This window comes from Diceros bicornis, chromosome 33 (assembly GCF_020826845.1).
Source record: "Diceros bicornis minor isolate mBicDic1 chromosome 33, mDicBic1.mat.cur, whole genome shotgun sequence".
NCBI lineage: Eukaryota > Metazoa > Chordata > Mammalia > Perissodactyla > Rhinocerotidae > Diceros > Diceros bicornis.
Window position 1 is genome coordinate 22,134,614 of NC_080772.1, and position 576,716 is coordinate 22,711,329.

The 576,716-nt window shown below is 38.5% G+C and overlaps 4 protein-coding genes, 1 long non-coding RNA gene and 1 pseudogene across 21 annotated transcripts; 3 read left to right on the plus strand and 3 right to left on the minus strand.

The window, feature by feature from the left end:
- Positions 1 to 842: 842 nt before the first annotated feature.
- On the minus strand, positions 843 to 283,681 carry NCOA2 (nuclear receptor coactivator 2). 14 transcript variants are annotated; one of them, XM_058528851.1, is made up of 25 exons: positions 282,836 to 282,958; positions 190,029 to 190,085; positions 137,933 to 138,027; positions 119,683 to 119,795; positions 105,378 to 105,482; positions 101,696 to 101,868; positions 65,096 to 65,199; positions 61,423 to 61,600; positions 58,228 to 58,416; positions 54,635 to 54,736; positions 54,202 to 54,345; positions 50,970 to 51,117; positions 48,025 to 49,294; positions 39,934 to 40,144; positions 37,330 to 37,536; positions 34,443 to 34,658; positions 31,581 to 31,710; positions 23,921 to 24,086; positions 20,773 to 21,051; positions 19,575 to 19,652; positions 17,900 to 18,134; positions 16,072 to 16,249; positions 15,290 to 15,488; positions 12,737 to 12,826; positions 843 to 4,723 (listed from the first exon to the last, which is right to left on the minus strand). In XM_058528851.1, the coding sequence occupies exons 5-25, from the start codon at positions 105,461 to 105,463 to the stop codon at positions 4,712 to 4,714; spliced, it is 4,395 nt and encodes a 1,464-aa protein (XP_058384834.1). In that variant the 5' UTR covers positions 105,464 to 105,482; positions 119,683 to 119,795; positions 137,933 to 138,027; positions 190,029 to 190,085; positions 282,836 to 282,958; the 3' UTR covers positions 843 to 4,711. The 14 variants fall into 14 exon arrangements, with proteins under 14 accessions (XP_058384834.1, XP_058384835.1, XP_058384836.1 ...); XM_058528852.1 differs by lacking the exon at positions 137,933 to 138,027 and adding an exon at positions 244,692 to 244,765; XM_058528853.1 differs by lacking the exon at positions 137,933 to 138,027 and adding an exon at positions 244,657 to 244,765.
- On the plus strand, positions 145,696 to 151,479 carry LOC131396635 (carbonyl reductase [NADPH] 3-like; annotated as a pseudogene).
- A 48,583-nt stretch (positions 283,682 to 332,264) lies between the features above and the next one.
- Positions 332,265 to 395,403, plus strand: LOC131396549 (uncharacterized). Of its 2 annotated transcripts, XR_009216582.1 has the most exons (5): positions 332,265 to 332,743; positions 360,447 to 360,594; positions 365,990 to 366,111; positions 393,985 to 394,156; positions 395,261 to 395,403. It is a non-coding gene; the product is annotated as an uncharacterized LOC131396549 (long non-coding RNA). The 2 variants fall into 2 exon arrangements; XR_009216581.1 differs by lacking the exons at positions 393,985 to 394,156; positions 395,261 to 395,403 and adding an exon at positions 369,667 to 370,743.
- An 11,170-nt stretch (positions 395,404 to 406,573) lies between these two features.
- Positions 406,574 to 436,537, minus strand: TRAM1 (translocation associated membrane protein 1). The gene is made up of 11 exons (XM_058528865.1): positions 436,260 to 436,537; positions 428,271 to 428,334; positions 426,424 to 426,545; positions 426,185 to 426,301; positions 424,774 to 424,832; positions 423,347 to 423,431; positions 418,181 to 418,251; positions 417,970 to 418,074; positions 416,744 to 416,887; positions 416,244 to 416,404; positions 406,574 to 408,143 (listed from the first exon to the last, which is right to left on the minus strand). Exons 1-11 carry the CDS (start codon positions 436,380 to 436,382, stop codon positions 408,070 to 408,072), a joined length of 1,125 nt encoding a protein of 374 aa, XP_058384848.1. The 5' UTR covers positions 436,383 to 436,537; the 3' UTR covers positions 406,574 to 408,069.
- Positions 436,538 to 463,657: 27,120 nt separating this feature from the next.
- Positions 463,658 to 506,541, minus strand: LACTB2 (lactamase beta 2). Of its 2 annotated transcripts, XM_058528867.1 has the most exons (8): positions 506,380 to 506,541; positions 498,188 to 498,351; positions 492,487 to 492,613; positions 470,577 to 470,755; positions 468,543 to 468,691; positions 465,802 to 465,883; positions 465,059 to 465,146; positions 463,658 to 463,950 (listed from the first exon to the last, which is right to left on the minus strand). In XM_058528867.1, exons 1-7 carry the CDS (start codon positions 506,499 to 506,501, stop codon positions 465,103 to 465,105), a joined length of 867 nt encoding a protein of 288 aa, XP_058384850.1. In that variant the 5' UTR covers positions 506,502 to 506,541; the 3' UTR covers positions 463,658 to 463,950; positions 465,059 to 465,102. The 2 variants fall into 2 exon arrangements, with proteins under 2 accessions (XP_058384850.1, XP_058384849.1); XM_058528866.1 differs by lacking the exon at positions 463,658 to 463,950 and having other exon boundaries at positions 464,620 to 465,146.
- A 173-nt stretch (positions 506,542 to 506,714) lies between these two features.
- Positions 506,715 to 553,803, plus strand: XKR9 (XK related 9). 2 transcript variants are annotated; one of them, XM_058528869.1, is made up of 5 exons: positions 506,715 to 506,796; positions 509,046 to 509,125; positions 515,842 to 516,389; positions 542,707 to 542,927; positions 551,033 to 553,803. In XM_058528869.1, exons 3-5 carry the CDS (start codon positions 516,118 to 516,120, stop codon positions 551,659 to 551,661), a joined length of 1,122 nt encoding a protein of 373 aa, XP_058384852.1. In that variant the 5' UTR covers positions 506,715 to 506,796; positions 509,046 to 509,125; positions 515,842 to 516,117; the 3' UTR covers positions 551,662 to 553,803. The 2 variants fall into 2 exon arrangements, with proteins under 2 accessions (XP_058384852.1, XP_058384853.1); XM_058528870.1 differs by lacking the exons at positions 506,715 to 506,796; positions 509,046 to 509,125 and adding an exon at positions 525,803 to 525,947 and having other exon boundaries at positions 516,328 to 516,389.
- The last annotated feature ends 22,913 nt before the right edge of the window (positions 553,804 to 576,716 follow it).

Genomic DNA, 576,716 nt, shown 5'->3' on the forward strand with positions numbered 1-576,716 from the left:
CTAGTGGGCCTCCCTGTTTTGTTCTGACTTGAATTCTTATTTCACATTAAGTAGGATGTCTCACAGTGGGACTGCAGCAGATAACCTCAAATAACTTTAGGACATTTCCTTTTCCTAGCAGATTTATTTTCCCTTGAGGTTTTCTCATGAATGGGGGCTGAAATTTATCCTAATGCAAAACTTAACAAATGGCATCTATTAAGTTAATCATGGTTTTTTCCCTTCTTCCTTAAATTTGTTAATATAGTTAGTAGTATAGATAGATTTTCCTCATCACTCACTTTGTCTTTGGTATCTTTTAAAAGTACAATTTCAGATTGTATTTAGTAGTGTTTCTTGAAGTTTATGACCTGGGTTTTAGGTATTGTACTTGCATTGTTTATCAACTAAGAAACCAATCTCTTAAAACGATCATGAATATTCTAATATGTAATGTATAACCTTAATAAGCCAGTCAGACATCCACATGATTCTATAAATGCTTTTGGAGAAATGCGGACGTGAGGTGGAACAGTCTGGTGAGGAGGGCAGTAACAACGCTTAGGACTCAGGGGACCGAGGGTCGGCCTGTATCTGCCATTAAGTCGTTAGATAATCTTAAACAAGACATGCTCCTATTTGGCCTCAAACTGAAAATCTATAAAAGGAATCACGGGGAGAATAAATGTTAAAGTGCTGTGAATAGTGTCACTATTGTATAAATGTAAGAAATTATTAAATGTAAGAAATTTTTATATATGTAAGAAATTGTATAAACAAATTATTAAATGACAAGTCAGGTATTTTAAATTTAAATCCAATTATGAATGAAGATACAATATAAACACATAAAAATCTCCAAAGCCATGTAAAACCCGAAGGCATTAAAATTTATTAAATGATGCAATAACAACAGAATTCTTTATTTACAATAGCATTATTTAACATCAAATAAGCAAATAGCATCAGCAAAGCAATATTAACTTGCATAAATGTATTTAAAATTTCTCTGAATATATCTACCTTTGCATAAACTGCTCACACTAGAAATACAAACATCAATGCAGGTGAACAAGTGATGTTCAGAGTCAACTCCATTTGAAAATAAATCACAACCTGAAACACGGTCAGCTTTCTCCTGAAGAACCATAGTTAATATATTGCTTAATTTTACCCTTGGATAATCTTTTCATATACACACATCTCAGATGCAACTTCATGAGGAACTGTACAAATAAAACCCACAAATGACAAAGAAAAAAAATGACAGTTAAATGTTTGAAGAAAGGTAGCATCATCACTAATCAACAACATCAAGGTTAAGTGATGATGCACTTATTCAAAAATTGTACACAATTCACTATACAAATATAATACATTGGACAGCTATGTAGGAATATACAAGACTTAAAAACAGATCTAAGGCATTATGCTAGATTTTAGCATTTTGAGGTTCTTGCACATAGCTTTTACCTGTAGTAAGAAACTTAAAAGATTTTGTTTTAGTCTATAAAGAAACACCAGGGAGAAAATTCTAATTAAAATCGAAGCCACTACAGTAATTTTCTTTTGTGCAGAGAATGCTTTGCTCTTAGGCAGCATACTACCATACAAATACTAGAAAATTTTAAATTCACACCAACAATTAATGGCTTAAGTTGCATTTCAAAATTGATTGTGTATCTTTGGGTTCTGCAAGTGGATCTGTGCCACCCACTTCATGTGTTAAGCCCATATGAACTCCATTTTTAAACACATTAAAAATTGCATTATATAAACTGCAAAAACATTGCTTTCAATTATTACAGGCCACGAGAGATACATGTGGGAGGGGGCATTTTAATCTTTGAGTCAAACGAATTCATTGTAGTAATAAACAGCTCACTTCACTTTTTAATCTTACCATATTACATGAACACTTAAATGAGTTTTACAACCAAGTTAATGTATGTATACTTTTCACATTATATGTTTTTCACATTTAGTAATATAAGTAAAACACTGATTATTTGTTCTATTAAACGAAAACCAAGTCCTCAGTCTAACAAATTTACTGTGTACAGCTTGAGAAATACTGATAATGAAGGGGATTGATTTGGCTTTTGCTTCTATAGTGATCAATATGATCAGAGGATGCCTTCACTTACTCTTCCCTTAATTAGATGTAAAGCAAAATCCATGACCTGATCTGAACCATAGGAGAATTTATACTCTCTTTTCCTTCAAAACAGTAATGATCATGAGTTAATCTAAATTACCAGTATTACAGGCTTGTCGATCTGTCTGAATTCAGGGATTGACATGAAAACACAGTGGGCAGATGGATAAACAATAAAAGAAACACAGATATTTTTGGACAGCATTATAGTGAAAAGGGACTTAAAACTCAAAACAAAACAAATCCAGTTTAAACTCTATTTCTCCTTTGTGCTGTGTGAAGTTAAAGTCATTCTAATTCACATATTTCTGAAAATCAACTTAAAACTGGTCACATTAAATAACTGTGTATAACACAAGCCTCATCACACTGACGAGGCCATGGAGTTCTGGGCCAGCATCTGCTCGTTTTTCCATCACAGTTGGGCAACCCAATGGTTTGGCTGAGAAAAGCAGAGCTTTCTGAGGGGGACGTGAACTGGTGGCCGCCGAGAAGTGCTGTTCCTTGGCCACCTCCCTGTAGCGAGACCCCTCTCAAGTGGAAACAAGTATCGAAATGCAAATTTCCAGAAAATCTCTTTAGTATGGAGCAACACTTTCAGACTGTCTACTTACCATTTATCTTTGGGCTATATCTCTTTCTACACTTCCATAATCTGTACGTATAGAGAGAGATATAAATATAAATAGGGGTAGTTTGTACATTTTTCACCCTGCCACAAATAAACAAACAATCAAATTTCAAGGAAAATCCTCTCTGTTCCTAAAAAGCCTGGCTAATGAGATATAAAATTGCTTTGCTTTTTAGACATCAAAAAGACATCATTCTGAAATTTAGGTAAGAAAGTATGTGTATTAGGGGTTGGGGAGAAATAGCTCAAAAAAAGGTCATCAGTTTCTTGGTATTGCAGTTGTCTGAAACTGACGCCAATTAATAAAAGATTATTCCCCTACCAGAGTGGGCAAGAAAAACAACCAGAAAAGTGGCCTGCTTAGTAACATGTAGTCTTTCTAAGGTTCATTAAGAAAGAATATAAACATATAAAAATCAAGAATTGGTTCCTACAGCGGCTGCATATCATATAGATTAGATAAATGATTTATGAGCAGAATCACAGGTTTAGAAAATAAAAAGTCTTAAGTCTACAAATTAGGTCTAATCAAGGCATTGATATCCTTTACAAAACACCTTTAGGAGACATTGCTATGAAGATATCTAATTTAATACTGAAGTACCTCATTTTTGAGTCAATTCCACAATATGTATACCTCACAAAAATTATACAATTAAAACACTTAAGTTCTCAACTTAAATTATTGCTTGTTTACATATAAATTGGATTTTATGTACCTTACAAAACTTCGGCTTAGTCAGCACTGCTAAAAAACAAAATAAAAAACACATGGCGGAGGTTAAATCTGTCGTGATACCTGCGGACAATTTTAAACACACTACGGTTTTCTCCCGTTTCTAGGCCAGTGTTGCTGGGGAGCAGAATTACATGCTTCCAAAGCAGGCGTCCTCAGCTAGATGGGTATCAAGTCCTAACTTCGCTCCTCTCCTTGCCAGTAAATGCATTTGTCTGAAATTTAATAGTTAGCAACTGGTAAGTGGCTGGCAAAACATTTAAGGAAATAAAGGGCTTACCTGGTTTCTGTTGCTTTTATTATTTTTTAAAAAAAGGAATGAAAGTGAGGAGAATTGGGGCAGGCAGAGAGGGGAAGGGAAGAGTCAGGATCAGATGGGGAAGAGGAGATGCTAATTCCAGCTGTCTGATCCATCTAAAGGGAACTTAATTTGGAAATGAAAAATATTTCTTCTCGATTCATGATCCAGGTGAACTAGTTTTGTTTTAACAAAGAAAAAGAAAGGAAAAAGTACTTGTTAATATGAACAGCCCTCTCACAGGCTCCTTTTCATCTGTTTAGTGGCTGGAATCTCTTTCCAACATGGTCTTTAGAGCTTTCTAGAAAGATACAGCTCTGACTTGACTGGTCTTCCCTTCTCGGCTCTCTGTACATACAGCGCTGTCCGTGGTGTCTGTCCTGCTTTTATCCCAAATGCAGGCTTTAGCTTAAAACACCCTTAGTTTGATTTTTTTTTTTAAATTCTTTTCTTTCCCCTAGATGAAATCTTAATCTTTTGTCCTAGACTGATTAGCCAGGGAAAACAAAGCAAGAAACCAGTGTCTGGAACCAAACAGGAACAGAACAAGAGCATGGTTGTTTTCCTTAAATACATACATTTAAATACATTCAATCTGACATGGGTATGAAATTTGCCTGTCAACATTTACTTTGCAGGAGAGATCTAAGTTGCACTAAGGTGAATGCAGTGAACAGACTGAGCAACTGGACGTGAGCTTCAGACTGTCAAGAGAGGAGGCAGCTCCTTCTGCAACAGCTGAGCCGACTCCACGCCGGGAGCCGGGGCCCGTCTGCCGATCTCGCTTTGGCAGAACTGGCTGGCAGGTCGGTTGGGTCGAAACAAATAGACGCAGCTCTCCAGACTGGAACGTGTTTTGAGCATGTAGCCCAGTCAGCTGAAGAAAGAAGCAACCAGCCACCTTCAGTGTCAGCAGTATTTCTGCAGGAAAACATAGAGGAAGTTATGAAACAGCTCTGAATTTTTGGTAAAACCATCACAAAGCCCATCATAAAAACATCAAAATACTTGGCCATTTTAAATAATGCCAATCACAAAGCCTGCATCTGGATGAATTACACTTGATTTTGATCAAACGAGCATGGCACTGTTCCTAACTGAACACAGTATTTCCAAAGACCAGCAGATCCTACACGCTATTTCGAAGGAGAGACTGCAACAGATTACCACCCTCCCTCTGAATGACTGCTCTCTTACCAGCGACATCCTAGCTTAATTGACTCCCTCCACCTTCTCAACCAAGGTTACTGAGATACCCAGTTGCTGAACTGCCCTTGCTTTTTGACAGCATCCAATCCAGAAGTGGCCACCACTTTCTCAATCCTGCCTCCAAATCATCCAGTTCAAATCCACTACCCATAAAATGTCCCTCTTGACTCTCCCTTACTGAGATACTCCCAAAGTTCCATGAGGAGTGTTCTCCCTGGCGTCAGCAAATTAAATAAACTGGCTTTTGACTCTAGGTGTATTCTTGCTAGCTTCTGGCTGCTACGCGCTGACAATCGAATGACTGAATACCAAGGGTTGTAATGAGCAACAATCGTGGAGCTGTTTCCTTGGTTGGTGCAAGTATATCTGTCAATGCTTTTCTTCCGCTCTTGACTATTCTCCTTCCCAAAAGTTTCCATTCACTTGGTAAATAATAATTGAGCATCTCCTCTGTACCAGGTGCTGGGGATATAACCATAACAAGACATTTCTGGTCACCGCTGTCAAACCATTGCTGAATAGGCCATGTAGACAACTAAACAACAATGTGATCTGAGGGGATTCTGTGAGGGGAAATATTGGTTGCTTGGGAACATCTAACAACTGTTTTTTGCGTTTAGATTTTTAGACACAGAATTTTAGCACATCATGGCCATCAGAGATGATCTAGTTTAAGTAAGATTAGAGAGGAAGTCAGCCCAAAATAATCTATTTCATCATAGCCCCTTGAAAAGAGATCTGGGGAAACTGTTGCTAGATCATGAATCCTAGTGGTCAAAAGTGGGATTACATTCCCGGTCAGGCGCACGGTTCTCCCAAGCTTAAAAAATGAGCTTAGAATACCTCTGATGATATTCCCTCTTAGAGAAGAACACTGAATGTTACTTTTCTCTATAATATAAAGCTGAATAATGTATTTATTCCTAATTTGTATCACTTACATGATTTTATATGGAAATAGTCCATGGCTCTGACTGAAATATGAAAAAAATCCTTCAATTTTCCATTTAGTCTGGGGAAAAATTCCACTGAGAAGAATTTATATCCTTAGACACTTAAGGCAGTATTCTTTACCACGGGCTGACATCAATAAGCAGCAATTAGCCAGAATCAGTTTAGTGAATGAGGACATTGAGCAAGGCCTGCATCTCTGGAGTGACACTGCTTGGCATGGCATCCAGGCTGTGTCATTTTAAGGGATGGGAGTCATTCAATCTCTCTGTACCTAATACTTCTTAGGGCTGTTGTGAGGACTAAACAAAATGATGTGCATAAAGTGTTTACATAGTCCCTGGGACATAGTAAGTACTCAGGAAATGTCACCACTATCATCATCATTGTCACCAACTCAAAGCTGACCCTAGGTAGTGATCAATTTCCATAACGCTAGTACATACAAGTAATTACAACTCTGCTTCATACACGAGCCATGCGGTTGAGCAGTAAACTCAATTTTAGTATGTTTAAATATATGTAAAATATAAAGGAATACTATAATAAGTCCTTGTAAAAGGAAGGATCTTTTGGTTAAATAAAATAACTGCCCTTCTCTAAATAGTTTTTTAGTAAATCTACAGTTGTATATACTAGGTCTGCTTAAGGCAAGGTAAATTTTAATCTACATTTCAAGATAAACGCAACGCAGATTCAATTAATAATAGATCACAGTGGTTTCTAGTTCAACAAATAGAACCAGATTACCAGTAAACATTTTGAAAAAAGTTCCTTGATGCACAACAGCAGCAGAGCGTATCACAGAAACAGAAAATGAAGAAGACTGAACCCCTCTCGGTGCACACATCAGCGGTACAGGGACAAACGCAGAGTGATTTCCAGTTATTACCCACAGATTAGAAGGGATATACTGTACATATGTTTTTCTGAAGGAAACAAGAGCCTCTGTGATGGACTGTTCTCTGGCCTGACCATTCAGCGTGAGCAAGGTACAGACAGATAAGCCAGATTCAAGAGGGGCACTGGAAAAAACAGAGACAGTGGGAGGGGTATAGATGGCCCGGGCTAGATGGTAACAGAGAGAGAATTCTCACCAGGGATCCCGAAAAGCACCTTGATGGAGAGAATATCCTATATTTACTAAAAGTTGCTTTTTGTGATCCCAATGCTAATCTTTCCATCTCAGGTTATCGGGCACCCATCAGGTACCGGGACGTGTGTGAAGTAAACACCTGGCTTCTGTTGGCCCACCTGCCTACGTCTTTACCTCTCCACTGTGCCCAGCACCAACTGTGTGGATTAGTCGAGCCAGCTTGGGAGGTCCCTGCCTCTCTGGGGTGCTGCTCAGGGTGGTCTCCCTCGCCTCTGGTATAGTCCCCCACATACTAGCTGTGTGACCTTGGGTAAATTACCTAATCCTCAGAGATTCAGTCCCCTCATCTGAAAACGTTGGGGAGGCCTACACATCTATGACAGGCCCGGCATAGTCCCTGGTACGGCGTATCTCATTTTACTGCATTTCGCAGATACTGTGGTTTTTGTTTGTTTTTTACAACTTGAAGGTTTGTGGCAACCCTGTGTCGAGCAAGTCTATCAACGCCATTTTTCCAACAGCATGTGCTCACTTCATGTCTCTGTGTCACATTTTGGTAATTTGCAATATTTCAGATGTTTTCATTTTTGTTATATTTGTTATGGTGATCTGTGATCAGTGATCTTTGAGGATATTATTGTAACTGTTTTGGGGTGCCACGAACTGCATCCACATAAGACAGCAAACTTAATCGATAAATGTTGTGTTCTGACTGCTCCACCAACTGGCCATTCCCCCATCTCTCTCCCTCTCCTCCGGCCTCCCTGTTCCCTGAGACATAACAGTACTGAAATTTGGCCAATTAATAAGACTACAGCGGCCTCTAAGTGTTCAAGAGTTGCACATCTTTCATTTCATTTCATTTATTTATTTATTTTTGTGAGGAAGATCAGTCCTGTGCTAACATCCATGCTAATCCTCCTCTTTTTGCTGAGGAAGACTGGCCCTGAGCTAACATCTATTGCCAATCTTCCTCCTTTTTTTCCCCAAAGCCCCAGTAGATAGTTGTATGTCATAGCTGCACATCCTTCTAGTTGCTGTACGTGGGACGCCACCTCAGCCTGGCCAGACAAGCAGTGCGTCGGTGAGAACCCGGGATCTGAACCCGGGCCGCCAGCAGTGGAGCACGCGCACTTAGCCGCTAAGCCATGGGGCTGGCCCCACATCTTTCATTTTAAATCAAAAGCTAGAAAAGATTAAGCTTAGTTAGGAAGGCATGTTGAAAGCTGAGATAGGCCAAAAGCTAGGCCTCTTGTGCCAGTTAGTCAAGCTGTGAATGCAAAGGAAAAGTTCTTGAAGGAGATTAAAAGCGCTACTCCAGTGAACAAATGAATGATAAGAAAGTGAAACAGCCTTATTGCTGATGTGGAGAAAGTTTTAGTGGTCTGGATAGAAGATCAAACCAGCCACAACATTCCCTTATGCCAAAGCCTAATCTAGAGTAAGGGCCTAATTCTCTTCAACTTTGTGAAGGCTGAGAGAGGTGAGGAAGCTGCAGAAGAAAAGTCTGAAGCCAGCAGAGGTTGGTTCAAGAGGTTTAAGGAAAGAAGCCGTCTCCATAACATCAAAGTGCGAGGTGAAGCAGCAAGTGCTGAGGTAGAAGCTGCAGTAAGTTATCCAGAAGATCTAGCTAAGATCATTAATGAAGGCGGCTACACTAAACAACAGATTTTCAATGTAGATGAAACAGCCTTCTATTGGAAGAAGGTGCCATCTAAGACTTGCATAGCTTAGAGAGAAGTCAATGCCTGGCTTCAAAGCTTCAAAGGACAGGCTGACTCTCTTGTTAGGGGCTAATGCAGCTGGTGACTTTAGGTTGAAGCCAATGCTCACTGACCATTCTGAAAATCCTAGGGCCCTTAAGAATGATGCTAAATCTACTCTTCCTGTGCTCTATAAATGGAATAACAAAGCCTGGATGACAGCACATCTTTTTACAACACAGCTATATTTTAAGCCTGCTGTTGAGACCTACTGCTCAGAAAAAAAATTCCTTTCAAAATATTACTGCTCATTGACAATGCACCTGGTCATCTAAGAGCTCTGATGGAGATGTACAGGATTCATGTTGTTTTCATGCCTGCTAACACAACATCCATTCTGCAGCCCACGGATCAAGGAGTCATTCTGACTTTCATGTCTTATTATTTAAGAAATACATTTCGTAAGACTATAGCTGCCATAGATAATGATTCCTCTGATGAATCTGGGCAAAATAAATGGAAAACCTTCTGGAAAGGGTTCACCATTCTAGAGGCCATTAAGAACATTTGTGATTCATGGGAAGAGGTCAAAATCATCAACATGAACAGGAGTTCAGAAGAAGTTGATTTCAACCCTCATGGATGACTTTGAGGGGTTGAAGACTTGCGTGGAGGAACTAATTGCAGACGTGGTGGAAATAGCAAGGGAACTAGAATTAGAAGTGGAGGCTGAGATGTGACTGAATGGCGGAAATCTCATGAAAAAACTTTAATGGATGAGGAGTTGCTTCTTACGGATGAGCAAAGAAAGTGGTTTCTTGAGATGAAATCTATTCCTGGTGAAGATGCTGTGAAGACTGTGGAAATGACAACACGGGATGTAGAATATTACATAAACTTAGTTGATGAAGCAGCATCAGGGTTTGAGAGGACTGACTCCAATTTTGAAAGAAGTTCTACTGTGGGAAAGCTATTACACAGCATCACGTGCTACAGAGAAATCGTTCATGAAAAGAGTCAATCAATGCGGCAAACTTCACTCTTGTCTTATTTTAAGAAACTGCCGCAGCCACTCCAGCCTTCAGAACCACCACCCTGACTGGTCAGCAGCCGTCAACATTGAGGCAAGACCCTCCAGCAGCAAAACGATTACGACTCGCTGAAGGCTCAGATGATGGCTAGCATTTTTTGGCAATAAAATACTTAATAATTAAGGTATGTACATTGTTTTTTTAGACATAATGCTATTACACACTTACTAGACTACAACAGAGTATAAACATAATTTTTACATGCACTGGGAAACTGAAAAGTTCGTGTGCCTCGCTTTATCACGATGGTCTGGCAGCAATCCTGCATTATCTCCGAGGTGTGTCTGTACATTAGAGGCCAAAAGGTACAGATCCTTTCCTCAGTGCACGGGGTTCCTCCCTCCTGAGATGAAGTGTCCCCACGCCCGAGGCTGAGGACTCTTCTAAATAAGTAGCTGAATCTTTACTGTCTATCCCGCAGTATGTGTGAGTATCTTTCTCTTCCCTTTAGGATCTATAAAAAGAGAAAAGGGACTGGCACCAAAGAAGGAGATAATTTGTTCCTTTTTGGCCTTCTCCAATGTTTCCTGCATAAAACCCTCTGAAAAAAGTCTCGCAAGAGCTCAGTGCTCCCTTTGGGGAAGTGGGCATCGAGTGCAAGGGCTGAGAAGCACATTCAGGGACCAGCCTGCCTGGGTTCACTTCCTGGTGTTGCGGGACCGTGGGAGTCATTAAACTCTCTCTACCATACAGTTGTGGTGTGGTTTAAATGAGACATCTAAATAAAGCTCTCAGCAGAGAAGCAGGCTTGTGGTAAATGCTCATCCATGTCAGTTGTTGCTGTAATTTTTAAAAGGCTGACTGTCGGACCATCTGGTGTTCTGCTTTACAGTAGGCGAGTCTTTTCTTCTTGGAGGTAACATGGCAATAGGAGAAAGGATATAAGGCACTTCAATGTCTGGGGCTCTTAGAAGACTGGAGTGGCAGACCGTGTGGCTGGCCCGGCCCAGGCAGTGCTGCCTTACCCGGCAATGGCTCTCCCGGGGCGCCTAGGCCGGAACAGTCACACTGACAGGTGAGGGAGGGAGGTCTAATCTCAGAGAGGGAAATGCAACGCAAGCCTGGCCACCCCACCCCCGAAAGCATTTTTTTCCCCCCCGTGAGATATGATGTGCTCAGGGGTTAAGCTCCCTGGCACTTCTGGGTTAAAATGGGCTGTCCTCTGTGGAAGCCTAATTATCACTAATGTCACTGTTCCTCTGAAAGAGCATCCCAGGTTTCAAGCCTCTGCTTTTCGCAGATAAGCCATCACTGAGCTATGTGGCCACTACGTGTATGGAGGCAGTGTAGGGGGAACAGGACTGGCAGCAGGGAAGACGCCAGCCCCCCGAGGGGGCTTCAAGCCTCAATCGATGGCACATTTAGCGTCTAAACACATGGTCAATATGAAATATATTCCAGTTTCTGTTTGACTTACTATATCAATATATGTTAACCATTTAGATGAGTTGTGTATCTGGGCATGTACAGATAACATCTATAGGACTCCTTTCCATAGGCAGCTTCTCTGCCACGCAGGACTGTGGTTCTTTAAACAAGAGAAACTACACAGAGCAAATTTACACACGTTATTAAAATCTGGATCAAATTTATGCTATTACTTTTTAAATCTGAATGTAAATATTAACAAAACCATCCAAGATCCACTTTTTTGTAGAAAATTCAACATCAACCCTACATTTTCTCCATTGAGAGAGAACTTTTAATTTAACAGAGTTATCTTCTGCTAAGGATTATATCCCTTACCTTAAGAGGGCCCCACAGGCCCATTTACCTGTGTGTCAAATTGCTCACAGAGCCTTCCCTGTAACAGATCTGCTGGTAGGCATACAATTCAGTTGGGTTTTAAGTACTAATTATTCTACTATTTCAATATTTGGTTGAACATGGCAATATCACTCTCCTTAGAACAAGTGTTTAAGGTTATAAGCAAGAAACATACAGGACTATTACCTAAACAAAATGAAATATAGAAAAACACTTAGAAAGAATAAACATAGGCTTAATTAAGGGAGAGAGCAATTATAAGTCAGTTTATCTCCATCCTCTTGAAAAATCTAACATTATGATTCAGAAAAAGCAAACATAAATCAAAGTTTGCCCTAATATGACTAATTCTTTGCTACTTTATTTTTTGCTTTGCTATAACAATGTCATTCCAGAGCAAAATTAGTGTTAATTCTTACGCCACCATCAGCTCAATTAAAATGAACTTAAAGAAATAATTATTCACACAAAACCACTGTATGTCAAATAAAATTAGAAGATATTTTTATTTATTTATTTATTTATTTATTTATTTATTTATTTTTTTGGTGAGGAGATCAGCCCTGAGCTAACATCCGCCAATCCTCCTCTTTTTTTTTTTTTTGCTGAGGAAGACGGCCCTGGGCTAACATCGGTGCCCATCTTCCTCCACTTTATATGGGACGCCGCCACAGCATGGCTTACCAAGCAGTGCGTCGGTGCGCGCCCGGGATCCGAACCAGCGAACCCCGGGCCGCCGCAGCGGAGCGCGCGCGCTTAACCGCTTGCGCCACCGGGCCGGCCCCTATTTATTTATTTTTTTGCTTAGGAAGATTCGCCCTGAGTTAACATCCATGCCAATCTTCCTCTATTTTCTAGTATCTGGGCCGCCAGCACAGCACAGCTGCTAACAGAGCTGTATAGGTCCACGGCCGGGAACCAAACCTGGGCCACCAAAGCAAAGCGTGCTGAACATAACCACAGGCCACTGGGGCTGGCCCAGAAGATATTTTTAAAAATCACAAGCATTACACAACTCTTTTCAATCTCCTGCTTGACAATATATCTATGCCGATTTTGGTCGATAAAATATTCACATTCACTTTACTACCATATCCACATATTTGCTGTTTCTTACCCGTGATGCATCTCCCTCTTGCTTAATCATATCCATTCCTGGCAGCTGGTTTGGGAAAAGGTTGCCTCCCCTCAGAGCAGGATCATTTACCTGAGGGCAACAAGACAGGACGGTGGCTACATTCCGGATGTCCGAAAAGTGCACTGGGAAACAACCACCCTTGAACCTCCCTCTTCTTTGTTTTTAGCAGCAGAATTACGGGGAAGGAGGACTAAGTAAAAATGGCTACATCTTTATATTTATTAGCCCATGTATGTATTTTGGGGGATGTATGGAGGAACACAAAAATAAATACTTATAATATACTAGTTGCCTTCAAAATTAAGTTTTATTTGCATTCTGTATAGAAATTCAACAGAGACGATAATACTAGAAACATTTTCATGCCTTAACATGTTCACTTTTTTGGCTAGTGCAAATTAGACCAATGACTCCTGATATCTTTGTTACTTTAGGCAAGTTATTGATTAGCAAGAGCAAGTGTGAATATCCAAAATTGTGCTGGATTTTGTGAATCTTCTCTGACCAAGTGCACTATTCATTAACATTGGTGCATTTCTTTTACAAATTACAAATAAGTGCACCAATGCTAACACAGGATTGATTTTGCCAGAAGATACACACTGCAGTCGTGTTTTTTGGGCTTCCAAATTAACTCTGACATTCAAAAGGTTAAAATCCATGCAAAAGTTTCAAAGCAATCTGGATTATTAAAAATGTACCGATTTATTTCTGAGTAGGTTGACTAGGACACATGCTGGATTAGACCATCCCAGTGGCCCTTACTTTGTACACTTTCCCTAGAAAGCAAGGCAGGAACCACTAGTGGCCCATTTTTGTAGAAAATTCAACATCGACACTCTTCCCTCCACTGAAAAGATAAAAGTCTATACTTCTTTAAGTTATGTTTTTTTTTTTTTTTTGTGAGGAGATCAGCCCTGTGCTAACATCCGCCAATCCTCCTCTTTTTTTTTGCTGAGGAAGACGGCCCTGGGCTAACATCTGTGCCCATCTTCCTCCACTTTATATGGGATGCCGCCACAGCATGGCTTGCCAAGCAGTGCGTCGGTGCGCGCCCGGGATCCGAACCAGCGAACCCCGGGCCGCTGCAGCGGAGCGCGCGCACTTAACCGCTTGCACCACCGGGCCGGCCCCTTAAGTTATGTTTTTAATTTACACAAATAAGCATTTAGCCACCATCGATTCAACTACAGAAGTACAAATTATTATTACACATATGCACAGAGACTTCTTAAATTGCAAGGGGCTTTAAATTTTCTCATGCACCACTTTGCATTTTTAATAATCATCTTTTTATAGAATAAAACAGAGACACTGTAAAATTTAGTAAATTTTTATGCAAATTGTGGTTTACCAACATCAGGATTAAACAGACCTAATCCAACTTTCAGTCTTTCATCATTCTCACAATCATGAGCAGTTCTGATATTTACAGGGCTGCCAATGACTTACTAGTTAAGTCATTTAAACTTTCCATGCCTCAATTTCCCCAAATTTGAAATAAGAATTAGGGTCCTTGCCACATCTATACTTTGCATAAATTACTGAGGTAGTAGAATGCCAAGCATCTTGTGTCCTTTAAAAATAAGATCTCCTGTATGTACAGCTCAATAATGATTAACCAATCTCTTTACCTCGGGATCAGCCCATCATAGATTTCTGAATCCCGGGCTGCTCCCTGAGATATCAAATGCTTTGAGTCTCTCTGCCGCCAAGTGAAGCTGATGTGTACTCAGGGACGGGAGCATCATTTCAATGTTATTCAACACAAAACAGAATTATTAAAAAAATATATTGACCAAAAAAAAAAAAAGATGGCATCCATATCCCAAAGGCGATGAAGAATAGCTTTTGTATAATTTTATTTATTTATTTTTTCCCCCAAAGCCCCAGTAGATAGTTGTATGTCATAGCTGCACATCCTTCTAGTTGCTGTATGTGGGACGCGGCCTCAGCATGGCCGGAGAGGCAGTGTGTCCATGCGTGCCCGGGATCCGAACCTGGGCCAGCAGCGGAGCGCGTGCACTTAACAGCTAAGCCATGGCGCCGGCCCAAGAATAGCTTTTGGATTGTCTGTGTGAGCATCCCTGCACGAGGGAAGTATCCTTCAAGCTAAGTGGGTAGCAGGCACTTTGGCCTTTGTGTTTCAACTGGTTTCACCTTAAAAAAAAAAAACAATTCTGAAACTATAAATCCAAAATAAAGCTATTTAAAAAGCACATTCACCATTCCATTTTTAGAGATTCATTTTAGACATTGCTAAATTCTTCAAATAAGAGAAAGATTTAAATGACAAGAAAGGTAAGAAATATTTTAAAAGATTCTTGAGCAGTCAGGAATCCTTTCGTGTTTATTTTGTCATTAACAAGTATTTCTGGTAATCACACCAACACAGGTGAAAGTAAGGTAAAAAAACACTCCTCAAAATAAATGTGGGAGCTGAGGGCAGATGTCAAGTATGCGAAGATTTACTGCGGAAAGAGACAAAGTTACAATCAGAAGACAAGGGGCTGCCTCTCCCTCGGTGCTCACCTGCTCGGGACCCATGGAGGACAGCCCCGACGTAGGCACGGAGGTCACTGAGGTCATGCTGATCTGTCCTGTCATCTGGTTCATGTTGCTCATCCCCGCTGTGTTGGTCGCCATGGATACGTTGATGCTCATGTTGTTATTGTACATGCTGGTGTTTGCTTGCTGTCCAAAGTGTGGTGGGGACTGTTGTGAAAACATGCTAGAATATAACGAGGAGATTAAAATTTTAGAGCTCTAGGGCAAACAGGCAGGTGGTTGTGAGCACTTGTGTCTCAGGCATTTACTTCAGAACGAATGAAGCTAGGCTGAAAGAACCCAGGGCAGAAGAGCCAGCAGGTGGTGAGGTCAGAGACAGTGGGGGAGGCGCTCCAAGAAGCGGCACCCACGCCCTTGTCCTTTTCCTCGAAGCACCACGACAGTCCCGAAGTACATCTCCCACTGTCACGCCTGCACTGGACAAGCTTTCTGCTTGTTTGTTTGATTACATGTACAATCAAGGATGGCCTCCAGGTCGCTGCCTTCCACAGCAGTTTCATCATAAATTGGTGGAGTGGTACCTTCTCAGGGGAGCTCCTCTTACTCCCAAGGAAAAGATAGTACGCTAAGCTTTTGTAAATTCTAGTAACTTCTGCCCTAGGAAAAGTAAACTGCCTTATTTAGCAGTTTACTTGATATTGCTTGCTTGAGCAAAGAAGTTAAGAAAAACACAGGAATGAAACAGGTGGTCTAGAGAAAGATTCCCTGGTGATCATTTATATCAAAAACACAGATACATGGCGCACCTGTTTCCACCCATGTTCCCCTGCGCCCATCCATTCATGTCCGAGGAGGCCTGATAGGCTGGATTGGCCTGAGACTGCTGCATCATGGGGCTCTGGGTATGCGCCATCCTGGGCGACATCAGAGGGCTCTGGGGCGCGGCGGCGCCAGTAAAGCCTGGATCAGGTTGCTGACTTATTCCTTAAAAAACAAAACAGAAATCCAATGGAGACTTTTAGTTTTATCATAGAGATGAGGGGAAAAAAAGAGAACATTCAAATCAAATACACATAGAAAATTACTTTCAAATACCTTATCATTTGCTGGTTAATTACATACATTTTAAAAAGAGTCCAAGCTGGGATAAAATGCATGAAGAAAAACATCTCCATACCTTGATTCTCTATAGTAATTAGAGGGACCTAATGGCCTGGGAACTATATAAACCATCACGGCAAGAGGCAGAGAGAGAAAACACTCTTCTTTCTCTGCATCCCTCACCAACTCAAGAAGGGGTCAAATATGTCTATTTCTCTTTGACCTAAAATAATCAGTCTTTAAATTTTTGCATATGGCTACAATTGGATTGTTTCAAGTTTAAATTGGATTAAAGTTCAACTGTATGTAAAAAGTCAACACATCTGAATAAGTTTTTACAGAATTAACTCGTTATTCTATGATGAGATCGATGCATTTTTAAAAATAAGTAACTGCATTCATGATTAGCTTATTTTGTCTTTTTAAAGGGCTCTATGATACTTTAGTGCTATCCAAGTTTAGCAAGAATAAGAAAAAAAAATTCAATATAAGCTTCTTGTTCAGTTTGGAAGCAAATGGCATTGACAATAAAAGGAAAGAAAGAATTTTTAGCAGACTTTTCTAAATCATCAAAAAGGAGATTAGAAGAAAGGAGCTGGGAAACAGATGAGGCAACTTCTTAGAAATTTCAGGAGTGACATTAAGGTAAGCACATTGTTCCCTAGATGTGTAAAACATGCATATTTAATTAATACTTAAGTTAGCTATAAAAGAAAAGGTTAAGATCATACATTATCTTTCTGTTTCTTTAAAGAAATAACAGACATGAATTTAAGCACCACAAAGACTTGACAGTTATTTATAGATAACTCTGGCAAAAGATAGAGGAAGTCACTTTGAATATTAAGGTTAATGTGAGCACTTAGTTTTATCAATAATTCAACTATTAATTGAATAGGACATGCACAAATATTAATGTTTATGACATTACACACTTGTCTCTTACGACTGACTTTAAACAACAAATCAATACGAAGAAAATAAGAGGTCGTCCACTGTGGTCTCTATATAGCACTTCTCAAGAATTATCTATTCATTAAAGACTTGGTATAATCTTTAAAGTCTTAATTTTTCAAAAGTTGTAGAATATCTGTAACACGTCTTTCAACATTTTGTACATATCTATTGATTTGTTTGAGTCAGACTCAGAGGTTTTCAAATATAAATATACACATATGCACCTGTGTTTACAGACACTGACATAAATACATATATTCATACGCACTCACACACACACCACTGATAGACACACTACACACACACACACACACACACTTACTTTGGTCATTCTTAAAGTAAGACCTGCACTCAGAGAAAAGGTGGTACCTGAGCTGAGAGCCTGGAAGGTACTGTGCTGGACTTGGGGACTCCTGACAGGCCCAAACTGTCCTCCCAGGTTTCCTATCATTCCCTGGGTAGCCAGATTCATCTGGGAGCCATGCACAAGGCTGTGAGAGAGGAGCTGTGACCCAGGACTGGGGGACACTGGGGAGAAAGGGCTGGTGGAAGGTGGTGGGGATCTAAGTCCAGTACCGTAGTTTGGAGGAAATGGAAACTGCTGTGCGTTTGCCTGGGGAATCCGGGGGTTGCTCATAGTTGCTGGAATGCCACTAGGAGCCACCATGCTTGACGTCATATTCAACCCTTGTCCTCTCATCATCAAAGTTCGCTGCTGAACTTGCTGTTGCTGATGCATTTGTCTCTGTCGAAGATGCTGGTTCAGGATTTCCCTCTGTCTCTGGGCCAGCATCTGTGCGTTAATAGGTGCCTGAAATGGGGGGCGATACACGGGGGGAAACATTGGGGGTAGACACAGATTGAAAACAAACTGTATATTAGAAATAGGAGAACAAATGGTACTGTCTTGTGCAAAATTATTTGGAAAATAAAATTACATGGAAAGAACATTTAGAGTTGAACAACAGGTGGTTGAGAATGTGAGCTTCTGAGTTCTACAGAGATGATAATTATTCTGAAATTTTGCAAGCACTTACATGGAGAAGTTCAATGTTAACACCAATTAACTTGGGATTCACTGCGAGAAGACACAGTTAACTAAAGGACCTCACAGTAACACCAGTCCTATCTGTAAGGAGACTCCGTGATATAATTAAGGATGGCAATTCAGAGTCTCATTTAGGGGACATTCAAGTCTAAAAGGAAACCAAATCACTGTGTGAAAAGGTGGCTTAAAGCACTTTAGGAAAAGGCTGAATAGAGGCAGGAAGCAAGGGGGGGATGTAGGGAGAGAGGCGCCAGGACAGAATGGGAGGGAGGAAGGAGGGATGGATGAAGGGAAAGGACACCAGTGCTTGCTGTCACTAAGAGGTATAAGGCTGTTTACGGGTCCAAGCAACACACAGTTGATTCTCAGTATTTATGGAGTCTGCATTTGTGAACTTGCCTACTCGCTAAAATTTATTTGTAGCCCCCAAATCAATATTCACAGCACTGTTGTCATGTATGGACACGTGCAGAGTGGCTAAAAATTTGAGATGCCCAACGTGCACATTCCCACCTGAGGTTAAAACAAGGTGACACTGCCTTGTTTAGCTCTCATACTGTACACAAGTGTGCATTTTGTGGTCTATTTAGCTCCACGATTTTCACATTGTTGTGCTTTTTGTTGGCGATTTTGCTGTTTAAAACGGCTCCTGAGAGTAGTGTGGAAGTGCTGCCTAGCGTTCCTAAGTGCAAGAGGCTGTGTGATGTGCCTTATGGAGAAAACGTGTGTGTTAGATGAGCTTCATTCAGGCAGAAGTTACAGGGCTGTTGGCTGTGAGTTCAATGTTAATGAATCAACACTACATATTAAATAAGGTGTTTTCAAGTAGAAACACAAAAAACAAGGTTATATATTGACACACTGATGAAAATGTTGTGGCCAGAGGCTCGCAGGAACCTAACCCTTTATTTCTCCTAGGAGCAATGGTTCAATATTCGCTAATTCAGTGTTTGCAGTAACTTTTTGTAATACAACGAATGTGAATAATGAGAATCGACTGTAGGTGGCAATAAGAAGTGCAGTGACTAGGAGGGAACTACAAAAGCAACAGACTAGACCCATAAGTGAAGGACATTACAGATCCACTGTGTTGACCTGGATCTTACGGCTTCTAAGTTACTTTACGCAGGAAATCAAGGAGGAAGAAATGAAAAGAGAAGTTAAATGGATACAGTGAAAGCTGATGGCTGGTCTGCTCCTTACCTGTGTTGGTACTCCAGGCCTCAGAGTCAAGTTCACATTTGAAACATTGCTGATTTGATTCATAAGTGGCTGGCGATTCTAAATGCATACATATAGGAATCAATATATTTCAAACTACCTTCCTCAAGAAATCGCCCTCCCAACCCAACATTTGCACGCTACTGGATATTGAAACCACATGGCGGCCGGCTGGGTGGTGTAGCGGTTAAGTGTGCGCGCTGTGCTGTGGCGGCTCAGGGTTCGCAGGTTCGGATCCCGGGCGCGCACTGACGCACCACTTTTCAACCTATGCTGTGGCCATATAAAGTAGAGGAAGATGGGCACGGATGTTAGCCCAGGGCCAATCTTCCTCAGCAAAAAGAAGAGGATTGGCATGGATGTTAGCTCAGGGCTGATCTTCCTCACACACAAAAAAAACACACAAAAAAAGAAACCACATGGTTTGCAGCTGAATTTTCTTGCAAAGCTAGTTATCAATGAGGTTGCCCATTGTTTATAACTGAGAAATTATTTTGGACTGCTTGGAAAACACACTGCTTGCAAGGGAGGAAGGGAGCAGGAAGATCAGAAAAGGAAACCAACAGCAAGACTGGAAAAAAGGCAGGCTCGCATCACTCATAAAAGTGAGAGGAGATTTTAAAGCCTGCAACATTGTTATTTACTACAGAACAGACATCTGTCTGGGCCCATTTCAATGAAAACACATTTTCCTGAGCTAAATAGGTATTCCATAAGGCAGCATCACTCTGCCACCATTCAGCTAACAGTGACTATTTTTGTCATGAGACAGGACTAATGACAGGAGCTCCTGTTGTCCTGAGCACTCACTTTGGGGTAGAAATTGTGCTAGGCCCTTTAAACACACACGTATTGCCCTCTACTGTACCACACCCCCATTTTATAGATATGAAAACTGAGGCTCAGAGAGGCTGTTAGTGAATAATCAAGCTAGGAAACAGAAGGACAGCTGCTCTGTGCTGGAGTGGAGTTCGTGGAGGAGAAAGGAAGGAGGGAAGTGAAGTAGACAAGAATACGAAAATTGTAGGATCATCTTGGATGAGTTTTCACCCTCTTAGATCGGATGGAATGAGATTAATAAGCACAATTGTTGCGCCATCTCACATCAATCTTCCTCCTGTCCCTCCCTCCCTCCCCGGGTCCCTTCCCGTGACTTTCTAGGCGCTACTGAGGAACACACCTGCTGTGCCTGGAGGCGATGCTGCAGCTGAAGTCTCAGTTGATTTGGCTGGTTCTGCACGAGGCCTGTGGGCCTGAGGCCAGGTCTGGGCTGCATTCGGAGCGTGGCATAAGTAGGCCGCTGTCCCATGGCGTGAAAGCTGGGATCCTGCATGGGAGTATAGCTACCCTGGGCCATCTGTGCCTGAGACGCGTACTGCTGTGGGAAAACCGGGGCCTTCTGCTCCAGCATCATGTTGGAATCCTGACTTGAGAACTGCTCCGGGTCTACTGCTTGGCTCTGAAGAGAAAGACCCCAGGTAACAAACAAACAAATAAAACCACTAACAGCAGCCGAGTAAATAAATATATGGCTGTTTTGTCTACTGTCATACACTTGAAAACTTTTATACTGTACTGACTACACAGGTACTTTTAGCTTGACTCTACTTTTCTTCCTAGAAAATGCCTCTTTGCTCAGCAGATCCAGTTATGTGAGGAAAGAAGCGGGGGTCGGGCCTGACTCCCAGCAATGCTTCTCTCAGGGAAGGGAGAAATGGGCCATGGCTATGGAATGTCTCCTACTCACTCCACCAACCAGAGACTGACCTGGAGGTTCAACTGCAAATGTCTCCTACAAGTGTTAAGCTCTTTGATTAATTATTCATACCTGTATAAATCATTTTAATTAGACAAATGGTAATTGTGGTACCTAGCTGGGATCAGCAGTGTTGGGGTACCCACCACCACTATTCCCATTCTGCAGATAACAAAACTGAGACTTGGAGACGTGAAACGAATTGCAACAGGCCTAGCTGGCTAGTAAGTAGTGAGTTCCAACCCAGTTCGTGATTTAGGACCTGAGCTTCTCACACCAGTGTGATACCCTGCCTTTTTCAACTGTTTCCTGTGGCTGTCAGAATTTCCTATACGCCCCACCTTTTGCCACCATCTTATTACCTACTAGACATGTGTTTGTCATTCTTTTTTTTTTTTTTAAACATTTTATTTATTTCCTCGCCCCGCAAAGCCCCAGTAGATAGTTGTATGTCATAGTTGCACATCCTTCTAGTTGCTGTACGTGGGATGTGGCCTCAGCATGGCCGGAGAAGCGGTGCGTCGGTGCGCGCCCGGGATCCGGACCGGGCCGCCAGCAGCGGAGTGCGCGCACTTAACGGCTCAGCCACGGGGCCGGCCCGTGTTTGTCCTTCTTGACTTCTTAGGGTTACCCCATCTCTCTGGGTCAGAATGGGGCAGGTGTAGAAAATCCAGAACTTCTCCAAGGGGGAACACCTCAGACCCAGGTGGCCCTAACTGTCTATGTGAAGAGCAGTAAGGTGTACCTGGCTCATTCTCCTCTTCCTTCTACTTCTAGAAGTAATTGCTACAACCCTCCCAATACATAGGAGGGAAGGACTCAACAGCAGAAACATCTCTCAGATTTTCTTTAGCCTCGTAATGTCCTAGGCCTTCCTCAAACCAGTCTACCCATGTTAGAGCAGGGGCCTGGGGCCACCCAGAATCCCAGCTCAGATCAGTGCAGCCCTGAGGTCAACCCGTGAGAACTGGGCCCATTACCCTCTCCATGAGAGTCTTAAAAATGTGCATGGAGTCTATGTGGGGGAAACCATGTATTTTTGAATTACTGTTCTCACTACATCTGCAAAACTATCTCAGAACTTTAAATATTTGCCCATCTTTAACAGAGAGAAAATTTAATTAAGCAATTTCCACTTTTAAAGAAAACATACAACTCTGATGAGTATAAAGAAAGTCCATTTGTACTCTACATTTCCCCTGACTCCACCTAATAATCATATTTCTATAATTCAGTTTAATATGATGACATTATGATGATGATGGATTCGATGAGACAAAATGGAAATAATATGAATAAATGAAAAACAAAGACTAAAAATATTAAATGATGAAATGACACCAGTTTTGATAAAAACAATGCTACAAGTCACTCAGCAACCCCCAAGGACTGGACATTTTTAAACGTCACTTAGGCAAAACTCAAGGATAACAATACTGAATGCTGAATTCTCACCACCACGAAAGGCAAAGCAAGCCAGCCACACAGGAAATACTTGAACTCCATTTTCCTTTCTTGCTTTTATTTCAGGTTCTAGCATGTAACCTCAAGTCATTTCTTTCCATTATGCTGTTCTCAAGATGAATCGACAAGTCTTAACTCCCACCTATGTCTGCTAAACTGTGGGAATTATGACAAGACTATTTTTAACGCTTCAGAGAAGTCTCCAATGACTCTGCATCACCTTCTCACAGACCCTTGCGACACGTCATATGTCCAAGAAGTGGATCGGACGCTGGAAGGTTCTTCTTAGCAATAAGAAATAAAGATGAGTCAAGCTGAGAGAAGAGGAAGACAGCAGCTAAACTGTGATGGTTTTTCCTGGGTCACTCTTTATGCAGTAAACCAGGTGTCTGCTTCACATGAATTTAACTGGGTGGCCAGATTCAGGAAGTACTATGTTATTTCACAAGACTATGCTAGGTTGTTTATTGTATTATTGCTATAAAGTACTCTTAAAACAGAGAATTATGTTAAGTAACCAACTAATTATGCCAGGAGAAGGAGAGCTGAATAAGGACACAGGGATTGGTTAATTTCTTTACATTCCCATTCATGCTTAAGTAGCCCCAAAATTATTATGGGCTAAACCAACACAAGGGTCAAAATGATTAATGAATGGAAACTACCTCTAAAGTGACTTCTGCTAATTTACATGCAAAGTATTCTTTCAACACAAATAGCTTTTTATCACTAGCCCACAAACGTAAGATGAATATGGTGACCATGGATACTGATTTTTAGATGAAAAGGTTCTAGGTCGTTGGGGCAGCCACGTTCCGGTCTTGGTTTCTCTGCTCCTTGCGTCTCCCTCCCTGTCATGAGGTGAGCTGGACCTGAGTGTCTCCTTTCAGCTCAGTAACCCAAATGATATGTAAAGCTCATTCTCAGTGTTTTCCATTCTTGGGCAAAAGTTTATGTGGGAGTAACAAGGAGAGGAGTAACAAGCTAGCTTGTTATGAGATAATAAAAGTATTCTAAAAAGTGGACTGCAGAATATCTGTAAACAGAAGAAAGTGGACATCTCTGTGCCCATGAGAGTGCTCGGCCCCCCAGCTCCCTCTGCGCATACCTGGCTGACCAGTTCGGGTATCCCCAGAGCTCTGTCGATCTCCTCCAGGCCATCGAAGTTCCGCAAGGCCAGATAGAGCTGGTCCAGGAGAGCGCCCTCATCACTTGGAGACTCCGCTGCAGGATGTGGACACAGCAGGTCATCTGGAGAGCTGCCAAACGGCTGCCTGTGAAGAGACAAACTTCAGCTTGGGCATGTGGAAAAGCTAGTTGATTAAAGGACATTTTTTTTTTTCTTAAAGACAAAAGTATCAGTTGACTTCCAGGGTCTTTGTAGTAAAATACCGTTCCAGCCGGACACAGAACAAAATGACAACCCCGAATAATAGATACACTTTGTTCAGCGCCAGCGTAGGCCAGACACAGATCTAGGCATCTCGTGCCTGATGTGCATTTTTATTGCTCTCCACTTTGAAGCTGGCAAAGCTGAGGCCTGGAGAGGTTAAACCATTTGCTGGAGCTCACACAGGCAGACACTGCAAAGCTGGGACTCCAACACAGGCCTGGGACTCCAAGGCCCGCCTGACCGCTGCATCTCCATAAATCTACGCTGACTCCTCAAGCATACACACATTTACTTTGCACTGAAGTAATCAAAGGACCTCTCTGAACTTCTGAAGGAAAGACTAATTGATGGCACAGTCTTATTTCACATGAGGCAATGATGACCCATGAAAGCTACATTAATTTTTTTGGACTAGGCTGTCACTAGACTAAACTTGGCTGGACTGAGAGCAAATTTCTTAGTCACGAATAGTAGGACTTGTAAACATTTATCAAAGCCCTCAAGAAGTGTGGTTGTTAGCCTTCCTGAATTAGACAGTCAAGAAAAGTGGATCATGAATATGCAAATTCTATTTGATGTTATATAAGGTAATAGGTGATAAAACCATAACACTAAACTCCAAACTCTATGGCATATAAAACTTCTGTACTTTAAACTAGTTGACAAATTGGGGGAGCTTTTTAAAAAGAGCCTCTGAGTTACTTTAACACCAAAAAGGGAAATTATACTTGTATTTTACCAAAACAGTCTAATTTGTACTCTTGGAGTTACTATATGATGTTTTGGAGAAAATAAAAGTTTTCAGGTAAGTAACCTCATGCTTAAGCAAATGAGAATAGAGTCATCAAGGGATGAAGTTACTGGTCTAACCCAGTTTAATATGCATGTTTTCTAAAGATAGCTTGCTATGCCACTTTGGCCTGGAATTCTAAAATACTGAAATGCTGAGTATTAAAGCCAACAATTAATTTCAAACAGTTATAACACAGTGCATTAGAAAACGACCTATGCTCTCCATTGATCCCTAGTTACGTGTAAAGAAAAATCACCCAGTTAAGTGTACCCTCGATGACACTCCTCACCTGCTGTCCCTGGCTCCAAGCCCACACGCCCACAACCACAAGCCAAGCGGGTGTGCTACGCTGTCCACACGGTTCATTCACAACACAAAGTTCCTGTGTTGCTGAAGGCACGCACCACCACTCTCAGAGGCCTGGGCTCTCATTTGGGGGCTCCTTCTACACCCACCTCTTCTCCCCACCACTGCCTTGGTTCCCAGTTAAGACACCATGCACAGGAAGAGTTGCCCACTGCCCTTTTGGTTCCTCTACCTGCCACACTCTCCCAGAATTAACTCTGTAAACACAAAGGTGAGCAGATCACTCCACTACTGCTGCACTCAGGGAGTGGGAGGAAGCAGCAGATGCAGAGAAGCGGCAACAAGGAGAAAAACCACAGAAGGGCATGTCACGGAAGCAAAGAGAGGAGGAAATTCCCCAAAGAGGAGAGACCAACATTTGGACGTGGCAAGTTTCATGACAAAAGAGTTCTAGTTGGCCAAGAGACAATGTCATCTATTTATCAATTTGTCTTAGGCCTGAGACCTCACTCCCCAAAGACACTAAGTGAGGCATTAAAGCAGTTTCTTTGTCTAACTTTACTTCATAATTTTCAACTTCTGTTTCTTCAGAAGCTTCATTCCTAAACAACCACAAGCCCTCCACCCCAGATCTCTCCAGCGATGAGAGGCTAATGTGAAATCCACTTTCTCTTTCAACTCAAGCAAAGCTGCATGGGTTCTGTGTGAACCCAGACTCCCCAGTCTTGCATCCGCCTGAAATCCAGTGTCAGACGGAAGAGGAGGCGCTGTCTTGTAGCTTTGCAAGACAGCTCCAACTTAGTGAAGACACAGCCAAACATTCAAAGAAAAAAACTAAATGCAAATGCTCATTTGCATTTAAACAACTTCCTACATTATAAAATAACCCATTTTGTTACATGCTTTTCTTTTCTTTTTTTTTAATTAAAAAATCTAAAATATGACAGATTGAAAAGTAAGACAGCACCTCCAGGCCTTCCCGCTTTGGTCAAGGCGCTCTTCGACTCAGGCTGGGACTCTAGAGACACTTTCCTGCTTAGTCTCCCTCTACTTCTTCTAATATGATGCCATCAAGTTCCTTTTCCCAAAACACACTTTACTGAGCTGACTCAAAATTCTTACTTCAGCTCTCCCAGGAAAATGTTCAAGACCCTGGGACACGGTGGGGTGGTGGAATTCAGGGACGCACACACTTGAGTAAAGCCTAACCTTTCCAAACTTAAAGTCCACAACTTCCCTGTGAGACCCAGCCACCCTGTGCAATTGATCTTTTTCCAGAAGATGCCACGCATACTACCATAATGCCATGACTTATCGCTCCACACTTCCCACCCTCTTCTCCATCTACGATGCTCCCTTCCGTCAGGTCTTGATGTATCCCCTTCACGGCCACTCGATCACCCTCACCCTCCTCTCAACTCTAGAACCACGGACTGTGCTATGCTGCATTGGTATTGGCGTGTATGCTAAAAACATCAACTTTAGACTGTGCCCAGTAAAGACATCTTAAATCTCTTTGTTGGCCCAATACTGGAACTGCATAGGTTCAGTAAGTTTCCGGTTGATGAAAATAAAAGGTTCCTGATCTAGCCAGAATATCATACCTTATACCCAGAGAAATACATGGTGCTGGGGCTTGGTGTTATAAATTTGGGCATATCATGAGTTTTATCACTTCCCTTAGAAACATCATAATATGGTTGGCTTATAGAAAAAATATTGATCTAGACTTCCAATCCCAACTTGATAAATGGCTGCCAACATAATGAAGAAATTATTTTCCTATGTTCTGGGCAATTACAAATATAGTTACAATCTAGATGGTGTCTGGCAAATATAATATTAAGACAAGGATGAAATTCAGAGGAATAAAGGGAAGAACACACGGAGGTCTCAGGCTGGTGCAAAATGGTAAGTAATAAACTAGCAGAAGAAAGATCTATTATCAACAGGAACCTCATTTCTTGAAATCTACACTTTTTATGGACTAGCAGGAAATTAAGGATGGCAATAAGAAGGGGAATGAGGTCAATTCTGAGCTCTTGTTTGAGAAACCATACCATTACCATCCCTTTTCACATGAATTTTCAAAATTCTGCAAAAAAGGAGCAGCTACTACATGATGAGAAAGTCAACAAAAGAAATTTTACCCTTAGATGCATTTCAAACAAGAGAAAACCAAATTAACTCAGAAATTTTGAACTTAATATGAAAGAAAGTCTTTTATGAAAGGCAGCTACTGTATTTCAAGAGAAAAATCACTTTTGTAAATCCAGCAGAAATCTTCAAAAAATCATCTATAAATTTTGGACTATATTTTAAACATCTCTTGTACATACCAGATGAATGAAGGGGAAAAGAACACAATGGAACTACAGAAAATGGAAATTCAGCTATAAATAAATGAGTATGTGAATATGTTAGAGGTTTAAAGGCTAAGGTGTTTTCTTGAAATGTGTACATAAACTAATGCTGGGTTCATAAAACATTAAAAAACCTATTCCTAAATAGGTAGGGAGTAAAAGTATAAAATATTAATGGTGATACTTATAAAAGGGATAAAAAAAAAAGCACTGCTTTTCTTTTATTTCAAAAGAGAGACGTATTTAGAACTTTGTTATCCATCACTTCTGAATTTCTATGACAATAAGATTACCATCAAGTTGGTCATAAATTTCTTCCAAACTGAATAATTTAAAATAAAAAAAGTGGGACAAGTGGCTGGAAAAATTGAAATAACTTTAAAAGTGGTGAAAATGTTTTGCTTTGTCCACACAGTTCTTACACAAAGAAAAGCAACACACAGTAACCAAAGCAACGAGAGAACAGGGGCAGTGCTCAGTCACAGAAACTTGCACAGCAAACTGAACAAGCTTACTCTGCAACTGGACCCAGTAGAAACTCTGAAATTCTTCCATTTTTGTTTTAATAAAACTCTCATCTGTTTGGGCAATAGAGCAAATCCTAACTTTGGGCTTAGTTTTCCCTAGAAACTAATCTTTGACATTTCATCCAAAAACAACTATCAGGTGCTGGATTTAATTATTGTACTACATTTTTATTATGTGCAAGTTTCCATGGAAATGGTTTTACCATATCAAATAAACATATTTAGAAAAAGCGGAACACTCTCTGACACCATGAAATTAGGCTCAAAGAGCTGGAGGACCCTGAGAAAGTAAGACTACAGTGGTCGTGTCCACGATGCTCTATTCCCAAGCAAACCCAGCGATGGGGGCTGCACGCCGCCCTTGCAGCCAGTGCAGTGAGAGCCACAGTGACTGACTGTGGTTCTTCTGTTTCTTTATCCGTTGCCTCACTTGTACTCAAGGTGCAGGGGGAGGGAAGACCGGAGGCGCTGGCATCACCTGGGCCTTGTTAGAAATGCAGAATCCTGGGCCCCACCCAGACCCGCCTTTTAAAAGAGGCCCCAGAGGTGGTTCACAGGCACAGTGGGGTTTGAAAACACTAGTTTTCCCCTAGGTGAATGGAATACAGCTGGCAGCACCCTTCCTTCTTCATCTCCTTAAAACAGTTATTAAGCAGTTTCCCTGATCTTTTTTTTTCAGTAAAATAACTAGCTCACAATTTTTTCTCACATAGCCTATTGCTGGGCTCATATTCATCTGCTATTTTTTTTTTTTTAAACTTCATTGAATCTTTTATTTTATTGTTAGTGCAGCTGAGCAAATTTCAATTCCTAGCAATCCTGTGTACAGCACAGCGGAACCCTGCCTGGTCTTTTTATGCCATCCTCTCATCTGGTGCTATCAGACGATGCTCTGCTGCTATTTACAGAGTTTTCATGGCTGATTTTTTGGAAGTGGGTGGCCAGGTCCTTCTTCCTAGTCTGTTTAGTCTAGAAGATCCTCTGAAACCTGTCCACCATGGGTGACCCTGCTGGTATTTGAAATATCAGTGGCATAGCTTTCAGCATCACGGCAACATGCAGCCCCCACAGTGTGACAACCGGCAGATGGGTGGTGCGGGTTCCCTGACTGGGAACGAACCTGGGCCGTGGTGGTCAGAGCGCCGAATCTTAACCACTAGACCACCAGGGCTGGCTGAATCCTTTATTACTCCCTTAAGAAACAGAAAGGAAAATGGGCGCCACACTGCAATTCTGAGCTGTGCAATGCTGTCTATAACAAAAGCATTACATCTCACAGTAGGACTTACTCTGAAATCTGTATTTTTTAAAAAAACAACTAAGGAGCTCTGGAAATGTACTGAAATGTCAGAAACCCTGCTGACTTTCATCATTTGTGAATTTGATAACAGTATTACAGTTTTAGACTAGAATAATCCCCTAAGGACAAAATGTTCACTCGGCCTCATGGAGCCCCCAACCTCAACTACTTGCCTATGAGCCTCAAGGCCAAATTCCTCCAGTTTAAGTTTTCTAAGAAGCTTACTTCTCGGAAAACACTGTCTGCCTCCTTCAAGTTCCTATACTCTCTCTTCCTCAGGCCCCTAGCTGTACTCCTGCCTGGGGCTCTTCACTCACCCAATACCGCACAAGCAGCACCAGCACGTAGGCCTCAAGCCCACCTGTGCAGCGGCTGCTTCCAGAGCTCTGCTGAACACCAGTGAGACGATGCACATCACACAACCGTGATGTTGGCTTTGTAGGGAATAATGGAACTCTCCAAGAGGCCAACACAAAACAAGACAAAACATACCTACGAGCTGAAACTTGAGAATCTCCTGAGCCACTGGCAACAGGCGCATTTTTATCCATAGAGCAGAGGAGAGCCAGGGCTTTGGGCCACAGCCAAGTGAAAGGGCTAACCTGAGACTGCTGGCCTGAGCCAGGGAACCTGGAGCAGAGCCCCCGCAGAGATCACCTCAAGTTCTCGCTTAAGAAAAGTGTCCTCAATTTTGACCCCAGGTGTTTCATTGACTAAGACCAACTATGAACTCCCAATAACAGATTACCAAAATACTACGGGAAATAGACCACGATGAGTGCGAGTCAATCGCTGGGTTTCAAACTCTAAGAAATTAGGATATTTGAATTATCAGATAAAGAAATTTAGAAAATAATGATGAATATAATGTTTAAAGAAATAACAGATGGAATCACAAAAATAAGCAAACAATAAGAGACTGTGAAAAATGACCAAATAGAACTTTTAGAAATGAAAAATATAATTGGATTAATAGCTAAAGAGATAATTAGTGAGCTAGACTATAGATATGAATAGATTATCCTGAATGTAGTCCAAAGAGACAAGGGGATGGAAAATACATGGATTAAGAAATATGGAGGCTAGAACTTAAAAAAATCTAATGTGGAAAGAGAAGGTAAGGGATTCTGATAAGACAGAATCCCAGAAAGAAAGAATAGAGAAAATGGAGGAAGGGCAGTATATAAAGAGATAAGGGCTAAAAATTTTCCAGTGATGAAAAACATGAATCCACAGATTAAAAAAAGCACAACATATACCCAATACCAAGCAGTATAAATAAATAAATCCACATCTAGATACACTGCAGTGAAACTACAATGCAGCAAATACAAAGAATATTTCACAAGCAATTAGAAAGAAAAGATCATCTACAAAGAAACAAAAATGATTAGACTGGTAATTAGAACCGAAAACTCAAACTTGATCATACACCACTCCCTTTTTCAAAAAATGTTTTCAACGGCTTAAGAAAAAAGGCTGAATTCTTCTGAGTTTCGTATTGGAGACACTCTATAAATCTATTCTATTACTAATCTACTCTTCTAGCCAAATCTTCTGATAATTACCTTTTTCAAATGTTGTAAAATATATTTAACATAAAACTAGACTACTTTCTGTTTCCCTAAACATATTGTGTTGCTTCTGTAAGATCCAGGCCTCTGATTATGCTGCTTTTGCCAGACAGACTGGCTTTTGCCATCTCTGCCTCCTGAAATTATACCTTTTCTTCAAGACCCTGAAGCCTTCCCCAATCACCCCAATTGGATGATCTCTTGAAATATGGTTTATTTATCTTATGGCATTTACAGTGCAAACTACCTCATATTACAGTTATTAGTATATATATTTTATTTTCCAACTAAATCGTCACTTCTTTAAAGACATGCCCTAGATCTGACTGATTTTTTGATTTCCCCCTCCCCTGTACCCCCCCAATTGAGCAGACAACATAGTTTGAATATATGAAAACTGACCAGGCACCAACTATTCAAAAGGAAAAGATTCACTTCTGACATAGGTCTAAATAACTTCCAGAACTCATGAACCACTGCTCTCTTGGATTTCCTGGGTGCCCGGGACTCACCTGTTCTGGCTGGCAAAGGATGCCTGGTCTATAGGCAGGATGCTGTCAGGCCACGGGGCGGTCTGATTTGGAGGAGCTTGTTGTTGGCTGTACTGAGGTCCCCCCATGTTCATCTCTAATTCAGACGGCCCTAAAAAAGGAGAAGAAAAACATCCAAAAGTCTTACAACTTGTAATCAAGGAAGTATCTATTTCTACTATGTAATATGAGTGAAAGATCCGGTTCACAGAAAAGGAAAAAGACAGAAGCAATAGGGCCGGCCCGGTGGCTTAGCAGTTAAGTGCGTGTGCTCCGCTACTGGCGGCCTGGGTTCGGATCCTGGGCGCGCACCAACGCACTGCTTCTCCGGCCATGCTGAGGCCGTGTCCCACATACAGCAACTAGAAAGATGTGCAACTATGACATACAACTATCTACTGGGGCTTTGGGGGAAAAAAAAAAGGAGAAGGATTGGCAATGGATGTTAGCTCAGGACTGATCTTCCTCACAAAAAATAAATAAATTAATTAATTAATTAAAAAAAAAGACAGAAGCAATAATAATTAGGTGAAAATAACGAGACAGAATTTTTGTTCTGAAATAGAAATAAAGGCACTAAATATCAAGGCTAATTGCCCACTTTAGGGAATGTCTAGACCAGTAGTTCTAAACCTCTTGCACTTGGGGCCCTTTATACTCTTAAAAAAAAAAAGCTTTTGTTTATGTGGTTAATATCTTATTGCTATTTACTATATTGGAAATTAAAACTGGGAAACAGAAAAAATAATTATTAATTAAATAATTACTTATTTAAAAAGCATCATAGTAAATCCACTATATGTTAACATAAACAAGATTTTTTAATGAAGAATGAAAAAAATCTTTTATTGGCATTGTTTTATATTTCTGCAAATCACTTTAATGTCTAGACTGATAGCAGAGAGCCAAAATCTCTTATCTGCTTCCACATTCATCTACTCTCGGTATCATATAGCATGTAACTTCTAGAACTTCATCGTACACTGTGAGAGAATGAGAGCGAAGAGGGCAAACGTGTCTTAGTATTATTACAAAAATAGTTTTGGCCTTGCAGACCCCCTGAAAGGGCGCCAGGGTCCCAGACGACACTTTTGAGAAGCACTGGTCCAGACTACTCGCTCCTGAACTGTTACTAACTGTACTTCAGTTAGCTCTTCTGCTGGAGTAAGGGCAGAACAGACAGGAGGCCCAGACAACTCAGATGTGCTCTTTCTTAGAAGTTCCTTTTAGAAGTTTAAAGCTAATGGACAATATGAGCTTTTTAATGATTTTATTGTTATCATTATCTGTAGACCTGCCTTCCACTACAATAGATAATTTTCTGTTGAGTTCCTGGCTTTTCTTTTGGTGAGGAAGATTAGCCCGGAGCTAACGTCTGTTGCCAATCCTCCTCTTTTTGCTGAGGAAGACTGGCCCTGGGCTAACATCTGTGTCCATCTTTCTCTGTTTTATGTGGGACGCCTGCCACAGCATGGCTCAATAAGAGGTGTGTAGGTCCGCGCTCAGGAACCAAACCTGTGAACTCCAGGCAGCTGAAGTGGAGCGCGCGAACTTAACCAATATGCCACCAGGCTGGCCCCTATTATTATGGTTTTTAAATGAATGAATCAATATTTTAAAAATTTCCCAGTTTAATTTTGCATGGAAATCTGGTCATTTTTGGCATTTTTCATGGAAGTCTCAAATTACATGAATTTATGTTTGGGAACCACTCATTAACTGAAGTATGTTCTCTGTAGAAAGGCAATATGAATGCTATCTCTCAGAAACAATAAGCCAAAATGTGCTCAGCAATTAAATAACCAGGGAAGAAAACTGACGCCAGAGGTAGGATGAGAATTCTGCATTATCACGTCAGAACACTCCTGGCATCTTTCCATTAATGATTCAGCTCTTATTCATTGGGCAATATCTAAGTATATGAAAAAGTACATAAACATTAACTTATCTGAATTATGCTAATGTACAAGATAAGACGAAGGTTAATATGTCAGTGATTAAGAAAAGAATCTCGAGTATGAGTTGTATAGACCATTAATTTTTTAAAATAATGGCTTTATTGAGATATAATTCACATACCACACAATTCACCCATTTAAAGTGTACGATTCAGTGGGTTTTAGTATATTTGCAGAGTTGTACAACCATCACGACAGTCAAGTTTAGGACACTCTCATTCCCCCAAAAAGAAACCCCACGACCATTGGGAGCCGCTCCCCACTTCCCCCCAGACCCTCAGCCCTAGACAACCACAAATCTACTCTCTCTCTCTATGGATTTGCCTATTTTGGACGTTTCATATAAATGGTATCACACAATGTGTCAGATCACTAATTTTAATAACATGTGAACTGTACCCAAATAGAATTCTAGTGATCCTCACATTTTGTGAGATGTTCTGTGAGACCCTGCACCTTCAGTGAGGACCTGGGAGAGTCTGGTTCAACAGTCTAGGGTAGTGGCCCAGGAGTCTGAATTTTAAGGTCCTGAGATGATTCTGATGATCATCCAAAGTTAGGAACCACTGCTGTATCATTGGAATACTGCTTTAAAATATCATATACATAACATTTATAGTGTGACACTCTAATTAACTCTCCCCAAAAGTTGAAATTAGATAATTTGATGAAAATAAAAACATCGTAAAGGTAGTTGGTTCTCTTATGTAACTGGAAAACTTTTGAGATTCTATGATTCCATACAGAGTTCCAGCAAAATCCCACTTATGACAGTTTGACATGGAGGCATTACCTTAACTGCAAGTTAAGAGCATGTCTTGAAAGCTGTTACTCTCTTCTAAGAGAGCTTAAAAATTAAAAGCAAAGAGCACTGGAACTACCTTACCTATATTCATGACCTGAGACTGAAGCATCTGCCTTTGGCCGGGCTGGCTGTTGGGTCTCATGGGGATGCTGGCTGTTGGGTTCCGAATCATACCTCCTTGGATTGGCCGGTTCATGGCACTGGTGGTGGCGGCACAGGTGACTCTCACAGCAGAACTCTGTGGTGCCCATTCCCCAGACGGCATGGTGGGCCGGGCAGCATTACTACCAATCATTCCTGCAGGCAAGCCAAAGGAAGCTGAGAGATTCAGTCACTGAAGACATATTCAACTTGTATGAACACCAGATGATCTAACTCTGTACGAGACGATCATTCTGTAATACACAGTTAGCCCAACAGCTAACGCCCTCATTGGGACAGACGTGGGCCCTTGGCTAAGAAATAAGAACTGGCAATTACTACAGAGTTTTCCACAACATAGACTTGCCACTCTATTTACAGTTCGGAAAAGCTGTTAAAATTGTTCCTGTATGTACTTAGACACAGGTGCTGTGGCATGTGGATAACCCCAACTTCCTTCCTCAGGAAGTGAATCACATTAGCTGATACGCACGTCAATGCTTTACTTTCCAAAAGGGAGGTGAGGCTAAGAGGAACAAGGTAAAAACTGATAATCAATACTCTAATTATAAGCCAAAATCACGGAGAGTATCCTGTGCAGCCTACGCCAGACTTTTAAATTCTTGAATACCTTTCAGAGTATTATAATTTGTTAAGCTTCAAAATTTGACCACGGTAGCCAATAAGCCTGGGGAAATGATAGGATCTTTCTCCTACAGTTCTTTACAGCCTGGGCAAGAGAACGCCTACTGCTTCAACACACCTGGACCACCACGTTCCTGGTTATACAGATCTAGAATGGGGTAGGACAGATTCGCAAAAATCCTTTTGCACTTGAGACAGTAACAGTTACCTGACCACACATAACATAAGAACACAACACTGCTAAGCAGGATCAAGTGTTTGCCCTGTCTAGCCTGGCCCCCCGGATGCTGGCAATGGCCAAACATTTGCTAAGACTTGATACTCTAAAGGGGAAAAACCTCAAGTGAGGACTCTTCATTTTAAAGTGTTTAATGATGGATGGACAAAAGTTCTGCTTTCAAATACATGGCTTGCTTTCATTTACTTTAATTATAATAAACAACTAAAAACAGGGTGTATCTAAAAAATGGAGAGAACATGTATTATGGGTGGTTTTTCACTGGTGAAATGAGAATATGCTACATTAGGGTGATTAAAAGTGAAGGGTAATTAATCAGACTGAAAAAGTTAGACCATTATAATAATAATACATATTTTGAAAACCACTTTAAGATTAGATTTGAACTATACAAAGATATTATGGGAGAATAGGCATTTTATTTTTCTGAAAATCTATTATCTAAATAATACAACACAAGATGATAGAAAGTCTATAAAGTGGAAGGGAGAGTCATCCATAATTCAAGAATATTAATGCAATTATAACTAGGGTAGTTTCTTTCAGCCTTTTCCTGTTTTTTGAAACGAAGCCCAGGCCTTGTATGATCTTCACAGCCTGGACACCAGTGATCTCCAGGTTGCCCAGATTTGAATAGAGGTGTACCCCCAAATTCCTACTTAAGAGTCCTGCAAGAATTTAGACCTTGTATTCTGCTAAATAAGGAGCTACCTTTAATAAATCATTGGCCCCTTTTCTCTTATAGCATTTTACATTAATCAATATTTTACCTTAAAAATAATGTAAAATTAATATGGCACTGTTTCTGTGAATATATAAATTAGCAAAGTAGTCAGTGCCTGGCACGTATGATAGGCACCCAATAAATATTTGTTGAATGAATAAACTATTTTAATACAGCATAGTTCATGTTTCCAATAAATTGCTTATCAACAACAAAAAGTAAAAAAAAAAAAAAAAAATCCACCTTTTCTCCTTAAATTGAATTCTTATTTTTAGTTAACTATCTAAATGGCAATGTGTATACAGGGATTACAGACTTAGCCAAAAAAAAAAAAGAATTAAACATAAGTTTAATTCTTTTTAATCTATTTTTTTCAATGTCTTTGTCTGTATTATCCCATTTTAACAAAGGAAGAAAGCTGTAAATTGTGAGCATTTCTTCATGAGAAAACTCAGCATCCTGCTCCGTCTGTGATAAAACAGATAGTACAAGGGTACAGGACATGGTGGTAATAGCAGTCAGTGCTGCTGGAATGACTTCTAGCCTGAACTGGATGGAAGTTTGGGAATATGGTAGCTGCTATGACAGTGACCAACACTCAGGAAATGTGCTTGGGCAACTTGGAAGACACTTAAGTTACAGCAGGTCAAGGTCCAAACCAGATCACAGGTGACTGCACACATCTTCAAAAAGCCCTGGACCAGTTACTAGTAGGCCAGGCATACTCCTGTTTGAAGCTCTTTATTTTTAATTAATATTTTTCTGAATGAGAATTGTACCACTTATAAGTATGAAAGGTTAGTTGGATTTTACACTTTCATTCTGAAATTCTCCAAACACAAATCATCAATTAATAGGAAGTTTTGGGGTTATCAGCAAATTATCAAGAGAAGCGAGCAACCACCAAATTATTTTACACAGACCACTACAATGTCTAGAAAAGTAACTGGAATAGAAGTGAAATAAGCCTGTTATAGGATTAATGAGTAGAAACCTCGTGAAAGTAACCATCACAGAATAGAACGGTCAGCTTACTGCAACGCCTTCCCATGTTTCATATGCCACTCTTGCAGTGAGAATTTGTAGAATTTTCTTATATTCAAATATAAGTTTCTAACATAAAAAAACTCCCTTGAAAAATTCTACTAGTTTGATGTGGACGAATACATCATTAAGTTAAATAACCCACCAATAAAGTAACAGTGCATTCGAGCCCTTACCTGTGCTACTGTTCCCTAAATTTCCTTGGTTTCCTATCATCCCTTGATTACCCATCATTCCTGGCTGAGGTATCACTGAGTAGGGACTACTGTTTCTGATTGGTGGGAAAGGTCCAGCACCAGTTGGGCTTTGCAATGTGATGTCAAGTGGTAAGTTCTGGTTTGGCAATAACCTGCCCAGTTGCCCTGGTCGTGGGTTATTAAAAGCTAAGGAGAAAACAAATGAAAATTGAAGGTTAATATAGAATAATGAAAAAGAATAGTAACAGAAGTAGTGTTTAGGGAAAATGTCGTTTCTATAATAACAAAGATATGCACGTCAGGGACCAACTGCCTACAGAAAAGACAAATTCACAGACAAAAAAACAAACGCAGCGCCAAACCGCAGACTTGTAACCTAATCAACAAGTGTCTAATTCTCGACAATCTTCTAAAAAAGGAAAAGGAAAAAAAGAGAACACGTCTATTATTTACCATATATTTTTCTCTCCAATGTTAATTTCTAATATTCAATTGTATTTGCTAAGTAAACCACCAATATGGTTTTTTTCCTATGTTATATCATTAGAATTTAGGAGTATAGCTTTGTCACAGCTATGAAGCTATAAACATCTCCTGCATACAGCACCAAACCCAGGCACTTGTGGTTTGGACATTAGACTATCATTTCTTAACTGGACATTCCTAGCAGTAGAATTAGGTTAAAAATATCTACTCTCATTGGAAGTCAAAAACTTTAAGTGTGAACTCTTCCAACCAAAGTCAGTATTAAACCTTCAGGGCTCTGTTTAATCTTCTAAGTACAGCTTCTTTAAATTCTAGCTACATTTAGATTTGAAATGATTCTTATGGTTAGTTTGTAAGAATTTATTGTGTAGTAAGCACCACACCAGTGCAATATACTATCACAGACAACCAGCAATTTGATAAATGTTATTAAAATTTACAAGTACAAAGATATTATAAATTATAATTTATAGAGCTAATTTATTAAGTAATATCAAGTACTTTATTTTCTATGAATTCTATAAACAGTATAAAATAGAACATTGAAAAGAATGAATAAGTTCTTAATAATAAATAAAATACTTAGAAGAGTTAAGGCTTGGAATGGAAACTATGTACCCGTTTAATCATGACTTTCTCAGGTTTCGTTATCTGGTCACCATTCAATTATCTGAATACCATTAGGAAGTTCAGATAGAGGAGAAACCATGAGTTCTCACACAATCCTTCATTAATCCCTCTAGTTAATAAGCATAAACTCTGGTGCGTTTCACACTCATTTCTCCACTCTGACTTTGTGATCTCCCATGGTCCATAAGTGACCCTCCATTCCCCAAGAAGCAGGGAGATTTGAGAGGTAACAAGCAAAAACTCTATTTTGTTTTACTCTTTTCAGAATGATCAGCAATCATCTGAGAAAAGATCTAGTAATTAAAGATATTTTGTGATCTGTTTGATGGTTGCCATTTCTGCTTTGAGAACAAATGCTAAGCTTTGGGTCAAACTGTACTTGAGGAGGAAAAAATCATTCTGTTCGCCAATTTAACACTATAGAGCTTATCTATCTTTCCATGAATTATGTCCCTGGCACAGGAAAAATATTTCCTTCCATTCAAAATTATTGGATAACTATAGGTAACTATCAAGTTTGTAAACTAAGTGTTCACAGCAAGGAAAGAATTCATCTTTTTTTTCTTCTTCTTCTTTTTTTTTTTTTTTGTGAGGAAGACTAGCCCTGAGCTAACATCCATGCCAATCCTCCTCTTTTTGCTGAGGAAGATTGGCCCTGGGCTGACATCCATGCCCATCTTCCTCTACTTTACATGGGACGCCGCCACAGCATGGCTTGACAAGCGGTGCATCATTGTGCACCCGGGATCCAAACCTGGGAACCCCGGGTCGCTGAAGCGGAGTGCACACTCTTAACCACTGTGCCACTGGGCTGGCCCAAGAAAGAATTCATCTTGAACTTACAAAAATCTAAAACAAAAAGAACAAAATAAGTGATAAAGAAACATATTTTATAAAATAGTCTAAGGTATTAAAGCTTTATATCAAACTAATTAAACTTAAAATGTACTTAGAAAACATTTATACGATAAAGTTCCATCTAAAATTCATATTTATATGAGGATTCCTAAGAGGTAGGACAAGAGAATTTTAATGTGTGTAGTCCTTTCATGTATAATGATTAAACATTTTGAGAAGTTTTTTAATAGTATATTATTCCTAAAAAGTCAGCAATAACTCTCTAATTTTCTATGTTTTAAGCATTAAGTTATACGTTAAAACACATAAAACTCCATTTCTGAAGGCAGTAACTGAAATGAAGGGAAATACGACAATTACCCAGAGAACTTGATGTACGTAGCTCAGTCTCCCTCCAGGGTTATTAACCACAAGAGAATGCTGGAAAGCCATGTTTACTACAATACCTTCTGAATACTGTTTTTGAAGGACCAGACAGTAGATGGTGCTATTTGACCACACAAAAATCTTGAAGTGACTAAGCTGTTTGCATCAGATTTTAATAATCCCTGTTTCTGATGGTGATTACACGGGAATTTCTTGGCATAACCATCAATATCTCATACTCACTGCTCTGTGAAATTCGCAATGCTGTTTTCTGGGCTCCAACAGGTGTAACAGGGCTGTTTTCAGCTGTGAGTTGCATGAGGTCATTGATGATGGCTTGCTTGTCAACTGATCCGGCAGGGGCGCCTGGCCTCGTGTCTGGGAAAAGCTGTGGTAATTGACTATTTTGCAAATCATCCAAAATCTCCTCCAAGTTGTCCAGCTCACTGCCAGGCTGCAGTTAACAAACAGAGAGTTTATCCAGTCCCCCTCCAAGAGTGGACCCTGTAGGCCAGTTTGCAACTACAGACCTAGCTGGTATAAAGGCACCACACAGCCAAACAAAAGGTGCAGATACACGCGTACCTCAGGCTTAACAGTTAATTGATCACCTTTTTAAAAACAAAATTGACAAAGGACAAATAACTTAATCTCTTGGTCCTCGTTTTCCTCATTTGTAAAAAGAGAGATGACTGAATTGGAAAGAAATCTCTCTTCCAAAGTTTTGATTCACTGACAATTTATAAATTTCCCTCTATTTTATGCTAATAATTCAATTAAACATGCGTATGTATATTCCTAATTAACTATAAGTATACCATGACCTACAGTCCAGGTGTAGGTTTTGTGGTTAGCTATCCCTAAGAAATAACAGCAACAACAACAGAAAACTGGTGGAAAATACGATCCAAATTACACTAAATCAGTATTTAGTAAATGGTCATTTCCTTTTAGGATTTTTTTTTTTTTAAGAGCAGGGAGTAAAATGCAAAATGTACAGTAACCATGAAGAGCTAAGTGCTGCCTTTTCACTTTGAGTGGTGTTTTTTTCCTGCTTGCACTTTCAGTTTCGAATGACACTGGCTTTCTCAGTCACTCACCAGCTTAGGTGACAAAATGTAAGGAAGCAGGATAAAAACAAGTTGTCCCCAAACATAGCGTCTATTAACCTGATTTCACAGAAGCCATAGAAATGTTTCCTAGCATCTTTCCCTTTATTAAAATAATTTCAATTACCAACATTAAAATAATAAGGTAAGTATCACCACTATTTCATACCTAGAACGTTTCTTCCAGAGAGCCCAAGTGATTTTATATTCTTTTAAGTAGAACCTATCTATGTGCCAAGTATTTAAAATCAGACAGTGCCAACCACACAAGAAAACGGCTAAGTTAAACGCTAGGATTACTTTTTAGTGAAGAAAGTGGTAAGAATGATTCTCTTGATGCGTAGGCGGAAAAATATGTTAGGCAATTTCTCCAAAGTCCCTGGATGGACTTTGAATCCTTGACCATGACTAACCCTTTTGTCTACACTGGCAATTCCAACGAAATCTTACATCAGATATGAGGTATATTTAAAGCAGAATAGCTTACAGTTTTATCCTGTTTGCAATTCCTATTCCCCATGCAGAGGTTGGATTTGCTAAGCTTTTTGCAATTTATCGCAAATGTAATTTCTTTTTTTATTTACTTATTTTTTGTGTGAGGAAGATCAGCCCTGAGCTAACATCCATGCCAATCCTCCTCTTTTTGCTGAGGAAGATTGGCCCTGAGCTAACATCCATGCCAATCTTCCTCCACTTTATATGGGACGCCGCCACAGCATGGCCAGACAAGCGGTGCGCTCCCAGAATCCAAACCCGGGCCGCCAGCAGCGGAGTGCGCGCACTTAACTGCTTCCCCACGGGGCCGGCCCAAATGTAATTTCTTTATGGGAAGACTTTTTATTGGACATATTTCTCAGGTTAAGAAGGATAAATTAAAGTGACATTTTATTTGATTCTTTATTTAGAGTCAACAAGCTTAGCAATAACTTGGAGATCCCCATTTTCCAGGGAATTTCTAACGCACTGTTCGAGCAATTACAAGACCATTTTCTAGTTAGGTTAGCCACCCATTTCCAACAAATGATGGAAGCATCAAATATGGGAGAGAGACATCTTAGGTAAGGGTTAGTTTCCCAAGTTAGCATCCTAAAGTACAGACAGACACAGACAGACAAAATGATCCAGCCAGTTTCTCTCCCAGAGCGGAAGGAGGCCCTTAGTGCTTCTTTGGCTGAGTCCTAAATGACAGTTTATGTAGGGGTCATCCTGCATTTAAAAAGCCTGTAGCTACATTTTCACACTCAGAGATGCAAGGAAACCAAACCCCAGGAAACTCTTGTCACCCACCTCACGATCACTCTGAGAGGGCACATACTCATTGGGTTAACAGAGGGCAAAACTGCTCACACTACTTAAATAACTATTTAATCGACAACTCTTCTTCTTTTTTCTGAATGCATGCAGATGACTTTGTGTAAATTAAATGTACATTTAAAGTGACTCCATTGTAAATCTATCTTATCACGTTTGCTGACTACATAAGCTATAAACAACTCTATAAACATTTAATGTCCTCCAAAGACAGTGTTTGGAAAACAGTAATGGACACTCACTCAGTCAACCTGGCGAATTCCTTTAACCATACTAACCTGTAATTTAAGAATTTTCCCAAGATCAACTATATTTCTCATAGAAATTCCTATAATTTCTCAGAAAAAAATGTTTCATAAAATGTGTGCTAGGGGCCAGCCCAGTGGCATAGCGGTTAAGTTCACACTTTCTGCTTCGGCAACCTGGGGTTTGGCGGTTCGGATCCTGGGTGAGGACCTACTTACTACTCAAGCCATACTGAGGCGGCGTCCCACAGAGAAGAACTAGAAGGACCTACAACTAAGATATACAAATATATACTGGGGCTTTGGGGAGAAAAAAGAAGAGGAAGATTAGCAACAGATGGTAGCTCAGGACCAATCTTCCCCCTCATCCCCCCCCGAAAAAAAGTGTGATAAATATCCTTATAGTTGTGTCATGAAAATAGCTACAGAGATAAGAAAGAGGTTCTAATAAACTGTGAAGTGTGTTGCTGTCCCATAAACCAAGTTTCCCTCCTACAAGCCTGCCCTGTGTGGAGTATTTTCAGAGTGGCCCTTGAAGCTCACTGTGTACGGGGGGTTAGGGAGTGAGCAGTAAGTTGCTCCTTGAGAAAGCTTTGCAGATTGCCTTGGATGATAAACACCCAAAATACACAGGTTCATATAAACAATAATAAAAATAAAAGATATTATTTTCCTCAGTGGATGCTCTTATATTTTCCCCCAATCCAGATATGTGTAAAAGACAAAGTTTTCACAGTGGAGGTGAGCAGCAGCCTGGGTCTGAACGTCCACATTTTTTTCACCTTTACTCTTCACATAAAATAAAATTATACTTTAAACCACCTCGAACAGAAAAATAACTATCATAGTTTCAAAGAGTTCATGAGTCTTCCTTTGTTATCTACTCTTGTACCTGATATAATGAGTTAAAAATAAGTCTAACGTTTCATATATACGTTAAAATATATTTGGATGGTTTAAATCAATTTACTGTTTTTGTATTTCAAACCATTAGAAATTGTAAAATCCCTTATTTTCCTTGGTTGATTTTTATTTTTAAAAAGCATGTATTAAAACTGATTTTCAAATTTTAATCTTTGGCATTTTAAGAATTGACCAAATTCAACTGCGGCTCAGTCTAGCTCTGACAAGTAACTGAACACACTTATTTGTCTTAAGAAAGCCATGCAGGAACTTCCCGGTGTTATATTCAAAAGGAGTTGGTTCTTTGAAGACTCACAGCTATGGACACTATTTGAATTCATTCAGCTTTCCATCAGAAAAATGTATTATGAAATTTTCCCCAGAGATACAGTAGTCCCCCCTCATCCGGGGTTTTACTTTCCATGGTTTCAGTTACCTCTGGTCAACTGTGGTCTGAAAATATTAAATGGAAAATTCCAGAAATAAACAATTAATAAGTTTTAAATTGCATGCTGTTCTGAATAGCGTGATGAAATCTCGCACCATCCTGCTCAGTCTCGCCCAGGACGTGAATCATCTCTTTGTCCAGTGTATCCACACTGTATATGCTGCCTCCCTGTTAGTCACTTAGTAGCCCTCTGACAGATCAACCTGACAGATCAACTGTCAAGATATCGCAGTGCTTGTGTTCAAGTAACCCTTATTTTACTTAGTAATGGCCCAAAAGCGCCATTAATCTCTTACTGTGCCTGATTTATAAATTAAACTTTATCACAGGTATGTATGTACAGGAAAAAACATAGTACACATAGGAGTCAGTACTATTTGTGGTTTCAGGCACCCACTGGGGGTCTTGGAACATATCACCCGTGGATAAGGGGGCACTACTGTAATATTGCTTTGCTTGTGTTTATTTCTTGTCAGTTTTTGGAGTGCACATTTAATTGTCTTAAGTTCACTTCAAATCTTCTTCAAGTTCAGAATGTCGATATGGTTTTGGTCTAGCAATAAAATTTGATGACTGTGGCATTTTCTTCTGTAGTTATGGAAGTTCTAGAAGGAATGGATTTGACCACATTAAGTTTCTGAGCTAACGTTTCCTCCCCTAAATTGCTGTAAGCTTTAATTCTCATCAAAAGTTCTTCTAGGCCCCGTCCACTTTGTTAGGCATGATTTCTTCATGAGACAAAAAGATTAATGTCTTCCTTTAAAATCTTTTGCCAAGATACTTCAAAGTTTTGCTCAGGCATCTATTCGAATGCTGAAATTAGCCACATCAATTTGAATAGTTAGTTTAAACTATTTCGGGCAGAAAATGAGTCAGAAAGATTTTTATAAAAGTTCTACAAAATGAAAATTGGACTTGATTTCTTTAATTTTTCATTTTTCTGGTTTTATGAATTTTTCACGTGTCAAACAACTTGTTCTCTGAAGGAAATATAAAGAGCACATGCATTTTATTTAATAACATAAGTATTCTAATAAGTTACAAAACAGCTATTCCAAATTTTAAACAAAAAGTGTAATTTTACCACATTTGTCTAACAAAATTGTTAAAAATGGATAATACAATTCTACCACATTTGGAGAGAAATTTTCAGGACACCACCAGTTAAAAATATGGTTTGCCTTTCCAATGGAGCCAAATAACTCAAGGAATTCTTTTTAGACTGTTTCTAAAACTCTCACCATAACTGGCCCAGTAGCATTAAAAGAACATAAGAGTATCATTTAGTTAAGTATCAATTGTGTAAACAAGTACATAACTTAGAAGTTGGTAAACATCTTGGAAATTTTTCTGTCATCGTTTCCTGTTGGTTACGAAATGCCGCAGAAACAAATGGGTAAATACTCTACCCAGTAAAGAATGCTATTTTAGGAATAATAGCGCCATCGAAGTACTTCCTGTCCTTAATAAGTCAGTCATAGGTTAGATGCACACTCGGTTAATGGCTCTTTTCTGAGTCAAAACAACAAGACAGCTAACTATACAATTCAGGTTCACTAACAGTTTATCTCACTAAATAAATAACCTGTATTCCCTTGAAATCAAAGAAAAGTCTTCAATAAACTTGCACAGCAGTTAATGGGAGCCACAATTAATCTGTATTTGGGAACAGTGAAGGAGGGCAGGAGGGGAAAGGATCACTGTTTTTTCCTTAAAGTCAGTCATTCTAACTTTGATCTAAATTTAGGCAATGCATACTTCCTGTGGTAACTTTTCTTTTCAAGTTGCAATGTTTTTGATGTTAAAATGGCTTTAAGGCAGTATTTTTTGGTGGAGTTTTAAACAGGAGTGGATGGAGGGTGAGACCAGGGACTGGGGTTCATTATGAAAAAAAATACTGTGTGTGTGTGTGTGTGTGTCTGTGTGTGTACACCATTTTTTGGTCCATCTGAAAGAACAGATTTGTGCTGATTATACTCTGGGGTTTATATTCCCTAGGTGAGACTATTTTGATTAGAAAAACGTTTCTCCTAAACAACAATTAGAAACTGCAAGCGACTGAAGGACTCTTTAAAAAAACAAATTTCTCTCTTTTTTTTAATCAGTTTCTTGTCTGAAGTTAGTGTAATCATGTATCTAAATATAGGAATGCCAAATAGTGTCCCCCTTCCCTGACCCTCTAAGTCCCCGGTGCTTCAGGCCTGGGATAGAAATAAATTCTGTTTACGGAGGGAGGGGCCCGCCACCCAGCCACGAAGCTGAGGTGGACCCATGAGTCACATCTTACCCTCCAGCCTGTGCCAAGAGACCTAAGTGACAGTATCCGTGCCTGCCACACTGAACTGCCACTAGCTCTGTGTATTCTAATCTAGTAAACCTCAAAAGATTAAAACATTTACAGTTGTCAATACGGTTCTACACTACACTTTATCCAAGATATTGCTATTAACTTTCCGCTGAGACCCTGGTTTCCCCATCTAATGATTTTACAGAATTACAGAATAGCTGTTATATGGACCCCTGCACTAACATCTAAGTTTAAGGATTAATTACCAAAGATGTTTATATGATTAGGCTGCTTCTCTCGTGAAGGGCACAAAGGCTTGAAAAATCATATCACCCATATAGGAATGGTAGCAGCTGTCAAGACAACCAAGTGAGAGAAGTAAAGGAAGCTAAGTGCCTAGAACCAGGGATGGAGTCCAGCCACGAGAGCACGGATGCCTCAGCTTTCTCGATTATTGCTTTCAGTCCTAGACCTGCCTCTGGGTCAGCCTCTGCTGACTCAGCAGAGTTCAAGGTTACAAAAGGGGAGGCTGCTTTTCTCTCTCCCCATCCACACCTAGTCCCCGAAGACACACATACAATACCCACTTGCAAAATCAAGGACAAATTAGTGAATCATTTTAAGCAGAAAGGCCTACACACCTTCTTCACTTCTTAACCAATCATGACTTAAAAAAAGACTCGAAGTAGAGGGCAGCACTCAGGGATTAGCGGAGAGCTGGTGATGCAGGGTGACGTCCTGGATCAACCAGCCCGTCACTCATTCCCCAGAAAACACTTTATGCCAAGCCATTATGTTGGTAATAACTCATCTTTTTTTTTTTTGGTCAGGAAGATTAGCCCTGAGCTAACATCTGTGCCCATCGTCCTCTATTTTTTTGTATGTGGGACACCTCCACAGCATGGCTTGGAAAGCAGTGTGTTAGTCCGCACCTGGGATCCGAACCCATGAACCCCGGGCTGCCGAAGTGGAGCATGCAAACCTAACCACCATGCCACTGGGCTGGCCCCTGACTTTTTTTTTTTTTAACAAAGAAAAACATTAAATGGTTTACATTTTCCCTGTGATGTCATTATCTCCTTAGAGTATTATCAAGAATGATTTTGACTATCATTTTATCTGTCTTGGACTTTCTCAGGGAATCAGTTTTTCAGATAAGAACAACAGATAATGCAACCTATTATTTTAGGTTTGAATTTATATATGATGGCTCAGATATACTACCATTAAGTCAAACTTGACCTTTCCTTTCTCACTATCCATTCCCCCTTAAATACTTTTTATACCAATGGTCTAAGAAATTCTTTAGCATTAATCAGAACTTTTGGTTGAGAATAACAAGAGGTGGAAGGAAAGATCTTCATTAGGTTTGAAAACCAGTCAAAGTCTGACCTTACAAAGAGAGAAAGGTAAATAAGAAATTATTTAATTAAGTCTGTCCTGACAAAGCCCAGTTTCAAGGAAGTGATTATCTCCAATTTAGGCATCTTCTACTAACAGGGGTCAGTAAATTCCAGCTGGCCTGCGGCTAAATCTTGCCCAACACCTGTTTTGTACAGCCCATGAGCTAAGAATGGATTTACATTTTTTAATAATGGAAAAAAAACCAAAAGAAGAGTATTTTGTGACACACGAAAATTGTACAAAATTCAAATATCAGTGCCTGTAGGTAAATTTTTATCGGAGTACAGCGCACACATTTGTGTCCAGTGTCTGTGGCTGCTTTCGCACCACAACACAGAACTGAATAATTGTGGCAGAAGCTATATGGCCTGCGAAGCCAGAAATATTTATCACTTGGCCCTTTACAAAAGAAAAAGTCAGCTGACCCCTGCTTTTAACAGTGTCACTCCTTGCCAGACAGAGTATTTGGAACATGAAGCTTCAGTGAGAAGGAACTCTGTTTCAAAGTAAGAACAACAGAGGAGAAGGCTTATTTTTATCCAAACACTTGAGACCTCAACATAGCCTGGAGCAAATCCTTGATGGATGAGGATTAGGATACCGGAGAGAACACATCACAAAACTTACCTGGTCGCCAGGCTCAAAGCTCATTTCCTCCTTTTCAGTTTTCATAGCTATTAATTTTGTGTTACTGGCAGGGTCTGTCTTACTGTCCAGTCGCTCAAGCTTGGGGGTTATTTCTGGTAAACCAATATCTTTAGTATCATCTTTATCTAGCAAATAGCGAAGTAGTGCATTCTCTTTCTTCTTGGGGCTCACCGGCTCCTGTTTAACAGTCACTTCTGAACCAGGAGCTGTGCTGTTGGTGTCCTGGCTTAGCTCTTTGCCCGTGGCTTCTGCTGTTAACTTAGCCAAGTCCACAGGGGAACTGCTGTCCTGCAAGAGTCTGTGCAAAATCTTATGCTTCTCCTTGAGCGAGGTTCCATGTGTCGACCCGGGACCAGGCACGCTACCTGTGGAGTCCTTGCTTGTGTCCGACAAAGAGCTGGGTAAGGGCGAAGGCTCCATCTGGTCGGATTTGGTGGTCAACAGCTGCAGGAGTTTGGTCTGCCCCTTGCTGTCATGCAGTCTGTTCTGTCCGTCAGAGCGCTCACTGCTCACGGCCTGGGGCATGTTGGAATCGTTTGTCTCCTTTTGCTCTCCAGGATGGCAGCTGCTCTCTGCTTGTCCAGTTGTACCTTCAGATGTCTCCCCGTAAAGTCCAAAACAGTCTTTGGAGTCTAAGCTTCCCATCTTGCTGAGTGGGGGAGGATTCATATTAACTGGGGAGTTTTGCAAATTGCCCATTTTTAGGTCCGGTGAAGCCAACGATGACCCCAGTGAGACCCCATGGCCCTCGCTGAGGGCTTGAAGGGCATTGAGGGAACTGTTGGTGTAGCTATGGCTATTTCCTGTGCTGCTGCAAACGCCCACAGGGGAATGCAAGCTTCCTGCAGGGGAAAACTGACTGGGTGGGATTCGAGGGCTTCCAGCCACTCCAGGGCTCATGCGATGCCTTGGTGAAAGCATGGAATTGGGCTGGCCTGGATTCATGCCAGGGCTGCTTTGTGAGGGACTGTTCATTTTGAGTGCATAGTTACTACCCTGAGGAGTGGTTGCTTGCATGCTTGACACATGGCTCATTCCCCCAGAACCACTGAACCTGCCCATGGGCATGCCCATCTGTTCCTTTGGGCCATTTATGGGGAAATTTATATTGCTACTGAGGGTCATGTCCTGACCTGGGTTCCCACTGCACATGGCCTGATGGGCAGGGCTGCTAGAGCTAATTGGATTCAATGGCTTCCCCATCGCTTGTCCAGTCAGATCCGGATTCATTACACACACATTCTGCTCTCTATAATGAGGAAAGAAATATAAGATAAAAGGAAAAATACTTAGTAAGTTGTTACTAATTTTCAAAAATGAGATGGCCTCTTTTCTTTAAAAGAACAAACTACATTTAAAGGAAAGCTAATACTTTGATGAAACGATCTGCAATTATGGACAAGATTGAACATGTATAGTTTTGGATCAAGAGGGATGTTTTCCAGTCAACTCATTAAGATGTCTGCGGTTTTACAGAGGGCGTGTATTTAAATTTGACTACTACCAAATTGAAGTTGTAGTTACTAGGTTCCAATTACATAATATATCTTTCTCATTAAATGGTATATTATCATGAATAACTGTTGTACCATCTCAAAGAAACGACCCACTGTCTTCAATTATCTGCCAGAGATTAGAATTCCTAACAACAGACACGTCTGTAAGCTGGGAGAGTTCTGATGTGTATTCCTTGGCTCGAGATGAACAGCAAACTTAGGGGGAAAAGCTTGCCCCCAAGTCTTAGAAACTCAGCAAGTTCCAGAGCCAATAAAGTCACCAAAACTGTTTAGAATTTGATTACCTTATCTAACAGATTCCCCTGCCTGGTACCGACTGCAAGTCAACACAAGGACCCCCAAAACAGACAACACGGGAGGGAACTTCAGAGTGACCTTAGCCTGTGATCTTATTTGCCAACTTCTAGACAACTCCAATCCACTCCCTTACCAATGACTAAAAGCAGGTTTTCTGAGCCAGATGATTTTCCAAGCCCTTTGAGCTTTAATTTACAGCCTTGGCAGCCACTTGTGAGTTACCAAATGTGTTCACAAATCCAAACAAAACAGGTTTCACAAATTGTCAAACATCAGCTTTCAGTTAAGAGGGTGAAATTTGGCACATCTGTAATCACTTTCAAATTGTTTCAGTTTGAGGTCAGATTTATTAACAGTTGGCAAACAGGGCTGCCTGATTTTTTTATTCCTAAATAAGAAAGTAAATAATTGAGAAAGGTAATAAAAGGGGACTCTTTAGCCAGAGCAACTTTATATATCTTCTGATAGGACCTCATAAAGTTTTATGTAGTACATACATAGATACTTGTATAACTTTAAATGTAACCATTTTCCTAAAGTTGTGCTCTAAAACAATGTGGTTTATGATGTTTATTTTAAAAATCAATTCAATTTTCTTTACTTTCATTTCTTATGGAAATGTTTATTACCCTTCAATTTAAAGTCTAATGTCAAGAAGTTAATTTAAACCTGAGAACAAAAATCTAAAATATTCCCTCTAAGGATATATAGTTTAAAGTTTTAGATTTAAACACACAGGAGCAGAAATCATGCTAGTGGCTTCAATGTTCCTGCCCGGTATGTGTCACCACTGGGAACTGATCAATTTCCCTTCTCAGATGTAACAGGCAGTCATGGCAGAGCAAAGTTTCGGCTAGCCTGTCTTCTTCCAGCTGAGTTTTACAATTCGCTAGTATTAAAGCTAAAATTCCAAGTATAGCCCTACTTTGCTGGTTTCATGAGTTGTCTTTTAGCCCACAGTTAATAGCAATATAATTTTATATTTTTCATGCTTGGGGTCAGTCAACAGAAATGTCTAACAAACCTGAGAAGCTCTAGGATGCTTTGTTGCTTCTGTAACATTTCCTCTTAACCTGGGAAGGGAAAATGATTTCTTAGAACTAGGATTACCTGTGAAGCATATGTAAAGATATTACAAGCTGAGGTTCATTAGTAGTCTGAGAACGGATGAGTTTGCTCTTCGTTTGCGCAGCAACAAGAGTGCCATCGGACAAGGAAAAACGATAGATTTGACTGAATGCCAATCCTTGTCTCAGCACTGCAGGCAAGCAAGGAAACAGAATGCATATTTAGAAAAAAAATCAGGGTGGAGGCAGGATGAGACATAATAATAGTAATAAACGTCACTAAGTTTAATATTTTCCTACCAGCATGTTAAAGAGTTGTAAGTAATATTTCATGTATTAAAACACCATCAATTTTTAAAAGCACATTTACATACTTTTCACTCAAAATACCAATAAATTCAACATATTGGCTTTTTTAAAATAAACTGGGACCCTCAAACTATGTTTTTTAAAAAATCTTCTGTACAACAGCGAAACAGATTGTAAACAATTTTTAGCTCAAAACAAGCTTTACAATGATTTGTTCAAAATGTTAGAAATAATACAATGCATAGACCTCTAAAGTATACAGTTTGCCTTTAATTTCCCTTTAAACTAATACAAATATTACAGTAAAATTTATGACGAATAATATTCTCCAAATATTCATCTTGAAGTTATACACTGTTCAATCCATCTGCTCATACTACTATTCCCCAATTCTGTTTCTCAATGTCTGAGAAGTATTATTTCTGTGGGTAGAACAACAGGAAGTAAAAGATAAACAATCAGAAGAATCTTTTCGAAGGAAAAAAGGCTAAATAGAAAAGTGAAACAAAAATAAAAAATCTTAATGACATGGAATTGGTTTAACGTATGGATAAAGAATCAGGTGTTTCCATTTTTAAGGCAATAAGAAAATATAACACAAACTGGGTTAAAATAATTTCTCTTAAAATTTCAGATTTATCTTTTAAAACAACTTCATTTTAAAAGTGTCATACACTGCATATTAAAAAAATATTTTGATTCCGGAAAAAAGTAGCCATATAATCTAGTTACCGTAAAACCATGCGAAGAAGACCACCATGTTTCTACCACATAATCCTCAGCACAAATTCTGTGGGTCAAATAGCTAGCCCCCAAACAACCAACCACATTCACCATTCCACAGAACTGCCACAAGAGAGCGAGACTCACTGACACACAACGTGGATTCTGATTTCTTGGTAAAATTTCACTTTGAGCAATTTCCCTAATGAAACACCTTCCGCAGTTTCCATTAGATGCAGTATTTAGGTATTACTTTGCATGAAGTTACTCTGAAGTGGCACTATTGGAAATAAATTACTGTACGTGTGTTTACCTTGCCTTGTACAATAAGTATGTTCCTAAAAGGTAGCATGAATACAATCTTTATAACAGGACTCATATTTCTGATGGCTCATAATCTCAGAATTTTATCTGGCCTTGGCTGTGATCCTTTAAGGTTTTCCATTTCCATTTGGTCTACATCAAACATCTCTACTAAGGAGGTATGTGCAAGCATGTCCCTGAACACATTTAGGGAGCTCCTCCACTTAAACAAAGGCTTCCAGTAGATTCTTATTCAATGCAATTGAGTACCCCTGATCTTACCTATTTCATACATTTTGGAGTTTTCTTTCAGTGGGCTCCATCTGTTTGAACCTAGCACCGAGCCTGGTACATCTGTGTAAACCCTTCGGTAAGCCATCAGGGAGCCCGAGGTCAACGTAGGGCATGGCTACTTGGGGCCAAGGCCACTGAACATGTTTGCTCATGGTGATTTCTTATCCCTTTGTTGTTACTATTCTTCTATTGTTTTTATTTTAAACCAGATCTAGTGAAATGGTAGGTTAAATACCGATTTCTATCACACACAGCATCTTTATTTCCTCTTATTCTTTCCAACTTAAAGAAAAATGCTGGAAGACACAACTTGTTGGATTATGTGCTTATTTCTAAGAAATAAGGACGAGTAAGATGAAAAGGATGAATAAGATGAGGGAAAAACAAGGGAATGGGGAGAGAGGTCATTTACCATGATTTGTACTTTTTCATAAATGATCTTAAAAGCATGAAGTTTAAACATGCAAACACAACTGGTAAAATGCCAAGGTACACAGATGCACATTAAATGGAAGATGACAAACTGAAACTCTATTTTCAATAATGAGTTACAAATTTTTTCTGCAGAGGCAATTTGCCAAGCTGAGTTACGAGGCACACTCACTGCCCCTGTCCCTCCCGGGCAGCAAGGCCCCTCTCTGGCAGTCCCTGTGGATCCAGGCCTCTTAACCAAGTGCACCCGCCAGGACACAAAGCGCCCAGGAGAGGAGAATCAAAGGACCAGGAGAAGGAAAATGTGTCTCCCTCTCCCATGGGGTACTTAAGTGCTAAGGAAAGGAATTTTTTTCTCTGTTCTCGCCAATTTAACAAAAAACGAGAACGCACATGAGGAGAAGTGATACTATGGACAGAACTTTGGGAGCAGCACAGCAGAGTGACTGCCAGATGGGCCTCAGATAACCTCCAGCACGACACTAACTGACTGCTCGTGCACCAGTCACTTCACCTGCCTCAGCCTCCCCAACTATAGCACGGGAGTCATGATGCCTAGTTCCGTGTGCTGGGAAAATCTGGGCGATAACGGAGAGAGGGACAATGTCAGACAGGGGCTCAGTGAGGGCTGCCATTATTACTGAAATATGACTTTGACGTCTTGAGTTTAGTTCCAGCTGTCCTATTAATTAATTGTGTGACCTCAGACAAGTCACGCCATCTCTTTGGGCCTTCTAGAAACATCTAGGCAGTCTTCAGTGGTCATCATCCGGAAGGAGTGCTTGGGATTCTACCAGGAATTTACTCGCTCTTGCAAATTTCATTTCATTCTTATTTCCAGATTTTCCTTATGATTCCGATAATATTTCCTTTGATATTAGATGGTACCTTACTTTGTCGTCTTATACCTCTAGAAGGCTTAGGATCAGAGCAAATGCCCTCTTTCCCTTTCCCTTCATCGGACTTTGTGAAATTATCATCTATTCTATTTCCCTCACCACACTCTTCTGTCCTACAGGTTCTCCTACAACATTTTCCTTCAGAGGGCAACATCTTCTGGGCCAGATGATGTAAGTACATCTGAACACAAACAGTCAACAGACCCACATCCCCTGAGGTGAACTTCAGAAGTCACCGTTTCAGAGAAAGCTCTCATAGGAAGCAGTAATTTAGCAAAATCAGCTTCAAGAAAAATACCATTTAGAGATGCGTACCTTCATGATGATGCCTCTTGGCGTAGGACACGGACTCCCCTTCATGCTGCGCGTGGAACTTCTGAATGCACCTTCTCACCAGGTCCTCCCAGCCTGGTTTCATGGCTGCCCTCATGGTGCTGGTATCCAGTGAAGTGATCTTGCCTATTAAATAACAGCAAGCATTATACCTACGTACTCGTCTATTATTTATGGAAATAATTAAATTTTAAAAAGATAAAAATTTATTTATTTAGAATAGGTGGCACCGGCACATGGACCCAAGGGGTAGACAGTGAAAACAGGTGTCTCCGACCCCCCGCCCCCAGCTCCTCGACGCTTCCAACCCAGCGCAAGGCACCGCCACCAGCCTCTCTACAGCCTTCCAAATATACTCCTTGCATTTACAAATATGTAAGTATTCTAAAATGATTTCTTGGGGAAGAAAATTTACCTTGGAGATCCTGACGAGTAGTAAAACTTTCTGATGAGGGCAGGACTGGTCTTTCCTTCATGGGAACTCTTCTTGCCACACAGATCAAGCAGGACTGCAAATCTTCAATCACGTACATTCGTGGTTATTATATTAGGCTTTTTTAGTGATTCAAACAGACTCAAATGTATTTATGACAGCACAGCCTTGTAAGTCAATAAAGGAGAGAGTGACAGAATACTATGTACCTCTGCTTCTCACTGGCTTTATTCTCTCAACTGACGCGGGGAGCAGCTGGGGGAGAGGGAGGAGGGTGCTGTGCAGGACGAGCTGGGGGAGCTGAGGATAACCCACCGAAGCCACGCGATACATTTGATAAAAGTATACCCACCACACTGGAGTTAACCATCTGAAAGCTCCTCCCCAGTGATGGGAAAGAACGGAATCCTTTCTTATGACATGGCTGATAGCAACAACCAGCTTAATTCACAATAAAGCACAAAAATGATGAAAACTAAAATCTGATACTCTGCTCTGTCAAGGGTTTGCTTCCTGAGTTCTGATTCACCAAGATACTAAAGAATGCAGGATAAAAGTCTGTTAAAAAAGTAGCCTCTTCATATCTATGTCATTGATTTATGACTGTTCACCTTTAAATTTAGGCAAGAACTTCTTTAAACAGATCCAGTAATAGTGGGTATCACAAAATTAAATGTAATCCTCACCCTCAACATAGTAAAAGTTAAATTTTTGAGCACTTACTGTGAGACAGACATTACTTTCTAGGCTACCAATTCATTTAATCCTCTTAACCACTCTGTGAGGAAGGTACTAGCATTATCTCCATTTGACAGAGGAGAAAACCAAAGCACAGAGTGTAGGTAACCTGCCCAAGATCACACAAAGCTGGTGAAGCCAGGATGTGAACCTGAGCACACCACGGCTCAGAAACCCCACTCTATGCCATATTGTGTTAACATCTAGAATCAGATTTTGAATGTACAAAAAATGTTTAAATATACAGCACAATATCACAAATTAGCTCAGCTCTATCTTTTCTATATCGCTTTAGAATATTATCAGAAATGGATAAAATAGTAGCACTTACTCTGTTGCATAGGAGAATAAAAACACTTGACATTCCATATCTACATAACTTAATTTTGAAAAACTATGCATCATCTATGACAGCTCTAGTACTTACCTTTGCCAATAAAATTTAAATTAAAAATTACTTAGAAGAACAAGGCTGGAGGAATCACAATCCCTGACCTCAAAACATACTACAAAGCAATAGTAATTAAAACAGGATGGTACTGGCACAAAAACAGACACAACAGATCAATGGAACAGAATTGAAAGTCCAGAAATAAAACCTCATATCTATGCGCAGCTAATCTTTGACAAAGAAGCTTAGGACATGCAGTGGAGAAAGGAAAGTCTCTTCAATAAATGGTGCTGGGAAAACTGGACAGCCACTCGCACAATAATGAAAGTAGACCATCTTCTTTCACCATACACAAAAATTAACTCAAAATGGATCAAAGACCTGAAGGTGAGACCTGAAACTATAAAACTCCTGAAGGAAAATATAGGTAGTACACTACTAGTCATCAGCCATAAAGAGATCTTTTGAATTCCATGTCTACTCAGACAAGGGAAACAAAATCAAAAATAAACAAGTGGGACTTCATCAGATTAAAGAGCTTCTACAAGGCAAATGAAACCAGGATCAAAATGAATAGGGAACCCACCAGCTGGGAAAAAATATTTGCAAACCATATATCTGACAAGGGATTAATCTCCATAATATATAAAGAACTCACACAACTGAATAACAAAAAAACAAACAACCTAATCAAAAAATGGGCAGAGGAAATGAACAGACACTTCTCCAAAGAAGATATACAGATGGCCAATAGGCACATGAAAAGATGCTCAACATCACTAGTCATTAGAGAAATGCAAATCAACACCACACTAAGATATCAGCTTACACCCATTAGCATGGCTATAATCACCAAGACAAAAAGCAACAAATGCTGGAGAGGCTGTGGAGAAATGGGAACCCTAATCCACTGCTGGTGGGAATGCAAACTGGTGCAGCCTCTGTGGAAAACAGTATGGAGATTCCTCAAAAAATTAAAAGTAGAAATACCTTATGATCCAGCTATCCCACTACTGGGTATTTACCCAACAAACCTGAAATCAACAATCCAGAGAAGCTTATGCACCCCTATGTTCATCACAGCATTGTTCACTATAGCCAAGACATGGAAGCAACCCAAGTGTCCCTCGACTGATGACTGGATCAAGAAGATGTGGTATATATATGCCATGGAATACTACTCAGCCATAAAAAAAGACAAAATTGTCCCATTTGCAACAACATGGATGGACCTGGAGGGTATTATGTTAAGTGAAATAAGCCAGAAAGAGAAAGACAAACAGTGCGTGATTTCACTCATACGTGGAAGATAAACCAACACACGGACAGAGAGAACTGTTTGGTGGTTACAGGGGCTAGGGGGGTGGGGGGTGGGCACAAGGGGTGGGGGGATGCATTTATACAGTGACTGATAAACAATAATGTACAACAAAAATTTCACAATAAAAAAATTACTTAGATATATATTTTAAAAGGATTAAATAACTAGTATTTAATGCCAGTCACGGTCAGGCATATTCATTTCATCCTCATAACACTCTGATACCGGTACTATTGACTTCACTTGGTAATAGAGTAAACTGATGTTCAGAGAGGTCAAGGAGTTTGCCCAAAGTCACAGAGCTGGTAAGTGGCTGAATTAGGAGCTAGCCTGTCTGAGTATAAAGCCATTCCACTCACCAGTGGTGCTCAGCTCTTCCCCTTCTGCTACACGCACAGAATGCCCTCTTCAGCACTGTCTCATACTACAGAGAGTGACACTCAGCAGTGTGGAATGGCTTGCTTGGAGGGCGAAGGGGGTGGACACTACATCAGCATATCTTTAAGGGGAAGAGCCTAAGAACTTATAGTTTGAAACTTCTTCGTTCCCCACTCCCATCTCTATCCTCTCTTAAGTATCATTCTATTACACCATATTCTGGACCCGGCATCCATGGATAAGCTACATGGAATCCATTAATCCCCCGAAAGTATATGAAAAATGTTGTTTGTACCTGTGTGTGTTTTCCTAGGGCTGTGGCTCAGAGCTTGCAGTAGACGCTCAGAGGAGCCCAGAATCCCCGAGAGGTCCAACCACTAAGAGAGCTGCTCTGGCAGGGCAGCCACTTGCCACATGTGGCTATTTCTATTAGATAGAAAATTCATTCTCCCAATTGCATTACTGACATTTCAAATGCTCAAGAGCCACATGTACCTAGTGGCTGCTGCACTGGACACTGAAGATCTATAACACTGCCATCACTGCAGAAAATTCTATTGGATAGGGCTGTTTTAAAGACTTAAAAATGGTATTTATCACAAAAATTGTTAAGTAGGTAAAAAGAACAAAGAAACTGCCTCTAAATTTTTCTTTGTGTGGCCACTAATTTTAGATTATTAAGCATGAAAGAAATAGCACAGGAATAAACACACAGATATATAAAATATCCTAAAGATTTTGCAGTACCTTCTCCTTCTTCTTTGATGGACTTTGGTTGAGAGACAGCAAAGCACTGCATAGTTTCATATTTCTGATGTGCTTCCTGGTTATCATGACCTTCCTCTTCCGACTCGGGTAGAGGCTTTACCAGCATCCGACAATTGAATGTATGGCTGTTCCGCCTAGGAGGTTCGCCAGACCAAGATCCCCCATTCACTGAGCAAGGCAAAAGTAATCCGATATTATAAAGAAACCAACATCAGACTCACTGCTGCCGAATTATCCAAATGATATAGGAAATGTATGGTTATTTTACTTTTATATAATGTTTATACTTTTCTAAATAATTTCACAATCTAGAGGAGAAAAAATTCTTGGGTTAATGTTTTAACAACGTGAGAAAATTCTTAAGATTTTCAAATGTCTTTTATACTTCTTATTCTTCACCCCGACTCCTTCCCTTCAAGTTCAGGCCTTGATTATTTATTACCAGAATATTACAGTTCTCTATTTTTAGGTTTTGATTTCTTAACTTTGATTTCTTGGAAATTTAGTTCAATCTACATGCATTCCAGTTTTAGATATATTACCCCTGCTCAAAAATCTGTAAGTGGCACCAACTGTAGCATGCACTAAATTCTTGGAAAGATTTGGACTTGGTGCAGTCAGGAGTATGAAGACCATTCAAACTGATAAATCAAATTCTCACTAATCAGTCCCATCTTATCCATCCAACCAGATCTTACACACTGCCCAACACAAGCCTCCCTCCATCACCCTCCATCCCCAGTCCCACACAGATCTCTTTGCTTCTGCTACCCTATCCAAAACGTCAGGCTGCCTGTTTCTCCCATCCAGATGTACTCATGGTCTAAGACTGAGATCCTCCATACACTTAACCCACTACTCCAGGCACCCCACACTGCCTCTTCTTTTCTAAAATTTTACAGAAATTTTAGGGTATATTCTGTAACTTGGCTGTTGCTGAATTACCCTATTGTAAGTCTTTTAAAATTGTTTCGTGTATATTTCCTCCATAAGACTGAAACATCCTGGAGGATACACTGCTAATGTAATTTATTTCTTTTCAAGTGAAAAACTACTTCACACGTCTTCTATTTTAGTATCAATACTTAGAAATGTATTAATTCAAGAAAGATAATGAAAGAGAGGAAAGACTTCATTTTTTGGGAAATGCGTTAGAGAAATCAATGAGAGAAACAAAAGAAGGACTGATTTTGAGATCTAAAGGATGTTTACGGATCACTAGACCAACTTCTTCATTCTACAGATGAGAAAAATGATGTCCACAGAACTGTTCAACTACTAGAAGAGCTGGAATCAGACACCATCCTAATTCTCATTTTGGCATTCTTTTCTTTACTCTTCCTTATGTTTTATCTCTAAAAAATATTAGGACAATGCCAGTCATAAAACAAGCAAATATACTCTCAAAAGTCACTAGTTAGACCACACTTAAAAGGACATCTAGGTGCTATGGTGAACCCAACGCTAAGCCCACAGCCACTGGGCTGCAGAGGAATAAAAAGGGAAACAAACCCTAGAAAGAAAAAGGAAATATCAAGTTAACTGCAAAGAAATTGTTTTAGAACTACAGAAGGAACCATAGCTAGCTTCATATGTTTATGCAGACATTCGGGAAGTCTATTTCACCATCAACTGTCTTAAAAGCTTATTTACATAATGGAGACTACATAGAGTAATCAAAGAAAAAAGAGTTCTTATTAACTCAGGTTAATAAGTAATTTGAAAGTATAAAAAAAGTACAATATAAAGTAAGGCAAAGAGCTCTTTAGACAAGTGAATTAATAATAGTGAATTAATAAGTATAGGTCCTTTGAGGAAGTCATAAAATTACTGAAGAAATCTGAAAATATTAGTTACTTGAAATAAGAAATTCCATTTTCTTGTTCATTTACTAGGGAATGTAATAAAAGAATCTCACACAGCATTCATCTATTTTGTATTACTGTTGCAGTTACTTTGAACAAAGGGTCATCACATCAAGGAAAAGCTAGCCATAACGGAATTCGAAAGAACCTTTTCCTATTTACTGTGGTAACAATAAGATCAGCTAATATAAACAGTCTTACGAAAAAGAACAGAAATACTTGCTAACTCAGGAGTTGACCTTATTCAGTACGAAAATATGCACTTCTTTTTATCTGTAAAGATGTTCTTAGCATCATCAGTTTAAGTGAGAATATTAAAAAAAGAACCACTTAGTAAGTGGGAACAGCAATACTCCAGAGTGGCAACTAAGGTGGGCCACGCTGTGAATCACCCACTTTAAGCACGGCCCTTAATAATCACATACACTTTTGGACAGCAGCTCCAAACTAAGATGAAGAAGCCAGGAACCTGAAGCAGGGAGAGTGGCTCCCGAAGGAGGCAGCATCTGATGGTGACACTTGCAGAGCCACTGAAGAGTCTGTGAAATGGCAGAGCCCATTTAGGGCTCCCGGGCTGATAGCATTTGAGCCTCTATACGCCACTTGTTCCTGAACATTTTATTTTTAGAATGTTGTGTACACCCACACACACACTCTTTTCACAAGCAGCATTCAAAATAAGTTGAATCTCAAACTTCCCATGACCTTTTACATCTCAGACCGTCTTGGAGAAAACGGACAAAACAGAGTCGGCCGGCCCTGGATAGGGTGGGAGGCAACTCGGCACCTTCTCAAAACACAACAACAAAACATACCGCATGAAAATAGTTGCCATGAGTACTTTCCATCTGAATTATTTTCACGTACTTTAAACACAGGATCAAAACGATCATTCACTCAAGATTAATATCTGCAGATGTCCTATTCTCCATGACTTCTAAGCTTAAATACTGGGCCGGCCCCGTGGCGTAGCGGTTAAGTGGGTGCGCTCCACTACTGGTGGCCCGGGTTCGGATCCCGGCGCACACCGACGCACCGCTTCTCCGGCCTTGCTGGGGCCGCGTCCCACATACAGCAACTAGAAGGATGTGCAGCTATGACACACAACTATCCACTGGGGCTTTGGGGGAAAAATAAATAAGTAAAATTAAAAAAAAAAAATAAGCTTAAATACTTAACACAAGCATTTCTAAACAACCACCCAGTTACTCTTATCCCCACTGGACATAATGAAGTTCTATTTTACCCCCTCCAACCACGTGTATGGGGGTGGGGGGAGTTCGGAGAGACCCAGCAGACAGGCATTTACCTATAGACTTTGGCAGCAGATTTTTGACAAACTCAGTGTGGTCCCCAACGTGCAGGATGCTATATACACTTTTGTTCATCAGCTCCTCCTGGTTATACCTTAGGTACTGTGTCACATTCTCTGAAACAAACACAACGTTGCCTTCCAGGTTCACTACAAAGAAGAAGCCGTCAAGGGCCTAAGGGAAAAGGCACAAACTATGTTAGAAAGGATACAACATACAATCCTATGCAATCTAAGAAGGGAATGATCCCTTTAAGACAAACAGAATTCACAGTGGATAGAAAAGAGATCTCTCTGGCTCCTCTCCTAGTTTTCAGAAACAACACATTTTCAAATTATTTCATCTTGGTAAGTAGGAGAGAGCCTAGATCGGGGTTTCTTGTCACAAAGTAAATGACAAACACTAACTCTGTTAACTTATCAGGAGATAATTATTGCCAAGTAAAAGTGTACAGGCATTTATCTGTATTTTCAAAATTAGCTTGATGTACTCCACAGGGCCAAGGACAGCTTTTATGTTACCTACCCAACGTAAAGTAATTTCCTTGTACGGTTTCTCATGCAATACAGCAGGAGGAAGGGGTCATTGATAATTTGCCCTCATTTTAAGGATAAATGTCAAGAAAAAAACCCTGAAAATTTTACTACCCTTAAAGCTGCCAGGGTTTAAACAAAAAGAACAGCAGATGATAGACCTTTACAGAAACATCGATCCCTTATTGTTTGGTGTATATGGGGCAAGGGTCCGGGAAGCGTGTCTCTGATATGACAAACTAGTCTTCATGGGGACCTCAGGCTTAGATGTGGTCAGCACTGTCCAAGACTAGAAAGGGACTCAAGGTTTTGGTTTATAACAGTGAGCACCGGAAAGTCAACTAGCTGTGCCCTTCTATATTACTTTTTCTCCAGATTGTCAAGATGTAGGTAAGTCACCTAGATGATAGCATTTTTCCTGTAATGGGTGCATAGCCTCACTCTTCGTTGTCACTCCAGTCTTGACTAGGGAAGGAGATGCAGAATCTAGCATCATTTCAGGAAATAAAGATAATAAAGGCTTGATATTGATCAGGCATACCTTGAAACAGGGCCATCTGGTCTACCCACTTTATGCCACACAGTTTCTTCATGTTATGTATTTACTACTATTTTTAACATGAATGTTACATGTACATACTGATATAACCATGTGTATAATTGGGGCATTACTTTTTTCCTAGTTTGTTTTTTCCTTGAGTTATAACAGCCTCCTATTTTGCGAGCTTTCTTTGAATACATTCCATCTTTAATCCTATTTTCATCACAAAACTAAGGCTCTCTCAAATTAGAACTGACCGTAAGGCACTAATGAAAAGTTTAAAAAAAAAAAAACAACACTTGGTTTTAAGTTTTTCTTAAATATTTCGTCAAGTTTTCCCAGTGGTATAAACAATATGCAGGGCAAAGCAAGACTATACGTAAACGGCCTTCCATAATAGGTTGGCATCAACCCTTGAAAACCTTGTGTGAGTGTGTGTACGAATGTGTGTCTGTGAGGGGGGACAGGAAGTCAGTCGGCTGATTAGTTACGTAGCAAGTGTCCTTTTAAACTCACTGCTTTCAATGCACATCCAACAGGGATTTTCATAATCATATAACCTAGAGTTCACTTCTAAAAGTGCATGCAGCTTCCTACTGCTTTGTACCATAGTAAAAAGAAGGATTTGTGGCATAATACAACCGAAAGATGAAATTGTTTCATCTCATAAAACTGTTTGTGTTTTTTTAAAGCTCACTATGATATGCCCTGATGAAAAAAGCTGACATTTGGTTTGGTTGCCTAGCAACCACTATGCTATGATGTAAGCATGAGTGTGCATCTATGCCTGGGAACAGCTCGACGAGAACAGGCTTTCTCTGTTTAAACTATTACATGTAAACAGAGATAAAGATTTAAATTCAAACCTGAAGTAACTGGATTCAACACTGCCTCTCTAACATATTTAGAACTAACGTCCTGCTACACAGGTACTTGCTCAATGCACTGAATTCTCAGCAGACTATTTTGAAACACCAAAAATGTTGGTTTGATTTGATGAGATAAGGCCCACAACATTCAACAATCTCATTTCTACAATTAATGAACTCGCTCTCCAAGGGCTCGAGTCACAGCCCTGTGGTTACTTCAAGCATTTCTTTTCAGAAGCCTCAAAAGTCTTCCCAGGAGTTTCCACCCTACTTTAATTTCCTCCTGATGTAAGGAATAAACACAGACATACGGGAATTTCCTAACTGTAAAAATCTAGATTACCATAATTTTCAAATCGATTTTGTTTATAATTCAAAATTTTTTCCACAGGAAGTTATCTACTTTCTTTCATCTAATTCTAAATAGTCCACCTAGTTAGAGTTTTCTTATGTGCTTCAAAGAATCAAGCGGAAGTAGCACTGTGGCCTTCCACTGCTGCCTTGTTGACTCTGGAAAATCAGGTTAAGTGTGTTTTTGCTTTTTCACCGAAAATTGTAGTTGGATGTTTTCAAGCCAGTGACTCAAGAGAAATAAGCAAAGGACAACATGGGGTCATTTAACGGGCTGGCCAGCAGGTCCAGCCCCAGGGAATGAATTCTGTCATTTCATACAAAGACTGGGTCAGACAATCTTTAAATTTCTTCTGTGTTCCCCCTCACCTTCCAATTATACGGTAGATTTTCACAGAATTAAGTTTTCTAAAAATAAAAATCATCCTATGCACCAACTGAAAAAAAGGGACGATTATTGGTTATCTTTGCTTTAAAAATCCTAATTTCTTATATACGTGTGGCTGCTGCAGCAAGTTAAGCGATTCTGCAATGATAATGATAATGCTGCAAAGCTTCTGGCTGTGAGGTAATTTTCAATCTCATCTTATCATCAGCAGAGTAAATTATCCTGAGAACTGACATAATTTATGTCTCAGGGCTCCTCTGCTTCTTGTTATATATTCACTCACACTTTTTCCCTCATCTTACCATAGCCTACATCTTGCATTTTAGTTTTGGAATAGGTACAGCAAAGCACTTGGTGGTTAATATTGTACCAGTTAATACAATAGGAAAGCTGGACTCTACAAATTCTGGATAGCAGTCTGGTCATAAAACTTCCTAAGGTTAATAAAGAATAGGCAGTTAAGACCAAGCATTACACTGTGATGCTTATCTTAAAAGTTCTGCCTGTTACTTCCATTTTCATCTTTATGAGATAAATAAACTAGTCTGAAGTAGCATAAATAAAAAGCATAAACCTCCTTTTGGTCCTCAAATTTTAACCTGTATATATAGGCATATGTACATGGCATATATAAAATCTAAGAATCTGGGGAACCTTTCAAGCTAAAATATATTATATCACAGAATTTAACAGAACTTGTGAACATGGTTTTCCAAAATGAATGCTCAACCGGTAGTTAAAGCCTGTCAATTTATATTCTAATCTAGTCAATTTAGTTCTGCATTATTAATTTGAAATGTACAAATGCTAGAATCAGGAGCCAGAGAATAGATATGTATTAGGAAGCTAAAGAGGTCAACAGTACTTCAACCTTAAGAGTGAAAATTAAGTGTGGATTACCCTTAAATTACATTTACCTGAAAATTAAATATAATCCTGTGAAGACCCACAACACTGTAAATATAGAACCAAAAGAGGATGTGCTACCTCAAGCATCATAGGCCCCAGCGCATCCTTGTCGATGACACCCTGCCCTGTAGACGATACATCTGACTTCTGCACTTCATCGATGTTGGCAGCTGCTGCTTTCTCTGCAACAAACATAAGTGTGAATTAAATCGCAGTGCTATTTCAAGGGCAGAGTGACACAGAAACATTTTTATTGTAATGATTTTTAAAATCTCTAATGGGATCAGATATGGCTATAAAAGACTTAAATACATCCCCACTGCCACTGAACAGGAGAAACTGCTGGAAGCAGGAGCCAGAACATTAACTTTTCACCTCCAGAACCTGTGGCTCAGATCGCCTTTCATGCTGCTGATAAAATGAGTTTAGTGGTTTCATGCTAGTCCCTGACAAGCATTTTTCTAGATTACAAAACTGCTATATACCATGGCACAATTAGTTTCTACTCAAGAGATTCCCCAAACTAGGATAACGGAGGGTCTGATATTCAGAATTCAGTAGCATAATCAGACATACATTTGAAGAAGGAATTTGCACACATTTGAAGAAGGAATAAAAACAAGTCCTAACTTGCTAAGGCTGCTCCCATGTGACACTCCATAAGGACTGCCTGGACTCTGGTACCGTTCCACCTCTTGTCACATTCACACTTAAAGTAACCAGAAAGATTTGGTCCCCGTCTTGTTGAAGATGCTTTACAATTTAAGGCAGAGAAGAGGCACCCTATCAAGCACCTAGAGAATTTCAATGGCTGCCCTTTTATCCAGTACAGAGGTGCATAATATGTGCTCCTGGATAGAAACATGTGAGGCAGCTTTCAGGCCCACAAGGCCCAAGAAGACATTCTCTCCTGAAAAAATCTCACAGAAGAAACAGATGCACGGTTATCTACATACACGCAAACTAGTTACTTCAAGAACACCAAAAAAAGTCTAAAGCATAATGGATACATATCAACAACTTGCTAAAAAACAACACAAAAACAATGTGCCAATTATTTGTACCCGAATAAATTATATCCTTGTTTACACTGCATGTTATCATTGTAATTAAATGCAAATAAAGAAAACCGTAAATCAATTTAGTACCCAGAACAAATCTGCTTTTAGAGCTTGGTAAATTTTGCTTCCTTTTTTGTAAAAAAGATTTTACACAGTATTTTGAAAACCTGTAAAGCTTAATTTGCATTTGACATCGCAGAAAATAATTAGGAATTATGCAGGTCCTCCAAATCTCGCCGCTCCCATGATGGAGAGCTTCCACATGTATGTTTATCAGTGGAAAACGGAAGATGACCTGTGTGGTTCAAGTCTAAACTCAGCCACTTAACAGAAGTGTGAGTCAGAGGAAGTCACTTCAACTTTTGAAGGCCTTAGTACCTGTCTTCTGTACATCATGGACTGTGACAGGAGTAAATGGGATATGTAAAACATACTCGAAAAACTAAAAAGTAGTTTTCAAATGTAACTTACTACTAGCATATTTCTGTTTATTAGTTCCTCCTTACTGAGTTTCAACCAAATGTAGTAATTTCTTTGCAGAGCTTATCACAGGCAGACTGTATCAGCTTTTTCCATTGCTCTACTACATTCCTGATTCACCTCCTTAGATCTAAATAACTGTGACCACCTATGAAGGGACCTGCTGTCTGGGAGCCTTTATAACTCAATATTGTGAGGACCTGTTGCCCTCACTTCATTTTTTTCTTGCTGCCTTCCCTAGCTCTTGACTGTGAGGTCGCTTAACGCTTGCCCCCTCCGCAGACTTGGTCTCAGCCCCATTCCTCAGCCAGTCTTAACCGAGGCAGGAAATATCTGAGGCTCTCCCAACACCCTCCACCACACACACACCAATCCCCATTTTGCTAGAATCTTTTTCACTGCCAAATATACCCCAAATAAACGCATACTGGGGCATACTATTACTTCTTCTTTGCCAGTTCACTCTGAAGGCTGTAGATTTCTCTTCAGTTTCTGCTCACCTTACTTCCCACCAGGGATAGCACTGGCACCATCACCTACTGCTTCATCATATTTTCACCTAATTTAACAGCCCTGTCTTGTGGTAGTCCCAGCAGGCTTCAGGCCTAAGGATCCCTGAGTTTCATTAATACTAAATCTTAAAACCCATATAAAAGATATTATTTATTTATGTGGTCCTACTGCATTCTTATTTTGCCTTTGGCGTTGTGGCACTCGGTGTGTAGGAACAATGGATTAACATCCCATAGAATGGTAATTCACAGCCTTCCCTCCACTTCCAAACTATTCACAGGAGTATACGCTCCCATCAGTAACATCTTTGTAGCAGCACTGATTCTCAAATTGGAATGGTGTACAAGAAAAGATCTGTCCAGACAGGGTCCATCAGAATTTGCAGATTGAAAAGGCCTTCTTTGCATGAGATTCTGATACATCTTCCCAGGAGGGTATCCTGTTCTGCCCACCTCCTGCCATGCGAATCACAGTCCACGAAATAGTACACTGTCCCCACCAGAAGGCAAGTTTTATGAAGGGGGACTGTGCCTGTATCCTCAATGGCTAAGCACCGTCCCTATTTCAGAGTAGGTTTTCACCAAATATTTGGTGGCTGACTGACAGACTAGACCCACTGCTGGCACATATTCCCAGAAATACAGGAGCAACTGGAATCGAGGGTGGGTGGAAAAAGAAACTGATTTTCTCCTCGAGGCCCACCAGCCTTGCAGGGTGCAGGGGGAAGAACGGAATAGGTGGGCAGGGTCAATAATATGGGAAGAGGGTTTTCTGAGGAGAACCAGTCTTAAAAAACGAATCATCTTGTCTTGCCTTAGTCAGGAAGTTTCCAGGCATCTCATGTTCTCAGGGTCCCAAGTTCTCCTATCCTTCCACTGTTACAACTGGTGGTTTTATTCTTTTTAAAGAATGGACTTAATTTAGATTAATGCTGGGGGAGAGTGAGATATGAAGCAACAGCTGTTAATCACAAGGGCAACTCTGTACCTGTCGCTGATCACTAGAAAACATCAGGCTATTTGTCATGAGATTCTGATATCACAATAGTAAGAAATCATTGTTTTCTGTGGGGTCTATAATAATGCCGCATTTTAGGGCAAAAGAAATACAAAATAACAGTGCCTCTGATAATCCATTTCTGAGTCTTTTCAAGACAATATACCCTGTGAGAAGTTTACAGAGGATCTGATCATCAATCACTCTGTAAGACCCAAAACTTTCCTAAATTCATCCATTTGTCGAATTTTAAACATTCAAATGTAGAAAATCCAATCATGCAGTTTCCTAAACACTGATAAACTTTCATGATGGGTTATTTTAAATATTCTAGCAACAAGCTCAGGCTCTGCATTTTGGAATTTTATCAGAAAATATGTAGAATGAGGATCATATCTGCATAGCATTTTCTTTTATTTTTAGGAATCTACGGATCAGATATAATTTAGGGTGAGGGCCTAAAATTTAAAGTAGGAGATGATTTAGATCTGATAAAATATGTGTTTGGGCTCTACTGGAAAGCCTGGATAAAAATAAGTAACATCCTGAAAACTTATTTGTAATAATAAAACGTCATTTTTTCCTCTTTATAATATTCAACTAATAAACCTTTAAAAGGGGAAAAGAAGTAGCTAACAAGAAGTCACAGAGAATGAGTGGCCATGACAAGGAAATGGATGGGATCAGCTCAGCAGTGTCCGTCTATGCATCTCGGATGTCTTGCTAAGTGTGTGGTACAGGCAGAGTGAATAATCCTCGTCAGCGGAGAGATTACATTTAGCTCGGAGGCCAAAACAATTACAATCGAACCAAACGAGAAGAATTTAGGGCTACACTGTGAGGAACTAACTTTAAGTTCAAAGAAGAGAGAAAAATGGCTGGACATGGCTGGAAATATTTCCCATGCATTGTAATTGACTTGGATGGCAGAAGCAGTGGCCCAACAAGGAAACTGGTGGGAATGGGCGTGGCGTCTGGCCTGGGGGAAATCTCAGCCTGGCCTCTGAAAACCAACGTTAAGGAACACTGACAAAAAGTCTGCCTAAACTGGAATTCTAGGAATCCCTGACTAAAAAATGAAAACAACAAAAATTTTCACAAGATCAATTTGAAATTATATTAGTGGAACATATGCTTTGAAAGAAAACTCTGAGTCTATTATTTGCAAGAGAACTTTTAAAATGTCACAATACTTACACAATACCCTCATATGTATTAAGAGAATGGGAAACTTTCACTACTGATGGAGTCAATAAATGAGAGGCAATGGGTAAATACAAATTTAGGGCCTTTCACTCCTGTCCTCACTAAATGTTTGGATATATGCATTTTCCAGAAACTTTGTCACCTATTATTTAATTCTGTACTGAATTTGTGCTTTGACCATCTCTCAATATTAAAAAGAAAAAAATCAATAATATGAACTGATAAGAAAACACCTAGAATTATAGTTTTCCCAATGTAATGGGAATCTAAATTAAACTGGCCACGAATTCATGCTATTTGGGTACTTTTCATGAAGAAATTCCTACCTTTGTTCAATGTTCAGTTGAGCCTTAAAATTAAAAGGAGGAAGAAAAGGACTCCTTTGAGATATACTATGTTGACTGAACATATATTGGTATCTTGATGGAGCATTTCAGTAATGAGTATGCTATTCTTATGGAACAGATATAAATAAGCTTAAATCCTTAGATATATTTATACTTCTGTAAGTACAGGATTACTATACTAAAACACACTATTTAATATTTTTAAATTAGACAATTTTCTCAGCGGTCACAAATTATATTTACTTTTCTATATTTTGCATCCATTAACTATAAAAATATATTCTGTTACAAAAATATCCTTCAGTAAACTCAACAGTAGAAAGATCGTCCCAGAATTTCATATGATCAAAACCTTATGAAATCTTATTATTACAGATGGAACTCTTAAATGGAAGAAAGATGATAAAACTTAATTTTCAAAGCCTAAAAAAAGATTTCTTCTCCATGGCTTGACTTCCATTTCTTCCTGCTGCACTTTAACCATTAAAGTCATCTTTTTAGATAAAGAATATGACCTAAGAGACTAACAATGAAAATAATAATTCTATCCTTTTCTTTCTCACTCCCTAAAAGATAAAAATATCATAAAATAGCGATGATCTTTTTAATAACACAGTTTTTACAAATACAAAGCTCTGATTAGAGAGATTTCCCAAGGATGCCTCTCTAGTCTTTCTCCGAGTGTCCCTTCCCTCCTGGGTGGCTGCTTGGGGAGTCATCCTATCCAGTCCCCTCCTCCATTTGCCTGCACTTCAGAAATCCAATACCAATTAATTAGATTTCCAGTTCAAAGCAAAGAACAAAACCCCATCTCTTCAGGGACCGTGTTAAGATGAGTCATACCACAAACTGGGGAAAAATCATTAATATTATGTTCCATATGCTTTTCTTTATAAGTAATTATTATTCGTGTTTTCTCTCAGAACAAAGGGAAAGGTGAAAAAGGAAGGCTTTGATCTCTAGAAATATAAGTGATTTAAAAATATAAGAAAAAATAGGTATTTTTTGAAGCAGCTGGATTCAATTCTTTATCTTTGGCATCTATAGGCATAAATTTGAAAGTAAAACAAGTTTTCTGGTGAGAACAGCAACACATCAGAAACTGTGAGTCTAGCAAAAATTTTATTTATCTTTAAAAAAGTATAATTAGCTATTTTTAAATTATGAAGTGGTGTTTTTTAAAAAAAGACCTTTACCTGTTCTTCTGAAACATTATTTATTGATTTCTGGTAACTTACTGAATCTTATAATATTAGGAAGTCTTGTCTATTTGATTATCAGGCAACTGAACTGAGAACATACACTCAAAGGGCCTTTGCACAAAACATCACCAGAACGGAGTCCTATGTCCTCACAGAGATGGCAGTCATGGCACAGGGGACGGCTACATGATTGTTCTAACTCCAGCAGCAGGAGGAGTGGCAACCACCACTGACGACTCAGAAACCTAAATGCTGCTTAATGTCTGCCCATTAGAGGGACAGGGTGAGGCCGCCATTATCGAAGAGGTATATACACTTTCTTTTCTTCTTCTTTTTTTTAATCATCTGAAAAGCCTGCGGAAAACTTGTGGAAATTAGTCTATCGTTAACAAGTCAAAATTCAAACAAATATCAATTATTCACTCTAAAAATAAGTCAACTGCAAGATAACCCACAGAGTATTTACACACATACAGAAAAACTTGAGCGCGGCCCATGGTTTAGATCTCCCTGACACGTAGAGCCAAGCAAGAGTTTAAAAGTTATTTTTATGTCTGGTCAAGCATGAGGATAGTTGCTTTCACTGAAGCAGTATTATTTAAAGTGCTAGAATCTTTGACTAAAATGGAACCTGATACTTTATGCAGGTTTTATAATTAATTCCACTGCTTCAAAATGAGTAAAATCACTCACCCAGAAATCTATCAATTTTTCAGTAGACTGACGTCAAACACAAGTCTAATAACCCCCACAACAAATTTTAAGACTCTAGTGGGAATACATCCACGATTTCCATCTTTTCTTGCATTTAGGAGCTGGATGGTTTCAGGTGAAGTGACTGTGAGACCTAGCCATAGTGCGACCCACGCAGAGCAACGAAGTCACTGAAACAATGACAGGCAGTTTCTGGCCAAGCACTATGGATTAAATATTAGAGGAAAAGTTATGTAGCATCTCAAAGGTTCTAGAAGGTAAAACCAGAGAATTATGCATCTGCACACAACTAAAATTAGAAAAGCTGCCATATGGCTCTGTGAAGCCAGCACCACATTCTTATTCATTAGGAAGCATTCTGCTAACATAAAAACACAAGGCCCTTCCTGTGCTCTCCAAATGTGTTTATCTTTTCAACATTGATGCACTATATATCATCAAGCTGCTGAAATCTCCTGCTGTGCATATTAAAAACGCACAGCTGCACTTTCTGCAGTGGTGGGAGGAACCTAAGCCCCAAGTTGCCTCCCTCTCTTTCTGACATTGAGCTTCTTGTTACCATATCATGGTTTCTCTTCAGCATGAAGAAACAGCAAAATTAACCAATTTCAAGGCTATCTCCACCCAGCAAAACCCCCTCACTCTCTGCTGCAGAGAAAGCAACACGCTTGGTTTCGTTTTCATCCATGGTAAGGCACGACTATTTAAAGAGAACCAATAATCATGCCACAAGTTTGAGACATACAGGCCCCACTTTTAAAATTAATGTACTACACTTATCAAGAGAAAAGACAGTAACCAGAATAGATTCTGGGTATAACTGGCTAGAAAATGCTTTTGTTCATGAGAACTCTCTATCACTGAATCTGCTGTCATCAAAACTCAATTTTCTTTAGTACCCCACTTCACATATGACCTATCAATATTGAATGTACTCACAGGTAAAACAGACAGTGGATAATCTTTGTAGTAAGCCATGTGAGTATATAACAATTTGTCCAAAATCTCTTTTTTTTTTTTACATAATCTAAATATGCCTATGCCATAGAAGCTTAAATTTAAAGACAGATCACAGAAGGAAAAAAAAATATCAGACACACAGTGAACCACAGAAGCAATGAAAGAATCCTGTTTAAATCCATGGAAACAAGGCTTCAGAAGTACTGCAAGGAATCGACTGAAAGGCAACAAGTACATGTCACTGAACTTAAGTCAGCATTCATTCACTCCCCAATGTGATAACGGTGCGTCTCTACTCGAATCTTCTACAGCAATGGAGTATTGAGAGATGAAGGCAAAATAAAATGAAAACTGCTTATTTAGAGTTAATTCTAACTCATTGGGTTCTGCTAGCTAAGGCTTTAGGAGTCATGTGAATAAGGAAATGGAGGAATCATAATTTGTTTAGAAGGCTGAAAGGTGAGATTGAGACTAGAAGAAGGCAGAAAAAAATAATCAACAGGTGTGAAAGAAACGAGAAGGGAGGCGAAGTTCTAATTCAGAATATTTAAGGGCAGCCTCTCAAAAGACCGAATTATAAAAGTGTTTTCTTTCTTTCTTTCAAGTACCTATGTTAACTCAAGCAAGGCCAACAAAATTATACTATGGGAGCACTTAAAGTTTCTGATAAATAATATTTCCATTAAAAAATATGGAAATTATATTAAAAGTTGTTTCTAAAATCCTTAAAAAGACTTTGGTCAAAGTAGTGTAAATATTTATCTCCTAAATCATTATTCTGTTTATTGGCATAGCAAACCTCATCTCCTGATTTTCCTACTTACACCCCAGCAATATTTATTTATCTCCCAAAATGCATCACACTGTCACAAGACTTCAAGCATTTCTCAGACTGCTCCATTTGCAAGATGCTCTGCCACCTGCTCTCTCTGAAGACCCCATCAACTGTTCCCGAAGTTCAGCACAACCAAGTTAGCCCCTTTCTCTGTGTTTCCACGACGCCCACGCCCGCCCCGTCACCCAGCCCACTCCCCCTAGTGTTGTGAAATGACTCATCTGTTTTCTTATCTGTCCCTTTCACTGTATTGCTGGTCCCGTGGCTACAAGAGAGGTCTTTTTACTCACTGCCTGGCACATGGTGGGTGCTCAATAATGTTTGACTTAATACTGAACAGTTCTACAGCTGGAGCTGACATTCAGTATAGCCAGGATCTAAAAATCACAAACGCCTCCTTAGAGGGATCTATTCTGAAGAACTTTACTGTATATTTAAAATAACAGAAGTTGATTCTGAGCTCTGATTTTTGGAGTCAAAGTATCAGGTAGAAAAGGGATGAGAAAAAAGATCACACCATCTGTGCTAAGGGCATCAGGATAATTCCTATGGTGGCCAGGCCAACGGTACAGCATTTAAGGGGAAGAAAAGTCACCAATGCTCTTTCTACACCTGAGAGACGAAGAAAAACAAAAACAGACCAACTTTATTAATCCGGATTATCATCCAGGAAGTTACAACCTGCTTCATAAAAAAAAAAAAGTAGTTTGGGTACCATGGGAGTTTTTATCAGACTCTGGGATTTTCCCAGCCCTCTTAGCTCTTAAGGAAACAAATCAACACAGGAAAAGTTCTACAAATCACCCATTTGCCTGGGGACCCAGTATAAAAGAGTGCTTCGTTAGGTTTCTTGTTCCTCCCACAGAGAGGGCTGGGAGAAGCCCTGGCCTCTAAGGGTACGGGTCACCGCCTGAGCCAGGAGAGCCATCTAGAAAGTGGGATTAGGCCAGAGGAAACAGGCTGAAATCCCTGGAGGCTGCAAGGTTCTTGTCTTATTCAATTTTGGACACCCAGTGACTAACATAGAATTTACCACCATAAAGATGCCCAGTAAAAGCACAGGGAACAGAGGGATGGGGGATGAAGGAAAGGAGCAGGGCTGGTTCCTCCACTGCCCATTGCTGACCCTGCCACAAGTCCTCCCCTCTTTCCGAGCGCTCACAGGGCTTCTCTCTCAAGCCTCTGCTGTACCTCAGCAGTGGAAGTTCAGAGGTGTGCCTCCCAGGACACTGAAAACCATCCTAGGACCTGACCTTCACTGTCCCGTGCGGCCATTCCTCCACGCCCAGGAGGCCTCTGTGCTCCCCACCTCCCTTTCACTGACATGCATCTTGCTCTCTGATTCTTTTTATGTTCTACTTGTCAGACCTGCTAGCTTTCCTCTCCTCATGTTCTTCTCCCATCTGGATATCTCTTCCTTCCAGTTTTTCTCTACAGATGCAGGACCTGATGACTATGCCTCTTAAAGAGATTGCTAGCGCTAGTTGTACAGATACTCTTCTCTTTTTCCCCACTGCGATTCTAACACCACCACGGGGAGGCTAAAATCCCCGGTTTCAATTTGCCTACTACCATCTACTATTCCCAGTTCTCTCACTTGTAGCCTTTGCTTGACCAATCACGGGAGGACCTCATGAGCACGCTTTTTAAAAACCAGGTGTCCCCAATCTACAGCACCTATTGCAAGAAGCTAAGAGCACACAGAATGATCCAATTTAGAGATGTGAAACATTAAATTATGCTAAATTGTATCATCCTACTAGAGAAAGCACAGCATCGATAACAATGCCAGAACTTTGCATAAATACATGTAGTACCATGGCTCTGGCCAACCACGGAAGGCAGGGGGAAATGGGGCTGAGGGGAGGGCATACTCTCCAAGGATCAAAGCAATCAGAATTCACGAGAACAAGGGAAATGACTGTAAGGTGAGTGCGGGGTCCAAGGCCAGAGCTCTCTGTGCACAGGGACCCGAGAGGGCCAGAGCACGCTGTCTCTACTCCTAGGGTCATGGGGCACACGGGGGCTCATCTCCAGAGGCAGGCTCTAGAACATCTTACGTTCCATCTGTGACCACCAAAACCTCTTATAGGTGAAAATCTCCAGTAGCTAAAAATGAGGTTCTTTCTAGATCAACTCAGCAGGTTATTTACCGAGACAAACAAAAACTAAGTAATTTCTATGTGAATGTTTAGGGAGGAAAAGAAGTGACTATTAAGGGAGTAGGTCTAGTCTTGAGCCCATTTCAGGCACTTTGAACAATTGCTACAGGCAAAGTTGACCATTTCTTGTGACCCTGAAACCACCATTATTGGTTGTTTTGTTAGACCTTCTCTGTATGTTTGTTTATATTCTGCCTGGTTCAGAAAAGCTTGTTTTGGTTTTAGTTTTTTTTTTTTTTTTTTTTTTAAGCTATTAGGAACTATGCATGGGAATAAGGCTCCCTAACAGTTAAAAAAAAAAATACACACAGCACAAATACAAAACCTAAAATCATTTTATATACTTATTCCAGAAAAATCCAGCTTGGAGAAGGAACCCAGGTTTATTCGCCAGGGCTTCAGGAAGAAAGGATGGAGTAAAAAGGCTACAATCCTGGGTCTAAGAGCTTAACTGTCAGAAGATCTATATTCTCCAAAATAGAACTTTTATGGGAGAAACTACACAAAGTATCATTTTTATATCATACAGAAACAGAAGTTTATTCTATTCAAATGTTTGAAACAGTTTTGATTTGAACTCACATTTTTACATATAAAAGTGTGGGTACCCTCTCTCCTGAAACTAATCTCGAAATGGTCCTGGTCTTTATGAACTTGGGCTCCAGCAAGGCAGGGCAGTGATTAGGGCTGAGCCTGTGCAGCAAGGTGCAGAGAGAGAGAGAGCTGTTGCGAATGATTCATCTTCGGCACTAAGATCATCGGGGTCCTCTTACAGGAAAGAGTTGTCACCTTAGGATGGCATCTTAAACTGTCTAGACCAAATGTGAAGCAAAGCCTGGTAAAACAAAGGATCTAATTTGTTTTGAAGGCCAAATATAAGCCACTACAGAATTATTTAAAGCAAGGTTTGCTTACACAACAAAGAGTAACCTGATTTGTATTTGTAGATTTTCAATACATGTACCCAAATTTTGTCTGATTTTGGAGAATGATCACTGCATTAGGTGAAAAGAAAAGAAAGATTGGGAAGCATTTGGGAAATAATCCCAAAGCAGATCTTCCTAATTTTCTAAAATATGAAGTTTCTTTATCATTATCATGGCATCCTAAGTTTAAAAGAGATTCTAGAAACAGAGAGTTCCCAGCAAATATCCATTCAGTAGTTACTGTGTTTCATAACGACAACAGGAACAAATACACCTTTCAAGTGACCCCTTACATACCTTATGGTATGAAATCTCTCCAATTTAAGCAGGAGTGGCAGTGAGTCACCAACCAGCCTTCCACAACTATTTAGAGCAGTTGGCAATTAAAAAGAAAGCAGAGGTCAGCTTCACTCAGAAACTGACATGCCTCACCAGGCAGCAGGACCCCAAGTGAGTGGCCTTAGAAAGTGCAGCAGCTGCATGTTTCAAAGCCCAGCCAAAGTGTGGACAAGAGGCGATCACAACTCTCGTGATGAGGTCAAAGTTAAATTAACAAAGGCTGATATTTACAAAGACCCTTAAATTCCGTATCCTGACTACCTTTTCTACAACGGAATTCTCTCTGTTCTTTACGCGTAGTCCTGTAATTCTCCAGAAAATTTTGTATGTTAAGGGAAAAAATATTGTGATACCTCCAGTAATTTAGTAATTCTCTTGGATTTTATATCTGTTAGGTGCTCTCAAATACAAAGACTATTTAAGCAGTCAAATCCACTTGCAAGAAAATTTTAAAAAGTCATCTTATTTAAAGTCTGACAATTTTGTTCTCCAATAAACGTTATGGAAAAGTTTAAGCCATAACTGAAAGACACACAGTGAGTGCCATGGCTATCCGACAGATAAATCAAAAAGAAAAATCCTCCGGAGGTTAATTACAATCATCCATCTAGGCCATGGAATAGATCACAATTAACTCCCTAATTATAAATACGAAAAAGACATAATAGTAATTAAGTTACTCCTTATCAAATTAACTGGTTCAAATTAGTTTAAAATTAGTTTTGTTTTACATACTTTAGCCATAAGAGATCAGTTTCCCCACCATTCTACAACCCTTCAAATAATGAAATAAAATTCTCATAAAATTTATTCTTCCTATTTTCAATTTTAATTCAATTTCAATTTTAATAGCTTCCAAATGCTACATGATTTAGTATTACATTGTCATCAAGATTTCAGAAAAGTTCTACCCAATGGCATTTTGAAACAGATTTAGCTTCGACACAGATAGATGGTTTGAATTCCAGAAACCTGTTTTTGGAAATCCTGCCTGGCAGTTGATGGCTTATAGGTGTGGCAGATAAAGTGGCTGAAGATGACAGATATGACAACTGGGCAGGTCCAGTTTTGAGAGCCATAGCAAGAGCAGAGCTAGCCTTTCCTCTGTCGACGTAAAGCCTGGACCAGAAGACGATGCTGTGCTGACGCTGTTACGTAAATTCACTTGCCTCTCAAACATACTGTCTTGGATTTGCTTTTTCAAAATGCAATGTTTGTTATTTTTTATTGCACCAATGGACAGTGGGCATCCCAGAGACTAGAGTGGTGGCAGTTGTTAGCTCTTATTGCCAAGGAAAATATTTGGCTGCATATAGGGTTTCCTGAGAGCAAGTTAGTACATGACCTCAATCTTTTCCAAGCTTATCATAATGCTCTACGTCTGTGCTGACTCAGCAAAACAATCTGTAATCACTTGCAAAACGCCCCTGCCTCACAGGGCTGTTATGAGGCTTAATCAGATAATACATAGCAAGCACTCTGAGCCCAACAGAAGAAAGGTGCTAAGAAATAATATTATTCTGCATTTATAATTACAAGAAGTCTTACAAAGACAAGAATCCAATAAACCTGTTCAATTCAAATTACAAATAAAGACTACTTTAAATAATTTAAGATGAATATTGTATAACAAAGAAAAATGTGAAATCATTCGTGTTAAAAAAATGGAATGGACAGACTTCATAAGGCTAAGTCAAAATGAAAAGAAATAGAACTAGACAAGTTTCTACTAAAAGAAAATTACATCCCTTTGTGATAAAACAGAAATTGGATCAGAAACTTATAAGAAGAGTATATTGTACTGACGTTATCTTGAGACACTCCTATTAGTGAATCAAATTTAGTATCATTTCTATGGTTTTTCTACCAATAAACTTAATTTTTAAGAAATCAAAATCAGTATTAACAGTAATAAAATTTCTTTTCTTCAGTTATCAATGGTAACACTGAAAACATAAATTTTAACTTTCATTGGGATAAAACATGAGTATTTTACCAAATGTAAATTTCTGTCTTTTTTAAATATTAAAATAATGCTGCAGGTTGTTTTTTTTTTTTTTTTTTTTTGCCAACAGCGTTTGTCTCCTGGATGGGAAACACCTGTTTCTTGTCACGCTGGACAAGCCCAAGCAGGGGAAGATGATGCCTGCAAGTTCACTTCAACTGGGGTGTCTCCAAAAGAGCAGGCCAAGCTGAAGCGGCATTGCTGGGTTCTTGGGGGCCACTACCTTTACCGGACAGTGACTGAGGCCTTCCTGGTCTCAGGCGTCATTTTCTCCAGGAAATCTAGTGAAATCGCAGGGGATCCGTTTTCTTTACCCTCTGTTCCTCCATAACACTGCCATAATATCACTTACTAGATCATACGGCAATCATCTGATTTGCTACCTGGACCTCCTCAGGATTCCCTCAAGACTGTCAAGTCCTTGAGCCAGAGCGTATTTTTCACCTTTGCGTCCCCATCCTCTACCACAACTGCTGACCCACGTAGATACTCAATAAAAGCGAGCTGAACTACCCACGCTCTGGAGAGAGCAGTGGAAAGAGTCCCTCAAGTGGCCTGGGTAGGTTGTATAAGATCAACTCCAAGTGCACAGATGGGACATGGGATTTTCCTTCCTAAACTTTATTTGTAATTTTGTTTTCCAAAAAGTAGTTTTTTATGTTTTTAAAGGAAATATAAACATGATATTAGATGGTGACGATGCAAAGATAAAAAAGACAAGCCTTGCCCGCCTGTGTGCATTTAAGGCACACTGCAATGGTTAAGCCAAATGCTCAAATGGGGTTAGTGGATTATCTTCTTAAAGTGTTGTGGATTTATGCAATAAAAGAAGAATGAAATTTATAAATTTGTAAGTATTAGGAAGTTTTTTATTTATTTAGCTGGAAGACTCAGCTTATTTGGAGAGTTAAGTTCAGGAAACAGCATTGATCCAGATGCTGAATGAAGAGAGACTCTAATTGTCTAAGATTTCACTAAGAATGCTTTCATCAGAGATGGAACATCGCAAGAGCTGATTACTTAACTCAAAATAAACTTCCATCAACACACCAGGAACAATGCATACACCTCAGGATGCTAACAGGGCCTAATTAGTTCTCTGAAGTGTAGCAGCTCAAAAGAATTTGGAAAATAAAAACGTGAAGGTTAACGATCTTTTATATTATCCTCTCAGGATAAATCCAATTGCCAAGGAAATTAGACTTATAGCTCTCAAAAATTCAGGCTAAGAGCATACTCTACAGGAATAAAAATAATTTGTCAATTTTTCCAAGTTAAACCCACTGGTGAACTTAAAAGAGAAAAACCTACAATCACTTAACTACAAAGGTGTCTGTCTAGAATACGGGCTCTGTATCTGTCCTTTCTAAGGAAAGTTATGAGTCACTGCGCCAGCAGTGGAGCTAAAACACTCACGTGTCTGGATCTTTTCTCTCACTTACCCTAATATGCAAATCAGGAGCTCAATTTTAAAACTTCAAAACCAAAAGAGGGGGATTTAGTACAGCACGTGGAAAGAATCTAAGGAGCCCCTCAGATTAGTATATAGAACAGAAGCAATATAGGGGAATTGTCATAATCAACTACTTAAAACAAAGGAAGTCAAAGGAAGTTGGGAGAAGATGAACATTCAAAGTGACTATATTATGAAAGAGAAACACTGGCAGGGGTAAGGTGGTTCTGAAAGGCAAAGATTACTTTGGGGAAGATACCTGAGTAAGGGAGCTAAGGGGTGGGCCTAATAGAAAAAACTAATTAAGCAACATCGTAGCTATGACTCTGCACAAGAACATTTAATACTGCAGGTCTTTATAAATCCTGACACTGGATCCATAATCTTCCAGGTGCATGATGACCACCTCCCCCAAAGGTCAATCTGGAAAAAATTAAAGTATTCATAATTTATGTCTTTAAAAAAAATATGAAAATAGCTTTATTGTGTCCAACAGGCAAAGGACTAGCAGTGAGTACATTCTTACAATTCTGAGAACTACTGTATTGAGATGGATATCAAAGATAAAATTGCTATTGCTTTGAAGCCACTAAGTGGGAACCAAAAACCCAAATGTCCACGTAGTCAGGTAATGTATATTCACTTCAGTACTGAAATAACCCAGTCAAAGAGAGAGAGTAGATTTCTACCCACCTCTCCAACTGCACAGATGGCCTCACTCTCATTTCTCAGCACCCCAACTTAGAATATCCTCCCTACTTAGAATATTTCCTTTGAAATATAGATTAGCCATAATTTAATTCTTCATGTAACCTAAGACCCACTATTTATCTATGTGGTCTTTGTCTCTTTCAATAGAATCTAAGGAAAGGAAGAGGAGAGAGGAGAAAGACAGACAGACAGATACAAGGGGGATACGTATGGAAGTGAGGAGAACCCATAAGCACCTCCTGTGGGATCAAAAGAGATAAATTTAAGGGTTTCTAAAGACTGAAGATGAAATTGGGAATATAGACAAAGATGAAATAGAGCTTCATTTATATTTCAAAGAACATCTGGGACATGATTTATAATGAGTTTTAAAGACTTCCTGAAAGTTTGTGACTTTTCCTATGTTTTTACTTTATCTGTTTCACTAGCTAAACAATTCCAGAATTCAACATTTGCTTCAGAGACAAGAATTGCACATAAAAACCTGAATTTTGTGCTGCAGTGGACCAGGGGAGAAGAAAAACCCCAGTAGAAACAAAGGGAGTGGTTAGAGGAAGACAGTGAAATGGGAAGCAGGTGACCGATGAAGAAGAGGAAAGACGGCCTTGGCCCAGAGCCTCTGCAGGCTTCCTCTGCCAGCCTGAGACCACAGTCACTCGTGGCGTCAACTCTCATACACCCATGTCTGAACACCCCTCCCCCGGGGGCTGCCCTTCTGGAACTCTGCTCCCGTCATAAGAGTCTGCTGTTGCTGGGCAAGTGGAGGCCTGGAGAGGGAGGGGTCCAAGACTGTCTACTAGGGCAGAAAGGAAGGAAGAGAAAACCATGCTCCGGGCCTCTCTGGAAATCCACAACAGATCTTCCCAGGAAATACATGGATGTGCTGATTAACTTCTCTAGTACTCTTCACCTTGTAAACATTGGGTCAATAGTTCCCACCTTTTGGGGAAAGGGGGCTCTTTTTAAATATCAATAACTTCCATGGAGCCCCCAAGACAGCATCTATACTTGAAATGACATGTAACAGAAAGAAAAGGTTACAATAAATTTAGTAATGCCTCTAAAAGAATTTGTATCTTATTTATCATGACACCATTTCTATATATTTGAAACACAGCTGTATATACCTCATATATTAAGAACTATTCTAGTTTGAAGCATTATTGGTTACAATAGGCTTTATGGAACTAGTCCAAGAATCTAATCACCAAAATTGCATTGTTTTGATGGAAATATCCTCCATTCCAAACCATTCACTTACAAATAAATCTTAGAGGGAAAAATGGTTTTTTAAGTTAAAGATTCTCTGTGTTTCTTTCTTAAGAAAGCACTGCAGTAGGAAAAAAACTGATTTGCTAATTCAATCACACAAGAGACATATATCCATATAATCAGAGACAAAAATAATTTCACCTTTGAGAATTTCAGTTCTCTAAGAATATTCCAAATAAAATGTACTATATGTTATTTTTTTCTAATCTGACATAAAGGATCTAGAAATTAAAGGTGGTCTATCAAAAGAAAAAAGCTTTTAAGAAGGTGAGCTTAATTTAGGGGTGGTAAAGAATATTCATGTCATTTCCACTAGGGCTTGCTTTTTTTTTCTTTCCTTTCTCCCCCTCTATCAGCTATAGTAAGATAAATATACACTTGGAATCTTACAAAATGGTGGTATGCACATGCCCATCTAATGTATTGAGAAGCACTCCAGGTCTAAAGAAACAGAAGACCTAGACTCCTCCAAATGGCCCAGGAATCCTGTCATGTCCACCATCCAGCCTTAATGGGAGTGAAAAGGCAGTTCAGTAATGAACGTATGAGAAGCAGCACCTCTGCCGAGTGTTGGCGTTATTTATTTCACGTTTCTTTTCTTCTACAAGACAAAATGTCCTATTTCCAAACCTGACAGGTCCAAAAGGACTGTAAATCTATGATGGGGGCTCAAGGTTCTAGCACTGGAAGAACAGAATCCAAGTCCATTCTAATGAGGAACTTCTCCCTCTTGGGTAAAATCAATGTATTTTTTCTACGTGACCATGTTGAATGGGGGGTTTCTTTTGTTCAAAACGACAGAAACGAGAAACATAAGGCAAAAGTACCCTTTCAAACAGCTATGGATATCTAAAATTTTAAGTCTAAAAATATGAAATCTAATAAATCCATTTGCCAGGTGGAAGTTCGCATTTGACAGACTTCCTCTTCAGAACACAAGTTAAAATCCACTCTCCATAGTCTCGTATACAGCTCAGTACTCTTGCGTGAAACACGGCCCTCAGACTCCACTCCTTACTTTATTTCTGGTCAACAATGCAATGAATATTGGGGTGGTCACAGTGATTGTCAGCAAAGTCTGTTTTGCTCCCGGTATATCTCCTGAAATGGGAGAGAACACCTTAATCAGGCCAGACCTGTTGTTTATCTAGAGGTTACATCGCACAAATAAGATGGACAGATAAAATGATGAGACGTTCACTCTGACAGAACAATTCCTCATCTGCTCACATCAGGGTACAAAACGAAGGTTCTAAAACAAGCTTGGCATCCAATTTTCTGGCTCAATACTAAGAAGTCTTTTTTGGCCTCAACAGCAACTTTCTATTTTCTTAGAATCTTTTATCATCTCTTTTTCCTGACAGGAGAAGCTGAGCTGCCTTTAAAAGTGTACATCATCTTCTGAAATAGGGATCTGCAAAAAATATTCTTCCCAGTAACTAAACCACGGTGTCTCAGTGTATCTTAAATTCTGGCTGATAACACGCTTACCCAATTTACTCATAACAACTTCTTCCAAATGGACAGACCAAAGCAAGAGTCAACAGCTGGGTGACATGTTTATTTTATCCTTCCACTTCACTGGAGAGACTGGCTTTGGAGCTAGGTAGAGATCTAGATTTGAGTTCTAGTTCCGCCACTTTCTAGCGACGTGACTCTAGACAAGTCACTTAAAAACTCTAAGTTCCCCATCTATAAAATGGAGTTAATAACTAGACCTATCCTACAGGGGTGTTGCATGGATGAAATGAGATAACACATGTCAACAGTAGAGCCTGGTGCCTTCCCTACATGAAAGCTCTCATTTTCACTGTGGTAGCTGACCCTGTTGCTTTTGACCTAGGATATACCATGAACTTTGCTAGTATACAGGGATGGATCTACGTTTTGTAATGCATGAAGCTTATACAAGTAGAGGGAGGGGACTCTCTTTAAGAAGACAAAATTAAGTATAATTCTCATTCTTATTTATAGAGAATGAGAAAAGAAACAGTAGCAAAACACTAGAGCTTTGAAAAGATTCAAAGTTCTTCTTCTGAGATCTCTTTAGATAATTATCTGAAATGTTTGTGAAGAAGTGCTTCCTGATGGAAATGCAGCTTCCCTATCTAGACAGTGCTACAGCTCCCAGCACTCACAGGGACCGGGGCAGGTAAGAGGCCCTATATCTTGAGCTTCTTAGCTCACTGGTAAATTCTGCCTCTGAAAGTATACATGTAAATTCATGACTTATTTCCTTTATTTTCTGTCACTCATCTGGCACTTGGCAAAAGGTGAATGCTCTGAATACAGAGCCACAGTACTCAGAAGGCTCTCATGTCTATGAGAAATTCTTTTCATTGATCAACAACACCTTAGCATCTTTTTCTTTCCATCCTTTGATATTGAGATAACTAGAAAAAGACAATAAAAAAGACAAGATTGGGAGAGACTCATCAGTATCAAAAGAGCCTGGTTAGAAACGCACTGGTGTGTGGCACACATAGGAACCTAGGTCGGGGGCAGTTCTAACCTAGGGCAGCTTTTTGCTGTAATAGTTTCTCAACCTACAAGGCTTCAGTCCTTGACTGCAGTCTCCAGAGGATTTAACATATTTAATGAAATCACACCTAATCCCAAATCATTGAAATCTCTTCTGTGAATAATACGTGTTAAAACTACCCTTAATGACACAGCAGTAACTATTATAAATCTTTATTTTGGTTTTGAGTGTGTTGCTTTTGGAATTTCTCTGTAGATGAACATTGTCTCTCAAAATAAACAAAGGCAAAGTTGAAGACATGACCACCATTCTCAGAGGTAGGTAATGGAACACAGTAGAAAGATTACAAACTTCAGAATCACCAACAGACCGGGGTTTGAATTCTAGTTTGTCATTTACTAGTTTTAAGGCCTCAACCTTGCTATTGTTTCTGCATAATCAATTTTGTTTTCTATGAAACACAGACAACAGTATCAATCCTGAAGAAGGTGATCAGAGGTAATTCAGGGATGGAGTACAGAACAGAGGAGGATTCAAGAAGGGATGAGAAGGTAGCTGATAGCAGTGTGTATGGATATATTTATATGACATTCTTTGAATAATGCTAAAGAAAAAAATTTAGTAGTCTTAGATACAAGGAATCCTGATTCTTAATATCAGACTTTCTCTAAACATTACCCACAGGGTAGACTTCAATATATTCTTGGAGGTCAAAAAAAGTTTTATTTCGCACCTCCTCTGTTATCCCAGTTTGCCTCATACCATATCTATCTATCTATCTCCACCTACCTACCTATCATAGCACTTGTTGACTTGCTGTAATGATTTCTTCTTTTTCTTAGATCCAAATACCCTTTATCCCTTATTAAATGTAGGCAAGGCCCAGCTGGACAACCACAGGCCTCCCTCTAGGGTGAGTTCTCAAACCAGGGAGAAGGATATACGTAAGCTGAGGACAGGATATTCTAAAAAGGCTTTAATGATTTCTTTATTAATGAGCCCCTGGATGGAAGAGACAGTGTTTTGCTTCTCTTTCTATCTCTGATGACTTGCACAGTATGTGGCATGTAGAGGGCTCTGGTAAATGTGTCCTGAATATAAGTGTGAATTAATGAGAAATCATCATGTTTAAATATAATTATGGCATGATCCCTGGTCATTTCCAGACTACACCATTGGAATTTATTTCATGTGGTTCTATTTCAAACTGACACAGCAGTTAATGATGGTCCTTAAATGCTTTCTATCTTGTTTTACCCATTGTTCTATTCATACCTTCTTGAAGCATCCAAAGAAAACTGAATTTCTTTTTGCTTTCACATTTTCTCCAAATCTTAATTTTTCTCCGTTATTTATATAAACACTTTTAAGTATCTCTTATGTTGCAAGGCATTACAGAAAGGATATAAAAGTAAACAAGCTATGGTTCTTCCATCAAAGAGTTTATGTGGTGGTAGGGAGTTTTTTTTAAGGGTTGAACTGTTATATTACGAGCCAAAATGAAATATATATTTTATCAAACAATGGCACACAAACTATGCAGGTATAGGTTAAAGAGTAATTAAGAATTCAGGTTTGCCTAGAAGAACGGCTAGACAGACAACAGCAGGAGACAACCCAGAAAATATGCTGGGACCAGTGGTGGAGGGCCTTGAACGCCATGTGAACACATTTAACTTTATTCTGTAAGCAGGGGAGACTCACTCAAAGTTTTGAGAACAGCAGTTACATATCTAATACCCTTTTAGGAAATTAATGTTGCTAGTAGTGTGGATGGATGATAGAAGGTAGAGAAGCAGAGATGAGTCAAGGTGAGAAAAGATGACTTAATTGGTGTGTTATGAATAAAAATGGGAAAAATAAGGGGTGAAGATATCACAGAAAATGGCGAGGAACTGACAGAGCTGACTGGCTGGCTGAATATGGTGAAGAGGTATAGGAGAGAGCTGACGTAACCAGGACTCTGGTTTCTAGCCTAGGTAAGCACCAAACAAGGGATCAATATATGATGGTAACAGGCACTGAGATGAGAACAGGAAACAGGACAAGCCATTCCTTTAAGGAGGCAGAGGAGAAAATGGGTTCAGGTTGAGACATAGGGCACCTCTGTGGAGATTTCTAACAGGCAGCTGGAAATCTGGATGAGGCAGCTAAATTGTAAGCCCTGGGCAGTGAGGAGGAGTAAAGGCCCTTACTAAGTATCTGTGCAAGGAGAGAGGTGGAAAGGTCAAGGGCAGAGATTTCAAGTTGACAGTACTCAGCACAGATGTGATGGCTGAAGGCTGGAAATAGCTAAAACTGATGATGGAAGGAATTCAGCTGGGGACAAACAGAAGGCCAAGGGTTAGATGAGGAAGAGAAGCCAGCGAATGAGTATGAATAGAGTACAGACCAAAAGTAGAAGTGTTTTGAGGAAGGAAGGTCACCAGTGGCAGAGCTCACTAGAGAAGCAAAGCAGGGTAAGGAGGAGGAAGAGGCCTGCTGGATGTGGTCAACAGGAAGTCACTGCTGGTATTCCAGGGAGCAGTGTGGTGACAAGAAGGGGCAAACAGGCCAGATTTAGTAACCGAACAGTAAAGGGGAGTGTAACTCACTTCATTTTGTAAGAAATTTGGCAATAAAGAGAAGAAGAAAGATGGAATAGTGTGGTGAGAAGGAACCCATCATCAGAAGGCACTAGAACCTCAGATCTTTCTTGGTCCCAGACCATATCCTGATGTCTCCCTATTTACTCCTCTGTTAGCTAATTACATCCACTGAAGGCCAACTAGGCAAGGACTCGCTAGAAGAAACTTCATTGATAACTCATTCTACCAGTATTTTTGATAATGTATGTACAATGTATACAAAATATGTATACTTATTTATAAACTGCACGCATCACTGTTAGCGTGTGTACTAAATATTATTAGAGCTCAATGATATGGGCTCTGGCTTGTCTTTTCATTTCTAGCTGAAATGCCAGTAAGCACCTTCCACGAACCCCAGGCGAGAACATACACATCTCAGAGCACAATGGCCTTACTTTAGAGATACGTTTTGCACTGCTATTTACTTATCCATAGCTTGTCTTTCCTACTACTAGACTCCAAGCTCCATGATGGCATCAGCCACGTTGCCTATGAGCTGCTGTATCCTGAGACTTAGTAAAAAGGAGGCACTAAGTGTTTTCTGACTAACAAAATGATGTATTATTTTTTTGTGTGTGTGAGGAAGATCAGCCCTGAGCTAACATCCATGCCAATCCTACTCTTTTTGACAAGGAAGACTGGCCCTGGGCTAATATCTGTGCCCATCTTCCTCCACTTCATGCGGGACGCCGCCTCAGCATGGCCTGACAAGCGGTGCATTGGTGCGCGCCCGGGATCTGAACCCAGGCCACCAGCAGTGGAGCGCGCACTTAACCACCACGCCATGGGGCCGACCCCATGATGTATTATTTTGACTCACACTATCCACTCCTAACCAAGTTCCAAAATTGAGAGCTGGGAGGGTAATTTTCACCTTGCTGTGCTATCTTATTACTATGATAACAATGATGACAACCACCACAGGCCTTTGACAGTTCAACTGTTAAAAGTTGGTAAATAGAAAAGGAAGAGGTATACGGAGTCCACTTAGGAGACAAAGTAATACTTTAAGATTTCTAAATAAGAGAATGAGGTGCTTCAAGCCTTAATAAATTTTCTATCTGTTTATCAAACTATTTTAAAATCTGATTTAAAAAAGGTAATATTACAGCCACTGTGGAAAACAGCATGATGGCTCTTCAAGAATTACTATATAATCCAGCCATTCCACTCCTGGGTACATATCCAAAAACAAAATGAAACCAGGGACTTGGATAGATATTTGCACACCATTGTTCATAACAGCTTTATTCACAACAGCCAAAAGGTGGAAATAATCCAAACTTCCATTGATAGATGAATGAACAAAATATGGTACATACATGCAATAGAATATTATTCAGCCTTAAAAAGGAAAGAAATGCTGACATATACTATAACATGGAGGAACTTTGAGGACATTATGCCAAGTCAAATAAGCCAGCCACAAAAAGCAAATATCCTATGATTCCATTCATATGAGGTACCTGGAATAGTCAAATTCAGAGACAGAAAATAGAATAGTGGTTACCAGGGCTGGTGGGAGGAGGGGGGAGTACTTACTGTTTCGTAGGTAGAGAGTTTCTGTTTGGGATGATGAAAAAGTTCTGGAAATGGATAGCGGTGATAGTTCTACAACAATGTGGAGGTACTTAATGTCACTGAACTGTACTCTTAAAAAGAGTAAATGTTATGTATATTTTACCATAATAAAAAAAGGTCAAATTAAAATCAATTCTCAGGTTAAAGTTAATTGGTATCCAGAGTCTTTAATCAATAAGTATTATAAGTATAACTGCAATTCTTGTATTCTGTGAATTATCCTTTCCCATCACATTCTTCGAAAATGAAGCAGGATTCAGACCTGACATGCTGATAAGACCAACTGGGGAGTAAAAGCTGGACTAACAATTATAATAAGGTCCCAAACTGCAAGAGGCCAATTTTTACAGGACTCCATTTCTCACCAACAAAGCTGAGATGAAGAACACAATCACTGTTTTCCTGGAATTATTGCTTTAAAAACATTGGGGGTGATAGAAAAGATGAGAGGATAAAAAAAAAAAAATAGACCCCTACACTTATTACCAGAGATAAATGATTCAATAATTAGCAAAAGGTGAACATTTTCCAAGTGGAAATGAACTAAAATATTTCAGATGAATAACAGTAATAAGAGGAGGAAGGAACTGATAAGCGACAGACGTGAGTGCCTTTCGTGCCCACTCTCAAACAGGAGATAAACAGATAACCAGCATGATCTATGAAGGTCATGCCTCTTCCTTCCCTGTAACCTACATAAAGAGTCTAATGCAGTAAAAGGCTTCAGGGAAAGAAACAATCTTTAGAGGAACACGAGAAATGGCTAAAACAAGGCAAAATGTCTAGAAGGGCCACTCAATGCCACTGTGGTTTTCTCTCATTTTCCTACTGACTACAGATCTGCCTCAAGGGACCTTCTTTCCTGTACCTCAGAACCTCCTCCCCATACTCTTAGCTTATGGTCATGTTTGGTACCCTAAACTATTCAACAATATATGATATTAAGATATTTGACTATAAAAGGCATTCAATGCTGTGATATGGTATTAGATACTTATTCTTTTCCAAATGTCTTCTTGGAAAAGATACTCAGCATCATCAATCACTAAGGAAATATGAATCAAAACTACAATGAGATATCACCTCACACTCGTTAGAATGGCCACTATCAAAAAAAACAGAAAATAACAGATGTTGGTGAGAATGTGGAGAAACTGGAACCCTTGTGCACTTAGTGGGATTATAAAATGGTGCACGCACTGTGGAAAACAGTATGGAGGTTCCTCAAAAAATTAAAAAATAAGAACTACCATATGATGCAGCAATCCCACTTCTGGGTATATATCCCAAAGTATTGAAAACAAGGTCTCAAAGAGAGATTTGCAAACCCACGTTCATTGCAGCGCTATTCACAAGAGCCAAGATGTGTAAGCAACTTAAATGTCCATCAACGAATGGATAAAGAAAATGTGGCATATACATACAATGGAATATTATTCGGCCTTTAAAAAGAAAAAAATCCTGTCACATGCTACAACATGAATGAACTTGGAGGACATTATGCTAAATGAAATAAGCCAGTCACAAAGACAAATACTGTATGATTCTACTTATTTGAGCTATCTAAAGTAATTAACGTCATAGAAACAGAAAGTAGAAGGCGGCTGCCAGAGGTTGGGGGGAGGGAGAAATGGAGAGTTGTTCAATGCATACAGTTTCTATCATGCAAAATGAAAAAGCTTTAGAGGTCTGTTGTACAACAGTGTGCATACAGTTAACAATACAATAATGTGCACTTTAAAACTGTTAAAAGGGTAAATTTATGTTATGCTTTTTTACCACAGACACACACACACACAAAGTGCAACTCATCAAACCAGAAAAAAAAAGTGTCCTTGGGAGGACCAGTTAAAAGAGTTGCATGTATAATAATTTATTACTGTATAATCCATCTCAGTCTGAAAATTAAGCCTGAAATACAAAAAACAGTCACATTTCCCTCTTCCTCGTTTTACCAGTACAACAGGTTAAAAACATAGGTTTTTTTCTTACTCGTTAAAAATAAAAATAAAAACAACCAAACAAAAAAAAACTAAGAAAAATGTACTTTAAGCCTAAACCAACCAGCGAATGACAATAAAAACAACAAATAGTGGTATTTGTGCTCTATATCTTTTATTTACTCCTATGTTAAAATCACTATACATAAATCTGACCATATTTAGCCACTTCTAATCTTTAACAGTGAATAAATTATATATATACACACACACTTATGTAGTGAGTAAATTACAGTATAATCGGAAACTCTTGTTCTCTTCCCCCTACCACATCCCAAATATTTAATTGATTTCTCAAAAACTGTATCATTCTTCAAACTAAGAAGAATGAATTAGATGTAAACTTTAGCTCATGGAAATTTAAACATATCTGACAAAATCTTAGATATGAGTTGTTTCAAAACCAAAATATCAAATATCTGCATAGCACTAATATAAAGTGTGAATGTGCTTTCTGCTATATATTCTAGTTTAATACTATATGTCTATTTAAAATCATTAGGGGAAATAGTCCATATTAATTAAAGATCATAATAAAAATAATCATAAAAAAATATACTTTTTCCCCTAGGATTTAAAAAATACACTCTAGTTGACAAGCTGTGTAGATTTCTCATCCTTAGATTAAGAGGGTCTCAAGAGCTAACCCTACCAGAGTCTAAGAAAGTTAACAGTTCACCACCCAAATTTTCCTTAAGACACAAATGCACTTGCAGGAGACAAACTAAAATACTGTAAATGCTATTTGTCACATGATAGGTTATAATTTACAATCCTCATACAAGAAAGAGAATGTACTCACTCAATTGTTAAATTAAAAATTTCAAGGGGCCTGGCCCGGTGGTACAAGCAGTTGAGTGCAAGCACTCTGCTGCGGCGGCCCGGAGTTCGCCGGTTCGGATCCCGGGCGCACACCAACGCACCGCTTGGCAAGCCATGCTGTGGCGGCGTCCCATATAAAGTAGAGGAAGATGGGCACCAATGTTAGCCCAGGGCCAGTCTTCCTCAGCAAAAAAGAAGAGGATTGGCATTGGATGTTAGCTCAGGGCTGGTCTTCCTCACCAAAAAAAAAAAAAAAAAAATTTCAAGTCCTTAAATTTAGGGTGCTATTTTCCTTCAATGTAAGGCCATTATACAGGGCTAGATAAAGGCTAGGCATCAGAAAAATTCAACAAATATTTATTTTACATAAACTAAGAACAGACATTGTGTCCAGAACTGCCAAAGGTGTAAGTAATGAGTAGATACAATCTCTGCCATCAAGGACTCTGTCATTCAATTGGGGAAGAAAGAGAAAAGTACACACAAAAACTAATCAGAATAGAGAATAAGATTAGATAGTACTAGAAATGATATGGCGATTCAAAGGAGATGAGTCTATATTAGTGGGGAATTAAGAAGTTCTTTGTTAAAAAAGGAGTATCGGAGATGCACCTTGAAGAATGAACAGTAGGACTCGAACGGGAATAGACAGAAACAGGAGAAGGAGGTATTCCAGACAGGGAGGAAAGAGTATGAATACTGATACAAAAGCAGAGAAACGTGAGTATGTGTTAGCAACAGTTGGCAGCCTAGGGTAGAGTCTCAGGGCATGCACACTGATGAGACAGAATATAAGAACACAGCAGCGGGCCAAACGGGGCAGACGCAGCGTACTGGTGTAGGCCCCTTGCCACTGGGCCTTCTACGATCATCCAGCCTAGATTCCCTCTCACTGGGCTCTACAAACCCTTAAAACAGTTGTCATACGCCCCCCTGGTGGCCTGTTAAAGGGGAGTAGCTGTGAACCAGCTGAGGGGGAGAGAAGAGAAGCGTTCTAGGCAGAAGACAGAGGCAAGAAACTGTGCACGTGTGCCTGGGCCTGTGCAGTGTACGCTGTGGGGGAGGCGACGCAAGCTGGAGTTTGTGGGTTGGAGTAAGAGAGAATATGGCAGGACTGGGACAGATCACAGAGGGACTGTATACTACAGTCAGGGTTCTTCTTTTGGACTTTGTCACAGAGTCTACTGGCAGTCACTAGGTTGGGGCAGAAAGATCAACCTGGCTCCCCCTCAAGGGGCTTAAGGAGTATCTTTAGCTGACTGTTGTGAAGGAATGGCCCAGTCTTGCTCCCTTGGGCACAGTGGCAGATAGGACTATTTCTAAGCCCCAGAAGAAGAGGTAGAGGCAGGTGACATAATGCTTCCCCTTCTGATGACAAGTGGCGGGGAGGGCTGAGCAGCCAGGACACACATGGGCACTCGTGACTAAAGCTGCTGTGAGATTAAAACAGAAGGTGAGGGCTGACACCGAGGGGGCCAGTCTAAGGGCTCTTACCTAAGTGCCCGCAGTTGTCAAATAAGACAATGCCTTAGGTCTTTAGTGACAATATCATAAGAAACTATAAAATAAAATTTTGTATTAAAAAATTTCTCTATCTTTGTGTTTGCACTTGCACATGTGTGCTTCTGAGTATGTTCCCCATCCTTCTGTCAGGCTCTCTGCTGGTTGGTCTTTGTGGCCTCTCTTGCTGCCTTTCTATCTCTGTCATTTCCCCCCCTTCATTTCCTCCTGCTCCTTCTAAGTCCCCTCAACAAGTGATCAAATTGAACGAAAGGTTATTTATAAAACATTTATTATTTCTTATTTCAGATGAATGAGACATTTTATAGTTCTCCAGCATGTTTTAACTTAGTTTTTTCTTGTTATTGTTTCATTAGTTATGTGCCCTCTGCCCCCTACCCTCCCATCCCCTGGTGTCAGCAGCATTGAAAAAACAAAAAAAAAAGTGGGATCTATCCCACTTTTTACAATAAAGCATGGACACAAGAAAAATCATTTTATCCAATAATTAGTAAGTAAGCATTTATGATTATTTAAGCACTCTGGTGGCTTACAGAAGAAATACTGCATAACTAAAGGTATTTTGTGCATCTGAATTCACAGTAATTTCTCAAATTATGTAATGCAACACAAATAAAACATAATTACTCCAGTTTAAGAGAATCTCTGCAAATCTTAATTTTGTTTCTAATAAAAGTGCATGTTGCCATTGAGAGAAAAATACGTGAGCTAACAGATTGAATCTTGGGATTTATTTCCCACTCCACCAATGACTTAGACCCTTATGCTCCCTCGGCCTCTCTTTTCTCATCTCTAAAATAAGGAGATTTGGGCCAGCCCTGGTGGCGTAGTGGTTAAGTTCAGCGTGCTCTGCTTCGGTGGCCTGAGGTTCGTGGGTTCGGATCCTGAGCGTGGACTTACACATCACACATCAAGCCATGCTCTTGCAGGCATCCCATATATAAAACAGAGGAAGATTGGCACAGATGTTAGCTCAGGGACAAATCTTCCTCAAGCAAATAGAGGAAGATTGGCAACAGATGTTAGCTCAGGGCCGATCTTTCTCACCAAAAACCGCACAAACTTTCCCATTCCCAGTACAGCATATCTCTAGAGTCTAGAGATCATGGTATATGACTTCAAGTCAACTCTGCAGAAGATGGTTGGGAGTCTCTGATTTTATGTCACCTTCTCCAAATTCCAGTACTGAGTATGGGATTGTGCCTACTGTCCCATCTGGCTCTCACATGCCCTTTCCAGCCTCAAATCCAACCAAATGCTTCAATATCTTATCCTGTAGCTAAACAGTCTGACTTCACACACACAGTATGCCTTTGAGGGGTCCTGTGTCTTTGCTCAGGTTCCTCTACTCCCTGTCTAGAATGCCTCCCTCCCTCCTCCAACCCTCACTCTCTCACCTCTTAATACCTTACTCTCACAGCAAGGCCCAGTTCAAATTTATCGTCCTCCTCAAAGCCCGCATCAGTGTCTTTAATCACGCTTATACCCACTGCCCCCTACAGTTCCATGGCTGGTGGTTTACAAGCTGATTCCCCCCAGGTGAGTGAAAGCACAAGGAAAAGAAGCATGCACTTATTGACTGTTGGATTCACCCTTAGTGAATAACAATATATCTCACATATAGTATTTACTCAATAAAAAATTTATTGAATGAATGTTTGCTTTTGAATGAAATCAATACAGACAGTGGGGTGTCAGAATTAATTTCTTTTCCTAACAGTACAAGGTGATCAAGAAAACAAGGGACGCCTCCTTTCTATTAGAGTGTGGAAGCCAGTTTAAGTCTTGAAATGAGAGCTCATATCATAAATTGTTAAAATCCTAAAGCATTAGGGCACATTAAATTATTTAAATCCTCTTCATCTGAAAGCTGTTAAACAAAAAAGCCTTCCATACACTTAAGAAAAAAAAAAATAATAAAGGGATCCTAGGAGAAAATGAGAGCAGGAATTCCACCCCTGCTCACTCATTTTAAGGATCTCATTAATAAAGAGACATTGATCCACATAAAAATATGAAAGTGAATTACATGCAAATCAGTAGAAAAATATTTTATCTTCATTAAAAACTGCAGTATCAAGCACATACTGCTGACCACAGGTGACATTACCACACAAGGAAATAAAATTTGATTTCTTTCTAGATAGGTGGAAACCTGTAACAGTTTCAGATCTCCACGAATAAGCTAAGGTCAGATTCATTCTTGTGTGGAAGTAAATAAGGATGAAATGAAAATTGCCAAAACTCTTGCCCTCTTTAGTTCTCCTTAAAGCAAGATTCTTGAAAACGTCACTCAGGCAACAAAGACAAGCAGCAGCAACCGAGCTGGAGGGAGGGGTGCAGATGAAGCACACCAAGTACTACAGCTCTGATCTCTGTCTCTGCCTGCAGAGTTTGATAGCTCTGTTTACTTATTTCTGCATTAAAATAAAAAGAATCAACATCGTAAGAATATTAAGGCTTAAAATTGTAACAGAGAAAATATCCAAATACTACTTGTTTCCTCATCAATATTGAGTCCTTAGGAAGAAAACCCAGATTTATTTGGATGACGACTCCAAGTATAGATGTCAGGAGCAATGATAAGAAAAGTAATAACTACTGTTTAGTAAACCTTTTTATATGCCAAGTACTAGATTAAACCCCTTACAAACATTATCAAACATATTCTTCACAAGAACTTTATGTAGTGGATATTATCATCCCCTTTTTACAGACTAGGAAGTAAAGGCCCGAGATGTTAAGCAACTTGCACGTGGTCATACAGTTGGTGAAGAGAGAGACTGGGTTCATCTGATTTTAAATAAAGCTCATGCTTGTAATGAGTTAATATATAATGGTGACTTGAACATATCCTGCCAACTGAGTTTGGGTTTGCACTGGCCTATTACACAGCCTACTCTGGTGGCTCACTTTTATATCTGGCTCAGTCTGGCCATTTAACTAGCATCAGCACCTTTAGAAGAAAATAGGATAAAAAAGAAATTGGCAATTGAAATTCAAACTATATGTAGTGTATAAGGGAACTCTGCTTTTAAAAAAAGTTAGAATATTATATGTCATTGGTCTCCCATTCATTCTCCAAATAGTCAGGAGTTTGTACTATTATAAATATTTGACTGGCAATCCGAAACACTGTCTTCAGTATGAGAGTATCTACAAGGGCATCCCCAAGAGACGACGAGTTCACTAACTACCCTTTCCAGTGTGATAGATGACTCTGCCATCGCCCTAAGGTTTCATCACATGGAACATAAGCAGTGCCCGGAAGCATCACCCCCGAACCCTGATTACAGATATCCTACCCCTGGAAGGGATCTGACAGCAGAGGCCTTCTGCGTACTTTGCTTGGTGACAGCTATTAGTTCATGCCTAGGCCTCAGCTTTGAATAACTAAATTTCCATCATAGAAACTTCATGCATTTAATGCAGGGGGGGAAAAGGGAAGGAAAAGCATAATTTTAATAGGTTCTACTTCTACTTCTATGTGCTAGAATTAGGCTGTTTCTATTACTATTTCCTTGAATTTTTGCATAATTAGTTTATGAATTTGAATCACCTACATTTGCAATAAAACCTGTCCACCCCCATGCCCACCAGTGGTATACTGGGAAATGCTTAAAAACCAGCTCTTTGAGAGAAAAACAGTAAGCATCACAATGTGTATTACAACTTTTACTAGTATAAAAAGATGTGTAGTATATAATTTACAAATGATAATAAAAGACACAACACTCTTTACTGGAAATTCCATATAGCCAAGTGATGCTCATAGAATGCTTCCATTGATTTTTGTCAAACTCCTATATTGCTGCCAACCTATGATTGCAACTGATAAAAGAGTATAATTCCAACATGAATGTTGGTTGAAATTTTAAGTTAATGAATAAGACAAAAGTGAAATAATGAAAATATATGGTGTAGATGTTACATGCAGAAATTCAATTGTCTGTCAATTTGTGAGTGACTTTTTTGCTGAATTGGATACTATTTTTTTGTGTTAGATGTTAATTATTAACATTTTCTCCTTTACTTTCTTAATTCTGGAGTGACAGCCAACAAAACAATAAATCAAGCCCTGATTTGTAGAGTTTACTGATTTCCAGATTTCCGTGGTGTGAATATTCTCACCATGGCTGACTTCAACGTAACATTGTGGAATGTGAACTTAGGAAGAGATGTGTGGCAGCCACCACTCCATAATATCTCTATCACGTAGACAGACACAAGACACAGAGAGCCTCTAGAACGCAGTAATGGTAAAACGCAGTAAATAATTAGGAAATGATGAGTTTTAGTCTTCCTCACTTTTGTTTTTTATATAATTTAATTATAAGTCTATATACTCTTTAAGAATGGCTGTATCTATCAATTAGCTCATAAAATTCTTGAAATTTAACAATTGGCTCTCATTGGTTTATATGACTGGACTCCAGCACACCACTGCCCCTTACCCTCTCTTAAAATACTTCCTTATTTTTTGACGCTATCCTCAATATTAGGGGAAATTCATATATATACGAAGCAATCTGAAATCCCAATGTTCTCACACTGGTACTATAATCAAAATTGTATCATTAGAATAATCATGATAAGAAACTAGAATGATCTTTTAGGTTGTCTGGTCCAACAAGGAATTTTCCCTCAAATCTAGCTTGTACCAACACCGATTTTTGAAATATACCTTTTCATTCTTATTCCTATTCACTCATAAACTACTTTTAGAAAAATAGTAACAAAAGCTTGAAACCAATTCTCTATTAACTGATAAATACATCCTGTATTCAAATACACTGCACCAAAGTGGCTTTAAATGAAGTGGCAAAGGTTTTCCAAATAATAAAATTCATTTTAAATCATTATTTTAGAAAAACAACGAAAGGTGTGACTACGTTGGGGTAACAGAAGAGATATTACTTTAAACAAGGCAATAGAAATGCATTATTTTTTGGAACTCGCCTCAGTTTCAGTCACTTTACACTTCAGTTTCATTTTTCAAGAGCATAGAAATCACCATGTATTTCCCATAGAAATTTTTATTTAAGTTCCCAGCGAAGGAGAGTGAGAGTGGACACGGTAATCCAAAACTAAATCATTCATATTTTTCATACTGCTTATTATTCTTTTGTGGAGTAGAAGCAATATTACTCTCCCCAATTAGGAAAAAGGTTATTTACTATTTATGACTACTGTTTGTAAGTCGCAGAAACCAGAAGTTTTACACATTTACCAGCACCACACCAAACGGAAGAAACGTCACACTTCAATGTCAGAAAGCTGTGTAATGGTTTAAGCGCAGACGGTTTAAGCGCAGACGCTGTGTCCACTTGCTCTGCTCCTACAAGGTCCATCGCGGGGTGAACTCTCTGCGAGGGCGAGCATCTACCAAACACGTCTCTCATAAAGTGCTATATACAAGAGAAGGCTTATTTATTTCAATAGTTTGTATTCCCCTCCAAACTGCCATCCTTTATGCCATTTAAAAATATCCTTTCTTCTCTCCCTTTATTTATAAAGGGTATGGAAAACTTGAGGAGCAGCTGATGAGAGCAGACTTGAGTGAAAGAGCCCATCCTACTTGGCTGACCTGCCTGAGCTTCTGACACTGCAGGGTTCCCTAACCGTGAGCCCGGCTTTCCCGACTGTGTGTTCTGCAGTGTGGCACCTCACACAACCCAGCTGAACTTCTCTAGGACAATTAGGATTTTATTCAGCCTGACACTTGTGACTGAAATACAAATTAGGTTTGAATAACGTTGTAAAGATGAAGGTTGGATTTTACTTATACTGAGTGACAGGGGGATCAGTTGGGTGGGCAGGCACACAGACTCAGAGAGAAGGGCTCAGGTCTGACTTATGTGGTGCTCTGGAACCTTAGCTGGCTGTCAGCTGCTGAGAGATACTAAGCTGGCCCAAACCGAGCTCTCAGTGGAGTGGTATACACGGGCTATGCAGAGTCCTCGGGCACCTGACAAATTTTACTTTCTTCAAATGACTCTGTTGGGGAGGATATTCATAGCCACTTCCTCACCTTTTTTCCTCCACTTTCCATCTGAAGGAAGAGCTCACTGTCTGAATATCTTAGCATAGGTGAAGAAAAAAAGGTGCATTTCTGCTTAATGTGGGAAAGATACTTACTGAATACCTACTAAACATTTACGGTGACAGGTACAGTCATTTGTCACTTAATGACGGGGATACATTCTGAGAAATGCATCGTTAAGCGATTTTGTTGTCGTGAGAACATCAGAGTATACTTACACAAACCTAGATGGTATAGCCTGCTTACTACACACCTGGGCTATATGGTGCTAATCTTACGGGACCACCACCATATATGTGGTCCGTCGTTGACAGAAATGTCCTTATGTGGCGCATGACTGTACTTGCTGAGTGAGTTTACATAGCTCATAATTTCTTCAACAACCGTGCAACCTACATGTTGTGATTGCTAAATTCTATGAGGAAATTGAGTCTCAGAGAGAGAACATAATTTACCAGGTTCAGAAAGCCTGTAAGCGGCAGAACCAGGATTCATACCTACCTTGTGTCTGATTTGATTCTAAAGTCCCTGCTCTTTCTAAAAAACAATTTACTAAACAAGCAATATTCTTAAAATATCGGATTAGTTGAGAACTTAGAAGTATATTTGTACTTTTCATTTGGTTGTTAACTTCTGCTTCCCTTTCCAAAACACACTACTTTTCACATTAATAGGAACATTATTATAAGACTAAGACGTGGCAGGGTGTTTATTGTTGCTGCTTCTTGGGTGGCTGTAGCATGCAGCCTTATGATTAAGCCTGCAGTGAAAGTATGGCCGAGTCCCAGCAGGACGCATCTTAACGTGTTTTATGATTTGAAGGGGGAATTAACAAGGTTTTGCAAAACTTTAAAACCTTGTGCAAGACCTTGATAGTAAAAAAAAAAAAAAAAAGTCACTGTTTTAAAGTGTAAAAGTACTACCTAACATGTAATGTTCATAAAATTGAATCCTTCAAAATCTTTAGAAACCTGAAACAAGAAGCATAATGATTTCTCCACTGCAATGCTATCAGCAACTACAAGCACAGCCACTTCAAAGCCTGGAAAACCTGAACAAGTTATTTCTCCGAAGAGCTCTAGGAATAACATTCATCCATTTGCTGATACCAAGAAATGAAGAAGATACAAAATTGACATTAAACTGAATTTTTGGTAACTAGTGAATCTCAACAGGAAAAGAAGGAAGAGGAAAGAGATGAAGGGAGACTGAGACAGGCACTGAGAGGAGAAACTTCTTGAATACTGAATGTTATGATGATATAATTTTGATGGAGAAACCAAGAAATAAAAGGACTGATTTTCAGAGTGGGCTGTATTAGTTAACTGTGTTGTATATATTATGTGTGTATTTTTAGGCTCTTAGAAGACGGAACTATATTTGTAAAATTGTTTTATATAAAACTTAGCCCGATATTCTGTGTATGAAAATGAAAAATGTTATGATGATAATATGCAAATAGGTAGCTAGGATTTTATGATAGAGGAGAGCAGGCAAAGTTTCAGGCTCATATACCAAAAGAGACAAAGACACTATTTTTCTAAAATCTGTCTCTTTTGAATATTATATAAAAGGTAGATTAAAAAAATATGAAGTCTAAGAGGATGCATTCAAAAACAGATTACGAGCGATAATAATCTCCCTGGCCCTGAAGGAAAGCACCGTATGCATACTTCAAGAGCATATGTTGGCCCCAAGCATCAAGACACTGTTCGTACTTGTCTAATACAGATTTTTTTTGGCACCACGAAGTCCAATGTGTTTTTTGAAATATTATTTGCTTAATTTTTTTCTGTAGGCAAAAATATCAAAGAAGAGAGGCAAAAAATGATCTCAGGAAAAAAGAAAACCCCAGGAAGAAACCTGTCATGTTCTGTGTTTCAGCTTCACAAAAGAATTCTGACTAGAGGCTTAAGCCTTTCGAATCTCTTGTCATTCAGGACATGAAACTGTAATTTAGTGGTGTGGCCAGCTGAGGCTCAGACTTAATCAGATATGCTGACTAGCTGAAACAGGAGGAGGTTCACTTCCTTACTTCTGGTTTCTATCTTCATTTGGTTCCTCACTTGCAAATTATGATAGCCTCTTGCTGTGCAAGCTACGAAAATTCCAAGGTAGAGGAGGAGAATCAGTGGTGGTGATCAGAATCAATCACCTAATTGAGTTTTACTAGATAAAAAGTTACATCACCCGGCCTCACCTCAGTCTCCTCTGTCTTCAGGAATTGTTGAATTTTATATAAAGCCTATTTATAAACCACTGCAAGTGATACTTGTATTCATCTTGCCCTGTGACATCATTTCCTCATCAATAATTTAAGCATAAGAAATGGATTAAAGGGACTCTGAAGGGACTTCTCACACATGGAACAACAGAAACCAACTCAACTCTCCAAAATATTAATCCGGTCCTCTTACCTTGTTCTTTGATCTGGCGAATTTGCTTCACAGTTTCTTTTAAGATTGCACATTTGTCAGGTTTGAAGTTAAAGTTGTCTATATCGTTAAAATTTGCAAAAATCAGCTCTGCAAGTTCTTCAATATATTTATTTTCCTGTTCACGATTACGTTTCTCAGTGTTCCTCTTGGGGCTAAAAAGAAGAAACATGTTTTTATTATGAATTTGAAAAAGAGCTATTGTGAAAAGATAAGCACACTAAATAAGTTCTAATACAAAGATAGCAACTTATATAAACACGGAAGTACTCTGGGGAAAAAACCTGAATACGTCCTAAATGTTGCATGTTCTTTTGAAATCAAACTTACCCCGGTTTGTAATTATATATTTACTTGTGTAACCATTTGCTCAATGCGCTTCACGTCTCTCACTGGACTGTAAGCTTCACAAAGCCAAGGATCAGGACCTTTTGCTCGCCACTGTGCTTGGCACGAGTGGGTATCAAATTTATTGAACACATAAAGGAATGTCTTAGAAAAACAGGGGAGGTTACATTTATAAAAATTTAAAATTTTAGGGGCCAGCCCGGTGGCGTAGGGGTTAAGTGCACGTACTCCACTTAGGCAGCCTGGGTTTGCAAGTTTGGATCCTGGGCACAGACCGCCGCATTGCTTGTTAAGCCATGCTGTGGAAGCGTCCTATATAAAGAAAAGGAAGATAGGCAAGGATGTTAGCCCAGGGCCAATCTTCCTCAGAAAAAAAGAGGAAGATTGGCAACAGATGTTAGCTCAGGGCTAATCTTCCTCACACACACACAAAAATTAGTAAAAGAAGAAAGAGAAGTTAATTTAATTATAATAGGAATAAATAAATTTCAATGATTTTAGGTAATACATAAAAACTCAAAATAAATCTTTATAATTTCACGGACTTCTTTAGGATGTTAGTGATCAAGCCAAACAGCCCTTTTAGATAATGTAGAAACAAAAGCAAAACCAACCCAGGGTATTTGTTAACTGTCCAGGCTGAACGACATGCAAAATATAAACAAATGGTCCAAGTTCAACTAAAGTTTTAAAAAGTTAATGGAAGGGAGGGAAAAATAAAAATTGGCAAGATCTTCTCATGTGAATTTGATAAAATAGCAAACTCAAAAGTTCCTTTCGATAATAGCAGTGTACAATTTTTTTCTCAAGTACAGTAGAGGGTCCACTAAATGACATTCAAACAGTACAATAAATTAAAAAAGCAAGCTGCTTAATGTGGCAACTTTCTGTATTTTTAGTATATAATTTGTGTATACCAATTTATAAAATTTTGTAATTTGTAATAGACTTCCATATATTACCTCTAAATATTAGCTTTATTTTCACAAACTAATTAACCTAAGATAGAACACAATTTCTCCACTTTATAGTGGTTATATGACTTGCCCAAGATCACCCAGTGAGTTACTAATAAAGCAATGACCAGAATTTGGTTTTTCTGAGTCTCATCTGTATCCCTTGCTTCTACTTTACAAGAGCAGGGAAAAGGAGGGAGCGGCTGGAATGTGCGAAAGAGCCAAGTTCCCACTGTGGACCCCCATTCCCACTCCTCCTCCCTCTCTCACCGCCCCCAACAAGAAAATAAATAAATGACTACTAGGTGAGACAGGGGAGCTGTGTTACAGAGACCCGAGAGCAGCAGGAGAGGGCTCGGAGACGTGTCCACCCCACCAGGCACCAGCACGGTGCCAGGCAAGAGAGCAGCCTCTCCACTGGCACAGTTTCCATTTTACCAAACCGCCTCCTGATAGGACTCCCGAGCATTAAAGGCAGTTGGACAGACAGAAGGTTGTGGTCAGTCAGGAAGTACTACAGAATCTAGAGGCAACACAGGAGCTGGGGGCTCGGGATGGAATGTGACAGCGGCAATTGAATAGGCTTGTTTTGTTGGCAACTGGAAGGGAAAAGGGAAATATAAAATATTGGCTTTTTGCTCTTTTTCCTTCTCTTCCTTTTTTTTTTTTTTTGTGAGGAAGATCAGCCCTGAGTTAACATCCGTGCTAATCCTCCTCTTTTTTGCTGAGAAAGACCGGCTCTGAGCTAACATCTATTGCCAATCCTCCTCCTTCCCCCCCCACCCCCCCGCCAAAGCCCCAGTAGATAGTTGTATGTCATAGCTGCACGTCCTTCATAGTTGCTGTATGTAGGACGCGGCCTCAGCATGGCCGGAGAAGCGGTGTGTAGGTGCGGGCCCGGGATCCGAACCCGGCCGCCAGCAGCAGAGCGCGTGCACTTAACTGCTAAGCCGCGGGGCTGGCCCGTTCTCTTCCTCTATATCTTAATGACTTTCCGTAGTCCTCTTCCCTACTGTTTCCCATCTAGGGATCTTTTTACTAGCTATTTAATAGAAGCTGCTGTTGTTATTTAACTTTTAAAATCATTTATATGATTTAGATCATCGTTCTACTTTTGTTCCCTATTTGTCCCGTTCTCATTCCCTGCAATGGGTAACAACTCTTAAGTGTTTCTTAATTATCCTAAAACAATGCAAACATAGATTCTTACTTTCTTCTTCTTCTTTTTTTTTTTGTGAGGAAGATCAGCCCTGAGCTAACATCCATGCCAATCCTCCTCTTTTTGCTGAGGAAGACTGGCCCTGGGCTAACATCTGTGCCTATCTTCCTCCACTTTATATGGGACGCTGCCACAGCATGGCCTGACAAGCGGTGCCTCGGTGCACGCCCGGGATCCGAATGCCGGCTGCCAGCAGCAGAACACACGCACTTCACCAGTACGCCAGGGGGCCAGCCCCTCTTCTTTTATACAAATGGTAGTAACTCCATAAACATTTTCTAAATCTTGCTTTTTCTCTGTAACAATATTCTTAAGAGGTTTTTTCCATATCAATCCATAAAGAGTATCCTCACTCTTTTTCACAGCTGTATTATGTTCCAGGTTACAGGTATGTCATAGCTGTTTTAATAGTTTCCTATAAACATTTAGGTTTTCATAGTCTTTTGCAAATATAAATGATGCTATAACAAGTAACCTCATACAGGCATCATTTTGCATGTATGAAAAAGTATATCGCTGGAAAGTTCCCAGAAGTGGAACTGCCAGTTCAAAGAGGATATGCATTTATAATTTTAATAGATACTGCTAAATTACTCTGCATGGAGGTTATAACAACTCACACTTCCACCCATAATATTTGGCATGGAACTTGCTTTAAAATTATTTGTTTTATTCACCAAAGAGCTACAATCTTTGTCATCAACTCAAAATCGAGTGGATTTAACATTTTATGTCTTGCTCATTATAAAAACCAAAACCAAATAGGAATAAAACCCATGATAAAATTAACAGCAAATCTTTTTACTATGGGATCTTCTTGTCTTTATGACATTCTATCATCTAACAGAAAAGAAAATGTGAAAATCTCAAGATTATAGAATAAACTGGTTTTAAGAGTAAATACACAGGAGACATCAGAAGAAGTATGTAGCTTTCCTCTTCTTGTAAAGACTAATAAAATCTGTAACTGATTAGCACATCCAAAATGTAATCTAAATAATATGCAACCAAAGGTTTAACAGTTAAGGAGAAAAATCAAACAATATTTGAATCAGGTGTAAAACCAATGCTAAAATACCAAAGAATCATGTGTGTGGCTTCCATGGGCAACACTGATTCTGTTTCCCAGCAAGAGTCTAACCTGGGTCCAAGCTGGTCAGGACATTCCTTGCGCTTTCTTGTCTCTGCCCTGGATGGGTCAGAGGTATTTTCTCCCATCCCACTCATCTTGAACACATATCAGCAACTAAAATAGAAAACAGGGAGGAAAAAAGTGAAAAGAGCTGATGACAAAGTGTTTGATCAATTTACCAACAATAACAGAACTTTTACTTCAATCAGAAATTTAACAGTAATTAACACGTTGTTTTCATTTATGTGCACACAGAACTTCCAACGAAAAGGCTGCATTTTTTTTCACCTTGCTTAAATTAAAGGATAAGCAAATGTAAAGATTAACATTTAAAAAACAAACAAGCCTACCTCATTAGGCCCATACTCTTTAAACATAGTAGTAGTATTTCAACAGAACCACGAGCTACAATCTGCTAGCCCTGGGTTTCTGCTACCAGCCTCCAGTTTCAGGAGTGCTCTTGCACCATGTGGAAACTACAGGTGTTGAAAGGGGCTCCTCCCAGTCTCTGTTTTGGGTTGGTCAATGTGAAGTCTGTGCTGCAACAGCTCCCCGTGACAGCCAGCCCCAGGAAGAGGCAGTGCCGTGCCACCAAGCTGAATGTTTCCAAATCGGACCAGGTAGATCTGGCATCCTTCTCCTAGCCCCAGTCCTAGCCCTGCACAAGGCCTCCGTAAGCAATGCCCCTCAATCAGCGGGCCTTCCTGCCTCCACGTGGAGTCTCCAGGGCCCTCCTCTCCCACAGCAGCTGGTCCCCTCTCTCCATGGCAGCTCGCCTCCCTGGGCACACTTCCCAGCGCGCTGCACCGGGGGTCTTCCTCTCATATCCTGGCCCCCTCCACTCCCTCCCTCAGATGATTCTAGCTGCCATCACCAAAGGTCTTAAGGTGCACTCAAAAAATCATTATTGACCCTAGCAGAGAAGGACAATTACTGGCTCCTTCTTACTAAACTCCTTTCAGTAAGAAAATAAAAAGACATATAATAAGATAATCCGTGTGTTCACAATGGTCATCACTAGCATAATCAAAATAATATTTAAATATGCAAAGAACAAGAGTGATAGAAGTTCAACTCTAAAAGAACTAAACAAAGGGACTAACAAAGACTTGAGGAAACCAAAGATGATTATTACTCAAGATGCTTAATAACTGCTGAGCAAAAGAAAAAAAATGCAGCCCAAAAAGTTTAAGTCAGCATTTAAACCCTTTTCTAGAGCTCCAATTCTATGCTATTTCCCCTTCCTTCTGTCCCCCAAGCTTCTAAAATCACCTTCCCCCTCCTTTACTCTCTGCAGTGGCTTTTCTTCCTTTCCAGATTGGAAAAGTCAGAGGGAAGGGCAAGTCAGTAGAGGGTCAAGGACTTAAGGAAGATGCCAGAGAGCAACAGGTTCATCTAGAGCAGGGACAAAGAGGAAGGGGGGCTAAGAAAACAGCCAAGACTGAGCACTGTGTCACTGCCACATACCCGTCGACCTGCCCCGCCGCTTCCCTCCGTGTAATCTGGAATGCTCAGTCTCACTACCGGCATTCCTTCTGGCCTCCACTCTGATCCAACGGGGCAGAGGAGTTAAAGATTTTTCTTTAGGAGTCACGTGTTAGTAGGATGAAGAAACACTGTACAGGTTGAGGGAGGTCGCACCAATTGCACACCCTATTCAAGAGGTCACAAAGCAGGGGACATTCTGAAAGCTAATGCCTGAGCTTCCTGCTGGTGGGAGCAATGTAACCAAGTCCCAAGGTCCTGTACTGTGGTCACATTTTTTGGGCTGATAATAAGTATAATCTGTATTTAGTTACTATTCATTTAGCATTTACTGTGGACCAAGCAATTTACAGATATAATTTAATCATCAAAAAACAGACTATGAAAGGCAATAGAGCAGAGAAGCTAATGGCCAGTACCCATGTCCAAGCTCCACCACTTGGTTAGTTGTGAGACTCTAAGAAGTTACTGTTCACGCCTTAATTCTCCCTTCTGTAAAATGGGGATAATCATTCGCACCTACAGCACAGGGCTGTTGATGGATTAACAAATGGCAGAACTGGGATTTATACACAGGCTTACACAATCCTACTCTTAACTAAAATGTACGGCAAAGGTTCTCCTCATCGAATAAGCCATTCTTCTTCTAATCACAGTCACAGGTCAGGGGGGAGAAGCAGCAAGCTCTGGACTCTCTTCCCCTCATCTAAACATCACTTAATCATTCCAAGACCGCCTGTCTACACTTAAGTCAGCTCAGGGCTGTGAGGAGCAGGAAGAAGAACGCTGCTCTCAAGAAGAAAACAGAGTGAGAGGGGAGATAAACTTGTATATACGAAAAACTCCAATAACAAAAATAGGTGAAGATATTATACAACCGGGATGCACTCCTCTGCTGGCTGGGGTGGAGATGGTACTGAGCTGGGCCTTGAGGAAGGCGGGTGAGTTATAACAGCGGGGAGGAGAGCTAGGGCAGTGCAGAGGTATAGGACGGGGGGGAAGCAGAAATCTGGACACCAGGACCCTTCTCAGATGAGACCTTACCAACATTTATTTTCAGTATCTCTCTCGGAACCACAATTCCCATGGCTTCACTCATAGGCATGTAAGAAAAAACATTACTCATCCGATCTAAGTAAGTTCTCATCAAACGGCCTAGGGAATTTTTGCCCTGGAAGCAGCTTTCCATGAACCATAAAAATTCAAGTAAATGTTCATCATCAAAATATAAACCTCAATATATAACAAAATGCCCTATATAGTATGTCTTTGTGATAAGTTTGTTGACAAAAATGGCTATTTTTCCCCAAAAGGTATCACTATGTATATTAAAAAGTATAGTACTAACATAAAAATCAGAAAGCTTTTCAAAAGACGATTTTAAAAAGTGGCTGTTTTACTTAAAGTCGTATATACTCAGTTTTGGGATTTAACATCAGCATCAGCATCATCTCCCTTTAAATTTCCCAAAATACGTACATACTAATAATGGTAACTTTGCGTGGGGGGAGAGCACTGATACGTTTCAACAGAAGGACGAAAAGGAGATAAGGAGTGAGGCAAGGAGTAACGTTTTGTGCTCTAAGTATAGTCAAACCATTTGAGCAGACTTTATATTTAACTCGTATCTACTCAAGGCTGGCTCACAAACCACGCTATTTGTAGCTTTAAAACATCATTAATTTCCTCTTGAAGTAAGTTATTTGAGTGCCAAATTTCTCTTTTATTATTATGTGATGGTACCTTAAACACTTTTCCCCTAAATCTATAAATTTCAGCTTTACGAGCATGCTTGTTTTCTTATTTTTCTGTGCCTGCCCATATGTCCTCTTTTCTGAGCAATTTTCCTGCACTCGGTATGCCCAGTACACACTGCCAACCAACCTTTAAACCACCAAAGGAAAAATAAGGAGGGGGGAGTTGCAATCATTGGCCAAGTTGAGCACAGGCGGACGCACTCGGCCGGCCACAGCCATCAGGCTGGGGATGCCCCGTAGCACACACTGCTCAATGACTGGGAAAAAATTTTTTAAAAAAAGACAGTCTCCGACGAAGAAAAGGAAAGGGGGCAAATTTAGGGTTGGAGCAGAGAAAGGAGGAGGGTGGGGAGGGTGGTGACAGGCAGGAGCCAGTTCCCGAGCACCACTCCCTTGCCTGCCACAGGGCCAGAAGTGGATGTAATCCAAGAGCAGACCCGGGGATTTATGTCCTGTTCTTTAGTGGATGAACCAAATAAATAACAGTGAACTTCATTAATGAGGTGCTCAAAGAGAAGCACTGTGGTGCTCTAACCTAGATGACTCTGACTGATACTCTTAACACCCAGTGGGAGGCTGGGCTGGCAGCAAGTGTTAGTATTTCACACGAGAACGTGTGGTGGCGTTAGGTGAGTTAATTTTTTTCCCCACTCAAGTGACACAGATAAAAACCAGAGACAGATAGATAGAATGATAGATTAGATAGATTTATGACCTCTACCGTGCACTTACACATAGAAAAATCATCTAAAATAAAACAAACTATATGGAAAGATGAGTTTTAATGCATTTTTCTAGATCACATTTAAAAATTAATTTCCAATGAAAAGGTAAGAGATGGAAAATACTGAAGGGCAGCATTGAAGGTTTAGAAATTTTATTTTGAAGAAATAGCCGTTTCTTAAACGTTCTGCATGTTTTTGACACTCACGTGAAATTAAAATGCTTGAGCATTTCACTCTCAATTCTGAAAGTGTTCAATGTAAATCACAAAAACTGAAAATGACACAAGTAAACTCTTGGGTCGTATCTGATGGTAATTACAGTCATTGAGAATAAGCCAGTTTCTACCAGATGTTGGGGGGGGGGTTGTGAAAGGATAAGAGTGGAAAAGAAGTTTCAATCTGTCCATTCTTGTTACCTACAACAAAACAACAGTCTTGCTTTCACTGTGACAGTACATCCTCCCTTACATCCTGTGATATCAACCTGTATAAACTAGACAGTAGAGGAAACAGTTAGCCACAAGAATTAATATATTTTATTCTTTAAAAGTAATAATATTCTGGGAGGGGTGAACAATGACAGTTAAATCCTTAGCATAAAGACAGAAAGTAAAATAAAATATTAAATCTCAACACAATGAAAAAGTGTATTCTTCGTGCATGAAATTCATCAATGTAACTTATAAGGTAACAAAGCTGTTGCTCACAATACAGCCTCATACCATCAAAGCTAGTTAATCATCCAGAATTCATGGAAACGATAATGTGCATTTTATCTTTTATCAGTACTGGCTATCTTCCAAATGAGGCCTGTAAAACTGTCAGATTTATTATATACAGAACAAATTCTGTTAAAGAATAAATAAGGATAATACTGTTGCTGAAATCTAAACATAATAAGTAATCAAACATCAGAGCTCTATTGCTAGTTCCAAGAAATATTTTTAAAAAGTTAGGCCCTCTTTGCAATTCCTTACTTTGAGATGAAGTTTATAAGAAATGACATACAAACAGCTGTTGAAACAATTCCTCTTATCAACGCCTACGTGAGGAGGAGCTGCCCGAGAAATTATCTAGCTCTTGATGTGAGACCAGAAAGGCTTGTCGAGCTTCCAAGGTCCTTCCAGGTTCTTTCTGAACTCCCTTTACAAGAGATACATGACACTGCTGTGTAATCTGCAGTCTGGTTCTTCACAAACTTTGTAAGACTAAGAAATACTCAGGTAACACTAAAAGTGTACATAAATCCTCACTTAAACACTTTTGCATTTCTATTCTCTTAAATTCATTCTGAAAGGATAATCCTCAGAGCCCCCCATTGCTCAGAAGTCCACCTCTACCAAGACGCATTCATTATTTCTTTTTTTTTTTTTTTTTAATTTTTTGTTTATTGCAATTACAACCCATCACCACACACATGTGCCGAATTATCCCTTTCACCCTCCTCCCTCCCCCCTTCCCCTCTGGTAACCACCAATCCACTCTCTGTCCCTATGTGTTTGTTTACTGTTGTTATTATCCACTACTTAATGAAGGAAATCATACGGTATTTGACCTTCTCCCTCTGACTTATTTCACTTTGCATTATACCCTCAATGTCCATCCATGTTGTCACAAATGGCTGGATTTCATCGTTTCTTATGGCTGAGTAGTATTCCATTGTGTATATATACCACAGCTTCTTTATCCATTCGTCCCTTGATGGGCACTTAGGTTGCTTCCAAGTCTTGGCTATTGTGAATAACGCTGCAATGAACACAGGGGTGCATGTACCTTTGCAAATTGGTGTTTTCAAGTTCTGTGGATAAATACCCAGCAGTGGAATAGCTGGATCATATGGTAGTTCTATCCTTGATTTTTTGAGGAATCTCCATACTGTTTTCCATAGTGGCTGCACCAGTTTGCACTCCCACCAGCAGTGTATGAGAGTTCCCTTTTCTCCACATCCTCTCCAACACATATTGTTTCCTGTCTTGTTAATTATAGCCATTCTGACGGGCGTGAGCTGATATCTCATTCTAGTTTTGATTTGCATTTCCCTGATAGTTAGTGATTTTGAACATCTTTTCATGTGTCTGTTGGCCATCTGTATATCTTCTTTGGAGAAATGTCTGTTCAGGTCTTTTGCCCATTTTTTAATTGGGTTGGTAGTTTTTTTGTTGTTGAGATGCATGAGTTCTTTATATATTTTGGAGATTAAGCCCTTATCAGATGTATGGTTTGCAAATATCTTCTCTCAATTGTTAGGTTGTCTTTTCGTTTTGTTGATGGTTTCCTTTGCTGTGCAGAAGCTTTTTAGTTTGATGTAGTCCCATTTGTTTATTTTTTCTATTGTTTCTCTTGCCCAGTCAGATGTGGTGTTTGAAAAGATGTTGCTAAGACCGATGTGGAAGAGCGAACTGCCTATGTTTTCTTCTAGAAGTTTCATAGTTTCAGGTCTTACATTCAAGTCTTTAATCCATTTGGAGTTAATTTTTGTGCATGGTGTAAGGTAAGGGTCTACTTTCATTTTTTTGCATGTGGCTATCCAGTTTTCCCAACACCATTTGTTGAAGAGACTTTCTTTTCCCCATTGTATGTTCTTGGCTTCTTTGTCAAAGATTAGCTGTCCATAGACGTGTGGGTTTATTTCTGGGCTTTCGAGTCTATAGATTCAATGCAATCTCTATCAAAGTTCCAACAACATTTTTCACAGAAATAGAACAAAGAATCCTAAAATTTATATGGAACAACAAAAGACCCCGAATAGCTAATGGAATCCTGAGAAAAAAGAACAAAGCTGGAGGTATCACACTCCCTGATTTCAAAATATACTACAAAGCTATAGTAACCAAAACAGCATGGTACTGGCACAAAAACAGACACACAGATCAATGGAATAGAATTGAAAGCCCAGAAATAAACCCACACATCTATGGACAGCTAATCTTTCACTATTTCTTTATCACACATGAGAACATTCGCTCATTCTAAACTTGAAACAACTTCTCCCTCAAAGTATACTGTGTTCCAGGAGGGATCCCTTTATTTTACAAAAGCAAAACTTCTGGGCCAGACTCTGATAAGTCTAAGAAAACACAGTATCCAATGTTTAAATATACAAAATGTGCTGCTGGGATGTAGACGCCCAGGAAACGTAGAAAACAGAGAGTGGGCCAAACCTTGCAAGTCAGTAAGACCATACAGCTGCAAAGACATCGAACCGACAGGAGGGGAAATACCTCTTTCCAAACAGGCCAACTGAACAAAATTACCCAAAGCAAACATTATTTTGGCAAGACCCCAACTTTTGGCAAGAGTTAAATAAATGTTCTATGCAGTAAATATGCAGATTATGCAAGGATATATCGTTGATGCATAGAAACAGGCAAACAAAGAAGCATCCCACCTGGGATACAACCTAAGCAGAACTCTGTAGATTCTGAATGCAGGGATGAGAAAGAGCACACAGAAAAACCAACATTTCCTTCCCACTGGCAAAACAAGCAATGCATTTAGCAGTGTGACAGAAGATGCTATACTATCTTTCAGAAATAAATTTTAGCTAGTGAAATAGTATATTATTTTCCCCAAAGTGTTATGACTCTTTTCACTGGATCATAAGAACACTTTTAAGTTCATCTTTACATAATACTATATTGCTTCTTGCTTTTCATACAATAAAATTTTAATTTACCTCACATATTACAGTAAGTATCTGCAGATTCAGACTTATCAAACTGTACATTAATTCCCAGTGACAGTAGTTAGGTTGCAAAGTTTTAGGAGATTCACTTCATATAAATCCAGAATAAAAGGCATCCTATTTGGAAACCAACGCTCAGCTTAACTTCACTACTTTTGAGCAACTTACTGTACACTTTACTTTTTAATTAACTGCAATAAGCCAAACACAAACTACTACTATTAGGATATGATGTTTTAATAATAAAACACTAACAGTTTACAGTTGGATACAGGATTAAAGAAAATAACATATCCTACAACTACAGCTATTCTTCTCCAAGCAAAATGGCCTCAGCCCCTACCTTCTCTTACGCTGTTTCTCACTCCACGGAACAGTCATAACAACAGTGGAGAAACAAACGTTTAAGCTAAATATTCCTTCCTTTTCAATACGCTCCGCTCTTAGGTTTACTTTTGTCTAATGGCCTTAAAGTGGGATATTAGACAGTAACTAGAAGATATATTCCATTTTCTGACTGAAAGCCAATAATCCTCATGAATTTTTTAGCTGGAAGACACTTCAAGATGCCATGGGGAGGCCTGTAATAAACACATCAGGCTGCAAAGGGGCGGCAGCTGCTCTTTCACACGTGTTGCAATCATCAAAGAAATGGCTTGATTCGTGCTCACCCGTCACACAAAGACTCGGCTGTAACATTTCCGTCATCTACATCTCTCTTAAAAAACGAAACATCCTCTCTTCAAGTCTTATCTTAGCAAAATTCAGTGCAGAATACGCAAGTAGCAGAGAGCTGTGCTAAACTATCACTACCGACGGGGGAAACTGCCTAGTCTGACATCAGAGGCATAAGAGGGCTTCTACTTTCTGAATTCTCAGAGGCTCAGTTCCATAATATAGCCAGTCACTGGGCTGCCTGCAGAGCCGAGGACGTCAGCCGGGCTAATATGGCCAGGAATAGCAGGACTAGGTTTTCATAAAACCTCAGATGAGAAAACATGGAGGGGAGAAGCTGCATTCCTCGAATAATGTAAGCATTTCCCTCCCCTTCAAGCAAGGTGTGCTTAGTCCCTATTTAATATTGGGAAAACCAGTTTTCACTAAGGCTCAGCATTCTGGAAAGAATCATCAAACTGAGAACTACAACGTAGTGCTTGTGTTTGAGTTTCATAACTTCTTCAGACTAAAATTCAATAATCTTTACTCAGAAACCCATTTTAAACTTCTTTATGAGATTTCTTAAAAACCTCCTAATTTATGAGAAAAACTTACTGAAATGGCAGGGCAAGACAGTTTGTACCTATATAAAAAGTATTTTTATTATTCCAGTTGTAAAAAAATTTTAAATAAATGAGTCCTCTCTTCCCACAGTATAACATTGTTGCCTTTTTTTTTGGCTAACACTTATTGAGTACTTATTAAGAATTAAGCACTTTGCATATACTTTCTTGCTTAAAAACCCACATTTTTATGTTTTTATATATGTGTACACACACATACACACTCACCCCTTACAGATTATCTAACTTCTCCCACCTGTTTCCATAAGTTATTTGCCCAAGTCACACAGATGATAAATAGACCAGGAGTCAAACTCAGGTGTAATTATAATAACTATCATTTATTGAGTGCTTAGTATCTTGCAAGGCATTCTCTACGCACTTTACATATCTGAACTCCTTTGGTTGCTGTAACAACCTATGATTATCACCATTTTACAGATGGGGAAACTGAGGTACTGAAGAGACAAAGTAACTTGACCAGGGCCACACAGGAATTTTCAGAGCTCATCAGTGAATCCAAACAGTTCCTCAATTCTTAACCACTGCAATGTGAGCACTGAGGTTTCTCTACTTTAATACTTTCATTGAAGAGAGAAATATATACTTATGTATATCCTAGAAAGCAGTATATTTTAATCTAGTTTGATAAACAGTGAATATGTAATTTGAAAGTACTTTTCTTTTTGCTAAAAATGTAGCACTATCATTGTAAAATGCAAAACACTTCTTTCTGCAAAACACGGACATACTTGAGACTCATTCATCTATCCATTCAATAAATCATTAATGCACCAGGCAGTGTTGCAGACACTGGACACAGAGACATGAAGAAAACAGACAAAAGTCCCTCTCCTCCTGAAGCTCACATTCCAGTGCAGAAAGGAAATCAGGCCTCAGCTCACGAGCAATTATTCCCTGGAGGGAAATGAAGTATTACTGTTATTATTGAATTTATTATGAAGTTACTGAAATAACAAAACCAGCTAGAATTTTTTCTGGCACACCAACGATGCTGAGTTTCATTCAAAACAGTAAAATTTCGTTTTTCCTACAGAATCAGAAGTAGTAATTGGCTAATTTAAAAACTCAGTTATCAAGAGCAATTATAGAAAATGACGCCTACTACTTTAATTCATTTTAACTTTAAACATAAAAATATACACTTGAGTATCAGTCTCCAGTGGAGTTTCATATTGCCTTTCTTGCATAAGGCATTGTCTACTATTTCCAATTTTTGTTTATTTAAAATAGAGCTAGAAGTTATAGACACTTAGATTTCTTATAAGTGCTTATGAGGTACAGATTTTTACTGTTTTTTCCCAGTCTTTTACAGATGTGTTGCATATACCTATTTGGCAGCAATTTTTGTCTATTTGACTGAGTTTTTCAAAGCACTCATTTTAGTTTTTATAGAAACATATATGTCTTCTCAAACTCATACTTAATCAGTTACATAATATTTAATTAAATGATGCAGTTACAATAACAAAGTACAACCTGCATAAACCAGTTGGGACACGAGGCTGGCTCTCCGTAGGCACGCGATGTCCCTGTGGGGGGCAGGAGTGTGGGGGCTGCAGCTGCCCCCCACCTGGGGCACTCGAGCACAGCAGCATCAGTCCCCTGGTTTACAGAGGGGAATGCTGATCATGTGGTTTATTCCAGCCCATCAGTCCCAATGGAGACTGACTAAGAAAATCAGAATTTACACAAAGCTAACCCGAAGGCAGAAGTCATTCAATCATTCAACAAATATTATTGAATATCTATTATGTGCCATGCATGGTTCTAGATACTGGGGAATACAGCAACGAACAAAACAAACAAGTCTTTTGTCCATGACTCTCATATTTTAGTAAGGAGGTGGGGGAGAAGAGAAATAGCAAAGCAAACAAACATTTACTATATTAGACCATGACTAGAGCTACAAAGACAAATGAGACGGTTAGGAGAGAGTACAATGCAGATGGGGGTGAGGTGGGCTATTTTAAACAGGTGGTTAGGAAAGTTCTCTCTTGATAGAGTGATATTTGAACAGAGGCCTTCCTAATAGAACTCTAAGATTCCTAACAGAAGCTTTTTATTATGCAACCATTAAAACAAAATTCATGACAAGTTGTACAACGTAGTGACTAAGAGCAGATCCTCTGGCGTCAACTCTGGTTTGGAATCCCTAGAATACTGCATATTAATTATGTTAATTAACCTCTTTGGACCTAAGTTTCTTCACTTGTAAAACTGTAGAAATATTAGTACATACCTCTGTAAGTTTGCTGAGAGCATGAAATGTAAAGGGCATAGAACAGCAACTGGCACCTAGTAAGGGCTTATTTAATAAATGTTAGACATTACTATAGGTTGAATTTAATAGCACGTAAATGTTCATGAAATAATCTAAGCTAATGGTGAACACAGCTGGAGAGGAAAATTAATTGATAGAAAAAAAATTGGAAGAAAATTCACCAAAATACAAGCAGTTAAATTGTTTCGATGGGCACTACAGGTGTAATTTAATTTTTGTATTTTCCAAATTTCCTTTCATTAATCCATCAGACTTTTATGAGTTTACACAAAGAAAGGAAGGGAAGGAAGGAACAGGGAAAGAAAAGAAGGGAGGGAGGGAGGGAGGGAGGGAGGAAAGGAAAGAAAGAAACCTGGCTGTGCTGCTGGAAAAAAACAAAAACAAGAAAACCAAATAGAGATTCTTTTAAATAACCAGGTCTCTAGAACGCAAATTATAAATGTACCAATTGCTTACATGCATATTTTCAGGAAGAATATTGCATAAAATGAGGTAAACTGTCTCTATAGTAAGTGGCACAAAGACTGCCTAAAGTGAATGAAATAAGAAATTGCACCTCATTGTACCAATAAGTATTAGCAATAAAATTTAAAGTATAAATTATATCATTTGGTAAATCAAGTGATATTCTATAACAGTTTCCAAACTGCTAAAACTATATTAACAACCAACTTATATTTCTCCAAATTTACTCTATGTTCTTCTACATAAGAAACATGGAAGCTCTTGGTCATTTTGGACTCATTCCTATATCCTCTTCTCCTTAACCTTAGGAACTTTCTTATGTTTTCTCTCCTACTGATGTGACTCTTTTAAAGCAAGAAAAATACCCAAATCACAAGAGCCTTCCAACAAAGGTTACTAAAATTGCTCTTCTTCCAATCAGGAAAATCTTATCCTTCAAGTTCAGCCTCTTATGAAGGCTCCCCAGATTCCACTAGGAAGAATTAAAGGTTCCCTGCTGCTTGTTCCCCAGCCCATGGTACATAAAATTAAAATAACACTTCTTTTTCCCGCATCATTAGTTGCCTCTTGGAACGCACCATCCTCATGAGCCAGCCCTGCGTGCGCCCCAGGCAGGCCCACACTGCTGCCTCCCACCCCAGCCTCTTGGTGCCAGAGATGAGACTTCACACTCATTCTTTCCTCCCGTCTCTCACTCACACTCAGTTAACTCCAAACTTTCTTATGAGTTCTTTATCTCCAATCAAACAGGAAAACAAAGTAAGGGCAAAACTTTTTAGCACGTCTCAGGGACAAAGTATACGACCCAGATTAAATGCCTGTGGTTAGGGAAGAAATAAGGTACACAGTAAGACGTCTTCTTCTGAAATACTCTTTTTTATGCTCTTTCTCTGTTCTTTAGCACTCTTCTACAGAAGTGGAAAATGAGCAAGGAGGAAAAACTTGTTTTGGTGGGAGGACCTCTGATTCATTTTTTCACCACACAAATTCCTACAAACTTTCTTTTGGTCAGATCGTTACAATAACTCCAACCAGTATGTGCTATGAGGCAATGGCTGCCATTACAAATAGACAGAGGCAGTTCTGGATCAACAGAGGACCCCCTCCTCCAAAAAAAATCCAATTTGGCCTTATAAACATAAGCCAAATTAAGCATTTTTATTTGCAAATAACATACCTACAGAATGGTTTACTGAGAATTACTAAAATTTAGAAAGTTATTTACAAGAATTCATTATTTAAAAAGAATTTAAAAATTACCTTTGCACCTAAAAATATGAGCCAGAATACTTGAACCATTTTTTTCTCTCTCAAATGTTGGATTTTGGTAATCACCAAAACTAACCATACTGTAGTTTATGAGAGATTTATATTTCAGCTCAAGTTTCAAACTTGGGACATGGAAACAGCTTTCAGCAGAAGTACAATCATATTGTTATTACTGTGATTGTACAATGGAGCCCAGTTCTCCGACCTCAGGATCAGAGGCCAGGGAGCCCTCTAGTTTTGACAGACTTGGTGCAGAGCATAGAGTTGTCCTGGAAAGCTGTAAATGGAGGGTTTTCTCCCTTTTATAGCTCCAGATGGAGAGCTGTTGCATTTTGTGGAACTAAAAACATATTGGACTCAAGAATGGTAGCGTCTAATTACCCCTTGGGTAGTTAATACAAATTTAAACCCAAATGAGCTTAAAGTGTGTCACAAATAATAATTTAATGGACTAAATAAGGGTGGTCTAGAATAGGCACTGAAAGGATTAAAACAAACTCCTCCTATTTGTAAGATGTGTTGTTCTCTACCTTTTTTTTTTTATGATTCCTAAAATGTGTTTGCACTGAGAGTAAAGAGTAATCATTTTGTAAAACCTACACCTGTGGATAAAGATCTGCTAGACTGCTGTGCCTTATTTAACCGTAACTGGCAAGTAATAAGCATGAATGAAACTTTAAAGAAATTAAGAAAATTGCTTGACACCTCAGAGATGGCTAGCTATATTATAATCCTTTTGTCTGATACTGAAATCAAAAGGCTAAGAATTCATTAAGCTGAAACTCACACCATGGTTCCAGTTGGGCTAGATGACGTGGAGATAACTAAGCTAGCTCTCAGAGATCTCACACACATTATATATATGTGAAAACACAGGCATATGATTTCTTTAGTTTGGTGCTTTGTTTTAAGCCAATGTTTCAAAACCTAGACCAATGACTGTTACTTAGGGTAAAAACACATTTGCACCCTGAGCAATTAAGTCTTATATAAGGTTAAGCTTCTAATTAATATAGGTCTCTTTTTGGTATTAAAAATATAACCTAAATTATAGGGTTTTAATTTAAAAATCTATTTGCATTTCTTTCCTTCTCATGTTTGACTGCACTGATCATTATTGAGCAGCTGCTAAGGGCAAACTACTGTGCACTATGGACATCGTAATACACTATGGACATCGTAATACACTATGGACATCGTAATACAATCACTGAGTAAGAAGCAGAACTTGGAACTTGATCTCAGGAAATCAAAGATTTAGGAAGAAGAAACAAGTATGGAATTAACTAACACGGAATAAAGGACATATGAAAGCTACCAAGTGCTAATGAGAGGAAAATTACCTTTGTTGCAGGGCGCCTCGGCAGAGGTTTTATGAACGCTTGAGTTGCGTTTTGAAGAACGGGTGAAATATTCCAAATTGAAGCTGGGGTGGTGGTGAAGGTATCTGAGATCCCTGCGGGGCGCCAAAGTGGTGCAGTTAATAACGAGCAAGGCTGGGCTAGACCTGCTGGGTGCAGCTGCACGGCCATGCGACTCGACATTTGGGGAGTCTGGATCTTTCCCTGCTCACTCAACCTCTTTTCCACTCCAGTGGCTGTCAGGCCCTGGTTGTGGTGCTGGCTGCACCCTCCCTAAACCAGGGCAGCCTTAGAACTGTGGTTCTCAAAGTGCCACCTAGGAACTGTCAGAACTGCACACCCTGGCTCCAGCCCAGCCGACTGAATGGAAACTCTGCAGGCAGGGCTGGCACCCCAAAAAGCCCTCCCCACAGTCTGATGATGCCCTCTGAGGTTCAGGAACCACTGCCCTAAACTTTAGAGAGAAATTTTCTTGCCCCATCAATGACCTGAAATCTGACTAACTCATAGTCATTATCTTCTTTGAGGGAGAAGGAAAGGGAGAGATAAAGCAGAGTACATTTTATTCACTGAATTCATTTATTCACCAGACATTTAAGTAAGTACCTACTTTGTAGAGTCAGAATATAGAAAACCTTAAATGCCAGAAAGAGTAGTAGTTCTGTTCATTAATAAACCATGGGCACACCAAAAAGCTTTGAGCCAGAGGTGGTAAAACCACAGTTATGCTAGAAAGATTACCATGGTACTGGTATAAATGACATTTCTGGCAGTGTAGGGAGGAGGGGCTGAAGACTAGCTAATAGGATATTGCAAAAGGCCACATACTGTATGAACGCATTTATATGAAATATCCAGAATAAGCAAATCCATAGAAACAGAAAGCAGATTAGTGGTTGCCAGGGGCTAAGAGGAAAGGGAAATGAGGAAAGACTGCTAACAAGCACAAGGTTTCTTCTCGGGTTGATGAAAATGTTCTGAAACTAGATAGTGGTGATGGCTGCACAACTTGTGAATAAACTAAAAACCACTGAATTGTACATTAAAAGGGTGAATGTTACGTTATGTGAATTATATCTCAATAAAGCGGTTTTTAAAAACAGAGAACAACAAAAGCCCCACAAGCTATTAAACCCGATGCTGATAATCCCACAAAAATGTGGAATAGATAAACAGATGGTTTGCAAGTATTCAGAAAACATACTGGTGATTACTACGAGCAAGAATGACTTCTCTAACAAGAATTCATCCCAAATGAATTTTCCTTATTCTTTTTGCTAAAGAGATTGGAGTAAGAATTTTATTTTTTAAAAGTTTTACTACTTTTGCTCAAAAAAAGTAATACATGCTCATAGCAGAAAATATAAAATGCTCAAGAATAAAACTGCATATATTCCTATCACCCAGAGAATCATCAACTTAAAAAAAATTTCTGCTCAATATTTTAAAATGTATTGTATAGGGCTGGCCCGGTGGCGCAAGTGGTTAAGTGCGCGCGCTCCGCTGTGGTGGCCCGGAGTTCACCGGTTCGGATCCCTGGTGCGCACCGACACACTGCTTGGCAAGCCATGCTGTGGCGGCATCCCATATAAAGTGGAGGAAGATGGGCACGGATGTTAGCCCAGGGCCAGTCTTCCTCAGCAAAAAAAGAGGAGGATTGGCAGATGTTAGCACAGGGCTGATCTCCTCACAAAAAATAAATAAATAAATAAAATGTATTGTGTATATATACACAATTAAGCACAAACTGTATATACAATTTTAGATGCTTTTTTTTTTAATGTTATACACTAAAATTTTTCAATGATATTAAATGTCTTTATAAACATAATTTTTAATGACTTATTGTATTCCATCATATGAAGATACTAAAATATATTCAACCATTTTCTATAGTCAATCATCTAGATTTCTTTCATTTTTTATTACTATAAATAACACTGTGATGAATATCTTTGATATAAATGCTCATCCAAATTTCTGATTATTAACAATAATCAATAGTTTCAATACAATAGAGTCTCAGAAATGTAACTGCTACATCAAAGAGTGTGACCATATTTAAGTCTATTTACGTATACTGTTACATTGTTTCCCAGAAAGGCTGTATTAATTTATAATAACTTCAGCAGAGTCTCATCTCATCAGAATTCATAATAGTAATAGGTATTACGATTTTTTAAAACACTTTGCTAACCTGAAGATTATGGCGTGACATTATTTTATAATTTAAACTGATTACTAATAATTGGGTATCTTTAAAATGTTTATAAGCACTTCACTTTTACTCTGATAAGAGAATGGTGAGTGAGGGAGAGGGCGTAGATACAGCATGCTCATGTCAGCTAGGCACCTGACATGCTGCTGTTGTGAAGACGAAAGCTAAATGTGGGTGCCACTGGTGGTTCCCAAAGTTGGCTGCTAAGGAATCATCTGAGGAGCTTTTCAAAATACAGATGTCCTGGCTCCACCCCACACTAACTAAATCAGGACCCCTTGCAGAAGGACCCTCCTGATCAGCTGAAGCCTGCCCAGCACTGACCAGAAAGGAAGGGCATTGACAATTACTGTGCTGGATGACAACGGAGAATTAGCCAAGGCATTGTTGGTGTTAATTAACTGATTATTGTAAACAAAGAGAAGTTCCCCAAGCTAGTCTAGTTTTTTTTTAATCAGTGACTTGAACAAAGCATCTGTTTATCAGATGGGCAGATGACACAAAGCATAACTATCATGTTATAACATGTGATAACAAGAGTAATTTTTTGAAAATCTTAAGATTAGCAGTCCAGAATAAAGGGTCTGAACCAGCATGATGACATTATTTATTCAATATCTTTGTATTATTAAAAATGTAAACACCTAAAAAAAAAAACACATAGTAAAGGAAAAGGAAAAGCCCTCATAATCTTTCTTTTCCAGTGTATTCAGTATTTGGATCTGGGCAAAGATGGAACTTCTCTCACATTTGGTCACCAGCCAGTATTCTTATCTTGTTGGGTGCGTCTCCCCAACACAACCTATAACAATCTGACTCCACCCTACATCTCTCCCTGTGCCTTCTGAAGTCCTTACTCTGTAGTAACAAATTCCTCACATCCTTAACCTGATAACCGAGCCTTTCTGGCTCTCCTGACTAGGCCTCCCCTATAGTCCATTCCAGGAGAAGCTGCCTGTTCTCTCAACACACACACACTAGGGACAGGAGGTGGGTCATACTCTCCACAGTCCTCAGAGCAGCTACTAGGCCATCGCTCTATTACTAGGGTGTCCTTGTATAAAAATCTCTGCTCCAGAGGCTGGCCCAGCGGCGTAGCAGTTAAGTTCACGTGCTCTGCTTCAGCGGCCCGGGGTTCGCCGGTTTGGATCCCGGGCGCAGACCTACTCACCGCTCATCAAGCCATGCTGAGGCGGCGTCCCACATAGAAGAACTAGAAGGACCTACAACTAGGATATACAACTATGCACTGGGGATTTGGGGAGAAAAAAGAAAAAGAGGAAGATGAGCAACAGATGTTAGCTCAGGGCCAATCCTCCTCAAAAAATAAATAAACAAAATTAAATTAAAAATTAAAAAAAAAAAACAAATCTCTGCTTCTTTAGAACCCATGCCATGAAACACCCTCTATCTATGCTCCAGTTTGAGATTTACCAATGTGCCACTTCATCCTCCACATTTATGGAAAATTTTGGCATTTGATTAGCTCTTCTTCTCTAGCCCAAATCTGGTCATCATCCCAAGTGATTTCAAAGTCTAGGTGGATGAGCTAATACCTGTCCTCACAGGCCCTCTGTCTCTCTCAACTTCACCAAAGGTCTCCTCCACTTCACTTCAGCCACTGGCTCCTATAATCATACCTGGAAACCTGTTACCACCCAGAATGGTTGCCACTTGAACGCCACTTTTGGCCCACAACCTCCTAGCATACTAGCTTTCTTACTGTAGTCCTCCTCAATAACTGGCCTTCAGCGCATGAAGAACTCTGGTCTCTTGCCCCTTTTGCTCATCTCATTCCCTTTCCTACCCAGCTAGATCCACCGCCAGCCCCCAGCACGCTCAGTTCCCTTTCACACATCTCCTCACACAGAATTCACTCTGCAAAACCTAATCCCAGGATCTCTCCACCCCTGTAAGTGGGAAGCCAAGCAGTGATGAAGAAAATCACACAGCTAAGGGGCAGAATGGCCCCACATACAGGTCAGGTTGCTGAACTTGCCTCAGACCCACAGTCCTGCCCGCCACTCCTTTCACTTGTTCTCAAGTCAGCTCCTTCTATTTACCCCAATGATTATTTCCAGCTTTTACCACCTCAGCAAATGGCTGTTCTGTTTGATTTTACTCAACTTCCCTTCCTCTGCTCACAAAGATATGCACTGCTATCTTCAACGTCACTCCGGTGACTCAGAGGATGTGTGATCCGTCCTCGTATCAACACTAACCATTCCAGCCCCTCTTCCTATTCCCCTCTCCACCTTCTCCAGGACGTTGCTACAAAGCTTCTCTTTACCAATTGTCAACCTCTTCCTCTCTAACCCGCACGCATACTCGGGTCATTTGCACCCTTTTAAAAAAAATGCCCTTTGAGTCTGAATCCTTCTCTAGTAACTATCCAATCTCACATCTTTCCTTCATATCCAGACCTATCCAAAGACTACAGGTCTGTGGTCCTGTACCCAAAGCACTCGGGGGCTACCAAATTTAGAATTCAGATAGATAGATATATTTTAATTTTAGAAAGAGACTATGTGGCATATACCAAATTTCATAACATCCCCAGAGGGGCTGGTGGAAGCATCCTGTAATCAAATGCAATATTATTTCTGCAGTGAAATGTATGAATATTCACACTAAGTGGGACAAATGAAGATTATAAATCATTTCACATCCATTCAGGTCAGGTTTTACTGCCAAATGAGTCATAAAAACCTTTCCATTTTCAGAGTTTGTTGAATTTTGAGATTCAAATAAAGGAATATAGGCCTGTAGTTCATTCCTATTCCCTTCCACTCATTTCATGATCCAAAACAATTACAATTCTTCCCCCATCATCCCATTGGGTTTGCCCTCCCTAGTCTTCCACGACATTCAATGCTAACCCTACAGAAATTCTGGCATACTGTATGTTATGTTACTCAGCCTTTCTGCTATGTTTGTCACTCGTGATCACATCCCCCAGTGACTCCTCCTTGAATCTCTCTGTTCGGAGGCGTCCATGACAGGGCACTCTATAGGTCCTCCTCTTAAGCTGCTTAATTTTTCTTTTTCCATCTCTTTTATGGGATCTTTTTCTTTGGAGTTATGCAGGCCTCATTTCAGCCCAATCCTCTCCTCAGTTGTCTTCTTTTTTAAAATTATTTTTAACAGCTTTATTGAGGTATAATTCATAAGCCATAAAATCTACCTTCTTAATGTATACACTTCAGTGGTTTTAGTCTAATCACAGAATTGTGCAACCATCACCACATCTAATTACACATTTCATCACCCCAAAAGGAAACTCCACACCCATATGCAATTACTGCTCATTCTCTCCTCTCCCCATGCCCTGGCAACCACTACCACTCTCTGTCTCTATGGATTTGCCTAATCTGGACATTTCATATAAATGGAATTATATAATATGTGGCCTTTTGTATCTCACCTTTTTCAATCAGCGTAATGTTTTCAAGGCTCAGCAATATTGTAGCAAATATCAGAACTTCATTCCTGTTTATGACCAAATATTCCAATGTATGGATATACCACAATTTATCTACTCATCAGTTGATGGACATTTGGTTGTTTCTACTTTTTGGCTATTAGGAACAATGCTGCTATGGACATCTGTGTACAAGCACTTGCATAGATATATGCTTTCAGTTCTCTTGGATATACACCTAGGAATGGAATTGGTGAGTCATACGGTAACTCTAGATTTAACTTTTGATGAACTGCCAAACTCCTTTCCAAAGCAGATACACCATTTTATTTTCCCACCAGCAATGTCCAAGGATGCCACTTTCTCCATATCCTCATCAACGCTTGTTATTTTTCTTAATTACAGCAATCCCACTGGATATGAAACGGTATCTCATTGTTGGTTTGATCTGCATTTCTCTAATAACTAATGATGGTGAGCATCTTTCCCTGTGCTTATTGGGCCACTGAGTACCTTCTTTGGAGAAAAGTCTATTCACATCTTCATCTATCTTAAAATTAGGTTTTGCAGTAATTCTTAGCACCACTTCAAAGTTATGAACTGCTCTCGGAATCTGATCAAAGCCAAAGAGTGAAACCACATATATACAAAATAAGGCATACAATTCTCCTAAGAAGCCACTAACCCACGAAGACCATTGAGGGACCCTCCAGATTAGGCACCCTTGTTCTACACCATAGCTTCTCAACCAGGGCTGCATAGTCAAAGGTCACCTGGAGAGCTTTTAAAAAATACAACATTACCACATGATCCAGCAATTCCACTTCTAGGTATACAATGAAAAGAAGTGAAAGCATGGACTAGATACGTGAACACTCATATTCACACAGCAGCATTCTTCACAGCCAAAAGGGGCAAACAACCCAAATGTCCATCAACAGATGAATAAACAAAATGTGCATATACATACAATGGAATATTATTCAGCCTTAACAAGGAATGAAATACTGATACATGCTACAACATGGGGAAACCTTGAAAACTTATGCGAAGTGAAGAAATCAGACACCGAAGTCCACATATTATGATTTCACTTATATGAGGTACCTAGAATAGGCAATTTGAGAAAGTAGAAGAGGTCACCAGGAGCTGGAGAGAAGGGGGAATGCGTAGTTATTGTTTAATGGGTACAGAGTTTCTGTTTGGGATGATAAAAAAGTTCTGGAAATGGACAACATTGCTATTGTGCTTAATGTTACTTAACTGTACACTTAAAAAGTTAAAATGGTAAATTTTATGTTATGTATACATATATATATATATATATATTTTTTTTTTTTTGGTGAGGAAGATTTGCTCTGAGTTAATAACTGTTGCCAAGTCTCCTCTTTTTTTGCTTGAGGAAGATTAGCCCTGAGCTAACATCTGTGCCAATCTTCCTCTCTTTTGTATGTGGGTTGCCACCACAGCATGGCTTAATGAGCAGTGTAGGTCTGTGCCCGAGATCTGAACCCCTGAACCCAGGCTGCCGAAGTGGAGCACGCTGGACTTAACCACTACGCCACGGGGCTGACCCCTGTTATGTATATTTTACCACAATTAAAAAAAACACATATCGACAAAAACGTATAACAGATGACCAGGACATCACTCCAGACCCATTAAATCAGAGATTTTAGAATGTGGTTTGACCATCAGTATTTTGCTTAAAAGCTCTCTGGGTAATTCAGATATTCAAGCAAGGGTAAGAACGGCTGCTTTATACTCTCCCTGGTGGCATCATCTATTTCCACGGTTTCCCAAATCTTTCTTTTTGGCCTTTACCTCTCAAAGCTTCCACCTCAAAAATCCAGCTAGGTGTCAACTCACAAAATTGAGCTCATCCATTCCCTCTCCTCACCCCAAAATCGCCCGACCTGAAGCAGCACCCATCCACTGAACACCATCCTTAAACTTCTATATTCTCTCCATCAAATCACCAATAACGTAACTCTGACTCTCAAATATTCTCAAGTCTCTCCTCTTGTCACTATGATAACCATTACTGCTTCTAGTTGAGGTCTTCATCATCTCTTACCTGGATTATCTCACATACGTTTCCTTACCTCCAGATAACTTCCTGGCTCAAAATCTTCAGCAGACTTCACTCCCTCCAGGAGGAGGCCTACGCTGCCACAAACGCCACGTCAGGTGCCTGATGAGCCAGCCTTGCCTACCCCTCCAGGCTCAGTTCCCACCCCTGCTGTTCGCCCTGTGGTGTGTACTGCACATGGCTCCTCACCTGTTACATACTACTTCGCACCTCTTTTCTTCTGCTTGTTATATGTGGAACAAACTATGTTATCTTCCCCTTTTCGGCTAACTCTCACTCATCTTTTAAAATCTAGCTCAGATGACTCTCTCCCCGAGATAAAATTTCCTTCCTCTATCTTTTAATAGCCTATATATAACTCTACCATTAACCATGTGTATCATTAATTATTTATGTCTTTTTTCCTACCAAATTTTAAGCTCCTTAAGAGACAGAAAGTATGTTTCATCTTTTTATCCTAGGCCCTTATCAGAATGCCTGACACACAAGCACTTAACTAATGTTCACTGAAAAAATTCCCTTACAAACTGCTATAGAGTTTGAAGCTATTTCACCACAATAGGTAAAACTATGCTATATCTGTATTATTACTTGTATTATTTTATTTGACCCTGACAAAAATCCTTTGAAGTCCTTATTATTATTATCACTCCCTGAAACACAGAAAAATCAAAAAGCATGTCCAAGGTCAAACACAGCCAACAGGTGATAGAAGTGAGACAGGAATCCAAGCACTAAACTCTAGAGCCTGCACTCTCCTCCAGCTCACTTCCTCTCTCCTGAGGAAGGTACAGGTCTTCTCATCTGTGTATGTCTCACCTCTTCAAGTAGATATTTCCTTCCAGTATTTTTCTCTATGAATTTTTTTTTTTAAAGGGAAGCACTTGTCTTGGATCTCTTTTTTTCTTTTTTTAAGGAAGACTGACCCTGTGCTAACATCTGTTGCCAATCTTCCTCTTTTTTTCTTTTTTCTCCTGTAAGCCCCAGTACATAGTTGTGTGTCATAATTGTAGAGGTATAGCTCTTCTATTTGGGACACCATCTCAGCATGGCTTGATGAGTGGTGTGAAGGTCCGTGCCTGGCAGCCGAACCGGCGAACCCCCGGCTGCTGAAGCGGAACATGCAAACTTAACCGCTACACCACCAGGCCTGCCCCTCTCTATGAATTTTTTAAATTATAATCTTAACATAGAGTTTTGTACCTTTCAAAATTAAAGAAAGCTTTAGCATGTTTCTACATAGTCTTCATAATCAGCATAACTACCCACAAAGACAAAGGTAGAATCTTGTAATGAGATTGAAAAAAAAAAAATCAGCTGTATGAAGTTCTAAGTAGGGGAAACCAAGATGATGGTCACTTGGGTGATAATAACCAGGAGATTTTAGTTGACTGCCAGCTTAATATGAATCAAACAAATGACCTGATGCTAAAAATAAAATAACAAATGTACTCTTAGATTGCAAGAACAAAAGCAAAATTATAAATCTGCAATTCATGTGGAAACATGAGATTCCATGTTGTTTCAAAAGACAGAAATAACAAGTGCATGAGAAATTTAGTCAATGAACACACACCAGTTAAGAAGTTATTGAAATAAACAAGAGTGTGTGTGTGTGTGTGTGTGTGTGTGTGTGTGTGTTTTAAACTACTTGGAGAGACGAAACATACATAGGTGAGAAAACACACAAAGTGTGTTGAAGGGATATTTCACAGAGAAGAGATATCTTAGATGTTTGATTTAAGTGTTAGACACTGTACTAGGCACTGCATTATTTTTTTTAATTCTCAGAGCCCTACAAAGCAGATATTGTCCCCCATTTTACAGAGGAAAAAAAGATTCAGAGAAGTTAATTGACTTGTCCAAAGTCTTAAAGGTTATAAGTTATGGCACTTCAAACCAAGGTCTGACTGTAAATCCCATGCTCTTTCCATAATTCTTCACACGCTCTGATAAAAGCCATTAAATAACTACCTCAAAATACTTAACAGGAGAGTTGTCGACGACAGTACAAGGAAATGGTCTAGGTAAAGCATTATTAGAAAAAATGAACATATCATCCTCAAAGTTTGTGGAAGGTTCATCCCTGGAGATCTTCAGCTGTAACATCATGAGACAGATAGATAGTGGACACCAGAATTGCCAGATATGGTCAGCATCATCGTATATAATTAATTGTTGACCTTTCCATGGGAAGTGAACATCCAATGAAGCAACCAAAAGCTGTTGACTTTACAGTGCTATGATACGAATGAATTAGATTTTTTGTTCTCTCCTCTCAGCATCATGAAGGAAGCATTAACTTTCCCTTTCCCTGAATTTCCTTTTGAGTTCTCATGTCACTGTGATATGCTTATTTGTGCTTCTGTTCATTTCCAGCCCTCATACTGGTCCCATAACCTCCAGGTACCGACTGTAACCAACAGTGAATACAGCGCATTACTTGCCTGAACCACAAAATTATACTGAACTTAGGTGGTTTAGACATTTAGGACTATACCAGGTCCCCATATCCCCCTTAATTATGCCCCAATTTATCTCCACACCTGCAGCCCAAACCCTCTATACCAGTGAAACATCTGTTTTTCATATCTGGCAATAACTTTAAGTCAGTTTCTCTCACTTTGGTTCATCCTGCTCACATAACCTGTGTACAAAAAAAAACTTCCCATTTACATCTGTTACCTTGTCTCCCCCCACCCCAATCCCAGGTACCCTGATAAAATTTCTAACCAAGTACATTAGAAAATCATGTTCCAGAATCTAATTCCAACTGTCTTGAGGTTACCTCGTGGTTGAAATAATCTGGAGGTGACAGGAGATCAAACTAAGGAGGTCAGAAGGGGCCTCTGGAATGGTTCATTATAGGAATTCTATCTCAACCCTGGCAGAGGTAGCTATTAACAATGGTTAATTCTGATAAACATATATCCCAGCTTATTATCTAAATGAAAGACTAAACTCTACAAACAACCAAGCAGAAAAGTCAAGGAATTTAAATCGGTCTTCCAATTTTAGATGCGAAGAAACACAAGATCCAGAGTCCCATAGGTCTTCTCGGTAAATGCCACATAGTACCAGACTCTACTGCACTCTATTCTGAACTGAAAAATCCATGCCCTTCTATTCGGAACTGAAAAATTCTTCCTAAGGACCCTCAACAGCCTGTCACAAGGCAGCTTTTATCCAGCTCCTCACACAGAAGACACCCTAACAATACCATGAGTCACTGTTCCCTTGCTACTTAATGGAGGTCTCCAATCTACAGGCTGTCTAGTGGTCGGTCTTCTGGAGTAGCTTGGCATAAAAGTTCTGTCCAGACAAAGATAATGGTGATTGGTTGAGTCCAACAGATTCTCAGTCTTTGGAATATATGAGAGAGAGCTGTTCTGTGGGCAGAGAGAGAAGTTGAAAAGACACATAGAAAGAAACCACAAGATAATAAAGGGATAAGGAGCAAGGAACGAGCCAACATTATGGAGCAGAGAAAAGATATGCACTGAGTGTGAAGATGTGATTTAGCTGGTTAAACACAAGCAGTTGAAGCAGATAGAAGGAGCACCTTTGCCACCACAGTCAACAAACACATAGTGGTTCTCAATATCTACTCACAATAAATCATATCACATGCTCAATTCTTCCAGATTTCAACAGTTAAGCTATCAAATAGATATGGAAGCTTTTGATGTGGGGGAATTTGTGGCCCTTGAGCTATAACTCTGTCCCTTCCCACCAAAGATATAAGCCCCATGGAGAATGGCAGTCTTATTCAGCTGTATCCCCTGACTTGGCCCAGGAGTCAGGCAAAGCCTGGCTCATCTTGCTTTTGCCACTTACTAGCTGTGCAACCTTGGGAAGAGTACTTAACCTTTCTGAGCCTCGGTTTCCATGTATGTAAAATTCAGAATATTCACAAGTTTGTATGAAAATTAAATGAGACCAAGTATAAAAGTACATCGTCTGATATATAGAAATTGCCTCACATAAGTTAGCTGCCTTCGTTAATACTGTCATTATTATCTCAAAAACTGGGCTCCTGAAAAAGGCAGTCCACAAATAGCACTCCCTCTTTGAACAAAGTGACGCTCTGTCTTTTTGTTTCGGCTCTTATACTGTAAAATCAGTATCCTTTTTGCAGGGCAGTTGGCCGCCCGTATCCACAGATGTGAACCCCCAGACACGGAGGGCCTGTTACGGGACTTGAGCATCCACAGAGTTTGGTATCCACAGGGGGTCCTGGAAACCAATGCCCTACCGATACCAAGGGACACTTGTATGTTTAGGGCCACATTTTTGTGTTTTTTGTTGGTGATTTCCCTGTTTCAAATGCCCTCCGAGCACAGTGCTGAAGTGCTATCTAGTGTTGAGACGTGCAAGAAGCTGTGAAGCGCCTTACGGAAAAAACGCGTGTGTTAGATGAGTTTCATTCAGATGTAAGTTGTGGAGCTGCTGGCCATAAGTTCAAAATGCTAACGAATTAACAATATATTTTAAATAAGGTGTCTTTAAACAGAAACACATGTAAATAAGGTTATGTATTTATCGAATAACTAAAAGTTGTGACCAGAGGCTCGCAGGAACCTAACCCTGTATTTCCCCTCAGAGCAACGGCTCAATACTTGCTAATTCGGTGATTGCCAGGACTTAGAGCATAACTCCTGCGAATAAGGAGGATCGGCTGAAGTTCATTAAAGGTGGAACATGGAGTAGGTGAGAATGTTTGGGGCATGAAGCTAGAAGGATAGAACCAGATCACGAAAGGGTCTTTTATGTTCTACCAAGGAATGTGGACTTCAAATTGCTTCTAATCTGGTTACTGATTAAAGACGATGGGCTTGGGAAGGGTCTATACCCTCCTGCTCCTTAGTGTTTCCCTCGTGTCTGGCACAGAGGTATTATCCACAATAAAGACCACTACCTAAGGCCGCCTCCCTTTACACACGCTGGCTGTCCTCTCAGCTCAGAGCAGCGCTGACAACAGGAAACACTGTGAGACACCAATTGTCTAGCAGTTACATTAAAAATCAAAAGAAACAGGTGAAATTAAATTTAAGTAATATATTTTAACATTTTATATTCAAAACAGTATCTTTTCAACATGTAATCAATATTTTAAAAATTATTAATGAGATATTTTATGCTCTTTTTTTGGTACTCTGTCTTCAAAATCTGAGTGCATTCTGCACTCAACTCAAATTAGCCACATTTCAAATGATCAAAAGCCACTTGTGGCTAGTGGCTCCCATGTTGGGCAGTGAAGGCCTAGAGCACCCTGTACATCCTCCAGTGCCTGGTGACCATCTTCTACCATTCTCTTAAGAATCAGCACAGGGGCCGGCCCTGTGGCTTGGCAGTTGAGTGCGTGCGCTCCACTACTGGCGGCCCAGGTTCAGATCCTGGGCGCGCACAGACGCACCGCTTGTCTGGCCATGCTGGGGCGGTGTCCCACATACAGCAACTAGAGGGATGTGCAACTATGACATACAACTATCTACTGGGGCTTTGGGGAGAAAAAAGGAAAAAAAAAAAGGAGGAGGATTGGCAATAGATGTTAGCTTAGGGCCGGTCTTCCTCAGCAAAAAAAAAGAGGAGGACTGGCATGGATGTTAGCTCAGGGCTGATCTTCCTCACAAAAAAAAAAAAAAAAGAAAAAGAGAAGAAGAATCAGCACAGACTTCACCCTCTCTGCTAAGTGTCCCTGGATCAATCCTCTCCCTACCACCAGGACAGTCAGTTACTCTTCTCCTGTGCTAGTGAAGCACCTGACAAAATCTTACAATAAACAGTTGTTAGATAAAAGAACAGGAGGATTTAAGTGCAGAAATGAAATTGGCTATTTTTGCATTTTAGAAATAAGCCAACATGTAGAAGGGTACATCAAGAGAGACCAAAGACAAACGACAAAGCTATATCCATATTTTACTTTCATATTCACTCCCAAGGATCCAATTACAAGGATTGAGTGAGGTAAAACCTTTTCCACCAGGAATACTGATGAGAAAGACGGACATCACCTAGGAATAAACAGGTCTGTTAACTATTAAAGTCTGAAGAAGTAGAAGGTATCCCCATCTGAAAGACTATGTAGATAACAAACTCCTCTGTAGGGAATTTGTATGGATGTAAAATGACTTGCAACAAATCTTAAGTCAGTGGTTTATATGCCAGGGGTGTTCTCAATGTCTGAAAACAAGGATCTTCATTTGGATTCTCTGTGGTTTTTACACCTGAATGCTCCATCATAGCAATGCAGTGAATAAAGGACTTTGGAAACAGCAAGGTCTCCATTTGCCAAGAAAAAGGAGAAGTAGCTGTCTAAGAAAACACGTGACACACATCTTTCAGATCCCAAACTTCAGAATTTCTCCCCACCCCACTAATCTCACGGCAACTCACAGTCCATTTCTCATACCCATCTTTGCTACCCCATATGGTTACGCTCTCCGCCATATCGCCTTCCTCTGAAGCAGTTTTCTGAAGCAGCTGCAAGTTACTTTTCATGAATATGTTTCTTTTCAGTGCAAACCAAACACCATTTAGACAATGCTTTAGTCTTAACATATTTGAAACGGAACAGAAGTAAAGTTCATTAAAAGTACAAACATTAAAAAATAACATGACTTCAACCTTAATATAGTTCTCTCCTTGTCCTTATGTTCATCCTGTTCTCATTCCATAATAAACCAGCAACTCCAATAATAGCACCTTTTGAACCCAGTATATATAGTAACTTAAGAGTCTAGACGCCGGAGGCAAACTACCTGGGTTTGAATCCTGCTCCACTACTCATGAGCTGTGTGAGCTTGGACAAGTCACTTTCTCTCTCTCTTTCTCTCCATTTCCTCAACTGTAAAACAGGGATAGGATGACACAACCACTGTTGGTGTAAGGACTGGATGAATATATGTGAGGCCCTTAGGACAGTGCCTGGCACAAAATAAGTTTGACATAAAGGTTAGTTTCATGGTTAACAAAACCACTGTTAATTGTTTTGCTAACGTCATTTCCCCAACAAAAGACAGGGGAAAAGTAAAAGCAAAGCCCACAAAATATTATCTTTAATAAGCAAACATAAAAATAACATTTAAAATTGGAGATTTTCTCATTTAAAATTCTAAAACAGGAAAGCAAAATCTGGCAAGGCCAATTAAAAGACAATTAAAAAAAAAGTTCCTGTTATCTGAGCAAGTTTCAACATAATATTTATCACTCATTTTGACTAGAGTCTAAGGATTTACAGAAACAAAACATGAATTTTAAATATAAACTTCATAGAACACTTTTAGAACCCTGTAGTCTAGCTAATTAATTTACTATCATAATCTGATTTGACATCTAAAATGATGAAACCAAACATCTATCTTCTACTTCAATATATTTCTCAACTTGACTGGTTTTTAAGAAGAAAATTCATTCAATGTCAAGATTATAGTATTTGGTGTTTCTCACAAAATCTTTAAAAAAAAACAAATAGTAATAACCAGTAATCCTTAAAGTTAAAGCAAATGTATGTTTATGCTATACAATATTAGTGATTATTATATTACAAGCTATAACCCCACATATTAACTACGAGCTCGGTGAAAGAGTGCTTGCTACAACTGAATATGCAGCAGAAATCGCCACGTTTCACCTCTAGAACGTTAAGGACTGCCACACTTGTGAGAGAAATGGGTAAGCCAACTGATTCTACACTTTTCTAAGTATTTCTGAACGATAATTTTTAGAGTAAATCCTGTAAGAGGGACCCGGGAACAATTTGCTAGCTGTTGCACAGAAGTTTTCACTACGTGAGTTTTATAGCCCCATGGCTTCCAAAGAATTAAACTGTGTCTAAAACACAGCCCACCTTAATCCAGCCTAAATATTCCCCAACTTCTGCTATCTCAAAAAACCAAAAAACTCCTATGAACATATTTCACTGAGTTTTACAACACTGAATACTAAGATCACCCTTAATTCCATCTTTTCTTACCCATCTTTCCTAAAAATGAAAAATCGCTCCAAGAAGCAAACCCCCTCAGCCTGACAAGATCAGACGTGATTGTAATATTTGCGGTAAATTATTGTGGTTGGAATTCTGAAGTGTAGCAGGATTTGCAACCTAGTCATCTGGCTTGTTTAGACATTACCCTAACGTCAAAACTTGCGTCTTTTAACTCTAATAATAAGATTGGGGTTCTTCCTTCCTCCCCAACCTTCAAAAGTAAAGATTTTTTTTTTAGACAACATGGTATATTAATCCTTTTATAAAAGTACTTTAAAATTGTAAAGGATTGATATCTGATGTCCTAGGAGAAAAATAACACAATATGGAACAGAAACTACTCTAGTTTTAAGAAATTGTAAATAAAATTACCTTATTTCTGATATGAAACAAAGGAAATATGGACTGGCACACATGGAGACCAGTTACAACTACCATTCAAATCTGCTCGTGTGAAAAGTCACTCACAAAGCCATCAGGAACATATTCTCTGATTGGCCAAAAAGTTTGACAAAAAATTCCCCTTCATGATTTAAAATTCCTGTGAAATACAGGATAATTACATTTAGCTAGCCCTGGTGGTCTAGTGGTTAAGATTCGGCACTCTTGCTGCATTGGTCCAGGTTTGTTTCCCGGTCAGGGAACCACACCATCCATCTGTCAGTTGTCATGCTGTGGAGGCTGCGTGTTGCCGTGATGCTGAAAGCTATGCCACTGGTATTTCAAATACCAGCAGGGTCACATGGTGGACAGGTTTCAGTGGAGCTTCCAGACTAGACAGACTAGGAAGAAGGAACTGGCCACCCACTTTCAAAAAAACTGGCCATGAAAACCCTGTGAATGGCAGCGGAGCGTTGTCTGATAGAGTGCCAGAAGGTGAGAGGATGGTGCAAAAGATGGGGCAGAGCTTTGCTCTACTGTACACAGGGGCGCTAGGAGGCAAACTGACTCAGCGGCACTAACAACGAAATTACATTTAGTGAGACAGCGTTCCAGTGCCAGTTACAAGTTATCTCATTGATTTAAATAACTTATTTGCCTGTGTCTCTTCTCATAGTGTTTAATAGAGTATCTTGTAATAATAGTAGGTGCTCAATAAAAACCCTGAATTATTCCAGAATCCTTGGATCACTTCAAAGGTTTTCGATAAGGCAACTAAATAAAATTTAAAAGGAAAACAAAGAGAGCCCAAACAATCTCGCTATAAAAATTTTATCATTCAAAATTTTTAACATATGATGCTAGTGACTTTTGGGCTGAAATCATTATGTAACTCTGTCTTACAGCATACTTAAGAATGTGGGCGAGTTCTACACTTAAAAAAAAAGAATTCCAGGATGATCACAGTTAATTAACTGTTTATTTGAACCAAGTTGCCTTTTCATGTAGATGGACTAAACTAAGGGTGCTAGTGTTTGCTTTTTTTAAAATCTCACTTAACATTAATGATTTATTAAACTATACTGTGCTCAGATACGGTTTGTAGATATTATAAGGAAGAGAATGTCCTGCACTTAGTATAATTAAAAATTATGTTTGAGCTGCTCTCACCATCATCTTTTACTGGAAAAGATAAAAGAATTAATTCTTTGTAAACTATCTATACAGTACATAACAGCCTGATAGATTTCTTACCTCACCAATGTCAATTTCAAAAGGGAGATGTACACAGTGTAGTTTATTTTCAAAATATGTGATTTGGAAACATACACACACCCAAGTTGGGCATATGTGGTCTAGAAGTTAAATGACAAACATATTAGTGAATTCATTCCTCAGGTACACATTGTATAATAGTTAACCCACTTCAGATAAAGCTTATGGTTATCTTTTACCAACCTCAGATTTTTAAGCACTACACCTTCCAAGGTTAAGAGAAAGGTAGAGACTGCTAAGATAATTAATAGCATTAGCATGACCAAAAGTGCACAAGCACAGTCTGAAGATTAACTAAATGTTTTTAGCTTTCTGCATATAGCACCAAAAAGATGTAATAAATCAGAGAAAGTTAGGTACTATATATAACAAAAAAATCATTCAGGGCCTCAGCCAAAGAAGAAAGCTTTATTTATTACCTAACCAAAAATTAAATAATTTCAAATTCACTGCAAAGCTCTCTTTTAAGCTTGAATTACAAAAGGATACTGAAAAAAAAATAAACACAGAGATACAAATATAAAGCTTATATTTATTCCTTAATGATTCAGGTTTGCACTGGATTCTTCTGAATTTTAGAAAACGCTTACCAAAATTTTCCTAAAACAAGCATAAGACTATATTTGGCCACATAAAGAAACTGCAAGAAACCTTTAATCACTAAATAAACACAAAAGAATAAGGACCAGGAAGGAATCAATTTGGATCGCATTGTATCTATTCGTGCCTGAGAACATTATCACCGCCTGGTTGTCATGCTCAGCTCTCCCTTCGACAACATGCACATCCAATCCACGAGCACACAGAATTCCAAGAACATTACTAAATATGAAGTCAGAGCACTTGTGACACACACACCTTGTAATTGTCCACAGCCTCTGCAGTTCAAACCAGAGCTCAGCGGCTTGTCTTTATCTCCACCAGTGATGTACATAAAAACACCATGCACCACTCTTCAAAAAAAAAAAAAAAAACAAACAAAAAAACCCACAATTAGCAATAAATTTATTGCCTCAGGGATAAATCTCCTCTCTTAACCCAAACCAACATTACGCCTTGATGTAAACCTAAGCACATGCTGAGCACCCGACGCTTATCTCCTCTATCATTTGTTTCTAACGATAGCTGACAAACTAGCCTCACAAATCCTTTTTTAGCTGCTGATCAGACAGATCCCCCTTTGACAATCCAGCATGGTGGAACACTCGAAAATTCTTCCTGCTTCTATTCTATTGCTTGCTCTAAAAACCAGTTTCCTTTTCATTGAGATAATAGCCTTTTCTGCAGTCACATGACTCAGAAGCTACATTAGCAGAGCTTTATGATAATAGACTGAGTAAGCCTCTACCCCCTCCTGTCATTAAGGGGATGTCTTTTTTTTCTTTCTTTTTCTCTCTCTCTCTCTCACACACATACACACGTGTGCATACTGCACACATGCACTCATAACATACCTAAAATTATTTACTCTTCTTGGAATTATCATAATGAATAAAAAAAGTATACCCTAAAATGAAAATACTAATAATTTCTAGATCTGCTGCTAAAAATAACTGCTGAAAACAAACATGGTGATGCACAGTATTCCTCTCAGCAGGATGTAGCACACTGGCCACGAACACTCCCCTGTGCATGGTAATAGGAAGGGGGACGGTTGGAAGGAAATGTACACTCTCTTGTTCTCTCGGGCTTTGCCCTCAGCGATAGAAATCTGATGAATCTGGCGTAACAAACACTTTAGAAACATTACAGCTATCCACATACTGGGAACTAGTTCCCTGCATTAGTAAAACACATCGTAAGCACACTTTTTAACACCAAAATGTACTCTTATTAGGAATATCCTCATTAAGTAATTTTATAAGTTGTTCCAAGCAGAAAAATATTCCCATGGCCAAAACAATATTAAAAAATAATAATCTGAAGTTCCTTGGAGTCTGGCCAATTTGATCTATTTCTGATAAATGACCAACTCTCAAGACGCATGTGTGGAAACACTAGCACAGTGCCCGACACACAGTGGTGGCTCGATAATCTTTTTTAAACGTCCCCATTAAGAGGTTGAAGTACTAGGCAAAGAGACAGCCGCAGATTACACTATCTGCCTACTTCATTTTCAGTTATGGTTTGTTTCATATTACATTTTTTTTAAATCTACCAATCAGACAATTTTGGGAAGGAGCTTAAGTGTAAGAATGAGCTAAGAACTCAAAAATGGAGAAAAAGATGGACTAAGGAGTTGCCCCAGAAGAAAACCACACTGAAGCACAGCACACAATTGGAAGAAGCTGCACGCCATGAGACTAAAAGACAGAATCTGTTCAACTGAAGTCAACTTAAGAGTAAGCTACATTTTACATGTCTTGGTTATAATTATTGCCTTGGTTTTCTCATCTCAAAAATGGACAACATAGTAGATGTTTTAATAATTTTTTTACTTTTAATTGTGGTAAAATACACATAACATAGTTACCATCTTAATCATTTTAAAGTGTACAGTTCAGTAGTGATAAATACACTCACACTGTTTTGCAACAGATCTTCCGAACTTTTCATCTTGCAAAACTGAAACTCTACCCATTAAACAACAACTCCCTATTTCCCTCCCCCCCTCACCCCCTGGCAACCACCGTCTACTTTCTGTTTCTATGAATTTAACTACTTTAGACACCTCATAAGTGGAATCATATAGTATTTGTCTTTTTGTGTGTAGATACTTTAAAGAATAACTGTTTCAATGCCTGGAGATCAAGACAAAGAGCTTTCATCTCACAAAATCATTTTATATAAACTGCATTACTTGTAAGTAAATCAAGCCAAAATTATATTCTTTAATAATTCTTTAATACAGAAAAATCAAGAATTGTTATAGATACAACTACACAGAAGGGATTATTATCATATAAAAGTTATCTATACAAAAAACTCTGTCATTTCTCAGAACTCAAAGAATGTCACAATTCTAATTCTGAAACTCTTAGTTTACTCTAATTATATTAACACTCAACATATAAATAACTTGGGTAGGATGTTGTGGGTGTTTACTAATTCTCTCAAAGTCACTGAAAGGAACCGTGACCACTCGGAAGACTACCCTGACGACTAACAGAGCCTAAAATGAGGACAGAGGTGTCAACGGGGACCCGAGTGAAGAAAGTCAGTTAGAAAATGTTCCAGACACTAAGAAAATAAATTTAAACATTTAAAATGCTAGCACTTGGCAACACCTCATCAAAAAGAACCAAAGCACAATTCAGAATTTTTAAGATAACTAAACTGTTAAAGAATCTTAAAAAATTATAATGATTTTAACAGCCACCTAAATATTTTCATTATGCACTTAAAATCTGAAGTCAATAACCAGCCAGGGCATCACAGGAAATTAACGTATCATAGGAAATTAATCTCATAGTAGATATGAGAGAAAACTTTTTTTTTTTAATTGATGTTTGAATAGTTTTTAACATTGTGAAATTTTGGGTTGTACATTTTTCTTTGTCCATCACCATATATATGACTCCCTTCACCCCTTGTGCCCACCCCCATTGCCCCTGGTAACCACAATACAGTTTGAGAGAAAACTTTTTAAAAGAAGAGCATAAAAACTGGAAAGGGCAGTTTTGTGAAATCCATCTACCTAAGTTTGTCCTTTTCTCACAACCTCATCAAACCTTTGGGTATCTTAGAGACCATTTCTATAGAGGCCGGGTAAGGTCACAGACACTAAAATTAATGCTGTGTGTCCTTCATTAACTACAGTGGAGTCTTGACCAATTACTTCTCAGCCAAATCATGAGCAGCAGCAAAATGCTGTGAATTCCCTGATCAAATCAATCGCAGTAAGAAAATGTCTCCTGCCAAACACTTCTAAGGAAAATGTCTCCATCCAGATTCTGTGCTTGCACTTCAAGATGTATTGTTGTTAGCAAATCTGTCCCCCTGTCATCTTTTCTGCTGGCAAGCACAAGCAGGTAAAACTGTCTAACTCCCCTCCTGAGTGCAGAAGGGGGCTGCAGCAGATTTTATCATTAGCAATTTTAAACTTTTTTTCTTTACCAAGGCAGTAGTGTTTACAAGGGAAATAGACGAGATAATTTGTCAAGTTGTTTCTAGTTTTCACCGTTCTGATGGTGGTTATATACATATAATTGTGGTTCATTTCTTAAACCAAAAGTCTGGTGAGAGATAAAACAAGGATTCAATAGAGTAAGGTTCTAGTTTTTATAAATCCAGGTAAAATTTACATTCAGTGCAATAACAGATCTCAAGAGTACAGTTCAAGAGTTCTGACAAATGAAAGCACCTATTTAATCCACACTCCTATCAAGATGTACGACACCTGCATCAACCCTGAAGCGTTTTCTTGTGCCCATCCTTAGGCACACCTGATCCTTATCCCCAACAAAAACACTACTCTTATTTGCTATTGTCACAGATTAGTTTTGTTTTTTCTAGAACTTGAAATAAATGGAATCATACAATAAGTACTCTTCACGCTTTTTTCAGCATAAGGCTTTGAGATTCATCCATGTTACTGTATATATTAATAATTTGTCCCTTTTTAGTGCTAAGGGTATTCCATTTTAAGAGTATACCACAGTTTGTTTATCCATTCTCCTGCTGATGGACATTTGGGTTGCCTCCAATTGGGGGCTTGTGGTAAATAGAATTCTAAGATGGTTCTGCAAGATTCCCTACCCCCTGGTGTACATATCTGGCATAATCCCCACAACTGTAAATATGGTAGATTTCCCCCCAATGATTAGGTTATATTATATGGTAGAACTGACTTTAAGATAGAGATTATTGAGGTGGGCCTGGCCTAACCATAATATAATGAGTTTTCTCCAACTGGCAGCAGAAGTCAGAAATTCAAAGCACAAGAAGCACTCAATGTACTGCTGGTGACGAGAAATGGAGGGGACCACATGTCAAGGAAGGCAGGTGACCTCTAGGAGCTAAGAGTGGCGCCTAGCTAACACTCAGCAAGGAAACAGGACTCAGTCCTACAGCCGCAAGATACTGAATGAATTCTGCCGACAGCCCAATGACCTGAGAGTGGATTTTTCCCCCCGAGCCTCCAGATGAGAACTCATTCTTGCTGACACCTTCATTTCAGCCTCGTGATACCCTGAGCAGAGAACCCAGCCACGCCACATTGCATTTCCCACCTACAGAATGGTGAGCTACTAAATGGGTGTAGTTTGTGTTCATTTGTTACTCAGCAAAAGAAAACTTATGCAGGGTTATTATATAAGCTGCTATCAATATACACGTACAAGTCTTTTAATGGACATAAATTTTGATTTCTCCTAGGTAAATACCTAAGAGGGGAACTGTGAGCTCATAGATAAGTATATTTTTCTAAGAAACTGTGTCAAACTGTTTTGCTAAAGCGGCTTTGCCATTTTACACTCCCACCAGCCACGCATGAGAGCTCTGGGTGTCTCACATCCTCACCAACATTTGACATTGTCAGTCTTTTTAATTTCAGCTGAAATCCTAAATCTGCTGGCAGCCTTATCTACAGATGGGGCAAAATCCTCATCCATCTCCTTCTCCCTAGAGTTTTTGTAACATTTACAGCTAATAACACCACATTAAGTCCTGTTTTGTATTCTCTGTAGTGTCTCATAGGGGTTAGGTAACTGCACTGGAGCATAAACACTGAAGGGCAGGCATCACGCCTTTTATCCCTCTAAATTCTCAGCATCATCTCTCCTAGCGCTGCTTCTACAGATTTTACGGCCAAATTTATGTACTGACATTTCTTTTTCCTTAAAAAGGTAATTGTGTAGCAACATGAAAAAATGCTTTTGAAGAGGCCACTTTATAGGGAGGAAACAACATGGCCTTGGAGTTATACTTCAATTTGAATCCATATACAGTACTAGATATAAGACTCTTGAGAAAGTTACTTAACCTGTCTGAGTCTTAGGTTCCTTATCTGTAACTGGGGGTGGGGGGTGGGGGAGGGCGGAGAATGCCTATACCACATCATTATTGTGAATTATATGGAAAGCAACTACCTCAGCAGCCGGCATAGGAGGACATCAATTAATGGTAGCTATTATTAGCTCTTCGTTTGATACGATGTTCAGCAAAAGAAAAAGGAAACAATATCTGTCTATTATAACTTTAAGGAAAGAATGGAAGAATAAAATGATAAAAGAGTTGCGTTAGGTAGATGGGACCAGAGGTGATTTTCATTATAATTTCCAAACTTTTAGTAATGTTGTTTTCCTAAATTTAAAATACAGCAAAATGTTAACTTCTAAAGCCGTGTGAAAGATACATGAGAGTTTATCATATTCTAAATTTCCATAATACAAACTTCAAAAAATAAATTGAGTCCTCTATGCCAAAAAATGGCAAACCTTTAATCTACAAATATTTCTTCATACACTATGACCATATATTTATCCCTAGGATTAAGAAGGAGAAGAACTCTGAAAGTAGTTTAACAAGTTTAACAGTGGTTAACAGGTTTAACAGTTGCAGAATGTTAACAAACTTTAAGTCATTGATAATATTAATTTGTAAACCCATTAGCATTAATTCAATATTACAGCTAAATATTAGATTTTTTAAACCTGATAAAGTATCATGGAATAATCTGTTAAATATATTTTTTAATGCAATGAGGAATAAGTTTCATAAACAGTAAGAAAATAAAGTGAAAAGTAATAATGTCCATTTGAATTGGCTGTTTTCATTAGGCACAGCTGTCCACAGAATTATATCACTTGGGCCTCTGACCTCCTTCCTCAAGAGGTGAGCCGGGGATAGAGGAAAGGCCTGTCTGTGAATATCCTGTCAACCTACTAACGTTAACTTAAGATTTTGTTCTTTTGATATGTAGGAAAATGAGCCTTAGAGAACGCCCAACTGTGCTAAGCTAGCAGTGAGTGCTATTTTGTTGGGTTATTTCCAATAAAAGGCTTATGCAAACAGCAGTGCATAAATGTCTATGATACTACTGCAGGAGATTATACCCACACAAAAGAGAGCTGCGGAGAAGGACTATAGAGTGCAATCACTTCTAAATATGACTCTGCCAAGTTACCACTTCATGAAATGAAATAATATACAAATAGCATACTACATTTCCATCTCAGCATTTGTACTCCATCCAAGGATTTCAGAGGCTTCAACCACTGAATCAGCTTCTTCCCAATTAGTGCATATGTAAACCACTCTAGAGTAAATCATCTTTAAAAGGTACATTATTCTTTGAAGACCCTGGAGTACCACCAGGTTATAACTGAAATTCTTAGGTGATCTGTTAGAATTAACGAGAACCCTAGTGGCCTATCAGGGTTTTTACCTTTTATACCTCAGGCTTCCAAAAATGTCTAAGGCTCAGGGAGCAGATTATATACCACAGGAATTTGACTCATTGATTAATCCAGCCCTCTGAGATGGGCATTATTCCCTAAAAGTCTCTGACAGGATGGATGACCATTTTGAATTGCAAAAATTTGAGGCTAAAAAGAATGTGAGAGCCATCTAGTTCTGGGTCTCTTGAAGTCATCCATCTCAAATTCTCAGACTCAGATAACTCCACAGTCTCCAGTTAGACTTTTTCAAATATCTAACTTTAGAATCATTTACATATTAATTAAGGAGAAAACTTCCCAAACTGTTATTAAGAGGTCAGAAAGTAACCAAAGGTAGAGACTAGACCACACTGCTTCTTTAAAATGTTAGAGAGAACTGGGGTTTCAGAGATACAACAGAAGAGCTGTAACACATCCCTGAATGATGGCTAACGGGCTTGCCTACTTGTCACCCTTAACCCTTGCAGATTAACCACATTTGCTCTTCTGACTCTGCTGCTCTCTGGACCCCCTACGTATTAACTTCTCGCAAATACAGCCAGAAGAAAGTGACAGTCACACACAGAGAGGACTGGAAGAACCGGCGCACTGTTCTCCCCGTATCGTAAAGGAAGGCTACGCAGGTCATTGATAGCAAGACTTGAGGTTTTCTCTTGACAACCTGTTTTAACTAAGATCTGACTACAAGTTTTCATTTATTCACAGATTTGGCCATATAGACAGAATTGGCAAAGTTAGACAAAAACTTCTCTTCGTGGAGATGCTATATGCTAAGGCAAATAATTAATTATTCATCTATTCCAAATTTCCACAGGCATGAGAGGCACTTGTGACAAAAGATCCTAAGGAACAGGTGTTTTCTGTTTGTCTATCAGAACTGTGTCTCAGCACCCAGCCAATTCTGACTCAACTTTGAAGTGTCACTTGTTAAATGCTTTTGAATGAGGTGGATGATTTCCTTCACCCTCCCCTCACTCCAGGTCTTTCTTTTTCTGCTTCCTCCTTATTCTCTCCTTCCGTTCAAAATATCGTTAAGATTATTTATCCTTGTTTGGAGGAGGGTAATAGTAATTACAATCATAGTAGCAAACATGGAGAAAGAGGGAAAATATCATTAGAGGAAAAAAGTTATCTTTCCTTAAAGCCCCTCAGGCACAGCAATAGTTTATAATAATGAAAAATCATTTTTGATACCTGATCTGATATCTTCCAGTTCTTTGTCTTTTTCTTTTTTAGCACTAGGTTAACTCATTTCATTCAACAAACATTTATTCAGCACCGATGTCGTGTAAGGCACTAAAGTCAGGCTCTGGGAATAAAAAAATGAACAGGATCGGGGCTGGCCCCATGGCACAGTGGTTGAGTTCCACGCACTCTGCTTTGGCGGCCTGGGTTCGCGGGTTCAGATCCCAGGGGCGGACCCATACCACTCGTCAGCCTTGCTGTGGTGGCGACCCACATACAAAACAGAAGAAGATTGGTGCAGATGTTAGCTCAGGGCCAATCTTCCTCAGCAAAAAAAAAAAAAAAAAAAAAGAATGAACAGGACAAAATCCCTGTCCTCCAGGGACCCCAAATCAAAGAGAGCAAACAGAAAATGAGGCAAACTTATAAAATATGATCAGAAATGCCACCTCAATGTCTGGGCTGTTACAGGAGCAAAGAGGGAGAGTGCCAAACTTCGAAAAGAAGGCCAGGAAAGGCTTCAGAGAACACAGGACAAGCAGGACGGTGTCAAGTGTGGGAGGGAGGGGAGAAACAGGCGCACAAGCAGGGGCGCGTGAGAGCACACTTCTCACCCGGGCTCCCAGGAAACCCCCATGACCACAGCAAAGGGGGCCTGAAAGAAAGCGGTGGAGAAAAGGCTGGAGAGGAGGGCAAGAGCCAGGCTAGGGTGAGCTCTGTCTGCAGAGCTAAGGAGGCTGAAATTCATCCTGCAAGGAACGGGGAACCCATGAAAACGGTTCCGAATAGCGGAATTCAATGGTTTTTTTTTTTTTTAAATAAATTTTACCTGAAGTATGAACTTCAAGAAATAATACTAGTTAGAGAGAGTAGTTAGGAATTTGTAGCAATACTATCAGTAAGAAATGATGAGGATATACGGAAGCTGAGATACCTAACCTTCAAAAGTCCAATACAGCCCACAAATAAATACAGCCTCACAACATGGTCACATGACTTTTAACAAGGGTGCCAAAACCATTCAGTGGGGCCTATCTGTCTTTTGAACAAAGGGTGTTGGGACAACTGCGTATCCACATGCAAAAAAATGACGACGGACGCTTACCTTACATATACAAAAATTAAAGTAGATCAAAGACCTAAACATAAGAGCTAAAACTATAAAATTCTTACCAGAAACATACGGGGAAACCTTCAGGACACTGGATTTGGTAATGATTTCTTGGATATGACACCAAAAGCATATGTAACAAAGAAAAAATAGATAAGTTGGACTTTATCAAAATTAGAAACTTGGGCATCAAAGGATACTATCAACAGAATGAAAAGGCAACTATGGAATAGGAGAAAATACCTGCAAGTCATATATTTGATAAGGGATTGATATCTAGTACATATAAAGAACTCCTACTACACAAAAACAATAAGAAAAACCCAAAACATTTGATGAAAAAAATGGGCAAAGGACTTGAGTAGACATACAAATGGCCAATAAGCACATGAAAAGATGTTCAGCATCATTAGTCATTATGCCAATGCAAATCAAAACCACAATGAGATACTACTTCACACCCACTAGGATAGCTATTGTAAAAAACTAGAAAGTAAGCACTGGCAAGGATGTGGAGAAACTGGAACCCTTGTGCATTGCTGGTGGCATGTAAAATGGCACAGCTGCTGTGGAAAACCACATGGTGATTCCTCAAAAAAATTAAACACAGAATTACCATATGACTCAGCAATACCACTTCTGGGTGTGCACCCAAAAGAACTGAAAGCAGGGACTTAAACAAATATTCATCCACCTATGTTCACAGCAGCCTTATTCACAATAGTCAAAAGGTGGCAGCAACCCAAGTGCCCACTGACAGATGAGTGGATAAATAAAATGTGGTATACACACACAATGAAATATTATTCAGCTGTAAAAAGGAAGGAAATTTTGACACATGCTACAAGATGAATGAACCCCTGAAGACATGCTAAGTGAAATACGTAAGCCACAAAAAGAGCAATCAAATTCACACAGGCAAAAAAGTAGAGTATTGGTTGCCAGGGAATGGCGGGGAGGAGGAATGGGGAGTTAGTGTTTAATGGGTATAGACTTTCAATTGGGGAAGACAGAGAAGTTCTGGAAATGGATATTGGTGATGGTTGTACGACAATGTGAACATACAGTACTTAATGCCACAGAACCATACACTTAAAAATGGTTAAAATGGTAATTTTGTTATGTATATTTTACCACAAATTTTTTAAAAGTCTAATATATCCATATATATCCATAACTTTAGTTAGAAAATGTCAAAAATATCCTCATATTTGGAGCTTTGCTTGTATTTTCAACATTGTCATTACTGCCTCAATGCAACAGTGTTCTTTGTCAGCTGCCAGAATAGAGAAGACTTACTTCGATTCATAAGAAAATGTAACAAAACAGAAATAATACCTTAGACCTCAGTAGTTAGACTGAGAATTATCTGTAGCCTCTAAGAGAAGCCAAAGGCCAACACACACATGACCATTCCCTTAGGAATGAGATGTCTGGTCTGTTCTACAATGATTATAAAAGTCTGGTATAACCACCTGCTGTGTGCCCAAAGTTTCAAGTGATTCATGTTAATTTATAAGTAGTCCAATAAGTAGAATTACCCCAAAATTTAGGAGTATTTTCTGCCAAACTTACAAAATGGAAGATAAAACCACGTGTTAACAAAGCAAGAAAACCTCAATAAAAAGGTTAGAGACCAATTTACTTATTTCAGAAGTGAGAGAACTAAGAATAATTTAGATCTCTAAAAGCTTCCTCAGGCAACACATAGATAAGTCTATATATTCCAAGCTAATAGATAATTCCTAATTTCTTTCAATTTTAAAGTGGAATAAAGTAACTGATATACACTAATTCAAAGACAAAAATACTGAGACACGAAAGGAGGCTTCAAGTCTCTCAAGGCTGAACCCTATCATGGAATCCATGAAGTCTGGCAAATGCAAAACACATATGCTGTGGTTACCCCCTCCCCTTGCACAGCAGACATAGCTCATTAATCACTTCTGAACCTGTATGTGGCCTCTCAATTCTTCTCAACACGGCACTCCAGGCAATCACTATAATCAAGAGGTGTTGGCACCAGAGACGAAGCCTGCTCGCCATCCCAGCACCAGGGTGAGAATGGAAGAGAGATCTGGGGTGGCCAGGAATCACACACAGGGAAGATCCAGTAGAACCTCTAATGGAGAGAGGATGCCACCACAACACAACAGATTTTGCAACAGCAGCTTGCTACATGAATGGAAACCAAATCTGTTGATTGGTAGCAGCGACCTCTCTTTTCTTAAGCCTGTTTTAGACATGAATAAAGATCTAGCCAAGCCCTCAGCGATGTAATAAACTTTGGATTTCTTTGAAGATAGAGCTTTTATCCTCAATAGGATGGAAGAATCAAGAGGCACAGTTAGGGATACGTTTTCTTCAAGTTTTGTTAGAAAAATGACTTGCTAGTGAAGAAAACCTTCCCCAGCAGGGGGAGGAGAAGGTTTCCAGACTGGCCAGCTACTCACTACCTGTCCCTCCTCCTTTGCTTCCTCCCAGGTTCTACTACATTCCCAACCATTCCTAGAAACCAGTGGGCAGAACAGGGGGCAGAGAAATGGAGGCAGATTTGCAAGTGACAAAAAAGTTTTTCAAAAATAAGATTTAAATCCGCCTGCCATTGCTAGTGAGTGGATCTTGATCAGAATGGGAGCCAAAGTGTGCGTTTTCATTGCTGTCCACGGAAGATTCAAGACTAGGTTACGTTATCCAGTCAGATCAAACCATGAAGGGGTAGTTTTACTGTTTTTGATGTTTTATTTTATTTTCCCCCTTAAACATGGCCAATTTCATTACAAAGGAGCCCCATTCTTTATAGGCAAGGCATCCTACTCAGATTACATCAGGTTAAAACTATTCAATAGACTAAAGAGAGAAAAAAAGCAATAAAGACAGTTTTTTTTTAAATTGAACACATTTAGTGCCCACCGTGTGCCAGGTACTGATCTAAGCTTTTCGTTGATATTCACATCTATTTTTCTCACAACAATCCTATGGGGCTGGTACTATTATTTCTCCCAATTTACAGAAATTTACAGGGAACAGGCATAGAGAGGTCAAGTAAAGCTAGTAAGTAAAAGGGCCAGGATTTGAATTCATGCAGGCTGGTTCCGGAGTCCGTGCTCTCAACCACTGCATGACACAGAGAGAGAACAGAGGGCACTCATGCCTACTGAGCATGGAGGATGCTGGCTTTATGCCAGCTGGGTACTTTGCATGTGGCATCTGAGTGATTCCTGTACATACCATATGTGATTAATTTAATCTACCCCTTTTAGAGATGAAAAAACCGAGGCTCAGTGAGGTTAAGTAACTTATTCAAGGTTACACAATAGATTTCAACCCAGTTATTTATTGGATGCAAAGTATGTGCCAGCCACTCTGACATGCATTATCTCTTTAATTCTCTCAACAGCCCTATAACATAGGTACTAATTTATCCCCATTTTACAGCTGAGGAAAACGAGACAGAGAGAAGTTTGGTAGGTTAATTAGAGTCAAATTAGTAAGAACAAAAATTCAAACTCAGACCAGTTGAGTCCCAAATCTCTAGTTTTTCCCCTCTGATGCTGCTACAAAGAAAACTTTATACATCAGCTATAATACGCAAGGCATTATTAAGGATACAAAGATGATTCAGCTCCATTCAATACGTTTAGAGCATATTGAGGGAGAAAGGACGGCTATGCAAATCAATACAATTTCCACATGTCTAGTCATCAACCACGCATGGAGATTCTTACTATGTGTGGGGCACTGTGGATAGCGCAGTGACCCAATCAGATAACATCTTGGCCCTTCTGACCTTACAATCTAGATAAGGGCAGCAAACAAGATAAATAAGTATAAGATACAATATGTAAGACAGCAATAAGTGCTAAGGAGGAAAAAAAGAATGCAGAGGGATTAGAGGACAGAGTAAGTTGTGGACACTTCAGACAGGGCAGCCAGGACTCTCCTGCTCTTCCCTAGACCTTTAGACAAGCAGCACACCTCCAACCACTGTGACAGCCAAAACTGTCCCCTCACTTTTCCAAATACGCCATAGGGTCACTGGCCCTCCGGAGAACCACGGAGAAAAAAAAATTGCTGTAAAGTTAGCTTGCTTTTTCTTTAATTAGAGATAAGATTCACCTTGTCATATGAATTTCAGGGGGAAATGTATGACTTAGTGTCTGTTTCCTTCTCTTTTTGAAAGTTGATGATCCAATGCCCTTTCACATTCAAGCTGACATGACACTAAAAACGAACTTTTTTGCCATGAGAAATGTCTGTACTGAATTACTACTGACGATAAAACCTCACGGCAGAGTGGTGAATATCAGTAGCTTACAGGGTTCAAAAGCTCCTGAAAACTGCAGCGAAGATCTGCAGAGAAGTTCCGATGCAAACGCTCGCAGAAGAGGACCCGGTGGACCTCATGAAAAAGTTTGTGGAGGATACAAAAAATGAAGTGCGTGAGAGAGAAGGCTGGCTCAACTCCGCTTATGGGGTGTCCAAGTTGGGGGTCACTGTCTTATCGAGAATCCTGGCCAGGCATCTGGACGACAAGAGAAGGGCTGAGAGGATTCTGCTGAACGCATGCTGCCCCTGGTGGGCGAAGACAGACATGACAGGGGCTTATGGCTCCAGGACTGTGGAAGAGGGGGCTGAGACCCCTCTACTTGGCCCTCCTGCCTCCAGATGCTACCGAGCCTCATGGCCAGCTAGTCCATGACAGTCGTACAGCACTGGTGAATGTCTGCATCAAGAATGTCTGCATCAAGATGGAGCAAAACAGCTAACCATCTCTTACCATTCCTTCAAGTCTTGTACAATTTGGCCTCTATAAGAACACTTCTTTCAACATTGTCCCTTGGCTTCAATGACACTGCACCATCGTGCTTCTCTTCCTACCTCCCTGACATATGTTGGGTCCACTTCTCCTGGCCACAAAGCCAAAAAAAAAAAAAAAAAAAAACCCAACCAAAGAAACAAAACAACTATGGGCATTACTTGAATGACATTCTTGCTTTTTCCTCTTGCCATAGAGCCACTCCTTGCAAATCTTATCTGCCAATCAATTTCAGTGATCATACCTATGTAAATGGAGCCCAATTTTCCACTTCTAGCTTCAAGATATCACCTTAGTTCCAGCGTCCAACTTTCCGCCTCTCGTGGACACCTCTCCCTCCTGTGTCCAAAACGGAACTCCTCACCGTTCTGAGGAATCTCCTCTTCCTGTATTTTCTGTCACCCAGTAAATTTCCTTTAACTCCCCTCTCTCTCTCAGTCTTCAAACCCTACCAACAGCCAAGATCTTTAGAGGCTATTTGTGCAGCTTCTCTTGATCACATCACCCAATCCCTCCGCAATTACCAGGATTTCCTCATCAGTAGGCTTCCCCAGGAATTTCTCCCCATGTCACGTTTCTCCCTTATTCCACTTATTCTATGATCATATCAAATTCTAGCGCCACAGTTTCTTCATGTTTAACATGGGGATGGAAATTACCACATAGTACTGATTTAAAGGTTAAGTGTGATACGTATAATAACCATCTATCGTAGTTCTTAGCACATAGCAGGGACTCGATAATGTCAGTTCTCTTTCCTCTTCTCTTATTCTTACTCTCTGTAACATCAAATAGGGATTTGGCATTCAGGGACCTGTCCAATCTACCTAGTTTTCCAGGTTTTTTTCACCAAATATTCCCCTAGCTCTGTGGTCTCAGTTCTAGCTAAACTGGAGTACACAGTGTTCTTAGACGTGGCCTGGCACTTTCATGTGGACACATCATTGCTCCTGCATTCCATCCCTTCCATTGTGAGAATGTCTCCCCTGCCATCCGCTGCCTATCTAAATCTTACTGATCCTCCGAGGTTTATCATCTCAGTAGCTACGTCCTCATGAAGTCTTCCCCAAGCCTTTCATACAAGAGACCTTTCCCCTCTCTCAATCTCCAGAAAACATCAAAGTCAATCTGTAAATATTTACTGATCACTTGATATGTGCCAGGCAATGTATCAGGAAGTGAGGACACAAATGTGAAAAACTACTATAGTCTTCGTACATCATGGTTATTATTGTCTATGTACTTACGTTACCCCAAGTGTATTACGAACTTGCGAGTGGCCCAGCACTATGATTATAAGCTCTTTGATGTCAGAGACTGTGTATTACTCATCTTTGTATTCTCTATAGCACTTGTTATGATACTTTGGTACATAATATAAACTTAAATTGTTAAATTTGATGGCAACCATAATTTTGTTGTATTTCAATAACACTTTATTCCAGAAACTTCTAAGGGGTTTCATTGCAAAAAATTATTACTAAAATGTGTGAGAAAAATTACTATGACTTGTAAAATTTTAGATGAAGAAATAATTACTACATAGCAATTAGGTGCAGAAAATTACTATGATGTAAATATAAAACTAGGATTAGAATTTAGAGTCTCAGACACTCATGCCCAAATTTCAGAGTCTAAAGAATATGTCAAAGCAATGAAGAAATAAGAATAAGACACACTCAGTAAAAACCTCAACCCTTATACTAACTTCTATTACAACTTCCGTGTTTTGTTATTGAGGGGAGATCTCCCATGTAAAAGACTTAGACTGGTACTCACTATGCCATATATAAATGGGAAACTAAAATGACTGAAAAAAGAACAAATTCACTGCACTGGGTCCCTGAATTGAGTGTTAAACACAAGGCTTATTAGTCAGAGGGATAAGCCAAATATAAAGTATGAAGAAATTCTCACAGAAGACAAATATTCTAACTCAACCCTTCATATTCAACACCTCTCCCAAGAAATAAAGTTAGAACCACAGCCCGCCTTAACAAAGTTATCCAAGACAAAATTAAAGGTCAATTCTCCAGTAGCTTAGATATTGCCAATACATGACTATATGCTCAGAGAGTGGAAATAAATCTTAATATCCCAAAAATATTATTTCTTGGCCCCAAAAGTCCCAAAGAGTTTTAATTCTCTATCAATAAGGTAGAGTTGAATGAGGATTAAGGGCCTATCTAGGCTTGGTGCTGAGCTGGGCACCATATCTACTCATTTGCTTTAAACGGAATAATGAAGAACAAATCACCAGTTTAAATGTTCGACTTCTAGTGTTAACTATCACAAGTACAATTATACAGTCAACTAAAAAAACTGCTGAATTATACACTAACATCCATCTCCCACTTCTAAGATACTAAAGGCTGTCAATTTGTTTTCCTTAAAAGCATAACCAGTACCACTTACTTTGATAGGAAATCTATTTCTTAAAAAACAGACCTTTAAATGAAATTCCTAGATAAAAAATTATTAACCACCAAAAATATTTACAAAGAGCTTACCAAAAAAAGAGAAGAATCATTTTAATTACTGAAACATGAACTGGTGAATGAACAAGGCAGACATTTTACTGGGAAAAGCCACACTGGATCCCTATGATAGGTCATGGTCATGATAAAGGTAAAACAGCACATTACATAAAAGGTGAATCTTTAGAGCCAACCCCTTCCCTTGCTTACATGATAATACTTTAACAAAAAACGAAGAAATGACAAAATCATGTGCAAGCTCTAGTTGAGAGGAAAAGGTTAAGATATGGTAAATAGTGAATATGATGGCAAAACACTGCAGTGAAACTTGAGTCTTAGTTTAGTAAAATGTAAAGTTAAATTAAAAAAACCTTCAGTACATGTAACAGATATTGAAATAATTATAGTAAAAGACATTAGCAAACACCTCACACTTTAATACCTTCTAAATATCAAAGCTTCAAAGTAATTTTAAGAACAGCTAACATTTATTGAGAGCTTAGTAAGTGCTAAGCCTAGTGCTAACACTTTACACACATTATCTCATTTAATAACAACCCTATGAAGCAGACATTTATATTATCCCCATTTTACAGTAACTGTCAGAGCTTGGATTCTCACCCAGAATCTGACGTGGTTCCTCAACTACTAGAGTAAATCTGACGTGGTTCCTTAACTACTAGAGTAATATATACTGTATTAACATATATGTATTAACATACAGTAATATATACTGTATGAACTTTCATGTTAATGTTCAAGCACATACACAGGATAACTAATATGCCCAATCCTCTCCTCATACAGGAGTAACCCGCATAGACTGTTCACATCTTTACATGTTAAAGGACTTTTACATGGAGAAGAGAAGAGAGGCAAAGTAGTGATAATCGGTTCCCGACATGGAAAAAGGAAACCAGGGTTATTCTTACTGCGGTTCTTTGAATCATAGCCCAAATAGGGGCATGGCTGGGACTGCCGTGGAAGGGAAGGGCACACAGGCACGATCGCCCATGCTGCCAGCCAAACCATGGTCTCCCCATAGGCTGAATATGCAACTTTTAATAGGTTTATAGAAGCCTGGGGAGGGAGGAAGGACAAGAGGCCGTGTATGCAAGTGCTGTCTACCTAAAAGACAGCTGGTGGTAAAGGCAGAAAGAGGGAAGAAGGCTTGAGAAGGCTGCCTTGACCCAAAAGAGACTGTATTTCTTTTATCTTTGAAGAAGTGAAGTTGTGAGCAAGCAGAATACTCATTCTCAAGTATATGATATGACCATTTTTAGAAAAACGAAGAGCCATGTTATGCCTCTTATTTTACATAGCTCTATTTAAGGTCAGCCAATAGTTTCTACCACTAGTTTTAGTATTTTCCTTTTGTTCTAAAAAATTGAAGGGCCACTCAAATTCTTGTTTTTGAATTAGGACTGTTAACTACACCTGAGTCAACCAAAGATTAGCTCAAGGTCTGAATGATTTATTAAAGATTTATTAAATTTACTAATGATTTACTAAATGATTTATGTTTATTAAATGATTTACTGATTTATTAAATGATTTATTTTATGATTTATTGAAAATAATAGAAAGATATATATACATGTCTACATAGAAGCCAAACTGGACAAGTTTTCCAAATGCATCAAAATATATTTATGTCTACATTTTTTAATAGAATAGGGCTTAGTATACATTGTTATCTCAAAATAAATATGTCCCTAAAACGTATGTAAAATGTTTTTCATATATCAAATACTATTTTCCTATTGAACCACATTATATTGGAGAAATATGCTTTCATGAAAAAGAAAGATCAAATTGATGGGCTGAGCTAAAAATCTGGAGAGATCCGACCACATGACTAAAAAGTGCATATTCTAACAGGAGTCTGCCAGCCAGCCGTTGAGCCCCATTGGTTTAAGTCTATCAATTGTAAAAATCAAAAGCAACCAAAAATGATCAGAGCACGGCGGGAGAACTACAGACGCCTCACTAGCTGACCTGTCTCCATTTTGGACAACTTAAACTTGTGCAGCAGAGCAATACAGACATAAGTTATGTCTCTCTTCCCCTAACAGAGCCCATTACTTAGGATCAGGATTGCATAATCAGGATGTAGAAACCACACTTTAAAATTCATTAGGAGAAAATTAAAATATTTCATTGATGTATAACATATATCAGAAGCCAATTCTTTAACTATCTTTCAGATAATTTTAAGTGTCAACATGGCTGCAACACTCACCAAAGGGTCTTCTTAGGTTCAACTAAACATTCAGATTCACAAAACTACCATAGGCAACTCGGGCACCAGACTCCTGAGACAGACACAGGCAGGAAGGCAGCTTGCCAAGCAGGGAAGCATTGAGTGCTACTCTGCTGTGAAGTTCTTCCACCAGACCCTGCGTCTGCCCAGCTTGGGTCCTTGCTGTGTGGGCGCAGGAGTCGCCCCTTTACAAGTTTCCTGCTCCATAGAAGCCTGTATCTCTTTTAACAAGTTCACAGGCAAAGCTTCCAAGATCCTCGCAATGGAAATGTTCATTTGTAAGAGTCACTGCATCCAAGGAAGCTCAAAGCTAGGGCTCTCCTATCAGGTATTTATATTTCATTTATCCTCCTATTCGAGATGCAGTTTACCAGTCAGGGGTCATTTTTACCCTACATAATGTTGCCTAGGATCAGAGTTGATATATAGTCTTATCAGATTACAAAAGGAACAAAGTTACAGAGTTAACCAAAGGTTAAAAATGCCAACCTGAAGTATCTAGAATATATCAATAACTATAAATCAATACGAAAAACATAACCCAACAGAAAAATGGGCAAAATACATTAACAGGCAATTCAGAAGAAAGAATCGAAATGGCCAATGTGTAATCTCAATAGTAATCAGAGAATGCATACTAAAACTAAAATGAGACACCATTTCACACCCTTGACAGTGTCAAAAATTAAGTCTTAAATCACATATCCTACAACCTAGCAATTACCCTTCTAGGTCATACCCCAAAGAAACTCTCATATGTACACAGAAGACACACAAAAATGTTCACTGTTGGGATGCTTGTAATTGCAAAAAATTAGAAACAACCTAAATGTTCATCAAGAGGAAAATGGACAAATTGATACGTTCATATAACAGAATATTGCACATTTGAGCAACCTGCAAATACATGGATATTATCTCAAAAAAACATGTTAAAGGAAAAAGGCAAGTTGCAGAACAATATGGACAATGCGATACTATTTAAGTAAGCTTTAAAACATAGAAAATGATACCGACTATTATAAACAAATACACAAAGAGTAAAAGTAAAAAGCAAAAACAAAAAGGAGGGGTACAATAAACAACAAATTCAGGATAGCAGTTACCTCTGAGAAAAGAAGAAAAAGGACAGCGTAAATAACCCAAAGAAAAGGGGTCGAATAAGTGTTATGTTTTTTAAATGGTCAAGAAGAACAAACATTTAAAATCCAGATTAAGAGAATGCCCTACCTTGGCATTTCTCGATCAGAACATACTACAAACACTGGTTCTCTGATAACAACTTTCAGACTATTATTCTACTTGCAATTCTATTTTGTTATATTGAATTTCTCTTTTCCAAAACAATCTGTAACCAGGTTCTGACAATCCTTCTAGATGCCAGGACCCTCAGTCCATGTGGAATGCTGTGCCCACTGTTCTAGACCACGGCTTCACCTTGAACTGTTCCCTTTGCCTCTGGTCTCCTCCTTTCCATTTCAAGCCCAAATTCACCCTGTGTCCCAAAAGCAAATCAATCCACATCAAATCTCACTTTGGTAATGTCACCCATCAGATACTGGAATTTAAATCTTTGATGGCAGCCATCGCCTAAAGAATAAAATGAGAACTCTTTAAGGTAGCATTGAAAGGCCTCAAAGCCTAGCTCAAAGCTGTATTTCTAACTGTACCTTCCACTGCTCCCCATACAAATGGCTCTCTCTGGTCAAGCCACTCTATTCCAGCCATGGATAGGCTCTGCCCAACCCCCTCTTCATTTTTGTTCAAGCTGTGTCTCCTGCCTGGAATGCCCCCTCTCTACCCACCTTTCCCCAGGTATCTAAATCTTAGTCACCTTCCAAGGCTTTGTCACAAGTCTTATCTCCCCCATAAATCCCTCCCTAACCAATTTACCCTAATTTGGACTCATTCATTCATTCAAATATTTATTGGATATAGGCATGTGACAGGAGATATAGTTTCGGGGGCACTCATAGAATGCGTATATATCCCACACATGAATTAAAAACTGCTTTGGTCTTTTGTTAAAGTGTATGTCAACCTCAACTACAGTATAAGCTTCTTAAAGGCAAGGGGTCCGTTTTATCCCACAGAGCAACTAACATAGTACTTTATAGTGGTCAAGGTTCAATAAATATTCTCTGGTTAAATAAATTTTGAAACGATAATGTTATATTGTCTAGTTTTTTCACCATAAATAATATTTGTCCTTGGAGCTTTGAATAATGACAGCATTTTCCTGTGATGTACATATCTACACAACAAGAATAATGGACTTGGAGTCAGAAGGTCTCTGTTTGAACTTAGGCTCCACTACTTACTACCTCTGGCTGTATAATTCTCTCTCATTAATCTTCATAAAATAAAAATATTCACACCTATCTGAGAAGACTTTCACGACTATAATAAGGAGTAAGTAAATTAGGAAAAGACCCATGTTATTGTGCTAGAAGAGTGTCTGGTACACGTTCATTAGTCCAACAGATATTTACTAGGCTATTTTCAATAGATGCCAATATCCTCACTCCCTAAAGAGCTTAGAGAGATCCATTCTCTTTCTGCCAGGTGACAGGAATGATGTCTCTGACTAATATATGACAGACAGAAGGACCTCCAAAAATAGTCAATTAAAACATTTTTATTATATGTTAAATAATTCTCTCTCAAGGCCATAAAATTATTCTATTTTTAAAATGTCTTTATCATTCTACATATCACATAAAGTATGAACAATTGGTATTTATAGCCCTGCTAATGTGCCAATGAAAATGTGTTTGGAAAAGAATAAAGAAATTACAAAATTGCTCATTAGAATAAACTTTTTTACTTCCTTTTACATAAGATCATTTTGTATTTGACTTCCTGTTTGAAGTAGGAAAAACGGGAATTCATTCATGATTGACTAGCTGGCCTACCTGGTTTTCCAGAAGAATTACTAACCTTTGTTATGAATCCCTGCTGCTCCTGCTAGGCAGAGTTGCCCAGACCAGAGGCAGCTGCTCTTGAAACCAGTTCTACACTCTGAAGTCAGCCATTGTGATCTTCACGCAGAGCTCACTCTTTAAACCACTGTTTGCTCTCTGTCCTCAATGTCTTAACATACAAGGCCCATCTTCCCCATTCATAAGCACCACAGGTCTCTCATTGTCCATCTGCTTCAACTATCTGGGAAGCTCACTGAGACCCACCCCTGAAAGCTAATTTCCAGTAGACCACCTAGCCCATAATATACCCTTTAAATTGAACGATATTCAATCTGGCCATTTTTACATGATGTGGTAACAAAGTGAAATTTGTGCATTTACTATTCAGTTTGTAGGCAAAATTTTACATTAGACACAGTTTGACTATTTTTACCTAAATCTTTTCTTCCTAGGTCACATTTTCTATACCAGAATGCAAAACTAGGTAACAACCATATAATATTTAAGATTCTGGGTGCTGGCACCAGACTAGTTCAAATCCTGGCAGCACTGGTTATACTAGCTATGTTACCTTAGACAAAATATTTCACCTCTCCATGCCTCAGGTTCCTCTTCTATGAAAGAACCACCACCACCACCACCACCACCAGCTCATAAGGGCTGTTATAGTAAGAGTTAGGGGGGCCAGCCCAGTGGCATAGTGGTTAAGTGTGCACACTGTGCTGCGGTGGCCCGGGGTTCACAGGTTCGGATCCCGGGCGAGCACTGACGCACCACTTAGCAAGCCATGCTGTGGCGGCGTCCCATAAAGTAGAGGCAGATGGGCACGGATGTTAGCCCAGGGCCAATCTTCCTCAGCAAAAAGAGGAGGATGGGCATCGGATGTTAGCTCAGGGCTGGTCTCCCTCACAAAAAAAAAAAAAAAAAAAGAGTTAGTACAGTAAAACAGAACAGTACCTGACACAAATTCTATACTTTTAATAGGAAGTAACACCAGCTACTGTTGGAATAAGCAGTAAGTATAGTTTCAACGCTTAAACAATAAGGTTGAACAAGTATCTTTCTGGTTAGTAAGCCCTTTTAAGCTTAAAATATTATAAATACAACATTATCAGCTATTTCCTCAGCTTATCTGTAAGGACAAATATTTATAATTTTACTCCCCTCAGGTTTATTATTTTTATAAGGAAAAATAGTCACTAGAAAAAATGTGAGAAATAGGGAAAAGTAAAGAAAGGAAGGAAACACTCATATTTCCACTAGCTGAAGATACTATTTAACATTGTGATGTATTTACTTCCAGAAATTTTTTGACCAAAACATAATTTGTTTAAATCAGATGTATAAAATAGAATCCTACCATTTCTACCTAACAGCATCACAAAAGTATTTCTTGAAAGCCTTTGAAAATGTAATTTCTAATAGCACCATAATATTCCAAGTTGACTTCATGTATTTTAAAATATTTTAAAGCAAACAGGCGCAGGACTTTCTTATCACAACTACATTCATGCCACTGACTGTCACCTTAACACATAAGCACGCTTACCATAAAGAATAGTAATTATGATCTATATTCACGAACGTGATTATTTTCTATAGTACAAATACTAGCATTGTTTTAATGTTTAATACAGCAAAAAACAACCATCACAGCACCAAACTAACAAATATAGGAAGAGAAAAACATTAAGCAAAGTTGTGGCTTCAACTTAAATGCTAATTTTCATAGGAACATTTCCAGTTTTTCAGCAGGAACAAAGACAAACCAATTAATTTCAATCAATGTACAAAATGCACATACTACATTCTGATTTAAAAAAAGTCAACTTAGGGCCAGCCCCGTGGCTTAGTGGTTGAGTGCTGTGCGCTCTGCTGCTGGCGGCCTGGGGTTCAGATCCTGGGCGCGCAGCGACTCACACTTCTCCGGCCATGCTGAGGCCGAGTCCCACATACAGCAACTAGAAGGATGTGCAACTATGACATACAACTATCTACTGGGGCTTTGGGGGGACAAATAAATAAAGTTTAAAATAAATAAATAAATAAAATAAAAAAATAAAACAAGTCAACTTAAATTTGTCCAAAATAAAACATTTCACAGATATGCCTATGTCAGAACTTTAATTTTCAATCTAATAGCTTAAGGGTGCCTTACCTTATGGGAGAGGTTTTAAAAATACATATACATATATTCACTGAAACCCCAATTACTAATTATGCCAGATTGAACGTATACCACTTTGACTGACTAGCAGCAACCAGTGAAAATGTTTCAGGTACGAAAACAATTAGGGAAGCAGCAAGGTTCGATAACAAGAGCCACTGAACTGGGAAGGTGAGAACCTGGATTCATCTCACAGACCACAAAGGAACTATGCATCAGCCAGAAAATTGTTTACTAACTATAGGCCTTAACTTTAAACGAATTATGCGTCTTCTAAAATGAAGACGCTAAGAAATAAAGATGATTATGGTACCATCAACTGACAGGCAAATCACTTTAGCAGAGGACAGATGACTCTTACTGCTGGAAATCATAGCCTCACACCTGGAATTATGTTCAGTGCCATCCTGGACAGCCTGTGCTTCTGTGCTACATAAATGGACTGTTTTCTTTAAAAGTAAAAAAAAAAAAAAAAAAAAAAAAATTTCTGCTTTAGTCTTTTCTGCCATCCTGGCTCACCGACCCCTTTTAACAACAACAAATTGAAATTAAATATTTGGAGTTGCTCTCACTGAAGAACTTGCACTTACTTTTCTGGTGCACAAAGAAACCTATTTTGAAATCGGCCTAATCAACAGACATTAATACTGTCTGTTCAACTAAATTTGCTTGCATAGTTAATAAAAGAGAACCTCGTGTGAAAATCATGCTTGAATTCATTTATTTTGAACACATACCTATGAGCAATTAGTTTAAAGATAAAGACAACAATGATGAATTACCCCATATAAATAGAGTACTACTTTGAAGGATTTTTCAAAGCAGATTAAATTAGCAACTAAAAATCTACGAATGCGCTAGAATGTTAATTTTGTTAATCTTTTGTTCGTTTGTAATATACAGTAAAGGAAAGATATATGTTGAAAATACACCTTGGCCCCTTAAAAAAAGCAACACAGGTACATTGTTTTTTGTGTTTCTTTTGAACATTTTCTTAAAGCAAGGAGGAGTCCTCTGTTTGCCAGCTTTCAAATAAACATTCACTCTGGTCCTGATTATAAACAAGGTGCAGCACAGTAAAGGACAGATCTGCCATGTCTTTTTTTTAGTTAATAGAAAATAATAAACTCAAAGAAATGGGGGCAAAGTAAGCACCAGAGTACTGCCAAGGAGACTGAGCTTATTAATATTAATTTTTTACGTTTCAACTGACTAAATGTATTTGTAATTGGTACCTTGGCTGTAAATTTCAACTGCTATGCTTATGTGAGGATTGTGTAATAAGCAGTTCTCATGCGCTTTCTTTGGTGTTCTCTAAAGGGGAAACTGAGCAGCTCCTTCCTCTGTTTAAATGAAATGCTTTAATAAAGTAAGATTTCTAGGGAACAAACGCTTAACTTCTTAAGTCGTAAATTACTAAAAGCTGCTCTCGCTGGACTTGTCTATGTAGAAACTACAGCGATTAAATGCTTTCCAGAGCTTACATGTTAGTGTTTTCAACATCAAAAAGTAACACCAGAATCATGTCAGTGCTCTGTTCTGCCAAGCTTTAGACCAAGCGTGAGCAACAGCACAGTACAGCCAGGTCCTTGCCACTAGGGAGAGGCACAGAAATGTCGCAGCAAACTGGAATGACCACATGATCATTTGCCTCTGGTCCCATGTGCCAGTGCACTAGCTCACAACCCATGTGTTTGCAAACACAGATTCCACACATTAAACTCTCAGACTTTCCCTTGCTCCTGAATCACACTGCCTAATGAAGGAAGTTCTTAGCTAAAACCCTTTCACTCTCCACGGAAAACACTGTCCACAGGCAAAACTGTAGAGAGAGTCTAGTAAATTGGATAAGGAGACTGGAAAATTGCAGGGGATTCCACACACAGTCATAATTACCGAAACAAATATTTAATAAAGTACATATTTTGAGTCAACTGATTTCCAACTTATGGAAATTAACCTGTAAATATTTGAAAAATAGTTTTGAAAGCACACACATTTTTCTGTATTTCAGAATGTGTTCAAACTTGGTAGACTCTGTGGGATCTCTGAAACTTCAAGCTTTTTCACTTCTCTTCTCCCATCTTTAAATTGCCTATAAACTTTCATCACCAGCATTCTGCTACAGGTACAGACATGGCTGAAATGCATTGATTCATCCCAGAATGAAGGATGTTTACAGAAATTAAGCCAGATTCAGTCAAAGCAAAGCACATGCCTCAACATGAAAATCCTACCCTGTCTTCCAAAACGGCCTTCGTAGTGTCTGTCTAATTTATCTTCATGTCTCTTCTACTCCTCCCTTAATTTTTCTCTGTCATTTTTTGTTCATATTATCGTGTGCTTTTCATTTGATAACCGTAATTTTAAAAGGCTACAGAAATTTTCCTCTGCCCACAGATTTCATACAGCAGCCTCAGAAGTGATTGGTCTGAAGGGAGAGAATCCCTTTGCTCCACCCCTAACATCTGCCACAAGAGTCAGATTACAAATCAAGCCAAATGAGGGATCAAGGGGTGTGTAAGTGACCAGGGAACACGAGGAAAAGCGAAAACTTGGTTAGTGGTTAGGTCATCAGCAGAAACCATAAAACAGTATCAACTCTTTATCTGATACAATCATACAAGAGACATCATGTTAGAAATAATATTAAACTGATGTTTAAAAAAAAGAACTTTCTGGGGCCGGCCCGGTGGCGCAAGCGGTTAAGTGCGCGCGCTCCGCTGCGGCGGCCCCGGGGTTCGCTGGTTCGGATCCCGGGCGCGCACCGACGCACTGCTTGGTAAGCCATGCTGTGGCGGCGTCCCATATAAAGTGGAGGAAGATGGGCACCGATGTTAGCCCAGGGCCGTCTTCCTCAGCAAAAAAAAAAAAGAGGAGGATTGGCGGATGTTAGCTCAGGGCTGATCTCCTCACAAATAAAAAAAAAAAAAAAAAGAACTTTCTAATTTCCTAAATAGAAATTCTCTTTGAAGATATAAAACAATAATCCTTTTATTGTTCAATCTATGAAGATTTATTAAACACATATAAATATATCTTTTCAAGGAAGAAAATGATCCTTTCATCCTCAGTTTTTTTAAAGTCATTTCTAATGCCATCAGAAACATTAATAGTGAAATACATTAACTACAAACCAACTTGCACAATGTATGTAGGTTATGCATTTTACTAGAAAAATAACTTTATCTTTGATATTTTATATTTTAAAAACTGACCTGTGAACTTTTTTTTTTTTTTTTTTTTTTTTTTTTTTTTTTTTTTTTTTTTTGTGAGGAGATCAGCCCTGAGCTAACATTCGCCAATCCTCCTCCTTTTTTGCTGAGGAAGACGGCCCTGGGCTAACATCGGTGCCTATCTTCCTCCACTTTATATGGGACGCCGCCACAGCATGGCTTACCAAGCAGTGCGTCGGTGCGCGCCCGGGATCCGAACCAGCGAACCCCGGGCCGCCGCAGCGGATCGCGCGCACCTAACCGCTTGCGCCACCGGGCCGGCCCCTGACCTGTGAACTTTTAATAGTTGTGTTTGTAAATCTTCTAGGAGTATTGCAGTGGACAAAGAAATTAATCAGTACCTATGTATAGGCTACCAAAATGTACTGATTTTTTAAATGATAAGAGAAGCCTAAGACAGTCGGCAAACATCTCAGAAACATCAGCCTAAATGGGTTCACTTATAACTTCATGCCAAAATGTCAAGGAAACATTTAACTTACAAAAGGCTGAATTTTTGAGGTTAAATATGCTTGATGGTTCTCGAATATATACAAGCACCCGAAAGGCAAATCAGATCCAACTTTGCCCCATTAAAACACTGAAGCTTCCCAAGTGTACAGGGTGTAACCTGATCATAATTGCTGTCAAGGGTGAGAGTTGACTATATGCTAAAGCTTGCCATCTGTAGGTACTTTACACAACTCCAGCTTTGGGGGGTTTTTCTGAAGTAGGGTCAAAAGTTTACAGTATATTTTTTTTTACTCATTACCAATCACAAAGTTCTTTTACTTTATGTCATCTCTGAACAACTCTCTGAACCATTTTGGTACTACCCAATTATAAATTTGCACAACACCACGAGCTCTATCCCCAAACACATTTCACAGCCCCATTATGGATCCAGTCTTTAATAATTAAGCAAATAATATTTATTTCTATATTTAGCAAAAGGATTGAATTTCTCCCAAAATAATTCTCCCAAAGACATTCTTCTAGAATATAACAATTATTCTAAGACTCCTTTACAAAACCACTGATGGCTTGCAACCATCATAGAACATGAATGTGAACTGAAAAGTATGTATGAACTCTACTATTATTCAAGATGCTCACTAACCCTACTCATGTCACCTCTAATGTTCACAAGAGAAACTCGGATGCACCGTCTCCCATGACTGGGATTCAGGACTGAAGAACTGTCACAGTAAGTTAGATGAAACAGATTTACACTACGATTAAATACATTAAAATGTCTGCCTGTAAAAGGTCCACACACATCTAATAAATACGCTATTTCACTCAATCAGTTGATCTGTAGTTCTGATGCTTTTCAACTAGCAGCCAATCCAAAATTCAAAAAAGTACAAATATGCCCTTTTCCAAAATTCTCTCATTTTACAGTTTTACTTCTCTCATTTACTATTATCAAACTTTACTTGCCAAATTCTATCCTTTAATTATTCACAGGAAATTTCCAGTAAATTGAAATTATCAGCATAAATTAGTAGGAGCAATGGGAAGGCATCTAAGGGTGGAATATAGTCCTTAAAAACAAATAAGAAGCCACTAAAATATATAGTTGCAGTTTAGTTTACAAAAGAATTATACACCTAAAAATACTATATAAATCATGTAAATTTGAATTTTATTTTCAATATATAAGGAGAATTTAATATTTAAAAGAACCCTCTTGAGTCCTATTTTTATTTTTTATTTTTTTATAATTTTATTTATTTATTTATTTTCCCCCAAAGCCCCAGTAGATAGTTGTATGTCATAGCTGCACATCCTTCTAGTTGCTGTATGTGGGACGCGGCCTCAGCATGGCCGGAGAAGCAGTGCGTCAGTGCGCGCCCGGGATCCAAACCCGGGCCGTCAGTAGCAGAGCAAGAGCACTTAACCGCTAAGCCACGGGGCCGGCCCCTGAGTCCTATTTTTAAACTGAATAATCTGGCAGTACAAATGATCAACTCCTACTTAAACTATTCTATATGTAGAAATCTGATGTTAAAACAAGTTAAGTCAATGTAATATTACTCTAACTTTAAAAACAAAAAAACCCAAAAAACCCCAGCTAACTGAAAAGGAACAAGTTAAGCAGAGAAAATATGAAAGAAATTTTAAATTAATGTTTCTAATTAGCAAGGGCTTTCACATAGACTTAAAAGCAAATTTTCCTTTCCTGATTAATTAGAACATCAACACAAAGAACTCGACTCTAATTGGCAATTCTTTCAGAGAAAGAGAATGGGACAGATGTGACAAACAGCAGAATACATGCTCTCCAATGAAAAAAATTGCAACGAAAATCCTGTGTTATGGATATACTATAGATAGATGGAGTTCCTGTGCTTAAATAAGAACACTTTTGAAAATTATAAAGGCTGTGTAGCCAGTGGTATGACAGAAATATCTGGACCAAAAATAAGCTCCCTTTGCTCAAAATAACACTAAACTTTGCAAAGAGCTTTTATCAACTTAGATACACGGTAAAATCTAGACTGAAAAGACTTCTAAAAAGATCTAGAATTGTTCCTCTTTCTATTAACAATTCCCTAATTATCAGAGACATATTTCAATGTTTGCCATTAACTGAAATAGGAGAATTTTACAATCCACTCAGAGAATACCAGTTTCTTCCTCCAAGATAAAAAGAGGCACACATCACTAATGTGAAATGGATATGCCTAAATTAAATGAAAAGAGAGAAAAATTAAGAAAGAAATTTGGGACAGGACCCATAACAGCACTGCAATTAAAAAGATAAGGAAAGGAAATCCTCAGGAAAGACAAATAAATCCTCCAGCCTTTAAGATGAAGGACTTGCTCTTGGGGGAAAAAAAGATTAAAGGATAGCAAATTGAGGAGGTTTAAGAAGCAAATTCAAAAATACTGCAGCAAAGATTTCTGAACGTCAAATGTTAAATGTAAGTACAGCCACTAATCTCGAAACAATTCTCTGAATTCTGATACACAGACTTTTAAAAAACATAGACATCATCTGCATACATACGGCATTTTAAAATTTCTGATAATTTTGCATTCTGTGTTAGCCACTAACATTCTAGCTTATATTTTGCTGTCTCATTTTACAAGTAAAATACTCTTAGAATCAATAACAAAAAACAATGATGAAATATAAATATACTAGACCCAAAATACCTTGTCTTAAAACAATTTCTCCGATTCTCTATAGGCAGACTTAGAGGGTCTCTCCACTTTGTTTTACGCTTTATTCCCCAATCCCAACCATGGGCAATTTCTATAACTTCTCATTTCCTCAGTTTCCTGAGAAGTCTGTTTTCGTTTTTTTCCTAATTGGTGCAGTGATCACATAAAAACAAAATGAGGGGCTGGCCCGGTGGCCTATCGGTTAAGTGCTCGCATTCCGCTTTGGCAGCCTGGGGTTCACAGCTTCGGATCCCGGGCAGGGACCTACACACCGCTTATCAAGCCATGCTATGGCGGCATCCCATATAAAGTGGAGGAAGATGGACACGGATGTTAGCCCAGGGCCAATCTTCCTCAGCAAAAAGAGGAGAATTAGCAACAAGTGTTAGCTCAGGGCTAATCTTCCTCACAGACACAAAAAACAAACAAAATGAGACAAAAGGGCCAAAATGGCTTGCAAAATATTTGTGCAATAAAGTATAAAGGATAGAAGTCACCTAAGAGTTGGTTGCTTGATGCTCAACCGTCCAGTTTCCTTCTGAAACTCTACAGACTTATCTGCGTTGTTATTTTACCTTCTTAGTTATAGCACGCTCTCTCATGCTGCATTTTTGCTCTATGTTATTATTATTACTATTATCTCTTGTTTTTTCTGTTGTTCCAAGCAATAATATTTTTTTTCCTCTTCTTAAAAAACTCAGGGTTAGGTGAGAAATTGTTTATTGGTTCTCCTTTGAAGATGTTCAATACATTTAATTTTTCAGTTAAACGGATCTGACTTGAAAGATTTTTTAAAAGACCAAAAAAATCCCTACATTTTAAAATAAAGTCTTTCTAAAATATATTGCTTCTTTGCCTTCTGAAATGGTGCTCTTTGGTAACATATTAACAGTACTATTAAGGCTTAGAGATTTGAGTAAAGATATTCTACTCTTATACTAAGTGTTCCACAAATACTATTTTCAGGTCACAACTATAAGTTATTAATATTTTTATGTGGATTTGTAAATTACCAGGATTCTCACTGTGATTTCTTTTTCTATGACTATATAGCAACTTATTTATCCATTCTCCTATTGTTAGATACAAGTTTTTTCCAGTTTTTCGCAATTTTCTCACTGTCACTTCTTGATGTATTCTATTTGTCTGATTCTACCAGCTGGTCTTCTGTTTTCTAGATATATTATGGGTGACTTTACTCACATATTCATATTTTTTATAACAGCTTTTTGAGATATTCATATACCATACAATTCACACACTTAACGTGTACAATTCAATGGTTTTCAGTATATTCACAGAGTTGTACAATCAACACCATGATCAATTTTAGAACATTTTCATCACTCTAAAAGGAAACCCCATATCATTAGCAGTCTCGCTCATTTTCCCCCCTCTCCCACCCCAGTCCCTGGCAACCACTAATCTACTTCCTATCGCTATAGAATTGCCTATTCTGGACATTTTATATAAATAGAATCATACAATACGTGGCCTATTATTGCTGGTTCCTCTCACTAAACACATTTTCAAGGATAATCCATTTTTTAGCATATATCAGTACTTCATTTCTGTTTGTTGCCAAATAATACTCTATAGTATGTGTATACAACATTTTCTTTACCTATTCATCAGCTGATGGACATTTGGATTGTTTTCACTTTTTGGCTATTACGAGCAATGCCATGAACATTCCCATATTCATATTTTTGTTAATACAGAAAATCTACTAATTAGTTTTTGCTAATGGAATGACAGAGATCACAGGAAACCTGGATATCCAAAGGAGACAAAGCCAGGTCTTTTGGAGGACCTGGAATGATTCCTCCCTCCCTGAGCATTCAATTACTACCCTCCTACCAACTTGCTTTACTATTGCTCAGATCTCCTTATCTGCATCACGTCCGCCACCACCCCCTCGGTTCACGTCATCCTCACCCGGGTTACTTCAGTAGCCTAAATGTGTCTCAGCCTCCAGTCCCACCCTTCTCTAGTCCATCTGCCCCAGTGCAGGACATTCATCCAAAATACAAGTTTCATTTCCCTGCATCAAATCCTTCAGTGGATCCCCATGGCTCTCAAGATTAAAGTAAAAATGTCTTAGCAAGTAAAAGACTCTTAGATGACCTGCCCCACTAACCCCGACAATCCTGATCTCTGACTACTTCTGTTGCATGCACAGTCAGGCATCACTTAACGATGGGGAGACATTCTAAGAAATGCATCTTTAGGTGATTTCATTGTTGCGCAAACATTATAGAGTATACGTACACAAACCTAGATGGTACAGCCTACTACACACCTGGGCTATATGGTACTAATCTTATGGGACCACTGTCGTATATGTGGTCCACCGCTGACGGAAACGTCGTTACGTGGCACATAACTGTATAAGGAACTACTTCTGTTAATTACTCTCGCTCACCACTGGACCTTTGTACATGCTTCCCTCTCTGCCTGGAACTTCCTCTTCCACTCTCTGTGGCTTCTTCCCTTAGCCACAGAACTGTTTATACTCTACCTTTTTCTGCCATCATCTCTATGATAATACAAGCTTCAAGCAAGCAAAATTCGTCTTTTCTCATAGCTAGTGGATCTAGCACAATGAATGGCATAGAGTGGATTTTCAACACATATTTGTGGCTTTGATGAGAGAATGCTACTTATTAGCATACCTGAATAATTCCTGTGAGTAGGTACAACTTTTCTAGGCTCCGGGCTTGAAGAAAAAAACACTGGTGAAGAAACACAAAACACAAACTTTAATCTCAGCCACCTCTCTCCAATAAAGGCAAGCAACCCTCCATTGTCAGGTCATATGGTTCCCAATGGGACTGACACCCACCCTTCCACGCAGCCCCTAACATGACCAAGGATTAGCCAAAATGCTTGCTCTACCCCCAGTCTCCTGGCAGTACTGGTTCAGAAACGGGCAGGTAATCCAACCTTGGCCACTGAGAGTCATTCCTGTGATTTCTGTTGGCGCCATCAGGAAAGAAACGCTGCCTTTAAAAGAGAACACTAGCTGCTAAAATGATGGAAGCCAGAGCTGCTGATGACCTTCTTTGCCATCACATGAAGTCCTAATCAAAAAAAGAGGAAAGTAGAGACAAAACAAAGAGAGAAGCTTCTAACAACATCATTTAAGTCCTTCCATCCAGATGTGCCCAGAGCCAGTTGTAGCCTTGGACTTCCCCTTTACACGAGGAAATAAATTCAAGTTTTGCTCATACTGGTTTGAGTTGGGTTTCTTTTGGGGCAGCCAAGAGTCTAGGACTACACATCATCCACCTGTGTTATCCTGTAACTGGCCATCAAAATAAGACTCTACTTATCTTTCAATTATCTGCCATTTTGCACCAACATTTATATAGTTTAGAGCTCAGACAAATTCTTGGGGATACCTTAGTGGGAGGCATGACTTCCAGTACCAGAGCTGAACTCCTACTACTTCATTTGGTGGGTGGAACAATATAAGTTAAGTTGCCAGAACCAGGGGAGAATCCTATGCTCCCTGAACATCTGAAGCTTTCAGGATGATAAAAGCCAGCACCAGAATGAGATCAATTTAGAGAAGACCATGATTCTGTGGGAATCCACGTTACTTACCTGCTTTAATTCTTAAGACAATTTTTTTTTACTTACACAACTATGGGTAAATCGAAATTCATTTTCTAGGGAATGAATTTGGTGACACTGAAAGATCAGGTTTGGTTATATAGGATTCTTCCCAATTTCAAGCAAGATGTAGGAATACTGAATTTTACACTCGTTCACCAACTACTTCCCTACGGATAAAGAAGGAAGGGCGGAGCCAGTTTTCTGAATATAGTGATCACGAAATGTTACAAAACTGGGTGTTCATCTGAAAAAGGTTTCTCTTCTGGGAGATAGGAAAAGATACTGAAATTAAGACATTATCTTTGGGGCCAGCCCCGTGGCTTAGCAGTTAAGTGCGTGCGCTCCGCTACTGGCGCCCCGGGTTCGGATCCTGGGCGCACACCGACGCACTGCTTGTCAGGCCATGCTGAGGCCGCGTCCCACATACAGCAACTAGAAGGATGTGCAACTATGACGTACAACTATCTACTGGGGCTTTGGGGGAAAAAAAGGAGGAGGATTGGCCATAGATGTTAGCTCGGAGCCGGTCTTCCTCAGCAAAAAGAGGAGGATTAGCATGGATGTTAGCTCAGGGCTGATCTTCCTCACAAAATAAATAAATAAATAAAATAAACAAAACAAACAAAAAAAGACATTATCTTTGTCCTCAGTGACTCATAGAATATAGTAGAAAGCACAAAATGACAAAGAAAAATGGGCTTGAGTGCTAGTATCCACACTAGGCAGTCTACCAGGCTCTTTTTCCTAAAGGATGATTCTGCATAACAAACACCGTTGGTGGCCTGCCACTACACACGGATCATCAAGAACGGGAGGCCAGTGTGGGCTGCGTGGAAAGAATGCCACATCAGGTATGGACATCTGCAGGGGGAAGAAGGGGTGGTAGAAGTGGCATACATATCAGCCCTCCTGGCTACGGAAGCGTCTAAGGAAGATGCTAAGCATCATGAGGCAGTCATTAAAATTTAGAAAAAAATATATTAGCAATCTCGGGTATGAAAGACGTTTCTGTAGCTGTAATAACTTAAATTCCTCTTTCACTCAGGAAGCATAAGCAGATGGTAATATAGAAAACATTATGCTTGTGGCCTCCAGTAGATCAGGAGAAAAGGTAAGTTATCTGCAAGTGGCTAGGGAGTATTCTCAGACAAGCCTCTAAACTAGGAAACTCATTGCCCCACTGGGTTTTCTTGGATAGGAGCAGCAGAAGTAACAACACAACAGAATCAGAGGCCTCAGAGCAAAGAGAAATGTAGCCCTCTGCCCACAGTGTCCTGCCTTAACACCATGCATCAGTACACGGCCAAGGCTCAGGAATAAACGGCTTGCACATGGTGGGTATCTTTGACAGCTAATCACAGTATCTGTTTTGAAAAAGCATTAAGCTTTAGAATTTCAGGTTTTCTCACCTGAAAACCACTATTAATCAGAATGCTCGTGAGAGGACAAGTTATGTTATCCCACTACCATCACCAAATTTGGTTCATTTATTATTCAAAGCCCTCCTAAAAATATACGACCATAACCTCCTATTTTAGTAAATATAACATTCTAAAGATAATTTCTCGTTCTCTATTATTTAAGATCTTACAGTCCTTAGGACTATCGTTCTGAATGTTTGATACCAATACAAAATAATGAAACTTTATAAGGAGTAGGAGATAATACAGAATGTCTACTAACTTCAACAAAAGTGGGTACATGCACATGTTATTTTCTAACTTCCTTTCAGGAGATTCTATTTAATAGTAATGTAAAGGAAAAATATTATTTAATTCAGCATCTCAGTATGGGGTTCATGTAAACCTAAGTTCACTATATCCAACTAATGCATACAGATTGATTATAAAGATTAATAAAGGTATATTATCATGCACGTATCAACTACTACAAAAACACTGGTCCAAAAAAGGACTACACGGGTGACAAGGTAACTCTACTTTGGATCCCATCTTTACTACTACTTAATTACACGAAATCAGGCAGGTCACCAGATTTGTTTTTTCCCAATTGTAAAATTTCTCTCTCACACAGTCCATGATTCTTTCAATGTCACCAATAATAGTGTAAGGTTGGTAGTAATACTGGGTCTGGTACAATATTAAACCCGAGTGACAGGATCCACTTCTGATGTGCAGTGACTATCGAGGGATCTCAGTGTCCTGGTTTTCTAAAACACTGATGTACTCACTCTGTGTGTATGTTTGTGTGTGTGTGCTCACTTAAAATTGAATTTTCATTTTAACAAACATCCAGAGGCCCCCACTAGCAGGGCCAGGCACTGAGAATAGAATTGGGCAAAGAGAACCTGTCCTCCTGTTCACTCAGGCTCATGTAGACTCAACTCCAGATCTACCTCTAGTGAACACGTTCTGAGATTCAACGCCAACACTGTGACGTTACTACCTAGCTTATGCATGAAATTGACAAGAGCCTTGCCAGAGATGTTCTAGGCAAAAGACAGAAACTAACGGGGAATTTAAACTTTGCCACAGATATGAGAGAGGAGTAGTTTTTAGGGACACACTACTTAAACTACATCATTTTTTTCCTCTACCTTCAAAGCTTGTAACGCCAAAATGACGCATTTAAAATGTTCACTTATGGTTTTTCAGATTAATCACAGAGTCACAATGGATTTTTCTATGTAATCTTTCAGATTCTGACATAATGAGTCCAGGAAAAAGAAACAACTTGCTCAAGGTCTCAGAGCCACCAGTGTGGCTGGCTCACGCCAGTGACCTGTCCAACGGCTCCCACGAATGTTTGTTTCACTTGTACCTTTTTAAATATAAGATACAAAGATCTGAGAATCCGGGATTAACTTTTTACTTGTTATAGCAACTGCTAGAGCAATCAGTAAGAAAGGTATAACAAGTATGCCATCTACCTGGCAAACATTTTAAATTAAAGACTCCACTGCTAACAGGTTATTTTCTGACAATATGTCAAAACGATATTTGTTTTATTTATCTGGTCATATTTTGAGTGATTTTTATTTCTCTTTTGCCCAAGCTTACTATAACAAATTTAGAAATAAGAATGTTCAAAAGTACTCCACTTGAATAAATGTGCGACAGCTCCTTTTTAAAAATCACCCTCTTGTCTCCTTACCAGATGACTGCCAGCAACGACAATACCTCTTGACAACAGCAAGGTACACTAGAAATATGATGAGAGAGGCTGAAGAATACAAATGATCATTGCTGGAGTCTAAGGGTAACACACAATCACTTTCCATATCTCTTTTTGTACTCTCATCCTCAGAGTCTCTGGACTATACTTCCAACCGAGAATTTGTACAAAGCCCTAGCTGGGAGCAAATTTTAACAATAAATGTCCTCCTCTTTGTCTTCCTTATCTTTCTTCTCCCTTCTAAAAGGAGGCTTGACAGAGTGTAGGCAGAAGGAGGTGAGGAAGTAATCACAAAGGAAACGCACATTAAAAGAAAATTTAGCAGAAACACTCAGTGATTTTCAAGAAGAAATTCCAGAAAATTGATTTTTCAGGAGTTGACCCATCACTTTTTGAAGGTCTCTAGCTCTCATGATATTCATTTCTTCTTAGAATGCTGGAAAGGAAAGAATGTAATGGGAAGGGATCTCAACTCTTTCGGCCACTCTATCCCATCTCCATTTTGTCTGTTGCCAAACTGCAAGATCAGATCATTTGTGGGTAACTTATGAGTATCATTTCTTAAGTAATCGTATGTATGTATGTATGAACGTGTGTGTGTGTGTGTGTGTGGTGTGTATCATTAAAGGTGATTTTAACTGATCGTTAGATTGTTACTCAGGAAAGAAGCCTTGCCTCTACCCATTGGCAGTATGAGTTAAGACTTTTAAGGCACAAAATGGAGGAGAAATGCCAGGAGGGGAATGAAAAAAGGAGGAAGAGTAGAGTATACGGCCTGGGCAATAGGTAGAGCTCAGCTGGGAACTGCTGCTGAGTTGTTCATCTGAAATTTTCAGAAATATGACTCACCCTGGACTAGGAACAGGAGTCAGAGATGAGGAAGAGAGGCAGATGATGAGGAGAGGGAGGAGAAGGAGGAAGATAAAAGCTCGTTCTTAAGAACAATTTTTCTAAGTTCTAAGTGCCTTATATGAATTATCTCAAAACCACATACTAGAAAAAGAACAGATGTTTTAGCGAGGTAGGGAAGTGGAATTTGAACAGAAAGAATAGATTAGACTCAAAATGACATCAAGAATAAAGGGGCCTCAACACAGGCTTTATCTCAGATGCCCAATAAAACGGGACCTTTTTTATTCTTTCTGTCCAATGCACCTGCAACTGACTGTAAAAAGGACATGTTCTTATAATACCCTTACATGTGTAATAGTTTTTACACCATCATGCTTAATCACTTTTTATACATCTTCAACTAGAGTATTCTTCAACTAGAGAATATACTGAATATAATTTATTAAACTCTAGTAGGTAAACTAAAATCAACACGAATTTACTTAGTCCTTTGTATAAACCCAAGTATTACGGACTCCTCTCTATCATTTAGCAGGAAAATTTACAATCTAGTTGTGCTAGATTGGGAATGTAGTAGCCACCATAGAAGCCCACATTCTCAAGACGCTTTCAGCTAAGATTGTAAGCAGTAGTTATTTGTCTGTCTTTGTGGCACCTGAGTCCCATACGCTAAAGATGTCCCTTATTTCTGTGTTTCATTTCTAGCTACTCCTGTTGTAAAGATCTAGAATACACAGCAGGGTTGTAGATTGCATAGCAAAATAACCACAAGGTCAAGAGCGTCAAGAGATGCACAGCAGTGGGTCCAGCGTCCACTCCTCTTCTCACAGTGTACCCGCTACAGTAAATTCTTTACATTTGATACATTGCTTTGTAATCTCATTTATGTAATTTAATGTCTGTCTGCCATTTCTCTTACTACATTGTAAGATGTGGGTGGAACCAAGACCATTTATATTGCTTCTGTATACCTAAAACATTCCTACTTTACTGTGTGCACAATAACTGCTCCAAAAATGAAGACAGACTAAATAAAAAAAAAAACTGTCAGTCGGCTGGGGAATGAAAAGCAAATGAGGGCTTTCACCTCATCCAGAAGTTCCATCTGCCCCACTAAAGGAGGTTCTATGCAAAATAAAAATACAACAGATTTGGGAAATACATTGACCCAAGTTCAAATTCTAGAGCTACCTACTTTACTATATGACCTTAATTAATCTTTACAGACCTGTATTTTCATCTATAAAATGGGGACAATTTCTCTCTCCCAAGCTGATATTAAGAATTTGATGAAATAAATGTATATTATATGTATGCATATTAAGGACTAGCAGAATGCAAGAAAAGCTTCCTTCTTAAAACTCCTTTATATTCTGATTTATAAAAATATTATTTCTACATTTTATGTTAAAATGATGTGGTCAAGCCGTTACTAGAGGGTATATGAACAAATTTTTTAAAAGACTTAACAACCATGAGGTATAATATAAATAAAGACTCTAAGAAAATTTTTAGAGGTAGATTTTTTGTGTGTGTCTGAGGAAGATCAGCCCTGAGCTAACATTCATGGCAATCCTCTTTTTGCTGAGGAAGACTGGCCCTGGGCTAACATCTGTGCCCATCTTCCTTCACTTTATATGGGACGCCGCCACAGCATGGCCTGACAAGCAGTGCATCGGTGCGCACCCGGGATCCAAACCCAGGCTGCCAGCAGCGGAACGCACACACTTAAGCACTACATCACGGGGCCGGCCCCTTTAGAGGTAGATTTAACCAGTGATTTAAGAAATAGCATGAATTACTGAAACACTGAAAGCATATTTCACAGAATTAAATTATAACATTATTAGGTATATGCTTTAAAAAACAGCTTTAAAAGAAAAGAAAAAAGGAAAATGGCAGTTGTTAAAGTAAATTTGAGGTGGTAAGTAATTAAAACTTTTTGTGTTCATGGTGAATACTGTTAATTATATCACAAAAACTCATAAGCAACCAAAACCACTATGCACTGATCCTACAGAGCACCCGTAATTTCCCCTACGTAAAAAGAGTAGGAAAAACCTAAGAAGGGTAGCCTAAGTTTTACATTTTATAAAATGCCATGTCTGTTAGTTGCGATTATGACTATCTGAAAAACAGTCAACATGAAATAGAAACTGTACTTCAACATAAATTAAGCTTTTTTTAAGTAACTGAAAGGACTCTCTAGTCACTCTTAGAAATATATTTTCTTAATAAAAATTGAAATTTGCTTTTGAATTGAACATTCTCTTCTCTTTGTGTGAAAGGGTCCTAATATAACATTTTTTATTACAGGAATTCCAAGAAATTTCTTTTTAAGATTTTTTTAATTGAGGAAAACTTCTAAAATTATTTTTAAAGAGAAGAACATGAAAAAGAAAGTGGGCTAGCCCCCTTTTCTATCCTTCAAAACAAAATAACCCATGTTAATAGAACATCTAAATGCAAATCTCATTGAGCGAATTATCTGTGTAACCTCATTTGAAACCAAGGAACAGCTTAATATCATTTCTGTGACTTGCATTTTCCTTTATTAATTAATGTCAGATAATCATTTCTGATATAATATACAATTTAGCAACTTGATGGGCTTTCAGTTTTACTAGTAGCCACAATGATATGGACCCCCAGACCCTCACTGGGAGGGAGGAGACAGCAAACACAATGCTAAGCCTTGTCACAGCCTTATCCATACTGAGGAGGTTAGCTTGCAACTTTATTTTCAGATTACTAATCTTTTTTTTTTTTTTTGGCTTTGTTGGTCTGTTTTTTTTGTTTTTTATTTTTTAAGAGCACCTGTAGTTTCCCCTATGTAATAAGTAAACTTTCACAGGCAAAACACTACCAACGTGTGCACTATTAAGAATACCATTTTTATGCTTACCCTAAAACTCAACTGACCATGGACACTGAGCTAACCACTCGAGAGAAGCAAAACTGAGATTCTTTTTTTTTTTTTTTTAAAGATTTTATTTATTTATTTTTCCCCCAAAGCCCCGGTAGATAGTTGTATGTCGTAGTTGCACATCCATTCTAGTTGCTGTATGTGGGACGCGGCCTCAGCATGGCCGGAGAAGCGGTGCGTCGGTGCGCGCCCGGGATCCGAACCTGGGCCGCCAGCAGCGGAGCGTGCGCACTTAATCGCTAAGCCACGGGGCCGGCCCAAAACTGAGATTCTTTATTTCTAGTTCCTTTTGTTGTCCAAGTGAGGCCAATGAAATGCACTTGCTATTTCCCTCCTCCATGGGACAAGACACTCGAGGATGGTCCTCCTCAGCTCCAAAAGACACATTCTCCATCTAACAATGTCTTTGATTAAAAAAAAAAAAAAAAAAGGAGGAAGAAAAGAAGGGAAACATCGCCTAAATGACATGGCTTTCTGCAAAAGATCTTGATCAAGAGGAGGAAATGTAAAAGGATTTCAACCTAAAGAGGAACTGGAGGATACGCAATAGAGAATCTCACGCATGTGCCTTCAGAAGAACAGAACTTAAGAATCGAGAGACTGATTTCAATTAAATACCTGATTTATAGAAGACCAAGACTTAGCTCCTAACCAATGAACATCCACCAAGAATCGCTTCCCATCCTAAAGCCAGTGAACTGACCACTTGGACTCCGGCTGGACTCCCCCTCTTTGCACTCCTTGCCTATAAATACAAGTCACCCCAAACCCCCAGTGGACTCGCCTATAGCCTGCTATAGCATTTCCCAAATTGCAATTCCTCTGCTATTCCCAAATAAACTCAATTTCTGGTTTAAAAAAAAAAAATTACCACTAACAGACTGGGTTTGAATCCCACTTCTGCTCTAACCAGCTAATTAAATTAGGTGTGCACCACTGGGCAAGTCACTTGAACCTCTCAGTGCCTTCGTTTTCCCATCTCTAAAATAAGATCATAATAGCAGTTACTTAAGTTTCTTTTGAGGATTATGTGGATTATTACGAGAAGAGTTTAGAATACTACCTGGCACATGATTGGCATAATATGCATGCTAGCAATTACAAATGATATTTCAGTTCCAAGAACTTTCTCTCCCATTTGTACTATGATTGAAACAGGATCTTGTGTTGATAATACTTGGTTCCACAGCCAGGTCTCTGTATTGAAACCACATTGCTGAGTGGCCTATAACTATGAAATGTAATCAAACATAAGTAACTGTACATTTAATTAAATGGATGACTTAAAACACATACATCTTAATTTGTGTTCATGTCCTACTTTCTACCTGTTTGGAGTCCCATCATGATTATTAATCTTGGGTAATATAGTAATGTTATCTCAGATAAAACAAATTTATATATTTAATGACATATATATTGATGCAGAAAAATTACATGTGCATATATGGGCAGCTATCACATTAAAAATGTTCTGTGATTAAAACGATGAAAAAATATTAACTGACACACGGCTCTATATAATGAAAAAAGATTTTAATGAAACAGGATGCTTCTCATTCAATTTCCTTCACATCCTTTTTTTTTTTTTTATAATTTTTTATTTATTTATTTACTTTTCCCCCAAAGCCCCAGTAGATAGTTGTATGTCATAGCTGCACATCCTTCTAGTTGCTGTATGTGGGACGTGGCCTCAGCATGGCCGGAGAAGCGGTGCGTCGGTGTGCGCCCGGGATCCGAACCCGGGCCACCAGCAGCGGAGCGCGCACACTTAACTGTTAAGCCACGGGGCCGGCCCTTCACATTCTTGATTTACATCTTTTGAGCACTTGCTTCTGACAAAGCTCATTTTGCAGTATCTGATGGGATCAAGTTAATCAAAACTTTGTTTTCTGAGATCAGAATCATTTTTCCCACTTAACTAGTATAGAAGGTGGCACAAAATGTCTGCAATTGTTACAAGATTCAATTAAAAGCAGATGAGTTGAAAGACACCAAGTTCTGTTTCACTATACACATTACGGCCCAGGATATAAAATTTGAATGCTTTGAAAATAAAAAGTGGTTTAGTCTCAACTTCAAATCAAAGATGATTTAGACATGATCAAAACATACTTCACATTCTGACACAAAGAACTTATCCAGAGTTTAGACTGATACAGCACATGTAAAGGCCAAGAGCCATGTCTTGCCAAAATTAATGGTAAATACTTGTTTTTCCTTTTCTCTCTCTATCCCTCAAGGTAAGCTATATGTATCTCTGCTTCAAAACACTGTGAAAACTTGAACTACCTCATGAAACCTCATTGTGGTATATAAATAATGACCAGATATGTCATTTTCATAATCAGCCCTGGAAATTTAGTAGGAAATAGGACCCTTAATCAACAGAAACTTCAGTAAAACTAAAGACTTAATTAAAAACACACTGAAGTAGGGCTGGCCCGGTGGCGCAAGCGGTTAAGGGCGCGTGCTCTGCTGCGGCAGCTCGGGGTTTGCTGGTTCAGATCCTGGGCGCGCACCGACGCACCACTTGGCAAGCCATGTTGCGTCGGCGTCCCATATAAAGTGGAGGAAGACGGGCGTGGATGTTAGCCCTGGGTCAGTCTTCCCCAGCAAAAAGAGGAGGATTGGCAGATGTTAGCACAGGGCTGATCTTCCTCACAAAAAATAAAAAAAACAACAACACACTGAAGTAGGGCCAGCCCAGTGGCATAGTGGTTAAGTTTGCACGCTCCACTTTGGCAGCCTGGGGTTCACAGGTTTGGATCCCGGGCACAGAGCTACACACCGCTCACCAAGCCGTGCTGTGGTGCATCCCACATGCACACATGCAAAATAGAGGAAGACTGGCACAGATGTTAGCTCAGGGCCACTCTTCCTCAAGGAAAAACAGGAAGACTGGTGACAGATGTTAGCTCAGGGCCAGTCTCCCTCACCAAAAAAAAAAAACAAAAACAAAAAAAAACACTAAAGTAGAAATATCATCATAAGCTCAAAATATCAAATTTATTGGAATAAATAAATAATAAATAAATGCCTCTTATTTTCTATCTCTAAAATGAGAAAGGGTCATGAAGTAAGTGTATGGGCTCCTGGTGTGGCAGTTCTAGATCCCACAGGGACTCTAGGATGGCCACCACGGCACAATGTCTGCGGCGACTGTGGCCGGCACCACAGGCAGTATTTGGCTCTGGGGTTAAACAGCACTGGTGATGAGCCACTGTGGTGTGAAAGGGGAAAGGTCTTTGTATTCTTTATTCTAAATAAGGAGGCAAAAAATAAGATGGGAAATAGACATAGTGAGCACTCATGATTTAAAGCAATATGCAGCGGCATTTAGGATATGCTAAAATAAAAACACATTTAAAAGATAACAGTAGTATTTTATAAAAGGCTATCATTTTATATTTTCAAAAGATACTTGAAAGTTTTTTTTTTTTTTGTGAGGAAGATCAGCCCTGAGCTAACATCCACGCTAATCCTCCTCTTTTTGCTGAGGAAGACCTGCTCTGAGCTAACATCTATTGCCAATCCTCCTCCTTTTTTTTTTTTTTTTTTTACCCCCAAAGCCCCAGTAGATAGTTGTATGTCATAGTTGCACATCCTTCTAGTTGCTGTGTGTGGGACGCGGCCTCAGCATGGCCGGAGAAGCAGCGCGTCAGTGCGCGCCTGGGATCCGAACCCGGGCCGCCAGCAGCGGAGCGCGAGCACTTAACCGCTAAGCCACGGGGCCGGCCCTAAAGAGAAAGTTTGAACCTGACCTTGAAAGATAAATATGTCAGTTAACAAGTTCTAAGAAGTAATAACTTAGGTGTTAGACAATAAAGATTTTATGAAACTTTGTGGATATTTCAAAGCAGCAGCAACATTAAACATCTAACTTCTACATTAGAGAAACACTTAAATATTCCAAAGAAAATCTAGATTCCACTAGGTTAATAAAACAAAAGCTACCATTGGATATAAAAATATATACATGTGAAACCAACCTAATTTGTCTAACAGATGTTTAACTCAAAGGAATTTTACATTTCTATTCTATTCAAATATCATAGCATGAGTAACCACAATACAGTTTACAAAATACAGTAGTCCAAAACTATCTCCTATTTTCACACTCTTTCAAAACCTAGGAAACAGAAGTTTATTTTCTGAACTATCATATAAGAGGAAAAATTGGAAATCTAGATCGAACAGCTTTTTTAATGACAAAGAATTGAAAGAAACTGAGAGATCAACTGTTTCCTTTGGCTTGTACTCCATCTAATTTAAGCTACCAATGCAATAATTACGACAGAGGTGCTTCTTTCACAGACAATCTTTCCTAGCGTAAGTAAAGACAAAGGCCTCAGTCCTCGCGTGAGGAAGGCACTGCCAGGTCCCCGCAAGCTTCCCCGCTCATCTTCCCGCTGAAGCGCCCCCTGGCCTATCACATGCTCGCTTTCCCGTCCTTTCCCCTTCTCAAAGGGGGAGAGTAAAACTGCGCCCCAGTTCTGTGATGCTGACGGTAACAAACTCCCATTCCTTTAGGCTGAAACCACACAATTTCAAATGTATGATTTCCACTTATGAAATGCCTATAACTGGCACCAAAAAGGCCAAAACTATTGGTTTAAAGGAAGTGAAGTCCTCAAATTAATCAATTCTAAATCAATTCAATATTTTTGAATACTTCAACAAGTAACGAAGGTAAACAGTTCTATAGACTACGGCACCACAAAATTCACCTTGCATGGAGACACATACTTAAGAGATCCCCCAAAACTGGCCTACATAAATTTAGTGTATGGTTAAACTTCCATTTACCCATTATTAAATTCTACATACTTCTTACTCTCCCTTTGCCCTTTTTGGATGAGAAGGCAGAAGTGTAGCTGACACTACGACAAGAAACACATTTCCATTGATTATAGACACCCATGAATCATTCATGAAGCAGCAAACAATGCTTAGACAATCTAATGCATGGAATTAGGTTAAAATCACAATTAGCAAAATTTACTGTTAACTTCTCTGGGTTTCTACAGTTTTTCTGAGTCTCAATAGAAACATCTATTTCTTAATGCCAAAGAATCACAGAAAGAAAAAAACCTACTTTAATTTTATGGAAATGAATAATTTTATAAATAAATGCTCGATTTATCCCTTACATCTAGAAGTTGTAAACAGTGGAATATGACATAAATGATCTGAGCTTCAAAAATAAACTATGAGGTGTTTAACGGAAGCAGCGTGATTTTATTTGCTGTTTTATCTTTCAGGGGATTCTGGCAAGGTCAGCTGCCTCAAATTCAACACCTGCCTAGAAAATAACACAGATCTGTCACTTTCCTTCCGAAGTGAAAGGGAACGGCATAGCTAAAAATCCTACTAACTGACCCAAATCAAATGCCATGTATTTCTAACATCACTACAGTAGCACTTAGGTGAAATTCTACTTATCAGAGACCTTCTCCTTAAAGCTAACAACTCTACTATCCAGATAAGTAGAATACACAAGTTTGAACTGAAATCTAAAGGCCAATAACAAGAAGGGGCAAGAGAACACACATTTTATTAACAATCTGCAAACCACTTCTCCCCACTCCCATGCACACATGTACCTGTTCTACAGTACAGAAAAGCACAGCTGAGAAATCAGAGCCCTCTCTCACTTTCTCAGAAGACTCTGACTCCAGAACCACCTCCTCCAAGACATGCTAACTCAAAAGATCTATACAAGGCATAGACTGATAATACTTTTAATTTTAATTATTTCCAAAGAATAGCAGCTATGTCAACAGAAGTCACACTTAGAAACTCTCAGTTAAAAAAATGAACAGTGCTCTCACAGTAAAATAGCTCTAAACTGAACTCAACTCTCTTACAATTCAAGAAACATCCTTATGAATTTTATAAAAATATATGTTTTTAAATTGCTGTCTGTAATTCTAAATTTTGCTATTCCCAGAATTTGGATTAACTAGAAAAATCAGGTTCTCCCACATTTCTGGTATATTTTTCAGCAATGCACTATGCTTACTAACATCACTTTGCTTGGTTGTACTTATAGAAATAGTAATGCCACCTTTCTAAATGAAGATTGCCTGAAAGAAATCATCAACAAAATGAAAAGACAAGCTACCCACTGGGAGAAGATCTTTGCAAATCATATATCTGATAAGGGGTTAATACCCAAAATATACGAAGAACTCATACAACTCAACAACAAACAACAACTCCATGAAAAAAACGGGCAGAGGGGGCCGGCCTGGTGGCGCAAGCGGTTAAGTGCGCGCGCTCCGCTGCGGTGGCCCGGGGTTCGCTGGTTCAGATCCCGGGCGCGCACAGATGCACTGCTTGGTAAGCCATGCTGTGGCGGCGTCCCATATAAAGTGGAGGAAGATAGGCACAGATGTTAGCCCAGGGCCGTCTTCCTCAGCAAAAAAAGAGGAGGATTGGCGGATGTTAGCTCAGGGCTGATCTCCTCACAAAAAAAAAAAAAAAAAAAAAAAAAAACGGGCAGAGGATACAGACATTTTTTCCAAAGAAGATATACAGATGGCCCACAGGCACACAAAAAAATGTTCAATATTATTAATTATTAGGGAAATGCAAATCAAAACCACAACGAGATATCACCTTACACCTACCAGAATGGCTATTATTAAAAAGACAAGAAATAAGTGTTGGAGAGGATGTGGAGAAAAGGGAACCCTTGTACACTGCTGGTGGGAATGTAAACTGGTGCCGCCGCTATGGAAAACAGTATAGAGATTCCTCAAAAAATTAAGAATAGAAACACCATACAACCCAGCTATTCCACTTCTGGGGATTTACCCAAAGAACACGAAAACACTAATTCAAAAAGATAAATGCACCCCTATGTCCACTACAGCATTATTCACAATAGCCAGGAGTTGGAAGCAACCTAAGTGCCTATCAATGGATGAATGGATAAAGAATACACACATACACACACACACACACACACACACAAAATGGAACACTACTCAGCTATAAAAAAAGACAAAATCATCATTTGCGACAACATGGATGGAGCTTAAGGATATTATGCTGAGCGAAGTCAGAGATGGAGAAAAACAAATACCTTAGGATTTCACTCGTATGTGGAAGACAGAAAAACAACAACAACAAACACACACACAAATACAGAGAACAGATTGGTGGTTACCAGAGGGGAAGGGCAGTGGGTGCGGAGGGCAAAGGGGTAAAGGGGCACATTTGCACATTGACGGACGGCAACTAGACTTTGGTGGTGAACACAATGCAGGCAATACAGAAATCAAAATATAATGATTACAGCTGAAACTTAAAACGTTATAAACCAATGTGACCTCAATAAAAAAATTAATTAAAAAAATAAAAAATAAATGAAGATTGCCTGACTCTGTGATTGTCTCAACCCCACTAAGCACAACACACCTACCTCACGAGGTGTGTACCTTCCCAGGAGCACACTTTTAAAGCACTGTTAACTCCATATAAACAAAACATCTACTTACAATAGACAGCTTTTGCTGTTGGTGCTGTTGCCTGAACCTCTGCTCGCAGGGATAGATTAAGACTTTTAGTAGGAATAGACATATAATTCAGAAATCAATGCTTAGGTTTTTTCTTTAAAAGAAAAATCAGAAAGCCAAAATTCAACGTAAAAATACTGAGCAAGGAAATACGGAATTAAACTTGCATTGATATTCCTTTTCCAGTTTAATAATTTTTGGTAATAATTCTTTATATTTCCCACAGCACTTAGCATAGGCTAGCACAATATGAATTATTAATAAATGTTTCTGAAAGGAGAGCTAGAAGGAAGGAAGGATGGTCTGAAGGTAAAGAGAAGGAGGGAAAAGAGAAAGGAGAGTTAACGGTGCTGCACGAGTGTAGTTTTATGGGAAAACTAAGCCAACCTGTTTACACTAATGTGTGCATAAACAAGACAGGAGACTAGAATAGTAAAAATGCTTTAAAAAATGGCCTGTCATACAAATAGTTTCCAACTGATGGCTTTGTGTCAATAACACCCATTGGAAGACAACTTCCACCTACCAGTAAGCCTGTTTTGTCCTGAACTCAGCAGTCCATTCTACATACGAAGAGCAGAGGAGTCTACCCAGGGGGCTAGGATTACGATTCTAGCTTGAATAGCTAAATGATTGAGGCCATTTTGTCAACTGTCAAAATATTTGTTATTTTCCAGATCACAGTGCCTACCATGCTGACATTTGAAGGCAATAACACAAAAGGAGCAATACAATTAAATGTCGGCAGCTTTTGCCTAAAGCAAAAGATATGTATTTAAATATTCTAAATTTCTGTTTAGATTAATACTGATTTTCAGTGGCCAGTGCTCAAAGCCTCAGATCTGTAGCTCAAACCAAGCTGCCGGTCTTCATGGGCATTTACACGTCTCTCTGTTAAATCAGATATCTAATCACAAATCTTCTCACATATATGAACAAAGAAAGAATTCAAAATCCAAAAAATATTCATTTGCAATGTACTTTCAACCATGTCATATCCAATATACACATAATTGCTTTTATGTCTTGATATGCTTAATATAATTTTCAGTATTTAGCAATTCGTATATAACAACAAAGTGTCTTAGTATCATAAGAAGTATATTATGCTTTATTGTACTTGGGAGAACTTCTCCCTCCATATGTTAATATTCAAGAGTCAGGCTCCACCTAACACATGTGAAGAATCCTTCACCCCCCTATCCCATCCTGCCCTCCCATCCCAAATCTTAGCAGAGAGAAAATGAACTTATAAATAAACCCAAAGTACGTACGAATCCACAGTGAGTTCAGTTTTCCACAGTGAAGGGAAAATTACATTTCAAGGTTATGTTTCAAACAGATTTATCTAATGCTTGCTCCTGTTTTGACTATCAAGTCTAAGAAAATTTTATTGGTGAACTTTAAAAATGCTAAAATGTGAGACTGGAATGGTAATACTAATGTAGCTGTAGATTACAAAGCACAGTTCAGCCTGTTAAATAAATTTTGTCTTTTTCATTGAAACTACAGAACTCCCTTTCCATATACTCAAATCTGGAATTTGCATTTACACTCATAGATACAGTCCTTTTGGAAAGTGTGAGAAAACGTAATTAATCATGTTTTCAAATAAAAATTTTAACATGTATTCAACAACATTGCCTCCACAATATTAAACATTTAAGACTCAAAATGTTTATATAACATGTCCTTCTCTGCCTCAAAAATAAACTAAATAAGCTGAAGTTCTATTTGAACCAACTCTGCTTTACCTCGAAACTATGCCACTTCATTTCTCAAATAATTAAAAACTTTTCCTCAGAGATGTAAATTACTATACGTTCCAAGATAAGGGTTCTAAGTAATTCTATAGTCACTATATTTCACACAACCTGTTCTCTGTAGGAAAAGTGATTCATCCAAAAACCACAGATGCCACCTGTAACCTAAAATTTCTAATATTGCAAGGGATGAAGAATGCTGATCCACAGTATACCACGTTTATAATAGAAAAAGGAATTCAAATGGCTTTCCCCCATGTACCTGCCCCCCAAAAGAGTGAGTATGCAATAAAAGTGCCAGAGTGGAACTTTAAATTGTTTACGTAGTTATTAAATTTCAAATGAGTCGTCATGTTTCACAGTTTGAAATAAAGGTTGAAAGTTAAGACTTGCTAATGAAATATAAGCAAAATAATGTCTGACTTTTAAATTAATTCTGAAGTCCTCCAATATAAACACGATTTCCCTACATTACACTTACTGCCACAAATATGCTTGTACTCAGGGCTATTTAGGCAGAAAATGGAGCTGAGTGGTTCAGATCAAGGTCTTTGGAGTGGCAAACCACCACTCACTTGATACAACCTTGGAAAAATCACTTAACCTCTCTAAGCTTCAATTTCCTTATCTGTTATTCTGAAGATAACTGAAAGCACTTACATAATGCCTGGCACACAGTTAGGAGAGCAGTAAGTAATAGCTGCTGTTATTAGTATTAACAAAGGAATCTCTGCAAGTTGCACTTGTAAATTAGATGTGAATAAGAAATGGCCATTTAATTCCTAAAATTTGACTTAAAAAAAAAAAAAACCTAAAGGTCAGACTTAGTTCTTTCTATAAATGAAAAATCATAGTGGCAGAAGGAGAGACCAATGCCTGAAGAAGGTAAAACAGATCAAAAAAGAAAACAAGAGGGGCCGGCCCGGTGGCGCAAGCGGTTAAGTGCGCGCGCTCCGCTGCGGCGGCCCGGGGTTCGCTGGTTCGGATCCCGGGCGCGCACCGACGCACTGCTTGGTAAGCCATGCTGTGGCGGCGTCCCATATAAAGTGGAGGAAGATAGGCACCGACGTTAGCCCAGGGCCGTCTTCCTCAGCGAAAAAAGAGGAGGATTGGCGGATGTTAGCTCAGGGCTGATCTCCTCACAAAAAAAAAAGAAAACAAGAAACAAGAACCCCAAAACAGCAACCAATATCCTGGAACACTTAAAGAAAACTGCCAAAGATACAAGGAAATGGATGGTCAGCTTATGCTATAGCTGTCCTTGATAATGAATTCAAACATCAATCAAGACGGATGAAAAACGACAAAAAAATTTCCCCAATCTAGAAACAGGAATCTAATTAAGTCAGTTGCATTTTGTATCCGGTAACAGGTAGTGGAAAAATTTTAACTTGATTGATTTTCAGAGAAAAAACTGGACAACTTTCCAATCTACTTTGCTCACTATAAAGATATCACAAAACATATCCACTACGGTAGCATGATCCAGCTCAAGTAAGGTGAGAAGCTCCCACACCTGCTTCAGGTTTGTCCATTACTTGATCATAAGAACCTTCTAGGGTAGTGACAAAATACATATGGAATTGGAAGCATGAGCCTCTGACTTCTGCCCTGATGAAGCATACTTGAGTTCATAAAGTATGCAACACAGGAAATTTCTTATAACATTTAAGAGCTATATACTTTAAGTGTCCGATATAAGTTAATTTCATATTTAGAAATAAGTATAAGGAACTATTTCTAGTTTGTATTTACAGGTGCACAGTTCAATGACTCTGAATATAAATAAATTCTTAATATCTTTTACCCAAGAATTACTTTAACGAACATTTATTGAGTGGTTCCCACACACTAGACACTATCCTAAGGGTTAGGGATACTGTTTTTAACAAGATAAAAAGGTCCCAATGTTCATGGAGCTTATAGTCTAGTAGGGGAGACTTTAATAAAGAAATAAATAAGAATGTATCACCTGATAATAAACATTATGATAAAAATAAACCAGGGTTGTGTGATAAGGAGTGATTGAGAAGCTATCTCAGACTGGTTGGACAAGGAAAGCCTGCTCATTAAATTTCAAGCATCTACCCCCATAAGACTGAAATTTGATGCCAAAATCTATAACAGCTATTCTTTTATTTACATATAAAAATAAATGTAAACATTCTGCCAGGCTATGAAATTATAATTCATCCCATCCTACAGGTAGATGTAAATTCTTCCCAAATATACACAGTAAACACTGATAAACAGATATGGTCGTTTTACCTTCCAATGTCATTTACAACACATTCATAGATAATTTTCATAATAAAACAGAAATGTGGACAAATATACATTTTTTATTTATATTCATTTTATTTACATATTATTTTACTAAACTATAAATAGAATAATTTTTAAATATTTGATTTTACTTGAAAATATTCAGACAGAAAAGCTTAATTTTAACTCACCTGTGCCTGTACACAGTGCAGAAGATCTATAAATTTGTAGCCAAATCCAAGAGAAATCTGCAATATCAACAAAGAAACAAGAATTAAAAAATGCAGAATCCTGTTAGACTCATTAGAATGGACGTGATTTTTACGACCAATATAAAAGTAATCCTCATAATAACATCTCTCCATTAAACTGCATGGTAAATCCAGAGGTAGACTTGCTGCATTACTTCTATTTGTATAAGATAATGTAAAATATGTAAGGCCACATTTCATTGTGAATTATGAGGTGTCTAACCTACAAACTTTGAGTTCCCGCCATGACACTTAGTGCACTTTCTTGAGGCTGCTTGTCTAATCAACTAGCACTGAAAGCTGAGTAAAAGCAGAGGGGGCTCAAGCAACCCATTTCCACACGGCACTCCTGGGGCTAGGCCAGTGCCTAGCACACAGTAACACAGTGCTCGTTAAGTGTTTGTGGAATAAAGAAATAAATAAAATTCACACAGCGATCTTCATTCACCGTGATTTACCAGTTTATCTATATGGAATCGAAAGGCTTATAATTATTGAAATAAAACTCTATCTCATAACAATTTGCAAGAGCAAATGTGGATAAAAAAAGGAAGAACTGAACATTTTCAATAATGCAGGCAACTGCTCACCAAGTTTCTTCGAGGCATATATCTCTGAGAACAAATGGCTTAACTATGAAGGAACCTGAAGCATTTTCTCTGACACACACAAGAATCACTTTCACCGCGCCAAAGAAGTTTGTTTCCGAGATGTACAGTGAGGAATACGAACACAACAAATATGTGCTTATGTATTCATGTTTACTACTATTTGATGGACCCAAGAAAAATGCTTTTATGTCTTTTTTTTTAAACCATTATATACTACTAGATTTAATCAGCTTCAAGGAATGTTTTTACAATTGAGCTACTAGATTTTTTTTCCTTCAGGTGACACCAATCCGTAATAATTCATACTTTGATTCATCATTAAACTTAAAACAGTATTAACTCTCTTAAGAGCCCTTAACTCTTTAGAATAATAAATAGAACCTAATAGTAGAAAAAAAACTAATGTTAATTTAATATCCAAATTATCATTTTTCTAGGGCACTGGAAACATCTGATTTCATAACCTAAGTGGTCTAAAGGGCAAAGAAATAGAAAAAAATGCATTTTGACTTTTATCAGGATCTGATCAGTCCAGAGATCATCATATGTAATGAAATGCTGCTAGCGTATTAGTCAGAGATGATTCATGAAAAACAAAAGGAAATCTGTACGCAAATAAGAAGTTATCACAATAAGTAAAACGAATGGATGGATTCTCCTCAAGTGGCAGTGAGTAGTGTGCAATAAACTGTTATATAATAGGAGTCATCGGTTCTTCCCAGCACCACTGGGGTGAATGTATTCATTATGCTGGCCTACTTAAGCCCATGATAATTCTACACCAACCACTAATTTCCTCAAGGACATCACACTATGCAACAATCAAGAGCTGGAACTTGTCATATTCATAGGAATGATGATATTAAACTATTACTGCTTGATCTATACTATTCAGTAAGTTTTTATTAATGTGCTAATATGAGGAAAAAGTGCCAATGTATCCATGGTAAAGAAAGATACATGAGACATGAAGATATAAGAGACATGAAGACGTGGACAATTTCCACAGTATAATGATACCTTGGTGCAACATTTTAAACAAGAAGAATTAATAAAATATTTAAAACATAGAATTACAAAATGTTTTATAAGTTACTAAGGGAAAATAATAGCTATTTAAAGCAGTAGTACAGGCAATAACAACCCTATAATAAATAAACATCCCATTACTCTTCTATCAGTCCTGATAGTTTTCACAAGCTCCTGCAGGAATGCATTTCGAGAGAAGGAGAGGGGAAGAAGACTGCCCTGGGCTTGGCAGAGTGACAGAAGGAAAGAGAAACCTTGCAAGAAAAGCAGAGGGATACATGTCAATCTTCTAAGCATCATCAGACAACCAGGTTTCAAAATCTGGTTTTACCATGTAAATACTGCTGCTGTTAATACTATTCTATCACTAGCAGCAGCTTAGGTATATGACCTAGGAAATGTTATTGTGGACTCAACTATAAAACGAGGATAATAATGTCCTCTTTGTAGCATCTTGGAAGTATTAAATGAGATAATTACAGAAAGTACCTGGTACATAGTAGGCATTATAATTACAATCCTGCCAAGTACAATCCTGTTAAACGCTGCTAGCTACGATAGGTAACTCAAGAAAGTGATGAAAAATAGAAGCCTCAGGCCTATCCCACCCCAAGCAGAACTGATTTTCCCTGGGATGTCCTAATGACTTAATCTGCCCATAATCCTCCAGAGAGACACATAAACAGACACTGCTGAAAAATTCTGAACCAGGGCTACTTTAAAATTGCATCAACAGTTGAAAGATATTACCTAATTTCAAATCTTACTATAAAGTTACAATAACCAAAGCAGTGGGGTATTGGTATAAGGATAATCAATAGAAGAGCACAGAGTCCAGAAAGAGACCTACACATTTATATCAATTCATATTCAACAAAGATGGCAAGGTAATTCAATGAGGAAAGGACAGTCTTTTCAACAAATGGTGCCAAAAACTGGTCACAGATAGGGACGGGGAAAAAAGAACCTTGACTTTTACCTTGCGCCAGGTACAAAAACTAATTCAAAATGGATAAGATGACAAATAAAAGTAAGGACTGAAACTACAAAACTGACAGAAGAAAGCATAGAGAAAATTATCATGGATTAGGCAAAAAAAGTTTAGATATGACACCAAATACAAAAGAAAAAGACCATCAAAGAAAAACATCGATAAATTGAACTCCATTAAAATTAAAACTTTTGCTCCTCAAAAGACATAATTTTAAAAATGAAAACACAAGCCACCGATTGGGAGAAAATATTGGCAAAATAATTGTCTGATAAAGTACATGCATTTAGAATATATAAAGAGCTAAATAATTATCTGATAAGGGACGTCTATCTAGAATATATAAAGGACTCAAACTCAATAATAAACAATTTAACTTTTTAAAATGAGCAAAATATTTGATAACATCATAGAAGATATACAATGGAAAAAGTACACAAGAAAGTACTAAACATCATTAGCCATTAGGAAAATGGAAATTAAAACCAAAACAAAACATTCTAGACATCTAGTAAAGTATCTAAAGTGTTGACAAGGATATAAATAAACTAGAACCCTCACATCACATTCCCTGTTGGTGGGAAAGTACGAAGGTACAGCCATTTTGGAAAACAGCTTGGCAGTTTCTCACCATGTAACCCAACAATTTCACACCGACGTGTGTTTTCATTTCTCTTGGGCACAGATAACCATAAAAAGAGCTGTATACGAATGTTCCTAGCAGTTAGGTTCAGAATAGCCAAAAACCGGAAACGATTCAAATGTTCATCAATTGGAGAATGGATTTTTTTAGAATGTGGTACATTTACACAATGGAATACCACTCAATAATAAAAAAGAATGAATTACTGATATTTACAACAACATGAATGCTAAATGAAAACATTATGCTAAATGAAAGAAGCCAGACACAAAGACAACATATTGTATGATTCCATTTATTTGAAATTTATAGAAAACGTAAAACTATAGAGACAGAAAACAGATCAGTGGTGCCCTGGGTCAGGGAAGGGGAAGTGGAAATGGACTGAAAATGGACACAAGGGAACTTTTTGGGCTGAGAGAATTGTTCTAAAACTGGAGTGTGGTGATGCTAAAGAAACATGTATAAGAAACATGAGACACACATGATTGGAAAAATTTACTAAAACTAAGCCTTTAATACACTTAAAATGGGTGCATTTTACGGTATGCAAATTATACCTCAATTTCTTAAATGCTAAAAAAATTTTAAATGATCTTTTAAAATGTTCCTCTGTATCCCTGCTCTTTCTTCCTATGTGACAGCTAAGGTTACTGTGTGAGTAAAGGGCTCTAAGGAATAAAGGTAGTTCTATTAGCAAATGGTGGTGTGAACATCTGCCATCTACAGCATCAGCTAGCAGGCTACACAAGTAACACATCATTACTTTGAGGCAAAATATCAGGACTGAACCTACATCACACATAAAAAGATTTCTGGCAGCATTAAAGCTATAGGCTGATGATTTTTTAAAAGGTGGGGGAAGAATAGGAGGAGATATGCTCAATATTTTCTTTTATTTTATTATTACTTTTTATTTATTTATTTTTTCTGTGAGGAAGATCAGCCCTGAGCTAACATCCATGCCAATCCTCCTCTTTTTTGCTGAGGAAGACCGGCCCTGGGCTAACATCCGTGCCCATCTTCCTCCACTTTCTATGGGACACCGCCACAGCATGGCTTGACAAGCGGTGCGTCGGTGTGCGCCTGGGATCCGAACCCGGGCCGCCAGCAGTGGAGGGCGCGCACTTAACCGCTAACCCACAGGGCTGGCCCCTATTTTTTCTTTTTTAAATGGACAATTAGGAACAGAGCCAGAGGAAGCAAAGTAAGCTGGGAAGAAAATGAAGTGACATCTCCACTACTCACTAGAAGAGCACTTTATGACTGCTAGAAGGAGAGAACGGCCATATTTTGCTGTTTTGATTTAACACCACCACCATGGATAGCTATCGTTCATTGAACACTTGTTTTGCGAGAGCACTGGGCAGAGGGCTTTATATGTGCTAGCTAATTAAATCATCCTAACAATCCTGTGAGGTAGGTACTGCTACTATCTTCTCCATTTTGTAGATACAAGAACCTTACCTGAGAAGTGAAGTACTTTGTCCAAGGTGACAAAGCTAATGCCACTGGCAACACCTGGATTCTAAGCCCGAGTCTGACTGCAGAGTCCATGCATGCGCCTACCCACCAGGCTGCTGTGGAAGTTCACTGCTTTAATAACACTATCATTGTTGCCAACTTGACTTGAAAAACATGGTAAAAGTGTGATCAACCTGAAAACTGCCTTCCTGAGGTTTCTGGTATGGTATGAACGAGAACAGCAAGGTGTACTCCCCACATCATCCACCCCCGGCTGACATTGTTACTGAATCTTGACATTATTTTTTCCTGACCCAAATGCAGCCTCACAGTTTCCTCAAGCAAAGTTGCCACCAATCAAAGGAAGTCATCACCAACACATCAGCGTTGGTGTACAAAGGAAAATACATTTGCCAACAAAACAACTAACTTGATTTTTGATGGACAACAGAGCATATGGCACGTGCTATTGGAAAGAGATGACTAACCTAAAGGGGAGCCCTACAACCGCCATATTTCATGGTCCAACACAGGTCCTCTTACTGGTCTTCTTGTTATTTAGCCAGCACCACCCCAGTCATCAAGCCAGTCAGATGGGCTGGTAGAAATGAAGAGGACGCATGGAGAAAAGAAGAAAAAGCTACAAGTACTGCTCAGATACTTAAGATTTTTCAACAGTTCCAGCCAAGCACATCTGAACACAAACTCACCACAAGCGTATACCTATAATACATGATTAGTACAATATTTTTCCACTTTTTGCTTAAAAGCACAAAAACTCCCAAACAATTGAACATAAAACACAACTTTAACTCAGATGTTTCAAATCATATAACATCAAGAGGAAAGTCATACTTTCAGGTCTTAACTATGAGAACTATTTCAAATTATTGAACAGGACATTATATTTTTTTTTTTTTTTTTTTTTTTTTGTGAGGCGATCAGCCCTGAGCTCACATCTGCCAATCCTCCTCTTTTTTTTGCTGAGGAAGACGGCCCTGGGCTAACATCGGTGGCCATCTTCCTCCACTTTTTTTATATGGGACGCCGCCACAGCATGGCTTGCCAAGCAGTGCGTCGGTGCGCGCCCGGGATCCGAACCAGCGAACCCCGGGCCGCCGCAGCGGAGCGCGCGCACCCAACCGCTTGCGCCACGGGGCCGGCCCCTGAACAGGACATTATATTTTTATTTTATAATATGCAAGGTAAAAGTCTTCCCCAATTATTAAGTTGATGGTGCTAAAATTAACATCTAGACCACAGAAGAATAATTTATAAATTAACTCATTAACTTCTACATATACTTCAGACAAGCTCATGTTTTCTTTCTTTGTTTAAAGGGTTCTGCCTCCAGTACAATGACTCTTAACTAATGAAACTCTTTAACAAGTAATTTCATTTTCCAAAGTCATTTTAAGAGGGTCAGCAGTATCATGTCAAGACCCCCTTAAAATGACATTTAGCTCTTATAACTTATAATATAAACATTAACTAACCTAATTATTCTTTGCAACTATTCATTCTGCTTATTATTCACTCAGATACATCTTCAGTTTTCTAAAACCGATGCTTAAAATTAAAGTCAATCTTAAGATATCCTTTTGTTATTCTAATTCAATTTAATAAAATGCTTCAAAAAGTACAATTAATCATAAGTTAAACAAGTACAAATTTAGATTTATAGTTTAATAATTTTTCATCCATACTAAATGTAAAAAAATTCCTAAGACAATTAAAATAGATATATAGAAAAGGATATATCATCAGTTTAAAAATTGCTAAGCTACAGGTAGGTACACATACACAATTGATATGTATGATATGGTGAAAAATAACAAACCCAACAAATTCACAGATCTCATGTGACCATCCTTTCAACTTTGTCTCTCATCTACCATGGTCAGAGCCAATACAATAAAGCAACTATCATAAAACAGTAACTCTCCAAAGAGTAGTATTCTTGCCCAGAGACAAACCTAGAAGAAAAACTAATCTCATATACATAGCTGAATGTACAAGGCTTGAATTTGGAAGAGGACTAAAGATACCAAATTTGGAGTCATTAACATAAAAATAGCATTCAAAATCCATAGAAATAGTTAAGATTTTTTAGGCGGAAGACATAAAGAACAGAGAGCTGGGAGTCTGGAACTAAGCCCTAAGAAGCTCCCACATTTAAAAATTATGTAGAAAAGTAACTGGCCACGGAGAATGAGAAGAAACTACCTCCGAGGGAGGAGGAAGACCAGCAAAGACAAGTACTACAGAATCCGAGAGACTGTTCCAAGAAGGAGAGAGCGGCCGACACTGTTCAATGCTACTGAGAATTACACAGTTTCTACTTGATTACGCAAGCAGAAAGTGCTGATGACCTTCTTAAGAACAGTTTCATTGGAAAGATAAAGACATAAATCAGACTGGAGAAAGTCAAAGTGCTGACAAGTGAATAGGAAATAAGGACTTCAACGCAGCATGTGCAAATGACTGCGATCATTACTATCTTGCACTAAAATGTTTCTTCCCTCCAGACTGTGAGCTTCTTGAGGGCAAGGGCAAGGTTTCATCCACCTTTGATTAAGACAACCTGCTGCTGGACTAGCAGTTTTTTAAACAACGCTCCTAGAGAAGCTCTGGGGCTTTAATTAGGGTGCTCAGCCAAAAAACTCACACAATATTAATAGTCTTTAATAGAATTACAGGAGAGGAAAAGAAATAAGTTACTGGGCAGAAACTAATCTTCCTTAAACAGAGATAAAAGGCTCAGGGATAACTCTCCACCAAAACCGGAACATGCCAACCTGATAACCAATCAGTCCCTCAAAATAACAGGCCCCAACACACTATGAGGAGAGTTTTAACTGTTTTTCTCCCAATAATGTAGATATTTTTGCCCTAAATGTTTCTCTTCCTTCTCCTTGAAATGAGAACAGTTACTGAAGCCTACTGTATACACCAGAATAGCCGTACAGGATTGCCACATATTATCAGTTTATTTTTCACAATAAACCAGTTTGAGAGGAACCATCCACCTTCCTTAACAAAATAAAACATATACCCTGCAAATATTAACAGTAGAGGGAAAAAACCCACTTAGAGCGAGGGAATAGGGCTGTGAACTCCTCTCAGACACTCACCTTCTCCCTGGGTTTTTCTCCCTAATTAATGCTGCAATGACCACTCTGACCGATACAAAATGAGCCTGGAACCCTTCTTCCCTTCATATCTCTGAGCATGGCGCAGACAAGCCTGTATAATACTTACCTCAAGACTATGGGGTGACAAAAGGGAGTGAACCAAAAGTAACATTAAAATTATATGATCTGTCTACATAGCACAGAGGCAGTCTTTAACCCCCAATACCTAGCAGGACCCTCAAAACCAGCCTCACAGGGACCAGCACAAACCTTCTGTCCACCAAAGGCCCCCTTCTGAGTTTGCTTCCTCTCTGAGGACGGGCCTCTTCCCAAATGACTGTCATTGTCAATTCCCACCTCCTACAGGGAGGCCACATCTTTCAACAGTATATGACCACATTGAGATAATCATCATTTCAACATAGTAAAGAGAACACTCATTTTTTTTTTAATGCACACAATGAAGGAGGGTAGGAGAGTGTCTTCTTAAAAAGGAAGATGTTATATAACACCATTTTATAACCAAGAAGAGGTAACACAATTTGTCTAAAGTTAAAGAACATGTGATGCAGCTGATGTCAAACCCATGTCTGCCTGACTCCAAGAGCCATGTTCTTACTACTCTGCCCACTAGGCAACACCAATCCATCAAAAAAACAAAGGAGCAAGCACCAAAAGAATATTTATTTTTAAGTTGAAAACAGCTCACATGTCTGTATAATATGTGCTCATGGCTGTAATTCTGTATCACAGAAAGGCTTTTTTCTTTGAGTAACATTACAATTTTATATGTAATTAACTGTAGCAATATTTTACAGAGTTCTAGAAAGAATATGGTATTCCAAAAACGAGCACTAAACTACTAGGAGAAAAGCTTTGCAGCTTACTGGGCTGGAAAAGGGAGAGCTTATCCTTGGAGTACAGTTAGTACCTAGTCGAATTTTTATTGTCTCTGGATGATTTCACTGAGTCAACCCATGGATCCAAGTGTCACTCAGAGGAAATGTTATCAAAAAAGATACTTCATCAAAAATGTGCTTCATTGTGTGGACCTACATAGAGTTTCCCTTTTTGTTAAAAAATTTTAAGTGCACTTTTTCATTTTACTACGTGTCTAGGTTCTGACAAAAACATTGAAGAATATTGGAGAAAATTGGATTCTATGGCAAGAGTACCATTTTGAATAAAAACTTAGATCTGGAAGAAACTTGGAAATAATCTATTTTAATTACTCAGTTTGACAAAGATGGAAAACTGAGGCTCAAAGAGATTAGTACCTCTATAGTGCTTCTCCTGTTCATCTTGTGACTAACGGGAGTTTCCCGGAATCCAGAAATAAATATTACCCCCAAATCGCTGGCCTTACCATCATATCTTAACTGCTATGGAAATCATCATCAAATATGTGTCAACCTTCCCATCACAGAAGTACGTTATGTACAAAAAAAGGCACCAGAGAGGCTTGTAACTTAGTCGTGAATCTAGAATTTATTTATAAAATATCTAACAATACAAATATAAATAGAACTTGAAAGATCTGGAGATGAGCATTCTAACATCCTAAACACACAGAATAACGACGAGAACCATCTTTTGTTAAGCATCAGGTATCAGTTACTCTGCTACAAATTTTACATGCATTATTTTTAATATTTCCCATAAATAGCCATCTGTCAATGCCATCTTGCAGATGAGGAAACTGAAAGTCAGAGAAGTGATTTACTCAAGTTAAAGCAAGAAGAACCGCTAGTGAAATCTAGGTCTTTCTGAATTCAAGACCTGCGCTCTCCCCCTGTTGTTTCCATCACAGCTCCTTCTGCCAGGCTCCACGCCTCTGCACTGCTTCCTCCACCTATCTCCTTATCTCCCCCAGAAAAAAGGATCTGATATCAACAAGATGCTTTCTAACATCCTGTTATTACGGAAACAGCCACGGGCATCAATTCACCTAAAGATACAACCCAACGAATTGCCCTAAAATGTTTCACTAACAAGATTATTCAATTATTGGCTTGTTGTGCCTACATAAGAAAATGGAAGAAATACTACGCTACCATAGGATAAAAGACAGAAGTGAAGAAAAAAATTTAAAAGGCTGTGACAAAATGTGGACTTTGTCTAACACAAGGAATTGCATTAAAAAAGAAAATAAAACAATTCTAAAACCTAAGGTAGGAGATAGCTAGCAACACAACCTATTACCGCTGAATTTTTCCTCAAACTGGGATTTCCAAAGACCAGGAACGTATATAAATGTTCATGAAATATCCATTAAGTTTTCTATTATCATATTTTCATTCTGATGACAATCTAAAATTACTTAACATATGGATACACTAAATCATATAGATGACCACTATACAGTTGCCATTTAATTTCAGTACTTGCATTTGTGCCTACAATTGGATTACAGGCTAGTATTATTTTAACGTCTTCGTATCCAGTCTTGAGGGACAAGTTTTCTGTAAGTTCAAGAAAAGAAAAATAACGGGGGAAATGTGAAATCTCTTCATATAGCTAATAGCAGTATATGCTGAACTCAGTGGAACCTGAGCTCAGCAGATTGTAAACAACAACTGTTATAGCCAGACAACACTGCATGGTGCTGTTAATTTAAATCTTGTTCATTTGCTAGTTTTGTTTATATTAGTTAGTAAATCTGGTTTTGTTTCACAGGTCCTAATGAAACTAAAATGTTTCTGCAGTGAAAAGGAATCTAGTAACATATACTAAAATACGTGTTTTTTTCATAAGGGTCATTATGCCAGTTAATTTTCCCCATTATTTACATAACAAATATGACTATAAAATGTGGATTAAAAATGATTCATGTACAGCTTTTGGTTTTAGAAAACTGCTGACAAATCAAAATAAGGCCCTACGGCCGGCCCCGTGGCTTGGTGGTTAAGCGCGCGTGCTCCGATGCTGGTGGCCCGGGTTCGGATCCCGGGCGCGCACCGAGGCACCACTTCTCCGTCCATCCTGAGGCCGAGTCCCACATACAGCAACTAGAAGGATGTGCAGCTATGACATACAACTATCTACTGGGGCTTTGGGGGGAAAAAATAAATAAATAAAATCTTTAAAAAAAAAAAAAGGCCCTACCAGTGGTTTCCAAAGTGTGTCTTGACTGTAGTTCGAGAACAAAGTTTTTCCAGGTTTAAACCTAAATGAGAAAAATGTAGTGCTTTATTTTTCTATACAGCTAAATTTCATTAAATTTGAGGATCCTCCTTTATTATTAGATCAGAAACTTATTATTTTGTGGGGTTAAATTTTCTATTTTCTGAAATGGTGGTGATAGTAGATGATCATTTTTTTTCATGTAATAACAACAAAATTCAAAATTTGGCAATCCTATGTCAGTTCCCTAGATTTGGGGGAAAAATTTTAATAGTATATATTAAAATTTTGTGTGTGTGTGTGTGTATATATATATATATATACAAAATATATAAAAGTGTGTGTGTGTATATATATATACACACACACATACACACACACAGACATAGGTATTCCCCTCTGGCACCATGGGGAAAATTAATTTTGGGCATGAACCCCCAATCAAGAAGTTCTTGTTTCTACCCAAAGAAACTTAACACTCCTCTCTCTCTTGCAGGTCTAGACAAGAGTGCTCCAGCAGTCAAGCCACAACTACAGCATGGAGACAGGAAGAGAGGAGCTATCACCAGGTCCCTATATACTTAGAAGCAGACATTTTGCTGAACATCCTAGAATAAACCACAGCCTAATAAAGTTAATAATAATGATGACAAGTAATATATAAAGAACAGAAACTGTGGAAGACTAATGACAAGCAATAAACTCTCTGCTACTCCTTCCACTGAGAAATTAAGTCTAATTGCCCTCCCCTTGAAACTGGGGCTGCCTTAGTGATTGGCTTGACCAACAGACTGTGGCAGAAGTGATATTCTGGAACTTCTGAGCCTTGAAGCTTCAGCCTGGGATTCTGGGACCCTTTATCTTAAAGTCCTAAGCAGCTACAGATGTCTGACTGCCTTGAAGCCACCATACTCTGAGGAAGTCCAACCTAGCATGTGGAGAAGCCATGTGAAAGAAAGGAATGGGATGCCCAGCCAGCCCCAAGCTGTGCTAGCCCCTAACAGTTCTCGGTCATCCCACCTGAGACTCCACATCATGGAGTGGAGACAAGCAGCCCTGCTATGCCCAGTCCAAATTCCTAACCCACAGAATTACGAGATATAATATGTTGTTGTTTTAAGAAATAGACAACCAGAATAAAAACTAATAGCTTTTCATAAATAGTAATAAAGATCTTAAAGCAAAAAAGAAATGCCTCACGTAGACTAGCTGGAAACCAGAATGGCATCAGACACGAAAGAGAAATATAATGCATAAAGATAAATATAAATCCATCCATTCATTTATTTATCCAACAAATATTTATAATACCAGGACCCATAAACAGGGATATATACAGTCTCTGGAGATGGTTTAAAAAAAAAAAAAAATCCTGACTTCAAAGAACTTACAGACCAGAAAGTACTATGTATCATAGTGTCCTCTTGTATACTTTTTAATGTTTTTCACAAAAAATAGCATAACTAACAATTCAGATCAAATTCAAACGCAGACTGATCTCACAGAGTGACCCAGGGTAGGGTGTGAGTTCGTCTATGAGAAGCAAGTGAAGATTGAATCAAAATCCCACAAAAGGTCATTTGTAGTTTGTAGTATCTAATCATGCTTTAGTTAACTACAGTATATAATAAAATGTTTGGGTTCTTATTTCAGACTATAAATTCAAGGCATGCGTAACTAATCTTTTTTATTTTTTCTTCATAAAGTATCAGGTTAAAGAACCTTTTAAAGATATTATTACAAATGTGCTGAGTAGACCTTTTCTACTTTACTGCAGTCAAGATTCTGGGACCCAGAATGGGCAAAAGCAAGTAAGGCAGTAGTAAGCCGCTGTTTTAACAAGATTTATTTCTGTCTAGGTGTGCTACAGTTTAAACAAACACACTTACTATTCCAGTGACTAAAATAATTTTAACTGCTTCTTTTATTAAAGCATAGACAATTTAACCTTTCATAATATTATTCTCAGGGTTCCAAAATTATTCACACTTTTTCTATTTGCAGTATTTCTCTATTCAAATTTCACATGAAGCCAAAAGAACACAAATAGAGAAAGTTATTCCACCACATATTTTTAAACACGGGAAAATGTTTGATCTCACATTGTAAAAGAATAAAACAGTAAATAAGTACGTTCACGGCCTCTTGGGCCAAAGGCCATAGTATGTCTTCAAATCTTCAGCACCGAGCACAATGCCTCTGCAGAAGGCACTTAGCAAATGCATGTTGACTGATAAAAAAATAACTGGGAAATAAATGTGTTAAGTGTAGCCAATAAAAATAAGCAACGCTTTTTTCTGTCTTAGTAAATACTTGAGGCAAAGAAAAAAGGGATAACGTTTTCAAAAGCAATCACAAACAAACAAACATACCTTCTCATTTTCTCCTCAAAACACTAAAAGAGGAACGGTGGTGGGGGTATCTTAACAAATTTTACGTGCTCTAAACGTCAAAATAGTAAAGGTTAAGTGACAATAAAACAGTAACCTAGATTATAAACAGCCTTGTGTTTATCTTTTCTCTCATAATTGAAATTTTAGCACATTACACGAAAATTTGTCAGAATTTTTTTAAAACATGACACAAAAGAGAAAAAAATTCTCATTCCTAAGAAGTAATTCATCAATATTTTAGCCAAAATATACCCTGAAGCCAAAACAGAATACTGAACAAGAACATAATTAGGAACTTAAAAATGATAATAGTAACATACCATTATAAAAAGTAACAATATCTGGGAGGAAGATACTCAAGAATATCTGACTTAACAGGTAGCTCCTTGTTCCCCTCTTCTAGGCTGGTCTGGAGGCCGGCATGGCATTGAGAGCGCGTCAGGAGACCTGGCCCTCTTCTTGGATCTCCCTACGAGACTCAAGGCCAATTACTTAACATCTCTCGGTTGTTTCAGTTTCCTCAATGATACAAAGAAAGAGTGGCACAATTATCTCCAAACACCACTTTAGCTCTAAAAAATTCCACCATCCTCAAAAAAGAGCCATTAGTCTCAACAAATAGGGTTTAAAGGCACCCACATCTTCCATCTGCTTAATTAAGGCACAATTATTTCCCTCAACACTTTACAAGTTTCAAACACCGACAGATAGATGGCTTTTATTTTATCTTCACAACAGTTCTGTGAGGTAGACTGAGTCTGTAATTATTACATGCATTAGGCAAATGTCAAAAGGGAGGCTCAGTGAGGTTATGTGATTTGATTAAAGTCACTCAGGCAAAAAAAGCCTAGAAATCAGGTCTTCTGACTCCTAGTTCAGCGCTCAAATTCCCGAAAAAGCCATTTTTACATCCACAAAAACTACCAAATAAATTATATATCAGTAAGAAAGATAAAAAAAATATGGTGTTATTGTTTCTACATTGTTTCTTTCGCAATGTTGTATGTCTTAAATTCCCTCAGATGATACAATTTTAGGCCTTTATGTCTCAAAATTATTTTCAAGATTCCTGGAATAAGAAAATCCCAGTGGCCCAAACATGTTATAAACATATTACTATATATCAGTGTTTCCTAAATTGATGTATACTCCTTGACAAAACAGGGTCCATACTAAAATAAGTTTCAGAATATCTGTAGATTAACAATGCACATGAGCTTTTTAATTTAATATAGCATTTCACAAATTTGTTGATCAATATATATTTCAGACTTTCTAAAAATACCAATTGACATTCTAAAGCACTTTTGTTCCAACGAGCCCATCTTGGAAAATACTTCTGTACATTTTTAAAATATAATCATTTGTTAAATAAAATGCAAAAAGTTTTTCCTTACTTCCTGAGCATACATATTTTCATATTTTCTGTGAAGGTGAAGTATCTTACAATTTGTACATTTAATGTGACAGTGTTTCTTTTTATTTTTCCCAAAAAGTTGCTAATCCAATATTGTACTTTACAATCAATATCCACACGGAATAGAGGAACTATGGTAAAAATCTTTTCAAAATCTTAAAGTTTACTCTCAGTGACACAAATGACATCATATTAAAAGCTTTCCTCCAGTAGTCAAGCCAAATCAGAGACCCAGCACTGATACTGAAGAACCCGAGAGGAGACCTCAACTCAGAGGGATGTGTACACTTTGAACACGTATTAGCAAAAAAACAGGCAATTGGGGGACAACGTTCATTAGAGAAATAGCATTTGAAACAATCTTAAACCATTATAGGGATTTTTGTCTAAAATTGGGAGCAAACATTTACAGGTAAACGGTAAGTCAAATTATTTAATCATTGAGCCCAGTTAACCTAACAGTAACATGAAAGTAACTATAAGCGTGGTTTTTGTCCTATTTATAAAATAGCAAACTCTGAGGCAAAGGTTAATTAGCTAATTCGAATTTATCTGCTGCTCACGATTTTATGATACTTGATGAATTTATTTAAGACCCAAAGGACTTAGACATTTCTAACCCTTTCTCCAGACAACTATGAGTTCCTTAATGCAAATTAACCAAACACACTTTCTTTTTACTTCCATCTAATAATGTTTAGCAAGTCCAAAAATACTTTCAAATGCTTTTGAAAATGTAAGGCAGCTTAGAAACTTGAGCTGTTTTTAGTAACGGTATTTTAAAAGTGGTATAACTTACCACTTCAGGCAAAGAGGTATGACTTGTCACTGGTAATAGGGGTAACATGGGAGACTGAAAAGAGCTATCTTGAGAAAATAAGATATTGTGGGTTCTAGTCTCAAACCTCACCCTTCCCCTCACATATAAGAAATTTAATGTTTATGTAATTCACAAATCAAATTTCTGTTTAAAAATGAAAGAAATTATAGCAGAGTAAGTCGTGTATATGTTTTTAAAGGTACGTCAAAAAAAATTTTTTTAGGGATAGAAGCAGTCAGCGAAGACTTTAGATATTTCAGTTCTTCCTAGTCCTTAAATGTTTACACAGGTCTCTCTGCCCTCTCTCTCATATCCATTTTAGAATTTAGAAGGTAATTCTGTTAACTAGGCCATAAACAGTTCTCAGATACAGAGTAAATCTCAAAAGCCACTTCCTTGCCCACAAATCATATTTTAACATAAAGCATGGAATACCACAAAAAGATTCACAAAAAGGTATCAAAGTATAGTATGCTTCACCAACCTATAGCTATCCTATTTTCGGCTGTGGAATAAAAGTCACCTTTCTGAAAATGAGTTTAGACTCCAAGTGCTAGATTAAGGAATAATACAAGTCTAAAACCACTTAAGAAATAATAAAAAACAGCATTTTTTGGAAAGTCACATTAAAAAGATGAAACCACCCAAACCCCAGGACATAATAAGCCTCTATGAGGGAAATAACTGAAGAAATATGCACTTTGCAGACTGTTAAAATGGAACAAAAACCCTCTAATATTTATTTACCTTCAGTTCATTTCAAGTAAAACACTGGCGAGGGTCTTGAAATGCTCTTTAAATATGGAACCAAACAGCATTTATTTCCTAAAGGTAAAATATAATTAAAAAAAATAAGTCTAATGGAAAAGATTGACATTTAAGCATTCTGAAACTGGTTTTCATCAATAGTTAAGCTTTTTTAAGAATATTAAAATTGTATTGTTATATGTGTGAAGAAGAACCACTGTTTTTCTCAGCTGTAATCAATGACACGCCTTCTAACTTTGAGAATTTAACCATTTCCCACTGATATGTTCCCTTTGGGCAGACTACAGAAATGTAGTTTGATCTGTAATCAGTGCTCTCAGAGGACATTTCCTTCAAGTCCTTCAATTTGGATCAACTCCTCTTATCCAAAAGGAGGGCAGAAATGATAAACCCTAGGGGGACTGATACCACTCACTCCTACACATCGGAGCCTTTTCATTGGAATGCCCAGATCTCCAACATGTTCAACAAAATGCTGGTGGGTGAATAAGTTTTGGAGTGCTAAGGAAGACAACGCATTGTGCCTCACAGTCTTGTCTTGATTATCTCTTACAGAAATCAGGTAAGATATTTGATTTAAAGGGTTGGTCATCTAGCTTGTTGATAATACAAAAGTCCTCCCATCTGTGATTTCTTCCTCTTTTATTTTGGCTATTTTTTTGGGCATTCAACACCTCTAAGGAAAAAAAGGGTTGAGAAAATGAGGTAGAATTCCCATCTATGAATTTCATTCCCAGTAAAAGCACTCAGAAAACAAAACAAATAGAATAAACTCTTAGAGACCTAAAAAAATACACTCAAACAGTAAAAGTGGTCATGTAAGGATGGTGCCATTATGGGTAAATTCTTTAACGTCCACACATTCTAAATTATAACCATATTATCAATAGTTATATTTAAACCAAAACAATGAAAGAATTGTTGAGACAGTAAGTTAAAACTAATGATTTCAAATATTTTAACTATCCTGGGTTTATTTTCTATAAGACAAAAGGGAAGCTGCCTATATAGCTTGACAATGCAAACCAATACAAAAATATCTCATAATTATTCCCTTCTTCGTTGTCTGTGTGAAGGAAGGGAAAGGAATAAAGGAAATGAAAGCCATGAGTACACACTCACAAACCAAAACCACAAGAAAAATAATCTAAAACCAGACTATAAGAGGCAGGAGAAGAGTAAGATTCTCTACATAAGAAGTGATTTTGCAACACTAATAGGGTAAACCCACATTCCTGCCACAAGCCTTGTGCTTTCAAACAGGCCACACAGCTGGCAGTCTTGAAAGCTTTCCAGATAGGAACCAAGATAGTAAGAGAAATCAGTAGGTCTCAGTCCTGAACTGAGCCCTGCTCTGATTCTGATGAGACAATGCCCTGCTGGGGTATAACATCGTGGCGGCCAGAAACTCAGCTAAATAGATGATTATAACTTTTATAGAAAAATCCTAAAGAAACATTGCTTTGAATGTGGGCCTCTTTAGTTAATAATGAACTGTCCAAAGTATTGAAAAGTACAGACATGCCTTCTAGGGAAAGTCACACAAGTGACGTATAGAATCATGCTGGAGAATGCAGTACCACCTTCAGAAATAATCCAGAGATATGCCCAAAGTCAAATCTGCTCTGGGTTAACTATGCTTGTGTGAATACGAGTCCAGTTTCCTCTCGAAGTCAACATACCATGTGGTTGAAAAGAAGGTCTTATTAGATTTGGAGACTGAACTTGGTTTACAAGGGCTCAAGGGTTGTTTAAGGATCTGTTTTAAAGGCAACGTGTTTTCACCAAGCCCTGGGAGTGTTCCCTACGAAACCACCTTGACCATCTCCAAGAAGCTAGAACCTTCTGACACAAATCCCAAACACTTCATCTCAATCCCCACAGAAGCCTTTAAAGAGCACCCTGGTTTTGTTTTCAGAACATTCAAGAAATTACTCATCCAAAAGAGATTTGAGTAGGCACCTGAGGAGCTGGCTGTGCTACGTCCATTTTCCTCCTCACAGAGGAAGTAGTCTTACTAAGCTATTCTTAACCAAACAGGAAGTAAAACAGCCTTCTTTCCTATGAGGTTTGAAGTTTCCTATTGTTGTACCAGGAATCTTTTTTCTTTTAGCTAGAATATACTTTATAAATTCGATTCCTAGATTATGCTTTCCTCTAAGTTATAAAATATAGCTTTGAGGGGAGGTAATGACCAAGTGAATAAATCTATCTGTAAACTACCAATAAGTTATCTATTCCACCACATCACCTAAATATAGCGGTAAGAAAATCATCATGTTTTCCATTAAATCTAGGTACACTGATAACAATATTTTTAGCATTTAAGCACTTTAGCACTTTTAGTTCTTACTGAAATTTGCTTCTTTCAACAAAGCCATTAGGCCTCTAAGTCTCAATCAAGACTATTAATATGAGTTCATTCCTATTATAAAGATTTACTGATATTTAAGATAAACAGTAGTGATTATTATAACACAAATGATACAGATAAATGTTATGAGCTTCCTTTTCACTTAGAAAACATTCATTCTAAGTACAGAAAACTGTAGATTTCAATAAGCAAGACATCAGTTATTATATGATTATAAGCAACACTGTAAGAACAATATGAGCATTTATTAGTATTATTCAAAATATTAACAGCTAGCTCCAATATTTGAATTTAAGTACAGTTTTTCCTCTAGTATCCTCATCCCTGAGAGGTATTAAGACATAGTAAAATTCATATAAATTTTGGAACCCAACAGATCATAGTACAAATATTGACATCTGCCATTTTCCATGTGTATGAACCTGGACAACTTAATTAACATCTCTCTGCCTTAGTTTCTCCACCCATAAAATAGTAATAATATATACCATGTTGAGTCTTTAAGAGAGTAAATAAGAAAACACGGAAGGGTCTGGCCCATAGTATGTGCTTGATAATTATAGCAATTATTATAACCATTATTGAAGTTGCAGAGATCAAGCAACTAACTCCTACTAATAGCCACAAAAGAGAAGTGCTCAGGACCTTCAGAAATAGCACAAAGAATTTGTATTAAAGATGTTTTCAGACTTGTACTTCTAGGTTCCACAAAGTCCAGATAGCATCTCTGTCATCAGGCTGTGTCATAAGACTCTTCTATTAGGTACTTTCTTGACGTTAGTTAGAGGCAAGCAGGTATTCCATCGCTACTTGAAATACTAGGACTGCCCATTACTGAGTCAGATTTAACTAATACATCAACTACTCAAACTATGCTAAACACTTTGGGAGGCTGCATCAAATTTTTCAACAGCTAGTCAGTGAGTATTTATTGAGTCCACTCTGTATACAACTGCATACTGGAAACTTGGCAGACACATCAATGATCAAACTTAATCCCTGCCCTCAAAGAGTTTACCATCAAAAGGAACAAAAAAGAAACTAAAGAAAAATGTAGGAAAATATAATATTTCTTAGTATAACGGTTGGCTAAAGATGGTTACGCAGAATGAACTGATGTTAATTAGAAAAGCTTCTTTGAGTCAGTCAGTTTTGCTATGTTTTAAAAACAAGAGAGAATATAATGGATGACTAATAGATAAGAGGCAGTTATAAATATAAATTACACTTTGGACATCAAATGTAGCAAAAGTAAGAAAGCCCATCAACATAGGATGAAACATTAAGTAATTTTCATAATGAAAAGCAAAATTATCTAGGGTAGGAAAAGAATAAAATTAGCCAACTTTGAAAAGGTTACTGATAGAATAATAATAGCCTAATCTGGAAATTTAATAAAATTTAAAAATGAATATTTGATACATTAACTTCTTTGCTAATTATTCAACCTGGGGGAAAAATCATTGCCTGGGGATACTTAATTTATTACCAGGACCAAGTTTCTTAAAAACAATGGGTTTTTGCTGATTATATGATTATAACGTTGTCTCACTCAATACTGCCTACCAAACTATCTTTAACCTTCCTGTCATTTGATGTGAGTCTATGGGTTTATAACTTTCTGATTTTCTACGAAAAAATAAAATGAATCCAAAAGGGCCAAAATTTAAAGTATAATATGTATATGTACACACAATTGTTTAAATATTACAAGGCAAGTTAACAGTATTCCCAGAGCAATCTTGATCTTCCGTGGGGATGAACACCTTCCCTGAGCAATTCAGGGTCCTGCTTCCTGGGCCCAGACCCTCCCTGCCCCCATGACTGGTCCCACATGCCACCTAACTAGCTCGACAACTATTTTCTCTCCCTCTCCAAATCTGTCTTAAATAATAAAGCATTCCATTTTTCAAGATGGACATGCATACGCCTAACATACACATTCTTAGAACAAAATATACCAAGTAAGCTGGTGATTATTCCACTGCAAATTTCTCTATCTTCTCCATCTTATCAATATATATGCTAACTCCAAAAGGATACACTCAGGTTTAGCTTGTCAACTTGTGTCCAAAATCTAGTGCAAACTTTCATTCACTTATTTCCAACGAATTTATCAAGCACCAGGTGCCAGAAGGTATAAAAAAGTTGTATTAATTAATATTACCTTTACCCTTATGGGATGTATTCTATAGATCAATAATCTCTAAAAGAAAATCAATACCCTCTCTTACTCATTCCAAGAAGATTTTGCTATCCCTGAACTTGCTCCATAGAGATGTTAGAACAGGTCTTCTGCTTCCAAACTGGCTCCGATCTGGAGCAGCTCTTTCTTTCTTTTTTTTTTTTTGTGAGGAAGATTGGCCCTAACTAACATCTGCCAATCCTTCTCTTTTTTGCTGAGGAAGACTGGCCCTGGGCTAACATCCATGCCCATCTTCCTCCACGTTATATGGGACACTGCCACAGCATGGCTTGACAAGCAGTGTGTAGATGCGCGCCCGGGATCCGAACCGGCGAACCCGAGCCGACGCAGCGGAGCGCGCGCACTTAATGGCTGATGCCACTGGGCCAGCCCCCTGGAGCAGCTCTTTCAAAGGAAGTCAGTTCCACTTTTCTTCCTTTAATGAAGTTATTAGTCACTCTGTTGTTTTTAGATTTTCCTTCTTAAGACTACAAAATAAACAAATGTTCATTTCGGAAAATAGAGAAAAGTATAAACAGGGAAATAATGTTCACTACCAACCCATACCCCTGAAGCGCCTTTTGTTAATAGTTTAGCTAATATTTTCATTTAGTTTATTTCTTTCAGGTGTTTTTCTATCCATATCTTTAAACATGATTAAATGTAATTCTATATAACAATTTACTACTCTGCTATTTTCCCTTACCATTATTGTTGTTGCTATTGTAAGAATGTATTATCATTTACTCAACCATTTCTTCCCTGTTAAACAGCACTGTTTCCATTGGTTCACTGTTTATAGAAACTGTGAATGATGGAAACCTCTATACACAAATCTTCATCTGGATACACAACTACTTCCTTGAAACAGAATATCAGGAGTGGCATTCCTAGGTCAAAAAATATGATTGATTGAGATTGTAAGGCTCCTGATACATGAAGCCAAAGTGATTTTCAGAAAATATCAATTTATACCACAAACAGTAGTAGTTCATGTAAGTTCAGTAGTTCATGAAAATGCTCTTTAATCACAACCTAATTAACAAAGGGCAGACTCTCATTCATTCCTTCATTTGACTAATTTGATAGCTAGAAAAATGGTATCTTACTGCAGTTTTCAGTTGTATTTTTTATGGAAGAATCTAATCTATTCTTCACAGAGGCTAAAATGAGACAGCTTTCCCGCAAAATCTCTGACACAGGTGGCTCATTAACTTGGTCTAGCATTCTGGTCTTTCTGGCCAAAGCTTAGTCACCTGTACCTCTTCGCCTCATAAACGGAGGCCATTACCACCAACATCCTAAGCAGCCCACTGCTCTCCCTGGGACACAGCCACCACTCTAGTGGCAGAGACACTCAAATGGAGCCACCAGAAAGGCAGCCTATATGTCTCTTTACCTCCCCATAACTGGCAAGACAAGCCGAAAATACTGGATTAAGGTTTAACAGAGTTCCACAGCAACTCCAACTGTTCTTAATAATATTTTTCTCAGTTCTTCCTAAAACCCATGATGCAGTTCAATGTAGTACTATTTTCCAAGTTGTCAAGTACTTAGACACAAACTGTGAGTCTGTGTATGTATAAGCACATAAAGTACACGTTCTTACCCTTAATAATTAAGTTACCATCAGATACATATTAGTCTGTATACATACGTGTATAAAGCACATATGCTCTTACTCTTATTTAAGTTTTCCTACATTTTGTAAAAGGATACAGGTATTTCACTGCTATTAGTTCAAAATAGTGACAGCAATAAAATTAATACAAATACAGTCATGGAAAACTGACCCTTCTGCTCTTCACATCTCATCACGGAGAGAGAAAGCAGGGTGCGAGCGCCAGCGCTGTGACTCCCAGGACTAAATAGAGACCTTAAGGAATTTAAAGGGCATGTCGTTTATAAAATTATCTGTAATACAGAAGGTTCACACCAGGAAAACTGATACCAAGATTTTCGTTTCTTATGTTACTTATATATGGTGAAGCACATTGTTGGTCATATCCTCAGTGACCCAATGTTGAAGATTTTAAGACCAAGAGCTAGTGAAGGGCCCGCGTCCCTCATGCAGATTCACTCCTAAGCACATTGGTGGCTCTAAGCTATTCCCACCATCATATGATCTCCAGAGGCACAAAAGGTGGAACAAGAGAGCTGATGAGATATTCAGCCGTCAGTGGTTTTAAACTGTAAGTTTATTGGTGGTAGTCCACAAACTCAACACTGACTTACAAAAGGCAGAAATCGCCTTAAAAAAAGAAACGGCCTTGGCTATCTTACCGAGGTTCTAATAAAGAACTTATTTACTGGGTTTCTCCAGAGACGGCCCCCTTGGATAGGACAATCAGTAACTCACTCAGTCCCGTCCCGACGGCTCTCTACCAGCAGCTAGCCCACTTCACTGCCTTTGCTGAAGCTTCCCTGGCCTAACTTCAAATTTGTCCGTTCCTATTACAAGATTACATACACTCTTGAAGTCTGCTCAAGGAGATGAATACATTCCGCTCTGCGTCATCTCCTTCCTTACACACAAGCACACGTCAACAACAATCTTGCCATCTATTCCTTTACATTTTGAACAATGGTATTATGTAAGGAATACACCTGAAACAAATTGAGTACAGTATGCCTGGGAAAAGAAGACTCGACAGAAAGCAGGATTGCAGTAGATCTCCTCTCCTCACAAACACAAATCTACATTTATCCTGAAATTCTTACAAAATCCATAATATACTACAAGCTATTCAAATTCTGTCCAAAGGGTACCTCAAAGCTTGCTAAATACCAAACTGCTTTAACTGATTGTATTTCAAGGATATTTATTTTAAACCATTCTTCAACCCATTCTCTATAACAAAAAATAAACAAATAGTGGCATCAATCACAACACTGACTGACAAAGTTAATTTAGTTAAAAGCCAACCAGTTAAACAAAGCAGCAGTACAATCCGACAACATGACTGTGTTCACGGCTAACCAAAACATTCCAGCTAAAACAAATCTATTAAATTGCAGAAAGAAATTTACCTGGATTTCCAACATCATTTTTAATCTTACTGGAGAAAACAATCATACAGTACATAATATAATTAAATACTGATATATTAAAAGAGTTTAAAAAAACAGAACGAAGACAGACAGACAGACAGGTTTTTAAAGCAGCATTACCTACCAAGTGCTTCCAACAATCTCCGGTCCTTTGGGACACAGCATTTTAATGAACCGATTACATGCATCCCAGAGGCTCAACCCACATTTCCTGATTTCTATGACAAAGATTGTCATTAACCTACCAAGATCACCAGGAATGCAGGACCAGTGTGGTCACACTTAAATAAACCTTTCATCTACTTGAGCAAAACAAAAACACTGTGAAACTGGTATGGCAAGTCATACAACTTAGCACTATTATACATTAGTTTCAGATGAGACCGCCTGACTAATCAGCGTACCTGAGACTCACACAGGAAAGCCAAACACGTGTCACTTGCATGAACTTGGAAAAACAAGAAGTAATCCATTCAAGCAATTTTTAGCAGATTAACTTACTGTAAGACTATGGAAACCAGCCAATGAATAAAATTCTAGATAAAGTCTTATTGATTATATGTAATTGCTATATTCGATGCAAAAAAAAAAAAAAAAAGACTTTGATTTTTCAGTTATAAAGGTCTTTACTGAGTTCTTCTACCAGACAATTTGTAAGTTTGACACTCCTGGATACAATCTTTCTTGTTCTCTCCAAGTCTCCTTTGTAGACATCATTTATAAACTTGATTCCTTGTATAAAGATCTTTACCATCTTAAATTCCTTTTTAAATTTCCATAAATAAAATTTGAAATGAAACAAGTGGTTTCTAGAATACTGTACTTGTCCTTATTATAGGAAAAACTTTAGTAATATCAGTGATTAAACAAGCAATCAATCAAGGCTTGCTTATAAAAACAGGGAATAAGGGAAAAACAATCTTGGCAACATTAAAGACCATGCAGACAACGATTAATCTCTATATATGAATAAGAAAAATACTTTTCGTATTAAATATTTTTTCACTCTAAAATGTAACTTTTGGGCCAGCCCTGTGGCTTAGCGGTTAAGTGCGCACGCTCCGCTGCTGGTGGCCCGGGTTCGGATCCCGGGAGTGCACAGACGCACCGCTTTTCCAGCCACGCTGAGGCCGCGTCCCACATACAGCAACTAGAAGGATGTGCAGCTATGACATACAACTATCTACTGGGGCTTTGGGGGAAAAATAAATAAATAAAATTAAAAAAATAAAATAAAAGGTAACTTTTTTTGTGTGTGTGAGAGGAAGATCAGCCCTGAGCTAACATCCATGCTAATCCTCCTCTTTTTGCTGAGGAAGACCAGCTCTGAGCTAACATCTATTGCCAATCCTCCTCCTTTGTTTTCCCCAAAGCCCCAGTAGATAGTTGTATGTCATAGCTGCACATCCTTCTAGTTGCTGTATGTGGGACGCGGCCTCAGCATGGCCGGAGAAGCGGTGCGTCGGTGCACGCCTGGGATCCGAACCCGGGCCGCCAGCAGCGGAGCGCGTGCACTTAACCGCTAAGCCACGGGGCCGGCCCTAAAATGTAACTTTTAATTTGCATTTCCCTGATATCAAACTAGATATTCTGCCAGAATAATTAAAATTAAAAAGAAAGGGGAAAGATTAGTAGGACTGACAATATCAACATATGATGAATACACTGAGCAACTACAACCCGCATACATTGTTGGTGAGATTGTAAACTTGCACAAACGCTTGAAAAACTGATTGGCAGTACCTACTAAAGCTCAACATATATTATTATACCCAAGACCTAGCAATTTCAATCTTAGGTATCTATCTGAGAGAAGTGAACACTAAAACATGTATAAAACCAAAAACATGTATCAGCATGTTCACAGCAGCTTTATTCATAATAGCCAAAATGGAAAGGGACTCAAATGCCCATCAACAAAATTAATTCATAAATTTTAATATATTCATACAATGGAACACTACACAGCAACAAAAAAGAAGCAACTAACACTATACGCTGCAACACGGATGAATCTCACAGATGTAATGCTGGGCAAAAGAAGCCTGACACCAAAGAGTACATTCTATATGATTCAATTTTTATAAAGTTTGAGAATAGGCAAAACTAATCAAAGGGGGGATAAAGCTCCATCTGTGGGGATCAAGACCAGAAGAGTAGTTATCTTTAGGGAGACACTAACGGAAGGGGGCACACAAGAGAACCTTCTGGGGTGCTGGAAATGGTCTATACAAAGGTTATACATATATATATATTTACACACATATAAAAACTCATCTCAGTCATAGTCCATCTTCCCACTTACTGGCTTCTTCACTTTCGATAAGTTATTCACCCTCTCTAAACCTGACTTTTTTCCTTTATACGATGGTTATACCTTTGACACAAGTTGATATTAAGATTATAGAACATTCAAAAAATAGTAACTGTTTTTATTACTTGGTTTCTTATTTGCATCAAAAGAAGAACATGGTGAAAGGATTTATGAATGCCAATAGTAAAGAGCAATAGCTGACAGTCAAGGAAAAAAATCAGACAAAAAAATTAAAATTCGGGAAAGTGTGATGCCATATAGTATAAAAGCAAAAAGCCGAACACAAGTCAAAAACCCATGTCAAGTGAAAAGAGAAGGATAAATTATTTTTACATAATCTTAAAAGGCATGAATGTGTACAACACACTTAGGAAAGATTTCCAGTTTAAGTGGTTAGATAAAATAAAAGCAATTATAACACCTAAGGGTTGGTTATCTTCAGTTATCTGGAAAAGGCAGTTATGCAAAGCAAACACATAAGAAATTAATACAGTGATTTTTCTCTCCTAAATAAAAACTTTCAATTAGCTAATTTGTTTTAAAGCCTCTCGTACTCTCATTTACTTAAGAACAATAAGCAAAGAAAATAGTTCTAACACAAGGAAGGATTTATTTACATCCTGAATTAATCATAAGAGCATAGCTTTTAACTATAAAAAGCAAACTCCATGTTTAAATTACAACTTTAGCAAAGGTATTATATTTTTCACATTTTATTTCCTGGATTTTTCTCTTATAATAATGGTCAAAAGTAAAATTATTTACTTTTAAATTGTTTCTGCATATAGACACAACAGCATAAAGCTTCCTTACTAAAACAAAATAAAAAACAGAATCTAACTTTTACTGACCAATGTAGGGCCAGAATGCTGAAGTAAAGTATAAAGCTTAAAATAATCTAACACAATAGAGTGCAGCACGTAAGTAATCACAAAAAATCATTTCAATCTTCGAATTTTTACTACAGCTTGTTCGGGTATTTGAATTTATTCTAACTCAAAATTCTAGCTTGCTCAAATTATATAATGCTACTAAAAATTTTTAACTAATCTGAAAAACTATTACAACTATATAAATTATAGAGAGATGTTTTTCTTTTTACAGTTTTCTTCAGTTCACTAAGAAAATTTATAGCTATAAGTAACTGAGATATTCCTTCCTTAAGCTAAAATGTCTAAAATTGCTGCTACATATTAATTTGTGTCAACTTTTTAAAAGCATAACACTTTGATGTTATTTTTAAATCTACATTTTTTTCTGGCATTAAACTACATACTACCAGAGAAAGCAAAGTTAAAATCAGACTTTATCCAAGTTCATTTTAAGCTAAGCTTTAATTTTCATTTAAGTTTTATCTTTAAATGCTTACATGTAAATTTTCTAAAGCAAAATCTCATATTCAATGAGGCAGCAATCAAATACATTGTTAACAAAATCACTAAGATCTTATAGTCTCAGCAAAGGCAATATGAAAAAAATGCATTTTCACACACAGAGACAAATTACAGTTTTAAACAATAAGCCATTACTTACGTCATGACATTAATAGAGATGCTGAAAAGGTTAGAATGCAAAAGTCCCCTTAAGGTCAACAAGATTTACTTTTATATTCATGTTACATAAATTCCTTTATTAAGGTTTCAAAAAACAATACTCATGAAAAGCAGTCACTATGTGATGATGGAAGCCATTTTAAGCCTTGTAAATCAACGATTTGACTAAAAACACAAGCACATAGTAAACAGTAACTGGAATTAGCAAGAGCTGGGGATGAAGCCAACACAATTGCTTGTAGCTAAAACTGGACAAAGTAAATACTCCAAATTTTTTTAAATCTCTAGGAATTAAAACAAAAAAGCTAGTCCATTTTTTCAGCTAAAAAACACAACTACACTTGTTTGAACAGAGAATATCTGTGCCAAGTTTAGCCTACTGTGAATTAAAATGGCTAGATTTGTAAGCAGGTTTAAAACTATGCTCAATAATTAAAAGAAAACCACCCACACTTGAATATGTTCCACAATACCACAATATATTACAATATGATTCTGAGTCTATTTCAAGAATTCCGGTCTGACTAAAACTTTTTCCCAACTTATTCCTAATTCGAGATATAAAAATGAGTCTTTTTCTGTGGAAGTTGATAGGAAATTCTGCCAAAATCCCCTTTGACTATTTTAGGACTATTTTAGTCATAAGTTTTGTTGCTGTTGCTGCTGTTTTTTTTTTTTGGGGGGGGGGTGTTAAAAAAAGAAACCTTATAGTGTGTAAGGTATATGACATAAGATATATTACAATTTAAATAGGCTTTAACAGCAAATTTTAATGCTTCAATCAAATTAACTTTTTTCCATTTTAAATAACACACAAGTGACCAGTGCTCGCTTCTGTGCTCTGAACACTGTAAGTCCATTTAATCTTTTCAGATCAAACTCCAGGAGTCCACAGTTCAGAGAAACACACGCTGTACAAAAGCTGGGATGTGCTTGCTTAACCCACAGAGGAGTAAAAAGCACTGATATCACATGTTGGAGACGGGGAATAAATTATTTGTATTCACAGAGTACACGGTCATTACCTCAAGTCATCAGAGCAGGACTGAAAGGTAAATATTATTACCTTCATTTTACAAAGAAATGGAGAGAACTGAGTTTCAATAACTTCCCTAGGGTCTCGCTGCTAGTGGCAAACCAAGGATTCAAACCTAAGACTTCATATTCCAAATTCCGTTTTCTTTTCACTCTGCCTTTATCCACTCCCATATCTGGTTGCAGCCTTTACCCAAGAGCTGGTAGGACTGCTCTTCACCAACTGCTTGCAGGGCATGTTCACAGAATGGACTTTATTATTTCTTTTTTTTTTTTTTATAATTTTATTTATTTTCTTTTCCCCAAAGCCCCAGTAGATAGTTGTATGTCATAGCTGCATATCCTTCTAGTTGCTGTATGTGGGACGCGGCCTCAGCATGGCCGGAGAAGCGGTGCGTCGGTGCGCGCCCGGGATCCGAACCTGGGCCACCAGCAGTGGAGCGCACGCACTTAACCACTAAGCCACGGGGCCGGCCCAGTATTATTTCTTTTTTAAAGGCTTTTTTTTTTTTTTTTTGAGGAAGATTGACCCTGCACTAACATCTGTTGCCAATCTTCCTCTTTCTCTTTTTTCTCCCCAAAGCCCCAGTACACAGTTGTGTATCATAGTGGTAGAGCTGTAGCTCTTCTATGTGGGACGCCGCCTCAGCAGGGCTCGATGAGCCGTGAGTAGGTCCGCACCCGGGATCCGAACCGGCGAACCCCGGGCTGCCGCGGAAGTGGAATGCTTGAACTTAACCACTATGCCACTGAGCCAGCCCCTGGACTTGACTTTAATAGCCGACGTGAATGAATTAAAAGACATAAAAGCAAACTGAACGAAGTCAAGAATAATCAGGAGCGTTCACTATTACACCGATGTGTATCTCAGTGCAATAAAATCACCCCACGGCTGCGTCAGTCCCAGATCCCCTTCAGCTCTGCGGTGCTCCTGGAGTAGAAGGGTCTCCTGAACCCTCAGAGGGCAAGTGTAAGGCACTAACCACTGCTCTGTCCTCAGCACTGGCCTGTGAGGTTAACCTTCTTTCTCAGGAACAGCAATCACTGCCCTTCTCCCCCACCACAGTGAGTAACCTGCTCAGTTAGATTCTCTTTCACACACTGCCACACCATGTCAATATCCATGTGCAGCAAAAAGTTTACACAAAATCTCATAGCACGTTTCTGAAGGGTTGGCAGTTCATTAGTGTGCCAAGGCATGGAGGTTTGAGAATCACTGGCCTAGGCGCATCTACGGACACAGCCAACAAATCCAGTACACTGATGGGGACCACTATCTGCACTTGCCAATTCTGCAGCCCTAAATGCCACCTAGGACCCTCCATCAGCTTGCTCAAGCCAAGATTCTTCACTCAGGCTATTTCATGACAACGTGCCCCTTGCCTAACCAATATGGCACACCTATCTTCTAAGAGTAGGTAGTACTGTTCAGTTAAACTGTCATGCAGTAAATACTCTGTACATAAAATATGCCTATTAATTGTGAATTCACTTCTTCCTTCCTTCCTTCCTCCATTTCCTCTACTTCTATGCCAATCCTCTCCTCTTTTTGTTTCTGCTGCCACTATCCTAGTCCAGGCCTTCATAATTTCACCCTTCAGTAACCTTTGAACTAAATAGTCTCTCTCGTTTATATAATCCATTCTATACACTGCTGCCTAACTAATCTTTAAAGTAGCTTTTATCAAGTCAAACTCTCTCAATGGCTCTATATTGTGAACTGAATCAATTCTTAACACCTCTGCCTAACTTTTAAGACCTAATTTGTATCCTTCCTATTTATTTATCCAGCCTGATTTCCTACTTCAGATGGACACCAAAGAACCGAATCAGCCTCTATAAGAAATCACAAACTGGACCAAGTCAGCCGTCCTGCCTCCTAACACTGCACCGGTCAGCATGACCTCTGATGGTGTCAACACACGTCATTCCCAAATTAAAAAACCTTCAACAGCCCCTCACTGCTTACGAAATTAAGTTCAAACTCTTTAACAAGACATTCAAAATTCTCCATGATCTGGCCCCAAACTCTCTTTGGTGTCTTCTTCTTACTACAACCCACATGTACCTGTTCTCTAACGACACCGAGCTCTTTGCCTTTCCTAGCAGAGACCACCAGGGCCTTTCCCGTATCTATCTGTGTCCTAGGGTTCACCTGGGATCCGCATCTCCATTATCCCTACCTATTAACATCCTTCCCGTCTTGCCAGGTTCTGCTCCTTCCTTGACCACACTTCTGATAAGTAGATCTCTCTAGTCTGTTTCCACAAAACTTTCTTTATACTTTTTATCAGACTCTGTCTTGTATTTTAGTTATACTAGTCCACACATCTTATCTTCTCTTTTAGAAGGTGAAGCTCTTAAGGGCAGGGAGTTCTGGCTTGTTCTTTATATCAATCCTAATAACTTATAGCACAGTACCTTCTTTGAAATACCTGATATAATAAATACCGATGAATGGAATGTATCTGGATCCTTGACAGACGCCATCACTCTACCTGGTAGATGTGGTCAGAAATAAAATATAAGCAAAATGACAAAATTTGGATTATCAAAAAGTAGAAACTTTAAAAAATGGAGAATATTGACAGCACTTAATATATTCGTTCTGCTCTGGTCAGATCAGTTATCTCTACCTACATTAACCAGGGTCATTTTCTCAGTCACCCTGCACATGTTCCACTCATTCCCGTTTCCATGAGCTCTGCTCACATTGACCCCCTTACCTGCTCATTACCCCTTCCTTCAACTACCACAAGCTTTTTCTGGAATGACGTGAACACGTACACTCTCACACCACAACGTCTGTTCTCTAGAAAGCAGAGCTGAGCCAGTTGCTCTCAACCATGGTAGAGCCAGCTGCTTCCAAGAAGTGTCTGTCTGTCAATTAAAGCACTACACTAAAACAGCTAAACAGCTTCTATACCAGATCTCAAGGCCTTGTTGTTGTTGTTGTTTTAATTACAGTAAAATACACATAAAATTTACCATTTTAACCATTTTTATGTGTACAGTTCAGTAGTTTTAAATGCACTCACATTGTTATGCAACCAAACTACAAAACTTTTTGCCTTGCAAAAGAAACTCTATGTCCATTAAATAACTTCTCATTCCCCCCTCCTCACTACCCACTGCCCCTAGGAATCACCATTCTACTTTCTGTCTCTATGAATTTAACTACTCTAGGTACCTCATACCAGTGGAATCATTCAGTATTTGTCTTTTTGTGACTGGCTTATGTCACTTAGCATAGTGTCCTCAAGGTTCACCCATGTTGTAGCAGGTCAGAATTGCCTTCCTTTTTAAGGCTGAATAGTGTGCCATTTTATGTACATACCAAATTTGTTTATCCATTCATCTGTCAATAAACACTGAGTTGCTTTCATCTTTTGGCTATGATGAATAAGGCTGCTATGAACATAGGTGTACAAATGAAGATAACCCAAAAGTCACTGTGGAGAATAAAGGTACATAAAAGGGAAAGTCATCCTACGAAGCAGCTGAAACTGAGAGAAAAGAAGTGTCCCTTACAAATAGTGATGGAGACAGGTTTATATGTATAAAGATGCCACGGACCAGGAGCTGCTCACACAAAAAAATTAGTGCTTAGTGCTAACATGAGTTCATTAATATTTTTTAGTACCTGGTATGGACCAAAAATTGACAACTATAAGAGTAATGCCTATGTACATGTGTACACACACACACACACACACACACACACACAATGCTGGCCTCCCCAGCATTGCTGAGGAGAATCACTAATCATACTCAAACAAATAAATAAATCCCTGCTATTGCCCGTCCTGGAGCATTATTAGAAAAGTCATCCTTGAGAAAAGCAGCTCCTTTAGCACTGGCACTTGTGATATTCAATATGGGGCTCGTATTTTCCATCAGGAAACAGTACTGTCTCTCTCTCTCTTCTTCCATATTCCTAGGTTCTCCCATTAACTTGAATACAGCCCTCATTCTTAGCCCCAGATCTCCAGGATGAAAGGGTAGAATTCGTTCTTGATACAGGCAAGTTTCTACTGCAGAACGAGAATTTGCTAACTGCTGCTCACAAAGCCAGACCAGGGTCACTCACAGTCAGAAGCTGTCACATTGCCTGCTTTCCAAACATCTAGAAGAGCAAGATGGTAAGAAGTAATTGCTGCCAACAAGTCCCTCCCAGGCTCCCTTGTCCAGTCAGCGAAAGCAAGGGAAGAAGGGGTCTAACAAAGGAAAGAATTTGGACTCAACTTTCCAAGAAAGATCTGTCTGGATAGGCAACAGAAGATAGCGATTCAGAGCACAAACCCTGAGGCAGACCGCTGAGATTCCAACAGTGGCTCTCCACACACTAGCTGTGGGACCTTAGGCAAGTTACCTAACCTCTGTGCGCCACCTGCAAAATAGGGGTAACAATCACACCCACTTCATGGTATTGTTACCAGGCTTTAAGTAAATGAGCAACATTGATGAAGCACTTAGCACAATGCTTGTCCCATGGCACACACTATACAAGTGTTTGTAAAATAAACAGGTAGCTTAAGTTCTACAAAAATGGCCAACACTGCACGGCACAACGAAGTCCTGGTACCTCAAACAATGTGTAAATGTGTACACTGCTCAGTATACACATGCATAACCACAAATTTAACTATCCAAAACTAACAAGTCAGTAAGACTGTATTGCAATGATGCACGCCCAGGAAAAAACAAGTGCCTTAACTGATTTGTTAATTCCTAATAAATCTTGTTTTAACAAAGAAAACAGATATTACTCATGAATGTTCCTATTTAGTATTTAAAATATTGCTTGCTAGCTTCATACTTGTTTATATTCTTTTAATTAGTGAATTCTAACTTCTGGTGAAACACAGTATGGGAAATAAGCTACATGACTTTCCACAACACCAGCAGATAAATATAGAAGGGACAAAAGAAATACTTTAGGCCAAATTTTCCAGTACTCAGATGCATTCCATTTAATAGACAGATGTTCAATACCGTGTTGTCTCCTCAATGTATTTTGTGCAAATGTTACATTTCAATTACAGGCACACCTCGAAGATACTGTGCATTTGGTTCCAGGTCACCAGAATAAAGCGAATATTGCAATAAAGCTAATCACACAAATTTTTGGTTTCCCAGTGCATATAAAAAGTTATGTTTACACTGTACTATAGGCTATTAAGTGTTCATTAGCATTATGTCTAAGAAAACAATGTACACTACTTAATTAAAAAATATTTTATGGGGCTGGCCCAGTGGCATAGTGGTTAAGTTCACGCGCTCCTCTTCGGTGGCCCAGTGTTCGCAGGTTTGGATCCTGGGCGTGGACCTACACACCGCACATCAAGCCATGCTGTGGTGGCATCCCATACACAAAATAGAGGAAGACTGGCAACAGATATTAGCTCAGGGCCAACCTTCCTCACCAAAAAAAAAAAAAAAACACTTTATTGGTAAAAAATGCTAACCATCACCCGAGCCTTCAGCAAGTTGTAATCTTTTTGCCCGTGGAGGGTCTTGCCTCCATGTTGATGGCTGCTGACTGAGCAGGGTAGTAGTTGCTGAAGGCTGGGGTGGCTCTAGCAATTTCTTAAAATAAGACAACAATGAAGTTTGCCGCATGGATTGACTCTTCCTTTCACAAACGATTTCTCTGTAGCACGTGATGCTGTTTAATAACACTTTACCCACAGTAGAACTTCTTTCAAAATTGAAGTCAGTCCTCTCAAACCCTACTGCTGCTTCATCAACTAAGTTTATGCAATATTCTAAATCCTGTGTTGTCATTTCCACAGTCTTCACAGCATCTTCACCAGGAGTAGGTTCCAGCTCAAGAAACCACTTTCTTTGCTCCTCCCCAAGAAGCAACGCCTCATCTGTTCAAGTTTGATCATGAGATTTCCGCCGTTCAGTCACATCTCAGGCTCCTCTTCCAGTTCTGGTTCTCTTGCAGTTTCCACCACATCTGCAGTTACTTCCTCCTCTGAAGTCCTGAACCCGTCAGAGTCACCCATGAAGGCTGGAATCAACTTCTTCCAAACTCCTGTTAATGTTGATACTTTCACCTCTTCCCATAAATCACAAATGTTCTTAATGGCATCTAGAATGGTGAATCCTTTCCAGAAGGTTTTCCATTTACTTGGCCCAGATCCATCAGAGGAATCATTATCTGTGGCAGCTATAGCCTAATGAAATGTATTTCTTAAATAATAAGACGTGAAAGTCAAAATTACCCCTTAGTCCATGGGCTGCAGAATGGATGTTGTGTTAGCAGGCATAAAAACAACGTTAATCTCATTGCACATCTCCGTCAAAGCTCTTGGATAACTACGTGCATTGTCAATGAGCAGGCACATTTTGAAAGGAATCTTTTTTCTGAGCAGTAGGTCTCAAGAGTGGCCTTAAAAATATTCAGTAAACCGTGTTGTATACAGATATGCTGTCATTCAAGCTTTGTAGTTCCATTTATGGAGCGCAAGCAGACTAGATCTAGCATAATTTTTAAGGGCCTTAGGATCTTCGGAATGGTAAATGCACATTGGCTTCAACTTCAAGTCACCCGCTGCATTAGCCCCTCACAAGAGAGCCAGCCTGCCCTTGAAGCTTTGAAGCCAGGCATTGACTTCTCTCTAGCTATGAAAGTCCTAGGTGGCATCTTCTTCCAGTAGAAGGCTGTTTCATCTACAGTGAAAATCTGTTGTTTAGTGTAGCCACCTTCACCAATGATCTCAGCTAGACTGTCTGGATAACTAGCCGCAGCTTCTACCTCAGCACTTGCTGCTTCACCTCGCACTTTGATGTTATGAAGACGGCTTCTTTCCTTAAACCTCATGAACCAACCTCTGCTGGCTTCAGACTTCTCTTCTGCAGCTTCCTCACCTCTCTCAGCCTTCACAGAATTGAAGCGAGTTAGGCTCTTGCTCTGGATTAGGCTTTGGATTAAGGGAATGTTGTGGCTGCTTTGGTCTTCTATCCAGACCACTAAAACTTTCTCCACATCAGCAATAAGTCTGTTTCGCTTTCCTATATTCATGTGTTCACCGGAGTAGCACTTTTAATTTCCTTCAAGAATTTTTCCTTTGCATTCACAATTTGGCTAACTGTTTGGCACAAGGGGCCTAGCTTTTGGCCTATCTCAGCTTTCAACATGCCTTCCTCACTAAGCTTCATCATTTCTAGCTTTTGATTTAAAATGAGAGACGTGCGACTCTCCCTTTCACGCAAACACTTCAAGGCCACTGAAGGGTTATTAATTGGCCTAACTTCAATATTGTTGTGTCTCAGGGAGTAGGGAGGCTCGAGGAGAGGGAGAGAGAGAGGGGAATGGCCAGTTGGTGGAGCAGTCAGAACACACACAACATTTATCGGATTAAGCTGGTTGTTTTATGTGGGCGTGGTTCACGGTGCCCCAAAACAGTTACAATAGTAACATCAAAGATCACAGATCACCATAACAAATATAATAACAATGAAAAAGTCTGAAATGTTGCGAAATTACCAAAATGTGACAGAGACACAAAGTGAGCAAATGCTGTTGGAAAAACAGTGCTGATAGACTTGCTCCAGGCAGGATTACCACAAACCTTCAATTTGTAAAAAACACAATAGCTGCGAAGCGCAATCAAGTGAGGCACTGTTAATAAAACAAGGCATGCCTGTATACAAAAACTTTTCATTCAATACGGATCTCTTCTTTTCTATGACAGTAACTTCCAAAGAACAATAACAAAGCTCCTGGGATTCTTTCCTTTAAAAAAATTAATTTTTTTGGAATGACACTAGGATTTGAAGTATTTTTTTAAAGTTTGTTATCTTTACTACTACAGAAGTCAATAATATACCTAATACTTCACATGAAACATCATCACATACAGAAGTAGTTATTCAACCAACCAACCTTTTCTAAATGATTTGTCTGTTTTGACAAACTAATGACATTTAAATTAAGTTCCTTGTAGTTTTAAAATTCAAAATATCTGCCTTTTTTTTTAATTAGCCACACTAATGCAGTAAATTTTAGGATCTTAAAAATTAATGTAATAGAAAACAAACAAAACAAAAAAACCTCAGTCCCTTAGAGACTGTAGAAAATCAGAGCGTCTCTTACTAATTATCTTTTATAAGTCAATGTTGAAGATCTAGTTTTCAGAAAATTCAAAATAATTCTATAAATTATTTCCTTTAAAATTTAAAACTTGCAAATACTGCTTTGTGTTCTTCTTAATGTTTATACCAATTCAAATAAAATTACTTTCATGTTAAGACGTTTTTAATTTAATACCGCATTATCATTACTTTGAAAGAAACTCAAATAAATTAGATTCTTTCTCTGATTCTACATCTACAAATACATTTTTATTTGATCATTCTAATACTAATCTAACGTGACTGCCAGAGTTTCATACGCTGAATTACTGCCAACCTTTAACATTCTGGAATGCATTAGATACTGCCAGTGTGCCAGAACACAGTATAATATTAATACATTATTATTTCATTCTATTTGGTTTAAAAAAATAAAGATTTCTTCCTAGCCCAAAACTTATATACTTTTCTCCCTTTGCAGTTACACACACACACACACCCCCTACATACTTAAAAATCTCTTCTAGAATATTGTTTAGTTAAGTAGCAAAATTTAGGTAGATTCCAAAGATGCTTTTTAACACGTACAAAATATAAGTAATGCCACTGGATAAAGTACATGAAGATAGTATTTCAGAAACAGTCTATCAGCCATTAACCATTAACTTACATTCTATTTCACTACAGGCACTAAGTAGAAAAGATAAATATTTAATATCCTCCTATGGTCAATAAATCTGAATTATTTCAGCAGTCACTGCCAATGCCTATAGTTATAACCCCATAGGTTAGTAAATAATTTTCAAAGGACAAAGTCACTAGTAGAATTGAAGTTTATGAATCAATGCCTCAGATCAAATATTCCTTGAAAATTTATGTTTTTATAAATGAAATCAGTGCAAAATTTCTACTTATGCCCTTTCTGGCCCTTACGTTCCATTCTGCCATACATAACATCCTTCCTAGAATGTCACAAATAACTAAAATAATGCACGAATCTTTCCATACCATTACCATCTCAAAGATGATTCAAAAGCTCAAGTAATCAGTGATGACTTACACTGGCACGTTAAAATGGGTGACTAATATAAAATTGAGGACAAAAGATCCCTATCTTCTCTTTCATTAAGTATCTGAGTCTTATTTAAAGCTTTCATTCTAATTCAGAGTTAAGAAAAAGGGAAAGAGAAGACATTCAACATGAGTTCCACGAGAGAAAATAACGTTCCTAGAAAAATGTGTTCAAACACCCATTTTAGGTTCACTCTTTGGAACCTTGGGCACCCTCATCTAAACAGTGTTATAAACAGCTATTAGGTTGCCTGAGACCAGCAACAAAAGCCTTTTTAATCCATATCTTTTATTTGCATAGCACTAGGTTGTATAAAAACATTTCAATGAGAAAACTCAGAATCCCCATCAGGGGCGTCAGGAATCCACCTATCCCCCACCTCGCCACGGTGGGACAGAGGATGTGCCTCCCCACTGCTACACAGTAAGAGGAGAACACTGTCTCTCCCACGCAGTGGGGCAGGGGTTCCCATGGGGCTAGGGTGGAGGCACATTGGGGATGTAGGAAATGTTATACAGGAAAGATGATGGGCAGGGAGAGGGGGACGGGGACGGGACAGGGACGGGATTGGCAGTTTGAGGCAGGTACAAGCTTAAGAGAAGAGAACCACAGGCAAGGAACGGTGAGTGCCCCAGAACTAACCAGTGGACAATTCTCGGCCAGGGGTCAGTCTGCTGCCTCTCCTTCAACTCACCTCACCTGCTGCCTCTGCCCAGGACTTCACTCCTCCTCTGCCCGCTACCAAATAGGACAGAGCCTCTCCTGTGTCTCCATTAACAACGTACCCTCTAGATCTCTAAGGATTTTTCTGCTAATAACAACAACAACAGAGCATTAAATGGGCCCTCTTCTGCTTTTTTTGGAGGAAAATGAGACTCCATTCCAGGAACTGGGACAAGCTGTGGAGTGGAAACCTGGTGGCTTCTCTCTGGACCAGGACAGGGACAGACGAGAGACTCAGGGGAGTAAAGAGCAGCAGCGGGAGACAGAGAGCACTGGGGAGAGAGCTCCCAAACTGTAGTGAGTCTACCAAACAAGGCAAGATTATGTAATTCGAGGCCTGCTTAGTAACAAAGCTGCCACTATTTGAAAGACAAAACATATTTCTAAATAGTATTATAACAAATAAACAATTAACTGTCTCAGGAAGACAATTTATTTAGTGGAAAATGTGTCTCAAGTGGAGTTAATGGTAACATACTCTTTTCAAATGGAGATGCCAAAGCTGCAGTTTTGCAGTAAATTATAGCAGCCAAAATCTACGAAGAATTTACTATCCAAGTTCTCCAATCCCACCTGGAAACACTTAAGCCTGTCATGCCATGTATGTTAATAGTTAGGAAGCAGGGCCTGTAGATTAACCACATCTGAAAAGTTAAATTATCATTTCATACAACTCCAAAGGATCACAAATAATGCAATACGGTTCCTCCCCAGGGGGAGAAAGGCAATGTGCCACATATGGGAATATAGGGATAAACAATTACCCCAAAGACCTTCACAGGCAGCTTTTTCAAAGAATTTGTAAAAGTGCCATGCGTGGTTTGTAAGATTTTTCTCCACTCAGAAGTTGTCTTCAAATTTAGAAATGTAATTTTGCAGCCAGATAAAGTTTCAAAGCATTTTTTAAGAAGTATACTTAGCGTAATTTTTTTTTCCAGAGGATTAACAGCACATGCACCCAACTACTGCCCAATGTGTCCTATCTTCTCTCTTTATCGGGGGGGGGGCTACAAAAACAATTAGCAGCAGCAGTTTGAAGGCAACTAAACCTTGACTTCTTTGTTGTTAGTACCGTCCAGTCGATTCTGACTCCTAGCGCCCCTGTGTCTAGCAGAGCAGAACCCTGCCCAGTTTTTTGAGCCATCCTCTCACCTTCCAGCACTGCATCAGACAATGCTCTGATGCTATTCATGGGGTTTTCAAGGCCAATTTTTGCAGAAGTAGGTGGCCAGGTCCTTCTTCCTAGTCTGTCTAGTCTGGAAGTTCCACTGAAACCTGTCCACCATGTGACCCTGCTGGCATTTGAAATCCTGGTGGCATAGCTTTCAGCATCCCAGCAACACGCAGCCGCCACAGTATGACAGCCGACAGATGGTGGTGTGGTTCCCTGACCAGAAACGAACCCCAGCCACGGCGGTGAGAGTACCAAATCTTAACCACTAGACCACCAAAACCTTGACTTACAGAAATACCTATAACGCTCGGACCCATTCCAACTACCTTGTAAAATCGTATTAAAAGGATCATGCACTCATAATTTAGCTTTGTTTTAGCTGTAAACTCCTAAATGCAGCACAAGCATTAAATCCCTCTCACAAAGAATCCATGACAAAGGCCAACTTATTCTGCCTACTATTTTCTGCTATTGCTCTCCAAATCACAGAATTTCTATTATTACTATTCACCAGGACTTGAAAGAAATCCACTCCAACAGCCTCAAAAATTTTTAAGTAATTGAGGCCGAAAGAGTCCAGGGGATTTGCCTACGGTCAAACAGTGCCGAAGGACAGAGAAAAAGTGACTTCAAGTGCACACGGCCGGCTAGCAGAAGCGGAGCCGGGGGCAGAAGGCAGTTAGAACTCAGCCTCCAGGTCCAACAATCTTCTCCCCACCCCAAACTGCGATTTCCACCCCATCCCCACTCACATCCAAGTACAAAGAACGGCAGGGCTTGCTGTTTCTACGGCCTAAGGAAATGACACTTCTGAGGGAGTTACCTTCACTATGGGGAATCAGAATCTATGGTGTTCAATACAGCTGACTCTAACCAAGAAATAATCGACATATCGTGTTCATAAACAGAACTTATGTGGTCTCTTGTGATGTTTTGAAATGTACAGAAATCTACAGATGGAATCCTAACTGTAAACGTTTAATAATAAAATTTAATCAGGAGTAGGACATTTTCACATGTGTCTCCTTCAAAGCTGCAAAGACCCTGCTTTTCTGGCCCTCGCTCTGGCCACACCACTGCACCTGCCGTTCTGACCTGTGCAGTGACTTTTTAATAACTGTTTACAGCCACTGGGCGTAAATATCAAAGTGCTTGCTAAACATTAATTACTTCTCCTTCCCGGGACATCCCTACGTACAGAGATAAGCAAACTGAGACTCAGAGAAAGGCCTGGATCTGCACTGAGTGCAGTATTTTCATGCTGCTAAAGCTTAAAATTCTGATTATTGTTGAAATGACTATCAATCTAAACACCAGCTGCCTGCCTTTTTCCTTTAAAAAGCTAATCACTGTCATAAGAAATTATTTTCTTTTACAAAATAAGGAACTTTGTTTATCACATGTATCTGTATCTAAAAGGCCCACTGGACTAGAAGCTCCAAGCGGACAGCTTCTGGGTCTGCATTATTCACCCCTGCATTGCTGGTCACTAGCCCAGCGCCTAGACCATATTAAGGACTCAAAAAATACCTGTGGAAGGCAGGGAGGGACGGAGGAGTAGGAGCTACAGAACCCAGGCTGGGCTAGCAAGTCCATCTCTGTACTCAAGCTGTTTAGGTCGAATAGAAACCTAATCTTTATAAACGGTAGCATATAATGCTTGATATAATTTCTATGAACATCTATTCGCTGTATTCCCAAATCTTTTACCACGATGGAATTTCATAAGCTTAATTTGCTGACAGTCTAATAGACAGGTTAATCATGATTTTTCAACTACAGAAGTATGATTTTAACATTTGCCAGTACCATCCATGTAAAATATACTGGCAGAGTCACATTAAATTGGCCTAAAATGGTTTTCTTTAACATGAATACATTTTAATCCCTTTTTTTAATCATCTTCATTCTGCACACTAAGGGACAAAGATAGTGGGATTTACTTCTTACATGTATAAACCAATACTGAATTCACATATATTAACTTTTATCTTAAAATTTAAAATATCATGATGAGTCATTGAAATCTTTTATTTAAAAGGACCAAAAAGAGAGAGAGAAAAAAAGATACAGCCTCGCCCTGCTAGAGCAGAAATCCATCAGTGTCTGCTGTGATGCCACCGGCCTCACTTCCGGCAGAAGCTCGATGATCTGTAAAGACAGCAGCTGTTAGAAAGGCGGCCCCAGTCACCAGGAGCAGGAAGGGTACACTGGCAGCTACGCCTCTGGAAAGGCTGTCTCCTGCACTTCTGGATTGTTAGCTCACACTGGAGCAGTTCACCTTCTTAGGAAGAGAGTGTAAGAACTTTCACCGAAGGAAACTGTAAGCAACTGTAACCATTCCACTATTTTCAATCCGTATTTCCTGTCTGTCTGTGCTAACTGCTGAGGCAATAAAAAAGAAAAGGCCGAGCAAGAAACCATTCCTACCCACGAGGCGTTTATAATCTAGTGTGAGATATTAAGCAAGTACACAAAGGCTATTAATACAAAGTGAGATAAGTGCCCTAGAAAGAACAGAGAGAGGTGTTCTGTGGGTTACCAAACCTAGCAAAGAATGCACGAGATTACCCTTGACAAGCTTCCTTTCAACAGGCAGAGAGCTGAGGGAAAGGGTGTTGCTTGAGGAGCACACAGCTGAGCAAAAACTCAAGCAAGAAGAACAGAGATAAAGCACTCAGGCTGGAATACAAGTATGGGGCAGGCAGTCAGGCAGAGAAACCAAGACAGGAATGTGTGGGCATTATCATGGAAGACCTAGAAAGCTAAGGAGTTGGTACCTATTTGAGAACGCTATAGGGAGAACTAAGTAATCTGTGGCTAAAGAGTGGTCTGATGACGGTGCTCTGGCAAGTTTAATCTTACTTCAGTGTGGAAGATGAACTGGACTCAGCCAAAAAGGCAGGGAGGGGTTACAACAGCCCAGGCACAAAGGACTGAGAGTCTGCATACAGGGGGTGACAGGGGAATGACAGGGGCTGTCATGCATACATTTGGGAGACATCGTGAAGATAGGCTGCATACAGCTTGGAGGCAAGCCCATGTAGAAGGTAAGAGAGAAGGGTCAAAATGACTGATGTTTTCAGCCTGAGTGAGCAGCAGTGCCAATTAATAGAAATCAGGAAATCTGGAGGAAGAACTGGTTTGGGTGGAGGGAAGTAGGGAGTTTCACTTTGGTTGTGCAGCATTGAAGGTGTAAGCAAGATACCCAGGGAGAAATGTCAAGCAAGCAGCTAAGCTTAGGAGAAAGGTCAGGTTAGGGTTATAAATTTGGGAGCTATCTAAATAAAGGTGGTGGCAAAAGCCTGGATTGGGTGAGATCACAAATAAAAAGAGCATACTGGCATAAAAGAGGAAAAAATGTTTGACAATGGAGCAGAGGGGGAAGAAAAGCCAGCAACGGACACAGAGTACTGGCCAGGGTCAGAGAAGAACTCAAGTCACACTCAGCTCAGGTCAACAGAAGTTAACTGGGGGCCTGTTATATGAGAGCATTATACTGGAGGTAAAATGATGAATAAACAGTAAAGTGCCTACTTGAAAAACGTGATGTCAAAAAAAATCAAGCCAAAAAAAACAGCTGCAAAAAGAACTCAGAAGGACATAATTATAGGTACAGATACAGCAGAGACCTTTAATAATCATCAAAGAATACTATGAACAACTTTGTGCCAATATTTGAAAACATATAGAATGGATAATATTCTAAAAAAATATACTTTATCAAAATTGTCTCAAGAATAAATTAAAAGCCTATAATAACCATCAAAAACGATTTTTTTACCTGAGATCCCCTAGCAGATAAAATAAGCAAAACCATTATGACCATACCACTAGATGCCAATTAGAAAAAAAGAAAAAAACTACTAGCAAAGAAGTACAGAAGGGACAGAAGGGGACTTCCTTAACCTGATAAAGGGCATGGAGAGGCCCAGTGTACATTCTGGGTGGTCTCCTGTCATGACAACTCTACTTCCCAAGTTTTAACATGAACAGAGTCTGCATGTGCAGTCAGGGCAGCATTCCATCAAATCCTGACTTCTATCTGACACGAAGGAAGACCTTCATGTCATTTTTCAAATGGAGAAAATATATTCTAAATACCCCGCATTTTCTTTAATATTCTATTAGGTACGTATCATCTGTGAATCTAATTTTCATGAATTTTTTTCAGTCTATATCCCACCTTGTGGTACTAATTTCCACAAGTTTACTCTCTAATAGATGAGAGCTCTTTAACGTATCCTAAAACTGACTCATAAAATTCCTAGAAACACTCTTACCCCATCCTCAATTCTAGCATGATGGAATTTGAGGAACTTATCCAAGATCATGTTTTAATAACCTCAATTCCATCCTCCTCCTCAGTATTAAGAACTCTAAGGAACAAGTATTTGTAGTACACTGCTATTTGTCCAGACGCTTCATTATTTTATTGAATAGAACAACACACAGCATTTATCTGGACTCTGTATAAAGCATGGTTTTGTACAGTGGCAAGATAACCGCCGTTCCCACATCTTCCAAAGAATGCCTACCATATTATTGATCTTCTTAGCACAATATCTGCAGAGAATTATCTACAACGGCTTAAAGATCTGATCTTGATTATAACCAAACTCAGATCTTCTCAGTTAATAAATGTAATTCATGTGATTTTCCCTAAACAGACCACTGAAAACTATCCCATGCTTGTTCACCCAGTTTTCTGGTCACCCATCTGCAGTTAGGTTCTTTCCTGGGGCATTTCACCACCCAAAAGAGCTAAAAAGTGACTGCACACACCCTCCTTTACACCATTTACAAAAATATGAAATATGATTAGCCCTAGCACTAATTCTTGGGGACCTACAAAAAAAAACTTTTTCCTCTAGAGAAGTGACAGTTCACAACCAACATGTACTTCCTGTTTCTAAGCCAACGTGACTCCAGGAATAAACATTTCTACTCCATCCTATAGTAATAAAAAAATTTTTATTCCTTTTGGATTGGAAAATTGAAAGGTTTTATAAAGTTCACATAAATTATCTTCACTATTTCTCTCTCACCAACATACTCTAACAATCCCCTAAAATAACGTCAGTTTACTAAGCAGGCAGGCTTTTCTTTTGTAAAACCAGATTAAATCATTTTTTCCCCAAATGCCTGAATATTGAAATATAGCAAGACTAGCTGACACGTGATTCTTCTGTGACTCCTCCATAAACTTTCTTATAATGGGACATATACTGACAACCTATCTTTATATTAACATAATTGGTATAAAGGTAACAGTTAGACATTCTAGCCAACAACTCCAAAACTCTACCCATTAGTTTTCTCAAAACTATTGAGTGAGCCACAGACTGACTGTATTGGTTTGCTAATTAAGCCAAGAATATTCTATTCTTTCAACAGTTCTGTCTGCTTCTAATTTTAAACAAAATTTTAGATAAGGATTGCATCTAAACACGTCCCTATTTTTCATCCCTGAGTATATAATTTACACATGAATACCAACCAGTTCCATGGATTACTAATAAAGCTTTACCTGGGCTTTTTGACTTGAGAGGGTTTATTTGGGTTCATTTTTAATCTTCTATAAGTAACGCTTTGATTTGATTTTGGCCCACTTAATTTCTAATTTACATCTTACATATTACACTATCTTAATTGGGCAATGTTTGATTTTTTTAAAAAAGAAAGCTATCTTCTATAACTATGGCTTCTCTTTTTTTTCAAAAGATGGTGAGGAATTTCTAACCATGCATGTGACCCAGTTAATCTTACACTTCGTACTTTTTCCAGGATACTCAAAATAGTGTTTTAAAATAAACACTAGTATTCAATTGTGTTTTTATATCCTTTTAATTAACTTAATAAACGTTTATTAAGCATCTACTATAGTCCAGGCAAAGAACTTGGTGTTTATAAGTGATACCTCTCTTAATCATGAGGTAAGTACTATTTTATTCTCCTTTTTAAATGAAAGGCTCCGAGTACTGAAAAAAATTGCCCAATGTCCCAAAGTTCACATGTGGCAAAAGCCAAAAGTGGAACCCACGTCTTTTTGACTCTGAAAATTAGGCTCTTCCTATGATGCACACTGGTATAAAGCTAAATGAGACCTAGTCTCTTCACCCAAGAAGGTCAAGGCATGTATCAAAACAATCCCAACACGACGTGTAAGCTCTATCAATTTTCCTAATGCCATTTTGTATTAGAAAACTTTCCCGAAATTATCTTGGGGTTTTTCCTATATAAATTTACTACATTAAATTTTGTGCAGTTAAACATTTATTGACTGCCTATTACCTTGAATGCACCATGTACTGTGCTAAGTGCTCATAGTGAAGATGGAGGGCAGTTAAGAAATACATTTTACATCATGACTCAATACACACAATAACAAACCAAAGTTTCATGAAAAAGTATTTACTGTTACTGCATGTGATATACTCTCGTCTATTACATTTTCTTAATGCTGGTCGTGACTCACTAAATTAATTTTACGACCCACTTACAGGTCATGCTCCCCAAATGTAAAACACTGTCCTGTAAAATAGGCTGACAAGACAAAATCTCCACTTTTGCTTCTGATTCAATCTGGTCATCCTTCATAAATGAAGCATTGACAGCAGGGAACGCCCACAAGGGCTGGTTCTGCTACTGCTCAGTAGTGGCATAACAGATCATTTAAACCATCCTACACTTTAATATGTTCTCATATTTAATGATGCACTACTTTTGAAAGCTTCAAATTTTTCCTAATTTGAAAATATTAGGTTGTTAGATCCAAACTATCAATGCCAACTAAAATTTTACTTTAAAAATATTTTTTAACTAATTAACTAAATTTAAAGTCACATCACAGTGACAATCTATTATCATTAAAGAAGACATATTTAGGAAAACCAACCAACTTAGGTGTTTGAAGAAACCTAAACCATCCTTAAACATTGTGTTTAGAAAAGCCAACATTTTTGTTAAATTTTTTTTTCATCTGGTAAATCTTTTTTAGCATAACGAATGGAAGAGATCTTAGAAATAAAAACGATCCCACACACATTTCAAAAATGGAAAAAACTAAAGGTTTAGAGAGTTAAGTGATTTGACCAACGTCATAAATGTCCCTAATGGTGGAATTTGGACTAGAGCCCGGTTCCCTGTCTATCAGTGGGGTCTCTTTCCACTGGGCTACACACTGTCCACACCTTACAAAAATCACTACCAACAATCACAGCAGCCAACCTTGCTATCTCCCTTATCTAAAATTCTAAAGTAATTATGGTTTGACTTACACAATTGAAGTATAGTTGGTTACGTAACCTTGTGCACTGTTCTCGAACTGATTCCTGCGTATAGGTTTTAACTCCTCAATAAGACCTTTTCGATACGTCTTATAAATAAACTGACCCGTATAAACTATTAAACATGGTAAATATAATTTAGCCATAGACCTACTTGAAAATCAGTTTCATTTTTAATCTCCTTAATTGCACACAATGCCTGCCAAGACCTTAGCTCTGGATTTCATCACGTTACTGAAAGCATCGAAAGACAACCATTTCTCCTCTAAAAAAAGGAATTGCTCTCTTTATTTGCACAATCTACCCTCTCCCAAGGGTATGACAAAGGTTGCAGCTGTAACTTCAAACCCATTACAAAGCATCACAAATAATATGAAAACATACATCATTTTCATCTGTTCTTAGATTGTCAGCACATTGTTTTTTATAAAAATGATTTAAATCGTTGTTTTTAAAAATCATCACTATATAACCATGTGATATTTTCAACTACCAAATCATAAATCTGATTGAACTTTATAACTCTTTATTTTCATGTTTTGTTGATATGGCTTTAGCTTAAGTTATCTTAAAGGCTACAAAAGCCAAAACTCATATTCAACTACAAATCAATGAGAAGCCTGTGCCTTCTCATACAGCCTCTTCCAAAGGTAGTTCTAGGAGAAAACTCAGAGAGGATCTGTGCATTCTTCTCTTTTGTAGGCAATAACAAACATATGCCTCAAAAAACATATGCTTTGTAAATATACTGTCTTGGCACAGAATAAGTGTATTCTACTATACAGTAATCTGAAATACATTAAAAAATGTGACATAGCCCTAATGCAACAGTTCAGGGACTACGGATACCTAGCTTCCAACTTGATAAAATACAAGATGTTTCTAAACTCCAATTACAAAATCTCTTGACAATGGTATCTATCAGAAAAATACCAGAATCTCTTAGATGAATAATATTAAGAGTTTAATATTAATTATAGGGGCCGGCCAGTGGCACAAGCGGTTAAGTGTGTGCGCTCCGCTGCGGTCGCCCAGGGCTCGCCAGTTTGGATCCCGGGCGTGCACCGACGCACCACTTGTTGAGCCATGCTGTGGCAGCGTCCCATATAAAGTGGAGGAAGATGGGCACAGATGTTAGCTCAGGGACCAGTCTTCCTCAGCAAAAAAAAAAGAGGATTGGCATCAGATGGTAGCTCAGGGCTGATCTTCCTCACAAAAAAAAATATATATATATATATAAATTATAATTAAAACAAGCATTTATTTAATGCTAAGGGATTCTATGAAAAGCATGTTTGCCTAACAGCAATCTTAAAAAATAACAGAACTTAAGCAAAAGTGGAAAAGACATTTATTCTTCATGTAGCACAGATTTTGAAAAAGTTGATGGTTTATTATTCTCAGAGATTTGAACAGTTCCAATATAACGAATTTATTTATGGGAAAAATCAGGACATCAAAGCCTACCGCAATTAAAGGTGTTTTGGCACAGATGTTGGTCCTCAAATGTTTGCTCTGTCAGCTGTCTAATCCACACTGACATCACAGTAATTAGCATACTGTCTATAATATTTTAAATGCAAATTCAACAAAATTAAGCTATTATATATTGGGAAATGAATACTGATCAAGCTATCAAATGTATTTCCATCTCCATTACTATAAGATGTCAACCATATGTGTGGCACACGTCCAGATCAGCCACGCTCAGGATGAAGAACATGCAAGAACATTCAAAGCCAGAAGACAGACTGTGCTGACCTAAGCTAATAAAAACACACAGACAGCCACGTAAAGAGGACCAGATTCTGACGCTTAAACAAAGGAATCCAAGTGCCCATCTTCAAGCCTGCCTGTCTCACAAGCACTAAGACCGATATTCATCCCTTTGTTTATTTGTTTTGACATTTAGTGAGTCTCTACTTTGTGTCACAGACTCTGTTCCAGGCACTGGGGAGAGAGGGATGAATGAAATGAAGAAGGAGAAAACTACCCTCCTAAAACTTACATTCGATATAAGATGCAAACAGGCTTCCTGCGACAGACTAACTCCGAAACACCGCCTGAAGCCATAGGCTGAGAAACCTTCTCCAGTCGCGTCCAAAATTCACCAGAAAAGCTGTGAGTCATTAGCAATATCTGTTGTGGACACGACGAACAGTGAAAGACAGAGTGGGAACTTTGCCGTCCCCTAATTCTAAGGAATTTTCTTACATCCTTCGGTCCTACTTATATATCACATAAAAGTTAATCTAAGCTGAAGTTTTTCAACTTTTCAACCTGTGATTCTGAACAGGACTGAATTTATCTCCACTTCGGTACAAGTGGAGGAATACTATATTTAAATGAAACTATTTCTACACAAGAGCTAAGTGTTTTTATATTTCTCTGACTAAACATACAATTACAATAGACCACGGGGAAGATTCTTTTATAGCCCTTGTCTCTCTTTTTAAAAGTTGATCTCTTTTTTCCTTTCAATAAATGTCCCTGTAGCAAGCACAAATAAAAACATTAACCTTTCTACAGCAGTATAGGAATAGTAACACAGCCCTAATAGCTGTACTCCCAAGAAACTGTAAATTACAAAAAAATTCTATTACAGAAACTATGGTTCCAATGATTTAAATAAAATGTGAAAAGGGGAAGAATAAAGGCTAGACAGTTCCATACAATACATATCTCAATACTCAAGGCATGTTTAATGATTATAAGTAAATAGCTTTGCTCCTAAAAGCAAGTAGGTCACAATCTCCTGCTGATTAACTCTTTAAAACCAGCCAAAGTCCCTAAAAACAAATTGGCTTCCCTATTAGCTGACTATTACACAAATTGATATGAAAACCAACAGCATAGGATTAATAACCTCACTTTACATTTCTATAATGCTGTGCCAGTTTTTGAGGTATTTTCACCTTCATTACTTCATTTAACCATAAAATATTTGATGGCATGACTAAAAAGTCCACTTGTTTTCACAAAACAGGGAATATCATTAAACTTGGATTAGAGTCATCTTTCCTTTGCCCTTTCCCTACACTTCCCTACACTCATAATCTGTTCTCTTTTAGGGTTATTATATATGCTTTTTCCCCCTAATACAGTTCTTCTTTGTCTCCCCTACTAACCACACGTGAAGGTAGTTTAATAAATGCCTGCTCAATTGAGTTCCCTGTGCTTAAAATATACTTCTCCCACATTATTTTGGCTATCAAATTCTATCCTTCAAAATTTTAAATGTCCCTTCTGCCAGGGTCTAAGATCAACACACAAAAAACAGTTGTGTTTCCATACACCAGCAATGAACAATCCAAAAAGGAAATCAGGAAAACAATTACATTTATAATAGCATTCAAAAGCAACAGTGAGGAATAAATTTAACTGATGAAGCAAAAGACTTGTACACTGAAAACTACAAAACACCGCTGAAAAAAATTAAAGAAGACCTAAACAAAGGGAAAGATATTCTGTGTTCATGTTGGAGACTTAATATTGTTAAAATGGCAATTTTATCTAAATAATGTTTACTAAATAAATTTTATCTAAATATTGCTATCTAAAATGGCCAAGTGATCTAATGCTTCGATCCAATTCCTATCAAAATTGCAACAGCCTTTTTTGCCATTGGAGAACCAATCCTCAAATTCATATGAAATTCCAAGGGGCTCCAAATAGCCAAAACAATATTGAAAAAGAAAAACAAAGTTAAAGGACTCACACTTTCCTGTCTCAAAAGAAAAAATGGTCTAGTCAACAAACAGTGCTGGGACAACGGGATCTCCACGTGCACAAGACTGAAGCTGGACACCTACTTCACAGCATATACAAAAGTTAACCCAAAATGGATCAGCAACCTAAACAGAGGACCTAAACCTTAAAACTCTTGGAAGAAAACATAGTGGTAAATCTTCATGACCTTGGATTTGGCCCAAAAGCAAAAGCAACAAAAAATAGATAAATTGAATGGCATCAAAATTTAAAACACTGTGTTTCAAAGGATATTATCAAGAAAATGAAAAGACAACCTATAGAATTGGAGAAAAATATTTACAAATCATATATTTGATAAGGGTCTAGTATCCAGAATATGTAAAGAACGATTACAACTCAATAACAAAAAGACAAACAACCCAATTAAAAAATGAGCAAAGAACTTGAACAGAACTTTCAAAGCTATACAAATGGCCAACAAGCACATGAAAAGATGTTCAATATCACTGTTCATTAGGGAAATTCCAATCAAAACCACAATGAGGTACCACTTCACACCCACTAAAATGGCTGGAATAAAAACAAAACAAAACAGATAATAACAAGTGTTGGTGACGATGCAGAGAAACAGGAAACCTCATACACACTGCTGGTGGGAATGTAAAATGGCACAGCCACTGAGGAAAACAGTGTGGCATTTCCTTAAAAAGTTAAACCCAGAATTACCATATGACCTAGCAATCCCACTCCCGGGTATACACCCAAAAGAAGTAAAAACAAGTACTCAAACAAATACACATACACATATGTTCATAGCAGCACTATTTGAAATAGACAAAAGGTGGAAACAGCCCAAATTTCCATCAACAGAAGAATAGGTAAGCAAACTGTGGTATGTTTATACAATGGAATACTATTCAGCTATAAAAAGGAATAAAGTACTGATACATGCTACAATGTAGAAGAACTTTGAAAACATTGTGCTAAGTAAAAGAAATCAGACACAATAGGCCACAGAGCGTATGATTCCTTTTATATTGAAATATCCAGAACAGGCAAATTCATAGAGACAGAACACAAATTGGTGTTTGCAGGGGCTGGAGGGACAGAGAAATGGGGAGAAACTGTTTAATGGATACAGGGTTTCCTTTTGGGGTAAGAAAAATGTTTTGGAACTAGATAGAGGTGGTGGTTGTACAACATTGTTAACATACTAAAAATTTTTTTCTTCTAATCAACATTGTTGCAATATTTTATTTGCATTTCAAATACATATACCCTGTCCTAAAACTTTACTTTTGCTGAAATAAATTTCTGGAATCCTTTAGGAAAGAGAAATGGACACACACAGGTTAAGGCACATAGGCTGAAGTCACCCCTACTCTGAATTAACTATAACAAACGCAGTTATTTTTTTATTTGTAGTATATCAGCATCCTACACTAAATAAAGTAATCTACCTGATGTATTCAAGCAAAGGTTATTACGTTTTAAAATGTCTCCGAAGTCAAATCAGTATCAATGGGTAAATCATAGAGCCTAAAGTAAAACAGTAGTAAATAGCCAGGGAAATAAGGAATTTTGAATTCTCTTTTAGCCATATGTTTAGTTTTTAGACAAGTCAAGTTATTATCTGAGAATTTAGCATGCATTTTTCTAGTACATTTTAATGAAAATTCACTATTTATACCTTCATATCACCTTTTAAGTTACTGAAGTCCCAGAACAAAACAACACATAAATTAAATGCTGCCCTACAAGTCTTAACTATGAATTTAATTAGCAGTACAAACAGAACCTTTATATTTAAAGGGTAGTTAATTACAGTACATGAGACTTTAAAAGAGGTCACTGGAAGACTTCATGTTCATGGTTATTTCATCCCACCAAGAAGGTTCTTGCAACACACCTGTTTAAAAGTCAAGGTTAACACAAAACCATTCATTTCCACATAGTGGATTGAAATATCTCTGCTATTAAAAATGTTATTTTTAAAATAATGATTCTAATATGGCTTTTGGTCAAACACATCACTTAAATAGCAAAAACTACTTCCTTAAAGAAAGGCCAAATTAAAAAGTTTTTTAAAAGACAAAATTAAAATTCTACGCCCAAAGCCACTTCTGCTAATAACTTTGCGTTGTTAAATAAAATGACCCTGATCCTAATCTCTTATCAGTCTTTAACAATAGCTTCTTCGTAGGAAAACTATGTCTCTACAAGGCATGCATTTATAATAAAAACCTTAGCTAAACGAAAATGACTGAATAGAAAAATATAAATTATGTTTATGAAATTCTAATTCATTTTAGATGTGTATATATAAATTCTAGCTCTTTAATGAGTAAAAATGAGGACCTTTTGACATATATTATCTCCTATCATCAACTCAAAAAGAACAGAATAGGCTGTTGTCTTCAGGTTTCCCTGAAAATCAATTTTTAGAAATCTTAGAACCAACCTATTCCATTAAGACAGAAATCCGAAACAATCCAGTTACACATACGTAAATACATTTCTAAACGTCCACCATTTGCAAATGGAATGCTGAGACTTACGAAGTTCAACCATTTATCTAAATGGCTAAATGTTTTAAGTCTATTCAGAGTCAGCTGAACAGTGAAGCAGGGGTTAACTGTAATCAGAAACCAAGCCCTCCTTAGGAAGGAGCAAGAGGAAATGGTAACTTCTGGAAAATCCCAAATATTTTAAACACAGGAACATATCCAGTTTTGACAAGCTATATGACCATGGCATAAATGCCTCCCTCCATCCTCAGTAGCTGTTAAAACAAGTAGTCCTTTACGACTTTGACAGAGAGCAGAATTCATTTCCCCATACAGCTGCACTGTTTCAAAGTCCGTTAAACATGAGTGTGACAAGATTGATTTTTTCAGAACATAGATATTTACTGTATTGTCCTAACGGACCTAATTTAAAAATAAATAAGGTGTGTGTGTGTGTGTGTGTGTGTGTGTGTGTGTTTGGGGGCGAGAAGATGAAAGGAGGAAGGCAAAGTCAAAGAAAAGAAGGAAAACAAGAAAATAGAATAATCAAAACCACACCTCTACGTTAATGCACATAGGCATATTTAGATGCTCATTTTAAAAGCTTTTTTTTGGATAGTACTAAAATCAATGCTCAGAACAATCCATCAAAGAAAAATTGATAAATGAAAAGACAAACCACATCCTGGGAGAAAATATTTACAAATCAAAACATCTGATAAAAGACTTCTGACGAGAATATGTAAAGAACTTTCAAAACTCAATATTAAAAAAAAAAAAACAATTCTTTTAAATGGGCAAAAAATTTTAACAGGCTCTTCACCAAAGAATATATACAAATGGTAAATAAGCTCATAAAAGCATGCTCAACATCATTAGTCATCAGGAAAATGCAAACTCAAATGGCGACTAGATATACCTCTACACACCTATTAGAAGGGTTAGAAGAAAAAACCTGACAATATCAAGCGCTGACGAGGATAGAGAGCACATTGCTGATGGGAACGCAAAATGGTACAGCCACTTTGGAAAATTATTTGGCAGTTTCTTATAAAGTTTAACAAGTTAAGTTTACAAGTAAACAAGTTAAGTTTAAACTTACCTCACAACCTAGCAAGCCAACTCCTGGATACTTACGAGAAATGAAGATTTATGCTCACACAATCTGCAGGCAAAAGTTTAACAGCAGCTTTATTCATAATTTCCAGAACCTGAAAACAACCCAAATGTTCTTTAACTGGTGAATGGACAAATAAATGGTGGTACAACCATACTACGGAATATTATCACCAATAAAAAAGGAATGAACTACTGATACACACAAGAGCAAGACTCACAGGCCATATGATTCCATTTACATGACACTCTAGAAAAGGCAAAACTACACAGAAGCAGATCAGTGTGAGGGGCCAAGGGTGATGGATGGGGTTGACTAAAAAGAAGCACAGTAAAATCTGGGGAGTAAGGTAACTGTTCTATATATAGTGGTTATGTGACTATATATTTGTATACATCTGATTAGATATATTTATCAAAACACACAGAACGGTACATTTTAGAAATGGACTGCACAGCATGTTAATTTATAAACTTTAAAAATGCTCAATATAAAGTCAAGAAAATGCTGAGTACCATCAGGAGTATACTGGAAAAAAAAAACACTCTTTACCTTATTATAGAACTATGTTTTTTCCATCACTTGAATACTATATGCAGTACTGTCAGGTACAACAATGAAAAAACATAAATAGAGAAGACTCAAAGAATGGCTCAAAAATGAGTGAGGGGAAGGGAGTTGCCATACAGGACTCACTCCAGACAGAAAGACAAGGACTGAAAGGAGATGTGACTGAAGTCTCTGTCACTAGGAAGAATATGGATGGAGAGAACATTATCTTAGTTGCCAATCCCAGAACACTAGGAGAAAGGTTATCACTTAAAATTTTGAGTTTTACATTTAGGACTGAGAACAAAATTAGAAAACTCATTACTCCTACACAGTATACAGAAAGGGGAGGGGAGGAAAGAAAGAAACAGTATAAGCAAAAAACATAAAATACTTGGAGAAAATGTTTAACCAACTTTAATTTGAAGGTAGCAATTCTAACTTTTCAAGGAAAATTATAATTTTTTTTCGAGAGAAAATGTGACGAATTGGAAACAGCAAAAAACATAGAGTCAAGGGACCTTGGAGAACTAAATCGAAAGATATATACTGAAGTCCATAAATGGTGAAGTGTAAAAATGCTAATAATAGTTGTCATATTATTATACCCTCTCTGAGCTATAAACAATGAACATGAGACTTTTCAAGCCAGTATGCTAATTCTACAGATGATTATTGTCACAGAGCCATAAATAGAAGAGTGAAGACTTGCAACTCAATTTATCTGAAACCACAGCCTAAGCTCTCTTGACCACTATGTTATTCCATCTCCCAATAATACTTAAAGAACAATTTTATACCAATGAATTTAAGGAGCAAAGCAATATTCAACAACTGGTTCTATAAATATATGAGTCTGGGGTTCTTTTGCAGTCTGTGCATATCACCATAGGAATTCTGTGGTGGGGATGATCATTTCTGTTTTGTACTCTGATGTGGTTGTAACTGTTTACTGCATGTCTAGGAGAGTTTCCCGTACAATGGTCAAATGATGTGGTTATTTAGCAACACCTTATGCTGGCCTAACACTTTTTAGTTTTTTTCCATTTTAACATACATTATCTCATTTGAGGCAAATACTTATCCAGTAGCGATAGATAATAACTGGTACAGAAAAGTATATTCACTTCAATCCAATGAATGCTTATGGAGCACCAACTTACACCAATGATGATTTTATAAAACAGGTACAACACCATAAGGAACACGCCCAAAGAATGAAGTCTTGTTCTGGCTGAAAACAAGGAATCTCTATATACAGCCAATTTTATTTTTTCCTTTCTCTGAACATCCGTATAGTTTCTAAATCATCTAATTCAGGACCAGATTATGTAGCATACTATTCTTTTTTAGCCCATTTGGTATTCTTTCACAGGAAAACAGCTTCATCTTATGGACGTCTAGAATGTTAACAATTAAAGCTCATATAGTCTCATGGTGCCCTTTTTCAGTCACAGACATAAATGTTTTTAAAATGCCTTTCAAGCATTCCACACTAGAGACATCAATGTTCTTTCTGCCTACAGAAGCCACAGCTGGTGGCAGAAGAACAGAAAACAGTTCTCTAAATTTTCTTTCAAAACGGAAAGGAAGACAAGCAAAGGCAAAAATGAGTAAATATGACAATGAAAAAAGAGGATACATAAAAAGATGTAGAAAGATATTACCCAGTAAAATCACGAAGTGAAAGGGCCCTTAATCACCATCAGCCCTAGCAAACTAATACAAAATGTAAAAGTAATATAAAGATACAAAAATAATTTTTTAAAAAAAGGAAATAGCTAATTTAGGAGGGATCAAAAACTGAAGAAGCACTGCCCTAAATCCTCATTTTCCCAAGTAGGATATTAAGAGACAATGCATCAAACTCAAATGTACGTAGGTAGCATTATCAACATGGTATTTGGTTTCTAAACTAAAAAAGCCAGAAGAGCTGTAAGCGGTTGCCTCTAAGAAACTGGCAATGGTTACGGTGGTCACTGGCAGGGCCTGTTGTTTGCAGTAAGCCTAGTAGAAAAACTGAGGGTTTATCATCATGTATAACCTTACGATAAACAAAAATTAGACATAAAGGAAAAAAAAGAAAAAAACAATCACCATTCATTTTAATGCAAGATGGAGGGGAGGGGCAGTGGGGGAAAGAATGAAAGGAGCAAACACTGAACGGCATTACCCAAGCCTGCACTTAGTCAGGGAAAGAGCTTTAGACAACAGCTGCTAATGCCGCCAGCCATGGGCTCTCCCCCAGCATCAGCACTCTCTCCACTGCCCAGCCTCAAAAGCCACGAGACCCAGCTCAGGCCTCTACACTGAATCTAGGCCAATTCCAGAGATCCCGTGAGAGCCCTCATACCACCACAATGCTCTTATGGCCGTGGTCTAGAGAAAAAAGTGGTATCCAACAAGTAGTATCCTCATATCAACAAGAGGTATGAGGATCTGAGAGAAGGACGTAGGTTGGTGAAAGGATGTTGCTCTAAACTGTCAACATCTGGAGTACGGGTTCATAGAGCATCTATAGCAGGATGTGCATAATATCTAACAAATTATGAACCTAAGAAATAATAATATTAAGGATATTAAATGTTTCCATGTAAACTGGCTCTAATATGACTTTAGTCACAACTTACTAAGAAAGGGCTCAAGACTAAAAGATTTAGTCCAAGACTCAAGGGCTTTGGTGAGGAAAAATATGTGAGTGGGTTTAAAAATGATAGTTGTCAACCTAAAATTTACAAACGGGTTTCTTCTATCCAAGAGGTTTTAATTCTTTATTACGTTGGCTTTTCCCCTAAGCGCTCGACTCAGAATTGTATTTCCACGGCCTGCAAGAGTACACGTCAGTAAGTAACATTCAGAAACAAACAAGAAAAACCACTCCACAAAATTAAGCAGCCACTGGTTTAACAAAAAAAAAAAATTGACTTGGAAGCTTGGAATACTTATTAAATGCTTGCTGTTGTTTCTTAGAATTCTGATTTTAGCAAAGATGAGATCCCAGGAGAATGCTAGTGGCTACAATTCACACCCTCTGCCAGAATAACAGTCAAAACTCTGACCTTGTAGCTCTGAGATAAGAGACACCCTTTACCCCTAAATGCGTTCAAGGTTCATAAAGGCAAAAGACTCCTGCAGACTAACAGGGTGAGTCTACTCTAAATCTATACACAACCCCCCGTAACTGAGAGGGCACAGGAGAAATCTTCTAAACGTGGTTCCCCTACAGGAAAATAATAGCAAGCCAGTCATGTCTGACTTTATCTATAACCTTCAAAACACCAGACCACTCGGTGGGGATGAGGGCAGATTCTTTTTTAGAAACAAATGCTCGTTACTAGTAGCCCCGATTTTCCCTTCAACCATTGCTATTTGTTTAATACAAACTCCTAAAACCATTCTCATTTCCCTCTTCTATAACGCTGACCCTGTTTCAGCTTCTGGGTTTCATTAAAAGACAATGAATACTGTTTTGAAATGAAATAAATTCAAAATAACAGCATTTGTGAGATTAACATGAAAACTTTTGTGCCGATTTCTGAAGCTCTGTGGGAATAATGGTATTAAGTGCTACTATTTTTTCCCTTTTTTCCTCAGGAGGTGGACTACATTTCCAGATACAGTGAAAAGACTTCCAACAGAGTAATAGGCACCCCAATAACATATATAAACAGGACTGCTGAGAGTATAACATAGATTTTGCAGTTACTCCACAGAGGGACCAATAATCACAGTATTCCAGCTTTTAGTAAAAACCAGTTCATAGGTACAAACAGTTTCAATTTAAATTTTTGATAATCAGTTTCCATGTATTAAGTAGTACCATTCAAAGTGTTTGAAAATTCTCTTTGTAAAATAATCACATATCTAAATGTTAAGGATTTTTTAAAAGCTATTTTTAAAAAGGAACTAAAGTAAAAAACTATTATAAAGACCCTGCTGGAATAAAAATAACAGAGATAACAATAAAACATGCCCAAGCCATACCATGATTTCAACAAGATATTATTCTGGAAAATCAACATTTATATAACTCAGTATTCTCAACTATAAAAAAATCTATGACGTTATGAATTCTGTGTTTTTTTTTTTTTTTTTTTTTGTGAGGAGATCAGCCCTGAGCTAACATCCGCCAATCCTCCTCTTTTTTTGCTGAGGAAGACGGCCCTGGGCTAACATCTGTGCCTATCTTCCTCCACTTTATATGGGACGCCGCCACAGCATGGCTTACCAAGCAGTGCGTCGGTGCGCGCCCGGGATCCGAACCAGCGAACCCCGGGCCGCCGCAGCGGAGCGCGCGCACTTAACCGCTTGCGCCACCGGGCCGGCCCCTGAATTCTGTGTTTTTTTACAGTTTCATTATGTGCAAAATACTGTTCAACAGAAGTAGATGCTATAGAAATGAACTCAATATAGATTCCTCTGCTCTCAGGAAGATTTCAAATGAAGACCAGGAAGTGAGACAATAATACAAGAGCTTAATAATGTTATAAGACAATGCAAGGTATGGTAGTTTATACTGTCCCAAATAGGAGCTGTAGAGAGTAGCAGGAACAATTTCATCAAAATGTGAAATAAAAGCGTGCTGGCTTGGTCTGGAAAGTTAAATGAGGCTTAATCCTCTATAAACTGTAAAGTATGCATAGGATTTGGACAGGCCAAAAGACAAAGCGTGCCACAAGCAAGGATCAGTCAATACTAGCTAAAGAAGTCTGGCTCAAGTACAAGACTTGCGTTCATAGTAACGAGGCTATAAAATATCCCAGGCCAGGACTTCACCAACAGGCAATTACAAGATATTAAAAGTTAAAGGAGGGATGAAAGGCAGAGTTTTAGAAAGTTTAATCTCAAAAAGGAGTCAAGGGTGGATTAGATCAAAGACCAAAAACGTGAAATGGTACATAATCAAATAAGGTAGAGAAATATTTAGGTTTTTCAAGTCAAAGAAAATCTACTACTGCGACTAAAGTAACTGCTTATCAATGAAATTTACCAACTCTTCACTTTATTTTTCTTATGAAACAGCTTAAGTATAGTTTAGATGGTTTATCTCATTAAAACTTTTCACCATATTTGTAAAGTGCCACATAAACTATATTTATGCAAAAATCTACTTTAATTTAGAAAAATTAGGACAGTTGTTATTATTCGTCCTAAACCTTTCTCAAAAGGAAATAAATGCTGTTTCACAGTTTCGTTGATTCTGTTAGGCCATAAGGGTATTTGGCCACTAGAAGAAATCATTTATTGGTCACTGGAACTAACTCTTCCCCAAATTGAGCAATTTGCTTTTTCCCTCCCTGTAGGAATGTCTAGTTTATTATGTACCCTGTAAACATACCATACAAAAACAAAATTAGCATCTCTGATATAATGACTACTAAACTAAAATAGTAAAAATCATTAAAAATTTTCCAAAAATAACATTAATGTCTCAAAAAAGAAAAAAGTTTATGATGTTCACACTTTCTATTTCTGTCCATCAACTACTTCATTACACATTTACTAATTTCTTTATATTTAACAGTATGCCTAAAATAATAAGTTTCAGTAACATTTTAAATGCTTTGTAATTTTTTATCCATTATCAAAATGCATAGATTTCACTTGAAACTCACAGTTCGATACACTGATTTATTCTGAAAAACTCCACACAAATTCAATTTTTGTAACTCAAAGAGTTTAAATATACTTTGAAAGATGTCCACTTAAGGATGCCAGGAGTACAAGTGGTTCTTTTATAAAACTGAGTTACACGGATGTATCTCGATGTATATATCAGCCCTGATTAATCTGGTTTTCTAAATTGGGATTTTTGTATTTTCTTAATGTTTGCTCTTTTTAGATAGTGCTACAAAAACTGGCTTACAAACACGGTACTGAAATTACTCCCATCATAACACATCAGAGAAATGTGATATATTAGAATTCAGTTTTCTGATTAGTGAATACATGGTGCTGGGTAGCACGGAACCAATTAACCTGCAATGAGTGTTACTGCTTGCTCCCGAGCAGCACGAGGCAGCACGATACAGCAGAAGGCACCCGGTCTTGAGAACCATCCTTCAGTTTCAGTCCTGTTTCTGCCAATGATTAGTCTGAGGTATCACCAACCATTCCAAATGGTGAATGTACGTGTACTGGGGACAGACGGGCTGCTACTACCTGCCTCCTAGGAATACTGTGAGGTTTCAACAAGACAACTTGAGTCAAGTTCTGGCACACAGGAGGTCCTTTCTGTCCCAGTCCCACTATATCTTCTGTGCTTGCCTGAGAAGTAAAGCAAGAAGCTACAAAGCCTTAAAGGCAGAACAGTGCCTCATTCATCTTGTTTTCAGGATTATAAACTGAGTATTTTAAAACACACACACAAGGAAAAGGCGAGAGCTATGAAGAGAAAACAGACAAATGAAGACTATGATGTCAGAAAATTTCAGGCTTCCTTTCATGGAGCTCTCTAGAAATTATTTCCCATTTATGTATGGAAATTATATTTTAAATAGTAACAACTACGAAATCAAAGCTTATTGTACTACCAAAAGCGCATACCCTACTTCCAAAGTACCTTACTTTTTCTTGATATATGTCTGTTTATATCATTTCCACAAGGGACCTGTGGCAGCAAACAGAATGACTCCGGCAGTAGGAGAAGCGGTGTGCTGAGTCTTACTTGGCCCATGTTCCTCCAGATGCCATCATTTCATTATGACTGTGGTTCTCAGGCACAACTGCCCCTCCTGGACACAACCTAAGAGAATGTGTTTCATTCATACGTGAAAACATCAACTCTTCTGGGAAAAAAAATCTCAACTTCCATAGGAAAAATAATGGATTTAAGGTGAACACAACTGCTTCCTCACTTGTGTTCCTTATTATTTCTAAGATCTAAGAAATACTATCGTCAAAAGGCGAGAAAAAGAAAAAGCGAGAATGACAAAGGGGAATAAAGTACACTAAAGGAACAGAAACCACAGTCAGACACTCAAGATAGAAAGAAAATGCAGGATAATAGTCAAACAACTGAAGAAAGTTTACCAGGAAAACATGTGTGGATCGACTTTTTAAAATTCTAGACTAGTGATTTAGAATTAAATAAAAATCTAAATAAATTTACATGACCTTTATTGTGCTGGGTAATAATGATACCAGTGATTTAAATTAAGTTACTTAAAAAATAAAGGGAAGCACAACAATGTAAATATACTTAACACTACTAAACTGTATACCTGACAGTGATTAAGATGGTAAATTTTATCATTTTTTACAACAATAAAAAATATAGAATAAAATAAAAGTAAGGATTGCATAGAAACAATCTAGGATTCTTATACACTTAAAACAGAGGCACCAAATGTTTAGGAGTTCTCGTTTAAAATACCTGGCTTGATTTTGTGGGAAAAAATGAACCAGGTATTTCACTTTAATAAAGATACTAAAAAGTGTTTAATGATTTATAGAAATTCCTGATATTCTGATAAAAAGATAGACACTTTACTATCTTGGCTAGCAATGAAAACTGATCCTATGAGTACTAATCCGTACAGTTGGGTTTTTTGTTGTGTTTTTTTTTTTAACCACATAAACCCGAATATACTACACTTGGGGAAACACATCAGTCCCAAGAGGACATAAGAACTATTGCAGCTTTTAAAACAGATTCATTGCATCAGTTTCCTCAAAACCCTGATACAGAAATTCCCTACCACTTCAGTCCAACATCACAGGACCTCTTGAGAGCTATGATAAAAATAGTAAATTTTTAAAAGTTCATTATTAGATAATATAATAAAGTGAATTCCTTTAATGCTAAGTTAGCAAGTAAAACTCATTAGATTAAAAAAATAAATTTTCACAAATATTTATTGCATATGCATTTAATTTTTTTAACCCTAAAGTATTAGGAAAAAATTTTTATTAGGCTAAAAATTATGCTAACTGTAATCCATTAAGCCAAAAAAAAAGTGGTAAAATTAGTGAGCTAGATTACTGAGTTAATGGAGAAGGAAAGTAAAAGAAGAAAGAAAAAAAAAACAGAGTACATTCATTTTGAAACCCTACAGAAAAAAAAAAAATTCCAAGTAGAATTTAAAACAGTATTTCTGGAAATCAGATTCTGTTCTAAAACTTCAAAAGAGCTCAAAGGTCACCCACCCAGACAAAAATCACTACTCAAGTTCTCTCAGTTACTGGAAAAGAAGGAAAGAGAACACTATATTTAATATAGAAATTAGAATTTAATATTTTAACATGTGTTTGGAAGTGCGAAGATTCGTTCGGGGTTATGCGGAACTGAGCACACACAGCCTAGTTCCAGAGGAACAACTCACAAGTAGAACCCCCCCGATTCCCAAATCCTGCTCCTTCCAGAAGTGTCACAAAGGCTCATTTTAAATCATTTTATGATTTAGTCTGTGCCACGTGGGTGTGGTGGGGAGGAGAGAGAGGAACAGAAGAATTCCCACTCTTCTCAATCATTTAAAAAAAAAAAAGTATCCAAAAGCATGGCTATACCAAAGCTTGTATTTTATGAAATATACTATGTCCAAATGTGTACACAACAAATGTGTACAGTGGGATGAGTTTTAACATGTAACAAATGTATATTACTACCATAATAGTAATAAAGTTCCTTCACGACCCTTTACAGTCAACTGCCCACCTCCACCCCAGTCAACCACTCCTCTGGTTTCTATCACTATGGCTTAGTTTTTCCTGTTCTGAAGCTTTGTATAAATGGAAACATACAGTATGTGTCTGGCTTCTTTTATTCAGCATAACATTTTTGAGATCCACCCATCTGGTTGTTATGTTTATCACTAGTTTGTCCTTTTTTATTGCTGAATAGTATCCCATTGCATGAACATTACAGTACATTCAACCATTTACCCTGCTGATGGACATTCGGGTTTTCCCAGTTTGGGGCTGTTATGAATAAAGCCACTATGAACATTCGTGTGTAAGTCTTTTTGTGGACATATGCTTACCCTTAGATAAATGGTGAGTAATATGGTAAGTACATGTTAAACTTCACAAGAAACTTTCTAAGAAACTGCCAATCTGTTTTCCACAGTCATGGTACAGTTAACACTCCCACCAGCAAAGGATGAGATGTCGTTTGTTTCACATTCTCCCCTATACTTGGTACTGTCAGGTTTTTTTTAATTTAGCTATTCTATTTCATTGTGGTTTTAATTTGCATTTCCCTGATGGTTTATGACATTGAGCATCTTTTCATGTGTTTATTGGCTATTTGCATGTCTATTTTTTGTGAAGTATCTGTCTAACTCTTTCGAACATTTAAAAAATTAGGTTGATTTCTTATTAAGTTATAACTCGAGTTCTTTATACATATTCTAGATACGAGTCTTGTACTGTGAATATTTTCTCTCAGTCTGTGGCTTGCCTTTTCATTGTCTTCACCGTTTCTTCAGAAGAGCAGATGGCTTTGATTTTGATGAAGTCCAATTTATCAATTTTTTTCTTTTATAGATAGTGCTTTTTGTATTCTAAGAAATACTTGCATCCCAAAGATGTTATGATTTTTGTCCTATGTTTTCTTCTAAAGCTTTAATCATTTTAGCCTTTATATTTAGGCCTATGAGCATTTCAAATGAAATTTTATGTACTTTATGAGGAAAAGGTCAAGAGGACATTTTTTCCCCACACCAAAATCCAGTTAACACCACATGTTGATCAAAAAGCGAATAACCATTTACGCATGGGTATATTTGCAGGTTCTCTTCTGTTCCCCTGATCTATATGTCTGTCATTATGCCAGTACTACACTGTCTTAATTCTTGAAGCTTTATAATAAACCTTGAAATCAGATAGCGTGAGACCTCCAGGGTGGTTCTTCATTTTCAAAATAAATTCTGGCTATCCTAGGTCTTTGCATTTCCACATGAATTTTAGCACCAGCTTGTCAATTTATATAATTTTTCACTCACTGCTGAGTGGGAAAAAAGTAGCTTGGCTAACAATATTAAAAATATAATCCTGTTTTAGTTCAATCAAATCTATAAATAAAGGTACGTGTATAAAAGATAATGAAAGCATACACAACAATATATAAAAGAATTCTCTCTAAAGGTTGAGGTTACTAAAGATTATTTTTTAATTTTACTGATCTATATTTTCCAACTGAAAATTTTTTAAGGAAAAAGTTATATATAATTAATAAACATAAGCCTATACAATAACTTAAGTAGAAAAAATAGAAATGATGTTCAGTGATCCTATTTCTTCATCCTTAATCTCACATATTATCTGTAAATGCCAAAAAAAAGGTATGAAACGGTAAACTACAAACTATTAACTCCCCTCAGGAGAGAGGATTGTTGCAAGAGGAATGAAGGAAAGACTTCCACTTTTTATTTTATATATTTCTCCAATATCTGATTGTGTCTAATATTTGGTACAATGACCACACTTCATGTATTTAAGAAAAATTAAAATATTCATCAATAAAAATAAAACATACGTATGTACGATATTAGTTGAACTTAGGCACTAATGAAAAGATCATCCTAGAGACAAGTTCCCAACGCCGTGTGCGCCATTTGAATTCTGAGTTAAAGAAAAGCCTTTGCTTGGCTAGGAATTCGCCTATGGCATCAGATGAGACATCACGTGTCCCTGAGAATCAGAAGCAATCAGAATACACTATTTTAATAACTCCCTAAGATAGCTAGAAATTAAAACTGAAGGCAAAAATAATGAGATTCAGAAGACAAAAGGCTGTAATTTGATAGGTCTGTGATAGTTTTGTTAAACATAAACAACATCCCAGGTGACTGCGCCACGGCTATTGGTGCTCAGCCCACATTTTGTGATACTGATTCCGACTGAGGGACTGACCAGTAAGTCAATCAAGGGGAACCTGTCGGGGACTGTTACACACCCAGGACAGTTCTCAAACTTGCTCAGACGTCAGACTACCTGGAAGTCATGGGACTTTCTTAGGAACTCTGCCCCTACAGAACAGCATGAAATGTCCATAGATCTAATTCCACCCTATAAACAAGAAACCTTTTACTAGCAGAAAATAAGACCATATTACATACATGTAACACAAAATCTTGTATGTTCTGGAAAGAGAGAGCACTGGTGAATTAAGGATGAGTTTTCCTACTAATATCCATTTGCTCTTTTCCTTTTCACTTTATCATCTGACAAGTGGTAAGAGTCACCAAAACTTAAGGAAAAATTATGGGAGAACAAATTTAAGCTGAGAAAATTCCATCCATGAACTTATTTGGGAAAATACCCTTCCACTCAATTTTAGCAATGAAATACCTCAGTTCCTGGGCCCACCGTCTGAGATCCATTACTCCATAGCATACCAATAGTGAAGAAGGCCAAGAGGCAGAAACAGGGCAGGAGTAGAGTAAGTACTTGCAAACACAGAATGCAGTGATAATTTGACAGTACTCACCAGCAGGCACACCATCACTTCCTATGTTAGGAATAAGCACCCTCAAAACTTAAATAGGCCATTTGCTAGTCTCCTTCGGAGAGAGTAACTGATACTATCATACCTTTCTAACTCTTCTGAGCAGAACCCACGGTAAGAATATCTTTTGCACAGTGACCCAGTACACACACACACAGAGGCACGTGTGCACACATGTCTACCTCTATGCAATACACTCTGCAAGTCTTCTATCATATTCTCTAGTTTTGTTTTTTAGCTGGTTATAACCCACTCAAGTGATAACCCACTAATGGGATATGACCTACAGTTTGAAAAATCCTATTTAGAAGCAAGAGAGGAGGACACAGATAGATTTAACATCTTTGAATTCTGTTAGATTATGAAACAAGTACAAATGCAACATTATTTTAAAGGTCTATGGTTGGATGGTTTACTTGATACTAAACTTCCATAAAAAATAGACTAATTAAATTCAATTTTTATAGACAAAGGCAAAATGTACTGGCCTGAGCCCAAGGCAGCAGTGTTACAGATAAACACAGCACTTATTTAATACTATTTCTTGTCAAAATCTTATTCAGGTATATCTTTCATCTTCAGTCAGGGAACTGGGGGACCACGCTGGGAAAGGGATGCCCAAGAAAGTCAATCTCTTAGTCACTGATGACGCACGAGTTCAGCTGGCCTGCTCCTGACCCCTGAGCATCCCCTAAGCTTCAGCTAACATTGATGGCAGGCGATCATCAATCTAAATTTTGAAAAATATATATTGATTTTCCACAAATGATGATGATGGGCTTTTTCTGCAGTAAACGTGCTTATACAATGTTTTGTTCTATATACCAAGACTGTAATCAACACAAAGAATAAAAAAGTGATTTACATATTTATTTTTCAGACCTATCAATCAAACAAGCTCCCTAATGAGTCAAAATCCATACCAAAACATAACAAAAAGATGAATGAAGCACCTCCAATAATTCTTACATGGTGGATAACACGTATTATGCAAGTCCTGATCACATGGAAACTTTTTAAAAAATATCAGCCTATTTTTTTAAAGACAATTTCGTTTCCCATCTACTAGAAATCTACAATTCTAACACATTTATATTTCTTTGAAATAACTTATTTAAAAAAGAAACAGTACTGTATAGTGAATTTAATTAGGCATAAATAAGTAAAAATTTAGTATTTAGTGAGTTACATTTATTAGCAGTATCCAAAGTATCCATTACAAAGGATTATATCTCAACATTTCCCATATCTTTAATCAATTTGGCAATTTTGAGCCATGTTGCTAAGCAAAATAGGCTGAACAGTTTAAAAAAAAACTCTTTACCATATATTTTCAAACAAAACTGTCTTTCGTGCTATTGCCTGGTGAACTGAAATTTTTAGTCTAGAATTCCAGGCACTGAAATGAAAAGAATGTTTCCATTTCCATAGTACTGCAAGCAGAAATATGTAAATTAGTTCATGGGCAGAATCATTAATTTAGATAAAAAGTAAAAGCACATTAATTGAGCACCAAAAATGTGACAGTTCTTGCACAAAATCTAAAACAAGACAGTGGCTGCCACTGGAGCTTATGAATCTAAATTAAATGGGCAAAAAAAGCAGACAATTTTAACTCTTCTCCTTTTCCAAGGAAATGACAAGTCTGATAGTCACTGCTCTAATCTGTAAACTAACAATGTAAAGTGTAAAGTGTAAACTAACAATGATAAGCCTGACTCTGATTTCCATAGGCTGATATTGGCCTAATTATCAGTGCCAAAATCATAGTTTGGGTTCATGTAGGAGGCAGAAAATTTGATGCAAGTTGGAACCACAAGAGATCAAGTAAAATGGACTCCTTCTGATTATCTACTTCCTAGAAGATTTGGATCAGTAACACAGCCTTAACAGATACACTCTGTATCAACAGCCTTGAATAAAATAGCCACGAACCGATTCTAAGTAAGACCCAAATAATTATTCAGCAATGATTTAATATGCAGACCTTCAAACAGACTTTGTTATTGTGAAACAGTTTAAAATATTATTTTAAATATTTTATATAGTATATAAAATATTTTTAAATGTTGAAAATTTAACAGGGAAATTTGGCTCTAAGTTGAGGTAAAAAGAATCATGTAAAGAGACGAGAAGAACAGCAGTGTTTTTGAACACCTACTCAATGCCATTACATTGTAGGAGATCCATGCATGTCTCTACACAGACGGCTCAAGTAGTATGCAAAACGAAGTGTGTGGGGTTTTGTGGGGTGGAGGAGGCCCATTTTTCCAAGGGGGACGGGTCATGGTTTTTGGTAGAATCTCAAAGGGATCTGGCAACTCAAAAAATAATTACACTGATTTCTTACCACAATCCTATGAGGTATTATTACTTCAAAAAATGAGGAAGTTGAAGCTCAATGAATTTAAAAAGTTTTCCCAAGGTCAACAATTAGTAAAATAACAGCAATACAAGTTATTCTGGTTCCAAAGTCCCAGCTCTTTTAGCTGCTGTGCTAAAAAATGACAACGTAAAATAAAGAAACTGTTATTCAATCAACTTTGCTAAAAGCAGCCTGATGATGCTGACTATATTAATAATAACAGCGAACATGTATACAACTCTGCGTACCAGGCACTGTTGTCAGTGCCTCGCTGAATCATCACAACAACAGAAACAAATCGCAGACACCATCGTTATGATCCCCACGTAGCTCCCAGGTGGCAGAGCTGGGTTTCAAACCCAGGCAGTTCTGGCTCCTTAGTTGAAACCCTTAACCGCTATGCGAGCTAACTTCATCTCATGGGAACCAGCAATTAAAAGAGACAGTTAGAAAATGTGGGAAGAAGTCTTTCCCAGATAAATTTCTTTAATGTTTTAAGAAGTATTTTAGAAAATAATTGTTATATGGTAATTCCTCCTTATTTTAGCTAAAATGTAACACCATGTAAGCCTAAATTATCAAAAACAGTTTTAGGAACAATTTTCTGCTTCCTAACAGATTTGCATAAATTCAAAGCATTATCCCCATCTTCTATCTAGAAAATGGTCTATCGTCTTCCACTGTAATACTTAATTTGATGCGTATAGGAGAAATCCTATATCTTAGAAATGTTTATTAAACAAGTACAGCATATGACAGGGGAAGGGAGAATCAAAGATCTCAAAATCCCTAAACAAGATTTATCAAGTGGTCTCACTCAGCCTTTCCAGTTCCCTCGCGGCAGCATGCCTTTACGAATGGGTCCAGATAAATGCACTACTGCTTGATGGAGCCATCAGACTGCCTATCCTCCACATCTCAGTAGTGCATGTCACCACTGTCATTTTATCTGTTTCTGCCACAATCTTAGTTTATTGGGACAGTTGCTAGAAAAAATGAACTGCATTTACTGGCTATTCATAGCACACCCCAAGAGAAAAAAGTCTTCTCTGTGCCAACTAAAAATCATGTTACATATTAAAATTAGCAACAAAACAAGAGTAATTTGTCCTTATCCTCTACATAAAACTTTGAGCAACTAAACTTTTGATTCTATCAATTGTTCTTTTATGATGATTTAGTTATTAGCTTGCATATCAACTAAAACTCGAATAAAGATGACCAACTGCTGGTTACAGATTGCAGTGCTGTTTTCTCAAATTAAATTTTCCATGGAAGGATATAAAAGTGTCAATGATTATGAAGTTTATAAATAACTCACCAAGGCTCAAAAAAGGCAGTAGGATTAGTTCTAAGTGTTTTGAATATGCAAACGTGAGTACTTAACATACAGTTTATGACTTCCATAAATAAGATAGGAAACAAGTGTCAAGCAGGTTCTTAATGTGAGAAAAAAATGAAAGTATCAGTAATGCCATAAATCAACGGCAGCCTAAAGATTGAATAAGTGATTATATGTACAAGTTTTAAAATTATCTTTTATTCTCAGCTTCATTTAATTGAGTCACATGAATTACTTACCACTTACCTAGACACTTCACGTAACTTCTTAAAATGAGATCCTACTAGGTTTCAGGAATTGGTTTTCGGACAAATTTACTTCTCTCTCCCTCAAGGCAAATTCTAATTCACTCTCTGTCCTCTCCCTTCCCCTCTCCCCCAATTTTAAATTCCAAATGACACTGAACACAAATAAGACTAATTTTCACAAGAATTCTACTTTCAAACCAATTGTTTTCATTCAAATGACACTGAACACAAATAAGACTAATTTTCACAAGAATTCTACTTTCAAACCAATTGTTTTCATTCATTCGACAAATTAGTTAGCATCTACAATGTGCTAGGCACATTGCCCTGCCCTCCAGAGCTTAGAATTTAGTGTGATTATTTCACCTCCCCCAGACTGTAAGCCTGCTATTAACATTCCTTGAGGAGCAAGGGCTCACTCTCCAAGCCTGACAGCAATGTTCTATTATTACTCCACCAGGAAGCAAAAATTTTAAAAGACTGAACAGCCCAAGATTTTGTTCCTTCAGTCAGCATTTGTTAATTCATATATAACACATGAAATTCTGTTCTTTATAAGACTGCTTAATAGGATGAAATGATATCTGGGATTTGCTTCAAAATAGCTGGGGGAAGGGGTGTAGTCAGTAAAGGCATAGAGGAGTCAGTCGGTCCATGGGAGTTCATTATATTATGCTGTCTACTTTTACATGGGTTTAAACTTTTCCATGATAATTTTTTTAAACTGTAAAAGACTTTTAGCCAATACCAAAAAAATTAATGTCAGGAGTTTCAGGAAGCTGCACAGAAAGACAGCACCAGAACAACAGGGTATTTCAATGCACTTTATTTACTCCACCACGGGATCCTGAATTCTAATCTTCACTCAATTATAAAGATCAAGTTTCCATGGTTTCAAACTGCCCATTTGTTAAACAGAAGGTAGTCCTGCTAATCTATCTCACTGAAAATACATGAGGATTCTGTGATACGAGTTATTATCGAGAACCCTACAAAGGTACAATGTTAACACTATACAGCCACTAACACTTACCATGGAAAAGTATTTTCGCATTTTCTTTTCTAGCCTAGTAGGTGAAATTGCGACATACAATTACCAAATGTAAAATAATATTTCTTATGTTATTCAAGCTTACAGAGGTGATGACAGAAATGTAAAACTGAAGCTGATATAAGGAAGTACATGGTATAGGGATCACAGTTACATGATTTTTTAAATATAACACATTTTACTTGACATTTCCCAAGAACCTCTGAAGCTCTCATTTAGAGTCAACAGCTGGTCCAGACACGGTATAGTTTAAGATCTCATGGCTATATTTAAATGGGCCCATAACCATAACAAATACTAATATTTGTAACAGCATTTTACAGTTTATAAAAGTAATGACTCAGGCCGGCCCCGTGGTTTAGCGGTTAAGTGCGCGCGCTCCGCTGCTGGCGGCCCGGGTTCGGATCCCGGGCGCGCACCGACGCACCGCTTCTCTGGCCATGCTGAGGCCGCGTCCCACATACAGCAACTAGAAGGATGTGCAGCTATTACATACAACTATCTACTGGGGCTTTGGGGGAAAAAGTAAATAAATAAAAATTAAAATTAATAAATAAATAAAAGTAATGACTCTATTTTCTCTCTTCCTCTTCACAAAATCTCGTGAGTTACAAGAGAATATTTTTAAAAGCTAAGAATCTGCGCATGCCTCCACATCATGGGTAGAGAAGCCAGAACTGATCCTAAAACATCTGAATGCAAATTCCTGTCACTTCCTATTATCCCAAGCTGCTGCTGCTGCTGCTGCTGCTGCTGAGGAGTTTATAATTTCATTAAAGATTCAAAACCTAAACACATACAGAAAAAAATCAGAACATGAGATCAGCTATCAATAGCTAAATGTGTGGTCTGGGCAGTAAGAACTGGTGAAGATCAGGAAAGGTGATCAGCGATGGGTCAAGGCTATTGGAGAAGGTCTCTTACAAGAGTGAATGTCACCATAGCCAGGAGGAGGCCCACCTGACAGAAGCAGAGGGGCAGCTTTCAATCTCTGTAGAGCACTTTCACAATCAAGAAACTTTCAAGTTTTTAACTGGATTATAATAATAAATTAATTGGCTAGAATAAAGGGTCGTGCAAGCACACTGTGAGGCCGACATTTAACACAGATATTTTGCACAGCACAGGTAACTATCAACAAAATGAAAAGGCAACCTACAGAATGGGAGAAAATATTTAGAAAGCATGTATCTGATAAAGGATTAATATCCAAAATACATAAAGAACTCATAGAACTCACTAGTAAAAAAAAAATCTGATTAAAAAATGGGCAGAGGAGGGGCCGGCCTGGTGGCATAGCACTTAAGTTCACCCGCTCCACTTCGACAGCCCGGGGTTCGCCAGCTCGGATCCCGGGCACAGACCTACTCACCACTCATCCAGCTACGCTGAGGCAGCGTCCCACACAGAAGAATTAGAAGGACCTACAACTACGATATACAACTATGAACTGGGCTTTGGGGGGAAAAAAGAAAAAGAGGAAGATCAGCAACAGATGTTAGCTCAGGGCCAATCTTCCTCAAAAATAAACAAATGGGTAGAGGAACTGAATAGACATTTTTCCAAAGACATACAAATGGCCAACAGGTACATGAAAAGGTGCTCAACATCACTAATCATCAGGGAAATACATCAAAATCACAATGAGATATCACTTCACACCTGTTAGAATGGCTGTCATCAAAAAGACAAGAGATAAGTGTTGGCAAGGATGTAGAGAAAAGGGAACCCTTGTGCACTGCTGGTGGGAATGTAAACTGGTGCAGCCACTATGGAAAACAGTATGGAGGTATCTCAAAAAATTAAAAATAGAAATATCACATGATCTAGCAATTCCAATTCTGGGTACATATCCAAAGGAAATGAAATCACCATCTCAGAGATATCCACACCCCCATGTTCACTGCAGCATTATTTATTACTTACATGGAAACAACATAAGGGCCCATCAATGGACAAAGATGATGCGGGTGTGTGTGTGTGTGTGTGCGCGCGCGCGCGCGCGCCCTGGAATATTATTCAGCCATGAAAAAGAAGGAAATCCTGCCATTTGCAACAACATGGATGGACTTTGAGGGCATTATGCTTAGCAAATAAGTCAGACAGAGAAAGACAAATACTGTATCATCTCACTTATATGTAGAATCAAAAAAGAAATAAAAGAACTCAGAAACAGAGAACAGATTAGTGGTTGCCAGAGGTGGGGGCTGGGGGGAGGAACAGGTGAAGGGGGTCAAAAGGTACAAACTACCAGTTACAAGATAAATAACTTCTGGGGATGTGATGTACAACATGGTGACTATAGTTAATAATACCGTCTTGTATATTTGAAAGTTGCTAAGAGAGTAAATCTTAAAAGTTCTCATCACAAGAAAAAAAATTTGTAACTACGTGTGGTGATTAGATGTTAACTAGACTTACTGTGGTGATCCTTTTGCCTGATAACACAGATATGTTTCAAATCATTATGTTATACATAATGAAACTAACACAATGTTGTATGTCAGTTATAGCTCAATAAAACTTGAAAAAAATTTAAATACATATTTTGTTTTATTTCAACAAGTAAGAAAGGAACAAAGAGGTCTTGGCCCCAATGTGATGAAGTCATGGAAGACCAGGAAGCACGAATATTTCATGCTGGGCAAGCTTGAACATTTGTTGCTCCAGGCCCACCAACAACATCTAGAACACAAAATGCAGCTTTTAGGTATCGTTGCTCAGGAATTCCAGAAGATGAACCAGGGAGGGAAGTTAGCACATACCTACTCTGAATGAAAATTACAGTTTATTTGTAAAAACGAGTCTGATCCAAGTCAGAGCATGAATGCATATCTTTCTCAACATACTAAGATAGTAAATTGGTACATACCAATTGGTAAATTACTAAATATCACATGCTCCAGAAAGGTTAATACAACTGATTCAGAAAAGCAGTTTGTCCCCCAGAGATTCATTTTCTCACCCTGATTCACTGTAGGATCAGCTGTGTTAATCATGCTTTGCAATTTTATATCATTTTTCCTGCTAAAAGCTCAAATATGAGTTGATATGGCACATCACAAACTACACAGATGGTACTCCACAATTTCCACAGCTCTGACTGAATAGCTCATTTGACTTACTAATAAATGTTCCTATTTCAAGATTAAAAACAAATACGAAAAATTAAGGAAAATGGTAGAAAGATAGTGAATTTTCATATCCAATTCAGTGGCATCTATCTGAAAGGGTAAACACTAGAGAGAGCACCCAGATTGTAACATAGTTCCTTCAGATGCTAGTACACACAGGTGTGCGCTTCCAGAAAAGTGTGAGCTTCCAGGACAGTCCTGCCAAGCCACCGGGCTGCTGGGAAATGAAGAGAGGGCTAGGCAGTAAATGAAGTTATGCTATTTCCTATGTGAATGTGCAACCATCAGACCTAAAAGGAAAAATTCTCACCAAGGAAGAAATAGACCTGGAATTTTATTTTATTTTATTTTATTTTGTGAGGAAGATCAGCCCTGAGCTAACACCCATGCTAATTCTCCTCTTTTTGCTGAGGAAGACCGGCTAACATCTATTGCCAATCCTCCTCCTTTTTTACCCCCAAAGCCCCAGTAGAGAATTGTATGTCACAGTTGCACACCCTTCTAGTTGCTGTATGTGGGATGCGGCCTCAGCATGGCCGGAGAAGCGGTGAGTCGGTGCGCGCCCAGGATCCCGGCCCCGGCCGCCAGTAGCGGAATGTGCGCACTTAACCGCTAAGCGACGGGGCCGGACAGACCTGGAATTATTATCTCTTGTTTTAGTCCCTTAACCTGTATTTACTCATGGAAGGTCAACACATGGTCAGAAGCTTGACTGGAAGTGAAACAACAGATACCAGTCCAAAGTATAACAGTGTTACTGAGATTTATAAATCATATTTAAATTGCACTCCTTTAAATCAAACATTTTTAAATGCTTATATTCTATATGTAGAGGTAGACTACAACCATTCCAGAAATTTCTTTCATGCTATTCACAAATGCTCTGCTCGCACTCTACTAATAAGAGAAAGCATTTATTCCTTTGAACTTCATGAACAGAGCTTCTAAATGTTCTTCACTGGTAACTATACCTAACTATCTCATCTCTCTCTGTGGCTTTGGAAACTCCCCATTAGGGAATTTAGGTATATAAAGTTTTCCACCATCTCTGGGTAAATGAGTGTAATGTAGTCCATTTGTGTAGTAAATGTGGGTAAACACAACTGAATACTGGCATCCTCCATTATGATTTGTGAAATGTGAATTTATCTATAGAAGAGGTCAGATCTTGAAAAATTCAGAGGGTCAACTTATCCCTACGGAAAATAGAACTATTACTGGTGACCAGACTTTTCTGTTTTTTGCAGGGGAAGATTCACACCCTATGCCAACATCTGTGGCCATCTTCCTCCTTTTTTCTTCCTCTTCCCTTGCCAAAAGCCCCACAGCACATAGTTGTGTATAGTTGTAAGTTCTTCTAGCTCCTCTACGTGACATCGCCACAGCATGGCCACTGACAGACAAGTGCTGTGGTTCCACACCTGGGAACCAAATCCACGCCACTGAAGCAGAGAGCGCCGAACTTTAACCACTAGGCCAACTGATGATCAGATTTAATTACACCTTACAATGAAGACCACTGAGGTGGAGAAGGGCTGAAGAGACTTGCTTTCCTTAGTGATTCTAGTGGTTTTGTAGCATCTACTTACAGGATTATATTCAAGCTCCAAGAAAAACAAATACCTGATTTTGGTGAAGTACGTCCAACCATTCTTAGGAAGTGCTTCATTTTCTTCTGAGAAAATTATTGTATTTTAAGCTACAGTCTGAACTAGTCAAAAATAACATTCAAGTCTTATGCAGTAATTTTCTCAAAAGAAAAGGGGTTTTAAATTATAATCAAAACCAATCAAATGATTCCAACATTGAGGTCCCATTAGATATTTCTCTGAGAAACTAAACAGAATTGCTTTGTAGAAAATAGCATTATCTACTTCTAAGACCAACACTCAGATATGTCAAACAAGCATTCAACCTCCCAGCTTAATGAAATATGAATTTTTTGTACTTTACTTTTCTGATATTTTCAATATGATAATTAAAATGTTTACCACTTCTGAGTATTTTTAAAAATACTCCCAAAATTTTTCCAAAATATAAGGAGGTTTAGCTTTATTGATTTAAATCACCCTCTTCTCAATCTTCTATATAAAACACCACTATCCACTTCACCTTCAACTATCATAGAAACACAAAGACTTAACAAGAATTTTGGTAGACCAAATGAAACATCAAAGAATCTTTATCCTCCCTCCCCACACCCACCCGTTGAGAACCACTGAATTAGACCTACTAGGTGCTAAAATGCTATGTGTTATAATAATAATAATTTAATCCAAGTAGTAGCACATTTACTCCAAACAGTTGATAATTACAAAACAGTTTCTAATGTATCCTTATAGACTCTATAATACAGAGAACCGCATGACCCTTTGCCTTTCTGGAACATTATTAATTCATAAAGGAAAGTAGTTTAAAAAAATCTGACCACATATAATCTTGAATACATAGGTGGTTCTAGGTTTCTGGATTAACTTCCTAAATAGTTCCTTGAATCATCCTCAATTTGCATGTAAAATAATCTATGCTGAATTGCAATCCCAAATAACTAATCAACATCTATTGAACACCAACTACGTGCCAAATACTGATCACTGAAGGAGATTCAAAGTAATGGTAATAACAACAACAGTGAAAGTTTAAGGAAATCGGGGCACAAGTTCACACTTGGTCAAGTGTGACCAAGGGAGGAAGACCACAATCCAGGTAGGGGGGCTCTGAAGTGCTACTCCAAACCGACTTCATAGAATTAAAAAAAAAAATCTCTTGCATTCAAGGAACTCCAAAGTTTACTGGTATGTAATATTAACTTCTTCCAACAGAACATTCTACAAATTTTTAGTAGATTCTCTAAAAAAAATTTTACAACTTTTCTGCCTTTTAGTGACATCATTTCATAAGAGTGACTAGGAAGAAAAATTAATGACAAGATCTTGAAAGATTTTACTTTCATTTTATCCTTAAAATTGAAATGTCTTTTCCAAAAGACAAGTCTGTGGCTGATGGTACAAAAAATGTCATTAGTTAGTTCAGGGTGTGGTTTTCTTATCTTTCTGCTACTGAGAAATTTCTTAATATGGAAGAGTGAGCTCAAACAGTAACATGGACTAACAATGATAGTCTTGCCTGATAACCTCCACGCTGTGTTCCTAAGCCTCTACCCTCCCCAGGTACTGGGATTCCTCTTGGGAAAGGTGGTTCCATGCTCCTACCTAGACCAGAGGACCTTCAAGTCTGGCTCCCCACCACGTCTATCAGAGTCACCCGAAGAGTCTCTTTTAAAAAGCAGAGACCGACTCATACTTTTCTAAATCTCAATGACACCTTGGCATTTTGGTAAGCAAGGTAGACAATTTGTGCGCTCTAAAATTTGGACTAAAGACTTCGAATAAAAATTCTATCACCCATGCTCCCAGCACATGAAAAGCAGCGTCTTTTTAACAAAAAGCTGCCTTAATCTATAAAAGGATCTGCTGAAGCAGCACCATTCGGGCGCTTTCGGCGGGGTCTGTGTTAATGATTACTTACATCATGAGTGGCTTTCCCGGCTAACTCCCTAGAAATGTTTCTGGTAAAACAAACAGTCCAAAAATATATGTCATTATTATTTAATCAAGAGTTCTACACAGTAAATATATGAATAGGAAAGAAAAATAACAGAAAGAGGCCACATCTTCTATTTGGAAAAAAAAGAATTCTAGAATTTAAAGAAAAATTTTAGAAAGATTAACGTCCTGCAATCCTCCTTAGTCATAAACAGAGAATTCATTACCAGAAGATTTCTTTAAAATCATCTAATTCATTCTGGCTTCATTAATAATGAAACCTAGTTGATCCTCACCACTCTGTGAGGCAAACAAGTATCTCCATTCAACAAAAATGGATATTGGGACTCAGAAACATTAAATCACTTGCTCAAGATGACAGGTCCATCTATAGGCAACATATATTTAATCATTATTAAACCTTTAAGTCACACAAATTTCCTCTGGTTAGAAAAAAGTCTATAAATTTTTATCAGAAAGTTCTTCTAAACGTCTCACTAAAATCCCATTAGATATCGTTTAAGAACATTGCCCTTTGTGGGACTAAAAAACTGCTGCTCGTTGTATCTCATACCGAATCACTTCATATCTCCAAAATAATAAATCCTCCTTCCTCCCTTCTCTTCTTTTAAAGGAAACAACAGCAACACTTCAACTTTCTACAATTTAGCCTGTGACAGATGGTGGTTTCCAAAGATGACCACAACCTCCCATCCCACACGCTCTTCTTTTAATTTGACTTTTAATAGTCCTCCCAAGGAGAGCTGGGCTCTATGTTCCCAGATCTGTGTTCTGAATCTGGGTCTGGGGAGGCTTGTGACTAAGGCATAAGTAATCCTATGTGACTTCTGAGGTTAAGTCACAAAAGGAGATACAGCTTCCTTGGAACTCACACTCTTTGAACCCCAGCCACCATGCTGTAAGGAAGCCCAAGCAGTATGCAGAGAGGCCACATGTAAGTATTCTAGACTCTAACTCAGCTGAGGTCCCAGTCATGCCCACATCAAACACCAGGCATTAAGTGAGCAAGACTTCAGTTGCTTACAGCACCAAGCAGTTGACTCAGCCCTGGCTTTGAGTGTTCCTAGCTGAGATGCCAAACGTTATGGAGCAGATGAGCTGTGTCCATCATGCCGTTTTCCAGTCCTGACCCATAACATCTGTGAGCATAATGCCACCAAGGTTCAGATGGTATATTTTGCAGCAACAGTAAACAGAACTCCCTAATCCAGAACACAAGCAAGAAATGAAAAGGAGACAAGGAATAAAAGGCTTCTTTTTGAATATTCAAAATAAATATCCCAAATTCTGTGCTCCAAAGATCACTAGCTTTACCAGTAAGTCTCTCAGATTCTCATGCAGATCTTATTAAAAAATGCATGTAAAATAAGAGGAAATAGGAACATACTATAATATTTCCTGTCTTCATCTATGCATGTCTCTCCTTAGAATGCCTTTTTTCTCCTCTGATGAAATCTCAATGAGCCTTTGAGGCTCCAATCAAACACTACAGCAGCTATGAAGCCTTTCCTCAACTCACAAAATGAACTCTCTGCTTCTATAAAATATCTGTCCAGCCCTCTAATACAATTTTCCATTCTAATGCATATACTGTAATTACTTGTCCACATGTCTTTTTCCTTCTCTGAACTGTGAGATCTTGGAGGATAGGGCCCATTTCTTTTTTAATCTTTGTATTCCCAACGTCTGGTATATATGAAGCGCTCATTAAATTTCTGCTAAATAAACAAACAAACTTGGTTATCTGGTTTCCAAACCCACAGCAGATAAAGTGCAGAACCAAATGCAATGAGTGCACTTGATTAGATCCTGGTTTGAAACCCAAAGCTATCCCAGATATTTGGGGGCAAGCTGAACCAGAGAGTTGATATTTGATGATATTCGTTTTCTTAGGTTTAATAGTGCTATTGTGTGTGGTTATAAAAGGTAATGACTTTGTTTTAAGGTAATATACTTTACAGATAAAAGGTCATCTGTAACTTACTTTCAAATAGTTCATCTAATACACACACACACACACACACACACACACACACACACAGAGGGGAAGAGGGAGCAAGACACAGCATCTGCAGCACTGAAATGGTCATTATTTAGCCACTCATTCTACCACATTACTGAAGCACCATGGGAGCTAAGAAAAAGAGAGATATAAGACACTGCGTATCACAAAGCACCACCCTGCTTTTCCACCTGCGTTGTATACTGTTTCTACTACTTAATATATAATTGGTTGGTGACAGAACGTGAATAGATGACAGATAGATAGCCTTCTGACTTATTCTGCAAATAAAATGATCCCACAAAATAAGGAACTATTGTTCAAGTAGAAATTTGCGAAGAAGGTTGAGAACATTTTTATAGGTGTTGTCACAAGTATATATTAATGTGTGACTGTAAGGGCTTTGCTCTTTGGATAGCTGTAGAATTTCATTATTTATCTATTGAGACATCAGCCCTTTAAGTGACACTTCCATTCTCTTTTTTATCACTTCTTCAATGGAAGGATTTAAGTGCTAACCCTGCTATACTTTCTTTGTAGTATTTGGTTTTGTTTTATTACCTTTCCAGAACTACTGAATTTCCCCAAGGTTTTCTTTACCTTTTTTCTCCTTTTTCCACTATAAACTGAGATTATTAATCCCTCTTCTCACCAGAGTGTCAAAATATTCTGCAGGAGTAAAGTTAATAAGTCTGGGTGTGAAAAATGTTCAGTTTTACTGAAGCAACAAAGCCAAAACGTCTTTATTGTTTCTGATTTGAAGGTAAGTGGACTTTCTTCTTTTCCATGGAACATTTTTTTGTAAAATCTGGAATCAATGTAATAAGCAACTTCTGAAATTAACCTTTGCATACTGTCAGACTCCATACTTTGCTGTTAACTGAGATCAGAAATACAAACTCCCAATAAATCGAGTTTTCTATGAAAGGATTGCTCCTAAATTTCAGAATAACTCATGAGTTTCCTTTAGGCAAATCAAAGAGCAGGAGCCTGTATGGTCCACACAGGCTCCCAGGAGGCCAGGAAGAACAGGCTAAGAGGTGCAACGTCTTGTGTAAAGAGCAGAAATGGGGGGAACGGGTTTGTGACAGAACTCTCTAGTGCTGGGAATGTCATTCTGAAGTGAGTGGGGGACTGTACTATTATAAAAGGGTTATTTGGGGAAGATCAATCTATTAATGACTTACAGTACAGAAGGAGAATTTGTCAAATCAGTCCGAAACACAGTTTAAAAATGAAAGCTTTTAAGCTGTTCTGTATACTATTTGGGAGGAGGCGGAGAATGAATGAAAATATATATATATACCTGTAAACACACACACACACATTCTCCATCCTTACTATCTCCCCCAATTTTAGCTAACCAATAAGAAAACAGGTACAATTTCCTGCTGTACCTGTTTCAAACAAGCCAACGCATACCATCATTTTAAGCATATTGATAGAACACAATAGACAAACAAATTTTAATGCCAGATTATTCAAAGCATTTTAGTTCATGGTTTTTCTCCTTGCTATTAAACTCCAAGGAATGTATATCAAAAATTCTAATTTGTTTTATTAACATTTTATAAACTAATCCTCCACATATTTATACAAATCTTCAAAAAAAAAAGTCTGTATAAGTAGCCTATTCCACTATAGTAACAAGTACTATAAATTGACAACTCAGGTTGATCAAGTTAATAAAGTAGTAGTAAAAAGTAAAGTAAAATCTTCCAAGCTGCAAGGGCATGTCCCTGCTACTCCGAATTTAGTCTACATACACCTTCATTAATTGACAGATTTCAGCCAAGACTTCTGCACTGACACTTCCCATCTGCATGGTCCTAACCTTTTTAGCCTAGATTCAACACAGCAACTCCTCTCTAGGCCGCCTCTAGTTTCTTTCTGAATGCCTTTCCTTTTTTTTATCCTCATTATACACTCAATCCCTTCCTTGAAGAGAGTAAACGTCTATGAACAACTGCGGCAGGCCCAGAAAATCTGGGATAAGGCTGCTAGAGACACTTGAACCTCACTGGAAAATTTCTCAAGAAGGGAATGGAAAAGGGCTTGCATAGCCAGGAAGCTCTTCATCCCTCGGCGAGAAGGCGTTGGCTCCCTCACTGCTCTGGGGGCCAAGCCAGGTGAGGCAAGGAGCTCAGCTCTGAAAATCACAAGCCCCAGAAGGCCTTCACCTGCTCTTTGGTGGAGTAGTCCCCTCACTTCTCATCTGAGAAAGGGAAAAGATCCCCTCAGTGCTCAGTCTGGTAATACAGAGCATGGAGGTAGAAGGGCTCTGGGGTTCAGTGGTGCCTGAAGGCAGCAGCCATCAGTCCTGCCACACTGTTCCAGAATTAAGGATGCAAATCAGAAGACTATACATGAGAGCCAGCCAGCTCCTGATGGGAGACAGGATATGAACAACTGTTGTGCAGGTGACCATCTGGGACCTTAACCCCCTGGGACTCAACCCACGCTCCCCCTACCAGAGGCTCTCCCTTCTCTCCCCTTCCCTCCCCACCATAGGGTCAGCCCTGCCTCCAGTGACAGTGAGAAGAGGAGGCAGCAGCTGAAGGCTACTCCTAGTGAGACTCAGGGCCCCTGCAGGAGCCCCAGCTCACCCTACGGCCTGCATGCAGGGCCAGGCCAGCTGTGCCCAGGCCCAGTTCCTTCCTGCCCAAGGCTTCACTTGCCTAGAGCCGAAGATCTGGGGTCCCCTTCGTCTCCTGGCTCTCCTCTCTCCTGAATGCCTTTTCTCAAAGTGAGAATATTTACTATTTCGGTGAGATCATCAATGATTACGAGAACACTGTTGGTATGTGAGTGTACTTTAACCAGAGAGGGATAACGCTCCAGCTTTGTTTTCTAATGTCCTTCATGTCCAGGCATTTTGTTGACTTTTGTCACTGTCAATTGTCACTGTCAATATGTTCAGTTCACAATGAATATCATGTCATTTTCCTGTGTTATATCTAATAGCTTAAAGCCTTTCATTTATTAGAATTCTTAATTAACTGTACATGCCTCTTGCTTAAAATAAAAGGTAGCACAGCATAAATACAAGATCTTTATGTGACTTCCATTTCCTTCACTAGGTTCCATTATTCATACTATTTGTTTATTTAGAAAAGACTCTGGGCCGGCCCCATGGCTTAGCGGTTAAGTGCAGCTATCCGCGACTGGCGGCCCGGGTTCGGATCCCGGGCGCGCACCGATGCACCACTTCTCCGGCCATGCTGAGGCCAGATCCCACATACGGCAACTAGAAGGATGTGCAACTATGACATACAACTATCTACCGGGGCTTTGGGGAAAAAAAAGGAGGAGGATTGGCAATAGATGTTAGCTCAGAGCCGGTCTTCCTCAGCAAAAAGAGGAGGATTAGCATGGATGTTAGCTCAGGGCTGATCTTCCTCAAAAAAAAAAAAAAAGAAGAAAAGAAAAGACTCTGGTGGTGCTAGAATACAATAAAACATTTTTTAAATGGAATAAATATTTTTATATCACACTTTTACAGAAAACCCTTAAGGAATGAAGATATTAATGTTACTTAAAACAGCAAGAAAAACACTATACGTAAAATAAGTCTCGAAATAAAATCACAGAAATTGAAAATACAATACACTACCAGAAACTCCAAAGAGGTGGGTATTCCTAAGGCTTCAGGAATTTGTTACAATTTTCACCAATCTTAAACCATCTATTTCCAATTTACACCATTTTGACCACGTGAATCTAATGAACACTTTGAAGACATCTAACATTATAACATTATAGAGTCTATAATAATATCCTTAAACAGGAGAGAAATTAAAATATACAAAAGCTAGGGAATGTGATACTCAATCCTATTAGACAACGGGTTCAGCCCCCCAGTCTGCTGAACCACAATATCGTCCAGCAACCGACTAACTTCCAACAACAAATCAGCCAATTACTGCACTGTGTCTGTCTGTGTTAAGTGATGTTTTCAACCTAATGGCTTCCTTAACAAATAGCTAGCATCTTCAGTAAGCGCTGTTAGCCGAGCAAGTCTGGTGAAGAGGGAAACTATAGTTCATGATCATACACGAAATACTTAATGACCGTAACAGACTTCCCCCATAAGCTTGATTGTGTTCCCGTCACCACCACCCTTCTTCCATCTTCAACTTTAAGAAAAAAATTGAGAAAGCCAGGGAAGAAAGATAATAGGAGGCAGAGGAGGAAAGTCTACAAAGATTTCCACCTAAATTGAAGCAGTCCGAAGTTGTGCCATTATTTATCATTCTATCTTTACTTTAAAGTACCTAGCCATGCTGGGGCTTAGTCTCAACACACAGCACACCCAAAACAACACCTACAACAGGCTGCAGGCACACAGTGGCAGGGACAGGACAGCAGAATCACCTCCAACACCACAAGGCCCGACTGCCTGTCTCCACAACCATCACAACCAGCTTCCACAAATTCAAGAAATACTACTATGTTAAATTTGTAGAAATTCATATACTCTTGACATTCAGATTTTTAGTAAAGAATTTATGTATTCCTTATTTAGGAATCTAAAAACATATGTGAACGAATTCGCCATCTATGTTCCAACAATAACCAGAGGAGATTACCTAATAAATATATTTATGAATAATTCTATTTTTAAAATATATATACAAGCACATTAAAAATGTATATTTAAAAATTTGTTCTCCATGTAACCGTCTAAATTTTCCATTTAGTTTAACTCCAGAGATGGCCTAGAAATGACTCAAGTAAAGATATAGGTTCTTCTAATATGTGCAATTCAATTTTTTAATTTACATTTTGACAATAACTGTAAGGTTTTCATTGTTAAGCATATTAACAACAGAATTAGAAATTTTAAGATAAATTAATATTAAATATTCTTACAAATGCTACTGTACCACCAAAGGCAAGGGAAGTCATTTCATGTTTGATTCATGAGCTGATTTTATGAGCAGGAATCATCTGCTAGAAAAGACAATCCTCATTCAGAAGGGGACTTCAAGGGGCAAGGATCAGCCAGCAACAACAGGAACTTCCAGAACTCACTCACTCTGCAAGTTAAGCCTGGGAAGATGCGGGATCACATTTCCTATGGACACACTAAATGAATAATAGAAAATACCACGCATTATGTGTTCATCTATGACAACAAGTCTTTGGTCCCCAGCAGCTGGAACACTAAAAGCAGTGCATGCTGATCCCCACACGTGCACAGGTGAAAGAGGTCCCTGAAAGCTCCCCCAACTCCCTGCAAACAACTGAGCAGACAGAAGAATTCCACAAATAGCAAAGCACAAGTCAGATGACTGAATACATTATCAGCCTTCTTTTGGAACTACAATATCTCAACACCGAGTCATCCATGCTACATGGATTGCAAAAACTCGGCAACCGTGCATCACACAATCACCACCGAATAGTTAAACGTACTAGAATTAAATATATTCTAAAGGAATAAGAAGCCAAGTGTCTACATCAGTGTTTCTTCCTTTCTAAGCCCATATCCCCTACAGCGCTCACGCAATCTATTTTCTACCTATCCCCATAATCAAGTTTTCTTAAGCTTATTTTCTGCGCTTTTTACTGTGAGAAACAATAGGCAACCTGAATACACTTTTTCAAAATACACTCCTACCTCCTTCCCTTTCCCTAGTGGAGAATTACTGAGCTGTGTTAGCTGAATAAAGCACTGGATAAGACACAGCCATACTATGCTGAAAGGAAGTACAGCCTACCAGTTAACAGGGGCACAAGTTAAGGGGGCAGGGCTAAGGAACAATGTTTGCCTGGGTTCAAATTCCTCTCCAGTACTCTGGCTGTGTGACCTTTGGCAAGTTATCTGACAGCTCTGTGCCTCCACTTCCTGAACTGTGAAAGAGGAATAACAAGAGGACCTACCTCACTGTGGTACAGTGAGAAACACACAAGGGTATACAATAGGGCACCTTAACCCTGCACCAGGATTTTAGTAAGCACTCAGTAAATGTTGCCTGTTTTCACTTTATCCACTACAGTTTTTATTTTTTGAAAATTAAAAGACAAGAAAGAATCCTGCAATTTAAGAATTGTTAAACACTGTGCTGATGACTGAAAAAGCTAGAGACTATCTGTAGGTCTTAAGATAAGTAACACCTGTCCAGGTACAGGCCTGCCTTGAGGCAAGGGTTCGGGAGATACCTGCAGACATAGTTTGCAGCACCGGAACTGTTCAAATCAACTCATTGTTTTTATGGACTTAACAACTACACTGAGAGCCTTATAAAGGCCTGCAAACATTTGCTTTATCAGACGCCTAACAGGAAGATATTTCAAACTCACCATTCCCTCTGATATTTATGATTTGTTTCCCCACTCATTGGTCAAGGGTAATTTTTCCCCCAGAGTTTTGCCCAAAGGACAATGACTTAATCCCCTTTAAGCTTCAACTCCTTCTGGAAAATGGGGGTAACCTCTATTTTATAAGGCTGTGGCAAGAATAAAAGAATGGACCACACCTCAAAAAGCCTACTACAGGTTGCTGGCACTCAATGATAGCTATTATTATTTATGTTGTTAGCATTGTTACTTTCCCAATACAGACATTTTAGTCAAAAGCAAAAATGAGTTACATCTAGAAAAAATGACAACCATAACGGAACACCTGTGAAAGGCTATGCAAGGGAGTTTTCCATCCTTGAGTAACCTAGGGTGGTAAGGCCCAGAAGACGTTAGTCTTAAAGCAGCAACAATGCACAGACATCCACAGACATGGGACCTCCGACCAACTAAAGATTCTCATCCTGACAACACAAGACATGCTTTCAGAGGAAATAAAACAAAACTAATTATAAAGATTCATACCTTCATTAAAGGAAATCTATTTAATCATAAGCTAATCAGTCAAGGGGACATTTAACAACCTTTTTTATTATAAACATTATAATCCCATTTTCAGGGGGAAAACCCCAAGCCCAAATCAAAGCAGAACTTTTTGACATTACATAATTAAAATTAGACACAAAAAGAACAGATCTTTAGTATCAAAGCAAACTGAAAATTAAGGCAAACATGTCCCCTTCCACCTCCTCCCCCACCAAAAAAAATTCATCATCCACTCTATGTTGCCCCTTTAACCACAGGATTTGTAATGGATGGTTTATACTATCAAAGTCAACTGCCAACGCTGGGACACTCAAATACTCATTAAATAAAAAACCGAACAAATGAATGAAACAATGGTCCCATGAGGCAAGAATGCAAAGACAAGATCTACAAAGTCCAAAATGAGATTTAAGTTGGCCATCAGGAACCCTTAACAGTTCATAATTGGCTGCCTACAAGGTATAAATTCTGCCAGAGTTAACCTGCTAAGTGTAATTCTCCACGTACCTGTCAATTGACACCCAAAGTAAAAATTGTTTTTTCTTTCAGAACCTTTGACTAGTTGCTAACTTCTACCTATAAGCAGCTCTCCTCTCTTTCTTACTTAAAATTAAGATTCTAGGTCCAAAAGCCTCAAAAGCAGCTAAGTAAAGCACCACCATAGGTTCCCTGTTTAATTCTTCTCTAGAAATTTCCAACTAGGAAACAAATTGAAAATTGTCCTAGAATCAATGTTTCCACAATTGCATTATGTCATCACAGCCACTGGAAGCCAGAAATGTGGTAGGATAAACACATAAAATCTTTGTCCTAAAAGCCAAGAGTACTAGGACCTACCTGTAACCATCTAGTCTTGTAATTTCAGTTACCTTCACAGCACAAGCTTACCTTTAAGATTTCCACTCCTTTTCATACTCAGTTTTGCCTCAGTTTTACAACAGCTAGGAAAACTACACCAGTTTCTAAAATATCCACAAAAGTCACACTCTCATCTCTATTTAGAAATTAGTATCCAGAATCCATAAAGTATGTGTTTTTCCTTTGAGCTTTCTGAATTAAGGACCTGTGACACTAAAATTGTATTTTACAGCTTTTCCAGACATTATTTTTAATAGATTTTAAAGAGTAATATGACACAATATTCTTTCTACAGTTTGCAATTCATAAATCCTTCTACAAGCCTTTAAAACAAAAAAGAAAATAATCACATAAAGGCTAAGAATATCTTTTTCATTTAAAAAACAAGGCACAAAGGTAAAATTAGCTTGAGATATGAAAGAGTATAAAAAACTGAGGGTTTTGTTCTGTTTTCCCTTAAATGGCTTTCATTATTGGTATGTAAACATCATCTGATTATTTCATTAGCGGAAAAGATCCTGATTTGCTGCTGATCTCATGATTTACTGCGATAAAAGAAGAACACCTTAAAGCAGTTACTTTTCTCCCTCCTATTCTCTTAATTTAAAATTGACAGAGCATGTAATAACATAAATTACCAAACAAAACTATAAACGCAAAATATTGAAAAGCTAGTGATTTCTTAAATAGCACTTCTGCCATAAAAATAGCTAAGCATTAATTATGCTTTTAAGTATAATTTCAACCATGACATAGTAATGGTCAAAATATCAAATAAGGAAACACTGTGCATTTCAGAAAATTAATCTTCTAAAAAAATTGTTTAAGGAGACCCTTTTTTTTTTCCGCCACTACCCAACCTCCTAAGTAAGGACTGCTTAAAAGAATCGCTTTTAAACCCAATACAACACAAACAATATTTTCTAAGAAACTCAAGCTGTCAACTTATGGGTCACATTTCAACCTGATGTGATTTGAAACAGCGAAGGTATTGAATGCTTAAATATAGGGTGTGTAATGGAAGCTCTGCTCACAGGTCCTTGATTCTGAGGCTTGGAAAGCTTTAATAAGATATAACTACAGTAAAGCCAACCGAGGAGCATTACCCCTTCATGGACTCTCATACCACAACCCAAGTCCCCCTCGAATCTTTACATCTTACATTTCCACTAAAATGCTCCTCTAACACTGAGTGAAAGTCACGTACATTACATTTAACCAATGAAGGGTTAAAATCAGAGCCAAACTATCTAAAAAATATTAAATTCATAATTGGCGAGCTCTTTTGTACCCTCTGCTTCAGTATCCTGACATCTAAAAGTCAAAGAACTCCTCTGTTAAGACTGAAATTCCCAGGAGGAAGAAGGCTCAGATCCAGTCTGAGAGCACACAATGGAATCACAGCTGACGATGCACATCTTTTTCTAGATGTCTCCATATGCTTGAGAGGTTTTTTTTCCCCCTAGCCAGGCATTAGGGGACTTGCTACTCTGTGCCACCAAAAATCTGAGAATGTTTTCAAGGATCGTTGTAGAGAATGAAGTAAAATAATGAGTTGCTCTTGAGCATACAAAAGAGAAGAAGGGCACACGTCAGACTGGCCATCAGTAACTAAATTAACTAATGATGGGGGGTTTTGAATGTCAAATTTTGAATGTTGTTTAATTTATAATACTCCCGACTTCTGGCAGCAAAATGTTTATCTTCACAGTTTTTACTATTTTATCACTAAAATAACACCTCAAGGGCTACAGCAAAATGCAATTAATTTTTGTCTACATGAACACTCAAAATTATACTGGATTGGGAATTCACATTATAAATTTGAAATGGTATATTACAAGAAAACATATTTGTAGGGTGTGGTAAATACAGTTCTGTTCCCTAAAGCTACAGTCCCCCTCAATTCTTTCTTAGTAACCCAATATTAATAGAAGCTTGAGAAACCAGTACAGATAAGATATATATCGTGGACATAAAATACCTCAAAAAAACCTCCCAAGATTAGTTAAATTCACGGGATACTTATCAAAAAATGAATGGATTCATTCTCAGTGTAATATTATTCATTCTTATAACTCCCAAAGATTCTACAAATTCCAGTTGGGTAAAGGAGCCTTGCTGCTGACAGTGTGCACTACCCTCACCAACAAAGAACAGGAACACACACATACATACACACACACACACACACACACACACACACACACACACACACACGCAAGCACTGTAGCAGCTGCTATCTTTTTAAAAGACTGCTTTTCTTGCAGAGCAACCCGTGGTCTTTCTAGAGAACCAAAGATCTACCCTCCCTATTCTTAAAAGAGTTGAGCAAGTCACTAGACTGAACGCAACAAACAGCTTAAAACAACCCAAGATGTCTCCTAACCTTGCATAAACCAGAAAAGTACCCACACGCGTACAGTTCAGTAGTGTTTAAGAACAAAACTAAAAGAATTTATTTTTAAGAATCTTTTGTGTGGGAGTAATCTGACAACTACATTTTACTCAGACTTTTTCTATGCAGACAAATATTCTTTGCCTAGCTTTGCTCCTTAAATACCAACGCTTTATGTTTCAAACAGGGATGCTTTGGTTCCTAACTTAATTCTGTTTACTCAAGAAAGCAAAAAAACAAAACAAACACAAACGCATACCATAAGCCACAACTTTTTTTTTTTGTCATCCCCAAATGCCAAACTTTCAAGTGGACTTTGGGAACTGGCAGTCTAATTAAACAAGGAACCAGTGAAGCCATTAGAAACAATGATGCTTTACACTCCCAATAATCAATAGACGTAAGGCTGTCCCGACGCCTTCATTTATAGAGGACCCTTTCAAATTTCACTGTCCCCACGCTGGGGTGGCTGAGTGAAACTCAAGGCGAGGTAAACAGATAACTTCTGTGATCCCCACCACGTAAACAGGCGCTGAGGTCCGATCCCTCCAATCTATGCCATTTCAGAAACGGGCCTCGGAGAGTTACCGCCACATCGTAAGTGGCTTTAGACTTCGCCGTGTCTAAGACAACGTCTCTGGCGGTACCAGAGAAATACAGTATCTCGTGTACCTCTACGGGCCTCCCCGGGTCAGAGCCTCTATAAGTGACACTACCCCACAGACCAAGAAACGGGTGACTAGGGATGGACAAGAGCGGATAGCTCTTGGCGTCTCCATGACTCCCCCGCCCCGATTGCAACTCTGCTCTAACTGGTCCGGAAGAAACCCCGCCCCCTTCCTTCCTCCGGTCCCCACGATTGGCTTACCCACACCCAGCAGGTCAGCTCCCCGCCTTTGATTGGCTCACTGCCCCATCAGTCACACGCAGCAAGATTCGGGTCGGTGGGAGGGGAAGGCGTTGGAGGAGGTGGAGTGGGAGTGGGATTAGAGGACGAGGTGGCGGAGGAGGGTGTTCGGGCTCGGTCCCCGGTTTGGGAAAGTTTCCCCTACCAGTGACAGACCCTGAAAGCGTTCGGCTCAGTCCAGCTCCCGGGCGGTGCAAGGGGCTCGGGTCCCCGATTCCCGCCCCTCGGTCCCGCAGGCCCCGGAAACCACCAGGGGGAGGGGGAAGAGGGAGGGACCATCTAAGCAGGGACCGACCCACCCCCGATCTCGGAAGAGGCGCCTCCGGGACTCCCCGGAGGGGCGGGGAGCTCCAGCCCGCAGCGACGACCCCGGCCCCCTCCCCCCGCAGCCCCCAGGGGCCGAGGAAGAAGTGCCCCCGGGCCCGGGGTGTGACTGTCGCGAGCCGGCCCGGAGGACACCTCCCGCTTCCCGCCTGGGGCCCTGAGGGCCTGTCTCTTCAGGGGCGGGGAGACAGGAGAGAGAAAAGGGGGCGCTGGCGAGCCAACCCGGAACCTCCTGCACCGCCTCCCGCCCCCGGCCCCGGCCCCAGCGCGCCTCCTGCACACATGCCCGCACCCAGAAAGTTAAGTCAGGGGCGAGCCCAGCTCGGCGCCGCCGCGGGCCGGCCCCCGGCTCCCCGCCCCCACCGCGGCCCGGCCTGCGCGGCCCGAGCGCGCCGCCCGCCCCGCCCGCCGCAGCTCGCTCCCGGCCGCCCGCGGCGCCCCTCGCCCCCCGCCCCCGGCGCTGACACGGGCCCGGGCCGCGGCTCCCCCCGCCGGCGCCCCTGACGTCGCGCTTCACCTTCACACACCCCGAGCACTTCCCGGGTCCTGCCTCCCCTAGCCCGGCTCCCACCCTCCGCTGCAGGCGCTCGCGCTTCCATTAAAGAATGCACCTTCTCCGGATTCACCTTCCCGTCCCTGCCTCCCTCCCCCCGAGGGCGCAGGAGCCTCGGTTCTCGCCGACCCCGCACCCGGCTGGACCGCGGGCGCCTCGCGCCCCGAGGGGGCCGCGCCCGCGCCCCCGGCCTCCCCGCCGCGCCTCGGCTCTCACCTCCGGCCGGCGCCGCGGGCTGCAGCCTCCGCCCGCCTCGCGCTCCGGGACCCGTCTCCCGAGCTCTCGCACGGCGCTGGAGCGCCTCCTTTCTCTCCCAGGGACTCCGCGTCTCCCCGCCGCTTCCCGCCCTCCCCACCCCCCAGCCCCAACTCCCCAGCTCCGCGGCGCCTCCGGGATGCAAGTCCCGGTCCCCGCGCGCTCCGGCAGCGCTCCCCGCGCACAAAAACAGCCCTCTCCGCGGCGCGCGGCGCTGCCCGGCTCGGCGCAGCGGGGGCAGGCGCGGCCGGGGGTGGGGACGCGCGCCCCCCGCCCGCCCCCGCCCTCGCGGCCCCCAGGGAAGGCGCGGTTACCGGCTCGGGTCGGTCACGCCGTCAGGTGCCGGCTGCCGTCGGCGCTGACCTTCGCCGCCGAAGCTGTGGCTGAGGCTGCGGCCGCCATGTTCCCGTGTTAATAACTGCTGCCTGGTTGTTTATTTCAATGGAGATCCTCCCCCAACTCCCTCCTCCTCCTCCTCCTCCTCCTCCTCCTCCTCCTCCGCGTCTCCGCACTTGCGGAGAGACACAGACCGCGCGAGCTCGCGAGCAGGGGAGGGGGCTCGGGAGCCAGGCCGTCCCTCCCTCCGCCTCCCTGGCCGTGGCCGCCGCCAAGTCCTGTCACTGGGGAAAGGACGGGGCGGAAACTTGCCTCCCGCGCCCCCGGGGAGGGGGCAAAGGTGGACGGAGGGTTCTCCCGAGAGCAGACCCTGGCCGCGGGGTCCGCAGCATCTCCGTCGGCGGAGTCCTCTAAGAAGGCGCCCCGGGAAGAGGTGAAGAGTGAGGGGAGAAGGGAGAGGGGACAAAATGGGTGACTGTGGTAGAGGGAGGGTGACCTATGGGTGACTGGAAGTGAAGAGAGAGTAAACAGATGACTCCATGAGAGGGCAAAGGGCAGTGCCAAAAAATAAAGCGAGCGGATGGGACAGGCTGGTGCTGCAGAGTGGAGGCAGTGAGATCTTGGGGCTGCCGACGGCGAGGAAGATGCCCCGGGACGAAGACTGGGGACAGCCAAGTGCCAGGGTCTCCCCGGGAGGAGCCTCTCTCCCGCGCTCGGCCGGGCCCCTCTGCCAGCAGCCTGCACCCTTAGGACGCACCTCGCACGCCCCGCGGCTGCTGCTGCGCCCTGGAGGCGCCCCTAGTCCATCAAGTCTCCCTCGGTTCCTACGAGGATAGGCTTCTCCTGTTGCAGCCGTGTCTCGAGAGAGGATGGAAGGGCGCTCCTGTGAGAGGCGAGCTTAAGGGGGTGCCACCCAGCAATTGCATAATAAAGCAAAAGTGAACACGGTGTAAAACCTAACCTGGTTGAGCATTCTTGTCGCGACATGAGTCACAAAAGTTTTTTATTGTCAAGTCCACTTTCTAGACATAAGAAAGTGATGTTGGGGGACGCAGGAGAGTTGCACCAAAAATTCGAGGAGAACCTTCATTTAAATGTTACTTGGAGCAGTTTTATGCTGTGGAAAAGCAAGATCTTCCCAACTTAGATATACTTAATTAGTCGGAAAAAGTAAGCAACACTTGTTTTAACAAATTTCCTTATTTTTAGTCTGATAGTGAGAAAGGTCACTTGCCTTAGACAATAATAGTGTTTATTGAACACTTACTATGTGTCTGGCACTGTGCTAAATGATTTAGATATGCTATAGATTCTGATCCTCAAGCCTTACAAAGCAATGACCATTTTTATCCTTCACAAAAAATTGAAGTTTAAAGAAGTCAAGTAATTTGCCTTGGGTCCTCCAGGCAGGAAGCCAGAGGGGATTTGAGCTCAGTTCCAGTGGGCTCCAAAGCCCACGTTTTTAGTGGTGTTTTCAACCTCAAATTTGTGGGAACACTACCAATTTTATTTTGGGAAAGAAAAAATATATGTGGGTATATGTGAGTGTGTTTGACTATGGATCGAAAATGTTTGGAAGGCTATAACAAAGTGTTAGCACTGGGATTATGATAAGTGAGTGTGTAATGGGGTACTTTCACTTTTATTTTGTACACTTAACTATAGTGTTTGAAATGTTTGCATTGACCGTGGAGTAATTTAGCAAATTTTTAAAGATTATTTTAATTCCCTGGCGTAACAGCATTATCTTCTCTGAAAACTTAAAGCTCTTGAAAAAACTGGGAGAAGAAACGGGAAATGGAGGGTTTTTTTATGGCCTGTCTTCTTCCACTAATCCTAGTCCATTGTATTCCTGCAATCAGGTAGTAGTCACCTGAGGTCTGTCCACATTGCTGGACTCGGATTTTCTTTGCTGTCCTCCCCCCCAACTATGAGTTGTGATGAAAAGATTCTCCTTCTTGCTTTCAAGCCCTACCTCTTTTGGCAGAAATCCAGAGTCCATCAGTCCTCTGCAACAGTAGATTTCACACTTTTCAAAAACCACCCATGATATCTGTGCAAATAAATGACTCCCCGTTGCATTTCCATATTACTCAATAAAACTACTACATGCTCAAGATACACAGCTGCTTCTACAAAAATAAAACAAAAAAATCTGACAGTGTAGCATAATGAGTTCCGTGTCCAGCTGCTCCTGAATTGCCTTGAACCTTGAGGATTCCTGTAACTTCTGCTCTCTAGTACAGTCTCTGGGCTCCCTCAGCACTTCATGCCCTCATCCTAACAATATTCTGTCTCGTGCTGGAGTTGTTTATATATTTGTCTTTCTCTTTCACTAGATTGTTAAGCTACCCAGGGCCCAGGACGGTGTCTTGTTCTTGTTTTTACATGCTATGGCGCCTAACAAGGTCTCACATAATGTTTGTTATTTAACTGAATCTATAAAATATAAGCAATAGTATCTGACCCAATCCCCATGTCACCACCTTGCTCATATAACATGTTTATAAAAAATGTTTTCAACAGTTTGAGAGAACTTAGATTTCTGTGAGACCTCAGAATAATTGTTTATATAGACTAGCCATGATTATTAGTGAATTATCCCTCTGATGATGTAAAATGAAAAGGAAGAAAAGGTAGTAAATAAGTTGACTTAATGATGTAGTCAAAGAAAAAAGAAAGCAAAGATAAAGGAACTGAGTATATTACCAACAGAGGACAACCCAATAAGGAAAAACTGTGGGTGCAAATCATAAAGGGGAAGGAAATTATTGAAATTTAGTAGAAGCAGAAACTTGACAGACCATGGATGATGAGGCAAGTAGACAAACCAAAAAGAAATGTCAACGAATCATAAATGCAACATGAAGTAGTAAAGAAAATGATAATTTATATATTTAGTAATATACCTAAGAAAAATCAAAATAATGTGGATACTATAGGGCAAGAAATTGTATTTTGTCTGCCTTCTCTTTTCTATTCAATTTCAAGGTACTCTCTTCATGCATAAAAATGGAAGGTTTGAGGAGCTGGCCCAGTGGCGTAGTGGTTAAGTGCCTGCCCTCTGCTGCTGGAGGCCCAGGGCCGGATCCCCAGCACACACCGACGCACCGCTTGTCAGGCCATGCTGTGGCGGAGTCCCATATAAAGTAGAGGAAGATGGCCATGGATGTTAGCCCAGGACCAGTCTTTCTCAGCAAAAAGAGGAGGATTGGCATGCATGTTAGCTCAGAGCTGATCTTCCTCACACACACAAAAAAATATATATATATATATTTAAAAAAAAAAGGGAAGGTTCGATACCATTTTTGTATTATTAACACTAGCAGCATGCATTATAATATAATGAGAGGTAACACAGTATGGTAAAAAGAGCTATAGAAGATAGGAAAATAAACATATTAACTGGGCTTTGCTACTTACTCTGTGACCTTAGACAAGTCACTAAATATCTCAGTTTCCTCATCTGTATAATTATTGCAAGACTCAAACAAAATGATGTAGGGCCGGCCCGGTGGCTTAGCAGTTAAGTGCACGCGCTCCGCTGCTGGCGGCACGGGTTCGGATCTCAGGCGCACACAGACGTACCGCTTCTTCGGCCATGCTGAGGCCGCGTCCCACATACAGCAACTAGCAGGATGTACAACTATAACATACAACTATCTACTGGGACTTTGGGGGGAAAAATAAATAAATAAAATTAGGAAAATTAAAAAAAAAAGAAAGTAGCTTCTTGTTAAAAAAAAACAAAATGATGTGAATAAATGCTGTTTGTTAACTATCATGCTCTTTATACAGATGTAAAGGCATATTATTATGTTGACTGATCTGTGCATAGCAAAGTTATCTCTATTTTGGTGCACTCTCAAATTACGAAAGTAAAACCTATAGTACATTCTACTAAAAATGTAATCGTTGGAGGGGGAATCAGTTAAAACATTTGTTTGGAAATTTGTTATTGAACAAAACAACTATTTGACCAAATGTTTTATTTTTATATTTTGCTCTTTCCAGATCTCTTAAATATTATAGCTACCATAGATATGTCTAACATAGGTCAAGCATTTTACATATATGTTTATTTCTAATCAAAGTAGGCATTATATGTATTATTATTTCTATTTTACATCTGAGAAAACTGAGGTTCAGAGAAGTTAGCTTATGCAGGATCATAGAGCTGCCTTTGTAGCATGGCCAACAGCTTATGCAAGGATTCTGTTCTCCATCACTGAACATCCCTGCTACTCTAAGCATTATCTTCATCTTTATTTCCTCAGTACCTATAATAATTCCTAGGACATAATTCATGCTCAATAGATGATCATGAAGTGAATGAGAGGTTTCCTTCAAACCACACTGCACACTGTCACAGGATTCACATTCCCACTTTTATTGTGTTACTTTCCCACTTGAGAACACTTAATAATCCTTCATTGCCTACAGAATACGATTCAAATCCTTTATATTCAAGACTGTCTTCAGTCAGACCCTATCTATTTTTTCTAGCCATATCTTCTTAAACAATAACAGCAACAAAATACTTAATACACCCTCACTCATTCCAGGGTGTTCTGGAATCAGATTGACATGGGTTTCAATCTTGGCTCTTACTAACTGTATGAATTTAAGCAAGTTATTTAGCCTCTCTGCAAATCCTATCCAGTTCAATAAGGCAGGAAAATGAAAAGGAAGGAGTTAAAACCATCTTTATTCACTGATGATGTGATTGTGGACATAGAAAATTCAAAAGAATCTATAAACTATTACAATGAATGTAAGCTCACAGGATACAGGGTCAACACACAGAAACCAATTGTATTTCTGCATATCAGCAAGAAACAATTGGAAAACGAAATTTGTTAAAATGTCATTTACAAAAGCATAAAAAACATCAAATACTTAGGAATATATTTAATGAAAGATGTGCAAGATCTCTACATTGAAAACTAAAAACATTGCTGATAGAAATTCACAAAGGCCTCATTAAAAGGAGAGATGGGTAGACTCAATATTGTTAAGATGTCACCTCTTCCCAAATTGATGTATAGATTCATTACAATTGCAATCAAAATCCTAGCAGGGCTTTTTGGTGAAAATTGAGATGGTAATTCTAAAATTTGCATAGAAATACATATTATCTTAAACAACCAAGACAAATTTGAAGAAAAACGGGTTGGATAACTTACACTGCTGATTTCAATACTTACTATAGAGCTGCAATAATTAAGGCAGTGTGATATTGGTGTAAGAATAGACCAGATCAATGAACAGAATAGAGAGTCCAGAAGTGGACCCCCAAATTTACAGTCAATTGATTTTTTACAAAATTGTCAAAGAAACTCAATGGAGAAAAGAAAGTCTTGTCAATAAATAGTGCTGGAACAACTAAATAGCAGTGTGGAGAAAATGAATATTGACTCCCACCTCACACCATACACAAGAATGAGTTAGAGATGGATCATAGACTTAAATGTTAAAGCTAAAACTATAAACCTCCTAGAAGAAAACATGGGATAATAAATACCTTTACAACTTTGGGGTGGTCGAAGATTTTTTTAATAGGACATGAAAGACACTAACCAGAAAAGAAAAATAAATGATAAATTGGACTTTACTAAAATTATAAACTTCTCATCAAAAAATGCCACTAAGGAAGTGAAAAGGCAGTGTACAGATTGGGAGAACCTATTTTCGATGCACATATCAAGCAAAGTACCTGTATCCAGAGTAAGTATAGAACACCTCCAAATTAATAATAAAAAGACAAGCAACCCAAAACAAAATGAACAAAAGACTTGAACAGGCACTTTATAAAAGTATGTGTATGGTTAAAATGGCTAAAATTATAAAGGCCAACGATACCTAGTATTGGCAAGAATGTGGAGCAATTGGAACACTCATTCATTGCTGGCAGGAATATACAACCACTTTGGAAAACAGTGTGGCACTTCCTCATAAAGTTACGCATACACTAACCATGTGACCCAAAAGTTCTATTCCTAGGTATTTACCTAAGAGAATATTAATCTGGGTGATGGTTACATTTTGATAATGGTTCGTCAAGTTTATTGAGTTGTACACTTAGGATTTGTGTATTTTGCTATCTGTAAATTATCTGAACAAAGTACTATTGGCATTTTAAACAACAGAATAGGAAGGGCTGGCCTGGTGACCTAGCGGTTAAGTTCAGCACGCTCTACTTCGGAGGCCTGGGTTCAGTTCCCAGGCACTGATCTACACCACCTGTCAGCCATGTGATGGCAGTGACCCACATACGAAATAGAGGAAGACTGGCCACAGATGTTAGCTCAGGGCGAATCTTCCTCAGCAAAAAAAAATACATAGCATGAGTAGATACTGTGCCAATAAAGTTTGCTTATTTAGTTTTACTATAAGTACAAATTATAGTAAAAAAATGCATATATATGTACAAATATAATCAATTTAAGAAGTAGTGACATTTTTCCTACAATTCTCCTTTCTCTTATGTTTCTCTCGAATAACTCCAAAATAAAAATGTCTTAAAAATAGAATCTAAAAGTGCAAATGAGAATCACATTATGTGCTCTAGTAAGTAAGAATTGGTATGTGGATGCACCAGATATTGATCTCATCTCACTTAACATAGAAACTCATGCAGGTAGGCTGATGGGGGTCTCAGAATAGAGAAGTAGGTTCTGGATCAGAATCTGAACCCATAATCAGTGTGACTTGGGCATTTTTTTTTTTTTTTGATTAGCTGGTTAGTGGCATCTTTTTATTGTAGTAAAATATACATAACAAAAGTTGTCATTTTCACCATTTTTAAGAGTACAATTCAGTGGCATCAAATATATGCACACTGTTGTGCAACCATCACCATTATCCATCTCCACAACTTTCTCATGAAAATGTTCTGGGCATGTTATTAAATGCATCTAGGACTCAGTTTCCTACCTGAGTCCTACATTTTTAAGATTCCATGCAACTCGAAAATACCGTATCAGGGAGCTAAATCACACTCAGGAAAAAAGATTCCTTTGGTTAAAATGCAAGAGTTTTATAAAATCCTAGGTCTAGAGGGGGACGTTAGTGTTCAATTATAGCTAGGACAGAAAAATGTCCTTGTGAAAAAGAGTGCATCTGAATAACAGCTCTTTTTCCTTAGTAAAAGAAGCATCTTCTTGCTTCTTTTGAAATAGGCCTTTGTAAACGTGGACTACTTGACACATAGTCCTACTCATCACAGAGCACTCATTCTAACAATTATTTCTTAGGCTTTAAAATAAAAAATTCTGTGGGTTTTTTTTTTTTTTCTGCTAGGAAAATTTCACCCAGAGCTAACATCTATTGCCAATCTTCCTCATTTTTTTTTTCTCCCTCCCCAAAGCCCCAGTACATAGTTGAATATTCTAGTTGTAGGTCCTTCTAGTTCTTCTACGTGAGCCACCGCCACAGCATGGCTACTGACAGACAAGTGGTGTGGTTCCGTGACCGGGAAACAAACTCAGGCAGCTGAAGCAGAGCGCCCTGAACTTTAACCACTAGGCTATCAATGCTGACTCTGAAATTCTGTTTTTATTTAAAATGTTTACAGGGTCAATCAGTGTTATATTTTAACTAGTGTATTATTTATGAATGTCTGCTTTTGACATCCTTGATTAAATGCCCAGGCTCCTGGCATTTTTTTTGTTTGTTCTGTTCTGTTTTAGCTTTTCCCCAAGATGATTATGAAGTTCCAGAAACACAACCACCTGAAAGCTTGCCGGTGTTCTCTTGCCCCACCCCAAACCCTTTAGATGATTAATGTCCCAGTTCTGAAACGGAGTGGTATGTGGATATTTATTATTCTTTATATCTGTCACACATCAGAGATATTATTTTGGGGCCGGCCCCATGGCTTAACGGTTAAGTGCACGCGCTCCGCTGCTGGCGGCCCGGGTTCGGATCCCGGGCACGCACCGACGCACCGCTTTTCCGGCCATGCTGAGGCCACGTCCCACATACAGCAACTAGAAGGATGTGCAGCTATGACATACAACTGTCTACTGGGGCTTTGGGGGGGAAAAGTAAATAAATAAAATTATTTAAAAAAAAAGAAATATTATTTTGTGTATTTTCAGTATTTAATAAAAATAATTTTTAAAAATTCCCTCTATGATAAATATTTTACTTAAGCACATTCTTTTGTTACAAAACAACAAAAGCTAATGTTTAGATCTTGTTTTTCTTTTAGACTAAGTTTTAAAGTAAATTACTAATATGGGGTACTTTCTAATACACTCAGTCCCTGATTTACACATGGCCAACCAACCATCTAAGATTGGAACTCCCTTCTCTTTATGCTTCTGCCTAGAGTTTTTCCCACTCCTGTTCCCTCGTCCCTCCCTCATTATAGGCTACACAGCTGTTTCTTTCCCCCTCTTCACAGGGGTTTCATTTACAATATCACCATTTCCTCATTTCTGAGTCCTCGCTTGCTCAAGAGTATATTGTTTTCCTCACTTTGGAACTCCTGCTGCCAGCTGTAAGATACAAAACCAAGCACAGGTGGGTTCTGAGTGCTCTTTTACAGGGTAACCACATTACCCCAAGACTCACCGTTCTAACCTAGACATGCTCAACAGAGTCCCTCTCCAAGGGCAGCAGATTAAGTTCTAGTTTTCTGAAGAAACACACACATGATGGTTATGTTCTGTTACCACTACAGTGCTGTTTTGAATGTCACAGGTTTTGGGAGGGCAGCTCTAAGAATCTAAACTCCTTGCAAAACCTTGTTTCCATAGAAAAATATGTTCTGCCTCACAACCAATCAATGAAAAAGTGAGCTTTTGAAATAAAACCATGAGGATTGCCTGTACTTTTCATCTAAGACTTCAAAGCCTTTCACAAAAACATCCTTTTTTTAAAAAGCCTTTTTTGCCATAGCTAATAGTTATTAAAGGACTTGTTATATTCACAACTAAGAAGCATATATTAACAACCTTTGGACACCAAATGCAGAAGATAATGCAGAAATTATTACCAGTGGTATTGGATATGCTTTTTTCCATTTATTAACACAAATTTATTGAGTTCCTAGTCCGTGCAAGGCATTATTCTCAGCACTGGAGACCCACGACTGAACAAAACAGACAACGCTCCTGTCTTAATGGAATTTACAGAGGCTGTGGCTCTGTTGAATATTTGTTGAATGAATGATTGAATGTGGCTAAGAAAACCATTAGATATGATAAATATTTACGTTTTATAAAATTCAGTGAAATCAGTGAACAAGGGGTTTGCAGAATGTAAATTAGACAGGGGAATTTGTTCCAGCAATCAAGGTTAAATATTTCCTGGTTATAATGAAGCAGCACTGGGTGAGAATGTTGGGTGATCACAAGCAGAAGGCTAGCCCCATGGGCGTCACTCTGCAGAGCACTTGTTGGGAGACAAGTACCATCCCCCCCGCTACCTCGATACCTTTTTGTAATTTGTAACTTTGAGACCAAATTGTATTTTATCTACAAGTAATTTTGATTTATCATCTCAACTCCAAGGACTCAGTATCAGTTTATGGTGACATTATAACAAAAGACGAAATTTTACTGAATGTAACAGAAGCTTTAGTCTGTAATAATTGGGTTGCATTTTAAATCTCATCTTCTAGATATTTGTAATATATTTCTTCTTTGTGATATTACCTATGATTGCAATCTCCCAATAGGACATTTAGATATATTCAAAATATATATATATATTTTTGAGAGAGACACAGAGAGATTTATTTTGAGGAATTGGCTCATGTAATTGTGGGAGCTGGTAAACCCAAAATTTGCAGGGTGGGCCAGCCCAGCAGGAGTTGATGTTGCAGTCTTGAGTCTGAAGGCAGTCTGGAGACAGAATTACCTTCCTTCTTGGGGAACCTCAGTCTTTTCTCTTAATGCCTTTAGCTGATTGGATGCGGACCACTCACATTATGCAGGGTAATCTGCTTTATTCAAAGTCTACAGAGGCATGGTAGTTCAGTTCACACTCTGCTTCAGCAGCCCAGGGTTTGCAGGTTCAGATCCTGAGCGTGGATCTACACACCACTCATCAAGCCATGCTGTGGCGGCATCCCACATACAAAATAGAGGAAGATGGGCACAGAAGTTAGCTCAAGGCCAATCTTCCTCACCAAAAAAAACCCAAAAAACAAAAAAAAACTCTATGGATTTAAATGTTAGTCACATCTAAAAAAATACTTTCACATAGACTGGTGTTTGACTAAACAACTGGGCACCATAGCCTAGCCAAGTTGACACATAAAATTAATCATCACAGTGCACTGCTTATCAACTTGATGTTCATACACATCTCTTAAACCATACTTAATTTCCAAATAAAGACAATAACAAAGTCATATTTCCACCTAACATGATAACAACAATCCTGTGTACAACTGAAAGCACACTAATTCTTTCCCTAGAAGAGGATGTAAAGTCTTTGGGTGATGATCACTCTTCTCCTTGATATCCTGTAACTTAAATACTGTGATGTAAAGTCGATATAGCTTATGTTATATGATAAGGGGATCAGGGATCAGGGGATCTCCTGAATTCCAGACATGCTCTTCCTTGCTTCCATTGTGTAGTAGCAGTCCAGTTTCCCTTCGGCAATCAGGATCAATCACCCCAGCCAGTACAGTATCTCCCTTCTTTACCTGTTAATTCAGAGGCATGAGAAGCCCAAAGTGGCCAGCTGGCAGTCTTCACTTCCAGTTAAGGGAATCATTGCTGTGTCTCCCACTGGAACCATTCTTCCTTTTGGAACTAAGACCTCTCAATCAGCAAAGCATAAGGTCCTAGGGAGAGGACACAAAAATTTTGCTAGTGCATCACTAGGGTTAGTAGCGAGTGGTGGCACACCCATTTCCACCCCTTGATTCCTGGATCTGTGAAGCCTGGCTATGAAAGAAACAGCACAGTATATTGGACACCAATTTAGAGCATATACAGCCTCCCGGAGAATCTCGCCCCAGCCCTGCAAGGTACTGCCACCTAACTGGTCATATAACTGAGTTTTCAAAAGGCCCTTCCACCATAACTGCTTCAGGTTGGTGGGGAACGTGGTAAGACCAGTGAATTCTATGAGCATGGACCCATTGCTCCACTTCATTTGCCATGCAGTGAGTTCCTTGATCAGAAGCAATGCTGTGTGGGGCCCGGCCCCGTGACTTAGCCGTTAAGTGCAGGCGCTCTGCTACTGGTGGCCCGGATTCGAACCCGGGCGCGCATTGCCGCACCGCTTCTCCCGCCATGCTGAAGCGGCGTCCCACATACAACAACTCAGAAGGATGTGCAACTATGACATACAACTATCTACGGGGGCTTTGGGGAGAAAAAGGTAAATAAATAAAAGAAGCAATGCTGTGTGGAATACCGTAATGGTGGATAGGATAACACATTCTGAGGCTACCAGTCCATCTCTTTCCCCAGCAACTCTTGTCGTCACCCAATGGGCTCATGAACAATGTGGTGGTCACGGTGGTGACAGACACTTCCATTCACCAAGGCCAACCCAGCTATGGTCACCACTGAGTGCCCAATCTGCCAGCAGCAGAGACCAATACTGTCTCAAATACGGCACCGTTCCCCAGGGTGATCAGTCAGCTACCTGGTGGCAGGTTGATTACATTGGACCACTTCCACCATGAAAGGGGCAGAGTTTTGTTCTTACTGGAATAGACACTCTAGATATGGACATGCCTTCCCTGCATGCAGTGCTTCTGCCAAAACTACCATCATGGACTCATTTGCTGAGGAGCACTATCTCTTTGCAACATTTTATAAAAAAAAAAAAAATATATATATATATATAGCACAGAAACAGTAGTTACAAACAGCCTAACTCAACTTTCTTTTTGGACCAAAAATCTAGTACTCTAATAGCAATATAATAGCTTAAATAAACTTGCTCTAAATGCAAAAAAAAAAAAAGTCTTATTCATAAATTACTAGTGGTTATAAGCATACTATCAGCAATGTGGTAGATGTGTGGTACTCAAGTAAGTGCTATATTCAGCATGCTTTGCATCAGTGTATACAATGGATTGTCAGTGCCAAGCTGAGAAGTTTTGGATCCCTATGGCATAATTTCAAGATTTCTTTATAGTAGAGTGTGATTTTCTAGGATTTTATAAAGAACAAGATATCCAGCTTCTTTACTGAGGAAATTCTCCCAGTGCATTTGGCCTGATTTCATTGTTGGCTTTTTCTTGATTTTTACTTATGTTTATCACATGTTAAATTTTAAGTAGACACGTTTTTGCAATTCTTTAAAAAGTTTTTATTTTCAGTTTGCTCACTCCTAAAATAAAGTTTTTAAATTAACCGAAATGATATATCTTATATAGCATACTTTAAATAAATAGTAAATGAATTTTTTGTAATAGTATCTATTTTAAGTACAGTGCTATTATGCATAATCTGTTTTCTTTAAAATTTGTCATTTTTTTCTTCCCTTTAACATATCATTAACTCGTGATATTCTTAACCACATTCTAACTTTGTTTTGGAATGATTTTGCTTTCTTCATGAGATGCTCTTTTACTTTCTTTTGCTTGCTCTTTTTCCCTTTCCTATAAATTATTTTCTATTCTATTCTTCATCTATCCTATTGGCTCTTTCTTATACATTTTTATGGCTTATTTACTTTTAATCTAACTCTGTAACTATCTTTTCCTATAATTCTGAATGATTTAAGCATCATCTATCAAAATGAGTTTTTTCTATCTTTTATACCAATGTTTAATCAGTCTTTATTTCTCATTTCACAGCACCCTCAAATTTGACATCAATTTCAAACAACTTCCCATTTGCTATTGATATAACTGTGGTGTTTGTCTATATCTTACTTTCCTAACTTCCAATTAAGTGTGAATTATTATATTTTTAAAATTTGATTTAGATATGTGATAAAAATATCTTCTATTAATGTGCTTGAAATTAGATTGTAACATATTCCTTATTCAGAGGAAGCCCACACCTGCCTCTGTCAGAGTACATATGGGGCTTCACCATATTTACAGAAGCCCTTTTTTTCTTACCACTATACTGTAAGCCCCGTGAAAGCAGGGGGTATATGTAAATCTCTAGTGTCTGGCACAATATAGGTTTTTAATGAATAAATAATAAATGAATAAATGAATGAACGAGAACAGTTAGTTGTATAATTTCAGTGGTCTTGTCCAAAAAAACACTTCCTCTTGCCAGCTCCAAATGACACTTCTTTGGCAAAGGTCAGATCTTTTAATTTCCCAACTGGACTTATTTTACAACAAAAATATACTTAGAAAAAGGCATTCGTTTTAACCCATTCATCCAAGGCAGAAATTGTCAATCCTGGTTGAAGATGAGAATTATGTCCCCATCTCAGCAAAAATAAATTACACCCCCCCCCCAGACTGATTCTAAAGTGCAGGCAAGGCTGAGAACCGCTAAGATAGAAGTAACCGATGGCGGGTTCTAAGGAGCAAGGAAAGAAGAAAACTAAGATCCATAACAAGCTGTGGCTGAGAATGCTTTGTTGGGGAGAAGGGGCAGGGAGTTTAAGAAGAGCCAGCTTTTCCTTCAGGAGGCTGGGGGTGGCTGGAAAGCGCAGAATTTTTTTTTTTTTTTTGGTGAGGAAGATTAGCCCTGAGCTAACATCCAATGCCAATCCTTTTCTTTTTTTTTTTTTTTTGCTGAGGAAGACTGGCCCTGGGCTAACATCAGTGCCCATCTTCCTCTACTTTATATGGGACACTGCCACAGCATGGCTTGACAAGTGATGCATCAGTGTGCGCCCAGGATCAGAACCTGCAAACCCCGCCGGGATGCCGAAGCGGAGCATGCACACTTAACCGCTGAGCCACTGGGCTGGCCCAGAGAGCACAGTATTTTTAAAAGTATCTATTGTCTTGAAAAGTTAGGAAGAAAGATTATAAGTACTTTCTAAGGAGGCAAACTTTGAAGAGGAAAGAATTTAAAATTTAAATTTAAAAATGAGGTCAGAGATTCCAACAAATGCTAATAAAAGGGCCCTTTGAGTTTCTTGGGATTTTTACAAAAATACTCTGCAGGCTCACAAATACAGCAAACGTATTGGGTACAGAGACTGAGAGAAAAGCGTAAAGAAGAATAAAAGTTGACATAACAGAACTTGAGAGAAGAAAAAATGTTTTAAAGAATTAGTAGTCCCCAAATTTGTGTCTATACTATAATTGCAACAACATAAAAACTATAAGTGAATATGGCTGAGAAGAAGAAAAGAGATGTTGGACAATTGGCATGTTTAGGTGCATTAAACTTGAAGCCTGAAGTTCTAGTTCCTGCTTTGCTACTAATATGCTGTACTTCCTTAGGCAAGTCTCTTCACTTCTCTGGGACTCAGTTTCCTTATCTGCAAAATGAGGGCGTTGAAAGCTTGAACTAAATTAGTGCTTTTTGCAAGGTTTCTCTAAAAGAGTAAATACATGCATCCCCGGGCTCAGTGTGGGGGCAGCCTGAAGCCCATTGCAAGTCCAAATCTTTGTGAAGTCTCCTGTTTTGTCTTGAAAGTTCATGACCTGGTATGTGAATTATATCTCAATAAAACTGTTTTTTCAAAAAGCTCATGTACTTTTTATTCCTTACTATTCTTTTTTTTTTTTTTGTGAGGAAGATCAGCCCTGAACTAACATCTGCCAATCCTCCTCTTTTTTTTTTTTTTTTGCTGAGGAAGACTGGCCCTGGGCTAACATCCATGCTCATCTTCCTCCACTTTATATGGGACGGCGCCACAGCATGGCTTAACAAGCGGTGTGTCAGTGTGCGCCTGGGATCCGAACCTGCGAACGCCGGGCTGCCGCAGCAGAGTGCACACACCTAACTGCTTGCACCACCAGGCTGGCCCCTATTCCTTACTATTCTTTTTGTGTTTTTTCTTTTAAATACAGTTGAGCTTGTATTGTATATAAAATTTTATATGCTGCCTTTTTTCACTGTGTTATACTTTTCACTTTTATACATCATTAAAGTTGTTACTTTTTTTGTATGTGAGGAAGATTAGCCCTGAGCTAACATCTTTGCCCATCTTCCTCTATTTTATTTGTGGGACACCGCCCCAGCATGGCTTGATGAGTGGTGCATAGGTCCGCACCCAGGATCCTAAACTGTGAACTCTGGGCCGCCAAAGCAGAGCCCACAAACTTAACCACTACACCACCCGGCTGGCCCCTGAAGTTGTTACTTTTCCTTTAATAGCTATACAGTGTTCAATCATATGGCTGTGCTATAATGTATTAACCGTGTCCTAATTTGGGATATTCATATTACACCACGGTGCATTTCAACTCTACACTGCCTTAATTCCTTCTGCTTGGCTCCTTGTAAAGGCTGAGATTTCTTTATAGTTTCTAATTAAATTGAATCCTCTGAAGTGCAGAGATTATAAGATGAAAAAAATTTTTTCTCTTACTGCCACAGCGTGTTGAATGGTCTCTTGGTTCACATAGGTTGTAATTCATTCTTTCTTGAACTCTCACCGCTAAAGAGGGGGAAAGAAAGTAACACTTACTGAAGGTCTCCTCCAGACAGGGACTTTTGTAAAGGTTATCACATCATCCACCCAGTAAGATAACGACTCCATCCCACTTCATGTAATAATAAGCTGAGATTCAAAGGAACCGGGTAACTGGCTAATGGTGTGTAGTACCAGGGTTTAAATGGGGTGCGATCTCCCTCAGATCTGTCCCAGGTGGTCCTGTTCAGTACACTCTGGTCCCACAGCAGCAGCAGAGCGAGCGCACAGCCATCCCAGTACTTCCCTCTGCTTGAATCCCATTTGCCAATCTCTTTTCTTAGCAGCACAATGGTCTCTCCTGTGATTAACATCTTATTTTTTGATGAGGGTCCTTTGATGTACGGCTGACGGTTTGTTTCCAAAGGATAAATAAATGAAGGATTATTTTCACGCTTAGAGCAGGGGTCAGTAAACTTTTTCTGTAAAGGGCCAGAGAGTGAATATTCTGATCTCTGTCCCAACTACTCAAGTCTGCCCTTGTAGTGGGAGAGCAGCCATCCACAGTACTAACAAATGGGCATGGCTAGGTTCCAACAAAACTTTATTTAGGGACACTGAAATTTGAATTTCATGTAATATTCATTTCTTACAAAATATTATTCATCTTGTGATTTTTTAAAAATCTCTTTAAAAATGTACAAACCATTCCTAGCTCATGGGCAGTAAAAAACGGCGTCATGGGCCCCAGTTTGCTGGCCACCCCACCCTGCACTATGGCCAGGTAGTCAAATGGAAGGCTTGCTGTGGTTTGCAACTCAAGGCGAGCAAGTGATGGGGTAGATGTGGGTCACGCTCCTCTTGCTCTATTTGGAGAATTCTAAAGGACGTAGATAAAACAGAGATCTCAGCCAGTGGACTCCCAATTGTACGTTAACGTATGGATGCTGAGAGTAGGTAGTAAGTGACGGACCGGGCAATAATGAATCCCCTCCAATAGCAGTGATTCAGTCAGCACTCCCATTTCCTGGAAGGCATCCTCGCACTAAGGGTGATATGTCTTGTTATTTGCACCTAAATTTTGAGCCATATCTCTAAGAATCTCACACCGCAGCCTCTCACTACCTTGTGGTTCTCCCTTTTAAAGACTGCCCGTCACTATTTCAGCCACTCCCTCCTGCGGCCATACTTTTGACTTTAAAGCTTTAAAGCTCCACTCCGAACCCCTCCCTGCACCTCCATTCCTCCACATTCATACTCTTTTACCTCATTCCTTTTATTACCTCAATTCCAACAGTCCCTCCATTCCATTGCAACCTATAACCAATTGCCTCTATTACCTGTCACTGTCCACCCAAATCAAATCCTCACTTTCCTCCTTATCCAGCCGAGACTTCAAGGTCAATCCCCATACCATCTTCCCTGCTTACGCCCTCAGAGTCTGGTTTTTAGCAACTTGGCGGTGCCTTTGACTCAGACAGGAAACAACGGAGAAGATGTGGAAGGTAGAAAAGGCTGATGAGTCAAATCCCATGCCCTCCCCCAGAGTTGCTTTGCCCCGAGGTCAGCCCCTCCCACCAAAGCTGGTCTGGCCCAGGGGTGTCTTACAATGCTGGGGGCCCTGTGTGCCACTCGGGCTGTGAGCATTCCTCCAAGGATGCCTGCTCCCTAGCCTAAGTCTGGGTCCACAACTCATCTGCTCTTCCAAGCACCAGGCCCAAAGCACAATCAGAAGAAACAATGTGAATGGAGCTGGATTTTCTGGAATTATCTAGACCAATGTCTCCATTTCCCTCAACTCTTCCAGATATATTTTTCATGGACTAAATCTAGACAGAGAAAAAAATCGTATATCAGGTACACAGCAAAAACTCTCCTCTCTATATTTGGATAATTTGTGCCTTCTGGGCCAAGAAGAGAGATGACCTAATACTTCCTACTGGGAAATAACAGGTTTGGGAAATAGACTGGTGATTCTCATCCATTACGACTGATAAGCCAAACTAACATGCTCTTAAAAATACTGAACAGATGTCAGAGCAAGCAAAATGTATAAATGACATAACACAATTTTGATGATCTATGAAAACATTCATACTAAAAGAAAACTAATCTAAGAAAAAAATTAACTGCTTTTAAATAGAACTGTGAGATTAATAGATGAGAAGGTATTACACTTTATTATGTTTGATTTTTGCAAAGCATTCATATGGTAACATGAAATTGTACTGAATAAATCGATTCAAGTTGACTTAGTTATGGGTACTAGTAAATAAGCTAAGAACTGATTAAAAGACCAGCAGAAAATGTGGTCTCGCTTCAAGTTAATGACGTGCTTCGTGAACTCTCCAGTACCTGGCGTGCTGTTGACTAGACAGCTTTAGTGTGCGGCTCTTTCATCTGCCCTTTCGATATTATTTGACACAAGTTCCTGGAGGGCAGAGTCCATGACTAGGCATCTGTTTGTCTTTTCATTTCTTGCGCCTAGTGCTGTGCGTGGCTTGTAGTAAACTCAATAAATACAGCTGGAATGCACGATGAATGAATATGGTGGTGAGGACAAGACACTGCGAAATTCTGAATTGGTTTTTAAACCATTGAAGACAGCCTAAATTATAATCAGTGTGTCTTATGTTCTAATTATTTGAATATTGTTAATCTGATATCGTGTCAAATGGTGATGGTCTCAATTTAATGTGATACCCTTATTTTCTCACCCAACTGAAAATTAGAGTTTATTAACATATTACTAGATGGTAGATCCAGTGTTAATATATTTTTTTTTAATTTTATTTATTTATTTTTGCCCCAGTAGATAGTTGTATGTCATAGTTGCACATCCTTCTAGTTGCTGTATGTGGGACGCAGCCTCAGCATGGCCAGAGAAGTGGTGCGTCCGTGCGCGCCCGGGATCCGAACCCGGGCCGCCAGCAGCGGAGCACACACACTTAACCACTAAGCCACGGGGCCGGCCCCAGTGTTAATATTTTTAAAGGTGTCCTTGAAGGTAATAAATACCTTCAGTTTTCAGCGGGAAAAATGGAGAACATTTCACTAAAACAGAGTAAAACTGGAAATAAAATGAAAATTAACCTGAGATATATGAATCTTTAAATATATAACTTTTATTCTAAAAAGGAAAACTAAAATATTATCAGGTATAGAATTATATCTGAATGTAGGTAGTGAAGTGTTCACATGAATACTTTACTAAAATCACATATGTAAAGTACAATACCTTCTTTTCATCTGTTAATCTTACATCTGTTTAAAAGAAGTTCATTTGTCCTCAGATTGTCTTTTGGTAGGAATACTTCCATTGGTCAGCGAAATAGTGTTATGTCATTTCTACATTTTAGTACTAAAAACCACGCAAATAGCTAAATAATCTGCTGCTTGAATGTTCTAAAAGCCCTTGCAAACCGACTTAATGTTATAGGAAGTTGAGTAGTTATTTCCTATAATTTGTAGAAACAAGTGCACCTTCCTCCGGTCCCGGGACCCTGTTCTATTTCTCTCAACTTACCAGAGAAACCATTTCTACTGAAAGTTAGCTGTAGGAGGAAGATGCCACGAGAGCAGCCCTGTGACCCCGAATTTTATGACATGTATGTGAATCTCCTTTAGCATGATGCCAAACCACTGGTTTACATTCACTTTATAGGAAATCAAACCAGGCAGAGTACAACTGGGTGTTGTGGCTTTTCCAGCTGCTAAGTGAGGTACTTTTTAGTTAGGTATAGACAAACGTCACAAACATATACCACAAGAACCAGTTTACATAAAACTACCTCTACTAAGCCTTTTTTGGTGAAAGTGGATAGCCTGAGATCTTTAATACTTTAAATAAAATTTAGTTTAATATCTGATTACAATGACGTAAAAATATGAGAAAAATAGTGAGAAAATTAACATAGTTTTTACGCAGGGTTGATAAGCATATATGATTTTTTCCCTCAAAGAATGTGATATTTTTTCCTTCAAAGTTTTCTGAAGCATACTTTTCGTGCTGTACGTATAAAAAAAGTTTTTTTAAGGAAAGCATTGTAATGTATCTCTAAATCTTTAATTTCTAGCTGTTCTACTATCGATGATGGGAGACAGGAGTAGCTTGCTAGTTGCTATTCTGTAGGGCCAATTGCTCAGCAAGCAATATGCCCTCTGTGTGGAATCTAACATGGGCCATGTTGAACTAAATTGCTAAAAAAAAGTCTAGAGTAAAAGATTTCACTATATTTCAGTTACTCACTGTGGGAAATTACTATATATGTGTCACATGATTTTCATTCTAACATAAGAAGAATAAAAATTTATCATGGTTGATGTCAATATTTAATCATTGTAGATTCTCTGCATTTCAAAATCTTAACAATTTCAAAATTCCAAATTGCAATTTTACTGTGTCATGCCAAGGCATGTTCAGCTGGGTCAGGCCAAGTGCAATGCAAATCAGGTTACTCTAAGGAAATATAAATGCCCAGTTTTAAGGTGTCTTGTTGCAGTGCTCTCACAGGCTCAGTTCGTCCATTTGTATTTTTTTTTTTTGGGGGGGAGGAAGACCAGCCCTGAGCTAACATCTATTGCCAATCCTCCTCCCCCCGCAAAGCCCCAGTAGATAGTTGTATGTCATAGCTGCACATCCTTCTAGTTGCTGTATGTGGGACGCGGCCTCAGCATGGCCGGAGAAAGGTGTGTTAGTGCACACCCGGGATCCGAACCCGGGCCGCCAGTAGCGGAGCGAGTGCACCTAACCGCTAAGCCATGGGGCCAGCCCCTTCCATTTGTGTTTGAAGCCTGATAAAAATATGTGTATGGTTGCTGGAGTGTTAGGCTGGGCACCAGCCTCTGGGATTGTTCCTACCAAATGAAGACTATTTCTTTGCTGGGGGAGCATGGCTGTCCGGGAAGGTGACAAGCCTTTCAATTAAGCAGAGCTACTTGCAAATGTCTCTGTGAGAAAGTGGGAGTGCTGTAAATGTGTTACAATGCCACTTAAATTATGCATGTTTCTGTCTACTCCCTTTCCTTTCTCCCTTTCATCTTTTCTTTCTTCCTTTTTTATTTTTAAATTTACGCTGCTTTCTAGACTAAAGCCACTTGATACACATGAGGGACAATTTCTCCCCAAGGTGTGATGGTTGTAAAGTCATCCTTAAGAATCCTGTTTGAGAAGGCTTCTCCGTGGCGTAGTGGTTAAGTTTGGTGCACTCCACTTAGGATCCCGGGAGCGGACCTACACCACTCATCAGCCATGCTGTAGTGGCAACACACATACAAAATAGAGGAAGATTGGCACAGATATTAGCTCAGGGCTAATCTTCCTCAGCAAAAAAAAAAAAAAAAAGAATCCTATTTGACATCTCACTCTCTTGTTAGTACAGCGAAAGACTTAAATGTATTAAATATGAATAATGGGAAATATGAAACAATCATAATTAATCTTAAGTGAGGAGGATAAAAAATAGTAAATGCAAGGTTTTAAATTTTAATCACCAAATTGAAAAACAAAAAGATTAAAGACCAAGATCATAAAGATAGCAGCAAAAGAGGATTTGTATACTCAAAAGGATGTAAGATTTTAGTACTTTTTTTTTTTGGTTAAAGTCCTTTGCTTTTGCATTTTTTATAATGACAGTCGGTTGCAACTATGAATTGTAATAGAAAGCAAGCTAAAGAATACATAGAAAACTATACTTGCCTTAAGTAAGCTTTCCTAAACTTTCTAATTTACATCACAAATAAAACAAGGTAAAAGGAAAACCTCTTACTCCTTGAGGAAAACGGTATAAAATAACAGTCACTTGATAATTACTTTTACTTTAATAATCACCTTTACTTTTACAGCAGAATGCCTTTTTTTTTTTTACAGCTTTATTAAGGGATAATTGTCACACAAAGAAATCACATGTGACTCAAGTGCACAATTGGATAAGTGTTGACATATGTATATATCCTTGAAACCACCACCCTGATGAAGACAGTGATCATTCCATCACCTCCAAACTTTCATTGTACCCTTGGTAACTCCTCCCTCAGATCCTCCCCAACCATCCTCTTTGCTCAGGGCAACCACTGATCTGTCTGCTGTCACCACAGGTTAGTTCAGGATTACTTTTAATAATCTATAACTAAGCTAAAATCATTCTTTTCACTCAATTAAAGAAAAAATTTCTTTGTTTCCTAACTGGAAGAAAAAGTCATAATGTTAGAGCGAGGAGGACGATACCCAGGTCATTAGAAAGCACTCTTAATTGAGTAATGATTTTGCAGATTATTTTTCATACTCCACAGCCTGATGCTAATTGGATTAAAGAGTCAAGAATCCAAGAAATGAAGTCAAAGAGTGAGGTATGTTGATTTTAATAAATAGAGGTTTTTTCCTATTTCATCTGTCATCTTATTTCTAATTAATAAATGGATTTTCAAAACCTGGCCAAAAATGGAGATCTCCACTGATAAATGTTCAAATAAACTTATGTTTCTTATTAAAAAGAAGCTGTATGTTGGAGTTCTATGTCAATAATAAAATAAAGTGGATTGTTGCAAATGACATCAAAACACATCCTAAACTCTACTTTACTCAAATACAAGTTTATTCTAATCTATCATAGGGGCTGGCCCCATGGCTTAGTGGTTAATTGCACGAGCTCTGCTGCTGGCGGCCCGGGTTCGGATCCTGGGTGCGCACCGATGCACCGCTTGTCCAGCCATGCTGAAGTGGCTTCCCACATACAGCAACTAGAAGGATGTGCAACTATGACATACAACTATCTACTGGGGCTTTGGGGAGAAAAAGGGAAAAAAAGGAGGAGGATTGGTAATAGATGTTAGCTCAGGGCCGGTCTTCCTCAGCAAAAAGAGGAGGATTAGCATGGATGTTAGCTCAGGGCTGATCTTCCTCACCTAAAAAAGAAAAATAATCTATCATTTACAACATATAAAAATTATGTTTGCATATACATAAAGACTGGCTGAGGATGCTAAAAACTATAGCAGTTCAATTTTGGTGGTTTGTAGAATGATGTGTATATTTTGTATTTTGTTTTTAATTAAATAAGTATTTTTCTAATATGTGTATAATAATTTATTTCCAGCCCTTTCTAATATACATTATGCTGCATTTTGAAAGTGTTTTTGTAAGATGTGATATCCAAAGCTAACTCAATATTTCATTTTATAAACAGCACATTTTTCATTCTCTTGACATTACCAAATGAAAATGCTGTACATTGGAACATAAAACAAAAATAGACCCAACTTATTTGGAATTATAATATATGTAGCACTAATGCTAACTTATTGATTACCACAAAGGTGGTTGCTTTTCTTGTTGCAGGTCTTCCACTGTAGAGCAAGAGACAGAAGCACAGTGTTTGTGAAAGGTGGTTGTACTAAAATGCTCTCGTGTGGTGAATGCCTATTCCATACTCTCATAAAGCAAATTAGTCTTTCATGATGAATGAAGTATTAGTTCTTTGGGCTATGTGTATTTCAAGCCCTGAAAATGCTTAGGTAATTTTAATACCAATAAATCTGTGTGGAATACCCGGCCTAATATACATTTTATATATGGATTTGTGTGTGAATTTTAATTCAAATATGTTCCAAATTGTCTATTAGTTCCAACCACTGTTTACATAGTTTTGACAGATATGGCAGTGACCAATCTAATTTTACAATTTACTAAGATGTTTTTATTTATATATTTCTGATTTAAAAGATAGAGAGCTATGCCCAAATTTATTCACATATTGAAACATATTTTTGAGTACTCTGAACGTAGCACTAGAAATTGAGATAAATGTGTATTCAAATGAAATAGTAAACGGCAAATGGGAGTATGCCCTTAAGGTGAACACACATGATTATGGAGGAAGAAACAGAAAGCAGTGGTTGATGAGCAAGGGTATAGGTGGGTATATGGATAATCCTATATAGGTTCTGTATTTACACTCTTTCCTGATACTGACAGTTGAAAGAATGCTGCAAGTCCGATTTTATTACTAGTTTTAAATTTACTAACAATTTTCCCAATAGTTGAGACCAAAGTGGATAGTTTTGATTTACAAATGAAATATATCTGTAGGTCTTGTACAGTGGGAAGTGCAGGACTTTGAATAAAAAAAGCAGATATGACATATTTGCTCTGTAGGATTTTAGAAGATAGGGTCTTCCTTCTAGACCGGAACTAGGCCAGCAATGTGCTCACCTTCAAATTCAGAAAATCCTGGGATTCACTCACAAAAACAGAAGAAATGGTGGATTCTCAAAAAGTAAAATTATAATGTAAATTCTTTTTAATGATAATTTCATATTGACACATACTTATATCTCCTGTAATGAGTTTAGATTTGGCGAACATGCTTCAAACTATTAGGTAACGACAATTCAACATATTTTTTTTCTTCTGAAATTAAAATCTATGTTCTGGTTAAAGACCCAAAATTTTAACAAAAACAGTTTATTTTCATCAATTTCTTTCAGAGATTTACGTGTTGTGTGGGAATTCTGTTGTTTATATATTGGTTACAAGCTATAATTACATTAAGTAAGCTGAGACAGCGCATCGTAAACTGGTTTTAGCAATAGCTATATTTTTACATATTTGTCTTTTGAAAAAGCTGGACTGGATATCTATATTTTACTTGGTAATATCTCAATTTCCTCAATAAGTAAGTCAGTAAATTGAATTTATAGTTTATTTTGTCTTTCCTCCCATCAAATTATATGCATAAGAAATACTGTGGTCTCATAACATAATTCTATTTCCAAGAGAAAGAACATGCGAGTCTGTAAAATAACAGTCAATAGTGATTTTGTCAAAATATACGTATTGAGCACCTACAGTATGCAGGGCACTGTAGGAGTGATAGAAATATATTTTGTCTAATGTCCTTGCTTTCAAGAAGAGCACTCTCAAACAGAGCAAAGAGTACACTTTAGGTAGGAATCCATATTTAGGCGAAACAAACCAAGATCATGTTTCCCAATCTATACGTCAAAGGTAGCTTTGGTGGATCCTTGTATGCCAATTCAGGGCCTCTGGATTTAGACATTTTCAGAGTAACAATGTTAAAAAAAGTTACAGGCCTCAAAAGCTTAGGGTGTGAGTGGTGATGGGACGGTATGCCCAATGTGGAAGGTGGGCAGAGGCCAGATCATAGAGGGTCTACATTCTTTAAGCAATGGACAGCTATTTAAGGGTTTCAAAGCAGGGAGCAATTTTCCAGGCGCAGGTCATAGAATCTGCATTTAAGAACAGTAATTCTACTAGGGAGGATAGTCTGAGAAATGTTAAGGATGGTAATTGTCAAGAGTTGGTCACTGACGGAATGTGACTGGTGATGAAAGGGTTCCAGGTTTCGAGCTTGGGTGATGAGGCAGATGAAGTTGCCATACCTTAAAGAGAGAAACCAGGAGGAGAAGAACCTGTAGAAGAGAAGATTATCCCCTTTTGGATATGTTGAGTTTGAAGTGATTTGGAGGACATTAAGACAAAATGTCCCCTAGGCAGTCTGGTCCTTTGGAACTTCAGGGGCGAAATCTTTGCTAGCATTAAAGATAGCAGATTCATTAAATAAATGAGACTCATTAGCATGTATGTTGTCATTAAAATCATAGGAGTGGATGAAATTGCCCAAGTGCTTAATACATGTTTATGGGTCTAATGAATAAATGAAGAAGAGGTGGGAGATGAAACGAGAGAGAACCAAGAGGGAGAATGAAGATTTCCAAGATAACAGAGGAAGTGCCCCGATAAACTGCACCTGCTCCACGAATTTCCCCAGAATTATCTTCAGTCATAGGAACATGTACTTATGTAACTATAAGAAGAATACCAACAGAGGTAAAATGAGTATGCAGTAAATCAAGTTTTATTTGATAAATGCATAATTGATTAATTGGAGACAGCTAAACTAGCTATTTCAGAACTGATAGACTTTAGCAGATTGTGAATCCACATTGTTATGCGGCTCATGAATCCACATTATTAATGAAATGTGAGTGTTATCCCTTCAATTTGTTCTCTGAGAAAAGAAAAAACATAACATGAAGCTTGAGAGGCATTGTTAAATGGTGGTTAAGGGCACGGGTTCTAGAGCAGTGTCTTTCAAGCTTTTTTTTTGTTATGACCCCCACCAAGGAGACATTTTAGACATATTTTTCCTAACCAATCCCCCACCAAGAATTTTTTTTTTTTTTTTTTTTGGTGAGGAAGATTGACCCTGAGCTAACATCTGTTGCCAATCCTCCTCTTTTTGCTGGAGGAAGATGGTCGCTGAGCTAACATCTGTGCCAATCTTCCTCTATTTTGTATATAGGATGCTGCCACAATGTGGCTTGATGAGCTGTGTGTATGTCTGCTCCTGGGATCCAAACCCGTAAACCCTGGGCTGCCTAAGCGGGGTGCACAAACTTAACCACTACTCCACCGGGCTGGCCCCCAATGAAATTTTAATACCATTGATTTACCATATGTCTGTTGATGTACTGTTGCCCTTTGGAGGGCCACCAACCATGGTAATGACAAAGATTTTTTCACCCCCTAAAATCCAATTTTCACCCCCATTGGGACTGCAGGCTCTCGAGAGTCACACGACCTGGCCTCAAATCCTAGCTATGCTGCTGATCAACCTTGTGATCTTGTGCAAACTGTTTAACCTCTGTGCCTCAGTGTTCTCTCTGTAAAATGGAGATAACACTAATACTGTCCTCACAGGAATGCTGTGAAGATTAAATAAATTCATACATGTGAAGTACCTAACTACCATATTTCTAAGCCTAGCATATAAACATTAGTTTTTAGTCCTTTCCTGCTTTATATACATCTTTCTTTCTTTCTTCTATCTCTTTGGTCTATTTTCATTTTACCTTGATACATTGGTCTTTGTGAATCATCACTTTGTGTTTAAAAATTTTGCTGCTTATAATTCAGAGAATATTTTATTGCTAGTATTATCCATTATAGTTTTTCCTCTCTTGGCACATAAGAATGACTTGATTTCATGCCAGTTTCATTGAACGGTATTTAATACAGCCACACTTTAAAAGGAAAAAAGATGATAATTTTTTTCTCAAAAACTAAATACCAGTGTTCGGAGACTCTGATTTTATTTCCACACCTCATATTATTTTTCTGTTTTAGCCCAGCGCTTAGACATTGAATATTTACAACTCTTATCAAAATCCTGGATGAAAACAGAATTATTTAGTAGACTCTTTGTTTAACTGAACTTGAAAAATTTTGTCCAGATGTTTAGTGTCATGTAGCCACTATTCATCACATGTGTGGATAAAGTGAGTACCTGCCTTTAGAGGCCACTTGCATTTCAGGACCACATAGCGTTCCCAGGAGCTCTCACAACACAGTAAAAGCTATTATGCCCACGCAATTGTGAAGGTGGTCACTGAGCCATCTGTCGTTTAGTGTTCCCCAACATCTCTGAGCCGTATCTCCAGACACGTGATCTCTCTAGTTTGTATTAGAAATAACAATACTTTGCCATACATTTCAAAGCTTATCAAACCCTTTATGCCCGATGTAGAACTATTGTCAGCTTGAACTGTCAGTTTAGATAAGGAAGAAGCAGAGGCACAAATTGCGGAACCTAGTCAGAACCAGAAGCATTGATGGAATTCAATCCACTCAAAAACAATTATTGAGGGCCAGCCCTGGTGGCCTCGTGGTTAAGTTTGGCACGCTCTGCTTGTGCAGCCAGGTTACGTTCCGGGGCACGGACCTACACCACTCGTCTGTCAGTGGCTGTGCTGTGGCGGAGGCTCACATGCAAAAAGAGGAAGATTGGCAGCGGATATCAGCTCAGAGTGAACCTTTCTCAGCAAAAACAAACAAGCAAACAATGTTTATTGAGCACTTATTATGTATGTGTGGAATACAAAGGTGAATTAGCTCACAACCCTGAAACCACATGGCACACGAGGGAGAAGGGCATGTATAAAAATAACCATAATACAAGGCAGAAAGGGAAGGATGAGACAGCACAGATATGCTCAGAGCGCTCTGGAGTATAGACAAGGGGAACAACATATTCGGCTAAAAGAATGGGGAAAGGCGTTTTGGAGGATGTAGCATTTGAGAAAGGCCATAGAGGATTTTGAAGACATCCATCAGAAGGTGGGGAATAACATTTTAGGATACAATGAAACTCCTTAACTTGGTTTGCAAGGCCCTTGCAAGGGGCATGGTTTGGCCCCTACTTTCTCTCTGGAGCCTTGCCTGAACACACTCCTGTCTTCTCTCTGGTCTAGCCAGGCCCACTACCCTCTCAGTTCCCCCTACCCTCTCTCCCGCCCTATGATTTCTACATAGGCTGTTCCCTTTGCCTGGAACACCGTTTCCACCACCTGTTCACCTAGTCAACTCCAAATTATCCTTCAGACCCCAGCTCAGGTGCCATTTTCTCAGGAAAGCCTGCCCTAACCTCCCCGATGCGATCAAATCCTCCAACAGAGGCTCCATACTGTTCATTCATACAATCACTTGATTAATGTCTTTGTCCCAGTGGATCATAGGTTTCATGAGGGCACCAACTGTGTGTTTTTTCACCTTTGTATTACCTGTGTCTAGCATGGTGTCCGATATCTATCAGATGCTTAATAACTAGTTGTTGAATGAATAAATAAATTAATATGAGCTAAGGAAAACAGAAAGGTGAAAAGCACAAGGTGTTTGGAAACTGTTGAAAATCTGGTTTGACAGAAGAAATAATCCTCAAATTTATGCTCTGAGACCATGATGACGAACAAGTTGTACAGAGGTATTTTTTTGGGGGGTGAAATTAAATAATGGCTGTGTTTTCCCAATGTGTAAAAAACAATATATTAGTGGATAGATTTCTCTACTTAAAATTTTTCTCCAACATATATCTCTTAAACATTTGAGGACTGTTAGAGTGTTTGTTTTTTCCTGCTAGCAAGCAGTAGTGAACAACAAAATGAATGTTCAGCAAATAATATTAGGAGAAAAAAGTTAATCATGATTAATTTGACAGCACGATCATTACGGACATGTGCTTGTGGTATTGTTATATTTTTCATGAGTTGTTCCTAATTGATATGATTCCTCTTCTATTGCAAGGATGTAGAAAGGGTTAGCCAGAATGAAACATTCATAGGAAAAATGTAAGTTCATTAAATCATCCAGATAACTTGAAATATTATAAGCTTGCAAGTGTGTAGACAAAACATCTGGGTGATTAGATGAATTTTTCATTTTCTACCCAATTGTTTTAGAGTTATACACTCATTCAATAGCCTAATATCACCATGGTAACTTTACATTATATATGTACCTTTTGCTTTTGCTACATATTAATTACCTGAAAGTAATTTATGATTTGAAAATCACAATTACAATATTACTTTCTATTTGTTCAGAGAATTTCTCTCCATTTTTGTATCGTTTTCAGAGTTTCCCAGTTTTCCTAACTGTTTTCTAATTCAAGAGCTTCAGTTAAGAGTATATTGTAATTCAAAACTCCTGTTAGTTCTAGGATTTTTTTGCCCATTATATTTTCCTAAAGTATTCATTTTATTCTTTTTTCTTCCTCTCTTTTATTTAATCATTAAATTATCTTATTTTCTTTGGCTTTATACTAAAATAACCCAATACATTATACTGACCTCACCAAAGCTAGACATATGTACAGCATTTACTTAATTGAACCTTTCTGGCTTGTCTTGTTCCATATTTAAGCCTCCATTATGCAATGCTATTTACTTGATTTATTGGGTTTGGCTTACATGTTTTATAAATTGTTACTGTTGGGAAAATTTTAAAGAGATTGACTTGGCTTGATTGGGGAGTTTTATATTGAGGACTCGTTGCCATTGAAGTTACATTTGTTTAAAAAATATATCCATTTTAATAAGGATCTTGATCTGGGAGTAAATAACACTGGCTTCCAGAAGCTAGGACAGAGAGTTTCTTCCAGTTTTAGATTTTTTTCCCCCATTATTAGAATTTGGTTAAAATCTCCATTTAAGACTAAGTCTATGCGATCCCAAGCCCCAGGGTTAGAGGTTGGAAATGCAGGCACTGAGATGTTTTGGAATACGTATCTGAATAGAGGGCATTATGTAGCCCCTACATTTAAATGGTTTTCTATGTTGTCCTCTTTCCATCCAGAAATTTGGGCTTTTGCCTGAGTCCTTTTCTAAGGGCTTATACTTCTTTTCCAAGGCTACCTTTATGTAAAATAGGTAGTGTAATAGTTACCTCATTAACAAAGTTTAACAATCATTACTCACTAAGTAATTTAATATCCTTTAATATCCTCTGATGAAAGGGACTAATTCAATATGAAATACTGCTTTTGCTTTTACCTGTGGTTTGAATTCCTAATTTTGTATGGCTTTTGCTTTGCTTAGTAATATATGGAGTGTGACTATGTGCCAAGCACCGTGTTAGTGCTAGGGAGTCAAAACTAAACACAGTCCTTGCCTTTAAGGAGCTCACAGATACATGATGAAGTCATGGTGACATGCACAAGGTGTAGTGGTGACATTCACGAAGGGCAGTGGGCAACACTACCTGACCAGTGGAAAGGAGGAGCAGGGAAAACTTCAGAGAAGAGGTGACCCTCGAGCTGAGTCTTATAAGACATTTGGATCCAATCAGTCAGACAGATGGGGAAGGCATTCCGGGGGAGAAAACAGCACAGATGGAGATGTGATACCTCATCATTCTTTCAATCATTCAACAAATATTTACTGAGCAAGTTCTATGTGCTGTGAATAGAAGACATAGCTCTGCCTCAAGAAGTGCACTGAGTGGGAACAGAAGACCCAATAATCAGGTTAATACAATACCGTAAGCATAATAATAGAGTGACTCCCTGGGTGATACGGAGCTCAAAGGAAGGGCTTCAGTCCAGATTCCTCACCCAGCTTGACTGAAGATATCACTCCTCTTGGAGACTCCTGCCAAGCAGTAACCCAAGGAGTACCCTGCTCCAAGGTACCACCTCCTGCATCCAGCCTGAGCTGACTCTGTTCATTCTGACACTGTAATTTAGTTTTCAGGGTTACCCCTCAGAATGCCTGCCCTAGGCTGTGTTACTCCCCAGCCCTGACTCCACCTATCCCAGCTGCCCCTGGGGTCCCAACATGCTTTGTGCTCAGGACCTCAGAATTAAGACAATGTGTCAAGAGAACAATCTTGCCAAAGACTCAAAGGCCTAGAAGAGACCCTGAGAGACTGATTGGTAGTGTAGCTGCTTGTCTGCAAACCAGTAGCATCATCTCACGTGGAAGCTTGTTAGAACTGCAACATCTCAGACCCCTTCTCAGACCCACCAATTTTAACAGGATCCCTAGGTGATTAATATTCCCATTAAAGTTGAGACCCAGTGGTCTAGCTCACACATTCAGGTTCAGTTCCATTTAAGCCATTCCAAACGGATAGAAGTCTATTTCTAGGGCTGAAGAGAACATTCACCAACTTTCTTAGCTATCTTAGTCCTCATTTGAATGTATATATACATAAATCTCTCAAGCAACATATCTGACACTTTATTTTTTACCTTTGTTCTAACCTCAGTGGAGATGAAAATAGCTAGTCATCATTCTTGTATGTTAACCTTTCACATTTTTTTAATTAATTTATTTTCCCCCCCAAAGCCCCAGTAGATAGTTGTATGTCATAGCTGCACATTCTTCTAGTTGCTATATGTGGGACGCGGCCTCAGCATGGCCGGAGAAGTGGTGCGTTGGTGTGCACCCGGGATCCGAACCCAGGCCGCCAGCAGCGGAGAGCACGCACTTAACCGCTAAGCCACGGGGCTGACCCAAACCTTTCACATTTTTTAACTGCTTGGTTTCCTTAGCTTATAATTAATTTGAAAAAGCCTTCATTTGCACAAAAAGGGAAATTTCTTGGTTTTTAGAAAACTTTTCTAACTTAAATAGCACATGCCTAGTTGTGAAATACAGGGTCAAATTTTTCCTCTAAGCAGTATTTATTTTCTTGTAATAATGCTTTGTCAACAGCTACTGACTTCTGTTTTGTGTAAAGAATCCTAGAATGTTGCAGTCCTGACATACTAAGGCTTTTTCCTTTTTCCTGAAGTCTTTGATAACCACTATGTCCAGCCACTTCTGCTGGAGAATGATTCTGACTTGCCCTGTGGTGGGAAGGGCTCTCATACCTCTTCAGAGCCCCCATAGTGCCTAACATAGCGCTGTCAAGATGGTACGATGATCAGAGATAGGATTCCAATGTCCCGCATTCTATTATATTAGAGTCCCCCAAATAAAAGCAGTGGATTGGACTTAAGATAGGGCATTTATGGATGAGCACCTATAAGTAGTCCCTTCTACAAAAAAGCTTTAAAATTCTTTTTACTAGCAGAAACATGGTAAACATAAAATTTTTAGGCTATGCTCAAAGACATAAAAATTATTGTAATAACAGGTATAATATATTCTTCTCTTTATTCTGTAACTTAAAGGAATCACTATCTTTAGACAGCAGGAATTCTCTGCATACTTGTGTATATTTTTGTAACTTCTTCAAGGACATGAACACTCTGCCTCAGGCAAACTGCTCTGTTCATAGCTCTTTGAATCTCTCCTACGCATACCCACTCTGTACTTTTGGTGTATAGTTCCTCTTGCTGGAGGGCCTCACCCCCATCCTCTCTGTTTGTGTGTGTGCATGCTCTTCTTTTAAAGTTCAGTTCAAGTCTGAACACCTCCAAGAAATCTCTGCTCAATTAACTGAACTCTTGGTAATTCATCCCTTTTCTGGTTTCCACTAATTTAGCCCTTAGTCTATGCTATTATGGTTTAATGAAGTTGTTACTTCTTCAAGGCATAAACTAGATCATTTATCTCACTGCATTCCTGATGTTCTGGGAAGGATGATGAGGTAAATCTACCTTAAGGGTCCTAGAAGCTCTTTATTTTCCACCAGAGTTTTTCTTCTATGGACAAGATTAAATTTTTAAAAACTTGAGTTTTTGAATTCTGATTTATCTTATCTCTAACATAAAATTCACATTGCCAGATTAATTACTCTAAAGCAAAGTTTTTATCATATTAGCCTCATATTCAAAAGGCTTCCTTAGCTTTTAATTACCAAAACTCCAAAAGCCAAATGCAGGCCTGGCATTGAAGTCCACGGCATCTGATCAAGCCACTTAGTGGTGTCTCCACTCACCAATTCCCCACGCAAACTCCTGTTCCAGTTGATAAAATCTTTTTCCTGCTTCCTAAATGTAAAATGGAGATATTTTGCCTTTGCTTTTGCCATTTGCCAATGAAACTTTCCCTCTTACTCTCTGCTACGCAAATCCTCATCATTTCAAGATTCAGCTCAAGCTTAGGTCTCTTCAAAGTCTAGCCCACGTGTGACTTACATACAAGACCTTATTGTGCTACTTCCTTCATTCAGTCAAGTATGTAACTAAACTGTAAATTCCTTGAAGGCAAAATCAGTCTTATATTCCTTCAGTGGACTTTGAGCCCTTTGAGGACAGAGTCAGTGTTCTAGTCATCTATGAATTTCCAATGCCTAGTACAATCCCTGGTATACAGTAGCTGTTTAATAAATGTTTTGAACGAATGAATGAACTCCTCTAAATGGATACAAAGCTCAAAATGTGTCCTTCTCTGAGTATCCTTAAATTGAAAGGAGGAGAAAATGTCACAACAGTGCATCCTATAGTTGGAGACTGTGGAAAATGGTCTTTGTTGTCAGGAAGCCAACTCTGGCCCCAGGGGTCTTTACACTACGGATCATTTTTAGCAACGCCATAGGGTTTTGAGTATTGCCCCAATTCACCATACTTGTGGGAGAGCTCTGCTCGAATCTTCTTTCTATCTGGCATAGTGCCTGGCACAGGGTTAGCACTGTACTGGATGCTTAACAAACATTGGAATTAAGGGCAGATATTGCATTACTAGCAAATGGTCAAGCAAGTTGCTCTTGAGATGTATATTACCATATTTTTATTGCTAAAAGAATACTATATATCTTGATTGTGGTGGTGGACACACTAATCCTAATGTGACAAAATTGCATAGAACTAAGTATACATATATACAGCTACTGTATGTATGTATGCATACATACACTCTCGCACGCAAGCGCGTGCACACACACACACACACACACACAGCAATTCTCTTGGACATTTATCCCAGAGAAATGAAAACTTATATTCACACAAAAATCTGTACACGAATGTTTACAGCAGTTTTATTTCTAATATCCTCCAAGGGGAAACAACCCAAATGTCCTTCAATGAGTGAATAGTTAAATAAATTGTGGTATATTCATACCATTCACTATTACTCAGCGATACAAAGGAACAAACTATGGATACACATGACAACTTGGATGGATCTCAAGGGAATTATTCTGAGTGAAAAAGCCAATCTCAAAAGGTTATATACTATATGATTCCATTTATATAACATTCTTGAAATGACAGGCATAATTATAGAGATGGAGAACAGATTAGTGGTTGCCAGGGGTTAGAGAGTGGAGTAGGAGGGAGGTGGCTGTGGCTATAAAAGGGTAGCATGAGGGATCTTTGTGATGGAGCTGTTCTGTATCTTGACTGGTGGTAGTCACATAAATCTACACATATGATAAAATTGCATAGAACTAAGTACACACATGCACACACAAATGAGTACAACTGAATGTACTCTGAATAAGGCTGTTGGATTGTATCAATGTTAATTTCCTTGTTGTGATATTGTACTATAATTATGCAAGAAGTTACCATGGAGTGAAACTGGGCAACGGGTATGTGGACTCTCTCTGTATTATTTCTTACAACTATATGAGAATCTACAATTATCTCAAAATAAAAAGTTTAAAAAAACATAGCACTTTCTCTGAACCTGGGGCTATTTTAAGAATTCATATGACATAATATATAATACAGATCTTTAAAAAGCTTTTCCTATGTGAGTAAATCATTAACATTATTTTTAATTCTGAAGGGGAACTCAGCATTAGGTTTTATAATTCAAAATTACACTAAGTGGTGTACCTAACCTTGAATCTACCTTTTAAATGTGGAGTTTAGAGTTTTACTAATTTCTTTTACTTATTAGTGGCCACTAGTTTTGCTAACAACTTCAGTAAATGTTTCTACTACTTAAGAGATTTTGTGTGAGACATTGAATGCTGTATTATGGGTGCTCTCTATAAATACTGTTTAAAATTAGATGGCAAAGACTTTCAATTTACATCCTGCCAACTGTTTTACCACACTTTTTTTCTTGCCTGTTTGCCTGCTATGTTATCCTCTATAATGAGTGAGTTACAGTAATTGTAGCTGGAAAAATCATCATGCAAGGGGGAAAAAAAAGCTCAAAACCTGCCTTATTTTTAAATCAGTAAAGCTTCTGTCATTTTTTGGCCGAGTTACAGCTTCACAGCAAAGTCAGAGAACCAGTAGAGCAAATGCCACGTGGGGAAAGGCTCCGTTGAAGCATAAATTAACTGTATTTCATTTTCTTTTAATAAAGAATTTCAGTTTTTCCACAGTTAACTGTATAATCAATTTGCTCCCCTGCTGGTTTGCTAACTTGCTGTTGGCTTTACTTCAATAATATTGAGCCGAGCCTGGAACCAGAGAAAGAGGAGGAGTTGATCTCATTGAGACTATGAGGCTGTGATAGAACATGGTTTCTCCTTCTGGAATTTTGCTGGGCCTCTTATTCTTAAAGAGCCGAAATGTGTTGCCCCAAGACCCCACAGTCCTCTGGTCACCCAAGTCTCTATTATAATATCTGGTATATTTACAGAGCTTCTTTAATCCCATTTTGGTGATTGGATGATGTTAAAGTTTTAAATCCTTCTCAGTTTTCTGCAGCCTTGGGCTTTCCAGCTCTTGAGTGCCTCTGGAAGACTTTTTGTTTTATTTTATTATTTTTTAAAATCGTTTAACTATGCAAGAATTGAGAGTTCTAAGTAAGAAAGTATTTCAAGTAAAGTTGCTTCCGTGAGTCATGCAACATAACATTCTATCAAATGCTGCTGTGCAATCAGCACTTTAATTGCAAAATTATCCTACTGGAAGGGTTGGAGAGAGCACAGAAAAAATACATTCTATCATAACTGCTGATTTTGTTCTTCCTGCCCTTCCCATGCCTAGAAATTATACCCTATACTATGGGTTTGTTCACTGACTTACTTGTAATTCCACATTTTTTTTCCAGCTCTCTGGATTACAAGACACAAGTTAAACATACAAGATAAACAAATATTATCTTTAGTCACAGAATCACCAGACAAAAAGCTCTTCAGAGCAAGCTGTCTCCACCCGTCCACATTGCTATTTCTGCTCCCCAGTCCTAAGGCGGCACTTCAATTTGAGGACAGTCCACTTGGTAGAATTGGGAGAAGCCAACAACCCCTTTATCAGCTTCAGGGCCGAGGGCAGAAAATTTGATTTGTTCCCCAGATAGCTTCATAGTCACATTAACCCCTGAGGTGCTCTCCAGAGGGCTGTGGAAGAGTGCAGGATTATAAAAACTTCATCGAGTCTTGGTGTAGAAATACACAAAGAACCTCTCGTTCTCAGCATTGGTTATTTCCCTTATTTTCCTTTTGGTTATAGCTTTGACTGCATAGTTTTGTACTATATTTCTCATTGCTCATATTCCTGGTTCACCATTATATAACCGTCTGGGATGAAGTTTTGTTTTGGTTTTCTTCCTTAAATCCACTGTAAATCTCAGTTTTTTTCTCCCTGCCTTTCCCCAGCGAGTCCCCAGGAAGTATTCTAATTAACTGAACTATTTTCTCGATTTCACTCAGTTTTTCCATCTGAAGGGAGGGTCCATTTAAATGGATTTTTCTGAAAGAAATGGTTGTTTTTCTGTAAGCTATATGAGAAGGGGTAAAAAGAAATAAAAGGATAAGAAAATATGCCATTTACTACAACCTTTGCCCCTCTGGAATCTTCAAGATTTGGTGTACACCCTAAACTATGCCTAAAATGCAATTAAGCATTAATTATTGTCCTGTCGTCTGAACATAAATCTGAGGCTGCTAAGCAATGCTAGACTTCTGAAAATTTTTTCAGTGAAGTGACCAAATCAAAAATTAAGCTTAATTGGCTTGAAATCAGGGTAATATTGGAAATTCAAACATACTAGAGTGATGACAATTCATCTCTGTTTTACAGAATTCACAAGAAAATTAACACAAAGATAATTATGATTGGATTTCTCTTAGGCCGTCATTGAGAATTATTTTTTGACAAGAATATAACTAAGAATGGCATATTTATTTGAAGGCAGTAACCTAACACGTTAGGTTAGGTTACTTAGGATGTTCTGATTAAAGCAGTCCAGGCTCTCTCCCTGCCATTTCTCCTCACGATCCAGACCAGATTAGGGGCGCAGTCAGTCCCACCAAGGCTCAGAACAGCTGGATTGGGGCAAAAAAAACACACTGAAGACAGTTGTTGGACAGCTTTGGGACAAGCCACGGCATGCCTAGGCAATAATTTGAAAGAAACTTTTCCAAAAAGTTCATGTACCGAGCTCTCAATTTAGAAAGCATTAGGGATGGTGTCCAGTCAAATAATGGCGGCCACACCCATTGTGCCCCATCAGATAAACATCCAAGAGATTTATTATGTGACTCACTCCAAATTCACCAAAAAGATGTTCCACAAATGTTTTCTCATGTTTGTTGTCTTCTAATCCTTGGTTGGGAGTGAATCTATATTCCCACTTTGATTTTTCTTTTCAGTGCTTGCTGAAATGATCACCATTTCTTGGGTCTTTGGTCTTTGCTAATCTTTCATATTCTAATCAAATTTCTTGGTACAGAGAATCTGCATGGGCATATTTGTGATTTCTAATAGACATTTTTTTCTTCAAGTTTATAGAGGCTCTGGTACCAAGGGATAAAATGAGGCTAATGCTACCTCTTTTCCTTTCTTCTTGCCCTAGAGAAACGCGAGGACAGAGGGAATCATTTATGAAATCAAAAAAGGTGTTATTGGTCTTCATAGGGTAGGTAGCTATGGATATCTTGCTTCTGTGAGAAAGCAGGTAGTCTAAAAGGAATGTCTTTGGGTAAGTATGCTTGAACATAAGAAATTCCTGTTTCTTTTGCATGGCCATGCTGAAAACACACACCCACCCCCACACACACCCACCCCATAAACAAATCAAAACAGAACAGAAAATCAGAATGAACAAAATGAAGGCCAAATTGAAAGAGGTGAGAAGACTCCACTTAAAATTTAGTGTACTCCACCCCAGGTTTTTTTCCCTGCCCTGTGATCAAAAGTATTAAGTGCAATAATTGGCAAAGACAGAAATCAGAATAATGACTAAAAAAGAAATTGCCGGGAAAAGTATAAGTTTTTGAAATGAAAGAAAAACTACCTTTTTCTCTTATTCCTTTGACGTTACACTCACACAATGTCTCTCTCTCTCACACACACACATCACTTACATTGTGTAACTTAGAAAAAAATAAAACAAAAAAAATTAAAATTTCCCTTGTTTCCGCCTTTACATACTTTTGCTGGGCTTCCAGAAAACAATATACTTAATTACTATGGCGATACAATAAAGCAGAATTATCAAACAATGAGACATGTTACCTGGCATTTTTAAATTAACAATAGATTTCTCAAATAGGTCAATGCACTTACACATTAAGTGCAAACTGAGGATTTACCAGTGCCATGGCCTTTATCAAAAATCTCACCTCTGCCCAAGTAGTAACTATCTGGAGAAACAAGATGAAATGGGAGCATCTGCTCCCCGTTTATTCATTTATTAATTATTTAACAAATATTTGTTAAGCACCTACCGGTATTGGGTACTATGAGGGATTCTATTAGCTAGGGTCCCAAGGGTAGACAGATGGCACATTCAAATTAGGATAATCCAAGGGGAGTTTACTTGCAAAGCGGATTCATTGCAAAGGTTTGGGCAAGGCAGGATTGTACAGGAACCCAAGGTTACCATCAGCACAGCCCAAGGTTCTGAAGGGACAAGGAAAGGGAGAAGGCAAAGGAACTGAGCCAGAGATAGAGTTGCAAGGAGCAGAGGACCTCACAGAAGAGGAGCCAGGGGCATTTTATCCTGTTCTCCCTCTTCTTCCTCCCTCCAATTTCCACCCAGGGCTCCCCACCCACTGAACTCAGCAGGAATCTGGAGGGCTCAGAGTTTGTTGACATAACCCATACAGGCCATCCAATGGGAGGTGAGAGCAGAGGGGAGCAATGTGAAAAGGAGATCTGGACGGGCAGATGGAAGACCCTAGCGCACGTTCAGACAAGTAAAATAAGAAAGCTCCTGTCCTCACAGGGTTTACTTTCTCATTAGAAAGTGGATTTGTTCACATCTAACAATAAAAGCCTTAGGTGCTATTTGGCAAGTACAAACCCAGGGATAATTTCCAGTTGGGGCAGCGTGAAATGCAATGAAGTAGCAACCACATTGAGTCAATGTGCTCTGAACGGCAGCTATTTTTCTCCAAAAGTAGCTTTTATTTATTTATTTTTTTGCAAAGCAACTTTATTTACAGTTTCTGTCATAGAAGTAATGGATCCTAATACAGTCTGAGGGGTAAAAAATATCTTCTCCTGTTACTTATAATCCAGTCTTCTTTTCTTACTCCTTTTTTTTTTTTTTCGGTGTGTTTGATTAAAAGCAGCATTTTAATAGAACCCTAAGCATGACTGTAGAATAATATGTACCTTTACCATTTTTAGAGACCTTTCTCCTTGTTCTAATGGGGTGATAATATAAGAAGTTGGAAAGGGGAGAAGAGAACCATTGTGTGATACACACACCCTGTTTTCAATTCTTTCTCTCCCGTGGAAGCATATGAGGTTGCTCAATGCTGCTTCTTTTTTCATTTTTTAAAGATAGCATCAGCATATTTTATTGCCATAATGGATACTATATACATACTCAGCTACTTCTTTTTTTTTTTTTCCTGGGAAAGATTTGCCCTAAGCTAACGTCTGTTGCCAATCTTCCTCTTTTTTTTTTTCCTCCCCAAAGCCCCAGTGCATAGTTGTATATTCGAGTTGTAAGTCCTTCCAGTTCTTTTACGTGAGCCACTGCCACAGCATGGCTACTGACAGACGAGTGGTGTGGTTCCACGACCGGGAACTTAACCTGGGCTGCTGAAGCAGAGCATGCCGAACTTTAACCACTAGGCCATCTTGACACTTCTTGACTCTCTAGCACATCTTATACATACACTACAGCCCTTGGTAATCACATCCTTTTTTAAATAAAATTTCTCGATCTCAGTGCTACCTATCCTTTAAGGCTGAAACTTCTCTTAGTACTGCATCCCTAATTTCTTCTTCTAAGCCACCACAGCACATAATTCCTTACTTTATTAGTTATTTGTTTACGTGTGTGTTTCTTTTGTCCTTTCATCTTGACGTCTTAAGTTGCTTAAAGGCTCATGAAATTCTTGTATATTTCTTTAGATTCCTTTCCACAGTAGCTAGCACCACAGGTAATGCAGGGAGGGTACTTAGTTTGATTAACTATGTTTGATTATTTGGATAGATCGATTGTCCCATTAAAATTAACATAACATTTATTCTTCAATCTGCTGGATCGACATCCTTCAAAGATGGGTTGACCATATGTCCCGTTTTGCCTGGAACAGTCTCACTTTATGCCTGTATTATCTGAATAAGTATTAATAGCTCTCTCCTTTCACTTATAAATATATCCTGAAGAAAATATTTGCAATCCATATACCAGATAAGGGTCTAGTATCCATTATATATACAGAATTCTTACAACTCAACAATAAAAAGACAAGTCAATTTAAAAATGGGCAAAGGACTTAGACTCTTCCCCAAAGAAGGTATACAAACAGCCAATAAGAACATGAAAAGATGCTCAACATCGTTAATCTTTAGGGAAATGCAAATCAAAACCACAATGAGCTACCGTGTCACACCTACAAGGATGGCTATAATCAAATAAATAAGTAAATAACAAGTGTTGGTGAAGATGTGGAGAAATTAGTACCCTCATAAATTGCTGGTAGGAATGTAAAACGGTGCCACCACTGTGGAAAACAGTGTGGTGCTTCCTCAAAAAGTTAAACATGAATTCTTGTATGACCCAGTAATTCCATTCCTAGGTATATAATCAAGAGAAATGAAAACAGATGTTTACACAAAAACTTGTATGTGGATGTTCATAGCTGCATTACTCATAATAACTGAAAGATGTGAACAACCCAAATGTCCATCAACTGATGAATGGATAAACAAATGTGGTACAGCAATACAATGGAATATTATTCAGCCATGAAAAGGAATGAAGTACTGAATCATGCTACAACAGGGATGAACCTTGAAAATATTATGCCAAGTAAAGGAAGCCAGATACAAAAGGCCAAATATTGTGTGATTCCATCTATATGAAATGTTCAGAATAGGCAAATCCCTAGAGACCAAAAGTAGATTAGCAGTTGTGAGGACCTGGGGAAAGAGGAATGAGGAGTGACTGCTTAATGTGTATGGGGTCTCCTTTAGGGGTGATGAAAATGTTTTGGAGTGAGATAGAGGTGATGAATATACTAAACACTGAATATACTAAAAACCACTAAACTGTACACTTTAAAATGGTGAATTTTATGTTATGTTAATTAAATCTCAATTTTAAAAACTGCAAAAAATCTATATCAAAACAAAACCCTAATATGTCCTGGTTTGGACAATTAATTATATGATCACTGTATCCACAGGGCAATCACTAGGGAGTAAATGTAAGAAAGTAGAGTTTACAAAGATTGCAAAGAGCTGGGAGCTGAAGACTAGACTAAAGATCTTTTGTTAAGACTCAGTTCTCCGGGGCCGGCCCCATGGCGTGGCGGTTAAGTGCGCATGCTCCGCTGCTGGCGGCCCGGGTTCGGATCCCAGGCACGCACCAAGGCACTGCTTGTCAGGCCATGCTGTGGCCGCGTCCCACATAAAGTGGAGGAAGTGCTTGTCAGGCCATGCTGTGGTGGCATCCCACATAAAGTGGAGGAGATCCGCACGGATGTTAGCTCAGGGCCAGTCTTCCTCAGCAGAAAGAGGCGGATTGGCATGGATGTTAGCTCAGGTCTGATCTTCCTCACACACAAAAATAAATAAATAAATAAAGACTAGAAATGTTAAAAAAAAAAAAAAAAAAGACCCAGTTCTCCAAGAGATAGACAGTTAGCATGGCAGTCACAAAGGTTTGGTTTTGTGTGTTCAATCTGATGTTATTCAGGATCAAGATCAGACTGAAATTCCAAAAATTCTCTTGAAGAGTAAGGGTTAATTTTGCTTGGTACAGAAGTTCCCCTACCTAACAAATTTTTAACTTAGAACTTTCAGATACAGGGGCAAACCTAGAAGCCTAATGTTAATTCAGCAGAGGGCTAGGAATTCGAAAACTTACATGCCAAAATGCTGCCTAAACGGCCAAAGTGCTGCTGATGAAACTTACCTGTCAGGACCCGACTAGTACCCTAGATTTTATGACACATTCTAATGGGTTCAATGCCAGAGTCAGCAGCAGGTAGACAGGAAGGAAGATCCTACAGCTGTTAAGGGGTTCCCTAGGCTCTTGCAGAAATCATCAGGGAAAGGAGTGGCCTCCTTCTGCACATGGGCAGTGGAGATGAAACTAATCCATTTTGCACAAAGATGACTGTGTATTAACCTGGTTCTAAAGCTTAAAAGATGAACTCACATTCCTGTTTAGGAAACTTGCATTTGAGAGCTACCAGTTTATAAGCTTAGCCTGTTCGTAAGTAGAAAGCTATACTGGGTCTATTCTCTTCCTTTATTTTAAATCATGTGCTAAGTAAGAGGTTTTTTAATTAAAAAAATGCCTTGAAATCCCAATGAGGCCCTCTCAGATGGGCATCTATTCTTCCTCAATTTGCCACACCATCTTCTAGCTCCTTCGTTCTATTCCTTTCTTCCTTCCTTTCATTAAGGACTTTCTCTAGACTTAGCAGTATGAAGGACAAGCAGAACTAAACTCTGGATATTTGCCCTCAAAGACATTACAATCAAGTTGAAGAGACAAGTAGAAATATGTGGAAAGTGCTAGATAATGTTATGCTTTAAAAAATGTATGAGTATGTCACAAAGCAATATATGATTAAATTCTAAATGAGTGGTACAGGAATAAGTATACAAGTTTAGGAGGATGAGATCGCTGTGGAATGAAAAATATTGAGAATAGTTCATGTTTCATTTAAGGTAACTCTCATTTTGAAGAACTCTTAAGGATTTTGTACTGACAATTGAAATATGTTGCCCATTGACTAGGGCTTGAAAATAGTTTTGTTTCATATAACTGTAATCAGATTTGGTGTGTACTATAAAATTCGAATACAATCTCCCTTCCTAACTCCAAATTGGATAGCCCCTTAGCATTTGTGGTAACAGGATTTGACCTATAATACATTATGTTTATATAATACCCTATATTTAGCATCAAATGGAAAAGTTCTCCAATAATGAGGTTTTGGAACACAGTCAATTCATAGGAATCAAGTCATGCTCACAACAGCTCAGCAGCTCTGAACCGTTCTTGAGAAGCGAGTGAGTGACAAGATGCAGAACTAGCAATTGTGCAAAGAACTGAACTGCTTCCTTCATCAAAACTTGACTGTAAACTTTCCTTATAATGAACTGCTGGGTTGTTTGACCTTTCCCTGGGGAAATTGTCCTTAGAGTCCCTGAACCTGCCACCCCCTCCTCCTTAAAAACCTTTTGTTCCATCTCAAAAGGAATACTAGACCATCAACCAAATTGTCTTAGAACGTCGGCAGGCCTCAGCTTTGAGTTTGACAATTGCTTCACTTAACCATGCTTTTTTTTACTTTCTGAAAAACCAAACCAGTCCCAAACAAAACAAGACAAACAAAATTTACCCAAAACACCACCATCACTGCCAGTAACAAACAAAAATTCCCCCAGCAACAATAACAACAAAATCCATTCCATGAGACAAAATTCCCCCTTTGCAAAGATTTTAGGGACAACTTTGTGAGCCCTCCATACTGAGAACATTCTGGCACAAACAAAGAAATGAGAACCTTTCCTGTTTCAGGTGTGGTTTTTAGGAACAGATTTTTCCACATTGGATTAGATCATTTTTCCATCAAGGCCAATATCCTGCTTAGCTGACATGAAGTTAATGATGGTGAAATGCTTTGAAAACATACATACCATATATATATGAGCAAGAATGAACCTGCATACTAGTAACTTTATGGCCCCGAGCCCTGGTTCCTGAAAAGATTTTTTGAAAAGAACCTTGAATGTAGAGAAGAGACAAAGTATTTAAAGATTAACTTCTTGCTTCTTTTCACACTTTACATGTCTTGAGCAAATAAATAATTTTTAAAAAAAAACCTGGAAGTGTTAAGAGTTAAGGGTGTTTCCAAAACCAGCTAAGCACATGTTGTGTGACACTCTTTACAATGTGGAAGTGTTTCTTGGGTCTGGCTGTGAAGAACTGAGTTAAGCAGGTTGCATGTAACTACAAGGCTCATTGCCTAGAAATGATTATTTTTACTCTTTCTTCTCTCCTATTGGACAAGGAATAGGAGGAACAGAAGCTTTACCAACTAGTATTTCTTAAGTTTAAATAGCTTTAAATTTGCTCAGAAAGAGGGAGCCATTTTCTTTCAAACCTGTTTACCTGGTGTTTTTTCAGGTTAGTTCAATTCGTTCTTGAACTATGGGAAGAACTTTAAAATAAAGTAAAGAGTATAGCGTTTGCTTTCTTACTTTGTGTTGTTTATCGAACAGCTTTTTAAGATTAACGACGACTGAACAGTATATGGGATTCATCAGCGAATTATGGTTGCTTTGCTCTCTACAAAGGCTGAAAAAAAAAAATCACAGGACAGAGTCCTTCATTCTTTTTGTTACTTTTTAAAAGGGATCTCAAGTTTTCCATTTCAAAAGTTTCCAGATAACTTTACCATTTGGTCTTTATTTAATTTGGAACTGTTTAGATCATCTCAAGAACACTTACTTTCTTAAAAATTTCAGAACAATTAAGATTCCAATGCTTTAGGAGCTTATATCTTTATTAGGATTCTATTTGAGATTCAATCTAGATTATATCTAATTTTTCCAAGCATTACTAATAGCAGAGTTTATAAAATACAATAAAAAAGAGTGCCAAAATAATACTTGATATTTATATTTAGTTTCTATCTCAAATATCCCAAAGCACTTTGCATACAAATATTTATTCTATTTTATAGACAAGGAAATTTAGGGACAAGAATAACCCTTGTCGAGTTGTGTAGCAGAAAAAGCCCGGGGCGGGAAGCAGAGACTTTGTTTCTCGACTTGAATGTAACATCTTAGGCCTGGTGTTGAACCTCCTTGGGCCTCAGTCTTCCTACCTAGAGAACAAGGGATTTGGACTAGATACACTGAAGACACGAACATTCTACATGTCCAACCTCGGAGGAACTTTTCAACAGCAAGAAAATGACCAAGAGCTAATTTAAGTCGTCAACCCCAGAGAGGAAAGGGGACTGGGAGTCACAAGGCATAAAGAGGCAGTGGGAAGCCATGGCATGGAGAGGAGGTATTGCAGGGATCAGGCTTCTCCATGCACCGGTCAAGCAGTGGACAATGTTGAAAATAGCATCTGGTGTTCTGAGCATGCGTGTTTATGTGCGGGCGGACATCGACTGAGATGTGTGCAAAATAAAAAGCTCCGGTCAATTCAGTGAGATAAAACCAGTCAGGCCAATTGTTTCTGGCCACATATCCCCAGTAGTCATTAGATTCCCAGAGCTTTCATATCTTTGCTTACTTCTAACTTGCTTTTCCCAAACCAGCATAACTTACTAATAGGTTCATAGCTACAATTGTATATACACAATGCCAAGCAATAAATTAAACTCTTTTAGTTTCCAAGTTAACTGACACCGCCTAATCACACAATTAAAATACTTTTCTGGTTATAAAAGCAATACATGTTTTACTGAAGAGCATTAGAAAAAGTTTTAAAAACTACAAGTAAAATAAAGATCAGCAGTAATCCCGCCACCCCGAGAATGAATAATCACTGTAAACATTTCAGTTTGTCTCCCTCTGAGTTCTTTTCTGTGGGCATATACACAATTTTTGTTTTCAGAACTGGGCTCACGTTGTATATATGGCTTTAAACTTCTCTTTTTAATATTAAGGGTACATTGTGAGCACTTTCACATCACAAATGCACTTAAATAGTAAGATGGCATTTAATTCTGATGCCAAACATCTGGATGAAAAGTAAAAAAGTCAGTCAATTATCCAGATATTTTCAAATACCCAGATGTTTGGCACCATGTCGACAAAACATTAAAATCCTTGACCAAAATTTTCAGCTTTTGCACAGATGTCTGGCATTATGTAGGCAAATTCTCTCTGAACTGACTGGACCTTTTGGCAGCAGCGAGTCAGTATTTATTACATGCTTTAGGTCAAAAGTGTTTCAAAGTTTAGCTCGTGTGTGCATGGGTAACTGTTTCATTGTTTCATAATGAATCAGCTGCACGAGAAATATAGATATTTTAGGAACCCTTAATCCATGATGATAAAAGGCTGCTGTCTATATTTTTAGTCATTTCTCAGCCGATTTGCCTGTTTGTTGACCTTGAGAGCTTAGCATAAAGTTATCATTTCATCCAAGTCTTGGTCTTGAGAATTTGTACCCTAGTGGTGGATTTGTTTTGTCTTTTTGCTATAATTAAGAAAGTTGGCTTAATTTCTGGCTGATAATTTTATTAACAGATTGCTGTGAATATTTAAAAGTCATGTGTTTTTTTTTTTTTTTTTGAGGAAGATCAGCCCTGAGCTAACATCCATGCCAATCCTCCTCTTTTTGCTGAGGAAGACTCACCCTGAGCTAACATCTTTTGCTAATCCTCCTCCTTTTTTTCCCTTTTTCTCCCCAAGGCCCCAGTAGATAGTTGTATGTCATAGTTGCACATCCTTCTAGTTGCTGTATGTGGGACGCGGCCTCAGCATGGCCTGAGAAGTGGTGCGTTGGTGCGCACCTGGGATCCAAACCGGCTGCCAGTAGCGGAGCGCGCGCACTTAACCACTGAGCCACAGGCTGGCCCCTAAAAGTCTTGTTAATATGCCAATATCCCTGACAACAGTCCCACTTAAATTACATTAAGATTCTTCTAAAAGATATTTTTATGATTTTCTAATTATCTTGTTCCTTGGGTCATAGTCTTCTGTCTAGTTCTGTATTAGTGTATATATTTTCACATGTGTGCCCTTTTTTGATTCCTGGAGACATCATTTATAAAAGTCCAATGAAATTCAACGTTACTCACAATTGTGTCACCCCAAATTTTATGTATTTGAATACACATTTATAATTATCTTTGAAATTACCATCTTTAAGTTATTTTTCTACTTCACAATATTCTTTTTTTTTTTTTTTTTTTGAGGAAGATCAGCCCTGAGCTAACATCCATGCCAATCCTCCTCTTTTTGCTGAGGAAGACCGGCCCTGGGCTAACATCCGTGCCCATCTTCCTCCACTTTATATGGGACGCCGCCACAGCATGGCCGGAGAAGCGGTGCGTCCGTGCGCGCCCGGGATCCGAACCGGGTTGCCAGCAGCGGAGCACATGTACTTAACCACTATGCCACGGGGCCGGCCCCTTTCACAACATTCTAAAGTGTAGTTGTCTTTCATTTTTTATCCTTATCTGGTTTTCTTTCCATTAGTGTTACTTTGATGATGTCTATTACATGTCTATTAGTGTAAAATGTTTCTACTTCTGTTGCTGAAATAGGAAAAAAAAGAATCTATCCAATTTATGCCGAAGAAAGCAATGTAGCTGAATCATGCAACGCACGAGTCAGTTAGTATGTGAACTAAGTTCGCGACTTGCCTCTCAGCCACAGAGCACTGTTTGGTTTGTCATGTATGTTCTCCTCCTGGCTCTGTCACCAACTTGCTCAACTGCCACAAGGCAGGACATTAGCTGGAGTTTGCCTCATGTTCTTCATCCTTCATCCATAAAAAATTGGACACTCCCGCATTGGTATGTTTTGTGGAATAATTTGTAAAGGTTCTTTGACATCATAAATATTAAATGCTGTTACTGTTGAGTAACTTGATTTATCTGAAGGAATTGCATTGAAAAACCAGGTGGATATAAGTTTTTGATTTTTAAAAAAATGTGTAAACCACCCCACATTTGAGGACCAACTGCTTTGTTTTTTGCAAGGCACTGTAATCTCCTCATTTTCACTTTTAGCGTCTAGGTCTATGTGTGTTATTTGCTACTACAAATACTTTCTTCAGATTTATTGAGTGTCGTATTATTCTTGGTGTTCTTGCAATTTACTTATGGTTTTGTATCCTGGGTGCTTTTCTGGGGTCTGAACAGGTCTAGGTAAAGCATCATTAATGAGGTGATATGCCACTGCTATTCTGGGATGACATCTTCACACGATTGCTATGTTTTATATGACAGCACACCTTTGGATAAAAATGAGAAATTATAGCTACTTAGCTAGATACTTGGGAATCTCTAGATAGCTGTATTCTTTTCATCCAAGTACTATAGTGCTGGGCGGCAAAACAGTCCTTACACTTCTGACCTAGTGTCCTTCAGATGTAGATTCAACCATATAGGTTGTATATACAAATAAGCAGAAAGATAGACATGTGGGTATACATGCAAAAAATTGTGGAAAGAAATGGTAGAATCAATTCAAGCATTTATTTGGCAACTGATGGTTAAATTCAGTCACTAGTTGGTTGCTTTAAGATTAGGTATTTGTTTGATAAACTTCAACTCTTTCACGTTAGTATTGATGTAGGCATACCCCGGTGCACGTACTCTCATGCACTGAATTGTAGTGATTATTTTCTGATGTCAATCAATGACGAGAAAGGTCAGATTCCTCTGTTTTTCTCACATCCCTCATCCAATCCATTCGCAAGTCCTGCAGCACTATCTTCAAAATATATTCTGAATCTAACCACTTCTCACCATTTCTATGACTTCCACCTTGGCCCAGGCCATTGTTATCACTTACCTGGTCTATAGCAATAGCCTCCAGACTGGTCTCCATCCTTCCAATCTTGTCTCCCATAGGATCTCTTTCCCCCACAGGTGCCAGAATGATCTTTTAAAAATGCAGCCTGGATCATGTTACTTTTCTGCTCCAAACCCCCAAAAGCTTTCCAAAATATTCAGAATTCAAGCTGAACTGTAAGACCCTGCATGATCTAGATCCTGCTTATCACTCTTCCTCTCTCTCTAGCCACACAGGCCTTTTCACTGCTCCTCGCATATGGGAAGCCAGCTTGTGTCTCAGGGCTACGGTGCACACTGCATCCTCTGCGTGGAAGCTTCTTGCCTTTTAGAGTCATACATCTTAGGTCTCTGCTCAATGCTGCCTCCTCAGAGAGACCTCCCTGTGCCATGATTTTAAATTAGGTTGCCTGCCCCTTGTCATTCTCAATACCCTTGACCTGCTTTATTTTTCTTCAGGGTACTTTTCACTATCTGAATTTCTATTAGATATACTTCTTCTTATTATTTTTTGTGTGTGTGTGAGGAAGATCAGCCCTGAGCTAACATCGTGCTAATCCTCCTCTTTTTGCTGAGGAAGACTGGCTCTGAGCTAACATCTGTTGCCAATCCTCCTCCTTTTTTTTTTTTTTTCTTTTTTCCCCAAAGCCCCAGTAGATAGTTGTACGTCATAGTTGCACATCCTTCTAGTTGCTGTATGTGGGACGCGGCCTCAGCATGGCCGGAGAAGCGGTGCGTCGGTGCGCGCCTGGGATCCGAACCTGGGCCACCAGTAGGGGAGCGCACACACTTAAGCGCTAAGCCACGGGGCCAGCCCTAGATATACTTCTGTTTATAGTTTGTTGTCTCTCTTAGCTACCAGCATATAATCTTCATGAAAGAAGAAATTTTGTTTGTCTTGTGCATTGATGTAAATGCACCTAAACTGGACTGACACATAGTATGTGCTCAGTAAATACCTTTTCACTGAAAAAATAGCTCCGAGTTGACTAGTAAGGGACCTTGGTTCTCTAGATTTATATCTTTCTATCATACAGCTCTGGGTTTGCAAAATTATCATAGAAATGTTTCTTGGAGACACGGTTATCAGCAAATAATGTCTCCTAGACAACCTACCTAAAGAAGTCTAGATAATTTTAGGAGACAGTTGAATTAGATCACCACCAGTTGATCGATTACCTGATTTGTTTTTTCAGCTGTGGTGATAATGTCTGCCAGGCGACCCAGACATGGGTCCTGTTGGCTTACAGCACAACTGGGCTTAGATGTGCCACCCTCGTATGCCTTACATCCTCGCGTGGAATGGGACTCACTCGGACATGCTCACTTTGTTCTTAGGGTAAGTTTTCTTTTCCATCTTGGTTTACCTCACAAATCATTGAATATTTTGATGCTGTGGTAATTTCCTATGTTCCTAAAAGTGTTCTCTTCCCACATTACTGCAAAACAAAAAAGAGAGAAGTTGATCTGAAAGGCCTAGCCACCTGAGCAGGAACTTCCCTTCTATGAATACTTGTGGTTAGTCCCATAACAAGAATGTGTTGAATTCTTTCCACGTGTCAAATTACATGGTAAGCACTAAGAAAAAGCAAAAACACAACAGCCCATTCATTTGTCTTTTTGTTTGTTTGTTTTTTATAATTTTGTTTACTTATTTTTCCCCCAAAGCCCCAGTAGATAGTTGTATGTCATAGCTGCACATCCTTCTAGTTGCTGTATGTGGGATGCGGCCTCAGCATGGCCGGAGAAGTGGTGTGTCGGTGCGCGCCCGGGATCTGAACCCGGGCCGCCAGCAGTGGAGCGCGCACACTTAACCGCTAAGCCACGGGGCCAGCCCTAGCCCATTCATTTGTATCACACTGTTTTAGAGCTTTCACAGATATTCTTATTTATCTCATTCCTAGTCCCTGCTCTCAAGAAGTTTCTAATCTATTTGTGGCTAAAAAAAAAAGTAAAATAATTAGAGACTAATGTGACAGTATATAGTTAAAGGATAAATTGCTTGATTGGAATAAATACTATAGGAATTGAGGGCTGGGCAGGCTTGGACTGGATTGGACCTTTCACAGAAAGTTCCAGAGAGAAAGTTATTGTTGATCCAAAGCTTTGGCTGATTTCTCCATTGGATCATTGCTTACATTAATATAAGACACTTTTCATGCTGCCATAGGTTTTATAATCTAGTAGGGAAGTCATAAAAGTAACATTAAAACAAAGTTGAATTTGGTACATACTATAAGGGTGATATAAGCAAATCACAATGGGACACCAGAGAAAAAAGAGAGAGCTCTGATCAGGCTATCAAGGAATGCTTCACAGAGAAGGGGACACAGGACCTAATCTTCAAGGATGAGGAAAAGTACTGCAGGCACGATACATTCACTCAACCGGCAATAACTCAGCATCAATTTGGTCAACACTATCAAAGCGTTTTGAGTGTGTAGCTACAACCTGAATAATTACCCAGGGGTAAATGCATCTTTTAGGTTTACAAAGAGCAGTCTTACTCAAGTAGTCTATATCAGGAAGCCACTCAAAATGGAGGAAATAATTATGCAAAATTTAACTGACTACTGGTGCTTAGTCAAAAAACTTTCCTCTACTCCTCAAATCCAATAAAACAATACTATTTGCTCTTATAAGTCCAAAACTTAGTGCCAAAGAAGATCATCAGAATATTATGTTGCTATGTAAATTAATGCAGAATTGATAAAAGGAGATGTATCAGATAATGTGCACTTTACACGTAGAACTGGTAATCTTCTTTCTCAAAAAGGTGTGATTATTCCCATTTTGCGATGGCAAAGCTGAGGCTAGGAAGGTTAAGTACCCAAACTTTCACAGCTCCTAAGGGGCATCATTACTGAGTTTGGAGTCTGGTCTGTCAGGATCCATTACAGCACAGTGAACCGCCATAAAGTAAACGAGTGAGACAGCAGGCTAGGAAGAAGCAGGGGGCAGCCTGCGGTAATCCACAGAGTGAACAGTTGTGCTCCTGCGTGATAATCTGCTAGATGCACACATAGATGGCATCCACTTCCACCCAAGTTGTATCACCCGCAGGAAATCTTGCTTTCAATTCTAACAGCACTTCCATTGTTCTCAATAACTACTTTGACTTTTCAGTTTTCTATATTTACACTGATTTTTACATGATATTTACACATTAGCGAAGGAGGCACTTTGAATCGGTCCCAAACAAAACACAAAACAAAGGTCTCTGAGTGAAGAAAGATTTGGGAGCCAGAAGTCTGGGCTGGTGAGTTGCATCTGTTGGGAGCATTAGCAGTCTTTGCCAGGTACACTGGAAGGCAGAGGGTGGGAGAATAGACATCAGGATAAGAGGGCAAGGCAGCTTCCCAATGCTCTTGAGCTATGCCTCCATTTAATTTTGTTTGAATTTTGAGATCAAATCTGCCCATATGTAAATATGTCTTAACAAAAGCACATTTCAAAGCCAAATCTAGGGAATGTTTACATCAGGCACCATTTTACATGACTCAGGCAGTGTTCTCTTCCATTAATGCTATTAACTGAACGTTGGTTAGTGCTCAAAATGCAAACAAAAATATAACTTTTCATGGTTATTGCCCTTGACATATTTCAAAAGAGAAGTGACACTGGATGTGACAATTCAAAAAAATTTCAATATAGAACACTACCTTTACCACCAATTTTTTCTGTATCTCCAAATAGAGGTGTTGAGTTTTATTTTTCATGTTGCTTATTTGTTGGTTCCTACTCACAGGACTGGGGTGAGTTCAGTAGATTGCCCTGGTGGTTTTGGGGGAGGAGGAGAAACAAGACCTTCTGAGTTTGTTCTGGAGGGAAAATTGGGGAGACAGACTTGGCAGGTGGAAGGATGGGAGGAGGCACTGGGAATGGGCTAGGGCAATGGGCTCAGAACTAATGGTACCCCTTTTATGTGGCACCTTGGTGATAGAAGACCAGATTCTAGCTCTTTTTTTTTTCCCTGAGGAAGATTCGCCCTGAGCTAACATCCATTGCCAGTCCTCCTCTTTTTGCTTGAGGAAGATTCACCCTGAGCTAGCATCTGTGCCAATCTTCCTCTATTTTGTATGTGGGTCGCTGCCACAGCATGGCCGCTGATGAGAGGTGTAGGTCTGCAGCCAGGAACTGAACCTGGGCCACTGAAGCAGAGCATGCTGAACTTAACCACTAGGCCACGAGGCTGGCCCCAGATTCTAGTTCTTAATGTTGGCATCCATCTATTCTACCTATGCAGTAGTAGTAATGGTAAGTGCTAAGTAAAAGTATTAAGACTTACTATTATTTTTACTACTTTTCATAACTATATTATATATATATATAGATACACATCGTAAGATAGTTTTCAAAATCTTAGTATTGTAATATTCTTTCTATCTGGTCTTAGGCATCTCCTGCCAGTTCTAAAAACCAGTGGAATAAAAACCTTAGGTCCTAAGATATACTTTATTTTTTACTATTTTTTCTCATTTATTATTTTAACTCAAAGTCACAAAAGGACACAGAAAACCTCATTCAAACACAGTGGGAATATGACACAATGCACACCACTTGGGAGATACAAGCAGCCTTTGCATGTGGATTATATGCCTAGGAAACTTACTGTAAGTGGAAATAAAGTGTATCAAATATTACTTTCTTATAGAAACAGTGCTATAACAGAAGAGTAAAGTTCCTGACCTAGGGCCTTATACCAACTTTTACCAAATGCAGGACTTAATAAGCTATAAATGATATATTTTATGTTTCATAGCACAAAGCTTTCTAAAGCATACATAAATCAATTAAGTAGTGCTACAAGTAGTCAATAAACACAAAATCCATTTAATATGATGCAATCTTTTTGACCACATTTTCCTGCCAAATGTTATACTGAAGCAAAACAACTCTAAGGAGCAGGTTTATTAGTTTTATGGATTTCAGGATGATTTCCTTGAGGACATTTTGACATGTATATGAAGCTAAGTTTGCCGCAGTGATTTGATGCCATTTTGGAAAAGAGAAAAACGTTTTCGTATAGTTCTCTCATTTTCTTATAGTCAATTCCCTCGTTTTCTTATAATCAATTTTCCTGTCGTAAAACCTAGGGATTAGAACTAATCACTGCCTGCTAGCGTGTTTGAGGTTGGGATTCATTTCCTCAAAAGGGGAGAACAACATATGTTCATGTGAGAAACTGCCTGTTTAAGTGTCAGGAGTTACAAGGCGGGTGTAATTGGCAGGGGGCTCTAAGTGTGAATCGCTATGAGTACAAATCACCGTCAGGATGGCTGGCATGATGTCCCCCCTTCCAATTTATCACCGAGTGGAAGAAACATTAACTGGGAGACTTTAGTTCTTATAATCCCAGTTAATAAATTCAAGGCAAAAATGGGCAGACCTTGAGAAGGCCCGAGAATCCTGGACTAGACCTTAAAATTGTCCCAAATGTTATCACTATAGACTATTATTCTGCAGTAAGAAATCATCAGTTACTCTGTAGGAATCCAATAAGCGTCGAGGGAACATGGATCTCTAATAATTATTTCTCAAATCTTGCATCAGAATCCTGAGTTTTATGTTAAGCTAGTCTGTATGACAGGACACAGCAAACAGCACAATTTGTTCTAATTCATGTAGAGGAAAAAAGGGAAACCATTCATTTAATCTTGTATTACAGCAAAATTGATTTGGGGAAAAGTCACAAATTAGTTCTGTCATTTTTGACAACATGATTTTTATCAGAGAACTAAAAGCTTGGTTAAATAATGGCGGGCAGGGGGAAAGATTTGATTTCAAATCTTGGGAAAAAGACCCTTGCATCAAAATTATTCAACTATCATTTGCAGATATCGGTGTTCAGAATAACTCTCCTATAGCTGTGTTTATTTTTTGCAGAATGCCCTCTTTGTCAGTTCCATTTATCTTAAAAGGCCCAGTTATTCTTTTCCTTACTGTACAGCCAACTCCACTAAAGCTGTGTTTATCTCTGCTTGTTTTCTAATCTAGTGGAACCAGGGAGGCAAGATGCTCAGGTATGATTTCCCCCTGCGATGGAAACTGCTGTTTACCTGGCATGTTGGAAAGCAGTAGTCTTGTTTTCTAAAATCACCTGAAACATACTAGAAAGCAAGAAGGTTCTCCTCTAAAAGCTGATAAACACAATGTCACGAACCACCTTCTCTAGGATAAGGGCACTGGTGTCATTCAGAACTTGTCCTTCAGAAGGTAGAAAAAGTGACATGCACAGATTCTGCAAGTAAAGAAGAGCCACCACCCTCTTAGTCAATTCTAAGTACCAAAAAAACAAAGGAAGGGCAGCAGGAATTGGTGATTATTTTTCCTTCTTTAGCGAATCCAGGTTTCTTCAGCCTGTTTCTTTTTTGCCTTCATAACGGTGAGTAAACTGCTTTGAAACCAGGATGCATTTCTTTCAAGAACACCTTTCTCTCTCTCAGCTCCTCTTTTCTGATCCCCAAACTCACCTATTGTTTGACTTGACAAACAAGGGAACAAACGCGGGAAAATTGTGTAGAAGCTGCTGATTGAAAAATAAAGTGTTGAAAGAAGAAAAACCAGTATGAAGGGAGCTTGAAACCCTGGAGTGGACAGTCACTGTGGCCGTCAAGACAAAAGACGTGAACTAAAGCCAGCCTTCAAATGGAACGGGCCTCACTCAAGTTCAAAACCTGTTTAAATATCAACACACCTTGAACAAGGAGATAAGTCTTTAAGCAAAACAGTGAAACTCATTAAGAGGTACTTATAAGATTTAAACTGAGAATTTCTCTCAGGTGACTTCTTGGGGGGCTGGAGTGGCCCATCCCCATTCTTACAGAAAGAGCTTAGACAATGAGCTGTATCAAAAAATGTAAAATAATAATACCCAACACTTATTGAACTCTCATCTTATGCCAGTGCTTTCCATATCTCATTTGACTTGCATAGCTCCTTATTAATTATAATCATTGCCTCCACTTTCTGGATGAGCATTTGCCTATCTCCAGGCACTGCATTAGAGACAAAGCTGGGATTTGAACCTAGAACTTTATGATTTTCCTGCTGCATAAATTGGTTTCCCTCAGAAGAAATAATCTGTGAAACTGCTTTGTAAGCGGTATAGTTCTATAGTATTATATAGTTTCCTATTTGGCAGTCTGGCTAAAGTTCAAAACAAAATTCAACTCTGTTCTGCAGAGTGGCATGAGTGTGGGTCTAGTTGTCACTCACTGCTTGCGTTAGACTCGCACCATGGTATTTATCCCTGTCGGAACCTCAGTTCTTTTCATTTGGAAAATGGTGGTGGTAATAGCTACTTGAAAACTGTTTTGAGGAACAAACGAGATAATGTATGTAAAATATTACCTGGCACATAGTAGGCAAAGCTGGCACTCAATAAATGTCCCTTTATCTTTTTTCCTCATAACTGTTCAAAAACAATAAATGTGCTCTCTATCTTGGCTAATACCATTCCTCATCTATTCAGTCACCTAAGCTGTAAACTTTGAGAAAATCACTCATTGATCCATTCATGAAATACTTTTTGAGCACTCCCCTTATGCCAGCAGTGTTCTAGGCACTGGGGATCAAGAAGTGAACAAAACAGACGAAGATACTTTAACTCCTGTTTTCCATCTCCCCAATTTCCCATCTGAATAATCACCAAAGTCCTGTCTGTTGTACATCAGTATGTTAGAAAGGGAGGTCCTATCTTGCTAGAACATCTTAAATCAGTCTCATCCAGTTCTTTCCTACGGCCACCTCCCAAATGTGGAAATGCATTCTCTTTCGTCTGTCCTAAACTGTGGTCCTCAAACTTTAGCAGGCATCAGAATCACCTGGAGGGCTTGTTCAAACCCAGATCACTGGGACCCACCCCCAGACTTCCCAGGTGAGGTAATGCAGCTGGTCTAGAGATTATACTTTGAAAACTGCTGACCTGGACTTGTAGCTAATTTACTTACTGCTCTTTCCACCAGCAACGTCACCATCTTCTAATCCAGGGGTCAATAAACTCAGGCCTTTCATGCCAAATCCAGCCCACAGTTTGTTTTTGTAAATAAAATTTTATCGGCACACAACTATGTCCATTTGTTTACACCTTGTCTATGGCTGCTTTTGTGCTACAAGGTAGATATAAGTACTCGTGACAGAGACACATGACTTATGACATAAGACCCACAAAGCCTGAAATGTTTATGATCTGGCCCTTTACAGAAAAAAAAGTGCTGATTTCATCCTTACCATGTTACAAAAATGGTCCTTCCAAAAATAAGGCCCATCCTGTCACCTCCTGATTTGAAAATATCAGATGGCTCTTCATAGCCTACACAGTGGAACCCAAAGTCTTCTATGATATGACAAGCTGTCCAACCCTAGTTTGCCAATCTCTTTGTACCCTAGCCAGTAATTTAGCCACCCTGGACTTCTTAGTTTTCTCTGAACATGTCAGGATCCTCTCCTATTTCCATATCTTCCCGCATCTTGTCCCTCTATCTACAATACCCTTCTCCTTTTTCTTCACAGGATGAGCAACTACATCATATGTGAGTTTAATTTTTGAGAATTCAACTATACACTCTACAAAGAGACAGGGAGAAAGAGGACAATTCTGCCTGCCCATTCTACTTAATAAGCGTATGTTTCTGAATGAACACGAGATGGGAGGCTTGAATCTCGGTTTCCTCGGTCTGCCCAGATCCCCTGAGCCTCTCATATGTTAGCGAGAGTATCTCACCACAGAGGGTGTAATCCCAGTGTTTAGAGATAAGTGTTTTTCGTACAACAGAGCCAGTAAACACAAGCCAACTCTTCATCTGGTGCTCAGAGAAGAAGTAACAATCTGTTCTAAGCTGGAGGAAAATCTGGCTGTGTTGGGCTTTAACTAGACACTGGATGTCTAGATACTATATATGTAGATACTGTACCTTATGGGTGATTTAAGGGTTCCCTTTAAACATCAGCATTTAGAACCCAAGCCCTAAATGAGACGTGACTCATTCTTTAATCTTTAGCCCAAATGTCATTTCTTCTCATTTCCTTTGACGTGGAGTGGGTCTTCCTCTGTGCTCTCACAAATACCTTCTGTTCCCTTAATAATTTGTATGCATCTGTATTATAACATTGAATTGTAATTATTTATTTATTTTTCAGTCTCTCTCCACCAGGCAATGAGCCATTCAAGGACAAGGCATATTTTAGCTGTCCAGTGTCTGTGTCTGTGTCTTTCCCAGTACCTAGCCTAAGTATAAACTTTTAACGGTGTTTACCGGGAAATGGATCAAGTCCCACCTCCTCTTTAGGGGACTCCTTTTTCTCTGAAATGATCTGTGAACTCCCACTGAACTTTGTTAATGCCCATTGCTTAACATTTCAATGCATTTTAATTCTTCCAGAATTCATTTTCTTCTTTCAACTAGATTTAAGCTGGTTCAGGGAAGAATCTACATGCTTCTCCCCATTGTGACAACAAAATAATATTTGTTAATGGATTGATTGCTAATCTGAGTGTCATGTGTTAAAAACAGAGAGAAACTAATCAAATTAGTTTTTACTTGGTCAGAGATTTGTTTACGCCTGCTTGTCCAAAGTTATGAAGGCCCTGCTATGGAGTGAATGTCTGTGGCCCCCCTCCCAAATTCATACATTGAAATCTAATCCCCAATGTGATGGTATTTGGAGGTGTGGTCTTTGGGAGGTGATTAGGTCAGGAGGATGGAGCCCTCATGAATGAGATTAGTGTCCTTATAAAAGAGACCTCAGAGAGGTCCCTTGCCCCTTCCATCATGTGAAGACACAGTGAGAGGATGGCCATCTATGAACCAGGAAGTGGCCCGTACAGACACGAAATCTGCCGATGCCTTGATCTTGGACTTCACAACCCCTAGAACTTGAGATATAAATTTCTGTTGTTTATAAGCAACCTAGTCTATGGTTTTATGTTATAGTCGTCTGAAAGGACTGAGACAAGCCCTAAGTATGGCTCCATTTTGAATAGGGACCATCTCTCCTTATTTCAACAGAGTTCATATTCACCAGTGAGCCACACCCACCTTGATATTATTTTTTGGAGTTGCCTCACCTGTGTCCTTTGCTTGGAATGCTCTTCCGTGCTGGCTGGCTTCTTTGTCACCAGCTGTGCCCAGTGCTGCTCCCTACCCCTTCATCAAAAGTTTCTCTCTCTTCCGTGATCCAGTTTATTTTTTCTTTATAGCATTTGTTAACAGTGTAAGTTAAAAGTTCCAAATGCATATTTGTTCAATGAATGTCAAGGTGCCACTGGTATCACACTAAGGGTGGAAAGCAGCTGAGCTGATCTAACCCTGTATTCAATTCTTCTGTGGTGAGAAACATTAAGGAGGATGTAATAGAGAATTGATTATTTAAAAGTTAATCAAACTTAAGGTTGGCATGCAAGGTGTCAATTATTCTGGAGAATTTAAAAGGCATTTGGGTCTCATTTACCAGAGATTTTCTGCAGACCTCAATTTCTTAGAATTCTAAGCAATATTTCTTTTAGAAATAATCTTAATTTATCACACAATTTTGAAATTTTTCTACTTGTAATTCTAACAAACTTTAGAAAACATTTTATTTTCCCTTCTCCTACATTTTTGAAGGTGACATAGAAAGTTCAACCAACAGAATCGTGCTAAAAAGTTTGTTACTAAAAAAAAGGGAGGTCCCTATCCTAGTGAATGTCACTGTGAGATGGCTGGGAATGTTGGTGGGTGGATGTGTGTTCCTTTGTTAGTTTGGGGCCTGGACACTCAGGGCTGAGTCCATTTAGAGATACCAGGAAATCCAGACTTTTGCCCAAAAGCCAAGGGGGAAACAGAGGGGAGGGGATTAAAAGACTGAAGTGGGTGGTATGGGTTTCTCCCTCTGTCCCCTTTCTCTTTCCCATGTTTTGTTTAGATTTTTGTTGTCTATCCATTAATCCCTTCCACATTTCTTTTCTCTCTTTCACCCATAAACCACCAAGATTTGGAACTAAAATGAGAGTTTAAAAAGTTAACTATAATTATTTTTTAAAAAACACGTTACATTTTCTAATACAGTTTTTCATTTCTTCCTCTAATATAATATTTTGTTGCTCAGGTTTATTTTCAAGAAAAAGTACTCCAACCTTCTTTGCTTGCTATTTTTAAATGGTCTGAATGAGTCAATTGCCCGAAAATGTGAATTTTTTGACCCAGAAACTTTGCTTCCAAGAATTTGTATTAAGAAAATAATTAAATAGGTATGTAAGAACATTTGTATAAGGCTATTTGTTCTAGAATTGTCCATTACATTGAAAAATTTGTACACAGCCTAAATGTCCAATAATAATGTTGGTTAAATAAATTTAGGTAAGTCCATACAATTAAATGTTATGCAGCCATTAAAATTAATTATGTAGATAAATATTTATTCCCATAAAATATATTTATGCTATGTAGTTAAGTGATAAAAGTAGTTTGCCAGGTGATGTGTATCATGATCTCCGTTTTACATGAATATACGTACACGCACGTATATAAAAATATGCTAGAAGAAAATATGATAGAAATTCAATAAATTGTGTAGTGGTTATCTCTGGTGATGTGATTGTGGGTGATTTTTCTTTTTTTGTTCACATGTAATTTCTAATTTTTCTATAATTAGAAAAACTGTGACTTCTAAAATAAAAATTTACTATTACCAACAAAATTTAGTGACTTCTAAAATAAAAATAATTTACTATTATCAACAAAATTTAGTGGTTATTATATGTGATAGTCGACTAATTTGTATAGAAAATGGCATCCATTTTTGTTCTAATTACTTTTATAACCCTGTTTCTCCCTCTCTTTCCAACTTTTTTCCTTCCTTGTCCCTTCTCAATTAAAGAAGTTCTCATGTACCTTGGAAACCAGCGGTGAGTAAGTTTTCGAGGCCTCTGGAGCCCAAACGTGCCTTAAAGTAAAAAGCAGATAAAATGAAAAATTCACTGCTCGAGGGATCTGTTCTCTGATGGAAATGTTCCTTAGACTACTAGGATTTTCTTTCAATCTTTTTTATTTTAATGGCTTTCAGCTTCGAGATGTCTGAGGGGTAGATTTCCAAGGGATTTAGTTCCATGTCACCTCCTTACCTGGACAGGTAGTGACATGCAGTGCCTGCGAGAGTAGACATTCTTAAGGCGGTATGCGCGTAAGCAGAGTAAACTGGAAATTGAGACCATTTTCCAAGGGCTCAAAACAATTTCCCCTGACCTATTTGAATTTTCCAGACATTTACAACCTTGCCCTGAATTATCCTGATAATTCTGCATTTGTCATTTTACATATTTCCAAAGCGGTGGCCCGGGATTCCTCCCTCCTGCCCTTTGTCAATGGCAAAGCCAGGGCCCTGGCTTGGATGGTGGCAGCAATAGTCTCCACAGCAGGAGAGAAGCCATCACTCCAGGAGACACATGCCGTCTAATATCTTCTAATATTGAGACCCCGAACATGAGGTTAAAGGAACCAGTGAAGGATCAGGTCCTGGTAATTGCACGCGCTATTTTTAGCTCCTGTGTTTGGTCCAGGTGGTCTGGGGGAACGCTCATCCTCTTTGTGCACTGGTTTCCAAATGACAAAACGAACGGTGTGCTATTGCAGGTAAGGGAGCTGCTGAGTTAAAGGCGGAGGAAGCAGAGCTAACAATGATGGAGGAGCCCAGAATTCTTGCCTAGATTTTATCTCTGGCTTGGTGTGTGTCGCTGAGCACTGAGGCTATTTCTGTGGCCTCAGCTTTCTCATGCATAGACAGGCAATAATACTCTGTTCTCTCTACTTTCATTATATGGGCACTGTGAGGGTAAAATAGCAAGTTAATGAGATTTAAAATAGGAAGAAAATGTTTTTGAAGCCTTTAAAGTACTCTGAGATTTTCAGGTCCTGATTAAATAAATGGTATTTTGAGAAAAACCGGTACAGTTCATATCGCTTACGTATTGTTTCCTTGAGTGCTGTATTTGACAATATTTTTTCTTTTTTGTGCAAATATGGAGGAAAAATGGAGGCAAAGTAAAATAATAACAAGCAAGTCTGAAAATGAAAGTGTTGCCAGTCACATTAAGCCTCGGACCCATATTCTGACTGGAACTAACATTTAAACTCCCTTCTGATAGGTCTAGAACAGTACATTTCATAGGGTGACGAAGATGTCCACTCTGGAAAGAGTGTTTCTCACATGGAGAAGTAGTGCAATTTTATCTTAGGAAAGCACTGAGAACACACTTCTTGAACACATACGATACTGAGGACATTTCCTGGAAAATCTTTGGCCTTTGCCTGGGACAGTTGCATCACACAGAGATGTTTGTGGTTCAGATTTTTATAAGCAATATAGGATCTGAAGCCAATATATGGGTTTTGCTTAGTACAACAGGTGCCATATCTAAAATTTAGGCATTTTCTTATGTGTACTTTAGGAAGAAGTTTTCCAAGATTTGCAGAGTTCCTCTTCTACCTCCCTAATAAGTCAACAAATCTATTAAAAAAAAAATCTCATCAATAAGCTACCTTTTGAAGAGAGCAAATTTATTCAGTTGATTTGGACTTTTAATGAGATTTACTGCCCTGAGCGCCTTTCCTTTCTCTTGTTCTAAAAATGCGTCTAGAAAGGCGGAAAAAGGCCAACAAGTGTTAATATATTTCCTACTGAATTTTATGTTGCAAATATTTAACTTAGAGTGTGGACTCTGAGGAAAAGTGTCCTTTTCTAAATATTATAAAATTGTGTTCATTCTGGAAGGACAAACAAAACTAATGACAATGATTACCTGCTGCGGAATAATGGGAAATGGGAGGGAGACTTCACCTTTTCATAGTTTTTGATGTTTGCACCCATATTAATTACCCACCCCCAAATTAAAATACTAAGAAGAAAATGTCTACCTATGGGGAAAGAAATTGGCAGTGAAGAATGAGGAGCTGGAGATTTCTTTTTAATGGAACCAATCTGATGTATTTGCATTTTTGCAATGTGTATGAATAAATAAATGTGCATTCATGATCAAAAAGAACAAACAACTAGAAAAACCAGAAATAACCTCTGTATTCCCTACTCCCCAAGTAAGAAATGATGAGCCTCTTGTCATTTCCTTATATGCTTGGATATCTTTTCCACGTGCCAAAGAGCTACTCCATGGTGTGGGATGAAGGGAAAGGCCAACGTCCGTTCTAAAGTCCAAGCCAAATGGTGATTATGTAGCTTGCTCTATACAGGCTTAATGGGGTTACACATTCCCTGGGAAAAAGCTACAGACAGATTACACCAGTCCACAGATCACCCTGTGCAGAAACTGTAAAACCATTTTAACACTTACTTCAGATATTATTACATGTGACAAAGTATTTGAAAGATCAACCAAATAAACTGTTCCTAGGAAATGTTTCCAATAGAATACTTCTTGAATAATATTGCTTTTCTTAGGTCACTGGGAATTGAATTAAGACACTGAAACATAGAGTCAATATGAAAACCTACATTTTCAGCTGAATACTTTCATAGAAGCCTCTAGGTACTAGAATATTTCTCAATCCTTTTTTGGCATATAGAAAAACTGAAATAGATTGTCTGCTTTACATGGCAAAGAATCTATATGTGGGTATTATAAATGTGACAAGATTCCAAATTTGACAGCATATACCTATATAAACATTTATCCATTCATTCATCCATCAGTCATTTATCTTTCTATGTGTGATGCTCTGTATGAGATGGTCTGAAGATATAGAAATGAGTAAGACCTAGTTGGAGGAGGGGAGGCCGATGTGAAAATCAGAGATCACAGGCTGTGTGATAAGGAAGACATTGTTCTATAAGGCATTGGTGTACTCCAGAGTCAGACAAGGAAGAAAATAACACCAGATGGAGGCCATGGAGCTTAAAAAGAGCAGTGCATATGAAGCACTTAACCAATCCTGACACATAGTAAAGGATTACTAAGTGTTCACTATTATAAAGAACGTGGTAGAGTTATAGAGTATTATTGCAGCATCTCAGAAGAATATGTGACTCGGCTTGAAAGTGGGAGAGAGAGGAAATACTAAGAAGATGTACTTTAGGAGCTAGCTGATAGTTTTTAGAACTGCATTAAATTCAAAAACAACAAATTGATGATTTTAAGTCAAAAGAAGGCTGGATTTTCTCATAAGCTTGAGTTAAAGCAGAGAATCTTGGGGCCAGCCCGGTGGCGTAGTGGTTAAGTTCCTGAGCTCCGCTTCCTGGCAGCCCAGGGTTTGCAGGTTCTGATCCTGGGCACGGACTGACGCATCACTTGTGGAGCCATGCTGTGGCGGCGTCCCATATAAAGTAGAGAAAGATGGGCACAGATGTTAGCCCAGGGCCAATCCTCCTCAGCAAAAAAAGATTCTCTGCTTTTTTTTGTTTTTTGTTTTTTTTTTGGTGAGGAAGATCAGCCCTGAGCTAACATCCATGTCAATCCTCCTCTTTTTGCTGAGGAAGACCAGCTCTGAGCTAACATCTATAAAAGCAGAGAATCTTCATTATACTAGAAATGAAAGAGACTAAGGTCTCCCATCCTCGGTGCCTGTTGACCTTTTAGACTGGATGATGCTTTGTGGTGGGAGTTGCGCTGTGTATTGTAAGATGTTTAGCAGCATCCTTTGTCTCTACCCACTAGATGCGCGAAGCAACCCCCCGGTTGTGACAATCAAAACTGTGTCCAGCCATTGCCAAATTCCCCTGGAAAAGTCACCCCCAACTAAGAACCACTGCCTTAAACCAAGATCGTTTCATTAAGTATTTATAAAGTTTTGTAAGCTATTAAGCTGCAAATGGAAAATTAAGGTTGATAGAGAACTAACAAATATTTCCCTGTTATTTCAGTTGCTGCTAAATGTATTGTGACAAAAACTATCAAATTAACATGTCTAGAGACTGGTTTATTCTCATTTCCACCTGCTAGTCACAACAGGATCTGAGACACAATCCAGGAAAATGGCTCAAATTTGACATGGGCGCCACTTAGGGAAGTGAAAGCCCATCCTAGTTTCTAAATACCTTCATTAACTGAAGCCTTCTTTGCAGAAGCTATAAAATAGGGTTTTTTAGTCATTGAGGCCACCATGATTTCCAGACTCAATGTGGCTGACTCTCCCTGGCCAATTGGCACAAGGTCCTGGCGTGGTGACCCCTGTCTTTCATCATCTGCCTCTGCACTTGACGGAAAACTGCAAAAAGTGAAGGTGACCCAGAGGCTGCTGGGAGATTTTCTGTTTACCTGCTGGGATAATTCCATCCTGCCTCTCACAGTACTTCTAACTGTTCACACAAACTTCCACAGTAAACTGTGATTAACTGGAACTTACTATATAACAAAAACAAAAAATATTTATTTTGATCATTTTTTTTAAAAGAAAAAAGGACATCAGAAGAGACATGTTTATATTTGAAATTTATTCTTTTTTAAAAAGAAACCTTCAGGGTAAGAGCTGGGCCTGGGATCATGAGTCAAGGAGGACTTTATCACAATTTACTGATGATCAGATTGATTCTGCTGCCACTACATAAAGGATCAAAATGTTTGTTCTCTTTAGATGGTTTAAACCATTTTTACTTCTAAAATGATATTGAGACTTTTCCTTAAAAACATATATGCACATACAAGGATGTATATGTAGGAATAACCCTCTCTTTTTTTTATAAGCCCAAATTTGAGCATACTTTACACATTTTCCCACAGATTGTATTTCTTTTGCTTAGCAATATATTGTGGAGACAATTCTATATCAGTTCATATGCTGTAATTCAGTCTTTTACACAGTTGCATGGTATTCCATGGCATGAATGTACCATGACTTAACTAGCTTCTTATTGATGAACTTGTAAGTTGTCTCCAGTATTTTGTTACTAAAAATACTGTAATGAATATCCCTATTCGTATAGTCCTTGTGACTCTCAGCATAAATTCCTAGAAAAAGAGTTGCTGGGTCAAAGGTTGTTTGCATTTAAACTTTTTTTTTAACATTAACAAATTACTTCCCAGAGAGGCTGTACCAATTTATTTTCTCACATTGTATGAGAGTGATTGTTTCTCCATATCTCTGCTAGCATAATATATTATAAAACTTTCATTTTTTTTTTTCCCCCAAAGCCCCAGTAGATAGTTGTATGTCATAGCTGCACATCCTTCTAGTTGCTGTATGTGGGACGCGGCCTCAGCATGGCCGGAGGAGCAGTGCGGCAGTGCACGCCCAGGATCCGAACCCAGGCCGCCAGCAGCAGAGCGCGCGCACTCAACCACTAAGGCACGGGGCCGGCCCCTATTATAAAACTTTCTGATGGGTTAACAATAACTCATTGCTTTTAAAATTCGCATTTCTTCAATTACAAGTGAAGATGAGTGTATTTTCCTGTGTTTAAACACACACGTATGTCTTTCTCTGTGAACAGCTTTTCCAGGTCTTGACAAATATGTTTCTTCATCCTCCTCCCTCATTTCTTCCTTCTTCAGTTATCCCTCTGTCTGTCTTTGTCTCTCTCTCTCCTTTCTTAGGACTCTTGGAAATTAGCCTTTTTTTTTCCTATCATATTTGCTCCAAATATTTTTTTCTGAGTTTGATTTTGCTTTTCAACTTTATGTTTAACTTTTCACACAGAAATGTTAATTTATGTAGTCAAATGCATTCATTTTTTTCTCTGTGGCTTTTATCTTATGCTTAGAAAGCCCTCTCTTACTTTGAGATTATAAAAGAAAAAATTCTTCAGTGTTTTTTTCTAGTACTGTTATGGTTTTACTTTTCATCTTTAAATCTTTGAGCTATCTGGATTTTATTTTTGAATAAGGAGTGAGGTCAGAATCCAAGCTTTATTTTTTTATTTACTTTTTTTTGAGGAAGATTGGCCCTGCGCTAACATATGTTGCCAATCTTCCTCTTTTTCTTTTTTTCTCCCCAAAGCCCCAGTACATAGTTGTATATCATAGTTGTAGAGTTGTCGCTCTTTTATATGGGACGCTGCCTCAGCATGACCCGATGAGTGGTGAGCAGGTCCACGCCCAGGATGCAAACTGGCAAACCCTGGGCTGCAGAAGAGGAACACACCAACTTAACTGCTACACCACTGGGCTGGCCCCAAAGCTTTATTTTTTTTATATGGTTAGCCAACTGTCCCAACACCGTCTATTTTCCCTCCAAATGAAACTATCAACTTTAGCTTATACTGAATATTCATATTTAGGACTATCTCAGAAGTTTTATTTCTTTTCCACTTATCTCTATTTCTTCACATTCCAGTAACAAACTGTTCATAATATATTTTGATATATGTTTATTTATTAATATTTTATTTTTATGTATTTATCAATATCTCCTTCTATTTTTGATTTTTGTTACTAATCCTGCAGGTATAATAATAAAGTTACAGAGTGTTAGGATACAATCTTTTTTTTTTTTTTTTTTGCTGAGGAAGATTCATCCTGAGCTAACATCTGTGCCAATCTTGCTCTATTTTGTAAGTGGGTTGCTGTCACAGCATGGCTGACGAGTGGTGTAGGTCCATGCCTGGGAACCGAACCCACGAAACTGGGCCACCGAAGCGGAGCCCAAGATCTTAACCAGTAGGCCACAGGGTCGACCCCAACAATACAATCATTTTTGTAAGTGGGGAAATTTTGACATTCATACTATTTTAAGAATCCCCAAACTTAAGCCATCGAATGCTCAGCTGGTTATTATTGTCTTTCAAACTCTGAACATTACCTTAACTTTTCACACCCAGATTATCTTCATTTATAATCTCATGTCTCACCTCAAGAGCTTGAAATAAAAGTCAGTTTACTGACTACAATAGGAATGAGGAGAGCTGTGACAAGAGGGTCCAGGTAGTGACTGCAAGGAGAGGGAAGCCAAGTGGGGTGCGTCATCCAGGAAGCTACAGCTGGGAAACATTGGTAGCAAGTGGCCATCAAAGAGGCCCAATAAGCCAAGCTCATCAATTATGGGGAGCACAGGAACAAAACTGTCACGTAAAGGATTGCTTGATTGTATCAGAAGATAAAATCCAAACCTGACAAACTGGATCCTGTACCCAATTCAAACTCAACAGAGCAAGGAGTACTGGGCCCTCAGGCAAGTCCTAGACTTGAGTTCATTAAAGAAATCCAAGCCTTGACAAAAGTAAAGGCTGGTTACTTTTCAGGAAGTCTGCTCCAAAACCACAAATGTATGTCATGAATCTTCCTCTCAGTCTTCCCCAAAGAGACCTACCCAGAAATACTTCCCTCTGGTCCCATGAGTTTAGAGAGACCTTTGTAGATCAGGGCACTGTGTGGTTCCTGTAGGAAATCTCTGTGGATGATCCTGGAGGTTTTGGAGCAAGTCTATGCCCCCTGCAACCGTTCTCTTGTCCACTGAGAGAGCTCCTGACTTGCTACCAGGCTCACAAGTTGCTCGAGAGGGTGATCTGCCAGGCTCCATATTTGAGTGTGTTAACATCAAATGGGTTCTAGATCTACCACTTACTAGGTGTGTTACCATGGACAGGTACTTAATTTCTCTAAGTTCCAGTTTCCTTTTTCATAAATGGGTTTTACAAAATCCATAGGTTTACCTCCTAGGGTTGTCATGAGGATTAAATGAGCAAGGACATATCATGTACTTTAAACATGAACTGGCACATATTAAGTCCTCAATAAATGTTACGGGTTGTTATTGCTATTATCATTATTCCTGCCACCATTTTGTTTAAAGAGCAAGATTCCATAGAGTGCAAGCAGAAAATAACTTTATTTATTTCCCTTACTGCCCGTTCAAACCCACTCTGTAGGGCTAGCCTTTCCCTGTCCCTTGGGTGAAATCTAAAGCCCCTAGGACACCTCCAGTCACTCTTGGGTACTATAAAGTTCTCTGTCACGTGTAGTCACTGAATAGTCACATTTCAGTAATTGAAATGTCCAGTTACATGTGAAAATCTGAACTTGAATTTCATTTCCCCTTTCCCTAATGTCAGCCCTGATTCATTGTATGAGTCTGTAAAAGGTAAAGGGGTCAGCTCTGGTTGGTTTCCTCTCTCTTTCTAACCTATGCTTACCCACCTCTGTACCCCGCACTTCCCATTCCCGACCCCAACTGCACAGCCAGAGTAGCTGACCCCTCTGCGACTTTCCTTGACTGACACTGGTGTTGGAGTTCTCTGGAGACGACAGGTGTTCAACCCTGACTCTTTCCCTCATGGATGTTTCTGTTGGTCCCTTGGAGACTCCCATTTGGAAACATACTAGCAGCAACTCTGACATGAGCATGGGCAAGGTCTCTCGTGGGGCTGGTCACTTACAAGTCCTGCTGACCTCCCACTTCCCAGTTTCTACTTAAAGTCCTGTATTCCTTGTGTCAGGTCCCTTTTAAAATGACTCCCAGGTTGCCCCTCCCACGTGGCCATCCTGTCCGTAAAAATCACATACCTCTGCCCTGCCATCACTGGCAGGTCAACCTGCTCCCAGTGAAGGCAGCTCTCACTGCTCTACCCACAGGTTGAAAGTCCCAGTCCTTTAGATTTTTCAGAATTGGACGCTATGCATCAGATACCAGACTCTTGTGACCCCAAACTCCAGGAGACACAGAGCAAGCTCTCCTTAATGCCCTTCTCCCTGGGTTTGCGGTCGGGGAAATATTCCTGTCCTCTTCCCACTCACAATGCCCTTTTCCAAAGATGCCCTCCCTCCTTGCTTCTTTAGCCTAAGGGTCAAAACTGGTTCTTAACCACCTCCTTTGCAAGTCCTGCAGAAGTCAGTGAGCATCTCACTCTGGAATGTGGGAATTCTTGCAAACATTGTTTTGTCCTCAGCTGAAACTCAGGCAGAAAGAGTCCCTTTTAAGCATCTTGTTATATTATTAGTGTCATCATCATAGGGTTGTTATGGAACTTAAAAGAAAAATACATGTAAGCACTTAGCATGGTGTAAGCACTCAGGCACATGGTGAGCGCTCAATGAACATTGGGTGTTTATTTAACAAACTTTTGTGTGGCATTAACTAGGTAATATAGATTCTGTCAACGAGTTAATTGTAGCAGAAATAGGAGATCAACCATCTTCATGGTAGAGCGCAAGAGTAAAGAACAAGGGACACCTGCCATCAGACGATTAGATGTATTCCTTTGTCCTGAGCAACTTCCCACTCGGTGTGGCTGCGCCCTCTCTTCTTGATGTCCTGTGTCTTTGTGATCAATGGATGTAACTAACATAACTTGAGCATGCTTCTATGTCTTACAATCAAAAGAACTAATGCAATTATATTATCCTCAAATAATGATAATCTAATCTTTCTCCTTCCTAATAGTTATGCCTCTTGGTTCTGTTTCTTGTCTCATGACAGTAGCCAGGATTTCCAGAATATTATTAATAATAGTGGTAATAGCAAGAATCCTTTTCTTGTTCCTGATATTAACGGCAATGCCTGTAGAGCATTTTTGGTGTGCTCTATCCCTTTGAGAACTGGATTAAAAATTTACTCTAGAAAAATGCACGTATCCACAAAATTTTCTTTACAGTTTTAGGAGGTTCAAGGACCATGGACTACATGGAAGATTTTTGTGAATGCCATTAAGTATGAGGTGGCTATTGGTTTAAGATAATTTCTTTAACCATATTAATAAAGACTCCTTATAGTGCTAGTTTAGAAATAAGAAAAAAGTATATGAATTTCATCGAATAGCTTTTTATCATCAATCAATGTATTTATATATTCTTTCTCTTTAGTCTTATTGATGCTGAATTATATTAATATGCTTACCAATATCAAACCATCCTTGCATTTCTGGAATGAATTTTTCTTAGATCTGATATGTGATTGTTTTAATATTCTGTCAGATTTAATTTGCTAGTGTTGTATTTATGACTTGGCATTTGGATTTGCTAAAAGAAATATAATGCATCTTAGAAATATTTTGAATAAAAATAATTATAAGAAAAATTATTTGTTGGTTAAATGTCAGTTGGCAAGAAAATACTATCTATCAAAACATTTCTTTTCTTAGCATTCTGGTAAGGATTAAAGAATCAGAAGTTCAGAAAATTATAGGGCTGAAAGAAACAGCTGATCAAACCAACTCATTTTACAAATTAAGAAGGTAGTTGTTCAGAGAGGTTAAGTGACTTGTGCAAGATCACATTGCTTAATATTGGTTGTATAAGCAACTTGTGTAAGCAAATTGTTGAGGATGAAAGAGAAAATCAGGGGAAACACTTCTCTCATTTCCAGTGGAATATTACTTTAATTCCATGGTATATTGAAAAGAGTGACTAGATTTGTTTCTGAAGCAGTGAAAGTCATAAAGAAATGATGTAAGCATATTAATTAATTTATTAAAATTTATTAAAAGACATTGTTGCCATCTTTAATGGATTAAAAACATTATTGAGCTCAGTTTCTCCACATCTTCACATTCCAACTCTTTCACTTTCTCTGTATGTGTAGAGCTGAAACTTTTGGACAGTTCTGCTCAACACACACCAGGGAAACTTTCCTGCCAAGAAGGGGCTAAATGCATTACCAATAGGGATGAAAGAAACAGAACAAAGGAAAGAGGTTTTAAGGGCGTGTATTTCAGAAAGTTGCCAACTTTTAAAACTGTCTGGAACTATACCAACACATATGTAGGACCCAGGCAAAGCGGGCTTCACTTGCTGCCATTTGTGCAAATTCACATTGCTTGTCTTCTAAGGTCTTAAACAGGGTCCTCTGAATCCCTATCAGCCTTGTGCTGAACCTCTCTGTCCAATTGTTCCCTTCCTTTAACCTCATTAGCAGTCAGCTGGAGCCTTGCAGAGCAGCACGACGCAGTGCCTGGTGCCCAGCCCAGCACCCGACTTCACGTGTGGCAAAGGGCAGACCGTCAAGGGCTGCGACAATAGGACTGAAACATCTGCTGTTTGGATAAGTCAGTGAGAAACTCAGCCAACTTGGTAGTTTGGTGTCACATAGCAAAAGAATCAGTTAGATGCCTGATGTCTTTCCCCCAACTACCGTGTTGACACTGCCTCAAATTCTAATCTGATGGCACATTTTATTGAAATCTTGCTGCCAAGAGCACCTTTTTAAAAAAAATTATTTAACTATGTAAGGGGCTGTTATATTTACTATTTGAATCTTCAAGCACTCTGTGCAGCAGATAGAGCAGCTAATATTATCTTAATTTAATAAAAGATGAAACTGAAGCCCGGAGGACTTGATTGATTTGCTCCAGGTCTCATCGCTTGTCAGTGGAGGAGTTAGAACTCGAACTCCCAGGTGCCCTGACTTCACCTGCCCATCTCTCGCACAGTGCAACACTGCCCTTGCTTCATTAGCATTTCTTTTCTAGAAATGTATATTTTTTAGAGAGAAAGTTGTGTATGTTAGGCTTTAAAATTTTAAGTACTTCCAAGTATCTGTGGAATACAAGAGTATTCAATAAATAAATGTTATGTAAGTTGCAAATACATTTTGATGAGGAAATTTATTTACATATAGATTTAAAGGATCACTTAGAATTGAAATCTATTTTTCAATAATTTAGTGTGTATGTGGAGTGTCTTTATGGAAAGAGTAATGTATTAAAACAAAAACTAGTCACTCAGAATTTAGGACATTATTTTTAAATTTTTTTATTGTGGAAAATTTCAAACATATACAGAGTAGAGATAAGAGTATAAAGAACCTATCACCCCTCTACAGCAAATATCGACATATGGCCAATCTTCTTTTATCTTTACCCTCTACTCCCCGCACCATTTCCTTGGATTATTTTAAAGTAAATCCCAGACGTTATATCATTTCATCTGTAATATTTCTCTAAAAGATAAGGAGCTTTTTTTCTCAAATCACAATACCATTATTACACTTTGAAAAAGTAAACAGTAATGTCTTAATAACATCTAATATCTAGTTAGTGTTCAGATTTTTCTCATTGGCCCAAAAATATCCTTTTATGGTTGGTTTGTTCAAATCAGGATCCAAACAAAACTCTCACATTGAATTTGGCTAGTATATCTTTAAATCTCTTTTAATCTATAACATTTATGTCAAGAGAAATATATAGGTAACTTCTCCTGGAAGAATTATTGGGCATTCGATGGCATAGTTTCATTTATATATACCATACTTGATTGACTCTAAGGCAAGATTAATTCTAAGACGCATTATTATTTTATGTACCACCAGGAAATTAAAAATACTGGCAATTATAATTGTAAGATGCCACCAATTCTAAGATATATTCCAGAGCTATAAAAATGGGAAAAATATACATCTTAAAGTCAATGAAATATGGTAATTGGAACACGGAGGGCTCACATGCCATTTTTTATTTCAAAATGGGGTGCAGGAATAGCATATGGTATGTGCAGAAAATCCCTTAGATGGGAATGGTTTACTTCTAACCTGAGCAGATGCAGACTGAAGAAGGATTTCTGTCCCTTGTTTTCATGGCTTATCGTGGTGGCTCCTTTCTCCTCTTCGTGCTTTGACTTCCCGTTTGGTATATAATCTGACTTTAATCTTAGAGTGTTTATACCACATTTAATATACGTCAAAACATTATCTTTTTCACAAATTATGGTCTCTGAGAAGGCAATGGGATGCTTACTCTTTTGATCACACCGACTTTAGGATGTTAGATGAGCTCAATTTGAAAAATACATATTCATAATGCTGCTCTGGTCTTCAAGATGCTGTGCCAGAGAGCAGTTGCAGATAGCTGTTCTTCTTGGTTTGTGTCACATAGATGAGTGCTTAATGGACAATGATATTCTTTATATCAGCTGGACGACACAAGGAGGAAAATGAGACCTGGCCAAATTCTATTTGGCCTCAAATATGGTAGTTTTTGTTTTTGCATCTTAAGAGATGTTGACATCACAGATTAGTCCCTGATAAGGCGAGTGTCCATTTCAAAGAATTTGAGCTTCAACTTGTTTTCTCCTTGTTAACATAAGCTTCTTGATAAGGAAGAGCTGGAAAGGTGCAAAATTGTATAACAGGACCTGGTATCAATGAAAATGATGAAAACGGGCTCTAAACTTTTTTGCTTCAGGCCACTGGCAATTTTTGAAAGGCAAAAACTTTGATTTCTCCATGGAGAGTTCCAACCCATGGCTAAAAGAATTTTGCTTCTAGCTATCTGTGCTTAGAAGAAGAATCTGGGTTGTTTATTTACCAGATCTGAAGTTGTCCAAAGGCAATTCACCTATGGCTCTCAGAAACCTGGGATACAGCAATTTTTTAAAAAGTAGAAATGTACTGCCCAATTCTTGTTTGTGTATGTGCTCTCTGAGGTACAGTAATGGATTTGTTCTAGAATTAGCTTTCTAAGGATCCAGGAAGTTCTAACATGGAGAATGTAAAACCAGGGTTCCAGGTAAACCAGCAATTTATTATTGCTTTTCTCTTTCTGCCTTGATTATTGAAAGGAATTGATTATTGAAAGGAATAAAGTCTTTGAATTTCATCATAAGGACTCTGAGTTAGCAGATTATTAATCAGCTTTTCCTTTCCACCATTTGAGTTAAGTTTCCATGATAGTGTATTCAAAATTTATTTGGAATGCTCCCAAATAAGTAGAAAAGTAGACTTTTCTACTTTTCATAAGTGACAAAAGAGAAAGAAGACTTAACTATAGTTTGCTGCTTTTAGTAGCCTGGTATCCTGAGAATTTACACCAGTTACTTTGAGGTTGAACCTTGCTACTTAGCAATGAGAATTGTTGGTTAAGCGGAAAGAAAATCAATAGCAACACGTAATGAATACATAGGACTCAGGAGCATCAGAAATTTGAAAATAGGCATGACTAGCTGGGAACAAATTTAAAGAGGGAGAATTACTCATAATATTTAGAAGCAGAAAGTATAGCAGTAGATATGCTTTCTTAGCAATGTCAACAATAAACGCTATTCTTTGTTAAAGTGGTAAAATAAAGTTCTGATCTTACATTGTTAATTAAAAAGAAAATAATTCAAACCCCAAGTATTCTTTTTACATTCCAGGGCTTGTAATGATCAGACATAGTTATCATTTCTGTAGGGTTTGCCAGAATTGTTTGAAGAACAATTGGTTATGTTCATATTCTTCTGCTTGTTCCTGCCTATAAACTTTCATAGACTTATGGAGGTAGAAGTGAACTTTTCTTTAAGTAGATGTTTTATTGAAATATTATATGTACAGAAAGGTGAACAAATCATAATTGTTTGGCCAAATAATTTTTGTAAAGTGACCACACCCCCATAACCACCACTCAGATCAAGAAATAGATCATTACCAACACAGTAGAAAGCCCCCTTGTGCTTCCAATTAGTCACTCATCACTGCAAATACTATTCTGGCTTCTTTCACCATAGATAGTTTTGCCTGTTTTTGGTCTTTGTAAAAATGAAATCAAAAGTATGTATTATTTCAAATCTGACTTTCACTCGGCATTAATGTTTGTGAAAATCATTCATGTTGCTTCATATAGCAGTAGGTTATCCCTTCTCATTGCTGTGTATGAATGTATGAAATTGTATGAAAATACCACAATATATTTATCCATTCATAATATATCTATCCATCCACTATTGATGGACATTTGAATTGTTTTGCATTTTGAGCTATTATGAATAGTCCTGCTGTGCGCATTTGTGTGTGTGACTTTTGGTGCACATATGTATCAGTTTTCCTTGGTTATACGTTGAAAAATGGAGGGTTTGGGTAAGTTCAACTTTATTAGATATCGTCAAACAGTTTTCCAAAGTTATTATACACATTTACACTTCCACCAGCAGTGTATGAAGTTTTAAATTGCTTCACATTCTTCCCAACATTTGGTATTGCCAGTCTTATTAATTTTAGCTAGTCTGATGAGTGTACAGTGGTTTTAATTTGCATTTTCCTGGTGATTAATAAAATTGAGCACCTTGTCATATGTTTATTGACTGTGTGGGTATCCTTTTTATGAAATGCTTATTTAAGGCTTTTGCCCATTTTTCTACTGAGTTGTCTGCTTTTTTCTATTGATTTGTAGGCATGCTTCATATATAGAGATATGATTCTTTGGTTGGATATTTGTATTAAAAATATTTTTTCCCACTTGGTAGTTTTCCTTTTCACTCTTTTAATGTCTTTTGATGAATGTGAGTTCGTATTCTAATGTAGTCCAACTTATAGATCTTTATTTTTATGGTTAATGCTTTTTATGTCTGGTTTAAGAAATTGTTACTTCAAACTCATGGAAATATTTTCATATGTCTTCTTTCTAGGAGTTTTATTGTTTCATATTTAGAATTAATATTCATGTGGTATTAATTTTGTGTATAGTGAGAGATAAGATTCAAGTTTCACTTTTTTTTCCATATGGATATCAATTAACCCAGCATCATATGAAAAGACCATGCCTTTCGCCATGGCACTACAGTGATTCTGTTTCTAAACTCTCTATTCTGATCCCTTGGTCTATTTGTCTATTTTTGTACCAATAACAGACTAATCAATTTTTGTAGTTTTATAAATAAATTTTAGGATCAAGTAATAAATTTCCATTTTTTAAAAAAACTGCTGAGGGGCCGGCCCGGTGGCGCAAGCGGTTAAGTGCGCGCGCTCCGCTGCGGCGGCCCGGGGTTCGCTGGTTCGGATCCCGGGCGCGCACTGACGCACTGCTTGGTAAGCCATGCTGTGGCGGCGTCCCATATAAAGTGGAGGAAGATGGGCACGGATGTTAGCCCAGGGCCGTCTTCCTCAGCAAAAAAGGAGGAGGATTGGCGGATGTTAGCTCAGGGCTGATCTCCCCACAAAAAAAAAAAAAAAAAAAAAAAAAAACTGCTGAGATTTGTGTTGGATTTACATTGAATCTCTAGATCAATTTAGGAGGAACTGACATCTTTACAATATTAAGTCTTCGAGTCCACAATTATGGCATATTTCTCTGTGCATTTATATTTGTTAAATTTTTCTTTCAATACTGTTTTGTAGTTTTCTATGTAGATGTTTTATCATATTTCATTAGACTTATTTCCAGGTATTATGATTTTTAAATGCTAAGTGATATTATTTTTAAATTTTCATTTTCTAATTGTTATTATTATATAGAAATAATACTGATTTTTTTAATATTGACCTTGTATCCAGTGACCTTGCTACATTTACTGCAGATTCCTTCATATTTTCTACGTACTCAATCATGTCCTTAGTGAATAATGACAGTTCTATTTCTTCCTTTGCCACTCTTATAATTTTTATTTCTTTTTCTTGCCTTATTGCATTGGCTAAAAACTGCAGTTCAGTGTTGATAAAGATATTTGTATCTCATTCTTGATTTCAAGGGGGAACTTTTAATATTTCACCATTTAGTAGGATATTCATTGTGTGTTTTTTATAGATTCTTTTTGTCAAATTAAGAACATATCTTTCCATTTCTAGTTGGCTAAGCTTTTTTATCATGAATGGGTATAGAAGGAAACTTTTAATCTGTCTCCTTCATTCTTAGTCTGGACTACACCCAACTACTCTGCAGATGAGATTACATATTATTATTAAGACAAAAAAAAAAACCTTACGTTTTATTTATTTATTTATTTTTGTGAGGAAGATCAGCCCTGAGCTAACATCCATGATAATCCTCCTCTTTTTGCTGAGGAAGACTGGCTCTGAGCTAACATCTATTGCCAATCCTCCTCCTTTTTTTTCCCCCAAAGCCCCAGTAGATATTTGTATGTTATAGTTGCACATCCTTCTAGTTGCTGTATGTGGGATGCGGCCTCAGCATGGCTGGAGAAGCAGTGCATCGGTGCGCGCCCACGATCTGAACCCAGGTTGCCAGTAGCGGAGCACGCACACTTAACTGCTAAGCCACGGGGCCAGCCCAACCTTGCATTTTAATAATACATTCTCATAGGAGGTCTGATATATTCTATTATCTCATTCAGTTTCCTCATCTGTAAAATGGGGATGATAATAGTGTTTACTCCAGATTGTTGTTGGCAGATGTAACAAGTTATATAAACTGTTTTAACTGTGCCTGATAGATAGTAAGCATTTTATAAATGTTAGCTATTATTATTATAATTTTTTTTTCAGGTGAAGAAAACAAGACAGGGAAAGAGTGGCAAGTAGTGGTGAATTTTGTCCTGGAAACCAGATCTCTCGACTCTCATCTCCTGACTCTTTCTCTTACATCATTTTGCCTCAAGAGAGGATTCAGTAGCCTTTTAATAGTTCTACATCAGTAATTCTCTTCTTCATACCAAAGGTTTTCAAAAGATTATAAAATAGTGCTTATAAACTGTACTGACTGGAAAGGTTTTTCTGTAGGTGATTCTAAGTAGTCAGTGTATTTAGTATACATGCTTCCTAAGTATGTCTCAGAATAACAGAATTATTTGAGAAAGAATTTTTTCATCAAGTTCTTTCTCACATAGACTCTTCTAACAAGTTAAGACAACCGCTTCACTCATGGTTGTCATGCAAAGAATCCTGTCTTCAATCAGTTCATTAAGGTACCTTTGTAAAGATAGTGTTTTTCTAAAAGGCACTTTGCCAGCTCCCTGAAGCACAACTTTGCAAATGGACAGCAAGAAAAACATGGCAAATCACTTCCATATGGCTCAAGGCAATGAGAAATTTTTTTGATTAATAACACATTCAGTACAATAAAATAACTTCCAAATCTGCTAAAGAGACACTAACTTATCTGCTACATCTATTTTCTGTTTGATTTTTCATTGTTTTGACTCTTCAAAAACCTTCCTAAACTCTCAATGGGTTCATTTTTAAACAACGACCTCTTCCAAGATGACCACCTGTTCCTATTTGTCAGCCCCATCAAGAAAATAAGTGCTCTTAAACTTATTTTAGAACGAGCTGCCTTAAACATACACTTCAAAAATTTAGGGGATGGTTTTTACAGACTCATCAGTTGATAAAATCATTAACATGTCATCTGCATATGCAAGTACTAGTTTAAACATTTAACTACTCTATGTGCTTCCACACCTGTCTAAATAGTAAACCAAACAAGTTAGTTCACATCATAAATTCTCATCAAAGGGCTTTTAATTAATACATAAAGGACAAAATAGGCACCCTAGCCTTAATGTTTTCATTATCTGGATTTCTCCATTCCTTCCAGACAGAAACTAACCATAGCATTTTTGCACTCTTGATAAATTGAAAAGGTATGACTTAAGCTTGTATGACTTAAGCTTATATGACTTTAAATATGTCCTCATCCTTCAAAAGCTATTTTTTCTTTTTCAAATGAAATAGAATAAAAATCCACTGTCTTTCACTCTATATGTTTTACAGTTTCTCTTGTTATAGCTAAACCATCTGCCACCTCTGTCCTTAACGCCTGGAATGAATCAAATCATTTTCCTTGCAAACACCGTTAATCTCACAGTAATCCCTACTAATCACTTTGTAATCAGCACTCAAAGAGGCTAAAGGTCCTTGATTTTTAATCACGATATTTTAATCATCATTCTTGTGAGATGGCAGTTGGCAATCCCTGAATTTTGGGCTTATTTCTTTGCAACTTCCTAATTATTCCCTCTGACAAAGAACAGGAGCTCTCTAGATAGGAGAAACCAGATCTCTCTGGCTAGAACTGGTTGGGGAGAACATAACAGTCCCAGGATGGTGTTTCTGATGACTGTTTGACCATTTTTTTCAATTTTGAATACTGAAGACAGCTCCTTATTTTCCTCTGTTTTCTTTTACTTCCTTACTCTTTTCCTTAATCTCTTTTTTCTCTATTGCACTTTTACTTTAGCAAATTTTTGCATGAGTAACAACTGATTTTTTTCTCTCTGCGTCCTTAAAAGCCTTTCGTTTCTGGTTTGTATAATTTCCTTTTTTTTCCTTTCTCAAGTTGAGAAAATTCCCCACTATTCCTAGTTTGCTCAGAGCTTATATCATTAATGGGTATCGGAGTTGGTCAGATGCTTTTTCTGTATCTATCAATACGATCATATGATTTTTCTTCTTTGGACTGTTGATGTGATGGATTACATTAATTGATTTTTGTCTTGTATTCTTAAGGTGCAATATTCTTTTATGTAACTCTTTTTATATAATATCTTTTACATAACTTTACAATTTGTTATTTCTTTCCAATTTTTTTTTTCCCTGAAAGGGATGGAAGTCATGACACATCTCAGAGCCTTGCTGTCTTGTTAAATGATTGACTATTCTTTTCTCTTCATTCTTAATTTTTCTCCATCATCAGTTTAAGATTATGTTTCATTTTCTCATCTCACAATGTCTTTCTTGGCCATGTTTATATAATACATCATAAAGTCTATTTTTATCCTTAAAATTCATTCATTTAAAAAGATATTCAACATCACTAATTATTAGGGAATGCAAATCAAAACTACAATGAGATATCACCTTACATTTGTCAGAATGGCTATAATTAACAAGACAAAAAATAACAAATGTTGGAGAGGATGTGGAGAAAAGGCAACCCTCATATACTGCTGGTGAGAATGCAAACTGGTGCAGCCACTATGGAAAACAGTATAGATATTTCTTAAAAAGTTAAAAATATGGGGCTGGCTTGGTGGTGTAGTGGTTAAGTTCGCATGCTCCGCTTCAGCGGCCCGGGGTTCGTAGGTTCAGATCCTGGGCGCTGACCTACACACCGCTTGTCAAGTCATGCTGTGGCGGGCATCCCACATAAAATAGAGGAGGGTGGGCACAGATGTTAGCTCAGAGCCAATCTTTCTCAGCAAAAAGAGGAGGATTGGCAACAGATGTTAGCTCAGGGCTAATCTTCCTCACCAAAAATATAATAATAAAAATAAAAATAGAAATATCATACAACCCAGCTATCCCACTACTAGGCATTTATCCAAAGAACGTGAAATCAACAATACAAAGGCGTTTATGCACCCCTATGTTCATTGCAGCATTGTTCACGGTAGCTGAGACACTCAAGTGCCCGTCAACTGATGAAGGAATAAAGAAGATGTGAGATATATATATATATATATGTATGTGTGTATATATATATATATATATATATATATATATGCACAATGGAATACTACTCAGCCATAAAAAAGACAAAATTGTGCAATTTGCAACAACATGGATGGACCTTGAGGGTATTATGCTAAGTGAAGTAAGCCAGACAGAGAAAGACAAACGCTGTATGATTTCACTCAAATGTGGAAGATAAACAAACACATGGTTAAGGAAAACAGATTAGTGGTTACCAGAGGGGAAGGGGATGGGGCAGAGGGCAAAAGGAGTAAAGGGGCATATACGTATGGTGACGGATAAAAGCTAGACTATCGGGGTGAACATGATGTAGTCTATACAGAAACTGATATATAATAATGTACACCGGAAATTATACAATGCTATAAACCAATATGAACTCCATAAAATAATTTTAAAAAGTTCATTCAATATATTTAAAAAATATATTATTGAGGACTACTATGTGCCATAAACAAAGCAGAAATTTATTCACCACTTAGTCTGAGGCTCTACGTTGGCTAAGTAACTCTTGCTCAGAATCTAATTTAAATTCTTTTGTGTGTGTGTGTGTGAGGAAGATCAGCCCTGAGCTAACATCCATGCTAATCCTCCTCTTTTTGCTGAGGAAGACTGGCTCTGAGCTAACATCTGTTGCTAATCCTCCTCCTTTTCTTTTTTCCCCAAAGCCCCAGCAGATAGTTGTATGTCACAGTTGTACATCCTTCCAGTTGCTGTATGTGGATCGCGGCCTCAGCATGGCCGGAGAAGCGGTGTGTCGGTGCACGCCCGGGATCCGAACCCGGGCCACCAGTAGCGGAGCACACCCACTTAACCGCTAAGCCACCGGGCCGGCCCTAAGTCTAAATTCTTGACCTTTAAAGTAAACGATTGAGAAATGGCCTTTTCCCTTGGTTAGTTAAATATAAAAATGATCATTAGAGAGTTGGGAGCTCCTTTTATGATCCCCTCTTCCTAAGTCCCACCCTGTAGCATATTTATCAATTTACCAAGTACAAATTTGAAATGGGTGTATTCTAATTATATCTGAGTGGAATAGGCATGGAGAATGAAGGCAGAAAAGACCTGAGGTGATGTGTCTTTTCTCTAAGAGTCTAGATTAGAAGAGTGATAACCTCGTAATTGGTCTCTGTGCTGTTTCTCTCCACTCCCATCAGAGTGATCTCCCTCCAACATAGCACCGATTTTTTTTTAACAATTCAATGGTTTTTAATATGTCCATAGAGCTGTGCAATCATCACCACAATCAATTTTAGAACATTTTTATTATCCCCCAAAGAAACCCTTATCCCTTAAAAATCACCTCCCAATCCTTCTATCTCTCCATCCAGCACTAGGTAGCCTCTAACCTCCTTTCTGTCTCTCTAGATTTCCCTATTCTAGATAATTCATATAAATGGAATTATAAACTATGTGGTCTTTTGTGACTGGCTTCTTTCCTTTAGCATATTGTTCTCAAGAGTCATACATGTTGTAGCCTGTAGATAGACCACATTTTGTTTATCCATTCATCAGTTGATGAACATTTGGATTGTTTCTACCTTTTGACTACTATGAATACTGCTGTGCGCACATCCATTTACAAGTTTTTGTGTGGGTATATATTTTCATTTCTCCTGAGTGTATACTTGGGAATGGAATTGCTGGGTCATATGGTAACTTTATGTTTAACTTTTTGAAGAACTGCCACACTGTTTTTCAAAAGGGCTGCACTATTTTACGTTTCCACCAGTGGTATGTGGGAGTTCCAATTTCTGCAGATTCTCGCCAGCACTTGTTATTGTTTGTCTTTTCTATTACAGCCAAACTAGCGGGTGTAAAGAAGTATCCCTTGTGGTTCTGATTTGCATTCCCCTTATGACTAATGATGGTGAGCATCTTTTCATGTGCTTGTTGGCCATCTGTATTTCTTCTTTGGAGATATGTCTATTCAGATCCCTTGCCCAATTAAAAAAATTTTTTTTGGTGAGGAAGGTTAGCCCTGAGCTAACATCCATTGCCAATCCTCCTCTTTTTGCTGAGGAAGATTGGCACTGGGCTAACATCCGTGCCCATCTTCCTCTACTTTATATGTGGTACACCTGCCACGGCATGGCTTGATAAGTGGTGCATAAGTCCGTGCCCAAGATCCGAACCTGCGAACCCTGGGTCACTGAAGTGGAGTGCGTGACCTTAACCACTACAGCACTGGGCTGGCCCCTCCTTGCCCATTTTTTAAATTGGATTATTTGTTTGCTATTGACCAGATGTTATATATTCTAGATACAAGTTCCTTATTATATATATGATTTACAAATATTTTCTCCCGTTTGGTAGTTTGTCTATTCACTTTCATGTTGATGTCTTTCAAAGGACAAAAGTTTTTAATTCTGAGGAAGTCCAACTTATCTATTTTTTTCTTTGATTGCTTGTGTTTTTGATATCATATCTAAGAGATTTTTAAAAAGCAATCCACCATAAATGTGAGGGTTTATGTTGGATTCTCAATTCTATTTCATATATTTATATGTATATCTCCTTATGCCAGTACCACACAGTCTTGATTATTTGTAGCTTTGTATTAAGTTTTCACATTGGGAAATGCGAGTCTTTCAACTTTGTTCTTCTTTTTCAAGATTGTTTTGACTGTTTTGGGTCCTTTGAGTTTCCATATGAATTTTAGGATCAGCCTGTTTATTTCTACAAAGAAGCCAGCTGAGATTCTCACAGGGATTGCATTGAATCTAAGGTTAATTTGGTGAGTATTGCCCTCTTAACAATATTAAATCTTCTGATTCATGGACATGGGACATGGGATGTCTTTCCATTTATTTGGATTATCCTTAACTTCTTTCAACAATTTTTGTAGTTTTCAGAGTATAAGTTTTGCACTTTTGTTAAATTTATTCTGAATTAATTCTTTATGATACTATCGTAAGTGAAATTGCTTTCTTAATTTCATATTTGGATTGTCTATTGTATAGAAATATAATTAATTTTGCATATTGATCTTGTATCCTACAACCTTGCTGAACTTGTTTACTGGCTCTAATGGGATTTTGTGTGTGTGGATTCCTTAGGATTTTCAGCATATAAGATCATGTCATCTGCAAATAGAGATAGTTTTATTTGTTTTTTTCCAATCACAAAGACTTTTATCTCTTTTCTTGTCTAATTGCCCTGGTGAGAACCTCTAGTACAATGTTGAATAGAACTGGTGAAAGTAGACAGCCTCGTCTTATTCTTTATCTTAGGGGGAAAGCATCCAGCCTTTCACCATTAAGTATGATGTTAGCTATGGGTTTTTCTAGATGGCTTTTATCAGGTTGAGGAAGTTAGCTACTCTTCCTAGTTTGCTGAATTTTTCTTATCATAGGGGTTGCTTTACATGTATTTAAATGTTCATGTGGTTACTGTTTTTTATTCTATCAATATGGTGTACTACTTAATTTTTTAATGTTCAACCAACCTTGCATTCCTGGGATAAATCCCACTTGGTCAAGGAAGACAATTCTTTTATATGATGCTGGATTTGGTTACCTAATTCTCTGTTTAAGATTTTTGAGTCTATAATCATAAGTGATATTGGTGTATAATTTTCTTTTCTTGTGATGTCTTTGCCTGGTTTTGGTAGCAGAGTAATACTGGCCTCATAGAATGAGTTGGGAAGTGCTCTCTCACCTTCAAATTTTTGGAAGAATTCATGAAGGATTGGTATTAAGTCTTCTCTAAATGTTTGGTAGAATTCACCCAGTGAAGTCAGCACTGATTTTTTTTTGCCTTGCTGTTAAAAACCCTTTAATGGTTACCAATTACTAATGAATTAGATATAACATCCCATACTGTGCCCTGTACAATGTCACAGTCTACATTCCCAGTCTTATGTTGTACTATTCCCAACTAGTATCCCACTGGCTGCTACAATAGGCAACTTGTCCACAGGCTATTCCACTTTTTGCCTTGACCTATGCTTTTCGTGTACTTGTGTATCTCACTAGTCAGACTGCCACGCCTCCTTAAGACATCACAAGTCTACAAACACCGTGAAACCTTTTCTTGACTTTCCTGTTGAATTAGTTTAGGTTTCCTTGCAGTTTTCTAACCAACTTCCCCTAATAGCCATTTTAAGGATCTCTATTGATCTCCACGGTACAGGACTTATTAAAAAGCCTTCATAATAGGCTTCTGTAATTAATTAATTTCAAAAAGCACCTTAATGGGAAAGCCCCACGCTAGTTAAATTGGGACTTGTTAGTTACTTTGGTAATGACGCATAACTATCAAACGCTATATGGCATCAACAGTGAACAGAATTTCTCTGTGAGTTCTTTTTCCAATGTCAGAATAATTAAAAAGAGTTTTTGCTTGAGTAATTCATTCTGAATGACTTCTCTGTGTTTCATCATATTTCTGAGGAAAACTTGTCTTAAAAAATTGATTCAGTACTGGGGGAGGTTCTGCATGCCTTTTTGCTGACTTTCCAAGTCTCAAAATAACGATCTTCACAGTAGAGAATACCAAAGAAGCTAATGGTAGAGTTACAATGGTAATAGTTTTCTAAAAAGTATTTATTCTTCCAATATCTAAAATAAAATTTTTCAATATTTTAAAGTTGAGGTATAATTTTTAAGAAATTGTATTGCCTTAGTAAATATAGTTCTTTACATATACTATTGCTTTCCAAGTACATATGAAGATTGCATTTTCTTAATATAGTTTTGAAATGTTTATGAAGGAAAAAGAATTATATAGAACATGCTCAAAATCCATATTTTGAGGATTTACTACATGAATGAGTTAAAATTTGTGAAAAGTGAGTACTGCACTAACATTGCTAATGTACATCTGTTTCCTAAATTTCATTCAGATAGAATTTTTATTTTAGTGAGGAACAAGGTAAGAAGGAAACTCTTTAAAATAAAATTATCAACAAAGATGTCATAGATCTATACTCTTATATAAATGTTGTGACTATCGCCATTGCTTTAGCTGACTTCAACAATATTGCCAGTTTTATCTCAACATTAGCCAGGGAGGTACGTTGGTATTGCCTCTACTATTATTATCAATAAAAAAATAATATGAGCTACATTTATTTATTGTCTCTTACTGTGTACTAGACATGATGCCAGGCACTTATATTATCACCTAACTCACAACAAACCAGCAAGGAAGCTATTTATATTAGCTAGGATTAGGTTCAACTGTGAGCAACAGAAACTTAAAATAACAATGTCTTAAACAAGTGAGAATTTTATTTCTCTCACAAAAATGTCCAGAGGTAGGCAGTCCAGGGCTTGTTTCACAGTTGTGTTCTCCAAAGTCCTTTTGGATTGAATGTCTTTCCCCCTTATAATTGGCCACTAGCTGCAATTCCAGTAGAGAGAAAGGAGATGAAGAAAAAGGGGGCAAAGGAAATATACCAGCTTACTTAGGAAGATTTCTACTACATGATATTTCACTTAGAGCTCCTTGGCCAGAACTTAGTGATATAAACACATCTATGTGGGTGGCCATGTGCCCAGCTAAAAATATGGGGATCTGAAACATGGAGAAAAGAAGATAACAGATTTTGAGGGATAACTAGATCCCTTTTCTGCCACAATATTATTATCTCTATTTCATAGACCAGAAATCTGAGGCTTGGAACTATTAACTTGCCCAAAGTCATTCAGTTAATAAATGTTTTGGAGAAGTAGTAATTTCCTTTAGAAGCCTAGTAACAGTGCCTTAAACATTGTCTCAGTTAGTTATTGCCATGTAACAGCCATGCCAAACTTAAACAATAAGCATTCATTTAGCTCAGGAATCTATAGGCTGGCTGAGTGGTTCTGCTGTCTGAGGCAATCTTGGCTGATCTCTGCTTGGACGTTGTTAGGGGGCTGGTCTAGAATTGCCTTGGCTGTGACAACTTGACATTGCTCCACACTGCCTCTCATCCTCCAGTAGGCTAGCCTGGGCTTGTTCTTGCTGCGTGGCAGAATTCCAAGAACAGAAGTATGCAAGTCTTCTTGAGGCATAGGTTCATAATTGGCTCAATGTCATTTCCACTGCATTCTTTTGGTCAAAGAACAAGAACAGCCCAGATTCAAGGGGTGGGGAAATAGAGTCCATCTTTTGATGAACTGCAAAGTCACATTGCAAAGAACGTGGACACAAGGGGACCACTAATTGGGGCTATTAATGCAACAATCTACCATCATGCTAATAATAGTTGTTGATTGGAATTGAAAATAGTAAAGATAATTTTCAACAAAAACCCTGAATATGCTGTCTTTATTTAGCATATGATTAATCATGTTTTTCTTCTCAGAGGAATTCATGTTCTACAATAAGCCTGCTCAGCAGTTGTAGACACATCCATGAAGTGAAACAGAGAAAAGAGTCCTTGAGTCTTGGAATATTTTCTTCTGCTAGACTGAATCTGGATTAAGTCTTAGAAGGATACAGAGAGAAGGAGTCTGTGGCTAAAGATTTCTTCATTGTCCTGTGAAACGGTCATTTGTCCTGGATTGCGTTTTTCTCTGAAATAGAATGTCTGTGTTAAATATTAATAAGAAGTGTATGGGTGCCCTCAGGTTCTTGAGAAAGAGAATCAAAAGAGTTAGTTTTGTTTTCTTGATTATTTGGACCAGTTTGTTCATTCATTCATGTAACAAAAATGCATTGAGTCACTACCATGTACCAAGCATCATACTAGGCACTGAGATATAATGATTAACAAAAATAGAAAGGATGCCTACTTTCATGGAGTTTACCCTTGGGGTTTGGGGAGATGAGACATTAACTAAATAATCTCACAAATAAATGCATCATGACAAAATCAAAAAAAGACATGAAGTAAAGGTATATGATGATATGAGACTTTCTAAAACAAAGAGCTGATCTGGTCTGGGGCGTCAAAGAAAGCTTTCTTGAAGAAGAGAGATTCAGGCTGAGTTCTGAAGGATAAATCAGAATTAAGAACATAGGGGTAGAGGAGAGGTTCCAGGCAAAGAAACAGCATTTTAAAGGCCCTGAAGTGGCAGGGAGCCTGGCACTTATAAAGAACTGAAAGAAAGCCAGTGGGACCAAAACACAGAGAGGAAGTGGCTTATGAGATGAGACAGAAGAGCTAATGGCTGTCAGATTATGTGGGGCCCTAGATGACATAAGAAATTTTTATCTTTATCTTCAGAACAAAGAGCAGTCATAGGAAGTGACATGAGCAGATCTGTGACATTGAAAGATCACTTTGGGGTTAGGTCCAAGATTGGATAAGTAGAGACCAGTTAGGAGCCTATTGCAGAGTCCAAGCGGACCATGGTAGCTTAGCCTAGGGCAGTGCTGGAAGAGAGGATGAGAACCAGACATATTCAGGAGATGATGGTGATAAAATCAATAAGCCAAGGAAGCCAATGTTACAAGTCAGCTATGGGAAGTAAAGAAGAGGAAGATGTGGTGTGTTGACTCTTTCACCCCTCCCCGCATCCACACTGCTGACTTCGGCCTTGATTTTGGTGCCTGCTTCAGTCAATGACGTAAACAGAAATGTGTGTACCCTTCCAAATCTAGGATTTAAGAGACTTTGTGTGTTTCTGCTTTGCTTTTGGGCATCAGCCACCGCCATGAGAGGAACACGGCAAGACTGGCCTACTCGTCCAAGGAAGGTGAGAGACATGTGGAGTAGAGCCACCCTGCAGACCAACAGCAGGAAGCAGAGCACCTTGGCTGCTGCAACCTAAAACAGAGTGACCCAGCCTGGATCAGCCAAAATCCAGCTCTCTTTTAGATACCTGAGTGACAATAAATGAATGTTGTTTTAAAATATCAAAATTTGGAGTTGTTTGTTACTCAGCAATAGCTAGCTGATACCAGAAGGGTCAACAATTACTTTGGGCTTTAAGGCTGCAAAACTAAATGGACGGTGGTACCATTCACTTCAGTTAATCTGCTTCCTATTTCTAAATGCCTTTCTTCACTGGGCCCAATTTTCCCAGTTTTATGCCTGACACATCTACTCCTGTTACAGCCACTTAGTCTCTAGAACCAAAGTTACGCTAGACGGGAGGAAGGAAGCAAGGGTAGGGGCTATGGACTGAATTGTGTCCTCCCCAAATTCATATGTTGAAGCTCCACCTCCTAATGTGACTGCATTTGGAGATAGGGTCTTTATGGGGCTAAGTAAAGTTTAAATGAGGTCATAAGGGTGAGGCCCTGATCCAATAGGATTACTGTCCTTATGAGAGGAGGAGAAGACACCAGAGAGTTCCCCCTGACTCTCTTTCTCTTCCTTTTCCCTTCCCCTCCACACCTGTCCCCCAACACAAACCCAACACCAGCACAAAGAAGAGATTACATGAGCTCACAGGGAGAAAGCAGCCACCAAAAGCCAAGACGAGAGCCCTCAGAATGAAACACACCTCGCCAGGACCTTGATCTTGGACTTCCCAGCCTCTAGAACTGTGAGAAATAAATTTCTGTTGTTTATAAGCCACCCAGTCAATGATATTTTGCTATGGCAGCCCTAGCAAACTAATGTAGAGGGTGTAAGGCTGCATGAGAAAGAGAAGATGGCAGAAGATGGGAGTGACAGTGGGAGGGAGATGACAAAGGACAGGTCTGTCGGGGAAAAGGCATAAGCTGGTAGCATGTGGGCATCTCCTTAGAAGGACATTCTTAGATGACTCAGACGCTATTCTGCTGTCGGCCTAGTTGAAGTTCACAAAGTGATCATCAGCCTTTGCCAAAGAGATTATATTTTAGCATAATAAGCAATCTTGAAAAAAATTACAAGTTCATGGTAAAATGAGGGACTAGCAGGAGCATCAAGCATGTTGAAGCCACCTGCTCTGCTGTCCCCATCACGTGATGGAGCTGTAACTAGGGCCACATCTGTAATAGGACCCCACCCCCCATCCAAAGTCCAACTTGTCTCTGAGGAAGGAGAATGAAAAAGATTGAGGTCAAAGGAGATTTTTCCTTCTGTTGACCCAACCCAATCCATTTCCCTTCCCTTAGCAGAAGCTGCACACTGGAGCAAATTTGCAAAAGAATTTCCATGATCTTGTTACTTGAATTTTGTTTTTCTTCTTCATTGCTGGGGAAGTGCACTGCAGTGGGAATAGAGCAAAAGGGGGTGGGGGGAATTATTAATCTCTTTTTGTGTCTGAAAGGAAAGATTGCCTAAAACCACCACACGGCACATGTTAAAAACCTCACTTGCTGCCTTTTAAAGTGAGTCTTATATCGATTACAGGGCAGAGAATACTCTTAACATGGCTTGTTGTTCTTTGCTGCCTAAGAATCTCATACTAGTAACTATTGGAAAGCTTAAGTGTCAAGCCAAAAGGGTCTTTGCCTTGACACAGTTTTATTTGAGTGAATTCCGTTTGTGAAGTGTGTCTGTGTGTGACAGAGAGAGAAACCGAGAGAGACTGAGACACAGAAGGAGAGACACAGAGAGCTGGTTGTGATGGCTCATTCCTATAGCTGAGCTGTTGGCTGCTCTGGTTTTCGTTTAACAGTTCTTCAATTGACATTTGACTCTCTTGTCTTGTTAGAATAAGGTCTTTTATAATTTCCTCCCTTTTCCCTGCATGATTTCTGTCCATCGTTGGGTAAAGCAGAATTATTCCTAATGGATTTTTGATTTGTTCTTGGGAGCCCCCATTTTTAGTAAGCACACAAAAAAACTATTCATCCACGTTGCTACCTTACACTAAACATTCTTTGTTAAGTTAAATTCTACAAGCTGGGAGCATAAACATTTAAGAAAAAAAAATTCATTGTGCCGCCAGTTCTAAGAATCTGGCACCAAACAGTCCTCTAAGGTTTGTTTAAACAAGAAATGTATTAAAAGAGAGACGTTTTTCACGGTGATGATGGCCTTGACCACAGAAGTCACATATTTGAGTCGTTGGTCATTGCGGGAGCATTAAGAAGCCTGTCAGGGAAGCCTTCCTCCAGGCAAGAGCCAATGGGAAGATGTCTTCACTTGGGAAGTTCTGCAGCTTTTAGTTTTTCTAAGGATAATTTCAGCTTTTTTAGGCTTAGCACATGTCAATACTTGAGGAGAAGGTCAGAGGAAAGCAGCTGGAAATGAAAATTTGCTTTAAGAACTCAGGCGGTTCTGTGAAATCACGCTAGTAAGTGATTTTCAATGGAGTGGGTCTTAATTTCTTAGGCACTTCACTTCTAATTTGATCTCCTAAAACAACACTAAGGGGGGCACTGGGCAGAACTGGGGGCAGGACGTTATTTTGTCTGTGCTGCACGCCCATGATTCTGCCAGTCTACCTTTCCCCAACTTGGCTGCCCCCTCCCTTCTTCTTCCTCTCCTGCTCAGACCTCTGTCCATTCCCATCTTGCTGCAAATCATTGCTCAGGTGTTAATTTAATCATGGAATTTAACATTACACTTCATATTTTGTACCGAAGCGTTCATCGACTTATAGGATGTTGAGAGCTGACATGGTCATTCATTCATTCTTATATTCTTCACATATTTGTGCTTTGTGCCAGGCAGTGCCCCAGGCCCTCAATAGCTTCCATTCTAGCAGGAGGGATGGATATGTGGAGAAGCCATTATAACTCAATCAAATAAATTCTATACTAATGAAAGTGTGAGCAGAGTACAGTGGAAGCATAGGAGAAGTAGTTTCTCAGTCTGTCCAGGAGGAGACTGTGAAGACTTCCCAAAGCTAGCAGTGGGCAGATCATATTCAGAAAGCGGGTGTAGAAATAAGGTTTCCATTGGAGAACAACGTGTGCAAAGACATGGAGAAGTTGAGGGACCACTAGTAGCTGAGTATCGCTGTGGGGTAAACTGTGAGCAGAGAAGCCACTGCCAATGGCTCTGAAATGGTGGGAGAACATCTTGAAGGAGCTTGAATGTCATGCAAGAGAATTTAGATTTTAAATTAGTGGCAATGGAAAAACTACTGAAGATTTTTTAGCAGATATTTTATATTAGAATGGTCACTCTGGAACTAAGGAGTATAGATGGGGTAGGAGGAGGAATCAGGATTCAACTCAGGAAAATCTAGAAAGAGGCTAATATGATAGTCCAGGCAACAGATCGATGAAGGCCTGAGCTAGGGCAGTGACTCCAGGCATAAAGGGGAGAGATGTTTAGGACTGAAAGATTAACTGGGTGGGGAAAGGGAGGAATCTAAAATGAATCCAGGTTTCTCTAATTTCACTGATTGGAGGAATGGTTGTACCATTCACTCCCAGGAAATCTGTATATTTACTGAGCAGTTTAGGGCTGAATGAAATGATGAATTCAGTTTGTGCTTCTTAGGTTTGAACTGAAGATATAGAGTCCTGAAAATATCGATGGCAACTGAATGCTTCAGTACAAAGTGGGAAGAGAAGGTCAACGGCAGAGTTGTGGGATAGTCCACATTTAAGGATATCATTAGAGATTATCTCTTCATCTATGAATAGATTCCAGGTCCCGCCCTAGATGACTTCAGAAGGTCTAGGTGAGGCCTAAGAATCTGTTCTTAAAAAGCTCCTCAGGGGATTCTGCTATGCAGCTAGAGCTGAGAACCACGGATCAAGTCCTACTCTATTCCAAGACAGCACTGGAGCCTGAGGCCCAGCAAGGTGGAATGACTTTCCCGAGGCCACAGAGCTCCCTAGAGGCTGAGTGAGGCTCAGATTCCCAATCCCTTGTCCTTTCTCCTCTGCAGTGCCCACTTCTCCACCAGATTCCTTTGTCTTATTTAGATTTTAAAACCACTGGGGATGGTCTTCACTTCCTTCTTCTGTTTGTAACACGCGATCCGTTACATATCTGATTGAGCGGTGGATCTGGTAGATAGAGAGAGAGATGCCTCACAGGGTCATGCCACTGGTTTCCTAAAATTCTATCTTACATGGTGCCTTCGTGAGTAGAGAGAAAACATGATCTGTTGCTCAGTCTTATTATTTTGCTAGCAGCTTTTTGCAGAACCTAGTCTTTGACCTAACATCATCATATATAACCTGGACAATGGACTAGAAAAATGCCTCTCTTTTTGTGGGAGATGCTGAGTGAGAGAAAGATAGGCCCAGAAGCTACGAGTCTTCTTACAAGAATTTATGGACAATGCAGAAATAAAAGAAGATCACTGTGTTTAGGAAAATTGGAATCTCATTGGTTGTGGGAGAACTTACTCATGAATACCAAGATTTCTTTCCAGCTCTTCTCTTCTTCAGAGCACATATCCCCCTGGAATTAGTCACAACCATGTGATTTGCTTTAACAAAGAAATCTTAGCATAAGCAATGTGTATCCCTTCTAGATGGAATAAACATGTGAAGTTTCTCCACTCTCCATGCTTTGTGCCTCTGCCCTAGCAAACCCGGAGCCTTGTGTAGAGATAGCGATGTCACAAGATGGTAGAACTTCTGCCAACCTGGACCATGGAGTGACTGTGATGATCAGAGCCCCTCTGCTGACCAGTGTAGCAAATGTAGTAGAAATAAAAAAGGAAACCCAAAACTACTGTTTTAAGCCACTGAGATTTGGGGGTGATTTGTTTACAGCAGCATAATTTAGCTTAATCTGATTAATGCACTGATGAATCGGAAATATGCACAGGAAGCAGGCAGCTAACAACACGAACCCTGAGGTGTCACCAAAGGAAAGATCTCTGCAGGCTAGAGTAAGTCATAGAAGGCAATGCTGGTCAACTGGAATAATGGGACATAGACCGGATGAAGTTCAGCAGAGAAAAATTCAGGGTTATGCACTTGGAGTTGAAAAGTGAACATATTCAAAGGCAAGGTGCCAACCACTCAAAGGCAGTTGGCTGGAAAATTGAAAGTATAGCTTTAGTGGATAGCCAGTTGACCGGGAGGAATTGTCACAACCCTGCAGTTCTGTTGATTAAAAAAAATGCAAGCAGAGAACTGTGGCAAATGAAAAGCATGTCTGTATCATGAGGTAATTGCTACACTGCTCTGCACTGATCAGAGCTGTAACAGAGAGCTGGGGCCAGTTCTGGCCTCCATAGTTCAATGGGATTGAGAAAATGTGGAGAGAGTTCAGAGTAAAAACAAAATAATCATTCAGTATCCAGCAAAGAAGAGCTAAAGGACCTGGGATTATTTAGCCTAGAGAGGAGAAGCTTCATGGTGACTTAAGAAGCGTCAGCATTGGACACAAACTTCAGAAGAGCCACTGCTTGGAGGATGATGGCTGCTTTTTCTCCTTTGCCAAGAGCAGAGGAAGAAGGGGCATGCTGAAGTTAAACAACCAGAAGAATTTCCTTACCCCAAGCGTTGTTTGACACCAGATGGGGTTGGAGATTTCTCTCTGGAGGATCTTTCAAAGACCAATGTTCTTTTGAATGTAATGGATTCCCTGGGTCCTTCCTGAAGCTAAGGGATGGAAGATTCTCACTCTTTCCTGCCATGACCTAGATGATGGATGAGGTCCACCATGGGACACACTCGCATGAGCATGCTCACATTTTGCAGAACTTCCAGCATCCTACTGGCAGCTGTATTCCTTTCTTTCCTCTCAAGAAAACATATCAGAAAACAAGGAAGAGCCATGTTGTGATCAGGATAATCTCAAATCTTCTTTTTTTTTTTTTTTTAAAAAAAAGGTAACTGTTTTGTAAATGTCAATATTTTAACTACCGTTTGTGAAAATAACTTGTGATATGATCATTCAACAGTTATTTAACAAATAATTATTGAGTGGGGGGGGTGTGTGTGTGTTGGGTGGGCGTCTAAGACTAAATCAACACGCAGTCACAAGGCAGTGCGATAAATGCTGCTATACGGGAAACGGGATATGCTGTGAGACCGTGGAGAAGGGCTGATTAGCCCGCGCTTGGACGCCCAGGAAAGGCCTCCAAAGGAAGCCATGTACAAGCTGAGATCCACGGGCTGAGCAGAAGAAAGTCGATCAATGGAAAAGGAAAGACAAGAAAGGAGGGGCAGCTGTGTGTGAAGACCTGGAGGCTGGAAACATGCAGAGGAACAGAGAAATGGGAAGACATCTGAATACAGCCCTGGGGCCCAGCGGAATGGGAGATGGCAGGAGGCAAGGTTGGTATGCAGCAGGCAGCACACGCGAAGTCGTCCGCCATGTTAAGAAGCTTGTTTCATCCCAGGAGCATAGTGGGGCTGCAGAATTGTTTTATGCAGGGGAAGGACATTATCAGGTTTATATTTCAGAAAGATCACTCCTGCTGCGTGGTAGAAAATTGGTGAGAGGGGCTTTGAAATTAATCTGGCCTGGATTTGAATCTATGTTCTATATTATTAGCTATAAGATTTTCCACAAATTAGTCTCATTGAATCTCCGTTTCCTCATCTGTGAAATAGACACAATGATGTCTATCTGGCAGGGTGGCTATGAGGATACAGTTAAATATTGTGTAGAAGGCCTGAGAAGTGTCTGATACCATGATATGGGTGCTCAGCAAACATTGGTTCCTTTTTCTACAAATCCGTAGTCAATTAGCAAATGATAAAGGTACTTGACACAGTACAGAATCAAATACTTTTTTTCATGTGAGCGTGATTATTACATGAGTAGTTTCTACAATCCTCTTAAAACTATAGAGACCAGACTAGATTTTCCTCCAGTCCTTTAATCATCTTTGTGGTTCTCTGTAGAACCCTCTCCAGTTTTTCAAAATTCCTCTTCAATTGTGGAGACCACAGCTAGATTAGTCACCGTCAAGAATTCATTATAATTAGATCAACACTGTGCAGTCGCTGGGGCGGCAGGCTTAGCCATGTAAACCCAGTCAGCTGGTCCCCGTCGACAAATAGGTTGTGTTCCAGGAGTTCATTAGTAAGTTGGTTGTTTGGAACACAGACAGCCTTTCCCCATAGAAACAGAATTATAGATGGTGGCTTGTTTCCCAGGCCTGCGCACAAAAATCTATTTAATGCACATGCAGCTGAACCAGGGCCTAGCAATACTAGTCCCTCAAGCCCTTGACTTGCCTAAGCCCCAGTGGAACTCCCCATCTCATGGAGCCCTGAAAGCCTCTGAACCCCGGGCTTCCAACCCTGAGCCCTCTGAGGGAGGCGAGAAGCGGGCTGACAGCTTTTAGAGCGAGGATCGTTTGCAGCCTAACTGCAAACAACACTTTGAACAAGCCCTTCACCTGCCGTTGTGCTCATTATTATATAAGTAAATAATCAGTAATCAAGAGCTACCTTATGGTAACACCTAAAATATGCTGGATAATTTACCTAAATCTACCTAAATTATCTTTACTCCTCACGATAATCCTGTAAGAAAAATATTCTTCTTCTCATTCTCCCGGTTTTGCTGGTGTCTTAAGAGGACTGTGCGTGGCCCAGAGACAGGCAGGTAGAAGGTGGCAGCATTGACGTGGGAGCCCAGGCTTTCTGTCTTGCAAAACTGAGAGCATTCCACTGCACAACACTGCCTCCCAGTGGAGGGTGCTTAGCACATAACCCAGCAACTAAACCAACTACGTTCCATCGCCGAGTGAAGTAACAAGTTGTTCTTTCATACATCCAACAAAGAATCTTTGAGTGCTTCCAGTGAGCTAGGCCTTGGGAACGCAAAATCAAATTAGACTCGGTGCTCTCACAGAGTAGTTGGGAAAAGAAACAAGTAAAGCAACGACTGAAATCAATGAGACAAGAACGTGATCAAATTTAAAAAAAAAAAAAGATGACACAGAAACCCAGAGGAGAGAGAGAGTAATCAGTCTAGGGTGGCTGTGATGGTAAACAAGGAAGGCTTCCTGGAGAAGGTGAGATGAGCTGAATTTTGAAGGATGAGTGGAGTTAGATGTAAATCTACACGACAAAGGGTCAAAGGATGTTCTACGAGAAAGAATAGCATGTTTTAAATGCACAGGGACTCGAAATACTTCAAAAATATGTCAAGTACGGGCCGGCCCTGTGGCTTAGTGGTTAAGTGAGCGCACTCCACTGCTGGCGACCAGGGTTCGGATCCCGGGCTCGCACCGACGCGCTGCTTCTCTGGCCATGCTGAGGCCGCATCCCACATACAGCAACTAGAAGGATGTGCAGCTATGACACACAACTATCTACTGGGGCTTTGGGGGGGAAAAATAAATAAATAAAAATCTTAAAAAAAAAAAATATGTCAAGTATTTCTTTGACCCATCTGCTTTTATGATAGGTCAACCCCATGCAGAGATAGAATAGCTGATAACCTACCCTGTGGAATAGACAAGTGTAAACAGTATTTAATACAGCTTTATTTTTTGTGTGAGGAAGATCAGCTCTAAGCTAACATCCATGCCAATCCTCCTCTTTTTGCTGAGGAAGACTGGCCCTGAGCTAACATCTATTGCCAATCCTCCTCCTTTCTTTCCCTTTTCTCCCCAAAGCCCCAGTAGATAGTTGTATGTCGTAGTTGCACATCCTTCTAGTTGCTGAATGTGGGACGCCACCTCAGCATGGCCGGACAAGCGGTGCGTTGGTGCGCCCAGAATCCGAACCTGGGCTGCTAGTAACAGAATGCATGCACTTAACTGCTAAGCCACAGAGCCTGCCCATAATACAGCTTTAATTTGCCTTTCTTTCATAGTGACACTTTTAGTTTCTCTATAAATTGAAAATATATATTTGTATTTTTTTCTGTGAACTGCCTATATTTATTGTTGATTTTTCTATTGGGTGTTGGTCATTTAAAAATTGATTTAGCGGCCAGCCTGGTGGCACAAGCGGTTAAGTGCGCGTGCTCTGCTGTGGCGGCCCAGGGTTCGCCGGTTCGCGCACTGAAGCACCGCTTGGCAAGCCATGCTGTGGCGGCGTCCCATATAAAGTGGAGGAAGATGGGCACAGATGTTAGCCCAGGGCCAACATTCCTCAGCAAAAAGAGGAGGCTTGGCAACAGATGTTACCTCAGGGTCGATCTTCCTCACCAAAAAAAAATAAATTGATTTATAAGGAAATGAAAACACTAACTCGTAAAGATATATGCACCCCCATGTTCGTTGCAGCATTATTTACAATAGCCAAGACATGGAAGCAACCTGAGTGTCCATCCATGGATGAATGGATAAAGAAGATGTGGTATGTACATACACAATGGAATATTATTCAGCCATAAAAACAACAGAAATCTTGCCATTTGTGACAACATGGATGGACCTTGAGGGCATTGCACTAAGTGAAATAAGTCAAATAGAAAAAGACAAATACCATATGATCTCAGTTATATGTGGAATCGAAAAACCAACCAAACTCATAGATAAAGAGAACAGATTGGTGGTTGCCAGAGGAAGGGGGTGGGAGTGGGTGAAATGAGTGAAGGGGGTCAAAAGGTACAAACTTTTGGTTGTAAAATAAATAAGTCCTGGGGATATACTGTACAGCATGGTGACTACAGATAATAATACTGTATTGTATATATGAAAGTTGCTTAGACAGTAGATCTTTAAAGTTCTCATCACAAGAAAAAAATTTGTAACTATGTGTGATGATGGATGTTAACTAGCCTTTTTGTGATCATTTAGCAATATATACAAATATTGAATTGTTACATTGTACTCCTGAACTAATGTTATATGTCAATTATATCTCAATAAAAAATTGATTTGTAAGAGCTTTTAATTCACTAGACAATCATTTATCTTTTTTTTTTCTGAGGAAGATTTGCCCTGAGCTAACATCTGTGCCAATCTTCCTCTATTTTGTACGTGGGTCACCGCCACAGCATGGCTGACAAGTGGTGTAGGTCTGCACCCGGGATCTGAACCTGGACTGCCAAAGTGAAGCACGCCAAACTTAACCACTAGGCCATGGGGCTGGCCTCCATGATCATTTATCTTTTTTTTTTTTTTTGAGGAATATTAGCCCTGAGCCAACATCTGTTGCCAATCCTCCTCTTTTTTTGCTGAGGAAGATTGGCCCTGGGCTAACATCTGTGCCCATCTTCCTCTACTTTATATGGGACACCGCCACAGCATGGCTGGATAAGCAGCGCATCAGTCCTTGCCCGGGATCTGAACCTGGGAACCCCAGGCCACTGAAGCAGAGTGCTCGAACTTAACCGCTATGCCACCGGGCCAGCCCATCATTTATCTTTTGATTAAAAAAAAAAATCTTCTTATAAAGACCTTCTCCAACTCTGATTATTTTTTAAAAATTAGATTTTTTTACATTTAAGTCTTTGATCCAGCTGAAATTTGTTCCAGGCAGTGTAAGGAGTATGGTAGTGCTGCAACTGCATTCCCCAGGAAGCCTTGTAGCTTTCCGTCCTCATGGCTGAGAGTCAGAACCAGCCCCGCTGGATGAGCCTGGGACAGAGATGGGCTTCCTCAAGTGTGGAAGGAGTCTGAAAAAGCTGCTCCACTGCATGGGGCTCCAGCTGGTGTGAAGGAGCCCATTCGCACCGGCAGGATGCAGCCGAGGGCAGCAAGGTCAGAGCCAACTCTAAGCTGCCAGGTGCCGCTACGCTCTCCCCTTCTCTCTGTTGAACCGAGACTCGGCAACCAGGAAAACACCCGGTTCTAGACTACAGGGTCCTAGGAACCTCAATGCCGGCAACACAAAACTGCCATAGGGGAGTAAGTTCAGCAAGAAATAACAAAGCAACCCCTGCCCCCAACACACACACACACACAAGTCCCACAACAAAACAAAAGAAAATGAGCAAAACAAAGGCTGCAAACAAAATTCCAAAGTGCATGAAGAAAACTAACATTAAGGAAACCAACAAACTGCGCCCGGCCCCGCGGCGCAGCTGTTAAGTGCGCGCGCTCCGCTGCTGGCGGCCAGGGTTCGGATCCTGGGCACGCACTGACGCACCGCTCCTCCGGCCATGCTGTGGCGGCGTCCCATATAAAGTGGAGGAAGATGGGCACAGATGTTAGCCCAGGGCCAGTCTTCCTCAGCAAAAAGAGGAGGATTGGCATGGATGTTAGCTCAGGGCTGATCTTCCTCACGAAAAATAAATAAATAAATTAAATTAAAAATAAATAAATAAAAGAAAACCAACAAAATAAACAGGGGATAATTTGACTACTAATAAAAAACCATGGCAGCCCCCCCAGCAATACCCCTTTGGAGGCTATTAGGACTCATCTCATTATGCGTTTAGCTGTGTTCAGTCATCGCAGGTCACTCCTCCTCTCCTGCCCTCCTAACCTCCACAGGGCATCACACTTCCCTTGTTCTGTCCACTTTTTCCATCCCTCCCCAACCCCTGACACCCTTATATCCAGCCCTCAGGCATTCGCAAAACCCCCTACACCCTCTACCTCCTTTCTGAATGTTCTCCTCAGCTTCTTGCTCTAAACAACACATGGATCTCCCCTGAGGTCACTGCTTCCCCTGTGGTCCTCTTCCCAACCCCTACACTCCAGGACCACGGAGCCTGGAGGAGCCCTCCTTCCTCCTCATTGATGCTTCCAGCCCATTCCCCGCCATCCTCCCTAAATTCACCCAGCTTTAATCTCGGGTCACCAGACTATATTATCCACTATCTACAACACCTGTTGGTGCATCATCAACTGACCCTAGGGTCACTCCCTTCGTGTGTTGATATTTGTAATTTCTAGCTCACTGTAAGTCTCTCCAGCACCACTTCTGCCTTAATTCCTGGTGATTTTAACATACACACTGATGATCGCTTCAACACCCAGGCCTCTCAGTGCCTGGAACTCCCCTTATCGTCTCCCCTACCTCAGGCCTGTACTTCAGTCCCTTACCTCAGTGGGCATTTTCTAGACCTCGTGAGCAATCACTGCAACCCGTCCACAATCTCAAGTCCAGGCACCCCCTCTCTGAGCAAGACCTCCTGTCCCTCCAGCTCACTTTTTCCAGTAACCCTACCCAGCCTTTTCACTGCCCCTCCCTCCCCTCATGTCCTCTCTTCTCTTCTTACCCAAATTAACTTCCTTGGTCAAATATTGGAATCACTCCCTTGCACGTACCCTCCAAATCCTTGCCTCTTTCTTGCTTTAGACTATAAATTTAATCATACGTTATGTCTTCTTTTGTGTCTGGCTTCTTTGCTCAACGTTGTGTTTACGCGGTTTCTCTTTTTGTTGAGTGTAGCAGTAGTATATTTATTTTCATTGCGGTATAGCACTTTATAGTATGAATATCCCACAATTCATTTCTCCATGGTACTGGTGATGGGCATTTGTTTCCAGCTTTTTGCTAACGCTACTATGAACATTCTTGCACCTCTCTTCCCTGCACCCCTTTCTATTTGAGTGGAATTGCTGAGGCATGAGGCATGCACTCCTTCAGCTTTAATAGATAATGCTAAACTGTTCCCCAGTGGTTGTACCAATTTATAATCCCACCTGCAGTGTACGAAAGTTCCAGTTGCTAGCATCCTTTCTTACATTTGTATTATCAGTTCTCATTTTAGCCATTCTGGTGAGATTGTAATTGTATAACAGTGCGATTTTAATTTGCGTTTCTCTGACGATTAAGGAGGCAAAGCATTTTTATATATATTTATTGGCCATTTGGATAACGCTTTTGTGAAGTGTCTTGCCCATTTTGCTACTGGGTTGTTCGTAGTTTTGTATTGATTTCTATGAATTTTTTATGTGACTATTTGTGAGTTAAATGTGTTGCAAATAATTTCTCCCATTCTGTTGCTTGTCCTGTTATTCTATTGCCTTTTTGATGAATAGAAGTTCTTAATTTTAGTGAAATCTAATTTATCAATAATTTCCTCAGTGGTTAAGAGTCTATGGTTTTGAGTCCTATTTAAGAAATCTTCTTCCCTGAGGTTATGAGGTTAATCTATATTCTCTTCTAGATTTATTTGGTTGCCTTTCACATTTAAATCTACAAACATTCTGGAAATTTGGTGTAATTCAGTGTTCAAGTTTATTTATTTTTCCCTGTTTGGAAATTGTCCCAGAACTATTTATTGAAAAGACCCTCCTTTCCCGCTGTGTCTCACCTTTGTCATAAATCGAAAGTCTGTAGATGTGAGGGTCTGTTTCTGTGCTCTATTTTGTAAGGTTTATTGTTATAAGAATGTGTCCATATCATCCAAATTTTCAAATGAATTGACATAAAATTATTCTTAATATCATTCTATTATCTTTTTAATCTATGAAAGATCTGTAGCGATGTTTCCTTTTCCATCCTTGACATTGATAATTTGTGCCTTCTCTATTATTAAAATCAGTCTCACTAGGGATTTATCAATTTTCTAAGTATTTTCAAAGAACTAATTTTTGGCTTTTCCCATCTTTTTACTTTAACCTTTGTGTATCCTTGTGTTGTAAACATAGAAGGTTGAGCATATGTGTGTCTGTGTGTATGTCTATCTATCCATACTTTATAACAGTATCAAATTATATGAAGAAAAAAATATGCTCATATATTCAGTCTGACAATGTTTGTCTTTAATTATAGCATTTTGTTCATTTACATTTAATCGATTAGTGATATTTTGGTGTTTAAATATAGGTTCTCATTAAGTGCATTTCTTTCTTTTTCCTGATCAATATTGCTTTCCTTTCTTGTCTTTCTTTAGATTGATAAGATTTTTCATTATTCCATTTCTCCCCTCCGTTAGATTGAGAACCGTACACTTTTAAACTTTTCTTTTAGTGGTTACCATAATGATTACAGCATGCTTTTTTCTTTTTTTCTTTTTTTTACAGTTTCCAACAACAGCACCGCAAGCCCTGGTGGTCTAGTGGTTAAGATTTGGTGCTCTCACTGCTGTGGTCCAGGTTCGTTTCCCGGTCAGGGAACCACACCACTGTTTGCGGGTTGTCATGCGTGGCAGCTGCATGTTGCCGTGATGCTGAAAGCTATGCCACCGCTATTTCAAACACAGCAGGGTCACATGGTGGACAGGTTTCAGCAGAGCTTCCAGACTAGACAGATTAGGAAGAAGGACTCAGCCACCCACTTTTGAAAAAGATTGGCCATGAAAACCCTATGAATAGCGGCAGAGCATTGTCTGTTACAGCACTGAAAGGTGAGAGGAGGGCGCAAAAAGACTGGGCAGGGTTCCACTCTGCTGTCCACAGGATTGCTAGGACTTGGAATCAACTCACTGGCATTAACAACAACCATAGCACTAGTGATCAGTGAGATAATCCAACTACAGAAAATTCCATAGCTTGACCTCCAGCCTCAGGCCATGGTGCATGATACAAGCGTGTCTGACCCCCTCTCCGAAGGATTCAGAACATTTCCCACATAATAGGCTCACCCTTATTTCATACTGGAAAATGGCTGAAAAGAATGATTCTAGTGAGTAAACTGAATCCAAACAATGGTAAATGTATAGTCCTTTTTCTAAGTAACCCTAATGGTGGTAGGAGGCTTTATGAAGGTTAGCTTTGAGAAGCATTTCTGAAGTGCAGATTCTAATCATGCATATATCAAGCAAAATTGTTTACGGCAAAGGTTGAATACCTAGAGCTTTCTATTTATTTATTTTTTTTGTGAGGAAGATCAGCCCTGAGTTAACATCCATGCTAATCCTCCTCTTTTTGCTGAGAAAGACTGGCTCTAAACTAACATCTATTGCTAATCCACCTTCTTTTTTTTTCCCCCCAAAGCCCCAGTAGATAGTTGTATGTCACAGTTGCACATCCTTCTAGTTACTGTTTGTGGGACGCGGCCTCAGCATGGCTGGAGAAGCGGTGCGTCAGTGCATGCCCGGGATCCAAACCCGGGCTGCCAGTAGCAGAGTGCACGCACTTAACCGCTAAGCCACGGGGCCCGCCTGCTAGAGCTTTTTAAATGTGTCCAAATTCAGCGATAAAATATTGCACCCACTTTAGTATTTTAAAATTATTTATCAGTTGAAGATTACATAGGCTATGCTATCTATACTATTTAACGTGTATTTCCAAAGTCTCACCAACTTATGTAATAAATAGATTCCCTGGTCTTGTAAAACTCTATTTATCACATATTCCACTAATGGAATATCACATATTCCACTACATGTATTTCTGGGTTTATTGTGGAAAATGATGGAGCCTCAGGTGTCTACTGTAAATACCAAGTGATGTTTAATGCTATCTTGATCTTTATTTTTAATGTAGATTTCTGATGAGAAAATACTACATCATGCCTTTTTTTTTTTTTTTTCTGGTGAGGAAAATTGGCCCTGAGCTAACATATGTTGCCAATCTTGGGCCAGTCTTTCTCTTTTTGCTTGAGGAAGATTGTCTCTGAGCTAACATCTGTGCCAATCTTCCTCTATTTTTTTTTTGTGAGGAAGATCAGCCCTGAGCTAACATCCACGCCAATCCTCCTCTTTTTGCTGAGGAAGACTGGCCCTGAGCTAACATCTGTGCCTTTATGTGGGACGCCACCACCGCACGGCCTGACAAGCAGTGTGGTGGTGCGCGCCCGGGATCCAAACCCGGGCCGCCAGCAGCTGAGCATGTGCGTTTAACTGGTACACCACAGGGCCAGCCCCGCAATCTTCCTCTGTTTTATATGTGGTTTGCTGCTACAGCATGGCTTGATGAGAAATGTGTAGGTCCGTGCCCGGGATCCGAACCCACAAACCCCAGGCCACCAGAACAGAGCATGCAAACTTAACCACTATGCCACCTGGCCGGCCCCTACAGTATGTCTTTTTGACAATGAATTGGTACCTCTACCCCTTTTCAGGCAATGCAAGAACCTAAGAATGCTTTATTTCCATTTACTCTCTCACTTTACTTTTATGCCATCGTTATCATGCACCTCAATTCTCTCTGTATTTTAAACTCCAAAGATACTATAATTGTTTTATATCGTCAATATTCACTTGGATTTACTCACACAGCTACCATATCCCTTGCTCTTTATCCCTGTCTGCATCTCCAATCTTTTATCTTCTTTCTGTCCAAAAACAACTTTCAGGATTTTCTTTAGATAGGGTCCTCTAAGTGAAAAAAATTTCTAGTTTTATTTGTTAAGAATTTCTTCATTTCATCTTTGTTCTTGGAGGATATTTTTGCTGGATATGGAATTCCAGCTTGGAAGATTTTGTTCATTTGTTTTTCAGTACCTTAAAGATATTATTCCATAAAAAAGGGAAACAATAAAAAAGATAAACAAATGGGACTACATCAAACTGAAAACCTTCTGCACAGAGCAGGAAACCATCAACAAAACAAAAAGACAACCTAACAATGGAGAGAAGATATTTGCAAACCATATATCTGATAAGGGGTTAATATCCAAAATATATAAAGAACTCATATATCTCCACAACAAAAAAACTAAGAACCCAATTTAAAAATGGGCAAAAAATCTGAATGGACATTTCTCCAAAGAAGATATACAGATGGCCAACAGGCACATGAAAAGATGTTCAACATCACTAATTATCAAGGAAATGCAAATCAAAACTACAATGAGATATCACCTCGCTCCCATCAGAATGGCTATAATTAACAAGACAGGAAACAATAAGTGTTGGAGAGGATGTGGAGAAAAGGAAACTCTCCTACACTGCTGGTGGGAGTGCAAACTGGTGCAGCCACTATGGAAAACAGTATGGAGATTCCTCAAAAAATTAAGAATAGAACTACTATACAACCCAGCTATTCCACTGCTGGGTATTTATCCAAAGAAACTGAAAACACAAATGTGTAAAGATACATGCACCCCTGTGTTCACTGAAGCATTATTCACAATAGCCAAGACTTGGAAGCAACCTAGGTGCCCATCAAGGGACGAATGGATAAAGAAGATGTCGTATATATACACAACGGAATACTACTCAGCCATAAAACAACCATGAAATCTGGCCATTTGTGACAACATGGATGGAACTGGAGAGTATTATGCAAAGTGAAATAAGTCAGAGGGAGAAAGTTAAATACCAAGATGAAAACAACAACAAACAATCACATAGAGACAGAGATTGGACTGGTGGTTACCAGAGGGGAAGGGGGCAGGGAGGAGGGCAAAAGGGGTAACTGGGCACATGTGTATGGTGATGGATTATAATTAGTCTTTGGGTGGTGAACATGATGTAATCCACATAGAAATTGAAATATAATGATGTACACATTAAAAAAAAAATATATTATTCCATTGTCTTTTGGCTTCCATGGTTTCAGTTGGGAAATCAACTGTCAGTTTAATGTAGCTCCTTTGAACTTAATTGTCTTTTTTTCTGCCTGATTTTAAGACAATCTCTGTTTCTTGTTTTTAGGTTTTATTTTATTTTATTTTTTGTCTTAATGTGCCTAGATACAGATTTCTTTTTCTTTTTTTCTTTTTGAATCCTGTTTGAACCTTTTAGAGGTCCTTGAATCTTTCATTTGTGTTAGATAGTTTCCAGCTATTTTCTTTTCAAATATTGTTTCTGTGCCCCTTCTCCCTATTCTCTCCTTTTGGGACTCTAATTACACGTATATTAGTCCTTGCTGAATTCTCTGTGTCTCTTTCCTTCTTATCTGTATTTTCAAGCTTTTTGTCTCTCTACACTTCATTCTGGACTTTTCTTCTAATCAATCTTCCAGGACACTAAATCTCTCTTCAGTTGTTTTTAATCTGCTTTTAAACTCATTCCATTGAATCCTTAATTTCAGTTATAGAGCTTTTCAGTTCCATTTAAAAAAAAAGTTTTCCAGTTCTCTGCCAAAATTCTCAATCTTATCTTTTATCTCCTTGTAGATAGTGTACATGGTTATTTTACAGTTTGTCTGAAAACTCATACCTGAAACTCTTCACATTGCCCTTTGTCTTTGCTGGTGTGTGTTCACGTCCCATCTCCTCATGTGCATGGTTATTTTTTACTATGTGCTAGATATTTCACTTGTAAAACTCTTAGTGAAAATAACTGAAAGAGTTTGAGTGATGATATCTTCCTTCTGAGAGGATGTACATTTCTCATGCTTGGGGGTGCTAGCACTAATCAAATTGCGGAACTGAGATGATTAGAAAGTAAAGTGTAGTTCTCAGCTAGGGCCTATGTATTTCACTCATTAATTTTCCTTGGAGGTAGCTCTTTAGGGTCCCAACTCAAAGTGGGGGGTTTACTAGGGCCTACACTTTTAGTGAACCCTGAATTCCAGCCCCTGTTTCCTCAGCCCCAAGAGGCTGTCAGCAGTACAGATCATCCTTCCAGTGCCTCAGCAGCTCCTCTGGAATGGGCAAACACTACCATTGGTTCACCTACCTGGCCTCTGTACTTCCCTGTATCGTGGCCCAGGAAGTCTTCACTCTCTTTTTAGTTCTCCCTTTGTTTCTAAGCAGACAATCCTTATATTTTGTCCAGATTTTCTAGTTGCTCTCAGAGAGAGTATTTATCTGAGGTATTTAGTCTACCATTATCTTCCATTACCAGAAGTGGAAGTGTCTGATATGTTTAATTGCTGATCTTTTTTTTCCTCATTACACTTAATTTTCTAATTTTCTTAAATAGTCTCAGTTGTTTATACTCCAAGATAAATGTTTGAATTACTTTATCAATTTAAAAATTTTAATTGGCAATGTGTTCAGAATTACATTAAACCTAGGAATTAATTTGGGGAGAATCTTTACAGTTTTTAGTCTTCACGTTTAGAAGCATGGTGTGTCTCTCAATGTATTCACATTTTTTTAAATGTCCTCCTATACGGTTTTATAATTTTTTTGGCACAGTCCCTGCACATTTCTTGTTATGTATATGCTTCTATTTTTATTGTTTTGCTATTGTGAATGGAATCTTTTCTCTGTTTCAGTTTTAACTGTTTAATGGTGGTTTAAAGGATTTTTATATATTAATTTCATAAGTGGTCATTTTATTATTTTCTCTTTTTGATAATAAAAGCTTTTAAGGCCATGTGTTCAGCTCTAAGTACAGCTTTATGGACTCTTATTTTTAGGATATGAGGTTTAAAATTTTTTTCCAAGTGTTTTCATTAGTGTTATTGTAAATTAAATGTGTTTTATGAGCTTCTAATTTTATTATATCTAATCAGAGAATGTGATCCTTTCAATTACTGCTGTTTTTTTTTTTTTTTTTTTAGATTTTCTTTGCACTAATATATGATTATTTTTCATAAAAGTGTTCTTTGGACACATATAAAGAAAGTGTATGGCTGAAATTTTTTAAATTTTTCCTATTTTTGCCTAATTGATTTGGTACAGATTTTGTGAAGGCATGGTTATTATATTACATGGCAGCTATATTTCCATAACTCCTTATTTTTATCTCTAAAGTTTTTGCTTTTTGTATTTTTGGTACTATATTATTTGATGAATAAATGTTCAATACTATTATGGTTCTCTATTGATAATATTTATTAGAAATATAAATAACCATCTTTATCCTATTGTATAAGTGTGAGTTGTTGGAAAAGTAAATAAAATAGTATAAGGAAAGTGCTTAAAATAGTACACTGGCACATAACAAGTGCTCAATGAACGGCAGCTGATCTTTTCTAATTCTTTTATTTTTAGTGTTTTTTTCTTTCATTTTGTGCTAGTTGTGTTCTCTTGTACATAGCAAGTCACTGAATGTTGTTTTTAAAATGTCTTGTTGTTTATAAAATTTCTATTGAAAAAGAATATACGTTCAGAAAAGTGCACAAATTGTAAGTGTATAGCCCAATAGCCCAATGAATTTTCACAAAGTGAAAAAAGCTGTGGAAACAGTCTTCAGATCAAGAACATCCAGAAACTCCTTTTGTCTCCTTCTAGTCATTAGCCTCGTCAAGGGTAACCACTTGTAACAGCACAGATTAGTTTCACATGGTTTTGAATTTTATATGAATGGACTCATATAGTGTGTGCAGCTTCGTGTCTGGACTCTCTTGCTCAACATTATGTTTGTGAGAGTCATCCATATAGGTGGGTGCAGCTGTAGTTAGTTCATTCTTATTGCTAAATAATAGCCCATTATATGAATATACCACAATTTATTTTTCCATTTTATCGTTGATGATCTTTTGGATATTGTCTAGTTTAGGGCTATCTCAAACAGTGCTGCTATGAGCACTCTCGTGCATGTATTTTGGTGAACTTATACATGAATTTTGGTTGGGAATGTTCCTTGGGGTGGAATTGCTGGGTCACAGAATATGCAATTTATAGCTTTAGAAGACACAGGCAGTTTTACAAAGTGCTTGTACCAATATACACTCTCCCACAAACCATGTCTTTTAATAAGAGTTTTTAATTGTCATAATTGTTATGATCACTGTCATGTTATTTTGTGGTTTTGTTTTTGGTTTCCTTGCTGTCCTTTTTTAATCACTTCTGTTTTTAATATAAACAGGACTTTGTTTCTTCTTGCCTTTCGCAATAATTTGGAGGGTAGGGAGCCTGTTTTTAATTTTACTAATGGTTACTATACAGCAATTCACAATCGTTCTCACAAGTCCGTCTAATTATCAAAATTACAATAAAAACAATTACTTTGACTCACTTTTTATGAAAGGGAAAGATTGTAGTGCTTTTCCTTTTGCTCCTTTCCTTGATTCCTGTCTTCGTGAAATTAATGTTGTGTCATAAATCCCATCACCCAAAATTTAGCCCATCAGAGAGGTGCCAATGGGGTAGAGCTTCATATTGGCCCATATTAAATTGATTAAATGGCATGATGCCATTGACCTTGAATGCTGTTGTAAGAAAAGCTGAAGGGAACTACTGACTGTGAATACCATGAGGATCTTGTTCATTGCGTTGCCATGTCCTCCCAGCAAGACGTTATTCTCAGATTCTGGAATCAGAAATCATGGTTTTCATGAGCATATGATTTATTTTTACTTTATGAACCCAGATATTTCCATCTCTATAATGCTGGCTCCTACGAAATTTGGAATATATTTTATCTCTCTATGTTGTTTATATCTTTGAAAAACAGTCTTGAATCCTTTTGGAAATGAGATAAAATACGAACCAATGTGATAAGATGAAGATGTCTTCCATGTCAACGGTAATTATCTTCAGGGAGAGAAGTGAGATTGGGAACAGTAAAGAGTGAAAATAACTTTTATTCATCTGTGTTATTTGAATTATTTGAGTACAAATTTGTGTATTATTTGTATAATTTTAAAAACAAATAAGTATACATTGAAAGGAGAGAAAATAAAGGAAAATATATTTGGGAGCTGGGACAGAACTTTCTAAGTAAGACATGCGACTCAGAAGCCACATAGAAATGATGGACAGATTTGACTCAAAAATTTAAAATCTTTTCTCCAGCAAAAAAAAAAAAAACAAACAAAAAAACTAGAAACAAAGTACAAGAATCGGTAACTGAATGGGAGATAATATTTATAACAAATATTCTAGGCAAAGATTAATAGCCCTAAAATATAATGAACTCCTACAAATCGATAAGAGAATGAGAAGACAATAAAAATGAACAAGGGATATAAACAAGCAATTCACTAAGAAGAATTACAAAGGACCTAAAACATGTACTAATTAAACTAATAATTTAAGAAATGAAGAAATGCAAATTAGAAAAAAATAAGTTTTTTGCCTATCAGATTGGCAAATATTCAAAAGATGCATATGATGTATTTCTGATGAAGGCAAGGGAGAAAAGGGCACACTATTGATGGTTGTATAAAATATCACAGCATTTTAGAAGGATAATCGTATACTATATGAATTAGCAATCCCATTTCTTGGACTCTATTCTGCAAATACATAAAGATGCATGAATATATATACATATAGATGCACATACATGCAGACATACACACACACACATTGCAGTATTATTTCTAGGAATATAAATAATGGAGGGTCGGCCCCGCGGCTTGGCGGTTAAGTGCGCGCGCTCTGCTGCTGGTGGCCTGGGTTTGGATCCCGGGCACGCACCGATGCACCACTTCTCCGGCCATGCTGAGGCTGCGTCCCACATACAGCAACTAGAAGGATGTGCAGCTATGACGTACAACTATCTATTGGGGCTTTGGGGGGGAAAAAAGCCCTTAAAAAAAAATAATGGAAATGATCATTTTGGGGGACATCCATTAGTGGAATACTAAGCATCTAATAAGAAAAATATGGTAGCTCTATATATACTGACCTGAAAAGATGTCCACAGTATATGGGCAAAAATGGGAAAAAAGCAAATTGCAGATGAATATAATCCAAGTTTTGGTACTCTCTCCTCCTCCAAAAAAAAAAGGAATCTGCTTATAGTATAAATGCATCTGCACAAGCAGAGAAAACTTTTGGGAAGGATACAAAACTCCAGACAGTGGTATCTCACAGGAGTGGAACTGGAGAGTGAGTGGGGAACTTTTCCTTCTTATTCCATATAATTTCTTTCTCAATGTAGCGAACTTCTGGTTAATTGTTACTTGCTTTGATACATTTTTCAGTAACTTTCAAGCACCATTTGCTTCACACACATTTGAAGTAAACTGGGAGTTCCTTCCTAAGAAGTTAGCAATAATTTGTTTCTTTCTTTTTTACTTGTTTATAGTGGAAACAATATCTTGTTTTAAGCGGTAATAGATAACAAATCATATTCCATAATTAATTAGGTTATAGGATAGGTTAAATAAAGCCAAAATAAACCTCTTTGAGAGTGTGTTGTTAACAATGTTTTCAGAGGCACCACACTACAAAAATATAGCATGGTACATGGTGGATATTTGGTTTCTGTGGTTTAAAGAGTACCACTTCAATGACAGGGAAATAATCAAAGAATGCCTGAGTACAGTATAGATGCTGCATTTCCTAATGATGATGACTACACAGTACCAATAATAACAATATCACCTTTCAGCTCAAGACGGTGGATTGTGCACATTGGGTCTCTGCTCTTTCCAGAGACAAGAGGAGCCCTTCCCCTGGGCCTCACTCAGACCCACTGCTGGCCACAGGCCTCTCCATGGTACAGAGTCCATTTGGCCAAAGAGATTCCCACCCAGAGTCTGTGCTCTTGGCACAGGGAATAGGTGAGCCTCTGCGTTAGGTTTGTTGTCCCATATACGGATTGTGTTGTAAGTAGGTGCAACTCTAGATCTGAGGTCTGACCAAGAGGAGGCTGTTTTCAGGGGTGTAGATGGAGATTGGACATGTGGGTTGGAAAGATACAGGGGTGGGGAGCATGGGGCAGAGGGAGGTAGGGCAGCCATGGGAAGAGAAGAGAGTGGGCTAGGTGCAGGAGAGAGCCAAGGATGGGAAGTAAATGGGGTGTGCTGGGTCCAGGTCAGGGGTAGGAGTGGAAAGAGAAGTGGGCATGCTGAGCGCCAAGGGCCTGGAGATGGCTTTCCCTCTACCACTCATCCAGGTGTAGAATGCCAAGGAAATAGAGAATTCTAAATGCAAGCCTGGCCTTTAAGGGTGTCATGGAAGTATATAAGTCAAGCTAGGAGTTTAGAGCATATTTTATTTAATACATTTATTTAATTAGCTTGATTTACAACTTTAAAGTGTTTAGACACATAGTGTGTGGGTTTACAAGTGAATTCTTCCCCTGGATCCTACAAATGTGGGGGCAGCCTGTTAGAGACTCTCTCCACAAAAACAAAGAGAGTATTCTAGAAAACAAAACTGGACAAAGTGAGATCCTGGGAAGTGGATAAAATGGTGTTGAAGAATAAAGCAGAAGAGAGGTCGCTGTGGCCTGATGACACGTGGAGGTGCCCTCTCTGAGAAGGCAGCAGTCTGCCCAGAGGAACATCTGGAACGGCAAATGTTGAGATGGCAGGTCTGGGTGGAGGAAATGGGTCTGGAAACAACCAGCACGTGGAACAGTTCAAAATAATTTCTGGATTCAACTGTCATTTCTTATTGGACCCTTGGATTATTTAAGAGCGTAATATTACCTTCCAAACCGTTGGGTATTTTAAAATTATTTTCATGATTTCTAGCTTAGTTCCACTTGACTGGCTATACTTTTTAAAGCTGTACACCTTAGACAACCTTCTTTCTCCCTGGCCTCTTCTTTTTTATTTTGCCATTGTGCTTACCACCTGCTGATAGATTATGGTTTTTTACTGCCATTTTCTCCACTCCTCCAAGCTTCGTGCTGCTTTTATTTTCTTTCTTCTTCCTAGAATGCAGGCTCCATGACGGCGGGGATTTGTGCCTGTTTTGTTCACTGATGTACATTCCTAGCGCTTAGAATACTTCATGACACGTAGTAGGTGCTCAAGAACTTTTCGTTGATCAATGAGTGAACTGTAAGTATGCACTGCAACGCCCACTTCCTTGTGGAATAAATGCAAAATAAAAGAAGCAACCATAGCTTCCAGACAATAAATTCCTCTCCATTGAATCTTACCAGGACTTGCCTTTCTTCCATCTCTCAGGAGACTATGGCTCCTCGCCTGTCCAGCCCAGGCATGAGACTCCTCCTCATTAACGGAAAGACCCATCCATGGCCGCCATGTTTTCCACACCTCCAAGCTCCATGCTGCCTTTCCCTCTTGTCACCCTTGGTGCCTCTGGCTCAGCGGTGGGACCAGAACTGCTCTGAGCTCCTTTGCACAAAAGCCTGCTTTTTGAAAAGGACTTCTAGCCCCAAAGGTCACTTTAGTTTACAAATACTCTAAGAATGAAACTCCTTTTTACTGAAGTTATTGGCTCTCAAGACTGTGTTTCACGTGAAAGACAGAGGGCAGAGGCACATGTGACTCGGGAATGGGAGGGAGCAAGAATATGCACACAGGTTTCATCAAATACTTCATTTGTTTTGGTTTGGTAGTGTATTCATATTCTCCTTTTTTCCATGGAATGATTTATACTGACTTGCAAAGATACACATAGATATCTAAGCTATGTGAGAGCAAGGATTTTGTTTTGTTTACAGTTATAGTCCTAGCTCCTAGAACAAGGCCTGGGACATGGTAAATGCTCAAGTGTTGGGCTGAATGAAAGAATGAATGAATGGTAACTGACTTTTATAATCTGAATGAAAGCTCAAGTATTGGGCTCTGTGGGTCAAAACTCTATACTAACTGACCTCTGGTCACAGAGGGCGCTGGAAGGAGTTCTGGCTTCCTCAGCTCAGCTGTGTAGTGTGATGGGGTATACGGTCTTGAAGGGCACTGCCCTTCAAGGTCAGGTTGGGGATAGTTTGCCTGGGGGATTATTGCACTCCAAAGTGTGTGTGTGTGTGTGTGTGTGTGTGTGAGTGTAGGAGCATGGTTGCCCATATCTGTGGTTGGGGTCAGGGAATGGTGCGCACAGACTTTGAATCGGGTTCCATTTTTACCCATTACCCCATCCCCTCTGTGACCACTCCTACCAATCTAGCAAGTGGAGCCCAACAGGGTTTTTGAGAAAGAACAAAAACTCTCCAAATACAGTAAGCTTCCATCTTCCCAAAAAGATTGTATCCACACTTACTATTGCCAGTTAAAAACAAGTACAAAATGTGTTTTAGAATCTTGTTACAATCTCTTCCACTTTGGATCTGTTTTCAAATCCCCAGCTGGGAAGGAGGTGGGTGCATGAGTCCTTGGCTGGGAAGATGTTAGGGAGCTGTAGACTTTTCCAAGAAAGGAGGCGGATGCCTGCTCTTGACATAAGGGCATGGTTTAACTCAGGTGCAATCTAGACCTACCATGGTCTATGTTGTTGGATTGCCTTTGTTCTCTACTTCTTGCTGCAAATGGTCAGATAACTAGGAGTATGGGGTTGTTCTAGAAGGTGAATGGAGAAAGTTCATGAAAGACTTAGGGAAGCATCATGTATCTCTCCTTGACATCCTCTGCACCCTTGCAGACACCTGTTAATGAGAAACACATCACTCACAGGTAACTGGGCCTCACTTTAGCAGGAATTAAATGATTTGTTTCCTTTCAGAGTTGGCTCTTAATTTTTTTCTAGCTCTCTTTCTCTGTTCTTCTTTCTCTTTCTGTTTCTTTTTAATCATAATCCTTTTTCTGATATCCTAGAAAATATCCCGATATAGCCTATGCAATTCCATCACAGGTAATGAAATTCTGACTTCAAAGCCAATTGTTGAATCAAATCCTGCACACTAATGAGGGAATCATTCTACAAGCTTCTCTCAACAGCAAATATACCAAAATTCTGCTACAAAATGCATTTCTCAGAAAACCAAACAAATGAAATAGAAAGGAACAGTCAAAGTTCATTTCTTTTCATTTTTTTGCGCCCGTTGCCTAATTCTCAGTTTTCATAAGGTCATTTTAAAAAAGGCAAGATTCTAGAGACTTCTAAAACACAACTTGTAATTCTCAAGTGTTTAGCTAGCGTCAATACAAACTTCCTTGGGGAGGTTGAGACTTACTATATTTGAAGAGTTTGGGGTCTTTCTCAAAGGAAATGTTGGCTTCACTTGCTAAGTTTCAGGGTAGTCACAGAGGCAATGGGGGTAACAAGTAAAAATGAAATCCTTGATTCAAAACCTAATGTGAGCTACTCCCCAGTCCCCAGCCAAACAAGTTCCCCTCTTTTCTCTATGAAGAGGGAAGTGGGTTTGGCTAAGCAAAGATGGGGGTGGGGTGGGTGGATGTAGGAGAGAAGGAGACAGAGGGATGATAAGGAAAGAATGGAACGAAATTTCTATGCCCTTGGTGCTGCCAATTCTCCACAAAACGGAGCTTGTGTCCACAGTGGTGGCCTGAGGTTTGTTCCCATAGGCTGGGCTTCACCCTCTTGGGTTCTTTCTCTCTCAGCCTTGCCACCTTCGCTCCCTCCAAGCTATCTCATCCCTGGGCCCTTGATCACTGGATGTTGTGACTCACTTTCACTACTACAAGAAATCTTTCTACATAATTTTCAAAATTCAAGAAGAAATGAGAAAAGGGAATGTAAAATAACGTGTGCTTTAGGTCTCAGGTTCTTAATTCCCCTTCAAGAAATCTCATCAGTTGAGGCTTCTTCAATAGGTGAGTAGCTTGGATTCTGCCTGAGCTAATGAGGCATTGACATTCATTTGTCAAGTTCTATGGGTAAGCATGGTACCTGAGCACATGGGATCCAAATCAACTAAGATTTGTAGTATTTTTTTCTGTGCTCTTTAATTTCTAAAATTTTAGATCGAATTCATGGAGCCTTGAATAAAACAGTACACCAGCAAGGAAAATAAATGCTCTTCGAAAGTGAAAAGAGGAACCTGCTGTTTGATTTACATCATTTTGTTAATGGGTTAGCCAACATTTACTCAGAACCCACTGGGAACAAAATGTAATAGATGTGGGAAAATTACAAAATAAATGGGAAGATATTTTTTTCTGCCTGCAAAAATCCAACTAATTTAGTTGAATGGAAGACGTCAACTAAAGACATATGACAACAGCTGAGAATACAAATAATGGGGACCTGGTGATGTCCACTAAGTGCACGTTGGTTTCAGTTGTCCATGAGTGCTGAAGGGCTGGTTCAACGAGTGTGTCCTCAGAAGCATTCCACTTGGGGACGTTGCGGCATCTTCCCGGCAAAAATCAGTCCAACAGCAGATCTTACCTGTCTTAGTCACTACAGGAGTAACCTTAAGGTAAATGTGATGACCTTGAAGGGCTGGTTTCCTACCACAAATACTTGATTTTATTTAAGTCTTGATGCCGTCGTGACCATATGGAGAGTTATGCCACAGGCTGTGTGACTGTATCAGCTCAGGACTCTTCTATCTTCCTTACAGTTAGAAGAAGCAGACGTGACACTTGGCTCTGAAGGCACCACGGGTAACACTCAACCTCTCTGTGCCTCCACTTGGCCCACTCACATTTTGTCAATTTCACGTGAAATTAAGCACCCACTCTGGATAAATTTGACTTTTGAGAGGAGTGTACTCTACTTTCCAAAGCCTCTTTATCTGTGCTTCCTGTTGGCAGAAATCTGGAAAGCTGCCAAGAATCTAGCTGAGAACTGTTTTGAATGAAAAAGTCTACAGGGTGGGTCTAAGCTCCTTTCTGACCTGTTGAAAGTATTGCTGGGTCCTTTTGCACAGATTTAACTGCCTGTGCTGTGTGAGTGGAGTGCCTTTGAGGCTCACTTAGTGACTCAGAACACTGCGTCTCAGAACACCTGAGGGGAACAACTGATATTTGTTTTAAGTCCATCATGGATCAATATTTAAAAAATAATAATAAAATAAACTACAAGGAAAATTCAATTAAAACATCTCCAAGGCCTGGCCCTGTGGCCTAGTGGTTGAGTTCAGCATGCTCTGCTTCAGCAGCCCAGGTTCTCGGGTTGGGAACCTGGGCACAGACCTACACCACTCATCAGCCACGCTGTGGCGGCAAGCCACATACAAAATAGAGGAAGATTGGCACAGATGTTAGCTCAGGGCTAATCTTCCTCAGCAAAAAACAAAAACAGAAACAAAAACAAAACCTTCAAGGGCATACAAAACATAAGCTCAATTCTTTTTTTTTTTAGATTCAACAGACATAAAACTATTTTGTCAAATTGCCATAAAAGTTCTAAATGCTTACTCTGTTTCTGTACTTATCTCATTGTAGACTTAGTTACAAACAATTTGCAGAACGGAACAGGAACTGATCCGTGGACCACAGTTTGAATAGCACTGGCTTGAAAGATGAGAGGGCTGCGAATTATTTTCAAAGTAGGAGCCTTTCAACTAACAGAAAGCTGGAGAGGGGATCTCCTTCAGCTGATTCCACGTAGCTTTTTGTTCAGCTTGAAAATTTGAAATCAAGAATGTTCATCCCTAAAAGCCCGTTGCCATCTCTCTTGGGCTCCCAGCTGAGATGCAGGCTCCCTCTGCCCACTGACGTAGAGCTACTGAGTGCATTGTCGTATCTCTTTCACTCACCTGCAAGGCCTCACTCAATAGTGCTCAATGAATGAGGGGAGGAGGGATGAAATAAAATAATACTAATTACTTGTGCTAGAAAATCTGTAAAATCAGATTTACAAATGTTGCTGAGAGTGTCCCAAGACATTTCACTCTCACCAGTGTCTTCACAGGAAAAAGACTTGCTGAGGCCGCACAAAGATCCCACCAGATCCTTCTAGGCCTTAGGTCTATTAGTGAAAGTGAAGCAGAGGGATCCCCTTGGTGATAGCCTGCTGCTCTTCTAACTGAGGGCACCAAAGACTTCCTAGGAGACAAACTTGACAAACTCATTTCGGTCTTTATTGTTTTCTTCTTAGCAACTCCTGACACTGCTGACCACTTCTTCCTTGAAGCCCCCTTGCTTGGTTTCCACGACCTCTAGCCTCTCTTTATGTCTTTCCATTCCCTCTCAGGCTCCCTCAAAGATTTGTCTTTCACTTGTTGCTCCTTACACAACAGTGTCCCCAAGCTATGGGCTCAGTCTCTTTCAAGCCATAGTTGATTCTTTCTTTGACTGGTTGATTCATTCATTCACTCATTCATTCATCATCTGACACTGTGCCTGAAGCCCTGAAGCAAATTCTCATGATTCAAAACTCAGCTTCAGAGACCAGCTTGGTGGTGTAGTGGTTAATTTTGCACGCTCCGCTTCGGTGGTCTGGGCTTCCTGGGTTCAGATCCCGGGTGTGGACCTGGGCACCACTTATCAAGCCACACTGTGGCAGGAGTCACACATATAAAGTAGAGGAAGATGGGCACGGATGTTAGCCCAGAGCCAGTCTTCCTCAGCAAAAAGAGGAGGATTGGCAACACATGTTAGCTCAGGGCTAATCTTCCTCATCCCACGCCCCCCCCCCCAAAAAACTAAAAAAACCCCAGAAAATAAAACTCAGCTTCAAAGTCATTTCCTCTGGGAAGGCTGCTCTCAGCTCTCAGACAGAGTCCAGCTCAAGTTCAGCCTTATATCTCCAGCTCAAGTTCAGTAGCAGGAGGTACCTGGTACTTAGCCCTGCTCTAGAACTTTCCCCACTGGTGTAATTATTGTCTGGAATGTCTGGCTGTCCCACTAGATGTGAGCCCTTGAAGGCAGGGACTGTGTTCTAATAGATTTTGTATACTCATAATATCCAGAAAGAGTCTATTAGTGTTTATTGAATAAATTAAAATACTTTGTAAGCTGTTTGACTGTGCATGATTAGTGTTCTACAATCAGAGATAACCTTATCTTTGCAAAACTCATTGGAAGAAAGAGCTGAAGATCAAATCAAATGATCATCTTCTAAAGACAGGCCTGGGTGGAGGAGAGATGTGTGGTGGAGCATCGTGAAGAACAGGGGCTCCATCAAACAGACCTGAGGCCAGCCTGGCTTTCCTGCTGACTCAGTCTCCTCATCCCTCTCAGAGTCACTTTCTGGAAAACAGGGCTAAGAATGGTCCCTACCTATTCACGGGGTTCCTGTGGAGGGTAAAAATAAGGGAGGAAAAAGCACTTAAAATAGTATTTGAGACTTAGTATGCCTTCAATAAATGCCAGCAATTTTTACTGAATTTCATACAATCTAAGAATTCACCAGTTTTTTAAAAAATTCTTAATTTGTGTACACTAAGAAAAAATGCAGCCGATTTTGACATGCTATTGATTGAAAGACTTGTTCTTATTTCAGAGATGCTAACATATGGGAGAGGAGTACATTTTAGAATCAATACAATATTATTGTACCTTATGGAAAAAAAGATTGTGAAGGAAAAAGAATGGGCTGTGGGAGAATATTTGGGGACTGAGCAAGGAGAGGTTGGTCCTTTGCTATACCGGGATGTAAAAATGCAAATCTCCTTTCCCCATTTCTTCCATTTCAGATGCAAGATGCTAAACACTGGAACTCTGCTGCGCGCAGGGAAAGATGAAGATACAGTGTAACTAATGTAAGCTATCCTTTCAAGAACAGACATTTGCAGAGCAAAGGAGAGTCAGAGCAGGGGAGGAAGCCGTTAAAACTAAGCTTCTCTGAAATGAGAATCACTAAGTATAAAATATCCAACATAACTTATAACTTCAGTTTTTTAGGTAACTGGAAATACCCAGAAGAAACAAATTTCTAATACTTTAAAAGCCAAACTTACAGATCAATGAGTGAAGCTCTGGATGTACATTCAACTTGGCCCCTCCCATTGGCCATTCTATCGCATCAAGTCATAGAATGTGTAGGTCTTCTATTTGAAATTTTCAACCTCAGTGTGTGAAATGTAAGAGTCCCATTTTAGACGGAAGTGCAGATCCTGCAGAAAGAAACAGCCGAAATAATCCATGCAAAAAAAAAAAAAAAAATCACAGGCTGAAAGTGTTCCCTTTGGTAGAGAATTTGTGACATTAGGCTAAAAAAAAAAAGGAACAAATGTCAAGGGCGGCTGGGTTAATGAGTACAGAGAGTGCAGCTGCTCTTACCTCTAGAGACTGGAGTGCTGACGTGCATGGAGCGGGAGCGGAAAATTAGGGTGGTGATTGCAACAGCCCCTAACGGGTACTTACTCCACATCAATATATAATGGAGGGTGATTGGCACTGCCTGCTGAACAAAAGATGCTGGACTGTAATTAGAATGTTGGCGCTCATCAGAACACAGTAAAACAAGGAGAGCAGTGATTACTTAAACCTGAAGCTATATTCCACAAGATGGCTTTGCTTTTTAAATTCTTTATTGTTTTAGTGTTCATTTAAAAAAACCCAAAAAACAAAACCACAGGCTGTGCAAAATTAAGACGCTATATAATAGAAGAATGAATGAGATGAGCCAGAGCTTTCTGTATAATGGCCAATATTTAGAGACGTGCTGTATAAATTTCAGTGAAAATCGCTGCAGAGTGTTACTTCAGGAGATTTCCTCTTGCTAAACAGTTATCTCCCCATTCCCACTTCTGCATTGAGACAGAGTGGACCCCACCACACCATCACGTCAACAGAGAAGTGTCGTCTCGGTTTGAACCGGGCTTTCTATTCACTGAGAACGACTGAAGATTGTGCTGTTATGGAAGTTCTCTTTGAAGATAAATTTGAACCGAGCCTCGCATATTTTCTTTTGAATTTTTCAAAGCTTCCTATGTGCATTAGGATTTACGGAAATCACCAATCTTCTAACATATTCCTGGTAGTTTTCTAGGCCTTAATTCCACCAAACTGAATTCATTTTTTAGATCTCATACTTGATTTTTCATTTTTCATATTCTTAATATACACAGTATAGACATTTTCCCCTGCTGACCTAAGTTACAAATAACCTGTGTCTTACTGTTTTGTTTGTTGTGAACGAAATCAGCAAGAAATACAAAAGGAGCACTCTAAATAGGTCAGGAGATCACTAGCAACCTTAGTTTGGTAAAATCATATTTTTGAAAAATTAATCTCTAATTGTTCTCATAAGGAACTTTATTATAGTTTCTCATATTTGACAGAGGAAAAAAAGGATTACTTGAAAAGTCAATCGGCAAGTATAAAACAGAGTAACAACCTTTGTCTTCAGATTTTATCCTTTTTCATGCATTATCCACACTTAGGTACATATCCTGCACACACTGTCAGATCCACACCTTCCAGGCCGCTTGCAGAATTGTCATCGCTAAGAGATTTTATGAGATCCGTTCAAATTTCTTGATAAATATTATCTTGTAATACCCGTTTTCCTGTCCCAGGCAAATATTCGCATGTACCTGATGGAGTTTGATTCTGCCCATTAGAAGGTAAGGCAAGTCTAAGCAGCTGAAAATTCTCTAGAAGTTGTAAGCACCATCTAAAGGGAACTATGGTTTCATAAACCATAGGTATCTGATTTAAAAAAAATCATTCTTTAGAAACTAAACATGCTATTTGCTTTTGTAATTATCATGTCACGTAAGTGTAAATGATTCGGTACGGACTCGGATGTTTCATTTACGCACTTTTGTGCTGGGTAAGCCCGTCTGCAAAGTCCTCCAACGATTAAATGGCTATAATATCCGCTTGAACATCTCACGCAATTTTATTGGCCCTCCTGCACAAGCATAGCCACCATGGGACACTGGAGAGCACGAGCGCCCGACAACCTTGTATAGCGGAGTCTTACAGTAGTAAGAAAACTAAAAGTAGTAACAACTAAACACTTAATACCTATTAGCCATTCCCTGTGCTTTTTGTCACAACCCTACAAGCTAACCACTCATATTTTGTAAGCATCAGACATGGAGTTGTGCACAATTTATGTGCATCTCAGTTCCCAGAACTGCCTTGTGGGGTAGGTGCTATTACTCATCTGAGGAAACTGAGGCACAGACAGTACATCACACAGAGCTGATTAGTGGAGGAGTCAAGATTTGAACTCCAGTCCGCTAGTCTTACCACTATGTGGTAACACTACCTATTAATATTAACGGAAGTCAACAAGGTCATTTATCACTTGAATTGGTTGAAGTTTGGATCGTCAAAATAGAAGAGATTTTTTTCCTTGGCCAATTTAAGTTGTTAAGGTCCAAGTTAAATTACTAACAGTCATGAATTAAGACTGTGTGATGGATCTAAGCCTCTTACAATTTTTTTCTGATTTGCTTGTTTTCAGGACACCCAAAATATTTGATTTCAGCCTTAAGCAAATACATTAGTAATCTTTTCTCTAAAAATAGTTAAGCTAGACAAATTGCCTTGGCCTTTTTCCGAACGGTCTTGGATGAAGCTAGTCAACGTGCGGCGCACAGACAGCTAGTGCAGCTTTTTGTAAAGCAAATCATGCTTAGGTAAACACAGAACTGGTTTGTCTTGTAAATACTGGGCTCTCTGCTGTCTTCACAAGACAGAGCTGAGCCATGGGGGTGTGTGGTCTTCTGTAAATGGCTAATAGCTTTTAAAAGTGCTCAGTAAGCAGATTAACAAAGCCCTATTCCTATGAGCTTGTCATCTCGCCTCTCATTTCATCCCAGTGGATTGGGCTGATACCCAGGGCTCCTGAAACACCCACTCAGTCCAGGCCTGTTCACTTTCTGCAGACCCTGGTTTACTAGTCTCCAATTCTGCCCCCTAACACTTGCTATGTCTACTTTGAAATTCCCAAACCGGTTTAGTGCTGAAGTTTTATAGTAGATGATTCTCCTTAACTGAATCACCTATCACACTTAGGGTGGTCTTTGGGGAAAACATCTGCTTAAGCATTACCCGAGAACTTTCCCCAGGGTTACTTTTGAAGACACTCTTTTAAAAATGCGAACAGGTGATCGATATCATTGTTATTTCTTAAAAACATTTTTTTTTGTTGTCCATATGTAGACAGGCAGCAAAACTAGTTTTCAGTGAAAACATCTGGCAACACCTTGGAGGTACAGGGTGTCATTGGCTATTGCTAACAAAATCCGTGCAACAAATACTTTCTCGTTTCCTCATTTACACAAGTTTTGCTCCAGGATTAGTTCTAATCTTACAGGACTGGGCAGGATTACAGTAGTGCCCCTAATCCTTGGAGGATACATTCCAAGACCCCCAGTGGAAGCCTGAAACCACGGATAGTACCAAATTCTGTATGTACTATGTTTTCTCCTAAATAATGGGCTAACGGGCAGTTAGCGTACAGTGTCAATGCGCTGGACAAAGGGATAATTCACATCCCAGGCAGGACAGAGGGATGGCTTGAGATTTCATCTTGCTGAGAATGGTGTGTAATTTACAACTTATGAATTGGTTATTTCTGGAACTTTCAATTTAGTATTTTCAGACCGTGGTTGACCACGGGTAACTGAGACCATGGAAAATGAAATCACAGATAAAGGGAGACTACTGTACTTAATTCTAGAAAAATGTAGTTAATACTTTTATTCCAGAACAGTCCACCTGGACCACTCACAACCATATTCTAGAGGTAAGAAGGCATTTTACCTAAACTAAAGGGGGAAAGACTAAACCCCAGAATGGCAAAGCAACTGTCACTCATTGAAGACAGCTGTCCTGGTTCACATTCCTACTGTGATGGTTCCCATCAGGCTTCAAAGTCTGATCTGAGGCCAGGTGACAGTGACAGCAGCCTTTGCAGGATCTGGAGGCCAGTAAACACTTTCCTCAGAGCATTTGGGATGATGGAGTCTAGGGCTTATAATACAATTACACTTGTGTATGTATGTGTGTCTTATAAAGTTTTAACTACATACCAAGGGCTTTTTTTCCCCTAAACCCATAGTGTATGCTATAGAACAAAGTGCTGTAAGTAAGTTCATAGAAAGAAGTTTCCACAGTTAAATGAGTTGGGAAACACTGCATATTGTATCCCCATTGCCAACATTCTTGGTGCATTAGGAAGCATATTTGCATATAAAGGACCCAACAGTCCTGCAGCAAAGAAATACCTTTAGGTTCGTTTAACCCAACAGTCCCTGAATTTATTTGGTTATGAACCATTTTTTCCCCTGGAGCCCTCATATATAACATATGAGACTAATCATCTTTTTTTTGGCAGAACATACTTTTTAGGAGAGGCTATTGTAAATGTCCGTCAAAAGTGTATTCTTTAAACACGGTACATTTTAATGAGATTATTTACTAAAAGAGCATAAAAACTTGCTAACGATGAACAAAACGTCCAGCATACAGCTTGTGAAAGTAAAAATTTTTATTTTGATTGACTTTTTAACATATAGCTCAATATAATACCAGTTTTTAATGGCAAAAATTTGGTTCCACTGAAACTCCATGATGCTACAGAGAGCTACTTTCTCCAGGAAGAAGGTCAATAGCTGGCAACAGAAAGCACAACTTCCGAGCAGCATGGCAACTTACTAAAGTGCAGACCAAACAGGTCTGCAACTTTTATACTAAAAATGGCACAAACATTAGCTGGTGACAAAAGTAGGAAATTGGGAACAAGATGTGAACACCAAAAGGAGCAATATAGTACTGTAAAGACAACAAAAAAACCAAATATAGCTGTGGGGATTTTAAAGGATAATTATAGAAAAGGGAACCAAGTATTTTACTCAAATGTTTTTTAGAGCCTTTCTGTAGAGATACAAATATATATATATATATATTTATCCAAAAATATGTTTTATACAGATAAATGCTTCTCAATTAAAGATGGGCCCAAAGCTATAGTTATAACATAAAGCACTGTCTGTTGTAAGACTATTTATCCACCTGAATTTTCAATTTAAGGTTAGTGCATTAAATGTTTTCCAAAAATTACCTGACATTTTTTTAGATATAAATCAAGTAGGCATTATTTTTAAAGGGTGTGCAGGTTAAACAATGTTTTTCTAAGATGCTGTGCATATCGAACTTACGACAAGCCCCATTAAGAATCATTATGAATAAACATATCAAAAAGGGCTATAGTTGATTTTCTTCTTTATAGTAAATATTTAATTTTCTGATTTCCAGTTTACAAGTGTTGAAAATGCACAAGAAAGATTTTACTTCACAAGTACTTTTATGTTAATATATTTTGATTCAATATATATGGCAATACATCTCCACGTCGTAACCAATAGTATGTTTTCTTTTTTAAAAAATGGTTTTTTGTAACACTAACAACCACTACCTATAAAATAAAGCACACAATTATTCTGGTGAAGTTACAAATCTTTTTTCCCAGGTGTAAAGGCTACAAAAATTCCTAAAAATTAGAGAACACTGAAAACATATTAAAGTTTGACTTTCAACTTTATAGGATTTCTATTTTACCCTGAAAGATAACTTAAAAAAATATGACCTTGCTGGAATAGGCCATCTTGCTAATATAAAAAACTGGTGAGAGCAAGAAATTGTATCACTGATATGTAGAATTTTTGTAAATAGTTCTCTCTCTAAATCATTAGAAAAATGTTCAAAGATAAAAAACAAAATAAAATAAGGTGGTGGTCCCTAAACTATTCTGAAGGCAGGTAGCTTAGTCTAAGCTAAAGTATTTTTTCACTCATAGTAACCATCCTCCCCTCAAATGCCCTTTAAAAAAATGCATGAAACAGTACAATAGCAAGAATCAGAGAGCACAGACTGTATTTTCAAGAACAGAAAAAAAATCTCTAGTGCTGAGATAGTAAAAAGCAGATTTCTTTGGGGACATTAATCAATTAGATTATAACTCATTATGAAGATTTCTCTTTTCTATTACGGGGAGAGTCAGCTCCATTTGAAGTTACTGTTCCATTTACACCGTTTTCTGAAAAGAGAAAAGTATCAGTATTACTCTCTTTTAAAAATAAACAATATCATCTTGATACATAAAGGTGCCTTCAGAAAAGAAACTTTAAAATCCAATATATACTCTTATGCCCTTAGGTGAAACTTATTTACTAGTAATTAATCTTTATCATTATTTAACCAATCATAAAACCTCATGACATGTTAAACACAATGAACTGAAAGTAGCAAATTAAAAGTAACTACAATATGTGAATTATATCTCAATAAAAAATTAAATAATAAAAAAAGGAAAGTATTATGGAAAGCAGAAAAAAAGTGATAGAGAAAATAGAAAATTCTAAAAAACAATTATAAGAATTTTAAAATAGTAGTCTTAAGAGCAGTACTTCAGTAGAAATAAAGAACTTTTTCACATTTGACAGCAGACAAATGAAGTTCTAGGGGATATGTTTCTTTACAACATATTAAAAAGTTGGTGGTTGGGATGATAACTCATGTTTAAGAATGTATCATGGCTGCCTTCTTCTTCAAGCTATGATGGAATAACTATGTCAGACTAACCCTCCCTCCAAAAATATCCACAAAAGTTCAATACAAAAATGGCTGAAGGCTCTGGAAAAAAACCAAGGCAGCTTTATGTATTTCTCCCTCAAGGTATTTGCCAAACGTGCACGCACCAAGCAAGAGTCAGAGAAATCAAACAGAAAGCAACTCCTAAGAAAGTACAAAGCTACACAGAGAATTGGTAAGTCTCACAATGACAGAGAGTTAAAATTTGAATCCTGGGCCCGTCAGGGAAGAAAACCCTTATAAATGGTCAATGTCCTAGGAATGAGGGCAAATTGGAAATAGATTGGCTTCGACGAGATAGAATGATCTACCCATATTCATTCCAGAACCTCTGCACATTTTTACACAAAACTTCTAATATTCGATTAAAAATTACCAGGCATACCAGAAAACAAGACCAAATGACTAAAAACTAACAGAAAAAAATATCAGAAATAGATCCTCAGGTGATCCAGATCTGGAGTTATCAGACAGGGACATTAAAAGAACAATGATTAATAAAAATAAATGAAAAGATGGAGAACTTGACCAGAGAACTGAAATCTTTAACCCCAGAATAGGAAAATACAGTAACTGAAAATTTAAATTTAATAAATGAGTTTAATAGCAGATCAGGCACAACAGAAGAGATTAGTGAACTAAAAAAATACTCAAACTGAAACTCAGAGGAAAAAAAGGATGGAAAGTGCAGAAGTGTGAAAAGATATAAGCGCCAGGGAAAAAGGGTTTAACACACCTACTGGAGTCCCAGAAGGACAGGAGAAAGAGAATGGAGAAGAAGCAATATTTGAAGAAATGATGTTCAAGAACTTTCCAAAAATGATAAAAGAAACCAAGCCAAGATTCAGCAAGCTCTACATAACACAGATTAGGATAAATACAAAGAAAATCATAACCAGGCATATCACAGTATAACTGCCAAAAATCAGAGAAAATAATTACCAGACTGGATGAAAAAAATGAAATCCAATTATATGCTACTTACAAGAGACAATTTATATTTAACGACAAAGAAAGGCTTAAAGTAGAAAAATATAGGAAAAGATATACCATGATAATATTTTATCAAAAGAAAGTTGGTGTAGGTATAGTAAATTCAGATAAACTAGAGATAAAAATAGACATTTGATAATAAAAAAGGACAAATTCAACAAGAATTTATAACAACCCTAAATTTTAATGTACTTATAATACATCTTCAAAATATTTAAAACAAAAACTTACAAGCTTTAAGGAGAAATGGTCAATACCTCTTATAATAACTGACTGAACAAGCAGAACTTCTTCTACCAAATCAGTGAAGATACAAAAGATTGAACAACATAACAAATTTGACCTGACGTCTATAGAACATAATACCCAGCAAATGCAGATACATCTTCTTTTGAAGTCCAAACAAGCATTTACCAAAAGTGAACACCGGCTGAGCCATAATGAAAAGTCCCAACAAATTCCAAAGAACTGAAATCATCCAGAGTATGTTCTTTAACCACAATGGAAGTAAGCTAGAAATCAATAACAAAAAGAAAACTAGAAAACGCCCAAGTAGTTGTAAATTAAACAGTACGCTTATAAATAATCCATAGGTCAAAGAAGAAGTCATAAGTGGAATTATAAAATATTTTGAACTGAATGATAATGAAAGACATATCAAAATTGTGAAATACAGCTAAAACAGTGCTGAAAGGGAAAGTTTGCCCTTAAACTGCAAGTAATTCACAAGATGGGATGAAAAATCAAGGATCTAAAGATCCATCTCAAGAAGGTAAACCACAAATAAGAAAACAGCAAATAAACCCAAAGAAAGCGTAATAGGAACAGAAACCAACGATACGACTGAGACAATCAGCAAAAAAAAAGGCAAATGTTGGTCTTTGGCTGGTGAAAGAAAAAAGAGAAAGGCATACATTACTAACATAGGAAATGAAAAATGGAAATAACTGTTCTTCTACAGGCATTAATAAGATGACAAGAGGATATCATGAATAATTTTATATCAATACATCTGCAAATTTAGACGAAACTGACAAATTCCTTGAGAAACACAACTTAACCAAAAGAGACACAATAAGAAATGGAAAATCTGAATAATCCTATCATCTATTAAAGAATGTGAATCTGTAGTTAAAAACCTTCCCATAAAGAAGACTCTAGGTTAGATGGCTTCACTGGTGAATTCTTCCAAACATTTAAATAAAAAATAATGTTGATATTACACAAAAGACAAAACTGCCCAACACTTTTTATAAAGCCAGCATAATCCTGATACGAAAATCTGACAAGGATATTACAAAAAAGGCTAATTACAGGTCAATATTTTACATGAACACAAATGCAAAAATCCTAACAAACCATTGAAAAAACCAATCCAGCAAAAGCAAGGTATTATCATCATCAATTTGGGTTTATGCCATGAAAGCAAGATTGGTTTTACATTTGAAAATCAATACATTACCAAAAAATACACATTGATATCCCTTATAAATATAGATGTAAAAATCCTCAACAAAATACTAGCAAACCAAATCAAGCAACATCTAAAGAGAATCATATACTACGGCCAAGTGAGATTTATACCAGGAATGCATTATTGGCTTAACATTCAAAAATCAATTAATATAATCAAGGATATCAACAGAATAAAGGACAAAAACCATTTGAGGATCTGAGTAGATACAGAAAAAGCAAGTGACAAAATCTTTCATCCTTTCATTATAAAAATACAAACAAACTAGGAATAGAAGGGAACTTCCTCAACCTGACAAAGGCCACTTAGGAAAAACCCACAGCTAACATCATACTTAATGGTGACAGACTAGAAGCTTTCGCGCTAAGATCAGGAACAACACAAGACGTCTGCTCTTGCCACTTCTATTCAACATCATTCCGGAGGTTCTAGTCAGAGCCATGTGGTAGAAAATGAAATAAAAGGAATCCAGATTGGACAGGAAGAAGTAAAACTACCTATATTTGCAGATGACATGGTGCTGTATACCGAAAACGCAAAAGAATCCACAAAAAGGAAACCACTATTAAATAATAAAATTTTAAAAACCTAGTAAGTTTAGCGACGTTGCAGTGTTGCTAGATCAATACGCAAAAATCAATTGTACTTCCATACACTGGCAATGAACAATCCAAAGATGAAATTAAGAAGACAATTCTATTTACAATAGCATCAAAAAGAATAAAATACTTAGGAATAAATTTAACAGAAGTGTTAAGACTTATACACTGATAAGTACAAAATTTAATTGAAAGAAATTAAAGAAGACCCAAATAAAGGGAAAGACATGCACACTTATGCTTCCCAAGGCAATCCACAGATGCCAGGTAATCCATATCCAAGCCCAGCTGGCTTCTGCAGAAATTGACAAACTGATCCTAAACTCATATGGAAACGCAAGGGACCCAGAATAACCAAAACATGATAAAGAACAAAACTGGAGGACTCAACATTTCCTGATTTCAAAACCTACTACTTAGTAATCAAGACAGTGTGGTACTGGCCTAAGAATAGACATAGAGATTAAAAGAACAGAATTGCGAGTCCAAAAATAAATTATTACTTTTATGGTCAAGTGATTTTCAACAAGAATATCAAGATAACTCAGAAGAGAAAGATTAGTTTTTTCAACAAATGGTGCAGGGATAACGGGATACCAATATGCAAACAATGACTGTAAAAGCGGTGCAGCGACTTTAAAAACAGTTTAGCAGTTCCCCCCAAGTGTTAAATATACAGTTACCATATTACTCAGCAATTCCACTCCTAGGTGTATATCCTCTTGAGAGCAAAAAACAGGTGTTCAAACAAAAACTTGTATATGAATGTTTACAGCATTATTCAAAATAGCCAAAAAGTGGAAACAATGTGAATGCCCATCAACTAATATACGGATAAACGAAATATGGTACAGGCATTCCTTGTTTATTGCATTTAGCAGATATTGCACTTTTTTTTTTTTTTAAACAAATTGAAGGTCTGTGGCAACCCTGCATTGATCAAGTCTATCGGTGCCATTTTTCCAACAGCATTTGCTTACTTTGTGTCTCAGTGTCACATGTTGGTAATTCTCATATTTCAAACGTCTTCATTATTATTATATTTGTTATGGTGATCTGTGATCTTTGATGTTATTATTGTAATTGTTTTGGGGTGCCACAAACCACGCACATATACAACAATGAACTTAATCGATAAATGTTGTGTATTCTGACTGCCCCACTAACCAGTCATTTCCTCATCTCTCTCCCACTCCTCAGGCCTCCCTACTCCCTGAGACATAACAGTATTGAAATTAGGACAATTAATAACTCTACAATGGCCTCTAAGTGTTCAAGTGAAAGGAAGAGTTGCACGTCTCCCACTTGAAATCAAAAGCTGGAAATGATTAAGCTGAGTGAGGAAGGCACGTTGAAAGCCTAGATAGGCCAAAAACTAGCTTCTTGTGCCAAACAGTCAAGCTGTGAATGCAAAGGAAAAGTTCTTGAAAGAAATTAAAAAGTACTACTCAGTGAACACACGAATGATAAGAAAGTGCAACAGCCTTATTGCTGATATGCAGAAACTTTTAGTGGTTTGGACAGAAGATCAAACCAGCCACACATTCCCTTAATCCAAAGCCTAATCCAGAGCAAGGCTCTAACTGTCTTCAACTCTGTGAAGGCTGAGAGAGGTGATGAAGCTGCAAAGAAAAATCTGAAGCTAGCAGAGGTTGGTTCAGGAGGTCTAAGGAAAGAAACCGTCTCCATAACATCAAAGTGCGAGGTGAAGCAGCAAGTGCTGATGTAGAAGCTGCAGCTAGTTATCCAGACAGTCTAGCTGAGATCATTAATGAAGGTGGCTACACTAAACAACAGATTTTCAATGTAGATGAAACAGCCTTCTACTGGAAGAAGATGCCATCTAGGACTTTCATAGCTTAGAGAGAAGTGAATGCACTAGCAGCTGGTGACTTTAAGTTGAAGCCAGTGCTCATTTACCATTCTGAAAATCCTAAGGCCCTTAAGAATTATGCTAAATCTACTCTGCCTGTGCTTTATAAATGGAACAAAGCCTGGATGACAGCACATCTGTTTACAACACGGTTTACTGAATATTTTAAGGCCACTGTTGAGAACTACTGCTCAGAAAAAAAGATGCCTTTCAAAATTACTGCTCATTGACAATGCACCTGGAGCTCTGATGGAGATGTACAAGATTAATGTTGTTTTCACATCTGCTAACACAATATCCATTTTGGAGCCCATGGATCAAGGAATCATTTCAACTTTCACATCTTATTATTTAAGAAATGTATTTCATTAGGCTATAGCTGCCATAGATAATGATTCCTCTGATGGATCTGGGCAAAGTAAATTGAAAACCTTCTGGAAAGGATTCACCATTCTAGATGCCATTAAGAACATTTATAATTCATGGGAAGAGGTCAAAATGATCAACATGAACAGGAGTTTGGACGAAGTTGATTACAACCCTCATGGAGGACTCCGAGGGGTTCAAGACTTGAGTGAAGGAAGTAATTGCAGATGTGGTGGAAACTGCAAGACAACTAGAACTGGAAGAGGAGCCTGAGATGTGACTGAATGGTGGAGATCTCATGCTCAAACTTTAACAGATGAGGCGTTGCTTCTCATGGATGAGCAAAGAAAGTGTTTCTTGAGATGGAACCTACTCCTGGTGAAGACGCTGTGAAGACTGTGGAAATGACAACAAAAAATGTAGAATATTACATGAGCTTAGTTGATAAAGCAGCAGTAGGGTTTGAGAGGACTGACTTCAATTTTGCAAGAAGTTCTACTGTGGGTAAAGTGTTATTAAACAGCATCATGTGCTACAGAGAAATCGTTCGTGAAAGGAAGAGTCAATCCATGCGGCAAACTTCACTCTTGTCTTATTTTAAGAAATTCCCACAGCTGCCGCGACCTTCTGCAACCACCACCCTGATTGGTCAGCAGCCGTCAACATCGAGGCAAGACCCTCCAGCAGCAAAAACACTACAATTCAGTGAAGGCTCAAATGATGCTTAGCATTCTTTAACAACAGAGTATTTCTTAATTTAGGTATGTATGTTGTTTTTTTAGAAACAATGCTATTATTGCACACTTAATAGACCACAGTATAGTATAAACACAACTTTTATACGCACTGGGAAATCACAAAATTCAAGAGACTCGCTTTATTGTCCTATTTGCTTTACTGCAGTGGCCTGGAACTGATCCTGCAATATGTTTGAGGTGCCTATATATCCATATAATGGAATATTATTTGGTCGTTAAAAGGAATGAAGTATCAGTACACGCTACAACATGTACAAACCTTAAAAACATGCTAAGTGAAATGAACCATTTGCAAAACATGATCATACTGTATGATTTCATTGATACGAAATGTCCAGGAAAGGCCAATCCATACAGACAGAAAACAGATACATGGCTGCCAGGGGCAGGGGCAAGGGGGGAGGGGAAATGACTGCTAATGGGCATGGGGTTTCTTTTTGGGGTAACAAAAATGTTCTGGAATTAGATAATGGTTCACACCACTTTCTGAATACACTTAAAAACCACTGAAATGTACACTTTAAAGGGTGAACTTTATATGTGAATTATATCCTAATAAACCGGTTATTAAAATATTACTGAGAGAAATTAAAGATAATCTAGATAAATAAAGGTATCTATCATGTTCATGGGTTGAAATACTCAATTCTCCCTGAACTGAACTATAGATTCAACATTATTTCAACCAAATTTTCTTTTTGTGTGTGGAAATTGACCAAGATGTACTAAAATGTATATGAAATGCAAGAACTGCTGAGACAAGCCTGAATAAGGACAGGGCTAGAGGACATGAACTACCAGACAGGAAGAATTACAAGGAGCAAACCAGAGCTGACATATTTTTAAAACTGGAACCCCTTGTGCTACAGTTCCAAGTTTAACACTAAACAGAAATTGAAAAAATTATTGCCATGTCTTTCCAATATATGGGGCTGGAACAAGTAGCTAGCCATATAAAATAAAATGAAGTTTAATATGCAGAAAAAAAATTACTGCAACGTCAATGCACTTTCAATCCAAAGCCAGAAGGAGAAAGGAGGTTAGATGAGAGTTCAAAGATGAAGGATGGCACAATCAGCAGTCGTAAAAAAAAGCTCAGGACTAAAAGGCAGGTGGGAAGGGGCTGTAGAGAGGTTTAGTTTTTTAAATATGAATAAGATGCTTGAAAGCACAGACCATCACTCTCTAGCTTAGTTATTCACTAATGCTGCCCACATACATTGGTAGGTAGTGGCTCAGGGTAACCAAGCATGGAAAACTTGTGAGAGAAATACAGTGAACAGGTTTTGGGAGAAATGACTGACCCTAGGAAATCACCAAACTCTAGAACGGGGTAAGATTACTTTGCCTCTAATTTTGCTAAAAAGTAGAATAAAATTTTCTTTATGAGATTTTTACATCTTAATAAGATTATAAATAAGACCCTACTTTTTTTTTTTAATGTTTTCTATTTCAGGTTTTTCACTGCTCACTGAATACAAACCTGTTCCTTTTCTAGAAGACCTGCCTTTAGTCACTGTTGGTTTCTTCTTCACAGTTGGTGCCTGAAAAGCAGAATGTTCCCTCCACCTCCGAAGCTGAAAATTAATGAACTTCCACATCATGAATGCTTGGGTAATGCAAATGGATGCCAGAACTGCAATTCTGAGGATATTAAGAAATAAAAAAGTAGAGTGCATCAAAACAATGCCATTGAATCAAGTATTCTATCCTGCTTTGATAGTATTAACTTAGTGCCAATTCCCCTCTGTTGACATGATTATAATAATTATCCCATTAATAATTAATACCATAAATTAAACAAATGCTTTAGTATTTCTATTTAGACACATGAAACTGCAATAGGTATGAGATCAAATCACATTAATATTTTACCTCACCCCCATATTTACCCCTTTATTTTTCTAGATGATTCACATTATAAACTGATAATACATACTATATAGCAGTTCAAAGTAAGAAAAATGTTAAAATCGACGGTACCTAACAGCCAACACATTGAAGTTCCCAGCACTGAAATCCAGCTTCTGGTTCTCTGCTCTTGCGAGGCCAAAGCCAACAGTGAGGACTGAAAGAATCAGAGTCAGAAGTCTTCCCAAAACAAACAGAACTGCCCACAGAGAAAACCTGTAAGAAGAACGTCCTAAGTCAAATTCATAAAATTGAAAAGATAAGAAAAGATTCCAGCAGGAATCACATTCCTATTAAGTAAACACATATTAAAACAGCATTTCTTGTTCTGCCAAAAGGATTCTGAAGACAAATGTTTGGGAAATGCTACGTATTATATCACACTCTTCCAGAAACATAATAGCATATTGAAGGTTCTAGGAAGTCCAATAAAGAAATGTGTGGGAGCCGGCCCCATGGTGTAGCGGTTAAGTGCGTGCACTCCACTGCTGGTGGCCCGGGTTCAAATCCCGGGCGTGCACTGATGCACCGCTTGTCAGGCCATGCTGTGGCGGCATCCCATATAAAGTGGAGGAAGATGGGCACGGATGTTAGCCCAGGGCCAGTCTTCCTCAGCAAAAAGAGGAGGATTGGCATGGATGTTAGCTCAGGGCTGATCTTCCTCACAAAAAAAAAAAAAAGTTCAATTTTTTATTTAGCGGATCTCTTTTTTTACATAACTACTAGTAACGACCCTCAGAACTACTGGTATATAGAATCATTCTGAAAAATGCTGGACAAAACAAAAGCTGTGTCGTAAACAGGATACCTAATTCCCATTTAAGAGTCCTACTTTTACTTTTTTTTTTAAGGCTTAACACTCTTTACAAGTCATACTGCTCCTATTCTGTTTTCAGTCCAATTTTCCCATCAAAATATTTTACTATCTTTAAGGCTATATAATCTATTATTTTGTTTTCTTCTTCCCTATCACTATTGTCCCTATTATTACCTCCCTATTATTCCCTCTCCAAAAGAAAAACATGTATTAAACAAGATAAGAGAAGTTGTAACACAAAAGTAAACCCAAAAAGCCTTCAAAATTACAAATTCCAATATAATATCTCTCTAGCCAAGACTCTATTTTAGAGAATAAAATACCAACCTGAATTGCTAAATAGTTTCATTTTATTTAAAGATGCTACTAAGTTTATAGAGTAACATAACTGTCCATAGCATGGACCTTGGCAATAGCATGGTCTTTGGCAAGACAGGCACTAACTTTAATTCACAAGAAACAGAATGGCTAAACAACTTACCCTTTCTGATACTTTTCATCACTAAAATAAAACAGGCGGGAAATGTGGAAAAGAAATTCAACAAAATAATGCAGCACCAAAAGAACAAGTCCTAGATGATTCAAGCTGTTAAAAAAAAAAATTTTAAATGTAAAGATTAATTATCAATTAAGACAGATTAGCATACTATCTGCCCAGTCCATATACACACCCAAGAAAAATCCCAACTCACTTCAAAAGATAAGCTCCAGCAATGTGAAAGAGGTAAAGACCAATGTAGACAAGCTGACGAGGAATATCCTCCTGCAAACAGAAAATTGCGTTATAGATTAAAACACGCCGAACCATTTCTGTTCCTTAGGAGCAGTATGGCAGAGCGGAAAATGTACTGCCATAGAAGTGAAGACCTGAAGGCTACTCTGCCCCCGTACCCCACCCCAACTGCTCACCCCAATGAACTACATGGCTTTACCAACTCATTTCACCTCCCTTGGCTTCAGCTACCTCATCTGTGAAACGTGAATAATCCTTGGGTTTCCTTGAATCAGACGAACTCAAAATACCTTTCAGTGCTAAGATCTATGGTTCTTTTTACAACAAACATTTATTAAATGACACAGTATTAATAACCATAATGATGTCCTTCTAATAATAAAACTGCTATGTTTATAGCAGTAGGGATGCTTCTGTTTACCTAAAGTAGTACTCAGATTTTCCAGCTGAGGCTTTTAGTCCCTTTCACCATCAGTTACAGTCATTAAAATTGAAGGTTAAAATTTTATCTTCTCATTTAGGATACACCTAACTGTATGTTCTTTCTCCTCCCAATAACCCTTTAAGCCAAGTATCTAGATTTTACTTTTGCTTCTCTTTTTATTGTCCATAGTCCCTAGCAACTTGGTTATCTTAGAAACAATGTTTTTAAAAAATGTAAGTCAAGACCTACTAGTGGATCATGAAATCAATTTAGGGGGTCACACTAACATCTTTCAAAGTATAAAACAGAATAGAAAATGCTAGAGTGTACAGTACATTGTATCGTTTCATGAAAATTTTATTCCAGATTTCAGACACACAGACACACACACACAGACACACACACTGAATTATGTTATAAAATCTAGCTTTTCATCTTGGGTTATAGTAAAAAAATGTTTGCAAAATAGTGATAGTGTTTGTTTTAAGATTAACAAACATTTTCTATACTTGAATGGAAAAAACATGTAATGAAAATGAGATTTTAGAAAAGCTTTGCAAGTTTTAGAAAAGCAAAGCAAGTTCTTATATATTCTTAATGCTAATGTTCAAGTAGTTTATATAAGGATGAAATCATGGGATAATGACTTAAAATTCTGATAGTCTCATTTTTCATGGAAAATCAAATATAGTACACTTAAATCAAAACAAATTCTAAAATTATAAATAACTTCAAGTGACATTTTTGGTTATTTCAATATCTTTTTACGAAAAAGGTCAGCCATGTACTTTAATAAATTCCTACTTTTATAAAAAAAATGCTTCTCTTAACTACACTGTACTAAAAAACAAACTTTACTTTAAACTGAAGATCACATATATGCCCAAATATATTTAAGGCAAAGGTTTTCCCCAAAACCACAGATGGAGCCATCTTATATTTAAATCTTTTAAAAGCTCTCATACTACAGGGATCTATATCAATTATTTTATTTTGAACCACAAATACATGTTTGGGTAAGACATATAGCCTGAAAAAGCTCAATGTCATTTCTAAATGCTTGTTGAGGTCTAGTGGAAGAATCAGTGAGACAGAAATAAAGATGATGTACTCTGGAAAAACTGAGCGAGATGATTCAAAAATTGGCGTTAGTAATGAATGACAGACATTAATAAGAAAGTTGCATATGAAAAGTATGAATATAACTTTCATGGGGGAAAAAAGCATTATTTCTAATTTAATATACTTTATATGATATGCAATTGTATATATCTATAATTAAACTAAACTGAATATTAGAAATAAAATATTTGGCTATTTCATCCACTTCCCTGAAACCTCATATATCCAGGTTGGCTAAGAAATTACATTTTGAATTTTCTCATGGGCAAAATGGAGGATTGTTTCTATTGAAGCATACATATTATGTGTAATTAAAATGTTCTCCTTAAAAGAAACTGAGTTATTTGTGACTCACACACCTCTTGAACTGGTAACAGTGTTCCTTTCTTTCATTTCTCTGTAGGATTGCTTCAAAACAATCGCTATAATAGTTTCTTCCAGGAAAGAGTTCTTCCAAAAATAAGTTTCAGAGTAAATTTTAAGAAACTGTTTAACACACATGCAGCTGTTACTTTCAGATTATGTTAATTACTTGAAACAGTTACTTTTCACTGTCATATGTAGGTGTTAAAAATAGTTTCAGTGAGTTCTAAGTTATGCAAATTATTCCATAAAAATTAGATTGCATTTCTGGAGAAATGCCATCTGGCAGGAATTTATAAGAAAAGAGCTTCAAGAACTAAAATGACCAATTACTTTGAAATGTCCCTCTTTACTTACATGGTCAATGAACAAGATAGAGACATATGTACTAATAATGAAACCCAGAGGTATTATGTCCAGGGGTACACAATACATGAAGAAAGCTTTAAACATCTGACCCATAGGACTAAAAAACCAAGAAACTAAGGGGGTGGGGAATGGGCGAAATGGGTAGCCAAAAGGTAGCACTTTCAGTTATAAAATAAATAAGTCATGGGGATAGAATGTATAGCATGGCGACTACAGTTAATAACACCGTATTGCATATCTGAAAGCTGCTAAGAGAGTAAATCTTTTTTTTTTTTTGTGAGGAAGATCAGCTCTGACCTAACATCCATGCCAATCCTCCTCTTTTTGCTGAGGAAGACTGGTCCTGGGCTAACATCCGTGCCCATCTTCCTCTACTTTATATGGGACGCCACCACAGCATGGCCTGACAAGCGGTGCGTTGGTACACGCCTGGGGTCTGAACCCAGGCCGTGAGCAGTGGAGCGCACGCACTTAACCGCTACGACACGGGGCCCGCGCCAAGAGAGTAAATCTTAAAAGTTCTCATCAGAAGAAAAAAAAGTTCTGTAACTATGTATGGTGATGGATCTTTACTACACTTGTGATCATTTCACAGTATGTAAAAATACTGAATTGTTATGTTGTACACTTGAAACTGATATAATGTTGTATGTCAATTATACCTCAAAAAAAAAAAAAGAAACTATGATATTCCCAGCAGTGCTGCCCAGCAGAACCTTCTGCAATGATGGAAATGTTCCACATCTCTGCTATCCAAAATGGTAGACAGTAGCCACACGTGGCTAACGAGCACTTGCAATAGGGCTAGTGTGACCAAGAAAGTGAGTTTTGTCTTTATTTTATTTTAATTTAAATGTGGTCAGTGGCTCCTGTTTTGGACAGCACAGATCTAGGACATGTATGGTTCACATTAGGTGCTTACTGAAGATGGAAGGGCTACTGGAAATTGTGAGCTGAAGAATTTTATCTTAAGACTGTTCCAAGTCAAAGGTTTTATGGATCTTCATCCTACTCTTTACAACCAACTTAACTAGAAAAATATTCTACTTTATAAAAGAAATCAACACAAAAAGAACTTTTGAGCCATAGTTCATGGACTTTAATTTGGTGCTATTATCTAACCATAGCAGACATCAATGATGACAGATACACAGGACACAAAAACACAGCAACGTGAAATATCAGTAAATCAAGTACCTATACTCAGGAGTTAACTATCTGCAGTAAATATAGAAGTAAGTGTTTGTGTCTTTTGAGAAGGCAGAGATAAACAGGTCACAGGAAGGGTTGTTAGACACTTCTATTTTGGAAAGTTTCTTAAAATAAGAGAATTTTGTTGAAAAAATGTTTTAAATGTGAAAAAATGTAAATATATACAACAAACAGACGGTATAATGCACCCCCATGCACCCATAACCCAGCTTAAACAGTTGTTAACTCACGACCAATCTTGTTTCATCCATATGCCCACCCACATGTCATTTCTCATATAGGGCTTTTTTAATAATCTCCCCTCAAAAATGGCAATAAAATCCCTATGGTCATTGCAGCATTATTCACTATAGGCAAGAAGTGGAAGCAACCTAAGTATCCCTCGACTGATGATTGGATCAAGAAGATGTGGTATATATATACAATGGAATACTATTCAGCCATAAAAAAAGACAAAATCGTCCCATTTGCAACAACATGGATGGGCCTGGAGCATATTATGTTAAGTGAAATAAGCCAGAAAGAGAAAGACAAACACTGTATGATCTCACTCATATGTGGAATATAAACCAACAGATGAACAGAGAAAACTGTATTGTGGTTACCAGGGGCAATGGGGGTGGGGGGTGGGCACAAGGGGTGAAGGGAGACATATATATGGTGATGGACAAAAATATACAACCCAAAATTTCACAATGTTAAAAACCATTAAAAAATAAAAACAACAACAACAACAACAACAAAAAGGCAATAAAGGTGCTTGATTAATTTATCAGAGGGAAAGGGTACTCCAGGAAAAAAAACGGATGTGTTGGGATTAGAAAATTAGAGAATATTGGTGTGAATGAAGCAGAAGGAGAGAGCAGAAGAAACGGGGGCCAGGGAGGAGGTGGCACAGAAGGGAGAACCCCCCAGAGCACAGGTCAGCAGCTTTATTTTAGTTTAAGGCAATAGGAAGGGAGTACAGGTCTCAGAGGAGAAAGTTAAACAAAGGAACTCAAGTTGACTTTGTGATATCAGGGAAGTCTGACTTCAGAAGTACTGAGGGTAAAATGGGACAGGAGGATACTGCGGCGCTCCATCAGTTTACCTATTCGTTCACATAAGACAAACAAACAAACGTCTTTCCCACACGGTGAAACGGGAATGCTCCACCCACTTCAGGAAAAAGGTCACTGGTGAACATTTAACTATGGTTTACTTTTTTCAATACTCAATTTTCCTTTGGGACTTACACACAGGACCATCAGTTGTGGGATAATCTGATTAACCCTTTTGGTCTCACTTGTGAAACTGCTAAGAATATCAATAATATGAAACTAACATTACATTTCAAAATTTGTTTAAGTTTTATTTTATATTACCCCTAATATAACTGTAAAACTAGCAATTAGCTGTCAAATTTAAAAGATCTGTCTCTAAGTTAAAACAATGACTGAAGACTTTTTTAAAGAAATACTTAAGGATACTTCGCCTTTGTGGAACGAGGTGAAGGAGGGAGAACAACGGGGAAAGAGTTGAGGTAAGAAGGAGAGAGGGAGGTAAGAGACATGAGGCAATACTTAATTTCAGAAAGACTTCAAAAAAAGGAAAAAATGACAAGACAACTTTTAAAATTACAAAATCCCAGCTTACTTTTTTGGTTTTCTGGAAGTAGAGTTCAGGAAAAGCATGAAACCAGTAGGCCAACTGCGATATGTAGAAAAACTTCATTTGAAATCTGCACAACACAAGAAAGTAAAAAATATCTTTAATGTATAATATTTTTAAAGGATAAAATAAAAACAAACATTGGGAATTAGGAGATACTAAGTAGCCACCTCTGTGTTACCATTTCAGGTCCCCTTAGAATAATATGGTAACTCTACCTAGTTAGAACACTGAGAGTCCCAAATACATGGAGGCAAACCAGGATTAAATGGAGGAACAAGGCCTCCAAGGGTTCCCCAGGAGATATCTCCTCATCAGGCCAGAATCAGTGGTCTCCTCTTTGTATTATACCCCTCCAGTCCTTCTGCTTTCTTTTCCTCTCCCTCTCCCTCTCCCTCTCCTCCAGAAGTCTAAAACAGAAAACACAAAGCCTATCTGATATAATTTCGGGGGCAGGTGGTGGGAGGGGAAGATACAGTCCTACATAGATATGATGTTTATAACCCCATTCTATAAAAGTTCATTGAATCAATATAATTTTAAAAAGTCAGAATGACTCAGCAGAGTGGGTATTACTGCTGGACTTAAAACAAAGATATGCATGGTCATGTTATTCCCTTCCTATCTTTTTCTCCAATTCTCACATCACAATGCATTTACTGAATACTGTCTAGGTGATGAGCACCTACAGCCTGGCAGAACGAAGGATGTAAAATAAAAAGAGAGAGTTCCTATCGCTGTCAAGGCACATACAGTCGTGGTGGGCATGGGCACAACATAAGACTGACACAAATGAGACAATTACAGTATAGTCAAGACAATGTATAGATACTACACAAAATATTATACACCAAAGCGACAAATTCAGGAAAGCAAAGGACAATATAGGCTAAAGCAGCAGGGAAAAGTGATATGGAATACGTGGTTATACTAGAGCTGGGTTTGAGGCATGAGTAATTTAGCTGAATGTCTTGGCAATCACTGAGCTTCTTACAGCATTGTACAGAAACCTGGGGGGCTGGAAAGCTAAGCAAGAAACAATCCCGGCCCTCAAGCTTACAGCATGAGAGAATAAGACGGAAGGAGTGAAAAGAGACTGGGACAAAGAAAAGGAGCAAAAGTAGGGAGGAGATGGCGCAGTGAAGAGGAGAAAGGATGAGGCAGGAGAAAGGGAAACAGAGTACTAAGTTAAGAGTGTTGTTCAAATCAGTTTTTCAAGCTAACAAGCGCTGCAAAGATTATACACATGAAAAAAGCAGACAGGAATTGTTTTCTAACGACAGCGGGACTGTCAAAGACATTGCTACTGTACGCATTTGCCTAAGGGCCTCGAGAGTGCCAAGAATGAATTCTGCCTCAAATCGACACGAGCACGGTCCTTAACTAAGTAAAAGCTGCTAAAAAGGACTTACGTCATCAGGTTATGGGGATAAGCCCTCCACAAGATAGTTGGATCTGAGATGTAGTTTTCCTAAGAAAGAAGATATAAAAATTAGCCTATGAGTATAATGCAAACTTCCTGGAAAATAAGACAATATTTTCATTTTTTGCACATTTACAAATCCCCCATCAGGTTCCAAAGAGCTCATGGAAGTCAAACTTTTCAGTTGTTTTAGTTATTTTCAATTCAGTTGAATTGCTTACTCTAGTGAAGTGAAAATCAGTAAGAGAAATACAAAGTGAAATAAGACATAATTCCCAGCCTTCGAAATTCTTTCAATCCAGTAGAGTAAAATATACGTGTATACAAACAAACATAAAACAACCAAAAACAATAATGGTACATAACAGAGGTACAACAGCTACGGGAGACGTGAATTTTGTCGTGAGTAATCAGAGAAGTGTTGTGGGAAAGAGGAAGCACCTAACAGGAGACAGAGGATCAAGGTGCTGTCAAGTTTTATAGGCTCATGTCCACATACTAACCAAATCTTTTTCCTCAATAATCAGAACTATTCAGTGAGAATTACTGCACGTTAAAAAAAAAAACTCAAGTGACTTATCTTTGATAATAATATTTTCCCACAGAAATGTAAGACTTTTATGTTTTTTAAAAAATTAAGATACATTTTAAGCTGAAATTTACATGTACCTATGAAGTATCATTGCAGCAGCAGCAGAAACTGGAATGAGCAACGGATTGAAAGGCTGAGTTTTAGTCTATCTCCAACATTAAGTGTTGTACCTTGGAAAATTCACTTTGCCTGTTTATTCATCTCTAACATGGTGATTTAAAAAAAAGTTATGTGTCCTGATAAACTAAAAAATATGTAAACTCTGAAGTCCACATACATTAAAGGCATTGTTATTACTAACCCTAAAGTAGCTACTGCCCCCTCATTAGTTAGAATGATACACTTAAAGGTTTTGATAGCCTTAACTGAAAAGTTACATAATATTTTAAGTTGTTTGGAAAATACTCAGACTGTTTTTAAAGGGGAAAATGACCAGAAACATTACAACTCATGTCACCTGGTAAAAGTATCACCAACATCTTATCCTTTTTGCTAATATAATAGAGACATCTGCAAATGACTCCAAGATATAAAAATAACTTTCAGATTGACTAAAAATGAATAAGGCTTTCTGAAACATTAAACATGGTTTAGAAAACCTAACTAAAAGAGAGACTTATTGCTGAAAGTTGATTTACACTAGTTCAAAAGCAGAATTCCTAATCTTCAATGAGAAAAACAACAGAAGAGGGATTTTCTAAAGTTCAGGATTTGCTTACAAGCATTAAAAATAGGACATCATTTTCTATTCTAGCTATACAATGTAAATACTTTGAGAGATGAAAATTTAAGCATAATACATACTTACAGATATTAGAATGAATGTGCCCCAAATACAAGAAAAAAGGTAGAAAGCACTAAGCTGACCAGATTCATTAAACTTGCTGTGTTTCGTTTTGGAGAAGTGCATTCGTCTGTTAATTTTCTAAAAATAAAAACAATCATTAGTAATTAAGAATATATTACAAAATATATTTAATATATGACTATCATAGTATGGAGAGCTAGTATTTTATAAAGTATAGATTTCTAAGATTGTATACTTACATCCAACACATACTCTTGAATTATGGCATGAATAATTATCGCCACTAGCATGTAGAAGAAAACTGTAGCCAAATCTTTGATACCATAGTAATAAAGGGACGCTGATTCAGTAGCTTGTTCCTCTGAGGGCCAAAAGGACAGGACACACACACACAAAAATATACATCAGATTATAAAACAGTGCTAAGTACAACATAGTTACGGAAACAAACAAAAGAAGACTAACCTAATAGATCAGTTCTACGGGTATGTCATAGCCAGTCTGCTTTTGGACATCTTGAGTCTTAGCAGCAATGAAAATTGAGGAGACTATCTAGAAATCTAAAGCTTTAGAAATTACTTACAAAGACTTGACATATGTTAGTTACAGCCATCAAAGACCAAAAAACAGGGGAGGGGAGGCCACACTCATCCGTGGGAAGACTGTAAGACTGCTATTATGCCAGGGTAAACATTAGGGTATACTTAGGTTATATTAAAGTTATACTTAGCCTATTTGCCTGTCTTTTCAAAGCACTTTTGAAACTTTCTACTTTCTATCTCTGCTTTCAAACTAGACACATCATGATTCTGATGGAAAAACTGATTTAACCTATATTTAATTTTGACCTATACGCCATTTAAAATTATTTTTAATCCTTGAAATTGCTATAATTTTTCAGAAAAAATCTTATTCAAATATTTGTGAAGGGCTGCTGATTGTTGTTCTCAAGTTTTACGTTTCTGGGGACCATTTGGGTAAAAAAGCTTTATTCTTCTCTGGCATATTCAAATTTCAAAACAACTTTGTGGTTTTGAGTAATCTGATATCTAAACACTAAATCAAATATTTACAAAATGATACATATAACTGAAAAAAAAACTCAACCCGATGTTGTATAACTGATCTTACATTCTAAATAGAGAGTCTCAGGGCAAGTTTGCTGCCGGAATATGTTAATATTTTATTAAAAAAATAGCTCATCCCTCACCTATGCTAGTTAATTATATTACTGTATTCAACTACAATCAACTTCCAATAGCAACTTGATTCTCACAAGGCATAATTTAGAAAGAAAACTTTTTTTTTTTTTTTGGTGAGGAAGATTGGCCCTGAGCTAACATCTGTCGCCAATCTTCCTCTATTTTATATGAGGGATGCTGCCACAACATGGCTTGATAAGTGGTGTGTAGGTCCATGCCTGGGATCTGAACCTGTGAACCCTCGGCCACCAAAGCAGACAGCACAAACTTAACCACTACACCACCCAGCCAGCCCTGAGAAATAAAACTTTTTGAAATGTTAAAAGTATAGTTTGGATGCTATTACCAGATAATGCCTAGAGCTCACTGACATTCTCTCTAATCAAAATAACTATTAGAAGTAGAGTACAACAAAAAAGTGAAAATAAAATAGGCTTGAAAGGATTGTTATCACAGGTCCAAAGCACAATGCATAGGTCAGAAAAACTGAACCTGAACATTGTGCCATGAGAAACCTTGACTGAACAATGACACTTTAAACAAAAGTAAAATATCTATTCTTTGGATTTTCTCATGAAAAGATCAGAGGGAAGAGGAGGCAAAAAAAAAAGTTCTTCGATGGAGTTTCACCCATTTAAGAAAATATACAATAAACATCAGATACCTAAAAACTGATGTGCATATAACATATAGGGTGAAGTCAACCAAAAACATCAGAAATGCAAAAATGATTCTGCATTACAAAATCATCAAAATTATGCTCAGTCTAATCATGAATGAGATCTGTGAAAATTAATGAATAACCTAGTATTCATGAAAATTTCCAAGTCTGTCCAACTGAACTCTACCAGTTAAATAGAAAATTCTAAAAGAAAACTACCTACCTGTTGCAGGGAGGGTAACATTGTACTGAAGAGTAACAAAAATGATAGAAGCTTTTGCTGTTATCTAGAAAGAAAAAAAAAAGATCAAGTCAATTTGTGACTTTCTCCCAAACAGCAGAAAAGGGGGAAAAACATTACAAGTTCTGTCCCCAAATCTAAGAACCAAGGGTACCCCAGTTCCTGTGGCACCCTGACAGGCACAATTGGAATTCCTGATCACCAAAGAGTTGAGCTTGGGAGTTAACATAATTCCCCAGTTCTGCAGTTTAGATGAGATTGCATCATTCATTCCTAACTTGAAGACTTCAATAGAGACACTCTGCAGTTCCACTAAACAGTGATTTGACACATAATGATTCTCTATGCTAGACCAGTACACAATGAACACAAAGTTCCTATCAAGAATTTTTTTTTTTTTTGCTGAGGAAGATTCGCCTTGAACTAACATCTGTACCTGCGCCATCTGAGCTAACATCTGCCTCTATTTTGTATGTGGGTCACCGCCACAGCATGGCTGATGAGTGGTGTAGGTCTGTGCCGAGGATCTGAACCTGTGAACCCAGGCCGCTGAAGCAGAGCACGCCAAACTAACCACTGTGCCACGGGGCAAGCCCCAAGAAAAATTTTAAATGTAAATTAATAAAAGAAAAGGAAGCACAGTTATCATGACAAAAATGGATCAAAGGTAGGGTCTGTGGGGGTGTGTGTGTTAATCACCCACAGACACCTGCCATAGTCAAGTAGTCAAGAAATGTTTAACTGAACTATTAGTAAAAGTAAAGTGGTCAGGATTGGATTAAGAAAATGTGGTATATATATACAATGGAATACTACTCAGCCATAAAAAAAGACAAAATTGTCCCATTTGCAACAACATGGATGGGCCCGGAGCGTATTATGTTAAGTGAAATAAGCCAGAAAGAGAAAGACAAACACTGTATGATCTCACTCATATGTGGAATATAAACCAACACATGGACAGAGAAAACTGGACTGTGGTTACCAGGGGCAGTGGGGGTGGGGGGTGGGGGGGGCACAAGGGGTGAAGGGAGTCATATATATGGTGATGGACAAACAAAAATGTACAACCCAAAATTTCACAATGTTAGAAACCATTAAAACATGAATTTAAAAAAAAAAAAAAAAGTAAAGTGGTCAGAACAGAAAAATGGAATGCTTACTCAACATTTATAGGCACCAGGCAATGTGCTGGACATGAAAGGGTAACAAAGATGAATGACAGAATCCCTGATGACTTGCCGCTCAGTGGGGTCAGGAAGACAGGTAAACAAATTGTCACAACACGGTCGAATCAGTGCAAATAGGTACTCAGGACAAACAACAAACTTTTTTCGTTTTTGTTTTTTTCCTGGGGTGGGGACTGAGGCATGTTCTAGAAAGGCTTCTCAGAGGACGTGGTGTGGAGCTGTCTCTTGCTGGAAAATAGAAGTTCCCTAGACTCACAAAGGGCGATGGAGAGGGCAGTATAGGTAGAAGAAACAGAAAGTGCAAAGGTCAAGTAGCAGTAAACACGAGGCCTGGCAAGGGCTCACATTAGGAAGTGGTAGAAAGGCCCTTGTTTGTTGAGCTAACTAGTTTAGATTTTATTCTAGCATGACTGGAGAATTTTGAGGGGGAAGTTCATTTGTGCTTTTTAGGAAGATCGCCGGGTGTGCCCTACTAAGTGGCTTCTCAAGCCCCCTCAGGTCCATTCTCCACACTGCGACCAGAATCACCTTCTGATCATGTTAACACCTCTCCCCATGCCCAGCCTCACCCCAAAAATGCTTCAGTGGATTCCCATTCGTTCTAGGATAAAGAACAAAATCTGTAACGTGGCCCATACAACGATGCCTGGTCTGACCCCCGCCCTCGCCCCTCCAGCCTCATCTCAGACCGTTTCCTCCTGCCCCCTGCCTCTTGCACTCCTGCCACCACAGGGTCTGTGCGCACACAGCTCTATCTATAATTTTATGTATTTATTTATTTATTCCCCCAAAGCCCCAGTAGATAGTTGTATGTCACAGCTGCGCATCCCTTTAGTTGCTGTATGTGGGACGCGGCCCCAGCATGGCTGGAGAAGCGGCCGGCGCGCCGGGGATCCGAACCCGGGCCGCCAGCTTCGGAGCACGCGCAGCCAACCGCTAAGCCACGGGGCCGGCCCGCACAGCTCTACCTAAAACACCGCTGGAAAACCTTGGCCCTCCAATCTCAGTCCAGTCACACCTTTTCACGGAAGCCTTCCTCGTCTCTTAGAGTAGGCCGTTCCCTTTGTCAGACTACCTCAGAGGACTGTTTTCCTTTCTTTCAAGACACACACTTTGGCGTGACTATACTAACAACTTCTGTGTCGCTCGTTAGAAAGTAAGCTCCACGGGAGCTGGGACCAGGCCCGTTGCTGCTCATCACCATTTGCTCAGAGCCCAGCATGGGGCTCAGCAACCGATCAATACTATTAAACAAATACCAGAGAAGATATCAAGTCAAGTACACGCGAGTACAAGGCTTCCGTAAGAGCGCACGACAGGCGCTAAGCCCTGAAGTAAGCAGTGGGCCCAGAGGCTAATTCTGAGGCCGGATAGGGTGTAAGCAAAAGAGAAGCGTCAAAGGTGACGTACCGACACTTACAGTTTTAACAGCTAGGTGAAAAGTAACACTATTAATAAAAATGTGGACTGCAAGAGGAACAGCAGGTTTGGGGAAAAGAGAAGAAACTGAGTTTTACATAAACTTAGATTTCTGTGAAACACACGGGTGGAAAGAGCAACAGGCAGCTAAAGCCTGAGTCTGGCACTCTGCAGGGAGACCCTAGCTTCAAGGTTCGGGAGTCTCCATCCACAGACAGTAGCTGAAGCTATGTGAGTACGTAAATCATCTACCGAGAGTGCGCAGTATTTGTAGAGAGCAGGACAGTCTCAGAACTGTGGAGAGGGCAGAGAAAAGCTGGCAGCAAAGTAAGAAGGAATGATCAGAGAGGCAGAGGAGAATAAAGAGAGCTTGACGCCTCAAAACCAAGGGAAACATTTCAGAAAAGTGTGGTTAACAAAGCCAAGGTTTCTAAAGACACGTGGCAGGCAGGAAAGGAGTGCGACGGACCGGACAACTTAAGGAGCCCTCAGAGATCATGGCTCGCGTGATCCCAACGAAGGAGTGAGAGCAAAAGCCACATCTCAGTGGACTGAAGAACACAAGAGGAACAGAATGGTATGTAGTGACAGATGCCAGGTCACGATTTATGCTGTTTTTACGATGGGAGAGATTGAGTCCGTGTGAGGGCAACTGGAAAGGTGCTGGGGAAAAGGGAGAAGTTAAACATATGAGGGGATAATGGATGGGAAGATCTGATAGGGAATGAAATATAAGGATAGAGCTAGAAGTTAATCTTGAACAGTCTTCCTCTTAGACTGGGAAGAAGGTAATAATGGATGACACAGTAAGTTTGAAAGCTAGGAAACTGAAGAAACTCACATCTGATAAACTCTTATCTTCCCTGTGGACAAAAAAATCAATGCCATCTGTTAAGCATAGTTTGGGACTTGAATGATCAGTATTTATTTAGTTCCTTCAGGGAAGGAAGCTGGCCAGGGAAAAGTAAAAAGATCACTGGATGTTACTGATGTCTAAGGTTAGAAACCTTTGATTTGTAATATTATCTATCAGCATGAGTGTATGATTTTTTCTGGCAACCCTTAGCAATCCACAAATGGGGAGGTATCAGAAAAGGCAGATGGTGGGCTGGATCCATGGTTGGATATTTGCAGGGCAAACAGGGAGAAAGACCAAGAGGGAAAGGAGGCGGAGGGCCTGGGGAGAGTGGGGACAAGGAAAGCCCAGAGGAAGAAAAGCAAAGCAATGAGGGGACTAATACACTGGAGAAAAGGAAGAGGGGCCAAGGTACCATAAGAGCTTGGACTAGGTGGAGAGCCAGCACATGAGCAGTAGAACGAGGGAGGTGAACAAGTTGGAGGTTGCGGCTGAGCTCCGCTATGCTGGAATTCAGGATCTGGAAATAAGGCAGGGCTGCATGGTCAAGCGCAAGGTATGGCCACTAAAGTGAGTTGCTTAACTGGGTAGATAGATAAAGGTCACTTGAATAGAAAAGGCCAGTAAGGCTTCTGTATTACAACTGGGTCGTTCACATGGATGCATCAGAGCAGAACGATGGCGTGGGATTTCAGGGTAACGCTGCTTTCCTGTGATTATTTTTAATAAGGTTGATTGATTACTAAATTTCATTTTTAATATCTTTGTTTATATTTCATATATAAACATACACACGCACACTCTCTCTCTACATCCCTGTTTCTAGTTTAGAACAAGGTCACCACTAGCATAGCTAAGAGAACTTTTTAAAGTCCTTTACAAATGTCGAGTGAAATTCTTCAAAGATAAATTTAATATCAAATTCCCAAAGCAACAAAAATTAGATCATCCTTTTATGCTAGGCTTCTAAATAAAATTAAAATCTGGCCTCCAGCTAGTTTACCATGTGAAATTAAGTAAAATGAGAAGAGGAAAAATACAAACTACATACCTCAAAAAAGTTTATAGAAAAATTAAACTATGCTCCTAGCCACTTTTAGGCTTCCTAAGCCTCACACCCCAGCCAGCAATGCTTTAGTCAAACTAATGTTACAATCAATTAATAGTAAGACAAATTAGTTTGGAATAAAATATGCTACAGAAATATACAATGCACTCAAAAGTAAAAATAACTGAGTTTATGACAGTTTTGAACATTTATAGCACTCTTCTCCATTTACAAGAAAAAAATGATACATCTTAAACAGGTTAACACAAACTCTAACCAATTATCTAATTCTAGGTTGTATGCAATGTCACATATATCATCACATTAATTAAGCGGTCACCAGGTGGAGCTTGGTATCTTTTCTTGTTATACAGAGATGTTAACTATTTTGTACTTGTTAGAGAAAGGCGTGACATCTACACTGACTGGGTGCCTGAAAGATAAAGACAATTTCTGAATACTAAATTCCACTTCACCCCTAACTTATATAAAGTTCTGGAAAAAAAAAAAATAAGGGAAAGAAAATGTTGGCGTTAAGACAAGTCATGCTTAAAAATAAAGCAAACCTCCAAAACTGTTCCAAGATAGTTGTCATTGTAAATGTCCCCCAAAACTGCATGGCACAAACAACCTAGACTCCTGCATATCCGGAAAAGAAGTCCACTCCGGAAAAGAAGTCCACTCCCGAGGAAAATATTCCTTTTGGAAACTCCTAATTCCTCACTTCTCTTCTGTATCCTCACTTTCAGAAAGCTTCCCAAGTATCCTTACACTTTTCGACTGTTCAAATTTTCCTAACTCAAATATGAAGCCATTAATTATAGACTGCATTAGGTAGACAGAAACTGACCGTACTAAAAACATGATTTCAAAATTCACAAGCAATTTCTGATAACATGAAGTTTCCTGGAAATCAAAGTCCTACATTTCCCCAAAACAGATGACTACTATCAACCTTTTCAGTAAATATAATCTCTTCAGATGCACTGTTGGACCCTTCTCTCACATAAAAATTCTGTCTTTTATTTTCCAACTTCGATAAATATCTAAGGAATAATAAGGGCTACCATTTACCGCATGCCTTTTGTAAGACAAGGACTGAAGTAGGCATTATACACATTAATGAATTTAATTCCCAGAGTAACCCAACGAGCCCCATTTTACAGAAGATGAAACAAGTTCTGAGAAGTTGAATGACATGCCCTAGGCTACCCAGTTAGCAAGCTGTAGTGCCCTAACTTAACATGGATCCCTTTAGCTCCAGCATCTATCCTTCTACTGTATATCTGTATTGATTCCTCGTTTTGGCTAGCAATATGGTATTTTATTATTGTTTTGTCAATTTCACCATAAATCCTCGGACATTTCCTCAATATATTTACACAAAAGGCTTAACAGTTTTACTGCAAAAACATCAACTTCTCTATCATTCTAGCATACTGTCATTTTATAATTATGTTAACTTTGAGATTCAGCAGCAATTATTTTAGAAGTCAAATAGCAAAACTAACCTAGTCAACTTTTTTTCCCTATGTAGATAACACACTTTCAAATCCTAACACTTTAACATATGGTAAGAAAAACGTTCAACTTGCACAAATTTCCCTCTTCTGAATACTACTTTAACGTTCTCTTTTAAATTGACTTTAAAAACTTCTACTTAGATCTTCGTTGTGTCTATTTAAATTTTACAGATTTACATAAAGGCGAGAATCTACTCATTGTAAAAAATCATCAACTTGTGAGGCAAAGTATGGGTGGTGAATTTCCCTAGAAATGTGATAAGAGAATGTGAAATAGTTTACATAAAAGCAAAGTATACCATTTCTAAGTGTTAGCAATTCTGATTTACATTCCATTTTACTCGAAGCACTGCAAATATACCTTGCAGGTAATATTACTCCTAAATTATATTCGTAAAGTCAGGAATTCTTACCGTGTGGAGACAGGGTGTGGCAAGTTTTACAAAATTGTTGAATATATTGTATATACAAAAGCATTACTTCTAATATCAAAGCAAAAAGTACATGTAAATATAAAATTCAGAGAGTGAGCACAAATGTTTAGCATTGCATTTTTAATAATATCATACATTCATATAGAACTTGATAAACTATCAGATGTCTTCACACCATATTATCTGATCCTTGCCACGATGGCTGTGAGAACTGCACAGGTGACATTATTCCCTTACATAGAGCAGGAAAATTGAGGCTTAGTCTTGGGTCACTCACTAGAGAAGGAGCACAGGCCCAGCCTAAAATGCAGCACGCACCATATGTTAGTTCCCTTTACCTTTCCTGCCACTGTACCTACTACGTCCTTAGCAGGGGACTAAGAAGACACAAATGACGCTACCAGGAATAAAAAAGTCTGTATCTAGATCCAGAAAAGTCCATTTGAAGAGAAGCATAAATAAATTTAAATATTAAGTTACCTAATAATAACATTTAAAAAACTGATTCACCTTTTGGTCACTGGCAGTCTCATTCCATACTTTTTCCCTAAGAATTCGTAATGTCACTCATTCAACGAATATTTTTTCAGCACCTCCTATGTCCTAGGCACTGTTTTAGGCACTGGAAATAGCCTAGTAAAAAGCAGAAATTTCTGCTCTCACTGAGGTTACATTCCAGAAGGCGTGGGGGGTGATTAAGTAAAAAATGAGCATATCCGATGGGGCACAGGGGGGCTACAGGAGAAAATAAAAACGGGAAAGCAGATGAGGAACGGGCGTGTGAACTCGGGAGCGAGGGGAAGAAACCCGTGGGATGTTACGCGTTCACCTTGCAAAGTTGATTACCCGCACTCAACAGCGGTTAAGTCAGTCATCAAAACACCAGATACGCGGGAGGAGGATTTACACACTCCTGACATTTCCACCCTCTCATCCTTCAAGAGACAAAAAGAAAACGACTCCACGCCTTGGCGCTGCGGTTCAGAACCTCGATTTTCTGGATCAGACCTGGTTTCTTTCAGGCAAAACGCACGCGTCGGGGCAAAAGGTGGGGTAACCGCCCGGCAGCGACCCCGGGGTGGGCGCCCAGAGCCCACCCGCCCGGGAGAGCCGAGGCCGCGGCCACCGCCGCCCCGCGGCCGCCGCCCTTCCAGGAAGCGGCCGACGCCGGCCCCGCGGGTGTCTGTCCCCCGAGGCCGGCCTCCCCGGCCCCCGGCCTCGCCCGCCCGCGCCAGCTCGGCAGCGCAGCGGCCACCCCGCGCCCGCCGGCCCCTCGCCGGCTGCCACGTAGCCCTTCGCGGGAACCAGGAACTGCGCGGCCGGCGGCGGCGGAGGGGCGGCGTGCGCGGCGGCCAGGCCCGCCGGGGAGGGCGGGCCTGCACCCCGGCGCGGGGGCGGCCCCTCCGCCGGCCCCAGGCCCCCGCCCGCCCGCCCGGCCGAGGGGCCGAGGCCGGCCGCCCGGGCCCGGGAGGCGGCGGCAGGGCGGCTGGGGCGGGCTCACCTCGAACATGAGCCCCAGCAGGAAGACCATGGCCACGCAGGAGACGATGTCCGCGTGATTCTGCAGGATGAACTCGTGGCTCAGGACCGGGGGGCTCTTGGTGCTCTTCTTGCGAATCGCCATGGTGAGGCCGCCGCCCGTGCCCGCAGGTGCTCCGCCCGGCTCCGCGCTGCCCAGCTGCTCACCGCCTCGCCGCCGCCGCCTGCCCCTGGCCGCTCCTCACCGCCCCGCCGCTGCCGCTCGCTGGGGCTTCACTTCCCATCCCACAGCCAGTACGCAGCCGCCGGGGCCGCCCGGGAAAAAAAAAAAAAAAGAAAAAAGCGAGCCCACTGCGGGGGTGAGCATGCGCACCCGGGAGCCGGCGGCCGCCCCTGTCAGCCCACAGCGCCGCCTGGGGACCGGAGGCCGTCGCCGCGGCCGGCTCGAGTAAGGAACCTGAGCGGCGCGCGCCGCTCCGCGCCTGGGCGGGGGTTGCGAGTCGTTTGAGGCGCGAGCTCCCTGCGCCTAGGTAACTGGCTGAGTGCACCGCGGGGGTCTCAGGGCGGTCACGTGCTGTGTCGTGCACCGCCCAAGCATGCCTCCCCGCCCTCCTGGCCCCCCGGGGCTTGGGTGTCGGTGCCTGCTTCCATATGGATTGCCACTTCTTGAAAACCACTGCCACCACCAAGATAATCTAAACGTGTGACTACAGCCTCACTACACAAGGGTACGGTGCATGCTTCAGTTTTAGCATCTACCTTAAAAATTAACATCAGAGTTATTTTAAACACGCCTGGGGACTTATTCTTTGTAGGCTCCAACTAGTTTTAAAAAAAAGAACAATTTCTATTCGGTCCCACCTACCCATTCCCATTCCTATCCCCGCCCCCCACTGGGCCTCCAACTGAAGACAACGGATCATTTTGGGTTTACTTGCTTCATACTTATCATTAACAACACTTCTTAGTAATCTAGGGAGATGGTAAAAAAGGTTTGTGGATTAGACAGGTCCTCATGCTTCATCTTTCTGCCCAAACCAAGACTTCCTTGTATTCTTTCTCCTGATGATTGCACGGGTGTTTACCCATTTGCCAATCTAGAAAGGAAAGCCATCCTGGACAGATCCCTTTCAGGGATCCTTCCACATCCAAACTATTATCAAACCCAGGCAATTCTGTCCCCCTTGCCCCTCCCCACTGCCATCGCCTCAGGCGGGGACTTACCTCTTGCCTACAATATTACAAGTCCCGTGCATCACTCAGTGGTTTAAGAACATGGATTTTAAAATCAGAATTCTGTCACTTATTACCTGTATGATCGTGGACAAGTTACTTAATCTCTATACTCTTTTCTCATTTATTCATGTATTCATTTATGCATGAATACTGCGTGCTAGGGATACAGAACTGAAGAAAAAATACAAATTTACCTATTCTTATGGGCTTTCATTCTGGGGGGAGGCGAGAATCTTTAAACAAGATTTTAAAAGTGAAACGTATGTTAAATTGAGATGAGGTTGCAGAAGAAAAATAAAGCAAGGGAAATAGGGAAAGCATGACGAAGTTGCATTTGCCTGAAGACCTGAAGGAGGTGAGGGGGCAAGCCATGCTGATATCATCTATGGAAAGGAGATAATTGTAGTACCTACTTCCGCGATTAAATGAGATGATTCAAGAAGAGTGCTTAGAGGAGAGTTGGGGCTCTATAAATGTTAGCTGTTATTGTTTTTCTCCTTTCTAGTCAATTACTAGTTTCAATTACCTCCAAATTGCCTTTCAATTTTTACATTAGAATGATGCTTCTAACAGGCTCAAAATTTTTGGTGGTTTCATTTTTCCTCCGTGGAAAGCTAGCGTGACTAAATAGCTCTTTATGGTTTGGCCCCTGACTACCCAAACAGGCTCAAACCCTGCCTCTATAAGCCCAAGCTCTTAGTACCAGCAGTACTGACTTTGCATGCTATACACGCTATAGCAAGCTCTCCTCCCAGGCTCTCCCCTCGCTTTGTGCCTGCTGCTGCTTCCTTCTGGAATGTTCTCTCCTCTCATATACCCAGAACACTCCTACTGTTCCTCTAAGTCTCATTCACATGTGATCTCTTTGAAACCTTCATTGACTTCCATGACTGACGTAGGCAATCTGTCTCTTATGATTCAATTGTATTTTTTTAAAAAGCTTTATTGCAATATAATCTATATCACATAGTTCACCTATTTCAAGTGTAAAATTCGATGGTTTTTAGCATATTTACAAAGTTGTGCAACTGTCATCATACTCTAACTCATCGCCAAAAGAAACCATGTACACATTACCAGTCACTCTCCATTTCCCCTCACAGTCTTGGCAGCCGTTGGCAACCACTAATTTACTTTCTGCCCGTCTAGATTTGCCTACTCTGGACATTTCATGTGAATAGAATTGTAGTCTTTTATGACTGGCTTCTTTCACTTAGGATCATGTGTTTGAGGTTCATCCATGTGGTAGCATGTATCAGTACTTCATTCCTTTTTACGGCAAAATGATATTCATTGTATGGATATATCACATCTTATTTATCCAATTATCAGTCGATGGACATTTGGTTTGTTTCCACCTTTTGGCTATTGTGAATAATGCTGCTATGAAAATTTGTGTACAGGTTTTTGAATGAACATATGTTTTCAATTCTTTTGGGAGTATGCCTAGGAGTGGAATTGGTGGCCATAGGCAACTTGATGTTTGTAATGTTTAACCTTTTCGGGACGTGCCAGACTACTTTCCAAAGTGGCCGCACCATTTTACAATCCCACCAGCAATGTATGAGGGTTCCAATTTCTCCACATCCTCACTAACACTTGTTATTTTCTGTCTTTTGATTCTGTCCATCCTAGTGGGTGTGAAGTCATATCTCATTGTGATTTAGATTTGCATTTCCCTACTGACCAATGATGTTGACTACTAGCCATTTGTATATTTTTGGAGAAATGTCTGTTCAAATCTTTTGCTGTTTTCTATGTTGAATAATTTTAAAAAAATTCGTTGTTATGAGTTTTAAAAATATATTCTAGACACAAGTTCCTTATCAGATACATGATTTGAAAATATTTTCTCCCGTTCTGTGGATTGTCTGTTTTCTGTTTTCTGGTGTCCTTTGAAGTGCAAAGTTTTTAATTTGATGAAGTCCAACTCACTTATCCATCTTTTATCACTTGCTTTTGGTGTCCCATCTAAGAAATCATTGCCTGACTCAAGGTCACAAAGATTTACTCCTGTGTTTCTTTCATAAGAGTTTTATAGTTTTAGCTCTTACACTTAGGTCAAGGATAATTCAACTGTATTTTGTACATCATTTCAATTTAGCAATTATCATATTGTATTCTAATTGTTTGTAAGTCTGTCTTCCCACTAGACTAGTGCTCTTCAAGAACTGGGAGTCTTTTCATCTTTGTATCTCCTATTATGTGGCACTATGCCATCAAATTTTTAGTGCTCAATATTTACTGAGTGAATGAAAAGGAAAAAGGTTTCACATGGACTAGAATAAAACCTTAAAATAGTTTACTCAATAAACAAATATAAAAGTGACTTGAAATATGGCTCTACAAATTTACTCATTTTAAATATATTTAAAGAGAACTAGCAATGCACTAAGAAAGTCCTGAGTATTGGGATATAACTGCTAGTAAGACAGACTTAGTCTTTGTTCTTGAAACTCACATACCTGGAATGGAAGACAGACAAAAAAAGGGGTTACTAATGTAATGGGTATTTTCAAGATCTGCTTGGTGCAGGGTACAATGCAAGTGTTCTAGGTCATTTGGAAATTAATTGTTCCACTAAAGTGAATTTAACTGAAATTGACTTTTTAAACCTTAAAATTTAATTATTCTTCACTCTTTTATAAACAAATACCCCCACTGGTCTTCCTTCAATTGCATTCACCTACCATACTCTGGTCAGCCATAGGACTTGAGATGACCATTGGATTTGACAAGACACAGGTTGGGTGGTTGTGTCAGTTTGGGTTATCCAGGAAACAGATGCCAAGACAGAGTTATAAGCATAAGAGATTTATTAGCAATAGCATTTGTAAAAAATCAAGGGGAGAGGAGTCAGTAGGGAAAGAAGTCAGACCACAATACAGGTCTGACACCCGTGAAAGAAAGGAAGGAGGACTGGGCAGGAAGAGCCTCAGTCTGAGATGCAGTCTGAGAAAGTTTCAGCCAGCCCAGTGGGGAACTCCAGCACACTGGGCAGAAATGGTGAGTCCTTGCACCACTGCTGTGCTCAGTCAGGGGCTGGGGGCTCCCACTCTGCACTCTTGTCATCTTCCACAGAACGTCCTAGCTTCCGTCAGGAGGCCCTCTCCCCACAGCTCTCTCTTGAGCTCCGGTGACCACTCCTTCCTCTGGCCCCTTGAAGCACCCCATTGTTAATAGCCTCTGGGTACTGCACTATCCCTTGGGGGTCCCTTACACCCTGACCGTACCTTTGAAGAGTGCTTTTATGGAAATTTCCCCAAATTACCCAATTTGAATGTCCATTTGCTCCTGCTAGGACGCTGACTTATTATGAAGGTCATTAGCGACCTTGAAGAGCATGTTTTCTTTGAAATGGTAGAAATAAATGGCTGACTGGAGTGGGTCCAAGAGAGAGTGGGAAGTGGCAAGTTGGAGGCACGAGTGTCAGCAACTCATTTGAGGATTTTTTTCCTGTAAGGAGAGGCAGAGAAATGGGCAAGTAGCTGGAGAGGGGTCTAAGGAAGGTTTTTATTTCCTTTTTGGATGTGATCTATTATGACAAGTTTGCATGCAGAGGGAATGATCCATTAGAGAGAGAAATTTCTTCTACAGGGGATACTTGCAGAAACAAAGTCCTTAGGTAGGTAAGAGTTGATGGCATCTGGTGCGTAAGCAGAGCATCCACAGTAACAAGGATGAGGTATCCATGGTAAGCAGGGGGAGTGCAGAGTTTATATGATGGGTTGATAATGGCAAGATTAAGTTGTTGAGTTTGGCCAACGGAAGGGACTGGCCAAAAATCAGAGGAGAGTTTTGGGGATTTATTCTCCCTTGATCCCACTTTGCTTTACTATGGTTCTGGCAGTGGTTGTGTTCTTCTGTGGCCATGGCCATGTCAGGTAGCCTTTCCCTCACTGTTCCAGCTCAGTGGGCTCAGTGGGCTCATTCTCTCCCCTGCCTCTTCAGGCTGTTGATGGTAGCAGCTTCCCACATTCCTGGTCCCTGGGAGCTTCCCTATCTCTTGTTGGTTCCATCAACCTGCCCACTCCTCTGTGAACAGGCCCTTCATTAACTCTCTTCCGTTAAACCCTTCTGAGTGTGCCATTTGTTCCTTGCCACTTCTCTGACAGATACAGAGGACAGAGAAATAGTGCTAGGGCCTCTAAATTGAAGGCGCACATGGGGTTGAAGATTGTTGGAGTGGGGCTAGTTGGCTGAGGAGGAAGTGCTCAGAGAGTGGGATGCTGGGAATGAGTTCAGAGGTCGTGCAGTCTTTGGTAATGAAGATGGAAAGGGAGTGGGTGGCTGAGGTGGACAGAGGAGGAGCGCATTGGAAGTGAGGAGTCAAGGCACTAGGAGTCTAGGGTGCTCGACACACACTTTACATGGATGTTCAGTCACCAAGAATGACTGAAGGAGTAGAATGGGCAGGGAGCCAGTGAGTGAGCCAGGCACTAACATCTGGCGTGAATGGAGGAGTCACAGAGGTCAGCAGATGATGGCCACAGGGAGGTAGTGGGAGGTACAGATGGATGGCATGGGCTTCCTGAAAATCTGGGGGTTTTGAGCGAAAGAGGAGAACTGTCAGCAGCAATGAGGATCATGAAAAACACCCACTCCACCCCTAGGCTCTGTGGTATGCGGGGCGTGGGAGGGAAAAAACAGCCGCGTCTTGAGAAGGCTCTAGGGAAAGCAGGTTTCAGTTTTCAATCAGAGCTGCAGCCAGGTTTCTGCAAAAGAGGGTGAAGAAAATATTCAGAAAGAGGTGGAGGGTGTGGGGGATTTGGCAGATAACACAGCTGGGGTTCTAGGGGATACAGTGGAAGGGTTTGGGGGCTAGGGGGACTTTTAGCTTAAGTCAAATGGGGGATAACAGAGCCATGCAGGGAAAAGAATGTGGTGATGATGGATGACATTGGAGGCTTGCCTCTGGAGGGTTCTGATGCACGGTGGAATTATCCTGAAAATGGGGGATCAATTCTAATTTTAGCTTCCTTTTTAGGACTGGCCTCTTAAGAAGTATATAGGGAGGGATGACTGCCATTAAATCCTCTGAGGGTAGGTCATGGTGGTGGGGAAAGTGGTCTCACCAAGGCCCTTGGGGGCCTCTCTTAAGCAGATTGACTGCTCAGGGGTGTCCAGCTCTGGAGACCCATCGGGTGTCCAGCATGGTGCTGGCTACTGTGTGTACGGTAACCATATTCTGAGTGAGGGATGTTTTGGCAAATGTAGCTCGGACCCTGAGTTGGGATTCTCCGGATACTTTTAATGATTTAAAAAACAGCACATGGCAGATTATTTGGAATTGGGTCTATCCAGGAAAATCTCTGGCATAGGGTTGCAATAATTACGAGAAATATAAGAGAGACAGGTGATCTTCGCCCTCAAAGAGGTTATTTCTAGTTGGCCATACAAGACATACATAAGAACGAAGAAACAGTTCTGAGATGATATGACAGTAAGTGTAAGACAGTGTCTAAGAGAAGTGAATATGAACTAAAATGGGCCTCTTGGAATTTAACCTCTCTTAGGGGACAAAAGGGTGAAGAATAAGAAACTAATATTTGTTGCATGCTTACTACGTTCCAGGTATTTTGTTTTCACATAGGTTATATCATTTAGTCTTCACAGAAACCCTATGGAATAGATGTTATTTTTTTAATGTAAAAATGGGAAACTGAGGCCCAGAGAGGTTGAGTAATTTGCCCAAAGTCACAGGGATAGTAATCTGTCTGCTAAACATTTTTGTATCACGTAAATAGTCCAGGAAGACCGTGAACTTCCAGAAAACAATGATTCTCAACCTAATCCATTTACGAGATTGGTTCCTGGCCTGATAGAAACATTTTTTTTTTTTAAAAAAGCAACTCATTTATCTGTTTACATGCTATTGTTATATCATTTGCAGTAAGTTTTAAAAATATAAAATTGCACTCATTTGGTAAGGAGGAAATTGTATTTCTACAAGGAAGCAAAACCACCCCATTAATAGTGGGAAATTGTGTCATTTTCTTGAGTATAAATTTTACTTCTATGGAAACTACAAATCGAATTTATAATACAGTGTTGTTACTAGTAGGTAAGACTGACAGGAGATGACACATCACACTTGGAGGTGGGTCTGGCAGTTGAGGGAGAGCTAGCTGGTAACGGTTATGAAAAGTCTGTGACCTACCCAGACCACCCCTGTCCCTCTAGGGGTAGGACTGTGATCTTCTGACCTCTAGAAGCTCAAGGAGCCCAGGGTGGAGTTTCTCTCCTTATTTAACCTATAACTTATTTCACTTTATTTAATCTCACATTAGCACATCAGGGGCCTGAGTTAACGCTTCTTTGATAGAAGAGAGATCAGTTTCAGAAAGTGGCAAATGCAAAGTGAAGAAATGGAAACAAGTGTAAATGCTTTCAAGAAGTTTAGCTTTGCAGGGGAAGAGAGAGCAGAGTGTTAACTAAAGAGGAATAAGGAAGCCAAGGTAGGTTTTGTGATTGCTTTTGAATGATGTGACAATTGAGCCTGCTTAGGTGATGAGAAGGAAGGAAGAGAGCGAGAGGTTGAAGATATTGGGGAGACGGGGAGAGGTGGGAAAACTGATGGACTGAGGTCTCTAAGGTTTGGGATCCTCCAGAACATAGGTAGAGGATTAACTTTACATAGGAAGGGATACCTCTTTTCATACTGAAAGGAAGGAAGGAGGAGGAAGGGTCAGTAGAGACGAGGCAGTCATGGATCTGAGAATGGAGAGTCTTCCACTTGGGTGGAATGAGTGGTCATCACATGGTGATGAGACCAGGAAGGGCAATGCAAGGACGACTGTGAGCCAGAGTCCTGTTTTCAATGAATGAGTGGGGAGTAACATCAATGAGGGTGGAAGGAAAGATGGCCACAGGAGCAGGGGGTTTTCAGAAGACTGGCACTGTAATGGTTTGGAGAGGGAGGAGACTTAAGAGGGCTAAAGGGAATTGGTGGTTTGAGGGGAGGGCTAGGATATGGTTAAAGCAGCTGGTTAAGGGAATGTTTGGTACAGTGGTGGAGGATGGAGGGGAGTTTATTTATAATGGAATGGATTATATTAGTTATAACTCTTCTGGTTGCAAGTGACTGAAAGAGGATATATTGGACTGAAAGTTAACAGATTCAAAAGAAAAGCTTCAGGAACCAGAGTGCCTTGTGAATCTTAGGAACTAGAACTAGGCACTTGACCTCAACAGGACTCTCTCTCTCCCAATCTATCTCTTTTTTCTGTCTTCTGTTTCAGCTTGGCTTCATTTTTCCCTAATGTAAATGGACTTTATTTACATGGCAGAGAACATGGTCACTTGCAAGTTCTATCAGAACAATCCCAAGGAAAGATCTAGACCAAGCTGGTTTGGTTGCATTATCATTTCTGGGTCAATTTTTGTGACCCACATAGGTCACATGCTTCTCCCTGTGGGTAGGGTAAGTGAGTCTATTACCAGAAGGTGTGGAGGAAGGGGTGTTGGGCAAATAAGAACATAAAACACTATAGGTATCCCGGAGAACATGGTGGAAAAGTTCTGGAGGTAGAGGAACAGCAGGAGGTGGTGGATCAGGAGAGAAAAATCCAATAGTAGTATGAATGTGAGTGAATGAGAAGAACAGATGGATTCAGTCACTTGTATTTGAAGCAATGACCAAGGCCTATGGACATGTCTAGTAGGGTAGATTTCTGAAATAATCTCGGCAGACACACATAGAGGAGGGGTCTTAGTTTGAATTTGTTGTGCTTTCCAGAGGGTCATAGTTCTCATGAACAGACAGGAAAATAGTGGTAGGTAAGGGGTTCCTGGGGAGGTTAGCACATGCTGGACGCAGCAGTAGATTTGGGGGATGCTTCATAAGGTGTAAGGGCACTTACATCTGTCAGGGAGGCCACCCAGTAGATCACTTTCACTTAAGGAGAATGAAATAGTGAAAGCATGATTCTGTGCAAAATGCTGCTTCTACAATTAGAAGGTCTTATGCTTCAGGGAATTTGTGACTGTTTGAACTGAGTTGATATCTTGTAGCCCTCAAAAAATGGTGTATGGCTCAGTGCCTAGTAGAACCAAGGTCTTGGGGTAGTGGCCAAGGATTCTTTGGAACTGTTTCCTTGTTTGCATCAGCCCCTGTGCTCTAAGACAAAGCTTACAGCACAAATGAAAACAATGAAAATGTATACAGTTCTTTGTAGCCCTCCAAGCACTCTTGATATGCATTATTAGTTTTAACCTCATATCAACCTAGAACATAATGTTATCTCTATTTCAAATAAGGAAACAGAGGCTCAGTAAAATTGTTTTGATTTTACACTTGTTTTGATTTTAAAACTTGCTTAAGATTTTACAACTATTAAATTTCAACTTCCAAGATGGATGAATGTGAATTTTATCTTATAAAGTTATAATAAGATTTTACTAAAGAGTAAACATTGTATTTTGTGGAACTTAATGGGTATAAGTCAAAGTGAAATAATCATGAGGGATATGTGAATGTATTCTGTTAACAACAACAACAACAACAACAAAATAACAGCAAGTAGTATTTACTGGGTGCCAACCACTGTGCTAAACACTATGAACACTTAATACTCACCAACTCATTGAGTTAGGTACCAGTAGCATTCTTTTTCTACAGATGAGGAATTGATTGGGCAAATACTATTACTAAATGATTACTGCTACCACCACAACCACCATCACCATCACCGTCACCATGGTGGATGGAAACAGGAATAGGCCACATACAGGGAAATCAATTAGCAGTAGTTTATTTTAATTTGGAAAATGAGCACTAGGCCAGGGAAGAAAAGAGAAAAGGATAAATCCCTGAGACTAAGACAAAGGATAGGTTTTGTCCCTCTGAAGCAAGCCACTTTCATTTCCTAGGCAATTTATCACTCATTCTGAGCATCACTCATATCCACCACCCTTTTCTTTGGTCTTCAAATTGCATCTACATCCTCGAATTATAGCACAAATATTGCCCCACTAAGTGGAGTGGGGATTAAAAGAAACAGGAGTGACCAAGGACTAATTTAGCTTGGGACACGGGAGAATGGTGATGCTATTTACCCAAATGGAGTAAAGGGAGGTAATCAGGAACATGAAATTGTGGAGCAAGCAGAAAAGTTCAGTTGTGGATGTGCTGAGTTTCTTCACATTGATGCCTGGACTTGGGGAGAGAGCCAAATTAAGAGTTTCTGCAGATAGCAAAAGATTCAGGCCTGGGGCTTTGGTGAATGATTCAAGCTCAAACATACATCTGGAAGTTGCTCAGCTGGGTGGTAGCGCTTAACTCCACTAAAATGGATTAGATCTTTGAGGTGGTGGAAAAAAAGAAAGAAGAGCAACGTATTTAGTCTTGGGGGTGTGCATAGCGAAGAGGTTGAAGGGGGATCAGGAGCTTAATTACACATACGGCATTTAACAAAAACAATTTTCAGGGTGCTTTTCAAACAGTCATTTCCCATGAAGCCTCCAGAAAATCTGAAAGATGAAACTTTTGAGCTCACAATATTCTTTCACTCTGTAATCCTAATAACTGATTTATTTTAGGTTTAAACGCTATTGCAAGGAACGTGCTCGTCCAAAGGGTAGTATTGTTATAAGTTATTTCCTCTGAAGTTGAAATTCATTAAGAACATACTAAATGTGACAAGTAATGCAATGCGGGAAAGAAAAGGAGAATAATTATGTTAAAAAACTGAATTCCAAGAAAAATTGTTGTAAGACTAGCTTCCAGGAAGCCAAGGCAAAAAGTGAACATGGTGAATTAACTAGATATTGTCCTATGTAGAGTTTTTGAAACATGGTTCATTATCAGTATCACGTGAATCCTCCCTCACCTGGAGATTCTGCTGACTGGGTCTTACATGGGGTCTGGGAAGCTGTGTATTTTTTTAAAAGTTCCCCAGGGGATTTTGATAATTAGTAAGATTTGACAAGCACTAGTCTAATAAAGGAAACATACCAGTTCACAGGAGAGAAAACCTTTTTTCTACCTCTGAAATCCAAAAGAGATTTTGTTCCATGGACACTGAAGAACACTGAATAATAAAATAGACAATGTTCTCAATAGCGTTAAAAAAAAAACAGGTAGAGATTTTGTATGTGTCTATCTCACACTGACCTTTGAGAAAATAAAAACCAAGAAGAACTAAATTATAGTTCTTTTGATGTGGAAAAGAACCGTCTGGGTTGATGGAAAAAATTATATTCTTGGTCCTCTTCAGAAATTCTGATTCAGTAAATTTGGGTAGGGACCAGAAATTTGCATTTGTAATAAGCACCCCAGTTGATAGCAATGCAGGCGGTCCAAGACCACATTTTTTTTTTTTTTTTGTGAGGAAGATTAGCCCTGAGCTAACATCTGTTGCCAATCCTCCTCTTTTTTGCCGAGGAAGATTGGCCCTGGGCTAACATCCGTGCCCATCTTCCTCTACTTTATATGGGACGCTGCCACAGCATGGCTTGACAAGCGGCGCATTGGTGCGCTCCTGGGATCTGAACCTGTGAACCCCGGGCCGCTGAAGCAGAGAGCACACACTTAACCACTGTGCCACCGGGCCGGCCCCCAAGACCACAGTTTTGCCCTGACAGAATGGATGGTTAACAATATTCCTTAAGAGTTTCAGATTTAGATATAAAATCTTGAGATACACCATTTGTGATAGACATTTTCACCATTATTGAAAGTTGAAGCAGGGGAAGGAAGCAGAATTAATCTACTTCCACAAAGTAGGCTGGGAAGACGTCTGTGGTATAAAACCAGACGGCTTCTTCTAGTGAAAATTTTTCTTCAACTCCTGGGAAAATATTAAAATCTTATAGAATGATGGGAAAAAACATATGGGAAAACTAATTGACTAGTCTCTTGGTAGAGATGAACTTTACTCAAAACACTTAAGTACCAAAGACATCACAGTATTAATATAATCATGCATAAAACAAGGTCACATACATGTATCTTGAATTGCTGTAAACTAGGATATTTGGAAACCTTTGATTTGTAGCCATATGTGCTTTTCCGGACCAGTCTTCATTTTCAAATACATCAGGAAAACATATTCTTTTCTTTTTCAGAGGAGAGCTTCCTCATGGTCATTAGCCACCTCACACTTTAAAACACTGGTAAAAATAAGCAAGGGAATCTGTCTTGTAAGTTTTAGCTTTCCTGCAGATTTTGTAGTGGGTAACTTGGCCAGCCAAAGAGAAAAAGTGGTGTTGGCTGCAGACTCTGAGACATATAGGCAGAGTTCTCTTCTCTTTACATTGGCTAGTTACTAAAATCCTATTCAATCTAGATCTCAATATGAGAAACTTGAACTATGATAGATCTTCAATGCTCTACTATATTGTGACTGGAAAACAAATTTGGGATCTCCATAGAGCTGTAAATAGCACTCTGCTGGATTCAGGTAACCTTGGGTCTAGTTCTCTTTAGATGATTTTCATACAGTGAAACTTCAAATGTCATAAGAGTCGCTGACTCCAGTTCACCTTTATTCTCCAAGTCCTTCAGTTTAGATACTAGGTATAGGATTTCCGCTTAGGGAAAACTTTATGCTTGATAACTGTATCCATTAAGGAATATGAACTTAAAAATTCTTATCCTTAGGCCTAAGACATCATTAAATAAGCATGTACCTCTCATCATTTCCAATTCCTGATAATTTTTTGCAGGAGAAAATTCTAGGACAAAAGTGCCTGCTCCATTGCACTAAAGAGTTGGAACACACCCATTGCATAATAACAGTATCTTGACATTAAAATGTTTTGTTTATATCAAACTAATAAATGTACCTAATTTAAAAATTAAATAGTACCAACAGGAAAACCATTTTCCCATTCTCTTTCTCTTTTTAAGACATTTCTTCTGGTATTAACCAATAAAATGCTTATACTTCTATTTCCTGATTTGTCAATCTTAGACTTTTTATTTATTTATTTTTTTTGTGAGGAAGATCAGCCCTGAGCTAACATCCATGCTAATCCTCCTCTTTTTTGCTGAGGAAGACGGGCTCTGAGCTAACATCTATTGCCAATCCTCCTCCTTTTTTTTCCCCCCAAAGCCCCAGTAGATAGTTGTATGTCATAGTTGCACATCCTTCTAGTTGCTGTATGTGGGACGCGGCCTCAGCATGGCCGGACAAGGTGTGTCGGTGCGCGCCCGGGGTTCCGAACCGGGCCGCCAGTAGCGGAGCATGAGCACTTAACCGCTAAGCCACAGGGCCGGCCCTAGACTTTATTGACTTTCTATTATCATAGATGATAATTTAGCATTCTCAATCTCCCATTTCCTTCCCTTTATTATCTTATAACACAACTTTTAGTTAGTGTTTACATTATTGCCTATGTAAAATTGCAGAGTCAGATAGTATTTCATAATTATTTCCTTCCTTGTATAGCTTTTGTTTTTCGGAATCAATAATTGCCTCATTTTTTTCCCACCAGTACACAGTTCTATTAACTGATGATTGTTTCAGTTGCTCACCTAGAGCTGTTGTATGACCACCAGCAGTTTTTCCCCCCAAAAGTTCAAACATACCAGATAATCTATCAGTCCCATATTCCTCCCTGGAGAGCTCTCTCTGAAGCCCCCACTTCCTCCTGCTCCAGTCTGGAGCAGGCTTTGGGCACACCTTTGTTTTAGAACTTCCTTTTGACATCTTCTTTGTTGGATTTACTATTTCAGTTGTGTGCCTTCCTTCATGTTTTTCTGGAGTACATTATACAGCAATTCCCTAAAGAGAGGTGCATGGCATATATACTTTTTGAGTCCTTACATTCGCATATGATTGATAGTTTGGTTGGTTATAAACTTCTAGGATGCAAATAATTTCTTCCTCAAATTTTTGAAGGCATTATGTCCTAATATTCATTGAAAAAGCCAGTGCCATTTTGATTCATGTTCCCTTCTAAGTGATTCCAAACCCCCAATCCTATCACCATACTCACAACTTGGAATCTTTTAAGAGCTTTTCTTTATCCCGGATGTTCTGAAATTTTGTAACGGCATGACTTGGAAAGGATTGCTTTATCTTTTTTATGTTATTGGGCACTAAGTAGTCTATTTCAATTGAAAGACTCATGTCCTTCAGTTCTGGGAAATTTTCCTGTATTTCTTCTTTGATAATTTCTGCATATTTTCAGTTCTATGTTTTCTATTTTCCATCTTTTTTGTTGTTGTTTTCCAAAAACTTGCTCAATTTTGTTTTTCAACCTTTCTGTTTATTTTGGTTATATATTTTTACGTTCCAAGACTTTTTCATAGAGCTCCTTTTCATAGTATCCTGTTCTTGCTTTACAAATTATAATAGCTTCCCTTCTCTCTCTAAGGATACTAATAATTAAAACCTTTTTCTCTATATTGTCTTTTTTCCTTACTCCTGCTTGTTCTGCTCTTTCATTTCTGATGATCTTTGGATTGCTGTTTATATTAAGAGATACTGATTGGGAACTGTATATATGTGTGGGTGGGTGTATGGGAGGATTTGTCAAATTGTAGGCTTCACTGTAGAGAGACGTGGCCATTCTGTTGGAGAACCCCATGTTAACTGTATGTGGTTTTTTTCTCTAGATCATTCACTTTCTCTCGAGATGAAATCTCCAATCTTCTACCTGACATTCACCTACTTGGAAGCCACTGTTCTGTAGACATGTAAGGAAAGGGGAATGGAGGTCTACTGTTTTGACTTTCACTTAATTTTTTTTTCTGCCTTTCACCTCCAAGAATAAACTTTGGTATCTTTTTTGGGGTGGTGGCTGCCTGGCTGCATAGCATTGGGGTATGTTGCACACATAAGCTTTCAACAATCCAACTTTTAGAACAGAGCAGTACCCTCACCTTCTGCAGTACTTGGTGCCTGCAAGTCCTTATCTTCTCAAAGGGTTGTTAAGGTGAATTGGCTCTCTTCCCTCCTGCAGCCATTTTAGGCTCAAGTTTTATCACTGACCTAGCTCCATCTGCTGTCTTTGAAATTTTATTAAAATCTCTGCAATCTCCTTTTTCACTGTCGTCTCTGGTTTATACCTTTTACTATTATTTTTTATCTATACCTCTGTATACTTAATATGTATTATTTTTTATTCGGTCTTGGAAAGGAGTAGCAATAAACATGTGGTCGATCTGCCATAAATAATTGGTACTAAGAATTACATTTTCAAAGAATAATGCTTAATATGTTTTTAAAAACTGCCTATAATGTTAATGGAATTTAATGTGGATTTGCTGGGGATTCAGAATTTCAGCATTTATGAGCAATCTTTCAGGATAAAATTGGTAATAAGCAGTCCTTTGTTGAGAATTTGTTATACAATGGATAAAATAAGCATAAACAGCACAAAAAACAAGAGTCTTCATTTAATAGTTGCCCTTTTTGTTTGGACTCTCTTCTGGCTGCTATACCAGCACTCTCCCAGTGATTATCCCATCCTTGATCAAGGTTTCTTAATCTTCCTAATTGCTTTTCTTGTATACCCACCCCAAGGTTGTCTACACACACCTACCCATGGTTTTAATTGCAACCTCAGTACTGATGGTTTCCTAATCTATATCTCTAACTCAGGTCTCTTTCATAAGCTTCTCTGCAGATTCCATTCTCCCAGTGGTCATGTACCTCCCCACTGTCTTGGGGGACCAGCGTAGTAGATCCTGTGAGATAGGCTTAGGCCTTTTATTTTGATTAAAATGTTTTATTATTTATATTTTGAACATGCAATACATTCATATAATTCAAAATTCAAAAGATATAAAAGGGTATATTGTGACATTTCTACTCCACCCCCTGTCCCTCAGCTACCCGTAAGTTCCCCTCCTGGGAGGTAATCAATGTTAGCAGTTTTTTATGTTTTGATATCTTTCTAGAGATATTGTATGCATACACAAGTAAATAACAGTTATATATGCCCCTCCTCCATTCTCCACTTTAATTCCAAATATTTCAAAAGCTCCAGCACCAATGCAACTGGAACTAAGACTTTCACAATCAATATCTCAAATATTGGGCTGGCCTGGTGGTATAGTGGTTAAGTTCACACGCTCCGCTTCGGCGGCCTGGGGTTCTCTGGTTCAGATCCTGGGTGTGGACCTACACACCGCTCATCAAACCATGCTGTGGCAGCATCCCACATACAAAATAGATGAAGACTGGCAAAGATGTTAGCTCAGGGACAATCTTCCTCACCACACACACAAAAAAGTATAAGTAGTAAAACGTTTAAAAAAATATTTCAAATATTGAACTTCCCTTTTTTTTTTCTATCAAAACAAAGTATCTTTTCAGGCATCCCCAAAAATGGAATGGGGGAAAAGACTGATAATGATGAATTTTCCTGCACCAACAAGGCCTGGAAATTGGTAGCAAGTTTCATGCTGATCCATTGCTCTGTTAGGCACAGAAAGACTTGCAAGGGAGGGGACATCGATGTATAGTACTGGCAGAATTTAAGAAACACATGCACTTGAATATTTTCCCATTTTTTCCAGGATTCTAGCTTCCCTGCTACTAGCCAACTTTACTTTTTCTTTCTTTCTTTATCTTTTTGCTGAGGAAGATTTGCCTTGAGCTAATCTCAGATCCGTTGCCAATCTTCCTCTTTTTTTCTTTTTATGTGAGCCACCACCACAGCATGGCTACAGATGAGTGGTGTAGGTCTGTGCCTGGGAACTGAACCCAGGCCGCCAAAGTGAGCGCACCGAACTTAACCACTAGGCCACTGGGGCTGGCCCTACTGACTTTTTCTTTTTTTTTTTTTTTAAATTTTTATTTATTTATTTATTTCCCCCAAAGCCCCAGTAGATAGTTGTATGTCATAGCTGCACAGCCTTCTAGTTGCTGTATGTGGGACGCGGCCTCAGCATGGCCGGAGAAGCGGTGCCTCAGTGTGCGCCCGGGATCTAAACCCGGGCCGCCAGCAGCGGAGTGCGCACACTTAACTGCTAAGCCACGGGGCCGACCCCCTACTGACTTTTTCTTGAAGTGACAATCTGGAGATATGAAAATACTCCCAAATAACGTAAAAATACTCAAAAAGCCTTACAGAAACACACAGAAAAGATTCAAGTTGCACAGAGTTGGTCCAGGCATTCTGTGAGCTACTACAGAGAACTCTATTTCACACACATTGGAAAGAAAGGAAAGCTCTTCAGTAAGGAATCAATATCGGTTCAGCATCTTCCTGTGACACTCATCTTCATCTGAGAACAGACCTCACCCACTCTGGCCACAGGGGTAGGCACATGACCAAGCTGGGCCAAATACAGTACCTCATGTTTCCTTGTCCACAGGGACTGGCCTAAGGAGTGGGTAATCATCCAGTCATTGAGTCCTTCCCCTAGGATTTTTCAAACTGAAGCTGGAAGAACCAGCATTTCCTGCTGGTTGTGGAGTGGTTAGGATAAGTGCCCAGAGCTGCCCATATCCATGTCCTCTACCAGGTGAAGAAGACAATCTGCTGTGGGGTCTCTGACCCACAAGAAAGAAATAGAGGTGAGGGGTTTGGGGTTGTATTGATGGGATCCAAATCTTCATTTTTGTTCAGAAGCCTGGCTCCACTCTCATCCTTCTCAGGTTGATTATGTGCCCCAACCAACTTCTCATTTTCTTAAGCTGGTTGAAAATAAGTTTGCAACAAAATATATCCTATCTATTTAGCCCCAGCTCCATATATCTAAATGCATATAGGTATCTCCCTCTGGATGTGCCTTGGTACTTCAAACTCCTATCTATAGTACAATGCGTCTTGCCTCCCTTCCCCACTCTACCTACCCCCTTTCCTGTATTCTCTCATCCTGGTTATCAAGTTAACATCTACACAGCTGCCCAAGCCAGAAATCTATAGCTCTACTAGACTTCTGCCTTTCTACCTGATCCCCAGCCCTCAAGATCTAATTGGTTTTTAAGTGCTATTCCTCTTCTTAAATATTTCTCATATCTGTTACCCCGTCTTCTGTTACCTTTGAGAGCCCTTCTGCTGCTTCTGTTTTCCTTCCCCCACTGTACCTTTTCAGGCCAAATCTCAGGATGCTTACCCTGCTCACTGCCTCTGTTGAATGGGGTTCCCTTCTGATAAAGTTTCCTGGGACCCTTCTGGTCCCAGAGGACTGGTCTAGAGCAGTTACCATAAAGGCTGGTCAGTAACATATAAGACAGGATGGAAGAAAAGCTCTCTCAAACAGGGATACTGAAGATTAATTACACCAATTAGGTCCTCTTCTATGAGGGGATCTGAATCTGAGACACATAGAGGGCCACTTAGTTGTTGCAAACAGAAACTGAAGATGCACAGGGAGAAGGCAGAGGCAATGACAAGGGGAAGGTAGAAACTGTTGAGTAAACAGAAAATGGGTAAGCGGAAGCTATGAGTAATCCAAAACTACTGGGTATTTTGAATGGAGGGTAGGGTAATTGGCTAGAGTAACAGAAACAAAAAGAGGAATGAAATCACCATAATTGTTGGGGACAAACTCTTGCTGTTAAGGAGGCAACAAAATAATACTAGAACTGTCCTGGACCAGGACCTGCTTTCCAATTCTTAAATTATGTATACTCCAGCCTGTGTGAAGCATGGCTGGACAACAGTACATTGGTTTCTGTGAGATTTCTGTGTTCCCACGAGATTCTTTTTATCCCTATGACCTCAACCCACAAACACTATAGAGTCTAGCCATATAAATTAGTTCCCCCAACCATGTGATGTTCTGCCATATCTTGTTTATGTGCATACACTATTTCTTCCAACTGGAACAATTCTTCTCATCTCCCCAGTATCCCTAACTTCTTCACCTGGCTACCACTTACTCATCTTCTAAGATCGACCTCAGTCTCCTCTAAGCAGCTTTCTAGAACCCAACCAGGTTAGATACTCTTCCTTTACTCCAAAGAAATTTAAGGTACTGCATATTGTAATTGTGTGTCTCTGCAAGAAGAATATGAGCTTCTTTTGAGAGCAGAGATGCTATTTTGGTCCCTTTGGATCCCCAGTACCTGACCCCAGCACAAAGCAGATACTTAATGCCATTGATTTTGTTAAAGCTCTGTTGCCTAGACTCTTCTGAATAACCAAAAAGTTTAATAGCCTTCCATGATCACCCCTCTTCCAATAGATCCACTTGCAGCTTGAAGTGTGCCATGGCATTTAAAAAGATGATACGTGATCACGGCTTTGTGCATGAGATTTCCTCAGTTCAGGAATTCAGTTCAGAATCCTCATCCCTCTCCCCTAACTCCCTCCAAGAATGGAAGTAGGGAGACCAGAGTTAAGGATTATTGCAGTAGTCCAGGCAAGAGAGGATGATGGCCTGGACTAAGGAGTACTGGTGGACCAAGAGGTAGTGATTGATTCTAGAGGTATAATAGTCAGTAACTACTTGGTGAAGAATTGGATATGGGATGAGGGAGGGGTGATATCAAAAATGACTACTGAGTTTTCTGATTTGATTAACTGAATGGCATTTTTATTCAAAGAGATAGGAAAGAATGGAGGAGAAGCAAGTTAAGAGGCAACTAAACATTCACATATTCATATAATCAGATTTCTTCTTCTCTAAATTTTTATTTTATTTATTTTTCATTGGTGTCATAATAGTTTATAACATTCTGAAATTTCAGTTGTACATTATTATTTGTCAGTCACCATATATATGTGCCCCTTTACCCCTTATGCCTAGCCCCAACCCCTCTGGTAACCACTAATCTGTTCTCTTTGTCCATGTATTTGTTTCTCTTTCACAAAGGAGTGAAATCATATGGTGTTTGTCTTTCTCTGACTGGATTATCTCACTTAACATAATACCCCCAGTTCTATCCACGTTGTTGCAAATGGGACGATTATGTCTTTTTTATGGCTGAGTAGTATTCCATTGTGTATATGTGTGTGTGTATATACGTATGTATGTGTATATATGTATATATATATATCACATATATACATACATATATACACATACATACGTATATATATATGTGATATATATATATATCACATCTTCTTTATCCACTCATCTGTTGATGGGCACTTGAGTGGCTTCCACATCTTGGCTATTGTGAATAATGCTGCAGTGAACATAGGGGTGCATAAGTCTCTCTGAATTGTTGACTTCAAGTTCTTTGGATAAATACCCAGTAATGGTATAGCTGGGTCATATGGTATTTCTATTTTTAATTTTTTGAGAAATCTTCATACTATTTTCCATAGTGGCTGCACCAGTTTGCATTCCTACCAACAGTGTATGAGGGTTCCCTTTCCTCCACATCCTCTTCAACATTTTTTTTTTTGTCTTGGTGATTATACCCATTCTAATAGGTGTAAGGTGATATCTCATTATAGTTTTGATTTGCATCTCCCTGATGATTAGTGATGTTGAACATCTCTTCATGTGCCTATTGGCCATCTGTATATCTTCTTTGGAAAAATGTCTGTTCATATCCTCTGCCCATTTTTTGATCAACTTGTTTGTTTTGTTGTTGAGTTGTATGAGTTTTTTTAATATATTTTGGACATTAACCCCTTGTCAGATATATGATTTACAAATATTTTCTCCCAGATGGTGGGTTGTCTTTTCGTTTTGTTCATAGTTTCTTTTGCCTTGCAGAAGCTCTTTAGTCAGATGAAGTCCCATTTATTTTTTCTTTTGCTTCCCTTGCCTGAGTAGATACGGCATTCGAAAAGATCCTTCTAAGACTGATGTCAAAGAGTGTGCTGCCTATATTTTCTTCTAGGAGCTTTATGGTTTCACATCTTACCTTCAAGTCTTTAATTCATTTTGAGTTAATTTTTGTGTATGGTGAAAGATAATGGTCTACATTCATTCTTTTGCATGTGGGTGTCCAGTTTTCCCAACACCATTTATTGAAGAGACTTTCCTTTCTCCATTGTATGTTCTTAGCTCCTTTGTCAAGGATTAGCTGTCTGTAGATGTGTGGTTTTATTTCTGGGCTTTCAATTCTGTTCCATTGATCTGTGTGTCTGTTTTTGTACCACTACCATGCTGTCTTGATTACTATAGCTTTGTAGTATATTTTGAAGTCAGGGATTCTGATGCCTCCAGCTTTGTTCTTTTTTCTCAGGATTGCTTTAGCTATTCGAGGTCTTTTTTTCTCCACATGAATTTTAGGATTCTTTGTTCTATTTGCGTGAATAATCTCATTGAGAGTCTGCTTGGGATTGCATTAAATCTGTAGATTGTTTTAGGTAGTATGGACATTTTAACTATGTTTATTCTTCCAATACATGTGCATGGAATAGCTTTCCATTTTTTTATGTCATCATTGATTTCTTTCAGTAATGTCTTATAGTTTTCATTGGATAGGTCTTTCCCTTCCTTGGTTAAATTTATTCCTAGATATTTTATTCTTTTTGTTGTGACTGTAAATGAGATTGTATTCTTGAGTTCTCTTTCTGTTAGTTCATTATTTGAGTATAGAGATGCAACTGATTTTTGTAAGATAATATTGTACCCTCCAACTGTTGATTATTTCTAATAGTCTTCGGATGGATTCTTTAGGGTTTTCCATATATAAAATCATATCATCCGCAAGCAGCGAGAGTTTCACTTCCCCCTTGCCTATTTGGATACCTTCTATTTCCTTTTCTTCCCTAATTGCTCTGGCCAAAACCTCTAGTACTATGTTGAATAAGAGTGGTGAAAGTGGGCACCCTTGTCTTGTTCCTGTTCTCAAAGGGATGGCTTTCAGTTTTTCCCCACTGAGTATGATGTTGGCTGTGCGTCTGTCATATATGGCATTTATTATGTTGAGGTACTTTCATTCTATACCCATTTTATTCAGAGGTTTTTTTTTTTATGATAAATGGGTGTTGGATCTTGTCAAATGCTTTCTCAGCATCTATTGAGATGATCATGTGGTTTTTATTCTTCATTTTGTTAATGTGGTGTATCATGTTGATTGATTTGTGGACGTTGAACCATCCCTGTGTCCCTAGTATAAAACCCACTTGATCATGGTGTATGATCCTTTTGATGTATTGCTGTATGCAGTTTGCCAATATTTTGTTGAGGATTTTTGCATCTATGTTCATCAGCGATATTGGCCTGTAGTTTTCCTTCTTTGTATAGTCCTTGTCAGCTTTTGGGATCAGGGTGATGTTGGCCTTGTAAAATGTGTTGGGAAGTGTTCCATCTTCTTCAATTTTTCAGAATAATTTGAGGAGGATAGTTACTAAATCTTCTTTGAATGTTTGGTAGAATTCTCCAGAGAAGCCATCTGGTCCTGGACTTTTATTTTTTGGGAGTTTTTTAATTCTGTTTCAATCTCTTTACTTGTGATTGTTCTATTCAGATTCTCTATTTCTTCTTGGCTCAATTTTGGGAGATTGTATGAGTCTAAGAATTTATCCATGTCTTCTAGATTGTCCAATTTGTTGGCATATAGTTTTTCATAATATTCTCTTATAATCCTTTGTATTTCTGTGGTATCCGTTGTAATTTCTCCTCTTTCATTTCTAATTTTCAGCCTTCTCTCTTTTTTTCTTAGTCAGTCTGGCTAAGGGTTTGTCAATTTTGTTTATCTTCTCAAATAACCAGCTCTTAGTTTCACTGATCCTCTCTATTGTTTTTTGGGGGATCAATTTCATTTATTTCTGCTCTAATTTTTATTATTTCCCTCCTTCTGCTGACTTTGGGCTTTGTTTGTTTTTCTTTTTATAGTTCTTTTAGACATAGTTTAAGATTGCTTATTTGAGATTTTTGTTGTTTGTTAAGGTGGGCCTGTATTGCTATGAATTTCCCTCTCAGGACTGCTTTTGCTGCATCCCATATGAAATGATAAGGTGTATGTTCATTTTCATTTGTCTACAGATAGTTGATTTCTCCTTTAATTTCTTCAGTTAGCCACTGGTTGTTCAATAGCATCTTGTTTAGTCTCCATGTGTTTGTCACTTTCCCAGACTTTTTCTTTTAGTTGATTTCTAGTTTCATAGTCTATGGTCAGAAAAGATGCTCGTTATGATTTTAATCTTCTTAAATTTATTGAGGCTTGCCTTGTTTCCCAACATGTGCTCTATCTTTTGAGAATGTTCCATGTGCACTTGAGAAGAATGTGTATTCTGTTGATTTTGAATGGAGTGTTCTATACATATCTATTAAGGCCATCTGGTCTAGTTTTTCATTTAGTTCCACTATTTCCTTGTTGACTTTCTGTGTGGTTGATCTATCTATTGATGACAGTGGGGTATTAAGGTCTCCTATATTATTGTGTTGTTGTTAATATCTCCTTTTAGGTTTGTTAATAGTTGCTTTATGTACTTTGGTGCTCCTGTGTTGGTTGATATATATATGTCTTCTTGGTGGAGTGTCCCTTGTATCATTATATACTGCCCCTTTTTGTCTTTCATTGTTTTTTTATCTTGAAGTCTACTTTGTCTGATATAAGTATGGCGACACTTGCTTTCTTTTGTTTGCCATTAGCTTGGAGTATCATCTTTCATCCTTTCACTCTAAGCCTGTGTTCGTTTTTAGAGCTGTGTTTCCTGGAGGCAGAAAATTGTTAGGTCTTGTTTTCTAATCCATCCAGCCACTCTGTATCTTTTGATTGGAAAATTCAATCCATTTACATTTAGAGTTATTACTGATATATGAGGGCTTAATGCTCCCATTTTATTGCTTGTTTTTCAGTTGTTATGTATTTCCCTTGTTTCTTATCCCATGTCATTTTTGTGGCTATGATGGTTTTCTCTTTTTTTATGAATTGTGTCTCTATTCTGATTTTTTGTTTAGTGGTTACCATGAGGTTTGTATAAAAGATCTCGTAGATGAGACAGTCCATTCCCTGATAGCCTCTTGTTCCCCTAGTCTAAGCACGTTTCGTCCCTTTCCTCTTCCCCTTCTAAGTTATTATTGTCACAACTTATTCTGTTATGTGTTGTGAATTTGTGGTTAAAATGAAGTCATAATATTTATTTTTGATGTTTTCCTTCCTTTTATCTTTAGAATTATAATTAAGTGTTTGCTAATCGTTCTGATAGAGAGTTACAATTTTATGATTTTGCCTTCCTATTTCCTTGCTCGAGTCTTTGTAAACCCTTTCTTCTTTTTTTTTTTTCAGGTATGAGGGGCTTCTTGATCAAATCTTGTAGCAGGGGTCTTGTGACAATGAACTCCCTCAGCTTTTGTTTATCTGGGAAAATTTTTATTTCTCCATCATATCTGAAAGATATTTTCACTGGATATAGTATTCTTGGCTGAAAGTTTTTGTCTTTCAAAATTTTGAATATATCATTCCACTCTCTCCTAGCCTGTAAGGTTTCTGCTGAGAAATCCGCTGAAAGCCTGATAGGGGTTCCTTTGTAGATTATTTTCTTTTGTCTTGCTGCCCTTAATACTTTTTCTTCGTCATTGACTTTTGCCAGCTTTACTAACATATGCCTTGGAGAAAATCTTTTTACATTCATGTAATTAGGAGTTTTGTTGGCTTCCTTTACATGTAATTCCAGCTCCTTCTCCAGGTTTGGGAAGTTCTCAGTTATTATTTCTTTGAACAAGCTCTCTGCTTTTTCTCTCTATTCTTCCTCTGGAATACCTATAATCATCATGTTGCATTTCCTAATTGAGTCGGATATTTCTCGGAGAATTTCTTCATTTCTTTTTAGTCTAAGTTCTCTCTCCTCCTCCATTTGAAGCATTTCTGTATTCCTATCATCTAGATTGCTAATTCTATCCTGCATATTGTCAGCCCTGTTAAGGACTCCAGATTTTTCTTTATCTCATCCATTGTGTTTTTCATCTCCAACAATTGATTGTTTTTTTTTTATAGTTTCGATCTCTTTTGTGAAGAATTCCCTCTGTTCAGTAATTTGGTTGTTGATTTCATTGAACCGTCTTTCAGAATTCTCTTGTAACTCGTTGAGTTTTCTTATGATGGCTGTCTTGAATTCTCTATCATTTAGATTGTAGATTATCTGTGTCTTCAGGATTGATTTCTGGGTGTTTGTCTTTTTCCTTCTGATATTAATATATTTCTTTATACCATTTGATGGAGTGGATTTGTGCCAGCGCATAGTGACAGTATCTGGATGCAGGGAGACCTGCAGCTCCTGGGGGGGAGGTGTGTGTGCAGGAGATGTGTAATCTGAGCCCACTGCCACGATCCCCGTCAGCTGTGCCTGTCTGAGCCTGGACCACTCCTTGGGATTGCAGCAGCCCTGTGGGGTTTCCCACTGAATGGGAAAGCAGTCACGTGATGGGCTCAGGGCTGCTCCTGCCTGCTCCCACAGTCCCACAGAGTTGTGCTCCCTCTTTGGGGCTGCAGCAGTACTATGAGCATTCACGGCAGCTGGGAGCTCATTTTGTTCACGCCACCATCTGTTCCTAGGTCACACCACCTGTTGTGCTTGGTGGGCAGGACCTGCCCTCTGGGACCAGCCGGAGCCACACCCCAGGACTGCAGTGTGATTGTGGACTCTCTCACCGGAAGAGAGAGTGATCACATGGGAGCTCAAGGCTACTGCTGCCTGCTCCCACAGTCCCACAGAGTTGTGCTCCCCACTTTGGGGCCACAGTGGTGCTATGGGCGTTCACAGCAGCTAGGAACTCGTTTGGTTCACCTGGACTCAGAGCTCAGCCACCATCTGCTGCTAGGCTGCATCAGCTGTTGTGCTTGGTGGGCGGAATCTCCCCTCTGGGAGCAGGCCAAAGTCATTCCCTGGGATCGCAGTGGGATTGTGGACTCTCTCACCAGACGAGAGAGTGATCACACATGGGCTCAGGGCTACTGCCGCCTGCTCCCACAGTCCCGCCAAGACACGCTTCCCCTCACTGGGGCCACAGCGGTACTATGGTCATTCACGGCAGCCAGGAGCTTGTTCACCCGGGCTGCAGCTCAGCTGCCCTCTGATCCTAGGTTGCACCAGCCTTTGTGGTTGGTGGGTGGGGTTTCCCCACTGGGTCTAAGCCTGCACTGCTCTCTGTGGGCCGCATGGCCCTGAGGACTCTCCCACCAGACGGGGAAGCGATCACATGGGGGCTCAGGGCTGCCGTCACCTGTTTCCACAGTTGCGCCGAGGTACGCTCCCACCCTCAGGGCCGCAGTGGTGCCATGATCGCTCCAGCCAGGAAAGAAGTCACATGCATGCACTGGGCTGCCTGGGGGCCAGAGAGTGCTCACCTATCTCCACCACCTCCTCGGGGGGTAGTCCATCCACCTTCAGATGTATAGCTGCGAGGGTCTCTCAGGTGTCCTGATGTGCTGTGTGGGTATCCACTGCTGATCAATGAACGTCCTTTTAGTTGTAGTTCAAAGCAGGAGAGACAAAAGGAACAGCTCACTCCACCATGTTGCTGACGTCACCTCTCCACATGCAGGTGGTAGGGGGCTGTAGGCAAGTGAGATGCAAGGATTGCTGCTTCTGTCTCCAGGCTTCTCCCTGTGCATAGGTAGTGATGATCATCTTTGGGATGCAGGCCCAGTGAGTGTCCTCTTGTCTAAATTTTGCTGATATGTGTTGTACTTGGGGAATGGGAGTATTGATTTTTTTTTGGTGGTGGTGTTGGGGAAGATACAGTTATTATTTTTTAATTTACTACTTTAACCATTTTTAACTGTACCATTCAGTGGCATTAAGTACATTTACATTGTATGTACAATCATCACCACTATCTACCTCTACAACTTTTTTCATCTTCCCAAACTGAAATCCCTTACCTACTAAACAATAACTCCCCATTTCTCCCTCCCCTCAGTCCCTAGCATCCACTATTCTTTCTGTCTCTGAATTTGACTACTTTAGGTATCTCAGATAAGTGGAATCATATAGTATTTGTCCTTTTGTGACTGGCTTATATCATTTAGCATAATGTCTTCAAGTTTCATCCATATTACAGCATGTGTCAGAATCTCCTCCCTTTTTCAGGCTGAATAACTTTCCATTGTATGTATAGACAACATTTTATTTACCCATTCATCCTTCAGTGTACTCATGAGTTGCTTCCACCTTTTGGCTATTGTGAATAATGCTACCATGAACCTGGGAGTACAAATATCTGTTCAAGTCCCTGCTTTCAATTCTTTTGGGTATATACCCAGAAGTGGAATTGTTGGATTGTATTAATTCTGTTTAATTTTTTGAGGAACCGATTATACTGTTTTCCATAGCAGCTGCACCATTTTACATTCCCACCAGTAATGTACAAGGGTTCTAATTTCTCCATATCCTCCCCAACACTTGTTCTTTTCTTTTTTCTTTTTTTTTTTGATACTAGCCATCTAATGGCTGTGAAGTGGTGTCTCATTGTGATTTTAACTTGCATTTCCCTAATGATTAGTGATGTTGAGCATCTTTTCATGTGCTTATTGGCCATTTACATATCTTCTTTGGAGAATTGTCTCTTTAAGTCTTTTGCCCATTTTTGAATTGGGTTGTTTGTCTTTTTGTCGCTGAGTTCACGGTTCTTTTGTAATATGCAATGGTTTCAGGAATAAAACAGGTCTCCAAGGCATGAGAATAAGTGTTTAGAATAGTCTGAAAGTGCTAGGGACCTTGGGAAAAGGGGCAGAAAGAGGTGAGGATGTCAAAGAAAGTTTAAAAAAATTTTTTAAGTCTTACTTTTAGGGAAGAGTAAAGAAAGTACACTTTCAGGATTCTAAGCTCATTTTAGTACAGTTATAGGCTGCATAACAACATTTCGGTCAAGGATGGACTGCATATATGATGATGGTCCCATAAGATTAGTACCATATAGCCTAGGTGTACAGTAGGCTATACCATCTAGGTTTGTGTAAGTCCACTCTAGGACGTTTGAACAACACTGAAATTGCCTAATGATGCATTTCTCAGAATGTATCCCTATCATTAAGCAATGCATGACTGTATTGTAGTTTGGCAATCTTATGGGTTAAATAAGCATTAGTGGGCTACCCTGAGAACCTAACCACTATTTAAGAACACAATTTATATAAAAAAATGCCCTGTCTTATAATCTTCTAATTTAAAAAAACTTTTGGTATATAATTCATATATATGCTGATGACTTTATATACTAAAACATAAACTTGGAAAGTAAGTTGGTTATACTAATGGATTAAAGAAATAATTATTTATTATATAATGGCTTTAACTGGGAACTTAATATTTTTTGATTACCAAAAGCTCATGTGCATAAATCATTTGTGTGATACCATTATAAGAAAATATACATGATACAGAGCTTTAGAGCTAATACATAATCATGACATAATTGATAGAAACATGAAACCAAAGCTGTTATCTACATATATAGAAAGGGTTGTAGAAAAGGAAGGATTACATAGAAACCTGTGCTGTGAAGTGAAACAGCTAGAGAAAACAGTATTACTGGCCACTGGTAATAGATAACTGATCTCCAAGAATAACATCTAGTTTAAATTACATAAATCTTATCATTTTTAAAGTAACCATTTTACTTAATCTATTGAAAGTGGATACAATGTTGGATTCTGAATTTTTGGTAAAATGTGGTAAGACCAGGTTAAATAAATAAGCTATATTTTAGATGTGAAATGTAATTTATATATTTTAGAATAATTATGACATTATTTTAAAGTATATCTAGGATTATTTTCAATGCTTTACACTCTATGTTCTCTGTAAATAATTAAGAAAACATACCATTCTCTAAAAACAAAACAACAAAAGCTTGCATTAATCTAACACTAAAGATTAGCTTTCCATTTCTTGTCAGGATCCGTGTTGCTAGCTGTGGAAAGAAAATTAGAGAATAAAAATTTAACAACAGATAGGCAAATTCACTGGATTTTAAGTTATCTTGTGGCTAGAAAAGGCATTCATTCCTAAAATAATTTTGCTGCTCAATATAGAGTTGGTATTTTTTTTGTACGTATAAAAACATTGCTGAAGCTTCTACATAAAATTCAACCTTTGATCCTCTCAATTTTAAGGGTTAAACTGCTATAAGGATTATTAATTTGATGAATTAATCTAACATTTGTAAACAATTACAGAATTACTGCTTTAATATCTGTGTTTACTACCTTTACTACTGCTAAAACCTTTAGCTGTTCTCAAATCTTCTACATGTAAAATTCTTCATGGTCTTGTGGTCTGGGAGAAGAGAAGCCACCTTCCTGCTACACGCCTTTGACTGTTATTTTGGTGGCTGAGGACTGAAACCCTACGCAAGATTCTAATTCCTGTGGGAGCTTTTGCTTCCAATTCATGGTCCACTGACCTTTCACTACTAACCCTTCCTACTGCCTGTCTCTCCAACTTACAGTGATATTCAAGGGAGAACTCTGATGGGTGTTATTTTTCCTAAAGGGAAACTAGTTTGTTTGTAAAAAAATATTTTAAATGCTGGTAATAAAAGAATTAAAATTTGGAAGTATACTTACATATTTTTCCTTCTTTTTCTAATTTTTTCAAATGCAGCAAGAGATTACGTTCAGCCATTTTATATAAATACTCAGGAGTATTCTAAAAGAAAAACCAGAGTGAAAGAAAACATTTCTTTTTTAACAAAGAACAGAGTTAATCCTTTTGAAACTTTTAAGGAAAAAATGCAACCAAAAAAGAAAATTTTAACTTAAATACATTTTTATATAGTAATAACCAAAATGATTTCACCTTGTACATGTCCTGCGTTAGGGCTGCTATATTCTTATATACATTCCTATAGATAAAGCAGACTGTAAGCTCCATAAAAGTATATTTTCTTCACTACTGGACATCCAGTGCTTAGCATAATGGCACACAGTAGGAACTCAATATTTTATGAATTAATGAATAAATAAATGTCAAAATTATTCTAGATAGTTTTGACAATGCTACAGACAGTTGGCCCTGTGGTTTATTTATTAGGTTACATGCTATCTCACCTCTCTTCTCATTTAGTTTTCATCCTGGATATTCTTCTTTCGACTTCTCTTAAACACTGATGTTTACAATGAGTTGTATCATTGACTCTCTTCTCTTTTTACTCAACCAACTTGCCACAGCAATATCACGCATTAATGATTCCCAAATATAAACCTCCAACCCCAAACTCTCCCTTAAGCTCTAGTACCACACACTGTATCCACCCATGTGATCTTCTAGATCACTTTATGTGACTTCCCTGCCTAAGATCCTTGGGTGGTCATTCCCAGATTATTGGCAAAAGCTCTAATTTTTTAGCATGGCAATCAAGGCTTCCCAGGATCTGATCATGCCTGCCTTTCCTGCCTTATTTCCTGGGGCTCCCTTCTTGCCCATCCACATACGCATTCTGTGCTCCAGTCATATGCAGTTTTTTTGTGGGTGTACAAACACGCACAATGCTCTTTTATTACTCCCAGCATTTGAATACATCTTTCCTCCCATCTAGAATGACTTCCTTTCTCCTATTATCTGGCCTGGGAAAGCTTACTCTTTCTTCAAGATTCAATTAAATGATTAAGCTTCCGAAGCTTTTCCAGACAAGCCTCATTACCCTGCATCTTCATCAGGTAGAATTCATTCCTCCTTCCTTTATACCCTGACATACTGTGTCAGGGCCTTGGAGGAAGCTTGGTGTGACAGAAAAAACAAGAGTTGAATATCTGACATCTGACATTTGAGTATGTGACATCTGCTAGTTGCATGCCCTTGGAAAAGTTACTTAGCTCACACTTTCTGAGTCTGTTTTTAATCTATTAAATTGGAATAATAGTATCTTTATGTAGTGAAAATCTGAGGTTTCTGAATTAAGTACCTCAAATTACATTTGTAAATGTAAAGCATTTAGTACAGCATCTAGCACATAATAACGTGCTAAGAAAATGGAAGCTATTAGGATAGAGTCAGTATTACAAGGATCTGCTGAACATGTCTGTCTTCACTACACTAGGAGTCCTTTGGGGGCAGGGATCTGTAGTCATCCTTGCACCACTGCACCTAGTCCAGTGTATGGTGCATGAAAGGCATTTGGTAGATGTTTGCTGAATGAATAAATTCCTCTATAATACCTAACTCGATTCTATATGCAAGGAGGTACTTCACACATATACACGGTGAGTACAACTCTGAATACACAATGAATATACCTCTGAATGCAGAACCAGCATTTTTTGAGTCATAGGCAGTTGCTTGATGACTCATCTGTGAGGGTTATTACAGAGTTCTGCTGTCTGTACTTAGGTGAGAAAAAATAAGACCAAGGTGCCAATGTAAAGTCTAGAGTGGCTATACTCTAGTATTATGAAGAAATGAACTCTTTTACAGAATTTAAATATTTATATTACCCTTTTACCAATGGCACTTATTATCTTTACCCATTTTAACCATTCATCCCTCCCTTTTAAAATAAAGCACACTGAATACGATTTGACTGTGTTTTGATGACTTAGGCCTCTAGGACATTAAGGTCCTTTACTAACTGTAACTGGCCCCAGGTACCTTCTCAAGCTCAGCTTTAGTTACACTCTCATGTACCTTATGGCTGTACAGGTTGTGTGAGAGGGAGTTTTTAAACCCAGCTAATCTTATTCCAAAGCCTACATTCTTCACCTCTAAGCTATACTGCCACCTACACAGCGATATCTAATAAACATTTGCTAAAAAACTGTATTACACTAATTGATTGCCACATAGTGTTGTCATATAGTGATGTGCTCAGAGGCCACTGAGGGGAGGGGTTCTTTCTCTATATACCACATTACTCTACTCATGTTCTCTTACATGTCCCCTTTCCTTTTTCTCCATCATTAGGCACTGCTACTACTTCTCACTGCTGTTATCCCAACATCTGTCTCTAGCAGATTATCCCTTCTCACTTGCTACAGGCTAGGACAGATAATCAAGACGGTTAGAATAATACATAAATCATTATAAAACTTAATCATCAGGCTGTTCGTAACAGTCTCTACTACAGAGTGAAGTATATAAGGTTTAATCACGGCTCAGAATGGTTATTTTTGTTCTCCAGGACAGTTTTTGTTTGTTTAACTTATATGTTCTAGAAAGTTGAGATGGCTGGTCTCAAATCTACACAAGTGGAACTACTTATAAAATTAACAGACTTATTCTGTTCTAGGATGTGGTAAGTTTACCATATCCATAGTCTATTAAAATATTATTCTAATAAAATTGAGCTATGTACAAATAAAACAAAAATTACCTTGTAAATATTTTTTACAAGCTCCGCCACTGTAAATGATTTTTCAAAGTTCTCACTAAATGTTGTAAGAATTTGCTGTTCTCGCATATTTCTGTGAGAAATGTATTGCAGAATTTTAGCTTCAGCATTATGGATTACTGGGCCATGTCCTGAATTAGAATAATTATGAAAATTATTTCAACCAGATAAAACATATTAAGTACAATGAAGTTAATTTGCTCTATTTAGAAATAATTCATATGATATATTGCAAAAGCGCACTAAATACACACAAAATATGAATTATTTGGATAACTATACAGGTATAAGAGATTTGAGAATTATATAAAATAAAATCTATATAAAAGGTTATTGGGTACATTAAAAAATATAAAATAAAAATTTAACAATAAAAATATAGCAATAAAAACAGTAACCACAACAGTAACGATAGGTGATATTTATGGAGTGCTCATTATTTGCCTGGCACTGCTCTAAATGCTTAATATACGTTATTCTTACAAGAATCCTATGAGGTAGGTACTCTTAATATCCTCCTTTTACAGCACAAATTGAGGTGCTGGGAGGGTGAATGACCTGCCCACAGTTACCCAGCCGAGAAGGGGAGGAGCTGGGACTCTGACTCAGGAGCTTGACCCCTTCTATGCTCCTAACCACTATGCTGCACTTATGCATAAAGATTGAAAAGGGGAACATAAAAAGTAGCTTCATGTAAGTGAGCAAGAGCTATTCAAGTTCACAAGAACCACAGAAGAACTTGAAGAATCTTATGTATAGGTGAGTAATTCAGAAATGTTGACAACTCAGATCAAGTTATATTGAAATTTACTTGCTCTTTAAGACAGTGCAAATTAATGTATTATACGAGTCTGCAAGAGAGATGTTTGAAATATCCAGAAGCAGGCTAACCTAATACCACATAAAGAGTGCAGGCTTTGGTTAGAATAGCTCTGTGGCTAGGAAAGTCTCTGAAGCTCTGAGCCTGCTTCTCCAGCTGTGCAACAAGGATGCCGCTGCCCACCTGGCTGGGTTTTTGTGAAGGCGACAGCTGTAAAGGTCCCTGCATAGCACTTGACAGGCAGCGGGCCTGAATATAGGGTAGTATGACTACAGAACGTAATTTACATATAAGCTCCTGCTGTGCTCATAAGCCAGTACACTGATTCACTGAAGCAAACACACCAAGAACCTTTACTAGGCAGCCTCTCATTAGCTTTGCTTGAATGCAAGTGCATCAAACACCTACTCTCTTCTCTTTAAAAATAGCTGTCAGCTTCCATTCCTTTATGTCATAATATTAACCCAAATACCCAGCTGCACTGTACGTTTCCTATCCCCTCAGCAGTAGAAACTCATGAGACAATAAAAGGGCACTGAACACATTGTATTTACAGATCTTTTCATAGCTCTTTGGTTAGGAACAAGTTAGAAGGACTTAAAAAATTAAGTAACCTAGTCTCTTTTTCCTTCTGGGCCCTCTTGTTGGGTCCTGTATGTTTCTTAGCTTTTCAGATGGAGGGGAGATTCATACCGCAGAGCAGTGCAGTGATAACAACAGGTTTCTTTTTCTAGAGAATCAAAATAAATATACAATTTTATAATTGATATGGAAGCTATTGATATTTCAATAGTGTGTGTCAAAAAACTAAAGGTCAGAGGTCAAATGTTACCCAAGGTTTCATGGCTAAAACGGGATCCACAATATAAATCAAGTTAACAAAACTGAAGATAGCTTATGGAATGAAAAAATCTTCTTGTTCCAATGTAAGTTTATTTCCTTTGTTTAATAGTTCTATTAATAGCTATATAGATGTTAAAAAATAACCCTCATATCTTTATAAAGGTTATTAATATAACTCTCGGCCTTCTTTTTAATTGCGTGGCTGGACAAGACTTAGAGGTATAATTTAAAGAAGTAGTTTATATGTAACTCTTCAATGCTGAAAACACAGATTACACACACACAGAAAAAACAAAATGAGCCTTCATCATTATCTGACACATAGTTTTTGCTGGATTTAAAAAATTACCTACCTGGATATATGATATCAGCTTTGATTTTCAATAACTCTTTTAGGGAGTTCATATAATCATAGAGGTCTTCAAATACAGTTGTTCCTTCCCCTAGAATGCAATCTCCAGAAAAGAGAGCATTTTCCTCTTCTAAAAGTAGAGCCATATGATCATCAGTGTGGCCAGGTGTGTATATAACTCTGGTTAGAAGAAGAAACAGTAACAATTATGAACTCGTAGGATTAGAAGAAATTTTGAGAAGTAAATTATTCTCTATCCTTATCTCTGGACAAGATACAAATAAATAACGTCAATGAGTTTCTAAAAAGCTACTTTTTCTCTTGTGGCCCACTGAAAATTACCATCAGAAAATTCGCTCCTTCAACTAAATCAAATTATTCACTCTGAAGTGCAAATTTAATACTTCTTCTATCTTTTTTTCTTATTTAATAAGTAATAAGCACTGACTACAACAAATTTGGAAAACAGAAAAGGAAAGTACTTAAAGGAGATGAAAATCACCAATCATTCCACTACTCAGAGACAGTGTTTTTATTATCTAACAATATACATTTTTTCATTTTTCTTTGCATATATATATTTTACAATACACTTTATAGCAACACTATGAGAAAAAAGCACTTTCATATGTTGCTGGTGGGAGAACAAACTGGTACAGCCCATATGGAGGAGAATTTGGAATTTTCCAACAAAATTACGTATGCATTAAACCCTCTGACCCATGAATCCCACTGTTAGAAATTTACCCTGAAAATACACTTTCACAAATACAAAAATTATGTACAAATTATTCATTGAATTATTTCTAATCACAAAATATTAGGAACAACCCAGATGCCCATCCATAGAACACTATGGATAAATTATGCAGCCATCAAAAAGAATGATGAAGATCTCTATGAACTGATATGGAGTAATTTGCAGGATATACTGTCAAGTGATAAAAAGCAAAGCACAAAAGAGTGTTCATAGTATGCTCTTTTATACAGAAAGATGAGGAAATAAAAACATATATGTGTATATTTCCTTATTTTTGCACAAAGAAAATCAGGAAGACTAAATCAAAAACAAATGAATACAGCTGCCTGTAGCGGGTAGGCAGGTGGGGTGTAGGGAACAGAGGTGCAAGCAAGACTGCTCTGATTAGAATTTTTTACTAGTTTTAACTTTTAAGCTACGTATTTTATATATTCTAAACTTAAAATTAAACAAAAACAAGATAAAAGAAAACCTTAATATTCAATACAGAAAGAAGTGAATCTTACTGTACACTAGATAGATAACACAGCCATACTAAAAAATGAATTGAAATAACTTTTAAATACAATACTAAGCCTGTACATCCTTAACAGAGTACATCTTAAGATCAAAAGAATTGCAGAGGACGGTGTTAAGATGGTGGCGAGGGCAGACTCCGAACTCACCTCCTCCCAAGGACACAGCAAATTTACAACTATTTGAACAATTACCCCTGAGAGAGAACTGAAAACTGGATGAAAAGAACCTCCACAACAAGGGACAGTGCTAAAGTGGAAGAGGCAGAAATTCTTTTCTGGAGAGAAAAAAGCCACCTTTGTGAGCCACAGTGCTTCACGGCCAGCCAGGAGCAATCCTAAGGTACGAAGCCTTCCCTGGGGGAGCTGGGAATCTGAGTGGGGGAACGTTACTGCCAGAAGCAGCTTTTGGACTCAGCAAAACCGAGAAGAATGTCATAATATCTGGCTTTGCTGGCTACTAACAATAATGGGGAATACCCCCAGAAAAGCTACTGGACATAAGGGGAAAAAACCCTGCTCTTCAAGGGCCTATGCAGAAATTCACCTGTTTCGGAAACCAACCTAAAATCACCAGAAAGAAAGGTGCACCATCCTTTGGTGAAAAGAGATTCACCTGAGAGGTTCTGGGTGCATCTTGGTGAAGGGTGAGACCTCTCCAGGGACTGAGACATTGGCGGCAGCCATTATTGTGATGTAGTACATGTGTGCTAACACAGATGCTGGCAGAAGCCATTGGAGTTCTTGCCCTGGCCTGTTGTCCAGGGTCCGCCCCACCCACTAGAGCACTGACTTAGTCCAGCTCAGCCAGGGCAGGCAGCCTGCCCTAGGGACAGGCCCTACCCAACAGCAAGCCTTAGGGCAACTTGTGGTCCTACATAGGCAGGGTGCCTGGAACCTCTGAGCCAGGCAAGTGGGTCTGCCTCTGTGGGGCAGGGCGTGCGTGAAGAGCGGGTGGAGTGTGTGGGGCCTCTGCAGTGTGGTGACTGGGTCTGCTTCAGTGGGTCGGGGCGTGCACACGGGGCAGGACTGTATTGATTGGGTGTGTGGCCCTGTGGGCGGTGGGGCCTGACAGCTGCAGCAGACTTGTGCTTCTCAAACAGCCACATAAGGGATCGGTCCCACCTTCCAAAGCCTGAAACAATTGGGTGCTCCCATGCCTGGGGCCAGCCCCACCCAGCTGCAATCCTGAGAGCTGACAACAGCCTTGCAGGCCAGAGGCCTACAGCAATTGTAAGCCCCTGAGCCTAGCAACCAGCCACACTGCGGGCATACTCACTTAACAGAAAAACTGCAAGAGGAATGTGCTATTAGACCTTGCAGCCAACTGTGCTGGGGCTCCCCACACCTGATAAAGTGACTGAAGGGTCCATAGCAGCCACAGACAGCTGAGTATTACAACCAGCTGGCCAGGGGGACAGCCTAGCCTCCCCAGGCACCTGCAGCAAGAGCAAGTCTGCCACAACAGAAGGACACATGAAGCCCACACAGAGGACACTCCTGGAACATTTGGAACTGGTGACAAGAGGGAAGCACACTGCTGGGCCTTATAAGGCATCACTTATATAAGGTCACCTCTCCAAGATCAGGAGACATAGCTGACCTACCTAATACACAGATATAAGCACAGAGAAAGAGGCAAAATGAGGAGACAAAAGAATACGTTCAAAGTAAGGCAACACGACAAAACCCCAGAAAAAGAACTAAATGAAACAAAAGTAAACAATCTACCTGACAGAGAGTTCAAACAAAAAGTCATAAAGATGCTTACTGATCTTGGGAGAAGAATGGATGAACTCAGTAAGACCTTCAACAAAGAACTGGAAAATATAAAAAAGAAACAATCAGCAATGAAGAATACAATACTGGAAATAAAAAATTCACTAGAGGGACTCCATAGCAGAGTAGAGGATACAGAAGAATGGATCAGCGAGCTGGACGAAAGACTAGAGGAAATCACCCAAGCTGAACAGATAAAAGAAAAAAGAATCAAAAAGAATGAAGACACCCTAAGGGACCTCTGGGACAACATAAAGCACACTAACATCCATGCTATAGGTGTCCCAGAAGGAGAAGAGAGAGATAAAGGGGCAGAGAATCTATTTGAAGAAATAATAGATGAAAACTTTCCTAACCTAAGGAAGGGAACAAACATCCAGGTACAGGAAGCACAGAGAGCACCAAACAAGATCAACCCAAAGAGGCCCACACCAAGACACATCATAATCAAAAATGTAAAGAATTAAAGATAAAGAGAGAATCCTAAAAGCCGCAAGAGAAAGACAACAAGTTACATACAAAGGAAACTCCATGAGACTATCAGCTGACTTCTCAGCAGAAACCTTACAGGCTAGAAGGGAGTTGCGTGATATATTCAAAGTGCTGAAAGGAAAAAACCTACAGCCAAGAATACTCTACCCGGCAAGGTTATCATTCAAAATGGAAGGAGAGGTAAAGAGTTTCCCAGACAAGCAAAAAGGAAAGGAGTTTATCACTAAGAAACCAGCCTTACAAGAAATGTTAAAGGGACTTATTCAAGAGGGAAAGAGAAGACCACAAATAGGAATAAGAAAATTACCAAAAAAAAAAAAAAAAAAGACCAATAAAATCACTGGTAAAGGCAGCAGATCAACCACCTATAAAGATAATGTGAAGGTCAAAAGACAAAAGTACTAAAATTATCTATTTCCATGATAAGAGGGTAATGGATACAAATGCAGAAAGCAAGAGGTTAGATATGATACCAAAAACATAAAATGTGGGAGGAGGGGAGTAAAAGACTAGAGCTTTTAGCAAGATGTCAAACTAAAGAGACCATCAACTTAATATAGACTGCTATATATGTAGGTTATTATATATGAACCTCATGGTAATCACAAACCAGGAATCTATAATAAATACACAAAAAATTAAGACAAAGGAACCCAAACATAATACTAAAGAAAGCCATCAAACCACAAGGGAAGAGAACAAGAGAAGAAGAAAGGAACAGAGAAGAACTAATAAAACACCTAGAAAAAAAGTAACAAAATGGCAGTAAGTACATACCTATCAATAGCTACTTTAAATGTCAATGGATTAAATGCTCCAATCAAAAGGCATAGGGTGACTGACTGAATAAAAACACAAGACCCATATATATGTTGCATACGGGAGACACAATTCAGACCTAAAGTCACTCACAAACTGAAAGTGAAGGGACGGAAAAAGATACGGCCAAGCAAATGGCAATGAAAAGAAAGCTGAGGTAGCAATACTTATCTCAGACAAATAGACTTTAAAACAAAAATTGTAACAAGAGACAAAGAAGGGCACTAAATAATGATACAGGGAACAATGCAACAAGAGGATATAACACTTGTAAATATCTACGCACCCAACATAGGAGCACCTAAATATATAAAGCAATTATTAACAGACGTAAAAGGAGCGGTAGACAGTAACACAATAATAGTAGGGGACTTTTAACACTCCACTTACACCAATGGATAGATCATCCTAACAGAAGATCAATAAGGAAACACTGGCGTTAAAAGACACATTAGACCAGATGGGCTTAGTAGATATAGACAGAATATTCCATCCCAAAACCACAGAATACATATTCTTTTCAAATGCACATGGAACATTCTCCAGGACTGATCACATATTAGGCCACAAAACAAGTCTCAACAAATTTAAGAAGACTGAAATCATACCAAGCATCTTTTCTGACTACAGGAGGAAATATGGAAAAGCCACAAATATGTGGAGATTTAACAAAATGCTACTGAACAATGATTGGGTTAATGAAGAAATCAAAAAATACCTAGAGACAAATGAAAGTATGACATGCCAAAATTTACAGGATACAGCAAAAGCAGTTCTAAGTGGGAAGTTGACAGCAAAAGAGGCCTACCTCAACAAACAAGAAAAATCTCAAACAATTTAACATTGCACCTAAAGGAGCTGGAAAAAAAAGAACAAAGCCCAAATCAGTAGAAGGAAAGAAATAATAAAAATCAGAGGAGACAGGGGCCAGCCTGGTGGTGTAGTGGTTAAGTGTGCTGCAGCCGCCCAGGGTTCAGATCCTGGGCGCGCACTGACACACCGCTTGTCAAGCCATGCTGTGGTGGCATCCCATATAAAGTGGAGGAAGATGGGCAGGGATGTTAGCCCAGGGCCAGTCTTCCTCAGCAAAAAGAGAAGGATTGGCGACAGATATTAGTTCAGGGCTAATCTTCCTCACACACACACACAAAAAATCAGAGTAGAAATAAATGAAATAGAGACCTAAAAAAGAATAGAAAAAAATCAATGAAAGTAACAGCTGGTTCTTTGAAAGGATAAACAAAACTGACAAACATTTAGCTAGACTCACAAAGAAAAAAAGAGAAGGCTCAAATAAATAAAATCAGAACTGAATGAGGAGAAATTACAATGGACACCTCAGAAATCCAAAAGATTATAAGAGAATACTATGAAAAGTTATATGCCAACAAAGTGGCTAATCTAGAAGAAATGGATAAATTCTTAGAACCACAAAATCTCCCAAAACCAAATCAAGAAAAACTAGGGAATTTGAATAGACCAATCAATCACCAGTAAGGAGATCCAAACAGTAATCAAAAACCTCCCAAAAATTTAAGTCCAGGACCAGATGGCTTCCCTGGTGAATTCTACCAAACATTCAAAGAAGACTTAAGACCTATCCTTCTCAAACTCTTAAATTGAAGAGGAGGGGAAGCTTCCAAACTCATTCTACAAAACCAACATTACCCTGATACCAAAACCAGACAAGGACAACACAAAAAAAGAAAATTACAGACCAATATCACTGATGAACATCGATGCAAAAATCCTCAACAACATACTAGCAAATCAAATACAACAATACATTAAAAAGATCACACACCATGATCAAGTGGGATTTATTCTAGGAACACAGGGATGGTTCAACATCCACAAATCAATCAACATGATACACCACATTAACAAAATGAAGAATAAAAATCACATGATCATCTCAATAGATACAGAGAAAGCATTTGACAAGATACAGCATCCCTTTATGATAAAAACTCTGAATAAAATGGGTATAGAAGGAAAGTACCTCAACATAATAAAGGCCATATATGACAAACCCACAGCTAAGATCATTCTCCATGGAGAAAAACTGAAAGCTATCCCTGTAAGAACAGGAACCAGACAAGGATGCCCACTTTCACCACTCCTATTTAACATAGTACTGGAAGTCCTAGCCAGAGCAATCAGGCAAGAAAAAGAAATAAAAGGGATCCAAGTCAGAATGGAAGAAGTGAAACCGTCACTATATGCAGATGACATGATTTTATATATAGAAAACCCTAAACAACCCACCAAAAAACTTTTTAGAAGTAATAAATGAATAGGGTAAAGCTGCAGGGTACAAAATCAACATACAAAAATCAGTTGTGTTTCCATACACTAACAACAAAGCAGCAGAAAGAGAAATTAAGAAGCTGATCCCGGGCTGGCCCCGTGGCTTAGCAGTTAAGTGCGTGTGCTCCGCTACTGGCGGCCCGGGTTCGGATCCTGGGCGCGCACCGACGCACGGCTTCTCTGGCCATGCTGAGGCCGCGTCCCACATACAGCAACTAGAAGGATGTGCAACTATGACATACAACTATCTACTGGGGCTTTGGGGGAAAAAAAAAAGGAGGAGGATTGGCAAGAGATGTTAGATCAGAACCGGTCTTCCTCAGCAAAAAGAGGAGGATTAGCATGGATGTTAGCTCAGGGTTGATCTTCTTCACCAAAAAAAAAAGAGAAGCTGATCCCATTTACAATTGCAACAAAAAGAATAAAATACTTAGGAATAAATGTTAACCAAAGAGGTGAAAGATCTGTACACTGAAAAGTATAAAACATGGTTGAAAGAAATAGAAGACAGAAAGAAATGGAAAGATATTCTGTGCTCTTGGATTGGAAGAATTAACATCATTAAAATGTCCATACTTCCTAAAGCAATCTACAGATTCAATGCAATCTCTATCAAAGTTCCAATAACATTTTTCACAAAACTAGAACACAGAATCCTAAAATTTATATGGAACAACAAAAGACCCCAAATAGCCAATGAATCCTAAGAAAAAAGAACAAAGCTGGAGGTATCACACTCCCTGATTTCACAATATACTACAAAGCTATAGTAACCGAAACAGCATAGTATTGGCACAAAAAGAGACACACAGATCAATAGAAAAGAATTGAGAGCCCAGAAATAAACCCACGTATCTATGGACAGCTAATTTTTGACCAGGGAGACAAGAACATACAATGGAGAAAGGCAAGTCTTTTCAATAAATGGTGTTGGAAAAGCTGGCGAGTCACATGCAAAAGAAAGTAGACCCTTACCTTACACCATGCACAAAAATTAACTCAAAATGGATTAAAGACTTGAATGTAAGACCTGAAATCAGGAAACTTCTAGTAGAAAACACAGGCTGCATGCTCTCCAACATTGGTCTTAGCAGCATATCTTCAAGTACCATGTCTGACTGGGCAAGGGAAACAACAGAAAAAACAAACAAATAGAACTACATCAAACTAAAAAGCTTCTGCACAGCAAAGGAAACCATCAACAAAAGGAAAACACAACCTAACAATTGGGAGAAGATATTTGCAAACCACATATTTGATAAGGGGTTAATATCCAAAATATCTAAAGAACTCATACATCTCAACAACAAAAAAACTAACAAACCGATTAAAAAACGGGCAAAAGATCTGAATAGACATCTCTCCAAAGAAAATATACAGATGGTCAACAGGCACAAGAAAAGATGTTCAACATCACTATCATGGAAATGCAAATCAAAACTACAATGAGATATCACCTCACTCCCGTCGGAATGTCGGAATGGCTATAATTGACAAGACAGGAAACAAGGGTTGGAGAGGATGTGGAGAGAAGGGAACTCTCATACACTGCTGGTGGGAGTGCAAACTGGTGCAGCCACTATGGAAAACAGTATGGAGAGTCATCAAAAAATTAAGAATAGAACTACCATATGATCCATCTATTCCACTACTGGGTATTTATCCAAAGGACGTGAAAACATGAATGCGTAAAGATACACGCACCCCTATGGTCATTGCAGTGTTATTCACAATAGCCAAGACTTGGAAGCAACTTAGGTTCCTAGCAAGGGATGAATGGATAAAGAAGATGTGGTGTATATATACACAACGGAAAACTACTCAGCCATAAGAAACGATGAAATCTGGCCATTTGTGACAACATGGATGGACACTGAGGGTATTATGTTAAGCAAAATAAGTCAGAGGGAGAAAGTCAAATACTGTATGATCTCACTCATAAATAGAAGATAACAACAACAAATAATCACATAGAGACAGAGATTGGATTGGTGGTTATCAGAGGGGATGGGGGGAGTGAGGAGGGCGAAAGGGGTGATTAGGCACATGTGTATGGTGATGGATTGAATTAGTTCACTGGTTGGTGAACATGATGTAATCTACACAGAAATGGAAATATAATGATGTACACCTGAAATTTATGTAATGTTATAAACCAATGTTACCACAATAAATAAAAAAGAAATCTTGAACTTTATTTAAGAGGTTTATTGTTGGCAGTGTTATTGGTTATTGTTTTTCTGAAACTATTTTGTGTTTATTGTACAATCGTATAAAAATGAAATAAATTGATGTCGAGAACCAAGGTTTTCACTGCGGGATAAGGAAAAAATATATATGGAATAAACAAATTATGTTTTTCTTTTTTTTTGTGAGGAAGATCAGCCCTGAGCTAACATCCATGCTAATCCTCCTCTTTTCGCTGAGGAAGACTGGCTCTGAGCTAACATCTATTGCCAATCCTCCTCCTTTTATTTTCTCCCCAAAGCCCCAGTAGATAGTTGTATGTCCTTCCAGTTGCTGTATGTGGGACGTGGCCTCAGCATGGCCGGAGAAGTGGTGCATCGGTGCGCACCCAGGACCCGAACCCAGGCCGCCAGTAGCGGAGTGCGTGCACGTAACCACTAAGCCATGGGGCCAGCCCCAAATTATGGTTTTGGGTTATTTTTTATTTGAATTGAGGAATCATTATTAACTCATCATTTCATTTTTTTCTAGCTCTGTCTATAAAAAGGCCCAGAAGCAATGTTACTCCAGTAATAATGAGCACACTTCACACTCAGTTCTTTGTTTCTAAATACTATTTCCCATTCAAAGAAACCAGGGCTTCTTACAGACATAGCTGGCTCCAGGTCTGGAGCAGGGAAAGCAAAATGTGATATTGAGACACCCTGTGTCAGATAGCAACGAAGAGCTCAAGATTAATGGGGCTATGTCAAAAGGACAAAAAACACGGAATTACAAAAAGATTCTAAATCTGTAGTGATACTCAAAAAAAGGAGGGAAGAATCTCTTCTTTAAGAAGAACGTCAGGAAATAAAGAAAGAAAAACAGAAAGTGGAAGAAATAATAGAAAAAACCCCCCAATTTTTCCACCTTCAATATATTACTTGATTAAGGCAAGTATCATCAATAGATGCTAAACCCATGGGATGAAAGATTGTTGGGAAGCAGGGCATGCACAAAATCTCCAATAATCACAGATTATTAATTATAAGGGGAAATAACCTTAACAATGAAGAGAGCTGTGGTCATCACGTTAACCAAGTGATCAAACTCTGTACCACCAATTGTGGGACAACCTGACATTATGTACTTCCTGATGTGATAGAACAGAACAGCAACAATGGCACATTCCAGCCAAAAATGTTTAAGTGGAGTCTAATCATGAGGAAACGACAAAGCAGATCCAGAATGTGGGACAGTCTGCAAGACAATTGGCTTAGACTCCTGAAATGTCAATGTCATGGCTGGGGTTGGGGGAAGCATACATTCTGTTCTAATTTAAACAAGGTGAAGAGACATAATAAGGAAATGCAAGCATAAATCTTGATTGGATCCTGAATCAAAAAAAGAAATGAAAACAGGAATAAAAGGCATTCTTAGGAAAAACTGGGGAAATTTAAATACAGACTGTATACTGGAATATATTAGAGAATTGTTCATTTTCTTACATGTGATAATAGTATTGTAAATGTAGAATATCCTTTTTCTTAGGAAATGCATGCTGAAGAATTTAGGAGTGAGATGTCATGATGTCTGCAATTTCTTTTCTTTTTTGATCTATTTTTTCCCCAGTTTTGTTGAGATATAATTGACAAATAACATTGTATTAGTTTAAGGTATACAATGCAATGATGATATATATATTGTGTAATGATCACCACAATAAGTTTATTTAACATCCATCACCACACAGTTAAAAAATTTTCCTTGTGATGAGAACTTTTAAGATTGACTCTCTTAGCATCTTCCAAATATACAATATACAGTATTGTTGACTATAGTCACCATGCTGTACATCACATCCCTGAACTTATTTGTCTTATAACTGGGAGTTTGTACCCGACCCCTTCACCTGTTTACCCCCACCCCTCACTCCCACCTTTGCAATCACCAATCTGTTCTCTATTTCTGAGTTTGGTGTTTTTAGATTCCACATATTAGTGAGATCATACAGTATTTGTCTTTCTCTCACTTATTTCACTTACTGTAATGCCCTCAAGGTCCATCCATGTTGTTGCAAATGGCAGGATTTCTTTCTTTTTTTATGGCTGAATAATATTCTGTTATATATAGATATACCATAACTTCTTTATCCATTCATTCATCGATGGACACTTAGGTTGTTTCTATATCTTGGATGTTGTAAATAATGCTGCAGTGAACATGGGGGTGCAGGTATCTCTCTCAGATAGTGATTTCATTTCTTTAGGATATATACCCAGAAGTGGAAGTGGAATTGCTGGATCACATGCTTTTCTTTCTTTTTTGTTAGGAAGACCAGCCCTGAGCTAACATCCGATGCCAATCCTCCTCTTTTTTGCTGAGGAAGACTGGCCCTGGGCTAACATCCGTGCCCATTTTCCTCTACTTTATATGGGACGCCGCCACAGCATGGCTTAACAAGTGGTGCGTTGGTGCGCGCCCGGGATCCGAACCGGCAGACCCCAGGCCACGGCAGTGGAGTGCGCACACCCAACCGCTTGTGCCACCGGGCCGGCCCCTGCTTTTATTTCTTAAGAATATAATTTAAAAAAATTTTTGATTTGCATATTTATATCTTTATTAAAAACAAAACTGTGACATTGTTTTAATATCTGAGTTTTGAATTTTTCACTTACTATACTGTAATTTCCTACATCATTAAATATTTTTCTAAAACATGATTTTTAATGATTGCATAGTATTCCACCATATGAATGAATCATAATTCATTTAATTTCCTTTTGCTGGGCAGTTTTTCTCCATCAATAACACTGAGCATCCTAAAAAAGTGTTTTTTTATGATTCAGTCTGATAGTTTGTTCTTTTAATGGAGTAGTTAATTCATTCTATTTATGTCTCCTACCCCTCCCATGAATATGTCTGGCTTACTTCTGGTCATTAAAGTTTAAACTTTCTGGTTTTTAGACCTCCTTGCTGACACCTTTGGTTATATGGACTGCAATTTCTTTCCTCCATATACACTTAAGTAGATGTATGAAAACTGCATCGACTATTTAACTTGTCAATATTTGCTATTCATTAAAATGTGAATGTGTCTCAAAGGGTTGCTGGGAGATTCAAAGACAAGAATTTAAGTGCTTAGCGTAGTAGGTGGCACAAAGTTACATGTTTAATCAATGGTAAATATTTTACTTGAGTAGTGGTTATTTGAAAGTTTAAAAGAAACAATATTTAACCTATTTTTTCTTTCTCATTAAAAATTTTAAGAACAAAGGAGTTTTTATCAATTTTCCCCTGTGTAAGATAAGAAATTTAGCATACTTTTATTTCCTTTAATTTTTAGTTTTTGTTGATAAACAAAACTGATTATAATAAATATTTTTAAAGCATGACAAATATTTTATTTCAAAGTCCTGTTTATATTTACATGAAGATTTATAACTATTCCAAAAATAAATCAGCTAAACAAAGAGCTAAGTCTAAATAATTTGTTCTGCAAAGTACCCCTTGAATCCTTAGAAACATACAGACTTAATCCTCTGTACTAGTCATTGTTTCTTCTGTATTACTCTTGTACTTTGGATTATATTTCTGTTATTGCAGGGTTGACATTGTTTTCTTATTTGTTTACCATTCTACCTCAAAAGGCTATGAGTTCCTGAAAGGCAAGACTCTTGTCTTATTCTCATCTGTATATTCCCAGTGCTTGGCACTCAGTTGTAGCTATTATTAAGATATTACTTTCTCTGTGCCAGGCACTGTCTTCAGCGATTTACAGGTATTATACACTTAATCCATACATTACCATGGGGAAGGTATTATTAATCTTTCCACTTCACATTTTAGATAACTGAATCACAGGAGATAGCAATAAATGTCTGATGGAATATGGTTTAAACTCCATTTTATTTAGCTTAGGAGGTTAATTATCTTTCTCTTTGTCTATTCTAAATAGTATTGAATTTTTATGTGCTTGGAATACTTTAAACTTTCTCGATGGATTTTTGGAGGGAAGAATAGGGCAAATCTAATTACACATTTGTATTTAATATTTAGGAATTAAACAAGAGTTTTTGGTTTAAGACAGTGGATTGAACACCTGTGTCTGTCTTCTTTTCCTCCTAAAACACCAGTAAAATTACCATAAAAGGATTTTTAAAAAATGACATAAACTCACAGGGATGAAGAGAATAGACCACATCATCAAAATTTTAGAGGCTAGAAAGAAGACAGATGAGGGGCCGGCCCGGTGTTGCAAGCAGTTAAGTGCGTGTGCTCTGCTTCAGCAGCCCGGGGTTCGCTGGTTCGGATCCCGGGCGCGCACCGACGCACCACTTGTCAAGCCATGCTGTGGCGGCGTCCCATATAAAGTGGAGGAAGACGGGCATGGATGTTAGCCCAGGGCCAGTCTTCCTCAGCAAAAAGAGGAGGATTGGCAGATGTCAGCTCAGGGTCGATCTTCCTCACAAAAAAAAAAAAAAAAGAAAGAAGACAGATGAGTGATAAGTGACTGATGGGACATGAGAAAACAAGCCTAAACCAGTAGTGGTGAAAGCTGAGAACCAATCAGATTTACACTTCAGAATTCTCCAAAGTCTCAGGATTTGGGGCACCAGGAACGTGGAAGTAGAGGGTGAAGGGGAGGGGTGGCTAAAATAAGAAGGACTGGTTGAAAGTCTGTTTAACAAACCTTCAGATCCTCCGATTCCCTTCCCATTTTGAGCAGCCTGGTAAGCACCCCAACCCCACTAAAGAGAAGACTGGAGATTTAATCTTTTTTTTAAAAATTATTTTGAGGTCATATTAGTTTATAACATTGTGTAATTTCAGGTGTACATTATTATATGTCAGCTTCTGTATAGACTGCATCTTGCTTACCCCCAAAAGTCTAGTTTTTATCCGTCACCATACATATGTGCCCCTTTACCTCTTTCACCCTCTCCTGCACCCCCTTCCCCTCTGGTAACCACTGTTAACCTGCTAATCTGGTCTCCTTATCCATGTGTTTATTTTGGAGATTTAATCTTTGAAGAAGGTAAAACACAGGCACAGATGGAAGTAGCGACAATATACCAAAAGCTGGAAGATTACATGAATACACGCAGATTGGCAAGCTGCCTTGCCACACTCGGCTCCCACAGTGCTGGCAGCCAGCCCTTTAGCCTACATGAAGATCAGACGAGTCTTTTCTGGGGAATTTTACCAGCTCAGGAAGAAAGACTCTAAGATACCAACGTTGGAAGTTCTCCAACTAAATAATTCATCTAGATTACCCTTCAGTGAGGCTCCCTATGAAAGCCCTCCTCACATTTTCAGAGCTCCCAGATAGCTCTGTAGTCTCCCTTAGAAGACAATCAGTATCATAAAGACAAGAAGGATTACTAGACTTGTGAAGAAAGCCTCTCACACTTAAGAGAGTGAATAAAAACAAACAAACAGAGGAATTAGGAGGCAACAAATTATGGGGAAGAAAATTTCCAAAAAAAAAAAAAACCCCAAAACCTGTGATGTCCTCAGAGAGATAAGAAATGGCAACTAGGAAACAAGAATAGGATAGTATAAAAGGAACAGTCAGGGAGCAAAAAGAGCTCTCGAATATCAGAAATGTGAGAAGAGAAATGAAAACCTCAATAGGATTAAGAGACAAAGTTGATAAAAAACCTCCCAGAAAGTATAGCAAAAAGGCAAGGAGATGGAAAATAGGAGGAAAAAAAAAGTCAGAGGACGAGTCTAGGAGTTCTAATAAAATAATGGCAGTTTTAGTGAATGAAACAGAACAAAACATGTGAGAAAAAAATAATCAATGAGCAACTTCCAGAAAAATTGCTAGAACTGAAGGACACATGTTTCCAGACTGAAAAGGCCTATCAAGGCTCCAGCACCATAAACCAAGGTACCTCATTGTGAAATTTCAGAACATAGTGGATGACAATAAAAAACCCCAAAACAAAACAGGTGACAAAAAAAAAAGTTCAAGGATAGAACGGCTTCAGATTTCTCAATTGTAATATTGTAACTAGAAGGCAATGAAATCTTGCATAGAAAACTGAGAAGGAAAAAGACTTTCAATTTAGAATCTATATCCAACGAACCTTAAATCAAGTTAGATTTAAAAAAGACATTTTTAGACGTGTAAGGTCTCAAAAAAGTACTCTTTCTCAGAAAGCTATTGAAAATGGTTCCACCAAAAAAGAAGGACTACCAAGAAAGAAAATTATGGGGTATAGGAAATAGGAGATCCAGGACTGATAAGAGGTAAAGGGAAGCCCCACGTGAGTGTGAAAGGAATTCTGGGATGGCGGTATTTTCAGGCCTGGAGGAAACCAGTCCAGACTGCAACGAATTCGGAGGCTGTGAGGAGGTTCTTCCAGAAGATGCAAGGAGAGAATCCCTGATACACTTATACATCCCGAGAGCAGATTTATAGAATCAGAGTTGAATTAACGATAAGTACATAGAAAACTATCCAAATAACAAAATAAAACAATTATTAACTGCAGGAAAGTAGGGAAAGCAGGAAAGGAAAAGTAAGCAGAGTTTCCTACAAGGTTCAGCTGTAAATTGTGTCTGTAGACATAATAATGTAACCAGTGAATACTGATCTAACCAAAATTATGACAATGGAAGGTTGGGAGCTAGGAATGGTGCCCATAAGTCGGAGGGGGGAAAAACTAATTCTAATTTTTTCGGAGTGGGAAATTAATAAATACCTAAAATGGGAAAATCAAGATGTAGCAAGGAATCAAACAGTCCTCCAAGATTTGTTACTGTTACTGCCTCAGCCTGTTTAATTTTTTCTCCATAGAGGCAACCACTTTCACCTCTTTAGCTAACTATGTACGTCATTTGCCTGTATGTTTCTGCACAACAAACCCATACTATCAAAAGTAATTCTGTATATCTCTTCCTTGAGACCTTGATGAGCCTAGCTAATGATATACCTAAATATACTTGCAAGTTTGGTTTTCAGATTCTGGAAGTCATAATAAGTAAACCTTTCTTTTAACAAAGTGATCTGACTGTAGTAACACAGATTACACAACTTCTTTAGTCTAATCTTGTAGTAAAAACGGAATACACAGGGCTGGCCTGGTGGCATAGTGGTTAAGTTCGTGTGCTCCATTTCGGCGGCCCGGGGTTTGCGGGTTTGGATCCTGGGCGTGGACCTAAACACCACTCATCCAGCCACGTCCCACATAAAAAATAGAGGAAGACTGGCACAGATGTTAGCTCAGCGACAATCTTACTCAAGGAAAAAGAGGAGGGGCCGGCCCCGTGGCTTAGTGGTTAAGCGCGCACCAACGCACCGCTTCTCCGGCCATGCTGAGGCCGCATCCCACATACAGCAACTAGAAGGATGTGCAACTATGACATACAACTATCTACTGGCGCTTTTGAGGGGGGGAAGAAAAAGGAGGATTGGTAACAGATGTTAGCTCAGGGCCAATCTTCCTCACTAAAAAAAAAAAAAAGAATACAAGATAAACCTATATAAACATTTAATAAAAAAAAAGAGAAAATACACAAAATGAAGTACACAGAAATAAGCTTAAAGTTATCTGCATTAAGCTTAACTCACAGGATTCTATTACCAATAAGCAATAATGAAGCTCCACTAAAAAGATGTGTAATTGTCATTAGTAACTAAGGGCTCAGTATTTTCACAAGATAATTCCAGCAGACATTTAAAGATCAGATAATTTCACTACTACTTAACCTATCCCAGAGTCTAGAAAAAGAAGAAAAATTTATAAATTCCAAACCTGACAAAGGTTGCACAAAATGAAAACTACTACCCAATTTCATTAATGAATATTGTTATATAAATCTTAACTAAAATATTAACAAATAGAATCCAAAAGCATATTTAAAAATGATAGCATCATGACCAAATAAAGTTTATTCAAAAAATGCCAGGGTATTTCAATATTATAAGATCCCTGAAAATAATAATAAAGCTATGGAGAAAACTAGTAAGATCATCTCTCTAGATACTGCAAAGATATTTGACAAAACTCAACTCTTAAATAACAGTATTTAAGAAAACTGAAATGACTATAACTTAGAAGCATTTCTCCTTTGCCAAAAAAATAAAAGCCAATCAAATCCTTAATATTAAATATTGAAACTGTAAAGCCTTTTAAAAAATCCGCTAAAAATGTAATAGATATAAGATACAAGAACGTGAGATACTAGTGTAATGGGAGTGACTATTTTTGAGAGGCATTAATACTGACATTAAGAACTATTATGCTTTTATAGTCTCCAAGTGTATGCTTTATATATTGCAAACACTTACTATATTATAGTTGCACCAATGGTGAGGTATTAAAGAGATGTTAGAAATCATCTCTTTTGTTTGGTTAAACATGCTGCAACCTGTTAATGAAAGTATTCAATGTTATATGAAAATAATTCCAGGAGGTATATTTCCAGCAACTAGAAAAATACGTGGGTGTGGTTGTGTATCATATCTTATGGACAGTCTTACGAACAGTCACACATAGAATGCCTTTACAAACAGAACCCCAATCTTTTTTTTTTAATCTATAAAAACTCATTTGGAGAACCATTCTTTTTGCAATCTATCTTATCTGTCTATGTGCTTGCAGTGCCTCCTTTATTATTCCCCTCTCACTCTTCACGCCAGAACTCAGTACTGGTTTCCTTTGATATTTTCTAGGGTGACGGCAATAAGATTTGTTAAGTGAGGGGATCAGAAATTCTAATTCTCCAGTCACCTGGGTGGTTAATGCTTTAATTTGCATAAAAACTGTGTTAAAATTCACTTCACATAGGCAGGAGGAGAAAAGGAAATGACATCAGAGGTGCTTTGCTAAAGATCAGAGGAACTGCAGCTGTGGCCTTCCCATTCATCAGGTATTTAGCTAGATCTGCCACTTCAGTGATCGAGTAGACTTTTTAAGGATGGCTGTCTTACAAAATTTAGAACAATCAACAAAAGCTGTCGGATTGACTTTTCTTCCAGAAATTAAACTTAGTTCATTAGAAAATTCCTGAAAGTTACATCCAGAATCAAATCCTTGCTGAAAAACCTTGCTAACTTTCTAGTTTGTACCAGTGTTCTCAGTGGGTATTATCTCTAGCTCTATTCTGTTTTTTTCAAAATTGGCAAGTAGACAAGATCAACTGGACATCAAATGCTTGGGGACTTAAGTAGATTTTAACCTTCTGTTTATGGAACTTCTGCTTAACAATGAGTATTCTGGTTAATGTTTAAAACAATTGCGTTTTACTGACTTACTAAAAATGGAAACTGGAAACCATGGTCACCACTAAATTAAATGTTTTATTCAGATTTTAGCATAATTAGAATTTATATATATATTTTTTTTGCTGGGGAAGATTTGCCCTGAGCTAACATCTGTGTCAATCTTCTTCTATTTTGTAGGTCGGTTGCTGTGACAGCACGGCCGCCGACAACTGGTGGAGGTCTGTGCCGGGGATCTGAACCTGGGCCGCTGAAGCAGAGTGTGCCGAACTTCACTGCTAGGCCACCGGGCCAGAGTTTATATTTTGAGAAAAGATTATTTACTAAGTCATTTTTAAAGAGTGTGTCTGTTTTTGATTCTTGTGTTAGTTTTCCCCCAAACCTTAAAACAGATAGATTCCCATACTTAATTTACCTTAATCAGAATGCTGTAAAACAAAAATTAAATGGAATTCAGACAATGTTGAGATCCTTGGCATCAATTCACTCCATGAATCTAAGAGAGTATTCAGCTGAGGGGGGCTAGTGACAGGATGCTGGCATGGCGGAGGCTTTGGGGCACTGACATTGTTGGTCTTTGATCTGAATGCTGACTATACTTGCTCAGTTTGTAAAAACTCAGATGTTGCACATTGATGAAATGTACACTTTTTCTGTTTGCATACTTTAATGAAAAGCTTAAAATATGGGGTCTGTGGACCGGCCCCGTGGCTTAGCGGTTAAGTGCACGCACTCCGCTACTGGCGGCCTGGGTTCAGATCCCGGGCGCGCACTGATGCACCGCTTGTCCGGCCATGCTAAGGCGGCATCACACATACAGCAACTAGAGGGATGTGCAACTATGACATACAACTATCTACTGGGGCTTTGGGGAGAAAAAGGGAAAAAAAGGAGGAGGATTGGCAATAGATGTTAGCTCAGGGCTGGTCTTCCTCAGCAAAAAAAAGGAGGATTGGCATGGATGTTAGCTCAGGGCTGATCTTCCTCACACACACACACACACAAAAAGTGGCCTGTTCATGGCAGATAGGTGGTAGTTAACTTCCAAGGGCTGGGGGGCTGGCCTGGCGGTGTAGTGGTTAAGTTTGTGCGCTCCGCTTCGACAGCCTGGGGTTTGCAGGTTTGAATCCTGGGTGCGGACCTATACATGGCTCAAGCCATGCTGTGTTGTCATCCCACATACAAAATAGAGGAAGACTGGCACAGATGTTAGCTCAGTGCCAATCCTCTTCTGCAAAAAGAGGAAGATCGGCAACAGAGGTTAGCTCAAGGTGAGTCTTCCTCACCAAAAAAAAAACATGAAAAACTTCCAAGGACTGAATATTCTTAATCTATAAATTAGGTATAGATCTAATATCCATGATTCTGTGATAACTGATAAACCAGTACTGTGATTCCCAAATTTCTGACATCGAAGACTCAGTGAACCACTTACTGTCTTTACTCCTTTCATTCACTTGGCCTAGGGCTGGAGTGTGATGGGGGAAATTCATTATTGTCAAGGATACTTTCTGAAGAAGTAATAAGGTAATGTTTGTTTTCCTTTGGTGTCATGAGCAAATTATATGAAATACTATCATATTTTCAATAAGAGCATCTTAAAAAAATTGCTCAGAAATTAGTTGGTTTATAAATTAAATTTTGTAAATCACTGGCAGAATGGAAAAAAGGGAACACTGAAAAGGGGCATGGAAACTCATTACTTCATTTTCTCTTTCTCATTCACCTGTTCATCTACTCGCCTCTTTGTAGATATTTACTACATGTAGGATAAATATTCAGTGCCTTCTATGTGCCATGGACTGGGGATATGAAGATGAATCTGGTATTGGCCTGTGTCAGAGAATGGCTAGCCTATCATCAAATCTGTTTCCTCTTTTTCCTGGGCACGAAGTTAAACCATATTTCCTGGCCTCCCCACAGTCAGTGGCGGCACATGACTGAATTTACAGCCAATGCAACAGAAGACCTGGTCCATGAAAACCTCCCATGCAAGATCCCTTCCATGCTTTATCCACCTGCTGAACTGACTGAGGTGAGCATGGCAACCTTGAAAACCAAGTATTGAGGACGGTGGAATCACAAGATGGATGGAGCCTGAAACATTACTCGCAGGAGGGCCATTTGCAAATCAGGAAGCTTCTTGGACTTTATGTTACTGAGAAATACACTTATTTCATGTTTGAGCTATTATACATTTCTGGGTAGGTTTGCTATAGCAACTGGCATTAACTAATACTGTGAACCTAAGGAGAGATTACCTTTTAAGGAGATACCTACCTACACACACAAAAATTACAATACAATTTAATAAGTGCTATAATAAAATAATAAGAGTTATATGCAAGTTAGAGGAGGCAGCAGTTAATTCTGCCTGGAAAGGGTTCTTGAAGTACGTACCATGTGAACTGAGGTTTGAGGAATGAATAGGTAAGAATTTATCAGGAAGACAAGTAGGGGGAAAGGCGTAATACCTAGTAGAGGGGAAGGTATGAGCAAAGGCATGAACATGCATAACGTGCCCAGGAATATTTGCATAAGGCTAATTGTGTCTGTGAGGGGAGTGGTTTGGAGCCAGACTGTGACATGGTGAGTAGAATAAATATTATCTTTTTTTCTTTTTCTTAGCTCCTTTTATAAGCAGCTATTGAAAGAAAACATAAATTGTAGTTAATGAACAACTCAACCAGGGTTAGGCCAAGTTGCTGCGGTTAACAATAGTATTTGAAACATTATCTTGTGTGCAGTGCGAGTTATTCACGATTTCAAGGGGGTCTGGGGTTTCAAGTGACATGGGGTACAAAGGGCAGCCTGGAAAGGGGAGAGCCTGGAGACAGGAATATTAAGCAAGAAGTAGTGGTAGTAGCTACGAAGAAAAAGGGACAGCACTGACAAACATTTCTGAGGTGAAACTAACCTGATTAGATGTGGCGAGTGCAGGGAGGGGGAGTGATAAAGGTGAAGAGGAGTCAGCTGCTATCTTAGAAGAAAAAATAAAATCTTAAGTACTGAGAGAAGTAGATGTTCTGAAATGGGAAAGCAACTACAGATTATGGCGGGGGAGAGGAGAACCACAATTAGTTCAGTTTTAAAATTACTGTGTTTGAAACACCTTTTTTTTTTTTTTTTTTTTTTGTGAGCAAGACCAGCCCTGAGCTAACATCCAATGCCAATCCTCTTTTTTGCTGAGGAAGACTGGCCCTGGGCTAACATCCGTGCCCATCTTCCTCCACTTTATATGGGACGCCGCCACAGCATGGCTTAACAAGTGGCGCGTCGGTGCGCGCCTGGGATCCGAACCGGTGAACCCTGGGCCGCTGCAGCGGAGCGCGCGCACTTGACCACTTGCACTACCGGGCCAGCCCCTGAAACACCTTTTTGAATCCCTCAAATAGGTCATGGTGGATTATGGGTCTGGCCTAAAATGTATTTACTTTAGGTATGGGTTATCTTTCGGAAGTGAGAGCATCAGAAAGCCCTAAATTTAATTGACGGGTAGATCCCTAAACCACTCTAGCAGGGAATGCTAATCTATTTTTTTAAATTTAAATTTCATTTATTAAAAAAATGATAATGATATAATTCAAACAAATAAATAAAAAATGGTGGATAGAGTGAAAAGTCTTTCTTTTACCATTTCTCAAGCAACCCATTTTCTCTTCCTAGAGTAACCAGTCATCAGATCTTTTGTATCCTTCCTGAGACATTCTTCACTCAAACAAGCAAATATGCAGAAATCTTCCTTTGCCCCTTTTTATAACATATATACACAGACTCCTCCCCTATAACACATATACTCACCCCTGCCTTGCCTGGTTAAAGGACATTTACTTACCTTAGAGTGGCACCCTCAGTCTTAATCATATCTCCATCTTTCAGATAAACATATTGTTGCTCTCCATCTCCTATAATTTCTTCTCTGTGAGGATTCCGTGGGAGTTTTTTAATGCAATATACAGTATCTAGTCACAAAATATGTAACATATATTAAGTCACACTTTAATGATAATTCAGCCTTTTAAGAGATCGACTTTCATAAAGCTAACACTTGTGAATGGTTGCAAAAAATATTAACACTAAGAGACAATAAAAATGGGATGAATTATAGCAGCATATCTCTGGGATGGTAACTATTTCTTCTATCTCAACAAAAGGGTTTTTTATTCTCTCATGCCCCTCTAGGTCTACATAAAAGCCTTTAAGTTTTTCTAGTCACTCCTATTTTATACAAAAATTTGGAAGTAGTTAGTTCTTCATAACCTCAGCTAGCTTTCATATCAAGATGGGTGTTGAAGAGGCAGTAATATAGAACCTGGGAACTTTTCTCTATCTAGCTGCCTAACATAGAGTAAAAGAAGTCATGGCGTCACGGCAGTAGTTAATAATAAAAAAATGATAGCATAAAGTTCTTTCCGTGAATGCTTAAAGGAAGCCCCAAACCCAGGGCTAAGATATTAAACTATTGAAATAAATTTAACCCATACTACCTCTCACTGACACAAAGAAAATCAATTAATTAACCAATCAATAGCTGAGTGCCAATTATCTAACCAGTGTACTATGTATAGTGAATATAAGTACCATGACATTGAAGTGCTTAAAAAAACTGCCATAGTTGGGGAAATAAACTTACAAACGGGAAATAATTAAAGAACTATAGTCAGTACCATTTAATGAATACTAAAAGAACAATTCAGCTAATACAAGCAACAGGAGTTTAGAGAAAGGAGAAACAATTAGGAAAGGATACGTAAATACAGAACTGGAGGTGTGGCTTACAGGATGAACAGGATGGGAAAAGGTACAGGGAAGGACTTGTAGGTAAGACGAAGAGCATTAGTGAAGGCGTGGAAATGAGAACGAGATGCCGTATGCGCAACAACGTAATGCTACCAACTTGTCTAATGCCAAACACTGGCTGCTAAGAGTGGAGATAAAGTGGGATAAGTAAGATGAGCTCAGATCATGGAGGGCCTTAAATAGCCTTTCAGAGAATAAAGGAATTTAAACTTTACCATATGTGGCCACTGTACGCTCTTTAATAAGAAAATGAAATAGTGTTAACAGTCAATCAATATGGCGGCTATAGGTGGGGAGACTGGAGGGGGAGAGATCAGAAATACCAGGTGGCAATGACTATAATAACCCAGCTGGAAGGTAATGAATATTAGGGCCAAGGTGGTAGTAATAGAAATGTGGAGGGAGAAAAAGACATTCAGAGAAAAACTGACAAGGCACAGAAATCTGGCTAGTATGGAGGATAAAGGAGACAGAAATATTGCAAATATAATAAAAATAAAACAAAACAACAGCAACTGGACCTTCCTTCTCCAGCCCTAAACTCCATTATTTTGTACCCTAGAGGCTGAAGCAAAAAAAAAATATGTTATTCTGGGAAATGACACTACATAACAAGGCTGTCTTCATTATAGAGTGAGATGGTGAGGTTTTCTTGTTTGTTTTTATTTTTACTCTGCATAATTTTGTCTTTCAGTAAAGAAATGGAGGGTTTTTTTTTTTTTTTGTGAGGGAGATCAGCCCTGAGCTAACATCCATGCCAATGCTCCTCTTTTTGCTGAGGAAGACTGGCCCTGGGCTAACATCCGTGCCCATCTTCCTCCACTTTACGTGGGACGCCACCACAGCATGGCCTGACAAGTGGTGCGTCGGTGCATGCCCGGGATCCCAGCAGCAGAGTGCGCGCACTTAACTGCTACGCCATGGGGCCGGCCCCTAGAAATGGAGGTATTATATTTCTAGTTATGAGACCTTTGGCAGACAATTATTTCAAAAACTCATAATTATCTCAAAATTACAAAACAAATGTTACACTATAAAATAACCCTGTGTCAGTTTTTAAAATTATGTGCAAATATGAAAACACAGATCCTATTCACAATAGCGATCTATATAGGCAGGATGGAGGAGGGCATGCTGAAAGCAATCATATAATAATTGTTATTACCTTTTTTTTTTGGGTGAGGAAGACGGGCCCTGAGCTAACATCTGTGCCAATTTTCCTCCATTTTGTATGTGGGTCACCGCCACAGCATGGCTTGATGAGTGGTGTAGGTCCGCGCCCGGGATCCGAACCTGAGAACCCAGGCCGCTGAAGTGGAGCACGCTGAACTCAACCACTACACCACCAGGCTGGCCCCTAATTGTTATTACTTTTCATAAAAGCTTATTGAGATATAATTCACATACTACAAAATTTACCCTGTTAAAGTGTACAATTCAGTGTTTTTTTAGTATATTCAAAGAACTGTACAACCATCACCACTATCTAATTTCAGAACATTTTCAAAACTCCTCAAAGAAACTGTGTACCCAGTGATAGTAACCCCCTATTCTCTTCTCTAAGTGCCTGGCAACGACTTAGCTACTTTCTGTCTCTATCATATAATTATTTTAACAGGAGGAAAACATCAGTCATTTGTTAAGGTTTGAATATTGGATTATAACATCATTGTTAATGCTAATTATTTAAGCTGATACAAACACGTGATATTGTTTACGTATAATACTTTCTAATAAAAACACATTCTAATTGAATAGCGTAGAAGCAAACATTTGACTCTTAGGACTCGGATGTGAAATACGTGGCAAAGACGCAACTTCAGCTGCAAAATAATAATTATCAGATAAAATATATTTTACAAGATTTACTCAAAAACAAACCAGAACAAAACACTCAAGCAGCCTGGGGCTACATAGTTCTCATGTCTAATAAAATTCTGGCTCCCTGTAAGCCACTAGGAGTTCCCAAATTATACACTGATTGTATTTTAAAATATTGTAAGTAGGTTGCTTTGGAGTTAGTGTATATTTCCATAGAAATCTTATAAATGGCATTTGTAATTTTGATGCGGCCTGTAAAAACATAGGTTGTTTAGCATTGTAAAGTAGTTGAAAAATTTCTGCCATACTAATAATTAAACAGAATAGTAAAACAATATGGAACAAAGAAAACAATAATAAAACAAAACGGAGGGGCTGGCCTGGTGACACAGCGGTTAAGTGCGCGTGCTCCACTGTGGTGGCCCAGGGTCTGCAGGTTTGGACCCTGGGCGTGCACCGATACACCGCTTGTGAAGCTATGCTGTGGCGGCATCCCATATAAAGAGGAGGAAGATGGGCACGGATGTTAGCCCACGGCCAGTCTTCCTCAGCAAAAAAAAAGAGGAAGATTGGCATCAGATGTTAACTCAGGGCTGATCTTCCTCACAAAAAAAAAAAGAAAAAGAAAAAGAAAACAAAATCAAACAAGAATGCTAGTGATTAAGGATTCAGATAGTGAAGAAATACACAGAACTTTTGGGGGTTGAATCTGAAAGGTACCTCTGTACAATTTCAGTGCTGAGCAACTCAAGGTCTGCAAGCAGCTGACTGGCTTCAATAAAGTTCAGAAAGAAAGACAACAAGCTACTTCTCAAATAAAGTATTAAAATTTTAGTGGCTATAAAGCGGTGTCAAATTTCTCGGCTTTCTTTAAATCAATGCAATAGGTAATCTATTATACAAATATTCATTATTTTGTATAGTACCCAAAACTATTTTAATTTTTAATTTAAAGAAAGTGGGTCAAATGTCCACTAACTGGTGAACGGACAAATAAAGTGTGGTATATTCCCACCTTGGATTACTACTTGGCGATAAAAAGGAACAAACTACTGATACGTGAAACATGGGTGAACCTCAAAAACATGCTGTGTGGAAGCAGCAGAGCGTGATTCTGTGTGTTTCCATTATGTGAAATTTTAGAACAGACACAACTAATCTGGAGTGAAATAAAGCAGATCAATGGTCACTGGAAGTGGAGGGGATCACTAGGGAGTGGCATGAGGGGACCTCTTCTTGGGGTGGTGGGAGAGTTCTTTATCTGACTGGAGTGGCCACATAGGTGTTTACCAAAGTATACACTTCAAGTGAGTAAATTTTATGTATGTAAATTCAAGCTCAATAAAGTTGATTTATGAAGGAGCAAAAGTGGGCCATGAATATTTAAATTTTTCAAATTGACCTTCGTGCTAAAAGAGTTGACCAAAGCTCGTTAAGCACCCTCAGCATAGTTTTTTATTTCACAAAATTTAACGAGTAGTAGGGGCCGGCCCAGTGACGTAGTGGTTAGGTTCGCACGCTCTGCTTTGGCGGCATGGAGCCCACCACGCCATGCTGAGGCGGCGTCCCACATACAGCAACTAGAAGGATGTACAACTATGACATACAACTACCTACTGGGGCTTTGGGGAGAAAAAAGGAAAAAAGGAGGCATACTGGCAACAGATCTTAGCTCAGGGCCAATCTTCCTCACACATACACACAAAAATTTAACGAGTAGATAGACAAGAGAAAGAAAGATGAGAAGTCAGACTGAAAGAGAATGATTTCCCGTGGCAGACAGTCCCCTTGGACTGGAAAAAAGGAGGTAAGAGGGTAAGACAGGGTAGACAGTTTTTTATAATGGGCAGCCTGGTGATACCGAGTGCTATAGCTGAGAATATCTTGGTGTCCCAATTGTAGTCTCAAGGCCTAAAGAGGAGATACTTAAAAAAATGTTTAAAAATATTAGTTGAACGCACATGTGCACTCCTTTTGTGAGTGCACGGTCTTGACCTCCTTGTCTTGCATGTGCCTTGAACATGCCAAGCACACCCCCATTCCAGCGTCTCTGCTCCTGCAATGCCCTCTGCCTGGTACACTCTCCTCTCGAATACCTGTATGGCTTACTCCCTCTCCCTGTCCACCCTGGATATAACAGCCACTGCCCTCCTCCACTTTAGTCTCTCCTCCCTTTTTCTTCACAGAACCTATCACCATCTGACCTACTATTTATTTATCATTTACCTCCCCTAATAGAATGAAAGCTCCATGAGAGCAGAGTCTTTGTTTTGTTGACCGTATAGCCCTTGTGCCAAGAACAGTGCCTGGATATAGCAGTCACTTGAATATTTGTTAAAGGAATGAATGAATAAATGAATGAATAAATGAATCTATGTGCGTGATGGTGGGATGAGGGAATAAGGAGAGAGATGGTAAAGTGTCAGTACTGAGTAGGTTTCAGGGACAGAGAATTATTATTACAATGATCTTTCACCAGTATTTTAGCATATCATAGTAATTGCCTTAAAGTTATGGAAGACCTGAGATCACGTTTAGAATGCGCACGATAGCACCTACCTCACAGTACCCACGTGAGGTAGTGCCTGGCACACAGTAAATGCTCAACAGTGGTTAGTTACTATTAAATCTGAAGTAGAAATTGTCACACAGACTAAATTAAAACTGACCTTCAACACTGGGTAAAGGGGAAAAATAAGAGGAAAAAGAGATTTGAAATAGAAAATAGGACTTTCCCTTCCCTCCTTTGTTAAAATTGGGGATAGTACTCAATTTATATTAATTTCTAAAAGTACAATTTAAATATAAGGTATTCATTCAGTAAGTGGTTTACTAGCCTACTTAGCTCTGTCACTGAAATAAATTGTTCTGAAAACAGTTTTCTTCAATGAGCTTAATGAATGTTTTCTGTTTACCATTACTGATGCTTTTACAAATATCTCTTATGCCTCCAGTATGATCACGGTGCCAATGAGTCACTATGATTTCCTGGATTGCTGTGTTAAACTCAGTCAGAGCCTGCTTTAAACAGCTGATATATTCTGGAACTGCTGGTTCTCCAGTGTCAATGAGGATTCTCCTGAAAATTAAATGGAAGATAATCACACAATTAGAACACAGAGTTAATAATGGCATATTTCTCACACAGATAATTTTTACTACATTTAAGAAACTGCATAAATTGCTTTGCTTTCAACATGCTTGAAAACCAGGTATACGTTACTTCAGCTTAACTATAGTCATCCCCTTAAGAAAGTTCTTTGAAAAAATTTATGGCTAAATGTAAATCTGAACAAGGAATAAAATCAATAATATTGCACAGTTCCATAGCACTTAAAATAAATATGGCACTGTTCCAAGGATCTTACATATTTAAACAATTGTATTCCTCATAACAACAATTTAAGGTAGGTATTTCATTACTATGTCCGGAAATTAGGTAACTTGCCCAAGATTACTCCGCAAATAAGTGGCGGAACCAGCATTCAAACCTAGGTATTCTGGCACCAGAATATGTACTTTTATCCAGTCTGCCTTTGAGATCTTTTACAACATCCTCAAATGTCTCATAGATATGAAAGAATTTGATTCATTGGTATCCCTGAAGAAACCTAGTCTTCTGCACTACATACAAAACTTACAACTGAAGTCTTACATTGGCTCCCTTACACATGAAAATGAAGGTAGCAGGGAGGCCTGGGGGGAATGTCCGAGCTGCTTTATTTCTTTACTCAGACAACCCCGTTAGTTATATTCTTCTGCTTGTGGTTCTGAACCTTCCTTATACTTTGTCTGCCCTTCCTCACTATGTTATGGGACGATGGTCTTTCTCTAGGAAGTTTTCCTGAACTAAAGAAATAAGGGTGACATTTTCCTCCTCAAGGACCAATTCACAAACTTCTTAATTCATGCAGTTTCACAGTCCAGGGGAGAGATTAGTCTGATGAAAAGTCTGAGTCATTCATTCATTTATTAATTAATCACTAACTGTTTATGAATTATCTACTATATGCCACGCCTTTCTTGCGAGACAAAAAACCCTGTTTACATTCTAGGGGAGGATGGAAAGGAGGAGCTGTGAAAACAAACAATAAGAGTGACAGATAACAGAAAGCATTTTGTAGAACATTAAAATGAGGTAAATATGATAGGAAGTAACTGGATGGCTATTTTATATTGGATGGTTTGTTTCCCTAACCCTTTTCCCCAAGACCACAGCCACGGGGAGGGCAGCGGCCTTAGGATCTACTGGCTTCTTCTACACCTTAAGTTCCCTAGAGTAGCGGCTCTCCTTCCCAAGTACACAGTGTTATAACTGTCCTCTCTGGAGACAGGGAAACCAGGCCAAAGGGTGAGGTACACGGTCCTGTTGGCAGTGGAAATGTAAGGAGGAGATTGTTTAAAGAACATTTAGGAGGCGCAATCAATAGGATTTTACTAACAACTGAATGTGGAAGGGAAAGGAAAGAGTTGACAATTCCGAGCTTCCTAGGTGGGACAATTGGTATGTCAACCAAGATTGTAAACACTGGAGGAAGCAAGTTTGAGATGAGTTTGGTTTGGGTCACGGTGCATTCTGATGACACTGCCTGCCATCTTCCCTTGCTTTTTCTCCATAGTGGGATATTATGTATTTACATATTTATTTGTTGCCTATTTCCACACCCTCCCCCATCCTACAAATTTAAGCCTCACGACTGCAAGAATCTTGTGTTTGATTCTGCCAGAGCCTAGACAGTGGCATGTCTAGATGATAAGTATTTGTTGAATGAATAAATAAGGCAGTAGCTTTATTTTTATCTTATTTAATTAACAAAACAATTCTGAGAGTTTACTCTCATTGTACAGAGGAGGAAACTGAGCCTTTGACAGGTTTACATATAATATATTAATTTGCGCAATGTCACAAACTTTAGTAGAGGATATAAATGAATCCACATCTTTCTAACTCCAATGCCCATTTTCTTTGGCTACGAGAATTACTTCAGCAGGTTCTGATGGATAACTTTAGGTAACGGGTTCTTAACCTTTCTTATGTCTTGGGCTGCTTTGGCAGTATGGTGAAACCTATGGACCAGTTGCAGAATAATGTTTTGGAGTGCCTAAAATAAAATATATACGATTACAAAATAAACCAATTTTACTGAAATACAGTTATCAAAATAAAAAAACTTATGATGCAGTACTACATGTGCTTCCTTATTATGATATGAAGTAACAAGATCAGCACCAAATCTTATAATGACTATAATTTCTAAACAGTGATGAATATACATACTATTTTGAGATAACTGTCATGACCATAATATGCTATGAAAATATTAGACAAAAAAAGAAAATGACAGGTATTGCTGTGGTTACTATGGTTACACACTATTACTACTATGGTTGGTTGTCTATATTCACAATTGAACAAAACGTTAATTTCCAGTTTGAGCTTAACAGAGGTATAATTTTTTTCTGCCCAGCTAAGGTCAGACTCTGAATTATACCCTTTGGGGGACCATAGAAGACCTCAGGTTAAGAACCCCTGATTCTGGTAGGAGGAGGAAGGAGAAGAGCAGACAATAAAATCAAGTCTGAGCTACTTGAATTAACTATTAATTGTTTGTTACTGAACCTCCAGTTGTTTAGAACAGTTCTGGCATAAAATAGGCACTCAATAAATGTATGCTGAATAAATTTAGTTCAAATGCTAATGAAGGACTACCAAGTACAAGATACTGTGCTATACATACCTTACAAGATGCAAAGCTGAGCAAGACACAAGACTGCATGGTCAAGGAATTTATGGTTCATTTCCATATCTACAATACATTGTGCCATGCTTGGCACTGTGCACATTTAGTCACATAAAATTAAAAATACACAAACCTATAATACTATGATACTCCCAACAATACTCTCTGGCCTACTATCTTAGATTTTGGCTGCCTCTGTGCATTTGGGGATATCTGGCATTTATTAACCACAAATTCTTGCTGTCCTGTAATTAGTTTCACTTAAAGACTATTTTGGAGGTCTTCCGGCCCTTGAGAAGAAAAGAATCCTTCCATGCTTCAGACCAAGACTTCTCAAATTTTTTCAAACCACCAAGCCCCCCCCATCCCTTTTTCAATCCTTGCCTCCCTCTCCTCTCAAGGAACTCTGTTTTGAAATATCTTGTAATCTAAAACTGAATTTAATGTCCTTATTTTAAATCAAAGGCCAGATCATACCATGCCGATCAAAAGTCACGACAAAATTAATGGGCTTAATACATAGATTTGATAAAATCTAGTAATAAAGAAAACAATTCTTTTAGAATGCTTATGCTTGCTGTTTGCACGTGAATGTGAGGGACAGACCTCTGGCACTAGAGAATGTAGTTCACTCCCCTTCCTTCTTAGGTCTCCTAAGGGTCCCGACTTGGTCTAAAAAAATTGGGATTGGCAAACTAAGGACTTTCAAAGTGAGGAAAATAGGACTTTCATAAATCCTGGAATAAACACAATCTATTCAGAACAGAGGATGGGTGTCTAGATGCTATAAAACCTAAAAAATAAGTTTGTATCTAAGCATTAAGGAAAAAACAGTTACATTGATAACAACTTACACTGCGTGACATAGCCATTTAAACTAACATTTGGAGCTTTCATATTTATTATCGCTTTGACCCTCAGATCAACAACTCTAGGGAGGTATTATTTTTTATTTACTATTATTTTATTTTACAGACGAGGAAACTGGTCTTCAGAAAGGCTAAGTGATTTGCTCCAGGCCCAGTAAAAGGCAGTGCTGGGAAGCACTAGATATTCAGATACAAGGTACAGTGACTTCTCCACTCAAGACACACTGGCTCTCTGGTGGAAGGGGACTGCTTAGGCAAGCACCTAGATCATTCTTCCTGTGCATAAATAAAACTTCAGCTGTAAATTAGAAAAAAACGTTCTCAGTTTCCTCCTTAACAAATAGCAATTCTATCAATGATGTCCGTGAATAGTTATTGCGGAGGATTAGATAGTGTCACTGCTATGTGGGCTGCCTGATTTTGTTCTTCAGGGCCACAGAAAATACCCCATCTCAGGAGGTGGGGTATCTCAAATGCAAGTTATGCTAACACAGGGGACAAGAGAAGAGTGCAGAAGACTCTGTACAGGTCTGCAACAAATTTAATCCTAGAGCACAGTGCCTGGCACACAGTAACAAATCTGCTACGTGAAGGAGAAAAAAAATTCTTCAAGTGATAGAAATTAGTGGAATCAACTTCCTCTTTTAGGTATTTTATATCAAGATAGATATTAAATGTGTCTCTCTCTGTCAGTTTCCTGTCACTTACAAAATCATTAAGTATTTTCTCAGCACCTACTATGAACCCAGAATTGTTTGGATGCAATGAGGGAAGCAGAAGTGATAAAAATAACAGCCAACACTATTGTATGCTTCCCACGTGCTAGAGCTTGTTAAGTGCTTTTATTTTTGTGTGTGTGTGTGAGGAAGATCAGCCCTGAGCTAACATCCATGCTAATCCTCTTTTTGCTGGCTCTGAGCTAACATCTATTGCCAATCCTCCTCCTTTTTTGTTCCCCCAAAGCCCCAGTAGATAGTTGTATGTCATAGTTGCACATCCTTCTAGTTGCTGTATGTGGGATGCAGCCTCAGCACGGCCGGACAAGCGGTGCGTCGGTGCGCGCCCGGGATCCGAACCCAGGCCGCCAGTAGCGGAGCACACGCACTTAACTGCTAAGCCACGGGGCCGGCCCTGTTAAGTGCTTCTGATATGACTTGTCACTTAAATTTCAATGAATCTTCATAACATCTTTATGAGATAGGGACTATATAACCCTCGTTGTACAGATAAGGAATCTGAAGCTTAGAAAGTCAACTCTCTTGTCCAAAGTCATAAGCCAGGATTGAGATCTAGGTAATGAGTCCAGAGTCTTAACTCTACTCCGCTAAGCAGCCTTTTCCTATTAATAAGAAATAGTGTATTTGCCCTGAAAGTATTTACAATTTTATAGTAAAGGTTAAAATTGCAGTTTTTAGAGGGTCTTAGGCAGAGGAGGAACGCGGAAATACTCTTTGGAAGATTTGACTATTATGTCCATTTAAATATTTATTGAGTACCTACGTACTAGGTATCACAGTAGGTTTAGTAGTGCTTTAGGGAAATTCATCCGGTATCCATGGGTTGATCAAAATGAGGAAGGAAGGCCAGCTAAAACTGCAGGTATCCAGCAGTCATAAAATCATAATAGAGAAAATGTAGAGAAGACTCACTTATTCAGCAAATATTTACCATACTACCTGTACTATGTACGAGGCTCTGTGCTAGGTGCTGGGAATATAGTAATGAATAAGCCTTCACTGAATTTATAATCTACTGGGGAGTGGAGGTGGGGAAAGACATTAAGCTTTTTCTTACACAAAATAATCATTTTATTATCATTGAGATAAGGGCCATGAGAAGTATGGAGTGCTAAGGCAGTGTATTACATTAACCTAACATAGTCTAAGGGGTCAGGGAAGGCTTCCTTGAGGAAATGATATTTGAACTGAGCTCTAAAGGATGAGCGGGTGAAGGGGACAGGGATAAGTGGGAGGCAGGGAGGAAAGGAAGCACGCATGAAAGCCCTGAGGCAGAGTGGATACAACTCATGGGGCTGGGATGGGAGAGAGATCTGAGATTAGGTTGATGAGATAAGTGGAGACCGAATATGCACGGCTTTCTAATTTTCATTAAAAAAAAAATACTTTGCCTACATGGGAGAGACTGGATTGAAGAGGGACAAAAGTAGGTGCAGAGAAGCCAGTTAGAGGCGATTTCAGAAGCCTAAGCAAGAGTTGTACTGGCTTGGACTGGGTGATGGCAGTGGAAATAGAGAGATCTTCGTAATGGCTTGGATGTGTGTGCAGGACGCAAAGAAAAATGTTAAGGAGGTACTTAAATATTTGCCTTGATCAAATGTGGAGATGGTTCTGTGTGCCAAGATATGGACGACTGGAAGCGGACCAGGTTTAGTTTCCCATTAAACCCCATGAGTTCAGTTAGTTAGAAACACTGAGTTTCAAGTGGCTGTGAGTCATCCAAGCAGAGATTTAAAAAAGCAATTGGCTACCCTAGTCTGAAGATCAAGTTTGGCTTTTGTCTAAACTGGAGCTATAAATTTGGGAGTTATTAATGAACAGATAATAGGTGAAGCCAAGGAAATAGACAAGATTACCTAGGTAAAGAATACAGTATGAGAACAGAAAAAAGACTAAGATTTCGTCTTGAGGAACTCAAACACTTAAAAGATCTGGTAAAGAGGAGGATTCTATAAAGGAAATTGGAAAAGAGCAGCTGGAAAGGTAAGAGGAAACCAGAAGAACGTGGTGTCAGCAAATCAAGGAGGGTAGTCAACAGTGTCAAAAGATATCGAAGTTTAAAATAACATGGGAATGGAAAAATGCCATTGGGTTTAGTGATAGAGGAGCCACTTCTGATTCTGTCCAGCAGAACAGGTGAATACCAATACCAGAACCTCTTACTTGGTCGCAATTAATACTCATTGCTAGCCACTTGACTTATACTTTGTACAGCAGAATAGCATCATCTGTACATTGACTTATTCTAGCTCAACTATATGGACTCATCATCTCTCTCTCTCATATATGAGTGATTCTACCAGCCATTCTACTCCATGAGTTTCTGTGAACAGTAGTGTATGCAGTATAAGATGGGAGACCATGAATCTGCTCTTCCCTCAGTCAGTTTCAGGTTCTTTATGTCTTTTAGCATGAGCACTTTGCTACACTGAGTGTGATTCCAGTGTTTAAAGACACAGAATGTATTTTTCATACAACATGGCCTCTAAAAGCAAGCCAACCTTTTTGTGGTTTTCAAACAGAATCAGCCATCTGTTTTATCCCTGGAAGAAAAGTAGGCTGCACTGAACTTACTGAGAGACATTGCACTGATCTCCAACATAGTCTTCTCCCAAGAGACTTTCTAGGGTAATTCTGACTATCTGCAATTTTCATTAGGTATTGACTTTAGAGCTAGCTTAAGATGACACCCTGAAGACAGAAGACGATGCCTATGGACTTCCTGGGGTGGAGTTCCAGCCAGAACAGACTCTACCCTAGATATCAGCTATTTTTTCTGCTGAATTCTCTACTCTCCTAAATTCTGGAAGCAGCCTAAAGTTCTTGTACCTACCCATTCTTGCTTACTCTGGACTTAACCTTTTGCCTGCCTAACTTGCAATACTTGCAGTTCCTCCATCCTGCTGCTTCTAAAACTCTGATTTACTGGAAAAAGGCAAATATAGTAGATGCTGCAAGTGAAAACTCAATAAACTATACTTATTAAACTGTTTTTAGTAATTAACTATATTTTATTGTTAACACGTTGTGACTGCACAATTAAATTCTATGCTCAAGAGGAACTATATATTTATTTTCTATTATCTAGACTATACAAAAATTGCTCAATGCACTTATTGTGCAGTAAACCATCTCTCCCATTTCTGCATAATTCCACTAAAGCAGAATGCAGCTGAACAAGCGAAAAATCTTAGAAATACAGAGAGGTTATTCCATCCACAAAATAACTTAAATAAGGCCACACAATAGTAACAAAACCCAAAACTAGTCAGCTCCTCTCTCCCAAGGGCTAGGTCGCTCTTTCGGGTTTCACACTCCAGCAACGTGGAAGCCAGAAATTCCTGCCCTCTGCCGGTGAGTTAAGAAAAAGGCCTTGGCACAATTAATCGCTCTTGCGAAAGGAAGTTATAGTTCGGTCAAAACACCAGTGCAAATCACGTGAGCCAAGCAAACGCTTTTCTGGATTCTTAACAACTCCAGGCGATCTTAAATTCTCAACAGCTTAGAGACGCTCACCCTTGCATTCAACATCGAGCAAACTGCGTTTCAAAAACAGGAAGTTTCTAAAAAATTTCTCCCTCGTTAGCCACTTTTAAGTTAGAGAGGTTCCCAGCGGGGGTGGTCGCGGTTAGGGGCAGGACGCCGCGCTCCCAGCTGCGGGCGCACAGGCTCCGGGCCCGCGGCGACCAATCGTCTCAGCCCCAGCTCCGTGGGTCTCGCGGGCCGGTGCGTATGCTGGGGGGGGAGGAGGGACGTTTACCTGGGGCCGGTCCCCACCAAGTAGGTGTTGGTGCCCTGCAGGGTCATGGGACCCGGGTTACAGCCCAGGACGCGCACCACCCGACTTGACAGCGGTTCGATGCGCTGCAGGATGGCAGTCATCTCCGCCTCAGCCGCTCGCCGGCCACTACCGTACCCAAGCCTAGAACCGCAGGGCCCGGAAGGGGCGGGGCCCGCGGTCACATGACGCCGCGCCCGCGGGGGAGAGGGCGCTCGGCAGCGGCGCCGGGGGCGGGGCCACAGGTCACGTGACGCGGTGGCGGGCGGCCGCCTGAGCGGGTTCGCGGGCGCGTGGCTGAGGTGGCGTGAGGCGAGGCTGGCCTCGGGTACCCGGGGCGCTGCGGCTTGTCACCAGAGTTTGTGTCCAGGCGGGAGAGTTCATCCAAGTGGACGAAGGGTACTTTGACCTGGAAAGTCTCGTGATGGAGCAAGGGGCAGGCAGGTTTGGGGTTAGTTATTGAGTTAATTCCGGGAAAGACTGCTCATCAGGTTTTTAGGCAATGGCGTGTGTGTGTGTGTGTGTGTGTGTGTGTGTGTGTGTGTGTGTGTGTGTGTGTGTTACGCGTCGGAAGCCTTGTTCCTCTCCGCCGGGCACCAGCACTTGTCCCCGTCTGGGCACATTCAGGGAGCTTGCCTCTCCCTCCTTGCGCCACCCTCCTGCCCGGAGAGCTAGGTCGGCCTGGTGGAGGAGCTTCATGCCCAAGATGTGAGGCCCTTATTTTCTCTGTAACGAGACCTCTTCTAAGCTGCTGAGCATTTTCTCCAGTATTCATGACGGCTCCCCGTTAAAAAAAAAAATCGAGTTACAGTTTACCTAAAAGAAAATGCACGGATCCTGTGATCAGTTTCATCGAGTTATGACCCTTGTAGGTAACCACCACCCCAGCAGAGGTGTAGAATATATCCTCTATGCCAGCCCAGCCCCTGTTCAAAACAAGTGAGAAGCTGACACAGGAGACGCTGTAGTTTTAAAATTTAGGACCAGCTTTTTTAACATTCTTTTTTTTGCGGGTATTTCTGAAGAAAAGACTATCTGCTGTTAATTTAGAAAATATTTATTTTACAAACCAGCAGTTTAATATTCCAGATTTCTTGAAAGATACACCTGTATTATGTGTGACAAATTTCTCTGCCTTTTGTCTCAGACAGGTACTTTTACTGGAAAAGTGTCTCAAGAACCTTCACTGAAATCATCCCAATTATCCCCTTTGCAATGAGAAGGCAAGCAATACGCCCTTTAAAAAAATGCTTGGAATAACCATCAAAATTCCCTACATCAGGCATTTTCAACTCACCAATATTTATTAATTTTTAGCATCAATAATGGCTATTCAGGCCAAAGTTACCTCCATCTTCCCTTTTTAAGAACTCTGTGCTGGAAAGTCAGCAAACCTTTGAGAAGAGGGTGGAACAGTAATTTCTGGACCATAGTGCTTGCAGCTTGATTCTCTTATCCCTTACCTTTTTTTTTTTTTTAAATTAAGATTTCCCTTGTGCTTCCATCTCAATTTCATTTAGTCCATTGCCAAGTTCTTTATTTGGCAGATGAAGAAACGCTTCCAACAATTTAAAAGTTAAGTGACCTGAGTAGAATTATACAAGAGACGCGAGCAGAAGAGCAGGAACAGAGAGTAGACAGTGAACTTGGTTTAGACAAATTGACATTGAGGTCATTGTGGGATATCCCAGTAAAGAAATCTATAGTCAGTTGGATATATGGGTTGATCTCAGAAGAGAGATCTAGGCTACAGATACAAAACTGAGTCTTTGTGGATATGTTTAGCAGTGTGGCTTGAAGTTTAAGTTCCTCTCCAAGAAATAAGACCAAAGATGTTTTACATTCTGTCAGTTACTTTTACAGTCATTTATCGTCTGCCTACGACATGCAAAGTATTGTTGTAGACATATTGGGGGGGGTTGTTAAAATGAGTAAGATAGTAGGCTTTCTAGAGGCTTATAGCTAGGAGGGAGACATACGTGATCTTATTTTAAAGCATATATGAGTAAATCCTAGAGAAGTACAGCTAAAGTGATGGGATTGCAAGGATGAAGGGAAGAGTCGTCGATTGGGAATATCTGGGAAAGCTTAAAGGAGATGGGTTTTGAGCTGGTTCTTGAAGGATTGATGGAACTTCATCAGGCAGATGGAGGTAGAAGGGCATTCTAGACAGTAAATAACCTTGAGCAGAGCCTTGGAAGTAGAACAAATGTGTTTATTTTGAGAACAGAAACCAACAGTCATATATTCTTGGGGCTTAGGATTTGAGAAGGTACACAGTTTGAAAAAGTAGGTAGGACTATGTTAATTATACTTTGTAAATTCTTTGTCAGAGTATTTTAAATTCAAGAATCTCTCTCCCTTTCAAACATGACTTGTCCATTTGGACATGCTATGAGGCAAATTGTGTTTTCTTAAAACTTAATTGATAAATGCAGTACAGGTTGTAATCTAATCAACCTATAAAAGGAGCTGTGTTATTCCTTCCCCCAATGTGATAGTTAGAAAGGGATGTACCATAGTCTGAATGATACAAACTCTGTTGTCACTAGATTAGAAAATCCCACATATGACTAACAGGTGATTTCAGTTTCATTTTGTATTTGGTCTTAAAGGTTTACATGCCCTTTAATTACACTTGTTTTCAGTGAAGAAGAAATAAAAGATTTGCAGGATGAAGGTTTCCAGAAGGGACTTTGAGTTAAAGAAGGCTTTTTATATTTGACAAGTAAGTCTGTATTTTATGTCTGTTAAATTTGGTTGAAAAATGAAAGTTTGCTGGTTTTTACTTCTTCAAGTATTTGCTTTATGGCAAAGAGATCTTATACAGTGGGCAAAGGTCATTTACTTTGGCTGGCAGCCAGGTAGCCACACAGCTGGGTTGACCTCTGAATGAAATTGGATCGAAACTGTCCTGTTAAGTTAGTGAGTGTCACAAGTTCTCTGTGAAGTCAGATTTTGTAGGTGGCCTTATTTTTCCTAAGGTGGTATTGGAACAATGATCAACTGTAGGAATAGAGATGAACTCATACAAGTTATACAAATGTGTGGTTATTGAAAGAGCTGTGGGTTCTCTTTATGAGAGCTGCCGTATTTATTACCTTGCTGTATACTTTTCTTTTCAGTTGGTGTTATGTTCTGCCTGACTACATTAGGAGTATAGAAGTTGCCATATTAGGTTAGTCTAAAGGTATACCTTGTTTTATTGTGCTTCACTTTATTGTGCTTTGCAGATATTATGTGTTTTACCAATTGAAGGCTTGTGACAACCCTGCATCAAGCAAGTCTATTGGCACCGTTTTTCCCACAGCATTTGCTCACTTCATGTCTCTGTGTCACATTTTGCTAATTCTCACAATATTTCAAACTTTTTCATTATTACTATCTTTGTTATGGTGATCTGTGATCGGTGATCTTTGATGTTACTATTGTAATTGTTTTAGGGCACCATGAACCACACCCATATAAGACCACCAACTTAGTCCGATAAGTGTTATGTTTGTTCTCACTGCTCCAGAGACCAGTTGTTCCCCTGTCGCTCTCCTTCTCTTTGGGCTAATTAATAACCCTACAGTGGCCTTGAAGTGTTCAAGTGAAAGGAAGAGTTGCATGTCTCTCACCTTAAGTCAAAAGCTAGAAATGATTAAGCTTAGTGAGGAAGGCATGTTGAAAGCTAGGCCTCTTGCATCAAATAGTTAGCCAGGCTATGATTGCAAAGGAAAAGTTCTTGAAAGAAATTAAAAGTGCTCTTCTTGTGAAGACATGAATGAAAAGAAAGCAAAACAGCCTTATTGCTGATACGGAGAATGTTTGAGTGGTCTGGATAGAAGATCATACCAGCCACAACATCCCCTTAAAGCCTAATCCAGAGCAAGGGGCTAACTCTCTTCGATTCTGTGAAGGCTGCGAGAGGCGAGGAAGCTGCAGAAGAGAGGTTTGAAGCTAGCAGAAGTTGGTTCATGAAGTTTAAGGAAAGAAGTCATCTCCTTAACATAAAAGTGCAAGGTGAAACAACAAGTACAGATGTAGAAGCTGCAGTAAGTTATCCAGAAGATCTAGCTAAGATCATTAATGAAGGTGGCTACAGTAAACAACAGATTTTCAATGTAGATGAAACAGCCTTCTATTGGAAGAAGATGACATCTAGGACTTTCATGACTAGAGAGGAGAAGTGAACGCCCGGCTTCAAAGCTTCAAAAGATAGGCTGATTCTCTTGTTAGGGAGTAATGTAGCTGGTGACTTTAAGTTGAAGCCAATGCTCATTTACCATTCTGAAAATCCTAGGGCCCTTAAGAATTATGCTAAATCTACTTTGCCTGTGCTCTATAAATGGAACAACAAAGTCTGAATGACAGCACATCTGTTTACAACATGAGTTACTGAATATTTTAAGCCTGCAGTTGAGACCTACTGCTCAGAAAAAAAGATTCCTTTCAAAATATGGCTGCTCATTGACAGTGCACTTGGTCACCCAAAAGCCCTGATGGAGATGTAGAACGAGATTAATGTTTTCATATCTGCAAGCACAACATCCATTCTGCAGCCCATGGATCAAGGAGTCATTTAAACTTTCAAATTTTATTATTTAAGAAATACATTTTGTAAGGCCATAGCTGCCATAGATAGTGATTCCTCTGATGGATCTGGGCAAAACAAATTGAAAACCTTCTGGAAAAGATTCACCATTTTAGATACCAGTAATAACATTTGTGATTCATGGGAAGAGGCCAAAATATCAACATTAACAGGAATTTGGAAGAAGTTGATTCTAACTCTCATGGATGACTTTGAGGGGTTTAAGACTTCAGTGGAGGAAGCAACTGCAGATGTGGTGGAAGTAGCAAGAGAACTAGAATTAGAAGAGGATCCTGAAGATGTGATGAAATTGCTACAATCTCATGATAAAGTTTTAATGAATGAGGAATTGCTTCTTATTGAATGAGCAAAGAAAGTGGTTTCTTGAGATGGAATCTATTCCTGGTGAAGATGCTGTGAAGATTGCTGAAATGACAACAAGGAACTTAGAATACTACATAAACTTAGTTGATAAAGGAGTGACAGAGTTTTTGAGGATTGACTCCAATTGTGAAAGAAGTTCTACAGTGGCTAAAATGCTATCAGACAGCATTGCATGCTACAGAGAAATAGTTCATGACAGGAAGAGTCAATCGATGCAACAAACTTCATTGTTGTCTTATTTTAAAAGATTGCCAGAGTCCCCCCAATCTTCAGCAACCACCCCCCTGATCAGTCAGTAGCCATCAACATTGAGGTGAGACCCTCCACCAGCAAAAAGATTATGACTTGCTGAAGGGTCAGATGATGGTAAGCAATTTTTAGCAATAAAGTAGTTATTAGTTAAGGTATATACATTGTATTTTTCGACATAATGCTATTGCACGCTTAGTAGACATAACATTATGTAGTGTAAACATAACTTTTATATGCACTGGGAAACCAAAAAATTCGTGTGACTTGCATTATTGCGGTGTTCGCTTTCTTGTGGTAGTCCGGAACCAAACCTTCAGTATCTTCAAGGTATGCCTGTATTGAGTCTGATGTTCTGCCAATAATGCAATTTCTGTTTCTTAGGAATTATTTTTCCCATCTTGTAAAACTTGACACAAAACTGCTAGTGTTTCCCTTATCCATGCCAGGTAAAGGAAGCTCTCTTTGTGGGGAGAGTAATTAAGAAATGCAAACATGGAGTGCTTAGGTATTATAGTCTGTAATTTTAGGGAAATTATCTACATTAAAATTAGTTTACTCATTAGAGATATCTCATCTAAATACCCAGCATCTCTAAGCCTCAGTTTATGCATCTGTTAAATGAGACCAATAATACTCTTCTGGTAGGGATTTGTGAGGATTAAATGTAATAATGTATGGGGCCAGCCCTGGTGGCCTAGTGGTTAAGTTCAGCATGCTCTGCTTCGATGGCCCAGGTTTGGTTCCGGGGTGTGGACCTATACCACTCATCTTTCAGTGGCCCTGCTGTGGTGGCAGCTCACATGTCTTCCTCACAAAAAGAGGAAGAATGGCAACGGATGTTAGGTCAGGGAGAATCTTCCTTAGCAGAAAAAAAAAAAGTATGTAAAAAACTTCACACATAGTAAACATTCAGCAATGGTAGCTATCATTATTACTATCTATTCTTCCATACATATATGGACTGTTTTTTTCCCTAGATAGTAAAGCTTAAGAAATTATATTTTTTAGAATGATTTTAGAACATGATCTGGATACACGTTAAACACATCCAACATAACCATGCTAAGAAATCTGCCAATATTTTGAGGAACTTCTGTTTCTGGAGGACATACTCAAAATCTAGTACATTAGACTTTCAAACTAGCTGTTCCTCCCACTTGGAAAGCTTTGCCATAGGATATCCACATGGCTAATTTCGTTACTCCAATGCCACCTTCTCATTGAGGCCTGCTCTGACCATTCTAATTAAAATTGCAACCCATATGTACCTGCCTCTACTCCAACTCCTGGTCTCCTTTAACAACTCTGTTTTTTCCATAGCACTTATCACCTTCTGATATGATATTCAGTTTACTTATTATTTTATTGTTAATGGGCTGTCTTTCTCTGCTCGATGTAAGTGCCACCAGGGCAGGGATTTTTGTCTCTTTTGTCACTTGATATATCCCAGGAGCCTAAAACAGCACATGGTGGGTTCTAAGTAAATATTTTATTAATTCAATTGAACAGAACCTTCTGATTAAATCTCATCCTCCTAAACTCCGTGCTTATGTTGGACATGATGTCTTTCATTTTAAGATGAGAAACCTACTGGAGGGAAATTCATGGCCTGCTAGATTGGAAAAACTCAGATTTTGAAATTATTTTTTCCATCCTGTTGACCACAACATTCTTGACAGGAAAAGTAGTGATAATAGACTCTTGTTTTTTTTTTTTTTTTTTTTCTGTAAGAAAAGTGAAATGCTTTTTAATATTGTTCTGAAGTCTTTTAAACAAAATACTGCTAAGTGGTAAAATGACAAGAACACTGTAAATATTAGGTTGTGTGTGTTTTTAGTAACACTTTTCCCTCTGGTTTTTGAAGTAATAAATGTTCTTTATAGGTCGCATAAGGGTGTTAGTCTACTCAGGCTGCCATAACATAATACCAGAGACTGGGTGGCTAAAACAACAGAAACTTATTTTTTCACAGTTTTGGCAACTGCAAGTCTAACATCAAGGTGCCAGCGGGGTTGGTTTCTGATGAGGCCCCTCAGTGGTTGCAGATAGCTACTTTCTCATTGTGTCCTCACATGGCTTTTCCTGAGTGTACGTGTGTGTGTGTGTGTGTGTGTGTGTGTGTGTGTGTGGCAGAGATAGATCTCTTCCTCTTTGTATAAGGACACCAATTCTATTGGATTAGGGCCTCATCCTTATGACTTCTTTTAACATAACCTCCTTAAAGTCCTATCTCTAAATACAGTCACCTTGGGGAGTTAGAACTTCAATGTATGAATTTTTGGGGGAAACAATTCAATCCATGTAGAAAAGAATGAAGAAGAAAGAAAAAATCATCTATAATGCCATAATTTCCCAGATAAAACCATTGTTAACATTTTTGTATTTCTCCAGTCTTATTTCCTTTGCATTTTCAAAGCCTTAAGATCATACCATAGTATTTCTTCACTTAACGTTCTTTAAAGTCAAGTCAAAGATTGCAAACTCAGATGCTTACAGAGATCAGGCAGGTAGGCAAGGTAATAATGATAACTAACATTTTTTGAGTCCTAACTGTGTGCCAAGTATTTTCTAGAGGTTTATATGTATTATATATATTATCTTAACCTTCACAACAACCCTATGAGGTATATACATTATCTCCATAATTCAGATGAAGAAAATAAGGCATAGGGAAGTAAAAGAACATGTTTAAGGACACACAGCTAGTAGGTAGCTGCATTAACATTGAGACTCAGCTGCTGAAATGATTGAAGTGGGGTGGCTAGCTACCATGGTGAACTTGAGAAAGCATGCCCTATCTAAGGGGGTACCCAGTGCTCATGAAGGATTGGTAGTCTAGTGTAGCAGATTTTTCAGTGTTTTGATAGCAGTGAAAAATCTGGATTTATATATCAAATATTGGCAGTTAATTAGAAAAATTTTTAAAAACACTTGTCAGACAAACCTTTTTTTTTTTTTTTTTTTTGGTGAGGAAGATCAGCCCTGAACTAACATCCATGCCAATCCTCCTCTTTTTTCACTGAGGAAGACTGGCCCTGGGCTAACATCCCTGCCCATCTTCGTCCACTTTATATGGGATGCCGCCACAGCATAGCTTGACAAGTGGTGCGTCGGTGTGCGCCTGGGATCCGAACCCTGGCCTCCAGCAGCAGAGCATGCGCACTTTAACCGCTGTGCCACGGGGCCGGCCCCCAGACAAATCTTGTCTTCGGATTGCATTTAGCCCACATTTATAAAATAGGGATCATTGTAGTATCTATATCCTAAGTTTGATGTAAGAATTAAATGGGGGCATTTTATATACAACATTTAGCTCAGTGCCTGGCACATAGTGCTAAGTAAATGTTAGCTATCATTAGTAGCATAAACTTTTTCTCCAGTCATTGAAATTCTTTATAAATATCATTTATTGTTGTTTTTATTTTAAGAAATTATGTAATACACGAGTACATGTCTATTGTAAAAAACTCAAACAATATAAAAGAATATTTAATTAATTAAAGGATTAAAGTTGCATTTGCTTCCTAGTCTCAACGTCTTTCCCATCTCCATATATAATTAACCATAAATGCTATATTTATCCTTCTGGCACTTGCTTTTTTCACTTAATACTTTCTGGAGATCTTCCAAAGTCAGTTTATACAAAGCTACTTGATTCTTTTTAAAGGTTGTGTGGTATATTCTTTAGTAGAGATGTACCATAATTTATTGAACTCTCAAATGTCATTTAGGTAATTTTCAATTTTTTGCTATTATAAAAAAGGTTCTGCAAAGAGCATATATCTTTGTGCATATTGGTGAATATTCCCCTAGGCTTGATTCTTAGATGGAATTGCTGAATCAAAAGCATATTAAGAATTTTCACAGCTATTGTACCTTTGTTAAATATAGTTTTAGTAGCTTTGTAATATTCTGTTCTATGAATCTACCATTATTTACCATTCCTTATATTGACAAATTTAAATTGTTTCCAATTTTTTGCCACTGTCAATGGCCTGTGATAAATATCTTGGTGAGTATGGTATGTTTTTTAAGAGGCAAATAGCCTGAGAGGAAGTTGTCAACTGGTAAGTATATTTCTGAGACTTTACTTTCCCAAAGGTATTATAAGAACTATATTTAGTGGTAATAAATTATTTTTAGAAAAAGTAGAGGTTTGATAAAGTCATGGCCTAGGGTTTTTAATATTATACTCAAGACTTTTGGAATCTTTTATATATGTTTCATTTTAGGTGTTGTCGTCTGTAATGAAGATCGTTGTGAAACAGAAGATTGAATAAAGCCTTGTAACATTGGACCCAGATTAGGGATTTAGAAAAGAAAGTTAAAATTAGTGACTTGGTTTTAGTGTTCCAATTTCACAATATTTATTCTTTCTTCTAAATAGATTTAGGGAGTAGAAATTAAAATTCAGTGCTATACCAAAGGCTGCACTAATAATAGTTCTGGTATTTTTTTTTCTTTTTGTATGAGAGAAGAAAGATAACCGAGAGCTATAGTGACTCATAATGAAATATACTAAATTGAATTTTATGATGTCAGTTCTTGGCATTATAATCTATATAACTGATTTAATTGTGGACTTCTGGGTATCTGTCAGGTTTTTCCTTGAAAGACAATATGTTTTTGGTGCTTTAACAGTGAGCTTTATGCTCTTTGGAACACTTGTTGTCCAGTGTTTTAGTTATTCTTGGTTCAAGGCTGATTTAAAGAAGGCAGGTCAAGAAAGTCAGCATTGTTTTCTTCTACTTCATTGCTTGCAAGGAGGAGTTTTTACAAGGTGAGCATACACTTTTGATCATTAACACTGTTTTTCTTTTATTCGAACGGAAACTACCTTTCTGTATCTGAGAGTAGTCAAATGTACAAAGGTCCCCTATTTGTATGTAGCACAAAGGTTACTTGCCCCTCACTATCATTGCTTATATGAGTCGTTGCTGTACTGTCAGAATTTTCCAGGTTCATTAATAGAATGTTTTAATTTAATTTACCTATGAAGTTACTTTTTCTGATATGTACTCACTTTTTATGGGAAGGAAAAATACTAATTTCTATGTCTTGTGAATCTTTTATGTTCTGTTTTATATTCCAAGCCTGACTATGCAAATATAGCCTATCACTTGCAACTCTGATAAAGCACTTAAATTTTTAAGTTACTTATACCATCGATTTAACTAAATGAAATTTTTACTGCAGTAATGCAGTAGCCATGTGGTTGGCTAGGTACAAAATCATACATAGAACTAAAAACAACCTTAAGAGTCATGTTGTTCAAACCTATTTTATAGTTAAACTAGGATCTAAATAGGCCCTGAGAATTCTATGATTTTTCCATGTATGTAATTTCGTATGACCTTTTTATTATTACCTTAAGGGATTTAATTATGTTTAAAGCAATATATATACTAAAGGTAAAGAGAAAAATTAAAGACAGATATTAAGAGGATAACATACTGTTTTGTTATAGTTAGATTTTGAATTTGGGCTGTTTTAATAGCCATCTTTCTTGAGAGATATTTCAGTGACTTTAGAATTCTAGATGAGTAGTTACTTTCTCTCTGCATATTACATTCTTTTATCTTTTGGGTTCCATTGTTGTTCTTGAGGGGTTATATGTCAGTCTTACTGTTGTTCTTTTAAAAGTATTTTGTCTTTTTTCCCCCTTTGGCTGCTCTTATGATTTTTCTCTTTATCTTTGGGTTTCTACAGTTTATGATATATCTAAGTATAGATTTATTTTTATTTCTCTTGCTTGGGATTTGCCAGTGCTCTCGATTCTATGGATTGTTATCTTCTATCAGTTCTGCACGATTCTCAGCCATTATCTTTTCTAACATTTTCTTTATCATATTTCTATCTCTTTTCCTTCTGGGACTCCAAGCAAATGTAAGTTAGACCTTCTCACTGTATCTAACATGGCTGTTAACATGTTAGATATTTTAAATTTTTATTTTTTGACTCTTTATGGTACATTTTGTGTAATTTTTTCATAACTCTTTTTTATTTCACTAGTACTTTCTTTTGCTATGGCCAAATGTTGTTGCATTCAACCACAGAGTTTTAAATTTTGACTATTACAATTTTTATTTTTAGAAGCTCTGTTTGGTCTTTTCAAGTCTGCTATGTCACTTTTTATAATTTTCTGTTCATTGCAAGTATTTTCAAACTTGCTATTTACATCTTTGAACATACTAAGCATAATTTTTTCATTTATAATTCCAATATCTGAAGACTTTTCAGGTTTGTTCCAACTGGTTCTGCTTCTACTATTGAGTGCTCATATTGCCTTGTTTTCATGTATGCCTGGTATCAATAATTATGTCTGGTCATTGCCCTTGAAAAAATTATTTGTGGGACCTTCACCAAGCTCTCTCTAGAGGCTTTGATTTTATTCCTAGGAGATGTCTAGAGGTTCTGTCAGGTGGAGTCTACACTTAAATTCATGGCTTGAAGTTCCCTGGCCTACATATAGGTTATGCATACCTGGGATGCAACTCTGTTCAAGGAACGTCTGTGTCAACAATATACCAATCAATTTTTAAACAAATTGACTTATTGAGGTATAATTTTACATACAATAAAATGCACATATTTTAAGTATACAGTTCCAAATGACCTCTTAACAATTTTGAGTCATCGAGTCTTCCAATCCATGAACAAGGTTTTTCTCTCCATTTATTTAGACTTTCTTTAATTTCCTTCAGCAGTGTTTTGTAGTTTTTAATGTATAGATCTTATATATATTTTGTTATAATTATCCCTAAATATTTTATTTTTTGGATGCTAAGTGGTATTTATTTTTAATTTCAATTTCTAATTTTTCATTGCTGATATATAGAATTATATTTGGTTTTTATATAGATCTTTTATCCTATGACTTTGCTAGGCTCATGTATTAGTTCTAGTGGCTTTTTTGTAGACTCCTTAGGATTCTTTATGTAGATAATCATGTCATTCGCAAATAAAGAAATCTATATTTGCTTTATTGCAGTAGTCTAGAACTAATCCTGCATTATCTTCGACTTACGCCTGTGTATTTAAAGCATACAATTTGATATACATGTACATTGTAAAAATGATTGCCACAACCAAGCTTTTTAACATATCCATCCCTCTCATAGTTACCATTTTCTTTTCCTTTTTTTTTTTTTGTGATGTGAACACTTAAGATACACCCTCTTAGCATACTTGAAGTAGACAATACAGTATTGTTAACTCTAGTCACATTGCTGTACAGTGGATCTCCAGAACTTATTCATCTTGCTTAACTGAAACTTTGTACCCCTTGACCAGCATCTCTCCATTTCCCCCTCCTCTCAGCCCCTGCTAACCACCATTTTATTCTCTGCTTCTATGATTTTGACTATTTTAAATTCTACGTGTAAGTGAGCTCATACAGCATTGGTCTTTTTTGCATCTGGCTTATTTCCGCTTAGCATAATGTCTCCAGGTTCATCCATGTTGTTGTGAATGACAGGATTTTCTTCCTTTTACAGATGGAATAATATTCCATTGTTTATATATACCACATTTTCTTTATCCATTCATCTGTTGATGGACATTTAGGTTGTTTCATATCTTGGCTACTGTGAATAATACTGAAGCAAACATAGGAGTGCAGATATCTTTTCGAGATCCTGATTTCATGTCTTTTGGATATATACCCAGAAATGGGATTGCTGGATCATAGGTAGTTTTGTTTTTAATTTTTTGAGAAACTTCCATACTGTTTTCCATAATGGCTATCCCAATTAACATTCTCACCAATGGTGTACAAGGATTCCTTTTTCTCCATATCCTTGCTAACACTTGTTATCTTTCATCTTTCTGAGAATAGCTGTTCTAACAGGTGTGAGGTGATATCTGATTGTGGTTTTGATATGCATTTCTCTGATTAGTGAAGTTGAGCACTTTTTCATATACTTGTTGGATGTTTTGTTTGTCTTCTTTTGAGAAATATCAATTCAGGTCTTTTGCCCATTTTTTTTTTTTTTAGGAAGATTAGCCGTGAGTTAACATCTGTTGCCAATCCTCCTTTTTTGCTGAGGAAGATTGGCCGTGGGCTAACATCTGTGCCCATCTTCCTCTACTTTATATGCAGTGCCACCACAGCATGGCTTGACAAGTGGTGCATAGGTCTGCGCCCGGGATGCAAACCGATGAACCCTGGGCTGCCAAAGTGGAGTGCGTAAACTTAACTGCTATGCCACCAGGCCGGCCCTCCTTTGCCCATTTTTTAATGGAGTCATATATATTTTTTTGTTATTGACTGTAAGAGTTTATTAAATATTTTGGATGTTAACTGCTTATCAGATGCTTGGTTTGCAGATGTTTTCTTCCATTCTGTAGGTTGCGTTTTCATTGTGTTGATTGTTTCCTTTGCTGTGTAGAAGCTTTTTAGTTTGATGCAGTCCCATTTGTGTATTTTTCTTTTGGTTGTCTGTGCTTTTGGTGTCATATCCAAAAAAATCGTTGTCCAGACCAATGTCAAGAAGCTTTTATCCCGTGTTTTCTTGTGGTAGTTTTATGGTTTCAGGTCTTACGTTTAAGTCTTTTATCAATTTTGAGTTGATTTTTGTATATAGTGTGAAATAAGGGTCCAATTTCATTCTTCTGCATGTGGTTATACAGTGTTCCCAAGACCATTTATTGAAGAGTAACCTTTCCTCATTGTCCTTTTGAGGATAGTTGACCATAGATATGTGCATTTATTTCTGGGCTTTCTTTTCTGTTCCATTGGTCTATATATCTTTTTTTTATTGATGTCACAATAGTTTATAACATTGTGAAATTTTAGCTGTATGTTATTGTTTCTCAGTCACCATATAAATGTGTCTCTTCACCCCTTGTGCCCACCCCCCACCCCTCTTCCCCCTGGTAACCACCAAACTGTTCTCTCTGTCCATGTGTTTGTTTATCTTCCATATATGAGTGAAATCATACAGTGTTTGTCTTTCTTTGACTGGCTTATTTCGCTTAACATAATACCCTCCAGGTCCATCCATGTTGTTGCAAATGGGATGATTTTGTCTTTTTTTATGGCTGAGTGGTGTATATATACCACATCTTCTTTATCCAATCATCAGTCGAGGGACACTTGCGTTGCTTCTGTGTCTTGGCTATAGTGAATAATGCTGCAATGAACATAGGGGTGCATAAGCCTCTTTGGATTGTTGATTTCAGGTTCTTTGCATAAATACCCAGTAGTGGGATCACTGGATCATAAGGTATTTCTGTTTTTAATTTTTGGGGAATCGTCATACTGTTTCCCATAGAGGCTGCACCAGTTTGCATTCCCACCAGCAATGAATGAGTGTTCCCTTTTCTCCACATCCTCTCCAACATTTGTTATTTTTTGTCTTGGTGATTATAGCCATTCCAGCAGGTGTGAGGTGATATCTTAGTGTAGTTTTGATTTTCATTGCCCTGATTATTGGTGATGTTGACCATGTTTTCACGTGCCTATTGGCCATCTGTATATCTTCCTTGGAAAAATGTCTGTTCATATCCTCTGCCCGTTTTTTGATTGGGTTGTTTGTTTTTTTGCTGTTCAGTTGTGTGAGTTCTTTATATATTATGGAGATTAACCCTTGTTGGATATATGATTTGTAAATATTTTCTCCCAGCTGGTGGGTTGTCTTTTCATTTTGATCTTGGTTTCATTTGCCTTGCAGAAGCTCTTTAGTCTGATGAAGTCCTACTTGTTTATTTTTTCTTTTGTTTCCCTTGTCTGAGTAGACATGGAATTTGAAAAGATCCCTCTATGACCGATGTCCAAGAGTGTACTGCCTATATTTTCTTCTAGGAGTTTTATAGTTTTAGGTCTTACCTTCAAGTCTTTGATCCATTTAGAGTTAATTTTTGTGTATGGTGAAAGAAAATAGTCTACCTCCATTCTTTTGCATGTGGCTGTCTGGTTTTCCCAACACCATTTATTGAAGAGACTTTCCTTTCTGTTTTGTATGTTCTTAGCTCCTTTGTCAAAGATTCGCTGTCCGTAGATGCGTGGTTTTATTTCTGAGCTTTCAGTGTGTCTGAAAGCTGTGTGTCTGTTTTTATACCACTACCATGCTGTTTTAATTATTATAGCTGAGTGGTATATTTTGGAGTCAGGGATTATGATGCCTCTAGCTTTGTTCATTTTTCTCAGGATTGCTTTAGCTATTCAGGGTCTTTTGTTGCCCCATATGAATTTTAGTATTCTTTGTTCTATTTCCGTGAAGAATGTCATTGGGATTCTGATTGGGATTGCATTGGATCTGTAGATTGCTTTAGGTAATATGGACATTTTAACTGTGTTTATTCTTGCAGTCGTGTGTATGGAATATCTTTCCATGTCTTTATGTCATCATTGATTTCTTTCAATAATGTCTTATAGTTTTTTCATTGTATAGGTCTTTCACCTCCTTGGTTAAAGTTATTCCTAGATATTTTATTCATTTTGTTGTGATTGTAAATGGGATTGTATTCTTGAGTTCTCTTTCTGTTAGTTCATTATTAGAGTATAGAAATGCAGCTGATTTTTGTAAGTTAATTTTGTACCCTGCAACTTTGCTGTAGTTGTTGATTATTTCTAATAGTTTTCCAATGGAGTCTTCACCATTGTCTATGTATAAAATCATGTCATCTGGAAACAGCGAGAATTTCACTTCTTTGTTGCCTATTTAGATTCCTTTTATTCCTTTTTCTTGCCTAATTGCTCTGGCCAAAACCTCCAGTCCTATGTTGAATAAGCCTGGTGAAAGTGGGCACCCTTGTCTTGTTCCTGTTCTCAGAGGGATGGCTTTCAATTTTTCCCCATTGAGTATGATATTGGCTGTGGGTTTGTCATATATGGCCTTTATTATGTTGAGGTTCCTTCTAAACCCATTTTATTGAGAGTTTTTATCATAAATGGATGTTGCATCTTGTCAGATGTTTTCTCTGCATCTACTGAGATGATCATCTGGTTTTTATTCCTCATTTTGTTAATGTGGTGTATCACATTGATTGGTTTATGGATGTGGAATCATCCCTATGTCCCTGGTATAAATCCCACTTGATCATGGTGTCTGATCTTTTTAATGTATTGCTGTATTCAGTTTGCCAATATTTTGTGGAGGATTTTTTCATCTTTGTTCATCAGTGATATTGGCCTGTAATTTTCCTTCTTTGTATTGTCCTTGTTGGACTTTGGTATCAGGGTGATGTTGGCTTCATAGAATGTGTTAGGATGTGTTCCATCTTCCTCTATTTTTTGGAATAGCTTGAGAAGGATAGGTATTAAATCTTCTTTTAATGTTTGGTAGAATTCTCCAGAGAAGCTATCTGGTCCTGGACTTTTTTTTTTGGGAGGTTTTTGATTACTCTTTCAATCTCTTTACTTGTGTTTGGTCTATTCAGATTCTCTATTTCTTCTTGGCTCAATTTAGGGAGGTTATATGAGTTTAAGAATTTGTCCATTTCTTCTGGATTGTCCAATTTGTTGGCATATAGTTTTTCATAGTATTCTCTTATAATCCTTTGTATTTCTGTGGTATCCATTGTCATTTCTCCTCTTTCATTTTTAATTTTATTTGAGCCTTCTCTCTTTTTTTCTTAGTGAGTCTGGCTAAGAGTTTGTCAATTTTGTTTATCTTCTCAAAGAATGAGCTCTTTGTTTCATTGATCCTTTCTACTGTTCTTTTTACTTCAATTTCATTTATTTCTGCTCTAATTTTTATTTTTCTCTCCTTCTGCTGACTTTGGGCTTTGTTTGTTTTTCTTTTTCTAATTCTGTTAGGTGTAGATTAAGATTGCTTATTTGGGATTTTTCTTGTTTGTTAAGGTAGGCCTGTATTGCTATGAGTTTCCCTCTCAGGACCGCTTTTCCTGCATCCCATATGAGTTGTTATGGTGTATTTTCATTTTCATTTGTCTCCAGATATTTTTTGATTTCTTCTTTAATTTCTTCAGTGATTCATTGGTTGTTCAGTAGCACCTTGTTTAGTCTCCACATCTTTGTCCCTTTCCCAGTTTTTTCCTTGTAGTTGATTTCTAGTTTCATAGCATTATGGTCTGAAAAGATGCTTGTTATGATTTCCATCTTCTTAAATTTATAGAGGCTTGCCTTGTTTCCCAACATATGATCTATCCTTAAGAATGTTCCATGCACGCTTGAGAAGAATGTGTAATCTGCTCTGTTTGGATAGAGTGCTCTGTATATATCTATTAAGTCCATGTCATCTAGTTTTCTAAGTCCACTGTTTCCTTCTTGGCTTTCTGTCTGGATGATCTATCCATTGATGTAAGTGGGGTGTTAAGATGCCCTACTATTATTGTGTTGTTGTTAATATCTCCTTTCAGGTTTGTTAATAGTTGCTTTATGTACTTTGGTGTTCCTGTGTTGGGTGCATATATATTTATAAGTGATATGTCTTCTTGGTGGAGTATCCCTTTTATCATTATATATTGCCCCTCTTTATCTCTCATTACCTATTTTATCTCGAAGTCTACTTTGTCTGATATACGTTTGGCCACACCTGCTTTCTTTTGTTTGCCATTAGCTTGGAGTATTGTCTTCCATCCTTTCACCCTGAGCCTGTATTTGTCTTTAGAGCTGAGATGTGTTTCCTGGAGGCAGCATATTGTTAGGTCTTGTTCTTTATCCATCCTACCACTCTGTGTCTTTTGATTGGAGAATTCAATCCATTTACAGTTAGAGTGATTTTTGATATATGAGGGCTTAATGTTGCTATTTTATCACTCATTTTCTGTTTCTTCTGCATTTTCTTTGTTTCCTGTCCTGTGTGTTTTGGACTACCAATTCAGTTTAGTAGTCCTATATGATGGTTTTCTTAGTTTTCTCTTTATTCATCATTTATGGCTGTGTTCTGATTATTTGTTTAGTGGTTACCATGAGGTTTGTATAAAAAATCTTGTAGATGAGATAGTCCATTTTCTGATAGCCTCTTATTTCCTTAGACTAAGTCAATTTCATCCCTTTCCTCTTCCTCTTCTAAGTTATTACTGTCACAACTTATTCCATCATGTGTTGTGAGTTTGTGGTTAAAGTGACAAGATTATATTTATTTTTGGTCTTTTCCTTACCTTTATTTTTGATGTTATAATTAAGTGTTTTCTAACCTAGTCTGATAGAGAGCTGCAAGTTTTCTTATTTTGTCTACCTATTTTTCTCCTTGCTCAAGGCTTTGTATCCCGTTTCTCTTTATTTTTCAGGCATGAGAACCTTCCTGAGCATTTCCTGTAGTGGAGGTCTTGTGGCAATGAACTCGCTTAGCTTTTGCTTATCTGGGAAAGTTTTTATTTCTCCATAATATCTGAAGGATATTTTTGCTGGATAGAGCATTCTTGGCTGAAAGTTTTTGTCTTTCAGAATTTTGAATATATCTTTCCACTCTCTCCTAGCCTGTAAGGTTTCTGCTGAGAAATCCGCTGAAAGCCTGATAGGAATTCCTTTGTACATTATTTTCTCTTGTCTTGCTGCCCTTAATGTTTTTTATTTGTCATTGACTTTTGACACCTTTACTACTATGTGCCTTGGAGAGAACAAAGCTGGAGGCAACACACTTTCTGATTTCAAAATATATTACAAAGCTACAGTAATCAAAACAGTATGATACTGACATAAAAAAATATGTGTGTTGCCTCCAGCTTTGTTTTTACTCAAGATTGCTTTTGCTGTTCATAGTCTTTTGTGGTTCCATATGAATTTTAGGATTGTTTTTTCTATTTCTATGAAGAATGGCATTGGGATTTGGATAGGGATTGCATTGAATCTGTAGATGACTTTGGGTAGTGTGGACATTTTAACAATATTAATTCTGCCAATCCATGAACCTGAGGTATTTTTTTCGTTTATCTGTGTCATCTTTAATTTCCTTCATTAGTATTATATAATTTTCAGTGCACAAGTCTTTTACCTCTTTGGTTAAATTTATTCCTACATATTTTATTCCTTTTGTTGCTGTTGTTAGTCGGGTTGTACTCTTAATTTCTTTTTTGGATAATTTGTTTTTAGTGTATAGATATGTGACTGATTTTTGAATGTTGACTTTGTATTTTGTAACTTTACTGAATTCTGATGGTTTTCATTGAATCTTTAGGCTGTTCTATGTGTATGATCATGTCATCTGCTAACAGAGATAATTTTACTTCTTCCCTTTCAATTTGGGTGACTTTTATTTCTTTTTGTTGTCTAATGGCTCTGACTAGGACTTCCAATACCACATTGAAAAGAAATGGTGAGAGTGGGCATCCTTGCCTTGTACTGGATCTTAGAGGGAAGGCTTTCAGTTTTTACCCCATTGATTATGATGTGAACCGTGGGCTTTTCATAAATGGCCTTTATTGTGTTGAGGTAAGTTCTTTCCATACCTACTTAGAGAGTTTTAACTATGAAAGGATGTTAAACTTTGTAAATGCTTTTTCAGCCTCTATTGAGATGATCTTGTGGTTTTTTTCTTTCATTATGTTAATGTATTGTAGCACATTGACTGATTTGCATATGGTGAACCATGCTTGCATTGAATGAATAAATCCCACTTGGTCATGGTGTTTTATCTTTTTTTTTAAATTAACTAATTAGTTATTTTACTGGGGTAACATTGGTTTAAACATTATGTAAATTTCAGGTGTACATCATTATATTTCAGTTTCTGTGTAGATTGCATCATGTTCACCACACAAAGACTAATTACAGTCCATCACTACACACATGTGCCTAATTACCCTTTTCACCCTTCTGCCTCCCTTCTTCCTCTCTGGTAACCACCTATCCAATCTCTGTCTCTATGTGTTCATTGTTGTTTTTATCTTCTATTTATGAGTGAGATAATACAGTATTTGACTTTCTCCCTTTGACTTATTTTGCTTGGCATAATATCCTCAAGGTCCATCCATGTTGTCACAAATGGCAAGATTTCACCTTTTTTTTTATGGCTGAGTAGTATTACACTGTGTGTATATACCACATCTTCTTTATCCATTGGTCCCTTGATGGGCACTTAGGTTGTTTCCAAGTTTTGGCTATTGTGAATAATGCTGAAATCAACATAGGGATGCATATATCTTTACACATTTGTGTTTTTCTTGTTCTTTGGATAAATACTCAGCAGTGGAATAGCTGGATTGTATGGTAGTTCTATTCTTAATTTTTTGAGGATTCTCCATACTGTTTTCTGTAGTGGCTGCACCAGTTTGTACTCCTACCAGCAGTGTATGAGGGTTCCCTTTTCTCCACATCCTCCCCAACATTTGTTATTTCTTGTTTTGTTGACAGTAGCCATTCTGATGTGTGTGAGCTGATATCTCATTGTAGTTTTTGATTTGCATTTTCCTAATAGTTGGTGATGTTGAGCATCTTTTCATGTGCCGGTTCGCCATCTGTATATCTTCTTTGGAGAAATGTCTATTCAGATCTTTTGCCTATTTTTTAATTGGGTTGGTAGTTTTTTTGTTGTTGACATGTATGAGTTCTTTATATTTGGATATTAACCCCTTATCAGATATGTGGTTTGCAGATATCTTCTCCCAATTGTTAGGTTGTCTTTTCATTTTGTTGATGGTTTCTTTTGCTGTGCATAAGCTTTTTAGTTTGATGTAATCTCATTTGTTTATTTTTTCTGTTGTTTCCCTTGCCTGGTCAGACATGGTATTTGAAAATATGCTGCTAAGACTGATATCCAAGAGCATACTGCCTATGTTTTCTTCTAGGAGTTTTATGGTTTCAGGTCTTACATTCAAGTCTTTAATCCATTTTGAGTTAATTTTTGTGTATGGTGTAAGGTAATGGTCTACTTTCTTTTGCATGTGGCTCTCCAATTTTTCCAACACCGTTTATTGAAGAGACTTGCCTTTCTCCATTGTATGTTCTTGGCTCCCTGGTTGAAAATTAGCTGGCTGTAGATAAGTGGGTTTATTTCTGTGCTCTTGATTCTATTGCATTGATCTGTGTGTCTGTTTTTGTGCCAGTACCATGCCTTTTTGGTTACTATAGCTTTGTAGTATATTTTGAAATCAGGGCGTGTGATACCTCCAGCTTTGTTCTTTTTTCTTGGGATTGCTTGGCTATTTGGGGTCTTTTGTTATTCCATATAAATTTTAGGATTCTTTGTACTATTTCTGTGAAATATCATTGGAACTTTGATAGGGATTGCATTGAATCTGTAGATTGCTTTAAGAAGTATGGACATTTTAACTATGTTAATTCTTCTAATCCAAGAGTACAGAATATCTTTCCATTCCTTTCTGTCGTCGTCTATTTCTTTCAAGGATGTTTTATACTTTTCAGTGTACAGATCTTTTACCTCTTTGGTTAAATTTATTCCTAGGTATTTTATTCTTTTTGTTGCAATTGTAAATGGGACTGTATTCTTAATTTCTCTTTCTGTTACTTTGTTGTTAGTGTATAGAAATGCAACTGCTTTTTGTATGTTGATTTTGTATCCTGAAACTTGACTGTATTCATCTATTATTTTTCTAAAAGATTTTTGGTGGATTTTTTAGGGTTTTCTATATATAAAATCATGTCATCTGCAAATAGTGACAGTTTAACTTCTTCCTTTCCAATTTGTGTCCTTTTTATTTTTTTCTTGCCTGATTGCTTTGGCTAGGACTTCCGATACCATGTTAAATAAAAGTGGCGAAAGTGGGCATCCTTGTCTGGTTCCTGTCCTTACAGGGATAGCTTTCAGTTTTTCTCCATAGAGAATGATATTAGCTGTGGGTTTGAAATATATGGCCTTTATTATGTTGAGGTATTTTCCTTCTGTACTCATTTTATTCAAATTTTTATCATAAATGGATGCTTTATCTCGTCAAACGCTGTCTCTACATCTTTTGAGATGGTAGTGTGATTTTTATTCTTCATTTTGTTAATGAAGTGTATCATGTTGATTGATTTGCAGATGTTGAACCATCCCTGCATCCCTGGAATAAATCCCACCTGATCATGGTGTATGATCTTTTTAATGTATTGTTGTATTTGATTTGCTAGTATTTTGTTGAGGATTTTTGCATCGATGTTCATCAGTGATATTGGCCTGTAATTTTCTTTTTTTGTGTTGTCCTTGTCTGGTTTTGGTATCAGGGTAATGTTGGCTTCATAGAATAAGTTAGGAAGCTTCTCCTCCTCTTCAATTTTTTGGAAGAGTTCCAGAGGGATAGGTGTTAACTCCTCTTTGAATGTTTGGCAGAATTGACCAGGGAAGCCATCTGGTCCTGGGCTTAAATTTTTTGGGAGATTTTTGATTACTCTTTCGATTTCCTTACTGGTGATTGGTCTATTCAAATTGTCTATTTCTTCTTGGTTCAGTTTTGGCAGGTTGTATGATTCTAAGAATTTATCCATTTCTTCTACATTATCCAATTTGTTGGCGTATAGCTTTATCTAGTAGTCTTGTAGTATTTTTGTATTTCTGAGGTGTCCGTTGTAATTTCTCATGTTTCATTTCTGATTTTATTTATTTGAGCTGTCTCTAATTTTTTCTGATCAGTCTAGTCTAAAGGCTTGTCAACTGTGTTTATCTTTTCAAAGAACCAGCTCTTAGTTTCATTGATTTTTTTCCATTGTCTTTTTGGTCACTATTTCATTTATTTCTGCTCTGATTTTTATTATTTCCTTCCTTCTACTGATTTTGGCCTTTTTTTGTTCTTTTCTTTCCAATTCCCTTAGGTGCACTGTTAGATTGTTTCAGATTTTTCTTGTTTGTTGAGGTAGGCCTTTATTGCTATAAATTTTCCTCTTAGAACTGCTTTTGCTGTACCCCATAAATTTTGACATGTCATATTTTCATTTTCATTTGTCTCCAGGTACTTTTTGGTTTCTTCGTTGATCCAATCATTGTTCAGTAGCTTTTTGTTTAATCTCCACATATTTGTGGCTTTTCCATATTTCTTCCTTTAATTGATGTCTAGTTTCATACTACTGTGGTCAGAAAAGATGCTTGGTATTATTTCAGTCGTATTAAATTTATTAAGACTTGTTTTGTGGCCTAATATGTGATCTATCCTGGAGAATGTTGCATGTGCATTAAAAAAGAATGTGTATTCTGTGGGTTTTGGGTGGAATGTTCTGTATAAATCTCCTAACTCCATCTGGTCTACTGTGTCATATGAGGCCACTGTTTCCTTATTGATCTTCTGTTTTGATGATCTATCCATTGATGTAAGTTGCGTATTAAAGTCCCCTGCTATTATTGTCTATTTCTCCTTTTATGTCTGTTAATTATTGCTTTATATATTTAGGTTGGGTCCATAGATATTTACAAGTGTTATGCTTGTGGCATTGTTCTCTTGATCATTATGTGGTGCCCTTCTTTGTCTCTTGTTACAGTTTTTTATTTTTAAAAATCTATTTGTCTGAGATCAGTATTGCCACCCCTGCTTTCTTTTCATTACCATTTACATGGAGTATCTTTTTCCATCCCTTCACTTTCAGTTTTTGAATATCCTTAGGTCTGATGTGTGTGTCTCTTGTATGCAGCATATATATAGTTCTTGTTGTTTTTTCCAATCAGCCACCCTATGCCTTTTCATTGAAGTATTTAGTCCATTAACATTTAAAGTAGCTATTGATAAGAATATACTTATTGCCATTTTGTTACTTCTTTTCTGGGTGTTTTAGTAGTAGTTCTCTGTTCTTTTCTTTTTCTCTTTCTCTCTTCCCTTGTGGTTTGATGACTTTTTTTTAGTGTTATGTTTGGGTTCCTTTCTCTTAATTTTTTGTGTATTTATTACAGGTTTCTGCTTTGTGATTACCATGAGGTTCATATATAAGAACCTATGTAAATAGCAACCTATATTAAGTTGATGGTCTCTTTAGTTTTACCTCTTGCTAAAAGCTCTGCTCTCTTACTCCCCTCCTCCCACATTTTATATTTTTGACATCAAACTCTCTTTTTTGTGGGTGTTCATCCTTTACCCTCTAATCCTGGAATAGGTAATTTTAGTACTTTTGTCTTTTGACCTTCAAATTATCTTCATAGGTCATTGATCTGCTAGCTTTCTTGTATATTTGCCTTTACCAGTGATTTTATTGCTTTTTTTGTTTTGTTTTTTGATAATTTTCTTATTCCTATTTGTGGTCTTCTCTTTTTCCATTTAAATAAGTCCTTTTAGCATTTCTTGTAAGGCTGGTTTCTTAGTGATAAACTCCTTTCCTTTTTGCTTGTCTGGGAAACTCTTTTATCTCTCCTTCCATTCTGAATGATAACCTTGCCAGATAGAGTATTCTTGGCTGTAGGTTTTTTCCTTTCAGCACTTTGAATATATCATGCCACTCCCTTCTAGCCTGTAAGGTTTCTGCTGAGAAGTCAGCTGATAGCCTCATGGGGTTTCCTTTCTATGTAACTTGTTTTCTTTCTCTTGCGGCTTTTAGGATTCTCTCTTTATCTTTAAATCTTGACATTTTAATTATAATATATCTTGGTTTGGGCCTCTTTGTATTTATTTTGTGTGGTGCTCTCTGTGCTTCCTGTACCTGGATGTTTGTTTCCTTCCTTAAGTTTGGAAAGTTTTCAGCTGTTATTTCTTCAAATAGATTCTCTGCCCCTTTGTCTCTCTCTTCTCCTTCTGGGACACCTATAATATGGATGTTAATGGACTTGATGTTGTCCCAGATGTCCCTTAGGGTGTCCTCATTCCTTTTTCTTTTATCTGTTCAGCTTGGGTGATTTCCTCTAGTCTTTCGTCCAGCTTGCTGATCCATTCTTCTGTATCACCTACTCTGCTATTGAGTCCCTCTAGTGAATTTTTCATTACCAGTATAGTATTCTTCATTTATGATTGTTTCTTTTTTATATTTCCAATTCTTTGTTGAAGTTCTCACTGAGTTCATGCATTCTTCTCCCAAGATCAGTGAGCATCTTTATGACTCTTTGTTTGAACTCTTTGTCAGGTTGATTGTTTATTTGTGTTTCATTTAGTTCTTTTTCTGGGGTTTTGTCCTGTTCTCTTACTTGGAATGTATTTCTTTGTCTCCTCATTTTGCCTCTTTCTCTGTGCTTAAATCTATTGTTCGGTACGTCAGCTCTGTCTTGTATAGGTGTCCTTATGTAAGATTTGCCTGTGAGGCCCAGCAGTATGTTTCCTTCTCGTCACCAGTTCCAAATGTTCCAGGAGTGTTTCCTCTGTGGGTTACATGTGTCACTCTGTTATGGTAGGGTTACTCTTGCCTCAGGTGCTTGGGGAGGCTAGGCTGTCCCTCTGGCCAGCTGGCTATAATGCTCAGCTGTCTGTGGCTGCTATGGTCCTTTCAGTCACTTTCTTGGGCACAGGGAGCCCCAGCACAGTTGTCTGCAAGATCTAATAGCACATTCCTCTTGCAGTTTTTTGGGTAAGTGAGTAGGTCCTAGTGTGGCTGGTTGCTAGGCTCAGGGGCTTACAATTAAGCCTGGCCTGCAAGGGTATTGTCAGCTCTCTCAGGGTTGCAGCTGAGTGGGGCTGGCCTCAGGCATGGGAGCACCCAATTGTTTCAGTCTTTGGAGTTGGTGCAGATCCCCTATGTGGCTGTTTGAGAAGCACAAGTCTGCTGCAGCTGACAGGCCCTACCACCCACAGGGCCACACATCTCATCAACACTGTCCTGCCTCATGCGTGCATCCCAACCCACTGAAGTGGACTCAATTGCCTCCCCGCAGAGGGCCCACACACTCCACCAATGCAGGCCCACCCCTCATACACACCATGCCCAGCAGGCCCACTCACCCAGTTGCAGTGGTTCCAGGCACCCCACCTATGCAGGCACACACGTTGCTGTTGTGTGGGGCCAGTCCCTAGGGCAGGCTGCCTGCCCTGGCTGAGCAGGACTAAGTGGGTGCTCTAGTGGGTGGGGCAGGTCCCTGCACTAACAGGTTAGGGGAAGAACTGGCACCTGCCAGTGTCAGCACGCCTGTACTAGGTCACAAGAATGGCTGCTGCCAATGTCTGAGTCCCTAGAGAGGTCTCACCTGTTACTAAGAGGCTCCCAGAGCCTCTCAGGTGGGTCTCTTTTCACCAAAGGTCGGTGCATCTTTCTTTATGGTGATTTTCGGTTGCTTTCTGAAACAGGTGCATCTGTGCAAGGGCTGTGTAAGGGTAGGCTTTTTTTTCCCTCTTATTGTCTGATAGATTTTCTGTGGGTATTTCCTGTTATAGTTAATAGCCAGCCAAGCCAGGTATTATGACACTCATTTCAGTTGTGCTGAGTCCAAAAGCTGCTTATTCTGGTAATGCTCCCCTGCTCACATCCCCCACTCCTCCAGGGAAGGCTTTGTACCTTAAGGTTGCTCCTGGCCGGCCGTGAAGCATCGCAGCTAGAAGATGGCTTTTTTCTCTCTCTCAAAGGGAATTTCTGCGTCTTCCACCTCAGTCAGCACCGTACCTTGTTGTGGGGGTTCTTTTTTTCCAGTTTTCAGTTCTCTCAGGGGTAATTGTTCCAGGAATAGTTGTAAATTCTTTGTGTCCATGGGAGGAGGTGAGTTCAGAGTCTGCCTTTGCTGCCATCTTGACACCATCCTTTGATCTTTTTAATGTAGTGCTGAATTTGGTTTGTTAGTATTTTATTGAGAATTTTTTTGCGTTTATGTTCATCAGGAATATTGGCCTGTAGTTTTCTTTTCTTGTAGTATCTTTGGTTTTGGTATCAGCGTTTTGCTGATCTCATAAAATGAGTTTGGAAGTGTTCCTTCCTTTTCTATTTTTGGAAGCATTTTAGAAAGATTGGTATTAATTCTTCTTTGAATGTTTGGTAGAGTTCACTTTTGATGCCATCTGGTTCTGGGCTTTTCTTTGTTGGGATATTTTTGTTTACTGACTCAATCTTCATATTTGTTATTAGTCTGTTCAGGCTTTATATTTTTTCTTTTTTCAGTCTTGATAGGTTCATGCTTCTGGGATTTATCTATTTCTTCTAGATTATCCAATTTGTTGACATATAATTGTCATAATAGTCTTTTATGATCCTTTTTATTTCTGATGCATCTGCTGTAATGTCTCCTTTTTCATCTTTGATTTTATTATATGAATGTTCTCTCTTTTTTCTTAGTATAGCTAAGAGTTTGTTGATTTTATCTTTTCAAAAAGCCAACTCTTAGTTTTGTTAACTTTTTCTAATATTTTATTCTCTATTTGATTTATTTCTGCTCCAATATTCATATTTTCCTTCCTTCTGCTAACTTTGGGCTTAGTTTGTTCTTCTTTTTCTAGTTCCTTGAGGTATAAAGTTAGGTTGTTTATTTCAGATCTTTCTTCTTTTCTAAGGTAGGCATTTATTGCTATAAACTTTCCTCTTAGTACTGCTTTTGCTACATCTCATAGGTTTTGGTGCGGTGTGTTTTCATTTTTGTTTGTCTCTAGATACTTTTAAAATTCCCTTTTGATTTCTTCTTTGACCTAATGGTTGTTCAAGAGTGTAGTGTTTATTTACCACTTATTTGTGAATTTTCCCAGTTTTCTTGCTGTTATTGATTTCTAGCATTATTCCATTGTGATCAGAAAAGATAGTTGGAATGCTTTTGATCTTATTAATTTGTTAAAGCTTGTTTCGTGACTTAATATGTGAACTATCCTGGAGAATGTTCTGTTTGTGCCTGAGAAGAATGTATCTTCTTTTGCTGTTGGGTGGAAAGTTCTGTATGTGCCAATTAGGTCCGTTTGGTCTGTAGTGTTGTTCAACTGTTTATTGATTTTCCTGTCTGGATGTTCTATCTATTATTGTAAGTGAGGTATTGAAATTTCCTATTATTGTATTGCTGTCATGTTGCCTTCAGATGCCTGTCAATATTTGCTTTATATATTTAGGTGTTCAGATGTTGGATGCATATGTATTTATAATTATTATATCTTCCTGTTGAATTGACCCTTTTATCATTATATAATGACTTTCTTTGTCTCTAGAGACAGTTGTAGACTTAAAATATATTTTGTCTGATATAATTATAGCCACCTCTGCTTTCTTTAGGTTACCATTTGCATAGAATATTTTTTTTCATCCCTTCACTTTCAGCCTGTGTGTTCCAGCATATAACTGAATCTTGTTTTTTTGTCCACTCAGCTACTCTACCTTTTGTTAGTGAATTTAATTCATTTACATTTAAGGTAATTATTGGTAAGTGAGGACTTAATATTGCCATTTTATTAATTGTTTTCTGTCTGTTTTGTAGTTGTATTGTCTCTTTCTTCTCTTGCTCTCTTCCTTTGTTATTTGATGATTTTTTTTGTGGTGATTTGTTTTGATTATTTTCTCTTTATCTTGTATCTATTATAGGTTTTTCTTTGTGGTTAGCTTGAGGCTTGCATAAAATATCTTGTGGTTATAACCTCCTATTTTAAGTTGATAACATCTTAACTTCAATTGCATACAAAAACACTAAGCTTTTACTCCTCTCCTACACTTTGTGTTCTTGTCATCAGAGTTTGCTTCTTTTTTTGTTGTCTATCCATTAACACTGTTTATTTTTTAATTTTTATATTAGGGTTAAAAGTAATATATGCACCACCATTACAGTGTTACAGTCGTCTGTATTTGTCTATATAATTTACCTTTACCTGTGAGATTTATGTTTTTGCATTGATGCTTAGTGTGTTTTTGCTTCAATTTGGAGAACTCCTTTAAGCATTTCTTGTAAGGTAGGTCTACTGGTGATGAACTCGGTCAGTTTTTGTTTGGGAAAGATTTTATCTCTCTTTCATTATTAAAGGATAATTTTGCTGGATATAGTATTCTTGGTTATCATGTTTTTAATTTCATTAAAACTCTCATCTCACTCTCTCCTGGTCTGTAAGGTTTCTGCTGAGGAATCCACTGATATTCTAATGGGTGTTCCCTTGTTTGTGATGAGTTGTTTTTCTCTTGCTGCTTTCAAAATTCTTTGTCCTTGACTTTTCACAATTTGATTATAATGTGTCCTGGACTAGTCTTTGGGTTGATCCTGTTTCAGGACTTTTGAGCTTCATGAATCTGGATGTCCATTTCCCTCCCATGATGTGGAAAGTTTTCAGCCATTATTTCTTTACATAAACTTTCAGTCATTTTCTCTCTTTTCCTTTTGGGACTCCCATAATGTGTATATTGCTTCCTTGATGGTATTCCATAAATTCCATAGGATTTCTTCACTCTTTTTCTTTTCTTTTCTTTTCTTTTTTTTGGTGAGGAAGGTGGTCCCTGAGCTAACATCTGTGCCAATCTTCCTCTATTTGGATATGGGATGCTGCCACAGCATGGCTTGATGAGTGGTATGTAGGTCTGTGCCCAGGATCTGAACCTATGAACTCTGGGCTGCCGAAGCAGAGTGCACAAACTTAACCACTATGCCACTGGGCCGGCCTCTCTTCACTCTTTTTCATTCTTTTTTTTTCCCCTCTGACTGGGTAATTTCAAATATCTTGTCTTTTGGTTCTCTGAATGTTTCTTCTTCTTGATTGAGTCTGTTGTTGAAGCTCTCTATTTTTCACTTCATTCATTGTGTTATTCAGTTCTAGAGTTTCTGTTTGTTTCTTTTTAAATTTCTATCTCTTTATTGATCTTCTTGTTTTGTTCATGTATTGCTTTCCTGATTTCATTGAGTTGTCTGTGTTTTCTCATAGCCTGCTGATTTTCCTTAAAACAATTATTTTGAGTTCTTTATCAGATAATTTGTAGGTCTCCTTTTTTTTGGAGTCAGTTACTAGAATATTATTGTGTTCCTTTGGCAATGTCATGTTTCTCTGATTTTTGTTTCTTGTACCCTTGTGTTGATATCTGCACATTTGAAGTAGTCACATCTTCCAGACTTATGGACTGGCTTTGATAGGGAAAGACCTTCACCTGTGGGTGGGTGTGAAGGTACCAATTGAGTGGGATGTGGTGGCTCCAGCTGTGGGGAGGATGCAGCAGTGTATACTCTGTGCAGCTCTATCAGCTGAGGTCAGCATTGGCGAAGACTGCACATGGGGCACAGCGATGGCTTCTTCTCCCCAGTGGTGCCGTGGGGTAGATTCTGGGCAGCTCCATCAGCTGGAGTCAGCATGAGTGAAGACTGTAGGGTCCTTTGTGGTGAATACTGCAGGTGTCCATAGTGGTGGCAAGTGCCGCTAGGGTCCTCCTACTGTCCTTTTCCTCCAGCGGGGAGGTTTTGCTGAAGGGATCTCTCTTGGACTGGGGGATGGGGTGACACAAGTAAAATACTTCCTATACTTTCCTATGTAGCCATTCTTGGTTTTTTTACTCCACTCAGTTCTTTTTCTTTCTCTTTGTTTTTTCTTTTTTTTTTTTGTGAGGAAGACCAGCCCTGAGCTAACATCTGTTGCCAATCCTCCTCTTTTTGCTGAGAAAGACTGGCCCTGGGCTGACATCTGTGCCCATCTTCCTCCACTTTATATGGGATGCCGTCACAGCATGGCTTGACAAGCAGTGCATCGGTGCACGCCTGGGATCTGAACCCTGGGCCACCATAATGGAGCTCGTGCACTTAACTGCTACACCACGGGCCAGCCCCTCTTTGTTTTTTCTTAGTGCAGGAAGTGGGAGAATACTGAGTTAAATAGTGAGAAATAAGCAAAAATTAAAACAGTTCATAAAAATGGGCCAGATTATCCAAGGGTTTGTCCAGACTAAGTATGGAAAAATTTAAGATTTACTAAATTATGGATTCACTTTTCTATAGAATAGATAAATTGAGTTTGTGTTGGTAGATAAAGACAAGGAATATCTACATGAATTATTTACTAGGTAAAGGGCCTGTTGCTACTAAGTATGCTGTTACTGCTCACGGGTCTGTGCAGTAGAATGTTTCATTTTCCAGAATATAAATTAGATGGCACTTTTGCATTTTCATTTTATGTATGATTTGTGATAAAACTTTTCTCTTTGCCAAAGGAGACTTTCCTTTGATGGATATATGAAAGCCATTTGAATTATTTAAAATATGGAAGTTATTTCTGCTCCTTTTAAATACATGGTAAAAAAAAAATTCAAATTGTGTAAAAGAGAGTACAATGGGAGATGAGTCTTCTTCCTCCCACAGATCCATAGGCCCTTCTTTATAGAGTTTCTTAAATGGATGTTAAGCAATTGAACCCTCTTTTCTTACCTATTTTTCTATTTACAACTTCTTAGAGAGAGGCCATCTAGTAATGTTCAAATTTTCTAGGGTACAATATTCATGAAACTTTAGGATCTGGGCCTTTTACCTCGATCTCTAAATATTTGAGGATGTCCCTAGATCTCTTATTGTTGATTTCTCATTTAATTTTTGTTCTTGATCAGAGTACATACTTTATATGATTACAATTAAATTTATTGTGACTTGTTTTATGGCCCAGCGTACAGTCTAACTTGGTAAATATTCCATGTGCATTTGAAAAGAATTTGTAATTTGCCATAGTTGAGTGTAGTTTTCTATAAATGTAAATAGGGCAATTAGGCTGACAGTGTTATTAAAATCTGTATCCTTATTGATTTTTTTGGCCAACTTTTCCTTTCAATCACTGAGAGGTGAGTGTTAAAATCATCAGAAATTTTTCTCCCTTTAGTTTTGATAATTTTTGCTTATCCAGTTTGACAGTCTCTTTTAATTGAAGTGTTTACTCCATTTACATTTCATGTAATTATTGATATAGTTGTCTTCTGACTTTTGTTGTTTCTGATAAGTCAGTTAACATTTTTTTCTCAGTGTGGAATATGTCTTCTTTCTGTCTGTTTTTAATATTTTCTCTTATATTTGATTTTCAGCAATTTGTGTATGATGGGCCTATGAATGGTTTTGTTTGTATTTTTTCTGTTTGGGTTCATTGAGCTTTTTGGATCTGTGTGTTGTTTATTTTCCTCAAATTTTAAAAATATTTTTGGCCAGTATATAGTCAAGTTTTTTTTTTCTGCTCTATTCTCTCTCTCTCTTTCTTTTGAGATTTCAATTACGGCAGTGTTATTTATTAAGGTTCTGTTAATTTTTTCCCCAAATTTTTTTCTCTCTGTGCTTTAGTTTATTTGCTAATTTCAGCATCTGGGTCATCTGTGGGGGTTCCTATTGACTGATATATTTCTATTAACTGATTTTTTTTCACTATAAGTCGCGTTTTCTTGTTTATTTGCGTGTCAAGTGATTTTTTTATTGTATAGTGGACATTGTGGTTTATACCTTATAGAGACTGGTTTCTGTTATCTTCTATTGAAGAGAAAGCAGAAAGTTAAATAATTGGCAAATTACCTTAATGTATTACAGAGGCTTGGTTGAGGCTTTGTTAGGGAAGATCTATTTTGCTTTTGTCCTTAATTCTAGGAAAAATCTCTTAGACCGGAAATATGGTCTTTACTCCTAAAGTATGGCCCTTTTGGGGTATCAGTGGAATGCCTGAAGTATTTACCAAGCCCCTCCAATTTGGTGGAACTCAAACTCCTAACTCTTCCCTGTGGTAGACAGCTGCCAAAATCTCTGCTTAGGTTCCTTCTCATCATTTTTCCTCCGTTCCTGGAAGTCTCACTCCACATATGCATAATAAGGGGTCAGCCAAGGATTTGAGGAGAGTATATGCAGATTTTGGCATTCTCTACTCTGCAGTTCCCTCTTTTCTGAGATCTCTCTTTAATTTCTAACCTTTCCAGCAGATTCAAACTCAGTCTTCTATTTCAGCCAGTAATATTTTGACTTTCTGCTTGAGCTGCATTTGCTTTGTGCCATTTGGACTGTGGGATGCCTTCAGAGGTAAAGCCAGATAAATGTTTCTCATGCAGTATGGTTCCCTTCTTTCAAGGGTTGAATGCCCTCATGTTTCTTCCTACTTTTGATCTCTCTTCTGTGCCTTGTTTTCAGTTATATTTTGTCTAGAATTTATCATTGTCATCAGTAGGAGGGTTAGCATGATACAAGGCAATCCATCATTACTGGAAGCTGGTGCCTTTTTATCTCAAATAAAAGAATATATTGTGATAAAGTATGCTAAGAAAGCTCCTTCTGTTTCTTTTTCTTTGGCTTCTTCATCATTTGTCCCATAAAACTGAAACAGTATCCTATTGATTAAAAAAATGATATTCATACTTTCCCATGAAATGATTGTCATATAAGCAGAATTTTCTATAGATTTGCCATTCATTGCTACAGAATTGAGAAATATTTCTCTGTAAAGTCACTGGAAATGTTAATGTGCACATCTGTAAACAGGCTTATCTTTTTTTTTTTAATTAACAGGTACCTATATAGCACTTAACATGTGCCAGGTACTGGTCTAAGCATTTTACCTGTATTCACTCCTTTAATCCTCCCATAAACCCAATGAGGTAGGTATGATGACTATGCTCATTTTTCAGATGAGGAAACTGTGGCACAGAGAGATTAAGTAGGAAGTGATGGAGCCAGGATTTGAACCTAGGCATTCTGGCTTTATTAGAACCTGCACTCTTAATGACTATGCTCTGCTACCTCTCCCAGTCTATGCTGCTTATACTAATTATGCTTTGGGTTTGTACTTGTTAATATTTGTGAATTTTTCAAGTTTTTCAATTAGTGGTATCTATCCTATTGGTTTATAATCTACTTTAAGAACAGGAGCCACATACTGTGTTACATAATAGTATTATACAATATACATACAGGAACTCCCTATTGAGTCAGATACCCAGGAAAGACTCAAACACAACTTCCCCTATAAATCTTGCCTAAAAATCCTAGAGAGTGTAAATAATTTTTTTTCTTCTGTACTTTCACAACATAGTATTTACATTTCTTTTGAGTGGTTATTTTTTCAGCTACTGCTTAATAGGATGGTGTTCTTATTAGGTTGAGGTCATTAAAGGTGGAGATCATGCCTTCATCATTTTTGTAGACATTCTACCCTGGCATCTAGCCCACATTGAATATAAATGGACTGTTGTTATTCTAAAACTATGGTAGTAAAAATATACTTCTAGGAGCTGGCCCTGTGGCCTAGTGGTTAAGTTTGGCACAGTCTGCTTCGGTGGCCCGTGTTCAGATTGTGGGTGTGGACCTACACCACTCATGAGCCATGCTATGGTGGCAACCCACATATGAAGTAGAGGAAGATTGGCACAGATGTTAGCTTAGGGGTAATTTTCCTCAAGCAAAAAATAACAGGAAGACTGGCAGTGGATGTTAGGTGAGGGTAAATCTTCCTCAAAAAAAAAAAAGAATATACTTCTATTTACCAGATGAGGAATCTTTGCATATCCATATATATGTACATCTTGTTTACAATAGGAATATCTTATATTTGTTTTTACTGTCACCTTTTCGAAGTCCTTTCATATCTACTATCTCTTTATGGAAAAAATGTCATGAGCTTTCATTTATTCATTCATTAATTATTTTCTGAGAACCTACTATGTGCCAGGTACTGTTGTAGTTGCTTAGCATATAGCAATGAAGAAAACAAAGTCCCTGCTTTCATGTAGATTTTATTTTTATGAGAAGGCAAGGATAAAAATAAATAATGTGTCAAGTGGTGAAGAAGAAAAATAACATAGGATAAAGAGATAGAATATGATGGAGAATACTACTTTAGATGGTGTGATCTGGAAAGACCTCTTTGAGGAAGTGGTATTTGAGTAGAGACCTGAATGAAGTTAAGAAGTAAACTTGTAAAATTTCTGGGGTTTAGAAGAGTTCCAGGCAGAGGGAGTAGCAAAGACAAAGGCCTTTAAGTTGGGAAAAACAGCAAGAAGGGTACACTGGAAGTGTGGGAGAAATGAGATGGAAAGCTAGTGGTGGTCGTGTGTGTGGGAGGCAGATTATGGAGGGCCTTGTAAAATATGGTAAGGACTGTGGGCTTTATTCTAAGTTTGGTGGAATTCATTGGAACATTTTGAGCAGAGGAGTGACATCTGAATTATGTTTAGCAAGTTCAGTCTAGATGCTGTGTACAGAATAGGATGTATAGGGAACAGGAACTGAACCAGAGAGACCAATTATGAGGCTATTGAAGTAATCAGGGCCAGAGATGTTGGCTACTTAAACTAGGATGGAGGCAGTGGAAGTGGTAAGACGTGTTTAGATTTGGATATATTTGAGGTTAGAACCAAGAGCCAAGAGAAACTCCTGAGGAATTTTTGTAGGGTATGAGAATAAGAAAGGAGTTGGAAATTATACCCATGTTTTTGTCTGAGCATCATGGTGAGTGTTAGTACCATTTACTGAAATGGGAAACATTGACAGAAGGATCGGGTTGAGACAGGATATATATCACTGCCTTTATTTTATATTTGAGGAAACTGAGGTGTAGATAAAGAGTTTTGGTAAGCCTTGGGATAGAATCCTCGTTGCCTTATTGCTAGCCTCAGATTTCTTCTAAATAAATGTGTCAATTTTTTTTTTTGTTATTAAATTTTCTTGCATGTTGATAACTCATGTTCATTTTTAAATTATTTCAAAAGAAGACCCTGAGCAAGGATGTTTTAAGAGTCTTTGGGATGTGAGGGCAAAAGTGATTACCAGTTTTGCTTTGGCTAAGCTGGCTGGCTAGGTGGGTGACCCCTTTTTCCCTCACTGCTCCACGTACATCCCTCCTGAAGCTGCGCACTCCGGTCAAAGAGGACACCTTCCCTGATGGAGGAGGACTGTTCTTCAGTCAAGGGTATACGAGTAGCTGCGCTCCTCTGCTGGGACCTCTAGACAAGCTCTAAAGGTCCATTTGTAGGAGAACGTAGGGTAGGTAGTCAAACTTCCAAGACTCCAGACACATCCAAATGAGGCACTGCATGTGGCAGTCTGCCTTTCTTTAAAAAAAATCTTTGGGGCCGGCCTGGTGGTGTAGTGGTTGAGTTTGCGTGCTCCGCTTCAGTGGCCAGGGGTCCGTGGATTTGGATCCTAGGGGTGGACCTACACACTGCTTATCAAGTCATGCCATGGCAGGCATCCCACATCTAAAGTGGAGGAAGATGGGCATAGACGTTAGCCCAGGGCCAATCTTCCTCAGCAAAAAGGAGGATTGGCAGCAGATGTTAGCTTAGGGCTAATCTTCCTCACCAAAAAAAAAAACTTGGATATTTTATATATTTTTTCAGATAGTAATGGTCAAAGAGCCTCGCATGTTGTAGATATCGAGTAATTATTTGCTGGATTAAATTGAATTGCTTTTTCATATTATGTATATTAACATACATGTTATAAAGAATATATTACTGAAGATGAATGTTCGTGTTTGCTTTGCAGGTATTGGTTTGTCTTGAAAAAGGGTTATCATATGGCTTTCAAATATAGCAGCAAAACTGATAACTTCGTGGAAGAACAAATTGATCCACATAAAGAAGTTATAGATAGAGTGACTGATTTGAGCATGCTCAGGCTTTTTGAGACCTACCTGGAAGGCTGTCCACAACTTGTTCTTCAGCTCTACACCTTCCTGGGACATGGCCAAGCAAATTTCAGTCAGTGTAAGTCTTTCTTAGCACCCTGTGTTAGGTGGATGCCACTGAGATCTTATGTCAACTATGTAACTCTTTGGCGGTTTTAGAATTTTTTAAATTGTTTTTCTTCTTAGAATTATTTATTTTTTTGAAAAGAAGTACATGGTTCAAATATCAAAAAATATGTAAAGATACATTGGCTCCTTCCCCCTTCTTCCCATTCTTTCCTTCATCTGCTCAGAAACTATTATTGTCAATTTTTTGATGGTTCTTTCAGAAAATTTTTTAAAAGCCTATATTCTTTTTTTCTTTTACAGAAGTGGTAACATAAAAACTCTTTGATTTTTGCACGTAACAATATATCTTGGAGATCTCTCCATATCAGTACAGAAAGAGCTCCCACATTCATTTTTATTATCTGCATAGTATTACAAATTATGAATGTATCATGATTTATTTAACAAGCCCCCTATTTATGTTATTTTAGGTTGTATCTAATGTTTTACTATTGCCGAAAAAAAAAAAATGCTGCAGTGAATAATCTTATGCATGCATCATTTTGCATGTGTGAAGTATATCCATAGAGTAAATTCCCAGAATTGGAATCATTGGGTCAAAGTGCAAATGCTACAAAACTAATGAAAGTCTTGCAAGTTGGCCAATATGTTGCTTCTTTTTATAGTAGATTTCCTCATTAGGGTAAAATGTTTATTTTTATTTTTATTATTTTTTGTGAGGAAGATTGGCCCTGAGCTAACATCTGCCAATCCTCTTTTTTTTTTTTTTTTGCTGAGGAAGACTGGCCCTGGGCTAACATCCATGCCCATCTTCCTCTACTTTAAATTTTTTTTTAATTTTTATTTATTTTATTTTTTTTCCCCCAAAGCCCCAGTAGATAGTTGTATGTCATAGTTGCACAGCCTTCTAGTTGCTGTATGTGGGACGCGGCCTCATCGTGGCCCGAGAAGCAGTGCGTCGGTGCGCACCCGGGATCCAAACCCGGGCCGCCAGCAGTGGAGCACGCGCACTTAACTGCTAAGCCATGGGGCCAGCCCATCTTCCTCTACTTTATATGGGACACGGCCACAGCATGGCTTGACAAGCGGTGTGTTGGTGCACGCCTGGGATCCATCCGAACCAGCGAGCTCCGGGCCGCTGCAGCGGAGCGCGTGCACTTAACCGCTTGCACCACCGGCCCAGCCTGTAAAATGTTTATTTTTAAAAGACAATTTGGTATTTCCATTTGAAAAAAAAGTCTTTTAATAGATGTTTAATTTGAGATGTTAAAAAACACTATTTGCTAAATAATAGTCCCAATTTTCGTTAATAACTAGGGTTCCATGCAGACTTGGGTTCATCTCACAGGAGCAAATTGTCGTCTTCCCTGGAGTTCCCTCTATGCTAGACTCACCTGTGAGATCAGTTCACTCCCCTAAACAGTCTCCCTGGTCCCAATTTCCCATAAATCTCTATACTGTAGCCCCTTCTAATATTTTTACCCATGCTTTGATTGTTAGTAAGACACTGAAATGAACCTACTGTGTATGAGACATCTTTTTCTTTGTGATGCAAAGATTTTGTGGGTTGGAACTGGAAAGTTCTGTGTTATAGAGTTCCTGAAGCTAGAAGTTCAACATTTAGAGTTTATAGCCTGTACTATGGTAGATCTGCTGATGATTCCAAGTAGTGCATAGGATCTGGACCAGCAATGGGATCCAGTGACAGCTATCTTTATGTTATGGTTCTATCCTCACCCTTTACTTTCTCCTTGAAGTAAGAAGTTGAGGTGTTAGTTAAAAATAGTAAAAAATGAGAAACGATCTAATTGTCTAACAATAGAAGAATTGGTAAATGTTATTGTAGATGGTATAAAAAATTGTGTAGCCACTAGAAATAGTATTCACAGATAACTTTTAATGACAGAGGAAAGTAATTCTAAAATAAAACGTAGGCAAAAAGCAGTTTATAAAATTTTCTATCAGCATGCTTTTAAGGATATAAAGAAATTATTATGTAGGAAAATGTCTGGAAGAAAATACACAAAAATGTCAACTGTGGCTGCTTCTGGGTAGTGGGATTATAAATGATTTTATTTTATCTTCTTTATACTTTTCTGAATTTCCCAGTTTTCTACAGTAACCATGTATTATTTTGACAATCAGGAAGAATAATTCAAAGTAGAATATCAGATTAGAAATATCAACAAATGTTTAGAAGATGGAAAGTAAATGGAAAACTTAGGTTATTCAAATCAACTCTACCCCGAAAGGCTAAATTATTTGAATCAATCCTCCCTCTGAAAATATCTGAAACAATTGGATAAATATTTTCAAAAGCCTCCATAAAAGCATAAAGCAGTCTGATGCAACAGGCCAAAATATGTGTGAAAGTGGGAGCGCAACAGGGTTAAGTAGGGCCCTGAAGGCATTTATACCCTGGGGGTCTGTACTGCACTTTATAAACAGCAGATTCAGTTTTGATGGCTTCCCAGGGTATGGAGGACTGAAGACAAAACTCAGGGTCCTCACAAGGGAGGGATGTCTGGTAGAAAATCCTAATCTGTAAAGCTGGTGTGCCAAAACGCACCCTCCTCAGGGTAAAAGTGAAGTTATCTACCTCACTCTCCACTTCCAAGAGACTACAAGGAATATTGCCTTGCTGCTGGGTAGAGCAGGAAAAAACAACCCTGAGAAGTTATAACAATATGATTTGCAACCAAAATTCATGTCTTTGGCTAGTTCAAAAAACAAAGCAAAACAAAAGACCCAAAAAACAAACTAATGAAGACCAAGCTATGAATATATTTTAAAGTGTTCCCGGACTGATAGTGCCCCTAGGGGTCTGGCAGAAACAAGTATAAATCCTCCCTGAAGGAATCTGCCTTTTCTTAGGCCTCAAATAAGTTTTACAAATGGTTGTCCAAGGAAAATGAGTGGTTTACAGTGGTTCATAGCACCAAAAGAAATCAGACACCATGAGTAAGAATCAGCAGAAAAAGAAAAAAACTTGTTAAGACTTTAGATATTGGAAATTACCAGATGCAAAGTATAACACATGCATCCTATTATGCTGAAAGAAGTAAATGGTGAACTTGAAAATACGGCATAGGAAACTATAAAAAAAATGAGTTGTATATTTGAAAAAGAAAAAAGTAGAATTTATGAGAATGAAAAAATTTAAGAATTGAAGTTAAAAACTCAGCAGATGAGAGAGAACTGTATATACAATTAGTGAGTCAATGCTAAGTCAGAAGAAATTATCCAGATTATAGTTTACTGAGACAAAGAGATGGAAAATATGAAAAAGATATTGAGACATGGCAAATGGGATGACAAAGTCTAATATACATCTGAGCAGCGTTCGTGAAGGAGAGGAGAGGAAGAATGGAGCAGAGGCAGCATTTGAAAAGTTAATAGCTGAAAAAATTTCAGAACTGATGAGAGTGACCTACCCACAGATTTAAGAAGCCCATCATCTCATAAGCAACTATGTAGAAAGAAATCCATGCTACCGCAGAAGTAGTAGAAATCCATATCACTACTATATACTTCAGACAGAAGTGTTCTGAGATGCAAGAAGGAATAAAGAGCAAAGAAAGTAGTAAATACGTGACTAAATCTAAATGAAAATTGACTGTATAAAACAAAAATAATACTATATGGTAAAGAAAAAGATACAATGAAAGTAAAAGACAGCAGTAACATGTAAGTCAGATGGAAGATAAATGGAGTTAAAATGTTTTAAATTCCTTGTATAGGCCAGAAGACAGGTAAAGCAAAGCTGGGTCTGTGTTTTTTGAGGTATAAAATTAAATTAGATAGACCCTATTTAAGAAAAAGAATATTATATCATGAAAACAAAATTAGAGATTGTGTTAGGCTGCTTGGGCTGCCGTAACAGAATACCACAGACTGGGCAGCCTAACCAACAGAAATATATTTTTTATAGTTCTGGAGACTGGAAGTCCAAGATTAAGGTGCCAGCACAGATGGTTTCTGGTGAGGGCTCTCTCTGTGGGTTGCAGACAGCCCCCTTCTTGCTGTATCCTCACATGGCCATTCCTCTGTGTGTGGAGAGAGAGAGATCTCTGGTATCTCTTCCTCTTCTTATAAGGACACCAGTCCTATCAGATTCAGGCCCCACCCTCATTACCTCATTTAATCTTAATTACCTCCTTAAAGGCCCTATCTCAAAATACAGTCACATTGGAGTTTAGGGCTTCAACATATGAATTTTGGAGGAACACAATTTAGTCCACAGGAAGTATGAAAATAAACATTTTTTTAAAAATAAGGGATGTAGTGTATATAGAAACTGAAATGTAATAATATAGATTTGAAATTTACACAATTATATAAGCCAATATGACTACAAGAAAATAATAAAATAAAAGAAAATAATTTTCTGTCTGCATACTCTCTGACTGGCTTTTGATTTGATGATGATGTTACAATTTCCATAGAGAGAATAGAAAAATTCAATCTTTTTTCTAGCATAGTTGATTGAAATTTGTTTTCTTATTATTTTTAATTTAGAAAATTTTCTTCCAACTTCACAAATTATTGATAATATCATCTATATTTTTTGGATTGTTTTCAATTTGGGAAAAACTCTACCAATTTCTTCAGTAATATGCTGTAAGATCAGAGGATAGCAAGATTTTTTTTGGATGAAATAACTAATTTGAAATACTGTTTGAATTGACAACACTAGTTAACTGTCAGTGGCTCATTTAGTGAATATTGGGAGTCATGTTTTCTTCACTGGTGTCAGTAATGTCAAATCAGAAAGAAATTAATAAGAATCTTTTTAGATGTGATTGGGCAAGGTCATTTCAGACTGAGAGAAATGCATAAGCAAAGGCATGGTTTGGCTAAGACAAAGAATTTAGTTTGGATAGAGAATAATGTACAGGTTAGGTTACCAAAATGATCAGAAAAAATATGTTGGAAGCAGGTAGGTAAGTGGGAAATGGGAAATAGCTTCAAGCTAATAGTGTTAACTGGATGAGGATAGACCAACCATCATGCCTTAACTTTAAGGAATCTAAGGCCTATTGATGGCAATATAGTGAAGTGTTAAGATCAGGCAAACTGCCTGAGAATCCTAGCTCTGTCACTTACTAGTCTTAATTATTCAAGCAAATCTTGTAAACATATCCCCCTAAACCTAAACTAAATGTATTCTCAACTCAATTTTCCTTTGGTCAGATCCCCAAAATGACCACAGCTGCTTCAAAACACTGAGGGAAAATGTGAGAGAGAGTAAGTAGGAGTAGAGATAGGGAATTTAATCAACTGCAATTAAAATGTCTTATTATTCCAAATTTATAAAAATATCTGACAAAGTGAAAACATTGCCAGGGCTTTGCCAGGTTTGGAAGGAGCTTGGGAAAGCATGAGTCTCTGAAATTTAAGCTTCACTACCTTCATGGTAAATTCACCTCTGGGTAACATTAATTAACTTTAAACTTGGATATGTTTAATATGCATCTTGTTATTTCTAGGGAAACCACCAAAGAATAAAAACAGCATCTCACTGGGGGACGTGGGTTATTAGATTGAAAGGGTGAAGAAAAATGGTCCATACCAAGCCCATCATTATAACATTTCAGAGAAGCAAAGATAAAGATAAGATTCTAGAAGATTTAAGAGAAAAAAAGATTGCTTAAGGTTAGAGAAACTGAATGGCATGGAAATTCTTATCCATAACACCTGGAATTAGAACTTAATAGAGCAATGACTTCAAAGTTTCAATAGAAAACATTTTTTAACTTTGAATTCTATTTCTAGCAAAACCGTGTATCAAGTATAAGGGTAGAATAAAGACATTTTGAAACATACCTGGTCTCAAAAAATTTAGCTTAGGTGCAACTTTTCTCAGAAATCTCTGGAGAATTCTTGATCAAAACGTGAGAATAAAGCAAGAAAGAAATATGAGAACAGGAAATAGGAAGTCACCACAGAAAAGAGGTGAAGGGAGGTTCTGGAAAGATGGGAAGCAAACCTTGAGAACAACAATCTTAGAGCAGGAGGATCATATTCTTGAAAAAAAAAAAAGAACTAACAGATGTCTGTAGGAGAGTTTTATTAATTAATTAATTTGAAGAATTTTCTAAGAAATATAGTAGTCCTCCCTTATCCATGGTTTCGCTTTCTGCACTCTGAAAATATTAAATGGGAAATTCCAGAAATAAACAATTCATAAGTTTTAAATTGTGTGCTATTCAGAGTAGGTAATGAAATCTTGCACCGACCCGCTCCGTCTCACCCAGGACATGAATCATCCCTTTGTCCAGTGAAAGCACACTGAGTACGCTACCTGCCTATTGATTACTTAGTAGCCATCTCAGTTATCAGATTGACTGTCACGGTATCACAGTGCTTGTGTTAAAGTAACCCTTATTTTACTTAATAATGGCCCCAAAGTGCCATTAATCTCTTGCTGAGCCTAGTTTATAAGTTAAGCTTTATCACAGGTGTGTATGTACAGGAAAAAACATGGTGCGCAGAGGGTTCATTGCTATCTGCTGTTTCAGGCACCCACTGGGGGTCTTGGAATGTATCCCCTGCTGATAAGGGGGGACTGCTGGACTGATAGGGTCATGAAAAATAAGCAAGTAAGGAAACAATGAAAAGTTTTAAAAGAAAGAAAATATAATCAGAATGCAGTACTTGGCTGAGCAGTAAAAAAACACGCTGTACTTATGTAGTCGTAATAAGATAAACACTGAATATTGATTTTAGGAAAATTGTGATGTTACTCTTTTGGGCAGATTGGGGGAGAGGAAAATGCAAGGAGGGTGTGTATATGTGCTGAATTTTTTTCTTCCCAAATAGGAAATCAATGAGTAGTGTCTAAAGCAGATAAATTAAGAAATAGCAGAATATGTGTTTTCTTTAGAAATATGATAGTAAATGTCAGAAGAAAAGCTAGAAGAATTGATAATGATTTTTTATGGGGGTTGCAACTGAGAGGTAAGGAGGGGTAGAGCAAGGTTCTGCTCTTTTTCTTATAAGTTCTGTAGTACTTTGACTTTTTAAAACTATGTATATGTGTCAATTTGGTAGAAATGAAAATCAGTTATAAAAAAGACATCACGGGGCAATTTACTGGGAAAGCAATGCTTTAATTCAAATATTTTTGAATTGAAAGAAAAGACAAGAAGTTCCACTAATTGTGTGATCCAGAGTGGTATGTGCTAAAACCAGTAGAGTGGACAGAGGCTTTTATAATCCTCATAATTCTCTTCAATAGGTAAATCTAGCTTGTCTGCCTCTCTGTCCTAATATATAGACCTCCAATGAGGCTAAATGAGAATGACTAACATTCTGTATTCTGCTCTAAATTATTTCTTTCTCATTCTCTAATATCTTTGCTTTCAGTTTTGTAAAAGTCCCCAGCTTTGACAGTGGGGCTAACGACATGCCTTTCCAAGGTAGTAATGAACTTACTCTTCTGTTATTTGTTGGGGGGAAAATGGGGTAAAGATGTCAAGCCTACAGAAATGTGTAAGTTTTAGAACATATTTACTCATTTTATCCATTATCTTAAAGATATGTGAAATTGAACTTGTTGGTACCTCATACTTAAGTTGAATTTTGTTTAACCTCCCTTCCTCCGTTCCTTCCTACCCCCCCCACCCCCGCTTGATGCTTTCTCTTAGTGAATTAGGTATATGCCCAAGATCAAAGCCAAAAAGACTGGAAAAGCTAGGACTATAACTCTAGTCTCTTAGAGAACTTCCAGAGTGTGCAGTTTCCACAATACTGGTTGCTCAATAAAATTTGTCCAATGAATTTATTCAAAATCTTATAAACCAGTCTAATGTAGTGGTTAAGTACACCAACTTTGGAATCAGGCAGATTTAGGCTCAGATCTCAGCTCTCTGCAACTTGCTAGTTGTATGACCTGGGTCAAGTAATGTATATTTTCCAAGCATCAATTCCCTCGTATGTAATATTGGAATATTAATATCTATTTCAAAGGATTAGGTGAGATCAGCATATAAAGTGCCTGACGTGTTTGTGGGTGTGTGTATATACAGATAAGCCATGTATGGCATATAGTAATTAATATTGCTATTATTATTTCTATAACAATATATCTTTTTGAAATTTTTTGTTTTGCAGATGTAACCATCGTGGTCTCATGCTGTGCTATTTCTTGGTCGACTGTTGATTATCAAGTAGCTTTAAGAAAATCCTTGCCTGATAAAAATCTCCTTAATGGATTCTGTCCCAAACTCACATATCTCTTTTACAAATTGTTTACATTATTATCTTGGATGCTGAGTGTTGTACTTCTTTTATTCTTAAATGTTAAGATTGCTGTATTTCTGTTGTTATTGCTTTGGTTTTTGGGTATCTTGTGGGCATTTAAAAAGCAAACTCAGTTTTGTGCTTCCATAGGTATGGAATTCTTATACAGGATTGTCGTTGGATTCATCCTTATCTTTACATTTTTTAATGTTAAGGGACAGAATACCAAATTTCCAATGTCTTGTTATTATATTGTAAGGGTACTGGCCACATTGGGGATATTAATTGTGCTCTGGGTTTGCTCACTTTCTGTTTTTACTTCAGACTATTTTATACCTATCAGTATCACTATAGCTCTTACTCTTCTCCTTGGAATTATTTTTCTTATTGTTTATTATGGGACTTTGCACCCAAACAGAAATGAAGAAACAAAACCTGACGAGATTGATGGACAGTCAGTTCAAAGAGACTGTAGAATGAAATATTTCCTTATGGAATAAGCTATTCACTTAAGATGTATGTTTTCTTATCTTTTGTTTCATTGTTTAGTAAAGAAAACGTTTTGTGTATGTTTGTGTGTTTCTTATATTTGCATTGTTTAATTTGAGATCAGTTCTGGTACATTAATTATGAATGTGAGAGAACATAATAATATATATATATTTTTGTGTGTGTGAGGAAGATCAGCCCTGAGCTAACATCCGTTGCCAATTCTCCTCTTTTTGCTGAAGAAGATTGGCCCTGGGCTAACATCCGTGCCCATCTTCCTCTACTTTATATGGGACGCCGCCACAGCATGGCTTGACAAGCAGCGTGTAGGTCCATGCCTGGGATCCGAACCCGTGAACCTTGGGCCGAGGAAGTGGAGTGTGTGAACTTAACAGCTACACCACTGGGCTGGCTCCGAGCATAATAATATTTTTATTATTTAAATTAATTTCTTATTTGGTTTTGAAGGTCTTGGGTACTCAGATATACTTGCCTATTGCCTGGTAGAGTTGCCATCTGGAGCCTGAATTGGAAGAAGTGGTCTAGTTCCCATAATTAGGAGGCTGGAGTTGAGCTTCCCTCCAACTTTTTCCTCATTGTTCCTGAACAAAAACTGATGCACCTGTTGTGGAAAATTGCAAAAGGAAGAGCAGAGCAAAACACTCCTTCTTCTTTCCTCTGTTGTCTTGGTTCGGTGCATATATTTTGAGTTGGGGACAAATTGAGTAGAGGAAAAGGGAAAGGAGGGAAAGAGGAAGACAAGAAAATATAAAATTTGCCATCTTAACCATTTGTAAGTGTTCAGGGTAGTAGTGTTAACTATATTCACCTTGTTATGCATCTCTTTTAACTTTATCTTGCAAAACTGAGACTGTTCCCGTTGAACAACAACTCCCTATTTCCTTCTCTCTCCAGCCCCTGGCAACCAGAATTCTATTTTCTGTTTATATGAATTTGACTGCTTAAGATACCTCATATAAGTGGAATCATACAGTATTTGTCTTTTTGTGTCTGCTTATTTCACTTAGCCTAATATCCTCAATGTTCATCCATGTTGTAGTATGTGCCAGGATATTCCATTGTATGTATATGCCACATTTTCCCTATTTTATCCATCACTGGGTTGCTTCCACCTCTTAGGTATTGTGAATAATGCTGTAATGAACATGGGTTTGCAAATATCTCTCCAAGATCATGCTTTCAACTCTTTTGGATATATCCCCAGAACTGGGATGACTAGATCATATGGCAATTCTATTTCTAATCTTTTGAGTAACCTCCATATTGTTTTCTACAGTGGCTGTACCATTTTATAATTCCACCAACAGTGCACAAGGGGCTCAATTTCTCCACATCCTCACCAGCACTGGTTATTTTCTGTTTTTTGGATAGTGACTATCCTAATGGGTGTGAGGTGATATCTCTTGGTGGTTTTGATTTAGATTTCTCTATTAGTGATGTTGAGCATCTTTTCATATACCTGTTAGCTATTTGTATATCTTCTTTGGGGAAATGTCTATATCTGATTAAGGGGTTATATCCAAAATGTAGAAAGAACTACAACTGAACAACAAAAAACCCCCAAAATAACCTAATTAAAAAATGGGAATAGGATTTGAAGTAACAAAATCATATTTCAATAGTTTTATGCATTATTCCCTTTAGCAAGAAGTAAATTTTGGTCCTAGGAGTAACAGGGAGGGCAATTGGATTAGAGTGAACTCCTGGAAATAATGAAGTTTTTTCCATCAATTTTTTTTCTTTTTCAGTTCCTTTTTATTTTCCTTGGGTCACTTCTTAATGAACGAGTCTTCAACAGTAGCCTTCTCTATCGCCAAGAGAAAGAATTGCCATTTCCACATTTAGTCTTATACCTTAATATAAAACTACTGTATAGCTTTTGGAAAGAAGAGTGAACTTACTGAATACAACAAATTTCAACTATCAAGCTATTTGAAAACAATAAGTAAATGTTGAGTGCTAACTCTGTTCCCAGCACCCTCCTAGGTACTGTTGTGGATACAAAACAAGTCCAGAATAGAGTTACATACTGAAGCATTTACAGAAACCGACAAGCTATCTTTCAGAATGCTGATTATAATGTTTGTAATTTTCATTTTATAGTAAATGAAACAAGTAAATATTGAATAACAGACATGGTTATATTTATATACTTAGAGTATATAAAACTCAATAAGATGTCCCCTGTGCTACTCTTTGAGAAAGTTAGGCAGCGTGGAAGAACCATTTACTCTTGTAGGAGCTAGGGAATCTGTAGTTTACTCTGGGCACATGATCCTCGTATGTGTGAACCCAACCTCCCTATTTCTTCATTTATGGTGTTATGTGTATACGTGCGTGTCTGAGAGAGTGAAGATGGGAAAAGAAGTAGGGTCACCTAGCAGCACTTGAGTCAGAATCTTTGTCATAATGGATCAAAAGACTTTGAGTCATAAAATGAAAGTGCTCTTTATTCCTTCTTGAAGGTTTAAATGTCCATGTGTTGTCATTTCTCTTCAGGCTAGAGAACTTCTTTTAGGATTTTTCTGTAGTTTAGGTTTTTGTTGATGAATTCTTTTTTTTCTGCCTGTATCTGAACATGTCCTTATTTCTCCTTCATTCTTGTATTTTTGCTGGATATAGAGTTCTGGGTTGACACATTTTTTTTTTTCCCTTTAAACATTTTAAAGATTATTTCACTAAATGGAATACTACTCAGCCATAAGCAACGATGAAATCCAGCCGTTTGTGACAACATGGATGGACATTGAGGGTATTATGCTAAGTGAAATAAGTCAGAGGAAGAAGGTCAAATACCATATGATCTCACTCCTAAGTAGAAGATAACAACAACAACAAACAAACACATAGAGACAGAGATTGGATTGGTGTTTACCAGAGGAGAAGGGGGGAGAGAGGAGGGCGAAAGTGATGATTAGGCACATGTGTGGTGATGGATTGTAATTAGTATTTGGGTGGTGAACATGAAGTAATCTATGCAGAAATAGAAGTATAATGATGTACACCTGAAATTTATACAATATTATAAACCAATGTTACCACAATAAAAAAAAAAAGATTATTCCACTAAATTCTGGCCTCTGTTGTTTCTGATGAGAAGTTAGTGATCATTCAAATCATTGTCCCCCATATGTAATTTGTTGTTTTTCTCTGGCTGTTTTGAGATTTTACCTTTAGTTTTTGGTTTGCAGTAATTTGACTACTGTGTTAACAGGTGTAGTTTCTCTTTGTATTTATCCTATTTGGGGTTCTCTGAGCTTCTTGAACTTGTAAATTTTAGACTTTCACCAATATTTGGAAAGTTTCTGGCCATTATTCTTCACATATACTTTCTATCACTTTCTCTCTCTTCTTGGACTTTGCTAACACATATATTAGACCTAGTGATATTATCCCACAGACCCCTGAGATTTTGTTCATTTTTTTTTCCAATTTATTTTCTCTGTCCTTGATATTGGATTTGTCTTCAAGTTCATTGACTTTTTCATTCATCTTCAATCTACTATTAAGCTCATCCAATGGATTTAAAAAAAAATTTCAGATATATTTTTATGTTCTAGAATTTTCATTTGGTTCTTTTTTATGGTTTCTGTTTCTCTGCTAAGATTTTATATCTTTTTATTCATTATGAGCATGTTTTACTTTATATCCTTGATTGTACTTATAATAGATGCTTTGAAATCCTTGTCTGCTAATTCCAATATCTGGGTCATCTCAGGATTGCTCTCCATTGATTGATTGCCTTTTCTCTTGAGAAGGAGTTGCATTTTCCTATTTCCTCATATGGCTACTAATTTTGAATTGTGTCCTGGATATTATGAATGATGCATTTTAGACCGTCTTGATTCTGTTTGTTCTTCAGTAGAATATATATATTTTTCTTTCAGCAAGCAGTTAAGTTGAACTTTAAACTCTGAACTCTCAATGATCTTGATTTGCTTAGCCTTCAGTGTGCTGCTTGAAGTTAATTTTTGGGAAGAGTTAATATATGGAGTGAGGATGTTGACTCCTTTCTAGGATTTGCACCCTCACTTTTCAGCTGCTGTGGTTACTCCATATTCTGTCCTCTGGGCCTTAAAACCATTAAGACTGCAAGTTTTCTTTTTGTTTTTTTGTGAGGAAGTTCAGCCCTGAGCTAACATCCATGCCAATCCTCCTCTTTTTGCTGAGGAAGACTGGCCCTGAGCTAACATCTATTGCCAATCCTCCTCCTTTTTTCCCCTTTTTCTCCACAAAGCCCCAATAGATAATTGTATGTTGTAGTTGCACATCCTGCTAGTTGCTGTATGTGGGACGCCGCCTCAGCATGGCCTGACATGCGGTGTGTCGGTGCACGCCCAGGATCCGAACCCGGGCCGCCGGTAGCGGAGCGCGTGCACTTAACCGCTAAGCCACGGGGCTGGCCCCAAGACTGCAGGTTTTCTGAGTTTGTGTAATCTGTGTGCTGACTGGAATCTGTCCTCATTCAGTGCCATTCCTCCTCTCAAATGTTGACCACTCTCCAATGTTTGCCTGCTTCTTTGCTCTTGAGTGCTTTTAGGTAGTTGTTTTTTATATTTTTTCCAGAGTTTTCAGTGGTTACCTGTGAGAGTGTTTGTATAATGGGAGCTATGCCAATCTTTTTATTAACCAATAACATTTTCAATAATCTTTCTGTAATATTTGCCATTCTTTCTGTGATGTTTGCTTAAACATGATGTTTTAAATTTCTTTTATTTAACATTTAGTCTTCTCTTATCCTTACTTATTTGACCCTCGCAAAACCCGGACAGTATAGATATTACTGTTATCACTAACGTTTAGTTGGGAAGCCAGGCCTCATAGTGTTTAAGTAACTTGCCAAAGTTCAGACAGATCAAATCTCATACTTTTTGACCTCAAGTCTAGTTTACGTTCTATGGAACCAGGCTCTCTTTATCCGATGAGTATGTTAAATGACCATCAGCAGCCTGGAGCTGGCACTGAGTTATACATGATTTTAAAATTATTATTAAATTATTTGCCCATAATACAATTTTTAAAAAGTCTGGCCCCAATATTTTTTGACCTTAGCTCAGGACAGGGCTGAGATTGTGTCACTGGTAGTTTGAATAATTCAATTAACAATATATGTAATTGGAAGTAGCAATTTATGTAATGGAAAAAATGGGTAGAAAATAATATACGTCTACTAAAAGAGCTTGATTATTAAATGCCCCACACAAACCTGAACTGAATATTCATTCTATTCAATAAACATTTTCCCATTGATTTTATAGCTGAGAAACAAATGGGTGGATCCTGGTCAGATGTTTTGGCTAGTTAGCAAGTTCTTAAAATGAACTTTTAATATCTAATGAATTCACTTTTATTCGTTTTATCCTATTGTTTTCTATATCATTCAGTCATGGATTTATAGCACTTTTAAATCTCCCCAACTAATTGTAAGCTTTTTCTAGATTATTCTGCACATATAAAAGGCCTTTAGAAATTTAGAAAAAGCATAGGAGTAATTATGAGCAATACTCTCATAAAAGAACACTCATATGCACTGTACTAGTCAGGGTTCTCCAGAGAAACAGAACCAATAAGATACATATAGCTACTTGTAAGAGGAGATTTGTTATAGGAATTGGCTCATGTGGTTATGGAGGCTGGAAAGTCCCATGATCTGCTGTCTGCAAGCTGGGCCATAAAAGCTGGCGGTGTAATTCAGTCCTAGTCTCAAGGCCTAAGAATCATGGGGCTAGGTGTTGTAAACACTGATCTGAGTTTGAAAACTTGAGAATCAGAGCACCATGTCTAAGGGTAGGAGAAGATGGATGTCTTACATCAAGCAGAGGGAGCGAATTTGCCCTTCCTCCAACTTTTTGTTCTATTTAGGTCCTCAACACATTGGGTGATACCCAGCCACATTGGGGGATGGCATTTCCTTTACTCAGTTCACCAATTTAAATGATAATCTCTTTGAGAAATACCCTCACAGACACACCCAAACATAATGTTTACCAGCTATCTGGGCATCCCTTAGCCCAGTCAAGTTGGCACATAAAATTAACTACCACATGCACCTATATGCTTTCACATTTACTTCCAATACGAATGGAACGCTTGCCTTAGACTAGTGGTTCTCAAACAGTGTGCATCACAATCACCTGGAGGGTCCATTAAAACAGATTGCTGGGCACCGTCCACAGAGTTTCTTTTCAGCAGATCTTAGGTGGGGCTTGAAATTTGTATGTCTAAGACGTTCCCAGATGCTGCTGATGCTGCTGGTAGGCCCACCCTGCTTTGAGAACCACTGCTGATTTTTGAAGGGTAATATCGCTGTTAATAACTAGTTTCAAAATAGCCACTAGAGGGCAATAGAGCCACAGACAAAGTGGATGTGCTGCTTAGGTTCCCTGGTTTATACCACCAACTACATCATTGCTACAAGCCATGAGAATACCAAAGCCAAACATTAATTTCCGGTACAATATCTTGAGGTTTATTCTCAATTGTAATATAAATCAAAGATTGTCCTTATGATTTTGGGGCTCAGAGATGTATAATGCAGCTCTAACTCTGGCTGATGCCCACTTCATGATCACAATAAAAAAAGTTGGACTTTTCTAAGTGGGCACTTGTGCATATACCTAGTAATCTTTGGGGTTAACATGAACCATTTGTGGTTTTCCAAAGAGACTACAGTTTGATAATAGATTTAGTTTGCTATGGAGAAAATTTTACAGTTAAGTAGTATTTATTGTTTTAAGCCATGCACCTTTTATTTTGTGAAAGTGAGACCTAAGCACTTTTTAAAAATATTAAACTTAGTATACACTAAAACTCAAATCACGGAATATAAAGATCCACAGAGTGTAGGGAATTTGTAATTCTTTTCTCCTAGGTATGTTGCTTTGATGGTAGAAAAGGACTAGAGAAAAATCAAAAGATGTAGTTTGCAGGGATGTTGTTATGCTTTCTTTTTTGCCTAACCTGGTACAGAACTTGAAAGCTGCCTTTAACGCTGCTGTTACTGCTCTTTAAGAATTTCCTTGTGTTAGGTAATAGCTATCGAGCCATAGACACGTTTCTGAGTCGTCCTAATTCTTGGCTTGAACCAGCAATTGCTTTTCATTGTATTGCAGAAAATTTGATTTGAAAGCCCAGAAACCTGAGTTTGATTCCTGCCCCGACATTATTACCTGGACAACCTTCATGAGTCATTTAATCTCTCTAAGTTTCTATATATGTAGAGTGAGAATTATATACAACCATAATAACTATCTCTCTGGGCTGTTGTGAAAAATCAGTGAGATACTATACATGATACTGTTTTATAGATTGTAACTATCCCTGAAATTTTCTATTTTTGATATTCTTCCACAGTATGCCACATATTTTGAACTTGGTTTTGATGTCATTATTATACCTTTGTAAAATGCTTCCACATGTATGAAATAGCAGTACTCATATAAAAAATTTGGAATTATATGGCAAAGAAGTTTAATTCTTTTGCATGTAACATCTTAGTTTTCATTAGCTTTTTCTTGTGTGGTGTGTATTGTTTCTAATATATAGAAAATATAATCTACAGAGACTGCTAAATACAACTAGTTATTAATGAGATCAGGATTAAGGCTTAAATTGCAAATCATTTTCTGGCCTTTGGAATATGCATGAATGTGTGTGTGTGGTGTGCATATGTGTAAATGAACTTATATGAATGGTAGGATTTCATTAAATATTTGTTGCTTAGTATTATTTCTTTTATCTTTTTCAGGTCCACAGAACCCGTTAGCTATGGTTGCTTTAAGATTAAACACTAGTTTCACTTATAGTTTTGGTTTTGTGTCTAGTAGTGCGTCTTGCTAACTAGACTGTAAGCTTATATAGATCAGGGATTGTATTTCTGTGTGCCTCAGAGGACTTTACATGGAGTTTCCAGTGGTTTCCAATAACAGCAGAGTATTGTTACTTTTTCTGAACCCCTTGAAAAGTGAATAGAGTATATTTTATTTCGTAGACCCCTAGGAAAATCATCTGATTCCTTTCGGGGCAATGAATCAATCCATCAGCGTGTACTTCTGAGGGCTTTCTATACGTTCAGCAGTGTGCTAAGATAAGGCTTAGTAAATACCTGTTGCTTAATTGATTGATCACCACTCCAGAGAGTGATTTGTGTTTTCCTCGTGGTCTATTGATGAAAAGTGCTTTTAAAAAAAATGTAGGTATGATAACTTTTTTGCACTCTTCAAGGATATGAAGATTACTATGGTAGTCTGCTCTTTTTTTAAAAACAGCTTTATTGAGATATAATTCACATACAACTCACCTATTTAAAGTGTACAATTCAATGTTTTTTAGGGTATTCACAGATATGTTCAACCATTACCACAGTCAATTTTAGAACATTTTCATCACCTCAGAAAGTAACCCCATACATTTATCTATCACTCCTGTGATAATTTGTGTGTCAGCTTAGCTGGGCCACAGTGCCCAGATACATGGTCAGAAATTTTTCTGGATGTTTTTATGAGAGTGTTTTTGGATGAGATGAACATTTAAATAGGTGAACTTTGAGTAAAGCAGGTTGTCCTCCGTAAGGTGGCTGGGCCTCCTCTAATCAGTAGATAGAATAGAATAGAATAAAATGAAATAGAATAAAAGACTGACCTCCCCTGAGCAAGAGGCAGTTCTGGCCTCCACACTTGAACTAGAGCATCCTGTGTCTCCAGCTTGCTGGGCACCTGGCAGATTTTGGACTTACCAGCCTTCATAGTTGCTTGAGTCAATTTCTTAAAATAATCTCTTTCTATATATATATACACATCCTTTTGGTTCTGTTTCTCTGGAGAACACTAACTAATATACCCTCCCCACCCCATCTTCCCTTCCACCACTCCCAGCCCTAGGCAACCACTAATCTACTTTCCATCTGTATAGATTTCCCTATTCTGGACTTTCATATGAATGGAATCGTATAGCATGTGGTCTTCTGTGACAGGCTTCTTTCACTTAAGATTTTCAAGGTTCATTTATGTTGTAGCATGTATCAGTACTTCATTTCTTTTTGTACAGAATAATATTTCATTGTATGGATATGCCACACTTTGCTTATCTGGTTGTCCATTCATGGACATTTGGGTTGTTTCCACTATTTGCCTATTATGAATAATGCTGCTATAAACATTTGGTACAAGTTTCTGTGTAGTCATATCTTTTCATTTCTCTTGGGTATATACCTAGGAGTGAGATTGCTGGGTCATATGGTAACTGTGTTTAATCATTTGAAGAACTGCCAGACTGTTTCCAAAGCAGACGCACCATTTTACATTCCCATCAGTGGTGTATGAGGGTTCTGATTCCTCCATAATTTCACCAATACTTGTTATCTGACTTTTTGATTCCACCCTAGTGGGTAAGAAATGGTTTCTCATTGTGGTTTGATTAGTATTTCCCTGATGACTAATGATGTCAGGCATCTTTTCATATACTTATTATTGGCCGTTTATATATCTTTCTGGGGAAATGTCTATTCAGATCCTTTGCTCATTTCTTAATTGGGTTGTCTATTTATCACTAACTTGTAAATGTTCTTTATATATTCTAGATTCAAGTCCTTTTCAAATATATGATTTGCAAATATTTGCTCCCATTCCCTGGGTTGTTTTTTCACTTCCTTGATGGTATCCTTTGAAGCACAAAAGTTTTCAATTTTGATGAATTGCAATTTATCAGTTTTTTTTCTTTTGCTCCTGTGTTTTTGGTGTCATATCTAAGAATCCTTTGCCAGACCCAAGGTCATGAATATTTGCCCCTATGTTTTCTCCTAAGAGTTTTATAGTTCTTGTTCTTATATTTAGGTCTTCAATCCATTTTGAGTTAATTTTTGTATATCACGTGAAGAATCCAACTTCATTCTTTTGCATGTGGCTATCCAGTTGTCCCAGCACAATTTGTTGCAAAGATTATAGTTTCCCCATTGACTGGTCTTGGCACTCTTGTTGAAAATCAGTTGACTGCAGATGTATGGGGTTATTTCTGGACTCTCAATTCTACTCTATTGGTCTACGTATCTGTCCTTGTGCCAGTGCCAGTACTACACTGTTGTTATTACTATTGCTTTGTAGAAAGTTTTGAAATTGGGAAGTGTTGAGTCCTTCTAGTTTTTTCTTATTTTTCAGGATTGTTTTGGCTATTCTGGGTCCTTTGCAACTCCATATGAATTTTGGAATCAGTTCGTCAATTTCTACAAAGAAATCAGCTGGGATTCTGATAGGGATTGTGTTGAATCTGTAGATTCGTTTGGGGAGTATTACCATCTTAGCAATCGTAAGTCTTCCAGTTCATGTATATGGGATGTTTTTCCATTTATTTAGATCTTCTTTAATTTCTTTCAACAATGTTTTGTAGTTTTCAGAGTATAGATTTTGCACTTCTTTTGTTAAATTTATCCCTAAATATTTTATTCTTTTTGATGATACTGTGAATGGAATTGTTTCTTGATTTTATTTTCAGATTGTTCATTGCCGGCGTATAGAAATACAACTGATTTTTGTGTATTGATCTTGTATCCTGTAACCTTGTTAAACTCATTTATTAGTTCTAATAGCTTTTTAGTTGTACCTTAGGATTTTCTATATATGAGAGCATGTCACCTGCAAATAGAGATAGTTTTACTCCAATCCTGATGCCTTTTTCCTTTTTCGTGCTTAATTCCTTTGGTTAGAACTTCCAGTACAATGTTGAATAAAAGTGGTGAGAGCAGATATCCTTGTTATTATTCCTCATCTTGGGAAAGCTTTCAGTTTTTTTCCATTAATTATGATGTTAGCTGTGGGTTTTTCGTAGATGTTCTTTATCAGGTTGAAGAAGTTCCCTTCTATGCCTAGTTTATTTAATATTTTTATCATGAAGGGGTGATGGATTTTTTTCAAATACTTTTGAGATGATTATCTGATTTTTGGTTTTTGTTCTGTTGATATGATATATTATATTAATTGATTTCCAGATGCTAAACCAGCCTTGAATCCCTGGGATAATTCACACTTGGTTATGGATCTTCTCCTTTCTCCTCTCCTCCTGGTACTGCCTTTATTGGTTTGTTGGTGTGCTTAATGGTGTCTCACATTTCTCTAAGGCTCTGTTTATTTTTCTTCATTGTTTCCCCTCTCTGTTCTTTAGCTTACATAATCTCTATCAATCTATCTTCAAGTTTACCAGTTCTTTCTTCTGCCAGTTCAAATCTGCTGTTGATCTTCTCCAGCAATTTTTTTTTTATATTAGCTATTGCATTTTTAACTCCAAAATTTCCATTTGGCTCTTTTTTTCATAATGTCTGTCTCTTTATTGATATTCTCTATTTGGTAAAACATTGTCAATATAACTTCCTTTACTTCTTTAAACATGATTTTCTTTGGTTCTGGGAACATATTTACAGTGGCTACTTTGAAATATTTTTCTGTTAAATCAGACATCTGGTTGCCCTCACAGGCACTTTCTGTTGCCTGCTTTTATTTTTTCCAGAATTTGGGTCATAGTTTCCTGTTTCTTTGTGTGCTTCATAATTTTTATTGGTAACTGAAAATTTTAGATAATATATTGTAGCAACTCTGGGCACTGGTCCCTTCATTCTGGGGCTTATTATTGTTATTTGCTTGCTTGTTTATTTAGTGATTGGCTGGATTATTTCAGTGAAATCTCCCCACCCCCCACCCCTGCCTCAGTGTAAAGCTTCTGATGTTGCTCCTCAGGGAGGCACAACTCTAGGAGTGCCTACAATCACTTTGGGATGACCGCAGCACTGGTAGGCCTCTCTTCCACTCTTTTCCTGATAACACTCAGCTGTTAAAGTTCCACTAATTGCTAGCTGGTTGTTCTGTTTTTTACAAAAATATCCTGGGGCATAAATTCCTCTACAAATGAATCCAAATAAATTGTGGCTCTTTGGACAGAAGAGTTCTGAGCTCAGGGTTTGATATTTTTTCTGACCCCAGAGGGCTCCTCCCAGCTGTCTTAATTTCCCAGTTCTTTCCTGTCAACTAGTCAGCCTATAGCCTAGGCTTTTTCTTCATCAGATACACAAATCTCCTCATTGCCTTTCACTACAACCTCTACTGTTCTTGAGAGTGCTCTTAGGTTAGACTTCTCCAAGCTCTGTTATAAATGAAGTCAGTTTCTTTGAGAACAGACCAGGAGCTCTCTCTTTTATGGCTGCTTTTCCTTGAGGTAAAATCTCTGAGGCAGGGCTCTGAAGCCGGGGGTGGGGACAATGGCAAACTTCTCTCTGGGTGACACTCCCACTGTAGGAGCCTCAGTTCCACAAGTGGGCGTGAAAGGAGGGAGCCCCCACCTCTTGACTGTACTCGCCTGCAACTTATCCCTGGCAACAGGCAGCTGAGGGCAAGATGAGAAACACTGAAGTCTTGCTAACTCCCAGGAAGAAAGCCTTCTCCTCGGGAACTGGGGGACCAGGGAGCTGTGTGTTTCTGGCTGCAGCAGTCTTAAATGGAGTGTCTGCCTCGCTGTGCTGGGAGTGGGGTGGGGAGAGTGGTCTTGATCCAAATACCACAGATTCTTACCTTTCTTATAGAAAATTTCTTAGGTTTTCTTGAATAGATGTTTCTTCATTTGCTATTTACACTTAGGACCATTTCCAGAGCCTTTAGTTGCTTGCCTTTTAATAATTCTCACCAATTTCACTAGGGTTTGAGTCAGTGGAACTCTTCGTGCTGTCATGCCAGTATTCATAGCAGTCTGTTGTTCTTGACAACTGTCCATTAACCTGATATTATGAATATTCATACAACTCAAGCCAATAAGAGAATCTCTTGATTCATTGTGGGAATTCAGGGCCTTTCAGGCACCCATTGAAACAGAACTCTTCTTTATATGGGGCTGCCCAGGTCATTTCAAATCAAGGATATTCTAGGAGACCTAGCTCCCAGTTCTGTTCCTTCTAAACACTTTCTTATGATACAGCTATATTTAGACATTGTCCTTTTTCAGTCAGTCTTGATGACATAATTTCTTGGGTTTAAGATTAGAGCAGCTCAACAGCTAGCATTTTAAGTTGTCACTCACCCTCTTGTTTATGTTACCAACAGTCAAGCCAGCAGGCTTGGGCAGTGGTTGTAGAGTAATAGCAGAGCTCTGCATGTGTGGCCTTACCCTACTGGCACTTCACGTGGAGCTGCCTGGCTTGTCTAGAGGCAAATCTCTGAGTGCTGGCCTGTGTTACTTGCCATTGTTTTTGAAGAATTATGCAGAGGTCTGTCTAGCAATCTGTGACAGGCAAGGATCCTTCAGTTTGCACTGCTAAATAGTGTTGTGTAGACAAAGAGGGTAGAAGCACTTTTTAGCTATATTGTCCAGGAAAGCATAAAATTTCTATTTTTATCACAGAATATACTCAAGTATCATAAATCGTATGTATCATTCTCTCTATAAAGGAAGAGATACTTTACCTACATAGGAAGCAAAACGAGTCAGTTAAGGACTTAGAACAAGGAAAGATTTAAAATAGAGATAATTACAACAAATTTGGCAATATTGACAAGAGAAACAATTCTTAGGTTTTATTTTATATATCATGCCAATCACTTAGATCTGATTTTTCTACATTTTTTTACATTTTTACTGTCTAAACAATCAAATGTCAAGAAAATTCCCCACTCTTGGTTACAAATTATAACTCTTGGTTATAATATGTAAATGCCTGCTTTTATTAAATACCTCCTTCCCCTCCCTTTTCATGGTTGGTACATTTGGGCTATATAGGGAATTCCAAAAGTCTTTAGAGTAAAATGTCTTTCCAATTTTCAGTTGAAAGTGAGTTTATTGTTTTACCAGAATTGTCTTGCCAACTGTTTTCTTTTTGATAATGAAGAATGTAAGCTTTATGATGGAATTTTTCATATAACTTAGGTCTATGCAATATGCAACTGAATGCATGTTGGCCCAGGTACACTAGGCATAATTCATAGGACTCACTTCTTCAGGAAATAACAGCTATTTAATAAGGGGAGTGGAGGGCCAGGAAGGGAAGGAAAAGAATGGGAAAAAAAAAAAGGAATAACTTTTCTAAGGACATAGTTCAATCATGGGATATATGCAGATAAGTTATTTCCCCCCCTTTCTATTGTGAAGAATGTTTGAAAATCATGTCTGACAGATCCTGCATCATTCTTGACCTTGTCATTTAAAAATAGTAAATAGAAAACAAATGCAAAAGCATTTTCAGTAAGTTAAAGATAATAATATTTCTTCCTCTGTTTTGACTACTGTCATTGTATAGGAGACGGACAGCATTCCAGGGACTTGTTTTAATTACCCTATCGGTATGCACCATGACATCTGGTGGCATGGGTGAGCTCACCTGATGAACCACAAAGAGCCCTGATTTATGAACCCATAATTGGGTTTCCAATAAACATTTGTCAAAATAATATATTAGTTCAAACCAAAGCCTTCTTTATTTATTCATATAAAAGAGCACTTAACTTTCAGCAAAGAATTGCCTATCATCAAAAACACTCCATAAATGAATCAAATTTATGAAGACATGGTTCTAGAGGGTGACTGCTCAAAGACTACAGCTTATTTTAACTCTTTAGAGGACTTAGTGTTCTAACTTGTTCACTTTCACCATATTCTTTCATATCTTTACTTTCAAATAATGTGTATTTTAATACTCACTTGTCAAGGTACTTGTTGCCGAATGAATCTAACGACTTTTAAAAATATTTAATTATGAAACTAGCATATCTTTAGCAGGTATCATCCTATAGCTTTTTCAAATTCTGTTATAACAACATATTTTTATCCTTTCTTATTCAATTTACTTCTAATTAAGAACAAAACATACACGGCCGTCAAACTAGTTTGTAAAATGGTAAGACTACTGATAAGGGAATTATTGTTGATCTTTATTTTAAGTATTTCAGCTGTTTTCTCTGTTTACTCATTAATAGATTAGTCTTTGTTTCCATTGGAGGTTCACAACAATAAGTAAGATATGTAATTGATACAGCATGTGTGCCTTGGAGCCTTTACCTTATAGAGCACATTATTACAAAGCACCTTATGAAGCATTATTTTAATAATTAATAGTCACTATCATCTTTTTAGTTGTGGTATAATATACATAACATAAAATTTACCATTTTAACCAGTTTTAACAATCCAGTGGCATTAAGTATTTTCACAATGTTGTACAACCATCACCACTATCCATTTTCAGAACTTTCTCATCATCTCAAACAAAAACTCTGTACCCATTAAACAATAACTCTCCATTCATTTCCTCTCTAGCCCCTGGTAACCTCTATTCTACTTTCTTTATGAATTTGACTACTCTAGGTACCTCAAATAGTGGAATCACATAATATTTGTTCTTTTGTGTCTAGCTTCCTTCACTTATAATGTTTTCAAGGTTCACCTATATTGTAGCATGTATAAGAATTTCATTCCTTTTTATGGCTGAATAATATCTCATTTTATGTATATACCACATTTTGTTTATCCATTCATCTGTGAATAGATATTTGGGTTATTTCTACCTTTTGGCTATTATGAATAATGCTGCTATGAACATTCATGTACAAGTATCTGAGTCCCTGCTTTCAACTCTTTTTTGAGTAGAATTGCTGGATCATATAATAATTCTATGTTTAACTTTTTGAGGACCCTCACTATCCTGTGTAAAGATTTATTAAAAGTTTCATTCCTTCTGCTGAGTATTGAAGTCATCTTAAGTCATGATATTTTTTGAAGATGTTAATATATAAACAGATTAAGTTCAGCTGTTCACATCGGTAAATATTTGAAGATCACTGACCCATATTCCAAGTACGATGCTAGTCACTGAGGTGACAAAGATAAGTAAGATAAGATCCCTGATCTTAAGAGACCCTTACAGTCCCCAAGTCTTAGGAAAATTTAGTCACTAATAATAGTCTCAAGTCTGTTGTAAATCTTGGTGAGCTTTACTTAGTTAAGAAGCAGAAATAAGTTTTTCATGCTTTTGTTATCCTTTTAACAAAAAATATGGAGACACTATTGAAATTATGAACTATATGTGGTGGATTTTTGGTAAAGAAAAGTTGATCCTGAATAATCTTGTGATCATATCCTGAATAATTTTGTGATTGGGGGAATGTAAAAGGGGATTTAATTGTATAGTAATTTCTACCATTTACATGATATGAATAAGAAGGAATCTCAGCCTTGGGTCTGTGAGAAATGGGTTAGAGAGTGAAAACTGTGGGCTGTAAGGTGGACTAAAGGATTCCCATTGGTATATTCTCTGCTTAGAATTTGAGTAAAAGCTTAATACATGTACAGGTGGAAAAAGGTTCACCACTACTTAGAAGAATGGTGATTAATTTTGAAAAGCATCCTGAGGCAGTGGGTTTGCTTACTTAGTCCACTTGTTCCTGGGACCTTCTGGGCCTTTACAGGGTGGATACACTAGGGATCATGCAGCTAAAGTTCTTTTAGATAACCTGTGAGCATCCTGTCAGTTTGTGTTCTGCTGCTTTTCAGCATTTCTAGATATTTGAATGTGAGGTTAGAATCCCCCTATAGGCTTCACCTGAAATAGAATTTGAGAGTTCATGGCTGGCTGCTCTCACCCTTGGGAAGTCTCGGTAATGTTTTCCTTCTATTTATAATACATCATTTTAATAAACAATGTGTGTATTCAATTTATAGACGTTTGGACTTTTTAGCCTAAATGTAAATTTCAGATTAAAAAGCAGATCTAGAACTCATCTGAAGAACAAAAAAAGAAATTCTTTTTTTCCTATCATCTTATAGTAGATATAAGGCCAGCGAGCTGTCTCTGTCTCCTATTTAAATCACAAATGCAAACTGCGGTGTTGCTCCTCTTCAAATTAGTGTTCAAGTGTACTGGGGGAGAGGGACTTATACCCTTGCCTTGTGCTGGTCCTTGCGTGTACACTGGCTGGTAACTGCTGAGCTGCATTTAGTGGACTCCATCCCTAGGTAATATGTTGGCATCTACTCCTGAAGTCTGCAACTGATATAACTCCTGATGTAACTTTAGACTCAGCTTGGTCAGGACTTGGTGGTCCATCCTGTCTGGCATTGTTACTGCACAAAGGGTACGATCTGCTTGCTGCGAGACAAAAGCCAATCATCAAGAGGCAAGATGGTGTAAAAGAAAGGGCAATTTATTACAGCTTGCTAGCAAGGGGGAAGATGGCTGACTAATGTCTCAAAGAACCATCTTAAGTGGGCACAAAATCTTACAGCAGTTATATAGGCTGGTGGGTTGCAGGGGAGAGGGTTAGGAATTTTGACCCTCTGGTGTTACAGACTGGAAGTGCCACACCAGATCTTTCAGTTTTCATTGATGTTGGCTATCAGCATAAACTCTCTGTTTAGGGGTCATCACATTCCTAAGGAATTCAAAAGAACAAAATTATCATCTCATCGCAGCTGGGAGGTACGTACAGAAGCAGGGGTCATAAAATCTACAGAGCAGTTAGATCTCCTGGGGGGGAGGTATATCCAGCTGGGTTAGTTTGTCAGGGTCATTCAAAGTTAGAATAGGGGTTTTCTTTTCTACAATATGGCTTCCCTTATGTCAACGTTGTCTTGAGCTGGTATCAGCATGGCTTTACCTTGACTCTCACTGATGCTACATTTGTCTCAAGTCTCTGCCATGTACTGCAGATAACATTGGCTGCCTCCTGTAGCCTCTGCTAAGGGTCTGCTTGCTCCTCACCATAGAAGGCCCACGTCATGACGGCTGTCCTGTTTCTTTCTTATTCTTTCCTCAAGGGTATTTGGAAATCTTAGGGTTTAGTCCACCAGACGAGCAATTGGGAATGATAATTAGGCCCTCTTTCTCCTAACTATCCTTTTCTGCCTTCTTTACTCTGCTGAGGCTGTACTGTATTAGCATAGGGTTGCCTTTTGTTCTTGAGTCTCAAAGGGCAAAGAGCCACTTTGCCCTCAACATTCCTTTTACCTTTATCTAATAGTTTCTTTTCTCTGGGATTTCAGCCTGGAGAGGGTAGGTCAGGAAATACTTGTTTCTTTTGCTGCTTCCCTTCCCTCTGTCTTCTTTCCTCTTCCCAAAATGCACTTGCAAAAGAAGGAATAGGCTTTCATACTTTTTGTTGTCTTCTCTGGACCTCATTTATGTAAAAATCTATGACCAAGTCAGTCAGATCTGCCTCGTCATTAGTTACACAGGAAGATAGAATTTAGAATCTTTTTCTCTCATACAAAGCTTGAGTTTCAATACTATTTCCTATCCTTGTTGACTTGAAAATCCTATTTTGTGGTCCAAGTGATTACTAACTTTTATTTCTCTTTATGTTAATGCTGCAGCAATTCTAATCTCCTCACCCCGTTTCTCAAGGAAGATGGATACCTTAGGATGTCTACAAGATATATAAAAGAGGAAAGCCTGTTCATATACTTCAAAAAATATTATGCTTGTTATCTGCAGGGGAGAAAGAACTATTCCTCTACCCTCTAGGTCTTCTGGCTGGTCTAAAAATTAAATTGACATGAGACAGAATAACAGGAGAAAATCAAACAAAGTTTAATAACACGTATACAGGGGAGAAACCCAGGAAAACTGAGTAACTCATCAAAATGGCTGAAGCCACCACATTAAATACAGTCTTCAGCTAAAGACAAAGACGGATGTTGGGGACAGTAGTTTGGGACTTCAAAGGAGAGGAAGGCAATTTACATGGAGATGGAAATGCAAATGTTTGATAAACAAGCGTTGGCTGGGCCATCTATAGACAATGGGTTTGCTGGTGCCTTCCTGTCTGTCATACCTTTACGTTATGTTATAGTTATCCTATGATATTAGCTCCTTCCTGGAACAGGCCTTCTATCCTAAATTCTTTTAGGCGATTAGGGGGAAGGTCAAAGTTTCTTTCAGGGACTTTTGTCCTTAAAATGAATCGAGGCAAAGAGAAACATTTTGGGGTGGCCAATTCTGATCCCCCACATATCTATGGATGAAGGACTGTTTTAGTTAATCTGGCTTGCTTATGACATTAGTCTACAAGTGAAGATAGGGTTAGACTAACTCAGAAGAAAATGTGGCCTATGCCCTTGATATGTAGAGTGGTAGTAGCTGAAATGTTCCTTGACTGTGTCCACTAATAATATTTTATAGATTGACATTCAGAGAACCCATTCTTACTTTTCAAGCCCTGTTTTCTGAGATTTGGGCAAAGCAGATGGTCCAATTCTGCCGTAGCATGAACCGTTTAGGACCTGGCAAATAGAGAATTTGGAATATTGAAAGATCTTTGCAAGAATCACTCTTTAAAAATAAATAAAAATTGGTTTATGAAAAAAAAAAACCAGAAAATTTTCTAAATGTGTTTTAGATAAAATAAAACATAAACAAAATAAAACATACAAAATAAAAATATTTTGCCTGCCATGTGTAACATACTGTTGAACATTTTTATAATTAGACTTTATTTAAGGTGGTCCAGCCACGTACCAAACTTACATTATATATGGAAAGTCAATACTATAACACCATGCATAATTAAAGTATGTTTTCTCTACTGGATTATAAGCAACTTGAGACCAGGATTGTGTCTTATTCACTTTTATAGCCCTGGAGTTAGCATGGTAACTAGAACATTGTAAATGCTTAACACGTTTGCTGTCTGTGTAGATCTTTGCTGATCTCTGAACAAAAGACTTGTGAAAGAGAACACAAAGGAAATGATGTACGTCTCTTTTTAGTGTTGTATATTTTGGACAATACTTCATGTCCAAGGAACCTAATGATTTGGATTTCAACTTGTGTTGACCCTGAAATGATTTTGAATGATCCCATTTAATAATAGGCAGGGATAGTTGGGGAGAAACAGATTTTTTGGCAATCCAATCTAGTTTAAAACACTGTGAAATGCCTTAATTATCACGGCCTCCACAAGCTAACAAACCAGAAATCATGTAGCATTTATAACACTGATAGGAGATTGAAAATGTATGTTGTGTAAGGTTTCATTTGACGTACCATAAGTACTCTCGATTGTGATATCTCCTGGTCTTAACATCATACTGAAATACCGCATCAACTTTTTTGATGCATACAAATGTTTAGAAAATTTTTTGAAAAAGACCTTGTGAGAAGATGAGCTGAAAAACCAGTCCTTTGATTTCTAATTTATAAGTTGCAAGTTTGTGCTTTTTGGGACTTCAAAATGTTTCAATATTCCCCATGTCTAGCTAGGTATAAAGTAAAGGGAAATGTTTTGTTATGAAAGTTTAAAGAATTTTAATGGCAAGAATAAAGCATTGTTGGTTCCAGTTGAATAAGTGTTTTGAGAATTGTTATTATTTTCTTAATGCTATGCCCATGGGCTTGAGAGGAAATCAATAGATCACAAAAATGTTAAAGTAAAAGGTTATTTGTGCATGTAAGGGAAATGTATTTTTGTGATAAACCTATTACATAGTCATTGTACTATCACAGAAGTCTTGTTACTTTATAAAAAGCCCTAGTATTATGATTACTGAGTGCTCAGAAATGTTCTTTGAGTGCTTGGTTATAAACAGATCTGACTAATAGATATGATGAGGTAAGCAGTTTATAAATGTCTTGGAGGGATTTTTAGTTTGGGTTACCTAACCAAAAAAAGGCGTATTATTTGGCATGTCTATGGATATAATGGTAAGCAGGGTGGCAGGGCTATGGCCTAATTCAGTAAGAGAATGTGCATTAACAAATTGGCTCTGTCAATGATGGATTATGCTTGAAAGAATTGAAAGAAGTTAACTGAATGTAACCTACTGGCCATGGTCATAGAGAACACAGCCTGTTTTCTTCTTCCTACCAGGCTGACTTTTCTCTTGGCTCAGCATTTAATGAGCTCCACATGTAAAATTGGATGATCCTGGTTGTTGTAAAGTGGCCTCAACTTGTGCATTTTGGGAAAGAGAAGAAATATATGGATTAAATTTTGTGTATTAGTCTTTTGGAATGTGTGTGGGTCAGAATCTGGGAAGGAAATTGATAGCTTCATGGTGAAATGTTGGCATAACATTTCTAACTTCCATTTGTCAGTTAAAAAGGGGAAGTGTTCAGGGTCAAAAACACTGATTTATTTGCTACCTACAAAGACAATGAACAGTCAAAATAAATGTGTCATTGTAGTATTTGGAATTAAAGCCCAGTATAAAGTTGAGCTATTTAATTAGTCCTTAAGCCAGTTGGTTGCAATGGCCTCTTCATTTTTTTGTAATTTTTGTTGGGTTTAGTAAGAAGGCAGAGATTGGCTGTTAGTACAGGGTCATCTTTATGCAGAATAAAAGTATGGAGATTTGAAATCTAAAGCAGTGGTTAGCTAGAAATGATTTCATACCATTCTCTTGGCACTCTTTAATAATACTTTTCAATTTTCTTTGCACTGCCCAGAGGATAGATACAAGTCACCTTTAACAACACATCTCTTCATTGAGGTTGTACCTTTAATTTCATTCTTGATGGAAGATCTCAACCAATGATTTGCCAGCTTTCTAGGTTAAAAGTGCTGATAAGACCTTACATTCACTAAGAAAAATAGCATATGAACTGTGTAACCAATACATTTATTACTGAATGGGCTAGAATATGCTTCAGTAACAAGGAATGCTTAAATTTCAGTGGCTAAACATAACAAAGGCTTTACTCTCATACTATATGTCCTAAAATGATTGGCAGGATCTCTGCTCATCATATGCACCCAGGGGCAAGGGTTGACAAAGGTCCCATTTTGACAGATTCTTTCATGATTCCATGGAAAAGGGAACATGGTAAATCATGCTCTGGCTCTTAAAGCTTCCACTTCACATCCATTCACATTTTATTGGCTAAAGCAAGACAATATTTGCCTATCCCAAAATCTCAAATATTTTCTCCTATGTTTTCTTCTAGAAATTCTATAATTTTAATGTTTAGGTCTGTGAGCCTTTTGGGTGATTTTTGTGTATGGTATGAGGTAAGGATTGAATTTAATTTTTTTCATATGCATTTCCAGTTGTTCCAGCACAATTTGTTGAAAAGACTGTCTTTTCCCCATTGAATTACCTTAGGACTTTTGTAAATAATAAATTGACCGTACATAGATATATATGAGCCCGTTACTGGGCTGTCTGTCCTGTTCCATTGCTTTTTATGTCTATCCTTAGGCCCGTGCATACTGTTCTGATTACCATTGCTGTATTGAAATAAGTAGTGTAAATCCTACAACTTTGTTCTTTTTCAAAATTATGTTCACTGATCTAGGTCTTTTATGGTTCCATATAAATATTATAATGAACTTACCAGCTTTTATAAAGAAGTCTCCTGGGATTTTGAATTAGGATTGCATGGAATCTTTGGACCAATTTTGGGAGGGAGGATTTATATCTTAACCCCATTGAGTTTCCCAGTATTTCCTCATTTATATAGGTCTTTAATTTTTCTCAGCAACATCTTATAATCATCAGTACATATTTTATTAAATTTATTCCAAAATACTTCCTTTTTCATGCTAATGCAAATGGTATTGTTTTCTCAATTTCATCTTCTAGTTGTTCATGCTAGGACATGCAAATATAACTGATTTTTGTATATTGATTTTGTATCCTGTAAACTTGCTAAATTCACTTATTAATTCTGGTAGATTTTCTAAAAATAAATTTCTTAGGATTTTCTATGTATATGATAATTTCTTGAACAAATTAAGACAATTTTACCACTTCCTTTTCAAACAGTAGTCCTTTTATCTCTTTTCTTGCATTATTTCACTAGTAAGACCTCAAGTACAATGTGGAACAGAAGTTGTTAGTGCAGACATCTTTCATTATTCCTGATCTTTGGGGGAAAAACATTGTCTTTGCTATTAAGCATGAGGTTAACTGTAGGCTTTCAGCAGATGCCCTTTATTGGATTGAGGAAGTTTTCTTCTAGTCCTAGTTTTCTGAGATTTAAAAATTATGAATGGGTGTTGAAATTTGTCAAATGCATTTTCTGCATTTATTGAGATTCTCAGATGTCTTTTCTCCTTTATTCTGTTAATATGATAAATTTGATTTATTTTCAAATACTATACCAATTTTGTATTCTTGGGAAGACCCCGCTTGGCCATAATGTATTATACTTTTTATGTATTACTGGATTTAATTTGCTTATATTTTATTAAGATTTCTGCTTCTAAGTATATGAGGAATATCAGTCTTAAATTTTCTTTTTTTTTTGTACTATCTTTGCCTCTTATTGTTATTGGGGAAAGACTTGTCTCATAAAATCAACTGAGAAGAAGCCCCTTCTATTTTCTAAGAGCTCTTTTTAAAGAACTGATATTATTTTTTTCTTAAATATTTGAAATCACCAGTGAAGCCATCTGGGCCTGGAATTTTATTTATGAGAAGAGTTTAATTCTAATTCAGATTTCTCTAGTTGATATAGAGGCTATTCAGATTTTCTGTTTCTTCTAGAATCAATTTTGATAATTTTTATCTTTAAGGAATTTGTCCATTTTATCTAAGCGATCAAAAATTTTTTGCTTAAATTTCTTCACAATAGTCTCTTATTTTCCTTTATGTGTCTTTAGGATCTTAGTGATTTTCCTTCTTTCAATTCTAATATTAGTAATTGAGTTTTCTCTTTTTTTTAAACTAGTGGTTCTTTTCAATTTTATCAAACCTTTCAAAGACTGGTTTATATTTAATTGACTTTTCTCTTTTGTTTGTCTTCTGTTTTATTGTGTTCTACTCTTAACCTTACAATTTCTTTTCTCCTATTTACTTTAGGTTTAATTTGCTTTTCTTTTCCTGGTTCTCTAAGCTGGATTCTTAGATAATTGATTTTTGAATCTTTCTTCTTTTCTAATATAGGCATTTAAAGCTATACGTTTCTCCCTAAACATTGCTTTATATGTTGACACAAATTTTGACATGTTGTGATTTAATTTTCCTTTAGTTCAAAATATTTACTAAGTTCCCTTGTTTTATTTTTTTCCAAAATTAGGTTGGTTCCTTGACATATGGATTATATAGAAATGTATTGCTCAGTTTCCACATATTTTGGAATATTCCAGATATCTTTCTGGAATTGATTTCTGTTTTAATTCAGTTATGGTCTCAGAAAATACTCTGTATGATTTTATTTCTGTTAGATTTATTGAAATTTGTTTTGTGGCATTAAATTTATTGAGATTTACTCTGTGTTCCAGAATATGGTCTATCTTGGTGAAGGTTCCACGTGTATTTGAAATGAGTGGGTATCCTGCCGATGATATGTTGGAGTACTCTATAAATGTCAGTTGGGTCAAATTGATTGATAGTGTTGTTTGAGTCTTCTTTATCCTTACTTATTTTTTTCTGATTATTTCTATCAATTATAGAGACAGTTGTGTTTAAATATCTGACAACACTTGTGGACTTGTCTATTTTTCCTTTTGGTTTTGTCAGTTTCTGCTTCATGTATTTTGAAGCTCTGTTATTAGGTGTATACATATTTATGAATATTATGTCTTCTTGGTGAACTGATCCCTTTATTATTATGAAAAGTTTCTCTTTATTCCTGGTAACATTCTTATTTTTCCGAAGTCTACTTTGTCTGATATTAATATAGCCAGCTTTCTAATAAGTAGTTTTTACATGGTATATTTTTTTCCATGTTTTTACTTTTAATCTATCAGTGTGTTTAATTTAATTTGAGTTTCTTGTAGACAGCATATAGTTGGGTCTTGCTTTGTATTCAGTTTAACAATCTCTGCCTTTTAACTGAAGTGCTTAGACCATGTATATTTAATGTATTTATCAATCTATTTGGGTTTAAATCTACCAATGTGGGGTGGTTTTCTAGTTGTTCTATCTGTTCTTTGTTGCTTTATTATTTATAAATAATTAATAGACTTTATTCTTATAGTTTTAGATTTATAGAATAATTGACCTGATAGTATATAGAGTTCCCTATCCTCATTACTCCTACCCCCACAATTTCCCCTGTTATTAACATCTGACATTAGTGTGGTACATTTGTTACAATGAATGAACCAATATCGATACATCATTATTAACTATAGTTCATAGT

Coding starts and splice junctions, on each gene's coding strand:
- LACTB2 (XM_058528867.1), bottom strand. CDS start 506,501: ATGACTGCCATCCTGCAGCGCATCGAACCGCTGTCAAGTCGGGTGGTG. Junction 468,692..470,576: donor AGCTGATATCATATATCCAG/GTAGGTAATTTT, acceptor ATTCTAATTCAG/GACATGGCCCAGTAATCCAT. Junction 465,147..465,801: donor AGAAAAAGAAGGAAAAATAT/GTAAGTATACTT, acceptor TTCTTTCCACAG/CTAGCAACACGGATCCTGAC.
- XKR9 (XM_058528869.1), top strand. CDS start 516,118: ATGAAATATACTAAATTGAATTTTATGATGTCAGTTCTTGGCATTATA. Junction 516,390..542,706: donor CAAGGAGGAGTTTTTACAAG/GTGAGCATACAC, acceptor TTTGCTTTGCAG/GTATTGGTTTGTCTTGAAAA. Junction 542,928..551,032: donor CCAAGCAAATTTCAGTCAGT/GTAAGTCTTTCT, acceptor TTTGTTTTGCAG/ATGTAACCATCGTGGTCTCA.
- NCOA2 (XM_058528854.1), bottom strand. CDS start 105,463: ATGAGTGGGATGGGAGAAAATACCTCTGACCCATCCAGGGCAGAGACA. Junction 61,601..65,095: donor TGGGGCCTATGATGCTTGAG/GTAGCACATCCT, acceptor CTTTTCCCTTAG/GCCCTTGACGGCTTCTTCTT. Junction 54,737..58,227: donor CATCAAAGAAGAAGGAGAAG/GTACTGCAAAAT, acceptor ACGTGATTGAAG/ATTTGCAGTCCTGCTTGATC.
- TRAM1 (XM_058528865.1), bottom strand. CDS start 436,382: ATGGCGATTCGCAAGAAGAGCACCAAGAGCCCCCCGGTCCTGAGCCAC. Junction 423,432..424,773: donor TATCCCCATAACCTGATGAC/GTAAGTCCTTTT, acceptor TGTGTTGTGCAG/ATTTCAAATGAAGTTTTTCT. Junction 408,144..416,243: donor GTCTTCTAGAAAAGGAACAG/GTTTGTATTCAG, acceptor TTCTCTTTTCAG/AAAACGGTGTAAATGGAACA.